The sequence below is a fragment of the Bos javanicus genome, chromosome 1 (assembly GCF_032452875.1).
Source record: "Bos javanicus breed banteng chromosome 1, ARS-OSU_banteng_1.0, whole genome shotgun sequence".
In the NCBI taxonomy this organism is placed as follows: domain Eukaryota; kingdom Metazoa; phylum Chordata; class Mammalia; order Artiodactyla; family Bovidae; genus Bos; species Bos javanicus.
In genome coordinates this window covers 110,466,317-111,043,032 of record NC_083868.1, presented here as the reverse complement: position 1 = coordinate 111,043,032, position 576,716 = coordinate 110,466,317, and the positions used below count along the sequence as shown (strand labels likewise).

The following is a 576,716-nucleotide window of genomic DNA, read 5'->3' as shown; positions in this document are numbered from 1 at the left end:
CCAAAAATGAAAACAAAACATGTGAAGTACAGTAAACTAATATAAACAGATTGGATAAGCAAGTGAAAATATAAATGAATAATTTTGGTCAATGTAATTTATCAGTTTATGTATCACTCCCCACCCCTACCCCAAATTGTTTAAGGCAAAAGTAACAAAATCAAATGCCAGGAAATAACCTGTGACATAATAAGAAATCTAGCTCCTAAAATCCTTGGCACTATCTGAGTAATAGGGATGAGAAAAGCATCTCTGGTTTTTCTTAATAAGCCCTGCCCCTTTCATCCTATCTGCTGCTGCTGCTAAGTCGCTTCGGTCGTGTCCGAGTCTGTGAGACCCCAGAGACAGCAGCCCACCAGGCTCCCCCATCCCTGGGATTCTCCAGGCAAGAACACTGGAGTGGGTTGCCATTTCCTTCTCCAATGCATTAAAGTGAAAAGTGAAAGTGAAATTGCCCAGTCGTGTCCGACCCTCAGCGACCCCATGGACTGTAGCCCTCCAGGCTCCTCCGTCCATGGGATGTTCCAGGCAAGAGTACTGGAGTGGGGTGTGAGTTTGTGCTAATGAGCTGGCTCTGGGAAAATGGTTGCCAGAGGAACTAACCACTTGAGGCTTGGAACTTTCAACACCACCCCACCATACTCCACCTGCCACTCACTCTAGGTAAGAGAAGAGATGAGGGGCTGGAAACTGATCTCATCTCCAGTGGCCAATGATTGAATCAGTCATGCCTGTTTAATGAAACTGCATAAAACCCTTAAACTATGGGGTTCAGAGAGCCTCTGTGTTGGTTCTGGGAGGGCAGGGTGCCCAAAGAGGGCAAGGTATCTTCATGCAACTTCCCACATACTTTGCCCCCATGAATCTCTTCCATTTGGCTGCTCCTGGGTTGTAAACTTTGTCATAAACCAGTAATCAAGTAAAGCACTTTCCTGAGTTCTCTGATATGTTCTCATAAATGATAAAAGCTGAGAAGAGTATTGTAAGAACCCTCAATTTGTACTCATTTGGTCAGAAGCACAGGCAGCTACCTGGGACCTGAGATTGGCATCTGGAGGGTGGGGTGACGGTCTTGTGGCACTAAGGCCTTAACCTATGAGGTTTGCACTAACTCCGAGCAGTTGGTGTCAGAATTCAGTTAAATTACAGGAAATCCAGTCAGTGTCCACTGAAAATCAGAGACAAGTTTAGTGTGGAAAAACCCACACTTTTGGTGTCAGAAATTTGGGGAGTCGAGTAGAAGGAAATGGGATTTTTTTTCCCTTTTATAACTGCAATGAATGAATTGTGCTGGATATCAGATCAGATCAGGTCAGTCACTCAGTTGTGTCCGACTCTTTGCCATCCCATGAATCGCAGCACGCCAGGCCTCCCTGTCCATCACAAACTCCCGAAGTTCACTGAGACTCACGTCCATCGAGTCAGTGATGCCATCCAGCCATCTCATCCTTCTCCTCCTGCCCCCAATCCCTCCCAGCATCAGAGTCTTTTCCAGTGAGTCAGCTCTTCGCATGAGGTGGCCAAGGTACTGGAGTTTCAGCTTTAGCATCATTCCCTCCAAAGAAATCCCAGGGCTGATCTCCTTCAGAATGGACTGGTTGGATTTCCTTGCAGTCCAAGGGACTCTCAAGAGTCTTCTTCAACACCACAGTTCAAAAGCATCAATTCTTTGGCACTCAGCCTTCTTCACAGTCCAACTCTCACATCCATACATGACCACAGGAAAAACCATAGCCTTGACTAGACGGACCTTTGTTGGCAAAGTAATGTCTCTGCTTTTGAATATGCTATCTAGGTTGGTCATAACTTTTCTTCCAAGGAGTAAGCGTCTTTTAATTTCATGGCTGCAGTCACCATCTGTAGTGATTTTGGAGCCCAGAAAAATAAAGTCTGACACTGTTTCCACTGTTTCCCCATCTATTTCCCATGAAGTGATGGGACCGGATGCCATGATCTTTGTTTTCTGAATGTTGAGCTTTAAGCCAACTTTTTCACTCTTCACTTTCACTTTCATGAAGAGGCTTTTGAGTTCCTCTTCACTTTCTGCCATAAGGGTGTGTCATCTGCATATCTGAGGTTATTGATATTTCTCCCGGCAGTCTTGATTCCAGCTTGTGTTTCTTCCAGCCCAGCGTTTCTCATGATGTATTCTGCATAGAAGTTAATAAACAGGGTGACAATATACAGCCTTGACGTACTCCTTTTCCTATTTGGAACCAGTCTGTTGTTCCATGTCCAGTTCTAACTGTTGCTTCCTGACCTGCATACAGATTTCTCAAGAGGCAGATCAGGTGTTCTGGTATTCCCATCTCTTTCAGAATTTTCCACAGTTTATTGTGATCCACACAGTCAAAGGCTTTGGCATAGTCAGTAAAGCAGAAATAGATGTTTTTCTGGAACTCTCTTGCTTTTTCCATGATCCAGCGGATGTTGGCAATTTGATCTCTGGTTCCTCTGCCTTTTCTAAAACCAGCTTGAACATCAGGAAGTTCACGGTTCACATATTGCTGAAGCCTGGCTTGGAGAACTTTGAGCATTACTTTACTAGTGTGTGAGATGAGTACAACTGTGCAGTAGTTTGAGCATTCTTTGGCATTGCCTTTCTTTGGGATTGGAATGAAAACTGACCTTTTCCAGTCCTGTGGCCACTGCTGAGTTTTCCAAATTTGCTGGCATATTGAGTGCAGCACTTTCACAGCATCATCTTTCAGGATTTGGAATAGCTCCACTGGAATTCCGTCACCTCCACTAGCTTTGTTCGGAGTGATGCTTTCTAAGGCCCACTTGACTTCACATTCCAGGATGTCTGGCTCTAGGCCAGTGATCACACCATCATGATTATCTGGGTCGTGAAGATCTTTTTATACAGTTCTTCTGTGTATTCTTGCCACCTCTTCTTAATATCTTCTGCTTCTGTTAGGTCCATACCATTTCTGTCCTTTATTGAGCCCATCTTTGCATGAAATGTTCCTTTGGTATCTCTGATTTTCTTGAAGAGATCTCTAGTCTTTCCCATTCTGTTGTTTTCCTCTATTTCTTTGCACTGATTGCTGAAGAAGGCTTTCTTATCTCTCCTTGCTATTCTTTGGAACTCTGCATTCAGATGTTTATATCTTTCCTTTTCTCCTTTGCTTTTCTCTTCTCTTCTTTTCACAGCTATTTGTAAGTCCTCTCCAGACAGCCATTTTGCTTTTTTGCATTTCTTTTCCATGGGGATGGTCTTGATCCCTGTCTCCTGTACAATGTCACGAACCTCATTCCATAGTTCATCAGGCACTCTATCTATCAGATCTAGGCCCTTAAATCTATTTCTCACTTCCACTGTATAATCATAAGGGATTTGATTTAGGTCATATGTGCCAGGTATAAGACATAAGAAGTGGAGGGATTGAAAGCATGTAACACAGATTGGGACTTGAACTCACGGTCTTTCAACTGAGATCACACACCTGGTCTCAGGGTTTACTGAAGCTCAGGTTATTGATGTCTCATCACAGAAGGAATTCAGTGAGAGACAAAGTGATAGGTAAGAAGTGGATTTATTTAGAGAGAAATACATTCAACAGATAGAGTTTGGGGCCATCCGGAAAGGCTAGAGGGACAAGGATACGGAGTTGTCAATTTTTATAGGGGTGGGTAATTTCATAGGCTGATGAATGGAAGGAATATTCCAGGGGTGGGATTTCCAAAAATTAGGCCACTACCCACTTTTTTTTAAATGGGCTTATTTTTTTTTAATTTATTTATTTTCGGTTGTTCTGGGTGTTTGATGCTTCCAGGGCTTTTCTCTAGTTCAGTGCATGGACTTCTCATTGCAGTGGCTTCTCTTGTTGCAGAGCATGGTGCTTTAGTAGTTGTGGTATACGGGCCGAATCCTTGCAGCTCCTGGGTTCTATAGCTCAGGCTCAGTGGTTGTGGCGCACAGGCCTAGTTGCTCTGTGGCAGGTGGGATCTTCCTGGACCAGGGATGAACCCATGTGTCCTGCATTGGCAGGCAGATTCTTTACCACTGAGCCACCAAGGAAGCCTACAGTGCTCACCTTTTGATTTTTATCGTCAGCCTTAAAACTGTCATGGCGCTGTTTTGTATGTCACTCAGCTTATGCGAATGTATTACAATGAGAGTACTGGAGTGGTTGCCATGCACTCCTCCAGGGGAATCTTCCTGACCCAGGGATGGAACCCATGTCTCTTATATCTCCTGCATTGGCAGGCAGGTTCTTTACCACTAGTGCCACCTGGGATGCCCACAGTAAGCATATACTGAGGCTGAAGGTCTAGTGGAAGTCGATTCATCTGCCGCCTTGGACCTACTGGGTTGGTCAAAAAGTTTGTTTGGAATTTTTCCTTACAAAAAACTGAACGAACTTATTGGCCAATCCAATATTTGGTCTTAATCAGATTATGTCATGTCTACTCCGTGGGGTCGAAAAAGAGTCAGTCATGACTTATTGACTAAACAACAACAGCTATGTCATTCTTTTAAATGCTATGCTTTGCCCCCTTCCCTCCTGTTTCAGGACCAATATAACTGAAAAGCTCACTTTACCAAAAGGCATGCAGACTGAGACAGATTAGACAGAAACAACAACCAATCTGATGTAGGTCAAAGACAACACATTTGGGGTTTAATACGCATTATAAACTCCCAGATTTATCGAGACTTAAACATATACCAAGGCTTCCCTGGTGGCTTGGATGGTAAAGAATCTGCTTGAAACATGGGAGACCCAGGTTCGATCCCTGAGCCAGAAAGATACCCTGGAGAAGGGCATGGCAACCTACTCCAGTATTCTTGCCTGGAGAATTGCATGGATGGAGGAGCCCGGTGGGCTACAGTCCATGGAGTAAAGAGTCATGGGCAAAGAGTCAGACTCGACTGCTGCTGCTACTAAGTCACTTCAGTCGTGTCCGACTCTGTGCGACCCCATAGACGGCAGCCCACCAGGCGACTTAGAAAGAAAACAAGATGTTACAGTTTTTTTCCACACTACTGAGCAATTACAATTCCCTGAGGTATTGACCAGATATCCCTCAAATTTAACTCAATTCTGACACTGTATACAAGGAAATAGTGTCAGATCCCATATGTTAAGGGCTTGTTCCCACAAGACTGCCCCCACTTCAGACACCAATAGCAACTCCAGGTCATCACCTGTGCTTCTGACTGAAAGTGAAAGTCGCTCAGTCATGTCCGACTCTTTGCGACCCCATGGACCATACAGTCCATGGAATTCTCCAGGCCAGAATACTGGAGTGTGTAGCCTTTCCCTTCTCTATGGGATCTTCCCAACCCAGGGATCGAACCAGGTCTCCCTCATTGCAGGTGGATTCTTTACCGCCTGAGCCACAAGGGAAGCCCAAGAATACTGGAGTGGGTTGCCTATCCCTTCTCCAGCAGATCTTTCCGACCCAGGAATGGAACCAGGGTCTCCTGCATTGCAGGCAAATTCTTTATCAACTGAGCTATGTGCTTCTGACTATAAACTGGCTATAACTGGCTATAAATTGGAGGTTCCTACCTACCCACCCCCCAACCCCAGGATTTGATTAATTTGCTAGAGCGGCTCACAGACCTCGGGAAAACAGCTTGCTTACTAGATTATTGATTTTTAAAAGATGTTAAAGGCTATGAACTGAAGAGACACAGAAGTCTAAGTCCTGAGAACAGGAGTTACTATGCCTATGGACTTGGGGCCTGGCATGTGAGAGCATTCTGGTTCACCTACCTGGAAGCTTTTCGAACCCTCCTTTCGGGTTTTTAAAGAGGCTCCCATATATATTGGCGACTGGCCAATTGGTGATTGGTGATTGATTCAACTGCCAGCTCCTTTTCCCTTCCTGGAGATGGAGGGGGCAGGTCCAAGCCTGTAATCAGGATTGCTTCCCCTGGCAACCAGCCCCCATCCTTAGGTTACCTAGGGGCTTCTCAAAAGTAATCTCATTAACATAACAAAAGGCACCCTTATTATTCTCAACACTTAGGAAATCCCATGCATTTTCGGAACTGTGTGCAGGAACAGTGCTCAAAGACCAAATATATATTTCTCATTAAAATCACAATATCACAGATACAATGAAAAAAGCTTTACCATTCAGAAACAAACGTGCCCTTTTGCAGAGAATGCTGGGGAATGTTAACCCTTAGACTTGGTCAGGCCCCTTCTTCCACCTACCTAACCAAACACATACTCTACCACTGACAGATGTTTGCCAGCTGTTTGTTTTGTTTTGTTTTGTTTTTAATGTATAAAGATAAGGTCTTGAGAATTCTAAATTTGCACTTTACTTCAGAATTGATTTTGAAACCAAATAAGGCATTAAAACATTTGAGGGACAAGAATTTATTCTTGTGTTTGAAGCTTATATTTTTCAAGATAAATATTGTTTTCCTTTTTAGGAAATACTGATTGACCTCTGTAAATTGTAGACTATTTCTGAAGAAGACCGAAAATCCTGTTTCTTTTGTGCCTAAGGATATTTATAAAGTCCTTTGCTTTTTTAAGAAAAGGATACACATCTTCAGAAAATATATTATCTTAATATCCACTGATAGAGGCCATAATACTTTAACTCTCAAAATTCCCCCTGGAATCTTCTAAATGTGAGACTTATCACACATGCATCATCCTTGTAGCACTGCAGGGCACAATAAAAATTAAGATTTGCACTGGAAATCAATTTTCTTCAGTTACACATTTAACCTAAGCTCTATGGCAACAGAATATAAGATAAAGTAGGTCACAAATTTCAATGGGAATGGCCTAGATGATGCAAAGATCAGCTGTAATTTGTTGCTCATTTTTAAGTGGTCTTTATTTAAAAATTCTTCTAATTCACACGCCCAGTCAATGTAATCTAGCAGCAACCTAACAGATAAAAATCATAAGACCAAATTCTTGAATGGGATTCATTTGATGTCAGTATTTATTTCATTTGGTTTGCTAGTAGTGTCTGGCTCCATACTCATAAATAGATGAGGAGGGAAATTCCAGGTAAAAGGAATAGCTGTCTGAATGCACAGTAGTGCAAGGGCACAGTGTACTATCCAAAATAATTTGGGGGATGATCAAAACCACACACAAACAGGGGATTTTAAAAAAAAGATATATTGGAATTCACTGGTGGTCCAGTGGTTAGGACTCTGCTCTCACTCCCAAGGGCTCAGATCCTATTCCTAGTCAGGGAACTAAAATCCCATATATTTACATATGTTTCTATCACTCTAGGCCTAATGGGAATCATAGATGGTCTCCTAGAAACCTAGCTGGACACCTACACCAGGTACATAGACTATTTTTATCGAGGAAACAAAATGAAATTAAGTTCTAGTCTCTTTTACAGTATTTTCTGATTCCATCGTTCTTTGCCTCTGGGGTAATTATGTCCCTCAGTCTTATTAACCCATATGTTTAAATTCCAACCACCTCCTCTAAGACCTTTCTCTACTAAATATTCTTTCTCCTTTTCCATCTCTTCCACACATAGAGCTTATAGGTCTGTGTGTTTAATCTGCCAGAATAATAGCTGTTTGATCTTGGGCAAATTATTTACCTTCTCTGATCCTCTTTGCTCCCAAAATTGCTGTGTGCATTAAATGAAACAATATGAAGTCCTAGCTGAAACAGAGTAGCTCAGTAATGGTATTTCTTCTTCTTCCACCCTTCCTCTCTCTGAATGTGTTGCTTCCTATTTCACTTATAACCTGCTCAGCTTTCTCATTTCCTGCACACACACACACACACACACACACACACACACACACGCAAGCTGGCAAGCACATACTTTCTCTCAACTCTTCCACATCCTTAAACTTCCCACCTGCTCTTCACTGCCAAAGAAAGAAGAATCTGCTCAGATTCACTTACTCCCTCACTTCCCACTCATTCCTAACCACACTGCAACCTACATTATACTTCTGCCTCTCTTTCATATCTGCTCCAGTAACCACCTGAAATTTCCAAAGCCAACTATTTTTCCTCAACTTTTAACCACTTCACCTGTCTTCAGCTTTTAATACTGTTGGACATCTCATCTTCTCTAAAGTTTCTCTTCTCTGGTCTCAAGTCAGCTGCCCTGACTCCCCTGCCTCTCCCTGTTTCTTGAGTAGGTTTCCCACTCAGGCAGATATGAGTGAACGAACAGGTAAAGCCATAGTGGATCAGATCAGAGGCTTCAAAAAGTAGAACCACATTGGCAGTAATTTTGGCAAAAGGGAGGTAACTTCTCCAGATAAGTCTTTTAAATTTTATTTATTTATTTATTTATGGCTGTGCTGGGTGTTCATTGCTGTGCAGGCTTTTCTTTAGTTGTGGCGAGCCGGGGCTACTGTTCATTGCAGTGTGCAGGCTTCTTATTGCAATGGCTTCTCTTTGGGCAGAGCACAGGCTCTAGGGCATGCAGACTTCAGTAGTTGCAGAACATAGGGTCAGTAGCTGTGGCTTCCAGGCTCTAGCAGATGGGGATTAGTAGTTGTGGTACACAGGCTTAGTTGCTGTGTGGCATGTAGGCTCTTCCCGGACCAGGGACTGAGCCTGTGTCTTCTGCACTGGCAGCTGGATTCTTTACAACTGAGCCACCAGGGCTCCTATGCACTATCGCTCTTTACAGCATCAGATTTTACTTCCATCACCAGTCACATCCAGAACTCGGTGTTGTTTTTGCTTTGGCTCTGTCTCTTCATTCTTTTTGGAGTCAAGGCAAACTGGAAGTGGTCAAACATGAGATGGCAAGAGTGAACATCGACATTTTAGGAACCAGTGAACTAAAATGTACTGGAATGGGTGAATTCAACTCAGATGACCATTATATCTACTACTGTGGGCAAGAATCCCTTAGAAGAAATGGAGTAGCCATCATAGTCGACAACAGAGTCCAAAATGCAGTACTTAGATGCAATCTCAAAAGCGACAGAATGATCTCTGTTCATTTCCAAGGGAAACCATTCAATATCATAGTAATCCAAGTCTATGTCCCAACCAGTAATGCTAAAGAAGCTGAAGTTGAACAGTTCTATGAAGACCTACAAGACCTTCTAGAACTAACACCCAAAAAAGATGTCCTTTTCATTATAGGGGACTGGAATGTAAAAGTAGGAAATCAAGAGATAGCTGGAGTAACACGCAAATGTGGCCTTGGAGTACAAAACAAAGCAGGTCAAAGGTTAACAGTTTTGTCAAGAGAATGCAGTGGTCATAGAAAACACCCTCTTCCAAAAACACAAGAGAAGACTCTATACATGGATGTCATCTGCTGCTGCTAAGTCGCTTCAGTCGTGTCCAACTCTGTGCGACCCCAGAGATGGCAGCCCACCAGGCTCCCCGATCCCTGGGATTCTCCAGACAAGAACACTGGAGTGGGTTGCCATTGCCTTCTCCAATGCATGAAAGTGAAACGTGAAAGTGAAGTCGCGCAGTCGTGCCCGACTCTTAGCGACCCCATGAACTGCAGCCTACCAGGCTCCTTTGTCTATGGGATATTTTCCAGGCAAAAGTACTGGAGTGGGTTGACATTGTGTCTGAATTACCGAATTTAGGTTGATTATATTCTTTGCAGCCGAAGATGGAGAAGCTCTATACAGTCAGCAAAAACAAGACCGGGAGCCGGCTGTGGCTCAGATCATGAACTCCTTATTGCCAAATTCAGACTTAAACTGAAGAAAGTAGGGAAAACCACTAGACCATTCAGGTATGATCTAAATCAAATCCCTTATGATTATATGCTGGAAGTGACAAATAGATTCAAGGGATGAGATTTGATAGAGTGCCTGAAGATCTATGAACAGAGGTTTGTGACATTGTACAGGAGGCAGGGATCAAGACCATCCCCAAGAAATAGAAATGCAAAAAGGCAAAATGGCTGTCTGAGGAGGCATTACAAATAGCTGAGAAAAGAAGAAAGGCTACAGGCAAACAAGCAAAGGAAAGATATTCCCATTTGAAGGCAGAGTTCCAAAGAATAGCAAGGAGAGATAAGAAAGCCTTCCTCAGTGATCAGTGCAAAGAAATAGAGGAAAACAATAGAATGGGAAAGACTAGAGATCTCTTCAAGAAAATCAGAGATACCAAGGGAACATTTCATGCAAAGATGGGCACAATAAAGGACAGAAATGGTAGGGACCTAACAGATATTAAGATATTAAGAAGATATTAAGAAGAGGTGGCAAGAATACACAGAACTATACAAAAAACATCTTCATGACCCAGATAATCATGATGGTGTGATCACTCACCTATAGCCAGACATCCTGGAGTACAAAGTCAAGTGGGCCTTAGGAAGCATCACTACAAACAAAGCTAGTAGAGGTGATGGAATTCCAGTTGAACTATTTCAAATCCTGAAAGATGATGCTGTGAAAGTGCTGCACTCAATATGCCAGCAAATTTGGAAAACTCAGCAGTAGCGACAGGACTGGAAAGGGTCAGTTTTCTTTCCAATCCCAAAGAAGGGCAATGCCAAAGAATGCTCAAACTACTGCACAATTGCACTCATCTCACACACTAGTAAAGTAATGCTCAAAATTCTTCAAGCCAGGCTTTAACAGTATACGAACCATGAACTTCCAGATGTTCAAGCTGGATTTAGAAAAGGCAGAGGAATCAGAGATCAAATTGCCAACATCCGTTGGATCATCAAAAAAGCCAGAAAGTTCCAGAAAAACATCTACTTCTGCTTTATTGACTACGCCAAAACCTTCAACTGTGTGGATCACAACAAACTATGGAAAATTCTTAAAGAGATGGGAATACCAGATCTCCTGACCTGCCTCCTGAGAAATCTGTATGCAGGTCAAGAAGCAACAGTTAGAACTGGACATGGAACAATAGACTGGTTCCTAATTGGGAAAGGAGAATGTCACAGGTGTTTATTGTCACCGTGCTTATTTAACTTATATGCAGAGTACCTCATGAGAAATGCTGGACTGGATGAAGCACAAGCTGGAATCAAGATTGCCAGGAGAAATATCAGTAACATCAGATATGCAGCTGACACCACCCTTATGGCAGAAAGCAAAGAAGAACTAAAGAACCTCTTGATGAAAGTAAAAGAGAAGAGGGAAAAAGTTTGCTTAAAACTCAACATTCAGAAAACTAAGATCATGGCATCTCGTCCTATCACTTCATGGCAAATAGATGGGGAAACAATGGAAACAGTGACAGACTTTATCTTTGGGGGCTCCAAAATCACTGTAGATGATAACTACAGCCATGAAATTAAAAGATGCTTGCTCCTTGGAAGAAAAGCTATGACCAAGCTAGACAGCATATTAAAAAGCAGAGATATTACTTTGCCAACAAAGGTCTGTCTCATCAAAGCTTTGGTTTTTACAGTAGTCATGTATGGATGTGAGAGTTGGACTATAAGGAAAGCTGAGCACTGAAGAATTGATTCTTTTGAACTGTGGCATTGGAGAAGACTCTTGAGAGTCCCTTAGACCACAAGGAGATCCAACCAGTCCGTCCTAAAAGAAATCAGTCCTGAATATTCATTGGAAGGACTGATGCTGAAGCTGAAACTCCAATACTTTGGCCCCCAGATGCAAAGAACTGACTCATTGGAAAAGACCCTGATGCCGGGAAGTAAGGCAGGAGGAGAAGGGGACAACAGAGGATGATATGTTGGATGGCATCACAGACTCGATGGACATGAGTTTGAGCTAGCTCTGAGAGTTGGTGATGGACAGGGAGGCCTGATGTGCTGCAGTCCATTGGGTCTCAATGAGTCGGACATGACTGAGCCGCTGAACTGAACTGAGCTGAGCCACCAGGGAAGCCCCCAGTTAAGTCTTAAACTCAGTGTTGCTGCCTAATCAACAAAAGCTAAGCTGATCTTTAAAATGCTTCATACCCTAGCAACACAGAACAAAGTGAAGGAGACCAGAAAATGAGCTCACACCTTTACAGTAAGTACATCTGAGAATAGCCTTCCTCATCTTTTCCTTCACAGATCTATGCAGGAGCAGAAGTATCTAAAACTACATGCACACCTACTGAACACTGTGTATTTTTAAAGTCTGAGCTCCAATCAGTTACAGAGAGTTGAGCTTTTTTTTTTTACAATTATTTTAAAAATCCTTGGTCCAAGAGAAAATGAAGGTGTTGGTCGTTCAGTCCTGTCCGACTCTTTGTGACCCAATGGACTGTAGCCCTCCAGGCTTCTCTGTCCATGGACTTCTCCTGGTAAGAATACTCGAGTGGGTAGCTGTTCCCTTCCCTAGTGGCTCATCCTGACCCAGGGATCAAACCCAGGTCTCCTGCCTGGCAGGCAGATTCTTTACCATCTGAGCCACCAGGGAAGCCCTCCTTGATCCAAAGAGGTCTTCATTTTGTTGTATCAGTTATGAATCTTATACAGATGAGTGTCAAGAAATAGTGCAGAATCAGATAATTAACCAAGAAAGGAACTAAAACAAGGAATTGAAACTTTTCCCTTACCACTTTTTGCAAGGGTTTCACAAATTTTCAGCTAAGAAGGCATTGGTTTATGCAAAAATCACGGTGTATATTACCTCGATACATCCTATACATACTAGTTAACAGCACAGGCCCTAGATTGCCTTGATTCAAATTCCACTTCCACCACTAATTGGTTGTGTGAAGGAAGAGAAGTTATTTCATATTTCTTTCTAAGAGTTTGTTTCGTTAATCTATTGATCAGGGGAAATGATGATGCTTTTTCCAGAGGGATTTTGAAAGGATTAAATGACAAAAATGTACAGAAAGTATTTCACTTGCATTCAAAATGTTGCACAAATCTTACTTGTTCTTTTGCTACATTTCCTGCTTTAACTCCTCCCTTTCCAAGAAATTCTGCTATAGTTGTATGGGCTTCCCCCGTGACTCAGCAAAGAATCTGCTTTCTATGCGGGAGACCTTGGCTCAGTCCCTGGGATGAGAAGATTCCCTGGAGGAGGGCATGGCAATCCACTCCAGTATTCTTGCCTGGAGAATACCCATAGACAGAGGAGCCTGGCAGGCTACTATCGATGGGGTCACAAAGAGTTGGCTCAACACAGCATATTTAAATATACGTGTGTTGTATAGCTAAACTGGAAGATAAAGCAGGAGAAACTTGGCTTCAAGAAGACAGTCATCTCTGGTGAAAGAGTGTAAGGCATCTGGAAAAGAAATTAATCCCAACCCGCCTGTTTCTACAACAGAAGCAGACAGGACTTCAGCCCTAGACCTGGAGAAAGGAGGACAGGTGAGAAGCACCCTACATTAAACGGGTGGGAGAGAGGGACAGTTGCCTTCTCAAGCCTATTCTCCACCAGAGTAACATTTTACTGTTTTATTATAAAAGAATTCTGATTCTGAAAGCTGGAAAACACAAACATATATTAAAGAAGAAACCCAAACTGAACCCTGATTTCATAGCTCAGAGATAACTTCTATTCATGTTTTGAAGTGATTTCTTTAGTCCTTTCCTATGCATCTATTTGCACATCTATAATTAACATAATTGAGATCAGTGATATATATAGTTTTGTCTACCTTTCCCATTGTTCTATTATGAGCATTTTTCAGTGTCACTGAAATATCTTCAAAACATTCTTTCTAATGACTACAAAATTGTCCTTTGGATGAATGCACTACAATTTATGTATTTGTTTTAATAACTTTTTTATTTTCTAATCACAAAATAATTGCATGTCCATTTATAAACTTAGAAAATGTAATGTATAAATCACCCATAATCTTATCTCTTAGCTATAATCACTGTTAATATTTTGATAAATTTCCTTCTAGTAGTTTTCAGTGACTAGCTATTATTACATACTTAACTAATTGAGGTCATATATCACAAGTATTTTCCCATGTCATTAAAAATGCTCTTAAAATTTTAGTGCCTAAAAATAATAAATGATACATGCCTGATCTCAATCTCTTTCTGGTAGGGAGGGAAGAAATTTCCAGCCAACAAGACAGAAAGTGTCCATAAACAGAGGAAAAAGGATTGTCTAAGGTCATGCCCTCTAAGTCAAGAGTTTCTCTAGAAAAAGTCCAGACTTGCTTGGCATGCAAGAAAGCCAAATAGTTACTTCCAAAAGCCAGGTTGCAAAGTCCAAGGTAGGCTAACTGTTTGAGTCAGAATTCCTTTGGTTACAAATGACAGAGCCCTTTCTCAAACAAGTTAAAGAAAAAATCAACAACAGGAGCAAGTGAATAATAGAGAAAAGAGAAAGAGGAAGGGAGGGAGAGAGAGAAGTTTATTAACTGACGAAAATGAAAAGAAGTTCTGTCATTGCTGAATTCAGAGGCTCAAACAATGTCTTTAGAACTTAATTGTCATATCTCATTTCGTATCACCTGCATTGGTATCATAGTCTCCAGTATGGACAATATATTTTCCTGAAGGAAAGCTGGTCATGTAAAGCCAGCTGGTCTCTGGCTTATATCATTACAGCTCTTGGTCCCAGAGGAGACAAGGGTGGTTTTCCTGATGGCTTCTGAAGAAAATGATCAGTGGAGCTGGTGGGTGCCTCAGCTGAATGAATCACTGGGTTGAGGGATGGAGCATCCATTGGCAAAGCTGAGGTCTGGGAACCCCACTTAGTGGGATGCAGGATGGCCAGTTCTACTGAACCGCACAGGAGGAGATGTGGGCTTCTCTAAACAAGAAAGGAAGGCCAGCAGAGTCATGTCCAAGTTGATAAGAGGTCAACAGTCACATCATCACAGGTGTCAGGATCAGGAGAGGACAGAGAGGAGGAGGCTGGGGGTGACTCAGGTCTACCTGACCAGGTACCCTCCACACAATCAGGAGCAGGAGGTGTGGCCCTCAGGGAGATGAGACACATGCCGCCGTCCCATTTATTTACCCATTCCCATATTGTTAACCATTTATGTTGTTCCAGCTTTCTTTTTCTTTTTTAAAATTTCTATCTATTTCATTCATTTTTGGCTGCGCTGGGTCTTCACTGATGCGTGTGGGATTTTTCTAATTGCAGAGAGCAAGGGATACTTTCTAGTTTGGGGCTACCCTCTAGTTCTGGTGCTCAGGCTTCTCCTTGTGGTGGCTTCTCTTGTTGCAGAGTACAGGCTCTAGGCACGCAGGCTTCAGTAGCTGTGGCACATGGGTTTAGTTGCTCCATAGCATGTGGAATCTTCCCAGATCAGGGACTGAACCTGTGTTCGCTGCATTGGCAGGCAGATTCTTAACCACTGGACCACCAAGTAAGTTCTCAGCTTCCTTTCTCATCAGTTACTCTGCTAAGAATTATTTTCTTTTTTCATTTACTTTACAAGAATATTTATTTACTAATGACTGTAAAATAAACATGTTCATGATAAAATACAGAAAGATAATACCTATATTTCTATTACCCAGGGGCAACCAAGCGAAAAGCAAAGGAGAAAAGGAAAGATACAAATATCTGAATGCAGAGTTCCAAAGAATAGCAAGAAGAGATAAGAAAGCCTTCCTCAGTGATCAATGCAAAGAAATAGAGGAAAACAACAGAATGGAAAAAACTAGAGATCTCTTCAAGAAAATTAGAGATACCAAAGGAACATTTCCTGCAAAGATGGGCTCAATAAAGGACAGAAATGGTATGGACCTAACAGAAGCAGAAGATATTAAGAAGAGGTGGCAAGAATACACAGAAGAACTGTACAAAAAGATCTTCACGACCCAGATAATCACGATGGTGTGATCACTGAACTAGAGCCAGACATCCTGGAATGTGAAGTCAAGTGGGCCTTAGAAAGCATCACTACGAACAAAGCTAGTGGAGGTGATGGAATTCCAGTGGAGCTATTTCAAATCCTGAAAGATGATGCTGTGAAAGTGCTGCACTCAATATGCCAGCAAATTTGGAAAACTCAGCAGTGGCCACAGGACTGGAAAAGGTCAGTTTTCATTCCAATCCCAAAGAAAGGCAATGCCAAAGAATGCTCAAACTACCGCACAATTGCACTCATCTCACACACTAGTAAAGTAATGCTCAAAGTTCTCTAAGCCAGGCTTCAGCAATATGTGAACCGTGAACTTCCTGATGTTCAAGCTGGTTTTAGAAAAGGCAGAGGAACCAGAGATCAAATTGCCAACATCCGCTGGATCATGGAAAAAGCAAGAGAGTTCCAGAAAAACATCTATTTCTGCTTTATTGACTATGCCACAGCCTTTGACTGTGTGGATCACAATAAACTGTGGAAAATTCTGAAAGAGATGGGAATACCAGACCACCTGATCTGCCTCTTGAGAAACCTATATGCAGGTCAGGAAGCAACAGTTAGAACTGGACGTGGAATAACAGACTGGTTCCAAATAGGAAAAGGAGTATGTCAAGGCTGTATATTGTCACCCTGCTTATTTAACTTCTATGCAGAATACATCATGAGAAACGCTGGGCTGGAAGAAACACAAGCTGGAATCAAGATTGCCGGGAGAAATATCAATAACCTCAGATATGCAGATGACACCACCCTTATGGCAGAAAGTGAAGAGGAACTCAAAAGCTTCTTGATGAAAGTGAAAGTGGAGAGTGAAAAAGTTGGCTTAAAGCTCAACATTCAGAAAACTAAGATCATGGCATCTGGTCCCATCACTTCATGGGAAATAGATGGGGAAACAGTGGTAACAATATCAGCCTTTATTTTTCTGGGCTCCCAAATCACTGCAGATGGTGACTGCAGACATGAAATTAAAAGACGCTTACTCCTTGTAAGAAAAGTTATGACCAACCTAGATAGCATATTCAAAAGCAGAGACATTACTTTGCCAACAAAGGTCTGTCTAGTCAAGGCTATGGTTTTTCCAGTGGTCATGTATGGATGTGAGAGTTGGACTGTGAAGAAAGCTGAGCGCCGAAGAATTGATGCTTTTGAACTATGGTGTTGGAGAAGACTCTTGAGAGTCCCTTGGACTGCAAGGAGATCCAACCAGTCCATTCTGAAGGAGATCAACCCTGGGATTTCTTTGGAAGGAATGCTGCTAAAGCTGAAACTCCAGTACTTTGGCCACCTCATGCGAAGAGCTGACTCATTGGAAAAGACTCTGATGCTGGGAGGGATTGAGGGCAAGAGGAGAAGGGGACGCCAGAGTATGAGATGGCTGGATGGCATCACTGACTCGATGGTCGTGAGTCTGAGTGAACTCCGGGAGTTGGTGATGGACAGGGAGGCCTGGCGTGTTGCGATTCATGGGGTTGCAAAGAGTCGGACACGACTGAGCGACTGAACTGAACTGAGGGACAACCAAATTGTGTTTGTGTTGTGTGTATACACACATGCACATACAAATATACATATACGAAATTGATGTCATACTTCAAATAGAATTTTCATTTGTGATTTTTAGTTAAAATTAAATTAGAAACACTTTGTTATTAAATAGTCTTTGATATCAGAATTCTGATAGATGTATATTTCATCATGCTGCTACTGCTGCTAAGTCACGTGAGTCGTGTCTGACTCTGTGTGACCCCATAGACGGTGGCCCACCAGGCTTCCCCGTCCCTGGGATTCTCCAGGCAAGAACACTGGAGTGGGTTGCCATTTCCTCCTCCAGTGCATAAAAGTGAAAAGTGAAAGTGAAGTTGCTCAGTGGTGTCTGACTCTTGGCTACGCCATGGACTGCAGCCCACCAGGCTCCTCCGTCCATGGGATTTCCCAGGCAAAAGTACTGGAGTGGGATGCCTTCTCCGATATTTATTATAAAAAAAAAAAAAAGTAGCCATTTCTTGGTTTGGGGACATTTAGGTCATACCCATTTTTTCATTATTGTAAGTAAACCTGTATTTGGTATAAATATGTGTCTGCATCTCTGATTATTTCTTTGGCATAGAGTTCGACAAGTGGAGACATAGGGCTATAGTGTGTGAACACCCTAATGAGTACAGTTGTGCAGACTGGCCTAGGGTCACATATCAGTGTTGAAGGAGAAGTGAAATGAGGGCATCCTATGTGACCCAAGACAATCAGAATGCAGATGATGGGAAGACCAGTAGAACTCACTTGAACATGGGAGCTACAACTCTGGCCTCATGGGGAAAGAAATCAAGATTTGTTTAGGTTGCCATTCCACAAGATCAAATCTTAACCTAGACACATTTGGGAGTTTCACACTGTGACTTACACAACTGTCCCTCGTAGACTGACCCGCAGGAAAACAAGCTACATTCGACCACTGATCTCATTTCACTCCTACTCTGAGTTGAGCCTATCTGCTCCCAGCCACTCAAGCCTTCCCAGACAGAATGATCTCCACCAGGAATGCAGGTAGAACGAACTGGAGAATCTCATTTGCCAGAAACATGCCACCAAGAGTTTTGTTCTTTTTTTTTTCCCCGGACAAAACAGTCAGAGAGAGGGAACATCATTTCCCAGAGGATTCCGCAGACTGCTCTGTGGAAAGTGAGCAAGAACAGGGTAGGGGATGAGGAGAGATTTCTCCAGCATCCTACAGCAGCCTGGCAGAGCTGGCAGTTAGGGGTGGGAATCCTGAGGGCCACCTACAACTGGGAGTGAAAGTCGCTCAGTCGTGTCCGACTGTTTGCAACCCCAGGGACTGTATAGTCCCTGGAATTCTCCAGGCCAGAATACTGGAGCAGGTAGCCTTTCTCTTCTCCAGGGGATCTTCCAAACCCAGGGATCGAACCCAGGTCTCCCACATTGCAGGCGGATTCTTTACCAGCTGAGCCACAACTGGGAGGGGAGCATGGAAGTGAAGAAGGACTACTTCACGGACCAGAGTGAGTAGCAGTAATTTTATTTTTAGGGGGGCCATGAATCCAGAGGGTTTCCCTGGTGGCTCAGACAGCAAAGAATCTGCCTGCAGTGCAGCACACCCGGGTTCAATCCTGGGTGGGAAAGAGCCCCTGTAGAAGGGAATGGCTACCCTCTCCAGTATTCTTGCCTGGACAATCCCACGGACAGAGGAGCCTGGTGAGCTGCATTCCTTGGGGTCACAAAGAGTCGGATACTACCGAGCGAGTGAACAACAACAATGACTCCAGAGCTTTGGGGAAAAACTGTAGCTGGGGAGGATTTCTGGGATGCTTTCTGTAAGGTATTTGGTCTGGTTCTTTAAAAATACCCACAACAAATATATGAGTTCATCTTTCAGGCTGCCAGAGACTGATTCACATTTCTTTTGACTGTGACTCTTCATTGATGCTGGGCTACAAGAAACCAGGAAAAAAACTTTGCAAACCAACCAAAATCTGAACCACCATATCCTCCTTAGAGGCTCTCTCTGTGTTTTATACAGGGTCGATAAGAATTTATTCACTATCCTTTTTTCCTCTCTGATGCTCCACCCAAATGTTTGACACTTTCCTAGTTTATAACGGGGTTGCCTCACCATGTGGTTGTGGAAAAGGTATTCTAAAGTAAAATGGTCTCCTCTGTTCTGCACTTTTCTTTCCTCACCTTACTGCACACTCGTAATTGATCACAACTGACTATCATTGCAAGGACTTTGCTTTACTTGGCCTCATGTACTCCAGAGCCTGGTTCCAGAACTTTACACCTTGTGTTACAAAACGCATACTTGCTAAATTACAGTAAAGGCAAGGAGAAACTTTTCCAGGATTAAATAAATCTGCTTTGTCTTCATTTATTCATCAGATCAACAAACACGGATGAAGGATTTAATAGAGAAAAACCTCTTTTCTTCATTCTGTGATACAAACTGTTTTCCCGTTCTCCCTCAAGAATATGACTTTCATCTGTGGGTTATTTTAAAATTGGTTCTAAGCAAAGCACATCCCGGAATGAAGAAAGCAGGTTCTTCCTGATAAAGACCTGGTTTCTATTGTGAAAGGGCCGAGGAGGTCAGTCAGTGCCCTCCCTGTCTAAAGAGCAAAGCACTCGTTTTGTATTGAGATGTTTAAAATTCTTTTATCAAGAAGTGCTTTGGCCTGATAATTAAGGTATGTGTTTGGCTTGGTTTATCTTATCTGAGGATGAAAGGAGAAAAGAACTGTGGTTTGGAAAGGATAACTTCAAGATAGAAAAAGGCATCTCTGAGTCAAGGTAGGGCAGAACAACCTCATCAGAGGACGTGGTGGCAAAGGAGGGCAGGGGTTTTAGGAGTTACCGTGTGTGGATGCTCCCCGGCACTGCAGTGAAAGTCGGATGGAGCAAAAGGTAGGGCAGAGTGTCCCTTTCACCACACCATCTTCCGGCCGGGAATCTGGCTTGCAGACTTTTTCTCTGCTGGTCTCTCAGGCCACGTGTGAGCAAGCACGTGTCACCAACAAGCGAGTGAGGGCTGGTTGTGGGGGAAAGTGTCAAGTGATCAACCCTCTAGTTTGCCTGGACGCTCTAGGTTCTGCACTGACAGCCTTGCATCCCTGAAAACCCCTCAGTCCCTGGCAAAACTGGACACTTGGTTACCCTACTCACCAACCGGAGCAGTATCATGGAAAATTAAGGTATTCGTGGATTCACTACGACTTACTCTTTTTCACAACTTCAAAATGTTCAGATTGCAGCTCCACAAATACCAAGTTACTCAGTTGTAAAACCAGAAAGCACTGGATTAGACTGAATGTGGGAAATGGTGAGATTTGTGGACAGTTGTAAACAATTCACTGCAAATATAGGGGAGGGAGATGCTAGTGTTTGTAAGAAGCAAACAATGGTAAAAATGTAGAGGGTTTACTTTTTAGTTACTTAAAATATGTAGAATGCTGTTGCTTTTCTCTTATTATTATATAAGATTTATTTATTTATCCCTTCTGGGTCCTCGCTGCTGTGCGGGTTTCTCTCTACTTGCAGCAAGCGGGAACTGCTTACCTGCTGTGGTGCACCAGCTGCTCTTTGAGGTGGCTTCTCTGGTTGCGGAGCATGGGCGTAGTAGTTGTGGCGCAAGGGCTTAGTTGCTCAAGGCGTGTGGGATCTTCTCAGATCAGAGATCAAACCCGAGTCTCCTGCATTGGCAGGCGGATTGTTTACCAGTGAGCCACCAGGGAAGCCCCGATTTTCTTTTTATTATTACCATGTTTTTATAGCAATAGAAGATTTTTGTTTGTTAGTCCATCTGTTTTGGATTCAGAAAATGTAACTATTTACAAGGGATTTCGTTGGTTAACTTGCGATCACCCCCAGCCCAGTGCTTCCTATGGTCTTAGCTGTTTAACTTTGAATCCTCCCGACAACAGGGTATGAAGAATGTAAACCTCATGCTTAGGGAAGTACTGTTTGCACATTTCTTAATGTTCTGCTGAAAACCATCCGCTTCACGTACTGCTGACACTACAAGTTCAGCGTCGCTAACGTAAACCAGGCACCCAACCTTGCCTAGTCCTCTCTGCTGCTACTGCTGCTAAGTCGCCTCAGTCGTGTCCAACTCTGTGCGACCCCATAGATGGAAGCCCACCAGGCTCCCCTGTCCCTGGGATTCTCCAGGCAAGAACACTAGAGTGGGTTGCCATTTCCTTCTCCAATGCATGAAAGTGAAAAGTGAAAGTGAAGTCGCTCAGTCGTGTCTGACTCTTAGCGACCCCATGGACTGCAGCCTACCAGGCTCCTCCATCCATGGGATTTTCCAGGCAAGAGTACTGGAGTGGGATGCCATTGCCTTCTCCAAGTCCTCTCGATTTTCCTCCAAATTCTAATCCACTTTGCCCCAACCCTCCTGCCTTCTTTTCTTTTCTTAACTGATTCAGAGAGCACAGCCTTCATCAGAGGCTGCCATCCTGCCAGCAGAACCTCTACCCTGACTCCATCCACATTTTTTTGTCTCTCTCTCTTCCTGCCATCATAAAGGAATTGCTTCCTTTCCTTTTTTAAAAAAAATCTTTTCCTAGCTAAGCTTTAATTATTTAATTTTTAAAAAACTTTATTTTATATCAGAGTATAGCCTATTAAATGGAGAAGGCAATGGCACCCCACTCCAGTACTTTTGCCTAGAAAATCCCATGGATGGAGGAGCCTGGTAGGCTGCAGTCCATGGAGTCACTAGAGTTGGACACGACTGAGTGACTTAATCAAATCCCTTATGATTATACAGTGGAAGTAAATAGATTTAAGGGCCTAGATCTGATAGATAGAGTGCCTGATGAACTCTGGAATGAGGTTCGTGACATTGCACAGGAGACAGGGATCAAGACCATCCCCATGGAAAAGAAATGCAAAAAAGCAAAATGGCTGTCTGGGGAGGCCTTACAAATAGCTGTGAAAAGAAGAGAAGCGAAAAGCAAAGGAGAAAAGGAAAGATACAAATATCTGAATGCAGAGTTCCAAAGAATAGCAAGGAGAGATAAGAAAGCCTTCTTCAGCGATCAATGAAAAGAAATAGAGGAAAACAACAGAATGGGAAAGACTAGGGATCTCTTCAAGAAAATCAGAGATACCAAAGGAACATTTCATGCAAAGATGGGCTCGATAAAGGACAGAAATGGTATGGACCTAACAGAAGCAGAAGATATTAAGAAGAGATGGCAAGAATACACAGAAGAACTGTACAAAAAGATCTTCACGACCCAGATAATCACGATGGTGTGATCACTGAACTAGAGCCAGACATCCTGGAATGTGAAGTCAAGTGGGCCTTAGAAAGCATCACTACAAACAAAGCTAGTGAAGGTGGTGGAATTCCAGTTGAGCTATTCCAAATTCTGAAAGATGATGCTGTGAAAGTACTGCACTCAATATGCCAGCAAATTTGGAAAACTCAGCAGTGACCACAGGACTGGAAAAGGTCAGTTTTCATTCCAATCCCAAAGAAAGGCAATGCCAAAGAATGCTCAAACTACTGCACAATTGTACTCATCTCACACACTAGTAAAGTAATGCTCAAAATTCTCCAAGCCAGCCTTCAGCAATATGTGAACCGTGAACTTCCTGATGTTCAAGCTGGTTTTAGAAAAGGCAGAGGAACCAGAGATCAAATTGCCATCATCTGCTGGATCATGGAAAAAGCAAAGAGTTCCAGAAAAGCATCTATTTCTGCTTTATTGACTATGCCAAAGCCTTTGACTGTGTGGATCACAATAAACTGTGGAAAATTCTGAAAGAGATGGGAATACCAGACCACCTGATCTGCCTCTTGAGAAACCTGTATGCAGGTCAGGAAGCAACAGTTAGAACTGGACATGGAACAACAGACTGGTTCCAAATAGGAAAAGGAGTACATCAAGGCTGTACGTTGTCACCCTGTTTATTTAACTTATATGCAGAGTACATCATGAGAAACGCTGGGCTGGAAGAAACACAAGCTGGAATCAAGATTGCCGGGAGAAATATCAATAACCTCAGATATGCAGATGACACCACCCTTATGGCAGAAAGTGAAGAGGAACTCAAAAGCCTCTTGATGAAAGTGAAAGAGGAGAGTGAAACAGTTGGCTTAAAGCTCAACATTCAGAAAACGAAGATCATGGCATCCGGTCCCATCACTTCATGGGAAAAGATGGGGAAACAGTGGAAACTGTGTCAGATTTTATTTTTCTGGGCTCCCAAATCACTGCAGATGGTGACTGCAGACATGAAATTAAAAGACGCTTACTCCTTGGAAGGAAAGTTATGACCAACCTAGATAGCATATTCAAAAGCAGAGACATTACTTTGCCAACAAAGGTCTGTCTAGTCAAGGCTATGGTTTTTCCTGTGGTCATGTATGGATGTGAGAGTTGGACTGTGAAGAAAGCTGAGCACTGAAGAATTGATGCTTTTGAACTGTGGTGTTGAAGAAGACTCTTGAGAGTCCCTTGGACTGCAAGGAGATCCAACCAGTCCATTCTGAAGGAGATCAGCCCCGGGATTTCTTTGGAGGGAATGATGCTGAAGCTTAAACTCCAGTACTTTGGCCACGTCATGCAAAGAGTTGACTCATTGGAAAAGACTCTGATGCTGGGAGGGATTGGGGGCAGGAGGAGAAGGGGACGCCAGAGGATGAGATGGCTGGATGGCATCACTGACTCGATGGACGTGAGTCTGAGTGAACTCTGGGAGTTGGTGATGGACAGGGAGGCCTGGCGTGCTGCGATTCATGGGGTAGCAAAGAGTGGGACACGACTGAGCGACTGATCTGATCTGATCTGAGCGACTTCTCCTTCACTTTTCACTTTCATGCATTGGAGAAGGAAATGGCAACCCACTCCAGTGTTCTTGCCTGGAGAATCCCAGGGACGGGGTGGGCTGCCATCTATGGGGTCGCACAGAGTCGGACACGACTGAAGCGACTTAGCAGCAGCAGCAGCATAGCCTATTAACAATGTTGTAATAGTTTCAGGTGAATAGCAAAGGGCGTCAGCCATACACATATATGTATCCTTTCTCCCTGGGTGGCTCAGTGGTAAAGAATCTGCCTGCCAATGCAGGATATACGGGTTCAATCCCTTGGTCGAGAAGATCCCCTGGAGTACAAAATGGCAACCCATTCCAATATTCTTGCTTGGAAAATTCCATGGACAGAAGAGCCTGGTGGGCTACAGTCCATGGGGTTGCAAAGCATCAGACACGACTGAGCGACTAAACACGCACACATGCATTTCACCCCCAAACTCCCCTCCCTTCTCTAAGTCTGTTTCTGTTTTGTCAATAAGTTCATTTGTATCATTTCTTTTTTGATTCCAAGTATCAGATCAGATCAGATCAGTCCCTCAGTCATGTCTGACTCTTTGCGACCCCATGAATCGCAGCATGCCAGGCCTCCCTGTCCATCACCAACTCCCAGAGTTCACTCAGACCCACGTCCATCGAGTCAGTGATGCCATCCAGCCATCTCATCCTCTGGCGTCCCCTTCTCCTCTTGCCCCCAATCCCTCCCAGCATCAGAGTCTTTTCCAATGAGTCAACTCTTCACATGATGTGGCCAAAGTACTGGAGTTTCAGCTTCAGCATCATTCCTTCCAAAGAAATCCCAGGGTTGATCTCCTTCAGAATGGACTGGTTGGATCTCCTTGCAGTCCAAGGGACTCTCAAGAGTCTTCTCCAACACCACAGTTCAAAAGCATCAATTCTTTGGGACTCAGCCTTCTTCACAGTCCAACTCTCACATCCATACATGACCACAGGAAAAACCATAGCTTTGACTAGACGAATCTTTGTTGGCAAAGTAATGTCTCTGCTTTTGAATATGCTATCTAGGTTGGTCATAACTTTTCTTCCAAGGAGTAAGCGTCTTTTAATTTCATGTCTGCAGTCACCATCTGCAGTGATTTTGGAGCCCAGAAAAATAAAGTCTGACACTGTTTCCACTGTTTCCCCATCTATTTGTCATGAAGTGATGGGACCGGTTGCCATGATCTTAGTTTTCTGAATGTTGAGCTTTAAGCCAACTGTTTCACTCTCCACTTTCACTTTCATCAAGAGGCTTTTGAGTTCCTCTTCACTTTCTGCCATAAGGGTGGTGTCATCTGCATATCTGAGGTTATTGATATTTCTCCCAGCAATCTTGATTCCAGCTTGTGCTTCTTCCAGCCCAGTGTTTCTCATGATGTACTCTGCATAGAAGTTAAATAAGCAGGGTGACAATACACAGCCTTGATGTACTCCTTTTCCTATTTGGAACCAGTCTGTTGTTCCATGTCCAGTTCTAACTGTTGCTTCCTGACCTGCATACAAATTTCTCAAGAGGCAGATCAGGTGGTCTGGTATTCCCATCTCTTTCAGAATTTTCCACAGTTTATTGTGATCCACACAGTCAAAGGCTTTGGCATAGTCAATAAAGCAGAAATAGATGTTTTTCTGGAACTGTCTTGCTTTTTCCATGATCCAGCGGATGTTGGCTAAGAAAGTAGATCTTAAAATTTCTTATCACAAGAAAACAAATAGTTACTATGTGGGGTGATGGATGTTAACTAAATTTACTGTGGTCATCATTTTCCAATATGTACATAAATCACCTACAATTAATACAGCGTTATATATCAATTATATTTCAATTTAAAAAAGAAAGGGAAGAAAAAAAAGATGCTAGGTAATTCTGAAGCCCTTAGACCTAAGTATGATCTGAAAATCTGAGCATTTTAATTCTATAAACTAGTCCGAAATAAACAATACAAAGCCTTGTTATACCTGTTGCAAAGTCTATTGTGTATTTTTAAATATGATCGGCACATTAAATATTTGAAAATGTATTTGAAGTTACTGTATAGTACTTAGCCCCAATTCCACCCACTTTCCCTTCCTAAAAAGAACCATGCAGCTGTTAGTTTGTTTAAGGAAACTTATTGTCTGGTTCTCTTGCACCATATCTGCAAAGGATGTGTCATTTATGTGTGTCAGTAGCTATGGAAAAAAGACTGGCTTCAGTGACCTTTCCCCTGACTGAAATTTTGTGAATTTTTAGGTGTTTGTGTTCAAAGACAGCAATGCAAAAAAAGAAAAAAGAGTTCCAAGATCTGTTTTTCTTACACTTCCTTTTAAACTACAGTTTCTGAAATCTTAAGTTCCAATTACTGATTCTAAGAGAGGGTGTTTTTCCACAAGGCTCCTACGTGGCTTTTAGGAATTCCCAGGGTTAATAATTTGTCTTTGTGCCAAACCCCTGGCTTTATTTTCCTTTGCCCATCTGCACATTTTGCATGCATACGGGCTATTGGTGTGCATATGTATCCAAGCTTTTGCATACGGAATGAGTATGCTTTCCAAAAGCAGGGCCATAGAAGTTCTAAAGGAGGCAGGGAGTTCTTGGAGACAGTCCAGCCACACGCTGCAGATGGCGCTGCTGTGATGGGGTAGGGGGCCTCCACAGCTCGGATCAGGCCTCTGCTCCCCACAAACCTCTGTGCTTTCCAACGCAAGGCAAGGGCTCTGTGCACTTAATTGTTAATAAGGGCCTCTCACAGGGCATTAAGTATGAAATTCACAGAGGAAAATGCAAGGCTCTTTGTAATGAATGCAGAATAATGTCTGCTCTGTTTTGTTTGCAATTTGGAAGGGGGAAAAGAGGTCTAAAGGCTAAAACCAGTGTCAGTATTTGATAAAAATGAAGAATAATAACAGTGATCATCAAGCTGTGTAAATTGCTATAAAAGAGGAAGCAACAATAGGCTGGTTATGATCTTGGTGGCGTCTCAATCCTTTTCACTTAGTTTCACAGAAAGCCAATTGTCCAGTAAAAGTAATGGTTTATAGAGATATTTAAGTCATCAAGCCTGAGGAGGCTGCTAGATGGAAAAGGAGAGTGGACAGAGTATTTGATCTAAGAAAGAAGGGTATTTAAAATTTGAAGTCATATCCTTTACATGTGGAATCTAAAAAGACCTGATATAAATGGACTTACATACAAAACAGAGAGAGACTCACAGACTTTAAGAATGAGCTTGTCAGGGGCAAGGATGGGAGGAAGGGATAGTTAGGGAGTTTGGGATCTACTTGTGTACACTGCCATATTTAAAATGGATAATCAACAAGGACCTACTGTATAGCACATGGAACTCTGCAATGTTACATGGCAGCCTGGATTGGAGGGGAGTTTAGGGGAGAGTGGGTCCATGTGTATGTATGACTGAGTCCCTCTATTGTTCACCTGAAACTATCACAACATTGTTGATTGGCTATACCGCAATAGGTGGCTCAGATGGTAAAGAATCTGTCCAAGGTGTGGGAGACCCAGGTTTGATCACTGGGTCAGGAAGATCCCCTAGAGAAGGGAAAGGCAACCTGTGCCAGTATTCTTGCTTAGAGAATTCCATGGACAGAGGAGCCTGGCTGAGTCCATAGCAAAGAATCGGACATGACTGAGGGACTAACACACAATACAAAAAGAGGACAGAATGCTGGTGGTGGTTTAGTCGCTAAGTCGTGTTCGACTCTTGTGACCCCACGGACTAGAGCCTGCCAGGCTCCTCTGTCCATGGGATTCTGTAGGCAAGAATACTGGAGTGGGTTGCCATTTCCTTCTCCAGAGGACAGAACAGCTGGGGAGAATTTGGAATATCTAATTCTGAATTTGTTTTTTTTTACACCTAAGTTTGCACTAAGTCGAAGTTTGCAATGACGATTGCTATAGAGAAGAAAATAAGCAGCACTAGCCCCCAGCTGGTTTTGACCCTGAGCTCCAGCCACAAAGCCATTGTATCTGAGGATAGTGGCTGACAGCTACTTCAGGCCTGCAAACTACACGAAGGGGTTGGAATTGATTTACTTTAGAAGATTCTTGTTCCATTTGTCTTCGCTCTACAGTACCTGCCATAGCTCTTCATACATAGTTGACACCCAAAATATTTGTTGAGCTGAAATGATTTGCTACCAACTGAACAAGCACAACAAAGGCAGGGTGTGCAGGACAGGACAACACTGAGCTGAGCTTATGCAGCTGTGAGAGAATCACCTTAAAGAGTCTGGGGTAGGGGTGGCAATGTAGAATTCTCTGGCAGTCTAGTAGTTAAGACTCTGCACTTCCACTGCAAAGGAGTTAGGTCCCACATGCTTTGTGGTGCGGGCAAATGGAAAAAAAAAAAAGAGTTCAAGGGAACCTCTGAGGGAGGGAACAAGGAAGGGGAAGTGGCTGATGTACCTTATCATCAATCTTTTGATGGGATGAAAGCGCAAATGCATCAATTCTCAGACAATGCAAAGCAATGAGACTCAGACTCCATGTAAACCATTTGCAAGGAAAGGTGGAATTTGCTTAGGAAGGACGATTTGGGGGTTATCATATTTTCCATTTATACACAAATTCATTCCAGGAATAGCCATTTACTTAGCAGGTGTCCCTCTGGTCCCTCACTAGGCGTGGCCAGCAGGTGTGCCATGGCATGGCTGTACCCTAAGTGCCTTCTTCAACAGAAGGCATTATCAAGTGCATTTTTTAAAGTACTGTGTTGACTTGACAATGGCTATCATTATAGTGAAATAACTTCAGAGGAAGCACATTGAAAGCAATGTGCTAGTCACCCTCACTCTGAAACATCAGTGATGAGACAATCCATGAATTACTGGGTGGAAACAGTAATTCAAATATAACGTATTGTTTTACACACTGTTCTTTAATAACTGTTTCTGAGAGTAATCTGTTATTCAAAAATAAAGGTTAATGAAAATGTTTATATGAAACCTATTTCTAAGTTATTAATATGAGCTTTAGGGGCTATTGGAAGGCAACTACTATTCAGAGGGCAGCAGGAGCTGGTAGAGTAGATGAGATTGTCCAGGCAAGGTATAGAGAGAGGAGCGGAGTGCCTGGGACAGGCAAGGTGAACGTGTAGATTTTGGAGAAGTACAAAGTGAAGAGCCTTAGAGGAGAGAGAAGAGCCAGCCAGAGACGATGGGAGGAAAACTATGAAGGGTCGTTGGGTGATATAGACACAAGAGAGTGTTTCCAGAAAGGAGTGACTGTTAATAAATTATAGTAACAAGCTTTGTCAATTTTGATAGTATTTTTGCTTCCTACTCAAGCTTCAGAGGGTCCTGTACCTCTCTAGATATTTCTGGGATTAGTGATTTAGAAACATAGGTAATCTACCTAGGTACTTTGTATGTATATAAGTTTTGAATAAGTCTCCTATGGCCATGCTTTCTGAACTAGATTTTGAATAACATGAGCTGCAGTGGGGCAAAATATTTGACATCAAGTTCTAAAAAACTGTGAGTAAGGACAGCTGTGGGCGTCCCCTCCCAGCCTTTCCCCTGAGCACTGAGAAATCACAATTACAGTGTCTTCATGTGAATCCTTTCCACCCCTCAATAATTTTTACTATCTAAATAAAAATATTTGCAACCGTTTTCTTAGAAAAAGACTGCTTTATCATTGTTTGGCTGCAGGGGGTCTTTGTTGCTGCACCTGGGCTCTCTCTAGTTGCGATGCCTGGGCTTCTCACTGCGGGGGCTTCCCTTGTGTTAGAGCACAGGCTCTAGGATACTCGGGCGCCCGTGGTTGGGGCACGTAGGCTCAGTGGGTATGGGGCCCGGGCTCGGTTGCTCTGCAGCATGTGATATCTTCCCAGACCGGGGATCGAACCAGTGTCCCTTTCATTGCAAGGCAGATTCTTAAACAGTGGGCCATCAGAGAAGCCCCCTTTACACCTTTTTGAAAATAAAGATTATTAGGATTATTTCTGCTCTAAAAGTAGTACTCCTTGGAGAACATTCTCATTACAGAAAATACAAGAAGTCAGAGAAAAATCCATTATACAGGGATCTAGTTTCTGTTAACATTTTTAAGTGTGTTTCTTCTCCATCTTTTTTCTACTCCTTTAAAATTTTCTTTCTGACAATTCTGAATAATTTTTATAAATACTCTTATGTGTTGTTTTTTTTCCACTTGATATAATACAATCAGTTTCCACTTTTAAATCCTCATAAAGATTATTTTTAATGGTTATATTACATAATTAACAAGTCCCCTATGGTTAAACATTTGTATTAATTTCTAGTTTTTATTATGATTAAAAACTCTATCACATTTATTCTTAATGCTTTTACAATTTTTCACAATATTTGTGTGTGTGTGTGTGTTTGTCAAAACACAATATTTAATTTAACAGATTAAGAAATACAGATGTTCTTGAGGCTATTGATTTAATTTGTTAAATTGCTTTCAGAGTTCCCAGTAGTCTTTATTGTAAGCACAGGCTTTAGAGTCAGTTACAGGTCGAATCTTGACGTCATTGGCTGGAGCGAGACCATTAGAGGGCCTTGCCAATGGTGAATGTACCAGCAGCCCAAGCCCCCAAAACGTAACTCAAAATAAATGCAATATTCAGCCGGAAATATACTGGGAGGAAGGCTAAGGAATAGATGTTTCCCTGTGATGACTGCTTTAACGGTTTTCTTTTTTTGACTGTCAGACTTCAAACGCTTCATTTTCCCCTTGTTTTTGGTGTCCCGATTTCGCTAGTCCCCTTGGCACATGTTTGTTCACTTTGTAAAATGATGGGGCTGCAAAGAACAACCTTTTGTGCTGTGAGAACTCAGCAGGGTCAGGAGGTCTCTCTAAACCTTATCTTTATTTTTATTTTATTTTATTTTTGGTTGTGCTTAGTCTTCCCTACTTTGTGGGTTTTCGCTAGTTACGATGAGCAGGGGCTACTCTAGTTGCGATGTTCAGGCTTCTCTTGTTGCAGAGCAGAGGCTCTAGGCACCCAGGCTTCAGTAGTTGCAGCACGCTGGCTCAGCAGTTGTGGCTCCCAGGCTCTAGAGCACAGGCTCAGTAATTGCGGTGAACTGGCCTAGTTGTTCTGCGTCATGTGAAATCTTTCCGGACCAGGGATTGAACCCGTGTACCCTGCGTTGGCAGGCAGATTCTCAACCACTGTACCACCAGGAAAGTCCTAAGCCTTATTTTTAAACTGAAAATAACAATATCTATTTTATTAGTTTGTTTTAAGGGTTAAATCAAGTTTTCTTGCTTTGTATAGTATCTGTTATGTAGTAAGTACTCAATAAATGATAGCTGCTGCTGCTATTTTTGAGATATGATAAATTTACATTCTTAAATGCCAGCAAAGTATGACAATACTTATCATTAAATCTTTTTTGAATCATGTAATAATTTTTGAAAATGGAGTCTGATTCTTGTTTAGTCTACTTTGCTTCCTTATGAGGTTAAACCTTTTTTTTCTCTGTGTTTATAGGCTATATTCTCATTTAGAATTGTATGTGTGGTTTCAAATCTCAGTGCTTCCACTCTCTGAGTGTGCCACCAGCCCAAGCCCCCAACAGATACCTCAAAATAAATGTAATATGCAGCTGAAAATATTTTGGGAGGAAGGCTAAGGAATAGATGTCTCCCTGTAATGACACTTTGATGCTTTTCTTATGCACTGATGTAATATCTTGCCAAATGTTACAAGGCGTTTGATAAGCAATGGAAGACCCAAGCTCAATGGTACTAAAGAAGGAAATGTACTATCTGCCCTATGATAGAGTCCCAAATAAAGCCTCTGGTTGGGGTGGTAGGGGGAGTATGATTAGGATTGACCTTTTCCTCTGGAAAGACTTGGCTTTGCCCTACCTTTAGTGAGTATGAGATGTCTATAGCATCTCTAGGTACCACATCCATACACAACCCTAGAAATGTAGCTGAATTTTCTTCTGATTTCTCACTGGGGAAGAATTTTGTAATTTTAAAGAAAAAAGGGAAATTAGTAAGTAAAAAGATCAATACATTTAAATTCATAAAAATTGTTCTTTAGGATATGTATTGCATTAGTTATTGTTTGTTTGCTTTTGCAGTATTCAGAGAAATACAAATTAAAATCACAACAAAATACCACTACACATCTATTCAGTTCAGTTCAGTTCAGTCGCTCAGTCATGTCCAAATCTTTGCGACCCCATGAATCACAGCACGCTAGGCCTCCCTGTCCATCACCAACATCTATTAGATTTGCTAAAATACAAGAAACAAAAAAACAAACAATAAACTGGCAATACCAAGGCCCAGTGAAGGTATGTAACAACAGATTAAATTTCAGATAATCCTGGTAGGAATACAAAATGGTAGTGTGAAAAAGACAAAGGCAGTATCTATCATGAGTGAGAAATTATTTCCCAAACGCTCCTTAGAAGATTTCTCCCTCTCAGCTTAATCGCCGGAATCTGGCACTTGTTCATTCCTAAACCTGATCACTTGGCAAGAGGAATGGGACCACACCTTCAGTACCTGAGACTATTCATCTCCTGGGCCTGGACCAGGGCCTTGAAATAAATCAAGGTGTGAATGTGAGCCTGACTGGGTGGAGCTCGGATGGATCAGAAGACTGACAGGTCAAAAACAGCTTATGGCTCCTGAGGTGAGTGACATAGGCAAGAACCTTCACACCTCTGACCCTCAGGTTCTTCCTGGACCAAGTGGGGATGTCCACCTTAACTGAATGTTTGCAAACTCTCCAGCATAGACTTGACCAGGGCTAGGTGCTCAGAAATTATATTTCTACTGATTTTGCTTTATTTGCATGAGCATTTTGTATAATATAGTTGGCCCTTGAACAACATGTGTGGGGGGGAGGGGTCAATTGTAATATGTTGTCTTTCACATGGATGCAAGATTTTTCCTAAGTTAAGGATATATTAGTTGGGGGAGTCAGACAGTATGAAAGTTTGTAATCACTGTGATCAAGTGCATTTAATCTCTTCTTTTAAAACATTTCTTCTAACACTTTTAAGCTTAGAAAGTACTCCCAAACTCCTTTGCACTTCACTGATAACTTAATACAAAGTCATGTTTTTCCTTTAGTCTTTTTGATGTGATTTGCACTTTCTGCTCTCTTTAATCCATATTGGATTTGGTATGGTCTTAGATGTAAAATAAGGATCGACATTGACATCTTTCCTTAGTATGTAACCAACTGTTCTACTATCACTTATTAAATAATGCTCTTCCATGATGTGTGCAGTTCCATGGTGTAATGGTTAGCACTCTGGACTCTAAATCCAGCAATCTGAGTTCAAGTCTCAGTGGAACCTGCCTGTGTTTTGCCATCCTCATTAGTGTAGTGGTGAGTATCCCCACCAGTCACGGGGGAGACCAGCGTTCAATTCCTGACAGGGAGGCAACATGTCCTTTGGGTTTCCCTGGTGGCTCAGTGACAAAGAATCTGCCTCCAATGTGAGAGACCCAGGTTCGATCCCTGGGTCAGGAAGATCCCCTGGAGAAAGGAATAGCTACCCACTCCAGTATTCTTGCCTTGAGAATCCCACGGACAGAAGAGCCTGGCGGGCTACAGTCCAAGGGGTCACAAAGAGTCGGACACAACTGAGCAACCAACACACAGCAACTTCCATGGTACATTTATCACAACAAATTATAGTTTTATACAGTTTGGAACTAGAGACCGGGAAAATGTCTGCTCACAGTAAACCAAGGAGTAGGGAAGAAGCCCTCTAACAGCCACCCCCTCCACACACTGCAAGCAAAACTGTAAGTTAAGAAGTAATAGCTGTGGGACTTTCCTGGTGGCCCAGTGGCTAAGACTCTGCATTCCCAATGCAGGGGGCCTGGGTTCAATCCCTGGCCAAGGAACTAGATCCTGCATGCTGCAACTAAAGACCTGGTGCAACCACTTAAGTATATATTTTTTTAATTGACAGTTGCATAAAATTCAGTCTTTCTATCTAGTCAGCTGCTCTTTCTTTCAAATCTTCATTTAGCACATTTGCTTGACTTTCTGTAGTTTCCCTAATATCAAGTCCTCATAAAACTGATTAAGATCATTATAGCTGTAGTTATTCTTCCTGAGTGTTTGACATGTTGGAAATAACCTATATTTTATTGTATAAAAATATAAATGGATCTTATAAGCAACTCGATTGTAAGTTGGTATATTTGTCAGTGTTTGATTGGATGACAGAAGGGGTATAGGAACTAGGGCAGCTGTGAAGAGGCCAGAGCCTGAATCCTAAGATTTGTCCTGTTTTTTTCTTTTAATTTTTTTAATTTTTGGGGCTGCACTGGGTCTTCGTTGCTGTGTGAGGGCTTCTCACAGATCACAGATCACAGGCTCCAGGACACGCATGGGCCTAGTTGCCCTGTGGCATGTAGAAGCTTCCCAGGCCAGGGTTCAAACTTGTGTACCCAGCATTGGCAGGCGGACTCCTAAGATTTGTCTTTGCCAGAACTCTCTGTCTGTCTGTCTGTCTTGTCTCTGTCCCTTCCTGTCTTACTCCCTCAACCCCCAGGCCTCTCTTTCTCTTTCTCCCCTCTCATTTTTCATTGTTACTTTTTCCTATTTAACTAAATTCTCTTCTACCACACATAGGCTTTCTCCCAGGGGACAACGGGGTGGAGGGGGCGGGTAGCAGTAAGATAATGATTACCAGAATCTACAACTCTGTGAGCTAGTTTGAACTGTGCTGCAGTCTTCACATGGGCATCCAGGGTCATTTGTGACTTTCCCCTGACCTGGCCACCCTGTTCTTTTCTCTCTTTTTCCCTCACTCCATACTCCTTATCCTGAGTTAAGAACCTTGAACTAACTAGAGCGCTGCATCTCCTGGGCTCCACTTTGCACTTGCTGTTCCTTCTCCATCTGAGCTCTCCTACTGCTCTTGTCTCCACTCACACTGGTGAATTCCAGCTCACACTTCAACTCACTACAGCTGTCACCTGCTCTAGGAAATCCACCAGAATGCCACACTTCCCCCAGCAAAGTTAGAATCCCATAAGTGCTGGTAATGCTCGGGCTTATACCCAGCACAGTATGCATGCGTCATAGACTACAGCCCACCAGGCTCCTTTGTCCATGGAATTTTCCAGGCAAGAATACTGGAGTGGGTTGCCCCTTGCTTCCCCAGGAGATCTTCCTGACCCAGGGATGGAACCTGTGTCTCCTGCATCTCATGCACTGGCAGGCTGATTCTTTACCACTACACCACCTGTGAAGCCTCTAGCATAGCATGCGTGCTCGGTTGTGACTGACTCCTGACTGTACTCTGCCAGGCTTCTCTGTCCATGAGATTTTCTGGGCAGGAATACTGGAGTGGGCTGTCATTTTTTCCTCCAGGGGATCTTCCCAACCCTGGGACAGAACTCACATCTCCTTCACTGCAGACGGATTCTTTATCACTGAGCCACCAGGGAAGCCACCCTAGGATAGTATATGGATGACATCCAGCCAGTTTAAGCAGAAAGGTATTTATTACAGGATACAAGGTAGCTTGAGGAGGCGATGGCACCCCACTCCAGTACTCTTGCCTGGAGAATCCCATGCACGGAGGAGCCTGGTAGGCTGTAGTCCATGGGGTCGCTAAGAGTCGGACACGACTGAGCAACTTCACTTTCACTTTTCACTTTCAGTTTTCACTTTCATGCATTGGAGAAGGAAATGGCAACCCACTCCAGTGTTCTTGTCTGGAGAATCCCAGGGACAGGGGAGCCTGGTGGGCTGCCGTCTATGGGGTCGCACAGAATCAGACATGACTGAAGTGACTTAGCAGCAGCAGCACGAGGTAGCTTACAGAATTTCAGCCAGGCTGGGGAGCCAAGCTTGGGTGTTACCCAGCCTGTGAGTAGCATGGCCAGGAAAAAATCCAACATCCTATAGAAACACCACAGCCAGTCGCTGCCTGACACTTGGCCCCGCCAGTGGTAAAGCCAGGATTTGCGAACCGTTCCAACAAGGCTGAAGAACCAAATCCCTCCAACACCCTCCTGCCTGAAGGACACTGTGACCACTAAGTATTTTCTTTCGCCTTCCAAATTTCTGCTTGGCAGAAGCCTGGTCACAGAGAGAAGGGAAGCTGGGAAATGTGTTCTTTAGCACAATAAGCAGAGGGTTGAAGTAGTATTGAATGAGCCAGTTTTCAGTATCTTCCATAAAAACTGTGTTGTTAAGGACATAAAGATTTATGGGTTTTATACTATCTTGGTGAATAGTTTCATAATCTGTATGAGATCTTTGTTCCCAGAAATACTTTAAATTTAACATCCACTTTATCTGATATTAGTATTGCTAAGCCAGCCTTCTTTGGGGTACTGATTTCCCGATGTATCTTTTTCCCATTCCTTTACTTGAAATCTTTCTGTATAATTCTTTTTTGAGGTATATAACTTGTAAGTCATATGGATAACTGGATTTTTTTTAAAAAGCCAGTCTAAGAGTCCCATCTTTTTATAGGTGAGTTAAAATATTTTTCATTGTGATTAGTAATCAACTTATCTTTGACATTTTATAGTTTCTATTTTATAAAGACTATTTCTTTTTTAAAAAATTCATTTATTTACTTTTTGCTGTGCTGGGTCTTCGTTGCAGTGTGTGGGCTTCTCATTGCAGTGGGTTTTCTCATTGTGCAGCACAGGCTCTAGGCATGCAAGCTTCAGTAGTTGCAGATTTCGGGCTCAGTAGTTGTGGTGCCTGGGCTTAGTTGCCCCGCAGCATGTGGAATCTTCCGAGACCAGCGATCGAACCCATATCCCCTGCACTGGCAGGCGAATTCTTAACCACTGGACCACCAGGGAAGTCATTAAAGACTGTTCTTTTTTCCTTTCTGTTCTTTTGGATTGTCAAGTTTTCCTAATTTCTTTCCTTTTTATTCAACAAGCTTGGAAGTTACACATCCTATTTCTAATTGCTTAGTGGGTTTTTTTGTTTGTTTGTTTGTTTTTGCTTAGTGGTTTTAACAAACTTAAATTTATATTTCCCTAACAAAGTCAATAGCTAATCCATATCTCCAACCTCCTCCTGGACAAGACATTTAGAACAATGTAATTTTCCTCCTGACTTAACCACTTTCCCCAAAGCCCCATTTTTTTTAAATCATTGTCTGTATTTCTCAAAATGTTTTTATCTGTGCTTGGAAGAAGAAAGAAGTTTCTCTGTGTGATCATTCTGCCATCTTGATCTAGATGTTACAAAAGCCATTGAACGGATCTCCCCCTGCCTCCTGGCTCACAGCCTTTCACCTCCATTGTTGACTTTCCATTTCAGCTATATTGTATGAAGACCCATAGCTCCCTCCCTGCCTACTTTACCATGGCACCATCCTGCAGCCTTCACCCTGGGAGAGGCAGGGCAGGTGCTGATACACTGAAGATCATGTGCCCTGGGCAAGGAAGAATGTAAAGCCACTGCAGTGTCTTAAGCTTCCTCCTACCCTTCTCTATTTCAGCACATGACGTTGCTTCCAACTTCAGAGGAAATAGAAGGCATTAAGTAAGAACTCTCAAAATTTTCTACTTCCTTACCAATAAATTCATCTATATCCCCACCCACACCACTTCAGTCTCACATGAAGCAGTGACATTCTTCCAACTTTAAGACATAATCCCTCAATTCCAGCTCCTGTCTTCTGTATTTTTTACTCTCCCTCTCTTGTCCCTCATTGTATCACCACATGATACTAGCTAAGTCAACTTTGCTTGTAATGAGCATTTCATTAATATTTATAGAGGAAAGGAATGAATACATTAGTCATATAGGATACTTGCAAAATGGCCACAGTAGCTATCTTCCATCTGAAATATTAAGAATATCAAGATACTGTGAATACTCAAAAATATAACTTTCTACAGATATTTGAAGACCATGTCATGATGCATACCACAAATACCTGAGTCCGATAATCACCCTATTGTAGGTACTGGGGCTAAAGCTTTAGTAAAGCAGACAATGACCCCACCATCATGTAGCTGATCTGCTAGGAGAGGAAGGCAGGGTATAAGTAGTCAAATAAAATAATTTCAAATGCTATAGAGACTTTGAAGAAAATAAAATGGAGTAGCGGGTATAAAGCAGCATGTTTGAGGGGAAAGGAGAAAGCAGGTGTGGAGAAGCATGAAGAATAAGGGGCCTGAAGGATGAGGTGAGGAGAGAGGGCAGGAGCTAGCCTGTGACATTGCATGTAGCTTCCATTGTAAGTGCATTGGGTGCTATTGACTCTTTCAAATTGAAGTAAAATATATGTCGTAAGGTGCACAGAATGTACAACTTGATGACAACACATACAACTCATGAAACAACCACCCAGCTAAAGATATAGAACATTGCCAGACCTCAGATGCTAGCTTCACACCACTTCTCCATCTATCCGTCCCTCCAGCCCAGTCCCCAGCAAAGGTAAAGACCGAGTAACCACCAACTGGCCTTCTATCACAGCAGCTTAGCTTTCTACTTTTTTTTTTTTTTAATCTATTTATTTGTCTGTGTTGGGTCTTAATTATGGCATGTGGGATCTTCAGTTGTGTCAAGTGGGATCTAGTTCCCTGACCAGGGATCGATCGAATTTAGGCCCCCTGCATTGGTAGCTCTGAATCTTAGCCACAGGATCTCCAGGGAAGTCCTAGTTTCTCCTATTTTTGAACTTCTTATCAATCAAATTATACAGTACAAACTTTTTTTTTTGGTCATACTCCATGGCATGCACGATCCTTTGGAACCTGTGCCCCTTAAGGTGGAAGTGCAGAGACCTAACCACTGGACCACCAGAGAAGTCCCAAACCTTTGTCAGTCTCCATTTATGGAGACTCTCCTTTTATGGATGACTCTTTCTGAGAGAGTCATCTGAGAGAGTTGCATGAGCCAGGAGTCTACACTTTAATATTACTTGTGGCATGTTGTTATATAAATACATCATGTTTTATCTATTGTACTGTTGATGGACATTTAGATTGTTGCTGAGTTTTATTAGAGATGATGTCTATTAGAGATGAAGCTGCTAGAATTTTTTTTTCTTTTTCTTTTTGCTACATCATGTGGGCTTGTGGGATCTTAGTTTCCCAACCAGGGATCAAACCCTCGGTGCAGTGAAAGCACCAAACCCTAACCACTGAACCACCAGAGAATTCCCTGTTGAATTCTTGAACATCCTTTAGTGGCCATCAGATCAGATCAGTTGCTCAGTCGTGTCCGACTCTTTGCGACCCCATGAATTGCAGCACGCCAGGCCTCCCTGTCCATCACCAACTCCTGGAGTTCACTCAGACTCACGTCCATCGAGTCAGTGATGCCATCCAGCCATCTCATCCTCTGGTGTCCCCTTCTCCTCTTGCCCCCAATCCCTCCCAGCATCAGAGTCTTTTCCAATGAGTCAACTCTTCACATGAGGTGGCCAAAGTACTGGAGTTTCAGCTTCAGCACCATTCCTTCCAAAGAAATCCCAGGGCTGATCTCCTTCAGAATGGACTGGTTGGATCTCCTTGCAGTCCAAGGGACTCTCAAGAGTCTTCTCCAACAACACAGTTCAAAAGCATCAATTCTTCGGCGCTCAGCCCTCTTCACAGTCCAACTCTCACATCCATACATGACCACAGGAAAAACCATAGCTTTGACTAGACGAACCTTTGTTGGCAAAGTAATGTCTCTGCTTTTGAATATGCTATCTAGGTTGGTCATAACTTTCCTTCCAAGGAGTAAGCATCTTTTAATTTCATGGCTGCAGTCACCATCTGCAGTGATTTTGGAGCCCAAGAAAATAAAGTCTGACACTGTTTCCACTGTTTCCCCATCTATTTCCCATGAAGTTATGGGACCGGATGCCATGATCTTCGTTTTCTGAATGTTGAGCTTTAAGCCAACTGTTTCACTCTCCACTTTCACTTTCATCAAGAGGCTTTTGAGTTCCTCTTCACTTTCTGCCATAGGGTGGTGTCACCTGCATATCTGAGGTTACTGATATTTCTCCCGGCAATCTTGATTCCAGCTTGCGTTTCTTCCAGTCCAGCGTTTCTCATGATGTACTCTGCATAGAAGTTAAATAAACAGGGTAACAATATACAGCCTTGATGTACTCCTTTTCCTATTTGGAACCAGTCTGTTATTCCACGTCCAGTTCTAACTGTTGCTTCCTGACCTGCATACAAATTTCTCAAGAGGCAGATCAGGTGGTCTTGCATTCCCATCTCTTTCAGAATTTTCCACAGTTTATTGTGATCCATACAGTCAAAGGCTTTGGCATAGTCAATAAAGCAGAAATAGATGTTTTTCTGGAACTCTCTTGCTTTTTCCATGATCCAGCGGATGTTGGCAATTTGATCTCTGGTTCCTCTGCCTTTTCTAAAACCAGCTTGAACATCAGGAAGTTCATGGTTCACATATTGCTGAAGGCTGGCTTGGAGAATTTTGAGCATTACTTTACTAGCATATGAGATGAGTGCAATTGTGGCCATATGTACTTATTAATCCTTGATGTGTGTGTATATATATATATATATATATATATATATATACACACACACATACACATATACCAATACATACACACCTAGGGGGGGAATTGCCAGGTCAATAGGTAAGCATGGAGAAGGTAATGGCACCCCACTCCAGTACTCTTGCCTGGAAAATCCATGGGTAGAGGAGCCTGGTAGGCTGCAGTCCATGGGGTTGGGAAGAGTCGGACACGACTGAGCGACTTCACTTTCACTTTTCACTTTTATGCATTGGAGAAGGAAATGGCAACCCACTCCAGTGTTCTTGCCTGGAGAATCCCAGGAACGGGGGAGTCTGGTGGGCTGCCATCTATGGGGTCGCACAGAGTCGGACACGACTGAAGTGACTTAGCAGTAGGTAAGCATATATTTAGCTTCCTTAGAGATCACCAAACAATTTTTCCTTCCACTAGCAGTGTCTAGAGTCCTAGTTCCTCCACATCCTCTACATCCTCAGCAATATTTGGTATTGTCAGTCTTTTTAATTTTTAAAATTCTAGTCATTCTGGCAGGTGTGTATTAGTCTTTCACTGTAGGTTTAATTTTACTTCCCCTGATGATTAACGATATTGAATACGTTTTCATATTCCAACTGTCAATTTGGATTCTGAGTTTTGATAGATTTAAAGCAGGACATTGACCCAATGTCCTGCTTTAAAATATCTCTCTTAGGACTTCCAGTGTAGGACTTGATGTTTTCATTGCCAAGGGCACAGTTTCAATCTCTGATGGGGGAACTAAGATCCCACCAGCCACCCCATGAGGCCCCAAAAATAAATATAATAAAATAAAATACCTCTCTGGTTTTTCTGTGGAGGAGTGATTCTAGGGAGCGCAGTGGAGGCAGAACATTTAGAAGATAATTACCTAGCCCCAGTAGGAGGTGTCGGTAGCTTAGATTAGTAGTGGCAAAGGAGTTAGAAGTGAAAAGATTCATGATGTATTTTGGAGGAGGCCTGCCAAATGGACCCATAGAGCAGACATGGAAGAGTAAAGAGGAGTCAAAGATGACCTGCACAGCTGGTCCATTTTCCCCAGGGTGGAAATCTGCGGGGGGAGCTGGTCCGTTGAGTGTTAGAAGGAAAGTTATAGGCGATAAAAGAGGAGACTGAATCACACCACAGCAAACTGTGCCACCTCCTGAATAAAAAAAAAAATTCTGGTCACAAACTGTGCTCAAAGAAACATCCTGGGCACTGAGAGAACCACGGTGGACTTTGATTTGCTTCCTGGCTTTGCAAATGAGCTCTGTAGTGCTGGGCAGTGTATATTTGCCAGCAACACTTATATAACTTCATTTGTTGCTAATGTTGTTGGGGTTTTTATTTTTCCTTCCAAGAATAAGTACGTCTCCACAAGATGAAATGAAAAATCCAGAAATTTAAAATTAGATTATTTTGGAAATTACTGGCGTTTTTCTTCTCCTGTAAGGTCACTCTGCCCTTGCAGGTCAGTGCTGGGGAAGTGACACATTTCTTTCCTTCCCACACTTCTGCTTATTTTCATGCAATAAAAAGCAAATCCTTAACAGTTCAAATGCTTCATGCATGTGGCAAGTATTTTTATTGTCATTTAAACCTTTAATTTTAAGTTACATATGTAAAAGTTAGAATGCCAGACCTCTAGTTTACCAGGCCATTTCTATGTGGAAAATTCTATACTTGCACAAATAATAAGCCGACTCTCCAAGTCTCCACAGTGTTAGGCTGCCTGCTGCTTCAATTTGTGGGCTGCATTTCGGTCTTAAACCAGTGACAATACTGCAAAAAAGAAGGACCTTGCAGTTAATAATGGCTTGCTACAGATAGTCCTTATACTAAATACCAACCCTGTGAGGTATGCAATATTATCATCTCCATTTAACATATGCAAAAACTAACTTCAGTCACTTGTCCAGGATCGCTTGGCTGGTAAGCAACAGGGCCAAGATCAGAACTCAGAGGTTTAAGTCTAAAATGAAATCTTTTGATGATTCCCAAGCTGGGACAGTGTAGAGTGGAAGTTAAGTGCATATCTGCCAGAGCCAGTCATCCTGGGTTCATATTGCAGCTCTTCCACTTACTGGCTGTGGGACAGTCACCTCTGGGGACCATCATGGTCCCTAACTCACTGGGTAAGGTAACAAATAGTTAACATAAACAGTATACAACACTTAGAACCCTGCCTAGATTATGCTATGAGAGTGTTAGTAATTAAAATGATAGCTTAAGATCATTCACATACTACAATTCAAAGTATACAGTTCAGGGTCTTCCCTGGTGGTCCAGTGGTTAAGACTCCATGCTTCTACTTCAGTGGCCATGTGTTCAATCCCTGATTGGAGAACTTAAGATCCCGCATGCTGTATGGTGTAGCCAAAAGAGAAAAGAAAAAAAAAAAAAGGTGTACAACTCAGTGGTTTCTGGTATGTTCAGAGAGTTGTATGACTATCACCACAATCGATCTTAACACTTCTACACCCCAAAAAGAAACACAGTACCCATTAGCAGACACTTACCACACTCATCCTACTTCCAGCTACAGGCAACTACCAGTCAGTCTACTCTGTCTTTCTAGATTTATAAGAATCTATTGAATACACCTATGGCACCCCACTCCAGTACTTTTGCCTAGAAAATCCCATGGACAGAGGAGCCTGGTAGGCTGCAGTCCACGGGGTCGCTAGAGTCGGACATGACTGAGCAACTTCACTTTCACTTTTCACTTTCATGCATTGGAGAAGGAAATGGCAACCCACTCCAGTGTTCTTGTCTGGAGAATCCCAGGGACAGGGGAGCCTGGTGGGCTGCCGTCTACGGGGTGGCACAGAGTCGGACACGACTGAAGCGACTTAGCAGCAGCAGCAGCCTTGCCCAGCATTGCCTCTCCTGGACATTTCATGTAAATGGAGTTATATATTATGTGACCTTTTATTTCTGGCTTCTTTCACTCAGCATGATGTTTTCAGGTTCATACATTCTGTATCAGGTATCAATACTTCATTTCTTTTTATTGCCAAAAAATGTTGCATTGTATAGATGTATCATATTTTATTTACCCATTCGTTAGTTGATGGGCATTAGGGTTGTTTCCACTTTTCAGCTAATATGAATAATGATGCTATAAATACTTGTGGGCAAATCTTTATGTAGACACATATTTTCACTTCTCTTGGGTGTATAACTGTCGTGGAATGATAGCTATTATTTGGTACTGCCTCCTTCTCTGTACACAGATCCCTGAAAGTGCTGACACATAATTCTCACAGATGAACACTTACGTTAGTGCTTTCGTTCTAAGTGGTCTAATGAGGTAACTATCTTTTTTCCTGTTTCACATCACAAATGAAGAAACTGAGACTCTGGGAGGTTTACTTTGTTGTTTCTTGGTCTGCAGCTCTGCCCATGGAGTGTCCCCTTTTAAGCCTGTCCTCCCTTTTACACCTTGGCAAGCCTTTTGTGTTTGCGCTAAGACTCTACTTCTTGCCAGGAAACTGCTTAGACCCCATGGATGGGTCAGGTGCTCTGCTTGTGCCTCCATGATGTCCTGAGCATTACTCTACCAAAACATTTGTCACTTTCTACTACACTCATCACAACCTACCAGACGGCAGGGCCCTCGAGAAGGAACTCTGCTTTCCTGAATTGTGTCTTTCATGCCAAGCACTAGGCCTGGCATGTAGTGGCTACTGAATAGATATTGATGGAAGTTAAGAGAGAAGAGAGAAAGGAATGTGACCCAGATACATACTACAAAGTGGTCTATCAAACTGGTAAAATCTTTTCTGTCATTTTATGCAGCCTCAGTTTGAACTGATAAAATAGAAAAACCAGGGAGTTTTTCTATTCAGATCTATGGGGGAAAAAAAAAGCTTTCACTTTATTAAATCACTGAGCACAGCTTTCTTATAAACAGTGACACCCTCTGCCCAGGGGAAATGTTGCTTGAAAGACGCTGTGCGTACCCTGGACACACTCAGGCTTTTACTGGTACGTGAGGACTTTTTTTTTTTAACTTAATAGCTAATTATTTATCTCAAAGTATATTAGAAATAAATATAACTAGGCTTTGAATCTTTTATATTATTATTCAGGAGCAAGCTAAAATCTTTTTTAAAAAATTAGGACTATTCAAATTATGTATTAAGTATAATAAATAATGGTGCAGACGGAACATGGATATAGCAAACACTGTGTAGGTGGTACGAAAGAATTCAAATTTCAGGACATTATTTAAGGATATTTAAAATATAAAAAGTGCAAAGAATCTTCCTCCCAATGTAGAAGATTTGGGTTTAATACCTGGGTTGGGAAGATCCTCTGGAGATGGAAATGGCAACCCACTCCAATACTCTTGGGTTGGGAAGTCCCATGGGCAGAGGAACCTGGTGGGCTACAGCCCATGGGGTCGCAAAAGAGTCGGACTTGACTTAGCAACCAAACTACAACAATACTTAATAAAGCTAAGCTTTCTCCAGCTTGACTGGAACATGGCTCACCTGCAGTCTTGCTAAAATTCAGCTTTTGATTCAAATAGGTGTTATGGACTGAATGTCTGCATCTCCCAGAGTTCATATGTTGAAATCTTATCCCCAGGGTGATGGTATTTGGAGGTGAAGCCTTGTAAGAGGTTATTAGGTGATGAGGGTGGGGCACTCATGATATTAGTGCTTTGATAAGAAGAGCCCAGAAAGCCAGCTCATTCTCTTCCCACCATGTGAGGTCCCGGCAAGGAGACCACTCTCTGTAAACAGGGAAGTGGGCATGCATCTGGAACCTGACCAAGCTGGCACCCTGCTCTCTGACTTGCTGCCTCCAGAACTGTGAGAAATAAGTATCTGGTGTTTAACCCATCCTGTCTGGGGTAATTTGATACAGCAGCCCAAACAGACTAAGCCAGGAGGTTTGCAGGAGGAACCGAGATCCCGTGTCTCTAACAAGCACCCAGAGGATGTGGACCCTGGGGATCCCAGGCCACACGCAGAGCAGCAAGGTCACAAAGCATACAAAAAACTAGCAATAATCAGAGAAAGCAATGGCACCCCACTCCAGTACCTGGAAAATCCCATGGACGGAGGAGCCTGGTGGGCTGCAGTCCATGGGGTTGCGAGGAGTGGGACACGACTGAGCGGCTTCCCTTTCACTTTTCACTTTCATGCATTGGAGAAGGAAATGGCAACCCACTCCAGTATTCTTGCCTGGAGAATCCCAGGGACGGGGAAACCTGGTGGGCTGCCAACCATGGGGTCACACAGAGTCAGACACGACTGAAGCGACTTAGCAAGCAAGCAAGCAATAGCAATACCACCCACCATCTTTTCATTTCTACTATACACCAGGTACTCTTCTAGGTGTTTTATAGATGTTAAACTTATCGACAAAAATCCTACAAGGTAGTGATTAATATCTCCACTTTACAAATGAAACTTTAAAAATAAAAAGTGGCTTTTAGTCACAACTTTTTTTTTCTGCACAAAGTGAGACACACAGCCAGAATGGACGTGATAGTAGTGTTTTAGTTTCATCACTACCGTAAAATCTAGCTAGAGGAGCCCACTCCACTGCTGAGGCTTGGGACAGTGCAGATTCTCAGCATCTGTTCTATTCACATGTCCTCTCTCTGGCCTCATTGTGAGTCAGAAAGTAATCGGTCCAGGGATCAAAGTCTGAAAAGTTTGCCTATTTCCTTCCCCACATTCAAAACAAAACCGATCTGGGCAAGGGATGCATTTCCATCCCAGGGTTATTTGGTAAAGGAGGAAAACAACTAAAACCAGATTTGGGAATAAAAAAAGAAAAAAGCATTCTTAAAATAAGTATTCAGCGTTAATCACCTATTGTAAACACACACACACACACACACGTACAGATACAGACATTCATGTGCACCACAGTTTCAGCTGCTGGCAGAGGAGTTGTGTTCTTGTCTCTGGCTGATACTACTAATTCATTCCCACATGGGTGCTTTGTGAGTTAACTACTTCTCATTTGTATGGTTCTTTTTTGTAAAGGTTCCAAAGTGCCTCATTAAGAAAAAAATCCAAGAAAAAAATAAAACTTAGGTTTCTTTTCAGAGGGTCCTAGCAGGGCCCTTTGTAGCTGAGGATGGGGAGGAGAGGAGATTTTTTTATTGCTCTGCACAGGCCACCAAGGTGCAGGAAAGCCTTCACCCAGGAAGTTACCTGCTACCTGCCTAAACATCAGACTTCAAAAACCTGAGGGTTTAGGACTCAATATGGCCTGCTCAGTTGGGTCTGTTTTTGTTGCTGTTGTTTAATTTGGAACTGTCTGTATAAGTCAGATACCTGGTTTCACTTAAAAAATCAGAAGACCCAGCAACACTGGACCCAAATTCCTACATTAGCTTCGGGTACTTTCCCTGGTGGCTCAGAGGGAAAGAATCTGTCAGTGCAGAAGATGTGGGTTCAATTTCTGGGTCAGGAACATCCCCTGGAGAAGGAAATGGTAACCCACTCCAGTATTCTTGCCTGGAGAATCCCATGGACAGAGGAGCCTGGTGGATTACAGTCCGCAGGAGTGCAAAAGAGTCGGACACGACTTAGCAGCTTAAGAATGGCAACTTGTAATGAGGGAGAGTGGCTGTCCCTTTTGATCGTACAAGCAACGTTCATTCATGTCCACTACCTGCCTGGCTCTGTAGGCTTTCTGAGTTTGGACTTCCTGATTTATAAGCAAGGTTTATAAACAACCAGCATTTGCTCATCATTATCCTGTGGAAAATCCGGCCAAGTACATTGGAACACTGAAAACCAGTTTCCTTTTAACAAAATGAAAGCAGCTGGTTGACACAAGAATTATTCATTGAGTTTGTGGAAGCCGGGTGTGTCCTGATTTCAATGCTATATTGCCCAGATAAGCAAGTGACAAATGCCCCGTGTTCCTCCCCGTAGCACAGCTGGTCATCAGTTGGTATACTCTCGGCTCATTTCTTGTTAGGCTCATTTTAAGAGCTGGAAGGGATTCTAGAGGTGGTCCAGTTTGCTGGTGTCTGGTTTGCTGGTTAGTAGGAGGTGAACTTCCTGAGGATCATAAGGGCCCATAGAAGAAATGGAGATTTTCCTGTATGGTGAGGGAGAGATGACACCCAGAGACCTGAACTACTTTTTTTTTTTTTTTTTAAGAAAAAAAAAGCAAATACCTTCCTATGCTCAGTTTAGAGAGTGGAGAACATTACAGTCATCTGAACTTTTATTCATTCAATAAACATTTATTAGGCACAATTTGTGACACGTATTTTGCTAAACTGGGGACTCGACGAAGGAAACTGTCCTGAGAAATTCAATCTGAAGGTTGTTATTCAAATCTTTATACCCTGATAGTGACCTGAGAAGGGACTGGTACCATCTTTCAGGTAGAGCAAAGACCTATCCATTAAGGTCCCCCAAGAGATCCCACAATACTCCCATCTGTTTGCTTTCAAACAGATGTATTTTGCCTGAAAAAGATTTTCCAAAGGTCCTACTGTTCTTCACCCCTCAGATACCTCTACCGGCATAAATACCCTTGGTAAGGGTGAAACCTCAAAAGCCTGCAGGGCCTGGCAGCTAAAAGATGAGTGCAAGATGCCACACAGCTATTGCCAGCTGTTGGTAGGCAAGAACACTGGCCCAGTGTTGCCAGAACCTCAGAATTTGTGAGAGAATCCAGAACTTGCAATTTTATTTTTTAAAAAAAAAGAATGTGACATCTTCTTTTGTGACAGCTGGATTTCAAAAATATTTTTAAAATCAGTGTAGATCATCAAAAATGGTTTTGCAGACAGATTTCAGTTAAGGGTCACCAGATTGTGATCTCCAGTTCCAGGAAACTCAATGCCCCATCCACTCGTATTTAACACAAATCTTACCATGAATTGAGGGGCTTCCCAGCTGGTACTAGGGGTGAAGAATCCACCTGCCAATGCAGGAGATGTAAGAGACTCGGGTTCAATTCCTGGGTTGGGAAGATCCCCTGGAGAAGGGCATGGCAACCCACTCCAGTATTCTTGCCTGACCAATCCCATAGACAGAGGAACCCAGGCTACAGTTCATAGGGTCGCAAACAGTGGGACACGACTGAAGCAACTTAGCACACATGTACCAAGAATAAGCAACCTGGAATTTGCCTTTTCCAGAAAGTCCCATTGGGACTTTCATGTTTTTGGAAATTCTGTACATGGAGATATTGACTTCCTGCATCTCTCTCTCACTCAATATTTCTTTCTTTGTTACTCTTGCTGCCTACTCAAAAATAATTTTCATTAAAAGTGTGGAACTTAAACACTTGTATTTAACTTGTATTCATCAATACAAGTTATTATTTAGGAGTAACCTTTGGACGGACGATGTGTGTACATGATTACAACGAAATTGGGTTCTTTTGACATATTCATATCATTCTGGCTTGGAATCGGATCCTTTCCCATGCGCTTATCTTTTACTTTGGGACTGGTCTTGAACTAAAAGTCCCTGAGTGGCTTCCCTTTCACTGCCTGCAAAGACTTTGTTCTCTACCATTCACAGGAGTTCTATTTGCCCTACCTGGAATTGTATAAGCTAATTACATGAAAGATTTTGTTTTGATTTTCTATCTCCCTGTTCTCAGAGCTGTTTTTGTTTTATTTTGTTTTTAATCCAAATGCAGGCTGCAGAGAAGCAAGATAGAATTGAGAATATAAAGACTCCCTGGTTTTGTTTTTATTCAAAGGAGGTATTTTCATTCTTTCATTATTTTTACTGCAGTTTCTCACCTCATTAGGACCTAATTTATGCACAATAAGCAGAATTAATTTTAATTAGTAGCCCTGGATTGTGAACTTTGCTTAGCAACATCCCAGAAAAGGCCTCAGCTTAATAATGCTTCAGATTCCCTGCCTTTCTAGAACAGTATTCAAAAAAGCAAAAATAACAGATACACAAACCAGTTTCTCTAACACAATATATTTATTTGAAACATTGTAGTCACCTGGGGATATTTGTTTGCGAAATTTTTATCTCTTCAGATGCTTTGACTAATGTTGGGTCTTTCCCTCTAATCTCCTTTTTGTTGTTTAGTTGCTCAGTCGTGTCCGACTCTTTGCAATCCCATGGACTGTAGCTTGCCAGGTTCCTCTGTCCATGGGATTTTCCAGGTGAGAATACTGGAGTGGGTTGCTGTTCCCTTCTCCAGGGGATTTTCCCAACCCAGGGATCAAACTCAAATCTCCTGCATTGGCAGGCGGATTTTTCACCACTGAACCACCAGGGAAGCCCAATCTCCTTCCAGCTGCCATCAAAAGAATCTGTTGAGTATTGCCAGTACTGAGTCTTCTCCAGAAATACCTCTCCCTTAGGAATTTAAAAATGATGATTCGGTTATCATGACTTCAAGCTGAGGCCTTAGTAGTTAGTAATGCCTAAATGTGATCTAATTTTCTGAGAATGAGGAAAGTGACAGTTTATGGAAACCAAGACAATCATCATAGCTGTCATTTTTAACATTTTTAAATTGCTTGCTACATTCCATCCAGCATTGTTCACATCACTCTGCCTCTGTCTGTCAGCTCACTGAACTCCTGTTATCATCCCATCCTTCCAGTGACACGACTGAGAAGCAGTGTGACTTGCCCAAGGTCATGGAAGTGGGAACAGAGCAGAAATTTGAACCCACCACCTCTGGCCAGAGACTGAAGCTTAAACCGCTTGCAGCCCCTCCTCCTGAGATTAAGGAAAAACAAAGCAGAGAGGTATGGTTAAAGCTGATGCATTTTTCCCTTGTTATTTTCCCCTCAGTTTGCCCTGGGTAGCCTTAGTTATTCCATCTGTCCCAGATTCTTCATTTGTAAATTCCAACAGTCTATTTCCCAGGATGTTGTGGCAGCTCATTATTTAAATATATTCATAGTTTCTTGGAAGAAAGGCTACATAAATATTACAGAACCATTTAAAAAATATATGAAGTGTCTTTACCTGACTATATGACGGTTATATTTCTCACTCTGAATAAATGAATGGGTGCTGACTTTCTGAGTCCTTAGGACATGGGTGCTCTGGGTCCCTCTGTCTCAGCTCACAGTGTGGCTCAAGTCAGACTCTTCACCAGGACTGAATCCCCCTGAGGCTTCAGGAAACCACCTCCGAGGCAGTGCCTAGGTTTCTGTGAAGCTTTTCCTTAAAACCTTCCACTATGCTAAGTGCCAACAGAGAAATACGAAGAAGCAATAAAAGAAGGAAGAAAAATTATTATCTATAAATACCATGGAGTACTAGGGAAAAAATGAACTAAATATATGTACAACATGGTTGAATTTCCCAAGCAGTTCTGCTGAAAGAAGACAAGCAAAAACTAATACACATTGTATCATTTTATTCATAGTAAGTTTAAAAACAGGCAAAACCTGAGGTGCTGGATAGGGTGTATAAGGGCAGATAAGGGGACGAGAGAAACTTCAAGTGGGGAGAAAATTGTATGTCTTGATCTGGGTGTGGTTACCTATGGATACAGACAGGTGTAAATATCCTAAGGCTGTACACTTGTAATGAGTAAACTTTATGCAAGTTATTTTGTTGTTGTCCAGTTGCTAAGTCAAGACAGATTCTTTGTGACCCCTTGAACTGTAGCCCACCAGGCTCCTCTGTACACCGGGTTTTCCCAGGCAAGAATACTGAAGTGGGTTGCCATTTCCTCCTCCAGAGGATCTTCCCAGACCAGGGATCCAACCTGTGTATCCTACACTGGCAGGTGGATTCTCTACCACTGAGCCACCTGGGAAGCCCATACACAAATTGTACTTCAATAAGAAAAATAAAAGGAAATGTGGAACTTCCCTTGTAGTCCAGGGGCTAAGACTCTGAGCTTCCAATGCAGGGAACCAGGGTTCAATCCCTAGTCAGGGAACTAGATCCAGCCTCCCACAACTAACACCTGGAGCAGCCAAATAAATAAATCTTTTTTAAAAATTAAATAGAAGGAAATGAAAAGTACATTTGTAGAAGATTGGGCAGCTGCAAATGCATGAAGAGTTCTGCAGACAGAGCCAAAGGCAGGGACTAGCTCACAACAGGGCTCGAATGTCAAGCTAAGGGGTTCGCCATGCAGTCAGTTCATGGTCTCCGGCAGGAGCCACATGATTAGATGGGAGGATTGAAATCTCACCGTTCTGCAGAGAAGACGCCTGGAGAAGGGGCCAAGCAGAAAGCCAGGAGATGAGATAACATAAATAGTCCTCATCTAAGCAAACTCGAGTTAATATCTCTACCCTCTTAGACTGAGTGCATACCTTGGGTGCTACAAGCACCCACCCATGCAGTTAGGGGAGGACACTGCAGCCACGTGGATGCCCTCCTCCCCCACCTCCCCCAGACCCTGGGACAGTGTTAAAACAGTTTGTCTGTGGCTGCATGCACCACCACAGGCTCCAAAAGCCTTTGGGCTCCCCCAGGCAGGCCTTCCTGGCTCCCAGTCTTGCCCAGCTTCCCCCCCTTCCCCACCCCCAGCTCCTGTCTAGTTGCAGTTTTCTTCTTCTCTTTGCAGCATTTGCATAGAGGAGGAAGAAGCTGGCCCTGCTGGCCACACTGACCTAAATAAAATGCAGGGGTCACCAGGTCATCTCCATGGGGATTGTAGATCATTTGCACATTCTCAGGCATGCTGTCAAAATTTAAAACATTTTCCATATTAAAATGAAATACTACCGACTTAAAGATAAGCATTTTGAATAACTGAATTGAACATAGATGAGTTTTTAATGTATCTGAATCATAGCTGCAGGTCCTTTGTTTAGAGCTCTTTCTACTTATTTAAATAAATATTTTTAACAAAAACTGTTTGACGTTTATCTGTTTATGTGCTTTAAATACATATACATTGGGGGTAATGCTATGTCAGTAATCTGGGCTCTCTTCTGATGGAAGCTTTTCCAGGTATAGTCTGTATTTTTCATCAGATACACTAAAGTAACCACTTATAGGCCATTAAGTAAATAAAATATTTGGATTTAAAACAAATGCATTTCACAAAAATTTAAAAAAAAAATGAATTTGTGTATGTGTGTGTGTGCACATATGCTTTACAAACGAACCTTCCGGCACTCTCAAAATGAAGTCATGTGCATTTCTTTGTGTGATTACTCTTTCCTCTTTTGTGTAGCTATCTTAGATTTCAGATAAGCAAATACATTTAAAAAATGTATTATTTGACTGTGCCAGGTCTTAGAGATCTTTAGGTGTGGTGTGTGGGATCTGGTTCCCTGACCAGGGATCAAACCTGGGCCCCCTGCATTGGGAGTTTGAAGTTTTAGCCACTGGACCAGGAAAGTCCCCGGATAATAGTTTTAGAGTGTGAGAGTAGACAGAAACCATAGTACTTCCTGCATCTAGAGGAGTGGCTCAGAAGCTCACTAGGTCAGTCACGGACAGAAATGCAGCACTAATAGACCCAGGGCCTCAGTTAGCGTTTTAGCAATTACCACATGACTCCAGAGTCTAGTATCCTTTAATCTCACATTTCTATCTCCCCAAGATTCACGTGAAAGCCCCTCTGATCGATTTGAAGCATGTATTGTGGTTCAAAAACAACTCAGGCTTCCAAAGAAAACCACAGTTTAAAGATGAAATCAGCATTTTTTCAAGATTAAAGTGGGCATTTATCTCAGTCTTCTGATTCTTATACACTCGTTTCCCAAATAATCTCATCTGAAAGAACACAACTGAAATGTTACACCTCTTGCAAGAATGTGCAGTACAATGATTCCCTGTTCCAGGACATTATATGCTTTAGTGAGTCTTTAACAGACTTTGGATATTTTGTTTTCCTGCTAAGGTGTCAGCTGAACTCATAATCGTGTTTAAGGTCACTGTGGCTTCCTTCTGACTGATCTAGTACATACTTAAAGATTTCCTGATGTCCAGATCTGAGAACATCATCACCCATAGGGTCACTGTGAAAGTAGTTACAGTTGTCTTAAAAATCTGCAAACAGTTCTCAGAATGGCTAATGTGATGTTTGCACAAATTCCTCCCCACCTTCCCACCCCTCAAAACAAACCATTAATTTGGTTGTGCTGGAACTCCTTGGGCTCATCTCTGCAGTCATTTATGCTGGGACAAGTTCATTTCTTGCCATGAGCTTTTGAGCTATTTTATATTATAGCTTTTAGACTTCACTGCTGCCAATTGGGATAATTGTATCCAGGAAAGGTTTTTCTCTTCTTTCTCTCATGTTTTAACTTTTCTGTTGTTGTCATTGTTGATCTTAAAGATGTTGCAAGGTTTCTTTCTCTTTCTATCTTCCCAGCTAAGATATTTGGCGTACCACAGATAAATAATTACATAGCACATATTTATTCAGGAAGAGGAAGTTAAGATCCTTTGAATTTCTTGGGGCCAAAGAACACCCCTCTCTCTTTTCTCTCAGGGGATGTTTAGGATATAAAATTAGAGCAAACCCGAGGACATGTTAGTATGCATCTATGTGCTTGGTTGCCAAGTACATGAGAAGAAATGAGTCTCTGATAAGTATCTTAGAGGGTACACACTCATACTGGCCAGATTTTTTCATTGTCTGCACTTCTGTCTGTGTGACTTTTTCCCCCCTAGACGTGTATTTGAAATGACTGCCCTGTCCTGGGAAGAACACAGTGCTCCGTTCAGTAATTTAGAGGCTTCTGTCTCAGTGCAGTCTGTACAGACTGGGTAGCTCAGTTGGCTGGAGCATTAAGTACCGACTGCTCCACAAGAGAGAACAGGCCCAGAGTTCTCCGGGGACTCTGAGGTGGGAATGCCCAGCACGACCCAAGAGGAGGGAGTGCAGAGATGGGTCCTAAAGAGCCAGCTGGGCCTCGGCAGGCTGTGGTCACCGGGAGTGGTCTCGCTGGCAGGGCCTTCTGAGTTCAAGGGACACCATGCCTGCTTCCATGTTTTTCAGAGTACTGGTACATCACAAAATAAATGCTGAAAAGGGTACTGAAGTTGTGGCATATTTTGAGACTTCCCTGGCTACCCAGTGGTTAAGACTCCACCCTTCCAATGCAAGTGGCGCAAGTTTGATCCTTGGTCAGGGAACTTAAATCCCGCATGCTGCTCAGCATGGCCCCTCCAAAAAAAGAAAGAGAACATCTGGCATATTTTAAGTATTTGCAACAGTTGCCTATTGAACACTTTTTTTTTTTCCCCATTGCGGAATTTCTGGGGTTGTTTTACCTCTTTGGAGCGTGTATCCAAAGTCTACATTCAAGACCCTCAGGGAGTGGCAGACTCTTGACTTCCTGGGCTCCAGTACCCCATGGCTCACACCCAACTCAGACCAGACAGCCCAATAGGCAAGGCCCACGTTGTCATTAGAACTTCTTTTTTACTCTATCCTCTGGGCTGTCTGTCCCCCGAGCAGTCCCTCAGTAAGTGTATGTCACATGTGTGACTCAAATGTTCTCCCAACATAAGCCAGAATGTTCTTTCTCATTCCTCTGAAATGCCCCCCCTCTAACCATGCATTTTACCAATCTTTGAAGTTCTAGACAAATTCCATGCTTTTTAAAAAATATTTTTATTTATTTATTTGGCTGTGCCAGGTCTTAGTTGCAGCATGTGGGATCTAGTTCCCCGACTAAGGATCAAACCCAGACCCTCTGCACTGGGAGTCAGGAATCTTAACCACTGAACCACCAGGAAAGTTCCCAAGCTCCATGTTTTCAACAAAGTCTACCCGCCCCAGTTACTGTACCGTATTTCCTAGATTTGCTCAGAAGTCCTCCTATGCTTACAGTCAGAACCATTTACAACAGTTTGACACTCACACACCCACATTCCCCACTCCTGCTCCAGCCTGGAGAATTCAAGTTCTTTGCAGTCAGGAACCATGTCTTATTCTTCTTTTGTATCTATGGCGTAAAATCTAAAATTTCAGATGCTGCCTTGACATCTCTGAGCCCCCTGGGGCCCTAGAGGCCAAACCATAAGTTCCCCTGCTTTTGACAGATACAACCCCCCTCCCCCAACCAGGTAGGAAAGGCACCCGACTTGGCTAGTTCTCTATTTGTCTGACCAGCTTTGTCCTTCCTGGTCCTCAACCTAATGGATATTATTTCCCTGTCAGCCATGAAGCTATTCAAACAAGCCAATCACATCCTCCCACAGGAACCAGGGGTCACTCTACCCTCTGGTTAATACGAAGCCTGCCTCCCACTGCCCCTGCTGGCTTACTCAGCTTCTAAATGAACCTACATGGTGTGTGATGTCCTTCCACAGACTATATGCGACTAATAACCTGCTGTCCATCTCATCTGTCCAGTGTCAGGTATGTTATGTTTGGCCATCTTGTACTATGACCAACCTAGACAGTGTATTAAAAAGCAGAGACATCACTTTGCCAACAAAGGTCTGGTTGTCATAGTCAAAGCTATGGTTTTTCCAGTAGTCATGTATGGATGTGAGAGTTGGACCATAAAGAAGGCTAAGCGCCAAAGAATTGATGCTTTTGAATTGTGTTGTGTGAGAAGATTCTTGAGAGCCCCTTGGACAGCAAGGAGGTCAAACCATTGAATCCTAAAGGAAATCAATCCTGAATATTCACTGGAAGGACTGATGGTGAAGCTGAAGCGCCAATACTTTGGCCACCTGATGTGAAGAGCCAACTCATTGGAAAAGACCCTGATGCTGAGAGAGATTGAAGGCAAAGGAGAAGGGGATAGCAGAGGACGAGATGGTTAGATAGCATCACTGACTCAATGGACTTGAGCCTGAGCAAACTCCAGGAGATAGTGAAGGACAGGGGAGCCTGGCATGCTGCGGTCCATGGGGTGGCAAAGAGTTGGACACAACTTAGCGACTGAACAACAACATCCCTTTGGGTGAGTAGGAGGTGCTCAGAGAGTATCCTGAACAGAACTGTCATTCAACAAATTTGTGTTAATTACGTGATCTTCCTTCTGTGAAGTTCCTCACCCTAGTTAGGAGACTGGAAATTTAAAAAGTGTTCACTGTAGATGATGACAGAGTTATTTTCCTATAAAGATTCTATATCCATTAGAATCATATAGCAATGGCTTCCATTCATTTGATTATATTTCAAGCAATCTTTTCTCAACTAAAAAAAATTAAATTTGCCTTAGGGCAAATCTGTGTTTATTTTCTATACTACTGATCTGGCATCTATATTATAATTCCTAGTTGCTAATAGAAATAAAGTATAACATTGTCCACTTATGAAAACAAGATGCTACGTATTAGTTGATATAATCAAGAGACTAAATAACTAAAAGCGTATGAGAACTCAGACTTTTCCCACACAAGAATTTACTTAATCTGTGCCACTGCCTCCATTTATCTCACTTCTCTGTAAGCAAAAATGGCAACACTGAAAATCAAACAGCATCTTCCTCCAGGAATACTAATGCAATTAACATTAAGCTTATTAGTGCTTCAGAGAAAGTTTTTATTGCTTACTCTATTTTATCATGGGGTTTCCCAAGGTCCAAGAAAAAAAAGTAGCTACATGTTTGTACTTTTGAGGGCTCCTGCTTATCCTAAAGCAATGGGTAAAAAATGCATAACAGCCAGCAGCTTTCCTGTCTAGTTTCCAAGTTACACTCATTCTTAGGTGGGTCATCGCCTCCTGGCACCTCACCACCTCTCCCCTGGTTGGTGCTGGTGACTCAAGGACAAAGACTCAGAGAGGGATCAGGAGGGCTGATAAAACCTCAGATCCATGCAGGTACCACTCTTCACCACACTGAGGATGTAATGATTCACTTTCTAGCCCCAGCTTGCCAAGAGGAAAACACCAGGAGGCAAAAGTTAGCGGAAAATGGTCTTGAAACAATTCTAAGCCGAGTATGGGGCCCTTCTCTGAATGCCTGTCCCTGTCAGGTGCTTAAAATTCAGCTGCCCTCTGCCCCTTCACTGCTCCTTCTCCAGAAAGGATGGCATGGGTGAAATGCTCAGTATACTGTGATGCTCATGTGCTAATCATGTGATAACTATCAGGCTATTGCGCCAGAGGCAAAGGTACACGCTCAGGGTGGGGAGCAGACAAGAAGAAGAGAGATTTCCCAACAATCCAAATGACTGGCTGCTGGGGTCTAACGTTTCACTGGCATATGGAAGAGGAAGCCAACCAGGCTGGTGTGTGCGCGCTGAGTAGTTCTGCAGGCTCCATGCGTGGTTGTCTTAGCTCGGCACCATGCATGAGTCAGTTCTAGGGCTAGGCTCTCCTTGCTCATACAGCTGCCTCCAAAATGGATGACAGGAGGGTGGGCTCTGCTCCCCACGGCAACTGGAAAAGGTGGAAGTGGAAAATTAAAGACCTTTCCCTCCTTTATAGAGAGGGAAGGCAGGGTGCCAAATCCCTAAGAAAAAGCAGAAATAATTTCTCTTGAAATAAGACTTCTGTGTCAAATGGAGACAGAGCTCTTAGAGCAGCTGCTGGTTTGCAGTTTTTTGTGCCAAAGTTTATCTGCTTTGCGGCTCACTGCTGCCAGCTTAATCAGCCAAAAAAAAGGTCCCCACATTTGACTGGTAGATACAGAGACCTTTCATAGTTGTTAATATACAGATTTATTTAAAGGTTTTTCAGTAAAAAAATATCAAAGAGAAAACTGTTTTCCATAATCCAAGTATCCAATACTACACTAATGTGAATAGTGCCAGGAATTACACATATACATATATGTATATTTTAAGACCAGAACAGATCATATAGTTATGTGATCTTTATAAGGCTGTTTTTTTTTTTTTTTTTTTTTGGCTGTCTGTACCTCATGGCATACAGGCTCTTAGTTCTCCAACCAGTGATCAAACCCATACCCTCTGCAGTGGAAGCTTGGAATCTTAACCACTGGACCTCCAGGGGGAGTCCTGATCTTCATAAATTTTAAGAAATCGAATCATGCTTCTCTTTTCATGTTTAGAAATATGTATTGTAAGGTATAGTTTGGGCCGAGGCAGAAAAAAAGGAGAGACAACCTCAACCGAGGTAGGTTACCTTTATTCAGGCGAGGAGGGGCAACAGTCGGCCTAACGACCAGGCTGAGCACAAGAGGGATCAGGGAGGCTTCATATTTAAAGGGAGGTTTGTGGAAACGATATGGGAAACGTTAGTCAGGCAGGACGTTTTGGGTAATCTTTAGTTGAGATGGCATTTGTAGTTGAACAGGGGGTGGGAGGTTTTGGGCAGGAGTGATAAGTCACAGGTAGATGCAACTGGCCCAGAGCATCAGGGCGGGACTTCAAGTTCGGTTTTGTTTTCCCTGAAGTTAGATGATTCAGCAAGGGCCTTTGAGACTGTTGTTTTCTTTTCTAGGCCCAAGGACTCCATGTATACCTACTTCATAATTTTTAAGGCTGCATAGTATTACAAGTGGATGAATATGCCAAACAATCCTCTATTATTGGATGGTATGAAAATGTTCCATTTTTTTGGATCATAAAAACAAAACGCCCCCCTCTGTATAACTGGGTTCTAGAACTGGCAGATCAGACTGGATTTTTGGAGCCTCCACATTCGTTGCAGTTTTTTTGCTGCTGAACTGCACCTCCATGCCTTTCTAAATGCTACTTTGATTCCTTCTAAAATGTTTCATACACAGAAACTGGATATTCCTTTCACTGTGATCAGAAAGCACATCTGGGAGTTAGGGAGCATGGGTCCCAGTCTGACCTCTGGCATTGAGGAAAGACAGTACAGTGTAACCATTAGGGACTGAATTATTTGCCCTCACACACCTATTCACCCCTAGTACCTCAGAATGTGACTGTATTTGGATATAGGAACATTAAAGAGGACATTAAGTGAAGCTCTTTGGTGGGCCCCTCTCTGTGGACACACAGAGAGACCCTAGTGGGATGTGAGCAGAGGAAAGGCCGTGTGAAGACACAGCGACAAGCTAGCTGTCTGCAAGACAGGGAAACAGGCTGGCTTCAAAACAGCCCAAACTGCCCGCACCTTCAGTGAACTTCCAGCCTCTAGAACTGTGATAAGCTTCTGCTATGTATGCCACCCAGTCTGTGGTGGTTTATTATGGCAGCCCTAGCAAACGAATACAGCAACCTATGAGAAAGTGACTTGAATCCATGAGCCTCAATGTCCTTCAGATTAGAAACTAGATGATGATATTCTGAGATCTGCATGGTTCCTAAACCTTAAATATGTCATTTATTTTTAAGGAGATTGGCATTACAGAGAACATTGAGCTTTACTAGCAAACACCCCTGGAAGTCCAGAAGAAGGCTACAGACTTCAGAGCTATTGATTTAGCGGAGTCACCATGTTTTTAAGGGCCTAGCTCATTTCTTCTTTCTTTCTTCCACCCACCACAAGAGTGAGCTTTGTCCTAGGCCAGATAGATGGCTGCCCGCAGCAACAGGGGCAAAACCCTTACTTATTCACACCTGGAAGAAGCAGGGAGAGAAGGCCAGTACTGTTCTACTCATATTTCATTGGCCTGAATGGCTTAGAGCTCTCCATTCCCAACTCACTCACTCACTCAGAATTACAAGTCCTGCAAAAGGCTTGGAGTGATGATCTGGCTGGAAAGGATGTGAGGAGACTACTGTAATGTCCTCTAAAGCTCAGAGTAAATTGTTTAATTTCTAGTTGGCTATGATTTCTGTGTAATCAGTATGCATACTCAGGAAAGTGAGCCCATAATCTACAAATATATTTCAAACATAATAACATTTTTGTGAATACTAAATTTAACAATTAATGTATGAGTATAACTATATATTTCAGAGGCACTTAACTAAATATTTAATGAGTTTTGATATCACCGTTTCTTTGTGAATTTAGAAGTCAACACATTTTTTTCAGGTTTAAAATATTCAGGGCCCTGAAAAGCTCTGAGGCTCTAGGCATCGTGCACAATGAATAAAAAGTTCCCAGAGGCAAGACTGGAATGCGAAGGTAATTAAGAAAATCAAAAATGTGATAAACGATTGCATTCTTTGCCTGAAGGAAAATTGTTTATGGGAGAAACAAAATCCCTCAGGAAGGGGGAAGCAAAAATAGACAAAAATTTCAGTGTGTATCCAGCACCATCTAGGGAAATAAATTTTGACCACTAAAATCAAGGATGTGGGCAGGCATTATTAGAATTGCCTTTTTTCTACTGATATGTCCTTGTAGCAATCTGTACAGCAAAAAAAGAAAGAAAGAAAAAATCAAAACTAAAGCCAACAGCAAGAGCGGTGATGACAGCAAAAATCAAAAGAACTAAAATTCTCTGCTCTCTTGCAAACTGGGTTTTTGTTTGACACAATACAAGGCCGATGAGAAACAAGTCAAAGTCTACTGAAGATTTTTTGAAAAGTCTACTTTCCTATTATAGATGCCTCCCTCCTCCTCGTTACTTTTCCTTCTTACATTTCTTCCTACCTAGAATGCAGATTTATGGCTGGAGGTGGAGCAGCCATCTTGTGACTATAAAGTGATCATGAATAGAAAAGCCCTATGCCAAGGTTATGGTAGAATGAAAAGCAGAAAGCTCCTATAGGTTGGTGGTGTCATGGAGCTACTCCACCAGTCAATCCTGGATGGCCAACCTCTGGATACAGAAGAAAGAAAAACACCTAGCTGACAGAGGTATCTAGCTGGTTTCCATTGTTTGCCGCTGAATAGGATCCCAATTTAATGCAGAAAGCCTCATTGATATGGCAGCATTTAAGTTGTGCCTAAGGATGAACAGGATTTAGACATGAATTAAAATGGAGAAAGTCACTGAAGCCTGAGTAAACAGCAGGAAAAAGTGCCCAATAAAATAGCAGTTTACCTTATAGGAAAGAAAGAGGGGTCTACATTGTTTATTCCTGTGCAAACATGGGGGAGGAAATGAGGTTCAAAGGCTAGACTGAGAACAAATTTTATAACTGCTCTTCCCAATAGAAATGTAATTCAAGCTATATACTTAACATTTTCTGGTAACCACATTGAAAAAGTAAAAAGAAACAGGTGAAATTAATTTTAATAGTATGTTTCATTTAACCTATATATACAATGTGGCATTTCAATGTGTATCAATGTAAAAAATTATTAACAATATATTTCATATTCTTCTTTTCATCTGAAGTCTTCAAAATGTGGTATGTATTTTACACTTTCAGAACCTCCCAGTTAATTCTGGCCACAGTTCAAGTGCCACGTGTGAACTAGCGGCTACCATATTGGACAGTGAAAGCTTAGAGAGTCTTGAGTCTCACATTCAAAATTTTGAACTCTGGGAATTCCCCTGCAGTCCAATGGTTAGGACACCAAGCTCTCACTGCCCAGTGCCTGAGTTCAATCCCTAGTCAGGGAACAAAGATCCCACAAGCATCAAGATGCAACCAAAAATGAAATAATAATTTGAACTCCAACTGCAGAAGTGTAAATGGGCCATAATTTAATTTCTAAGAAAACTTCTAATATATCCCAAATATTATTGTATTTTATTTCAGAATGTTATGGTTTATGGTTTTTAGAAGCAAAACCTACAAATATAGTAGATTTTCAAGCTTCTGTGAAACAGTGACACCAGTCATCTGGAATCCAGGTTTGGGATGTCTGCTGAGGCCACTTAACTTAGAATGTTTCTCCACAAAAACTTTTTTTGGGTATTTTAAACAAAAATCAGAAGCCAGTAAGATGGAAAATGAAATCAGCTACTCCAGATAACTAAGATCAACATGATAGCAAATTAACTTCTTGAGCTCTATTATGTATGGATCAGTTCAGTTCAGTCGCTCAGTCGTGTCCGACTCTTTGCGACCTCATGAATCACAGCATGCCAGGCCTCTCTGTCCATCACCAACCCCCGGAGTTCACTCAGACTCACGTCCATCGAGTCAGTGATGCCATCCAGCCATCTCATCCTCTGTCGTCCCCTTCTCCTCCTGCCCCCAATCCCTCCCAACATCAGGGTCTTTTCCAATGAGTCAACTCTTTGCATGAGGTAGCCAAAGTATTGGAGTTTCAGCTTCATCATCAGTCCTTCCAATGAACACCCAGGACTGATCTCCTTTAGAATGGACTGGTTGGATCTCCTTGCAGTCCAGGGGACTCTCAAGAGTCTTCACCAACACCACAGTTTAAAAGCATCAATTCTTTGGCGCTCAGCCTTCTTTACAGTCCAACTCTCACATCCATACATGACCACTGGAAAAACCATAGCCTTGACTAGACGGACCTTTGTTGGTGAAGTAATGTCTCTGCTTTTCAAAATGTTATACTTTTATTACACAATTGAGATTATACTTTTTATGCTATTCTACATCCTTTTTTTTTTTTTTTTTAATTCTTTAGGCCTTAAAAAAATAGTTTTATTTATTTATTTATTTTTGGCTGGGCTGGGTCTTTTTTGCTGCATGGGCTTTTCTCCAGTTGTAGCAAGAAGGGGCTACTCTTTCTTGAGGTACATAGGCTTCTCTTTGCAGTGACTTCTCTTGTGGAGCACAGGCTCTAGTGGGTGTGGATTTCAGTAGTTGCAGCTCCCGGGCTCGAGAGAACAGGCTCAGTAGTTGGGGTGTGCAGGCTTAGTTGCTCCACAGCATGTAGGATCTTCCTGGACTGGCAGGCAGATTCCCATTCACTGTGCCACTAGGGAAGCCCTATTCTACATTCTTTACATTATTTCAAAAGTACTTTTTCTGTTATTAATTCTTCTTAAACATCATTTTAAATGGCTACCTTATTCTATTTCTTCATATGAATAATCATTTTTATACAATTTTTTGAGCATTATCTTAATGTAGACACTTAAATTGTTCCAAACTTTTTGCTACTATAAATAATTTGTCCCAATCATCTTTATACATAAAAATATTCTCACACCTTGATTTATTTCCTTAGGGCAGATTCTCAGGAGTAAAATTACTGTAATGAAAATTATGAACACTTCTTAATCTCTTGGTATTGATCTGCCAGACTACTTCCCAAGAAAATTTGAATCAATTTACACTCTCACCAGAATTGTGTGAGCATATGTATCCCTCCACTGTTGCCCATATTCTGTATTAACCTTTAAAAAAAGGCAATGGAGGAAGAGAATAAATGTGGGAAATGGTATTTCAATCTGCTTTAATTTCAATTAGTAGATTACTAGTTAGAATGGACATTTTTTTCCTTTGTTATTTAGCGACTAGTGTTTCTCATCAATTTTATTAACAACATACTTACTTTTTCACACTTTAAAAAAAATTTTATTCATTTATTTTTATTTTGCTGGGACTTTGCCTTGCGGGCTTTCTGTAGCTGCAGTGCGTGGGCTTCTCATTGCAGTGGCTTCTCTTGTTGTAAAGCATGAGCTCTGGGGTGCACGAACTTCAGGAGTTGCAGCACGTGGGCTCGGTAGCTGTGACTCCAGGCTCTAGGGTGCAGGCTCAGTACTCTGGCGAACGGGCTTAGCTACTCCTTGGCATGTGGGGTCTTCCCAGACCAGGGATTGAACCTGGGTCTCTTGCATTAGCGGACAGATTCTTTACCACTGAGCCACCAGGGAAGCTCTTGTCACACTTTTTAAAAAGCATTTTCCAGTTTGCTTATGTTCTATATGTTTCCTTTTTTAAAAAAAAATCAGATTTATTATGGTATATTTTACATATTGTAAAATTCCCCCTCTTTAGTATAAACTTTTTGAATTTTTACAAACACATGAAGTTGGGTAACCAGAAGCACACTCAGTTTATAGATTATTTCCATCATCTCCAGAAAATGTCCCCACATCCTTTTTAAAAATTTTTTTAAAAATTTTAATTGGAGGAAAATTGCTTTACAATGTTGTGTTGGACTCTGTGATACAAAAATGTGAATCAGTCATAATTATCTGTATATCCTTTCCTCTTGAGCCTCCCCTCCCTCTCCTTCCCATCACTCTGGGTTCTCACAGACGGCCAGGCTGGGCTCCATGTGTTGCCTAGCAGCTTCTCACTAGCTAGTTGTTTTACACATGATAGTGAATATATTTCAGTGCTACTTTCTCAGTTCTTCCCACCCTCTCCTTCCCCTGCTGTGTCCACAAGTCCATTGTCTACATCTGCTTCTCCATTCCTTCCCTGCAATCTCCATGTCCTTTTGTAGTGAACCCATCTCCACACTTCTCCAGCCTCTAACCCATGGCAACCACTCATGTTTTCTGTCTCTATAGTTTTGCCTTTTCCAGAATGTTGTATAAAGAAATCATACAGAATATAACAGTTAGAACCGGACATGAAACAACAGACTGGCTCCAAATTGGGAAAGGAATACATCAAGGCTGTATACTGTCACCCTGCTTATTTAACTTATATGCAGAGTACATCATGCAAAATGCCTGGCTGGAGGAAGCACAAGCTGGAATCAAGATTGCCAGGACAAATATCAACAACCTCAGATAAGCAGATGACACCACCCTTATGGCAGAAAGTGAAGAGGAATTGAAGAGCCTCTTGATGAAAGTGAAAGAGGAGAGTGAAAGGCTGGCTTAAAACTCAACATTCAAAACACTAATACCATGGCATCTGGTCCCATCACTTCATGGCAAACAGATGGGGAAACAATGGAAGCAGTGACAGACTTTATTTTCTTGGACTCCAAAATCACTGCAGATAGTGACTGAAGCCATGAAATTAAAAGATGCTTGTTCTTTGGAAGAAAAGCTGTGACAAGCCTAGACAGCATATTAAAAAGCAGAGACATTACTTGGCCAACAAAGGTCTGTCTAGTTAATGCTATGGTTTTTCCAGTGGTCACATATGGATGTGAGAGTTGGACCGTAAAGAAAGTTCAGTGCCGAAGAATTGATGCTTTTAAACTGTGGTGTTGGAGAAGACTCTTGAGAGTCCCTTGAATTGCAAGGAGATGAAACCAGTCAATCCTAAAGGAAATCGGTCCTGAATATTCATTGGAGGGACTGATGCTGAAACTGAAGCTCCAATACTTTGGCCACCTCATGCGAAGAACTGACTCATTGGAAAAGACCCTGATGCTGGGAAAGATTGAAGGCAGAAGGAGAAGGGGACGACAGAGGATGAGATGGCTGGATGGTATCTCCAACTCAATGGACATGAGTTTGAGCAAGCTTCAGGGGGTGGTGATGGACAGGGAAGCCTAGTGTGCTACAGTCCATGGGGTCTCAAAGAGTTGGACACGACTGAGTAACTGAACTAAACTGAACAGCCTTTTAGTCTGGCTTCTTTCAGTTAATATAAGGCATTTGAGATATTCATTCATGTTATTGTGTATGTCAGTAGTTTGTTCCTTTTTTATTGCTGAGCAACATGTATGGAATTCCATATTTTGTTTCTCCAAATACTAGTTGAAGGACATTTGCATTATTTCCAGATTTTGTCAATAACAAGTAGAGCCACTATAAACATTCACATGTAAGTGTTTGAACACAAATTTTCATTTTTCTCAGGCAAATACTTCAAAGTGGGATCACCAGGCTATAGGGTGAGTGAATGTTTAACTTTATAAGAAAACCACCGAACTGTTTTCCAGAATGGCTGTACTATTTTGTATTCCTATCAAGACTGCAGGAAAATTTCCTTTGCTCCATATCTTCACTTGTCCTCAGTATTGCCAGTTTTGTTGTAGTTTTTGTTTTTTTGCTGTGCCACGTGGCTTACAGAATCTTAGTTCCCTGACCAGAGATTGAACTCAGGCCCTTGGCAGTCAGCGCATAATGTCCTAGCCACTGGATCACCAGGGAATTCCGTTTGGGGGATTTTGTTTTGTTTTGGAGTATTGCTTTTTAGTCATTGTAATAGATATATAGTTGTATTTCATTGTGATTTTAATTTGATTTCCCTGAGAAATGTAAAAACAAATAAATAATGCTAGAGAAGGCAATGGCATCCCACTCCAGTACTCTTGCCTGGAAAATCCCATGGATGGAGGAGCCTGGTGGGCCGCAGTCCATAGGGTCACTAAGAGTTGGACAAGACTCAGCGACTTCACTTTCATTTTTCACTTTCATGCATTGGAGAAGGCAATGGCAACCCACTCCAGTGTTCTTGCCTGGAGAATCCCAGGGATGGGGGAGCCTGGTGGGCTGCTGTCTATGGGGTCGCACAGAGTTGGACACGACTGAAGCGACTAAGCAGCAGCAGCAATGCAATAAATGTCCTAAAGAAATTAAGTTTTGAATTCACATATAGTGACCTTTTCATTTATTATTGTTCTACTGTTTTTTAGATTTCTTTCCCAATGAAAAATCAGAAGAAAATTCAACTATATTCTTAGGGATTTAAAAAAATTGTTTTCTCTAAATGATCCATATTTTAAATCCATATTTAGTTGTATGATAGTGACAAGTATCTATATTCACTTAAAAAAAACTGGTCAGATTTCTCTATAACCTCTATTGACTAATCCATTCATCCATTTATTTGTAAATCCTCCTTTGTAGGGTCTGCTCCTCAGATACCAAACTTCCATTTTTCTACCCATCCATCCATTCAACAATTGCCTATTAAGCCCTTGTTCTGTTTTGGGCCCCATTGTAGGTTCTGGGAATTCAATAGTGGACTAAACAGTAAGACCCCTGATTTCTTGGTGTTTACATTCTAGTCAGTGGAGATGGGTGATAAATAAATGAACAATTATATAATATTTTTGGTGATAATAAATGCTACGAAGGAAAACAAAGCAGGGTAAAAGTCATATAATGACAGGCAAGTGCCATTTGGAGATCCCCATTTCTGAGAAAGAACTGTTTGTGACCAGAATGTATCAACGTTGTGAAACCAGGAGATGTCTAGAGGAGTATTCCAGGCAGAGCCACCTTGAAGTGTGAAGACCGTGTGTCAGAAATGAGCTTGACGTGTTGGGGAAGAAGCAAGGAGGCCACTGTGGATGAAGCTAAGTGTTGGGATGGAGCATGAAGATGAGACGAGAGGGCACTGGGAGGCACAGGACGTACAGATCCTTGTAGACAACGAATGCTGTAAAGCAATCAGAGCTATTGGAAGATTTTGAGCAGAGAGGTGATGTGACCTGACATTTAAAAAATAACACTTTGGCTACTTTGTGGACAATAGCTTAATACGCTTAATTTAAATATAAACAAAAATTAATTTATTGTAAGACAAATAGGTAAATAATAGCAGAGTCATACTTGAATATAAGCCAAAATGATCAAGGTAGTACACTGTCCAGAGTCTGGAAAACACTGGCTTTATTGGTTATTGCTAGTATACAGGCAACAATTCTTACAAGATTCTCTCATGACAGCCATTTTCTTGAACTTTCTTAATCACTGAAAGAATTTTCCCACTAATTCTTCAACAGGGATTTCTCTGCTCCCTAGTCTTCAAGCCTAGTTACAGGGCTTCATGATTTCCAAGGTTATTGTACATCTGTGGTTACAACAGAACACTGAGGAACTCGCCTCGGAAAGCTCTGGAATCCTGAAGCCAACCAGAGGTATCTGAGCCTCCATTACTGACTCAATTGTGTGCTGAGAGCTGGGTTCCAGAGAGAGAAGGACAAATAACCACAGATAAACTATCTTGAAGGCGCAGTCTTCTCCATCACAGCACCTGTTTTTCTGCCAGCGAGCAGTTTAGAGAACTGTGATTCCACATGTGCTAAGAGAATTTCCATCAACAGTCTTGTGATCCAAAAGCAGAATTTAAAAACTCCTTTCCTACCTAACTGAATGATCTGGGAAAAACTATCTGTTTTTGAAAAAGTAATATACTCACTTGATAAAAAATACTCAAATAATAGGAGAGTATACAGTGAAGAGTTTAAAGTGGGAAGTATGCACACATGGTTGTAAATGAGTTTGTATGGAATTGTTATGGAAAGACACAAGAAATTATTCACAGTGGTTTCCTCTGCAGAGGGGAACAACAGGGGTCTGAAGTAAGGAAAATTAAGAAGACTTACTTTTCACAAACTCTTGTACTTTCTCCATTTTTATTGGATTTTTTATTATGTGTATACATGAGTTTTCAATGTGAAAGCACTACAAAGATGACACTTGTTTCTATCACTCACATGAAGATCCTGGAAACTCACACTGCAAAGGCATTCAGTTGGGTACCTCAGTTCTAGCCAGAGTGAGAGAGAGTCCACCTGACCCTCAGCTTCCTAGCTGCTACGGAGCCAGAAGTCCCTGCACTCCCTTCCTAGATATAGAACCCCAGCCTTGCCTGAAATAGGATGGGAACGTTCAGTTTGAATCCCAACTTCCAGACTCACTGTGGGACAAACAGCAAATTGCTTAATTACTCTGAGCCTCACTTTCTTCATCTGTGAAATAGAGGAAATTATACCTGCTGGTGGTTGTTTTTTTTCAGATTGAAGTATAGGCTTCCCTGGTAGCTCAGCTGGTAAAGAATCTGTCTGCAGTGCAAGAGACCTCGGTTCGATTCCTGGGTTGGGAAGATCTGCTGAAGAAAGGATAGGCTACCCACTCCAGCATTCTTGGGCTTGCCTGGTGGCTCAACAGGTAAAGAATTCACCTGTAGTGCAGGAGACCTGGGTTCAATCCCTGAGTTGGGAAGATCCCTTGGAGAAGGGAATCGATACCCACTCCAGTATTCTGGGTCGCAAAGAGTTGGACAGGACTGAGTGACTTTCACTTTCACTATCATAGTTGATTTACAATGTTGTGTTGCATATGTACAGCACAGTGATTCAGTTACATATACTCTTATTCAAACTTTTTCCCCTTATAGATTATTCCAAAATATTGAGTTCCCTGTGCTAGACAGTAGGTCCTTGTTTATTTTATATATCATAGTATATATATGTTAATCCAAAACTCCTAAATTATCCCTCCTTTGTAACCATAAATTTGTTTTCTATGTCTATGGGTCTATTTCTGTTTTGTAGATAAGTTCATGGAGAAGGCAATGGCACTCCACTTCAGTACTCTTGCCTGGAAAATCCCATGGACGGAGGAGCCTGGAAGGCTGCAGTCCATGGTTTTGCTGAGGGTCAGACATGACTGAATGACTTCACTTTCACTTTTCACTTTCATGCATTGGAGAAGGCAATGGCAACCCACTCCAGTGTTCTTTCCTGGAGAATCCCAGGGACAGGGGAGCCTGGTGGGCTGCCGTCTATGGGGTCGCACAGAGTCAGATACGACTGAAATGACTTAGCAGCAGCAGATAAGTTCATTTGTATCTTTTTTAAAAATTAGATTCCATGTGTAAGTGATATATAATATTTGTCTTTGCCTGACTTACTTCACTCAGAATGACAATCTCTAGGTCATCCACATTGCTGCAATATAGCATTATTTTGTTCTTTTTTATGGCTAAGTAATGCTCCATTGTGTACACCACATCTTTTCATCAATTCATCTGTTGATGAACATTTACTGCTGGTGACTTTTAAATAATAGAGAGGGCTTTTCTATGTGCAAAGGAACACTCCTAATTACTTGGAATTTAATTAATATTCATTACGTTGAAAGTTCTCATTTTTAAACCATTAAGCACCATTCACAGAGAATACTTTTACATTGTATTTTATGCTACTGTATATTAGACTGTATCTTTTTATAAATCAAATGGAACTAGAGGGCAGGCTGCCTGACTTATCTGCCAGGAAGACCGCCTTACCCCAGGACAGTGCTACCCTGTGTTCATCTGGGCTGCCTGGGAGAGTGCCTCAGTGTTTACAATAAAAAGTTTCTGACATAAACAGGAAATAAATAAATAAATAAATCAAATGGAACTAATTCTTTGATTAATGTTTAGTTCATTCATAAATTTAATAAATGAAAATTTCTTAAATGGCCAATACCTCCTACATGATTAGCCAGATTCCTTTAGACATTTGAAATATGATTTGCTACATTTTATTCTCTCCAACATCTCAAATATTTCACAGTACAGATTTATAAATCTCACAAACAAAATCTTTTTGAGAGTTAAAGCAGTTTGTTAATAGATCAAATTTAAAATTGAATCATCACCTTTTCCTAAGCATATGAAATATCTTTAAAAAAATCATATGTATAAAACAGCCCAAGGATTAAAAAAAAAAAAAACTTGCTACTAAACAATTCACACAAAAATATACTAGCTGAAGATTTTGAAAATTTTAAATACTTTTCTGGGGTTTTACTCACTACCACTGTAGGTTAGCTGAGATTACTCAATTAAAAAAGAATCAGAATTCAAACCCATATCTTGTATTGTTATTGTGCCCTACTTTGTTTCTTAATTTTAAGTGTCTGTTGACTCCCATCCTGTGGCATTTTTATTAACTATATGAGGGTTAAATGTGATAATTTATGTAGCCATCCTTACCTAATATTCAAACACCAGAAGTATCCAGTTATTCATCACAACTTAGAGTTAGAAAGGAAGTGAAAGAAGACTGCAGATAGCCTCTCAATATTGTTCTCCTCTTCCTTATGCTGCTGCTGCTAAGTCACTTCAGTCATGTCCGACTCTGTGTGACCCCAGAGACGGCAGCCCACCAGGCTTCCCCATCCCTGGGATTCTCCAGGCAAGAGCACTGGAGTGGGTTGCCATTTCCTTCTCCAATGCATGAAAGTGAAAAGTTAAAGTGAAGTCGCTCAGTCGTGTCTGACTCTAGCCACCCCATGGACTACAGCCTACTAGGCTCCTCTGTCCATGGGATTTTCTAGGCAAAAGTACTGGAGTGGGGTGCCATTGCCTTCTCCGCCTCTTCCTTATAACAAATCCTAATTTTTCTCTGGTCACCATGCATGCATGAGTGCACTCAGTCATGTCTGACTCTTTTGCAACCCCATGAACTGTATGTAGCCTACCAGGTTCCTCTGTCCAGGGAATTTTCCAGGCAAGAATACTGGAGTAGGTTGCCAGTTCCTACTCCAGGGGATCTTTCTGACTCAGGGATCCAAGTGTCTCTTGCGTCTCCTGCATTGGCAGGCAGGCAGAGTGTTTACCACGGGGTCGCCTTACATCCAGCTAATAGATTGCATTTGTCAGCTTCCCTTGCAGCTGGGTGTGACCATGTGACTAAGTTCTGGCCAATCAGATGGGAGCAGAAAAAAGGTGCAACTGTAGAAAGTATCAGTAGACACTTCAGTTTTCCTTTCTATTGCTTCAAATAAGGAGCTCCAGCAGCCATCGAGTAACACAGCCCAAGAATGACAGACATACTAAGTTGGAAGGAGTTCTGGTCCCTGGTGACCACAGAACAACATGCAACTCCTAGACTGACTTTCTATAGATTTCTTTAATTTCTTTTAAAAAATTTTATTTATTTACTTACTTTTAGCTGTGTAGTGTCTTCATTGCTTGTGCAAGCTTTCTCTAGTTGCAGCAAGTGGGCTTCGTGGGCTTCTCATTGTGACACGTGGGATCTTCCTAGACTAGAACATGTGTTCCTGCACTGGTAAGCAGATTCTTAAAGACTGGATCACCAGGGAAGTCCTAGATTTATTTTAAATGAAAAGAAAATAAGTTTCTATCTTGTTTAAGCTCTTATTTTTTAGGACTTGATTACTCATAGCCAGACTCTATCCTATTGCCCCACCTTCCTCAATATCAGAACCCTGCCTTACAAGTTAGAAAATCAAGAATGTCACATATATTAAATACATGGACCCATTCTTTATAAAATACATATTTTTCAGTTGTTGCCACATTAGGGTTGTAGGTTTTTTAATTTCTCTTTTATAATATTTTACAGATGCAAACTTATCTTTCATAAGATCAAATTGTTAATTTAAGGAATATTTAAAACATCTATAGAAGAAAATAAGTAATGTAAATCAGTGCTGCCTTATGCCAGTCTGTGTAAGATGTGGGCCCCTCTGGGGTGCATGAGGCAAGCCTGGGGCTCTCAGCTGAGTTAATTAGTTGGAGTCTCGGGGATACTAGTCAGTTCCTTCTCACCTAGGGGCCCTCCTAGCCTTTGGCTCAGCCTCCCCAACACCTCACACTGCCAGATTGGCTCTCCTCACCCATTATTCCCAAAGCAGCTTGGCACAAATATAACAAGAGTTTGGAGCTTTTCTTTCATTTAGCACTTCAAATATTTGAAATTGTACGGGATGACTCAATTCCAGGAAACTTCAGACATCCTGTGACACTTGTTCACTGAAGTGTTAAAAAAAGACCTACTCCAGGGTCTTACGGAAAGATGTGAGCAAGCCAGCTTGTAGGAGGCAAGCACAAAATGTAACTTCAGAAAAGAGGCTCTTTCATTGCCTTGTGGTTTGCAACGCTGGGCTTCCCTGCCCCACTCCTGCAGTGCTCTCTCAGCCCAGCCCTGTGTGCTGGGCTCCGGAAAGGCCCTGCCACTGACGTCCCCATGGCAACTGGCTCGCACGCTCCTCCAAAGGCTGTTATGAATGTCTATTTAATTATAAACTCTTTCAGATCCTTTGAGGGGAATATTTACTAATGCTGATTAAAGCCTCAATACAAGCCTTTACTTCTCTTAACTATCCTTCAAAGTAGGCTTTGTGAGACCCATTTTACAGAGAAGAAAACTGAAACTCAGAGGTTAAGAAGACTTAACCAGGGTCTCAAAGCAAGTACTCACTGGAGTTGTGCATTAATCTCAAACTTAGGCAGTTTTTTGTATTGTCTCATTCAGCCATGCCAGAAAGGAACTGAATTATTAATGTCACTTGCTACCAGCAAAAGGGAAAATTCACAGGCTTAACCTGGGTTTAATTCCAGTTGGTTATTTCTGAGTTGTGTGACCCTGGGCAATGTATTTAAACTTGGTTCTCCCATCTGTAAAATGGAATAATAATAGTCAGGCTATTAGGAGAATGTAAAAAAAAGGTTGGCACATGCTAGGTACTGGAGGAGAAGGCAATGGCACCCCACTCCAGTACTCTTGTCTGGAAAATCCATGGACAGACGAGCCTGGTAGGCTGCAGTCCATGGGTTCGCTAAGAGTCGGGCACAACCGAGCGACTTCACTTTCACTTTTCACTTTCATGCATTGGAGAAGGGAATGGCAACCCACTCCAGTGTTCTTGCCTGGAGAATCCCAGCGACGGGGGAGCCTGGTGGGCTGCTGTCTATGGGGTCCCACAGAGTCGGACATGACTGAAGTGACTTAGCAGCAGCAGCAGCAGCAGCAGGTACTGGATGAATAGAAGCAGTGATACTATTTTGTTGTTATTGTTGCTTTTTAAAAAAATTAGGGTTGACTTAAAATGTGTTAATTTCTATTGTATAGCAAAATTATTTAGTTATTACATGCATATATATATACACACATTATTTTTAAATATTTTTTCCATTATGGCTTATCACAGGATATTGAATCTAGTTCCTTGTGCTATGTAGTAGGACCTTGTTGTTTATCCAATGATGACTTTTTTTTTTTTTAATAACAGCTTTTTAAAATTATTCTTCAAGATGATGGCTAACTGAGTACCTAGAATATGCCAGGTCTAGGAGTTTCAGTAGCTTTTAAAATAGCATTAGAGAAACAGAAATTTATTTTTTTCTACACTTACTCTATGCCAAGATTGTTCTAGGGGCTGGGGGTCCTGAAGCTTACATTCTATTGAAGTCGGGGGCAGCAATAAGTATAATAAATAAGTTGATTATATAGTATATTGAACAATAGTAAATGCTGTGGGGAAAACGTTGACAGTGGAGGAACATGTCGCAGTGAGGTCGTGGCCAGCCTCAGTGAGAAAGTAAGATTAGAACAAAACTTTGAAGGAGAGGAGTGAGTCAGTCAAGCAGACATCTGAGAAAAAAATGGATTTACTGTGAAGCTGAAATTTCAGATCCCTAACTTGCAGGGCTGTCCCTTCAAGAACTTGGATCTAATTTTTATTTGTAATTTTTAAACAAAGGTCACAAAGTTGTATGTATTTCAGTATTTATCTTGCAGAAAAGTCTTTCCAGCAGAAGAAACAGACCAAAGTCTGTGAGGTGAGTCCACCTGCCTTCTCAAGGAATAGCAAGGAGACCCCTGCGGCAAGAGCGGAATGAGCCAAAGAGGTGGGAGGAAGCGGATAGATCATGCAGGGCTTTGGTGGCCACTGTAAGGACTTTTGGAGAAGGCAAAGGCAACCCACTCCAGTACTCTTGCCTGGAAAATCCCATGGATGGAGGAGCCTGGTGGGCTGCAGTCCATGGGGTTGCTAAGAGTTGGACATGACTGAGCAACTTCACTTTCACTTTTCACTTTCATGCATTGGAGGAGGAAATGGCAACCCACTCCAGTGTTCTTGCCTGGAGAATCCCAGGGACGGGGAAGCCTGGTGGGCTGCCGTCTATGGGGTCACACAGAGTTGGACACGACTGAAGTGACTTAGCAGCAGCAGCAGTGGTAAGGACTTTGGCTTTTGTGAGAAGCCATTGGGGACATAAAGGAAAGTTGTGACATGACCTGATTTACACTGTGAAGCATTGTTTTGCCTAGTACGTGGAGCAAAGACAACTGAATGGTTGAGAGTCCATGGCAGAAATCCAGGGGAGAAAGATGATGGTGGCTTGGACCAATATGGCAACAATGATGTCACAGAAGCTAACTTTGAAGTCAGTATACTTCAACATAGTTTGACAGTCAAGTCAACAGGATTTCCTGGTGGAGTTGTGATAGGCTGTGAAGATGAGAGAAGAATATTTAAAGTAGTGAAGCAGCATAACATCACCAACAAAGTGAGCCTAGAGAGGGAATAGAACCAAATTTTAAGGCAAGACTCATGCTAACTTTTCAACAAAAAAGTTTGGAAGCTCTGGCCTCAAATTTGATTGAGGTAATTCAGATAAAAGTTGAGATTTAATTCCTTCAGCAGTCCGTTGTAATTTTATTGTCCTTATTGTTTAATTAGATAAAACTAAGGTGTGTGTCAGGCTCAATTTTCCTCTCCCACTCTGTGAAGTTCAAATAGAAAGATGTATTACATTAAGTTCAGTTTAGTTGCTCAGTCGTGTCCAACTCTTCGCGACCCCATGAATCACAGCATGCCAGGCCTCCCTGTCCATCACCAACTCCCGGAGTTCACTCAGACTCACATCCATCGAGTCAGTGATGCCATCCAGCCATCTCATCCTCTGGCATCCCCTTCTCCTCCTGCCCCCAATCCCTCCCAGCATCAGAGTCTTTTCCAATGAGTCAACTCCTCGCATGACGTGGCCAAATTACTGGAGTTTCAGCTTCAGCATCATTCCCTCCAAAGAAATCCCAGGGCTGGTCTCCTTCAGAATGGACTGGTTGGATCTCCTTGCAGTCCAAGGGACCCTCAAGAGTCTTTTCAAACACCACAGTTCAAAAGCATCAATTCTTCGGTGCTCAGCCTTCTTCACAGTCCAACTCTCACATCCATACATGACCACTGGAAAAACCATAGCCTAGACTAGACGAACCTTTGTTGGCAAAGTAATGTCTCTGCTTTTGAATATGCTATCTAGGTTGGTCATAACTTTCCTTCCAAGGAGTAAGTGTCTTTTAATTTCATTGCTGCAGTCACCATCTGTAGTGATTTTGGAGCCCAGAAAAATAAAGTCTGACACTGTTTCCACTGTTTCCCCATCCATTTCCCATGAAGTGATGGGACCGGATGCCATGATCTTCATTTTCTGAATGTTGAGCTTTAAGCCAACTTTTTCACTCTCCTCTTTCACTTTCATCAAGAAGCTTTTGAGTTCCTCTTCACTTTCTGCCATAAGGGTGGTGTCATCTGCATATCTGAGGCTATAGATATTTCTCCCAGCAATCTGGATTCCAGCTTGTGCTTCTTCCAGTCCAGCGTTTCTCATGATGTACTCTGCATAGAAGTTAAATAAGCAGGGTGACAATATACAGCCTTGACAAACTCCTTTTCCTATTTGGAACCAGTCTGTTGTTCCATGTCCAGTTCTAACTGTTGCTTCCTGACCTGCATACAGGTTTCTCAAGAGGCAGATCAGGTGGTCTGGTATTCCCATCTCTTTCAGAATTTTCCACAGTTTATTGTGATCCACACAGTCAAAGGCTTTGGCATAGTCAATAAAGCAGAAATAGATGTTTTTCTGGAACTCTCTTGCTTTTTCCGTGATCCAGCGGATGTTGGCAATTTGATCTCTGGTTCCTCTGCCTTTTCTAAAACCAGCTTGAACATCAGGAAGTTCATGGTTCACGTATTGCTGAAGGCTGGCTTGGAGAATTTTGAGCATTACTTTACTAGCATGTGAGATGAGTGCAATTGTGCAGTAGTTTGAGCATTCTTTGGCATTGCCTTTCTTTGGGATTGGAATGAAAACTGACCTTTTCCAGTCCTGTGGCCACTGCTGAGTTTTCCAAATTTGCTGGCATATTGAGTGCAGCACTTTCACAGCATCATCTTTCAGGATTTGAAATAGCTCAACTGGAATTCCATCACCTCCACTAGCTTTGTTCGTAGTGGTGCTTTCTAAGGCCCACTTGACTTCACATTCCAAGATGTCTGGCTCTAGGTCAGTGATCACACCATCGTGATTATCTGGGTCATGAAGATCTTTTTTTGTACAGTTCTTCTGTGTATTCTTGCCACCTCTTCTTAATATCTTCTGCTTCTGTTAGGTCCATATCATTTCTGTCCTTTATTGAGCCCATCTTTGCCTGAAATGTCCCCTTGGTATCTCTAATTTTCTTGAAGAGATCTCTAGTCTTTCCTATTCTGTTGTTTTCCTCTATTTCTTTGCATTGATTGCTGAAGAAGGCTTTCTTATCTCTTCTTGCTATTCTTTGGAACTCTGCATTCAGATGCTTATATCTTTCCTTTTCTCCTTTGGTTTTTGCTTCTCTTCTTTTCACAGCTATTTGTAAGGCCTCCCCAGACAGCCATTTTGCTTTTTTTGCATTTCTTTTCCATGGGGATGGTCTTGATCCCTGTCTCCTGTACAATCTCACGAACTTCAGTCCATAGTTCATCAGGCACTCTATCTATCAGATCTAGGTCCTTAAGTCTATTTCTCATTTCCACTGTATAATCATAAGGGATTTGATTTAGGTCATACCTGAATGGTCTAGTGGTTTTCCCTACTTTCTTCAATTTAAGTCTGAATTTGGTAATAAGGAGTTCATGATCTGAGCCACAGTCAGCTCCTGGTCTTGTTTTTGTTGACTGTATAGAGTTTCTCCATCTTTGCCTGATGAGTATAATCAGTCTGATTTCGGTGTTGACCATCTGGTGATGTCCATGTGTAGAGTCTTCTCCTGCTTTGTTGGAAGAGGGTGTTTGCTATGACCAGTGCATTTTCTTGGCAAAACTCTATTAGTCTTTGCCCTGCTTCATTCCGTATTCCAAGGCCAAATTTGCCTGCTACTCTAGGTGTTTCTTGACTTCCTACTTTTGCATTCCAGTCCCCTATAATGAAAAGGACATCTTTTTTGGGTGTTAGTTCTAAAAGGTCTTGTAGGTCTTCATAGAACCATTCAACTTCAGCTTCTTCAGTGTTACTTATTGGGACATAGACTTGGATTACTGTGATATTGAATGGTTTGCCTTGGAAACGAACAGAGATCATTCTGTCATTTTTGAGATTGCATCCAAGTACAAAACTGAGAACCCGATCCTCTCTCTCTTTGTGGGATTCCTTCTGTGAAGGAATTGCAGGGAACACACTAAGCAATTCCTGCTAAGGAAGGGATGTTTCACTGGCCTGCCAACCTGTGACTCCCCTGCACGTATTTCATCAGATTTTTCCCTTAAAGAGAATTCAGGGCTGCAGCCAGTAGCAGCAGCTCACCTGTGTGTTGGATCAGGAAGCCCCTTGAGAATCTGATGCAACAGCTGGTCTATCAGGTCAACAGGAAAGATATCACTGCCAGCAAATATTTGAGATGGAACCCTCATCCTGTAATAAATGAAGATAGAAGTTAAGATACTTGCCCTAAGCCTTGCTGTTGCTAAATGGTGACTGCAGACCTAAAATCTATCTTGACACTTGGCCAGTGTTCTTTCCATTATACAGTGTGTGCCTTGACGAATTTTAAATTTCACCTATTTTCCTACAAAGATAGTTTTTAAAAATATTTTGGGGGGCATGCCATGTTTAGTTCTTAGTTCAGTTCAGTTTGGTTCAGTTGCTTAGTTGTATCTGACTCTTCACAACCCCATGGACTGCAGCATGCCAGGCCTCGCTGTCCATCACCAACTCTTGGAGTTTACTCAAACTCATGTCCATTGAGTCGATGATGCCATCAGACCATATCATCCTTTGTTGTCCCCTTATCCTTCTGCCTTCAATCTTTCCCAGCATCAGGGTCTTTTCCAATGAGTTGGCTCTTTGCACCAGGTCGCCTAACTATTGGAGCTTCAGCTTTAGCATCAGCCCTTCCAATTAATATTCAGGATTGATTTCCCTTAGGATGGACTGGTTGGACCTCCTTGCAGTCCAAGGGACTCTCAAGAGTCTTCTCCAACACCACAGTTCAAAAGCATCAATTCTTTGGCGCTCAGCTTTCTTCACAGTCCAACTGTCACATCCATACATGACTACTGATAAAACCATAGCTTTGACTAGACGGACCTTTGTTGGCAAAGTAATGTCTCTGTTTTTTTAATATGCTGTCTAGGTTGGTCACAGCTTTTCTTCCAAGGAACAAGTGTTTTTAATTTCATGGCTGCGGTCACCATCTGCAGTGATTTGGGAGCCCCAAAACATAAAGTCTGTCACTGTTTCCACTGTTTCCCCATCTATTTGCCATGAAGTGATGGGACCAGATGCCATGATCTTAGTTTTCTGAATGTTGATCTATAAGCCAACTTTTTCACTCTCCTCTTTCACTTTCATCAAGAGGCTCTTTAGTTCTTCTTCACATTCTGCCATAAAGGTGGTGTCATCTCCATATCTCAAGTTATTGATATTTCTCCCAGCAGTCTTGGTTCCAGATTATGCTTCATCCAGCCCAGCATTTCTCATGATGTACTCTGCATATAAGTTAAGCAGGGTGACAATATACAGTCTTGATAGACTCCTTTCCTGATTCCATGTCCAGTTCTAACTTTTGCTTCCTGACTGGCATACAGATTTCTCAGGAAGCAGGTCAGGTGGTCTGGTATTCCCATCTCTCTCAGAATTTTCCACAGTTTGTTGTGATCCACACAGTCAAAGGTTTTCGCATAGTCAATAAAGCAGATGTTTTTCTGGAACTCTCTGGCTTTTTCCATGATACAGCGGATGTTGGCAATTTGATCTCTGATTCCTCTGACTTTTCTAAATCCAGCTTGAACATCTGGAAGTTCACAGTTCACATACTGTTGAAGTCTTGCTTGGAGAGTTTTGAGCATTACTTTACTAGTGGGTGAGTTGAGTGCAATTGTGCAGTAGTTTTAGCATTCTTTGGCATTGCCTTTCTTTGGGATTGAATAAAAATGGACATTTTCCAGTCCTGTGGCCACTGCTGAGTTTTCCAAATTTGCTGGGATATTGAGTGCAGCACTTTCACAGCATCATCTTTTAGGATTTGAAATAGCTCAACTGGAAGTCCATCACCTCCACTAGCTTTGTTTGTAGTGATGCTTCCTAAGGCCAACTTGACTTCACGTTCCTGTATGTCTGGCTCTAGCTGAGTGATCACACCATTGGGATTATCTGGGTTGTGAAGATCTTTTTTGTATAGTCCTTCCGTGTATTCTGAAACTCCAGTACTTTGGCCACCTCATGCAAAGAGTTGACTCATTGGAAAAGACTCTGATGCTGGGAGGGATTGGGGGCAAGAGAAGAAGGGGACGACAGAGGATGAGATGGCTGGATGGCATCACCGACTCGATGGACGTGGGTCTCAGTGAACTCCGGGAGTTGGTGATGGACTGGGAGGCCTGGCGTGCTGCGATTCATGGGGTCGCAAAGAACCGGACACGACCAAGCAACTGATCTGATCTGATCTGTGTATTCTTGCCACCTCTTCTTAATATCTTCTGCTTCTTTTAGGTCCATATCATTTCTGTCCTTTATTGTGCCCATCTTTGCCTGGAACATGAAATGTTCCCTTGGTATCTCTAATTTTCTTGAAGAGATCTCTAGTCTTTCCTATTCTATTGTTTTCCTCTGTTTCTTTTGCATTGATCACTGAGGAAGGCTTTCTTATCTCTCCTTGCTATTCTTCGGAACTCTGCATTCAAATGGGTGTATCTTTCCTTTTCTCCTTTGCTTTTCACTTCTCTTCTTTTCACAGCTATTTGTAAGGCCTCCTCAGACAGCCATTTTGCTTTTTTGCATTTCTTTTCCATGGGGATGGTCTTGATCCCTGTCTCCTGTACAATCTCATGAACCTCCGTCCATAGTTCTTCAGGGACTCTGTCTATCAGACCTAATCCCTTGAATCTATTTCTCACTTCCAGTGTATACTCATAAGGGATTTGATTTAGGTCATACCTGAATGGTCTAGTGGTTTTCCCCACTTTCTTCAATTTAAGTCTGAATTTGACAGTAAGGAGTTCATGATCTGAGCCATAGTCATCTCCCGGTCTTGTTTTTGCTAACTGTATACAGTTTCTCATCTTTGGCTGCACAGAATATAATCAATTTGATTTCGGTATTGACCATCTGATGATGTCCATGTGTAGAGTCTTCTCTTGTGTTCTTTGTTCTTAACAGCATTATTATTCACATACCATCATAGGTTACAATCCAGTGGTCTTTAGTACAGTCATAGACTTGTGCAACCATCACCACTGCCTAATTTGAGAATATTTTGTTACCCCAAAGGAAACCCCATACCTATTATAGTCATTCTTTATTACCCCCACCCCCAGCCCTCAGCACCCACTAACCTACTTTCTATCTTCATGAATTTGTCTATTCTGGGCATTTCATGTAAATGGAATTATATAGTATTTGAGGTTTTGTGACTGCTGCTTTCACTTAGAATAATGTTTTCAGGTCCATCTGTACTTTAGCATGCACCAGTACTTTCTTCCTTTTTAGTGCCAAATAATATTCCATTGCAGGTAATATTTCATTTGCCCATTCATCAGTGGATGGACATCTGGGTTTTTTCCACTTTTTGACTTTTGTGAATAATGGTACTGTGAATACTTCTGTACTAGTTTGTATGGACATTTTTTTTTTTCTTCTTGGATTATACCTAGAATTGCTGGGTCATGGGATAAGTCTGTGTTTAACATTTTGAGGAAGTGCCAAACTGTTTTCCCAAATGGTTACATCATTTTATATTCCTATTAGCAATGTATATAGATTTCAATTTTTCCACATTCAAGGCAACAGCATTATTGTCCTTTTTAACCGTAGCCATCCTCTAATAAATGTGGTGACAAATGTTGTTAGTGGCTACCATGTTGGACAGAGTGGAACCAAATAGTCAGGGATTAAAGTGTAACTCAAAGTCAGATCATGAATTCAACTCTCATTTTCTTCCCCAGCCAACACTTAATAAACCTTTCAGATCAGATCAGATCAGTCGCTCAGTCGTGTCCGACTCTTTGCGACCCCATGAATCGTAGCACGCCAGGCCTCCCTGTCCATCACCAACTCCCAGAGTTCACTCAGACTCACATCCATCGAGTCAGTGATGCCATCCAGCCATCTCATCCTTTGGCGTCCCCTTCTCCTCCTGCCCCCAATCCCTCCCAGCATCAGAGTCTTTTCCAATGAGTCAACTCTTCACATGAGGTGGCCAAAGTACTGGAGTTTCAGCTTTAGCATCATTCCTTCCAAAGAAATCCCAGGGCTGATCTCCTTCAGAATGGACTGGTTGGTTTACTAAGTGACATTTACTATACTAAGCACCATCTTAGATTATTTCATTTAATTCTCTCAATACCACCAGCAATAGCTACCATTTCTGGCCCATTGGCTTAGAAAAGTTAACTTGGCTTGACTTTGTGGCCAATGAGTGGCAAGTCCAGGATTTAAGTCTAGGTATATTTACTCCCTGAAATGAGATATTTAATCATCACACTATCCTGCTAAATATTTAATTCAGCAGGTTTGCTTCTCCAAAATGAATGTAACCACTCATTACTTTTCAAATTTTTACCTTCACTATATCTCCTCTCTAAGGCTTCCCTGGTGGGTCAGCAGTAAAGAATCTGCCTGCAATGAAGGAGCCTCAGGTGACAGGTTCGATCCCTGAGTTGGCAAGATCCTCTGGAGGAGGAAATGGCAACCCACTCCAAGATTCTTGCCTGGAGAATCTCATGGACAGAGGAGACTGGCAGGCTACAGTCCTTGGGGTTGCAAAGAGTCCAGACATGACTGAGAAAGCACACGCATACCTCCTGTCTGTACCTCCCAGTGATACCTGAATAGTTGTTCTCAAACTTAGGTAATGGAATCACCACCTTCAATATGCTTCATTAGCCTTACAAGTGTTTCTGATATAACCCCAAATTTGGGAATCACTGACTCTGTTAGAATTGAGTGTAGCTGCAATGAATAGAAACAGTGCCATGAACAAGTGAGAAGTTTATTTTTCATATCCATTAAGAAGTCCAGAGGTAGCTGGTCAGTCTAGGGTGGGCATCAAGCTCTGCCATATTGGGAACCAGGCTTCATTTACCTTGTTTCTTTGCTATGCATGGCTTCCATTTCCCCAAAGTCATCTCATTGTCCAATTGTCTGTTGGAGCTCCATCTACTATGTTTACATTCCAGCTGGCAAGGAGGTAGAAGAGGAGAGGAATACATGCATTTCTTTTAAGGATTGTCCAGGAATATTAAGTGGAAGTTAATTATATTAATATAATTGGCCAGAATTTAGATGTAAAGCCACACTCTGCTACAAGGGGAGCTTTATTTTGAACAGTCGTGTAGTCAGAGAACTGTTAGAACTCTTTTATTATAGAGGAAGTAGGAAGAGTAAATATTTGGGATAATTAATCTCTGTCATACCCAGCAAGGAGAACATTTTTCCTAATTCCACCTCTACTCTTGACCTGAGACCTAAGAGAAATTCTTTCTATGAGAGATTTAGACCCCATAATGAAACTCCAGTACTTTGGCCACCTCATATGAAGAGTTGACTCATGGGAAAAGACTCTGATGCTGGGAGGGATTGGGGGCAGGAGGAGAAGGGGACAACAGAGGATGAGATGGCTGGATGGCATCACTGACTCGATGGACGTGAGTCTGAGTGAACTCCGGGAGTTGGTGATGGACAGGGAGGCCTAGCGTGCTACGATTCATGGGGTCGCAAAGAGTCGGACACGACTGAGGGACTGAACTGAACTGAACTGAAGGCAGTATTTGTCAAACTTTGCTGTACATGGGAATCACCTGGAAATCTCAAAGACTACTGATGCTTGGCTTCTACATCCATAGCTCTCTGTGGTGATTCTAACATGCAGCAAAATTTGGGAACAAGACTCTAAATCTTTGACCTTTAACCTAAGATCCACTGCATGTTCAATTGTTTCATTCTATTTCTCCCTCTGAATTGAGGCCCCAGCAGTTGGACTGATACATATTACTGGTACCACGGTTAGGTATTATCAGGGCTTCCCTGGTGGCTCAGATGGTAAAGAATCTGCCTGCAATGTAGGAGACCCGGGTTCGATCCCTGGGTCGGGAAGATCTCCTGGAGAAGGGAATGGCAACCCACTCCAGTATTCTTGCCTGGAGAATTCCATGGACAGAGGATCTTGGCAGGCTACAGCCCAGGGAGTGGAAGAGTTGGACACAACTGAGTGACTAATGTGCTTTTCACGATCAAGGTGAATCCATTACCAGTCCCGAAAGGGCATGTCCTCCTGACAATAGCCTGTGACATTTTAATATACAGAGGAAAACATATTTTAATTGTAGCTATATTTGAACACATATATTATTTCTGTGTGACATGAAAATAGCAATTCTGGTCGTGTGTGTGCGTGTGTGTGTGTATGTATGGCAAGGCTCAGACATGATGGAGTATCATCCTTGAGCATTTATATTTCAAACACAAGAACTCATTCAAATCAAATTCAGATGACCCTCTCTATTTGGCAGTATGTTTGTCATCTAGAAACTCAAAATAGCATTTTAGAGAGCCAAACAGTCTGAGCCAGTGGCATCTCAGCCTATTACTAGCTGTCAGATATTTTATCCACTCAAGTCGATAGGTGGGCAAAGGTTATGTTTCTTTGAATTGTTAATGTGGAGGCCTGTCTTCTAAGTTGAGATGTGGAAGGAGGAGAAGAAGAATAAAATGGAAAATTTTCAAAGAAGAAATCTAGACAGGTCATTTCATCCACCTCTTCACCTTCAGAAAAAAATGACACTGAAACATTCCAAGCGGATGAGAATCTATACTATTTTTACAGCTCCTAAGTGACAAGATTGCACAACCCCATTCTCCCTGCACCACATTTCATTGTAATAATTTGCAGCTAGGAAATTTTTCTTTGCATCAAAGCCAAGGCCTCTGGTGAGGTTAATCCTATTTCCTCCTTGCTGGTCTTCAGTTCAGGATGGGTAACAGCATCCTTTGTGAAATTTTCTCACACACTTGGAAGCTATAATTATGTAAATCTTCAGGTTTCTCTTTTCCAATCTGAATAACCTTTCTTCATACCTATCTGTTACATTGTTTTCAAATGTAATCATCTTCATGGTAATCTTCTCTCAAACATGAGGTTCTCAAACTTGTCTGAACGTTGGAATCACCTGGAGAGTTTCAAAAACTACTGATGCCTGTGTCCCACCTCCAGAGATTGTGATTTAATTGTCTGGGGTATGTCCTCAACTCTGGAATTTTGAAAAGATTTCCAAATGATTTGAAGTTGTGGACAAGTTTTTGAACCCCTGTCTGAACCTGCTACTGGCCTGTTCTACTCTCCTTCCTCCTTGTTAATAGGAACCTCAAATAGCAGTACCAGATTAGGAGTCATAATCAGGGAAGAGTAATTTCCATCCCTAAGTACCATTAAAATCATCTGTAGAGCTTTGACATTAGGAATGCCTGGACCCCACCAACAAATTAGAACAGTTAGAGGTGGGACTGGGGAACCTTTACCTTTAAAAATGCTCTCCAGATGTTTCTAATGCATTACCAAGGTTGGGAGCCATTGGTGACAAGTCAGTGGTTCTCAAAGCATTTCCCTAAGATTAGCAGTACCAGTATCACTTGGGAACTTTAAATAATAAAATCCTCAGGTCCTAACCCAGGCTGACTGAATCAGAATCTCGGAGGGGTAGGGGATGGGGCAGGGGTGGTGATGAGTGGTGTTTTAAGCCCTCCAGGTGACTCCTGTGCTTGCTGAAGTTTGACAAACACTAGTCTAAGCCAGTTTACCATGAACTTGGTCCCTAATTTCCCAGACTCACAACACATGGTCATGTGACCCAGCTCCAGCCAATGAGATCTAGTAGAGGTCTGGGAAGAAGTGGCTTCTGGGAAGGCTCTTACTTTCTTGATGCTGGAGGACTGACAAGGCTGGCAGTATGTGTCTGCTTCATCCTTCCTCGCCATCTTGAAGGTAGGAGACTCCTGGCACTATAACTGCCATTTGGGGGGCTGCAAGGCAAGCAAACCCAAGGAAAGCCCAAGAGAATCTCATAGATCTTGCTCCTGGTTATAGTACATTGCTAACCAATACCAGCAGTAACCCACTTCCATACTTGCTGCTAAGTCACTTCAGTCGTGTCTGACTCTGTGTGACCCCATGGACTGCAGCCTACCAGGCTTCTCCGTCCAAGGGATTCTCCAGGCAAGAACACTGAAGTGGGTTGCCATTTCCTTCTCCAATGCATGAAAGTGGAAAGTGAAAGTGAAGTCGCTCAGTCGTGTCCAACTCCTAGAGACCCCATGGACTGCAGCCTACCAGGCTCCTCCATAGGGATTTTCCAGGCAACAGTACTGGAGTGGGGTGCCATGTAGTTATGGGAAATATAAATTACTACTTATTTAAGCCATAGGAGGATTTTACAATGGTTGCAGCAGAACACTACCCTAACTGATAGAGAATCAGATCTCCCAGTACTATCTACATGGAGAAAACTCAGAATTGGATCCAATATTGATACTTGGAGGTAATGTTAAATTTAAAGGACTGTCACCTAAGTTTAAAGGATTGTTGCCTTCTATTTAATTCTAAGTATTTCTAGCTACATATCAGTATTACACAAAAGAGCTTATTTTAAATGATTCCTGAAGCTCACCCTGATGTTCTGAATTGGAATTGCCCAGATTTGTACTGGGAAACTCTGCAATTGAACAAGTTAACTTCTGCTCCCTGCTGGCCCCAGTCCCCACGTGGTGGCTGAGACTAGGGTGAGGCAAAGAAAGAGTCCAAGGGTGAATTTTAAAGAGGCACTCACTCCCAGGGTGGTGCAACTGTGGATCCTACACTTGCAAACCCCTGAGAGTGAGTGCCTCCTTAAATTTTGTGCCCTGGGCACCTCATTTGGTCTCACCCTATTCTCTACTCTGATTCAGATTAGAAACTTTAACAGGTGCTGCCTGTCTTTAAGAGACAACCCCAAATAATCCTTTATACAAAACCATCAGCTAAATCAACTGAATTATCTACTTTTGCAGCAGTGGTGGTTCCAGCATCATAAAGACAGACACGTTTATTTATAAGTTATGCCACATACAGTTTAATTTCAGTTTGGGGTCTGCATCTCCAAGGTGACAGCCGTTCCCTTCTGAGTTGAAAAATAACTATAGAGCTGATTGTCTCCGCCCCTGTTCACCCACATGAAAACAGAAATGTGATCTTGTGAGAGAAGAATTTAATTAAGTGAGTCAATGGGTGTTGGACAGGCGTGGTGGAGGTAGAGTCCAGGACTGAGGTCCTCCTCTAGCTACAAAGCATTCAAGTATCGGTGACTAGAATTAAAAGTGGAAACTAGTAGGTGTTTGTAAAAATATGTGTCAAGCTTGGCTATTCCTGGTTTCCCAAAAGCGTTTTAGGACACATATATGCTTCGGTCTCCCAGAAATAGAAGTGTGGGTAACTCAACCCAAAGTTGTGGTTCCTGTGCGCCGCCTGTGTGGATGGTGCGTCAGCAGAATGCACGATGAGGCATTTGAGTGGCCTGACACTCTGCAGCTTCCTAAGGATGTCTCCTTAGGGTGAGCAGGGAGGGAGGGATGCCGACTGGGCACAGGAAGGGAAGTCACACGTGACTTTGGTTGAGGCAGAGCCTCCGGACTGAAGCTAAGATGGATGTGTTGCAGTCCACGTTTCATGACTCTCGCTTCTGATTTCATAGGTGTTGTACTGATGGCAACAGCTGGTGGCTTGTAGCCGGAGAGCCCTAACCAAATGAACTATAAAAGGGCCCTCTGTCACATCCGCCTGCCTGCTGCAGAGGTGGCCTTAGATTACCTGTCATCTTGGTGTGGCTGGTAGGCACCCCAGTACCGATCTGGCAAATATTTAACAAGTAGTTGCTAAAAATAATGACTGTACTTCCCTGCCTGATGTACGCTAGAGACTCCGACTGAGTTCTCCCGGTGTGATTGTGGGAGATTTATGGCAGCAGGATTAGATGTCCTCTCTTTCACTGAGGAAAGGGATTAGTTACAATTCTACCTGTGAACGGGAATTGAGTAACGGCTGTCTTGAGGCTACTTCCCAGTTTCCTGTTCTGACAGTCTTGAAGCGGGCAAGGTAGCACTCAGCAGCCACTGGCAAACTGAGACTGGATTAAGTCAACACTCGAATGTGTCAGAGGGTTTGGAGCGAGCCCAGAATGTGTTTGCTCGCTGGGATGATTGAGAACCCACATGTGGTGCCAGACTCAGCCTGCCCTGCCAGCACCCGGGTGTATCTGCGGTATTTGCTGAAGCCCGTGTTCCTGATACAGGGGGCCCAGCCGGCTCTGTCTGCAAAGTCACACTCCCAACACAAAGCCTGGATGTTCTGATGAGATGCAGCCAGGCATACAAAGGGAAGAAATGACATGAGGTCTGGGATATGTTTTTAAAATATTTAAGAACTTCAGCAGAGAAGGAAGAAAGAGAAATAATAAAAGGGGCTTGAAAGAGCAACTAAGGCAGAATCATGATTGTTGAATCTGGATTTGGGGTAGAAGGCAGTGGCACCCCACTCTAGTACTCTTGCCTGGAAAATCTCATGGGTGGAGGAGCCTGGTGGGCTGCAGTCCATGGGGTCACTGAGGGTTGGACACGACTGAGTGACTTCACTTTCACTTTTCACTTTCATGCATTGGAGAAGGAAATGGCAACCTATTCCAGTGTTCTTGCCTGGAGAATCCCAGGGACAGGGGAGCCTGGTGGGCTGCCGTCTACGGGGTCACACAGAGTCAGACATGACTGAAGTGACTTACCAGCAGCAGGAATATATTATTCTATTCTTTCTGAGTTTGTGTATTGCAACAGTTTCAAGGTGAAAAATGTGTTTAAAAGGTTAAATTGTCATGATAAAGATTGTGAACATAGTGGTAAGTTAGTGCATTTTTTATACACTATTCATTTCTTTCAGGTGACCTCAAGCAACAAGGGGCCAGAACTATGTGGACTTTGATTTGGAATGTCCTTCCTACCCAGCCCTATCCACCTCCTGCTTGGGCTCAGGATCCTGTTTTTCAGTGAAAAATGGCAGGACTGGGGCTCAAGAAAGCCGAGTGCAGGTTCAATCTGTTCATTGACAGTGAGAACTTAGATAAGTCACTCGCCTGTCCCAGAGCGGCTTGCCTTCCTCTGAGAACTGGGGCTGAGCCTGTGAGAACAGCCCCCCAGGTTCTTGGAAGATCAAGTAAAGTAAGGTACCCTATGAGGTGTTGAGGAGGTGCTGTTAGTGACAAGAAGAGGTCAGGTCAGCATTCCCAAGGCTGTGTGAGAACTGCCCCAGAGGTGTGTTAAAATTCTCATTCTGGGCCTCCACTGCAATCTACTGAATCAGGATTTCCAGAGGTGGGGCCCAGGAAATGTGTGCAACCGATTTTGCATTGCAGCCTAGTTGGGGGTGGGGGAGATACTGAATTCAGTAATATAGTAGAGGGTGTTTCCCACTCTAAAAGCAGAAATAGCTGTTTGGGGGATTGGTCTTCTTTTGTACCATTTTGATGGTTAGGTGCAAGGCCCAGATTTGGGATAATTTCAAGGTGAAAAACAGAAAACCAGAATAAACAAGGAGGGGGGAATCTGCACAGGTCTGGAAGACTGAGGCCTTTTTTAGCCAGAGGTGGAATGGTGCCCTGGTGGCTCAGTCGGTAAAGAATCTGGCTGCAAAGCAGGAGACCCAAGTTCCATCCCTGGGTCGGGAAGTTCCCCTGGAGAAGGGAATGGCAACCCACTCCAGTATTCTTGCCTGGAGAATTCCATGGACAGAGGAGCCTGGTAGACTACAGTCCATGGCGTCGCAAAGAGTCGGACAGGACTGAGCACCTAAGCAACCCTCCTGAGAGGGTCCCAGCCCACTGCAGGAGCCTAGAGTGGGAGAGCCAACCTTCTCCAGTGAGAGTGCCCAGAGTCTCTCCTGTCTAGGGACCCCTGGGTGGCTAGTCCAGACAGCAGGGCCGCATGTGGGAGGGTGCCCTTGTGATCCTGACCCCAGGCCTGTGCCTCCTTCACTGCAGGCACCTGGGACTAGATGTCCCCCACGCCTGCATCCACCACATTGGCCACCCCTCCTCATTCCCCTGCAGCACATTCCAGCACTGGTGAGTGTTTGCTCACAAGCCTCTTTCCTCCCACTCTTAGTTCTCTGAGAATTGTTGTTTGTCTCATCTGAAAAGCAACCAAGTCAGTATTTATTAACTGTTTTCAAGGCCTTGTGCTACCGACCTCAGAGGAGACAAACATGAAGAAGAGGGATCTTTTGTCCTTAAGCCACCAGGCTTATATGGGGAAAGAGGAGAGGCTGAGACGAGCACACAGATAACCCCAACCCAAAGGATCTGGCAAGCACCATAAGAATTGTGTGAATTGTGAAAGGATCTTAAGGAGGGTGGTCACCTTCAAAAGACTTGACAGAGAAAGTGTGGTATTAGAGGTGGGTCTGGAATAGTAAGTAGGTCTTCTACAGGCAGTAAAGCATGGGGAAAGTATCAATATTGGGGGAAGAACAGGAGCAAAAGCATGGTGGTAAGAAAAGGTGGTGTGTGGGTGTGGGTGTGTGTGTGTGAGTGAGTGAATGTGTGTTGTTTAGTTGCTCAGTTGTGTCCAGTTCTTTTGCAACCCCATGGACTATAACTCGCCAAGCTCCTCTGTCCATGGGATTGTCCAGGCAAGAATACTGGAGTGGGTTGCCATTTCCAACTCCAGGGGATCTTCTCAACCCAGAGATAGAGCTCTAGTCTATTTCACTGGCAGGCAGATTTTTTTTATCACTGAGCCACCCAGGAAGCCCGTGTGTGTGTGTCTGTGTGTGTGTGCACACACACCTGGAGAAAAACAAGCAATGACATTTTGGCTGGATCCTGGTCTAAATAGGAGACCAGTGGGGCACAGATGGGAGAGGGCAATGGCACCCCACTCCAGTGCTCTTGCCTGGAGAATCCCATGGATGGAGGAGCCTGGTAGGCTGCAGTCCATGGGGTTGATGAGAGTCAGACACGACTGAGCGACTTCACTTTCACTTTTCACTTTCATGCATTGGAGAAGGAAATGGCAACCCACTCCAGTGTTCTTGTCTGGAGAATCCCAAGGATGGGGGAGCCTGTTGGGCTGCCATCTATGGGGTCGCACAGAGTTGGACACGACTGACACGAGCAGCAGGGGCACAGATATAGGCTGGCGCCATTCAGAAGAGGCATTTATTTCAACTTGCTAAATTGAAGGTTTTTGAGAAAAAACCTGATGTGATCCAAGCAGTTGTTTGAGAGCATTGAATTAGCGACCAGCCTGCAGACTGGAGAGTCAGAAAGACCAAGCTGCCTGTGTGGAGAGGATTGGAGAATGGTGGCCCTCAAGATGGGGCACAGGGCCACCCCACAGGGGTACCCAGAGTCCAGGAAATGCTGGAGTTGGGCTGCAGAGGAGATTTCATGAGGTGTTATTTTAAAAACTCTAGTTAGTCTGAGGTGAGCCACTCTCCGTTCTAGACCTACGGTTGAGGTGTGGAGAGGTTGGCATTTTCCTATCTGACATAAGAAACACAAGATCAAGTTCCTCCCCAAAGGAACTGACTTTCCACAACGCCGAATTCGCCTTTCCCTGACACCTATAGACATTCCACAGAAATCTGCAAAACAAACCAAAAACACCCAACCAGATGCAGGCCAGAGTATCCTGTCTTCCTTGTGTCTGCAGAAATTCTGAACAGCCCCGCTTGTAGATGATTTCATGAGCATGCAACAGTCTCCCTCCTCCCTCTGCGCCCTTCGCCTCCCACAGCTCCTGCCAGGTCTCCCTCTCACATGGCTCCACCCTCCAGCTCCAAACCACTGTCTCTCACTTCCACCACTGCTGGGACCTTCTGACCACCTCTGTGCCCTCTTGTACTCTCCCTGAACCTACCCTTTGAGCCACAGACAGACTTCCAGAGTAGTTCTTTTCAGAGTGAAGCAACACTATGTCACTGTATTCTTTCAAACCTCCGAGGATACTGCTCTGGCCTCCTTGCCACTTGCACAAACACCAAACAAGTGCCATACTCCAGCCTGGCCCTTTGCTGTCCCCTCAGCCTGGGATGCTCTTCCTTGCTTTATGGTTTTGTCAGAATGCCACCTCCTCAGAGCAGCCTCCTGGAGATGCCCTGTCACTCTCTTATCTATTGACCCGCTTCATGGATCTTTGTACTGGTGATGACGTGTCTGTGCTGTCCATCTGCACCAGCAGGATGTGAACCCCCTGAGAGTGGCTTTCTGTTTTGCCCATCTTAGTTGGTTCAGGGCCTGGATAAGGGCCAGGTTCTCAAATATTTGTCAAATGAATGAATGTGGAGATCTCTCTAGAAAATACTTTCCTTTGGATTTGCTGCTGCTTCTTGGCTCTCATTTCCTTTGGTCCTTGAAGGTTTTGACTTAACTGAGCACCCTGGCCATGCCCTGGACCGGCATGGAGCTAAAGGTTTCTCCTCTTCCATCTCAGACCACTCTTGATAATTTCCCAGACGCCCTAAGTAAATACATCCCCAGATTCACCCTTACCCTCCTCCCTTTCCCTCTGCCTTTCCTCCATCTTCATCTCTTATCTCTTTGCAGATGATGCCTTACTGTTTACTTCCAGCCTAGATCTCTATATATTCCAGTCCTTCCAGTGCCTACTAGACATGATGGTGCCTCATATTTCATTTAAATTTTTTCTTCTTCCTCCTCCTCACTTTTTTATGCAATGTGTGTTACTAGCATTACTATTTCCTTGGCTCCCAATTTAGTTAGTCTTAGAGTCCTTTTTCACATTCCTCCTTCAGACCTTCTTTCCTCTGAGTCATCAGTTCTATTGAATCTTCCTTTGAGATGCCTCTTATGTCTCTTCAGCTATTTCCATTCATGTAGCACCCACCTTCGTGTGGTCTCCTGACTAAAACCAGTTTGACCTCTTTGGTGGTTCCTTTCTGGCTCATAGGCCCCTATTTAAGACCCCTTCCTTTTGTATCTGTGCTTCAAGGAGTCACTCCAGGCTCTGAGCCATCAGCCTCACCTCACTGCATTTCCAGTCCAGCTGTAGCTTCCTGCACTGCCCAAGGCTCCTAACTCTGCTCTTAAATGAAAGCCTAGAAGCCACGTAGGCCAGGCCCACTTCTTTCACTGCCTAGACCCAGGTCCTAGCACATCAGTCCAGTCAGAGGCCTCAGCTCACATCTCCCCAGGCAAAAAGGTTTGAAATCACCTCTTCACCAGCACCCCTACCCCCGCTCCCCAGTCTCCTCCCCTCGTTCCCAGCTTCAAATAAAAGAATAATTTTTGAAAGAGTTGCTTTAAGCCTTGGCTGCCCTGCTAAGAAATTAATAGCTCTCATATCTGACTTATCGACCCCATGGTCTGTAGCCTGCCAGGTTCCTCTGTCCATGGAATTCTCCAAGCAAGAATACTGGAGTGGGTTGCCATTTCCTTCTCCAGGGGATCTTCCTGACCCAAGGATCAAACCCGAGTTTCTTGCTTTTACTGCATTGGCAAGTGGATTCTTTACCACTGTGCCTCCTGGGAATCTCATTTCCTATATAATGAAGACCAAATACCTCATCTTGGAACTCAAATTCGACTATAACCTACCTTTTCAGCCATAAAATTCCTAAAATAGGCCCCAAATGCTTAGAGGAGCTAGGAAAGTAATGGAGATGAGTAACACATACACTAGTAGGGAGTGGTGGAGACTGGGCAAACTGGAGAGTACGTGTGCTGTTTAAAGGGGAGTGGGAACCAGCTGCTGCCATGAGGAAATCTGGGGCCTGCTGGTGCCCAGTGTTCTGATGATTCAACAGAAGCTAGAAATCTGAATTTTGAGGCAAAGTTTCCTGAGTTTTTAAATTTTGGCTTAAAAAAATTTTTTTTTTTTTTGTACAGTGCAAAGCTAGTGGAGGTGATGGAATTCCAGTTGAGCTCTTTCAAATCCTGAAAGATGATGCTCTGAAAGTGCTGCACTCAATATGCCAGCAAATTTGGAAAACTCAGCAGTGGCCACAGGACTGGAAAAGGTCAGTTTTCATTCCAATTCCAAAGAAAGGCGATGCCAAAGAATGCTCAAACTGCCACACAATTGCACTCATCTCACACGCTAGTAAAGTAATGCTCAAAATTCTCCAAGCCAGCCTTCAGCAATACATGAACCGTGAACTTCCAGATGTTCAAGCTGGTTTTAGAAAAGGCAGAGGAACCAGAGATCAAATTGCCAACATCCGCTGGATCATGGAAAAAGCAAGAGAGTTCCAGAAAAACATCTATTTCTGCTTTATTGACTATGCCAAAGCCTTTGACTGTGTGGATCACAATAAACTGTGGAAAATTCTGAAAGAGATGGGAATACCAGACCACCTGATCTGCCTCTTGAGAAATTTGTATGCAGGTCAGGAAGCAACAGTTAGAACTGGACATGGAACAACAGACTGGTTCCAAATAGGAAAAGGAGTACGTCAAGGCTGTATATTGTCACCCTGTTTATTTAACTTCTATGCAGAGTACATCATGAGAAACGCTGGACTGGAAGAAACACAAGCTGGAATCAAGATTGCCGGGAGAAATATCAATAACCTCAGATATGCAGATGACACCACCCTTATGGCAGAAAGTGAAGAGGAACTCAAAAGCCTCTTGATGAAAGTGAAAGTGGAGAGTAAAAAAGTTGGCTTAAAGCTCAACATTCAGAAAACAAAAATCACGGCATCCAGTCCCATCACTTCATGGGAAATAGATGGGGAAACAGTGGAAACAGTGTCAGATTTTATTTTGGGGGGCTCTAAATCACTGCAGATGGTGACTGCAGACATGAAATTAAAAGATGCTTACTCCTTGGAAGGAAAGTTATGACCAACCTAGATAGCATATTCAAAAGCAGAGACATTACTTTGCCAACAAAGGTTCGTCTAGTCAAGGCTATGGTTTTTCCAGTGGCCATGTATGGATGTGAGAGTTGGACTGTGAAGAAGGCTGAGCGCCGAAGAATTGATGCTTTTGAACTGTGGTGTTGGAGAAGACTCTTGAGAGTCCCTTGGACTGCAAGGAGATCCAACCAGTCCATTCTGAAGGAGATCAGCCCTGGGATTTCTTTGGAAGGAATGATGCTGAAGCTGAAACTCCAGTACTTTGGCCACCTGATGCGAAGAGTTGACTCATTGGAAGAGACTCTGATGCTGGGAGGGATTGGAGGCAGGAGGAGAAGGGGAGGACAGAGGATGAGATGGCTGGATGGCATCACTGACTCGATGGACGTGAGTCTGAGTGAACTCTGGGAGTTGGTGATGGACAGGGAGGCCTGGCGTGCTGCGATTCATGGGGTCACAAAGAGTTGGACACAACTGAGCGACTGAACTAAACTGAACTGAAAACATACCTGCTGGCTCAATCCAGCTGCAGAGACACCATTAGAATTCTGCTGTCTGTACCAACAAACCAGCCAAAAACTCTGAGCCTACACTTGTGAAAATAGTAATACTAGCGATAAACAAGTGTTGGAACAGTGTTAAAGATCTTTTAGTTCCCAACTGAGACCTCCTCCTTGGTGTAATCAGAATGAAAGAGAATTCAAGTGGTAATAACTTTCTCACTGTGCAAATCGATGGCATTTGCTGCCACGCCCATGTACAACCTAAAGCCATCCCACCAGTAGCAACAACCCAGTTTGTAAAAGCACAGACACACTATGTCCCAGTCTGGCGTAATGTACACATGCAATGCTTGTTGTAGTAAATAAGTGCCACTTTCAGAGGCTTGAAACAACACTTTTTTTTTTAAACATTTATTTGTTTGGCTGCATCTGATCTTAGCTGCGGCACGTGGAATCTTTAGTTGCAGCAAATGAGATCTAGTTCCCAGACCAGAGATGGAACCCTTGTCCCGTACTTTAGGAGCATGGAGTCTTAGCCACTAGACCCAGAGAAGTCCTGAGACAACATTCTTTAAAGAGTCTGTGTTCCAAACGTTTGTTTATCATGGTCTTTTTTTTCCACCCAAGACGGAGCACACTTTCCCCGGAAACGGAGATATAAATAGGACCACAGAAGCAACACTGCAGATGGGTTATTTTACATTTGCAATGAAAAAAGAGTGGCCAAGAAGGCTGTTGCAAATGTATGGTGTGACGTACCAGCCCCACAAACTTCCTTTGCCCCTAGTGGCTCCTGGTCTGAAATAAACCTCTGGGAGTCAGACCTTGGCAAGGAGCCAGAACAGACAAAAGGGTGGGGTGTGGTGGTGGAGGAGAGTGTTTGAGAGGACACAGAGTTTGTGAAGACCCTGAAGGGAAGGTGTTGGCCTTCTAGCCATACTCCCTGGACTTGTCCCAGAAATGGCCCTTCTTTGAAGCTGGGGGCCTTGGAGTTTGGCCAGAAGTAAGGAAGGGGAAAGCATGAGTTTGGGGAGCATCCATCCAGCTGTCCTGCCAGAGAACATCATGGGAAAGTACCGTTTTCCTTCCTGAACTAGTGCAGTAAGTTTGGGAGGGTGAGCAGGGAACCGCATGTGGAAACCTCTTCAGTCAGAGGTCCCTCTCAGCTCCCCACTCCTTTCTCCGTGCCCTGCCTTTCCCTGGGAGCTGGCTGGAGACATTTCCTTTACCTCGTATTTCACTCTTTCTCCACAAGTTCAGTAAATGGAGCTGACAGTACCCCTGGGGACTCCTAGCATCTCCTTAGTCTCCAGGGAGAAGCCTCTTGAATGAAAGGATCTAAAAAGACACACACACTTATTTATACACATGCCTTCCTGTTCTGTCAAGCCCCAGAATAGTTCCTGCTCTGGGCTCCCACACTCAACAGCCTCATTATCTTCTCAGAAATTTTTTTCTCCTTCTTCATACCATTGCCTCTGCTTCTACCCCCGACTCCAAACACACACACACACACACACACACACAAATACATACACTTCCCAATGTCATCTGTGAGGGCTAGGAAAGCTACTGAGGAGAGAGAAGTAGTTAGAGCTTCACCCACCTTGCAACTTTATCTCTGCCTCACTGTGGGACACTGAGAAAGCTGTTCCCAGAAGTATGGAGGGCACATTGTTCTTTTCCCTTCCCCTGTTCACTCCATTCAATTTCATTCCCATTGATAAGTGAGCCCATAACTCATTTCATGTTTTCTTTTCTTTCTTTTTTTGGACCGTGTTGGCACATGGGATCCCAGTTCTCCGACCAGGGATCGAACCCACACCCCCTGCATTGGAAGCGCAATGTCCTAACCACTGGACTGCCAGGGAAGTCCCCTCAAGTCTTCTTTTCAAACCTAACTTTCTCAGTCAAGACTGCCACAGACACTTAACACCTCTGTCTCCTCCTCTCCCCTCCCACCTCCCCCACAGTCATCATCCCCCGGCCCTCCTCCCTCCATGCTCCCATCCCTCAAGTTTGGGAGACTGTGTCTTGCTTTTCTATTTCTGCCATTGATGAGACGCAGTTCTAAGGATCAGACACCACAAGGTGCTCGAAATGTCAGCTAAATCGGTCTGTAAACAGTATTTTAGTTACATTTCCAAGTAATACGCTGAATATTTTTCTTCAACCTCCGAACCCTTTTTCAGGTGAAGCATTTTAAAATGTAATGTAGTAGTCTCGATTGTTAATCTGAAAAGTGCAATGAAACACTACAGGCATATCCAGAAGTCTGGAAACACAGATAAAATTCTATCTTTTCTCATGTTAACAATTAAATATACTATTTTAAAATAGAGCAATTCTTCACCTGAAATGTAGTTGAAAACAAAAACATATTGAACATTATGTAAAATGTAAATACTCTGCTTTCAAAGGTAAGTTTCTCCCATGCTTCCTGATTTTACAAACACTCCATATCACACCCTATAATTTAAAAACCTTAACAAGTGGACACTATAATGGATGTGTGTTCCCTTACAGTCTTCTGAGCTAATTGGATTAATAGAGCTATTTATCAACAAACAAACCTTCTCGTTAGGATGACCAATTCAATGCAGAGTAAGCTTATAATGTATTTATCAGAACCAGCCAGAAATGAGGATGATTTTGAGTTTTGCATTTTAATGAAATCCGGGAGCCTCCAATGAGAAGCAGAGTAGAAAAGGTTCATAGTGTCCTGTTTCTCCTTTTCTCTAAAAATAGATTTCTTATTACATAAATATTGTCTCTGTATGACACAATAAATCTAAATAAGTTTGAGAGAACTTTTGCTCAGAATCCAGTCACCTCAGCACAGCTGACTTTCCATTTGAACCTGCTCCCATGCAGCCCTTGTAAAAAACTGCCATGAGTTCATTCTCCCATTTTCAGTTCATACCATCTCAGAGGCATGTTCCATGTTCTGTGTAGTCTTTCAAAAGTTTAATTACTATATGCTTTAAATTATTCCCTTGCTGTTGAACATCTATTTTGCAATCTTTTTTATAATAATGTAGCAGCTAATCATTGTTCATTTGGGTTTTTTTCCTTATGGGTTGTTTCTTCAGAATACATTCCAAGAAATAGGATAAAAAGGTCAAATGACTGGATGTGAATAGGTTTTGATTTTACCCTCTGACCAAGGGCCTCTGAGAGCCCCTGCTCATGGACTCCCACCTTTTCCATCAAAGATGAATAGTTCTCCATCAGAGGTTTATCAAGTGGTTGCTGTCCCGCTACTAGAATGCTGGGACAAGGTCACGGTCCATTTGAGGAAAATGTAGGCTTAAATATTATGAACTTTAACCCATATGAACTTGTTATATGTTGTTATTACATGATTCTCAACAAGGAGCATCACCAGCACTGAAGGGAAAAAGAAAACAAAAAATCCCATGACCAAGTAGTGACATTTAAAGAGTTGTCTGCCCCTTTAATAAGTATAAAATGGTTCTCACTGTTGTTTTAATCTGCATTTCTTTTACATTAGTGAGATTGAATTTGTTTCATTATATTTATCAGCTATTAATATTTCCTTTTGAATGTAGTATTTATTTCTTTCCCCAACTCATTTACTATAATAAGGACCTGATATTTTTGTATGAACATCCTCTAGAAAATAGGTTTTAAGCCTTTTTAATATATGCCAACAATATTTTCCAGTTTATTTTTTCTCTTTAATGTAATTCTAAAGGTGTGCTATTGAACTATGTCCAACTCCAAATTTCATACAAGTGCTAAAGAAAGCGTTGGAGATTTTTTTTTTTGGCTCAAAGGGAAGGTGCAAATCATTAACATACATGCTTTGAGAGACAATGATATAAAAGTGTCAAATGTTGGGATTTTTACAATATGCCAGGTATAAATAATGGAAATATCTTTGGTGAATTCTGAATTCACGTAGTAACTCATTTTGGGGGAGGAGTGTACCACATACACAGAATAATCAACTAAAATAGATTGAGATTTCGAGAAATCTCAGTGCAGGTAATAGGATCAGGGCCTTTGGAATGTGGAGAGGCAGGAGCTGGGCTTTCCAGGGTTGTTGAGATAGGGGTATGTAGAATGGTATGGACATCCAATGAAAGGTGGACTGAAAAGAACTGAGGTGAGAGGAGTTTTCTCCTTCTCTGGCCTTCCCCATTCTCTTCCCCTTACCCCTTTTTGATCCCTGAATTGGAGTTCCATAGGAAGTTGTTTGCAATTATTTTTGGTGTCTCCCTTCATCGTCTCTTTGCTACATTTTTTCCCATACTCCTCCTACTCCTTCCCCTCCTTTTCTCTTATGGACACTGCTAAGTAGCTTCAGTCATGTCCGACTCTGTGCGACCCCAGAGACGGCCACCTACTAGGCTACTCTGTCCCTGGGATTCTCCAGGCAAGAACGCTGGAGTGGGCTGCCATTTCCTTCTCCAATGCGTGAAAGTAAAGTCACTCAGTCACGCCTGACTCTTCGAGACCTCATGGACTGCAGCCTAAGCTCCTCTGTCCATGGGAGTTTCCAGGCAAGAGTACTGGAGTGGGTTGCCACAGGATAGCACTATTACATTGGGATCAAACAAGCTGGGTCCAGACCCTGCCCCTTGATTCTTGTTTGACTCTTGCCAGTTTACTCTCTGAGCCTTAGTTTCCTCATCTGTAAAATGGAGATAATAATAGTACCTATTTCTGGAAGGCTGTTGTGAAAATTAAAGGAGAATGTGTTTGAATGCATAATATAGTTATGGTGGGCTATTTTATTGTTCATAAACATTCGGTGCTCCTTCCTGGAGATAGATAAGATTTCTCAATTCTAGTGATATTAGCCTTGACCATGAGGGTCAATTTAGCCAATAAAATATGAATGAAGGTGAGTTATGACATTTTAGACAGAAAATTAAGAGCCACTGTTTGCTCTGTTCCCTTTTCCCTCTGCCATAACAACCAACAATGTTCTAGACAGCAACTATTCCAAAACTTTGTCTCAAAGTAAAGAAAATGTAGAACAGTTACAACCCAGCATTCAGTGGACATGTAGCATGAGTAAGAAAGAAAACCATGTTGTAAGCTATAAGCCACAGAGCTTTGGGGGTTGCCTGTTATTAGAACATAACCTAGCCTATATTCACTGATGGACACACAGTATCCAGCTTATTTTAAGAGCTCATATAATGACTGGGAAGCTGTAAGCCAATTCCAGTGCTCACATAGTCCTGGAAGACATTTGAGTTCTGTATAGCTAAAGTGTCCTTGATGTCACCTGGTAACAAAACTTCAAAATATATGAAGTGAAAATTAACAGAAATGCAAGGAAAAGAAGACAAATCCACAGTTATGGTCAGATTTCAATACTGCTATCTCAATAATCTATTGAAGAAGTAGACAGAAAAGGATATAGACTATTTGAACAACAACCAACTTGATCTAATTGACATTTATAGACTATTCCACCCAACAGTAGCAGAATACACATCCTTTTCAAGTGCACACAAAATAATCATCAAGAAAGACCATATTCAAGACCATTTAACAAGTCTCAGTTCAAATCATTCAGAAGATATTCTCTGACTACAAGATAAATTAATTAGAAATCAGTAACATATCTGGAAAATCCCTAAATATTTGGAAATTATGCTATACATGTCTAAACCTATGCATCAAAGAAGAAACAAGAAAATTAGAAAACGTCTTGAACAGAATGAAAATGAAAGCACAACATATCAAAATTCGTGAGACATAGCAAAAGCAGTACTTAGGGAGAGATCTCTACCTTTAAAGACTTCTATTAGAAAAGTAGAAAGGTATAAAATCAATAAAACTTTCAACTTAAGCTACAAAAAAGAAAACTTTAACCAAAGTAAGCAGAAGGAAAGACAATAAGAATAAGACTAGAAATTAATAGAATAATTAAACCCAATTTTTTTGTAAAGATTAATAAAACCAATAGAGAAGAAAGAAGAATGTTAGAAACCAAAGAGGGGACATTATTATAGATTATATAAAAATCAAAAGCTTAATAAAGTAATATGAACACCTTTGTTAATAAATTTGGCAACTTATACGAAATGAAAAAAATCCCTTAAAAGACTCAGTCAACATTGATTCAAGAAGAAACGGGAAACTTGCTTAGCTTCATTAAAGAAATTGAATTACTACTATGTATTTAAAATATTAAAATTAGGCCTGGGAATTCCCTGGTGGTCCAGTGATAAGGACTCTGCTTTTACTGCTTTCACTGCCCAGGTTCAATCCCTGGTGGGGTAACTAAAATCCCACAAGCTGTCTCACTCGACAAATAAATAAAAGTTAGGCCCAAATCTGGGCCTAGCAATAGATGCAAATAACTTTACTGATAAATTTCACCAAACATTGAAAGAAAAATAGTATCAGTTCTACCTAAACTGCCTCACAAAACAGAGGAGGAGGGCAAATTTCCCAACTCATTTTAAGAAGCCAGCATTACTGACAGCTCGTTAAAAATATTATAAGAGCACTGACCAGTATCCCTCATGAATGTATATGTAAGGATCCTTAGCAAAATATTAGCAAATTGAATCCAGCAAGATTAAAAGGAGACCCTGTCATGATCCAGTATGATTTATCTCAGGAAAATAAGATTGATTTGAAATTCAAAAATTGATCAATATTTATTATTAATATGGTGATTGTTAAATTGGGTTTCCTTGGTAGTTCAGACGGTAAAGAATCTGCCTGCAATGCAGGAGAGCCCAGGTTTGATCCCTAAGGAAGATCCCCTGGAAAAGGGAATGACAACCCACTCCAGTATTCTTGCTTGGAGAATTCCATGGACAGAGGAGCCTGGTGGGCTACAGTCCATGGGTCGCAAAAAGTTGGACATGACTGAGCAGCTAACACTTTCACTTTTCCATATTAACAAAATAAAGGATAATATAATCATCTTAATAGATACAGAAAATCATTTGATAAATGATTCATTTATGACAATCTCTCAGCAAATCAGGAGTAGAAAGGAACTTCTTACACCTGAGCTAAAAAAAAAATCTGCAGAAGTCTGCAATTAACACCATACTTAATCGTAAAAGATTAGATGAGAAAACATGGGGAGAAAGTCTTCTGAAGCTTTCTTCAGAAGATAGGCAAGGATTTCTTAAAACAAAGATAAGGGGGGAAAAAATTGAACCCATCAAAATGAAAAACCTCTGCTCTTAAACAAAAGCAGAAAAGCCACAAACGGGAAAAAAATATTTGCAAAATACACATTAGATCAAAGACTAGTACCCAGAATATATGAAGTACTTGTACAGTTCAGTAGTATGAAGATTTAGTTCATTTCAGTCACTCAGTCGTGTCTGACTCTTTGCGACCCCATGAACCACAACACGCCAGGCCTCCCTGTCCATCACCATCTCCCAGAGTCTACCCAAACCCATGTCCATTGAGTCGGTGATGCCATCCAACCATCTCATCCTCTGTCGTCCCCTTCTCCTCCTGCCCTCAATCTTTCACTCTCCTCTTTCACTTTCATCAAGAGGCTCTTTAGTTCTTCTTTCTGCCATAAGGGTGGTGTCATCTGCATATCTGAGGTTATTGATATTTCTCCCAGCAATCTTGATTCCAGCTTGTGCTTCTGTCCAGTCCAGCGTTTCTCATGATGTATTCTGCATATAAATTAAATAAGCAGGGTGACAATATATAGCTTTGATGTACTCCTTTTCCTATTTGGAACCAGTCTGTTGGTCCATGACCAGCACAAAGATAAAACAATTCAATAAAACAAGGGGAAAATTATTTGAACTTTACAAAAGAAGATATATGAATGGCCAGTAAACCCATGAAAAGATGGTTCATATCCTTAGTCTTCAGGGAAGTGCAAAGTAAAACCACAATGAGTCACCACAACTTATTCATTTTAAAGGCTAAAATTAAAAAGACCAAAAATACCAACTGTTGGCAAGGATATTGAGCACCTAGAGCTGTTGTATATTGCTGGTAGATGGAAGCAGAAAATGCTACAACAGCTCTGAAAAATAATTGGGCAGATTCTTTAAAAAGTTAAGTAGATACCATACAATCCACCTATGTCATTCATAAGTATTTACCCAAGACAAACGGAAGGGTATATATATCTATATATGAATGTTTTTAGCAGATTTATTCATAGTGTCACAGCTGCAAATAAACCAAATGTGTATCAATGGATGAAATGATAAATTATAAAATATCTATACAGTGGAATATTACTCAGTTATTGAAAGGAATTAGTAATGCATGCAACAGTATCAGTGATCTCAAATAGTATGCTGAGCAAAAGAAATGACATAAAAGAGTAAGTACAAGCTGTATGATCCTATTTATATGAAAGTAGAGGAAGGAGAAATCTAATCTAGTTACAGAAAGCACACTAGTAGCTGCCTAAAACTAGGGGTTGTGGATCTAGGAAAAATGGACTGCAAAAGAGTACAAGGGAACATTTTAGGGTGATGAAAATGTGCTGTTTCTTGACTATGATTGTGGCATGATTGCACACACTTGTTTAAACTTATTAAACTATAACTTAAATTAGGCGTGTTTTATTTTAAGGAAATTATATCTCAATACTTAGTTTTCAAAAAGTTGTAACTATCTAACTTTTCTCTAAGGGCACACACGGTGAACTTGTCAGCCTAAGCTGGAAACCTAGTTCCAACTCTTTATTAGTGATGTAAACTTGATTAAGTTATTTAATCTCCCTTAGCCTCCATGTTGGAGAAGGCAATGGCACCCCACTCCAGTAATCTTGCCTGGAAAATCCCATGGATGGAGGAGCCTGGTAGGCTGCAGTCCATGGGGTCGCTGAGAGTCGTACATGACCGAGTGACTTCACTTTTACTTCTCACTTTCGTGCATTGGAGAAGGAAATGGCAACCCACTCCAGTGTTCTTGCCTGGAGAATCCCAGGGACGGGGGAGCCTGGTGGGCTGCTGTCTATGGGGTAACACAGAGTCAGACACGACTGAAGTGACTTAGCATAGCATAGCCTCCATGTCATCATCTGTAGCATCAAGATGATATTAATAGTACCTACCTCACAGGATTGTTATAGGAATTAAATGAATGAATATACAGAATGCTTAAATCAGACAGCAAGTATTAATATTACTTTCTTGGTCACATGACTATCCATAGAAAGGCACAAGTATTTCAGAAATGAAGTACTTTTACTCACTCTGTTGGTTTTTCATTTTTCTTCCATTGCTCCTTATTCATCTCCAGTATCAACCATGGGATGATAAGCATAGTGGGTACTTAATAAATGTTTCTTTGTGGATGAATTATTTATTTAATGAATAAGCACTTAAACAACATATTACATAAACTATACCTAGTGATACAGAACTTCTATTTAGAGTAATGAAAAAGTTTTGGAAATAAATACTGGTGGTGGTTGTACAATATTGTGAGTGTAGTTAATGTGCCTCTGAATTTCATAGTTAAAATGGCATGTTTTGTTATGGACCTTACCAAAATAAAAGAAGAACTCTTAAATACCTAGTGAAAAAAACCCCACAGCTTTGGATTTTAGCTTTGCAAAGGCTACAAATAACCTCAGAAGAGTCACTACAGCTGTTCGTCTGTGGTTAAAATGTGGAGGAAAATGTTTATTGTAAAGGCCTTTAAGGTCTGAAGATGGGGATGTTTGTGAACATTTTGAAGAAAAAGAGGTGGAGATTGGGTCCATCACAGGGTACATTAAGAACCAAAAATCTTGATCTATCAAGCATTTGTCTAGTAACATAAAATTTCCACCAACTAAACTACAGCTTGCTTCGCACACAAAAGCTATAAAAATATAAAAGAATCAGCAAAAACCTGTTAGCAAAATTATGGGTTGAAATATCTTGAGTTCTGGTGTTAAGTTGTTCAATGATTTATGATTAGCATTCTTCATCTTTAGAACTTTTGCAACATGATTTGCTTGCATACCTTGAACACCTCTATAGAAACACTGATTTTGTTGAAGTGGTCAGTTTTTAGGAAATGTCAAAATGACAGCTTGAAAATATCATTTAGTTTATTTAGACACTTCTAAAGCACATGGATGGAGAAATGTTTACTTTATGGATACTTACATGTTCTTCCTCATCTTGATGGAAATTACTGAAGAAGTCATATCCTGGTGTCTAAAATAATAAAAATTACAAATACAGAAGAAAAACAGTTTTAATGGTCAAATTAGTTTCAACTAGCATATAGCATTACTTCCTAGCCTAAAGACAAAATTAAAAGATACCCAATAATTCCATTAAAAAGGAAAGTCTGATTCATTTATTTTTTCTTCATTCCACTCTCTACTGTTTCATGGCAAAGAGTGAAGAAAAGAGGAGGCGTATTCAATTTTGTGGTGGTGTCTGCCATGATGTAGAGCAATGCTCTGCTGTCTGCTGTATTTGGGGGCTGAATATGCCAGCAAATTTGGAAAACTCAGCAGTGGCCACAGGACTGGAAAAGGTCAGTTTTCATTCCAATCCCAAAGAAAGGCAATGCCAAAGAATGCTCAAACTACCGCACAATTGTACTCATCTCACACGCTAGTAAAGTAATGCTCAAAATTCTCCAAGCCAGGCTTCAGCAATACGTGATCCGTAAACTTCCTGATGTTCAAGCTGGTTTTAGAAAAGGCAGAGGAACCAGAGATCAAATTGCCAACATCCGCTGGATCATGGAAAAAGCAAAAGAGTTCCAGAAAAACATCTATTTCTGCTTTATTGCCTATGCCAAAGCCTTTGACTGTGTGGATCACAATAAACTGTGGAAAATTCTGAAAGAGATGGGAATACCAGACCACCTGATCTGCCTCTTGAGAAATTTGTATGCAGGTCAGGAAGCAACAGTTAGAACTGGACATGGAACAACAGACTGGTTCCAAATAGGAAAAGGAGTACGTCAAGGCTGTATATTGTCACCCTGTTTATTTAACTTCTATGCAGAGTGCATCATGAGAAATGCTGGACTGGAAGAAACACAAGCTGGAATCAAGATTGCCGGGAGAAATATCAATAACCTCAGATATGCAGATGACACCACCCTTATGGCAGAAAGTGAAGAGGAACTCAAAAGCCTCTTGATGAAAGTGAAAGTGGAGAGTGAAAAAGTTGGCTTAAAGCTCAACATTCAGAAAACGAAGATCATGGCATCCAGTCCCATCACTTCATGGGAAATAGATGGGCAAACAGTGGAAACAGTGTCAGACTTTATTTTTCTGGGCTCCAAAATCACTGCAGATGGTGACTGCAGCCATGAAATTAAAAGACGCTTACTCCTTGGAAGGAAAGTTATGACCAACCTAGACAGCATATTCAAAAGCAGAGATATTACTTTGCCAACAAAGGTTTGTCTAGTCAAGGCTATGGTTTTTCCAGTGGTCATGTATGGATGCGAGAGTTGGACTGTGAAGAAGGCTGAGTGCCGAAGAATTGATGCTTTTGAACTGTGGTGTTGGAGAAGACTCTTGAGGGTCCCTTGGACTGCAAGGAGATCCAACCAGTCCATTCTGAAGGAGATCAGCCCTGGGATTTCTTTGGAGGGAATGATGCTGAAGCTGAAACTCCAGTAATTTGGCCACCTCATGGGAGGAGTTGACTCATTGGAAAAGACTCTGATGCTGGGAGGGATTGGGGGCAGGAGGAGAAGGGGACGACAGAGGATGAGATGGCTGGATGGCATCACTGACTCAATGGACGTGAGTCTGAGTGAACTCTGGGAGTTGGTGATGGACAGGGAGGCCTGGCGTGCTGGGATTCATGGGGTCGCAAAGAATTGGACATGACTGAGCAACTGATCTGATCTGATATGAGGCTATCTAAACCTTGATTACCTTATTATCAAAATACCACAATGATAAGTTTCTCTCCCTCAAAGAATCTGATTCACTTTACAGTTACTAATCAGCAAAGAGCACAGGGAAACTTTTATGAGAAAAACACTAGGTATAGTGAGTATTATTTTCTTTTTTTTTTTTTAATTTATTTTAACTATATAAATATTGTGGTGGGTTTTGCCATATATTAGTGGCAAAAACCATATATTAATATGAATTGGCCATGGGTGTACATGTGTCCCCTCCATCCTGATTCGCCATCCCTCCCCACTCTATCCCTCCAGGTTGTCACAGAGCACTGGCTTTGGGTGTCCTGCAAGGCCATACATCAAACTCACACTGGTTATCTATTTCACATATGGTAATGTACATATTTCAATACTATTCTCTCAAATCATTCCACCCTCACCTTCTCCCACTGAGTCCAAAAGTCTGTTCTTTATGTCTGTGTCTCTTTTGCTGTCCTGCACATAGGCTCTCTGTATACCATATATCTAGATTCCATATATATGCATTAATATACAGTATTTGTCTCTTTCTGACTTACTTCACTCTCTATATAAACTCCAGGTTCATCCACCTCATTAGTACTGAGTCAGATATGTTCCTTTTTATAGCTTAGTAATATTCCATTGTGTATATATACCACAACTTTTCAATCCAATGTGTATTATTTTCTTAACAAAATACATAGGCTAAAGTTTTGAATGGAATACCTAAAAGGAGTTTTGCAAGCTATTTTAAATATTTCGAAAAGTTTAGTGAAAATTTATTCAGTAATAAAAGCTACCTGGCTCTATTTTTGGCTTGCATTTTTTATAGCTTGCTGATTAAGTGCTCTAATTAGGGATTGTGTGTGTGCCAAGTCGCTTTAGTCATGTCCGACTCTTTGTGACCCTATGGACCATAGGCTGCCAGGCTCCTCTGTCTATGGGATTCTCCAAGCAAGAATGCTGGAATGGGTTGCCATGCCCTCCTCTAGGGGATCTTCCCAACTCAGGGATCGAACCTGCATTTCTTATGTCTCCTGCATTGGCCAGTGGGTTCTTTACCACTATCACCACCTGGGAAGCCCCATTTAGGGATTAAGTGAGTGAAGTCGCTCAGTCTTGTCTGACTCTTTGAGACCCCGTGGACTGTAGCCTACCAGGCTCCTCTGTCTATGGGATTTTCCATTTAGGGATTCCATATGTCTAACTAAGGAATTCAGTGAGTCAAAGTGGAAAAGCATATTATTGCATATGTAAGTGTAATGTGCTTATTAGACACTTTTCTTTTTTAAATAACAAAGGAAAATCATAATGAAGCACAGATGTGGTGATGAAAATGTTGGGAACCACAAATCTATGCTAATCATTTGGCAATTAGTTATCTTTCTACACTGCTGCTGCTTTAGTATTATTTATTTGTGATTTACACCCTACCTTTTTCTGAAAGAATTTAAAGTGTCTCATGCTAGCTAAACATTAGTCTTTCAATACTTTGATTACTTCTTTATGTGTCCAGTGAGATTTTAGAATCCTTAAGGAAAAGAAGCACCAGTCTTCGATATCCTTATGAACTTCATTCTATTTTCCTAACAGATATTTTATGGCATAGAGTAAGTGCCTTCCCCTTATCCTACTTACTGGCCAATGGATTGTTGGTAGACTTTTCTAGTCAGATCTATTTGTTGTCCTCAATCAGGAAATACTTACTAAAAGTCTACTATTAATATGTGTCAATTATTTTTACCTAATGTCAAGTGTAATTAGGCAAAGGTAATACACATAAAAGGAGTAGGCTGAAAGTGTTCAAGGAAAAGGGAACAGTTTATGCAAAAGCCCTGAGGCGGGAAAGAGCTGGGCTGGTTCCAGGAACTGAAAGGACAAGAAGTTTAAGCTCTATGGGCGAAGGAGAGAACGGAATAAGATGAGCCTGGAGAGGCTAGCGAAAGCCACATCATCCATGGCCTTGTAGGTTGTAGTAAGAAGTTCTTAAAATTTCACTTTCTAACTGGGTGAAGAGATGCAGGTTGGGGTGAAGGTGGTAAGAGATGTGTCAGAGAAGTCAGTCTCGAGGCTAGGTGTTAGCTTAGACCAAAGTGGTAGAAGAGGAATATAGAGAAATTCATTTAAGATTTTTTGTGAAGGTAGAAACCATAGAGCTTAGAAACCATGGATTACATGTAGGGGACAAGGGAAAGGGAGAGGCTTCTGGCTGCCACAATTACATGAAATTGAATATACCATTGACTGAGTTGGGAAGACTGGAGGAGGACAGGTTGAACTGGGAGATATTGAAAGAGAATCAGGAGTTTGACTGGGGCTATGTTGGGCAAGGAGATCCAACAAGTCCATCCTAAAGGAGATCGGTCCTGGGTGTTCATTGGAAGGACTGATGTTGAAGCTGAAACTCCAATACTTTGGCCACCTGATGCAAAGAGCTGACTCACTTGAAAAAACCCTGACTCTGGGAAAGATTGAAGGGGAGAGGAGAAGGGGACGACAGAGGATGAGATGGTTGGATGGCATCACCGACTCCATGGACATGAGTTTGGGTAAACTCTGGAAATTGGTGATGGACAGGGAGGCCTGGCGTGCTGCGGTTCATGGGGTCACAAAGAGTTGGACACGACTGAGCAACTGAACTGAACTGATGTTGTGTTTGAGATGCCTGAGAGAGATTGAGAGAGAAATGGCAAGTAAGTAATTATTTGTACCATCTACAGCCTACTGGATATATGGTTGATCAGTGTATATTAACAGTATTTAATGATATGTTAGTGGGACTCTGTATTTTAGAGATTGAAGAGGAGAGGTTAAGAAGATAGAGAAGGAATGGAGAAAGGAAACAGAAAGGAAACCAGGAGGTACAATGTACCAGAGGTCAAGAGAAGAAAATGGTCAGCTGAGAAGTGCGCAGCTCAAAAGCCACTGAGAAGTGTAAGGAGAATAAAGTGACTATTAGATTGGCCAACATCAAGGTACTGGAGGCCTTAACTAGGTCATTTGGAGAGCATGACAGAGCTGAGCAATTTGAGACAGTACAAGCAGATAACTCTTGGGGGAGATTCAGAGAGCACATAAAAAGGAAATTCAAGAGGAAGAGATTGATTTGGGGAAGGGATATGGGATGGAGATGAACTAAGTTTTTAGGTGTGGAGAGCTTCGGATAACTGTGGAACATCTAAGTGAAAATATCATGCTGCTGCTGCTGCTGCTGCTAAGTCACTTCAGTCGTGTTTGACTCTGTGTGACCCCATAGACAGCAGCCCACGAGGCTGCCCCGTCCCTGGGATTCTCCAGGCAAGAACACTGGAGTAGGTTGCCATTTCCTTCTCCAATGCAGGAAAGTGAAAAGTGAGAGTGAAGTCGCTCAGTCGTGTCCGACTCTTAGTGACCCCATGGACTGCAGCCTACCAGGCTCCTCCATCCATGGGATTTTCCAGGCAAGAGCACTGGAGTGGGTTGCCATTGCCTTCTCCGAAAATATCATACATAAGGCTAAATTATGACTTGAGAGGGAACTTTGGAACCATGTACGTGCAGCCAAAGTGGGGGAGCAGGCATCTCTGGCCCAGATGCCCTTTTAACATACCCTGTCCCCTTATACAAGCCTTTGACTGTGTGGATCACAATAAACTACGGAAAATTCTGAAAGAGATGGGAATACCAGACCATCTGACCTGCCTCTTGAGAAATCTGTATGCAGGTCAGGCAGCAACAGTTAGAACTGGACATGGAACAACAGACTGGTTCCAAATAGGAAAAGGAGTTCATCAAGGCTGTACATTGTCACCCTGTTTATTTAACTTCTATGCAGAGTACATCATGAGAAACGCTGGACTGGAAGAAACACAAGCTGGAATCAAGATTGCCGGGAGAAATATCAATAACCTCAGATATGCAGATGACACCACCCTTATGGCAGAAAGTGAAGAGGAACTCAAAAGCCTCTAGATGAAAGTGAAAGTGGAGAGTGAAAAAGTTGGCTTAAAGCTCAACATTCAGAAAACGAAGATCATGGCATCCAGTCCCATCACTTCATGGGAAATAGATGGGCAAACAGTGGAAACAGAGTCAGACTTTATTTTTCTGGGCTCCAAAATCACTACAGATAGTGACTGCAGCCATGAAATTAAAAGACGCTTACTCCTTGAAAGGAAAGTTATGACCAACCTAGACAGCATATTCAAAAGCAGAGACATTACTTTGCCAACAAAGGTTCATCTAGTCTAGGCTATGGTTTTTCCAGTGGTCATGTATGGATGCGAGAGTTGGACTGTGAAGAGGGCTGAGTGCTGAAGAATTGATGCTTTTGAACTGTGGTGTTGGAGAAGACTCTTGAGAGTCCCTTGGACTGCAAGGAAATCCAACCAGTCCATTCTGAAGGAGATCAGCCCTGGGATTTCTTTGGAGGGAATGATGCTGAAGCTGAAACTCCAGTATTTTGGCCACCTCATGTGAAGAGTTGACTCATTGGAAAAGACTCTGATGCTGGGAGGGATTGGGGGCAGGAGGAGAAGGGGATGCCAGAGGATGAGATGGCTGGATGGCATCACTGACTCGATGGACGTGAGTCTGAGTGAACTCTGGGAGTTGGTGATGGACAGGGAGGCCTGGCGTGCTGTGATTCATGGGGTCACAAAGAGTCGGACACGACTGACACGACTGAACGACTGAACTGAACTGTCCCCTTATACAGTCCATGTTCAAGGTTCTGATGTTATATGGGAGACTTAGCATCTTATTTCTCTTCTAGACATAAGTCTTGGGAGACTACCGCTGAACTCAGCTAATAACCACTGGCTCCTTCCTCTCTCCATATGCCACCCTAGTCCTTTCTGTGACCCTTCATTTTTTTTTTTTTCCCTGTAAGTGAAATTTCTAGAAGTAGCATTTCTGGGCCACAAGATACATATTGATCTGACATGTCAGAGGCATGATCGTGGGAGGTTGGAGATAGCTGAATGAGATTAGCTGTCTCTCTCTGTTCCTGCTCTCAGTGGTACCCTTACTTCTGCTTAGTTTCTGTAGTCTTTGCTAAATAAATCATGCTGTTCCTCTTTTTTTAGTCAGTAAGTGTGGCCTCTCGAGCCAGTCAGTGGCCCAAGACTTTCTTTCAGTGTTGCGAAGGAGAGAATAGCTATGAAAATTAGAGAAAGTGGGAGGATATTTGGAAGTGGAGCCCATTATGTATGATTGCTGAGAACTTTTCTCAACGCTTTGGTTTAGACTATGTTTTAAGATTCCTCATGGGAACTCTTTCTTGTGAGAATTGCATGCAGGTATATTTTACAGGCTTCTTTTCCTTTTTCCAAAATAACTTTAACACCCACCTACTCACATAAGCTACCCGTCTTACATGAAATGACTCATTTGTCAATACTAAGTGCAGAAGCCAGTGTGGAGGCTGACTGTTTCATCAAGAACACAAAGGGTATTGTATTTCAGCTTAAGCGTGTCAAGTAGTGAACTTTTTCTTGTTCTTAGGACATCCTTTGACTTACACATGAGTTCTCAGTGTCCTGAGAGAGACTGTGGTGGTGGTGGTGGTGTCACTCAGTCATGTCTGACTCTTGCAATACAGTGGACTATAGCCAGTCAGGCTCCTCTATCCATGGGTTTTCCCAGGCAAGAATACTGAAGTGGGTTGCCATTTCCTTCTCCAGGGGATCTCCCAACACAGGAATTGAACCTGGGTTTCTTGAATCACAGGCAGATTCTTTACTCACAGAGCTACAAGGGAAGTTCAATGAAAAGGAGACAGGGACTCAAAATGGGCAGAATGTAATAGAGATAGATGATTTATGGTGCATCAAGACAGGACTATCTCATTGTATTCATTATTGTAGTAGTGTCCTAGGGCAATCATAACAAAGTACCACAAATGGGTGGCTTAAAACAACAGAGATGTATTGTCTCCCAGTTTTGAAGGCTAGGAGCCCCAAATCAAGATGTCAGCAGGACCCTGCTCTCTTCTGAAACCTGCAGAGGAAGTCTTCTTTGCTTCTTTCTAGCTTCCAGTGGTTGGCTAGTGACCTTTGGCATTTATTGGATTATAGCTGCGTAACTAGTCTCTGCTTTCATCACTAAGTGCGTTCTGGGTTTGCCTGTGGCTGTGTCTTTCAAGGACACTATTACATTGAATTAGGGCCCACCCTTCTCCAGTATGATCTCATCTTAATGAATTATATCTATTTTCAAATTTTTGTGGCCCTATTTCCAATTAAGTTCACAGCCTAACTTACTAGGGATAAAGACTTCAACCCATCTTTTTTTTTTTTTTTGAGGAGACATAAATCATCCCAAAATGCTCATATTCACAGGAAGGAAGGCAGGGAGAGGGAAGGGAGGAGGAAAGAAAAGTGATAGTTATGGGTAATGCATTGGAAGGCTAATGTTGGAAGTGGAAGTGGAAGTAGACCACTACTTTCCTACCCTTTTTAAACAAAAAATTGCTTCTAAGGGCCTCTGTTATTTGGGTAAATTGCCTTCTCTTCCTTTCTTCTGGTAGAAACTGTTATGTACTGAACAATCTTCTGTTCTTTGCACTAAATTTTGGGCAGTGGTTGTCAGACTCTGCTGGATATTCCAGATCACCTGGGAACTTGGTAAAAATAAACAGATATCCAGTCTCTATCTTACTTCAATAAGCCCACCTCTGTATCTTCTAAATGGTGCCCTCAAGTCTGAGAACCTCTGGCCTTGGGCATATATGGCTTGCAGTCTTTCTACCCCAATCTTTGCCAACATTGTGGATGCGTCATTGTCCACAAAGAAGACTTAGCTAACACCAGACCTTTCCTGTCTTAACCTCTTCACCCTCAGTGACCTTCTAGTCCAGGCCTTTCAAGCCAGCCCCTCCCACAGGCACACTGTGGACCTCCTCAGCACTATCACACTAAAGTGTGAAAGCAATGTCTCTTGCCTCCTACTGGCTTCCTACAATTCCCTCCTCACCCCCAGGCCATCTGGTGGCCACTCCCTCTAGCCCATCCTGAAATCTGAGATAGCTCCAGACTGCGTCTTCCCACAGGCCCACGTCTGGTCCAGGAGCAATACTCCCCCACCTCTGGCCCACTGCTGGGAGATGGGCTCCCCATACAGCCCAACGGCCCCCACCACCTCCCATTTGGCCAGAGCTTCTCTTACCAGTCCTTACACTCTTCAAACTGAAGGAGGCATGTTGTAAGGTCTTTAGGTGCTTTCTTAAATTATCTCTCTTACTTGGTTTGAGAAGAGAGGAGAACCATTCCCTTCGCCTAGGAGAGGGGAGAAGAAAGAGCCAAGGTATTCCAATTCTTAAAAGAAAATGTCTCCCAATTTTTCAACCCCTGTGCTTATACATCCTCCAGTTGAGTGGATTTAAGGTCACAAGACCAGTCTGACCCCCTTTACAAGTCCTGCATTGGTGATACAGCCCCTCATTATAGCACCTATTGTTTTCTTCTCGATCTTTAGGGCTTCAGCCAAAAGGAAAACAGAAAGAGCCCCTACTGAACATCCTGTTTACATACAGCACTGCTCCCTAATTTAGGAAATGGCTAGTTTGTTTGTTAAACAATTTTCACTGGGCCCATTCCTTGATCTTAAGGGGACCTTTCCTTGATCCATGGTTCCCTTCACTTTCACCACAGGACTTGTCCTGCCTCCCTCCATCCCAGGTTAGATTTCATGGTTTGTACTTTCAGTAATCCTCTTGCCAATACCTGAAATTCCCTTGTCTACTTAACTCTGGGAGTTGGTATGGACAGGGAGACCTGGTGTGTTGTGGTCCATGGGGTTGCGAAAAGTCGGACACGACTGAGCAACTGAACTGAACTGAGCTCTGGGCCCTCACTGCTAACAACACTGTTATATTTCTTTGGCCAATTGGCTCTCTTATTCTCTGCAAGGGCCATTTCAGATCTTCTCCACTCTCTTCAATCTCTAAACTCCTGCCTTGCTGCTCACTCTCAGAAAATATCTTTTATTTCTTAGAGAAAACAGAAGTCATTATACTGTAACACCTTCTCCCTGGCATATTTACCACCCAACTTACATGGGCACCCGTGGTATTGTCTGTCCCTCCTGTTAAAATAGAGGTATTCATACTTTGGCCCAAGACCAATGCCTCTGTTTCTTCTTCAGATCTCATTCCCTCTCACCTTCTTAGGAATCATATCCATTATCCCTTCTTCAATCTGGATTCCTATGGTATCTGGATATATTAAAGTCTCCCCTAGATGAACAAACCTGCAATAGCTTATACTTATAAAGTAATTACTGTGTATCACTATTGTGCTAAGTACTTTATATATGTAACCTATTTATTTATTTTTAAAAATTTATGTATTTCTTTATTTTTGGCTGCACTGGGTGTTTATGACTATGCTTGGGCTTTCTCTGAAAATGGCACCCCACTCCAGTACTCTTGCCTGGAAAATTCCATGGACAGAGGAACCGGTAGGCTACAGTCCATGGAGTCACAAAGAGTTGGACACGACTGAGCGGCTTCACTTTCACTTCACTTTGGGCTTTCTCTACTTGCTGTGTGCTGGCTTCTGAATGTGGTGGCATCTCCTGTTGCCATGCCAATGCTCTAGGGTGCGCAGGTGCAGTAGTTGTGGTACACAGGCTCAGTTGATCCAAGGCATGTGGATTCTTCCCAGACCATGGGTCAAACCTGTGTCCCCTGCATTGGCAGGCAGATTCTTAACCACTGGACCAACTGGGAAGTCCATATACAACTTATTTAGTCATCATATTACCATGTGAAGTAGGTAGCATTTTTAACTCCGTTTTTTTAAGAGGAAATCAATTCAAAGAATACATAACTTGTCCCAGATCATACAGCTGATGGGTAAAGTGGAATTCAAACTGAAGCAGTCTAATTCCACAGCCTTTTCTATTCTCTGGATTCCCTGGTGGTCTGTTTTTGTTGCCTATTATTTCTCTACATTTTTTTATTTCGTTGTTTCCTCCACGACCTGCTTCTTTCCCCCTGTCTTGCTCCAATTTTTATTATGACAAATTCGAAATTACAGAAAGCTGCCAGAATAGTGCACTGGGTATCTATATATCTTTTATTGAGACTCACACACATAAATAGGTGTACACACACAGAGAGAGGCAGTTACACAATGACATGATTCAAATTTCAATTACCATGGTATGCTGCTGCTGCTAAATCGCTTCAGTCGTGTCCGACTCTGTGCGACCTCATAGATGGAAGCCCACGAGGCTCCCCCATCCTTGGGATTCTCCAGGCAAGAACACTGGAGTGGGTTGCCATTTCCTTCTCCAATGCATGAAAGTGAAAAGTGAAAGGGAAGTCGCTCATTCGTGTCCGACTCTTAGCGACCCCATGAACTACAGCCTACCAGGCTCCTCCACCATGTATACTAACTATAATTGTGTAAAGTACAAACTTCACTGCCAGAGCTTCAGTCTTCAAATAGCTACATAATTAACAGATGCTTGTAATGACCAGTGACAGTGACCAATCATGACACTCTTTCAAATCTGTTAGAAGGGTCACTACACATCTGTTACTCAGTTCATGCAGAGATAGCACAGCATACAATTGTATTGCCTCCTTGCCTCTCAGTGATAAATTCACATGACATTTTATAAAAAGGATATTGACCAAAAAAGATGAAAATGCAGGAAAGAAATTAAAAGTAATAATGATGAAAGTGAAATTCAAATCAAACATATATAGAGTTATGCAAGACTTAACTGGGAATATTGACACTGCTACCATTAGATATGCTCTGGAAATGCAGCCAGAGGAACTTAGTGGAGGCAAATCTATCAAGATTAATGAGGAAAGTGGTTGTGATAAAAAGGATTAAGATGTTCCAGGGAAGTGACATTATCAAAAACTTCACATTATAGGAGCGTTTGGAGATATTTCACAACATTGTAAGTGAAAGGGATGAAGGGCGGCAAACTGACTCAAACTTAGGAGTATGACAACTTGAAAGGCACAGAGAAGATTCCATATAGTTACATGATCAGAAGAACAGTTCAAAGTACTCTTCAGTTTTTTATGAAGAAATAAAATACTTTAATCCTCGATATTTCTAGTGTTTTAAATTACAGTACCACTTCATGGCAGATAGAAGGGGAAAAAGTGGAAGCAGTGACAGATTTTATTTTCTTGGGCTCTCGAATCACTGTGGATGGTGACTGCAGCCATGAAATTAAGAGATACTTGCCCCTTGAAAGGAAAGCTGTGACAAACATAGACGGCATATTAAAAAGTAGAGACATCACTTTGCCAACAAAGGTCTGTACAGTCAAAGCTATGGTTTTTCCAGTAGTCATGTATGGATAATAGAGTTGGTCCGTAAAGAAGACTAAGTGCCAAAGATTTGATGCTTTTGAACTGTGGTGTTGGAGAAGACTCTTGAGAATCTCTTGAACTGCAAGGAGATCAAACAGTCAATCCTAAAGGAAATCAACCCTAAATATTAATTGGAAGGACTGATGCTGAAACTGAAGCTCCAATAACTTTGGCCACCTGATGCAAAGAGCCATCTTATTGGAAAAGACCCTGATGCTGGAAAAGATTGAAGGCGAAAGGAGAAGGGGGCAGCAGAGGATAAGATGGTTAGATATTATCACCAGCTCAGTGGATATGAATTTGAGAAAACTCCAGGAGATAGTAGTGGACAGAGGAGCCTGGTGTGTGCAGTTCATGGGGTTGCAGAGTTAGACACGACTTAGCAACTGAATGATATCATACTAAACAAAAATTGAAAGTGAAAGTGAAGTCACTCAGTCATGTCGACTCTTTGTGACCCCATGGACTGTAGCATACCAGGCTCCTTTGTCCATGGGATTTTCCAGGCAAGACTACTGGAGTGGGTTGCCATTTCCTTCTCCAAAACAAAAATTAGTTTTACTAATTTTTCCTTTTCCTACATTTATAACTGAACATAAGAGTTTATAGTGTTTTGATATAACTGTTTAAAGGTCATAGAACAGTGGTAATTTCCCCCACTGATCATTAAAAATAATTGTGCACAGTTTCACTTTACACAGTCACTTACTTTTTTATTGTTTTTATTTTTGGTTGCATTGTGTAGGCTTTCTCTAGTTGCAGTGAGCAAGGGCTACTCTTCATTGCAGTGTGAGGGCTTCTCATTGCAGTGGCTTCTTTTGTGGCAGAGCACAGGTTCTAGGGTGTGTGGCCTTCAGTAGTCACGGCACATGGGCTTAGTTGCTCTATGGCATGTGGAATAATCCTAGACCAGGGATCACACCCATGTCCCCTTGCATTGGCCGGTGGATTTTTATCCACTATGCCACCAGTCTTTTTTTTTTTTAACGTGGTCATTTTTGAGTTTTACACTACCAGGCAAAATGAGGACTGCATATATGTATACATTTTTTTTTTTTTTTTGCCTGAGCCATTTGATGTCGTGATGCTTCATCCCATAAATATTTCAACATGTATTTCTGTCTCTTAAGAACAAGAACATTCTTCTACATAATCACAATACCTCTCTTACCACTCTCAAGAAGTTTGATTAATAACATATCTAATATTCATTATGTATTCAACTGTCTGAATAATATTCTTTGCAGCATTTTTTAATATCCAATGTCTATATAAAGCTCAGACATGGCCTTTAGTTTGCTTTAACCTAGAATAGTTCTGCTGTTTTTGTTTTCTTTTCCTCTCATAACACTGCTATTCTTTAATGAGTTCTGCAGAGTGTCTCACTATTTGTGTGATTATTGTCTCATGCTTAGATTAAGACATTTATGTTCTAGAAATTGTTTCCTCCACCTGCCCTACTCCCACTTCCCATCCAGGCCCCTGGTAGCTGTGGGAAGGTATGCTGACATTTCTGTAATGACCTTCTCTTCTTTATATTCCTTTCTTTCTCCTTAACCAAGTAACTAACCAATCCTCCTCTCTAAAAAACAAAACCAAACTATTCTACAACTAGCTCCCTCAACCCTCCCACACATTCTTAAGAAGGACTGAAATTCCATCATGCACTTCCTTCATTCTATTGTTTCTAGGGCAGTTCCTCTTTTAACTCCTTGAGTGCTCAAATGCCTGCACATTCCATCAAAATGCACTCTCCAGAAAAGACTGAAAAGTCTTTCACTAAACTTGAAATGACTACCAGCAGTTTAAAAAAGACACATCTCCCAGAGGAGAGTTTGCCTTTTGAGAAATATGTTCAGCACCCAGCCAGTTGCCAAGGCATAATAGAATCTCTAATTTTTTGTTCAGTTAAATTGCCATATAGCTCAGTAGGTGAACTAGAGATTTCCATATCAAACTCTGTCTTCATTAAAGCACTGCTTTCAGAGTGTTAACACTTTCTATTGGTAAGTTTATATAGGAGAGAGCTAGAGTCTTGGATGATTAGCTGGGCATTTGCAGAGGATCTTTGTGATATTGCTGTTTTACCCTTGGCAAAGAAAGTAATTCTTATAATTTTCATGGATGGCTTATCTCATGAACTATTTATAAACTTGAATTCAGAGAAGACAAAGTTTTATCTTAAGGTCTCATTCATCTAAAGCTCCAAACACATGCCTTACACAGTAATCAAAGTTCAATATATTTGACAAGAATACTACATAGACGATGGTTTGTCTTCTTTTGTTCCTCATATCAGAAGGTTTATAATGTCTGTTAGCAGTCATTTAAGTTTGACCATTGGGTTAAGCTGGTGTGTGATTTCTTTAATGGTCAGATTACTTCTTTACTTATTTTTAAAAAATATTTATTTGGCTGCATCAGGTCTTAGTTACGTCATCTGGGATCTTTTGTTGCCTTGTGTGGACTCTATAGTTGTGGAGTGTGCTGCTCCGAAGCATGAGGAGTCTTAGATCCCCAACAAGGGAACCCAAGTTTAGAACCCAAGTCTTCTGCACTGCAAGGCAGATTCTTAACCACAGGACCATCAGGGAAATCCCATCTTTCCTTTAGTTATTAATGAGTAATGTTTGGGCTTCCCTGGTGGCTCAGACAGTAAAGAATCTGCCTGCAATGCAGCAGACCAAAGTTTGATCCCTAGGTCAGGAAGGTCCCCTAGAGAAGGGAATGGCAATCCACTCCAGTATTCCTGTCTGGAGAATTCCACGGACAGAGGAGCCTAGTGGGCTACAGTCCATGTAGTCAAAAAGAGTTGGACACAGCTGAGCGACTAACACTTTGACTTTTTCTTTCTATCAATGTATAAGGAGATACTTGAGACTATGTGAATGTTTCATCTTCCAACCTTTCACCCAGTAGTGTTAACATCCATTGATGATCTTTCCTTGTCAATTATTATATTAGTTGTTATGAAATGACGATTTTCTAATCCTGTCAATCCATCTACATTTATTACCTGGAACCCTTCTGTAAAGAAGAGCTTTCCCTCCTCCTCTGTGCCCTGCCTTCTCTCCCTGCCTTTTTTTTCTTTTTTTGAGTGTTTTGATTGACTCATGGATTCTTTTTCATTCAATATATTACAATGAATTGCCATCATTATTTTTAGAATTCAAATTGCCCTGTTTTGGCCAGTAGGAGAACCTTTAAATCTGGCTTCTGTGTCCTTTGACATATCCCATTAGTTTGGAATGCTTATCTGGTTGCTTTTAATTGAGTGCCAGATATTGCATTTAGATAATTGTAAAAATAGTTTGAGGCCTACAATAATATTATCTTTCTCCAAGAAGGATTTATGTTTGCTTCTGGCAAGGGGTTAAGGCCACTAGCAATCCTAGATCATTTTAATCCAATTGCAGAGCCTGAGAGGATTTGAAGCTAGGAGGGCTGGTCTATGTCTGGTTTGCCCTCACTCCCCATGTAGTCCTTTGGGTCCCAACCCCAAAGCTGGCGTCTTTCCTCTTGACCTTCCCTGAACTTCAGTTTTTATACCTCGATCCCTGCTAGGCTGTCAAAAGTTCTCTTCAGCTTCTCAACCACCTCTTTGGGAAAAGTGGCTTGAAATGTTCTGCTCACCTCTGAGTCTTCTTCTCTCAGGTCTAATTACCATAATTCTTTATGTTAGCTCTTGGAATAATTAAAACAAAATTTTTTTTCCAACTTTGTGGGTTGTTTGGGTAAGAGGGCTAACCTGAATTACCTAATCTATTACTGGAAGTGGAAGTTCTCCTGACCCCAGAGCTGACTTTTAAAAATAAACTATGGTCACATCATTTTTATAATTTAAACACTGAAGTGACTGCCTATTTTTCTGCCGAATTCTCAATCAAGCCTGAAGGTCTATATCCCCACAACATCTCTAGCTACTCTCCTCACTTTCTACTTTCTAGACATACTTTCTGTCTTTGCATCCACACCTTCACAACTTTGGCTTTGCACTTGGCAGTTCCTATCTCCTGACCTCTGTTCATTTCTCCCACTCAGCTCGCTCTGAGCTAGTTAATGCTTCCTCAATCTTCAGAGCTCAGTCAAATGTTTCTTCATCAATGAAGCCTTCCCTGGCTCCCCCAGCCTAGGTAGGTCTCAGTGATGACACCCTGCTGTTCTTCAAAGCATTTAGTAAAGTTTGTAATTTTAGATTGATTTGAGTGATTATTCAAGTAATATCTGTCATCTTCCATATCCTATATGAAGGCAGGAATCATGTCTGTTTTGCTCACCATTACACACCCAGCAACTATTTGTGGCAGGCATTCAACAAAATAGAAGAATGAATAAAATTAATTGTCAATCAACACTCCTTTTCTAGGTCACTTACATATGCAATTAGCCCACTTATTTTTTTTACCAGTGGGTCCACATACAGGATTTTGTTGATGCTGTTACAGTTTCCTGGCTTTTAACTTTGAAGCCTGATAAACAGTTTCGGTTTCCTTTTCTCTTACGGTCACATTGATTTCACGTCTGTAGAAGATCCTTTTTAACCAAAGAAACATTTTGATGTTTTTTGATGACTTTACATAACTCTGAAACCAAGAGGTTTCCTTCGTTTCAATGTAAACACACTGATGGAGAAATAACCAATTCAGAGCCTTGATTTCCAATTAAGTGAAGTCTTCAGAAAGTGAAAAATAAAAGTCAGAGTGTCAGGTAGGTGATAGAGTCAAAAGAATTCAGTTAATAATGTTGCAAATATTTTCTTTTGTTTAATATAGATTTCCTGGTAAATTTCCATCTGCTTTGCATTTGAAAATAAAAGACAGCTGCTTTTTAAAAGTTTGTAGGCAAGAAGTCAATAAATAATGGGAACGCTAATTGATACTATAGGTTTTTGTTTTAAAACCAGACTTTGGCTTACATTGCTAGAAACTTGTACGCACCTGTGCCAATATTTTTTTTTTTTTTAATATTTATTAATTTGGCTGCTGCACTGAGTCTTAGTTGAGGCATACAGGATCTTTAGTTGTGGCATTTGAACCCTTAGTTGTGGCATGTGGTATCTAGTTCCCTGACCAGGAATCAAACCCCAGGACCCCTGCATTGGGAATGTGGAGTCTTAGCCACTGGACCACTAGGGAAGTCCCTCAATTTTTTTTTTAATAAATTTGTTTGTTTTTCATATTGTAATATGCTTGACTTGACTTGGCTATTTTTCTTCCTCTAAACCCATAGAACCCATACAAATGTCAGTTGTTTCTTTAGACTCAAATTAATTTCTTAGCTTCCCCAAATGGGGTCTTCATTAACAAAGTTAGATAATAAGAACTGTAAATTAGCTTAGATTTATAGATGTTTTTTTCCCTAACATGTCAAGCTTGCCTCTATCTCAGATGCTCTTCCACCTACCTGAAATGCTCTTCCCCTAATATCCTCATGGCTAGTGACTGTATCTTCCTCAGGCTTCTGCTTAGATGTTTCTCTTGAAGGAAATGCCTTTCTGAATGGCACATCATTTTTTAAAAGGCCCTCATTATTTATTCAAACTATGTTTTTTAACATCTTGCCCAGAGTGACTATATATCTTTATCCAGGACAGTCCTGGTTTCATTTGCATTCTCTTAACATAATTATAAATAATTACTCTCAATGTGTCCTTGTTTGATGCATTATGTGGCTTGTCTACCCTTGAAAAAAAAACGTGAAAGTGTTAGTCACTTGTCACGTCTGACTCTTTTTGGCCCCGTGAACTAACTATAGCCCCCCAGGTTCCTCTATCCGTGGAATTCTCCAGGCAATAACACTGGAAGTGGGTAGCCATTCCCTTTTCCAGGGGAGCTTCCAAACTGTTACCATGTCTTATTTTTATAGCACTCATCACTACCTGATACCATCTGTCTGTTTCCTCCTATTAGAATATTGATAGGAATTGAGCATTTTTTCTATTCTCTAGTATCCCTAGCACTTAGAAATGCTTAGAGCACAAATATTCAGTAAATGTGTTGAATGAATGAGGGAATAGGTCATTGAGTACATGCTAATGTTAAATGTTGAATCCGTTGGATCATAGAAAAAGCAAGAGAGTTCCAGAAAAACATCTGCTTTACTGGCTATGCCAAAGCCTTTGACTGTGTAGATCACAACAAATTGTGGAAAATTCTTAGAGATGGGAATACCAGATCACCTTATCTGCCTCATGAGAAATCTGTATGGAGGTCAAGAAGTAACAGTTGGAACCAGACATGGAACAATAGACTGGTTCCAAATTGGGAAAGGAGTATGACAAGGCTATATATTGTCACCCTGCTTATTTAACTTATATTCAGAGTACATCATGTGAAATGCCAGGCTGGATGAAGCACAACCTGAAATCAAGTTTGTCAGGAGAAACATCAGTAACCTCAGATATGGAGATGACACCACCCTTATGGCAGAAAGCCATAAGAACAAAGAACAAGAAAGCCTCTTGATGAAACTGAAAGAAGAAAGTGAAAAAGTTTGCTTAAAACTCAACATTCAAAAAACTAAGATCATGACATCTGGTCCCATTACTTCATGGCAAATAGATGGGGAAACAGTGGAAAATAGTGAGAGACTTTATCTTTTTTGGCTCCAAAATCACTGTAGATGGTGACTGCAGCCATGAAATTAAAAGACACTTGCTCCTTGGAAGAAAAGTCATGACCAACCTAGACAGCATGTTAAAAAGCAGAGACATTACTTAACTAACAAAGGTTCACCTAGTCAAAGCTATGGCTTTTTCATTAATCATGTATGGATGTGAGAGTTGGATTATAAAAAAAGCTGAGTACTGAAGAATTGACCCTTTTGAACTGTGGTGTTGGAGAAGATTCTTGAGAGTCCCTTGGACTGCAAGGAGATCAAACCAGTCAATCTTACAGAAAATCAATCCTGAATATTCATTGGAAGGACTGATGCTGAAGCTGAAACCCCAATACTTTGGCCACCTGATGCGAAGAACTGACTCATTTGAAAAGACCCTGATGCTGGGAAAGACTGAAGGCAGAAAGAGAAGGGAATGACCGAGGATGAGATGGTTGGATGGTATCACCGACTCGATGGACATGAGTTTGAGCAAGCTCTGGGAGTTGGTGATGGACAGGGAAGCCTGGAGTGCTACAGTCCATGGGGTCTCAAAGAGTCGGACACAACTGAGCGATTGGACTGAACTGAATGTTAAATGCTCTCCTGTGAATTAGAGAGGAAAAGCTAAGACGGTCTATGTTCAATGCACAAGTCCCAGCTGAAAGATTCTGGTTTGACTGGTCTTATGTAAAGAATATATATATATATATATTCTTTATATATATAAACAGATATGTATATACATAGGTATATGTGTACACACACACATATATATAATAAGTAGCTGAAGTGATTCTCAGGCCAAGTTGAAAACCTATGGTCTAGGTGTTACATGCCTAGAGGAGTCAGAGATGAAAGGCAGGTGGACTTTAGAGCCATCTCTTTTCAGTGAATAGCTAGCATATCCAGTCTATCAAAATCAACACACTGAACTTGGACATTAGCATGAAAATTTATGCTCTGTACATGATCCTGCCCAGTGTGGCCAGGGCTAATGATGAATTAAATTCCTAAATTCTGTTTTTGTTACTGGAAAACGTTTAATATAGACAGAGTACGGGCTTTGCAGGGCCTGAAAAGAAATGGAAACTATTTATAGTCCAGAATGCCTTATAACAATATATAAGTGGGAACAGGGAGGTTGTCCATGGAGAACTAATTCTGAAACTTGGTGAAAATGGACACTTGGTCACAATTTATTCACTACAGGCAATAACTTTGTTATCAAACCTGTGCATACACCCTAATTATATCACTAGGATAAATTCACACAGAGAAATGCTTTTAATTCAGATGCTGCTGCTGCTGCTGGAGAAATGCTTTTAAGTCAGATGATACCTGTATACAATTTTCAAGATTACTTGGGAATCTTTAATTACTTGGGAATTCACTTTTTTAAAAATATAAACCTTTTCCCTATTAAATTTAGGTGTACTTCAAGTATAAACAACTGAGTTGCTTAACATGCTAAGAAATAATATCAATAATACTAGATACAATAATTCTAGAAACTTAGTAATTCTCTGACAATATGTGGTTCAGCTTAATTCTTCCTCACTATATATTCTTAGCACTTTGCATGTATAACTCTATTAAAGCACCCACCACACTATAATGTATATATTTGTTTTCCTTTTTGGTCATACCTGCCAAGTCTCTCTTCCCTCCTAGCATATGTACCTCCCCAAATCCACCCCCCTCCACCCCTTCCTCCAACCCCAGAGTGTTTTAAACTCTGAACTCTTAAAGCCGCAGTGTCTGGAACATCTTGAAAGTGCAGAATCCTCTGCCTTCTGACATTTCGATTTCAAGAGGTCTAGGGTGGGGCTGGGCAATCTGTAGCTGACTTTTCCAGGTGATCTGGGTGGTCAGTTCACAACCAACCAACAGAAAGTAGGACTTATCTTAGTCATCATTGCATAACTAGTACTTGGTATGTACACACCCAATAGAAGTGAATTGAATAAACTGAATGAATAGCCTGGTAAAAACGTGGGACTTCTCTGAAGGAATCATTTAATACAGATGAAAACCAGTTAGATCAGACAGCACTTTGATTGTGTGCTGTATGAATTAACCAACAGGTCTAAAATGAAGGGGATTAAAGATTACACCTGGCTGTCATGGATTCTGTGAAGATAAGAACAGTCCAATAAGCAACTAAGCCTGTGCACCACAACCATTGAACCTGTGCTCTAGAGCCTGGGAATCACAACTACTGAGCCCACGTGCTGCAACTGCTGAAGCCTGCGTGCCCCAGAGCCTGTGCTCTGCAACAGGAGAAGTCACTGCAATGAGAAGCCCACACACCTCAAATGGAGTAGCCCCTGCTTGCCACAACTAGAGAAAAGCCTGAGAGCAGCAACAAAGACCCAGCATAGTCATAAATAAATAAAATTATTTTTTAAAAAAGAACAAGCCAATAGATTATTAGGCACTTTACAAATAAAATTTGGATAAACACAATAGATTGTGATCTGGCATAAGCATTTTAGAATTCATTCTATTTTCTCTGTATCATTTTCCGGTAAGCCTTCACTTTTCCCAGACAGAAGTATCTTGTTGCCTCATCAGAGGTGGAGAAAAGATGTGAGTTTCAAGAAAGGAGATTATAAATGAGAAATATTTTTAAAACTTGGAAATGGTCTGCAACGTGAACATTCTATCACTTTTTGAAAATACGAATCTTAAATTTACATTTATCAAAACATGTTCATGTCAAGCTCTAAGCCATCCTACCTCTGAGCTTTATTCACCCTTCATTCCTGCTGATGAAATTCTCTACTTTTAGTTGCTGTGACATATTGTCTAGTAGCATTGTCTAATCTTCTCCCACCAACACTATATTTAAGATCCACTTGAGGTAAATAAATTTCAGCCAGAATCTTTTCTTACTCTAGGATCCAAGAGTAGAGAAGTGCCTCTCAGGAAAATAGGAAATCTTCCTTCAGATAAATTCCAAGAGTGGCCCATTAGTAACAACATCAAGATAGGGTTTTCACCAATAGGTTTCATGTTTTAAAACATCAGTAATTCAGTTGCATAAAAATAGTATGACTTTTCTTTCATTTTGAATATATCACATACATGCACTTTGAGTTAGACAATAAGCTGTCCTTATATACACAGCCAGAAAAAATTACAGCTTGGACTTAGCACTCAAAGATAAGGAATTGTCAACCTGCCATTTATGCAAATTGGCTGTTCTCAGAACAAAGTCGCTGAGAGCCAAGCCCTCCGTTTTCAAATCTCAGGTCTTCATTGTGCTTTCTGAGTCATGCTAGTCACTGTTTCCTTCTTGGACTGGTAACCAGAAATGATTGTCTTTCCACCAGAAGGTTGTTGGGGAATTAACTATTACTAATAATTGTGAAAACAGAAAGCAAGAAAGAGATATTAATACTTTACAACACGCATTCTGTTAATAAAAATGAAAACAGGAGATCTTCAGTCACTTGAAGTTTCGAGTAATCTCAGCTTTTACATGAATAAATTGTTCATCGGAAGTACTATACTGAACTGATCAGTCATGCTAAAGTAAATCCAGCAGAAAAGAATCATGGGAATTAGCAATAAAAGGAGTACGTGTGTGCTTGCTTAGTCGTGTCTGACTCTTTGTGACCCCACAGGCTGTAGCCTGCCAGGCTCCTCTGTTCATGGAATTCTCCAGGGAAGAATACTAGAATGGGTTGCCATTTCCTCCTCCAGGGAAAAAGGAGTACATTGAAAAGAAACTGGAATATTTCAATCCTATAAGCATATTTAAAAACAAATGACTTAGGGCCACATATAGAAAGTATGCACATGCATCTGCCATATATGTTGCATGTATGTTTGTGTCTTGTAGTTTTGAAGAGCATTCAAATAGGCACTTCTTCATGTACACAGTTAATCTAGTGACTTGAATGTAGTACTCAGTGAATAAATGATTTTTTTTTTAAGTGAAAAGTTAAAAAGTTTTTTAAGTTGAGTGACAAGAAACCAGTTAAGTAAAACTTAGTTACTCAGAATGTTAAACAGCTATTTGTTTCCACATGGAAAACTGCTTATAATATAATGTTAGGTAAAATATGAATATACTGTAACATTATAATAAAAAACCTTTGAATAAAATAAGACAGAATAACTATAGCAGGGCTATACCAGGGCTTCCCTGGTAGCTCAGTGGTAAAGTATTCGCCTGCCAATGCAGGAGATGAGGGTTTGATCCCTGAGTTGGGACTATCCCCTGGAGAAGGAAATGGCAACCAGTTCCAATACTCTTGCCTGGGAAATCCCATGGACAGAGGAGCCTGGCGGGCTGCACTCCATGGTGTTGCAAAGAGTCAGATATGATTTAATGACTAAACAACAACAGCTATAGCAAAGTGTTAAAATGGGACTTGGGAAGTTTCACCTGTGGGTAGTCTTATGTCTCCTCTCTGCTTTCTATTTTTTTCTTTAATAAACATGTATCATAAAATGTTATATAATATATGTACTATATAACATGTGTATAATTTGGCATATCTGGAATTGGCAGGAAATGCTATAGGAGTAGAAATAGTGCTTTGTGACAGTTCTTATGTTTCTGACATTCTAGGTCATGCTGCTGTCTAATTGGTAGAGCCTGCAAGCAGGAAGACTTAGTTAGAAGATAACTTGTGGCAGTTTCTGCTTTAGCCAAGAATATGTTTAGCTACATGTAACAGAAAACAGTTTAGCCAAATTGGGGGTTTATTTTTCAGATATAACAATGAGTCCAGTGGTAGCCATTCTAGGACTACTGTAGCAGCTTTAAGAGGCCATGAATGACCCAGCTCCTCATATAATTCTGCTCCAGGGTCCTTAGCTTGTAGATACCATCTTCTTATTTTCCACATCATGTTTGCCTTCATTTTTGTCATGAGGTTCCAGTTCTATCTTCATGTTAGTATTCTAACATGAAGAAAAAAAAAAGGAAGAAAAAAAAAGGAAGTAAAGAATTGGGGTATCTTTATTTAGGAAAAAAAAATCTTTCTTTTAGAAATCATCACTCTACGTCTAGAACCATATCTCATGGCCACCTACACGTGTACAGGATGTAGGGAAATGCATTTTGAGGCTAGGCATATTGCTAGCCCTTCTAAAAAAAAAAGTATCAGAATCTTTCTATTAAAAAAGGGGTAACAAGCAATGTCATTCCTTTCTTCTCATATAAGGAATACTCAACCCCTCCCTAAGAGAAAAAAGAAATCCCAAGGTTTCTGCAATGAGCTTAGAGTCCAAGATTCAGAAATCCCAACGATGTGGGATACTCTGCAGTAGCAATGTGTATCTTCACGTACCAGCATCAGTTTTTTTAAAAAGTTATCTGCAATGTAATGATAAAGTAATTAAGTAATGGTGAGAGTGGAAAAATTTGCTTAAAGCTCAACATTCAGAAAACTAAGATCATGGCATCTGGTCCCATCACTTTATGGCAAATAGATGGGGAAACAGTGAAAACAGTGGCTTACTTTATTTTGGGGGCTTCAAAATCACTGCAGATGGTGACTGCAGCCATGAAATTAAAAGATGCTTACTGCTTGGAAGCAAAGTTATGACCAACCTAGACAGCATATTAAAAAGCAGAGACATTACTTTGTCAACAAAGGTCTGTCTAGTCAAGGCTGTGGTTTTTCCAGTGGTCATGTATGGATGTGAGAGTTGGACTATAAAGAAAGCTGAGCACTGAAGAATTGATGCTTTTGAACTGTGGTGTTAGAGAAGACTCTTGAGAGTCCCTTGGATTGCAAGGAGATCCAACCAGTCCATTCTAAAGGAAATCAGTCCTGGGTGCTCATTGAAAGGACTGATGTTGAAGCTGAAACTCCAGTAGTTTGGCCACCTGTTACAAAGAGCTGACTCATTTGAAAAGACCCTGATGCTGGGAAAGATTGAAGGCAGGAGGAAAAGGGGATGACAGAGGATGAGATGGTTAGATGGCATCACCGACTCAATGGACATGAGTTTGGGTAAACCCCAGGAGTTGGTGATGGACAGAGAGGCCTGGTGTGCTGCAGTTCATGGGGTCACAAAGAGTCGGACACGACTCAGCGACTGAACTGAACTGATAAGGAACATGTTGTTGTTAAAATGCCTATTCAGAAAAGGGAAGACAGAAACACAGTGGTCACTGGTCCATGCTGCTGCTGCTGCTGCTAAGTCGCTTCAGTCGTGTCCGACTCTGTGCGACCCCATAGACGGCAGCCCACCAGGCTCCACTGTCCCTGGGATTCTCTAGGCAAGTACACTGGAGTGGGTTGCCATTTCCTTCTCCAATGCAGGAAAGTGAAAAATGAAAGGGAAGTCGCCCATAGAGCATCTCAAATCCTGCTGGCTAGAGCAAAGAATCCATGCCAGTTAGTTAATCTGTCAGCTCCTGGTTCTGTTCTTCAGGAAGATCTTATTACTGCATTATATTCCAGGGATCACATCTGAGGCAGACATTGTGGAGGAGATACATTTTCGGAGCAGTAAAATTTTAGCAGTACAAGGAGCCTAGATCCAAGAGTGGTGAGTCCAGATTTTGGTGCAATTTTTCCCTTTGAGCCAACTGACACTGAAAACAGTAGTGGAGAGGGTGAGAACTAGTTAGAGTTCTCTGTTGCCTCAAGGGGAGTAAGTGGGGAGTGGTGGGTAAAAAACAAGCTGGAATTCCAAAGGGCTACACCCTAGGAATAACTTTTGATTATTAATCCTTGATTGGATTAAGGTGATCTGCTTTTATTCTACGGAGAAGGCGATGGCACCCCACTCCAGTACTCTTGCCTGGAAAGTTCCTTGGATGGAGGAGCCTGGTGGGCTGCAGTCCATGGGGTCGCAAAGAGTCGGACACGACTGAGCAACTTCCCTTTCACTCTTCACTTTCGTGCATTGGAGAAGGAAATGGCAACCCACTCCAGTGTTCTTGCCTGGAGAATCCCAGGGGTGGGGGAGCCTGGTGGGCTGCCATCTATGGGGTCACACAGAGTTGGACACGACTGAAGTGACTTAGCTTTTATTCTAAGTATCTCCCAATATTCCCAGCCTCCAGCTGTCCCCTCCCATGTAGACTCTGAGCTTGGCTGTGTGATTTGCTTTGGCTGATAGTACATTACTAAGCATGATTCAACCAAAGGCTTGTGCATTGAGACTTGTCCCCTTGAAATGTTCCCTCTTGGAAACCCGAGAAGTTTCCATGTTGTGGGGAAGCCCAAGTTAGTCACATGAAGAATTCTTGTAGGAAAAAAAACAGGGAAGTCAGCCAAGAGCCAGAACATACACATGACCCTCCCTGAACCAGGCCCCAGCCATCTGAGCCACCCTAACTGAGACTCCAGATATGGCGGAGCAGAGATGAGCCATCTGCACTATGCCCTGAATGAATTCTTTAGCCAGAGACTCCAGAATCATAAGTAAATAAGAGTTGTTGTTTTAAGTCATAAGTTTTGGGGTCATTTGTTCACAGCAATAAATAACTGAAACACTACTAAAAGAATAAAGTATGTATAACAAGTAACCTAATTGTTGAGAGAGAATAGAATTTAAAATACTTCAAAAGGCATGAAAGGAAAAAACACAGAACAGATGAGACAAACAGAAAGCAAACAGTAAACTGGCAGATTTAAACTCAGATACTTGATTCTAGGAAACTCCACATATGAGTAGGCACAGATCAAGATTTGTCTCAATACAATTAAAAAAGTGTTATTCATTTTTGGCTGCACTGAATCTTTGTTGCTGCACACAGGCTTTGTTGAGTTGCAATGAAACGGGGCTACTCTTCATTGTGGTGTGCAGGCTTCTCACTGCGGTGACATTTCTTGTGGAGCACAGAAGCTCTAGCTGTTCAGGCTTCAGTATCTGTGGCTTGCAGTCTCCTAGTTGCAGCTCAGGGGCTCGAGAGCCCAGGTTCAGTAGATGTGGCACACAGGCTTAGTTGCCCCCTTGCATGTGGGATCTTTCCACACCAGGGATCTAATCTATGTCCCCTGTATCGCTGCTGCTGCTAAGTCGCTTCAGTCATGCCCAACTCTGTGCGACCCCATAGATGGCAGTCCACCAGGCTCCTCTGTCCCTGGGATTCTCCAGGCAAGAATACTGGAGTGGGTTGCCATTTCCTTCTCCGTCCCCTGCATTGGCAGGCAGATTTTAAACCCCTGGACTAACTAGAAAGTCCTTCAGTACAATCTTTAAAGCTTGGAAATTCTTGTCTTTTACTTAGTAGTTTCTGAATTCTGTCCATAACATTCTCACCTTAAAGACCCTGGGGGAGCATATTGTTGTCACTGTGTCGTGTCTGACTCTTTATGACCCCATGGACTATAGCCTGCCAGGCTCCTCTGTCCATGGGACTTCCCAGGCAAGAATACTGGAGTGGGTTGCCATTTCCTTCTCCAGGAGATCTTCCTTACCCAGGGATTGAACTCGTGTCTCCTATATTGGCAGGCAGATTCTTTGCCACTGAGCCACCTAGTAAACCCAGGGTGCTAGGGGAGATACTACCCTTAATCTCTTCTTTGCTGGTGTGTCACTCAGTTTGGTTTATAACAATTTAAGTAAGGCTTGGAATTGTAGTATTTATTATTATCCCTTCTTATTTTTTAACAAACTTGATAAGGTTATATTAATACTGACTTTTTCAGCCCATAATGGCTCCAAGCTATGGAATTAAGTCACTTTAGATTTCAGGTCACAGGAGAGCAACTCTTTGGGAACTGTGTTCTTTTTCTACCACCTGATGGGGATACAGTCATGATTAATTTCCCTTGATTTTGACCAGGGCCTACTTTCTCCATAGTGAAGTGAAAGTCGCTCAGTCGTGTCCAACTCTTTGCGACCCCATGGACTATATAGTTCATGGAATTCTCCAGGCCAGAATACTGGAGTGGGTAGCCTTTCCCTTCTCCAGGGGATCTTCCTAACCCAGGGATCGAACCCAGGTCTCCCGCATTGTAGGCGGATTCTTTACCAGCTGAGCCACAAGGGAAGCCCAACTTTTTCCATATATAGTGATTATATAAATAGTGCTTCTTCCTCCACCGCTAAAGAAATATTCAATAGGTTGATTCACCATCCAGGATGTTTTACAATCCAGAAAATATGGCAAATTCGGGATATATGGCAAATATTTGAGAGGCGAGCACATGGTGCTACGAAAGCTCCATGAGGACAGAGAAGGTGTCTGGGCTGATCAGGACAGTAGTCTAAACCTCCACTTCGCCCTCAGCATGCAATCCGCACTCGAAAAAATATTTGTTGAATGAAAAGACAAGTCATCATGGTGTTTGTATCCTTTAAAACACACACCTCAACACCCCAAAAGTAAGTTTCCCTTCTGCAATGCTGCGAATGTTTCCCGTGAAACAGGAATGCCTGCAACCAGGTCGGGCAAGCGCTGGCCCCGGTGCGGTGCGGGCCCGCCCGTCCGGAACGGGGCGGGCGACCCCGTCTGGCCGCAGCAGCCATAGCAGCCGATCACCTCCTCTCGGGGTCGGCGGCTTCAGCGGCAGGAGGCCTCTGGTGAGGAGGCAAATAAACAAAGCCAACCGCACAAAAACGGGTTGTTCTGTTTCACATCCTCCCTCGGGTTTCCTCCGAACAAAGTGACCCTCCATCTGTCCGCAGGCAGGTGGAGCTCGCCCCACCCCCGCGGCGCGCACCTCCCCTCCTCACAGCTGCTCGACCCTAGATGCATGTAGACGCGGACCCTCCAGGACAGAGCAGGCGGCGAAAGGACACGCCTCCTCCAGGGAGCACGCGGCCCCGCACGCACACCTCTCGCGCGCCTCCTCGCGAGTGAGCGCGCACGCGCACGTGGGGCGGGCCGCCTTCCCGGCACCCACTGAGCTCCCAGTCCCCTCACCCCACCCCACCCCCCTGCTGCTCAGGCTCCGCCTCCGCGCCGGGGCTGCTGAGAGGAGGCGACCGGAAGCCACTTTAAAGCAGAGCTCGAGGTGACAGGCGAGCGAGCTGCTTCGGGAGTGCAGTCGCGGCTTTCTGCGCTCCCCGCGGCAGAATGGCCCGAGTGCCGCTCGCCGCTTCTCCAGCCTATGACCCCTAGACGCCGGAGCCCACCCTCCGCGCCCACCCCCTGGCGCGGACCCTGCCTGCGAACCGGCGTCGCCCGGCTCAGCTCCTGTGGTCAGTTCTCTCAGACAACCCGTTTCAGGTAAAGGACTCGGTTCTGAGGGGCCGATGAGGGACCCTCGCTGGGATGGTGGTCACGGAAGGGGGTGCCGGCCTTGCTGCCTGCTTTCACACATCTGGGGTGATTGGTGTTTAGACTACCTTTTTGTACCGAATTCACTTGGATCCAGTCAATATCAGGATGGCATTGATTTACACTTTTAGTCACTTCGGGTCTCTAGCAGGTGTATAAATTGGAGTAAGACACTGGGTTTAGTCGAGGGCGCCGGCGGCTCCCCATTTCCCACTGTGTAAGGGAGGCTCGGGGGCGCGTCTATGCGGTCGTTCCTGCCGGGCAGACCCCTGGCGTTCTGAGGCGCACATCGCGGGGGAGAGCACGGCTGCTGAGGGGAGCCTTCCGGCAGACCCGCGTTACGGCTGCAGCCCAGAAGTTTGCAAGCTGTTTTCAGATTAACTTTAAAGTCCTCGCTTTGCTCCCCGCCAGCCCGAGAAACGCCCTTTGCGTTTCCTCCGCTCTGCTCAGGTCGGTCCTCCGAGCCTCGCAGGACAATCTTCTCGGGAAGGTCGGTCAAGGAAAGAAAGAAATTGAGGCGCCGCGAGTGGCTTCTGGAAAGGGGAGGGCAGCCGGGGCGGGGGGTCGCTGGGGGGTGGGAGGAGGCTGGCCCGGGGGTATAGGAGCAGGAGGGGGTGGGATCCTCGGGAACACCAGAGATCTGGCCGCGAATCGGCGTCGCCGGGCACAGTTCGTGCGGTCCCGGGCGCCGAGCTGCGCAAACCGCCGCGGCCGGCAGGAGGCGTCCCTCGGACCCCCGGCCGAGATCGGAGCCCAGACGGAGTCATGAGTCGGGAGCGGGGCGGTTTCCCCGACGGTGGTGGGGTGCAGAGTGCCTGAGAACTGGGCCATCACCCGGGGGTATCGTGAGGTGAATGGTGAAGCTGTAGGTCGCTGGCAGAGGGACTGGAGGAAGTGTCCTTCCAATCTTTTTTTTTTTTTTCTGTTATGCAAACTAATTGAGGAACTAGGTTCTAGTGACTTCCTCACTCCAGCCACTCCTCCAGTTCTCTGCCTCTTTCTCGGTTTTATTTCTGAGTTTGACAGAGGGCAAAAATAGGAAAAGTTGTGGCGTGTGTGTGCCCTCGTATAAATAAACTGGGTTTCGTGTCTGTTTTGCCTTGACTGGGTGTGATAGGAGTGGTTATTTGTGTGTGTGTGTGTGTGTGTGTGTGTGTGTGTGTGCGTGCGTGGGGGGAAGGCACAGGCCAGTTTGGTGTGGAGAGGGAATACCACAATCTGTGCCAATTGTGCCTTAAGGCAAGAGCACCAAATGATGAATAATAACGCCTGGCTTGGCTGCTTTCCAGTTGATTTATGTCTTATGTCAAGTCCCTCCTTCTTCGTGAAGCTTTCCCTAACAATGCCAGCTCACACTGAACTCTCCTTTTTCTACCTTTTCTTTTGTACTTGCCCTGTACATTAACGCCTTGTTATATACTGTTTTTAATTTTTCTGAGTTTGATTTATTATGCACTTTTTACACATGTAGACTTATAAATCCCTCCAATTAGATCTTTTATTCTTTTTTCTGGGGACTCAATTTTTTTCATTTTGTTGCTTTTCTTGACTCATAAAGGCTCACGGAACTTGCCATTTAATTGGTGCTTTTTCTTCAATAATTCAGCTAGAAAATATTATGGAGCACCCACTGTGTGCATGTGCTAGGCACTGTACCCTGGATGCATACTTGGTGAAGTCATGAGCCCTTGCATCAAAGATTTCTTTCAGTCTATTGGATAAGGGAGAAGAGGATTAATTGCTCATCACCACCCCTTTTCCACCTGGCATAATGCTCAGTAAATATTTTCAGAATTAGTTAATGAATGCTAGATTGTGGAGGAGACACCATTCATCATTTTACAAAGTTTTCTTTGCTTTTTAAGTTCTAGTTTTTTTCAATGGGTCTGATTCTTCAAAGAAAGCACTATTTAAGTCCCTGAGTAGTTCATTCGGAATCTGAAATTTGGTGTGTTTTGTTTTCTTGTGTTATTTTTCTGTGCCTTCTTTTTTTTTAATTCACATATGTAGCTTTTCCAAAGACAGGGAGGCCCCTTTCTGTATTAGGAAGTTGTTTTTGGTTTCTAAAAGTGTGCAGTGGTTGTTGCTGATATAGCTTCTGTTGCTAAATCAACCCTGGTATTCTTCCGCTAGTAGTGGTAATGTTTTGGGGATTGCAAAAGTAAACCCTTAACATCCTTGGGGAATGTATTGGAACTTTCTGCATCTAGACGTGCTTCAACAGGTTCCTGGTTTTCTCCCATATAATATTTCGGTTGAGAGCCTGCTTCCTGCATATAGCCTCATACTGCAAATTCACTCACAGTTAATTTGCAGTTTTTCCTGCATTTGACAAAATTTTTTTTTTTTTTTTTTACAGTTTTTGTCACCTCATGAAACAGGAGATACATAAACAGCTGTGAAGAGAACCACAAAGCAATAGAGATGTGGTTTCCTCACTGTCATAGATGCACATATTTCTACCCCTCTCTCCACTCCATCCTAGACTTAAACTGTAAAAATTCATATCCCAGCAGAATTACAAATCATTATATATTAAGTCCACAAATAAATGTCAGGAGCCTCGTAGAAGATGCTCTCTCTCTTTCATCTTTACCTGTCTGTGGACTTTTGAATAACCTTGGCTCCTTTGGAGCCTTGATTCTCAACAAAATTAAAAAGTGACCTGTAAAGATGAAATATAGTATAGGAGGAAGCATTTCAGGAACTTAGAGAATAAAACAAAATGTATTGATGAATGAAAAGGATTCTGTTGTTGTCAGCTGGTAATTGATCTTCTTTCCTTTCCTGGTAGGATTTTTAGACTGAGGAGCAATTGGAGCTAATCTACATCATGGAAGTGGAAACCACCGAACCTGAGCCAGACTGTGTAGTGCAGCCTCCTTCTCCTGATGAATTTTCATGCCCAGTGAGACTCTCTGAGAAGATCACTCCATTGAAGACTTGTTTTAAGAAAAAAGATCAGAAGAGGTTGGGAACCGGAACCTTGAGGTCTTTGAGGCCAATATTAAACACTTTGTTAGAATCTGGCTCACTTGATGGGGTTTTTAGATCTAGAAACCAGAGTGCAGAAGAGAGCAGCTTACATGAACCTATGGTGAAGAAACCCTTGGAAATCAATACATCGTGTCCACCTACTGAAAACAGTATGCCTGTCCTGATTCCCAGTGGGACAAATGTTGGGGCCCAGATGCCAGAAGCCCATCCTCCCACTGATGCTCCGGAGCAGGTGGTTCCAATCCAGGATCATAGCTTTCCACCAGAAACCATCAGTGGGACAGTGGCAGATTCTACAGCAGGGCACTTCCAGACTGACCTTTTGCACCCAGTTTCAAGTGATGTTCCTGCTAGTCCTGACTGCATAGACAAAGTCATGGATTATGTTCCAGGGGTTTTCCAAGATAACAGTTTTACAATCCAGTACATTTTGGACACCAGTGACAAGTTGAGTACCGAGCTCTTTCAGGATAAAAGTGAGGAGGCCTCCCTTGACCTTGTGTTTGAGCTAGTGAACCAGCTACAATACCACACTCACCAAGAGAACGGAATTGAAATTTGCATGGACTTTTTGCAAGGCACTTGTATTTATGGCAGGGATTGTTTGAAGCACCACACGATCTTGCCATATCACTGGCAGATCAAGAGGACAACTACGCAAAAGTGGCAGAGTGTATCCAATGACTCCCAGGAGCACTTGGAAAGATTTTACTGTAACCCAGAAAATGATAGAATGAGAATGAAGTATGGGTATGTATTCATAACTACTCTAAAGCTATTGTTAAATCCTAGAGAGAAGGTAAAAAGGCTAAAGGCTTAGTAGGGTGGTTTCTTTCAGTAGTAACCTAACAGGTTTTATCCTCTTTCTACTTTTGTTCTTTTGGCTGTGTGCTATCCTGATTTTTCATGGCAGTTGAATGCAGGCTATTTATCTAACCAGACAATGAAGGTTTTATGATTTGAACAATTCAGATGTCACTCTGCGCAATATGTGTGTGACTGAGAAGTTGCATATACATTGAATATTGTGAATCAAATACTGTTTTAATCACAGAGGAGAGCTTGCTTTTGAAAGAAAATCTATGGTGAATCTTATAAATTATGAATGCTTAATTTATCTAATTTTAAAGTTTTGCATACTGAGAAGTTGCTATATTTTTAAAAGAACGTAGTGGTAGTTGGAGATTTTCATGACCCTCTTTTCATTTTGAATAGTTCAGAAAATTTTTCTGTGCATGACTCTGAGACCTTCCCAAACTTCTGAATTATGCCCAAACATGTTAAGTTTCTTTTTTAGTTTCCTTCAAGCTTTTTATCATTAATTTTATTATTCTATTTATCTCACAGATAAATTGTTCCACAACCCAGTATTTTTTTAAACCTGAAAGAGTCTTTTAACAGTGAGTGAAGGGAAAATCTATGCTAATGGACATATTTATTTGTCATTTACATAAAAGCAGTTATCCTCATGTTTTTGTAGGCAAGACCTATATTGGGTTGACCAGGAAGTTCATTTGGAAAAAAGATTGTATAGAAAAACCCAAATGACCTTTCTGGCCAACTCAATAAATACATTGGTTCTTTTAGTACGGATATCCAAGCATTATTCACTGATAGGGGAACTGAAATTTCCACATCTGCGTTCTTTAATGAACTTGGAAATAGAGAAATAATAGTTGCTACATATAATGTTGCTAGTGCAAAAATGGTTGTATAATAAGCACTGATCTTTTGTTTCTCCTGTAGTATAAAGGGACTTACAACAGGCGGACTAGCCTAACTCAAAAGTTCAGAAGAACTTTGTGGAGAGTCAGTTTTGTTCACTGATAAGTTATACGACCCAAGTGTCTGGAGAGTCTGAAGGCAAATGGTGGTAGTGAACCATTTCCATGTTGTCCAGTGCTATTCAGTTTTGATGTTAACCTTCCGTGTTCTAACAGTGCCAGAGCATTGTTGGCATCACAGTAACCTGGCCTTTGTTTAACTTCTCTTGCTCCCATTTAGTCTTAGGTAAGTGGTTTTCTTTGAATATTTCAGTACACAGACCCATCTGTCTTTTTAGCAATTTAATTATCATCAGACTGGAATTTTGCATCTTGTGTTTCAAAAGCTACCTGTGGAGCAAGATGTGAAGCAATATAAAGCCCAAGTTTAGAGGCATTATTATGTAGAAGACCTTGGGATAAAAGTAAAGTTTATGTCCAGAATACAGTTTTCCTGATCATAAATGTATTCTCTTGATAATATAATGCACTCAAGATCCCGTCCTGCTTGGGTAGCAGAATTCTTAGATCCTGTAATAAAGCTAACTACTTTTGACTTATTTTTTTAAGCCAGCATTGACAGACAGAAAAATGTTTTCCATTTTGTCTTAAAAATATTTTTAATGTATTGTCCAAAATCTCTGTTGCCTATGAGCTAGCAATTCTAATTGGTATGTCAAGGGTAATTAATTTTATATACTCTCAAAGCCACTCTAATCCTTCCATCTGCAGATTGCAAAACTGTGCATAACAGTGGCCTCCCACTTCACTCTTATGAAGCAGATTTCCAGTCTGCTGAGTACTTGAGCATCTTGGTACATTAAGTTTGTCTGTTTGAATTGGTTGGGAAGAAACTAGCAGAATTATTGTCCAACACATTATGTTATCTTACCATGAGCAAGACAAGACAGGTATTTTGATCCCAGAAAATCCAGGAACTCTTAGGACAGCAGCGTATTGAGTATTTTATCCTTTGGTAAACTTTCTTTACTGAAAAATAGACGTAGAGGAAAGCCCATATGCATTCATTGTTGGATCAGTTATAAAGTGATTACAGTGAGTGCTTGATTTCCAACCCAGTTTAAAGGAAGTAAATATTTATTTGACACTTCAGAGGAAAAGTTTGAGAGAATTGTCATTATAGTTACTATTGCTGGCACTGTATTGTTACTGGTGGTAAGTGGTCCTGCCCTGATAAAAATAGCCAAAAGTATTGTTAATTACTAGTAAAGTGAAGTTCTCCGTGGACTACAGTAAGAAATGTTGTAAGATTGTAGATAGCTAAGTGTCAAAAATGGGTTTTTGGGAAGTTGACCTGTGGTCACTGCAACCTGGTTTTCCTTGTATTCCAAAGCGATGTTGTGTTTCCTGGCAACAAGATGCAGATAACGGCATGTTGAGCCTTGCTGAGAGATTCACAAACAAGCTGGAGCAGCCCAGGTTCACATGGTTACCACATTATTTGGCTAAAGCTATTAATCTCTGTGGTCAGGCCTGTAAAGCTGGTCTATCTGTGCAGATTGCACATAACCAGGAAGTGTGTGTTCAGCTGTGTATATGCCCAGGTCGAACCTGGCAGTCTCTGGATTCAGGAATAATGAATGGCAGTTGTTTATCCCGGTTGTTTTCAGCAGTTTATATGACTTGGTAAATCATTATTATATACTATACCCATAGTAGTTCATTGTGTGGAACTTGGGGAAAGTTCACAGTTCTGCGTCTCTAGCAAAGATAAGAGTTCATAGTTTCAAACTGTGTAGATGAAATTCTTTGGTTTTTGCAAATGGATTTAACATCTGATTTAACTCAAATGAGATGTGCAGTGTTCATTTTATTCTTAAGAGTGAATGGAAGGAAAGTTGAGCTAGGTAAGTTCACAGGTACCTTCCAACTATTAGTCAGGATGCTTAGCTACTAAAAACACTTACGAAAACGGGATTTCAATAATAAAAGTGTTTATATGGTTCATTATAATGAAATTATTTTAACTATTCTTTTCCAATTTTGCCTTCACTCCAAATTGTATTATTCCACTTTGCTTTCGTACTGCTTTTGTAACATCAACTGAAAACTAGTTGTATGTATGAACTCCCCATATTTAGTTGCTGAGGCTTCTTTTGCACACAGGATGAGCTTTGGAGAATTTCCAAATCCAAATACACAGTTAAGAAAACAACATTGAATGTTGTGTTTTCCATTAAGAAAACATAGTCTCTGACAGTTTAGGCACTCATCCTTAGTAGAAAATGGTAACTAAATGGCAGGACTAAGCGGTTTTAAAAGGGTCTCACTGTGCAGAATACTGTTGTGGAGGATGTGCAAATCTCCCTTTAGCAACTGAGATCGCCATTAGTTTTCACATTACATTCATTTTAAAGTGTGCCAGAATAGTCTCCTAGTTATTATCACCCATAAGGAAGAGGCACTGTGCTGACCTTATTTTGGAGGTAACCTATAGTTGAAAAATATGACCAGTGATTATTTCTAATTCTGAATTTCCTGGAAAAGGGAAGGATGAAGAAGAAAGTTGCAAACACTGAGTCCATGGTTAATTTTTTCAGAAGATAGTGTTTTCTCCTCTTTAGAATTAAAACATTGATAAAAGAAGTTTGGGGCTTAAGCCTAGAATGTTGTCATAGCTGTAGTTCATTAGTTTTGAGTGATTTTGATTGCTCATTGCTCTTAGAAGTTTGTTTCTGTTTTTTAAAAAACTGTCCAAGGGACAGTACCATTAGAAGACTTCACAGGAACTGTGTGAAAGAAGAATTGCTTATTAGTGATAATGAAGAGCACTTGCTGTTCTTTTCTATATGACTTGCAGAGTGGATTATCTAAAGTAGACCAAGCTCCTGACTGAACTCTGCTGGAATAGTTAAATTAGCCAAGTTAGCGCTGGCCTGCACAGCTGTGATGATGTATGAACTAACTCATTATGTGTTATTGATAACACAGAGAGAGGAGAACAGCTGAAACTTACTATGCCTTGTGACTTTTTGGTATTTCTTGAATATACACAGCTGGATGAGTTTGAATTTATTTAAAAAATTCCTGCCGAAGAGAAAGAGAGCTCCATAAGCAAGAACTGTGTTTGAAGTGACTTTCAAAATGTGTGCCTTGTGCTTCAGGAGAAAGCAATCCAGTGAATTATTTTCTCTACCTCTTTATGATGCTATTTACATATGAAATAAAGCTAATTGGCTTCTGTCTATACTAATCCAGGGAAGTTACTGGGTCTGTGTAGCGCCTTCATGGGAATCAATAGCAATCATTCATTTATTCCCTTTCTGGTTTTGTCAGTAAGCAGATTAGACTTTTTGAAGCAGCTGTCACCTGGCTTCAGGTTGGGGTCAGTCTGTTCCTGATATATTCATGGTCATGAAAATGAATCTTGTAGAGAGCAAAGATGTATAACTTTTAAATCAGACAGTTGGAGGAAATAACTTACAAGGTTATCTGATAGTTCCTAAAAATAATTGCATGATACATTATACATTTTCTTGTTGAGTTGACTCTAAAGCTTTTACTTTTTATTATAAATAGAAAAAATAATAATTCAACATTTAAAACTTCATTCTGCATATATGAACGTGCAGAAAATGCAACTTTTGAGTGATTACTCTGTTCCTGTAAAACTACTCCCTAGTGTTAGACTAGAATTTCTAGATTATAACTTTGCATTCTACCATAAAGCAAAGGTAAATTCATAAATTTCTTCTGGGTGCATCTTTGATCTTAGTGATTCTTAGTTTCATATTGGGTTTGGGGACTATTTCTAAAGGGTGTGAAGCAGTAGGTAACCCTTACAAACCTTGCCTACTTAGGGAATTTGAATAAAATGCAGCCATTTAAGACTGTGACTGCCTGTGGCCTCTTGTATCTTATCCCCTGATATGAGCCCACCAGATTCTGCATCCTTTGTCAAAAAATAATTTTTTTCACATTTAAAATTAGGACCTGAGATCCTCTTAACCTAGGTCAGTACCCTTTGATACTTACCAGTATCCTGTTAGTTGCAGTTGGCTTCTTGTGAAAGGAAAGCTTATTTTTGAGTTACAAGATGATTCTTGGTTATTCTAAAAAAATTTTTTGTAAGGCTGGTTCAGATCGGACATGGTAAGTTTTACAAGAAACTCTCTTTGTAAAAGCAGTAGAGTTTCTCTTTTAAATAAATCTGAGAATATTAAGCTAAAAGGAAGTGAATATGAATGATGTTTGTACCTTTGGAAGATAGCAGAGTGCTGAGGGTTGAGACATTTTGTGTTTCACTCTGGGCTTGAAATCTGTAGGTAACAGCTTAAGATCTTGAGGTGAACTGCACTTTGCAACACCATCAGCAGAAACTGTACAGAAGAATAAAATATTTATAATTAAAGTTCACCATTTCTAGGAGCAAACAAGTTATGTTTTTAGATATGAAGGGACTCCCGTAGCAAAACAAAATGTTATTTTTATATTTATAGATTATTTATGGCAGTGCTTTCTAGGGACCAGGGATCATACTGCACAGACTCGCCTCTCTTTAAAATCCCTGTAAGTGTTAAACATAATCCAGTCCAATCCCCAACACATTAGCTGAAAGCCTCAAATTTCTAATGTAGATTAATTCCTAGTTAATAGGAGGATTTGAAATTATAAGGGATAGTTTCTGAGATACATTTTGAGATCTTCAAAAATGAAGGATTTTATATAAAAATAAATTCCACTTACTGAGCTTGGTATTTTGATTTATATTTGATTTGTGCAAAAAATAGTATTGTAGTAGTGTTGTGCTAAATAAATATGAGTAATTCTGTGAGGAGCTCATTTTAGAAAGTTGATTATATTAATAAACTTCTGATTATGAAAATTCCAGGTTTCCTTGCTGACCTAGCCTATTGCTGTTGCTAAGACAAGCATAGAAGGGAGTTAACTAAGCACTTCTGTTTGCTGTGACCACACAAGAAAATATGTCTGTCTCCTCTATCTTTCTCTGCTTGGTGCTGTTTACTTACTGGTAACACCCACTTGACCAGTAAAGAACCTTTACATGGTCATCACAATGAAAGGATAAGCATGTTATGAGAGTGAGAATGCTAGAGCAACTGTTCTGTTTCATGTTCTACAGAAACCAGTGATTTGTGAATGTGTGTACCACAAAATGTGTAAGGAGTGCATTAAAATCCCTCATGACTAAGTTGTCTGAGAAAGAGTTTGGGAAATTTGTATTCTGTATGCAAATAGATATCATTTGTTTTGGTGCTGTTGCCTCTGAGCATAAGGAAGGATTTGTCAATAGTCTTATGTTGAAACCTAGCACTTCTCATAATGATTGGAAAATAGTTTAGGCCACATTTACAGGAATTTCTCTTCATTAATTTTTTCCTCTTTTTGGATTAAGAGCTTTTAAACTGTTACCTTCTCATTTCACGTATAGCCATAAAGTTTGTGTGATTTTCTTTGCTCTAAGTTTTTACCAGCACTGAATAGTCAGTGAAGAATGGCAGGGGTAGGTCCAAGAGTGAACTTTGCTTGCAGTGAACTTTCAGAATCTTGCCTGCACCCTGTGATCTTCACAGTTCTGCAGCTGATCTGGGCCTAGGGAGGGCAAATGGCACAAACTACTCTAAATAATTTCCTGCTGCGGTTGGTCTTTGGTTTCTGACTGTCACCTGGCTTTGCTCTTTCATTTCCAGGCATTGCAAGAATAAAAATAAGCACAGGAGAAATACTAGGTTTGCCTTCCAAGGTAATATAAGAAAGACATCTTTGAATGGAGGGCAGAGAATGTAAAACAGAAGGAACTTTGCTTTCTGATGTTAGGATCGTCCAAATGCTGCCACTCATCAGTAATTAATGCCACTTATGTAAAGTGTTCCACAATTAATTTGTTACTAAAAAATAATTTTTAATTTGGTCATTTATCAGTTAGTTTGTCTGTACTGAGGAAAAAGGCAAAATTTTATTTTTTTTTATTGGAGTTTAAATGTTTTACAGTATTGTGTTAATTTCTGCTACACAACAAAGTGTATCAGCTACATGCAAAATTTTAAATAACCTTTCTTTAAAGGAGTTATTTATAAAAGTCAATTCAGAAATTAACAGATTGTACCTAGTCTAGGGGCTACTAGGAGATAAATTTTGTAATTATTTATAATTAGTATTTCATTTATGAGTAAACAAATTCTAAATTGATATTATTTGAAAATTATTTTTAAGCAGTTTGCATAGTTGATTTTATAATTATGTAGAAAAGTTTTATAAGTAAATAAAATTCAGCCTACTTTAAGTATTGTCAGATTTCATATCCACAGAACTTAATCAGTTGAGTACATGGCAGACATTTTTTATTTTCTACTTTGAGATTAGAAACCTCTCGTTTTAAAAATACTTCACTTGACAAGGGGATATTTATTAATCTTCATAAAAAGTGATAACTACTAATTTAAGGTAGTATAAGACATGATACATTTCTTTTTAATCTGCTATATGTTTCTTATCCCAGCTGTTCTTATAGAAATTGTTTCACTTCCTCTTCAGGCCATGATTGAGATGTCTCACTTAAGTTGCCTTCTGAGAGTCTCAGGACATGTGACTGAACAGGGATAAAAGTTAAGGCTATATGACATTTTTGATGTCTTCAGGGTGTGAAATTTAGGCCCCTGCCTCCATAAATAGATAGCTGCGAGATCTTCTGATCTCAGAATATAATTTTTATTTATGAAAGATTTTAGGCTTATCCACATATTATTAAAAAGTTCTCTTGCATTATTTGCTTTGAACTGATAGTTTTGTAATTTAAGGAAAAGCCCAATATAACAGTGTTTTAGTAGGTTCTCTTCCTCAGGTAGCTATTGTAATTTGCTTTCAGGGGTTGCCTGAGGTAGAGAGGGCTTATGATTTGTTAGGGGTTTAGGAAACACTTAGGTGTACTCAGATCTGGGCCATGTCCTAGTACAGAGTTCTTTGAGAATAAACTGTTACGTGTCTGTCTAGTTCCCCACATGCTTTTGGATAATATAGAATTATAAAGACTTAAAAAAACAAGGTATCCTTTCATATAGACAGCCTACCTGCCTGCCTTTTTTCTCCTATTTCTTATCCTCTCATTTTTATTTCACTGTGTTCACTTCTAGAATCACTTTAACACCACAGATTAGATGTCTGACAGTTTGTAAATCAAGCATGCGGTTTAGCACACAGATTATGCACTGTGTGGATAAATCCACTCATTAACTTACTGCCTTCTCATTCGCCTGTTTCCAAGATGTCCTAGGAGGGACCAAGAGAGCAGCACACGCAGCTAGAAGTTTGCTCTAAGACAGCTGATCCCCGGACACTTGAAGCCCCATTGAATCTTAAAGTGGGAAATATTTTTACCTACCCCCCAAATCTTTTGCGGTAAATATATCATCCAGGTTTAATGTTAATTGTTTTACACAGTGCTCTAAGTCTAAGCAATCCTGCTTTGAATAAGTCAGGGTCTCCTTAGAGGTGGGCAGATTTAATTGCGAGTCAACATTTGACTCTTAGCTTGCTTATAACTACTGAGGGTCATACGCAAAGTAACGTTAAAATAAAAACAAAACAAAACTCTTGAGTTCTGATTTGTAGGTATGTCTGTATTTACAACTACTTCTGGATACCAAGTGGGAAAACCCAGTTGTTACCAGGACCCAAAGTCATACTGTAGAAGTTAAGTAGAGAAATTTAACCTCTGGAAAACAGTGAAAGGTGTTGCTTTGTATGTAGGCAACATACAAAGATAGATAATTTTTATTGCCTCCCCAAATAACTTCCTGCTATGTATTCAAGTCAGTGTTAGCAAAAATCTTAATTAGTGACAGAATAAATGACAGTTATTATGCTTCTAAAGCAGAAAGAGTACATAGTCCTCTGAAGTTTAATAACTACACTGCTTTCACAGTGTATTTTGGTATTATATATGCCATGGCTTTGATTCTCATCACCTTGTAACATATTTGAAGGAATCTATAAGCTGCCAGATATTCCAGCACTGCTAAATGAGTTCCTGGAAACATCAAAGCTAGGTATCAAAAGCCAGCTATATTTCGTGCGCCTGTGGAATTTCTTTAGCAGCAGCAAACATACCCCATCTGTCATGCCTGTCTCAAGTCTGTAGCAGAAGAGCCTAAATAACTCTCGATACTGCATTTGATCTTTATCCTTCTCTCATCGTGACCTTCAGCTAGGGGTGACATTTTCCCTTTATATCATAGTAATAAATAATTGTGTCTGATTAATCCAGCTGATTAGGGTGGGTGTTGATTAGTTTGAGGTCACAGGTTTATCCTTACAGAAACCAGTTAACTTTTATAGGCAGGAAGCCAGGGTTCCGAAGTCTAACTCATCTAGTTAAAACTGTACAGAGTAAGGTCCAGAAAACTCAACTTAACTGACGTTTGCTAAAGTCTGAGTTCTGTATCTTATTTGCATCATCTTCCCACTTAAATGTGTTCCATCTTCTGTGATTCTAGTCTCATGTAATGGCACCATTAATCCAGTCACCAGAATATAAACGTGGGACACATCCTGGACTCCTTCCGCTCCATTCAGCCCCTCCATGCAGTTAGTCTAACTCTTAAAATCTCTCACATCATCCCCATTGTTGCCTCTTCAGTTCTTTGCCATAATTTGTCTCATTTGCAGTTTTAGTAGCTATAGATGGCTAAGCATAGAATGATAAATATTTATAATAAACATGCTAATAAATATTTAGCAAATAAGTGCCTATCTCCACCCTTCCCCCACCTCCCTCTACCAAAATAAGTAAATCAGCCCTCCCTACCACTGCTGTTGGAGTGACCTTTATAAAAGGCAAATCTGACCCTTGTTGAAATCCACCGGTGATTCCTGTAGCCCACAGAATCAAGTCCTAACCTCTTAACCCAGCACACAAAGCTCTTCATTATCTGGCCCCAGCCAACCTGTTCAGTTCAGGCTTATCTGTTATCATCCCGCTCACACACACAGACACCCTGACCTCCCACATGAACTGCATGTGCTGCTTGCTCTGGATTGCTTGAGCCGCGCTTGGTTGGCTTCTGCACATGTCAGTCACTCTGCATGTGGTGTCCTGCCTCTCAGGGTCTGCCTCGCGGCTGGCCAGACCTGGCTCTCATTTCACCTACTCTGGGACACCTCCCTTGACCACCTTCCGTGACCCTGTTCCCAGCAGTTAGGCCTTCTGCCTCCGGATTGTTCCCAGACCACCTTTGTGCCACACTTTACACTGTGCCACAGAGTTTGCTTGTCTTTTTCCCCACTGACTTTTGGGCATTTTACCTTTTTCATCTTATCCTGGCCATAGCCCAGCACTTAATCATTGTGTCTACTTATGATTACTTTTGTTTGTTGTCACATTTCTTTCTTGGTTTTGAACAATTTGTAAATAGAGAACTTGTCTAAAATGGTTACATTCTCCTGAGCTCCCAAACACATAATCCCAAGAACTATTTATCCAGCGAAGGGATTCTGTCCTAATTTCTGGTTTATTCAGTAACTATTTCTTTAATAGTTTTGGTTTCCATTCCATTCCATTCTGTCATTTATATGGCAGGCCCTTTTTACTTTTTAGGATCTGACATACACATTCGAGAACATATGATGGTGTAGGTGTTGGTACACTGTGCGTTGATACTATATGTTGGAAATGTTGGTATGTCAAGATATTTGTTGAGTGGGAAGAGAGTCATTGTTAGTAAGCATCTAAATTATGAGAATGGGTGTTCTCTTCAGAATTTTTAATTAATTTTGCAAAATTAATTCTTACATTGGTATGTGTGCTGGTGTGTTTGGTGAAGCATGTTGACACAGAATTGTTAATATTTCTGCAGTCCAGTCTCCTTCCCATTAAAGCGAAAATCACCCATTGGTTCACAATTCTTTTTTCTAATTTATTGTGATAAAGTTTTATTTTGAGTGAGTCCAGATGGATTGATTCAGCCACATAATATATTTAACTAAATCTAAAGCATACTGCGCAGTGGCTGTCTCCCATTCTTGCTCTTCTCTGGCCATCCCTCAGTCAGGCTGTCTGTAAGTCAGACAGGGTTCCCATCTGCCAGGATGACTGCACCCTGCTTTTAGGAAGCCCTGTCTCCTCTCTCCAACCCCATCTCTGGCACTGTCTCTGCTGCTCAGTTAATACACATCCTGTATTGACCACTTTGACCTTTTACCTCCATCCTGTTGAAGTGAAGTGTTAGGTTACTTAGTCATGTCTGACTGTGATCCTGTGGACTGTAGCCCACCGGGCTCCTCTGTCCTTGGGATTCTTCAGGCAAGAATACTGGAGTGGATTGCCATTCCTGTCTCCAGGGGATCTTCCCAACTCAGGAATCGAACCCAGGTTTCCTGCATTGTAGGCAGATTCTTTACTGTCTGAACTACCGAGAAATCCCTATTTCCTATTAAACTGTTCCTAAAATTCTTTCCCTTACAGAAATTTAGCTTTCTCTTACAGAAAGCTATCTTGGATTGATTACCTTTATGTATTCCTGGAGCAGTAGCCACCTCCGCTCCCATAATGCTGCACGCATTTTCTTTGTCCTCTCATTCCCAGAATGTACTTGTGTTAGATAGGCAGATGTACTGCTTCTTTGGTTTTAGATTTTGTTAGTTTTTTCTCTCTTGAAGCCAGGGACTACATCTGTTTGATTCTTTGTGTATTGCCTAAAACAGCCCACCCTCGCCATTTCCATACACACGACTCATAACTGGTTTCTGATAATACAAAACAATGGTTTGATAAGAGTGGTGAATGTTGAACATTTGGCTTTCATGTTGGATGAATTTTATACTGATGCAGATTGAAGAGAATAAAAACTCTTGGCTTTGGATTTTTTAAGCATTCTCTGTTTAAGGGAGAGCAGGTGGTAAAATTAATCTTATAAAAAGATAATTTAATGTTTTTCAAATTTGTTATTTTGTCTCTGTCAAGTCTAGAAAATCATACTGAAAATCAAATAGAGCTAAAACAGTACTTTGATACATTAATCCACAGAACAGTTGATTGTAGTAAATTAGGATTTGTCATAGAAATTTCATAATGCCCAAAAGACTGAAGTGCTCAGAGAATGTAGCAAAGGCTGCAGTTTTAGATGCCTTTCTCATGCAAATCATTATCTATGAAGTCTTAATAACATAGGCGTAAACAGAAATTGCTAGAGAGATGTCTAGAATAAAATCTGATACTTTAACAGCAAAAAGCATTGGCTGTTTATAGTACAATGTATGTTAACGTATTAACTGCACTACTAAGAACTCCATAAAGAAAATACTGAGGATTTGTTGACTCATAATTGGGAACATTTACTGGGAAGTAAACTTAAAGCAGGAAAATCTGTTTAGAAACTGGAAGTGAACTTAAGATGAAGAAAGAGGTTAATATCTCTCCACTCGATAACATCAGATTCTCCTAAAATTAAGGGAAAATTGTTGAAAGCAACTTGATGTGAAGTTTCAGTATAGGAGTTCCAGGTTTCAATATTTTTCTTTTTTGTAGAATTTCCCAGAAACGTTTTTTTTTTAATTCTGGATTATATATTCCTATTTACCATAAATAATTTTAAACAAAGTAGTGTTCAAATGTGATATAAACTGCATTTTATTGTCTTCCTATTTCACACTTTAAATTATATGTTCTTTTTAAGACTACATCCTGCTAGTTAGGATGAAATTAGGCATTCTAATCCTCACTTGGAATTAAGTAAGAAATTAGGGTTTGGGGAAGTTCTTTAGGACTTTTTAAAGGAACATAACTGCTTTTTACAAGTTATGTGCTCCATGGCCGCATCAGTTCGTATATGACTTTTAGTTTTTTGGTTTTTGTTTTTTTCCCAAAGAGAAGCTAATTCACAAATTATGAACATTGGGGTGGAGGGTAGGAAATATTTTCTTTCCCTCACATTTGCCAGGAGTGTTTAGTGAGAGATGTTAATAGGTATTCATAGTAAAAGGGAGAGTATTGTCATAGGTTTGGAAGAGTACTTTCTAGCCCTCATCATAGTATTGATACTTCAGTATCTACCTTCACATATTTACGGGACAGAGGAGTAGATGCAATAAGTAAATTGTTTAACTCTGTGTAGACAACTTTTTCAGACTTGACCACAGAATGTTTTTTTTGTGGGTAGTACCTATTTAACAGTCCTTGGAACAAGTATTCCAAGGGCAGAGTCTGGAGTTTCACAGTAACCAACAAAACCCATAGGTCAAAATTCATACCCTTTTCAAAATCCTAATTTATGACAAGAAAACATGTCAGTTATTGGGAATATCTGTCCAAACACCTCGATTTCATATGAGCCAGTTTCGAGTGCCACTGGATCTGGAGTATCTGGATGTGTGTTAAAGACATTCATTTAGAAATCTGTGGTAGAAAGAATGAAACAATGCATTTAAAAACTTAGTCACTCTGTTTATAGCTGTGATGTTATGTTTTCTTGAAATATACACAAGAAAAATGAACATTTTGCCATTAATGGTTCAGATGAGTCAAACACTAGATGAAGTCCCATTAAAAAAGAAACAAAAATTTTTTGTACCACGCTTTACAAATTTAAGTGATTCTGATTTATATAGTGGGACCTCCCCCTCCCCAATAAAGTATGGATGCAGCAGCAGCGGACCATATAACAAAATGACAAAACTATTCTCATAGCTGAACGTTATGATAATCCAGACTATTTTTTCGCATCATATTTTGTCAACCTTTTTTTTTTCCCCACCCACAGGATAAAAGATGATGTTAGGTAGATTAGCAGTACTTGCCTTATCTGAGGTCATTTTATTTTTCCTATCTTTCATCAGGCAGTATTGTGTATTCCTATGTTGGCTTAGGTGAACTGATGCCTCTGAAAAAAAAGACAGGCTTCAAGAGAAGTTTCTTTTGTGTCTCTCTCTGCTTTCCATGTCAGCTTCATCCAGAGCTGACTCCCTGATTGGTTGAGACCAGGTTTGGCTCATCCTACTGTGGTGGGAAGAGCAGGACTGTGTTGATTGGTTCAGGCCAATGATGCTGTAGGATAGACTCAGTCCCTGCTCCATGGCTTGGACATTTTGGTCTTGTTAAGAAAAGACATAAAGGAAACGGGGAAGCCACTTACAATGATATCTTTTTACTCCAAACAAAACAAGCTTTGAAAATTCTACAATATACTATACTAGGTATTTGTAATGTCATATGAGATGTTTAGGTATTTCTGTTTTGCAAATGTACTGCTATTAACAGTTCATTTTTTCTTGGGTCTTTTTAGAGGACAAGAATTTTGGGCAGATTTGAATGCCATGAATGTGTATGAAACAGCTGAATTTGACCAACTACGAAGGCTGTCCACACCACCCTCTAGCAATGTCAACTCTATTTACCACACAGTCTGGAAATTCTTCTGTAGGGACCACTTTGGATGGAGGGAGTATCCTGAGGTATTTACAGAATCTTTTTCCAAAAAGTACATTTAAATTTTTTTGTTTTTCACTGTTCCTTTATGACGATGACTAGACAGAACCACAAACCAGAGAGCTTATGGATATAAAATTGAATCTTGTTGACAGTGAGTAATACTTTTCTCTCTTGATTTTTCTGGAAATGTATTTTTTTCCCGTTAATTTCTTGGAGCCCATAAATGGAATACCATTGTTATCAGAGAGAAAATGCTTTTCCCAGTATCTTATTACAATAGGGACCAAGTATTTACTGTGATAAGTACTCAGACTCAGTGCCAACTTTGGAGTAATTTTAATGAGATGAACACTAGTGTAACTTTTGGCTATATCTGGCTCCTGGTGATTGGATCATGTGTTACACTATTAGCATTTTAGAAGACTGGGGAAATCAATTGCCCTTAAGCCCCTGGAAGAAGTACTTGAAAATGTTTATTGAACCATGTGGTCAAGCAAATCAGTCATTTAAAATTCTGTCACAAGTGCACACGTATCCTTAGTTTGAGATGGTAAGAATAGTCCATCCATTACACAGTGAGGTTTTAAAATGATGGTAGTTTACTTTGCCTCTGAATGAGAATTCTGAGTCACAATTAATTGCCCTGAAATGGATTTAAAGATTAATTTCACATTCCAAAGATCTGACTTCTTTAATTGGTTAAATTCATTTCCAGCATTACAAAAAGGGAGAACTGACTTACCTACCTTAGATTTTCTTTTAAGGAAACAGCAAAAGAAAACAACCTAGTATGTTAATTAGTGTAAAACACAATATTGAGTTAAAATTTCTTCTTAAGTCGTCACTAGTATCTAGTATCTTCTGAAGAGAATAGAGGCTGTTTAAAGTATATTTGGATAGTCCAGTGTAGTTGGAGTGTCTTTGTGTTTTTACTCTTGAGAGGTTTCTTGGGTTTGGAACTTAATTGATTTATGTAAGCAGTATATACTACTATCTTTAATCTTCTTCTGAAACCCTCTTAAGGAATAGAAACAATAAAATCTCCAGGAAATTTGTAAGGCCTTTAATTAGGATAGACTTAACCCTTCACATGTTTCATAAGGTGGGAAAACCATGAAAGCATCTTTCTGTTCTGCATCTTAGAAAAAAATAAAATTCCTGCATATAACAGGAAGTAATTTGATTCACTGTACTTTTTGGCACTCTTCTGATGTTAACAGCAAAGTTAACTATTTTTACCTTTTGTTACATTAACATTTTTCCTGTCTTATAGTGACTGTTTATTGCTTAACTTGCTGTGTTTTTTCTTTACCTTCTGTTTTCTCCTCCATAGTCTGTTATTCGATTGATTGAAGAAGCCAACTCTCGAGGTTTGAAAGAAGTCCGATTTATGATGTGGAACAACCACTACATTCTCCACAACTCATTCTTCAGAAGAGAAATAAAAAGGAGACCCCTTTTCCGTTCCTGTTTTATACTGCTTCCATATTTACAGTAAGTGTCCAGCAGAAATTCTCACCCTCCATTTTATGTAAATGTACAACTTTTAATGCCAAAAAGACTTTAAAAGACTAACTTTATTATCTCTAAAATGTAAAATTGAGTTATTCTTTAGGTTTAATTCTTCCAAAAATAGAGTTCAGATGAGCTATAATTAACCCAGCACTAAAAGAGTGAGCATCCTCTTGCATTTTTTTGGACTAGAAAGCAAACATTTTTCCACAACTAAAAGTAGTTCTGTCTAGATTAAGTCAGAGTTTGCATTTGCCTCTTTCATGGAAGATTAAGACACCCTTCCATGTTATGGAACTGTTTTCTAGGCCAGGTAAATGGCCTTGGCAAGTAGAGATTGTCCCTCAAGGTAGGGTTCTCCATTCGGCTCCCTTCAGTGAATTTGCGTGGAGCCGTGGAGAGAATTCACCTTTTCAAGCAATTTGCATTCTCATTTGCTCAGTAAGGCCCATTTTCCTGTAACACTCTGAAAGTACCTGTCATACTTCTGGGTTTGAGACTGAAGTCATCCTTCTGAATTAAAGGTGAGCTCTCCTTCCAGTTTCCCCAGTGCCATTTTTCTTTTCTTTAGAGAGCCTACTGGCACATCTCCATATTTGGCAAAAGCTGGGGCACATTGCCATTAGCAAGGCCATCTGAAAGGTAGTGTCTCTAGGGAAATCATTATCTACTCTAGTCAGGTAGATCATATTTAAAGCTTGATTTTTAAAATACAACTTGGTTTACTTGGCTTTATGAACTGGGGAGATCTAGGGTAATAGTGGTTGGCATCTTATATTCTTATTAGTAGTTTATTTCAAGTCCAAAGTGTGTTTTTCGCATATCATTATGGTAGTCTTAATGATCCTAATTCTGAGATTGCAAAAGGAACATTAAAAACAAAATATAAACAAAAATCCTTATGCTCAGTACCTAAAAGCAGTTTGTCAGTAAGGCAGATTTTAGAAATATATGTTTCTAAACTTGAGGTAAATATGTGCTTTCTTCTTAGTTTAGGTGTGAAAATTTTACCCTGTGTTTTTTTTTAATTAGAAACTAATAAAAATGCCGTTCTGTAATTGCACTAGCACAGCTGGAGACAGTGTCAGCGTCCAGTAGCTAGGAACATGCTGTCCTCCTAGTGAGACGGTAGAGCTCATCAGTGAGACCCGCAGCTTGGCATGCTGGGCCAATCAGGCATGATGCAGCTTCTGAGTGAGAGGAAGAACGCTCGTTCAATGCTGCATTGTTGGGAGAGTTTTACGGAACAGTGAAAATTGATTTGTTTTGATCCTAAGACTGGCAATTACGGAATACCCTTCCCTTCACCTTTTTTTACTCTTAGGCTTGTTTTGTAGAAGTATGAACTGTAAAAATAGTATGAGCAGTAATAGAGTTAATGCCACAAATATGGCCTTCCTATTTATAACGATGGCTTACAAGAGAACAAAGAAAGTCACTCTTTTCCTTTTCAAAATTTCCTATTTTAGTCTTCTTATCTGGACCAGTAATCATCAGGTAAAAAGTAAGAGCTTAGCAAATCAAAGAGATTATGCAGACATTTCAGTGCAAAAAGAGGAGAGCAGCAGCAAGTTCACCAGGGTGTGATGGTACATGCAGCCATTGCATTCCTGTCTGCCCTAGAGTCCAGGGCTGGCCTAGAGGGGAGGAAGAGGACAAGGACCAATTCCAAAAACAGATTTCAGAAATGGATTTCTAGAGAGACCATGATCTTAGTCAGGAAGAAAGTTTTGTTTTGAAGTCTTAGTAAGTGCAAAGAGTCCAAGAAAATCATAGGTGTCAAAAAGGCTTTAACTATCAGGGGATCAGAGATACCTAAGAATTGGGAATGCTAGAGTAGGGAGGTGGGGGTGGTGGTGCAAGCTTAACCCATGAGTTTCCTGCAAAGTTGGCTCTTTTTAAAGGGTTTCCCTGCTTTTTCCCCACGTCCAGTTTTATTAACATAATTGACATAAAACACTGTATAAGTTGAAAGTGCACAGCATAATGACTTTATATATATTATAGAATTATTACCACAATCAAGTTTAGCTAGTGTTTCTCATAGTTAATTTTTTTTCCATGTGCTTGCTGGTTTTTAATAGGGCTAGTAAAAACAGAAATATTACTTTGCCAACAAAGGTCCGTCTAGTCAAGGCTATGGTTTTTCCAGTGGTCATGTATGGATGTGAGAATTGGACTATGAAGAAAGCTGAGCACTGAAGAATTGATGCTTTTGAATTGTGGTGTTGGAGAGGACTCTTGAGAGTCCCTTGGACTGCAAGGAGATCCAACCAGTCCATCCTAAAGGAGATCAGTCCTTGGTGTTCATTGGAAGGACTAATGCTGAAGCTGAAACTCCAATACTTTGGCCACCTCATGTGAAGAGTTGACTCATTGGAAAAGACCCTGATGCTGGGAGGGATTGGGGGCAGGAGGAGAAGGGGACGACAGGATGAGATGGTTGGATGGCATCACCAACTCCATGGACATGAGTTTGAGTGAACTCCGGGAGTTGGTGATGGACAGGGAGGCCTGGCATGCTGCAATTCATGGGGTCGCAAAGAGTCGGACATGACTGAGAGACTGAACTGAGTAAAAATCTTATTCTTGAATATTCTTAGAATGCTTGAGCTAAACACACAAATACCAGCTTTCGAAGTTTGGAAGTCCATTTCAATTGACAGGACATCTGTCCTGTGCAGTCACCTCATGGTCTTGAATAAGGCCTGAGACCCAGAAAGCAGTGATCCTCAGCCTTTCTGGCACCAGCGACGGGTTCCATGGAAGACAGTTTTTCCACAGACTAGAGGGGTCAGAGGAGGAGAAGGCAATGGCACCCCACTCCAGTACTCTTGCCTGGAAAATCCCATGGACGGAGGAGCCCGGTAGGCTGCAGTCCATGGGGTCACTAAGAGTGGGATACAACCGAGCAACTTCACTTTCACTTTTCACTTTCATGCACTGGAGAAGGAAATGGCAACCCACTCCAGTGTTCTTGCCTGGAGAATCCCAGGGACGGGGAGCCTGGTGGGCTGCCGTCTATGGGGTCGCACAGAGTCGGACACGACTGAAGTGACTTAGCAGCAGCAGCAGGGGTCAGAGGAAGGTTTCTGGGTGATTCAAGCATGTTACATTTATTGTGCATCTTATTTTTATGATTATTATAGCAGCTCCACCTCAGATCATCAGGCATTAGCTCCGGGAGGTTGGGGACCACTCCCCAAAAGGATAAAATTAATTTTTACTTCATCACTGAAGTTAGGAAATGTCATTCAGAATGGCCAGGGGAGGGAAGGAGAGTGATAAACGGTGACCTTAGATTAGGAGAATTAATTCTTCAGAGGTCCTTGAGTACATGCTCCATAGCCTTTGACTGACTCTGGCTCTCTAGAGAAGGCTAGGTATGTGGGAAGCTTGCAGTGTGTCACTGGAATACCTATGAGCTGAATGTGAAGCTTCCGTTTGGTGAACTGATTTCCAGGCAGGAATGGCAGAAGAAAGAGGAGCCGTCTCTCCTGGTGTCAGTGCCAGGTTTTCAGTACAGCTGTGACCGCCTATAACCTATTTTGGGCAGAGTGGTTGGGAGAAGCTTACCTTCCTCCTTCAACCCAGAAACCTCTGTTGGTAACATCAACCCCTAACAATACTGGGAAACCTGGTGGGTTAGGATTTAGACTCTTCACAGAGCAGGAATAGAGGGAACAGCTAAAAATAAGGAGATTACAGTCTGTGTTTCCTGCCATTCCTCTAGAATAGTGACGGCTTTTTAAAGAGTTATGTACCTGTCAGAATTTGATTAAAGCAGTGGGGCCTCTCTTTAGAAAAATGTACCAGACAGGAAAGGCTCTGGAGGAATCTGTCAGGTCTTTGTGAAAATGCTCCAGAAGAGAACTGGCAGGCCTTCTTTGCCCTGAATCTGACCATCAGGGTTAGGATTCCCTTTATCTCTGCTTGTTTCCTTTTGCTGTATTTTGAAAATGGCCCAGAAATAGGATTTAAATCATTTAATCAGGTAGGAATAAGTAAGTGCTTGTCTAAACTCATCCTTTAGAGTAATAGACCTGAATTTAAGGTTCAAGGATAGTCTAGTGTCTAGGGCTTAAGATAATTAGCTCTATCTTAAGCACATCTAAAGCTATAACATTTGAATTGTATTGATGGTTTTTTTGTTATATGTGATATTTAAAACTGAAGCAAATGCGAAATGTTAGCTTTCTTTTGATGCCTACTCCATGATCTATTTGTTTTTATACAAAAACTAAAAGTATAAGCTTTTTTTTTTTTTTAATATTTTCTGTCGTCTCCCTGTAAGCTCCCTCTTACCCACCTGCCTCACTGTCTCCATTCACTATGCTTCCCCAACTAAGTAGCCTTTAGTAGTGATACGTTTTCTGCTTAGTACAACAAAGTTTGAGGAACACATACAAATTGTTGTTACCTTGAAATGGAGTGTAACTATATAGGCAAAAAAGGAATCCAGGACTCAGGAAAGATATTTATAAATTGGCACTTGCTTACTTGCCTTGCAGGAGTACATTCCAGAGTTTTCTCCATAAGGAAGCCGGGGGGAGCTAATAATAGGTTATCTGTACAGTGTTCACTCTAAGGTTTTTTTCTTTCCTTTAATTGATAGCATTTTCTATAATTTTTTAAACTATTTTATATGGGAGTATCAGCCAGTTTTTTAAATATGCATTTTAGCTATTCAGATGGTAATGTTAGAGCACTGTAATGTGAGTTGGACTTACACTGAGGTTTTCCTCCCTCTCCCTTCCAGGACACTTGGTGGTGTTCCCACACAGGCTCCTCCACCTCTTGAAGCAACCTCCTCATCGCAGATCATCTGTCCAGATGGGGTCACCTCAGCAAACTTTTACCCTGAAACTTGGGTTTATATGCATCCTTCTCAGGACTTCATCCAAGTGCCTGTTTCTGCAGAGGACAAAAGTTACCGAATCATCTATAATCTTTTTCATAAGACTGTGCCTGAGTTTAAATATAGAATTTTGCAAATATTGAGAGTCCAAAATCAGTTTCTTTGGGAGAAATATAAAAGGTGAGTCAGCAGTATGAAAAGTTCAAAAGAGGTTTTCTTGATGTAGTTAATGATAAATGCAGAACATAATAGGAAGGTCTTGCATAGAACTTAATGTCATATTTTTTCTTACATTAACTCATAATTCTCATAACAGACCTTCCAAGTAGGATTATTACAGTCTGCATTTTACAGAAAGAAAACTGAGTCACAGAAAAGTTAGATAACTTGCCACAGGTCATACAGCTAATAAGATATGGTGCTGGAATTTGAACCCAGGCAGGCTAGCACCAGAGGCCTTGTTATTGATCATTTTATGGTGCTGTATTTCAAGTCAGCCACAAATTAATGTAATTCGGTAGAGGGGAGCTTGCATGTAGATTTGAGGAACCTCAGAATTGAGAGACTTTCAGGTTGGTGGAATTAGGTAAGGAAGTCACCCTGAGAAGGTAAGCTGTGAGAGCTAGATTTGAAATGAAAGAGCAAGTGAACAAATGGTTGGTGGAGCAAAGAGGGAAAGTGCTTTTGTCTGCTGTGCAAAAGAGAGGTTTAAACTTGCAGTATGATCTTTGATGATATTTTTGCCCTTGAAGGCTATCTTAACATTTCCTCCCCCATTGAAACCATAAAGAGAATATCATGCCTATTAAACTGATTATACCTTCCTTCTTCTGAATTTCCTGTCCACTTTTTGCATTAGGAAAAAGGAATATATGAACCGGAAAATGTTTGGCCGTGACAGAATAATAAATGAGAGACATTTATTTCATGGAACATCCCAGGATGTGGTAGATGGGATCTGCAAGCACAACTTTGATCCGCGAGTCTGTGGAAAGCATGCTACAATGTTTGGACAGGGCAGTTACTTTGCAAAGAAGGCAAGCTACTCTCACAACTTTTCTAAGAAGTCCTCCAAAGGAGTCCATTTCATGTTTCTGGCTAAAGTGCTAACTGGCAGATACACAATGGGCAGTCACGGCATGAGAAGGCCCCCTCCCGTCAACCCTGGCAGCGTCACCAGTGACCTGTATGACTCTTGTGTTGATAATTTCTTTGAGCCTCAGATTTTTGTCATTTTTAATGACGACCAGAGTTACCCTTATTTTGTTATCCAATATGAAGAAGTCAGTAACACTGTTTCCATTTGAAAAATCTTGGTACTGCTAAATTATTTGTATAAACTCAATCCAGCATTTGTAGCAGGTTTTGGATGGGTGGGCAGAGTAGGGAACAGCACTGGAAATAGGGCAGTTTTAAGACCATTTTTTTAAGTGCTAGAAAGTAAAAAAAAAATTTTTTTAAGAAAAACACAAGTTTTAAAATGACCACTTATTCTTTAATTATTTACTAATTGTTGTTACTGTACTCAGTGTGGAAAAGACTACGGATTGCATACTCTTTTCATTCACACCTGTACATTATAGGCAGCAATGTTATTAGAAGCATTTTTAATAAAGAAACGGAACAGCCTAACTAAATGTGACTTAAGCCTGGTAGAAGTTTGGCCAAATGGAGGCTGTGAGCAAATGTGAGGATGCAGTTTATTTACAAAGATTGACACTGACTGGAACTAGTACTACCATATTTACTCTGTCCAAAGCACTGCTGCTGTGGTGCAGGGTGAGTTTACGGCATTCTAGTGGGTGGGAAGAAATTTCTGTTTCTATCAGTAGGACTGAAATATGTCACCCTACCACAGAGTTAAATCAGTGACTTTAACTGTTCTGCAGAGTTTGCCTGAGAACTCAGTTCTGTTTAGAGAAAGTAAGAGAAAAAAAGAACCATTTGAAAAATTTGTCACCAGCAAAATTTTTCATTAACTAGTTATATAAAATGTGGTTCTTCTGTTAAACTTCAGCCTTAGAAAACTCAGTCTCTCATTATCTATCGTCCACCCCAGTTTGAAGGAGTTGGGCACCTGATTTGGTTAAAGCCAGTCTTAAGAATTAAAAGTATTACTTTTAGGGTTCCAGACATAGGCCCTGACTGAAGGTTTTAGAGAAAGAAATAATACATCTGTAACTGAATTGGTTAGAGTTTATTAGTATACTTTGCACAAAGTAGATCTCAAAAAAGTATTTGTTGACATGGCAATATTGTTAAAGGTGGACCCCCACCCCTCTGCCTGCTTTGCCAGGTATAGCTGGGTTCCCTGGTCAACTCTGTATCTTACACTACTTCACAGAAACACAGACTTGGAAACTGTGCCACTGGCCCAGCAGGAGCAGTGTTAGGAGACCGGGCCTCTGCCTGAGCTGAGAGGTAACTGCTCGGTGTACTTTGCCGTAAGCAAAGCAAACAGACCTGGATTTACAAAAGTGGAAGTGGTTGTTCACAAAAGAATTCACTATGGAACTCTTTCAGATTCCAAGCTCTCCTAGTATGTTTGCAGTTATTTCATTTATACACAACTCTTCAGGAACTTCTGTGTTGTTCAAAGCAAGATCTATCCTGATGTCTCAGTGACTTGGCCTTTTTAAGCACTTACCAGGGCTTCCACACAGTTATTTATTTTGCCCTTGTTGATCTTTTTGTTTGCTGCCATTGGCATGAAATAGCCAGCTGAGGCTGGGTTAGTTGTCCTTTCATTCAGTTGTAACTTGTAAACCAGTAATTCCCAATCTTTTTCAAGTTAAGACATCTTACTGTTGCTTATTTGGTTTTATGAAACTTGTTCCTTTTTTTCTCCCTAAAGGAAAAAAAAAGCTTTATGACATATTTATTTTTTTAATAAAACTAAAGCAAAAATAAAAGTTCTGGTAATTCTTTAAAAACTTTGTTGTTTTGGTTCTCTTTAAGACAGCTGCATTATGATCTGTAAATGCTGGTCAGTTGCGTGAATGAATGTGTGATTGAATGACTGAGTGAACAGACCTAACCAGAAACTGCTGCCTAAACACTTGTGCTCTGAGAAATCAGCAAAAAGTGCATTATCTGGCAATTGACTTAAATCACAAGAGAATAGTAAATATTTTGCAGGTAAGCGCTTGAGGGAAAGGGATAAGTTTTATATTAGCAAACAGCAATAGTTAAAAAAAAAATATATATATATATATTACCAGATTGTCCCCTTCAGAAGGTGTTGAAGGAAATATAAAAAGGAAGTGTAAAAATTTCATCCGCTCTCAAGCACCTTGCTGCTGCTGTTTGGCCACTCAGTTGTGTCCCACTCTTTTGCAACCTCATTAACTGTAGCCCACCTGGTTCCTCTGTCCATGGAATTCTCCAGACAAGAATACTGGAGCAGGTTGCCATTTTCTTCTCCAGGGGAATCTTCCGTACTCAAGGATCAAACACCTGAGTGGGTCTCCTGCATTGGCAGGCGGAGTCTTTACCACTGAGCCACCAGGGAAGCCCCTCAAGTGCCTTAGCTGCTTTCAGCTAACCTAAAGTGACCTGACTGGTAAAGAAGCCTCTTCAATGTACTTTCTCTCCAGTGTGATTTTTAAATTCATATATCAGATCAGATCAGGTCAGTCGCTCAGTCGTGTCCGACTCTTTGCGACCCCATGAATCGCAGCACGCCAGGCCTCCCTGTCCATCACCAACTCCTGGAGTTCACTCAGACTCAGATCCATTGAGTCAGTGATGCCATCCAGCCATCTCATCCTCTGTCGTCCCCTTCTCCTGCCCCCAATCCCTCCCAGCATCAGTCTTTTCCAATGAGTCAACTCTTCGCATGAGGTGGCCAAAGTACTGGAGTTTCAGCTTTAGCATCATTCCTTCCAAAGAAATCCCAGGGCTGATCTCCTTCAGAATGGACTGGTTGGATCTCCTTGCAGTCCAAGGGACTCTCAAGAGTCTTCTCCAAAACCACAGTTCAAAAGCATCAATTCTTCGGCACTCAGCCTTCTTCACAGTCCAACTCTCACATCCATACATGACCACAGGAAAAACCATAGCCTTGACTAGACGGACCTTTGTTGGCAAAGTAATGTCTCTGCTTTTCAATATGCTATCTAGGTTGGTCATAACTTTTCTTACAAGGAGTAAGCGTCTTTTAATTTCATGGCTGCAGTCACCATCTGTAGTGATTTTGAAGCCCAGAAAAATAAAGTCTGACACTGTTTCCACTGTTTCCCCATCTATTTGTCATGAAGTGATGGGACCGGTTGCCATGATCTTCGTTTTCTGAATGTTGAGCTTTAAGCCAACTTTTTCACTCTCCACTTTAACTTTCATCAAGAGGCTTTTGAGTTCCTCTTCACTTTGTGCCATAAGGGTGGTGTCATCTGCATATCTGAGGTTATTGATATTTCTCCCGGCAATCTTGATTTCAGCTTGTGTTTCTTCCAGTCCAGCGTTTCTCATGATGTACTCTGCCTATAAGTTAAACAGGGTGACAATATACAGCCTTGACGAACTCCTTTTCCTATTTGGAACCAGTCTGTTGTTCCATGTCCAGTTCTAACTGTTGCTTCCTGACCTGCATACAGATTTCTCAAGAGGCAGATCAGGTGGTCTGGTATTCCCATCTCTTTCAGAATTTTCCACAGTTTATTGTGATCCATACAGTCAAAGGCTTTGGCATAGTCAATAAAGCAGAAATAGATGTTTTTCTGGAACTCTCTTGCTTTTTCCATGATCCAGTGGATGTTGGCAGTTTGATCTCTGGTTCCTCTGCCCTTTCTAAAACCAGCTTGAACATCAGGAAGTTCACAGTTCACATATTGCTGAAGCCTGGCTTGGAGAATTTTGAGCATTACTTTACTAGCGTGTGAGATGAGTGCAATTGTACAGTAGTTTGAGCATTCTTTGGCATTGCCTTTCTTTGGAATTGGAAAGAAAACTGACCTTTTCCAGTCCTGTGGCCACTGCTGAGTTTTCCAAATTTGCTGGCATATTGAGTGCAGCACTTTGACAGCAGCATCTTTCAGGATTTGGAATAGCTCAACTGGAATTCCATCACCTCCACTAGCTTTGTTCATGTATAGTATTGTATATTTTAACTAAGCAAAGACCTGTGGAGTCAGACCAAATTTTATAATGGTTCCATGGATTTAAAACAGGGATTCAGCAAATTTGTCTCCTTCCTGGCACCACTGTAATTTATACCATTTTAGAAAGCTGGAACTGTGGTTAAGATTTTTAAGGGGAGTCTGCAAACCAAGATATTCCAGTATCATACAATTCTGTGGATGAGAAAGTTTACATGTGCAAGGTTAATAATTACTGGGCCCTTTGTATTTATAAATTCTAAAGCCCAATCCACCTTTTTGCTATAAACCTCCTTCAGTAAATGGTTTAGATACAGAAATAATCATTAGGGCCTGAAATATTGATCTTTGAGGAAAAATTTTTATGATACTAGGTCTGAAAATGACTTTTAAAAATGATGCCAAACAGTCCCATATGGTCATTTTAAATCAGAGGGGTTTCCGTTAATTAAGGAAGGTAAGTGGTTTTGTGTAGTCAGTTTTCTCATCTTTGTAGGTTTTTTTCCTGACTACAAATGATAAGAATGTTCTTTGAGACTTTACAATCCAGTTTTTATAAAATGCCATACAAACCAATAATATTTATATACAAATTAAAAGCCAGAAGCAGTACGGAGGTTCCTCAGAAAACTAAAAATAGAATTAGCATATGATCCAGCAATCCCACTCCTGGGCACATATCCAGACAAAACCAATTCAAAGAAACATGGCGCCCCTATGTTCATAGCAGCACTATTCACAATAGCCAAGACGTGGAAACAACCTAAATGTCCACCGACAGATGAATGGATAAAGGTGACGTGGGGTGTGTGTATACACACACAATGGAATACTACTCAGCCATAAAAGAGAATGAAACACCCATTTGCAGCAACATCAATGCACCAGCATTTATCATATTAAGTCAGTCAAAAGAAAAATACCATATGATATCATTTAATGTGGAATCTAAAATATGGTACAAATGAAAACTCATTGGTGCCATATGACTCACAGACACAGAAAATAGATACGTGGTTGCCAAGGAGGAGGGGAGAAGGAAGAGGGATGGACTGAGAGTTTGGGGTTAGTAGATGCAAACTAGTATATATAGGATGTATATATACCAACAAGGTCCTACTGTGTGGTACAGGAAACTCCAATCTCCTGGGATAAACCGTAATGGAAAAGAATATTTTAAAAAGAATGTATAAATGTGTATAAGTCACTTCACTGTACAGCAGAAAACACAACATTGTAAATCAACTATACTTCAGTATTGAAAAAGCCAGAAGCATTTTCCTTAGCAATGATAGTGTCAGGTTTTAAAAACAGACTCATTTAGTTTATTGACTTAGGTACTCTGATTGCAGGCAAAATAAATAGGACTACTTTTCCTTAGCTTGCTTACCTTACAAGCTATTATCATCCTAGGCAGAAAGAAGATGCTATTGAAGAGTTTCATCACCATTATTAGCTGGTCTTCTTTTATTGCTTTACTCACTCTTTAGCATATTTTTTGGGTGACTAATGCCTGACTAGAACTCTCAGATGGCAGCTCTTTTAAGGCTTTAATCTTACATAAATGTGGAAGATTTGTATGTTAGAATACTGCTAAATTCTTCCAAACCAGAGCAGATAGCCACCCACTTTGAAGATGTTAGAATTTTAAGGGCTTAATTGTACTTAAAGTGAAGTCGCTCAGTTGTGTCCAACTCTTTGCGACCCCATGGATTGTAGCCTACCAGGTTCCTCCATCCATGGGATTTTCCAAGCAAGAGTACTGGAGTGGGGCGCCATTTCTTTCTCCAGGAGATCTTCCCAACCCAGGTATTGTAGGCAGATGCTTTACTGTCTGAGCCACTAGGGAAGTCCTAATTGTGCTGAAGTACCTAATTAATGGACTTCCCTGGTGGCTCAGATGGTTCGATCCCTGGGTTGGGAAGATCTCCTGGAGAAGGAAATGGCAACCCACTCCAGAATTCCTGCCTGGAGAATCCCAGGGACGGAGGAGCCTGGTAGACTACAGTCCATGGGGTCGCAAAGAGTTAGACACGACTGAGCGACGCGACTTCACTTCACGTAAATAATAAGATGAAAATGACCAAAAGCTCCTATGAATTCAGTGATCTTTTAAAGCAAATTCATATTAACATGACAACCATATCTACATTTTATGTGTAGGATATACTTAGTTTCTCAACAACATTTAGGGCTCACGTGTATTAATGGACTCCTTACAATAATTCCTACATGCTGCTAAAGTTTACAGCTAATAGGCTGGAAACAACTGGGCTGGACTATTTCTAAATTCAAGTTTTATAACTATTTATCTCCTTAATTATATCCAACCCTAAAATTTAGCCTTAATCAAATCAGCTCAGAGGCTCAACACAGTGTTCAGAAGCCTCTAACTCTTATAAAATAAGTTTTAGGTGCCAAATTGTCATTGGTTGGGCCTTCTGTCTACATACATCAGCTGCACTTCGGTGTTTCACAGCACATTAAGTACAGTATTTAACAGGTCTGAGTGGCAAGAGTACACTGCTGCTGCTGCCAAGTCACTTCAGTCATGTCCGACTCTGTGCGACCCCATAGACGGCAGCCCACCAGGCTCCCCCGTCCCTGGGATTCTCCAGGCAAAAACACTGGAGTGGGTTGCCATTTCCTTCTCCAATGCATGAAAGTGAAAAAAAGTGAAGTCACTCAGTCATCTCCGACCCTCAGCAACCCCATGGACTGCAGCCTTCCAGGCTCCTCCATCCATGGGACTTTCCAGGCAAGAGTACTGGAGTGGGGTGCCATTGCCTTCTCCGGCAAGAGTACACTAAAGAGATGCTATCCAACTATATGAGACTGTGGGACTCTTCCAAGCTAATACGAATTCCTTTTGCAGCCACCAGTTTATAAATTTTTTTTTGAGCAGCAGTGATGGATTTGGGGCATTAACCCACACTTTTCTGACAAAGGTCCTACTTGAAGGTTTGCATTTCAAAGTATCTTGGTTATGGGTTTAAATCATAATTTCTAAGCTGAGTGAAATAAACTATGCTACTTCAGAGTAGCAACCATAAATCGAATGAGAATTACTCTCAGTGATCTAAGCCAACTGAACATAGTAACTACAGCTTTAGTTCCAACCACTCATAAATGCAGCTGAATTTCTTCTAAATGTAAATTTCTACCCATATGAATACATTTTCTAAAAAAAAAAAAAGTTTGTAGTCTCATTTATAATTAACTTGTAGGCATATATAAGTCAGTGCTAGATAGGAGTGGGAATGCAGATTTTGTGAATCATTGTTACTCAATTTTGCAATGAATTACTGTCACAGAGAGCAGTGGCTTAGTCACAAGCCTGTCTAAGAAAGTTACACAATCTTAGTGTTCGCTTGTGGACTGAGATACAGAATGTGAAGCAGCACAGTACCTGGCTCACGGTATATGATCACATTTTAGCTAGTGGGAGTAAAACAGAAGTAGTATTATGGTACGCTGGATAATGGCCCCCAAAACACACAAGTCCTAATTCCAGGAACCTGTTCATATGGTATATAGCAAACAAGGCGTTGCAGACATGATTTAAGGCCTTGGGATGGGGAGATGATTCTGGATTACTCTAGAAGCCCAATGTAATCAAGGGTTCTTCCAAGAGTGAGGCAGGGGACTTCCCTGGAGGTCCAGTGGCTAGTGGTCCACTGAAAGGTGAACACCCCAGGTCAGTAGGTGTCCAATACGCTACTGGAGAAGCACAGAGAAATAGCTCCAGAAGGAATGAAGAGGCTGAGTACAAAAGAAATGATGCCCAGTTGTGGATGTGTCTGGTGATGAAAGTAAACTCCAATGCTGTAAACAACAATACTGCATAGGAACCTGGAATGTTAGGTCCATGAACCAAGGTAAATTGGAAGTGGTCAAACAGGAGATGGCAAGAGTGAACATCGACATTTTAAGAATCAGTGACCTAAAATGGATGAGAATGGGTAAATTTAAATCAGATGACTGTTGTATCTACTACTATCTACTGCGGGCAAGAATCCCTTAGAAGAAATGGAATAGCCCTCATAGTCAACAAAAGAGTCTGAAATGCAGTACTTGGACGCAATCTTAAAAATGATAGAATGATCTCAGTTCATTTCCAAGGCAAACCATTCAATATCATAGTAAACCAAGTTTATGCCCCAACCACTAATGCTGAAGAAGCTGAATGGTTCTATGAAGACCTACAAGACCTTCTAGAACTAGCACCAGAAAAAGATGTCCTTTTCACCATAGGGGACTGGAATGCAAAAGTAGGAAGTCAAGAGATACCTGGAGTAACAGGCAAGTTTGGCCTTGGAGTACAAAATGAAGCAGGGCAAAGGCTAACAGAGTTTTGCCAAAGGAGTGCACTGGTCATGGCAAACACCTTCTTCCAACAACACAGGAGAAGACTCTACACATGGACATCACCAGATGGTCAATACTGAAATCACATTGACTATATCCTTCACAGCCAAAGATGAAGAAGTTCTATACAGTCACCCTAAACAAGAACTGGAGCCGACTGTGGTTCAGATTGTGAACTCCTTATTGAAAAATTCAGACTTAAATTGAAGAAAGAAGAGAAAACCACTAGACCATTCAGGTATGACCTAAATCAAATCCTTTATAATTATACAATGGAAGTGACAAATAGATTCAAGGGATTAGATCTGATAGAGTGCCTGAAGAACTAGGGATGGAGGTTTGCAACATTGTGTAGGAGGTGGTGAGCAAAACCATCCCCAAGAAAAAGAAATGCGAAAAGGCAAAATAATTGTCTGAGGAAGCTTTACAAATAGCTGAGAAAAGAAGAGAAGCAAAAGGCAAAGGAGAATAGGAAAATATACCCATTTGAATGCAGAGTTCCAAAGAATAGCAAGGAGAGATAAGAAAGACTAGAGATCTCTTCAAGAAAATCAGAGATACCAAGGGAACATTTCATGCAAAGATGGGCTCAATAAAGGACAGAAATGGTATGGACCTAACAGAAGCAGAAGATATTAAGAAGAGGTGGCAAGAATACACAGAAGAACTGTACAAAAAAGAGCTTCACGACCCAGATAATCACAATGGTGTGATCACTCACCTAGAGCCAGACATCCTAGAATGTGAAGTCAAGTGGGCCTTAGGAAACATTACTACAAACAAAGCTAGTGGATGTGATGGAATTCCAGTTGAGCTATTTCAAACCCTAAAAAATGATGCTGTGAAAGTGCTGCACTCAATATGCCAGCAAATCTGGAAAACTCAGCAGTGGCCACAGGACTGGAAATCCCAAAGAAAGGCAATGCCATAGAATGCTAAAACTACCACACAATTGCACTCATCTCACACGCTAGCAAAGTAATGCTCAAAACTCTCCAAACCAAGCTTCAACAATACATGAACCCTGAAATTCCAAATGTTCAAGCTGGATTTAGAAAAGGCAGAGGAACCAGAGATCAAATTGCCAACATCTATTGGATCATCAAAAAAGCAAGAGTTCCAGAAAAACATCTACTTCTGCTTTATTGACTATACCAAAGCCTTTGACTGTGTGGGTCACAATAAACTGTGGGAAATTCTTAGAGATGGGAATACCAGACCACCTGACCTGCCTTCTGAGAAATCTGTATGTAGGTCAAGAAGCAACAGTTAGAACTGAACATGGAACAACAGACTGGTTCCAAACCAGGAAAGGAGTACATCAAGGCTGTATATTGTCACCCTGTTTATTTAACTTATAGGCAGAGTACATCATGCGAAATGCTGGGCTGGATGAAACACAAGCTGAAGTCAAGATTGCCAGGAGAAATATCAATAACCTCAGATATGCCGATGACACCACCCTTATGGCAGAAAGCAAAGAACTAAAGAGCTCCTGGTGAAAGTGAAAGAGGAGAGTGAAAAAGTTGGCTTAAAACTCAACATGCAAAACACTAAGATTATGGCAGCCAGTCCCATCACTTCATGGAAAATAGATGGGGAAAAAATGGAAACAGTGACAGACTATTTTTGGGGGCTCCAAAATCACTGCAGATGGTGACTGCAGCCATCAAATTAAAAGACACTTGCTCCTTGGAAGAAAAGCTATGACAAACCTAGATAGCGTATTTAAAAGCAGAGACATTCCTTGATTGACAAAGGTCTGTCTAGTCAAAGCTATGTTTTTTTCTAGTAGTCATGTATGGATATGAGAGTTGGAGTATAAAGAAAGCTGAGCACCAAAGAATTGATGCTTTTGAACTGTGGTATTGGAGAAGACTCGAGAGTCCCCTGGATTGCAGGGAGATCCAACCAGTCCATCCTAAAGGAAATCAGTCCTGAATATTCATTGAAAGGACTGATGTTAAAGCCGAAACTCCAATACTTTGGCCACCTGATGCGAAGAACTGACTCATTTGAAAAGACCCTGATGCTGGGAAAGATTGAAGGTGGGAGTAGAAGGGGACAAGAGAGGATGAGATGGTTGGATGGCATCACTGACTCGATGGACATGAGTTTGAGTAAGCTCTGGGAGCTGGTAATGGACAGGGAAGCGTGGCATGCTGCAGTCCATGGGGTTGCAAAGAGTTGGACACAACTGAGCGACTGAACTGAACTGAACCTCAGGATGTGCTAAGACACCATAGGCCTTGAATTTGTGGCAGTGAGATAAAACTACTTAGAGATGACAAACTTAAATTGTCTTATTACCAGCTAACTCAGTTAGCTTTCTCCATTCATGCACACAAACATATCATGTATGTATGCTAAGTCATTTCAGTCATGTCCAACTCTTTGTGACCCTGTGTGGACTTTAGCCTGCCAGATTCTTCTGTCCATAGGATTCTCCAGGCAAGAATACTGGACTAGGTTGCCATACCCTCCTCCAGGGGATCTTCCCAACCCAGTTAAGGTACTAACAGGTAGCATCTGACTGAGAAACTCAGGAATACCCCATCATGAGTGTGACCTGTTCTGCTTTGGATCTACCACTTCACCTTCCTACAAGGTCTCTGAGAAGGTATTTGCCCAAAGGAAGCAAAGCAAAGAGATTATTATCAGCCAAGGTCTTGACTTTAATCTCCAATACAGTAAACTGGACGAAAGGTTGAAAGGCAGAAGGCTACTGTGTCTATCAATGCTGCTACTGCTAATTCGCTTCAGTCGTGTCCGACTCTGTGCGACCCCATAGACGGCAGCCCACCAGGCTCCGCCATCCCTGGGATTCTCTAGGCAAGAACACTGGAGTGGGTTGCCATTTCCTTCTCCAATGCATGAAACTGAAAAGTGAAAGTGAAGTTGCTCAGTCATGTCCGACTCTTAGTGACCCCATGGACTGCAGCCCACCAGACTCCTCCATCCATGGGGTTTTCCAGGAAAGAGTACTGGAGTGGGGTGCCATCGCTTTAGGACCAAACACCCTGGATCTAGCAGGATATATAGAAGCCCTGCTTCAACTACTCTCTACATCTAATGCCTTAAGTAAAGTTAAGCCTTCACTTCTATGACACAAAGAAAAACCATTTCTAAGAAGAAAAAATATTCATTATTTAGAGCAAGGGTTGCCAAACTTTTTTGTATAAAGAGCCTGATAATAAATATTTTAGACTTGGTGGATCACACATTCACCCATCCCACAGCTATTGAACCCTGCCATTGTAGCACAAAAACAGCACAGATGATGTGTAAGTGAATGAGAATAGCGATGATCCAATAAAACCTTATCCTAGCCTCAGGTCACCTATGCTGCATAGCACTTTTCACTCAGTGTAATTGAACCAAAGTTAGTTTATTTTATTTCTTACTTGAGATGTCCAGGTGCTGTATCAAATTTTTGTTTCTAACTCCTACTGTAGCTGTGCTCCTAATTACAGGGAATGCATTATTATTACTTATTAATATTTTTTTCCCCTCTCTATCCTATATTAGACCATGTTCAACTCAAAAAGACAACTGAAAACCTTTAAGAAGGCTATGTTCTCGTGGCCAACATTACTTACAAAGGCCTGTTTTCCACTTTGGAGGCAGCGGATCATGAGGGCACTATTGGAAGGTGTCCATCATTGCACTGATAGACACCCCAGTTGAAAGGAAATCCAGTTGTTGATGTTCTATGAGAAACCTCCCATTAGACCATGAATAGATGAGAAACTAACTAGATCCACTAATGGCAAGTGGTCAGTCCCTTACTATGGTACCAAGTGGATGGAAAACTTTTCTGACTTGGGATTTTTGGTCATAGGATGGCCAAGCACCTAAAGAAGTCCCTAAAGGCAAGAGGTCACTTATAATAACTCATCCCCCTTTTTCAAAAAATTAGAGTTGTCTGGATGGTGGTGGGGTTCCCTGGAGCCAAGAAATAGCCCAGGGAAGTCCTCTGGAGACAATGGGAGACAACAAGATGGAAAGGGTAGAAACTATATTATAGAACTATGACCATATGTTTGATAAGGCTCAGGATCAGCCCCAAGTCTGAAGAGGCCTCAATGTCTGATCTATAAGACATCAGGACTGGGACATCAGTTTTATTCTGGTCTTCTCTCCAGCGATGGAAGAAAAGGGTATCTGATGAGCAAAAAAGAAACAAACAAAACAAAATAAATGCTGGAAACTCACAGACATACCTATAGATAAAATAAAGACCTCTAGAGACCTTTGATGGCTTTTCATAGAATTGCCACAGGTCTCAGAAAAGTCAAGTTGGTAGTGACGGCTATGGTGCTAGTGACGATGATCACTGGGGAGATGATGGCAGTCCTTCATGTTGATGCTGACCATGTTGGTGATGGAGAAAGTGACAGTGATGGTGGTAGTGGAGAGAGTGATGCTCGTGGCCAAGGTGGTCATGTAGGTCGTGATGGTGATGATAGTTCTGTTGCTGTTTGTAGTGGTGGTGGTTGAAAGAGGGGGGAAAAATAGACATCTAGTACTTGATTTAGAAAGAAAGTAGGGGTAATAAATTATATAGTGTCCAGCTCCATTATAAAGACTCACAAGGAAAGTACAAAAAATTCTGACCTTGAGCCCTGCCTCAGAATTCAACCTGATAACTTTGAAGTCAGAAAAGAAAAACAGTAGGTTCAAACACTGGTTTTAATTGGTTAGTAAAAAAGAGAGACCTATGGTAATTTTTATTTATTTTTTTAATTTTAGGAAGATATGTTAAAAGAGTCTTGATTTTGAAAGTGAAGCTTTTTCACCACCTCCACTCATGATGAAAAGGGTCGGGGCTGCCTTACTGTGTAACTCCAGAAAGTGTTACTCACACATCTGTGTGAATAGCACCCTGGAGGAGTTTAAAGCTCAGAGTGCAGCTATGCTTAAGGCACTGGCATGACACAGTAGCCTGTAGTAGTCTGAGAAACTGGGGCAGAGATTCCAGGAAGAGCTAAGAAGGCAGAAAGTTCTCAAAAGTTCTTAGTGCTAACAACAGGGAGACAGACCAGGCCCAAAGCCACACAGAATCAATAAGAGATTCCCAACAGTGGACAGCAGTCCATGAACTTCAGAAGGACATTGTGTGATATCGAAATTTTAAGTTGATTCCCTTATTAACACAAGGTAAATACAGGGTAAACTGTATTTTTTTGAATTGCGGTGCTGGACAAGATTCTTGAAAGAACTTTGGACTGCAAGGAGATCCAACCAGTCAATCCTAAAGGAAATCAACCCTGAATATTTATTAGAAGGACGGATGCTGAACCTGAAGCTCCAATACTTTCGCAACCTGATGCGAAGAGCCAACTCACTGAAAAAGACTCTGATGCTGGGAAGAATTGAAGGCAAATAGAGAAGAGAGTGGCAGAGGATGAGACAGTTAGATAGCATCCTTGAATCAATGGACAATGAGTCTGAGCAAACTTGGAGATAGTGATGGACAGGGAAGCCTGGCGTGCTGCAGTCCATGGAGTCACAAAGAGTCAGACACAACTCAGCAACTGAACAACAACAATAGCAAACTGTATTTACCTTTTGTTATCCACAAATCTTAAGGAAAATCTTACAATAGCCTTGAGTGTCAAGGAACGCTGGAAAGGAGATTATGCCCACTCTTGAAAGTCATGTAGAGAAGGAATAGGACGAAAGACTACGGGTGGTGGACAACTGAGCCAGGATAAAGACATCAGGCAGCCACAGGAGAAGTGTAACCACCAAAAGAATTTAAGCACCTCCTACCGAAATTCAGGGGCATATGCTGGCCTTCTCATAAATAAGGTGGGAGGAACTGAGTTATTTATCGTGATATTAAACAAAAGGGTGATCCTGGAAGACTGGAGAACTTGGAAATACTTAGGCACAATGATAATGTCTACTGATTTTTACTGAACATTCATGATATTTATTGAACATTTACTACATGGTACACTCTATTAAATGCTTTGTGGGCCTTATCCCAATTTACAGTGAGAAAATAAGACCTATAATAGATTATTTAGATCAAGGGAATGCAGCCAGTGAGTGGCAGAGCCCTATTTAAACCTGTCTGCTAAATTCCAAACTCATACTCGAAAATCATTGGTCTCCAATTATTGTGATGATACATTCCCATAATTAAAAACTTCAGGGCATGCACTATAATCTATGTATATTTATTTATTCATAAATTATATACATATATGTGTATACCTTCTTCTCCACTAATAAATTATATGCATTATAAAATAAATATGAAAATAGAGAAAGATGAAGCAAATAATTTTTATGTTTTAAAAACAAGAAATGTAGTGTTTTTATATTTATTAAATGTACATACATATTGTTGCTCTTGCTAAAAAATAATAGTATTAATAGCTGGTAAAAGTATATCATGACTGTATCTAAATGGAATATTCCCATCACTGACAAAGCTTACTAAATCATTATAGTAATTTTTTCATTCTTAACCATAGTTTTGGAATGTTTACTATCCACAGTAATCATCAAAGAAAAAGATATAAAAGGAATCCAAATTGGAAAAGAAGAAGTAAAACTGTAACTGTTTGCTGATAACCATGATACTATACATAGAAAATCCTTGCAGGATACAACATTAATACACAGAAATCTTTTGCATTTCTATACACTATCAATGAAAGATCAGAAAGAGAAATTAAGGAAATAATCCCATTTGCTGCTGCATCAAAAACAATAAAATATCTAGGAATAAATCTACCTATGGAAGAAAAAGACCTATACCCTGAAAATAAGATGTTGATGAAAGAAATAGAAGATAACACAAACGATGGATACACCATGTTCTTAGATTGGAAGAATCAATATTGTGAAAACAACTATACTACCCAAGACAATCTACTGATTCAATGCAATTCCTATCAAATTACCAACAGCATTTTTCACAGAACTAGAAAAAAAATTTTTTTTTTTAATTTGCATGGAAACACAAAAGATCCCAAAGAGCCAAAGCAATCCTAAGAAAGGAAAAAATAGAGCTGGAGGAATCTGGTTCCCTGGCTTCAGACTATCCTACAAAGCCACAGTAATCAAAGCAGTTTGGTACTGGTACAAAAACGGAAACATAGATCAATGGAACAGAATAGAAAGTCTCGAAATAAATGCATGCACCTATGGTCAATTAATCTATGACAAAGGAGACAAGAATATACAATTGGAGAAAAGACAGTCTCTTCAATAAGTATGCTGGAAAACTGAACAGCTACATGTAAAGTAATGAAATTAGAACATTCTCTAGCTTCTCAGGTGGTGCTAGTGGAAAGAACCCGCCTGCCAATGCAGGAGACAAAAGAGACGCAGGTTCAATCCCTGGATTGAGAAGATTCCTGGAGGAGGAAATGGCAATCCACTCCAGTATTCTTGTCTGGAGAATTCCACAGACAGAGGAGCCTGGTGGGCTACAGTCCATGGCATTGAAAAGAGTCCATGACTGAAGCGACCTAGCACACACCCAACATCTAACATACACAAAAATAAACTCAAAATGGATTAACGTCTTAAATGTAAGGCTGGATACTATAAAGGTCTTAGAGGAAAACAGGAAGAACACTCTATAAATTGCAGCGATATTTTTTTGATCCACCTCCTAGACTAATGAAAACTAAAAAATAAACAAGTGGGACTTAATTAACTTAAAAGCTTTTACACAGCCTTGGAAACCATAAACAAAACAAAAAGACAGTCCCCAGAATGGGAGAAAATATTTGCAAATGAAGCAGCTGACAAAGGATTAATCTCCAAAATATATAAGCAGCTCATGCAGCTCAATATCAGAAAAACAACCCAATCAAAAAAATTGGTAGAAGACCTAAATAGACATTGCTCCAAAGAAGACATACAGATGGCCAAAAAGCACATGAAAAGATACTCAATATCACTCAGTATTAGAGAAATGCAAATCAAAACTACAATGAGATATCACCTCACACTGGTCAGAATGGTCGTCATAAAAAAATCTACAAATGATAAATGCTGGAGAGAATGTGGAGAAAAAGGAACCCTCTTGCACTGTTGGTGGGAATGTAAGTTGACACAGCTACTATGGAAGACAGTAGAGAGATTCCCTAAAAAACTAGGAACAAAATTACCATATGACCCAGCAATCCCAGTACTGGGCATATACCCTGAGAAAACCATAGTTCAAAATGACACATGTACCCCAGTGTTCATTTTTTCACCCCAGTGTTCACTGCAGCACTATTAACAATCATCAGGACATGGAGTCGACCAAGATGTCCATTGACAGATGAACGGATAAAGAAGATGTGGTATATATGTACAATGGAATATTACTCAGCCATTAAAAGGAATGAATTTGAGTCAGCTGTGGTGAGGTAGATGATCCTAGAGCCTGTTACACAGAGTGCCATAAGTTGGCAAGAGAAAAACAAATATCACATACTAACACATATCTGTGGAATCTAGAAAAATGCTGCTGTTCCTAAGTTGCTTCAGTAGTGTCAGACTCTGTGCAACCCCATAGACGGCAGCCTACCAGGCTCCTCCGTCCCTGGGATTCTCCAGGCAAGAATACTGGAGCGGGTTGCCATTTCCTTCTCCAATGCATGAAAGTGAAAAGTGAAAGTGAAGTCGCTCAGTTGCGCCCAACTCTTAGCGACCCCATGGACTGCAGCCTACCAGGCTTCTCCATCCATGGGATGTTCCAGGCAAGAGTACTGGAGTGGGTTGCCATTGCCTTCTCCGAAAAAAATGCTACTGATGAACATATTTGCAGGGCAGCAGTGGAGAAGCTGACATGGGGAACAGACTTGTGGACACAGCAGGGGAAAGAGAAAGTGGGACAACTTGAGAGAGTAGCACTGACATACATACATTACCACGAGTAAAACAGATAGCTAATGAAAAGCTGCTGCATAATTCAGGGAGCCCACTCGGTGCTCTGTGAGGACGTAAAGGGGTGGAATATGGGGGTGAGGCAGGGAGGCTCATGAGGAAAGGAATATATGTATACTTATAGCTTATGCATGTTGCTATAGAGTAGAAACCAACACAACATTGTAAAGCTATTATCCTCCAATTAAAAATAAATTTAAATTAAAAAAAAATTTTGTATGGAAACACAAAAGTAATCCTGAGAAAGAAAAACAAAGCTGGAGGAATCTGGTGCCCTAGCTTAAGACTATATTACAAAGTCACAGCAATCAAAACAATTTGGTACTGGTACAAAAAACAGAAATAGAGATCAATGGAACAGGACAGAAAGCCCAGAAAAGCTAGTGGAGGTGACAGAATTCCAGTTGAGCTATTCCAAATCCTGAAAGATGATGCTGTGAAAGTGCTGCACTCAATATGCCAGCAAATTTGGAAAACTCAGCAGTGGCCACAGGACTGGAAAAGGTCAGTCTTCATTCCAATCCCAAAGAAAGGCAATGCCAAAGAATGCTCAAACTACCGTACAATTGCACTCATCTCACACGCTGCTGCTGCTGCTGCTGCTAAGTGGCTTCAGTCGTGTCCGACTCTGTGCGACCCCATAGACGGCAGCCCACCAGGCCCCGCCATCCCTGGGATACTCCAGGCAAGAACACTGGAGTGGATTGCCATTTCCTCCTCCAATGCATGAAAGTGAAAAGGGAAAGTGAAGTCGCTCAGTTGTGTCTGACTCTTAGCCACCCCATTGACTGCAGCCTACCAGGCTCACATGCTAGTAAAGTAATGCTCAAAATTCTCCAAGCCAGGCTTCAGCAATATGTGAACCATGAATTTCCTGATGTTCAAGCTGGTTTTAGAAAAGGCAGAGGAACCAGAGATCAAATTGCCAACATCTGCTGGATCATGGAAAAAGCAAGAGAGTTCCAGAAAAACATCTATTTCTGTTTTATTGACTATGCCAAAGCCCTTGACTGTGTGGATCACAATAAACTGTGGAAAATTCTGAAAGAGATGGGAATACCAGACCACCTGATCTGCCTGTTGAGAAATTTGTATGCAGGTCAGGAAGCAAAAATTAGAACTGGACATGGAACAACAGACTGGTTCCAAATAGGAAAAGGAGTACATCAAGGCTGTATAATGTCACCCTGTTTATTTAACTTCTATTCAGAGTACATCATGAGAAACGCTGGACTGGAAGAAGCACAAGCAGGAATCAAGATTGCTGGGAGAAATATCCATAACCTCAGATATGCAGATGACACCACCCTTATGACAGAAAGTGAAGAGGAACTAAAAAGCCTCTTGATGAAGATGAAAGTGGACAGTGAAAAAGTTGGCTTAAAGCTCAACATTCAGAAAACGAAGATCATGGCATCTGGTCCCATCACTTCATGGGAAAAGGATGGGGAAACAGTGGAAACAGTGTCAGACTTTATTTTTCTGGGTTCCAAAATCACTACAGATGGTGACTGCAGCCATGAAATTAAAAGACGCTTACTCCTTGGAAGAAGTTATGACCAACCTAGATAGCATATTCAAAAGCAGAGACATTACTTTGTCAACAAAGGTCCGTCTAGTCAAGGCTATGGTTTTCCCTGTGGTCATGTATGGATGTGAGAGTTGGACTGTGAAGAAGGCTGAGCGCCAAAGAATTGATGCTTTTGAACTGTAGTGTTGGAGAAGACTCTTGAGAGTCCCTTGGACTGCAAGGAGATCCAACCAGTCCATTCTGAAGGAGATCAGCCCTGGGATTTCTTTGGAGAGAATGATGCTAAAGCTGAAACTCCAGTACTTTGGCCACCTCATGCGAAGAGTTGACTCATTGGAAAAGACTCTGATGCTGGGAGGGATTGGGGGCAAGAGAAGAAGGGGACGCCAGAGGATGAGATGGCTGGATGGCATCATTGACTCGATGGACGTGAGTCTGGGTGAACTCCGGGAGTTGTTGATGGACAGGGAGGTCTGGCGTGCTGCAATTCATGGGGTCCCAAAGAGTCGGACATGACTGAGCGACTGATCTGATCTGATCTGATGGTCAATGAATCTGCAACAAAGAAGACAAGAATATATAATGGTGAAAAGAGTCCCTTCAATAAGTGGTAATGGGAAAACTGGACAGCTACATGTAAAAGAATGAAACTAACACATTCTCTAACACCACACAGAAAAATAAATGCAAAATGGATTAAAGACCTAAATGTAAGGCTGGATACTATAAAATTCTTAGAGGAACACATATGTAGAACATTCTTTGATATAAATTGCTGCAAAATCTTTTGTGAGCCTAGAGTAATGAGCCACCTCCTAGAGCAATGAAAATTTAAAAAAACAAGGCAGATCTAATTAACTTTACAGCTCTTGTACAGCAAAGGAAACCATAAGCAAAAAGGCAACCCACAAAAAGGGATAAAATATTTGCAAACGAAGTGACCAACAAGGGATTAATCTCCAAAATATATAAACAGCTCATGAAGCTCAAGATAAAAAAACCAAACAACCCAATCAAATAATGGGCAGATCTATATAGATATTTCTTTAAAGAAGACATATAGTCAAAAAATACATGAAAAGTTACTCATTATTCAGTTCAGTTCAGTTCAGTTGCTCAGTCGTGTCCGACTTTTGCGACCCCATGAATCGCAGCACGCCAGGCCTGCCTGTCCATCACCAACTCCAGGAGTTCACTCAGACTCACGTCCATCGAGTCAGTGATGCCATCCAGCCATCTCATCCTCTGTCCTCCCCTTCTCCTCTTGCCCCGGATCCCTCCCAGCATCAGAGTCTTTTCCAATGAGTCAACTCCTCCCTTGAGGTGGCCAAAGTACTGGAGTTTCAGCTTTAGCATCATTCCTTCCAAAGAAATCCAAGGGCTGATCTCCTTCAGAATGGACTGGTTGGATCTCCTTGCAGTCCAAGGGACTCTCAAGAGTCTTCTCCAACACCACAGTTCAAAAGCATCAATTCTCTGGTGCTCAGCTTTCTTCACAGTCCAACTCTCGAATCTGTACATGACCACAGGAAAAACCATAGCCTTGACTAGACGGACCTTTGTTGACAGAGTAATGTCTCTGCTTTTGAATATGCTATCTAGGTTGGTCATAACTTTTCTTCCAAGGAGTAAGCGTCTTTTAATTTCATGGCTGCAGTCACCACCTGCAGTGATTTTGGAGCCCAGAAAAATAAAGTCTGACACTGTTTCCACTGTTTCCCCATCTATTTCCCATGAAGTGATGGGACCAGGTGCCATGATCTTTGTTTTCTGAATGTTGAGCTTTAAGCCAACTTTTTCACTCTCCTCTTTCACCTTCATCAAGAGGCTTTTTAGAAAAAAAAAAAAAAGAGCCTTTTTAGTTCCTCTTCACTTTCTGCCATAAGGGTGGTGTCATCTGCATATCTGAGGTTATTGATATTTCTCCCGGCAAACTTGATTCCAGCTTGTGCTTTCTCCAGCCCAGCATTTCTCATGAGGTACTCTGCATAGAAGTCAAATAAGCAGGGTGACAATATACAGCCTTGACGTACTCCTTTTCCTATTTGGAACCAGTCTGTTGCTCCATGTCCAGTTCTAACTGTTGCTTCCTGACCTGCATACAGATTTCTCAAGAGGCAGATCAGGTGGTCTGGTATTCCCATCTCTTTCAGAATTTTCCACAGTTGATTGTGATCCACACAGTCAAAGGCTTTGTCATAGTCAATAAAGCAGAAATAGATGTTTTTCTGGAACTCTCTTGCTTTTTCGATGATCCAGCGGATGTTGGCAATTTGATCTCTGGTTCCTCTGCTTTTTCTAAAACCAGCTTGAACAACTGGAAGTTCATGGTTCACGTATTGCTGAAGCCTGGCTTGGAGAATTTTGAGCATTATTTTACTAGCGTGTGAGATGAGTGCAATTGTGGAACACAATTCAAAACTACAATGAGATACCACCTCACACCAGTCAGAATGGCCATCATCAAAAAATGTATTAATAATAAATGCTAGAGAGGGTGTGGAGAAAAGGGAACCTTCTTACACTGTTGGTGGGAATGTAAGTTGGCACAACCATTATGAAGAATATGGAGATTTCTTAAAAAAAAAAAAGTAAATAAATAGACCTACCATATGATCCAGCTTGCACAAGCTTCTATCCCCATTCATCAGAGGGGAGACAGAAGAAGCAAGAACTGCATTCCCACAGCCTCCAGAATGAACACTACAATCACAGAAAGCTAACCAAAATGACCACATGGATCACAGCCTTGTGTAACTCGGTGATGCTAGGAGACATACGTGTGGGGCCACCTGAGATGGACAGGTCACGGTGAAGAGTTCTGACAAAACGTGGTCCACCGGAGAAGGCAATGACTCCAGTAGTCTTGCCTTGAGAACCACATAAACAGTATGAAAATGCAAAAAAATACAACACGGACGATGAGCCTGTCAGTTCAGTAGGTGTCAGAGAAATAGCTCCAGAAAGAATATAGAGGCTGGGCCAAAGTGGAAATGATACCCAGTTGTGAATGTGTCTGGTGGTAAAAGTAAAATCTGATGCTGTAAAGAACAATATTGCATAGGAACCTTGAATGTTAGGTCCATTATGTGTGCTAAGTCGCTTCATTTGTGTCTGACTCTTTGCGGCACCATGGACTGTAGCCTGCCAGTCTCCTATGTCCTTGAGATTCTCCAGGCAAGAATACTGGAGTGGGTTGCCATGCACTTCTCCAGGGTATCTTCCAAACCCAGGGGTCAAAGTTGCATCTCTTACATCTCCTGCATTGAGAGGAGGGTTCTTTACCACTAGCGCCACCTGGGTAAATTGGACGTAGTCAAGCAGGAGATGGCAAGAGTGGACATCAACCTTTTAGGAATCAGTGAACTAAAACGGATGGGAATGGGTAAATTTAATTCAGACGACCATTATATCTACTACTGTGGGTAAGAATCCCTTAGAAGAAATGGAATAGTCCTCATAGTCAACAAGAGTCTGAAATGCAGTACTTGGGTGCAATCTCAAAAATGAAAGAATGATCTTGGTTTATTTCCAAGGCAAAGCATTCAATATCATAGTAATTCAAGTCTACGCCCCAATCACCAATGCTGAAGAAGATGAAGTTGAACAGTTCTATGAAGACCTATGAAACCTTCTAGAACTACACCAGAAAAGATGTCCTTTTCATCATAGGGGATTGGAATGCAAAAGTAGGAAGTCAAGAGATACCCGGAATAACAGGTAAGTTTGGCCTTGGAGTACAAAATGAAGCAGGGCAAAGGCTAACAGAGTTTTGCCAAGAGAATGCACTGGTCATAGCAAACATGCTCTTCCAACAATACAAGAGACAACTGTAGAGTTGTTGGACATCACCAGATAGTCAATACTGAATCAGATTGATTATATTCCTTGCCGTCAAAGATGGAGAAGTTCTATACAGTCAGCCAAAACAGGACCTGGAGCTGACTGTGGCTCAGATCATGAACTCCTTATTGCAAAATTCAGTCTTAAATTGAAGAAAGTAGGGAAAACCACTAGACCATTCAAGTATGACCTAAAACAAATCCCTTATTATTATACAGTGGAGGTGACAAATAGATTCAAGGGATTAGATCTGGTAGAGTGCTGAAGAACTATGGACAGAGGTTCATAACACTGTACAGGAAGCGATGACCAAAACCAAAAGAAAAAAATTCAAGAAGGCAAAACGGTTGTCTGAGGAAGACTTACAAATAGCTGTGAAAAGAAGACAAGTGAAAAGCAAAAGAGAAAGGGAAAGATATACCCAACTGAATGCAGAGTTCCAGAGAATAGAAAGGAGAGATAAGCCTTTTTAAGTGAACAATGTGAAGAAATATAGGAAAATGATAAAATGGGAAAGACTAAAAAATTGGAGATATCAAGGGAACATTTCATACAAGGATGGGCACAATAAAGGATAGAAACGGCAAGAACCTAACAGAAGCAGAAGAGATTAAGAAGAGATGGCAAGAATACACAGAAGAACTGTATAAAAAAGGCCTTAATGACCCAGATAACTATGATGGTGTGGTCACTCACCTAGAGCCAGACATCCTGGAGTGTGAAGTCAAGCGGGCCTTAGGAAGCATCACTACAAACAAAGCTAGGGGAGGCAGGGGAATTTCCTCTGAGCTATTTCAAATCCTAAAAGATGATGCTGTTAAAGTGCTGAACTCAATATGCTAGCAGATTTGGAAAACTCAGCAGGGGTCACAGGACTGGAGAGGGTCAGTTTTCATTCCAGTCCCAAAGAAAGGTAATGCCAAAGAATGTTCCCCATCTATTTCCCATGAAGTGATGGGACCAGATGCCATGATCTTCGTTTTCTGAATGTTGAGCTTTAAGCCAACTTTTTCACTCTCCACTTTCACTTTCATCAAGAGGCTTTTGAGTTCCTCTTCACTTTCTGTCATAAGGGTGGTGTCATCTGCATATCTGAGGTTTTTGAGATTTCTCCTGGCAATCTTGATTCCAGCTTGTGCATCTTCCAGCCCAGCGTTTCTCATGATGTACTCTGCATAGAAGTTAAATAAGCAGGGTGACAATATACAGCCTTGACGTACTCCTTTTCCCATTTGGAACCAGTCTGTTTTTCCATGTCCAGTTCTAACTGTTGCTTCCTGACCTGCATACAGATTTCTCAAGAGGCAGATCAGGTGTTCTGGTATTCCCATCTCTTTCAGAATTTTCCACAGTTTATTGTGATCCACACAGTCAAAGGCTTTAGCATAGTCAATAAAGCAGAAATAGATGTTTTTCTGGAACTCTCTTGCTTTTTCGATGATCCAGCAGATGTTGACAATTTGATCTCTGGTTCCTCTGCCTTTGCTAAAACCAGCTTGAACATCAGGAAGTTTATGGTTCACATATTGCTGAAGCCTGGCTTGGAGAATTTTGAGCATTACTTTACTAGCGTGTGAGATGAGTGCAATTGTGTGGTAGTTTGAGCTTTCTTTGGCATTGCTTTTCTTTGGGATTGGAATGAAAACTGACCTTTTCCAGTCCTGTGGCCACTGCTGAGTTTTCCAAATTTGCTGGCATATTGAGTGCAGCACTTTCACAGCATCATCCTTCAGGATTTGAAAGAGCTCAACTGGAATTCCATCACCTCCATTAGCTTTGTTTGGAGTGATGCTTTCTAAGGCCCACTTGACTTCACATTCCAGGATGTCTGGCTCTAGGTCAGTGATCACACCATCGTGATTATCTGGGTCGTGAAGATCTTTTTTGTACAGTTCTTCTGTGTATTCTTGCCATCTCTTCTTAATATCTTCTGCTTCTGTTAGGTCCATACCATTTCTGTCCTTTATCGAGCCCATCTTTGCACGAAATGTTTCCTTGGTATCTAATTTTCTTGAAGAGATCTCTAGTCTTTCCCATTCTGTTGTTTTCCTCTATTTCTTTGCATTGATCACTGAAGAAGGCTTTATCTCTTCTTGCTATTCTTTGGAACTCTGCATTCAGATGCTTATATCTTTCCTTTGCTCCTTTGTTTTTCACTTCTCTTCTTTTCACAGCTATTTGTAAGGCCTCCCCAGACAGCCATTTTGCTCTTTTGCATTTCTTTTCCATGGGGATGGTCTTGATCCCTGACTCCTGTACAGTGTCACAAACCTCATTCCATAGTTCATCAGGCACTCTATCTATCAGATCTAGGCCCTTAAATCTATTTCTCACTTCTACTGTATAATCATAAGGGATTTGATTTAGGTCATACCTGAATGGTCTAGTGGTTTTCTCTACTTTATTCAGTTTAAGTCTGAATTTGGTAATAAGGAGTTCATGATCTGAGCCACAGTCAGCTCCTGGTCTTGTTTTTGCTGACTGTATAGAGCTTCTCCATCTTTGGCTGCAAAGAATATAATCAATCTGATTTCGGTGTTGACCATCTGGTGATGTCCATGTGTAGAGTCTTCTCTTGTGTTGTTGGAAGAGGGTGTTTTCTATGATCAGTGCATTTTCTTGGCAAAACTCTAGTCTTTGCCCTGCTTCGTTCTGTATTCCAAGGCCAAATTTGTCTGCTACTCCAGGAGTTTCTTGACTTCCTACTTTTGCATTCCAGTCCCCTATAATGAAAAGGACATCTTTTTTTGGGTGTTAGTTGTAGAAGGTCTTGTAGGTCTTCATAGTACCCTTCAACTTCAGCTTCTTCAGAGTTACTGGTTGGGGCATAGACTTGGATTACTGTGATATTGAATGGTTTGCCTTGGAAATGAACAGATATCATTCTGTTGTTTTTGAGATTGCATCCAAGTACTGCATTTCGGACTCTTTTGTTGACCATGATGGCTACTCCATTTCTTCTGAAGGATTCCTGCCCACAGTAGTAGATATAATAGTCATCTGAGTTAAATTCACCCATTCCAGTCCATTTGAGTTCGCTGTGTCCTAGAATGTCGACATTCACTCTTGCCATCTCTTGTTTGACCACTTGCAATTTGCCTTGATTCACGGACCTGACATTCCAGGTTCCTATGTAATATTGCTCTTTACAGAATCAGACCTTGCTTCTGTCACCAGTCACATCCACAGCTGGGTATTGTTTTTGCTTTGACTCCACCCCTTCATTCTTTCTGGAGTTATTTCTCCACTGATCTCCAGTAGCATATTGGGCACCTACTGACCTGGGGAGTTCCTCTTTCAGTATCCTATCATTTTTCCTTTTCATACTGTTCATGGTGTTCTCAAGGCAAGAATACTGAAGTGGTTTGCCATTCCCTTCTCCAGTAGACCACATTCTGTCAGATCTCTCCACCGTGACTCGCCCATCTTGGGTTGCCCCACAGGCATGGCTTAGTTTCATTGAGTTAGACAAGGCTGTGGTCCAGTGTGATTAGATTGACTAGTTTTCTCTGAGTATGGTTTCAGTGTGTCTGCCCTCTGATGCCCTCTTGCAACACCTACCATCTTACTTGGGTTTCTCTCACCTTGGGTGTTGAGTATCTCTTCACGGCTACTCCAGCAAAGCGCAGCCACTGCTCCTTACCTTGGATGAGGGGTATCTCCTCACCGCCTCCCTTCCTGACCTTCAACGTGGGATAGCTCCTCTAGGCCCTCCTGCGCCCGCGCAGCCACGGTCCTAGGATGCGGGGTTGGTCCTCCCGGCAGCCGCCCCTGACGTCGGATGCAGGGTACTAAATCTTAATACCTTTTTTTTCATTTTTAAACTCCTTAGACAAAATTTTCTGTTGAAATTCAGCTAATAAATATTCATACTTCTAGATGTCAGTCATTCTTGCAAACTAATAAAAAGGTGTTGTATTTTATATTTTTAGTGTATAGCTTTAAATTCCATCAAAACTCTTCATTTAGATGACTTTTAAACGGAAATCTTCAATTTAAAATGTTTCTAAGAATGTACATGAGGACATTTTTATGTGATATACTTTTTTTTTAGAAACAGAATTACATGAAATGGAAACACATCAAAATATTCTTTTTCAAAATGTTCTCTCCAAAGTAGATGTCTTGTGAAATATATAAGTATTTTTGTGCAATGTTTAAAAGTGAAAAGACAATTTCACTTGAAAAGACAAAATTTCTTGCTTTGTGTTTTTTCAAAAATATCTTTTAGGTCACTAGTGTCAGCTATTTGTCATCCGAAGGAAAGTCAGCAACTTTGAAACATTAGTGTTTTCATAAAATAAAAATGTATAACTCATTTTTAATGCTACCGTTCTTTTAAGCATTTTTGTCAGAAGATAACCAGTGAACCTACATATGAGACTAAGATTTTCATGGTCACAATCCTCCACACCCAACTTGTAAAATTTTACAAAAATAAAATTATTTAGACAGGGTTTGGCAAATGTTTTCTGTAAGAGCTTTGGTAGCAAATATATTAGGTTTTCCAGATCATATAGTCTCTTGCAACTACTTAGTTCAGCTGTTGATAATACTAAGAAGATGATAGTAAACCAAGGAGCATGGCTGTGGAAATAAAACTTTATTTACAAAAACAGGTATCAGCTGGGATTTGGTTGTGGCTATAGTTTGCCAACACAAGACTTAGGGTGATGTAATCCTTAAATCCACTCAACCAAGCACAGATAACCTGCCATATGTTACTCCAATAGGGAAAAGGGTGCTAGCGTCTCCATCTGCTCTGGGAACCTCTCACTTTTTCCTGAGGGTACCACGCCTACAGTGCATGATGTGTGCCCATCCAACAGACAGGCCTGGGTTCAGTTCAGTCGCTCAGTCGTGTCCGACTCTTTGCGACCCCATGAACCACAGCACGCCAGGCCTCCCTGTCCATTAGCCTATGTCAAAATTCAAGGCTGGGGAAACAAGATTTTTCTTAAACAGTTTTAGCTTAAAATGAATGTAAATAGATGTTCCAAATTTTTGTCTTTCATCTCTATTGATCATTTTTTACACCCCACTTTTGAGATCTTCATTCAGAACTATAGCACATCTGCCTGTGAAAGCAGGTCACTGAAATAAAAGGGGAGATGAAGTGAAGGAGCGGGTGTTTACTGCCTCTAACACCGGCCATCTTTCAGATGGTGGGTGGCACGCGGGAAGCAATGTAGTGGCTCCCTTCAAGGACGAAGGTCGAGGACCACAGATGAACCAGTGGAAGAAGAAACAAAATAGGGCCTGAGCTTTGGACAGACTTTCTCATCACTATCCAGACTCTTTTGTTGTAATTTAATTAAAGGTATGTCTCTACCACTAGACTGGGAGCTCCGTGATGGTATCTTTTTATCTTCAGTAACTTTTTTTTTTTTTTAAGAAACCAAGTGTCATGAACCGTCAATAAATAATATTTGTTGAGTGAGTGAATACAGAGGTAACCGAAGAAGAGCCACAAAATTTGCAACTCTTTCTTAGGGAATAAGGTTAATGTAAGATTAGCTAAAACAAGACTTCTCTGGTGGTTCAGATGATAAAGAACCCGCCTGCCAATGTAGGAGACCTGGGTTTGATCCCCGGGTTGGGAAGATCCCTTGGAGAAGGAAATAGCTACCCACTCCAGTATTCTTGCCTGGAGAATTCCATGAACAGAGGAGCCTGGCGGGCTATAGTCCGTGGGGTCACAAAGAGTTGAACACAACTGAGCGACTAACACTTTCCTTTTCAAAATAAGACACATAAAAATATAAGGCAGTTTATGTCTCCAAAGTGTCCCTGTGCATCTCAGCACCACTTCACTGAGGGAGGGAGGGAAGAAATCACAGTGACTCAGGAGAAAGGGATATTTCACCATCATCAGGAGATGTGCTACAAGAGGAGATGCAAGGTAAGCGTAAGCCAGGTTTTTTCACAGATAGTTAAAGTGGCAATGATTTAGTTGATTTGATCAACACGGATTGCAGAACTGGAAAATTCTGGTAAAACACAACCTACTTCATGCCAAATTATGTGGTTTGTTTAGATTTACTGAACTGGAAAATGCCAAATTCCTTTTCACTTGGCACCACGTGAATATTACCTACAATGATTAAGGGCAGAGTCCCAGACCGTGTCAAAACGCCAGCCAGCTGATGACGTGTGGTCCTCAACCAAGGTGTGGCTTCCCCTGAAAATAAAGGCTAATGCTGTCTTCTGTATTTCATGTGTTTGAGCTGGTGTCATTTTATATATCTCAAGCGTTGTTAAGCCTGGACATTATTTGTCAATTAAGACTCTTCCAGTCATGCTAATCTTAGTGAGCCTTATCTATAGGTTTGTGTGCTCTCTCAGCTCAGCTCTCTAAAAACTCCTGCTGAATCAACATATTCATTCTCTTTGGGATAGGGAAATGGACCAGTTTGAAATGGAGTGAACAGAAGTGTGGGTAGAATGTGAAAGTAGGAAATTAATGTTACTTTACAAGTAGCAAAGCATTCAGCTTGGAGAAGAAAAGCTAAACTCTAGTCCCAGCTTTTCTGATAGCTTCATCCAAGTTACCCAGCCATTATAGTCTTCGGTTTCCTTACCTATCAGATGACTGAGTCAGGTCTCTACTCAACCTTCTATGATTCTAAGACAAATGAAGACATAAGTCTGTCATTAATACTGAAGACCTTGACCTTAGTGACATAATATGCTTCATGAAGTCATGTGACTCAGGGTTGTGAATCTAAAGAGGAATCTCAAAAATAGAAGGTGGAAAATACAAGTCAAAACCCAGATTATTCACTCTCCCTGATCTCCACAGGACTTGCAAACATTTACTGCCTGTATGAGCAGCCCTTCTTGGGGTCAACCAATCTTAGTCTTGATTTCTAGAGTTTTGTCTGAATTATTCTCTTTCTTAGGTTTCTCTCTCTCCACATCCACTAGCCAGTGCCCGCACCACAACTCTTTCCTTTCCTCCTCCAAGAATACAAGAAAATGTGTGTTTGCAAGGGCCACTAAAGCCTGCCCTGAAACCTGATCATGAGGACAGGGTACCCTGATCTGGAGTGGGCCCAGTCCTCGCCAGTGACCCACTTTTTAATAGATAACAGACTGCCACCTGGAAAGGCCTTCAGGGATATTTACTCTGGCCTCCTCCTCTGGGGCTCAGGCGGCAGTGCAAGCCTGGGAGCCCAAGGTTCCAACACACCTTTCATCAGTGCTGTGCTAGCTTCCAGGAGCGGGGAACCTCTGCCAAGAATGGACGGCATTCTCTTCTTGAATGGAGCATTCAAAGCTGCTGCCACGTGTTGAAGGTGAACCCTTTCTGTCCCTTGTGCCCCTCCTTGGTCAGGCTGTGCTCTGACTCAGCTTCACATGCAGCTGTTCCCTGGAGTGTTACCATAGTTTTTATTTTTTTCCCTAATGAGCCATTTCTCCTTTCTGCAGCCCCACTGGGACTCAAACCTCAGGCCATTCTGCTAATTCCCCAGGCTCTGCCTTGGCTTGGCTTCTCACAGCCACCTTGCAGCTGATGGAAATTCCACCTACAAGCAAATTAATTCCTCATGCTTCTACTAGATACATATTTAATGCATTTTTAAAATAGATACTGAATGTCATTTCCATGGCTATTGCAGATTATCGATGGCAAATTTTTTCAATAAAACTTTTATATGCATATATTATTTATTTAACATGGGGCAGATTTTATTACCATGAAGAATAGAGGTTATAAGTATTATTTGCTGTCCTCCCTGGCACAGTGATGTAGGGAACCATACAGACTATGTTCTGAACACAGCATCTGAAGACATTTGATTTCCATCATATTTCTTAAAAATTTTCTAGTAGCTTAAGACTCTTATCAGGCCATAATTATAAATGGACCAGAACATGAAATAGCTGTGAGAGCTCAGAAAAATATTCCTGCTGGAACAAGTTCATTCTTAGAAAGCCAGGCCTCTTATAACTTAGAAGATTATAGTATTGTATATGCATTAGAAGGTATTTTTCAAGAAAAATCTTTTCCAGTTCTTCTTCTGAACACTGGTCAGCTCAGTTGTTCAAATCTTCAAATGGATTAGAAATGAGTGCACTGTCTTCCAAAAAAGGAGGCCCATTCTAAGAGAAAATGCCTTTCCTACAACATGTCCTAAACTCACTCTCACTGAAGCCATGTCCAAGCCTGATTGAGAAATGCCCACACATAGCCAAGGAGACGATTACACACTGATGTTAAGAGCTTTTCCACTTTCAACATTTAAAATTCTTTCCAGCCAGAACTGTGATGTGTGAGTACACATGAAAAGATCTTTGTGTGAAGATTATATATAATTATACTGCAATGCTCTATTTTCAACACATTTATCAAATAGCTAAGACACACACAAGGTGAAAAATGCTGAAGTTACAAAAGAATATATAGCATTTCTCTAATTCTCCCCTAACCCCTGCTGAGGCAAAATTTTATGAGTTTCTTATATACCCTTCCAAATATAATGTCTCTATTTTTTTTTAAAGATTATAGCATAGTAAACATAATTCTTGAATGTTTTTCCCTGCCTTAAATTTATCTTGAAGCTCAACCTTATTCTTAATGACAACAAAGTGTTCTCTCATATGAATGTTTCATAATTTATTTAGCCAATCCCCTAGTGATGAACTTTCGGGCTGTTCACAGTCTTTTGCTATTACAAACTATACTGTGATAAACATCCATATGTACACACACACACACACACACACACACCTTCCTGCATATATGCCATTGTTTCTACAGAATAAATTTCTACAAGTAGGGTTGTTGGGTCTAAAGGATAATTCTTTTTTTTTTTTTTAAGCCTCATATTACAGCTTGCAGGATCTTAGCTCCCCCTGAAGGGACTGAACCCAGGCCCTGGCAGTGAAAGTGCCAAGTACTAACCACTGGGCCATCAGGGAATTTCTAATAATGCATTTTTAATTTTAGTAGATATTGCAATTTTGACCTTAGAGACTGAACCAATTTACCAGCACTCCTTGCCTACCTCCCTCAACTCAAAAAAGAAAAAAGTATGAAAGAGCAATGCTTTCCTAATCTCTGCTCTATTTGAGTTTGTATTTGTGGAATTGCTTTAAATACAGAGAATATCAGAACACGATACAACTGACATAATATTGTCATTCACGTCTTCACTCAAATGTTATTCCCTCCAAAACTTCCCTGACCGCCCAACACACACATCCTCAGGCACACTCTAGCCCATTCCCTTGGTCCCCAACCTTTTTGACACCAGGGACTGGTTTCATGGAAGATAATTTTTCCAAAGACCGGGGTTGGGGGGAATAGTTTCAGGATGATTCAAGTGCATTTCATTTACTGTGCACTTTTATTTCTACTACTGTTGTATCAGCTCCACCTCAGATCATCAGGCATTTGATCCCCGAGGCTGGGAATCCCTGCATTATCCTTTGTGTATCACCATCATTTGTAACTATCAGAGAACTACCTTGCTTCTTTTTTATCTCCCTCTACCCTGCCACCGTCTACTAGAAGGTAAGCCTTGGGAGGGCAGGTAGCACAATGACCCAGTACTTTGAACAGAATCTGGCATAAAACTGGCACTCAGTGTGCATGTGTTGAATGAAGCCCTGGCTTCAAAGATACCTCTGGTACAAAGGATGCACATATGCGCTGGGATAACTTTCCGGAGCTCTCAAACAAGAGAGGGGTGGTTGGTGCTGCTTAGAGGAGTTTTTAACCCATTTTGAGAATATTTTACAGGCCTCAGAGAGAAAACAAAGCCCCTACAATTTTGAGGAAAACAAATTGGGCTGGTAGAGACCATCCAATTCTTTGATTTGGAACAAATTAAAATTTGAGCAAAAATAAAATTTGAAATTGAACAAAAATAAATCGCATTATCCTTCATTTTAAGCAAACTATGTGTCAAAGTGTCAATCACTTTTCAAACATTTGTAAAGTGGATTGAAGAACATCAAGCACCATTGCTCTATTAAGAGCCTAGAGAGATCTTCTTCATGAAAAATAAAGCAGCAGTTTTGGACTTTCAGTTCATAAAGTACCCTGTTTTGAGGAAGTTCTGTCTGGCGGTATCTGTTGTGGAGGTGATTCACTGAATACAGGTGGTAATAAATGAGTGTTTGTCGAAGGGGTGTTTCTAAATCCTCTAAGGGTTATGCGCTGGGTCCCGGGTGTGGCTGGCAGCCTCAGCTAGGCCTAATTAATTAGACTCAGCCGTGTGGGAAACTTTAGTAATGACTGTTGGTATGAACATTTCTTGCCGCCCATTAACTGGCTTGGCACCAGGAACGCATGAAAATGTCATTTGAGCTTTCTGGACGTTATATATTCTGGGATATACAGGGCAATGCCATGTGAATTTTCCCATTGGAAAAGATTTCTCAGTCTTAATGCAGGAAGTAGGTTCATCTTCATTGCTAAAGAAAGTACATTTTTCAGAATTCTTAGAGAAGCCTGCTAACTCAGTTCCTTATATAGCAATTGCATGTAGGCTTTCAGGAGCCAGTGCCAAGTCAAGGGGGAGGCTTCTGGGGTTTAGACCCTTTAATCCTCGTTAGTCACCTTTGCCAGTTCTTTAAACAGACAGTGAGTGTTTTCTCAAGCTTAAAGTGTTACGAAAGCACAGCTTCTAGAATAAGTCTCCCAGCTGACCCCCACCTCCAGCTGCAAGTCCCCCATGCACCCCCAAAGAGTAGTCCTGAAGTCACCCCCCAGGCCTAGTTCTCCATATCTGAAGACCCTGGAGAAAGCAGCCATTGCAGGGCCATCTGTCCAAAGACAGCCTCAGTTGTCAGCTCTCTACTTCCTCCCCACCAGACATACCACCTCCAGGGAATTCATTCCTGGCAGCCTTTCACAGGGGTTTCCCTGGTGACTCAGTGGTAAAGAATTCACCGGCCAATGCGGGGGACATGGGTTTAATCCCAGATCTGCGAAGATCCTACATGCCGTGGAGCAACTAAGCCCCTGCACCACAACTATTAAATTCCGCACGCTCTAGAGCCCGTGCTCTGCAATAAGAGAAGCCGCCTGTGCACCGCAACTAAGGGTAGCCCCTGCCCACTGCAACTAGAGAAAGCCAACAGAGACCCAAAAGTCAAAATTAAATTTTTTAAAAAGATGTAGGGACCGAAGTTGATCTGAAGGATTCTAGATAACTCCGTTCCATATATTTTTCAGACCTTTTGTAAAATACCCTTCAAAGAAAAATGAAGGGTATATTTATGTAAGAAATATACACGCTTTTGGAAAAAGGTAACGCTAAAATCCTGTCCCAGTTAAGATTCTCCAATATATTTCCATACCGGTTGTCAAACATCTGTCTGCCTGCCTTAGATTTTCTGTCCAGGAAGTAAGAATTTTCCCACAAGTGACTTAAATTGCCTAAGGGGAAAAGGTGGAGAGAGAGACATACTTCCTGGCATGTGGAATGAGGAGTGAGGTTATGATTCCCACTCATATGATCCACTGAATCTTTCTGAAACCAAATGCCCTCTAATTAAGAAAGCTGCCCCTTTAGAAAGGCTCATCTCGCCAAGCCCAGCCTAGGTCCTCCCCTTTGAATGAATACCAAATAAGAACCGGTGTCTCCACTCAGCTGTGCCGAGGTGACGGCACAAGATTAAGGATGAGGCTTTCTCTGTAGTTTTAAATCCTCTACAGAACTGTTCTGTCAAGGACCTGTGGATGGGTTTCCAGGGCAGCTATGACTATAGTCTAACCCTGCATCAAGTTTGTATGAGAAAAGCCCATATGGGTTTATTACCTTGGTCAGCTGGGGTCACCAATACAGGATACTCAGTGGCCTAAACCAACGGTCTGCCACATTTTGGGCACCAGGGACCTGTTTCACAGAAGACAATTTTTCTGTGGACTGGCGATGGGGGATGATTCAAGAGTATTACATTCATTGTGCACTTTGTTTCTATAATTATTACATCAGCTCTACCTCAGATCATCAGGTATTAGATTTTGGAGGTTGGGGATCCCTGACTTAAAAAACAAACTTATTTTCTCACCGCTCTGGGGGCTGGAAGTCAAGATCAGAGTGCCAGTTTGGCCTGACTCTGGTGAAGACTCTTCCTGATTTGTGAATGGTCATGTTCTTACTGTGCCAGAAAGAGAAGAAAGAAACAAAAACATGAGGGCCCCACCCGAAAGGCCATACTCCTACTACCACCACTCTAGGAGGTACAGGACTCATAAAGGCACAAGCCAGCCAAGGCCCAACTGTCAGCATTGAGGCTAACAGAACACAGCCCAGATTCCTCATCCTTCATCTAGTATTTACTGAGCCCCTACCATGAGTCAGGAGCAGGTCTAGGCACTGGCCATACAACAGCCAAGAAAACATCAACATTCCCTGCCTTTGTAAAGCTTCCAGTTTATATATTCCACCAAAAGCCTGGCCCTCAATAATTCCAACACAGAGCTGGAGGCTTTGACAAGCTGAGGTTCTGAGCACTCAATCAGTGCTGCATTTTTAAAATGTGCATTGCCTCATGTTTCTTCCCTTTGTCACATTTTGAGCCACCCTGGGAGTACATGCTGTTCAGAGGTGGAGCTGCCCAAGGTGGGAGCAGAGGCCCAGGAGCCTCACCCCATGAGTGCTGCTCGGTCTGTGGCTGACAGTGCTTGCTGTGCAGCTGTTGGGCTGCACACTGCACGGCTGCAAGCCTTGTAGTCATCCAGCCCAGAGACTGAAGAACGAGCCCAGAACAGAGACAGAGATGCCAGTGGCTTATCAGACAGCGGGAGCCTTACTCAGAGTCCCAGAGAGGCACCCCGCCTAGTGTGGCAGACGACAGTGGGCAGGATGTGGCTGCCATCGTCATTACTCTGGCGAGATCTTCTGGGGGAATTAATATCAGGTGGGCTCAGTTACCAGGAACTACTTATGCCCTCTAATTAAGAGAACTGGGTAGTCATGTGAGAGAAGCAGGACCTGGTCGAGCTGGGGATACAGAGGACAAGAGGATAGCCATCTTGAACGTCCTGACCATACAAGGACCCTGAATCAGAAAGTTCCACCATGTCCCCATTTCTTCACTGACACAGAGGGGATGATGCTGTTTACCTGCATCCTAGGGATGTGTGTGAATTTTCCCACCAGTCAGAGACTGGAAAGATGGAAGGACAAGTAAATGAGATTTACAACTTGCCTTCATGCAGCTCACTTGCTGCCTGCCTTTTAGAAGATTCACGTGTAAACACAGGACCGTGTAATTAACCTATGTCAACACCAGATGAACAAAAGCACAGGGCTGAGGAGGGCCAGGTGGCCCAGGAGAGAGACATTCGGGTGGGCTTTGTGAAAGAAAGAGCCCTTTCCCCTGGCTCCTTATTCAAATCCCTTCAAGGGAGGAATGACCTACTAAATGTGGACAAATAGTTCCCAGAACTGCTGAGTTTCTTACACACAGGAAAAACAAAATGTTACCCCTGGCAGGCATTTATTTTCCAAGAAGCCATGAGTAGCCACTGGCTATGGGCATTTGTCCAGATACTTCAGGTGGAAGTTGCAATTACCTGAATTACCCCCAACAAATTCTGTGATATGGTGATGTCTGATGATGTCTGCTATGTTAAGTGGGGCGTGGGAGACACATTGTGTTTGGCCCTGTGATTGCTGACGGAGATGGGGGATGGGTGGCCATTAATGGTTAAATTGCTATCTCCCACTTTGTCCAATGTTTTTCTTCACTTGGGGAAATAACAAATATTGTGATAAGATGAATAAGGCAACTTTAAAACAGTGTGAGAGAAAGCCACGTTGCTGTAATAGTAATGAAAAATGCAAAGGTAAACTTCACGTGAAATTAAGACATAAAAACCACAATGTGCTATCACCTTACTCCTATCAGAATGGCCATCAACAAAAGAACACAAATAACAAATGTTGGTGAGGATGCAGAGAAAAGGGAACCCTTGTACACTACTGATGGGAAAGTAGACTGGTACAGTCACTTTGGGAAAGAGTATAGAGGTTTCTCAAAAAAAAAAAAAAAAGCTAAAAACAGAACTACCATATGACCCAAGTATTCTACTCATGGGTATGTATCCAAACAAAAACACCAATTTGAAAAGATACATGAACCTCAACGTTCATAGCAGCATTACTTACATCTGCCAAGATATGGGAGCAACCTAAGTGTCTATCAACAGGTAAATGGATAAAGATGTGACCTACATATACAACAGAATACTATTCAACCATAAAAAGAATGAAAATTTGCCACTTAAAACAACATGGATGGACTTGGAGGATATTATACTAAGTGAAATCAGTTAGAGAAGGACAAATACTGTATGAAATTAACTTATATGTGGAACATAAAAATAAAAAACTAGTGAATATAACAAAAAAGAAACAGACTCAGATATAGAGAACAAACTGGTAGTTATCAGTTTGGGGAGAAGGAAGAGGGGAGGGACAAGATAGGGATAGGGGATTAACATATACAAACTATTGTGTATAAAATAAATAAGCTATGGGGATATATTACAACACAGGGAATATAGTCAATATTTTATAACTATAAAATATTATCCCCTCTCAAAAAAAGAAAATGGTCCATTTTATTTCTGCATTGTTTTGAACTGGTGTCCTAACTGAATAAAACATAATTTGAAGCAGCATAAAAAAATAAATTACAAGGATTTATTGTACAGCACAGGAAATATAGCCAATACTTTATGATAACAATAAATGAAGTATACCCTTTAAAAATTGTGAATCGATGTTATACACCTGTAACATATAATATTATACACTAACTATATCTCAATTAAAAAAAAAAGGACATAACGAGCTTGAAGATTGTCAGAGCAAGATGTGGCATCACTAAGGGACCATCTCCCCAGGACTCTCCCACAATTTAAAAGGAACTTCCTGTCCTCCCTCCTCCTCTCCTTCCTGTCCTCCCTTCTTTCCCCTCTTTGTTCTTAACCATGATTAACAGGTTTTAGTGCTTTAGGTAAAAAGTGACACCTTTTGACCTCTCTGCCCTCTGAGGTGTTCCAAGTGGGTCTCCTACCCAGTGCAACCAAACAGTAACGAGATATACTTCCAAGTCTGGCTCCTGAGATAAGTCTCACCACTTTGTAGTCAAAGGGCATTGTTTATGGGAGGGAGTCGGCAGGCAGGCTAGTGACCCCTCGGGAACGTGAGCTCTGGTAAGCTTCACAGTAAGCCAGCTTCCGCCATGGGAAAGCCCTTCCTTCTAGAAGACCAGGCGGACGTGCAGTAGGATCAGATGCTTTGCAGCCTTCTTAGGGCCAGGTGTCTGACCTCATGTGTTCCTGAGGTGAGCAGGGCCAGAACAAAACAACCAAACCAAACGCACGGCTGCCTTTACCTTGAATCTTTGCACCCTTTCTTCATGAGTTCCAGATTCTGGTGACTTCAGACCACGGCTGACACCCCCGGAGTTGTCTTCTGCCCTGGACTTACTGAAAGAACTGGATGATGCCTAATTCTGATTTCTACACTAAACAGTCAACAGAGCTGAGCTCTGAACAGCGCTGTTTGTTTTTCTATTTGTATTTTGTTTGTTTGGGGTAGAGTCTTTATAGGCTGGTCTGTTTTCCATTCAATGGTTAACTTTTGAATAAATAAACATTAGGAGCTATGAGTTCTCATGGGTGGGTATTAGTACATCAGACTGTCGATTCAAGAATGCTGAGCCATAGAAACTACTGACAGGTGCCAAACCTTGAGCACCTTGCTAAACAAAGTACGCACATCCCTGGGTCTGTCATGAATGGCTTCACCCTGGAAGAGCAGACCTTCCTCCCAGCATACCAGGTCCGGGGTTTCTTCAGGCGCATAGCTCTTTCTTTCTTTACCCCGAGGAGGAGCTACCCAGACATAGTTTTCTGCACAAAACACGCAGTCTAACCAGAGGGATGGGTGGGCATGATCCCACTTTATGTTTTTTTTTTTTTTTTTTCAGTTATCACACTCTTGCTATGCTCAGGCCAGCAAATCCCTCTGTGCGTTTTGGAAACACATCTGTCTCAGTGGAGCTAACACTACCGACGGTGTGGACTATGGTGTAGGCAGTCAGCTCGTCTGTGGACATATCTCGTAGACTCGGGGCAGTTGAGATGATGAATTCTATAGAGTCAAAAAGAGAGTCACTGTGCTTATCTGTCATTAGGGGGCTGACTTCACACTAGGTTTTTCTATGTTGCTTTTTTTGTCTTCCCTAGAAGGTAGCATCAGCTGTCAGAATGTTTTAAAAATACCAAGCATAGGTTACCACAGGAAGTGTAAAAGTTCTTATCATTGAAAAAACGGAACAGAATTACAGAAAGACAAGGCAATATGTTGATCCCTATAGAAGCCAGGTAATACTCACAGGGAGAGTTATTATACTATTTTCTATCCTTTTACACGTGTTTGAAAGAAGTTAAATAAATTTTTTAAATAGACTCTGAACTGACGTACAAAATCTTATTAAAGAACTGTTAAGCATGGTCATTAACGAACACTCAGCCTTGGATCTAAGGATCTTCTATGTGCCAAGGCTTTGCATATGTGATTTCCAAGCCTCACAACAACCTTGAAAAAACAGGATAACTAATCCAATTTATAGGTGAGACTCACAGAGGCTAAATGATTACCTCAAGTCACTTGTCAAGTAACAGAGTCAACAATGAAACACAGACCTATCTTTCCTAAAGAAGCAGAATTTTCCACAACTCCACACACCTTCAGCTTTGGGTGCAGAGGGCATGATTCCCTACACTGGTGATTCCCACGGTCAGGAGTAATGCAGGGGGAAGCTATGTAGGTTTCAGTTCAGTTCCGTCACTCAGTCATGTCTGATTCTTTGCGACCCCATGAATCGCAGCACGCCAGGCCTCCCTGTCCATCACCAACTCCAGGAGTTCACTCAGACTCACGTCCATTGAGTCAGTGATGCCATCCAGCCATCTCATCCTCTGGCATCCCCTTCTCCTCCTGCCTCCAATCCCTCCCAGCATCAGAGTCTTTTCCAATGAGTCAACTCTTCACATGAGGTGGCCAAAGTACTGGAGTTTCAGCTTTAGCATCATTCCTTCCAAAGAAATCCAAGGGCTGATCTCCTTCAGAATGGACTGGTTGGATCTCCTTGCAGTCCAAGGGACTCTCAAGAGTCTTCTCCAACACCACAGTTCAAAAGCGTCAATTCTTCAGCGCTCAGCTTTCTTCACAGTCCAACTCTCACATCCATACATGACCACAGGAAAAACCATAGCCTTGACTAGACGGACCTTTGTTGGCAAAGTAATGTCTCTGCTTTTGAATATGCTATCTAGGTTGGTCATAACTTTTCTTCCAAGGAGTAAGCATCTTTTAATTTCATGGCTGCAGTCACCATCTGCAGTGATTTTGGAACCCAAAAATAAAGTCTGACACTGTTTCCACTGTTTCCCCATCTATTTCCCATAAAGTGATGGGACTACACGCCATGATCTTTGTTTTCTGAATGTTGAGTTTTAAGCCAACTTTTTCACTCTCCTCTTTCACTTTCATCAAGAGGCTTTTGAGTTCCTCTTCACTTTCTGCCATAAGGGTGGTGTCATCTGCATATTTGAGGTTATTGACATTTCTCCTGGCAATCTTGATTCCAGCTTGTGCTTCTTCCAGCCCAGCATTTCTCATGATGTACTCTGCATATAAATTAAATAAACAGGGTGACAATATACAGCCTCAGGCAATTCTCCTAATTGCTGTTCAGTCACTAAATCATGTCCAACTCTTTGTGACCCCATGGACTGAAGCATGCCAAGCTTCCCTGTCCTTCACTATCTCCTCTTGGAGCTTGCTCAGACTCATGTCCATCGAGTCAGTGATGCCATCCAAACATCTTGTCCTCTGTCGTCCCCTTCTCCTCCTGCCTTCAATCTTTCCCAGCATCAGAGTCTTTTCCAATGAGTCAGTTCTTCATATCAGGTGGCCACAGTAGTAGAGTTTCAGTATCAGTCCTTCCAATGAATATTCAGGACTGATTTCCTTTAGGATTTACTAGTTTGATCTCCTTGCAGTCCAAGGGACCCTCAAGAGTCTTCTCCAGCACCACAATTTGAAAGCATCAATTCTTCGGCCTTCTTTATGGTTCAACTCTCCCATTGGGACATGACTACTGGGAAAACCATAGCTTTGACTAGATGGACTTTTGCCGGCAAAGTGATGTCTCTGCTTTTTAATATGCTGTCTCGATTTGTCACAGCTTTTCTTCCAAGGAACAAGCATGTTTTACTTCCATGGACGCGGTCACCATCTGCAGTGATTTGGGAGCCCAAGAAAATTAAATCTGTCACTGCTTCCATTTTTTCCCCATCTATTTGCTATGAAGTGATGTGACTAAATGCCATGACCTTAGTTTTTTGAATGCTGAATTTTAAGCCAGCTTTTTCACTCTCCTCTTTTACACTTTTGGAGAGGCTCTTTAGTTCCTCTTCACTTTCTGCCATTCAAGTGGTATCATCTGCATATCTGAGGCTGTTGATATTTCTCCCAGCAACCTTGATTCCAGCTTGTAACTCATCCAGGCTGGCATTTCACATGATGTACTTTGCATGTAAGTTAAATAAGCAGAGTGATAATAAACAGCCTTGACTTCTCCCTTCCCAATTTTGAATCAGGTCGTTGTTCCATGTTCAGTTCTAACTGTTGCTCTTTGACCTGCATACAGTTTTCTCAGAAGGCAGGTAATATAGTCTGGTATTCCCATCTCTTTAAGAATTTTCCACAGCTTGTTGTGATTCACCCAGTTGAAGGCTTTAACGTAGTCAATGAAGTGATTCTCCTGGAAGGAGAATTTAGGAAATTCTCCCTTTCTCCTTGATTTGAGGCTCTTGGACTCCCCCTTGCCAAAAACAAAACAGACATAAAAATGTGAAACTTGTTTCTCCAAAGTGTCTCCTCTTCGCTGTTGCTGTTGTTTAGTCTCTAAGTTGTGTCTGACTCTTGCGACCTCATGGACTGTAGCCTGCCAGGCTCCTCTGTTCGTGGAATTCTCCAGGCAAGAATACTAGAGTGGGTTGCCATTCCCTTCTCCAGGAGATCTTTCTGACCCAAGGACCGAACCCAGGTCTCCTGCATTGCAGGCAGATTCTTTACCACTGAGCCACCTGGGAAGCCCTCTCTCTTCTTTAGAGGTTGTCTTTTAAAGATGTATTGCTTTTGGGTGCCATAAAACGTTATAACACATTCCTAATTTGTTTCCCTTTGAGTTAATTTATTATGCAGCTTCATTTTTTCCCGCATTGGGAGAGAATGTCCTAAAAGCAGGGACATCTGGGGAGGGGAGTCACTAAGAGGTGATAAAAGGTTACAAAAAAGGAAAATGGGGAAATCCCGTGTCCTCTCCTTTGTGTTTTCCCCTAAGCAGCAGTCAGCACCACACCCTTATGGGTGTATATTTGATCTTTATACATTGTAAAGTCTAAAAATAAAAGAACCATCTTTGAAAGGGAACATTGTGCCCTCAGTTTTTGTGGAGAATTTGAATCCAGTAATTAATTCTATTTTTTAAAGGCCAAACTTTGATATCTGGATTTTCTTCCTTGATGCCTCTTCCCTGCCCAGCGCAACGAGTGTTTGCTGAATGCATGTAAGGGTCAGTTCCGGGCCAAAAAGAACAATGGGTGCATTAGAACTGCCAAGGGTCAGAAGCTGAAGCATTTCACTTCACAAGTCTGAGTAGCAGGAAACCATGACATTCCTGAGCTCTTTGGAGATACTGGTATTCAGAGGCATGGATGATTCCAGCTTCATTTCAGGTCTCAGGGGATGGCACTGGGTTGTGAAGACACACACACAGATACACACATACACACACATATCCACATACCCTATCTATGAAAACCACATCATCTCAGTGACTCCTGACAGTCTTGACAAACATTTCTCCCTCCCACTACCACATCCATCCCCACTGTGAGGGATCCAGAGGGCCTCATAATTTGCTACTGTGAGAGAAGAAAACCAACATTGGATTTCCCCCCATGTGCTTACTGGCCAAGGCTAAGAAAACATTCAAGCTGATGGCTTCTTTGCTCAACAAGCTGAACCAAGGGCAGGCGAGCAAATGAGAGTGGGAGCCTCATCCTGCATCCAACCTCAACTCCAAAGATGACCTTCTTTAAAGAAAGAATTCTTTGAATGTGTCCATGTTATCTTGAGACATGGGGGATGCAGGTGGCTGAAGCTACACACAGCCAAAGTAGCAGTGTTCATCCAGCCAGGATGCCGGGTTGACTAGAAAAATGTACCCGTAGGAATCAGACAAACCACAGAGATATGGGTCCATTTCAAATAATCTCTCTGAGGAGAGACTGCATGGTCAACCACTGTCCCAGCGTCCCCTCAGGGGCCCGGATGAGGGACTTAAAGGCATCCAGTAGGGACATTGGCAATTCCATTAAACAACCTCCTCAGACCCACTTGTAAAGTTCTATGAACTTAGAAGCCCACATTACAAGAAGAGAGATTCTCAGACTCAGAGGGCATCCCAAGGTCATTTTATCAAGCCTGGTCAGAAAATACCATAGATCTTGTAAGTGAATCTTCTACCCTTTCATAATAACTTGACATCACCCTTAAACTTCAATTTTCCCACCTATAAAGTGGAGAAAACAATAGCCCTGACTTAACAGGGATATTGTCATGACTGAATGAGACATGAGCTATAAAAGTGCCTTGTACAGCACCTTACTCATTGCCAGTGTTAAATAAATAGCAGCAAGAATGAGGATACCACCACAGTCCTAGCAACCACAAACAGATATCTCCTGGACTGTCACACTGAGATGTTCTATAGCACTGTCACACCTGTTAAGTGTTGTGGGCTGCAAAACTAGAAAAATCAAACATGTCCAGAATTATATGTTTACATGCTCAATTAGAGTCAATAAATATCCAAATGAGTGGTTAAATGTACAGTTGTGTGAGTGCTTTATATGGTCTATAAAAGCTTTATTCCACACAGGAATATAGTCTGTGATTTGAAGGGTTGAAAATATTACAAATCAGTTCTCCAGGGTCTAGATGAATGAGCTGTTCCTGTATTTATTACTCCCTACATATACAAGCATATATTTCTTTTGAATAAAGTAGTCTTAATCATACATTTTTAAGGTCTTTCTGGGAAGTTTCTCTCTTTCCATCTCCTAGCAAAGAGACACACCAGAGCACACAAAAGTGATGTATTGTGATCAACAGAAACCAAAGCCATGGCTCATCCAAGGACTACCTAGATTTAGAGATATAGTCAAAGCTATGGTTTTTCCAGTAGTCATGTATGGATGTGAGAATTGGACTATAAAAACAGCTGAGCACTGAAGAATTGATGCTTTTGAACTGTAGTGTTGGAGAAGACTCTTGAGAGTCCCTTGGACTCTTGCAAGGAGATCAAATGAATCAATCCTTAAGAAAATCAGTCCTGAACATTAATTGGAAAGACTGATGCTGAAGCTGAAACTCTAGTACTTTGGCCACCTGATATGAAGAACTGACTCATTGGAAAAGACCCTGATGCTGGGCAAGATTGAAGGCAGGAGAAGAAGGGGACTACAGAGGATGAGATTGTTGGATGGCATCACTGACTCGATGGACATGGGTTTGAGCAAGCTCCAGGAGTTGGTGATGGACAGGGAAGCCTAGGGTGCTGCAGTCCACAGGGTTACAAAGAGTCGGACATGACTGAGCAACTGACCTGACTGATTGACTGACTAATGCTTGTTAACCCAGGAGAAGTCTCTACCCTTGACTGTGCAAAACAAATCTCACAGAAGAATGTCTACCTCTGGCTCTATAAGAGGGGGTAATGAAAAACAATGATGTGTTTCTGGGTTGGCAGCTTGGCATTGCCAGTCTTCATCATAAGGGGATGAGTGTAATGTGATGTAATCATCTGTTATAAAGCCAGACACATACAGATGTAGTGAACTGTGATGGATTTTGCCAGCTCAGCACCATAACTTTCTTTTAATAACAGCACTCCAGGCCAGGGATGGGTATGTAACTTGGGTCTGGCCAACCAGAGCACCATATCTGAAAGGGATGCTGTGATTGGTTCCAAGATAAATATTTTAGCCAATAGAAGGCCTGCTAGGATTTTTGTTGGTGCTAACAGAAACGAGGAAGTTTCTCTCTTTTAAACTGGAGATGGAAGCCTGGAGCAAGGTGGTCATCTTACTACCACAAGAGGAAAGCTGATCTGAGAATGAGACAGAACTTGTAGACATCATTTTAGTACCTTTATCCAGCCATAGCAAGACTTTACAGTTACGTGTGCTAGTAGACACATTCTCTCTTAGCATTTTTTCCCCTCCTTGGAACAATTTGAGTTAGATTTTTGTCACTTGCAACTGAGGGATTTTTGATTATACATCCTGATAATGTGCAGTTCTTGGTTCTGTATGACCTCATGGTAGCCAGCCTCCAAGATGACCCTCAGTGAACTTTATTTCCTAAAAATCATATCCTGTGTAGTCTGTCTCTACACTGAATTAGGGCTGGTCTGTGTGACTAGAGAAAGCAGCAGAAGCAATGGTGCATGATTTTCAAGCCTAGGTCCAAAAACTGCCTTGCAGCTTCTGCCTTGGCTATTTGAGGCTCTCATTCTGGGGGAAGCCAGTCACAGTATTGGGGGACCACTCAGAAAGCTCATGTGAAGAGGTCCACATGAAGAGCACTCATTCGTCCTGCAAAGAACTGGCACCAATTAGCCAGACGTGTGCATGTGCCACCTTGGAAGTGGACTTTCCAGCCCCACTTAAGCCTTCAGATAACCCCAGCCCAGCTGACATCTTGATTGCAATCTTGTAAGGGATCCTGAGCTAGAACTACCCTACCAGCTTGATCCCAAATTCCTGATCCACTGTGGGAAACTGCGAGAGACAAGAAATAATTATTGTTGTGTGTAGTTGCTAAATTTTAGAGTAATGTGGAGTAACACAGCATTAGGCAACTATCAGACCTCATCTTCTACTTCTCACGTCCTGCCCTGATGAGAAAAACAGGATACTTTAAGGCAGGTGTCCTAGGCTCTTATCCCTCAAAGTCTCACTTAGTTTCTGAGAGTTGCCAGAAGGGAAATGATTATCATAGTGGAGTCTCTCCCACCATGTGTCCTCTCCTTCCTCAAGTACCACCTCTGCTGGGCATCACCTCCCCAGGTGTCAGCGCCTCTTTAGTGATTGGCCCTGAGGCCTCATCCATGGTAACCCTTGAGTTTCCACAGGAGAACTTAGGCCTCCTGGACTTGTGTGAGCTCAGGGCTCACCATGTCCCTTGCAATAATCAGGCTACTTCTTGTCCTCTCTCTGTGTCACTTTAACCTTTGACTTGTCCATGAAGTTTGGAATGTGTAATTTTGTATATATCATATGATATCTCAGAGGTCTGGCTTGGCCATTTTCTCTTCCATCGTTGAATAAATAACTTTATTTAAAGCAGAGCAGCCTAATAGAATTTTTTTGTCAAGATAAAAATGTTCTATATCTTCACCATCCAATACAGAATACACTGGGCACACGAGATCACTGATCACTTGAAATATGACTAGTGTGATATGAGTAGAATTTTTAATTATATTTAAACAGTCTGATGAGTTATACTAGCTAAATCTAATGTTAAATTATATTTAAACATTATATGATGAGTGGCTTCTGTATTAGACAGTGCAGCTTTCGATGCAGTGGTTGTCAATCAAAACACTTTTCATCTTGAGCAGAAAGTTTGCACTAAGATCAATATGACTTTAGGGAAATGTTTTAAAACCAGTGTCATCCCAATTTTAATGGAAGTCATTCCTTTGAGTTTTACTTTCAGAATCTCCTCCCACCTTCCCCTCAGGACTCAACAGGAGCCCAAGACTGACTAATCCCACTGTCCTCCAGATGTGCCCCCACACAACTGAATCCCAATGATGGGTGTGGCCCACTTTCAAATGGATACCTACTTTTGGCATCTCAGAGTGGGAACGCATCTAGAAGTTTATCTAGGCCACACTTTCGTGGGCCCCTCAGTGCTTATGACGGCATAATCACTCCCTGAGCAGTCCCAACCCAGTGGGGTCTAAACATGAAGTGGTTTTAATGTTTCCAATCACTACCTCTAAATTTGATTTACTCTGAAACAAACAAAACAAACTTACAAATAAAAAACAAAAAGCTTTTCCCTTAGCACATCTTGGGTAGATTCCATTACTCTCTGGTCACTTTCAGTCCATTAAAAGACAAAGACAACCACCTTCTCATAATCTAGTTCTATGCCAGCCTACTGCTGGAGGAGAAGGGGACAACAGAGGATGAGATGGTTGGATGGCATCACCAACGCAATGGACATGAGTTTGAGCAAGCTCCAGGAGTTGGTGGGAGGAGGCAATGGCACCCCACTCCAGTACTCTTGACTGGAAAATCCCATGGATGGAGGAACCTGGTGGGCTGCAGTCCTACCAGGGCTCGCTAAGAGTCAGACACGACTGAGCGACTTCACTTTGACTTTTCACTTTCATGCATTGGAGAAGGAAATGACAACCCACTCCAGTATTCTTGCCTAGAGAATCCCAGAGACGGGGGAGCCCGGTGGGCTGCCGTCTATGGGGTCGCACAGAGTCGGACATGACTGAAGTGACTTAGCAGCAGCAGCAGCAGCAGCAGCAGCAGGAGTTGGTGATGGACAGGGAAGCCTGGCATGCTGTAATCCATGGGGTCGCAAAGAGTCAGAAGCGACAGAGTGACTGAACTGAACTGAACTTCTGTTAGTTTTAAGGTCCTCCAGCCTATTGGGACGAGAAGGGGTAGGGAAGAAGGGACCACACGGTTCCCTGATCTGAGAGATCCAGCTCGGTGAGGCTGCCTCTGCCACCTCTCAGCTCTGCCTGGTGGCTGACCACACAACTGGGTTGTGTGCTGCTGGGTTCCTTTACTAGAGGGCAGCCCTCTGGAGTGGATCCTGGTAAGGCAGCTTGAGACCAGTGATTTCTCTGGGTACAGACTCCCTGCCACCATCTCCAGTTCAGGCAGGCAAAGGGAGAGATCTATAGCCCAAGCAGATGTCCACCTGGGAAAGGAGATGCTCTCTCCCTTCTTTCAGCATACCCCCTCCTCATTTCTCTTGCCTAAGCAGGGGTGGACAGTGGAGCACAGAAGGGAATCACTTCCTACTTTGAACTCACCTCCAACCCCCAACCCTCCTCCTCTCACCCCTGCCACACCCCGCCCCCCACCACTCTTTACCATGTAAAAGAAGCAGGAAGGTGATCTGATGGGTGTTGATTAGTTGATTATGAAAGCCTAATCTGTTGCCCCTTAGAAAGCCTAGGGAGGTAAGGGGTAGGGGTTGGTGGGGTGGGGGTGGGGAGAGTATGGCTTCTGGTTTCTACTAATTCCCTTTTGAATGTGAGGCATTTAGCACCTCTTTTCTCAGCTGGCACTCCAAATGCCAGTTCCGGAGCAACAGGAACACCCTTACCTGGCCCTCCCCATTCCTGATTTGGTTTGGTTTAGGTGGTCTTGAGCAGAAATTGTGGATGTGTATGGATCTTGGTGAGTTGCTGGACGGTCTCAGGTAAGCTGCTGGCAGAAGGGTTCCAGACAGAGGCTGGTCTGGACATTCAGAAGGTGGACAGAGACCCCAGCACCAGGCAGCAACTAGCTGTCCTGGTGTCCTCATGGTGGGCAGGGGCTGCCCTGCCGCCTGCAAGGCCAGGCAGAAGGACTCTCATTGCACTGGCCAAGGTCAGAAGGTTAAGCTCTTTGCTAGTCTCTACTGACTCACATGTGTATAGTGAGAGAAGTTCTAGCCTAGGTAAGAGAAACCTTTGGGATCAATGTGCCATTTGCAGGGCACAGGGTGACCCGGAAACTAGTGGCTGCTGATCTCCCTGGCTAAGCAAACCCTAAAGGAGAGGTCTGGGGGCAGAGTTGGAGTCTGGGCAAGATGGAGCTGGTCAGTTTACAGGACTTCTTGGGGTGGACATGGCTCTAGCATCACTTGGTCTGTGGCAGGGCTTCTCGAACTTCTTATCAGGCAGACTACCAGCTATGGACATTCTCAGTGACCTGCACATTGAGCTCATGTACACAGACACCTGAAGGTCAGGACGCTGGGAATGATGGCTCAGGATGGGCGCCAGCATCAACCTGCCTCCCCTTGACCAAACCACTGTCATGTCCCAAACACATGAACCCTGTCCCCACCCTATCCAGGAGGAAACCCGCCTCCTGGTTTTCTTTCTGTGCATAAAGGGACAACTCACTCCATTCTGTGCATAAAGGGACAACTCATCCACCATTCTTGGGGAGGTTTGCTTCATAGATTTCAAGGTGGTTTTCTAAACTAGCCTATTTCTAAGTATCTGGCTCTTCTCACACTTGGGAACAGAAAAGGAAGAAAGGGAAATCAAATTAAGTCTCCAGGACTTGGCTCCAACAGAGTACCTGCTCCCCATGCACACTTGTGTAAAAGAAAGGAAAAAACACCATTGCTCTTAAAGCATTCCTCTCCAGGCGGATTTTGGCAGTCTTTTCTCTGCCTGAATATGTCCCAGTTCCCAATACCATCTGTTCTCACACACCTGCGGCATTTAAATAGGCCAAATATTCCTGTGACAGGTAATAGGAATGGTTTCTATAAGCAACATAACCTGTAAAGGAAATGTAGTTTCTTTAAACTCACTGGGTTCTGAAACTTAATTAGAATATATAGGGAAGTCATTCCAAATGAATTCTCAGTAAAAGATATAAAGCATGATTGCTTGTCTCTTTATTAAAAAGAGGATATACAGCCGAAAGCTGGGTCAGCCATTTTTTTCTCTTTCAAATCTTTTTTCTTTGTGGTTTGGCTAACTTTCGGAAGACTTTATTTTATTTCTAAAAACAATATTCCATTGGTTCTTAAAAGATGAGAGTGTTTAACTCACTGCACAAGGTTACATTTTCATTAGAATTATGGTGGCATTTTACATCATTCATTTTCTCACAACAGAGACAACATAGTATTATTTTATTTTATTTTTGAGAGTACCGAGGCAAGGAAATTTAGGAAAATTTCTCTAAGGTTATATAACTATTGACTGACCTAAGATTTTAAATAATTATGCAGTCCCAAATATTTAAGCAGTTATGCCACTGTTGACTTTCTGAATGGCCAAGATATTTTCTTTTAGTTCTTAATATCAAGCCCTTTGTTAGGGGAAGCACACTGATTGAAACCGCCCACCCTGGCCAGGCACCATAGTAACCATTTGCATGAGTTGTTTTATGACTTGAGGTCCTGGTAAGGAACAGGGAACTAATAAGCCTCCACCAACCAGAAGAGTTCAGAAAAGGTCAAAAGGAGACACCACCTGTTCGACCACCTCCCAGAATCCTTCTCTCTGGTATCCATCTTGGCTGAACAAGGCATGCACCACCAGGAAGGACTCTGAGTCAAAATGATTAGCTAAGGACAACGGGGAAACTAATCCCATCACCGTAAAACCCGAGACTGCGAGCTACGTGGCAGAGCCATTCTCCTGGGTTCCCTTACCCTCCTGCTCTCTGCCTGGGCGCCCTTTCCCAGTAAAATCTCTTGCTTTGTCAGCACATGTGTCTCCTCGGATAATTCATTTCCAAGTGTTAGACAAGAGCCCAATTTCAGGCCCTGGAAGGGGTCCCCCTTCCTGCAGCACCTTGACCAATGTTATCAATTTATTTTACATTCTCTTGTAGTAGGTTCAGATTGATAAGTATATTAACTGAAAGTGTCCTGATTGTTTTTTTATAACTGCCTAAGGAAATGTGTAAGTAAATATGGTCAGATTTTTGTTCCAATTTTTAATATATTGTTTTAGCATTGATCTTGCTGGCAAATCATACTTCCAGTGCTTCTGTTTTAAATGAGAGGCCTTACTAGTCTCCTGGAGTAAACATGAAAGGGAAGAATCATGTCAAGTTACTCCCCTTCTCAATGCTTACCTTCTATATGAATAGATCATCTTTTATGTTGTTTTTTTCATGTGTATCATTAACAGTGCATCTCTGTATGCCTGCGTTCTTTTCCTGTTTGGTTGTCTTTGTTTCCCCTAAAGCCACCCAGATTTTCCCTCTTTTTCTACAGATGCATAGCCAACTGGCTTTCTCCCTTTCTCTCTCCCTTCTTGTTTGTTTTTGTTTATTTATTTATTTTACTTCTTTTCTTTAATCTGTAGTGTGTGCCCTATAACAGGATCAGGGGATTTAGGAGACTGCATTTTGACCCTGGCCACACAGGCACCAATACAACACCTCCAGGGATTAAGTGTTTGTGCACCCCAGGTTCTCAGATATTCAGGCCACAATGTGGGTGCGAGCTGGTCATTCTAGGTCACAGCAGTGGGAAGCTAAGTCCTAGGTGCCTTGCAGGGGATGGGGGGAGGGGGTAGAGCTGGGTAAGCAGCTCCAGGCAGCTCTCCTAGGCTGTCTGCTCCCCTGGAAACCGGTAGGAATCTTTTCTTTCCAGAAACCTTTTTGTGTGGCTGCTAGGTCCTGGGACCTGTGGAATGTGGGGTTTTGCCTCACTTATTTGCCTAGTTACTGTCCTTTGACCCAACCTGGGAATATGCTTTGACCCAATCTTGACTTCCAGGAGTCTCCCTTTCACTCTTTTAAATTAAAAAGATACTACAAAAATCACCAAATTGCTCATCTCTTAATTTAGGCTATGGAAGATCAAGACTACAGCCTGGAGAAATAGGGAACTAAAACGATGGGAGGGCTTCCCTGATGGCTCAGTGGTAAAGAATTTGCTTGGAATGCAGAAGACACAGGAGATGCAGGTTCGATTCCTGGGTAGGGAAGATCCCCTGGAGGAGGAATGGCAACCCACTCCAATATTCTTCCTGGAAAACCCCACAGACAGGGGAACCTGGCAGGCTACAGTCCATAGGGTCGCAAAGAGTCTGGGGCAACTGAGCACAAGCACATGAAGCCATATGGACCACTTGGAAGGCAAAGGCACTTTGGCAATTTAAGCACAAGTTAGTGCAGGGTGAGGGGGAATATTCAGCACTTGGAAAGAGACAGAAAAAAAAATGTTAGGGTTGAAAAGAATCTAGAGCCCATCAAGTCCAGTGGTCCCCAAAGCTTGTCTTAGCACAGGGGAGATTCTGCTGTCTTAAAATTGTTGTAGGAAGGGGGACCCCTTCCAGGACCCGAAACTGGGCTCTTGTCTAACACTCGGAAATGAATTATCCGAGGAGACACATGTGCTGACAAAGCAAGAGATTTTATTGGGAAAGGGCACCGGGGTGGAGAGCAGTAGGTAAGGGAACCCAGGAGAACTGCTCTGCCGCGTGGCTCGAAGTCTCGGGTTTTATGGTGATGGGATTAGTTTCCGGGTGGTCTTTGGCCAATCATTCTAATTCAGAGTCTTTCCTGTTGGTGCATGCATTGCTCAGCCAAGATAGATACTAGCAAGAGGGATTCTGGGAAGTGAACGGACACGCGGTGTCTCCTTTAGACCTTTCCCAAACTCTTCCGGTTGGTGGTGGCTTATTAGTTCTATATTCCTTATCAGGATCTCCTGTCATAAAACAACTCATGCAAATGGTTACTATGGTGCCTGGCTAGGGTGGGTCGTTTCAATCAGTGTGCTTCCCCTAACAAAATGACCAATAGAACGAGGTGCTGGAAAAGGAGGCTTTGCAAAAAAATGTGTTTCTGGTCCCCAGATTTACGAACCACTAGAAATTCTGTCTTCTCCAAATCCCCAGTTTATAGATGATGCCCAAGTCAGGGATGTGAGTTTTGCAAAATCTATGATCATTTAGGACAGAACTAGAATACAGAGTGCCCCAGCTTATTGTTTCATTTGTCCTTTTTAGTACAACACAGAAATGATATATCAAGACTGTGCTTGGAGGGTTGGGCATGAGGAAAGGAAGAACTGCCAACAAAATAATGAGTTAAAATACTAAGCAAAAGCTCGCTGTATACACACTAAATATAAAATGCATTCTCTCGCTAAGTCATGTCTGACTCCTTGTGACCCCAAGGACTGTAGTCTGCCAGGCTTCTCTGTACCTGGGATTTCCTAGGCAACAATACTGGAGTGGGTTGTCATTTCCTTCTCCAGGGGGTCTTCCAACCCAGGGATTGAACCCACATCTCCTGTATTGGCAGGCAGATTCTTTACCATTGAGCCACCTAAAAAGCCCCTAAACATAAAATGTTCATGCTTTTAAAGAAAGCTGAGTACTGAAGAACTGATGCTTTTGAACTGTGGTGTTGGAGAAGACTCTTGAGAGTCCCTTGGACTGAAAGGAGATCCAACCAGTCCATCCTAAAGGAAATCAGTCCTGAATATTCATTGGAAGGACTGATGCTGAAGCTGAAAGTCCAATACTCTGGCCACCTGATGTGAAGAACTGACTCATTTGAAAAGACCCAGATGCTGGGAAAGATTGAAGGCGGGAGGAGAAGGGGACAGCAGAGGATGAGATGGTTGGATGGCATCACTGACTCAATGGACATGAGTTTGAGCAAGCTCCAGGAGTTGGTGATAGACAGGGAAGCCTGGCATGCTGCAGTCCATGGGGTTGCAAAGAGTCATACGTGACTGAGTGACTGAACTGAACTGAAACATAAAATAGATAAAGTAGACAGGAACCAACAAGGGCCTACTGTTTCACACAGGGAACCATTCAGTACCTTGTAATAACCTGTAAGGGAAAAGAATCTGAAAAAGAATATATACTAAACTGAATCACTTTGCTGTATACCTGAAACTAATACAACATTGTATACCACTACACTTCAACTTTTAAAGAAAGAAGAAAAATAAATAGATATATTTTTTTTAAAAGCTCACTGTGAAAAGGGCAGTAGGGTATAAAGAGGTAAAAGGCAGATCTCCCAGAATAATGTTTGTTCTCAAACTCAAAAGCATTCAGAGGCCAGGCATGTCATACAGATAAAACTAACTTGATCCAGCTCTGGGAAATTATTGTCCCAAGTACGTTTTATAACTCCTGCTTTCTCCTCCCTCCCTTCCAAGGTATGGTTGGACCTGATGCATGGAGGTTAGGTGGATTCCCTGGGAAGATTTAGAGATATAGAGTCCAGGAAATCACTACAGCTCTTGTGTTTCCAGCACAGAAGTGACAGTAGGAACGTATAATGCAGCTGTCTTTTCCAAGGGGAACAAAAGGCCAGGTGACCCTGAAGGAAAGAATATTTTAGCTCAAATATTTTTTAAAAAAGCTTGCTAAAGTTCAGAGCCATTCCTCTAAGCTTCCTTCCCTGCCATATTCAGATCACATTTATTATTATTATTATTATTATTCTTTTACAGCAGTGCAACAGCAAGGCAGAAACTATCATTCTGCCGAACAAATTCAGGTTAATTTTTTTGGTTGTCTGTCTTGTTGCTACACTTTAAGAAATCTGTTCAGTAAATATAGCAGGCCAGTAGCATGACTGGCCTTTTCCCCAGTTTGCGTCAGCCCTAGGCATAGCTGCTTGTAAGGAATAGGATCTTTCTTTAACCCTTCAGATGGTGCCAGGGCAAATTCCTCAGTGTATTCACAAGTCAAGGGACAGTATCCCTGGTGTGGAAATGTCTGGCAGGCTGGAATTTCTGGGTGGCTTTTCCCACTGTAGGGATTCAAGTAAACCATTGTCATTCTTCCCTCTCTAGCAAGAGAAAGGAAAATCCCAGCCATTAGAGAATTAGTTCTGGCTCAATAACATGGGTTTTCTTTCCTGGAAATAGGGTCTGGCTCAGTGAGATGCCCTCAGACTTGATGTTTTGTGTTGCCAAGATGCCTGCTTCTGGCAAGCTACAGGGGAAAGAGGCTGCTTGAGAGAGAGAGTCTTGATGCCCCTCAGAATGACACAAAACCTCCATTATTTAATAGTTATTCAGTACAAAAGAAATTTTATCCCAAGAGTAAGGAAGGCTTAGACAATCTAACAAATAGGAGTATTTTAAGAATTATAAACAGAAATCAGATCAAGTTAAATAGTTCGTGTCTAAGCATAATACAAGTTAAATTGCCTTACGGGCTGAATGGGGACACAAAGAAGTTAGTTGTGGATTTGCAGTGTTGTGAGTGTATCTGTAACTAGCAGCACAGGGACTGGGTAAGCCAATTTCATGTGCCCTCTGGCACAAACACCTCACCACCTGGACACTCCTAAGACTCCTCTGTTAATGACCCTGTGTGATGGAAGCTACTGGGTCAATAGTGAAGTTGACCCAGATGCAGGGCCAGACTGTGATGTGACATAGAACTCAGTTTCTTCTAGACCCTTGCAATAATCACTTTGTATCCAGAAATTTTCCTAAGAGTTTTTGCTCACGAAATTATTACCCACTGTAGGTGTTCTCCTGGAGAAGGCAATGGCAACCCACTCCAGTACTCTCGCCTGGAAAATCCCATGGATGGAGGAGCCTGGTAGGCTGCAGTCTATGGGGTCACATAGAGGCAGACACGACTGAAGTGACTTAGCAGCAGCAGCAGCAGGTGTTCTCCAAGTGTGGTCTGTGGCCACTTGGGGAGTCCAAAACCGTCTCACGTGGCCCATGAGGTCAAAACTAGTTTCAGGATAATACTAAGATGCCATTTACCTTTTTCACTGTGTTGACATTTGCATGAATGATACACAAGTCAAGGTGGAGAAAACCTCTAGTGCCTTAGCTCAAGTCCAGGCAATGGTACCAAATAATACTATTAGTTATTGCATTCACTGTCACACACTCAAAGTACCAAAAAAGCTCCATCTCTTTCATTGAAGAATGTCTTTGACAGGACTTCCCGAGTCGTCCAGTGGTTAAGAATCCACCTGCCAATGCCAGGGACATGGTTTTTTGACCGTTGGTCCAGGAAGTTCCAAATGCCACAGAGCAACTAAGCCTGCGTGCTGCAACTACTGAGCCCACATGCTGTAGAGCCTGTGCTCTACAAAAGAAGCCACTGCAGAGAGAAGCCTGAGCACTGAACTAGAGAGGAGGCCCCACTCAACATAACAAGAGAAAGCTCATGCATAGCAATGAAGACCCAGCACAGACAAAAACAGAATAAATAAATAAAATTTAAAAAAAGAATGTCTTTGACAAAGCCATTAACATTATTTGTTGTATTAAATCTAGACCTTTAGGTATATATTTTTAAATATTTTATGTGAATAAATGGAAAATAAGCATAAAGAACATCTGCTACAAACTGAAGTACAATGTTTGTCTCAAGGAAAAGCACTTGTGTAATTGAGTTACAAGCTAAACTAGCTGCCTTTGTCAAGAATCATTAATTTTACTTGAAAAACAGAAACAAATTACAGTTATTCAAATTTGGGCATTTAGCATATTTTTTTTCAAAAATAAACAAGTAAGCCTGTCACTTTCAAGAAAATAACTGACAGTATTTTGTTGCCAGTGCTAAAACTGAGCCTTCAAAAAAAAAATTAGAATTTTTGAAAACCTGTATCAGCCAGTGAATATCTTACATTTTGAAGATCTGCATAACTCAGTGAATACACATTTTCCAAGTGACCAATGCCTGGTGTTACAAAATTAGGCATGGGTAAAAGATCACTACAAACTACAAAGTGGATCACTGGATTTTAATGCAACGGAGATGGAAAAATCACTCTTTTGCTTTTAAGTTCCATGTTGCAACTAACCTTTAAGAAACTACCACTTGTACAGTTCTGGTGTAGTATCAAAGAGTATACAATTGTCTGAAAGAGCTCATAAAATACTCCTCTCTTTTCCAATGACATATCTGTGCAAAGTCAGATTTTCTCTGTACTTTAACTAAAACAATACAGACTAAATGTGGAAGTAGATAGAATCCAGCTGTCTGCTCTTAAGCCAGGTTTAAAGAGATTTGCAAAAGTGTAAAACAATGTCACTCTTCTCACTACTTGATTTTGTTTTGGAAAATATATTATTTTCCAAGAAAAATGTATTACTGAAGTGAGTATTGGATGAGTTAATCAATACTATTCTTGAATGAATTAAATAAATACCTTAAAATTTTCCATTTTAATTTTCAGTGTGTTAAGTATCAGTAGTTAAAAACTAAATAAGTGAAAAATCTTCATGATTCTCAATCATTTTTAAGAACGTAAAAGGGTCTTGAGAACGATTTATCTTCTGAAACCTCATACAATAAAGCTACTCAAACTAGGAAGCATAGGAGAGTGGACAAAACATGTGCTCTGGACTTAGACAGACCTGGGTTCAGATTCTGTCTTTACCATTTGATAGCTATTTGATCTAATGAATCATTTTACTGCTTTAAGTTTCAGTTTCCTCATCTATAAGATGGGAGTAATAATACCCAGCTTACAGATTGCTTGAGGGTTGGGGATAACACTTGTAAGGTACTTAACATAATGCTTCACAATAAATCAAATATTTATTGATTGAATGAATTTAGTAAGATATTCAGTATATCAATGACTGCTTTGGGTTGCAAGGATCAGAAATGGTTTAAATGGTTAAAAATACAAGCAAACAAACAAAAAACACCAACAAAAAAATTTACCTTCCATAAAAGAAGTCCAGAGACAGCAAAGCACAACAATGCCATAGACTCATGTTCTTCCTATCTCTTTGCTCCGATTCCTCAGCATTGACCTTCCTCCTTAGGCAGGTGGCAAGGTGGTAGCAGCAGTTCAAGGGATCACATGCAGGAAGAAGAAGAATGTCCTAAAGAAGAGAGATTTTTTCCCCCCATATGTGCCTTTCTCTTAAGAAAGAGAAAACTTTCTGTATTGCCCTTAGCTTACTCACCCTCATATTCATTCCTGAATCTGGTCTCAAGTCTATTCCTGAACCGATCCCTGGCCAGACGGATAGGCCATGCCTTTGACCAATCAGGTCCACTTACTGGGCTGGAGGTGGGATCAAGCTTCCTGAGGCACTGGCTTGACAGGTGAAGGGCTGATAACTGAACAAAATCAGGGCTTTGCAAGGAAGGGAAAGGGAGAACAGACACAACTAGTAGGCAATCAGGGCTTCCCAGGTGACTCAGGGTTAAAGAATCCACCTGCCAGTGCAGAAGGGACAGGGTTGAATTGTTGGGTCAGGAAGATTCCCTGGAGAAGGAAATGGCAACCCACTCCAGTATTCTTACCTGGGAAATCCCATGCACAGAGGAGCCTGGCAGGCTATAGATCATGGGCTCAAGAAAGAGTCAGACATGACTTAGCGACTAAACAACAACAACAGCAGTAGGCAATTACACAGGGTTCACTACATCCAGTAAATAAAATTCTAAGATGGTGGGTCCCAGTACTGGTTGGCAGACTGGCTACATAGAAGCCACCTGGGAACTTGTTAAAAAATATAGCTCAAACTGTGCTGTACATATGAATTACCCTGAGATCTCATTAAAATGCAAATTTTACATTTATAACAAGTGCTCAGATAATATAGCCAAGCTCTAGTGTATGAACCCTACTTTGATTACCAAAGATATAGGCTGCCACCTCCAAATTACTAACTTGGTCTCCCAAGTGACCATGGTCAGAGAATTGGGATCAAAGTGATGGAACATCAACAATATCAAGATTGGCATTCATTCACTCATTCATTCATTCAATAAACATTCATAGAAACCTCTACCTTGTCATGTCTGATGCTCATTGCTGAAAGCAGAGTCCACATTCCGGCTGGGGAGAGAAAACAGGCAGATTGATAAGCAGATGTTGTTAATATAATGTGAGAAAAGCTATGAACTGTGATTGAGGGGCAAGAAGTGACTCACTGGTGAAGATGAGGTGACAGGTAGGGAAGGCTGCACAGAGGAGGACTTTTAACTGGTCTTTCTTTGATGACCAGAGTGAGACAATGTAGATGCATAAAAGCATGAAAATATGAATGAACAAAGTACATTCAGGCATAGTGATAAGGTCTCTTTGTGTCTCATGTACAGGCTGAGATGGGGGTGGAGAAAGATAAGGTCAAAAAGCTTGGCTGGGGCTAGATGATGGAGCGACCTTAAATGCTGTCTTAAATCACTCTATAGCTATTCTCAAGTTTGCTTCCTAGAGTCACTTGGAGAGCTTTAAAAAATCATGACGCCCCTGGCCACATTTGAGGTCAGTTACAATAAATCATACTTTTGGGGAGGGGGTAGGACGGTGATAGGGAGGCAGCATCAGTACATTTTAGAGCAGGTGAGGCAATGTGCAGCCAAATTGAGAACCACAGCTCAGCACACAGTGCCTGCTCAACCTGTTTGCATAGAACATGCATTTCAGTGTGGTTACAGCCCATCCTTCCTAAATGCACTTTTCATTTCAATTTGATATTCAAAATCAGAATTATTAAAAGGCTTTTATGCCACAGAGGCCATGTGATGGGCATTGGAATGGTGCTCCCCCTGCACATGGGCCTGTGGGGTACGGGCAGATGAAGCCTGCTCTTTGTTCTCCTGCCTGCATCTGTGAAAGCTGATCCCTGCCTAGCCACAGCCAGGCAGAGGGCACCCCTTTCTCTCACTAGCCTAGACCACAGGGATCTTTGGAGTCCGCAGAGTGTTTGCCGAATGAGAACACCTCCCCTGTTCCCTTGTATGAACTGAATACCTACTCGGGAATTGGGGCATATTTTCACTTGATGAGATGAAAAGATGAACTCTCCACACTGTGAAAGCTGACAGAAGAATCTTTTTGTAGGCGCTTCACAATATGAATTTGGAACGCCTACTCTTGGTTTTGATTTCTGTATTCAGCTACTAAAATGTTTTTCTTAATAAAAGTTGTCCCTTCTTGTTTCTCAGCATTCAAGTCCCTGAAGTAATCTTGAAAGTGTCCAAATGTTGCCCTGGAACTTTTGCAGTGGTTGTCGCCTTAAGTTGCAGAATTTCTGGAGTGTTTTGAATTTAACAAAAAAATACTTAAAACTGTTCCATGTATAAAACATAAACACAACTCAAAAACAGCACTCCAAACTTGTTTACCATCCAGCCTAGGCCCCTAGTTTTTAGCCAATAAAATATTCAGGCGTTCTTAATGGAATGGAACAAGTTCTTCCTGTGGGAGACAATGGAGGCTGGAGACTGATGTATGCAAATACCACGGCCCAGCAGGTTCCTGGGAATGCAGGCCTGGCTTTGGGCTGACTCTGGTTTGGCCTTAATGACTATTTTGACTGTGTCCTCTTTTACAATTCCCCACCCAGCACACGCGAGGTGAAGTGCTGCTCTATTTTCCGAATTAAACTGGTGTCCAACAAGCCTTCTGGGGTCCCTTCTGCTTTTCCTCGGAGAGGCCCCCGAATGAGGGAGAGACGCCATCCCACCTCCCCGGCGATTCACAGGCCTTTGCTGCATACTTTTTAAATAATTCACTCAGCTTCTTCTCTCTGTGATAGCCCAGGCTTCCCCACAACCAAAGGATGTGTAATCACCTTGAAAAGAAAAATAAAACAAACATTCATCTGCAGCTCTGACTCAAAAGAACTGGATTCTATGGAAATTACAGGCTTTCACTCTGGCTGTGCAGATGTGACCAGGAATCCACGCTGTAGCTAATGCGGGAAGGGAACTGGACTCCATGTGCACGGAGTGCCAGTGTGTGGGTGGCCCGGGCCAGCGGGCGCAGCCAGCCCCTCCTAGAGAGGATTGGGCTGGGTTGAGTCCCTGAGCTGGAAGCCCCGCTGATGCCTGACCACTTTCAGGGAGAATATGTAATTAGTAAACAAAGCCTCAACAGCCCCCACCCCGAGCCTGCATTTCCACAGCCTCAGTCTTGCTTGGCCTCCCATTCCTGCGGCTACGGCTGCTCCGACCCAGCGCCTGGCTCTCCCAAGGCCCCGCTCGCTCTCCCAAGGCCCCGCTCGGATACAAACAAGCTGGCCTTTGATGACAGGAAGGGAGTGGAGTTTTAATCTTGGTTCAGGGAGACGTTACCTCCCTCTTTGTGGATCAGCGATTGCTTTCAAAATACCGGGAATCATTATTTTACCTTACAGGAAGGGTTATTCTGTGCCATGATTAATTTAGTTGAGGCTCTTAGAAAACAGTAAAAGCTGAGTAGCCTTATTAGTCCTCATTTTAAAAAGCACTTTAACATCCCCGGGCATCAGGTCTGATGAGAAGTGCTACTTATCGTGACCCTCTGTACATTCCTTCTTCTGAGCTGATTCTCACAGGGCTTTTTAGTTGCTCTGATGAAAATGCACTGGTTCCAAATGAATCAAACAGGAATTAAGCAGAAATGTAATTTTTATCTTTAAAGAAGATCAATTCCAGTTTCTAATGAAGGAAAGAGAAGAAATCATTTCATGCTAACCAGAAGGGAGACACATCCTGCATTTTTGAGAGAGGTGGAACAAGGGTTTGGGTTTAAAGTTTAATTAGAAAATGTTTGCCTAAAAGAACTGCTCAACTGAAACTTGCTCACACTCTGGGGTCCCAGAGCTGCTCTCATCTCTTCTCCCCGTCCCTTCCCCATCCCTTCTTCATTCTCTCTCACCCAGTGAAGAATAGCATGGAGGAAAGGATGTCTTCGTAAGACACACGAGGACATCTTCAGTGGTACAGAAAAGGCAGGGATTACAAATGCAGGGGATGAATTGGTAGAGAGAGGGACCTCGCCCCAGCTCTGGGGAACTCCACATATCTTCCCCAAAGGGAGCAGCCCCTTTGCCTACAAACCCATACCCCCAGCAGCCAGGGCGTCAGCAAGAGCCCTGGGAGATGAGGGGTTTCCTGGAAACCAGTCCCAAGCTGTACCTCTGTCACCAAGGATGTACCAGGATGTGCCAAACTCTCATCCCATTTGACAGTTTTTTAACTTGTCCTTTACATGTGCTTTTAATTTTTATTTAATAAAGGAACAGATGCTTTATAATTAAAGACCACTTGGTGATTAAAATCAGTTTTACTGATGGCTAACAAACACAAGGAAAAGCTGATATAAGTCTTTATGAGGCCCACGGCTGCTTTTTGACAATCCCTCCTCTCCCAACCTTGTTTTCTCTGAAACGGCATGTCTCTCACTTTCTTCCAACTTTGTTTTGGCCTAGTAATTCTATCCTGTCACACAACTGCTCATCCTCTATCCTCCTGGTTTTGATTACCAACTGTTGTTTATTTTAAATGTAGTTACTGGGTAATTAAATAGAAATTAACTACATTTAGAGACAGGGTTCTCAACTATTGGGTTATTGCTTTTTCCTTTGGCAAATATTCCTCCTTTAGGCAGTTCTGACAGCAGAAATTCTGGAGGCAAAGTCTTTGTATAGGCCCCTTAGGGCAACTACCTGCTACACCCAGAGTTTCATGAAGTCAGGTGGCATGCTATCTTCATCCATCAGGACCTAGAGCAAGTTGGGCTGTAACTGGAGCTGCTTCCTGTTGTGATTTAGTTAAACCATTTCTGATTCAAGACAGACTCTCCTATCAGAAGGTCAGGTTTATTTCACTGAAGAAGGGGGGGCGGAAACCATCTTCTGCTTTTCTTCATTTTGGGGACAGCTGGAATGCATCTTCCTTTCCACCCAGACACTGAACTCTACTTGGTTGGGTGAAGGAGAGGCTGGCTCTCTTCCTAGGTTGGGTGGAACACATGGATTAAATCAGTCAAACGCAGAGAATAGCTGAGCTGGAGGCTTCCTATTCTCAGGTCAAGCCCCTTGTACTAACCACCTAGATAATCTGATATGGGTATCATTTATTCTAAAATGAGAACAAGAAACACATCAATGACAGAATTCAATAGCCCAAGCCTTCTTCAGTCTCAATCTGTGCTTCTGTAGATTGTACAGATGTGTATAAGTTATACATAGTTGTGTCTCCACATCATCATTGCCTTCTCATCAGGATACGTCTTCTCCTGTCTTTGCCTATTGTTAAGCTACCTATCTTTCAAGATTCAGCTCAGGCCCATCTCCTCTTTTATGAAGATATTCCCTGAGATACTGAGTCAAGTCCCAGCTCCATTATTTAACAGCCTTATTTTCCTAATAAGGAAAATGGGGCATTATTGTTAAGATCAAATGGTTAATAAGTGTGAAGGATATTAAGTTCTTCACAGATGTGAGGCACCATTATCATTTCACTATGACTCCTTATTATTATTGAATTCTAGAATGCTATTTTGGACATTTTATGGTACCTTACATCATTACTTAATTGTTCCTGATATGCCTGCTTGTTCTCTCTTTAGGTTGTAAATGAATAGAAAGTAAATAATCAAAGATAGATTTATCTACAAGGGTGACACAACCTTATTTATAATAGCAAAAAAATGGAAAATTCCTAAAAGTACAATATAAAGGACTGGGATTGGTTTTAAAAAGTGGATTATATATTCATTTAATGGAATATAGTTTGGCTATTAAAATGGAAGGAAAGAATGAAAAGAGCTAAAAGGAGCACCACTCTTAAAATGAAAGTATTAACTTCAAAAATCATAACTTTTCTACCTTAACTTATAAAAGAGTTGAAGTTGCAAAGCAATCAATGGGTCTAAAACCTAAGGAAGGGACAAGGTCTGCAGAGAGAAAGGGAATACAAAGTATTCACTTGGGGTAGATGTCATCAGATACCAATGTATGTGTTAAGTCACTCAGACATGTCTGACTCTCTGCGATCCCATGGACTGTAACCTGGCAGGCTCCTCTGTCCATGGAATTCTCCAGGCAAGAATACTGGAGTGGGTCGCCATTCCCTTCTCCAGGGGATCTTCCTGATCCAGAGATCGAATGTGGGCCTCCTGCATTGCAGATAGATTCTTTACCATCCGTACCACAAGGGAAGTCAATGATGAGTATTTCTCAATAAATTTATGACTGAAATGCATGATTACAAGGTGTAATTTAAAACCAACTTGGTGACAGCACTTGAAATTCCTAAAGAATTCTGCAAACACGAGGCTATCTGCAGAACTCAAAACTCTTCTTAGAGCCTATCATTGTGAGTCAGTCACCATATACAGTAAGAAGAGCAGGGTCTCCCTATCACTAGGGCTTTCCTAGTGGCTCACTCAGATACCAGTGAAAGTGAAAGCCACTCATTCATGTCCAACTCTTTGTGACCCCATGGACTATACAGTCCATGGAATTCTCCAGGCCAGAATATTGGAATGGGTAGCCTTTCCCTTCTCCAGGGGATCTTCCCAACCGAGGGATCAAACCCAGGTCTCCCGCAATGCAGGTGGATTCTTTCCCAACTAAGCTATCTGGGAAGCCCTCAATACCAATAAATGAGTTTAAATGAAATAGCTGATAAGTTGGGTGAAGACAGAATACAGGCTGACAGTTCAGTTCAGTTCAGTCGCTCAGTCGTGTCTGACTCTTTGTGACTCCATGAACTGCAGCACGCCAGGCCTCCCTGTCCATCACCAACTCCCGGAGTCTACCCAAAACCTTGTCATTGAGTCGGTGATGCCATCCAACCATCTCATCCTCTCTTGTCCCCTTCTCCTCCTGCCTTCAATCTTTCCCAGCATCAGGGTCTTTTCAAATGAGTCAGCTCTTCGCATCAGGTGGCCAAAGTATTGGAGTTTCAGCTTCAACATCAGTCCTTCCAATGAACACCCAGGACTGATATCCTTTAGGATGGACTGGTTGGATCTCCTTGCAGTCCAAGGGACTCTCAAGAGTCTTCTCCAACACCATAGTTCAAAAGCATCAATACTTCTGTGCTCAGCTTTCTTTATAGTCCAACTCACATCCATACATGACAATTGGAAAAACCATAGCCTTGACTAGATGGACCTTTGTTGGCAGGCTGACAGGCAAGTGTGAAACCCGAGGGCCACAGAATTTGGGGAATTCTAAACTTCCTTCAGGCTTTTTCTCTACAACCCCTACAATTGCTCACAGAAAAGACTGGAAAGAGCCCTAAGTTGGGTCTATCATGTTGTAGAGCTAGGAGAGTGGTAGAGTCATTTTGTGGGAGGGGCAAGAAATACTGATTGGATATATCTCTCTTACCTCCTATAGGGAAAAAAAAAAAAACAACCCTTAATCTTTAGAAGGAAAGTGCATCAAGCACTGCAACCCTTAAGGCATTGGAAAACTCATTGCAAATGGGTGAAAGGAGCAGAAGCAAAAAATATGGGATGGAAAAGAAAGGCAATGCCAAAGAATGCTCAGACTACCGCACAATTGTACTCATCTCATACGCTAGTAAAGTAATGCTCAAAATTCTCCAAGCCAGGCTTCAGCAATATGTGAATGTGAACTTCCTGATGTTCAAGCTGGTTTTAGAAAAGGCAGAGGCAGACGAACCAGAGATCAAATTGCCAACATCCGCTGGATCATGGAAAAAGCAAGAGAGTTCCAGAAAAACATCTATTTCTGTTTTATTGACTATGCCAAGGCCTTTGACTGTGTGGATCACAATAAACTGTGGAAAATTCTGAAAGAGATGGGAATACCAGACCACCTGATCTGCCTCTTGAGAAATTTGTATGCAGGTCAGGAAGCAACAGTTAGAACTGGACATGGAACAACAGACTGGTTCCAAATAGAAAAAAGAGTACATCAAGGCTGTATATTGTCACCCTGCTTATTTAACTTCTATGCAGAGTACATCATGAGAAACGCTGGACTGGAAGAAACACAAGCTGGAATCAAGACTGCCGGGAGAAATATCAATAACCTCAGATATGCAGATGACACCACCCTTATGGCAGAAAGTGAAGAGGAACTCAAAAGCCTCTTGATGAAAGTGAAAGTAGAGAGTGAAAAAGTTGGCTTAAAGCTCAACATTCAGAAAATGAAGATCATAGCATCTGGTTCTATCACTTCATGGGAAATAGATGGGGAAACAGTGGAAACAGTGTCAGACTTTATTTTCTTGGGCTCCAAAATCACTGCAGATGGTGACTGCAGCCATGAAATTAAAAGACGCTTACTCCTTGGAAGGAAAGTTATGACCAACCTAGATAGCATATTCAAAAGCAGAGACATTACTTTGCCAACAAAGGTTCGTCTAGTCAAGGCTATGGTTTTTCCAGTGGTCATGTATGGATGCGAGAGTTGGACTGTGAAGAAGGCTGAGCGCCGAAGAACTGATGCTTTTGAACTGTGGTGTTGGAGAAGACTCTTGAGAGTCCCTTGGACTGCAAGGAGATCCAACCAGTCCATTCTGAAGGAGATCAGCCCTGGGATTTCTTTGGAAGGAATGATGCTAAAGCTGAAACTCCAGTACTTTGGCCACCTCATGCTAAGAGTTGACTCCTTTAAAAGACTCTGATGCTGGGAGGGATTGGGGCAGGAGGAGAAGGAGACAGAGGATGAGATGGCTGGATGGCATCACTGACTCGATGGACGTGAGTCTGGGTGAACTCCTGGAGTTGGTGATGGACAGGCAGGCCTGGCGTGCTGTGATTCATGGTGTCGCAAAGAGTCAGACACTACTGAGCGACTGATCTGATCTGATCTGATGGCTCAGACGATAAAGAATCTGCCTGCAATGTGGGAGACCAAGGTTCAATCTCTGGGTTGGGAAGATCCCCTGGAGGAGGGCATGGCAACCCATTCCAGTATTCTTGCCTGGAGAATTTCATGGACAGAGGAGCCTGGTGGGCTACAGTCCATGGGGTTGCAAAGAGTTGGAAATGACTGAGTGACTAACACATACACGTAATAGAGCTTCCCTGGTAGCTGAACTGGTAAAGAATCTGCATGCAATGCAGGAGGCACCAGTTTGATTCCTGGGTCGGGAAGATACCCGTGGAGAAGGGATAGGCTACCAACTCCAGTATTGGGCTTCCCTGGTGGCTCAGACAGTAAAGAATCTGCCTGCAATGCAGGAAGCCTGGATTTGATCCCTAGGTTAGGAAGATCCCCTGGAGGATGGGCATGGCAACCCACTCCAGTATTCTTGTTTGGAGGATCCCATGGATAGAGGAGCCTGGTGGGCTACAGTCCATGGGGTTTCAAAGAGTTGGACATGACTGAGTGACGAAGCACAGCACAGTACAGGATTACACATGGAGCCTACAAACACAGCCAGGATAGGGTAAGAGAAATGAAATGTCATATCTCATATGATGCATGCCTAACACTGAGGCTTATTTAGGACACAGAGGATAGATTCCTGCACCATACCTCCCCCACCACAAGCTAGCAACAAGTTACTTGAATAACAACAGTAGAATACTACTGAGAGAGAAATGGAAGAAAAATAAGAGTAGACCAAGAAACTCTTGCTGAGAAACAATGCAAAGAGAACAGCTAAAATTTAGAATTAAATAGACATTGTTCTGGTAAATTCACTTCCAACCTAAGCACAAGGTAGGTCTATGAAAAATTTGAAGGCTGTGATACACTGAAGAAAAGCACAGCAATCCAAACCTAGAATGCTCCAAGTCACCACATCAAAGGTCTAACAGAAGGAAAGGCACTTTCATATTAAGGCTTATAAACTACTTTTTCCAGTCTCTACTAAGCTATACAAGATGATCAGCTGCAACAGAAAATTAAAAGGCACATGAAAAAGCAAGAAAAAATAGACTCCAAAGAAATAAAGCAAGCACTGGAACAAGATACAGTTATGACACAGATGTTAGAACTATCTGACAGGGAATTTTAAATATGTTAAAGGCCCTAATGAAAAAGGTGGACAACATGCAAGATCAGATGGTTAATATAAGCAGTGAGAAAGAAAGTATGAGAAAGAATCAAATTACATCAAAATGCTGGAAATGAAAAACACAATAATAGAGATAAAGAATGCCTTAGACAGTTTCACTAATAGACACAGACAGATGGGGCATGAATCAGTAAACTTGAAGATAGGTCAATATAAATTACCAAGAATGAAACACAAATAGAAAAAAGAGTGAGATATAAGATAAGCATAATACCCAAGAGTTACAGGACAATATTAAATATTCTAATATAAGCATAATTAGAATCCTAGGAATAGAAGAGAGGGGGACACAAGATACATTTGAAGAAATAATGACCAAGATTTATTTAAATTTAATGTTAAACACTAAACCACAGATCTAAGAAGCTCAGAGGGCATAAAAGTAGGATGATACAACACACATACATACCTAGGTATATCATAAGAGTCAAACTGCTGAAAATCATTGACAAAGAAAAAAACATTAAAGGAAGCCACAGAAAAAGAAACATACAGAGGAACAAAGAAGAGTTGCAATAGTATTCTTCTCAGAAATAATGCAAGCCAGAAGACAGTGAAGTGACATCTTTAAAGTACTAAAAGAAAAAAAAAAAGAAAAAAAAAAACCCTGTCAACCCAGAATCCTCTATCCAGCAAAAATACCTTTCAAAAAAGAAAAATACTTTTTCTGGCTTACAAAACTGAAGAAATTTATTACTAGGAAACTCATTTTATAAGAAATATTAAGGGAAGCTTTTCATGCAAAAAGAGTATTAGACTGAAGCTTGGATCCACACAGAGAAATGAAGAATCGTGGAAATGGGATAAATAAATAAAGTAAAATAAAATTTATTTCTTTTCTTATCTTTGATTGCTCTAAAAGATAACTATTCAGTGTTGGAAGCAATGATAGTAGCAATGTGTTCTGTGTTCACAGTGCATGTAAAAGTGAAAGGTATGAAGACAATAACACAAAGGATAGAAGGGAGGAATTGAGACTGTATTGCTGCTAGGTCCATAAAAGAGTATAATATTTGGAGGCAGACCAGATTAATTAAAGATGTATAGTGAAACCACTTGAGAGACCACTAAAAACAATTTTTTTAAAGAAGAAAGAGTAATAAACAGGGGAGATGAAACAGAATAATTAAACATTCTCAATTAACACAAGAGAAAGCAGGAAAAGAAAAAAGTACAGAGGGAACAAGTGAACTCACATTAAATTTAAAGAAAGATTGGTTAAAAATAAAAGGTTAAATGAAGGAAAATATGTCATGCAAGCACAAATCCAAAAAAAAAAAAAAAAGCTGGAGCAGCTGTTATCAAAGAAAACCAAAACAAGATATTATCAGGGAAAAAGAGGTATATACTACATAATGATAAAAGATTTAGTTTTCCAAGAAAATGTAACCAATCAACTTGTGAGTGTACCTAATAGCACAACTTCAGTAGACATGAAGCAAAAAGAGATGGACCTGAAAGGAGAAATGTACAATTACCTCTTAGTAATCAATAGAAGATTACTTGGCTCGAACTGGGGTCTCCTGCATTGCTGGTGGATTCTTTACCAGCTGAGCTACCAGGGATGCTCTCAATCAATAGAAGATTGCTAGACTGCTTCCCAGGTGGTGCTACTGGTAAGGAATTGACCTGCCAATGCAGGAGACATAAGAGACACAAGTTCGATCTCTGGGTTCAGGAAGATCCCCTGGAAATGGCAACCCACTCCAGTATTCTTGTCTGGAAAATCCCACGGACGGAGAAGCCTTGTAGGCTACAGTCCATACAATCACAAGGAGTCGAATACGACTCAAGCAACTTAGCACAGCACAGCACAATCAATAGAGGCAAATAGTTACTTAACATGGAAATAGAAGCCACAAAGAAGACTATAAACAACCAGACCAAATTGGCATGTATAGAACACTCTGCCCAACAACAGCAGAATATACTTTCTTTTCAACTACACATGGAACATTCACCAATATGTACCATATTCTGTGAAATAAAACAACCTTTAAAATATAGACACCATTCAAAGTATGTTCTCAGACTATAATGGAATTAAACTACAAATCAATATCATAAAGTACTCAAATACTGGAACTCAGTCCTCTTCTAATAATCTATGGAAGAAGATTAACCTCAAGAGAAGTTAAAAAAAATTTTGACTGAAAGAAAATAAAAATACAACATATCAAAATATGTGCAATGCAGCTGAAGTAGTGTTAGAAATTTAGGCATTAAGTGCTTTTAGAAGAGAAAAAGGGTCTCACATCAACAATCTAAGCTCCTGCCTTTATAACCTAGAAAAACAAGAGCAAAATACACTTAAGTTACACATAAACTAGGGAAAGAAAATAATAAAAATTAAAACAAATCAATGAAGTTAAAAACAGAAAACAATAAAGAAATATTGACGAACCCCAAAGCCGATTCTTCTGATAAACCTCTGGCCAGACTGACCAAGAAAAAAGAGAAAAATATATAAATTACCAATATCAGGTACAAAATAAGGGATATCATTACAGACCCTACAAACATTAACAAGATTATAAGGGTATATTATGAACAACTCTATGCCCAGAAATTTGACAACTTAAATGAAATGGAATCCAGGAAAGACACAAGTTACTAAAGCTCACTCAAGAAGAAACTAGATAAACCAGCAGTCCTAGATCTATTAAAAAATTAATTTGTACTTTAAAAACCTTTAAAAAAGAAATCTCCAGGCCCAAATGGTTTCATTGTTGAATTCTACCAAACATTTAAGAAAGAAATAATATAAATTCAACAAGACCTTTTTCAGAAAATAGAAATGACACCAGCATTGCCCTAATATCAAGACAAACAAAAACATCACAAAAGAAGAAAACTACAGAATGATATCCCTCATGAACATGGATGGAAAAAAATTCTTACCAAAATGTTAGCAAATTTAATGCAGAGAATATAAAAAAGATAATACAAAATGACCAGGTAACATTGCTCACAAGAATGTAAACTGGCTTAACATTTGAAAATCAATGTAAGGCACTGTATTAACAGACTAAAGAAGAAAACAGATGCAAAAACAGCATTTGACAAAATTCTACCTCCATTCATGATTAAAGCTCTCAGCAAACTAGTAAGAGAACTTCTAAAACCTAATAAAAGACATCTACAAAAAGCCTTTTGCTAACATCATACTAAATGGTATAAGACTCAATATTTTACCTCTAAGATAGAGAAAAAGGCAAAGATACCCACTTTCACTACATCTATTGGACATCATACTGGAAATCCTAGCCATTACAATAAGACAAGACATGGAATTAAAAGGCATATCATCTCTTTTCATAGCCTCCCACAACAAAGAATTATCCAATTCAAAATATCCATGTAGAAATTTCTAAAGAATCTACACAAAGGCGATTAGAATAAATGAGTTCCCTGGTGGCTCAGACAGTAAAGAATCTGCCTGCAATGTGAGAGACCTGGGTTTGATCCATGGATTGGGACAATCCCCTGGAGAAGGGCATTGCAACGCACACCAATGTACTTGTCTGGAGAATCCCCGTGGACAGAGGAGTCGAGGGGCTACAGTCCATGGGATCGCAGAGTCAGACATGACTAAGTGACTAAGCATAGCAGACAGTCTCATGATACAAAGTCAGTGCACACAAAACCATGGTATTTCTATATACTAGCACTAAATGATTGAAATTCAAAATTAAAATAAAAATATCATTTACAATTGCACCAAGAAGCTCCAACTCAGGTAAAATATAAAAAAACAAAAAAATTATGTGGGATCTGTATGATGCAAAGAACAAAATACTTGAGAAAAGTATATAAGAAGATCCAAACAAATGGAGAAATAGATCATGTTCTTAGACTAGAAGATTTGGTATTATTAAGATGTTAAATCTCCCAAATTCCTCATATAGATTCAATGTAATTCCAATAAAAAATCCAGCAGGCTTGTATATAGGTATTAACATGGTGGTTTTAAAGTTTATATGGAAAGGCAAAGGAACTAGAATTGCCAACAAAGTTGGTGGTTTCACACTATGTAATTTAGTGTTACTGTGATGCTACAGTAATCAACACGGTGTGGTAATGGAGAAAGAATAGATATATAAATCAATGGAACAGAAGAGAGAGACCAGAAATAAAAATCACATAAATATAGTCAACTATGTTTTGAGAGTGATGCAACTACAATTCATTAGAGAAGGTGGTCTCTTCATATGGTACTAGAACAACTAAATGTCCCCATATGAAAAGAGAAAAAAACCCTCAGCCTGTATCTCACACCTCACAAAAAATTAACTTAAAATGGATCATAGACCTAAAATATAAAACACAAAACCAGAAGTCTTCTCAAAGAAAACACAGAAGAAAAAAACACATGAGGTACATGGCCTTGGATTAGGCCAATGATTCTGAACAAAGTCATCTTTATACCCAGAGGACAGTTTGCAATGTCTAAAACATTTATGATCATCATGAGTAGGTGGCAGGGGTGAGAGAGGGGGGTTCTATAGGTATCTAATGGGTATATGCCAGGGGTACTGTTAAACATTCTACAATGCACAGGACAGCCCACCACAACAAAGAATTATCCAGTCTAAAATGTTAATAGTGCCACCACTGAGCAAACCTGAGTTAGGCAAAGAGTTTTTAGATATAGTAACAAAGTCATGATCTAGGAAAGAAAAAAATTAATAAACTGCACTGTATTAAAATAAAAAAAATGTATCTAGAAAAACTTTTGCTTTTTCATTAAGACAATGAAAAGGTAAGTCACAAACTAGGAGGAAATATTTTAACAGCACATCTAACAAAGGATTTATGTCTAGAATACATAAAGAATTCATAAATTGTGAAATCAGAAAACAACCCGTTTTTTAAACAGATGAAAGAAAGATCTGAACATATACTTTACCAATGAACATATTCAGATGAAAAATGAGCATAAGACAAATGATGAATATCATTAATCATTATGGAAATAGAAATTAAAGCCACAATAAGATACTACAATATATCTATTTGAATATTTTAAATGTAAAAAACCTGGCAATATCAAGTGCTGATAAGGATGAAAAATGGTGAAAATGCAAAATGGTGCATCCACTTGTGAAACAGTTCAGCTGTTTCTTAAAAAGATAAGCATATACCTACCATGTGACCCAGCAATCCCACTCTGAGGTGTACATCCAAAAGTAAAGAAAATACGTTCGTACAAAAACCTGTAAGTAAATATTCATAGCTGCTTTAAAACTGGAAACAACCTTGATGTTCCATAAAATATAATACATCCATATAATAGAATTCTTTCAGCAATAAAATAGAACGGACTACGGATTTATAAAATAGCATGTATGAATCTTAGCTGCATTTTACAAAGTGAAAGAAGCCAGACCCAGAATTGTTTGATTCTATTCACACGGTACTCTGGAAAGGGCAAAATCATAAGGAGGAAAACCAATGAGTAATTGATGGATCATGGGTTGGGGGAAGGTTCTCTCTACAGGAATAGCAGGAAAAACTTTTGGATGATGGAATTGTGTATAAAATGATGGTTCATAATACTACTCTGTGCATTTGCCCAAACTGATGGAACTGTACACCACAAAAGTGAATTCTATTACATAAATATATTTTTTAAAAAACCTATCAGGATGGGGGAGACAAGATAGGATACAGATTGTGAAAAATGCATTTAACTTATTATAAATAAATCACACAAGCACATTGAAGGGAATAGTCCATGGAATTCTCCAGGCCAGAATACTGAAGTGGGTAGCCTTTCCCTTCTCCAGGGGATCTTGTCAACCTAGGGATCGAACCCAGGTCTCCCACATTGCAGGCTTCTTTACCAGCTGAGCCACCAAGGAAGCCTATATTAAAAAAAAATAACAAAAACCTATCAGAATGTGGGAGGCAAAATAGGGTACAGATTGTGACAAACGCATTTAACTTATTATAAATGAATCATACAAGCACACTGAAGGAGTCAACCTAAGTAACTTTAGATAAACTGTTTTGATTTTATGTAAGGTTATTAAGAAGACATGGCAAGAATACACAGAAGAACTGTACAGAAAAGATCTTCACAACCCAGATAATCACGATGGTGTGATCATTGACCTAGAGCCAGACATCTTGGAATGTGAAGTCAAGTGGGCCTTAGAAAGCATCACTACGAACAAAGCTAGTGGAGGTGATGGAATTCCAGTTGAGCTATTCCAAATCCTGAAAGATGATGCTGAGAAAGTGCTACACTCAATATGCCAGCAAATTTGGAAAACTCAGCAGTGGCCACAGGACTGGAAAAGGTCAGTTTTCATTCCAATCCCAAAGAAAGGCAATGCCAAAGAGTGCTCAAACTACCACACAATTGCACTCATCTCACACGCTAGTAAAGTAATGCTCAAAATTCTCCAAGCCAGGCTTCAGCAATATGTGAACGTGAACTTCCTGATGTTCAAGCTGGTTTTAGAAAAGGCAGAGGAACCAGAGATCAAATTGCCAACATCCGCTGGATCATGGAAAAAGCAAGAGAGTTCCAGAAAAACATCTATTTCTGTTTTATTGACTATGCCAAAGCCTTTGACTGTGTGGATCACAATAAACTGTGGAAAATTCTGAAAGAGATGGGAATACCAGAACACTTGATCTGCCTCGTGAGAAATTTGTATGCAGGTCAGGAAGCAACAGTTAGAACTGGACATGGAACAAGACTGGTTCCAAATAGGAAAAGGAGTTCGTCAAGGCTGTATATTGTCACCCTGTTTATTTAACTTCTATGCAGAGTACATCATGAGAAACCCTGGACTGGAAGAAACACAAGCTGGAATCAAGATTTCCAGGAGAAATATCCATAACCTCAGATATGCAGATGACACCACCCTCATGGCAGAAAGTGAAGAGGAACTCAAAAGCCTCTTGATGAAAGTGAAAGTAGAGAGTGAAAAAGTTGGCTTAAAGCTCAACATTCAGAAAACTAAGATCATGGCATCTGGTCCCATCACTTCATGGGAAATAGATGGGGAAACAGTGGAAACAGTGTCAGACTTTATTTTTCTGGGCTCCAAAATCACTACAGATGGTGACTGCAGCCATGAAATTAAAAGACGCTTACTCCTTGGAAGGAAAGTTATGACCAACCTAGATGGCATATTCAAAAGCAGAGACATTACTTTGCCAACAAAGGTTCGTCTAGTCAAGGCTATGGTTTTTCCTGTGGTCATGTATGGATGTGAGAGTTGGACTGTGAAGAAGACTGAGCGCCGAAGAATTGATGCTTTTGAACTGTGGTGTTGGAGAAGACTCTTGAGAGTCCCTTGGACTGCAAGGAGATCCAACCAGTCCATTCTGAAGGAGATCAGCCCTGGGATTTCTTTGGAAGGAATGATGCTAAAGCTGAAACTCCAGTACTTTGGCCACCTCATGCAAAGAGTTGACTCATTGGAAAAGACTCTGATGCTGGGAGGGATTGGGGGCAGGAGGAGAAGGGGAGGACAGAGGATGAGATGGCTGGATGGCATCACTGACTCGATGGACGTGAGTCTGAGTGAACTCCTGGAGTTGGTGATGGACAGGGAGGCCTGGCGTGCTGTGATTCATGGGGTGGCAAAGAGTCGGACATGACTGAGCGACTGATCTGATCTGATCTGATCTGAATGTACACAAACACTGTGCTTCAATTGTTTCTCACAGAGGGATGGACTAAGAATTCTGACACTACTTATTTAGGATAGTTGTATTAAACAAACAACTAAATATATTGTAGATAATCAGAGTCAGTTTTTTCACTATTGGAGAAAGAAGGAAGTTAACATATAAGAAAACAGGGAAGGCTATAGTGACTCCTGTGGTGCTCAACTGGATTTAAAGGTATCAATATGCAGTCATGTTTTAAATTTGAGAAAGTATAAATATATATTATAAATTGGTACCAAAATATAGATACGTGCTTATGCATGCGTTAGTGTGTACTTAAACACACAGACGTATTCCTGGTTCTATCTCCTGACAGGGGTTAGAAACAGTGACACCTCGGGAGCAAGGCAAACACCTAGCTCCTGGTGGTGCTGGTTTTGGTGGTTCTGGTTTCTAAATATCACCCTCCAATATAAGAGATCAGGGATCTCTTTTGATTCCAGGGACTGGAGTTGATGATCCTGGAACACCTGCCATGTTTCAAAGTAAGTGGCACAAAAATGCACAGGGGCCAGTGTGAAAGAGCTCCCAATAATAAAGCTGAAACAATTTGAACAACAAAATTAAAAACAATAGTACAATATTAGATTATAACAAAAAGAACAAAATAAATGTTCATGAGTCCACAGGGATATAAATTAAATAAATAAATGGGAGAGAAGGAACAGCTCTTCCTCAGAGAATAATACCAATAAATAAATACAGAAGGGTGCATGAAGGAAATAGAAAATCACCATTAAAATACCACAGTAATCATTGCTGCAGGCAATATCCACCAAAGTATGATAAAAGGAGTGGGTAATTATTTAAGTAGAAACAGGATATTTGCATAGTCTTCAAGTAGCTCTACATGATTTTTACCATTCTTTAAGTCCAAAACTATTTTGAAATTTCTCAAAAATTTAATAATAACAAAGAGAGAAGAATATTTAGTAACATAGAAAGAAGTTTATGATGTTTTAAGTTTTTAAAGGCAGTATGATTCTAATTTTGCATACACCTATATACACACATGGAGAAGGCAATGGCACCCCACTCCAGTACTCTTGCCTGGAAAATCCCATGGATGGAGGAGCCTGGTGGGCTACAGTCCATGGGGTCACGTAGTCGGACACTTACTGAGCGACTTGACTTTCACTTTTCACTTTCATGCATTGGAGAAGGAAATGGCAACCCACTCCAGTGTTCTTGCCTGGACAATCCCAGGGATGGGGGAGCCTGGTGGGCTGCCGTCTATGGGGTCGCACAGAGTTGGACACAGAGTGACTTAGCAGCAGCAGCAGCAGCAGCATATACACACATACACCACACACACAAAGACCAAAATAATTTAAACCGAAGTGTGAGACGTAGCTGTCTCTTGGTGGTGACAGTGTAGGTGGTTTCAATTATATTCTATTATTATAATTAAAAAGCACATGATGTGTGTTTTTATTACACAGATATATATATATATATATATATATATAGTTATAATAATTATCATTGCTTATCAGTGTTTTCTAAAATTTTCTGCAATGACCATGCATGAATATTAGAATTATAAAAATATATTTAAAATACTCCTTGAAGGATGTATTACATGTCTTCTGTACTTCAAGCTGTGTTGAAAACAATAGTGGGTACTGTCAAAGTGAATTCTTAAATTGAAGCACTGCCTTGTTACTTCCTTTTGCAATACAGCTTCCTTTTGCAATGTAGATAACTATCCCCTAATTTATACTTGTATACAGTACTTGGGGCTTCCCTGGTGGCTCAGTGGTAAATAACCCACCTGTCAATGCAGGAGATGTGGGTTTGATCTCTGGGCTGGGAAGATTCTCTGGAGAAGGAGATGGCAAACCATTCCAGTATTCTTGCCTGGTAAATCCCATGGGCAAAGGAGCCTAGCAGGCTACATACAGCCCACGGGGTCGCCAAAGAGTCAGACACAGCTTAGCAACTAAACAATACCAACAGCACTTATCTTAGTGTTTTCAACAAAATACTCAGTAATAGTTGAAGTATAAATGTAAATTCTGCTGTATTTAAATTATAAAGTGAAGTACACCTGAAAAAATAAATAACCTATGTATATCATCCAATAAACAGAAATAACAGAAAACATTTAGAGTTAAGTAGGCAGTAGCATACTGTATGTTAAGCTCTATTCTGAGCACTTTACATGTATTAACTTATGCAATTCTCACCACAACTCAAGCAAGGGTAGTACCACTAACCCCATTTTACAAATGAAGAAACCTAGGCATAGAGATTTAAGTAATTTGCACAAAGTCACACAGCTAGCAAGTAGGAGGCAGCAATATAAAGTACTTCTATATTCATTATTGTTTTACTTCTCACAGCAACTCATTAAGTGTCATTACTCCAATTATCAGATTTATAACCTGGAGCTCAGAGAAACAGGTGGCTAGCTAGCTGAAAATGACAGGACTGGGACACTTGTCCTCAAAACCCACGATTTTTCAGCTATATCATGCTGCCTCATGCATTAACATGAAGTAGGCAAACCAAAACAGGAAACTACCAGAAAACTGTCAAAACACATCTCCAGTGGAGAATTCCAAACATGGATTAGTTCTTTCCCAAGTCTGCTTAAATTTCACACCATCCACCTGCATGTTTTTTTTCTTCTCTACCAGCTGAGTAGGGTGACATTTCCTGTTTTCTGGTTTAAATCAGAGAAATTTGCAATACTATAATCACCAATGAAGCTACATATTAGCTTACAGAGATTTTTTTTCTCCTTTAAATTAAAGGGGCCCTGAAAGGTATAGTCTTGCTTCTGTTTCCAGATCTCTGAGAAAGTCATTCTCAGGCAAAAAGAAAATAACTTCATTTTAAGAGAATAACACCCTGTTGACAAGTTGTTAGGGCTGCCTTGCTTGGAAAAGAATGTGCAGAAAACCTGAAAGATAATTAATGTGTGGTGATCATACAGTATGTATCAGGACCATAGTATGCCTGGCAGAGGCAGGTACGACCACACAGTTCATTAGCACTGTATAATTTGTTTTATTTCAGTTGGGGCAACTAGAGAAGGGTCTAGAACTCGGATAGAACCCCCAAATAGACTCTCTGATCTCAGTTACAGTGATTCTAAGCCACAACCTTGAGCCCTCTGCTAAGTCGCTTCAGTCGTGTCCGACTCTGTGCAACCCCATAGATGGCAGCCCACCAGGCTCCCCCGTCCCTGGGATTCTCCAGGCAAGAACACTGGAGTGGGTTGCCATTTCCTTCTCCAATGCATGAAAGTGAAAAGTGAAAGTGAAATCACTCAGTCATGTCCGACTTTTAGTGACCTCATGGCCTGCAGCCTATCAGGCTCCTCTGTCCGTGGGATTTTCCAGGCAAGAGTACTGGAGTGGGGTGCCATTGCCTTCTCTGGATTCTGGTATTACGCTCACCTTTTATCTTACAGTTCTTACTGAACTGAACTTTATCTTACATTTTGTGTCAAAGTCACAGGTGCTTCCAATTTTACAGGAGTGAATAAATTTTAGTAAAATTGTCTATGAAGTGATTTTCTATTAATGTAATTCTGTTCTGCTAATGATTTAAGAAGACTAAAGATATGTTTCACTGGAGGAAAAAAATTTGCTAGGTAGTGTTGATTTTATGTATTTTGAAATGCTTTATAACATTCTGAGAATGTTCATTACTCTCCTGATCTGAGATTTCTCCTATTTAAAGGAAAAATTATTCTCCTATTTAAAATCTCCTACTTAAACACCTTTTATTTTTCCCTTTCCATTTCTCAGACCATGAAAATCCTCACTTGGGTTCAAAGATTCTCTGTCTCCACACTTGCAACTCTTGAAATCAAGTCTGGGAGATCTCTTTCTGCCTCTGTGTATTTAGTGTCCAACAGAGCTAGAATGCACTGTCACATACAGCTAATAGGTGCTGCCCTAAAATATGATGGACCCCGACCTGATATATTCACTTATGAATTCTCCCATGCAAATAGGTGCTGCATTCAATAAGTTCACTGACCTTGAAAGTCTATCAGAGAAATCTGTTTATAATGCTGCACTTGCAGTGTTGATTTTCTGAGCCTGGAAACTGATGGTGAGGGAAGCAATCCAGCATTATGCTGAGTGAACAGGGAAAGCCAAACTGCCACTAAATATTTTCTGTAAGTCATCCTCTGTCAGGTTAATTAGCCAACAGATAAACAAGTGTCTTTGAGTCATTTTTAAAAATTAAATAAGAACAGATTTTTTTCTAGGCCACATGTATAGCCTGTCAGAGGAACATGAACTAGGCAAATGCCTGTACTCCCCTACTCCTACCCCACCCACCTTGAGCAGAATAAAGGGAACACGTGCAGCTTTTGTTTATAGCTGTGGGTCAGTGTGGGGTGTCACTGATCTGATCAATGCCACTGTGTGCCCTGGGCAGGACTCCAGCCTTTCAGCAAAGGATTGCTGCATCTTGCCAAGACTTCTCTTGAGCTGTTATTAATACGTTCTCTTTCTCTCTTTCTACCTGCCTTTTTCTGACTGCCAGGAAGAAGTAGGCTGTCTTTGGCAATTCCTTTACACTCCCACATCCATTTTCCTAGGGAGTAAGGCAAAAAGCATTGTGAGACTTCTGTCCTACTCCTTCCGAGGAGAGGGAACTAGAGTCGCCAACATAAAACTTGCTGCTGGTACGGTGTCCAACATGGCTTCTTGTTCCTAGTGACCCTGAGTGGTTCAGTGAGTCTGAGACATTACCCAACACCAGCTCCATTCAGCAAATGGTGTGGGCTTCCTGGCTTTATTTCCTCAGCTCTGGAACTCGTCATGCCATAAACCACAGGGACTTTGTAGGCATGTTATTGTATTAGCACCATATGGAGAATACTCATGGAACTCACATGCAGAATGTGTGATGTCAGACCAGTTTACATGACTCCAAATTTTGTGCAGCTGTTACACTCAGATGTTTCATTTCATTTTTTATGTCAGCACCAGCCCAATAAACCCACTGATTCTGAGACTGAAAAGTAAAGAGAGTTCTGTGTGCTCACACATGTTTCAGAGCTGGGAAACTCTGCACCACATCTGTGCGGACCTGCTCTCACGACCAGAGGTCACATCAGAGCCTTGACTCCTGTACTCCTCACAGAAGGGCAAGCGTGATTTCTATGGAAATCAACAGACAAGCAAATACAAAAAGACAGCGACTCTTACACAAATGAGAAACAATTACCTAGGACTGGATGTGCTCTTAGAAAGAGACTCTTGCAAAGAAAAAAGTCAGGAAAGACATTTCAGTTTCTTTGGAAGGTATTTGATAAAACCCACACATAAAAAATAATTAGCCTCTGACAAGGAAAAGTGTTTGCTAACAAGTGGCCCTGTCTCTACCTCTTAAAGAATCAGCAAGCTTGTCTTGGGTTTGCCTTAGTGAGAGCAAGATGAATCACTGTCTTTCACCAGTAAAGGAAAACCCTCAAAGGTTGCCACCAAACTACTGCTGATCTCCAAAAATAAATAGCTCTTAACATTTCCTGGGAATTAAGGATAGATGGCTACACATTTTTTAATACCTCAATTTTTAGATTTATATAAGCTATTTATGACTCCATAATATGACTACATGTGTTATTTAAAAATAAATGCTGAGAACTGTGGATTTTCTGTGATTCATTTGGGAAAGGTTGTGGTTCTTTGTGGTTTGGTTAAAAAGAAAAAGGAACAGAAATTTAAAGATTAAAATAAAAAAAGATGGTATTCTCTGTTGTTCTGGACTGGTGCAGGCACAGTTTCTGGGCCTAAGATTTGATATAAGATTATTTCCTCTCTGTCCCATCCCCATCACTCCACCTCAGAGATTTTCACAGACTCATCTCCATGCCTTGTGATACAGCAGAGTAAAGCTTTGCAAACACAACAGACTGTTAGAAAGTGGATCCTGTATAAGAAACATTATGGAATTGCTTGCTTGTCTCTCCTCCTTGTATAGTTTTTTGAAATTCAGAGAAAACAAATCAAAATTTCTGAGGGAGAGAGTTTATCTTCTGAAGAAGAGAGAAAACATTCAGTTGCAACACGCTGTGAACATTTCAGGGCCTGCTTCTGATTCCAGCTGCATGGCGTGCCTGGCTACTTAAGACAGAAAATCCCCTGCCGTGTTCCCTAAGCAGGCACATTCAGCAGCTTTCATGAACTCCTGGGCACAGTTTAGACTTTGGCTCTTAATGCTCAGTCATTAAAATTGCTATAGGAGATGGAACTCTGTGGGGAGTTATTTGGGAAGATTCCCCCCACTCCCCAAATGGAATCTCCCCAAATATGGTGGGGAGAAGGAATGGAGCTCAATTCAGCAACAAGGAAAGTGTGTGCTTGGTATGAGGCTTAATCAGCTTGCTTTGGAAGATGCTGCCCTTTGAACAGAAAGCTTTGCTCCATTGCACCATCAACTTCAAAGATTCCTGAAACTCTCTGAACCTGGGGAAAAATGCTAACAGGCTTATGGTCCTTTTTGAGTATGGGGCTGAGACTGGGTAAGTCATGCAGCAGCACATGACTGACAAGCAACTGCTAGCAATTCTCATTTAGGAAAATCAGAAGATTTGCATGAGGACCTGGTGGCAATTGTAGCAATTATATAAATTGCTCAAGTGTGAAAGTTAAATCTTGTGAAAGATTCAGTTCTTGGTGAATGAAACCCTTCTGGATGCTTTTTAAATCATTTTTTTTTCATGACTCATTCTTCTCAAGACTAAGCTTTCATCATTCTCTCTAAAGTCATATTGTTTTCCCTGTGACAAACATATATCCATTTAATGAGGACACGTAGGAATTTGCAGCATAAAATAAGTCTTATAGTAAAAAAAAATTGTACTGTATGCCTGATTTCTGGAGGTGGTTTTCTTCTTATATTATTGCTGATTTTTGGATGTCTTACTCTCAACCCCTCATGCGCTTAACAGATTACTCATCTTTGAGTTGAAATAATCCATTAACTCTTTCACTGCAGAAAATCTTCCAGGTTGTTCCTTCCAAGGGAATGTGAGACTTAATGGTCAGATATTCAAACACATGTGATGAGGACACATCAAATTTACAGATGGACTCACCAACCTCCTTTCAAGAGCTACCAGTGACTAAATGTGCAGCTTGTATGTCTGGTAATCTAACTTATCAGGACAATACTCATTTCAAATATTTGATATATTTTTAAAAATTACACTCACTTCGTATTTTGTTTATATTGGTTAAAAATGCCGTGTGGAACCAAGAGGGAACACTTAAGATAGAAAAATAGCTGACTGATTTTGCCATTCTAGATACATAAGAAGCTATGGCTGGGTTTGCTGTAAAGGGAACAAAACAAAACTCTTCCCCAAGGGTAGAATATGTGAGACCCAGTGGGTCCTCCTGAATGACAATGTCCAAAGGTGAATTGCAAGTCCTGCAGTCAGACTGACTTTTATGAGTTCTGGAAGAAGTACACTGAAATAAATCGTAGATGAAGAGGTGGCCCAGGTTTAGGTGGTTCACTGGCAAGTTCTAGAAAGCCTTCAGGATATGGTAATTTCTATATTATTTGATCTATTTGAGAGTATACAAAAAGATGGAAAGTCTTTCAAGACATTTGACTAAATACCCTACCTAAAATCTCATTGAAATGACACAAGAAATATGAAAAGTCAGAATAACCAACAGCAGAACTAAGAAACCAGAAAGGGTACCATTAGCAGACTCAGAACAGGGAGAACAGTGAGAAAGTCTTGAAAATTATACAAGATAAAATTGGTATAAGTATATATATAAGTATACCAGTTTCCCAGAGTCTATTTCCTCAAGGAATAGACAATTCCTTAGTTATTTGAATTGTTATAGAGCAAAGACAAAGGAAGAAAACATCCCATCTAATGAATAAGGACAACATAACGATATTGATATTTCAGAGAAGGCAGTGACACCCTAGTCCAGTACTCTTGCCTGGAAAATCCCACAGACAGAGGAGCCTGGAAGGCTGCAGTCCTTGGGGTTGTGAAGAGTCGGACACGACTGAGTGATTTCACTTTCACTTTTCACTTTCATGCATTGGAGAAGGAAATGGCAACCCACTCCAGTGTTCTTGCCTGGAGAATCCCAGGGACGGGGAGCCTGGTGGGCTGCCATCTATGGGGTCGCACAAGGTCGGACACGACTGAAGTGCCTTAGCAGCAGCAGCAGCAATGCTGATATTTAAGCTTAGCACAAAACACATACCAGTTAAAAAAAAAAAAAAAAGATACAATGAGGTATCACCTCACATCAGCCAGAATTCCAATCATCAAAAAGTCTACAAATAACAAATGCTGAAGAGGGTGTGGAGAAAAAGGAACCCTCCTGAACTCTTGGTGGGACTGTAAATTGGCACAGTCACTATGCAGAACAGTATGGCAGTTCCTTAAAAAGCTAAAAGTAGACCTACAAGTAAAACTCAAAGTATGATCCTACAATTTCACTACTAGACACTTATCCGGAGAAAACCATAATTCAAAAAACATACACGCACCCCAATATTCACTGTAGCACTATTTACAATAGCCAAGACATGCAAGCTATTGTAAATAGCCAAATGTACATTGACAGAGGAATAGACAAAGAAGATGTGGTAATATATACAAAGGAATATTATTCCCATAATAATGAAAGAATGAAATAGGAAAAAAAGAATGAAATAATGTCATTTTCAGCAACATAGATGGACCTAGATTATACTAAGTGAAGTAAGCCAGACAAAGATAAATATCACAATATTGCTTATACGTGGAATCTAAAAAAAAAATTATACATATGAACTTATATATGAAACAGAAATAGATCCACAGACATAGAAAACAGATTTATGATTACTAAAGAAGGTGGAGGAGGGATAAATTAGGAATTTGGGATTAATGTAAACTCACTACTATAATATAAAATAGATAACCAGTGAAGACCTACTGTATAGCACAGAGAACTATACTCAATATTTTGTAATAACCTATAAGAGAAAAGAATCTGAAATAGAATATATTAAATATATAGAATATATAATATATAGGGAATATATATATATGTAACTGAATCACTTTGCTGTACACTTGAAACTAACACAACATTATAAGTCAACTACACTTCAATTTAAAAAAATAATTAAAGAAAGAAGAAAAAGAAATGACTACATCAATACAACTCATGTATCAAATATAAAAAATCTTAATAGCAAATCAAAATGCATTGCAGAAATAAAATACTGTAACCAACTAGTGTTAACATAAGAATGCAAAAATAAATTTAATAAATGTTAGGAAATCTGTTAAAGTAACCCATTACATATATAGGTTAAAAGAAAAAATCCACATAATCATCTTAATAGATGCTTCAACATATATCAAAAATGAATGTACCTTTTGAAAATTATTAGCAAGACAAAACTAGAAGGAAAACTTTTTATTTGATATCAGAAACAATAAATATTATCCATAATAGTGAAATATTAGAAGCAATCCCATTAATTTTTTGAAAGGGTGCATATAATTATTACTAGTTAATAATGTGTTGGGTAATTGTAATAAGGTAATGAGAGGGATTGGGGGCAGGAGGAGAAGGGGAGGACAGAGGATGAGATGGCTGGATGGCATCACTGACTTGATGGACATGAGTTTGAGTGAACTTTGGGAGTTGGTGATGGACAGGGAGGCCTGGCATGCTGCGATTCATGGGGTTGCAAAGAGTCAGACACGACTGAGTGACTGAACTGAAATGAACTAAAGAAAAAAGATATTATTAATAGAAGTGGTAGAAATAAAAAGAAAAGTTGTCATTTGTAGTTATTATAAAAAGCTACTTAGGAAATCCAAGATAATTAATTGGAAAAAAATTAGAACTAACAAGAGTTAAAATTTACTAATGTGACCAGATATTATATTAATATACAAAAAACAAAAAGCTTTACTATAATTAGAATTCCAATTACAACAGCAACAAAACAGTACAAGAAGTATACAAGACCCATACAAAGAAAACTATAAAACTTAACCCAAGAGTATATAAAGGAAGAGCTGAATAATGGCAGAAATGCCCATGTTATTGGATGGAGAGACTCAAGATTATAAAGCTATTGATTTTTTCCTAAATTAATATCTAAATTTAATCAACTCCAATCAAAATTCCACTAGCATTATTTAAAATGAAATGGAGCTTCCCTGATGGTCCAGTGGCTAAGACTCTATGCTCTGAATGCAGGGACTCCTTGACTTGATTCCTAGTCAAAGAACTAGGTCTCACATGCTGCAACTAAGAGTTCACATGCCACAACTAAAGATCCTGCCTGCCCCAACAAAGACTGAAGATCTCACGTGCTGCAACTAAGACCCAACACAGCCAAATAAATAACTTTTTTATTTAAAAAAATTAAATGACATGCTCATTCTAAATGGCAAATGGGTAAAAATAGCAAAGAGAGCTGAAAAAGCAGAACAAGGAAAAATAACTGACATGCCTCAACCAAATACAGCATTTAAGTACATTATAAAGGTATAGTAATTATAAAAAGTGATTTTTAGCATGAAATAAATCAGTAGTTCACTAAAATGGAATTGAAGGTCCAAACAGTTTGTCATAAATAGGTAGATGAAGGATAGAACTTTCAATATATATCTTTTAATAATAAAGGTGGCATTTTAATGGAGGGAAAAATAGACTATTTGGTAATTGATATTAGAAAACTGCTATTCAATTAGAAAATAGTAAAGTATATCTTTACCTCATAACATACACAATAATGAATTCCATATACATTACAGAGCTATGCACTAAATATAAAAAAGTATTCAAAGAAAAAAAGAAGTGTTTTTTTATAATTTGGGGATGTTAAAGAGCATCTCTAAGCATATAAAAACTAGAAATTAAGAAAAAAAGGTTGACAAAATTGATCAAACATTTTCAATACTAGAGTATGGTTAAAGACTTCACAGACAAAGTTATGGGAGAAATACCTGCCATGTACATAACAAAGGATTACTACACATAATATATAAAATATTCCTGTAAATCTATAATAGTCAGACAATATGAGCAGTTAATTAACAGAAAAAAGACAAGTTGTCAGGATTCCAAGCTTCACTTGTAATAAAAGAGATGGGAAACAAAATGCCTAGGTTTTGAATTTTTCTTTTATCTTGTTGGTATCTGTGGAGGGTTGCTGTCTATAACTGATTTTGGAAAATTCTCAGACATTATTATCTCAAATCTGTTTTATGCTCTGTTCCCTTCTCCTTCCAGTATTCCAATAACACACATGTTGGCCTTTTTGATATTGTCCCACCATTTTTTTTCTTTCTTGTTTCATTGGGGGATAATTGCTTTACAATATTGTGTTCGCCTCTGCCATGTATCAACATGAATGAACCACAGTTATACATATATCCCCTCCCTCCCGCTCCCATCTCCCACCCCATCCCACCACTCTAGGTTGTCACAGAGCACTGGTTTGAGTCCCCTGTGTGTGTGTGTCTGTGTGTGTAAGTCACTTCAGTCATGTCCAACTCTTTGCAACTCCATGACTGTAGCCCACCAGGTTCCTCTGTCCATGGGATTCCCTAGGCAAGAATACTGGAATCAGTTACCATGCCCTCCTCTAGGGGAACTTCCTGAGCCAGGAATCAAACCCACATTTCTTGTCTCCTGCTCTGGCAGGTGGGGTTCTTTACCACTAGCACCACCTGGGAAGCCCATGTTACACAACAAATTCCCACTTGCCATCTATTTTACATATGGTAATGTATACGTAGTCATGTATGGATGTGAGAGTTGGACTATAAAGAAAGCTGAGTGCCAAAGAATTGATGCTTCTGAACTGTGGTGTTGGAGAAGGCTCTTGATAGTCCCTTGGACTGCAAGGAGATCCAACCAGTCCATCCTAAAGGAAATCAGTCCTGAATGTTCATTGGAAGGACTGATGCTAAAGCTGAAACTCCAATACTTTGGCCACCTGATGCGAAGAACTGACTCACTGGAAAAGACCCTGATGCTGGGAAAGATTGAAGGCAGGAGGAGAAGGCAACAGCAGAGGATGAGATGGTTGGATGGCATCACTGACTCAAAGGGCATGAGTTTGAGTAAGCTCTGGGAATTGGTGATGGACACGGAGGCCTGGCATGCTGCAGTCCATGGGGTCGCAAAAAGTCGGACACAACTGAGCAACTGAACTGACTGAATGTATATGTTTCCGTGCTATTCTCTCAATTTGTCCCACCTTCTTCCCCTAGTGTCCACAAATCTGTTCTCTACATCTGAGTCTCAAGTGAAAGTGAAAGTTGCTCAGTTGTGGCCAACTCTTTGTGACCCTGGAATTCTCCAGGCCAGAATACTGGAGTGGGTAGCCTTTCCCTTCTCCAGGGGAATCTTCCCAACCCAGGGATAGAACCCAGATCTCCTGCATTGCAGGTGGATTCTTTACCAGCTGAGTTACAAGGGAAGCCCGAGAATACTGGAGTGGGTAGCTTATCCCTTCTCCAGTGGATCTTCTCGACCCAGGAATTGAACTAGGGTCTCCTGCATTGCAGATGGATTCTTTACCAACTGAGCTATGAAGGAAGCTCATTGCTACCCTGCAAATAGTTTTATCAGTACCATCTTTCTAGATTCCATACGCATGCATTAATATACAACATCTGTCTTTCTCTTTCTGACTTACTTCACTCTGTATTTTTGAATGTTATTATTTTTTTTAATTCTTTTTTCTCTTTGAGTTTCTATTTTTGAAGTTTCTATTGGGCTACCTCAAATTCACTCTTTTTCCTTACTGCATCCAGCAGATGAGCTTACTGAAGAAAGTCTTCATTTCCATTACAGTTTTTAATTTCTAGTACTTCCTTCTGATTCTTACAGTTTCCATCTTTCTGCTGATGTTACTGAATTGGCTTTATATTTGGTTTTATTAGTGCTTTTAACATATTAATCATAGTTATTTTAATTCCTTGTCTGATAATTCCAACATCTGTATTATATCTGAATCTGGTTCTGGGGCTTTCTTTGTGTCCTCAGACTTTTTTTCTTGTCTTTTAGTATGCCTTGTAATTTTTTTGGTTGAAAACCTGATATGTTGTAGTAGGTAGTGAGGTAATTAGGCCTTTAGAGTAAGGATTTATGTTAATCTGGCTTGCAGCTGGACTATGTTTCATGTTTGTAGTAAAAGTTCCACAGGCTTCAAATTCCTCTGGTGCTCTTATTTTTCTATGCTGTCTTGGCTTCAGGCTTCCCTACTCCCACTCAGAAAGCCATGGGGCTTTGCAGATCTTTCAGCTGTAATCCATTGTAAGCTTATTGGAATGGCAGTAAGGTATAGGGGAAGGGAAGTTTTTATAAACTGATTAGGTTCATCTTTGGTGGGCCTGTGTCTTAAAAGTGTTTCTCTCCCTCTTCACTAAGTATAGGACTTTCTCCCATACTCCATTCCCAGTGTCCTATTAACTATATTTTGGGAGGTTGTTTTAGTTGAGACAGGAAGGCTAGGGGCTGGCTGTGGTGGAAATGCCCGCCTCCAAGTGGGATACAGTTTCAGTATTGTCCCTGGAGAGTGAGACTTTACTATGGAGAAGGATCCAGGAGGGCTATATCTTTGCTATTCTTCCCATCTCCTCCCTCTGCCTCCCTATCCCATGGGGGAGGAGGAGGTTTTTCTCAGATCCTCACCGTAAGAATGTGGTGGGGTTCCTGGAGGAAGAAACACTTCAAAGCTGGGGGGCCCTCTGACCATTGGGGCCCCAGGTGTTTCTCAGTCACACTAGTCCATACTCTGCCTCCAGCGATTCGTCACAATTACTAGTTAAATTAAGTGGTCACACCCTTATTGGTCCACTGACTTCTGCTGTCTCTCTCTGGATGCACCTGTCTCTCCAGATTTCAAGGGTGTGGTTTACCTTGAAACTTAAATTCTGTGATGAAAAGTCATTGATTTTCAGCTTGTCCAGATTTTCCTTGTAAGAAAATGGTGTTTTCCAAGCTTTTTCCATGTCAGAGTAGAAACCAGAAGTTTGCAAACTAGAATGAAATTCCATTTTGCCCATCAGACTGGCAAACTTAAGAATGATAATATTCAGAGAGGGAGGAAGTGAGTATTTTCATATGGTGTTGACAGGAAACTAAATTGGGTGTCATCTTTCTTGAAGGCAATTTTACATTTTCAAAGTTTAAAAGGCACAACTCCTTTGACCTAGCAATTTCACTTAAAGGATTCTAGTCCAGATAAGCCATACAAATGAGAAAATATATATGTACAAGAACATTTACTAAGTAATTGTCTGTAATATCAATACAAGTTCTAGTGATAGAAGAAGGTTAAAAAACAAGTACGATTAATTCTATAACTATTGTGTAGCACACTAAAAATGCAGTTAGATTAATATGCTGAAATATGTCCATGACATACTGCTAAGTAAAAAAAGTCCAGTTATAGAACAGTATGATATTTGTTAAAAAAACAAAGCAGACAAAACATTGGGTATCTATGGGACATGGGAGTGGGTATGAACAGATATGCATTTGTTTCTTCTTAGAAAAAAGACTGAGAAGTGTAGATACCAAATTCTAATTGCTTCTCTTCTGGCAAGGAGAAGAAGCTTCCCACTTTAGGGGAAATTAACACATTTTAAAGCAAGCCATGTGTTATTTTTGTAATTAAAAATATACACACAAAGAAGTAGATCCTATTCCTCGATGAAAGAGAAAGTTCTCTGGGAAAAGATGGCAATAACCTTTAGTTCCTATTTCCAAACAATTCCAGGAATCTTAAACAAGTTGCCTTTGCAAGTAAGTGAATGACCTCTTGTGAATGGAGCAGGGGAGGGACATCACAGTGGAACGGGCTGTTTAACCTTGGCCTGTGCAAGAGTGAGTGCAGGGACTGTGTCCACCTTGCTCATCATGGTCACTCCCATGTCTACCTTGTGTTGGGCACCTAGTTGGGCCTTTGTATATACTAGTTGAATTAACAAATGAGAAAAAAAGGCAATGGTTCTGTGGCAGATTTATTGAACCGTGTACTATAGAGAAATTTGGCAATCAGTTGCTCGGAAGTTTTTCTGTTATTACTGGGTTCAGATACTAAATTCAAATTCTATAATTTAAATAGGAAGTTTCAGCACTGTCCCAGTGCTGAGGAAATTAACCAGGCTGAGAAACAGTGCTGCTCCCTGAGTGAGAATTTTTCTCATACTGTAACAGCAGAAGTTGCCTAGACAATTTTCTCTCTGCCAGCTCACAAAAAGGATCACTGATTCAGGAAGTGACCTATGAGTATAACATTTTAATTTTAACATTCAAAAAGTAATGTAGTGAATGGGGCCAGAACCAGAATTACCTGGGGTTTTAGTGGGTTAGAGTCTGTTACTGGAATGAAGAGAGATGAGACCAAGATTTTTTGAGGATCTCCTAGCAACTCATCGAGGCACGGGGTTAGTCACTCAACACATGGTATCTCATTAAAGCTCACAGCAAGCTTGTGAAGTATCGTCATCATTAATAGAGGAGGAAACTGAGACTTGGAGAACTTGGGTAACTTGTCTTAGGACACATAACCAGAAAATGGCAGAGCTGGGATTTGAAGACAGATGGCCTGGTTCCAAAGCCCCTGGTCACTGCCTGGGCCACTGGACTCTGTGTTGATTAGTGTTGGCATGCCTCACGTTTCATATTAACATGAGACCTGTCCCTGTAGAAGACTTGAAGGGTTTGGTTTCTAAGAACTGACTGGGCTGGACCATCACTCCTGTAGAACTAATCCAGAGATTTTACACATATAAGTACAATTCCCACCCTATCTAATTTCTCAAAGCATTGGGGAAATGACTCAGTATTACCAAACAGGACTCTCCAAATCATGAATAAACACAGGTGTGCTATAGTTTTCCCCAAACTCATCCCAGGACACAGAGCAGCCCTATCTGAGACAAATCACGGCACCTGAAGAGCTGTTTACAAGGGTGGCAGTGATGCAGAGACAGTCACGTGTTATAAATACCCTCATGGAATAAAGATCATGTATTTTTCCATGATATTTGCTAACTCAGATGAAATGAATTTCATCTTTATTTTCACCACAGCAGGAAGTTAACATGCCCAAGTGCTGCAGTTTTCAGCATGTTTATGACACCTTTGATTCTTCCTCTAATGCATTTTTTATCCAGCATTTGGCCTCCATTTATAGTATATTAAGTACTACGCTTATTTCCTTGTTACTCTGTCCTGAACTTCTAATGTTGGAGTGCCTCATGGCCCAGTCCTGGGCTTCCTACTTTTCTCTTCTCCCATAGTTTTACATCATCTTTTACAAACCAATTGTACCTACTTTATTTCTCCAGTCTTCGTATCTCCAGTTAGATGTCCAAAAGAAAAGAAAACTCCCATGTAACAAGCTGCAAAGAATTCTCCATTCCTACCTTCACATCAAATCTTTTCCTCTGTGAATTCACTTCTCCATCTTATGACACTGTCATTCTCTGTTGTTCAAACCTTAACATTTTTCCTGGTTTCCTACCTTTCCCTCACCTCCATATCTAACTATTCAGCAAGTTTAGAGGTTCTGCTTCTAAAACATCTCAAATCCATCCACTGTACTTCCTGTCCCTGCCAATATTAAGCTACTAATTGCTTATCACAATTACTTTAAGCTGGCCTTCTTGCTTCCACCTGTTTTCCATAAATTGGCCAGAATGATAAATCTAAAGCACAAATAATATTGATACCCCGCAGTCTTTCAATGTTATCCAGTTGTACTTTACTATAGTCTATCCAGCCCCTTCCCACCTGTATGACCTCACCTCGTAGATCTCTTTTAACTCAAAGCTCTGCAGGCAACTTGTCCTTCTTATTCCTTGACTACACCAAAGTTACCCCCTTGGGGATTTCCCTGAATGCTCCCCAGGTTCTTCCTTCAAATTTTCCATGGCTGGGGCCTTCCTCATAATTCAGGTCTAAGATCACATGTTGTTGCTGTTTAGTTGCTAAGTTGTGTCTGACTCTTTTGTGACCCCATGGACCGTAGCTTGCCAGGTTCCTCTGTCCATGGGACTTCCCAGGCAAGAATACTGGAGTGGGTTGCCATTTCCTTCTCCAGGGGATCTTCCTGACCCAGGGATTGAACCTGCATCTCCTGCACACATCCCCTGCACTGTAAGCAGATTCTTTTACCACTGAGCCACCAGGGAAGCCCAAGATCATGCGAGACCTCCTGAGTGAGTCTTCCACAATCACTTTAGAGGAGTTATCCCTTACTTTGCCAGACTCTATCAAAAGCTCCTGTTTTTAGTTTTTTTTTTAATTACCGAAAATTTACAATTATTTATAATTATTTTTCAATTATTTACTTACCCATCTGCTGCTCTCTGGAGAAAGAAAGATACCTCCACATGGGGAGGGAACTTTTTTTCTTTTTAGGACTGTATTTCCAGATCTCAGTAGTAGAAGACGTTCCCTGGGCAATTTTCTCTCTGCCAGCCTACAGAAAAATAGGAAAAGAGCTTAAAGTATAACATATTAGTTTTAATTTTTGCATTAAAAATAATGTGAATGGGACAAGAATCAAGGTTCTGAATCAGAATCAGACTAGCACACAGTAGGTGTTCAATGAGAGTTTGTTGACTGCTAAATATGCAATTTTATTGCTTGCTTATGAAGACAAAGAACTGAAATACTGCCTTTTACTAAACTGAGGCTATAATTGTGGTAAAAGAACAGTTCTAATTTTAAGCAACATTCAAACTAAATGACAAATTCTGGCTTGTATTTAAAATATATATTGCACTGTGTCATGACTTACTGGATCATTTATCACATTAGCTGGACTTTGCAATGTTCACTGCTTGAATTCAAACAAAGAGGAATAGTACAGGGGAAATCTGCTTTCCTAACAGTGACCAGTTGCCCTTATTGAACATTCCTGTTTGATTTTCATCACTTTCCATGTCTAGCATCACTTCAGAATGCTGAGATAGCCAAATAAGGGCTGCCCTGTTTAATGACCTCCATTCCCCTTGAAAACAGTCCCTCCCAGCTAGTTAAACTGGAGCATGGCAGTCCTGGCCCCAACCTGATGAGCTGGCAGTAGAGATGTCTGGTTGCCTTTGAATGCCACCTTTCCTAAGCAGAGGTCCATGGTGAGGATACTGATCCCTCTTGGTAGGGGTGGCAGCAATGAATTTTCTCCTAAAAAAACAGTAATATATTATTTATTCTCAGCCTCATTCACAAAACATTATCTGAAAGAAGCCTAAGATTTCCTTTTGCCTCCTAAAGAGGACTTCTAAATAGAGGCATTTTATAAACAGCTGCATGTGCTTTTGGAGAGGAAATTGGAGGAACTGAAAAAAAAAAAAAATGAAACATGGAGCTCTATGAATGCCTTTTCTTCTGACAAATTGTGGGTAAACCTGAAGGGGCAGAGAAGACAGCAGTCCTTTCATTATCTGCAAACTAAGCCCAGGGCATGTGGTACAGCCCAGGGCATGTGGTACGGCCCAGGGTGATTTCTCCAAATCAAAGTGAATACTTTAACTCTGGGCTAAAAACAACAACAATAGCAATATAAAATTAAAAACAGTCTTGATAAATTGCAAGGAAAAGCCATTCAATTCCATTAGATTTCTCCGGATTAGGTTCAGCTAAATTGGGCAACAATGTCTTTTGCAGATTGTAAGAGATTTATTTCAGGACTCTCTGTCAACAAAGAATGCAAAATGAGTTCAAGTCAGATTCCATAAAGATCTGGAGGAAGGAGAACATACAAATCATAATGAATAAAGTAGACACACATTTCCTGAGGTGTCACAACAGTTAATTCTTTGGGCTTTTTTTGCTTGTTTGTTTTTTTTAATCTGGACAGGGGGATGCAAGATGCCTTATACCTGCAAGGGAATTGGGTTGCGCTCTTTGTTCTTGAAACTCAGGGAAGACAAAAGCTAATTTGAGCTTCTCTGAGGTCTCTGCACATATCAGGACTAAAACATCTCAGGTCTTGGAAAGCCAGAGTTAGAAAGGTCTTTGGGGACCTTCTACTCAATTTATGGATGAGGCCACAGGTCCATGAAGCTTTCTGTCCCAAAGCTAGAAGTCAAGTCAGTTTTAGGCTTGCATCACTTTTCTCTGTCTATCTCTCTCTTCTTTAACTTGGCAATTCTAAGCCTGTTTGAAACTATAGTGGTCAGAAAACAGCTTAGGAAAGAATGCGGGCTAGACTTCATGTCATGTTGGAAACACATCTCCAATTACAAAATGAAAACTATTTAGGAAAAGAGAGTTCAACAGAGGGAACTCCTATTTAGACAAATTTTCATGAGTGTTTCTGTTTTATATATTAAGATTCCTTTATATTTTGGAGGTTTCCAAATAGAGTGAAATCAAACTTTGGTATGATTCAAAGAGGGTGGTTTCAGATGATTTTCATTTCTATTGACTAACTAATTATATATTATCCTGTTCTTCAAACTCCAACCACCCCATTTCTAAGGTTAAATGCCACCTAATTTCTTTCCGCTTCTGTGTGCTCAAAGAGAAGCTGGAGACAATGAGGATTCAGGCATGTAGATATACTTGGTCTAGAATACTTGGACGTGAGTATCTTGATTTGGAAGTTATTAGGAAACTACTTTAACTTGTGAATCAAATTATTTCATTGGCCTTCTAAACACATGAGGACCCCTCTCAAACATCCTCTAAGTGTGTTAGTTGCTCAGTTGTGTTTGATTCTTTGCAACCCCATGGACTCTAGCCCACCAGGCTCCTCTGTCCATGGAATTCTCCAGGCAAGAATACTAGAGTAGGTAACCATTCCCTTCTCCCGGGGATCTTCCTGACCCAGGGAACAAACTAGGTCTCCTGCATTGCAGGCAGATTCTTTACCGTATGAGCCACCAGGGAAGCCCAATCATCCTCTAAACTATCATCAATGGCCTACCATCATTGACACCAACTGGGAAAAATGAAACTCCTCTTTTTTCCCCACTAACTCATATTCTACCCTTCTTGTAAGAAAAAGAAAAAAAACAATAACTCTGTTTATGAGAAAACAACCTTTTTGCACAAAAAATACTCTACTGCATTGATTATAATAGTGAACTGGGAGAAATCTTCATATCCAATAAGGCAGTGACTAAGTAAATTGTGGCATATAACCTACATAAAGTATTGTGCAAAGACCAAAAATTATAATGGAAACTACAGTAGTATGGAAATGCTTATTTAATAATTATACATTGAGTGGCTACTGTATCCCAGGACTCTCCTAGACAGTGGAAATAAAGAAACACCACAAATAGCTTGCAGGGTAGTAAGGAAGTCAGACATAAACAAAGGATTTTAGGAAGAAAGTGAGACAGAAAGGAAGGGAGCAGGGCACGACCATTAAAAGAATGACACAACCATTAAGAAGAACAGGATACAACAAAAACCAGTTAGAACATACAAGGCCCAGGATGGTGAAAGGTTCAACTCCCAGCAGACCTTGAGCCTCATTATACACTCATTGTAATACATTAGCATATGCTAAATGTCATGCCCACAGATGCCATGACAGTTCCAAGGTTGATCTTGAAAGGCCAAAAAGGGGGTGGTGCCCCAACCCTGGGAATCCCCACCCCTTCTCCAAAGTAGTTAGAATACTCCTCCCACTCTTTACTTTATCCTATGAAGTTATCCAGTCTGTAAAAACTAACCACCCCCTCACCTCAGGGTCCTCTCATCTTTTGAGATGGGCTGCAATCTGTCTATGGAATATGTACCTCCCAGGGCCACTCTCACCTCCTGAGATGGGCCACATTCTGTTCCTAGAGTGTGTATCTCTCTAAATAAACCAGCTTTCACTTTACTATGGCTTGCTTTTGAATTCTTTCCTGTGCAAAGCCAAGGATCCTCACTTGGCGGCCAGTGATAGGGATTCACTGGAGACCTGGAACATGACTATCCTCTCACACCCCATTTTTCCGACAACAAAAGGACAGTGAGGACGGAGGCCTGGAGGGGTGTTCTGAGAGCTGAGAGCCATACAATGTGGCTGAAATAAAAGGGGTGGGAGGGAGATAAAACTGAAGAGGAAAGCGCCAGATTGAGGGATGCTTTGGGATTTATTGTATAGATGAAGAGATGTCATTGTAGTTTTAGCAGGATAAAATACATGACTATTATAGTATTCATGCAATCATTTGATTGTTCATTTGTTAATTCAGGGACCAGTTATTGAGTGTATATTTACTGTGACAGGCTCAGGTACCATAAAGATGAATAAGACAAAAATCTCTACTTCTGACAGTCTAACCCAGGAATGGGACACTCATATAAGAAAGTCATTATAACATATTGTGATAAGCACTTCAAAGGAGTCATATGAAAGGTAGTGGGGAAGCACAGAAACAAACACTTTGATGAGGAGGGAGTGCATGAATGGTCCAGGTAGTCCTATGTAGGGAAGGAAAATCTTTTCCTTCTACCCATCCAAGATTTATTGGCTGAGACTCTGCAAACTAGACTGACAAAAGAACAGATTCACAAGAGAAAAACAAGCAAAAATCTATCAGTGCATGCATTGCATACATACATGGGAGCAGTCAGTGATGAATAACTCAAAGGAGTGGTTAGAACTTGTGCTTCATAGCATCTTGCCAAAAAAATAATAGATTTTTTTTAGAAAAATGACTAAACAAAGGGAAAAGACTTTGAGTTTCTAGGGCAGTAAATTGCAGAAGGTAAATGTATGGAGGAATTAATGGAACATAAGGGCTAGTCAGTAAGGTCTGTGAAGTAGATATCTCTGGGGTAATTAACTTCTTCCTGGTAGAGAAGGGAGTGGGGAACACCTTTACAAATTTATGTATTTTAGGCAAATAGGGAGAGGGCACAGGGCTTTTCTTGTATTTATTTCTTCTCAGTTTCCTTCGGCTCTAAATAATACTTATGTCAAAACGGCATATTTTGAGGTGGCATATTCTGCTACCTTTCACTTAACAGAGAACAAGTATCAGTCAGGGAAACAAAAGCACATTAAGAATTCCAACAGAGAAAATTTAATATTAGAAATTAGTCAGGTCTTGGAGAACTGAAAATGTAAAAAGGGAACACTGAGGTTTCATAGAGACAACAACTTCAGGAAGCAACCACCACCTCCTAGGTCTAAGCAAACCAAGGGAAGAGATCAGAGATATTAGAATTTAGAAGCTGAATGAAACACTATGCACAGGTAGGACCCAGACCTTGGAGGAGGAGATATGGCTGGCTGGTGCTGGTGTTTCTGAGGAAGGTAGGATGAAGCTGGTTCTTCTAGGGATGGAAACAACTGCTATTGTCAAAATAAGGGTCACTGCTGGGTGACTTTACAGAAACAGCAAGCAAATAGGAAGGAACTAGTCCCTTCAACTTCCTCATGCCTTCCCATCTCCCGGTCTTCCTTTAGTGCCCCCTATTGACAGAAACCAACAGGAATTCTGATGGCTAAAAAGGAAGCTGGTTTGCACAGCTGCAACCTGAGAAAGGTGGGTTTGGCACTGACAGAAAATAGCTTAATCTCCAGTTTAGGAGTGTATCTTATAAAATGAGGAGGCAGGCTTAAAAGGAAGGTATTTCAGGCAAAAGGAAACCACATGTGCAAAGGCATGATGCCATCAAAGTGCTCTGTGCTCTTGGGAATTACAAGTATGAAATCAGTTGTAGCTTGAGTGCAAAATGCATTGATAAAGTATCAGGCATAGCAACTGGAATGATAGAAAGGGATCTTGTTCTGAAGGGCAGGGAATCCTATGCTAAGAAGCAAAGGAAAATATTATTTTTAATATCTCTTGAATTTTTCAGTAGTTTATGTTTTTTTCACCCTCATTGCCATTAAAAGTATACCTTGAATCTAAGGCTTATTGTCCTAGGAAAGGAGGAGTATTTGATACAGTAGAGAACAAAGAGGTCACTGCCTAGATTTCTGAATTTCAAAATAGTTTTTTAATTACCTAGGGAGACAAAGGTCCGTCTAGTCAAAGCTGTGGTTTTTCCAGTAGTAATGTACAGATGTGAGAGTTGGACCATAAAGAAAGCTGAGTGCAGAACTGATGCTTTTGAACTGGTGTTGGAGAAGATTCTTGAGAGTCCCTTGGATTACAAGGAGATGAAACCAATCCTAAAGGAAGTTAAGTCCTGAATATTCATTGGAAGGACTGATGCTGAAGCTGAAATTCCAATATTTTGGCCACCTGATGTGAAGAACTGACTCATTGGAAGACTGTGATGCTGGGCTAGATTGAAGGCAGGGGGAGAAGGGGATGACAGAAAATGAGATGGTTGGATGGCATCACTGATTCAATGGACATGAGTTTGAGCAAGCTCCGGGAGTTGGTGATGGACAGGGAAGCCTGATGTGCTGTAGTCCATGGGGTTGCAAAGAGTTGGACATGACTGAGTGACTGAACTGACTGACTAACTGAGGGAGATAAAATAGCCTGAGGGTGAGATCTTTTGATTTGCAAAAATTTGGCTTTTTGAAATAGAAAATATCGACACTTTGTGACTCCATGGACTGTAGCCCACCAGGCTCCTCTGTCGGCAGAATTCTCCAGGCAAGTATGCTGAAGTAGGTTGCCATTTTCTTCTCCAAGGGATCCTCCTGACCCAGAGATTGAACCCAGGTCTTCTGCATTGCAGGCAAATTCTTTACCATTTGAGCCACTGGGGAAGCACACAAAAGGCTATGAAGAGCCAATAAACCATAGTTTATTCTAAGAAACCATAGAGCAGGAATACATTGGATAGGATATAAAGCAAGTTCCTATTCCACAGGACGAAAAAGTCTTCTGCAGCTGAGGGAGGAACCACCCACAAATTCAGATTCAGATTCCAGTGTTCTGTGTTCCTTCCTTGCCTCTCACCTCTGAGTCAGTCCTGGGCGGGGCAGGGCAGGCCATGTGTGTATGTGTGAACTTCTTGAAGACCTTCTGTGACAAATCACAGAACAAAAAGTTTATTCCTCAGTTCTTCAGTTGCACCTATTCAAACTGTCTGCTCCTCAGAGAAGCCCTGTGTTGACATGGGTCTGCAATGATAACTTAAGTTGGGTTTTGGATACTGTTATCACTAAACACTGACTCAAAGGACATGAATTTGAGCAAACTCTGGGAGATAGTGGAGGATGGAGGAGCCTGGCATGCTACAGCCCGTGGGGTTGCAGAGAGTCAGATGTCTTAGTGGCTGAACGACAAGAACAAATCACCAAAAAATATGATGCATTATTATTAATTTTGGTTTTGAGTGTTATAAAAAATAGTATCATTCTCTATGTATGGACCTTGATTCTTCCATATTGTTTGATGAAGCTGCAGTTCATTCTAATTATAAAACATTTACACTTAAACATAATGCATTATGAGAATGTTCTATAATATATTAATCCATTTTCTGATCAGTAGATGTTTGTGTTGTTTCTCATTTGTACTGTTATGAAGAGTGAGGCAATGAACAAGCCATTAATTTCATTAGGATATTATCAGGGATGGAATTGTTCGGCTATGTGATTATTCTATTTTATAAAATAATGTTAATAGTTTTTCAAGTTGGTTTTACCAATTTGAAATCTCAGAAAATTTTTAAGAGTTTCTGGTTACTGCATCCTTTTCAATACCTGGTATTGCTTGACTTCCTAATTTTGTCAATTCAGCAGATGTAAAGTATTATCTCATTATCATCTTAATGTACATTTTTAAATTTATTAAAAAGGCTGGACATCTTTCCTGTCTAAAATACAGGAGACCTGGGTTCGATCCCTGGGTCGGGAATATCCCCGGGAGAAGGGAATGGCAACCCACTTCAGTATTTCTGCCTGGAGAATTCCATGGGCAGAGGAACCTGGTGGTCTACAGTCCATAGGGTGGCAAAGAGTTGGACACGTCTGATGGACTTAAACTTGTCTTTCCATATGTCAATTTGTCATTAAGGATTTCTCTACTATGAAATTTTTTTTATATGTTCTTTGCTTTTTCTGCCAAGTCACTTGTCCCATGATATTGATTGGTAGGAGATCTTGAGATATCCTGGATTCTAATCCATTGTGGTTGTAGTTGTTGCAAACATTCCCTATTCTACTTTGTGATTTGAGTTTTCACTTTCTAAATGGTCTCTTTTGAGAAACAAATTGTTCTTAATTTTAATGCAAATTTATGATTCATTACTTTAATGGTTAGAACTTTATCTTAAGAAATTCTTCTCTACCATGAGGTTATAAAATTTCAAAAAATTTTCTCCTAAAGGACAAAATAATGTTGGCTTTCACTTTACATCCCTGATCCACCTGTAACTGATACACCAAATGATGTGAGGTAGGGATTCAATTTTACTCTTTCCATATAGATAACCAGTCATTCCATTGACCAAATAATCTGTCATGCAATGCCATGCATCAGTTCAGTTCAGTCGCTCAGTAGTGTCTGACTCTTTGCGACGCCATGGGCTACAGCATGCCAGGCCTCCCTGTCCATCACCAACTCCCAGAGCTTACTCAAACTCATGTCCATCGAATCAGTGATGCCATCCAACCATCTCATCCTCTGTCGTCCCCTTCTGCTCCCACCTTCAATCATTCCCAGCATCAGGGTCTTTTCAAATGAGTCAGTTCTTCACATCAGGTGGCCAAAATATTGGAGTTTCAGCTTCAGCATCAGTCCTTCCAATGAATATTCAGGACTGATTTCCTTTAGGATGGACTGGTTGGATCTCCTTGCAGTCCAAGGGACTCTCAAGAGTCTTCTCCAATACCACAGTTCAAAAGCGTCATTTTTGGTGCTCAGCTTTCTGTATAGTCCAACTCTCACATCCATACATGACTACTAGAAAAATCATAGCTTTGACTAGATGGACCTTTGTTGGCAAAATAATGTCTCTGCTTTTAAATATGCTGTCTAGGTTGGTCACAGCTTTTCTTCCAAGGAGCAAGCGTCTTTTAATTTCATGGCTGCAATCACCATCTGCAGTGATTTTGGAGCCCAGAAAAATAAAGTCAGCCACCGTTTCCACTGTCTCCCCATCTATCTGCCATGAAGTGATGGAACCAGATGCCATGATCTTAGTTTTCTGAATGTTCAGTTTTTTTTAATTTTTTATTTTATTTAACTTTACAATATTGTATTGGTTTTGCCATATATCAAAATGAATCTGCCACAGGTATACATGTGTTTCCCATCCTGAACCCTCCTCCCTCCCCATACCATCCCTCTGGGTTGTCCCAGTGCACTAGCCCCAAGCAACCAGTATCGTGCATCGAACCTGGACTGGCGACTCATTTCATATATGATATTACACATATTTTAATGCCATTCTCCCAAATCATCCCACCCTCTCCCTCTCCCACAGAGTCCAAAAGACTGTTCTATACATCAGTGTCTCTTTTGCTGTCTCGTATACAGGGTTATTGTTCAGTTTTAAGCCAACTTTTTCACTCTCCTCTTTCACTTTCATCAAGAGACTCTTTAGTTCTTTCTTGCTTTCTGCCATAAGGGTGGTGTCATCTGCATATCTGAGGTTATTGATATTTCACCTGGCAATCTTGATTCCAGCTTGTGCTTCATCCAGCCGAGTTTCTCATGATGTACTCTGCATGTAAGTTAAATAAGCAGGGTGACAATATACAGCCTTGACGTACTCCTTTCCCTATTTGGAACCAGTCTGTTGTTTCATGTCCAGTTCTAACTGTTGCTTCCTGACCTGCATACAGATTTCTCAAGAGGCAGATCAGGTGGTCTGGTATTCCCATCTCTTTCAGAATTTTCCACAGTTTGTTGTGATACACACAATTAAAGGCTTTGGCATAGTCAATAAAACAGAAGTAGATGTTTTTCTACAACTCTCTTGCTTTTTCGATGATGCAATGGATGTTGGCAATTTGATCTGTGGTTCCTCTGCCTTTTCTAAATCCAGCTTGAACATCTGGAAGTTCACAGTTCACATACTATTGAAGCCTGGCTTGGAGAATTTTGAGCATTACTTGGCTAGAGTGTGAGATGAGTGCAATTGTTTGGTAGTTTGGACATTCTTTGGCATTGCCTTTCTTTGGGACTGGGATGAAAATTAACCATGCATGTCCATATATGAATGTTCCATAACTATTTTAGATTTTTAACAAGTCTTGATGAAAGTGAAAGTGTTAGTCACCCAGTAATATCTGACTCTTTGCAACCCTATGGACTATAGACCGCCAGGCTCCTCTGTCCATGGAATACTCCAGGCAGGAATACTGGAGTGGGTAGCAATTCCCTTCTCCAGGGGATCTTCCCAACCTAGGAACTGAACCCAGGTCTCCTGCATTGCAGGTAGATTCTTTATACTGTTTGAGCCACCAGGGAAACTATGCAATGCCATGCATGTCCGTATATCAATGTTCCATAACTATTTTAGATTTTTAACAAGTCTTGGTATCTTATATGAAAAAATCCCCCACTGATCTTTAAGAGTAATTTGGCTATTCTTGGCCCTTTTCTATTCTATGTACATTTTAGAATCAATTTGTCAATTTTTAAGAAATATTCTATTTAGATTTTCACTGCAATTGCATTACATTTATTCAATCGCTACCACTCCATTCTAGCTTTAATCTCTAGGACTCCAGTAAAATTGATCTTGTCAAAATCTCCAGAAGTCTCCACATTGCCAAATCAAATGGATTTGTCTTCACTCTCACTTTATGTGACCTATTAACTGCATTCATAAGAACTGTCTCCTTTTTGACTCAATTTGTGTTCTGGACTTCAGAAACATCACATTGTCCTGGTTTTCTTCCTAAACCATTGAACTAGTCTCAGTTTTTATAGCTGGCTCTTTCTCCTCTGCCTGAAATCTGAAAGTTGGACTGTTGCAGGGTCTAATTTTCAATTATTTCTTCTTCATTTTCTTCTGGTTCCATGGCTTTAAATGTTACTATCTGTTGATGTCTCCCAGCTATGTAATTGACCTAAGCTTCAGACTTGTGTATCCAATTGCCGACATTTCCAGTTGAATTCCAAATAGGCCTTACAAACTAAATATGTTTCCTTCTCAGTCTAAGTATATACTCCCATCATATACCCAATTACTTAACCCAAAAAACTGAGATCTCAATCATTCTAGATTCTCCCTTTCCCTCATTCTCTGCATCTAATCCATTGGGAAGTTTGTATGTGCTACTTCTAAAATATACCTTGAATCCATCTACTCTAGTCCATTTCCACTGCCATCACTTGAGTCTAAGTCACCGTCCTCTCTTGGTTTGACTACTGTGATTGGATAGACTACTAATGGGTCTATCTCGTGCTCTTGCCTCACCATAGTTCACTCTCCACTAAAAAACCAGAGTAGCCTAAGAGTAACGACAGGATATGTACTACCTCTGGTTAAAATCTTCCAAAAGCTTCTTGTTGCACTTAGAATAAAATCTTAAGCTCCTCACCATGGCCTACAGGCCCTACTAAGATGACTCCTGCCTATCTCCTGGGCCTCTGCTGACAAATCCCATTCCCGTTGGCCACCTTTTGCTTCCTTGAATATGTTAAACTGGCTCCCATGCTAGGGCTTTTGCATGTGTTCCTCCCTATGCCTTCAGCTTGTTTGGATGGCTTATATTAGTACCTCCTTTAACATTCTTCTATCAGTTCAAATGTCCTCAGAGGGGACTTCCCTGAACCCAAAAGGTCTGGGATTATTTTGTTTATTTATTGATTTACTTATTTATTCCCAACTAGAATTAAGTTCTTTGAGGACTGGGGCATTAGGCTGTCTTGTTCATAACCATGAAATGTTCAACAAATATTTACTGGATGGATAAAAACTTCTCCTAGTGGATAAGGAAAGAGGACAGGTGACTGAGGCTTATTAAGCATCTTACTTTTTTTTCCCAACCACTTGGTATAGAAAGAAACAAAGCAAAATAAACACAACTGTTGTGTTAGGGAATAAGTGTTAATGGTATTTCCTTCCTTCTAATATTGTTGTTATGCTATCTGGGTAATAAATTCAAATTAGTAGAGCAAATTAACTTCTCTGAATTTACATATTCTCATAATGAAATGGATAATAGTCAACTTAGGAAAACAATTTATATTTATGACTTTGGAAGAAGAAGTGAAACCTGTAAGAAGGTGTTCAGCTTTACTGACAATCCAATTTATGTCCAAAATACTGAACCTAATATTTGTTTCAAAATCTTAAATAGTACCTTATTGCTAAGAATGTAACTCATATTTTTCATGTCTAGTCTATTTTAGAGAAGGAGAGGTTTTAAACAACTCTCAATATATTATTTTTCTCTCAGCTTTAATTATTGTCTCAGTAAAATTTGAGTCAGATGTATAACTGGAAGTGTACTATGACTAATATAGTATTTTGTTTAATAGACTATGCTGGAATAGTCAGTAAATGATAACAAACAGGTACTTGTAATTTTTATTTATTTAACAAATCCATACATAAAGCTTAGTATGTGCCTGGCACTGTTTTAAGGATTTTGAAATATGTACATGTTTAATTCAACTCTTATAAAAACTCTACAATCAGGCACTATTAACATCCTTACATTATATGTGGAAACTGATATAGCAAGGTTACACAGCATTCCCAAGGCTCACAAAACTAGTAGGAAATGCAAAAGCTGGGATTAAAATCCAGGCTATTCTTGGCACTGTGTATTTACTACAACTTAATCTAATAGTGATTGACAGCTGGTTAAGTAAATAAAAATATGTTTTCTTTGTCTAGCTGAAATAATTTTGTGTTGAATATCTGCTTGTTCTGAATACAAGAAGAGCTAGTAAGACAGGCAGACTGCTTAAGTTTCATTGACCACAATGGCATTCTGAAAGAAATCACTATTGTTTCTATGGTCAGGGTCACTACGGAGTACACTGTGACTTGTGCAATGTACAGCTCCAGAGGGCACTACCCACATAGGTTCTATGTGAGTGGCACCCCTTAGAGCTGTTCAAGGTACAACTATCCATGGTGGAACTGCCAGTGGTCTAAAGACTTATTGGCAATCTCAGAGTATAACTTTCAAGCAGGAGACCCTTCTCTCTACATAATCCAGTTTTAGTTTTACATTCATCAAAATTTATTACTGATACAGTATATTAAAATGCCACTCTGTGTACTGGATAATTGTCATGTGTCTTCCATTTTCAACTTACCAGAAATAAAGACATGCTTAAGTGTCTCCATATATGGTACACTATAGAAACCCTTTTCTTTTTTTTCTCTATGAAATGTTAGGATTTTAAATGCCTTTCCTGGTAATTTTGGAAATAGTAACAAATCTAAGCCAAGATTTCTTGAAAGGCCAAATCCATTTCATAGTCCATTTGCTTTTAGATACTTCTGATAACATCTTATTAAATTCTTAGTTTAGTCAACTGGCAATCATCTGGTTGGGTACTCTTGGCCCACTGTACTTAATGCCAAAAAGTGTGAATTGTCATTGCCAGAATGGGCAGAGCTGGAGGAGTCATGGGTACATGGGGTCTGAATGGTTGTCTGGCCTAATTTTTCCCTAGATGAAGAATCTGAGGCCTGGAAAGTTGACAGTAGTCCAAGTGTACACAGCTGGTTGGTGGCAGGAAAATAAGACTTGAATCTGAGATTCTAAACTCTTACTTTTTGGCCTTTTTCTGTTATATCTCACTATATCCTATACCCTGTAGAAAACACAGACGTTATTTTGTATAAATACTTCAAACCACTATGTTCCAACTTTGCTATTAGCCCTTGTCCACATTCACTGGTACAATCGGTACAGTTCTTTGAGCATTAAATGTGATCCATTCCATTATTAAGAAAGGAAAATCCATTACTAGTTCAGAAATATGGACTGGTGGTTTACTGGCCAGGTGTCAGGGCTCCACCATCAATTGTGTGAATTAATGAAGTGGTCAGTTAACTTCTATGGGCTTCTTCCAACTATGAAGAGAGGGCTGGAAAAGCGGCCTGCCATGTACTTTCTAGCTCTTATACTTTGTGTTCCTTTGAACTACCATTGTGATTCCCAACTATCCTGTTCTTAAGGTGCATTTGGAATATATAACACTCTCTTTAGGTCTTAACTAAATGAGATCATGTTTTTTAGTAGCCTTTTATTTTTCACATGTCGCTTAGCACCTTACACTTAAGTGAAGTCGCTCAGTCATGTCCGACTCTTTGCGACCCCATGGACTATAGCCTACCAGGCTCCTCTGTCCATGGGATTTTCCAGGCAATAGTACTGGAGTGGATTGCCATTTCCTTCTCCAGCGGATCTTCCCAACCCAGGGATCGAACCCAGATCTCCCGCATTGTAGATAGACACTTTACTGTCTGAGCCACCAGGGAAGTCAACCATGTATACAGTGACCTGTCCTTCTGTTGTGCCTAGTCTGGTCTTTGTTTTTGTTTTGGTTGGGAAAGAATTGTTGCTAAAAGGAGATGAGAAGGAAATCTCCCAGGTGGAGTCTTTAGCATGCCAGGGACCTGCCAAGGGTTGCCAGGGTGCTCAGGAGCACAAGACTAGTTAAACCAGGGGTTGTTGCCTGGTCCACAGGGAACTCATGAGGGAGCCCAGTAGATGCTGGGAAGTAGATGCTCAGAACTAGACAATAACCAATGGACCCAAACATATCCTCTCTTGGAGTCTTTGAATGGAGACAAAAAGTAGGTTACGGGCAGGAGAGAACAACAGAGATCCAGAGGGATGTGATTCAAAGTCTCAAAACAAGCGTTGAGGTAGTAGAAACCATGAAGTGGGGAAAACTGAGTCAGAAAGAAAGAGAAATAAATGAAGATAGACAGTAGCTGAGTCACAATAGTGGACTCACTAGAGCAAGGATAAATAAGCCTGAGGCAATGATCAGATGACCAGAGTTCTTGTATCATGAGGGTGTCAGAAGCTCTTGCTGTGCACTGTACTACATTCTGATTCTCTGTGAGACCTGGCCAGCTAAAAGTTGCTTTTTTATAGCTCTATAGTGCCCCATCTATTGTTCTAGTAATTTCCATCTCCTGAAGTATCCCAAATAGGCCTCTGCATCTTGTCACTTGAAAAAACCTAAATATCACAGTATCTTTGTCAAATCCACGTCCCAGGCTCTTGGAGGGCCTGCAGGCTGCTTTGTGCCGTCACGCAGGCAGTTCTCCAGAGAGTCTGCTGAGTCAAGCTTTGAGATGTATGGAACTAGTTTGGGAGTGATCAAGTCCAAGTTAGCTGGTGAAAGAATAGTTCTGTATAAGGATCAAGGTGTGTTCAAAGTTATCTGATAAGTCGTGGGCTGGACCAGAGTGGAGCCTTGTGAGTAGATGAAGGAAGACTGGTTTATGTAGCAAGACTGCCAGGAAGCGCCCCTACCCCAAATAGTCTGCCTCCAATTTGCCACACTGCCTGAAATTTCACACTGAGAGATTAACCCCTTCTGATGGAAGTCAAAATCTCTCCAAAAACCTACTTATAAAGTACTTTATAAAGTTCAGAGATAGGATTAACAGTTAAAGTTATTACCAGCCTTTCACATCTCAGTGAGCATTCATTCAGCAAGCCCATTCCTTGCAGTTTATTCTCTTAAGGGGCTGAAGAAATTGGAGTTCTGATGGTGTCAGGTCATGGGGGGTAGAGAGGGGACACTTTCAGAGCATGATACACTACTGAAGGAAATTATACCAGACAAAATAAACTCTGGCTAATGTTGGTAAAGGGAAAAGTGGAGGAAACAGCAGGAATGAAGCCAGTTGTCAATACCTCCAAGCCTCACTCTAGAGGACCCAAAATACTAAATATAATGCAAAAAGGACAGCCTTCAAGGTTGATATATGCTTAAGAAGATCTGAGCTCTATGCCCATTCTCTACTGCTTGCTTAGTATACATATAGCTTAGAGTCTCTGGACCTCAGTTTCCCAATCCATAAAATGGGACATATCAAAAATCTATAATTCTTCAGATAGAGGTGGTCAGGAGCAACTAAGAGGATGGAGGTCAAATGACTTTGAAATTGTAAACAGCAGTATGTTGCTAAGTAGTTCAATCCAAGGGCTGATGGGGAGGGTCTTACCCTCAGGGTAGATCCTTCCTGCTACTAAACCCCACCCCTGCCTGGGCCCAGGAAGATACATAGATTGACTTGTCTCCCACCCACATTACTATGGTGGTTACTCATCACTGTGAAACATGTTTTTGCCTCATCCTGTTCTCAATAGCAATCACTCTTCTTTTCCTTACTCACCTTGGCCTTTTATATTTAGTTATAAAATGAACCTCCAAAGTAACCCATTAGATTTTCTCTTTATCCTCTTCCCTTTGTTTTATAAATGTTTTCTAACAGATAGGTATGGGACTTATGAAACAATCACAGAAAACTTGAATCAAGCTAATACAAACAACATGGGAGGTTAATGGTTTATATTGTTAAATGGTGTAGAGACAGAACTTTAAGCCAAGCTTGATCCAGCAGTAAAATGGTGACATCTGGGGCCTAGTTTAATTCAGTTTCTCTATTCTGCCCTCCACAGTATTTGCTTTATTTCAAGGCTGATCCCCGTTATGACCCTAATATGACTGCCAATTACTTCAGTGTTCTTGTCTACCAGGAAAAACAGAATGACTTTTTTCCCCAGAAAATGCCTCAAGATTCACTTTGATTGGATGAGCTTAGATCACATGCCCTCTTTGAATAAATCTCTGTGGCTGGGGGAGAGAATGCATTGAATAGTTTAACCTGACTCACATTCTCTATTCCTGGGACTGGAAGATTAAGTTTTTCCAGAGCCTAATGAATCTCCAGATATTTTCTGGGCTGCTAAGGAAGTAAATAGGGAGAAATGGACCTGAGGAGGACACTAACCAAAGACCACTGTAACAGGTTGGAAAGAGATACCATCCCTATGTGAAAAGCTGCAGTGACCAGCTGCTTAAAGCTTTTCCATTTGAAAATTAGAACACATGCTGTTTAAACCAAATTTGATGTGTCTAATGTGATACAAATTGACTTTCATCAGTAGGCATGAAGAACAATCATTAACCTTTGAATTTTGTGATTTTTATAAAGCACTGAATTCTATACTTCAGTGCTCTCATGAGAGAAGCTTTTTTGTTTATGCATTTTAGCCATTTCCAACATTCTTAAAATTGAAACAGAGAATTTTTTTTTCCTTCTAGTGTAAAACTGAATAAGCAACAGCACACTGTGGGAAGTCAGTCTAGACACAGCAAATCTGTACTTGTTTTTGTGAGAGAGGATGGGAAGAATGAATATTTGCCCTGTGGCATCAATTTCCTGTTTAATGTTCTCCAAGAGGCATTTGGAAAATGCCCAGCAACACAGATGTACGTAAATACCATACATAACTTGTTTTCATGAGTGGAAGGAGAAGTCTGTAAAATTATGACAAGGCTGATTTACCCTCACTGCCTGGTAGTTGGTGAGTCACTCTACCTTTTACTTAATAATTTGAAAGATGGATCATTCCAGAGTGTGGCAAGTATAGGAATAGCTTTGGCTTCTTAGCCCAAGTTCTTATTCATTCAGGGCCACTTAACATTCTGAAATTTGCATCTGCTTGTTCCTGCTGGAGGTTGCCTTCAGACTGCCTATAAGAAAAAAAAAATTTATATATATATGTGTGTGTGTGTGTGTGTATATATATATATATATATATATCTCATGACAGTTTTCTAAAAAACAAACAAAATAACCTGTCCCAAACAGGAACCCATCTGTAAGGTCTGCAGACACGAATCTGTTTTCAAACCACAGAAAAACATATGCACATACCACATAGTATCTCTCAAGGTGTGGGCAGATGTGTTCTCAGTTCTGTAGTGACAAATTACCCCAGACCGCTTACACACCATTTCTGAACAACTTATTTAAAAGGTCATGGCTTGGTTGTAAAAGTCTTATTTTTGTTTAAACAACTAACCTCTAGGGCTGCTACATAATTTAAGAACTTGACATAGAAAGGAAGATTCAGACATGAAGAATCCATCTTCTAACTTATCCTTTTGACTCATTTTCTCACACAAGGCAAGGTGAGAAATAATAGTTATGATCTATTTAGCATCTACATAGTTGGGTGCTTAGGAAGACTATGAGAGGAATGCCTTTATATATCTCAGTGTTAACTTTTCTTATTTCCTACTGTTTGTTCACATCTCCACATCTTAGACATGAGGAAACTAGCACTTACAGAAAATAAAGTATAGCCCAGGGTCTCCTGAGTGGAGTCAGTAGTCAAGCCCAGAAGCCCATACTCTATTCTCAAATTTAGAAATTATTAATTTAGGATTCATGGATGGGCTCCAGAAGATTCACAAGAATCTAAAATTAAATTTATAAATAAATATATATACATTTTTTTCCTCTGCGGAAAGCATCTAAAACTTTCCTCAGATTTATCAGCTGTATTTTCAGAGGCTGTCATAGTCTGGAATACAGTACACACGTAATTTAAATATTTGTTCAATGAACAATATGGGTACATGACACAAAAAAGCATTAGTACCACTGCTTGACCAATTATTTGATCTACAGTTTAACAGATTTGAATTTCCAGTACTACTGGCTGTTTGGATACCTAAATTTAGTTGATAATCCATTTGAAACTATTTGATATTTCTATAAAGAGATTAAACATTTTTAGAAGCTATTGTCTAAGGAGATGTTTTTTCTTAAATAGACCTGGCTAATGCAAAGGACTGGAAACTATTTAGACCACTCTAGAATAGAAATACAATCTGAGCCAAAAAGGCAAGCCACATTTGTGATTTTTAACTTTCTTAGCCACAGTCAAAAATATTAAAAAAAAAAAAGAGAAAGGTAAAGTTAATTTTAATCATGCTTTAAGTCAATACATCCAAATTACTTTTATTTCAACCTGAAAGCAATGTGAAAAATTATTAATAAGATATTTTCCTTTTTTTCATACTAAGTCTTGGAGAGCCAGTGTGTACACTTACTTCAGACTGGCTTCATTTTTCATGCTCAGTGGCCACACTGGCTCCTGGCTGCTGTATTTAAGTGGTGCACATGAAGATCCAGGTAGTTGAAAGAAGCAGGCATTGTTGATGAAGCACGGAAGAAGGTAGGAAGAGAATGTGGCAGGTTTGGACATGTGGAAAGACACTTCCATAATCCAAGATACAGCAACGTTATGTTAGGTTGCCAGCTCATGTTGCCAAAATTGTAGCTTTGCAGGTGATTACTAAGACAGGTTCTAGAAAACAAAACAGTGCAAAATCCATCATTTCAACAGAAGTCTTTTCCTAGTCCAGCAGTCACCTTTTTTCTTGGTAACAACATGTAGATCCAGGGTACACATTTAGGGAAGATGTGATGCAGAGTGACTCAGGTTATGCCTAGTAATTATAATAATAATTTTGTTCTTTTGACCACACCTAGAGCAAAGGGTCTGTGAGTTTCACAGTACAGAGCTTAGGTTGTGTCCACTAACCAGGAGGAGCATTCCTCCATTTGACAGACCCAGGGAGGAGGCTGCGGAGCCCTGAGGTCACAGACTGCAAGAACAGACAGAGCCATAAAAGAGCCCAGGAAATTTTGTTCTGCACCCTACCCAAGCTTCATTCGTGTTCTTTTATGCGCTGTTTTGAGGTTGTCCTAAGGCTTTTCCACAGGGTGTGGTCTTAGTCTACTCTTCTATCTGCCTCTCCTAAGGCTGAGATTGAGCTCATTGAAATACCTTTTGCTCCTAGGTGGGCAGCTTGTGATCTCTAAACACATCCAGAAATTCTTTGTTGATATAAAGTATCTTTTAGAGCTACATTTCTTCTTCTAAATTGTTTAGTTACTCAACATGACAAGCATAATATTGTTTTTTTCCATAAATTACGTAGAATCCATTTAGGAGCTTACGGTCTTGTTAGCATAGGTACCATACCTAGAATTCCCAAGAACTGAGACATTACCTGAATCCATGTTATCCCTGGTGTTATGGTTTTTTGTGGCGTTTTGTTTGTTTTGGGGATTTTTGACAGCTGGGCTGGTAGGATTTTAGTTCCCCAACCAAGATCAAACCTGGGCCTATGACAGTGAAAGCACCAATACTGGACCACCAGGGAATTCCCTCCCTGGCTTCTGTTAAAAGCATTTGTTTCACGCAAGTGGTGGAAGATCTTTTAAATTTTAAAGGAAAAAAATACAACCAAACATATGAAGACATATGCCACTTGAGGAATAGAGATACTGTTTGCTTGGGAACTTTCAATTTTAATATCATATGCTCCTGATAAACTATGAAACATTGGTAAGTTCAACTTATCAGAACGGAATGAAATCCCATGTCCATACAAATATTTGCTGGGTGAAATGCAGATGTAGTTGAACAAACTCTTTCCACCACCACTTGTCACCACTTGTCACCAATACCATCACTACCACCAGCACCACCACTACAGTTACCACCACCACCACCATACCTCTCCTTCCACTAACCTGCTTCAAGTGATTGGGGTAAAAGAGCCTAGGGAAAGAATGCTTCATGGGGAGTCACCTCTGTACTCAGGGCCATGTGCTCCCTCAAGTTACTGGGTCAGGGAGTGGTATGAATTGGAAAGAACAACATTTCTAAACCAATCCAAACACCAACTTCTTCCTCTATAACAACGGAAAGATATGTGGTGAAATAGACATTGACTAGAGTAATAGAAGAGTCTAAGAAAGCAAATAACTAGGAGGGTAAAAATACATGTCAGAGATGACTGTGGCTGAAAACCCTGGGGGAGTAAAGAGACAGGAAGTTCTCAGGACTCAATTCATAATGGAGAGTGTCCAGGGGTGGAGGAGGGGATGGATAGGGGATGATGCATATTCCCTGCAATGGGTACAGCCTCAAAATACTGAGGCTGCTTCTACAAAGGGTTTATGAAAACCAGTCTCAGAACTGCAGTCACTACTCACCAGTGACCATTGATGCTGTGCTGGTTAATTTCTAAGTTTGTTTTTGTAGCAAAATAGTGCCTTGTTAACCTAGTTTACAAGCAGAAGCCAAAAGGAAGAAGCTCTTCAACACGTATGATCTGTTTCTTAATTCTCTGAGCCTTAGTGGCTTTACCTGCAAAATGGGAATGCATGCATGTGTGCTAAGTCTCTTCAGTCATGTTCGATTCTTTGAGACCTTAGGGACTGTAGCCCTCCAGGCTCCTCTGTCCATGGGGTTCTCCAGGCAAGAATACTTGAGTGTTCCTCCTCCAGGGAATCTTCCTGACTCAGGGATCGAATATGCATCTCCTGTGTCTCCTGCATTGGCAGGAGAGTTCTTTACCACTAGCACCACCTGAGAAGCCCAAAATGGGAATAATGCAGGATAAATTAGAAAATGCATGATTTATTACATAGGATCTTCAACACATATTAGGAATGATCGTGATAACAGGGACCTTATTTACTAAGAGAACGCTTGCTTTATCTCTACTATCTTTATCTCGAAACATCCCTAGGAAATAGATACTATCACCCCCATTTTATAAACAAGACTCAGCAAGGTTAAAATCACACAGATTGCAAAAGATTTCTTCTACTCTACTTTTCACTGTTGGGTGCAACTAGATTTCTTTAATATGTAAACTGTGTGATTTGCAATGGTTTAGACATCAGTGAAAGATGAAAATTATCCAAACCCAAATACAAATACATACAGAAAAACTCACTAATTTGGACCAACTAGGCCATTTTGAAGGAAATGTAGCTTTATTACTTTCAAGTACATACAGTAACCAGAAAAATGACTAACAAGTACTGGCAGTTAAGACCTAGATTTAGTAAATAGATAAAAATAATTAGCATATCCAAGAAGGTCTGCTCTTGCCTATACTTTGAATAGAATGCTTTATAAATAAAAGAAATCTCAAGTGCTGGAAGACAAATTACTTTCTTTGGTAAGTAAATGCTTCCTTTCAAATATTATTTATATTATTCATTTACTTATTAAGCCATGTTTTCATAGATAGTATAAAAGTACACACCAACTCAGTCCCTGTACACATGATAGAGGTTAAAATGGTCCAAATTAACTGCTGATATTTTCAATTAGCTTAACTTTTTTGTCTTTTAATTCTTTAGAATATAATGTTCCAAATAAATGTAAATTTCTAAAATATTTTTCAAATATTACAATTATTCAAACTTCATAAAAAAGACTTATTCTGGTATTAATATGAATGGCACAGTATCAACTATGTCTTTTGTTACTGTAGACATTTTGAGTAATGCAGTCTTTTCTCAAATGAAATATTTATGTCATTTATGAGTACTCTTTATATTAATAGTAGGAAATGGAAAAAATTAAGAAAGTGTTCAGAATATAGTCTTTGACAACCCTGGCAACAAATCTGCCCTCAGTAATATATTCAACACTTCTATTTACTTCAGTGTACCACATATGGCCCAATCTGGGTGTGGACTCTAATATCTATTGCTGTTAATCCATGGAAAATATTTTAGTGTGATGTCTTCCCCTTAAAAGTTAATGGATTGTTGCAGAAAGAATAAAGGGATTTATTAAATATGGTGGTCTTGAACTATGCCAAATATTTTGTGGTTTTGTGGGAATACAGCAAAGGTAATAATTGGTATTATAACAAATGAGGGTCTCAGCAAGTCCCAGCTGTTGAACACATGACTGTTACTTGGGAGGGCACATAGCAATATTTTTTTCACCTCTTGAGTACAATCTGCTCTTGATACACCCGCAGAACTACAATGAACTGTTAGTGGGAGCTACATACAGACAAAGAAGACTGAGAGACATTTCGTTCCTCCTGCCTACGTGAAACTTCATCTGGTTGATATCTGTCCAGAGTTAAATTTTCCATATCATATAAACTCTGTGTTAGTATTTTAATTACATTTGATATGATGTCTTTCTTTGTAAAAGCCAAACAAACATTTGTAATAAAGTTTTTATTAGGTAGTATTTGGTTTTTACTGCATATTTGTATATATAACTAAATTTAACATTCAACAAACAACTTTTAAGCATCTGCTTTATCTGAGCACTATAATCTGCATAAGCAAAGAAAAATAACCAGGCACTATCCTTCAAGGCACTATAACTTCAAGTCTTGGTAGAGAGATAAGATACATTTATCTAGAATCCTCACATGCTAGTAAAGTAATGCTCAAAATTCTCCAAGCCAGGCTTCAGCAATACATGAACCATGAACTTTCAGATGTTCAAGCTGGTTTTAGAAAAGGCAGAGGAACCAGAGATCAAATTGCCAACAGTCACACAGAGTTGGACACAACTAAAGTGACTTAGCAGCAGCAGCAGCAGCTGGATCATTGAAAAGGCAAGAGCGTTCCAGAAAAACATCTATTTCTGCTTTATTGACTATGCCAAAGCCTTTGACTGTGTGGATCACAATAAACTGTGGAAAATTCTGAAAGACATGGGAATACCAGACCACCTGACCTGCCTCTTGAGAAACCTGTATGCAGGTCAGGAAGCAACAGTTAGAACTGGACATGGAACAACAGACTGGTTCCAAATAGGAAAAGGAGTACATCAAGGCTGTATATTGTCACCCTGCTTATTTAACTTCTATGCAGAGTACATCATGAAAACGCTGGGCTGGAAGAAGTACAAGATGGAATCAAGATTTCTGGGAGAAATATCAATAACCTCAGATATGCAGATCACACCACCCTTATGGCAGAAAGTGAAGAGGAACTCAAAAGCCTCTTGATGAAAGTGAAAGAGGAGAGTGAAAAGGTTGGCTTAAAGCTCAACATTCAGAAAACGAAGATCATGGCATCTGGTCCCATCACTTCATGGGAAATAGATGGGGAAACAGTGGAAACAGTGTCAGACTTTATTTTCTTGGGCTCCAAAATCACTGCAGATGGTGACTGCAGCCATGAAATTAAAAGACGCTTACTCCTTGGAAGGAAAGTTATGACCAACCTAGATAGCATATTCAAAAGCAGAGACATTACTTTGCCAACAAAGGTCTGTCTAGTCAAGGCTATGGATTTTCCAGTGGTCATGTATGGATGTGAGAGTTGAACTGTGAAGAAGGCTGAGCACCGAAGAATTGATGCTTTTGAACTGTGGTGTTGGAGAAGACTCTTGAGAGTCCCTTGGACTGCAAGGAGATCCAACCAGTCCATCCTAAAGGAGATCAGTCCTGGGATTTCTTTGGAAGGAATGATGCTAAAGCTGAAACTCCAATACTTTGGCCACCTCATGTGAAGAGCTGACTCACTGGGAAAGACCCTGATGCTGGGAGGGATTGGGGGCAGGAGGAGAAGGGGACGACAGAGGATGAGATGGCTGGATGGCATCACCGACTCAATGGACGTGAGTTTGAGTGAACTCCAGGAGTTGGTGATGGACAGGGAGGCCTGGCGTGCTGCAGTTCATGGGGTCGTAAAGAGTCAGACACGACTGAGCGACTGAACTAAACTGAACTGATAGATATATAGAGTTAGAAGGGACCTCAGAGTTGATACAATCTTGGGGTTATATATTCAAACTCTTAACAGAGAGTTAGCATAAACAAATGAAGTGAAGTACCAGGCAACTAGGGCACCATGTCACATCAGAGAGTTCTTACCCTGTGTTAAGGGACAGTCACTTTTCCTTCTCAGTGGATTTGTTCCCATGTAGAAATGTAGGCTTCTTATTGCCCCATCTGTTGATTTCTTTTTCTTCTTTTTTGTCCAGAGAGGGTAGAATTCCAAGTTCTGCAAAAATTTCCCAGTTTTTTAACATTGCCAACTAATTTGAATTTTCCTCAGGCCAGATGAAACACATGTGTGTGTCTCATTCAACCTGTAGGCTGCCATTTTGTTCTAGACTAGACTAACACTTCTGTTCTAGACTAACTGTTCCATTTTATAGATGTGGGAAGTAGCCTGTTCAAAGTGGCCTGAAATTGTTCTCTAGGACTTCCAGTCTAAAGCTTCCATCACTTAACTACACCTTCTTTCAACAGGAAAACAATTTTAGATGACTTCAGAAAGCACACACACATACACACACACAAATTGCAGTTACAAAGCAACACACTGATCTATTTTTTTTAAAGCACAAGATGATACGAAAACCATGGGGTGAATTTATGGGAGAGGAGCAATAGAATGCTCACATTAGGAAGAATTTAAGAAGGGTTTTTGCAAGCGGCGGCACTTGTGCTAGATCTTGAAAGTTAATGAAAATTGAAAAGTTAAATTGCTCAGTCGTGTCCAACTCTTTGTGACCCCATGGACTGTAGCCTACCAGGCTTCTCCGTTTACGAGATTCTCCGTCCATGGGATTCTCAAGGCAAGAATACTAGAGAGTGGGTTACCGTTTCCTTCTCCAGGGGATCTTCCTGACCCAGGGATCAAACCCGGGTCTCCCACATTGGAGGCAGATGCTTTAACCTCTGAGCCACCAGGGAAGCCCACTAGATTTTGAAGGAAGTGATTAATACAAATTCATAAGAAGGAACAATAGGGGAATTCAGTAAAGGGAACATAATAAAGAAAATTCTTGATTATGAATTTGTAAATGGACAGGCAAGACAGCACAGAGAATGGCTTGATTTAATTAGGGGGTAAAAATCATGTCACTATCATTCACTCAAGAAATATTTCCTGAGCTGCAACTGTGTGCTAGGCACTGTTCTAAGCCCTGCAGTAAACAAGAGAGCCAAGGTCCTGGTTTTTTGTGGACTGGTTTTTCCAATGGCACAGACAGGTAATAAACAAGTGAAAAATGATATAAAGTACTATGAATAAAATAAAACTAAACAAGGTGACAGTAGCAGCAGAGAATGCACATTCGATGGGATGATCAGGGAAGACTTCTCCGAGGAATCAGCAGTTGCTGACTGAGTCCCAAATGATGAGAAAAAGCCAGTCATACAGTGATCTGAGAACTTTCACATCAGAGGGAAAAGCTAGTGTAAAGCGCTTTGGGCAAGAAGGAACAGAAAGAAACAAGCGACCTGTGGCAAGCACAGTAGGAAACAAGGTCAGAAAGATAGGCAGACACTTTATTAGGCCTTGGTAAGCAGTCTGGAGTGAAATGAGGTTTCCCATAGAGAAGCAGCATAATTTGATTATAAATGCTCAATTTTCAACAAGAAAGTAGCATAATTTGATAAGAAAAGGAGGTAGATAATGGAACTCTTAAATGGAAGCTGATAAAATGCAGTTAATTTTAGGGAATTGCTGAAGATTCCAGTGGGCAGAACAAGGATGAAAATGGTAGCTGAAGAGTCTGTTCTGCCTCCTGACTGCAGACTGGGTTGGGGTCAGGGGCTCTGGGTAGAGACTGTTGGACAATCCAGGCATAAGGAGGATTAGGATTCATTCAGGAGTGGTGGAAATGAAGGGGAGGAAGCAGTTATCACGAACTCTAAACAGAACAAATTGAGACAAATCAGAACAACCAGATGAGAAAAACTGTTGTGAGGGACTCTCAAGTGTCAGAGTTGAAGTGGCCTTGGTGATTAAGAAGGGAGAGAATTCTATCAACATACTAACTCTTAGGGGATCATGAGACATCTATTATAAACAACAAAAAATATAAAATTAAAGAGGCTTTGGAGGTGACAGAGCAGGGCAGGAGAGAGGTTTGGAACTACTCTTTGTCTCAATAGAAATTGAGGCTAATAGACAAGCAGAACTCCCAGGAGGTAGTATAAAGAAGAGAAACAGATTTAAAAAACCTCAATCCTGATTTTATCCATAGTAAGGTTGAGAATACAGTGTAACTAGGTGTTTGTTCTTCTTTTTTAATTGACCTGCTCAACCAAGGACAAAAGCACAAAGCCCATCTGTCAACCAGGGTATGGGGAAAAAATAGTGTGCTAGAAACACGTAGCTATTCTAATCAATGTATTAATAGTAAACACTAATATGTTTTACTATAAAAAAGTGTTATTTGGAGCAAAATTTAAAGGAATGTAAAACAGACTCATATGGCTTCTCTCTCATTTTCACTTACTATTGATGATTGGGCTTCCCTCATAGCTCAGTCGGTAAATAATCTGCCGGCAATACAGGAAACCTGGGTTAAAGTTCTAAGTCAGGAAGATCCCCTGGAGAAGGAAATGGCAACCCACTCCAGTATTCTTGCCTGGAGAATTCCATGGACAGAGGAGCATGTCAGGCTACAGTCCATGGGGTTGCAAGAGTTGGACACAACTTAGCGACTAAATCACCACCACATTGATGATTTCTTAATATTTGAATGTAAACCTGAGTGTTTTCCTAGAATCTTCAGCCTCTCTATACAGTCTGGGAAGGTTGATAGTCCTGAACTGGAAAGCTCTGAGTTTGAAAACAAAACAAAACAAAATTTTAGGCAGACTTTTAAACCAGCTCTTTACTCTTAATATAGCAAAGCACTGATTCTATATTTTAAGAAAAAAATTTTAAAACATTTATACCCACAAATATTTATCAGTACCTATGTACAAGAATGAAGAAGATATGGTCCCTGTTCTCATGGAGTTTACAATTTTATCAACAACAAAGAAGTTTGGTAAGATCTTTACAGTTAGAGGAATAACTTTTAGCAGAGCAGAGAGAGTTAAAAGAATAAGCAGTTGATTGTTTTCTAGGAAGAACCATGGCTATTGTCAGTTCCCTTTAAGAAGAATCAAGTTCATAATATGAGTACAGAGGAAAAGATCAAGTACCTATTTTCCCATTAAAAATGCCAAATTGTGCCTGCCTCAGAAAAATTCTCATAAATTTTGCTTGGCCAGTGAGGAAAATTCTAGAAGATTTCCTTCAATTATTTTTAACAATGCATTCAAATTTCATTGTTTTGATTTTGAGGAAAATCGCTACTGCTTTTGTAGCCATTAACATGTTCATCAATGCTTGTCATGAAGAATTCAAACACTGAACATAGTACAAATACGAACACGAAAAAAATCATTCCACTTTCCACTACTTCATAATGACTTCATCATGATTATGAGTAGAAAAACATTATCTGGGTGCAGATAGAAAGATCAATTAGAAGGGTAAAAAGGAGGAGGGAGATAGACAGCTATAACACTTTTATATAAATTAGGTTCTGTGTTGCTATTTTCAATAAAATATATTACATTTAATTGTATCTGAATTTCAACTGGGAGAAAAGGAAAATAAAAAGGTAAAAGTAGAAGAGAAAAAAAGGTGGAATAAAGTGTGAGAAAACACCACCAACCACTGAACTCTGGCCTCTGGTGCCATGGCACTCTATACTAGGTGTACTAATCTGTGACAGTAGAGATTTATTAGCTTTACTTACGTTAAGGTACACGTTTAACACTTTGCTTTCATGTATTACCCTTAACGTTTCGTGTTTAATCCAATTTGGTTGTAACATATGAGATAGCTTTCTATCATGAGAACATATTTTTCTACTGATATACTCTGAAATCTAACAAAGATACGTAGAATAGAAGGTCTTCTACATGGTTTCGATATGTGTGGATTTCAGCTATTACACATTAATTAATAATACTAGGCCCTCAATAACACAGTTCAAATCTTACTCGGCATGCTCTATGGTATATTAACTGTAAGTGCATAAAGTACAAACTTTGTTCCTAACACTTCAGTGCACCAATCACTATGTAAATAACAGATGTACATCACGATCCATGACTAATCACATCACTTCCTCCAAAGCCTGTATGGTCACCTTGCATCTGTTATTCAGTTCACCCAGATTTTTTTCTTATCACAGAGATAGTAAAGTGTGCAGTTGCCCTGCTTCCTTGTCTCCGAGAGATAAACCTCTGTGACATTTTACAGAAATGGTTAATCAAAAGAGGGAATTGATCAACAATGAGGAAAGTGCAGCCAAGTACAGAAAGAGATAATGCTGGAAGTAAAATCTGAATCCAGTGTGAATGGAATTATAGAAGAAATAACAGACTGTGGTGATGTTGGCATTGCTGCAGTGTGAGCCCTTCTCCATGTGCAGCCAGAGGCACCTAGTGAACAAACTAATGACATTAAAGAGGAAAGTGGTTATGATGAAAAGGGTGACGAAGTCCCAGAGGAAGTGAATCCAGGAAAAGACGTCATATTAAAAAAGCTCTTGGATACATTTCACAACAGTGAACATGCAAGGGATAAAATGTTGGAAGCTGATCCAAACTTAGAAAGAAATGATAATTTTGCCAATGCATGGAAAAGATTTATAGCAAGTTATATGATAAGACTATAAGTACAGTTGAAACTACTCTTGATGTGGCTTTCACAAAGAAATAAAATACTTTAATCCTCAATATTTCTAATGCTTTATAGTTTACAGACTGTGAGTATTTACTACTTTTTTCTTCTTCCTATACATTTAAGAGGAGACTTGAGGATTTTTAATGTTTTCAGAGAAAATTTTAAATGTCTTGGAATAATCATAATGTTTCCCATTGATTAAGAAGATCACTTGGCACGGCTTCAGCTTGCATAGTCATTTTTACGTTCTACACTCGAAGCAAGGTGAGATCTGTCTGTATTTAATTATCCTGTGCAAATTAGTACTTAAATATAATCTGTCCCCATTTTTTGTATCTCGACTTCTCAACTGAATTTGAAACTGCTTAATTTCAGATATGGAGAAGGCAATGGCACCCCACTCCAGTACTCTTCCCTGGAAAATCCCATGGACGGAGGAGCCAGGTAGGCTGCAGTCCATTGGGTCGCTGAGAGTTGGACACGACTGAGCAACTTCACTTTCACTTTTCACTTTCATGCATTGGAGAAGGAAATGGCAACTCACTCCAGTGTTCTTGCCTGGAGAATCCCAGGGACGGGGAGCCTGGTCGGCTGCCGTCTATGGGGTCGCACAGAGTCGGACATGACTGAAGCGACTTAGCAGCAGCAGCAATTTCAGATATAAGGCAAGCCCTCTTACTCCTACATTGCCTATTCCACCTAGCATAGCACTGAATATTTGGTAACTGCTGAAACAGCACTATGTTTATGCCCAAGTCTATGCCCCAACCAGTAATGCTGAAGAAGCTGAAGTTGAATGGTTCTATGAAGACCTACAAGACCTTTTAGAACTAACACCCAAAAAAGATGTCCTTTTCATTATAGGGGACTGGAATGCAAAAGTAGGAAGTCAAGAAACACCTGGAGTAACAGGCAAATTTGGCCTTGGTATACGGAATGAAGCAGGGCAAAGACTAATAGGGTTTTGCCAAGAAAATGCGCTGGTCATAACAAACACCCTCTTCCAACAACACAAGAGAAGACTCTATACATGGAAATCACCAGATGGTCAACACCGAAATCAGATTGATTATATTTTTGCAGCCAAAGATGGAGAAGCTCTATACAGTCAGCAAAAACAAGACTGGGAGCTGATTGTGACTCAGATCATGAACTCCTTATTGCCAAATTCAGACTTAAATTGAAGAAAGTAGGGAAAACCACTAGACCATTCAGGTATGATATAAATCAAATCCCTTATGATTATACAGTGGAAGTGAGAAATAGATTTAAGGGCCTAGATCTGATAGAGTGCCTGATGAACTATGGAATGAGGTTCGTGACATTGTACAGGAGACAGGGATCAAGACCATCCCCATGGAAAAAAAATGCAAAAAAACAAAATGGCTGTCTGGGGAGGCGTTACAAATAGCTGTGAAAAGAAGAGAAGCGAAAAGCAAAGGAGAAAAGGAAAGATACAAACATCTGAATGCAGAGTTCCAAAGAATAGCAAGAAGAGATAAGAAAGCCTTCCTCAGCGATCAGTTCAAAGAAATAGAGGAAAACAACAGAATGGGAAAGACTAGAGATCTCTTCAAGAAAATTAGAGATACCAAGGGGACATTTCATGCAAAGGTGGGCTCAATAAAGGACAGAAATGGTATGGACCTAACAGAAGCAGAAGATATTAAGAAGAGATGGCAAGAATACACAGAAGAACTGTACAAAAAAAGATCTTCACGATCCAGATAATCACGATGGTGTGATCACTCACCTAGAGCCAGACATCCTGGAATGTGAAGTCAAGTGGGCCTTAGAAAACACCTCTATGAACAAAGCTAGTGGAGGTGATGGAATTCCAGTTGAGCTATTCCAAATCCTGAAAGATGATGCTGTGAAAGTGCTGTACTCAATATGCCAGCAAATTTGGAAAACTCAGCAGTGGCCACAGGACTGGAAAAGGTCAGTTCTCATTCCAATCCCAAAGAAAGGCAATGCCAAAGAGTGCTCAAACTACCACACAATTGCACTCATCTCAATTCACACTAGTAAAGTAATGCTCAAAATTCTCCAAGCCAGGCTTCAGCAATATGTGAACCATGAACTTCCTGATGTTCAAGCTGGTTTTAGAAAAGGCAGAGGAACCAGAGATCAAATTGCCAACATCCGCTGGATCATGGAAAAAGCAAGAGAGTTCCAGAAAAACATCTATTTCTGCTTTATTGACTATGCCAAAGCCTTTGACTGTGTGGATCACAAGAAATTGTGGAAAATTCTGAAAGAGATGGGAATACCAGACCACCTGACCTGCCTCTTGAGAAATTTGTATGCAGGTCAGGAAGCAACAGTTAGAACTGAACATGGAACAACAGACTGGTTCCAAATAGGAAAAGGAGTTCGTCAAGGCTGTATATTGTCACCCTGCTTATTTAACTTCTATGCAGAGTACATCATGAGAAACGCTGGGCTGAAAGAAGCACAAGCTGGAATCAAGATTTCTGGGAGAAATATCAATAACCTCAGATATGCAGATCACACCACCCTCATGGCAAAAAGTCAAGAGGAACTAAAAAGCCTCTTGATGAAAGTGAAAGTGGAGAGTGAAAAAGTTGGCTTAAAGCTCAACATTCAGAAAACGAAGATCATGGCATCTGATCCCATCACTTCATGGGAAATGATGGGGAACCAGTGAAAACAGTGTCAGATTTTATTTTTTTGGGCTCCAAAATCAGTGCAGATGGTGACTGCAGCCATGAAATTAAAAGACGCTTACTCCTTGGAAGGAAAGTTATGACCAACCTAGATAGCATATTCAAAAGCAGAGACATTACTTTGCCAACAAAGGTTCGTCTAGTCAAGGCTATGGTTTTTCCTGTGGTCATGTATGGATGTGAGAGTTGGACTGTGAAGAAGGCTGAGCTCCAGAGAATTGATGCTTTTGAACTGTGGTGTTGGAGAAGACTCTTGAGAGTCCCTTGGACTGCAAGGAGATCCAACCAGTCCATTCTGAAGGAGATCAGCCTTGGGTGTTCTTTGGAAAGAATGATGCTGAGGCTGAAACTCCAGTCCTTTGGCCACCTCATGCGAAGAGTTGACTCATTGGAAAAGACTCTGATGCTGGGAGGGATTGGGGGCAAGAGGAGAAGGGGATGCCAGAGGATGAGATGGCTGGATGGCATCACCAACTCGATGGACGTGAGTCTGGGTGAACTCCAGGAGTTGGTGATGGACAGGGAGGCCTGGCGTGCTGCGATTCATGGGGTCGCAAAGAGTCGGACACGACTAAGTGACTGAACTGAACTGAACTGAACTGAAACAGCACTTATTGGTTTACTAAATAGCTACTCTTAGGGTGAACGAATGAGAGGGATTTTATAAAATGTAAAGCCATAATAATAAATATTATTCCTTTCATGAGAGTGTAAGATTTACCCATTTTCCACTGTTAGAATAACAAAGTATGGCTCCCAAGATTGTATGCTCCTAGCTCACAGGTACAGTATTCTTTTGAATGATGGTCTTTGGATTTGCTTTGTATATGATCTGTGTAAAATCCCACAGGTAGCCCTGATATCTATCCCTAGCACCTAGAACAATGCCTACCTTACCAAAGGCACATGGTAAACATTTGTCATATGAATGTAATTAGTAATAATCACTAGGGCTGTGCATAGCACACTACTTTGTGCCAGATGTTTTATACATATTATCTTACATCATCCTTACCAATCCTATGGTCACCATTTTATAGATGGAAAAAACTTGGCTCAGAGAGATTATGTGACTCACCCAGCAAGGGTCTACTAGAGTTGGAATGCAAATATAGGGCTGTTTGATACTAATTCCACTACACTAATAATATAGTGACATTAGTGACATCAAATGATATGAAAATGGATTAGAAAGAAAGAGATGATGCAATTTAAAATCTCTTCAAATTCATTTCCTTTTATCCCAGGCCTATTTTGACAAGGGGAGAACTTATCATCAAATTTATTTTTGCACAATTTTCCATTTATAATTTCCTTTGTGACATTCCTTTTCTAAAAACCAATTTTTAAAAAGAAACACAAAAATTTCCTATAATATTAGCTTAAAGCAGAAATGATTATTTAGAACAGTCTCTATGTAAGTTTATGAAGCTCTCTCCATATATGTGTGTGTGTCTATGTCTGTATCACCTTATACATTTTCAAACATGAACAAAAGTTCATGTTTTAAAAAATCATTTCAGACTTCCCTGGTGGCCCAGTGGCTAAGATTCTGAGGTTCAAATGCAGGTGGCCTGAGTTCAATCCCTGGAATCCCTGCCTAGGGAACTAGATCCCACATGCTAAATTCTGCATCCTGCAACTAAAAAAAAAAAGATGCTGCAATGAAGACTGAAGACCCTGTGTGCTGTAACTAAGACTGGTACAGCCAAATAAATTAAAAAAAAAATTTTTTTTTAATCACTTTGTTTTCTGCTTTGATACTTCCCTACACAAACATTTTATAGGTACTTCATGGCTAATAAACTAGCAATTGCCAGAGAAGATGCATCACTGTAGTAGCACACACTACATAAATTTCTATTAATTTGCCATTCTAGTAGCGGCACCTCAGATCAACCACAGCAGGCTCTTCATGGGAAGGGTCAGGAGGCACATGAAACCTGAAAAGGCCATCATGGGCCATCAGAAACTGTGATAAACCTGGGCAAACCCACTATTATTGGTGGAGGGTTGTTATCACTGTCAACCCAGCAAATGTCCCTGCTTCAAACTTGAGTTAGTCTGAATTCACTGTTGAACAGAATATGGCTTACTATCTAATTTCTCTCCATCCCCTCTCTGTGTTTGTCTTTCTCTTTTTTCCTGCTTTCTCTCCCTGATGGTATCCCCCTGCTGCTCCATCCCTTTTCTCTCCCTAGGATTCTTTGCTAAAACTGCTTTTTAAAATTAAGCTTTTGTTCTTTGGTATTTTTTCTACTTTTAGACTTCTTACTGTGTGCCTTACAATGCTCTTTCCTGGCCATTTACTTTGTCCTCCTTCAAATCTTCATAGTTGTCTTCTTCTCTCTTTAAACTAGATCTGTTGCCTGAGCATTTAGTAAATGCTCTATTAGGGTAGTAGCTTGTGCTCAGGACCAGAAACAAACAGTTCTATCAGTGGTGGCCAGTTAGTGGGACTTTCCCTTCAATATTCTCTCTCAAATATCTCACTCTCCTTGGGACTTAAACTATATCCCCTCTGTAGAGATTCATTTATGGGGCATGACTATGTGCTAAGCCTACAGATATGATAGTAAACAGAACAAACAATTTCCTACCTTCACTGAGCTTTCATTTTAGTGGGGATGACATTGAACAAAACATCAGCTCAGTTCAGTTCAATCGCTCAGTGGTATCCGACTCTTTGCAACCCCATAGACTGCAGCACGCCCAGGCCTCCCTGTCCATCACCAACTCCAGGATAAACAATATAGATTTTGGTAGGTAAGTGCAATCATAGAGGAGGAAAAACTCTTCCTCTACTGTCTTACGATCTGTAGCTTGGACCTGTCTGACAAATGACAGATTAAGCGCAGAAAAACATACACATTTTATCTGATGTTCATATTTTTATATGGTATGGGGGCTTTAAAGAGGAAAGAGGTAAAACCGTAAAGAAGCAGTGAGACATGGGGGCTTATACACCATTTTAACAAAGAGTGATAAATTGTGGAAAAGTAACTAGAAAAGGAAAGGGTTTAGGTTTCTAGAGGTAGTAAATTGTGAAAATGTGACTAGGAAAAATATGAGAGGACCTAATGGAAGGGAAAGGTTATTATAATAAGATTTATTTGTGCAGATTCATCTTGGTATCAATTCATCTCCAGATAAGAATGTTTTATTTTTCTTGATACCAGGGTGAGATCTTTTTCACTGGAAATTTATGCCATGCTTTTAGGTAGAAAGGGTGAAGAGCAGAGAACCCTTGCTGCATCTGCTGTTTCTCAATTGTCTTCAGCTCAAAATAATAAATACGCCAAAGCAGTGTGTTTGGAGGTGCATGTTCTGAATCTCTGTGAAGGCAATAACTGGGTACTGTGATGGGGTAGAGATGCATTGCTTCAGATAGGGTGGTTACAGAAGGTTTTTCTTAGGAATTGACATTTGCTCTGAGAATTGAAAGCTGGTATCTTGGATAGTCAAGTGAAGATCCCAAGAAAGAAGTTTGCAGATAGAGGGAACAGCATCACTGCCCTGTGGCAGCAATGAGCCACAGAGACAGCCCTGCTAAAGAACAGAAAGGTAGCCAGAGGGGCAGAGGAAGGTGAGCAAGGGTGAGCATGGAGGAGATGAGGTCAGGGAATCATCAGGGGCTGGATCCTGTGAGGCCTTTCAGAGCCATGGGAAGGAATTTGGATTCCATTTTGAATGCCATGGGGGACCTCTGGAAGATTTACACTTGAGAGTGACAAAAGCCAGTGTACTTAAAGCTTACACAGAATATGTGTGGAAAGCAGATTTTAGGAGGTAGGATGGTGAAAACAGGAAGTCTGTCTGGGAGATGAATGCAGTAATCCAGGCAAGAGATGGTGATGGCTTGGACAAGATGGTAGCAGTAGCAATGGAAAAGTATATAGATTTAGAATACATTTTGAAGTAGAACTTCCCAGAACATGCTGATGAGGTAGACATATATGGGAAAGGGTGGAATGAAAAATGACACTTGAGCTTGAGTGGAATGAAAAATGACCACTACTATGGTATATTTACTGAGATAGGAAGGATCAGGGAAGGAAGTGTTTGTGGAAGAGGAATGAAGAGTTCTGTTTGTACATGTTCAGTGTGAGTGGCCTATTAGATATCCCAGGGGAGCTGTGTAAAGCTTGAAGTTCAGTAGAAGTCAACATCTCTTGCCCTTAAGTTTGGCAGAAATTTTACCGAGCAAATAGTTTAAGAGAAATAACAATACATCTATACTGAAGTTAGAATTATCAATATATCTTCATTTATTAATGTTTGAGTCAATTGCCTTATTTTGGAAAGCAAATGACTGGTGACAACAGGTTAATGCAAGAGTAGGGCACTTTTGACATTTGCTGTTAAATCAGTGTACATAGTATTTTTCAGAGCAGGATTCTTAAAGTATGCACCTGGGAATGTTCCAAACAATTTACCAGTGGATTCTGATGTTTGACTAGATTTAAAACCCAACTCCATCATTTACTAACCTTATGGTTGTGGCAAGTTATTAAAGTTTCCACAGACCTGTTTTCTTGTGTGGAAATGGAGATAATATTGACCTCAGAGTGTAGATTTCATCAGTGGCCTCTTTAGTCTAATGTGGACATTATGCAAAAGGAGACAAGAAATCAATGAAAGTTATATTTGTCTATGTCTCCCAAAGCCGACCTAGATCCAAGCTGGACAGGCCCAAGAGATGCTAGCTAAGGTGCTCAGTACAACACTATAAGAAGGCCTGAGCCCTACCCATCACCTCCTCCACTTTGAGATGCATGAAGATAGTGAGGCCTGCTGGCAACCTGGAATGGATGATCATTTAATAAAATCAGAGGAGGGTGTGGCATTGATCCGAGTGTTAGCCTGGGACCATTAAGATGTGCCTTGAGAAAAAGACTACATGCTTGTTATTCAGACTGATTCCACTAAGGCAGTGGTTCTCAAATTTACTGCTACTGCTACTGCTAAGTCGCTTCAGTCATGTCTGACTCAGTGTGACCCCATAGACGGCAGCCCACGAGGCTCCCCCGTCCCTGAGATTCTCCAGGCAAGAACACTGGAGTGAGTTGCCATTTCCCTCTCCAATGCATGAAAGTGAAAAGTGAAAGTGAAGTCGCTGAGTCTTGTCTGACTCTTAGCGACCCCATGGACTGCAGCCTACCAGGCTCCTCTGTCCATGGGATTTTCCAGGCAAGAGTGCTGGAGTGGGGTGCCATTGCCTTCTCCTCTCAAATTTAAGTGTGCATCAAATCCCTGGAGGGCTTATTAAAGTACAGATCACTGAGCCCCACTTCCAGAATCTTAAATTCAGTAGCTGTTGGATGAGGCCCAAGAATTAGCATTTCAACAAGTTTCCAGGGGATGCTGATGCTCTGAGAACCATACTGCCCTCCTGCATCCCAGAGAGCTAGGCTGTATGTATGACTGTGACCTCATACTCTGTACATGGTACAGGCAGGAGTTATCTATCTCAGCAACAATGTTGACAACACTCATAAAACAATTGTTATTGATTCCAAGTTTGGTCTGGTTGCTGCAAGACAGACCAATTAACCTAAGGGCTAGGCGTTGAGGCATCCTAAAAGATGATGCTATAAAAGTGCTGCACTCAATATGCTAGCAAATTTGGAAAACTCAGCAGTGGCCACGGGACTGGAAAAGGTCAGTTTTCATTCCAATCCCAAAGAAAGGCAATGTCAAAGAATGTCCAAACTACCGTACAATTGCACTCATCTCACATGCTAATAAAGTAATGTTCAAAATTCTCCAAGTTAGGTTTCAATAGTACGTGAACTGAGAACTTCCAGATGTTCAAGCTGGATTTAGAAAAGGCAGAGGAACCAGAGATCAAACTGCCAACATTTGTTGGATCATAGAAAAAGCAAGAGAATTCCAGAAAGACATCTACTTCTGCTTCATTGACTATGCTAAAGCCTTTGACTGTGTGGATCACAACAAACTGTGGAAAAATTTTCAAGAGATGAGAATACCAGACCACCTTACCTACCTCCTGAGAAATCTGTATGCAGGTCAAGAAGCAACAGTTAGAATTGGACATGGAACAATGGACTGGTTCCAAATTGGTAAAGGAGTATGTCAAGACTGCATATTGTCACCTTGCTTATTTAACTTATAAGCAGAGTATATCATGAGAAATGCTGGGCTGGAGGAAGCACAAGCTGGAATCAAGATTATGAGGAGAAATATCAAAACTTCAGATAGGCACATGACACCACCCTTATGTCAGAAAGCAAAGAGGAACTAAAGAGCCTCTTGATGAAAGTGAAAGAGAAGAGTGAAAGAGCTGGGTTAAAACTCAACATTCAAAACACTAAGAGCATGGCATCTGGTCCCATCACTTTATGGCAAATAGATGGGGAAACAATGGAAACAGTGACAGATTTTATTTTTGGGGGCTCCAAAATCACTACAGATGGTGACTGCAGCCATGAAATTAAAAGACTCTTAGTCCTTGGAAGAAAAACTATGACAAACCTAGACAACATATTAAAAAGCAGAGACATTCTTTTGCCAACAAAGGTTCATCTAGTCAAAGCTATGGTTTTTCCAGTAGTCATGTACAGATGTGAAAGTTGGATTATAAAGAAAGCTGAGCACTGAAGAATTGATGCTTTTGAACTGTGGTGTTGGAGAAGACTCTGAGAGTTCCTTCAACTGCAAGGAGATCCAACCAGTCCATCCTAAAGGAAATCAGTCCTGAATATTCATTGGAAGGACTGATTATGAAGCAGAAGCTCCAATACTTTGGCCACCTGATGTGAAGAACTAACTCATTTGAAAAGACCCTGATGCTGGGAAAGACTGAAGGCAGGAGGAGAAGGGGATGACAGGATGAGATGGTTGGATGGTCTCACTGACTCAATGAACAAGAGTCTGAGCAAGCTCTGGGAGTTAGTGATGGACAGGGAAGCTTGGTGTGCTGTGGTCCATGGGGTCTCAAAGAGCTGGACATGACTGAGTGACTGAACTGACTGAAGTGTTGAACCAAGGAATACAATTTTATTTGGAGAGGTGGCTGACCAAGAAGATGGCAGATTAATGTCTCAAAATAACCATCTTGTGAGATCTAGATGCCAGGTTCTTTTATAGGACAGAGAAGGGGCAGTTTAAAGACTGTTGTCTTGCAAATGTTTCCTGGAATGGCCAACTTCAGAGAGGGGATGTGTTAATCTCTGCAGGAAGTGGGGCATGATTCCATGAGGCAGGTCATTATGTATGATTACAATAACAAAAGCAATGAAAAACAAAGGTTAAAGTCAAAGAAACCATCCATCATGGAGTTAGAATTGGCTCTTTCCTGCAACACAATGATGATTGCATACAATAATCCTCAATGTGTGGGAAAAACCTATCTCTAAATACAACTTCTCTCAGCTCCTGAGAGAAATTAGAATCCTGGCTTTCAAGATCAATTGGATCTGAAACCCATATGAAATGAAGAATATAGGAAAGTAAAAAACTGCCCTAAAATGCACCTCCCCATGAGCTGTACACCAATCCAGGGCCTGGGACCTGCAACCTCCATAGTTTGTATCTAACCACAGGAACTGGGCCCAGGCAGTAGGCTGAACCTGACCTACTGCAGCTCCCATTTTCTCTCTGAAATGGCCCTTCTTCATAGAGATTTTTGTGGGATACATTAAGAATTTCATCTGGGGCTTTCAATCATACCACAGGCAGTCAAACTTGGCCCAGAGGAAAGAAAAGGCTTGGAGTTTCACTTAGTCCTATCCCTCAAATCTATTTCATTTCTACCCTGTAGACAAGTAAACATACGTTATTTTTGTTATTCAGTATATTCTAAATTTTATGTCCTTTTTCTCTCCTCCTATCTCCTGAAAGAAAGTCATTGTACAGGTTTGCTCCATTTGGTTCCTCTGATTCTGGATTGATCACTTACTCCTTGGAAGAAAAGTTATGACCAACCTAGACAACATATTAAAAAGCAGAGACATTACTTTGCCAACGAAGATCCATCTAGTCAAGGCTATGGTTTTTCCAGTAATCATGTATGGATGTGAGATGTGGACTACAAAGCTGAGCGCCGAAGAATTGATGTGTTTGAACTGTGGTGCTGGAGAAGACTCTTGAGAGTCCCTTGGACTGCAAGGAGATCCAACCAGTCCATCCTAAAGGAAATCAGTCCTGAATATTCACTGGAAGGACTGATGCTGAAGCTGAAACTCCAATACTTTGGCCACCTGATGTGAAGAACTGACTCATTTGAAAAGACCCTAATGCTGGGAAAGATTGAAGGTAGGAGGAGAAGGGGATGACAGAGGATGAGATGGTTGGATGGTATCACCAACTCAATGGACATGAGTTTGAGTAAACTCTGGGAGTTGGTGGTGGACAGGGAAGCTTGGCATGCTGCGGTCCATGGGGTAACAAAGAGTTGGACACAACTGAGCAACTGAACTGAACTGAACTGATCCCGGATCTTCCTGTCAGAGCCTATATTGTTCTCACTGGAGGTTTACCTGATGTCTGACTGGCACCTTAATCTCCTGTCTCGTTGTGCCACAATCTCCTTGACTTGTATTACCCCTCCCACACATCCCGACTTCTGTTCTCTCTGCCTTCTGGAATGAATGTCTCTTCAATTAGGTCAAGGTATTATGCTGCAATAACATGAAATCCCGATAGTCTAGTGGTTTACAACAACAAAAGTTGTTTTTTGATTTAATTTCTCATTCATGTTCTATTCCATGTCACTTTTATTTTGGGACTTGGACTGAAGGAGTAATCACTACCTGTGACACACTGGTCATTTTAGAGCAGAGAAAAAAGCAATGGCTGCTGCTGCTAAGTCGCTTCAGTCGTGTCCAACTCTGTGTGACCCCCATAGATGGCAGCCCACCAGGCTCCCCCATCCCTGGGATTCTCCAGGCAAGAACACTGGAGTGGGTTGCCATTGCCTTCTCCAATGCATGAAAGTGAAAAATGAAAGTGAAGTCACTTAGTCGTGTCTGACTCTTAGCGACCCCATGGACTGTAGCATACTAGGCTCCTCTGCCGATGGGATTTTCCAGGCAAGAGTACTGGAGTGGGTTGCCACTGCCTTCTCCGAAAGCAATGGCAGAACTATGCAATCTCTTTTAAAAGTCACGTGTCCCTTCTACTCATATTTCCTTAGTCAAAGCAAGTCAGAAAGCCAAGCCTAATACTGGTGTGTGGAAAATATAATCTTCTCTTAGTATAATTCCTTCTATAATATAATCTTTCCCTATTGGGAGGGGCTGGCAGGGTGGAGCTGGACCTGTGTTTGTTTTTGCAAACTGATACAAATTAAATTCTAACTTTATGGACATGTAGGAGATCCAAGTTAGCAGTGATCTACTCCACCCTTCTTCCCTTTTTATTTTTGCAGCCTCCCTGTTTTCACTGGCCATTTTACTCATTTTCTTTCCATCCTTCAAGCCATAATCAGCTTCTTTGGACTCCACAAAAGATCGTAAGCTATCTTTGGTTGAGAGGTTGAGAAAAGGAAGAAAGAAGTGAAACAAGGAGAAAGAGGAAAGGAAACTACTTTATTTAAGAAGCTTAAACCAATGTACTTTCATAGATTTAAACAAAACTATGCTCCATAGCAAAATTTCATCTGTCCAGCATGGTACAGACTAATGATATTATCAGTTTTCAGTGGCCATTTTTTAGTCACTGCCATGTTTGCTGTGATCGTGCATAGATGTGGGGGTACTTTATGAAACCTCTTGACTCTGTTTTGTCCAGAGAGTACAAAGACCATGGGACTGTTGGAATAGCTGATAAGAAGATGCATATGGCTGTGATGGAAACCAAAGTAGAGAGAATAAACATTTTAAATGAGGAGAAAATGATGAGAGTTGCATGTGTGTAAGGGATGAGTTGTTTCCCAGAAGGAATAGTTCTGAAGGACAAAGAGAATCAGGCAGCAATTGAAGAACTGGGCTTTTGCAATCAAGGGTAATCAGCAAGAGATGAGGCACGGTGATTAACAAAATGGAAAGCCTTGCCCACAGAGATAGATGATCAGAATCAACACAGATGTCCTTTAGCCTGTGTTAATTCAGGAGAAGGCCAAGAGTTTGTTTGAGAACTTAAAGGCTAAATATGTTTGTGGTAGACCAAGGCCGGGCCTGCCTACAAAATAAGTGGAAAACTCCTACACCCTGCCGCCCAGGTGTAGATAAGGAGCAACTGCCCCAGGCTGGGCACAGCAAGCATTTCAAGGTCTGGAATCTGGACATTAGCCTGCATGAAATGGCTTACTGAGTAACTACATTTTTGCCTTATATGGTAGCGTAAATTATTTCTGGTTGCTAACGTGTCTGGAGGTATGAAAGATATTGAGCCCACACTTCTGGGCTCCCCTGACCTCCCAGACATCTCAGTCTCTTCAGGCTGCCAAGACGAACAAATTTGTGATGACTCTGTGAAAAACAAAGGAGGCACTGGACAGCTGCATCTGCCTTACCTCATGTCTATCCTTTGCACTGCTTACATGCTGCTTTGGAAGTAAATCAAAGTGTAGCATCTTTGAACTGAACTCAGAGTGTCACTTGCGCCCGTTCTCTCACCTAGACCAGACTCCGTGTTCTGACTCCGCGTGGGGTGAAAGTACTGCTAAGGAAGCTCCTGTTAAAAGCCACGAGTGGCCCATTAGTTTAAGGCCGGGCCCCATCTGCACTGTCAAATCACTAGGTAAGTGCAGATATTATATCTGCAGAGGTCAAGGGATTACTGCCTTGAAAGGTTTTCAAGGGTCTATTCTGGTGGAGAAAATGCCCAGTGGCACACATGTGTCAGGAGAGACAGGACAAATGATTTAAGTTTTGAGAACCGTCTAACTCCTATTAGATAAAAATATGCTTATTTATTACAAGTTTAAATTCCCAGTCACATTAAACAGTGGCAATGGGGCCCTAGTCCCACCTGCTTGGTATCTCCCTTTCCCTCTTACACTCTCTCCCCAGGCACCTTTACAAACCCCAGGCTCCTTTCAACATAATATGAACAGCACTGCCCAACTTTATTCAATATTAGTAAGTTATAGTACAAACTGGGGCATTTTTAACCATGGAAGAGAAAACTGTTGGTAATGATGCCAAACCATAGACCTAACTTGGGACCCTCATGGGAAAACTGGAATTACAGTCACCCTGTAGATGTCCTAATTCCAGTATCTGCCTGCTGAGGTTCCTTCTGAAGAGAGCCTGTTCTGTCCACAACCCCCGCTGGAGAGGCAGCCCCAGGCTCATCAGGCTGACCCTAAGCCACAAGACTGAATTCTAGTTGAGCATGTGACCCAAGGCTGGTAAACAACCCTAGGCTAGTGACTCTGGGAGACCTTGAGGCTTGGCTGGACATGATAAGCCTGGTCAAATGGATTCTCTCCTTCATAAATCAGAAATACTGACCAAAAGAAGCTGAGGGGGTGTGATGCTTCTATTTTTTCTGCCTCTATACTGTTAACATGGAGAACAAGCATTGCCATTGTCAGTAAGTAACATCTGTCATTACACTGCAACAATTTTCAACTTCTTAGGGAGTGGAGCAGGGAAGTGGCAATGTAAAAGTCTCCAGCAATATCTGCTAAAATCACAAATGTATATCCTTGACCGAGTAATTTCAAGTAAGTCTAGAAATTTATCGGATATCCTTGCACATTTGCAAAGTGATATGCTGCTGCTGCTAAGTCACTTCAGTCGTGTTCGACTCTGTGCGACCCCATAGATGGCAGCCCACCAGGCTCCCCCATCCCTGGGATTCTCCATGCAAGAACACTGGAGTGGGTTGCCATTTCCTTCTCCAATGCATGAAAGTGAAAAGTGAAAGTGAAGTCGCTCAGTTGTGTCCAACCCTCAGCGACCCCATGGACTGCAGCCTTCCAGGCTTCTCCGTCCATGGGATTTTCCAGGCAAGAGTACTGGCGTGGGGTGCCATTGCCTTCTCCAGCAAAGTGATATAGGTAGATGTTATTCACTGTGTGCGTGTATGTATGTGCATGCTAAGTTGTGTCCAATTCTTTGCGACCCCATAGACTGTAGACTGCCAGGCTCCTCTATCCATGGGATTTCCCAGGCAAGAATACTGGTGTGGGTTGCCATTTCCTTCTCTAGGGGAGCTTCCCAACCCAGGGATTGAACCCATGTCTCCTGCATTGTAGGCAAATTCTTTTACCATTAAGCTACTGGGGAAGCCCTGGCATTTTATAATAGACAAATATAATGTCAAAGACATTAACTGTTTATTGAAATATATGAAAGACACAGGAATACCTTTGATTCCACCAGATTTTCATAAAGATTAATACTGATTCAGTGAATCCCCTCCCCAAACCATTTTGTTTTTAATGCCTGAGGTCATATAGCTGGACTTTTTATACTACTCCTTTTGCTTAAACCTGCTTTTGCAGTGAGGGTTTCCCAGGTGGCTCAGTGGTAAAGAATCCGCTTGTCAAGCAGGAAACACAGGTTTGATCCCTGGGTCAGGAAGATTCCCTGGAGAGGGAAATTGCAACCCACTCCAATATTCCTGCCTGGGAAATCTTATGGACAAAGGAGTTTGACGGGCTACAGTCCATAGGGTCACAATGAGTCAGATACGACTTAGCACTTAAAACACCACCGCTACCACTTACGCAGTGAACAGAATTATCACCACACAGAAAAACATGGAGAGTCTGTCCTCCACAGTTAAGAAGAAAATGCATTGTTTTGAGGATTTAACAACTATTGTACATATTTTATTTGTTCTCTTAGTGACTTAAAGCAATGTCAAGAAGACTATGCTTTTAGGCTGGTGTGTACTCATTAATATTGCAAGTAGTGTTTGTAATGCTCAACAGTTTTTGAAATGGACTGCGAACATATCAGAATATAATTATAACTGGAACAACTTCTTGGGAAGTTCCTTTGCTTATACAAGAAATGGTTCAAATATGATAGTGTACAGTTGCTTAATTACTCTTTGTTTTCATTTTTTATGAAATGCTTCTCTCTGGTTTATGATGTTGTGATGTAACTTTACCATTAGCCTCTACACACACACACATATATCCCAACTACTTACCACATTTCTAAGATAATTTTTCCCCTGAGTAAGATAAGACTTAAATGTTGAAAGAGGAGGGAATTCATGGGCTCTCTGCTAAAATTACAGAATATTTGTTGTGGAAATGGTTTTAGAGAATATTTGTCTAAAACTTTCATTTTGTAGATTATGAAAAATGAGATCCCAGGAGGCAAAATTACATACCCAATGTCACACAGATGGTCTGAGAGGCAGGACTGGAATCCATTTCTTCTGACTTTCAGGTTGAGATTTGGTAGACTGATCAGAAGGAGCAAACCTTTAAACAATTTGTGTTAAAGGTGCTACTTGGAACCCATGTTCCCTTGTTCCTGGTGACTTTCTGCCCCCTCCTGTTTCCTTATCAGTACTTTTAGTTGAAATGTACAGCCCAGACCCTTCTCTGTCTTTCACCTCCTTGCAGCCTTTCTTTTATCCTTCCCCAACTCCACTCCAGTTCTTATGTGTACCACTGCTCCTTCCTACTGTGCAAGGATTTTACAAATCTGCTCAAAATTCAAAGGAAGTCACTGAGAGAAGCATTATGTAATACAGAAGACTAATGGTTTAAAATGTAGACAGCAATGCAAGAGAGGTTTTTATTTGTTGATTACATTAATTAAGTGAATAATCTTGGTTGGAAGATGGGAGAGCTTAGTAGCATGGTTTTCAGCCTTTGAATAATAACCATCTAGTGCACTATGAATCACCAAACCTTACAACCACCTTTGTATAAAGTAAAGCTTAAAATCCATAGGAAAAATAAGAACTATGATTTAAAAGATTGCCCTTTAAGCCTATAAAACAACTAACGGTTTTAGAGTTCTTTACAGTTTATAAAGCACTTACACATTCCTTTTCCTCTTTGGGCTTCAAACAATCAGGTGAGCTCAGTAAGACAATCTGTGTTGTTATCTAGAGGAAAAACAGAGATTCAAAGTTAGAGTTACCCAGGTGAGAGTCAAATCTTAGTCTTCTAATTCTATAAATCCCATGTTTCTACCATCTTACCGTTCTGTCTCCCAAAAAGTCCAACCACAAACCCTCACAATTTAGAAACTGAGGAAATTGGACCAAATCTGTTTAGAAGATATGATGGTTAATTTAATGTACCGTCTGTAACAGGTCCAGGCTGCTGTGCAAGGTGTTCTGCTGTTTGGGCCAAATGATCCTGGAAGGTTATATGGATAATATTTTAAGGTACTATTTCCTGGATGCTGTGGCAGATGAGATCAGAGCACAAGGCGTAGATATGCATGCTGGAGAGAACCTGGTTGGTTTGAGATGGTATAAATATGAGAGTATGCACTTGCTTACTTACTCATTTTTATGAAATGCTTCTCTCTTGAGTACATACTGACAGATTTTACTGATGAGAAGGCTGATATCTGACAGAGAGCTACCTCATTTAAAACCCCGGTATGAGACTTCTCTTCCTGCTCACAAGACCGAAAAAGGCCTCCTTCTGCCCTATTCGTCTTTGGGCCCAAAGGAGCAAAGAACATTCCCTTCAGGACAGCTCAGTCCTAAAGAAGAGGAGGTGCTGGGCTACTCATGAGCTGTTACTCTTTCCTAACTCAGATGTCGAGAGAGGAGCCAGGATTATTACATTTATTGAGCTCCCACCACACAGAAGGAGACATCAGGAGTGGAAAGACATGTTCCTCCTTACTAAAGTTAGGGAAGATTTCAAGACTTAATGTAGGTGAAATACTTAGGGCCTGGTCCAGAGCTAGTACTTGACCAATGCAAGTTGTGTTAATTAGAAATACACAGACTCATTTCTGATTCTAGCTCCTCCATTAACTGTGTGTTTTAAGGCAAGAAGCCACATCTGTCTGGTTCACTGTTGAATGCCCCAAACCAAGATTGGTGCCTTGTACAGCACCTGTAATAATAATAACAATAATTAAAAAAATAAATTATCCTCTTGGAATTTATTTCCTCATCCATAAAATGAGGAATTTGATGTCTTGATGATACTTAAGTTTCTTCTTTGCTCTAATTCTATAAGAGGGAGTTGCAGCAAGTCTAATACACCTATTTCGTTTTAAAAAAATATATAAAAGGATTTGCTGCCAGCATCTAGTCTGTGTATATTGAATCCCAATATTTTAAAAGAGCAAATTCAATTAGAATAGCAATATATGTACAATTCTTTAATAATGTTGGGGTTAATTAATTTTACTCTACCCTCCAAATATCCCAATTTTAGTAACAGTGCAAGTATTTTCTTTTATTCTTTATAATTTTTCAAAAAACTTTCATTTGGGGTACTAAAAATCTTAACCCTATCAGTAAATGTCCACAGCTATGCTACTATAAAATCTTCTCACTTTAAAAGTTTAGGATTTTATGGGACAAATCCAATGTTGCCAAGCATTCAGATAATTGTTTTAGAAAATAATCTCTTCCTTGCTCACCAAGCCAAAAACAAAACCATCCTCCTCAATCGTTATCATGTGAGAGATGAGAAAATAGGCTCAGGTAGTAATCTTGACCTTCTGAGCCACCAGGGAAGCCCTAGTAATGTGACCAGGGCACAAAGTCAGTAAGTGGCTGAATCTAGTTCTGAGCTTTTTAAGGTGGCTTTGTATCTTATTAATATCTTATCAAGCAATTGGTACTTATAATCATGTGCCCCACTGTCCACTACACCGCTAGAAATTTAACATGGTCTGGAAGAGAACACGCACTGAACATAGTAGAATTTAGAATTTTTCCATTAGAAAATACAAAGTTCCTTATTTACATCTGAATAGATTTGCCAACAAGGACAAATATCATAAATCTAAAGTGAACAGCCTTAAACCTGAAATAATCACATTGTTAATTGGCTATACCCTGATACAAAATAAAATGATGGCACTAAAAAAATTTTTTTTAATTAAAAATAAAGTGAACTGCCTCAAAAGGCAGTGAAAAATATCACAGAAGGTGACTGAATTCTGCAACTTCAAAAACAAAGTTTCTTCAAGACTCAGATCTCCTTTCTGCCCTGCTGTTTCAGTTTGGAGTCTAAAAGACTATCTATCTACTTTGTGTCTGACTTATTTTCCTGTCAGACAGGAACTGGAATTTGAACTTTGCTCTCCAAAAGCCAAAGGCCAACTAATTTAGAAGGAGACTCTCAAAATCAATGATGGTTTCTTCTAGTTTCATTAGTTTTGTCTAAAGTGATTAAAGGATTTGATTTCCAGATAGCCATGAAACTTACTGCTATTTTTACAAATCACATTAATTTCTATACTTAATTCTGATCACTTGTGGCATTCCTGAGGCAAGTCTGGATTCATGCAGCATTCCAACCCCAGTGCCTTTTCAAGTTTCCAACAAAATCCTGTGCCAGTGAGCGATGATACCTTTATTGTAGTAGCCCCAAGGTGTGGAAGTTGTTTCCTGTGGCCTAGACTCAGCCCAACCCCTCCACTTGTTGAAACATCTGCAAATACTTTGTTCATTTCAGAGGCATCTGACCACAGCTAGCCTTCCATCTGGATTGCTTCCTCTTTCCTGATTGCTCACGTAAAGCATCAATAATCTGGGAAGACACTCAGCAAGAGAGAAACTGGGAGGGCCTAGGGATTAGATTGAAGTGCTTGAAGTTGGTTCTTAGGAGTTTTCTCTCATACTCATTCATTAATTGATTCATTCAATCATCACCATTTATTGGGTGATACTAGTGATGCAAATATCAACAAGAAGCAGTCTCTGTCCTGAAACAGGAAACAATATTACATGCTACATTTATTGTCTCAAGTAAGGAATTATATTAATCAGTTTAAAATAATAAACTGTATTTACTAGGTGTCTTCTATCTGTAAAGTTCTACAATTGCTTTTATTCTTATCTTCAGTAGGTATAAGGTTTATAGAATCTTTTATCTGTTTGCCCACTTTGAAACTTATATAGTTTCAAACTGAAAGCAATACTCTCTAAAGGGTTTTGTAAATAATTGTTAAATAATTTAAGAAATATCCTAGGAATTTTTACTTGATATGTGAAATGATAAATTGTATTCCTCTGAGTAATCACATTCCTTAATATGTTGCATTTGCTTTAACATTTCTATATGTTAAAACTATTAATACAAAACTATCTGCTTAACTATTATTAGAAAAAGACTATATTTTAAAAGATTTTAATGCAGTTGGATTATTTTTATGCTCTTACGTGTTTTAAAAACATAAAATTCCATGTTTTAAAAATATATCTACATTGTGCACACATTTGCACATTTTAGTAAGTTTTTTATAATCAAACCATACAAAGATCTAATTAACTCATCCCAGGAGTTGCTGAGCAATAATTATACCTTCAAAGTACCAGAAGATTTAAGGCGTATACAGGGCGGGACCCATCCACCCAAGATTTCAAAACCACAAGGTTCTTCAGGTCCTGTTGGGGCTTATCTATTTGCACGTCTTCCCCTGCAGGAGTCTGGACTAATCAGGTCACTACATCTTGACTGTAGTCTCTACCATTCATTGTTTGCAACAGTGAAGTACGGTCAACAGACCACAGGGAAGTTAGCAACGGATAATGAAAAGGCTAATAGCAAGGCTGTGCCCAGGGTTCAGCAGGACATATGGCCTATGTCAAATCATCTGATATCAAATCCAACAAATGAGCTCAGCCAAAAGGTTGAGCCATGTTGCCTGATGGCATTGTGCCCTTGGGTTGCAATGCAGTACTAAGCAAACTGTTGCACGTTGACTGTTCTTTCAGTTTGCTAAAATGGAAAAGTCAGGTTGTTTCTCCAGCACTGTTTCTGTTTTGCTGCAAAACATTTCCTACAGCGTTCATGCCTCAGCTAATCGTCATTGATCCAGATATTAATTGGTCATCTTGGAAGCAGACAGGGCTTCCTAGGTGGCTCTAGTGGTAGAGAATCTGCCTGCCAATGCGGGAGACAGGGGTTCAATCCCTGGATTGAGAGGATTCCCTGGAGGAGGGCATGGCAACCCACTACAGTATTTTTTCCTGGAGAATCCTATGGACAGGGGAGCCTGCTGGGCTCCAGTCCATAGGTTGCAAAGAATCGGTCACGATTGAAGCGAGCTAGCATGCAGCACGCACGGAAGCTGACAGGAGTTGGTTCATTTCTCCTTCAGCCGTGGCTTCTTCCCATCCCCCAGTGCTCCCTGTCTGGAGACTCATAACAGAGTAGTGCTATTAAATATAGTAAGAAAATACATGTCGAAGGGCAGATGAGAGCTAGGTGCCTAAGAACTCGGAAGAACAGAGAGCCCCTGAGCCTTATGGTACTTTGTTCAAATTTTTTAAAAAAAACACTACTTCCTGAGGTGGGTGACATGTATCTTAGCAGGTAAAGTTACAGGATGGAGTTCAAAGCCTACCCACCTCCTCTGCCAGGCACCATTATGCAGTCAACAAACTGCACATGTATATGGTGGCCTGGCAGAAAGGGTATCAGAGCCTTCCAATCATAGATGAGAGCACTGAGAAAGATGAAGTCAAATTTGATATGAAGAATAATGGAAAACAGGCAGTCCTGGGTGGTTCTGTCTTATGAATCTCTAAATAGGAGAGGTTGTTTAAGTATGGTATCTGCCTTCTGATTCAACTTAAAACTATTTACCATTTTATGGTGACTCCTTTCCTCTCAGGAGATTTCTTCTAAAAGTTGAGATGAGGAGCAGGTTTTACATGTACACAAAGATGTACATATTATATTCCTATTCCTAAGGTGGTCTGCATTTAAACAGAGGCAAAAACATTTAAAAATTGGTTACTGCTCTGTCCCCAACACCTAGAGCCATACCTGAAACACAGTAGGTCCCTTAATATGTTGATTAAATATATCTCAAATCCTAGACATTCAGTCACTGAGCATTAGGAAGCAAGAGTTATCTTGCTTTCAAGATTCCACAGATCAAATTAGAAAGTCATCAAAATTAGTTTTCTTAGGCACGTCATAGGCCAGAGGTCTCAACTCGCTTATAAAATAACATCACCACAAATACTACTCAAATACCAATTATTTAAAACATCTCTTGAACATCACCAACAATAAAATGTCTACAAGCCAAACATTTTATATAAGGATGCAGCCTATATATAGTTCAGTGCTTGATAAGACTGTGAAAAGTGTGAAAGTGTTAGTCGCCCAGTCATGTCTGACTCTTTGTGAATCCATGGACTGAAGCCCACCAGGTTCCTCTGTTCATGGAATTCTCCTGGCAAGAATACTGGAGTGGGTTGCCATTCCCTTCTCCAGGGGATCTTCTGGACCCCGCGATCGAACCCAGTTCTCCAGCAATGCAAGCAGATTCTTCTTGACTGTCAGAACAGGGAAGCCCGCTTGATAGACTAAGTACAAACAAAAAGTTGGTGGCAAAGATGCTTATAAACATTACTTTTTACTTTGTAATTTTATATATGGGGTTGCATAATCACAGTGTATTATTTATAATTGAATGTATCACCTTCCACCAAAGATTTCAAAGCACCTTTGGTGAGTAAGGTATAGTCCTCCCCACACATCTGGTGAAACAGGTATGCTATAAGCATTATTTTCATCAAACCAGGATCACACATGAGTCAATGGCAGGGCTGTATTACTCACTCAAGATACTTTAGTTTAGGGCTCTAACCCTCAGAGGATTGAGTACACATTCATTCATTCACTCATTCCTTTCTTCATTCAAAACATTCACTTGATGCCCTTTGGGAAGCACTTAGGCTCGAGTCCCTATTTCCTCACTGAACTTGCAGCATATGAACATTACAATATGTTAAAAAAAATTGTCATGACAAACATTTAAAATTTTTCTGCACATGGTGATTAATCCTAATTGTTTCATAGAGACATACCTACCAGCGAGTCACATGTATACTGAGGAAATGACCGAAATACAAAAAAATTCAAAGATCACTTCTCTCTTAAGTATGGATGTTAATCATGTGTCTATAACATAAGGCCTTTTTTGTTGTTTTTTTTTTAATGTTTGCCTGGTGCAACTAAATACTTGGCGATTTCTGTGTCTAATTATAAGTTTCCGCTGTGTGTTGTAGCTGAGTTGGTACAAGATGTTCAAAACCATGAAATGATGAATGTAATGGCTTCCTCGTGTCATGGTCGCAATTTTTTTTCAGTTCATTTGTCCTTTTAGGTAATCATACTGTTTGTACTCTGACTCTCGTACTGAATCCACAATTATCGCTCTTGCCAGACCATGCCTCCAGACTTGACTGTATAAATTAAATGTGTATTCCAATGCATGCATATGCAAGCCGTGTGCACTGCCTGTTGAACAAAGTAATGTAAGCAACTTAAAGGCACATTTTACTGACCTTTGAGTTCCCGTGTTACAGTGGTTTTTAGACAGTTACCTACTGGGCAAAGTATAGAACAAGTGATTCACAGAGGTCAGTATCAGTGTGTGCCTCGCAAACCGGTTTGATCGAGGAATCCAGCCCCCTATGTGTGCAAGCTGCATTCTCCACGATGTTCTTCTCTGGCTCCCCGTCCCCTAGAAGGGGCTGATTCACCCTCAGCTCCCTCTGCCGGAGCTGGCGTGAGGGGCGGTGCGGCCAGGCCGCCGAGGCAGGGCGGGCGCGCAGCCGAGGCCGGGCTGCGTGACAGGCTGCACTTCCCAGCCCGACGCTGTGGTAACTGCCTGAGCTCATCGCCGCTCGTCACGACACGCGCTGCTTCGCCTGCACGCGGCGTAGCGTGAGAGGCGCCGGGGCTGCGCCCACCCCGGAGCCTGCGTGCGGACGCGCCCCACCGCCGCTCGGAGGCCCAGCCTGCCCGTCACCACGCCGCCGGCGTTCTCCGGCTGCAGGAAGACGGCCCCCGGACGTCAACAAATAACTTGACCTCCCAGGCGGTAGCCTTCGCTCTTTTCAGCCTCGGAGGGCCCTTCCCTCACCACCCTCTAACACACAGCTGCCAACCCCCTTAGTGTGGGGAAGGCGCCGGTCAACCGGGTCAGTCGCCTGGCAGCGCCACTTGACTCCCGTGCGCCCTGAGTTCCCGGCAGAAAGGGCTGCGGTGGGGTACTAGGGGTGGAGGGCGCGGGACCCTCTTCCCGGGGCACAACACCGGGAGGGTGCAAGGCCGCCAGGCTGCTGTGGTTGCAAGGCAGGCGGCGAGCAAGCGTCGGGGCCGCTCAGGAAGCCGAGAACGGTCCGCGGAGCCGACTCGTGACTCCTTGACCGCGTTCCCCCTCGCCCTCGTCCCGCCGCCCGAGCTCTTTGCCTTACAGCAGCGGAGCTGGGTACTTTTCGGCGTTAAAATGAGGGCATTAGCCGCTCGGGCTCAAGTTGGCGGCGGGGGCCGGGCGGAATCAGGGATTCCTCACGGGATTAGGCGGCCGGGCCGGCACGCGAGGCGGACGCAGGGCCCGCCAGGAAGCCCGGGTTAGCGCGGAAGCGGCGAGCGCAGGCAGCGGGGGCGGGGCCGCGGGGTTGCGTGACCCGCCGCCCGGCGGCCGCACGCACTTCGTGCCCCGGGCAGCCCTCCCAGCCAGGCTCGTCGCCGCTGCCGCGGGGCGGGAGCGCAGGTGCAGGAGGGCGGTGCCGGGTTTCCACTTTTACAACCGCAGCGGGGAGGAGAGTCACGCTATATTTCTGGGACAGGGAGTGAGTTCACCCGGGAGGACACGGCGTCTCCTTGTTATCGGAACCTGGGTAACATTCAGTAATAAAACCCGCTCAGACAGGATGTATTAAACGAACTGGGAACCAGAGCTGCTCTATCAATAAGCAGTCGTTCCGGGGAAGCTTTCCAAGGAAAGCTTTACATTTTGAGGCTCGGCACACAGGTGCGTTCGTGTGACATGCTTATACAGGAAGGAACCAGAGCGAGGACGGCGGCTTTGGGACGCAAGTTTTGTGCACTCTGCACAAAGATTAATAACAGAGTCGTGATGCTGGGCAACTATCATTCCTCCTAGAAGCGTTCTTGCCAGTGCTTTATTTTGCAAGGAGAGAGAGATGCCTGGTTTTAATGGCGTACAAACGGGAGAGACCTCTTGCATGGTGACTCAAAAGAGTCCAAGAATATTTGAAAAAGAAAAAAAAAAACAACTGACTTTACAGGACACCACAATTCAACTTCGTTCTAAAGACCATGTGGGGGGAATTTTTTTTTTCATTCAGATATGTTTATATAATTCAAATGTTTGTCAAAAATATTGACACCAAGATAGCTGAACACATAAAACCACTTGGGTCGGCTGAAAAAATTACATATTAGCTTATTTGTTTAAAATTTCATTTGGTGGATCTACACTTTTGTTTATTTCCCTATTATTACCTTTGGGCCAGTGGTGCCTAGTTTCATACTCGCTTTCGTTACACAAGCAGCACACCCTCATGTAAGAGGGGCTTCTCCGGGGTTAGGGTACCTACATAAACTCCCAGAAGGCTCTTTCAGAATACATATGTTCACCTTTCAACTTACTACATGTGGAAGGATAGCAAGATTCACTTTAATTTTAAAATATTCTCCCAGTTAACTCAGATTCTCCCTTCTGTAGGTAAGAACATTTATTTGATTTGCCTTGCACTCCTGGCACTCTTCCTTTCTTCTAGGACAGAACTGCCCCTTCTCAGATTCTTCTCTCTCTTCTCTTCTAGACGTGTAATTAGAAAGGGAGGTACCATCCTGTATAGCCTGGCCTCCCTGGGAACCACAATTGGTTAGGAGACTGGTACCTGACTCCTCCTGGTTTCAGTGATTTGATCAAGGGATTGGGGTATAACTCAAGGTGTGCTAAACAGTCATTTCCTGGAATTTTTCTAACTGGAGGTTGGGAATAAAAGTCTCATTTCCTCTTGGTTTCAAAATGGTTATCAGCCACCACTGCCCTGCCACCGACAGAGACTGTAAAAGAGAAAGGAACCAACTTTGAGTTAAGTGGTAGATTCAAAGGGTTGAGACTTTCTATGGCTTTTTAGAGTTCCTAAAGTTCTCAAAGCAGTCCTGTTTCCTGTTTTCTTGAAGCTTGGTTATTTAGCTCTTCTGCTGATTCTGTGAGGTACCTTTAATATCCTAATAGAATATACATTGATAGTAATAAGGTGTGTATACACACACACACACACACACACACTTAGAATGCTATTTGGAATACATTTTAAAAATTTATAATACTATTTGTAACTTGCCTTTTTTCATAAAAAAAGGAATAGAATCCGTTGGGACATTCACCACCAATAAACTACATCATCATTTTAACAGCCGCACAATCTTCTTCTTTGATAAATAATTTATTTTATTTTGATACTTCAGATTTTTAAACATTAGAAGCAAGACTGTGATGAACCTTAAGTATTTGTGCTAATAAGGAAGAATTTTTCAGAAGCTTATAGCCGACTTCCCTTGGAGTCTGGTCAGAAGTGGGTCATAGGCCCATTCCTAATTTAAATCACTGGTAAAGGGAAAGTGGTCAGCAGAATTGACCTAATCATTCCTGAAGTTGGGCTGATTCATGTGTGCCTATGGGTAGAGGGTGCAGAGGGGAGGATGATGAAGTCTGGATTCCTGAACAAAAGGAAGAAGGGAGAATCAGGTGCCCACTATAATAGTTTTGAACATTTCAAGGTGTTTAAAACATAATGTATTAATTTTTCAATCTTAAAGCAGTGTTTAAGAGTGCTAATTGTGGGACTTCCCTGATGGTCCAGTGGTTAAGAATCTGCCTTCCAATGCAGGAGGTGTGGGTTTAACCCCTGGTTGGGGAACTAAGATCACACATGCTTGGTTATTTGTAGAGTGCATTCTGTAACTAGAGAAAGCCTGCATGCTACAACGAAGACAACACAGCCAAAAATACAAATTAAAAAAGAGTGCTAGTTTCTCTATACCCTTGCAAACCAGGGCTACTATGATTCATCTTTTTCACCTGTTTGATAGTAATGTTTGATTTTTTTTATCAGTAGTTCATAGGAAAATACTTTTCAGATGATTCACAACTCCTGATTTAATGGCATTAAAATATCCTACTAGAGATGTAAAAAAAAAAAAAAAATGACAGGAAAATTACTCTAACTTGAGTCTTATAAATTCCATAGTTACCTAAAATTATAGGTACAGAAACATGAACTTCATCTCTATAAAGATAGAATGAAATCACTGCTGCCAGTCACTTATCAAAACAAATGTTAGATGCTTCATTAGAATCTATGGAAATCTCAGAAATAAGTAATAATTTCATTAAAAAAGCAAGTTCTTTAAAAAGTTTTTAAAGTGTATAAGGCAATTATCAATTTTCAGTCTGATTTCATTGATATTTGTTATAGGCTAGATGTTGGATGCTAAGGTTAAAGAACTGTCAGTACAATAATTTTGAGCATCAAATTCATTAAAAGTATTAAATGAGTACTGTTAAAGCTTTATTCTTTTTGTGTTTTAAAATATATTCATGAAAATAAGTCCTGTGGATGTAGTGTTTCAGCACTGTGACTATAGTGAATAATACTGTACTGTTTATTTTGAAAGAAACTAAGACTGCATATCTTAAAAGCACTCATCATAAGAAAAAAAAATTGTATTTATGTGTGGTGATGGATGTTAACTAGACTTATTGCCTTTATTTTACAATATAAACAAATATTGAATGATTTTGTTGGATACCTGGAACTAATGTATTTCAGTTATATCTCAATTAAAAATCAATATATTCATATGATAAATATTAACATATTTGGCGCACAGTACATTTTTGGGTGAAGCTCTTATCAGTAATGAACAGGCCACAAGAGTACACGTTTACAATCATCAAAGGGTTCATTGTAGAGCTTGACTTTGAATATTTGAAAGTAGATGTTTATTTCTTCAAGGCCTAACTTGTCTCATTGGAAATTTTGTTCAATCATATTCTCATGGCTAAAAAGAATTTAGTATACAATTTATTGCTGAACAGATGACAAAACATTTGAACTCCTAGTTCACTTCAGTCGCTCAGTCATGTCCGACTCTTTGCCACCCCATGAACCGCAGCACAGTTGGATGGCATCACCAACTCAATCGACATGACCTTGAGTAAACTCTGGGAGTTGGTGATGGACAGGGAGGCCTGGCGTGCTGCAGTCCAATAGAGTTGGACACGAGTTAGCGACTGAACTGAAATGTTAACATGACAACACAAAGTTGTGTGAACCACGTGGAAAGCCCTAGGTTATCACTTTATATAGACTCCAAAAACTAGTAAGAATTTGTTTTTTCTTCTCTATATCAGGGGTCAATGACCCCTGAGAAAAATTAACAGAAGAAAAATTGTAATAAAGGGTCACAGTCAGTTCAGCCGTTCAGTCATGTCCGACTCTTTGCGACTCCACTGAGGGGTGAGAGGTAGACCGACTCTGTCCTCCACCTCTGCCACCGTCATTCCAACCCGCCTCTGGGCTAGAAATGTCTCCCTCCATCCCTGCAGCCGCCCCCACGACTCCAGCCGGCCCTCCTCTGCCTCGCCCTTAGCATCCCTTGCCTCCCACTCACAGTACCCAGCGTATTGCTGAGCCCGTTCTTTGACCCCAGCCAGGAGACTTCAAGCTTCCGCCCAGGACTTGGCCCGGGGCGGCGCAGTGTCCTGTTTCCGCGTTGGCGAGCGGCGTGTGTCGTGACGTCACCGCGCCTTGACGTCAGGCTGACGTGCAGCACGGTCTCCTGGGAGACCAGGAAAGCCTTTTGCCCCCGGCGGAATCGAAGTATAGGTGAGAGAGACAAGGAAAGGCTTTCTTGAGCCCCGGAATGACCTGGTCCCGGCGCGCACTTCCGAAGAAGAGGCGTGCTGGCACCCCGGGGGCAGAGCCGGAAAGCCGAGCCGTGGTGCCGCGCCCGGAGAATGGGCCCCGCGCCTTGCCCCTGACCCCGGCTGCTGCCTCTGTCGAGTCTTCGCGAGCCCGTCCGGCTGGGCGCCCTCTTCTTTGAGAGCGTGGCCAGGATAGGCCTCATTCCCGCACCTTTTCTTCTTCCCGCCTCCGCGGGTCCCGAGGGAACGGGGTTATAAAGGGACAGATTTCAAAACCCTTGCAAGCCGATTTTGGCTGTACTTGCAGTTAGTTTCTATTTGGAAAATCCTGCCCCTTCAGAATGTCTCAAGACGTGAACTCCCTCTTCACCTGACCTTGACCTCATCTGTGGTGATTCACACTAAAGAAATGGTTCTTTAGGGAAGGGCCTGAAAGCTGAACGTGAGTTAATGGCCCAGCGTGACACTGGTGTCATGCAGGGAATCGGAAGTGAACGACTAGGGACGGGTCTGTATTTTTGACATCTTCCTTGTAATCCTGTCAGAGCAGGTTCACAAATACCTACGCGGCTACCGCTGGTTATCACCGCACCTCATGTCGAAGAAGAGTCGAGAAAGTGTGTAATGTGAGAGAATAAAAGGGCCTCTTTGATTTAAAAAGAAAAAAGCAAAATAATGAAAGTAAATTAAAAGTTAAAAAAAACCTTTTTTTCCCCTTTTGTTAAAGGGAAAGAGACCTCTCCCATCCCTTTCTTGGGAAACCTCTTATGGCTGTGTGCTTCCTCTGTTCCTTCAACATGTATGTATGCAAATCTTTTGAAGACCCAGAATATTTTTCTGGAGGACCTGGGAGCCATTTCTTTAAAATGTAAACATCAAGGGAAACAGGGCCCATATCTCCATATTACTTTGGGAGTTTAGTGCTTCTAGTAACCAAGTGCTTTGTCTAGAGATATGTATTCATTTGAACAAACGCTGTTAGCTAGCACTTCAATTACCAGGTGAATTTAAAACAATATGAAATAGAGTATAGCAAGCTCTGTTGAGGACAAATTATCTTTTATCTTTTTTTTTTTTTTAATCTTTTATCTTGAGAACATGTATGTAGTGGAGTGTATCTGCTTGGCTATATTAAAAAGTGGGATTTCTTTCTGTGTTTGTAATCTTATTAGATTAGCTGTGCCTCACAGTTTAGTTAAATGCTTATGTGATAATAAAACTGCTTTCTGCATTGTGGGGAAATTTTCTGGATGGCAGGATTTAAAATTTTTTCCTCCGTAATCACACCTACCAATTTTTCCCACTCAGTATAGTAAGGCCACAAAATTGGAATAGATTTACAGTAACGATACTGTGCCACTAGATTCATGCTCTCAAATACATTTAGGTGTGAAATTTTAAAAAGGAAATTTAGTTGGTAATTTTAGGAAAAATTCTGCTCACAATAGAGTTTCATTAAGATGAAGCCATATTATTTTACTGATGGTGAGCTCACTGTAAAATGACAGGAATGAGAATAATGAGCTTTCTGTGAATAATGATCTCTTGCCACATCACTGTGACAGTCTGCCAAACATCAGATTATTATGTACTTGGCCATGTGGGCCAATGTTCACTACATCAGTTAACTTTACTCTCTCTGTCCATACACATTGTATTACCTTTATCTTTAGGTTGGAAGACAGCCCATTAGTTATTTATTTTAAACAGCAGCTCATTAAACATGGAACTTTGCTAACAAGGGGGATTGGAAATCCATCCTTCCACCAATACTTAGACAATTAAAAAAAACAGGAACTTTTGTCAATTACAGTTTTCTTGACATCTTGCTGTGTGGCTGGGGTTACTTTTTCTGATAGAGTACTATAAAATCTTGTCCAGATCAAATGTAAACCTCCTCACTCACCTCCTCAGGAAGCCTTTGCTAATTCCCCATTCCCATGAGGAAGATAAGACATTTTTTTCCTGGAACGTCTAGATTGTTCCTTGTCTACAGCTCCTGACCCTCAAGTCTTTCCTGCTGTGGAATTGTGCCTATATTATCTTACTCTGCTGTCCCCCTTCACTTCCCATTTATATGTGTGTATATATATATGTATCTGTATATACCCATACATATGAATGAACATCTCTCACTCCTGAAACTGGACAGTTTATTCTTTCTCCTTATTTGGGAAACATTAAAAAAAAGAACTCAAAGTGCACCTGCATTAATCTTGTGTGGTTTTATGAAAGTAGTGATAGAGTTTTATATTGAATTGTTTTATTATAAAATGAAAATTATTAAAAGTAAAACATCTGCGTAAAAATTATATAAATGTCCACTTTTGGTAAAATTGGCACTTGGCTTCTTATGCTTTAGTGACTTTTCTGTTCAGTGCTTGCCTATCATATTTAACTTGATAACTCTAAATATTTTTTCCTGTACTTCATTTAAACCAGCATTAATGTCACAGTTGCTTTCTTTTATCTGCTAAACTATTCTATAAATATTTTTTCCAGCAGCTTTTCAGGGGAAAAACTTTTCTTTTAAATGAAATAAATGGATCTGTTTAAAATTTTGTGATCCTTAATCTGTATTTGCAAAACAAATAACTAGTTGTAAGCCACTACAGAAGTTACAATTATAAAGTTCCAAAGAAAGAAAATGTTATTTTTAATTCAGTAGTCTCTCTAGGTCCTTCCTGTTCTGTTGGCCTAATAACCACATGAGAAAACCTCATTTGTACCTTTTAACATTGAGTTGATGAAACAAACATCTGTGAAAATAGTTATACCCATTGATTCCCAAATACTTGTAGGAATTGATCTTTTTAAAATTTTCTTCATATTGTTTTAATACTAATTATCACCATCAATGTTTTTAGATTATTTTACTTCAAAGCTCCTTCAGTATATTTTGGGAAATTATGGATCGTCATGTTCCCATGCATGCATTACCTGAAGAAATCCAAAAGGTATGTTACTATGTTATTATAGCACAACATTAGAATTTTAACAGTTAATTCTAAAACATGGGAGAATGCATTCAGAGGTTTTATATTTGTTTTAGTCAGGGGATCTGCAGTGAATTGGTGGAGTGGGGAAGGGAATAATTATAATAGTCAAAACTGTAGAATTCACTTCAGTGCCAAAAATGTTCAGCCTGTGAAAGAAGCTGGATATATAATTCTGGCATGGTATTTGACCAGGTGTTTTTGGAGCCCTTGTAAGGGCTTCAAGAATGGCCAAATACTATACTTAGATATTTATCTAGCAGCTTTTCAGAAAATAAAAGACATAAATGGGTCCGTTTCAAATGTTAAGTAATCCTTATTATGTATTTGCAAAACAAATAATTAATAGTAAACCACTACAGAAATTTTCAGTTCAGTTCAGTTGCTCAGTCACGTCGGACTCTTTGTGACCCCATGGACTGCAGCACGCCAGGCCTCCCTGTCTATCACCAACTCCTGGAACTTACTCAAACTCCTGTCAATTGAGTCGGTGATACCATCCAACCATCTCATACTCTGTCATCCCCTTCTCCTCCCTCCTTCAATCTTTCCCAGCATCAGGGTCTTTTCAAATGAGTTAGTTCTTCACATCAGGTGGCCAAAGTATTGGAACTTCAGCTTCAACATCAGTCCTTCCAATGAATATTCAGGACTGATCTCCTTTAGGATGGACTGGTTGGATCTCCTTTCAGTCCAAGGGACTCTCAAGAGTCTTGTCCAACACCACAGTTCAAAACCATCAATTCTTCGGCACTCAGCTTTCTTTATAGTCCAACTCTCGCATCCATACATGACTACTGGAAAAACCAAAGCTTTGACTAGACAGACCTTTGTTGACAAAGTAATGTCTCTGCTTTTTAATATGCTGTCTAGGTTGGTCATAACTTTTCTTCCAAGGACAAAAAATTTTAGTTTGTAACTTTTTAAAAAATAATTTTTATTTATTCATGTCTGTGCTGCGTCTTCATTGGTGTTCAAGGGCTTTCTCTAGTTGCAGGGAGTGGGGGCTACTCTTTGTTGCAGGCCCTAGAGCACACAGATTTCAGTAGTTGTGGCACACGGGCTTAGTTGCTCCGCAACATGTGGAATCTTCCTGGATCAGGAAGACCCATGTCCTCTGCATTGGCAGGTGGATTCTTATCCATTGTGGCACCTGGAAGTCCTAGTTTGTAACTTTTTATGATGCAGAAATTTTAAGAGTGTCTCTCTAAAAGGGTCTATTTCAGTTTCACCTTAATTCTTATCTTTTACCATGTTTTAAGGCCTTTTATAGATATCAACTCATTTAATCTGGTTAACAATCAATTCTTTTCACCATTGCTATGCTATTTTCCTACCTGTTAATTTATATCTGTTCTCAGACAAAATCATTTCTCCCATATTTACTGTGGCAATGCATACATTGCTAACAGCATAATTAAAAATATCTCTTTGAAATTGATTAACAAATTACGAATTAAAACCTCAAACCTTAACTTTCATTTATCATTCAGTTTTTAAGGTAAATCTATAGTCAGTTTAAGATTAATCACAGTCCATTAGTTTTTAATTAAAAACTGCAGTCAGCTCTCAGGTATATTTTTATCTTTTATGCGTGTAATGCCTGTTAGCATTAATCATGCCATTGATTTAACTTGATGGTTACTTCTACTGCATGTCCTTTAGATTTATATAAACTGCAGTCTAGCAGGTCCTAGAAGGGAAGTCCAGTTACCATAAAAAACCTTTTATACCATTGCATTTAATTCACTTCACCTTTAAAGTTAGATTTAAGAGAAAGTTCAGAGAGCTCAGCTATGCTATGCTTACCTGAGAAATGGTACCTAGATGTGTTTGAATACGTGGAGTGTCCTCACACTCTCTCAGATGATTTCTTTCCATGTACTACTAGCTGGTGTGGTAGACATAAAAAGAAACAAAACAATCTGCAAGAAACAATACCCATACTCAGATACCAGTCATCTATTAGGAAGCAGATATATAATGACATGAAAAAAAAAAAAAGACCCTAAAGACAATGTTTGATTTAAATGTCATGTAAGATACTATCTTTTCTGAAAATAGAGAAAGTGGGAAGAGGAATCCTTGAGTATCATGATGGTCAAGGGAGGATCTTTATGCAGGAAATAGAACTGGAACTGGCCCTTGAAAGCGAAGTACTCCTAGAGACAGACAGGGAAAAGGTTATTCTGGGCTAAGTGAACAAAAGCTCACTGGTAAGAAAAAATACTGGCCAGGGTAGAGAATGTTTAACAACTTCAGTGTTTTAAATGCATGAAAGAGTATGTCTTTAACAGAGTTTTTAATAAGTTGAAGAATGTGGTTTTTTTCTTGTTTAAGGTACTTATATAAGTAAATTTTTTTAAAATGCTAAAACCAATCATTTTTAAATACACATATATTCTCAAATCTTAAATGACAGGGAGCTGTCTGTTTAATGCAGAGAGGTGGGGAGGCCAGGAGTAGCTTAGCTGCCTAAGGCCCTGGACAAGTGAGTTGATTGTAGCCCTTGGTCTGCTGAATGCTTAGCCTGTAAAGTGCATCTTTGCACTTTTTCAGACTGAAGTTAGATACACTTGTACGACAAGTATTTATCAAGTGCCTGTAGTGTGCCAGACACTGTTTTGGGTACTTGATTATAAAGCAACCAAAAGTATGCACATGCATCCCACAGCCTGTTAGAGGTTGTTTTGGGAATGTCAGTTACTCGTTTTCTTACCTAATATTTGATTCCTCTAGATTGTCCATAATGTAACTGGTTAAAGCATATTTATTTAGTCAGCTTGCATACATTATTCTATATGCAAGCACGTTAAACAGATATATAAGCTTATAATAGTAATAAGAGTACTTCAGATCAGAACCATTTCATTATTAAAGTTTAGTCGCTCAGTCATGTCTGATTCTTTGCAACCCCGTGGACTGTAGCTTACTAGGCTCTTTTGTCCGTGGGATTTTCCAGGCAAGAGTACTGGAGTGGGTTGCCATTTCCTTCTCCAGAGGATCTTCCTGACACAGGGCTAGAATCCAGGTCTCCCACATTGTAGGCAGATGCTTTAGCATCTGAGCCACCAGGGATTTCATTATTAAGATAAAACAAATCTTAGGCTTTCATAATGACTTGGAAATTGTGCTATATTTCTTTATGGGATAAGAATGAGGATGGGTGGATCAGTGTACAGTGACACAGAAGACTTTTAGAGGCTTTTTTTCTTGTTCTTTTGTTAACTTTTTATGTTAGTTTTTATGCTGGCTCTTCTTTCTAGGGGATTCCCTGGTGACTCAGATGGTAAAGAATCTTCCTGCAATGCGGGACATCTGGGTTCGATCCCTGGGTCAGGAAGATCCCCTGGAAAAGGAAATGGCAACCCACTCCAGTATTCTTGCCTGGAAAATCCCATAGACAGAGAAGCCTGGCAGGCTACAGTCCATGGGGTTGCGAAAAGTCAGACAGGACTGAGTGACTAACCCTAATGGCTTCTTTCTAGAGAAGCCCCTGCTGTATTTCCTTTTTTTTGCTGTGTGTAGGCAAGAAAGGTTAGTGTAGAAATCAGGAAAGAGAAGTGAGGGAAGTATTTTTCTTTCTGTACTTTTGCTGTATAATATGGAAATAGGATGGTTGATCAGTTACTTGAAAGATATATGATAAAGGAAATGGAAATGACTGTACTACACTGTACACACACTAGTAAAATAGGTAGCAGTAGATAAGAGTTGCAAGAGAATATAAATGTGGTGGGGGAGATGGCCAACAAAGGAAAAGTATGGAGAATACCGATAATACTAAGCTCTAGTTAGTCCATTACCTTATTAGAAAGAGAAGATTGTTAAATCCTCTTGCCACTAGTCTTATCTTCTTAGGAAATCTTAAGGAAGAAAGAAAAAGATAATCTTTTGACAACCACTCCCAGATCTTTTTGTTTTTTTATCAGAATTTCTGACTGAGCATAAACACATTTCAGATTCCCATCTCCACAAGTAGCAGAAAATGTCAAACAGACTAATGGGCTGGAAGGCAAGACCATACTCGTCCCCTTTGTCTGCTGCTGGACTCTACAGCTTACTTCTTTATGTACTTAGACTATATCTCTAAATATACTCTCTAGACAAAGTTGACTCCTGCCTGTTTCTGACTTCCAATAAGTAGCAGCTTTGCTGGAATTTTCATCTAGCAGACTGAAAGCAGAATGCACTTGTAATGATAGTACACTTTGTGTTTAGTATTTTATTGCCACAATTAAAATTAAAACACTTACAGATTAGCAAAATAATAATTATATATTTCTTCCCTTCCTGAATGTGCACCTATTTCAGAAACATATGGAGTCTTTTTAGAAAGAAGAACAATGAGTAATATTCCTTTTTGCTGTTTTTGCTAGAAGATATACACAGAAGTCAGAACAACCTCAACAAATCAGTGGAAAACTCAGTTATTTTGCAAAAGTAGAACTGATCTCTTGTTATTTTTTAATGGTGACAAAATGAGCACTTTTAATGGGATTTTAGCCTCAGGAGATATTTATTATCACAGGACACAAAGTAAAATAAAGAGACCAGAGTTGTTTATTTTATAATACAGAAGTGGCAGTGCAAGGGCTGGAGAGCACACTGTTCTTTCTGGGATAACAATCCCTTTCCCTACCAGCAACAGCTCATTTTGTCCTGTTTCAGTAATTTTAGTACTTTGGAACTTTGAAATTTATTCAGAATAACAGTTTTATATTTCCAAGCACAGGTTGTCATTGCCAGAGAAAATAAACTTAATTTTCTAGGTCATTTTGGGCCACTGTGGCTAGGATCAGATTTTGTGTTGAATTAAAGTAGAGGAAAAGGAGAGAATATCATTGAAACATTAGCGCTATTATCCTGGAAAAGTAGTGATATGTCTATATGTGTGGGGGTATATGTGTCTTTTTAAGCAATTGTAGTTTTGAAACTTACAAAAGACATAAGAAGCTATATAATTTTTGAAGAGACTGTTCACTTAATATTGTGACCCAAGAGAGTTCATTAGGGAAAACTTAAAAAAAAAAAAACTATGAATATTGAAAAGTCTGTATTTGTTAATTTGTAGTCCAAAATACCGGAGAAGGCAATGGCACCCCACTGCAGTACTCTTGCCTGGAAAATCCCATGGATGGAGGAGCCTGGTGGGCTGCAGTCCATGGGGTCGCTAGGAGTTGGACATGACTGAGCGACTTCCCTTTCACTTTTCACTTTCATGCATTGGAGAAGGAAATGGCAACCCACTCCAGTGTTCTTGCCTGGAGAATCCCAGGGACGGGGAGCCTGGTGGGCTTCCATCTATGGGGTCACACGGAGTCGGACACGACTGAAGCGACTTAGCAGCAGCAGCAGCAACAGCAGTCCAAAATACTTTTGCTGCCTGGCCATAGAGAGTCCCAGAATTTACTAAGGTGAAGTTTTCTAGAAAAATAGGTGTTAGGGTAAATGTACTTTGGAGGTATATTTAAATCTAAACATAGTCATGTCATGTATAATTTGTATATGAAGACAACACTTCTTAAAATTGCTTATTGAAATTTCTCTGTGGATTAATCTCTAGCATTTTATTACCAGCTTTATTTATATTTTATTTTGAAACCAAACCTTTTATTTCAAGATCATTGTAAACTCACAAGCAGTTGTGAGAAATACCAAGACATCTCATGTACCCTTCCCCCAACTTGCTCCAATGGTAACATCTGGCAAAACTCCACTAGATATCACAACCAGACATTGACACTGACACAGTTAAGGATTCTGTGACAACAAAGATTCCTCATGTTGCCCTTTTATAGCTACATTCACCTCAACCTCTGCTTTCACGTGCCTCCACTATCCTACCCCCAATTCATGACCTCTAGCAACCAGTGATCTGGTCTCCCAATAATTTTGTCACCTCAAGAATGTTATAAAAATGGGATTATGCAATATGTAGTCTTTGGGATTAGTTTTTTTTTTTTTTTGAATCAGTGTAATTATCTGGAGTTTTACACATATTGTTGCTTATATTTGTAGTTAATTCCTTTGTGTTGCTGAGTAGCATTCCATGATATAAATGTACTGCAATATATTTAACCTGTTGAAGAACATCTGAGTTTTTCCTGTTTGGGGCTATTATGTATAAAGCTGCAGTAAATATTAGTGTACAGGTTTTTATGTGAACTTGTGTTTTTATTTTCATAGGACAAATGCTCAAGTACAATTGCTAGATTGTTTGGTAGTTGCATGTTTAGTTTTCTAAACACTGCTGGAGGGCTGTAACATTTTACATCCTCACCAGCAGTGTATGAGTGATCAGTTTCTCTGCATGTTTAGTATTTGATGTCATTGGTTGAAAAAAGTTTTATTGGGATATAGTTAATGTACAAAATTATATGTTTCAGGTGTACAGCATAGTAATTCACAATTTTAAAGGTTATATTCCATTGATAGTTATTATAAAATATTGGCTATATTCCCTATGATCTATAATATATCCTTGTGGCTTATTTATTTTATATATAATAGTTTATACCTCTTAATCCCCCATCCCTAACTTGCCCCTTTTCCTTTCCCCCTCCCCACTGGTAACCAGTAGCATGTTCTCTTTATCTGTGATTCTGTTTCCTTTTTGGCATATTCAGTAGTTGTATTTTTTAGATTCTACATATATGTGATATCATATAATATTTATCTTTGTCTGACTTATTCCACTCAGCATAGTACCCTTCGAGTCCATGCTTGTTGTTGCAGATGGCAAAATTTCATTCTTTTTAATGGCTGAGTAATATTCCATTCAAATCTTCTTTATCTGTTCATCTGTTGATGGACACTTAAGTTGTTTCCGTATCTTGGGCATTGTAAATAATGCTGCTGTGAACATTGTGGTGCATGTATCTTTTTGAATTAGTATTTTCATTTTTTTCTGGATATACACCCAGGACTGGAATTGCTGTATCATATGATAGTTCTACTTTAGGGTTTGTTTGTTTTTTTTTTTTTTTGAGAAACCTCTATTCTGTTTGCAAAAGTGGTTGCATCAATTTACATTCCCACAAACAGTGTCTGAGGATTTGTTCTTCCTTGCATCTTCGCCCACTTTTGTTAATTTTTTTTTTATGTTGGCCATTCTTAATAGGTGTGAGATGATATCTTTGTGACTTTTAATTTTCATTTCTCTGATGATTAACAATGTTGAGCATCTTTTCAAGTGCCTATTTGCCATCTGTATGTATTCTATGAAAAAAGATTTATTCAGGTTTTCTATTTTTAAATTGGGTTTTCTTTTTATATCAAGTTCTATGAGCTGTTTGTATTTTGATTATTAATCCCTTATCAGTCATATCATTTGCAAATTTTTTTCCCATTCCATAGGTTGTTTTTTGTTGTTGTTGAAGGTTTCCTTTGGTATGCAAAAGCTTTTCAGCTTGATTAGATCTCATTTGCTTATGTTTGCTTTTGTTTCCTTTGCTTTAGAAGAAAGATCAAACAATACTGTTATGATTTATGTCAAAGAGAGTTTTTGTCTGTTTTCTTCTAGGAGTTTAATGATTTCTGGTCTTACCTGTAGGTCTTTAATCCAGTTTGAGTTTATTCTTGTATATGGTGTTAGAAAATGTTCAAGTTTCATTTTTTTTACATATAACTGTCCTATTTTCCCAACAGCACTTAATGAAGACTGCCTTTTATCCAATTTTCTACTATATATTCTTGTTGCCTTTGTAGTAGATTAATTGACCATAAGTGTGTTAGTTTGTTTCAGGATTCTCTCTTCTGCTGCAGTGATCCATGTGTCTGTTTACTGTTTTTATACCAGAACCATACTGTTCTAATTGCTGTAGCTTTGCATTATAGTTTCAAGTCAGGGAACATGATACCTCTAGTTCTGTTCTTTCTCAATATTATTCTAGCTATTGAGGGTCTTTTGTATTTCTATCAGTTCAGTTAAGTTCAGTTGCTCAGTCATCTCCGACTCTTTGCGACCCCATGAATTGCAGCATGCCAGGCCTCCCTGTTATCACCAACGCCTGGAGTTCACTCAGACTTACGTTCATCGAGTCAGTGATGTCATCCAACCATCTCATCCTCTGTCGTCCCCTTCTCCTCCTGCCCCCAATCCCTCCCAGCATCAGAGTCTTTTCCAATGAGTCAACTCTTCGCATCAGGTGGCCAAAGTACTGGAGTTTCAGCTTTAGCATCATTCCTTCCAAAGAAATCCCAGGGCTGATCTTCAGAATGGACTGGTTGGATCTCCTTGCAGTCCAAGGGACTCTCAAGAGTCTTCTCCAACACCACAGTTCAAAAGCATCAATTCTTCAGCGCTCAGCTTTCTTCACAGTCCAACTCTCACATCCATACATGACCACAGGAAAAACCATAGCCTTGACTAGACGGACCTTTGTTGGCAAAGTAATGTCTCTGCTTTTGAATATGCTATCTAGGTTGGTCATAACTTTCCTTCCAAGGAGTAAGCGTCTTTTAATTTCATGGCTGCAGTCACCATCTGCAGTGATTTTGGAGCCCAAGAAAATAAAGTCTGACACTGTTTCCACTGTTTCCCCATCTATTTCCCATGAAGTGGTGGGACCGGATGCCATGATCTTCGTTTTCTGAATGTTGAGCTTTAAGCTAACTTTTTCACTCTCCACTTTCACTTTCATCAGAAGGCTTTTTAGTTCCTCTTCACTTTGTGCCATAAGGATGGTGTCATCTGCATATGTGAGGTTATTGATATTTCTCCCAGCAATCTTGATTCCAGCTTGTGTTTCTTCCAGTCCAGCATTTCTCATGATGTACTCTGCATATAAGTTAAATAAGCAGGGTGACAATATACAGCCTTGACCTACTCCTTTTCCTATTTGGAACCAGTCTGTTGTTCCATGTCCAGTTCTAACTGTTGCTTCCTGACCTGCATATAGGTTTCTTAAGAGGCAGGTCAGGTGGTTTGGTATTCCCATCTCTTTCAGAATTTTCCACAGTTTATTGTGATTCACACAGTCAAAGGCTTTGGCATAGTCAATAAAGCAGAAATAGATGTTTTTCTGGAACTCTCTTGCTTTTTCCATGATCCAGCAGATGTTGGCAATTTGATGTCTGGTTCCTCTGCCTTTTCTAAAACCAGCTTGGACATCAGGAAGTTCACGGTTCACATACTGCTGAAGCCTGGCTTGGAGAATTTTGAGCATTATTTTACTAGCATGTGAGATGAGTGCAATTGTGTGGTAGTTTGAGCATTCTTTGGCATTGCCTTTCTTTGGGATTGGAATGAGAACTGACCTTTTCCAGTCCTGTGGCCACTGCTGAGTTTTCCAAATTTGCTGGCATATTGAGTGTAACACTTTTACAGCATCATCTTTCAGGATTTGAAATAGCTCCACTGGAATTCCAGGACCTCCACTAGCTTTGTTTGTAGTGATGCTTTCTAAGGCCCACTTGACTTCACATTCCAGGATGTCTGGCTCTAGGTCAGTGATCACACCATCGTGATTATCTGGATCGTGAAGATCTTTTTTGTACAGTTCTCCTGTGTATTCTTGCCATCTCTTCTTAATATCTTCTGCTTCTGTTAGGTCCATACCATTTCTGTCCTTTATTGAGCCCATCTTTGCATGAAGTGTTCCCTTGGTATCTCTAATTTTCTTGAAGTGATCTCTAGTCTTTCCCATTCTGTTGTTTTCCTCTATTTCTTTGAACTGATCGCTGAGGAAGGCTTTCTTATCTCTTCTAGCTATTCTTTAGAACTCTGCATTCAGATGTTTATATCTTTCCTTTTCTCCTTTGTTTTTTGCTTCTCTTCTTTTCACAGCTATTTGTAAGGTCTCCCTAGACAGCTATTTTGCCTTTTTGCATTTCTTTTCCATGGGGATGGTCTTGATCCCTGTCTCCTGTACAATGTCACGAACCTCATTCCATAGTTCATCAGGCACTCTATCAGATCTAGTCCCTTAAATCTATGTCTCACTTCCACTGTATAAGGGATTTGATTTATATCATACCTGAATGGTCTAGTGGTTTTCCCTACTTTCTTCAATTTAAGTCTGAATTTGGTAATAAGGAGTTCATGATCTGAGCCACAGTCAGCTCCCAGTCTTGTTTTTGTTGACTGTATAGAGCTTCTCCATCTTTGGCTGCAAAGAATATAATCAATCTGATTTCAGTGTTGACCATCTGGTGATGTCCATGTGTAGAGTCTTCTCTTGTGGTGTTGGAAGAGGGTGTTTGCTATGACCAGTGCATTTTCTTGGCAAAACCCTATTAGTCTTTGCCCTGCTTCATTCTGTATTCCAAGGCCAAATTTGCCTGTTACTCCAGGTGTTTCTTGACTTCCTACTTTTGCATTCCAGTCCCCTATAATGAAAAGGACATCTTTTTTTGGTGTTAGTTCTAAAAGGTCTTGTAGGTCTTCATAGAACCCTTCAACCTCAGCTTCTTCAGAGTTACTGGTTGGGGCATAGACTTGGATTACTGTGATATTGAATGGTTTGCCTTGGAAACGAACAGAGATCATTCTGTCGTTTTTGAGATTGCATCCAAGTACTGCATTTCGGACTCTTTTGTTGACCATGATGGCTACTCCATTTCTTCTGAGGGAATCCTGCCTGCACTAGTAGATATAATGGTCATCTGAGTTAAATTCACCCATTCCAGTCCATTTTAGTTCGCTGATTCCTAGAATGTCGATGTTCACTCTTGCCATCTCGTTTGACCACTTCCAGTTTGCCTTGATTCATGGACCTGACATTCCAGGTTACTATGTAATATTGCTCTTTACAGTATCGGACCTTGCTTCTATCACCAGTCACATCCACAGCTGGGTATTGTTTTTGCTTTGGCTTCATCCCTTCATTCTTTCTGGAGTTATTTCTCCACTGATCTCCAGTAGCATACTGGGCACCTACTGACCTGGGGAGTTCCTCTTTCAGTATCCTATCACTTTTCCTTTCCATAGTGTTCATGGGGTTTTCAAGGCAAGAATACTGAAGTGGTTTGCCATTCCCTTCTCCAGTGTATCACATTTAGAAATACATAAATGTATTCCTATGCAATTTATAAAACTGTTGTAGTTATATGAAAAATGCCGTTGATATTTTGATAGGAATTGCATTGAATGTGAAGATTGCCTTTAGTAGTATGGTCATTTAAACAGTATTCTTACAGTTCATAAACATGGTATGTATCTTTTCATCTGTTTGTTTCATCATCAGTTTCTTTCATCTGTGTCTCATAGTTTTCCCTACCTCCTCAGGTAGGTTTATTCCTGGGTTAATTTTATTCTTTTTGATATGACTGTTTCTTTAATTTCTCTTTCTGTCTTTTAAAAAAAATTATTTATTTATTTTTAATATAAATCTATTTATTATAATTGGAGGCTAATTACAATATTGTATTGGTTTTTACATACATCAACATGAATCTGCCACAGGTGTACACGTGTTCCCCATCTTGAACCCCCTCCCACCTCCCTCCCCATACCATCCCTCTGGGTCATCCCAGTGCACCAGCCCCGAGCATTCTGTATCATGCATTGAACCTGGACTGGTAATTCTTTTCACATATGATATTATACATGTTTCAGTGCCATTCTCCCAAATCATCCCACCCTCACCCTCTCCCACAGAGTCCAAAAGACTAATCTCTCTTTCTGATAGTTTATTGTTAGTATATAGAAATGCAACAGATTTCTGTACATTCATTTTCTATCCTGCAACTTTACTGAATTCATTGATGAGCTCTAGTAGTTTTTTGGTGGTATCCTTAGGATTTTCTATGGACAATATTGTGTCATTTGCAAACTATGACAGTTTTACTTCTTCCTTTGCAATTAGAATTCTTTTATTTATTTTTCTTACCTAATTGCCATGGCTAAGACTTCCAATACTATGTTGAATAAAAGTGGCAAGAATGGGCATTGTCTTATTCCTAATATCAGAGGAAATACTTTCATTATTGAGTATGATGTTAGCTTTGGGCTTGTCATACATGGCCTTTATTATGTTGAGGTATGTTATATCTATACTCACTTTGTGAGAGTTTTTATCATAAATGGGTGTTGAATTTTGTCCAGATTTTTCTGGGCTCCAAAATCACTGCAGATGGTGATTGCAGCCATGAAATTAAAAGATGCTTACTCCTTGGAAGGAAAGTTATGACCAACCTAGATGGCATATTAAAAAGCAGAGACATTACTTTGCCAACAAAGGTCCATCTAGTCAAGGCTATGGTTTTTCCAGTGGTCATGTATGGATGTGAGAGTTGGACTATAAAGAAAGCTGAGTGCTGAAGAATTGATGCTTTTGAACTGTGGTGTTGGAGAAGACTCTTGAGAGTCCCTTGGGCTGCAAGGATATCCAACCAGTCCATCCTAAAGGATATCAGTCCTGGGTGTTCATTGGAAGGACTGATGTTAAAGCTGAAACTCCAGTACTTTGGCCACCTGATGCGAAGAGCTGACTCATTTGAAAAGATCTTGATGCTGGGAAAGATTGAGGGCAGGAGGAGAAGGGGACGACAGAGGATGAGATGGTTGGATGGCATCACCAACTCAATGGACATGGGTTTGGGTGGACTCCGGGAGTTGGTAATGGACAGGAAGGCCTGGTGTGCTGCAGTTCATGGGGTTGCAAAGAGTAGGACACGACTGAGCGACTGAAGTGAACTGAAGGTGATCATATGGTCCTTATTCTTCAATTTATTAATGTGGTGTATTACATTGATATACAGATATTCTTTGCAACCCTGGGATAAATCCCACTTGAGCATGGTTTATGATCCTTGTAATGTATTGTTAGATTCAATTTAATAATATTTTGTTGAGGATTTTTGCATCTGTGTTCCTCAGTGATATTGGCCTGTAGTTTCTTTTGTCTGGGTTTAGTATAAGGGTGATGCTGGCCTCATAGAGTGTGTGGAAGCATTCCTTCCTCTGCAGTTTTTTGGAATAGTTTGAGGAAGATAGGTGTTAACTCTTCTCTAAATGTTTGGTAAAATTCACTTGTGAAGCTGTCTGCTCTTGGACTTTTTTTTTTCCCTGAGTTTTAAAATAATTGATTCAATTTCATTACCAGTAGTTTGTCTGTTATAGTTTCTATTTCTTCCTGTTTCAGCCATGGGAGTCCTGTTTCCTAGAAATTGTAAATTTCTGGGAATTTGTCCATTTCTTCTAGGTCATCCATTTTATTGGCATATATTTGTTCTTAGTAGTCACTTACAATCTTTTGTATTTTTATGATGTTGGTTGTAACTTATTTTTCATTTCTGATTTTATTAATTTTTGTCTTTTCTCTTTTTTCTTGGTGAGTCTGGCTAAAGGTTTATCAATTTTGTTTACCTTTTCAAAGAACCAGCACTTAGTTGTACTGATCTTTTCTATAATTTTTAGAGTCTCCATTTAACTTGTTTCTTCTCTCATCTTTATGGTTTTTCATTCCACTAACTTTGGGTTTTGTTTGGTTTTCTTTTTCTAGTTCCTTTAGGTGTAAGGTTAGGTTGTTTATTTGAGATATTTCTTGTTTCCTGAGTTAAACTTTTATTGCTACAAACTGTCCTCTTTTTCTGTGTCCTTTTGTTTTGTTTTCATTTTCATTTAATTTTTGTAATTTTTAATTACAAAGTAATTTTAAATTTCTTTTTTTTAAATTAAAAGAAATTTTAAATTTCTTTTTTCCAAGTAATTTTTTAATTTCTTTTTTTATTTCTCCAGTGAACCATTGGTTGTTTAGTAGTATATTGTTTAGCCTCCACATGTTTTTTTTTTTTTTTAAGTTTTTTTTCCATTGTAATTGATTTGTAGTCTCATAGTATTGTGGTTGGAAAAGATACTTGATATGATTTCAGTTTTCTTAAATTTTCCAAGTTTTGTTTTGTGGCCTAGTATGTGAACTGTCCTGGAGAATGTTTCCAGGCACTTGAAAAGAAGCATATTCTTCTGCTTTGTAATGGTGTATGTTCTATGTATATCTATTAAGTTCATCTGGTTTAGTTTGTAATTTAAGGCCAGTGTTTCCTGATTAATTTTCTGCTTGGATGATCTCTCCATTGATGTAAGTGTGATGTTAAATCCCCTACTATTATTGTATTACTGTCAATTCCTTCCTTTATATCTGTTAGTATTTGCTTTATGTATTTAGATGCTGCTTTATTAGGGCTTATATATATTTGTGATTATTATATGTTCTTGGATTTAGCACTTGATCATTTAATGTCTTTGTCTCTTGTAACATTCTTTATTTTAAAACCGATTTTATCTTATGTAGGTATTGCCAACCCGGCTTTCCTTTGATTTCCATTTGCAATGAATACCTTTTTCTATCCCTTCATTTTCAATCTGTTTGTGTCTTTAAGTCTGAAATGAGACTGTTGTAGGCAGCATATATACTGATCTGGTTTTTGTTTCCATTGAGCCACTCAAGGTGTTTTGATTGGAGCATTTAATCCAGTTATATTTAAAGTAATTACTGATATCTATGTTCTTATTGGCATTTTGTTAATTTTTTCAGATCTTTGTTGTTCCTTTCTTCTTTTTTTGTTCTTTTCTCTTGTGATTTGATGACTGTCTTTAGTGCTGTGTTTGGATTCCTTTTTGTGTGTGTATGTTTGTATCTATTGTCAGTTTTTGGTTTGTGGTTTACCATGAGGCTTATATATAGCGCTATATATATATATATATATATATATGTATATATATATGGAAATGGCAACCCATTCCAGTATTCTTGCCTAGAGAATCCCTTAGACAGAGGAGCCTGGTGGACTGCTGTCCATAGGGTTGCACGGAGTCAGACACGACTGAAGTGACTTAGCATGCATGCATGCGTTGGAAAAGGAAATGGCAACCCAATCCAGTGTTCTGGCCTGGAGAATCCCAGGAATGGAGGAGCCTGGTGGGCTGCCGTCTATGGAGTTGCACACAGTTGGACACAACTGAAGCGACTTAGCAGCAGCAGCAGATAAATATATATACACACACATACATATATATAGTGGCTGACTATTTTTCTGGGCTCCAAAATCACTGCAGATGGTGATTACAGCCATGAAATTAAAAGATGCTTACTCCTTGGAAGGAAAGTTATGACCAACCTAGATGGCATATTAAAAAGCAGAGACATTACTTTGCCAACAAAGGTCCATCTCGTCAAGGCTATGGTTTTTCCAGTGGTCATGTATGGATGTGAGAGTTGGACTGTGAAGAAAGCTGAACACCGAAGAATTGATGCTTTTGAACTGTGGTGTTGGAGAAGAGTCTTGAGAGTCCCTTGGACTGCAAGGAGATACAACCAATCTGTCCTAAAGGAGATCAGTCCTAGGTTTTCATTGGAAGGACTGATGTTGAAGCTGAAACTCCAATACTTTGGCAACCTGATGTGAAGAGCTGACTCATTTGAAAAGACCTTGATGCTGGGAAAGATTGAGGGCAGGAGAAGAAGGGAACGACAGAGGATGAGATGGTTGGATGGCATCACCGACTCAATGGACATGGGTTTGGGTGGACTCCGGGAATTGGTGATGGACAGGGAGGCCTGGCGTGCTGTGGTTCATGGGGTTGCAAAGAGTTGGACACGACTGAGCAACTAAACTGAACTGATATGGTCTTAAATTGTAGACCTTTTAATTTCAAATGTATTTTAACACCCTTGCATTTGTACTCTCCTCCCCTCATTATTACTCTCTTTAACACAATATTTCACATCGGATTGTTTTGTGTATCTCTTAACTGCCTATTTTGGGTATAGATGATTTTCTTACTTTTGTTTTTTAACTTTTCTACAAGCTTTATTTCTGGTTCATTTCCTTTCTTTACTATATATTTGCCTGTACCAATGGGCTTTTTCTCTTTGTAATATTCATATTTCTAGTTGTGGCCTTTTTTTCTTTTTTACTTATAGAAATCACATTAACATTTCTTGTAAAGTTGGCTTGGTGGTGTTTTAAGGTCTTTTAGCTTTTGCTTATCTATAAAACGTTTGATCTCTCCATCAAATCTGAATGAAAGCCTTCCTGGATAGAGTATTCTTGGTTGCAGTTTTTTCCCTTTTATCACTTTAAATATATTGTGCCACTGTCATTAATTTTTATTATAATCTTTCTTATAGGTGTGCAGTGATAGCTTATTGTTGTCTTAATTTGCATTTTCTTAATGACTAATGATACTGACTATTTTTTCATGTGCTTATTTGGCATCCATGTGTCCTTTTAGGTGATCTATCTCTTAACCATTTTCTAATTTGATTTTTTTTTAACTGTTGAGTTTTGAGCATTCTTTATATGACCTAGGTACTTGTCCATTGTCAAATACGTGGTTGCATATCTTTTTTTCCAAGTCTGTAGCTTGTCATTTCATCCTCTTTACAGAGTGTTTTACAGAGCAGAAGTTTTAAATTTTGCAATTCAGATTATCGGTTTTTCCTTCTATAGATCATGCTTTTGGTATCAAGTGTAAAAACTGTGCCTAGTTTAGATCCTGAGGATTTCTTCCTAGGCTTTTTTCTTCTAAAATCATATTTTTATGTTGTTCAGTTTAGTCCATGACCCACTGTAAGTTAATTAAGTTAATGGAGTGTGAGGTTTAGTTTGAAATCCTTTTATTTTTTATTTTTATTATTATTTTTAATCTATGGGTATCCAATTGTTCCAAGACCATTTGCTGAAAAGGTGGTTTTTCCTTTACTGAATTGCTTTTGGTACCTCTGCCAAAAATCAGTTTGGCATATTTATTTTCATCTATTTCTGGGTTTTCTATTCTATTCCATTTGATCTTTGCTTCTATCCTTTCACCAATACCATGTTGTATTGATTACTGTAGCAATACAGTATTTACCCTGTAGTAATCTGTAGCAATACAGATTTACCTTGAAATCAGGTAAAATACTTTTCCCACTTTATTCTTGTTTTTCAGTACTCTTTTAGCTTTTCTAGTTCCTTTGCCTTTTCGTATAAATTTGAGAACAGTACTGTTTATATATTAGAAAAGCACATATTGCTGGAAATAGGGGTTTTGGGTAGATGGTCTTTACCAAAGTGGTTTTTAAGTTGGTAGTACTGCCAGTTGACTTATTGAAAGGAAGGGTTTTGATGGCCTTATGAACTGGTCAGGCGGTCTGTGTTACTAATGACTCAAAAAGTCTTCTGTTCTGTCTGAAAATGTTTCTCCCAATCTGAATGAAATTCACTAGCTAGACTAAATTCACTACCTTTGAGTAAAGGTATCTTTTTTAATGTAAAACTTATTAGAAAGGTTAACATTTTGTATGTGCTGTCATTTTTTCAGCAGTGAAATTTTTCCTATTTCTTTCCTCCTTATGCAAGCATAGAAAGCATGGAATGGGTGGGGAAAGGAAGGGAGAACAATTTTTTGAGCAGAGAATGCTTCACTTGGGCACTAGGAGGTTACTGAGTGTTTTTTCCACTTGAAGCATAGTTAGGAGCTTTGAAAAGGATCTGAAGCCTAATTTAACCTTTTAAAAAATTTGCATCATTTTTATATTAAATAACTATAATTTGAAAAGTACAAATATTGCATTTGAAAAGTATAGTTTACAATTTATTTTTAAATGGTTCCGCATTTGTTTAATATACTGCATTTGTTGATGCCTTCTCCAAAGTGCATCTTGTAAAAAGCAAAAACATCCTGCTAATGATAGCTCTTTTCTCAGGAATGACAACATGTCATTATTTTACTTACAAAACGACATGATACAACACCAAGTTATAAGAATGAAGCGCAAATTATATTTCACAAGAAACAGCTAAGGTTTACTTACTTCATTTGGGAACATAATTATAGTATTTCATATCTTCTCAAGTTTCACAGAAATGTCCTAAGTAATTAGCCTATACAGATACAAAGAGTTTGAAAGTGTTATTATATTTTACTGTTGCAGTTTTACTTACTGAAAACTATTTACAGTTTAATAGCACTGAAACCTTTGTTCAGTATACTTGTTTCATGTAGATCATCAGTGACTTAGGTTGTACTAAATGAAACCTAGAGACTACTCTTATGGATTTATTATTTATTTTGTAATTGTTTTGTTTCCTAGATTATAGTAAATATCATATTTTGGCTTCCTATGCTGAACATCTAGAAGCCTGTTTTATAGCATGTATATTTCACTTATTTCAGCTTTTCCCACCACGCTTGCTATGGTGGAATAACATTCTAATAATTTTCAAAATTTTGAAGTTTATACAATTTGTGTTTTGTACGTCAGGCTACAAATAAGCTCTATCCAGCAAGAGTTTTCTTTAAAATAAGGACATGACATTTTCCCAGGAGCAGGGAAAGAACTGTGATTAATAGGCTAAGGATGAAAGTTCTTTAGAGTAAGAATTTTTAAATTGATGAGAAGGAACCAAAACTCATGATGGGCAAAGGGACTGTAAGAAAATATGCGTATGTTCTGCATTAGTTCAGGTCTCTTGACCTGAATGATTTATATTCCTGGGGACTGATAGTATATTTCAATAGGATTGCCGAGCCACTCTTGATGATCTTTGAAAACATGTAGAGAGTAAGAGGATAACATACAAATACCATTCCATGTATAGAATGACCATAAATTACTACCAGTGAACTCCCAGACAAGATTCTAGACTGTATTAAAGGGCAATTTGTGAGCATGTGTTAGAAAAGACAATAACCCTTGAGCCAGTTTTATGTTCTTGAACAGAACTAGCATGTAGGCTTTGCCATTCCATTTTGTGCAGAGTCACTAGATTTAGGGACTGTAGTTGACATAGAATATATGTAATTTATGAAGGCATTTGACAAAGTTTGTCTTAATATTCCTAAAGGCCATATGAATAAATATAGACAGATTACACAAGTCATTGGGTTGTTTAGCAACCAGTTGAAACACTGTATCTGTAATGTGCTGAGTAATGGATTTAGTATTAACCAAGCAGATATGGAGAAGGCAATGGCACCCCACTCCAGTACTCTTGCCTGGAAAATCCCATGGACGGAGGAGCCTGGTAGGCTCCAGCCCCTGGGGTTGCTAAGAGTCGGGCACGACTCAGCAACTTCACTTTCACTTTTCACTTCTATGCATTGGAGAAGGAAATGGCAACCCACTCCAGTATTCTTGCCTGGAGAATCCCAGGGACAGAGGAGCCTAGTGGGCTGCCGTCTATGGGGTCGCACAGAGTCGGACACGACTGAAGCGACTTAGCAGTAGCAGCAAGCAGATATGAGAAGGAAATGGCAACCCATTCCAGTATTCTTGCCTGGAGAATCTTATGGACAGAGGAGCCTGGTGGGCTATAGTCCATGGTGTTACAAGAGTCAGACATGACTTAGCAACTAAACCACCCCCAGACCAAACCAAGCAGATATGACAAGCTATAGAGTTCTACCCTCAACCTTATACTGAGGGTAGAACTCATGTTCAACATTCTTTATCAATAATTAGATGGATAAAACAACTTGCCAGAATCAGTTTGCAGAATATACAAAGCTTAGAATTTTCTGGATACAAAGTCACTTAACTAAAGTTTGAGTCTAAAACATACATGCATATGTGTATGTATATACATTAAATTTTATTTATTTATTTATATTTACAATTATATTTGTTTTTCTGCACTTGTATCTGAAAAGCTAAATGCTCACATAGGAGAATGAGGGTTATTGGTTGTAAGGAATAGGTAGCTTTAGGGGGAAAAGTGAGAATAGTGGGAGAACATGGGGTATGGATTCCAAAAGGCAAGTAGGGCAATTAGGTCTTAGCAGGGACTGGAGTAAGGAAGTGGAAGGTCATTGGGTGTGAGACAGTATCTGGTTCCAATTTCTTTCTCTCTTACACTGGATCTGCAATGTCTTTTTCTCATCTTCTCTCTGTGTGTTTGCTTATTCTCTTTCATCCCAGTAATGTGGCTTACTCTGTACCTTGCATGTGATCCTTATATATTCTGGCTGTGCTAAAGATGTCCTAATTGCCTGGTCTTCAACACTTATAGTCTCAGCTGGCTCATCCCAGCTCAGGACTTGGTTTTTCTAGGTTAAATGTCCAACCTTCATTCATCACTCAGCCATGCTAGGGTGGATTGTTGGAGGGGGTTTTAGTCATATTACCAGAGTAGCCAGGACTATGGAAGGTGGATTCTCTACAAAAGGGGACATAGTGGGAAGGAATGACTTGGTATATTCAGTATAATGGGACATGGTTTTACACTGCAATGTGGTTTTGGGTAGGGGTTTTATTTAACATAAAAGCCAGCTTTAGTATATAATAGCAACATATAATTGATAAAAATACAGAAGACCATTGTGATCTGATTGCATTAAATTGTGTTACTAATGGTATTATTGAGATCTTATAATGAGGGAAATACGGGTCCACTCTTATTCTGCTTTAATGAGACCAACAGTAGTATTCAATTCTGGACTCCGTACTTTGAAATAGATATAGAACACTGGAACATGTTTAGATAAAATTATCTAGACTGAGAAAGAAATTCAAAACCGTCATTATGTGAAATAGCTGAAGGAATTGGAAGTGTTGACCTAAAGAATTAAAAGATATGTAGTGTTCCTAATAGCCGTCTTTAAATATTAGAGAAAGATCTGGTTATTCCTTATGGTTACTAGGTGGTCTAGGACTGGTGGATGCTCCAGGAAGCAGATTTGGGACCAGCATGAGAAAGAATTCCCTCATAGACAAAACCATCAGAAGATGAAACAGGCTGTTTTACAAAGTAGTTTCCCATCATTTTTGAGTGCTGAGATAGACTCTGGATAACAACTTATCTAGGTTGGAATAGTCTCAATGAACAGATCCACGCTTGAGCCAGGTTATCTTTATGATTTCTTTCAAACTTGTTTCATAAATCTATAAATTTGGTGTCAGTCGCAGTTAGATGACTGATGTACTCATTCATCTGTATCTTGTAGTATTATATCATAGTTTTTAATTTGAAATTTTTATTAAGTTTAAATGAAAATAACTATAAAAGTTATTATTAGTTTGTATCAAGTAACTCTTTTATAATGGCATGGATAGACACATATGGTAGATGACATTGATAGGCATATATGGTGGCATCGCTCTTAGTTATAGGAGCAGTTTCTATAGTCTTAACAAAGTTGCATTAAGAGTAGGCATTCTTTGTATAGTCCAAGAGTTGCTTTAGTTTTAGTGCCCTGACGCAAATGTTTAATGAATCTGTCTTATCTTTATGAAAAGCAAGACAGGTAGAGGCTGCTTGAGGAATATTTGTATACTTGATACAGAAAAAAGAATTACGTCTCTCTTGACTTCACTAAAATTCTATTTTTCACTCCCTGTATCTGGCCAAAGATATATAAGCATTTTATTTGAAGGAAGTAAGAGAATTTAGCAGACATTCACATGGTAGATAAATATGATACAAATGATTACAGGCATAAGTGCTGGTTTTAAAATAGACTTGGGTTTAATGTCAGCTTCTCCACTTATCAGCTGGTTATTTAACTTCAGTAGTCCCTATGTTCTTATCTGTAAAATAGGTATAACTTTACCTACCTGAGGGGGAAAAGAACTGATTAGGGAGAAGAGATTAAGTTCAAAGTGTTTCTTCTATTTGTGGTTTTATGACAGAATGTTAAATTCTGTGCAAATCATAAAATGTTAAAACTGAACAGGAACTGAGAACTCATTTGGCCCAATGCCATAATTGTATAAATGAGGAAAATGAAGTCTGAATAAGCTAAGAGCCATCTCCAGGATCACAGTGCAGTTGGCAGTGAAAGGCCAATGATTTCTTCACATATCAGGGAAAATTCATCTTAAAACAAGAATTGTAAAGATATTTTCATCAAAAAGTTTTATCTTATGGCAGATATTTCAAGGGTAAATCTTTCTTAGAGATACTGTGGGGAAATTATTACTCTGAAAGACCCTATTCTAATTTCAAGATTTTGTTAGAGTCAATATCATGCCATTTTTTAAAATTTTATGAAGTGTTGTAATTATTGCTCCATGGCAGAGCACAATATACATTTATTTTATTTGGCCAAGATGGTTGAACTTTAGTTTTTAGAAATAAAAAAATATCATTTCAGTAAATGTATGTTCTATTTTATAGATGTCTCCTGAAGAAAAAGTTTGTAAGTACTGTGGAGTCAGCTATCTAATTCTACATGAGTTTAAGGCTATGGAAGAAAAAGTAAAAGCAATGGAAAAAGAGATGAAATTTTATCAAGGAAGTATAGAACGTGAAAAGAGACTTCAAGAAAAACTACAGTCTCTTAGCCAAGATTTTGAACAGTACAAAATTGACAATGAATCCCAAACAGAAAGGTTAGAGTATGTTATTCTTTTCTATCATTTATTTAGTTTGGAAGAAAAGTACAGAAAATAGATTTGACTTTTGTTTTTCTAGAATTTCTCTATATCAAGTATAATTTATACCTTGGTACATTTGAATTTGTTCATTAATTATTACTGATTACTAAGTATAATTCCTAGACATAATCTGAATATTCCTTTGAGGCTGTGTTTCTATCTGAATCATTGGTGGTGGTGGTTTAGTCGCTAAGTCATAACTAACTCTTGTGACCCATGGACTGTAGCCTGCCAGCCTCCTCTATCCATCTGAATAACTAGAAACCAATTAATTCAGTAACTATAGGTTGAGATGGGTTGACTTTTACTTTTCTCCAGATTTATATCTTAATTTTATCATTAGAAAGTTTTGTCTATAAAAAATCAGGTGAATTTTGATAATTTTTATATCTAATATTTTTTTAGATGTCCTTGACCATTTAGATTTATAAATAAGGTTTCCATGTTATGCAAAGGTTGCCAAAACATTAAAACTGGCACATGATTCTAAATCAATAAAGTTGATTTTATTCCAGCTTTATTGATTTAGAATCATGTGCCAGTTTTAATGTTTTGGCAACCTTTGCATAACATGAAAACTTTATTCTATAAATCTAAATGGTAAAATCAGAGTAAAATCAGAGATTGAGTTCCTAATGCTGGTCAGGTCCAATCAGCAATTTATTCTGCCTAAAGACACCTCATGGAGCTTATATAATACAAAGGATTTTTGCTGTTATTTCATGACTTTTCCTTTGAATGAATATTTTTCCACTTTAAAATATTGACAGTTGATGTAATAAACAATGAACTAATGAATATATTGAACGTTGTATCCTTGTAGAAGTTTTCTTAAATCTCTTAGGATTAAGTACTTGTCTTAAATTTTATTACAAATTTAAATAATTATAGTAAATATCAGTTCTTAGTCTTTGGCTAGGAAAGTTTTGTTTTCTTGAATTTCAGGTCTGAAAAAGTATTTAATCATATTTGAGTGGAGAAATAAAAAAAATTAAAGTATTTAGTTTAAAATTTTAAATACGGAGGGTTTTTGCTTGTCAGATTCTTTTGTTTAGTGTTATAGTTTACTTTCTTTAGTAATTATATGAATACTATGTAAACATACAAAATAAAAGAAATATATAGAAGAAAATTCAAGAAAGTCCTTTTTTATTCTTCTGATTACTTTCACTGGAAATAAAAAGTAATACTTTTAATGGTTTGGTGTATATTTCTAGATCCTTCATTGTTCTTTAAGCTTTATTAAAGATATATTTTAAAAATATTTGTAATATATTATATTTAAGCTATGTAGTTTTAAAACTATTTTTCAATAGACTAGTTTTTATATATATAAAATATATATAAAATTTTATATATATATAAAGTTTTAATATATAAGTAATATATTAAAAGTATGTGTGATTTTTACCACTTAATTTTATATTCTGGAAATTGTTCCATGTTATACATATAGATCTATCTTATTCTTAACTGCTACAATGTCTTCCTTACTAAGAATATGCCATAATTTACTGAACCATTTCTCTTTTCAACATTTAGATTATTTCCAGTATTTATGACTACACATAGTATTTATATTTATATTCTTGTGTACATATGTTTTTCTATAGGATAAATTCCTGGAAGTGAATTTGCTGAAAAGAAAGTAAATGCCAATTTAAGACTTTGATGGACATTATTCCAAATTGTCCTTTGAGAAGACAGGGTTAATTTATATTTGGCCAATAGTTTATAAAGTGGCCATTTTCTTAGATCTTGTTAGTATTGGAATTTTCTTTTCTCAAATTTTCACTTTTTTTCTTGGTAAAAAAAAAAAGTTACTTCATGATTATTTAGTGTTTCTTTATTGCTGCTGCTGCTGCTATGTCACTTCAGTTGTGTCTGACTCTGTGTGACCCCATAGATGGCAGCTCACCAGGCTCCCCCGTCCCTGGGATTCTCCAGGCAAGAACACTGGAGTGGTTTGCCATTTCCTTCTCCAGTGCATGAAAGTGAAAAGTGGAAGTGAAGTTGCTCAGTCGTATCCGACTCTTAGCGACCCCATGGACCGCAGCCTACCAGGCTCCTCCATCCATGGGATTTTCCAGGCAAGAGTACTGGAGTGGGGTTCTTTATTGCTAGTGAGGTTGAATTTTTTTTCATATGTTTATTAGATATGTATATTTCTTCTTTTATGAATTACTTGTTCATATATATTGTCCAAATTTCTATGGTGCTATTTCTATGTTTTTATGTTAAGGAGTTTTTAATATAATATGGACTTATACTTTATTTACACATTGCTAATATTTTCTCATGGTTTATCTTATTGTTTATTGTATGTTTTTTGGTATAAATTAAAAAAAAATATGCCGAATTCTGGAAAGGGTTCTGTGTCAAGTCCTTTTGGTTGCAAACAACAGAAATTTGTTCTGGCTTTTGCTAACCTAGATTCAAGCAAGTTGAAAAATAACATATATTTAAAACTTTTATGGTATTGTTTTGGTAAGTCTTTTAATCTGTTTATTAGTTGGATTTATGATTTCGTGTTTTTTATTGTTCTTTTATAAATATTTATTTATTTTTTGTTCCTATACACCTATAAGGGCTTCCCTGGTGGCTCAGCAGTAAAGGATCCGCCTGTAATGCAGGAGATGCAGGTTTAATCCCTGGGTTGGAAAGGTCTCCTAGAAAAGGAAATGGCTACGCACTCCAGTATTCTTCCATGGAGAATTCCATGGACAGAGGAACCTGGTGGACTACAGTCCATAGGGTCACAAAAGAGTTGGAAATGACTTAGCAACTAAACAACAACACATCTATAACTTCTCTCATTATATACACCCCATATCACAGAGAAATATTTGTTATAGTTAATGAGCTTGTTTTGGTACATCATTATCACCGCAAATACATGGTTTTACATTAAGGTTAGCTTTTTTTTTTTTGCCACTTTATTCATTTTTTTAATTGGAGGATAATTGCTTTACAGAATTTTGTGGTTTTCTGTCATACATCAACAAGAATCAGTCATAGGTACACCCATGTCCCTTCCCTTCTGGACCTCCCTCCCATCTCCCTCCCCATCCCACCCTTCTAGATTGTCACAGAGCCCCTTTGATGTTGTAAATTCCATGGGTTTTGACAAATATTAAATACCATATATCTACCATTGTAGTATCATACAGAATAGATAATGCTGCCCTAGAGATCCTGTGTTCTGCCTGTTTGTCCCTCCCTCCCCTCTAAGGATGGGCAATCACTGTTCCATAGTTGTCTCCATAGTTTTGCCTTTTTCAATATGTCATATTGTTGAAAATGTCCATTGACAGAAGAATGCATAAAGAAGATATGGTACACGCATGCAATAGAATATTACTCAACCTTTAAAAAGAATGAGATAGTGCCATTTACAACAACATGGATGGACCTGGAGAGTGTAATACTGAGTGAAATAAGTCAAAGAAGGAGAAATACTATATGACGTCTCTTATATGGAATCTAAAAAGAAATGATGCCAATGAATTTACTTACAAAATAGAAACAGACTCACAGAGAATGAACTTTTTGCTGGTGGAAGGAGGTGGGGAAGGAATAGTTAGGAAGTTTGGGATGATTGACATGGACACACTGCTACTTTTAAAATGGATAACCAAAAAATACCTACTATATAGCATATGAAACTCTGCTTAATGTTATGTGGCAGCCTGTATGGGAGGGGTGTTTGAGGGAGAATGGATACATGTATATGTGCGGCTGAGTCCCTTTGCTGTTCACCTGAAACTATTACATTGTTAATTGGCTGTACCCCAAAACAAAACGGGCTTCCCAGGTGACACTAGTGGTAAAGAACCCACCTGCCAATGCAGGAGATACAAGTTTGATCCCTGGGTTGGAAAGATCCTCTGGAGGAGAGCATGGCAGCCCACTCCAGCAGTGTTGCCTGGAGAATCTCATGGGGTTGCAAAGAGTCAGACATGACTGAAGAAGAAAGAGAATGTCGTATGGTTAGAGTACTATAGTGTGTAACTTTCTAAAAATTGGCATCTTTCAGTTAGTAATATACATTTAAATTTACTCCATGTCTTTTCATGGCTTTATAGCTTGTTTCTTTTTTTTAGGACTGAATAATATTCCATTCTCTGGATGAACCACAGTTTATCCATTCACCAAACTGAAGGACACCTAGGTTGCTTCCAAATTTTGGCAGTTATGAATAAAGCTGCTGGAAATATCTATGTGTAGGTTTTTGTGTGGACATGTATTTTCAGCTCATTTGGGTAAATACCAAAGAGTATGATTACTAAATCATATAGTAGAAGTATGTATAATTTTGTGAGGAGCTACCAAATTGTCTTCCAGAGTGGCTCTCTCATTCTGCATTCCCAGCAGCAATGAATGAGAGTTCCTGTTACCAGATTCTCACCAACCTTTGGTGTCGTTGGGGTTTTGGATTTTCACCATTCTAATAGGTATGTGATAGTATCTTGTGTTTTAATTTACATTTCCTTGAAGACATATGAGGTTGAATATATTTTATTATGTCTGCTATCTGTATGTCTCCTTTTCTGAGGTGTTCGTTCAGGTCTTTTGCCTATTTTAAATCATATTGCTTGTTTTCTTATTGTTGAGTGTTAATAGTTCTTTGTATATTTTAGACAATAGTTCTTTATCAGGTGTCTTTTGCAAATATTTTCTCCCAGTATGTGGCTCATCTTCCACTTCTGTTGATATTCTCTTTTGTAGACCAGAAGTTTTAAAATTTAATGAAGTCCTGCTTCTTGTTTATTTCATGAATCTTGCCTTTGGTGTCATATTTAAAAAGTCACTGCTGTACTCAAGGTCATCTAGGTTTTCTTCTATGTTACCTTATAGGAGTTTTGCAGTTTGTATGTTATATCAACTGAAATATACATATATTTGAGTTGATATTTGTGAAGTGTGTATGACCTGTGTCTAGAATCCTTTTTTTGAGGATGGAGGAGGGGGCATGAGGATGTTGTCTAGTTGTTTCCAGTTTAAAAAGACCATCCTTGCTCCATTACATTGCTGTTGCTCCTTTGTCAAAGATCAGTTGACCATATATTTATTTGGTTCCATTTATGGATTCTGTCCTGTTCCGTTAATCTATTTGTCTATTCTTCCACCAAAACAACACTATCTTTAATATTGTGTAGCTTTATACTAAGTCTTAAAGGCAGATTTTGTCAGTCTTTCAACTTTGCTCTTTTCCTTCAATATTGAGTTGTCTATTCGGGATCTTTTTCCTCTCTATGTAAATTTCAGAATTTGTCCATATCCACAAAATAACTTATTTGGGATTTTGCTTGGAATTGAATTAAATCTGTAGATCAAGTTGAGAAGAATTGATGTCCTGACAATGTTGAATCTTAATAATCCACAGACATTAAATATGTCTTTTATTTAGTTCTTCTTTGTTTTTGTTCATATGAGTTTTATAGTTTTCCTCATATAGTTCTTATATATATTTCATCAGTTTGCACCTCATACCTACATTTTTGGAAGGCACTAATGTAAATGGTAATGATTTTAAACTTCATGTGTTCATGGTATGTAAGAAAGTTACTGACTTTTGTGTAATTAACTTTCTATCTTGGAGCCTTTCTAAAAGTACTTGTTAGTTCCAGGAGTTTGTTGATTTTTTCAGTTTGTTTGTATAGGTGATCATGTCGTCTGTGAACAAAGTTTAATTTCTTCTTTCCTAATCTGTATACCTATATTTTCTTGTCTTCCTGAACAAGTTGGGACTTCTTATACAATGTTAAATAGCAGTAGTTAGAGCAGACATCTTGTTCTTGCTCTCAGCAGGAAGCCTTCAAGTTTTCCGCTATTAAATATGACATGAACTGTAGATTTTTTGTAATTTTTTTTTGTCTGTGCTGCGCAGCATTTGGGATCTTAGTTCCCTCACGAGGGATCAACCCTGTGCCCCCAACAGTGGAAGCACAGAGTCCTAACCACTGAAACTTCAGGGAATTCCCTAAATTTTTTTTTTTATAAAAGTGAGGAATTTTTTCTTTATCCTAGTTTGCTGAGAGTTTTATCTTGAATGGATGTTGGATTTTGTCAAATGTTTTTTCTGTACCTGTTGAAATGCTTGTGTGATTTTTCTTTAGCCTGTTAATGTGATAGACTAATTGGTTTTTGACTGTTGAACCAGCTTTGATACCTAGAATAAATCCCATTTGGTTGTGGTATATAATTGATTTTTACATATTTTAATATTTTATTGAGGACTTTACTTCCATGTTCATGAGAGATATTGATCTGTAGTTTTCTTGTAATTCCTTTGTATGGTTTAGTATTAGGGTAATGCTGGCCTCATTAAATGAGTTGGGAAATATTCTCAATCTTTTGGAAGAGAGAATGGACATAATTTTTTCCTTAAATATTTGGTAGAATTTACCAGTGACTCCATCTGGGCCTAGTGCTGTTTTGGAAGTTTATTAATTATCGATGAAACTTTTTTGAAATTTTTTTTATGGTTAAGCTATGTTTAGATTGTCTGTTCTTGTGTGAGTTTTAGCATTTCTTCAAGGAATTGATTTATTTTATCTTGGTGATCAAATTTGTGGGCATAGAGTTATTCATGGTATTTCTTTGTAAAATTTTTTGTACTTTTTTCCTTTTCTGTTGAGGTATAGTTGATGTATAATATTATATGTTACAGTTGTATAGCATAGTGATTTATACTTTTTAGAGGTTACAACTCCACTTATAGTTATTATAAAATATTGGCTGTATTCCATGTTGTACAGTATATCCTTTTAGTTTATTTTATACATATTAGTTTATATCTCTGTATCCCCCACCTTTGTATTGTCTCCTTTTCTCTCCCTGCTGGTAACCACTAGTTTGTTCTCTGTGATTCTGTTTTCATTTTGTTATATTCATTAGTTTTTTGGGTTTTAGTTTCCACACATAAGTGATATGTTATTCGTATTTTCTCTGACTTATTTCATTTAGCATAATGCCCTCCAAGTCTATCCATATTGTTACAAATGGAAAATTTTCATTTTTTTTTATGGCTGAGTAGTATTCTATTGTATAACTATAACACCTCTTCTTTATTCATACATCTCTTGATGGACACTTAGGTAGGTTTCATATTTTGTCTATTGTAAATAATGCTGCTTTGAATACTGGAGTGTATGTATCTTTTTGAATTAATGATTTTGTTTCCTTTGGTTCTGTACCCAGGAGTGGAATTGCTGGATCATGTATTTTTAGTTTTTTGAGGGATCTCTATTGATGATTTCTCTTTAACTTCTGATATCAGCAATTTGTAATCTTCTCCCTTTTCCTTTGTTCACCTTATCTGAAGATTATAAATGTTACTGAGCGTTTGGTTTTATTGATTTTTTCCTCTGTTGATTTCCTACTTCAATTTTATTGACTTCTGGTGAAATTTTTATTGTAGTTATATAAATTATTATTATTTCTTTTCTTCTGCTTACTTTGGATTTAATTTGCTCTTCCTTTTCTAGTTTCCTAAAGTGGAAGTTTAAATTGCTGATTTTAGATCTTTCTTTTCAAATAAATGTTTTCAGTGCCATAAATTTCCCTGTAACCATTGCTTTTGCTACATCCCACAAATTTCAGTAAGCTGTATTTTCACTTTCATTTAATTCAAAGTATTTTTAAATTTCATTGTGATTTCTTCTTTGATATATCTGTTAATCAGAAGGGTGTTGGTTAATCTCTAAGTATTTTGGGATTTCCTAGCTCTTTCAGTTTAATTTCTAACTTCATCTCATTGTTAGATGTTTGAGTGCAGACATTGTATGATTTTTCATTCCTTTAAATTTGTTAAGATGTATTTTATGGTCCAGAATGTGTCTATCTGGGAGAATGCTTCATGTGAGCTTGAAAAGAATGCATTGTACTGCTGTTTTTGGGTGAAGTCATCTATGCATGTCAGTTTATATCAGTTGAGCGATGATACTATTGAGTTCAACTTACAGATTTTCTGCCTCCTGGATCTGTCCATTTTTGGTAAAAAGGTGTTAAAGTCTCCAACTGTAATAGTAATTAATCTGTTCTTCCTTGTAGCTCTGTAGCTTTTGCCTTACATATTGGGTTGGCCAAAAAGTTTGTTTGGGTTTCTCCATAACATCTTATGGAAAAATCTGAAGGAACTTTTTGTGTCAACCCTATATTTTCACGCTCTGTTGTTAAGCTCTCTTGTTAAGGATTGTTATCTCTTCTTAGAACACTGACCCCTTTATCATTATATAATACCCCTCTTTATTTCTGATAATGTTCCTTGTTTTGAAATCTCTGTCTGAAATTTCTTTTGTTTAGTGTTAGCATGATGTATCTTTTTACACCCCTTTATTTTTAGTCTGTGTGTGTCTTTATATTTAAAATGTGTTTCTTGAAGACAATGTGATAGTTGACCTACTCTGACAGTCTGTCTTTAAATCGGTGTATTTAAATCATTGATAATCAAAGTAATGACTGATATAGTTGGATTAATACCTATCATTTTTTGGTTATTGTTTTCTATTTGCTGCCCTTTTTCTTTGTTGTTATTTTTGTCTTCCACACTTTTTCTGTCTTTTGTGGATTTAGTCAAGCATTTAATATAGTTCCATTTTATCTTTTTCAGAATATCAGTTCTATTTCTTTTGCTCACTTTTTAAGGTGTTGCTTTAGAGGCTCCTCTGGTGGCTCAGATGGTGAAGAGTCTGCCTGCAATGAGGGAGACCCAGATTCAATCCCTGGGTCAGGAAGATCCCCTGGAGAAGGAAATGGCAACCCAGTCTAGTATTCTTGACTAGAAAATTTCATGAATGGAGGAGCCTGGCAGGCTGCAGTCCATGGGGTCCCAAAGAGTCAGACACAACTAGTAACTAACACACAGAGTTTGTGATATATTTTTATAACTAAGCCTGGTCAACTTTTAAGTAACACTTCACTGCTTTATCGGTAGTGCAAGTGCCTTATAATAGCTAAATATTCCTAATTTCCCCCTCCCATCCCTTGTATCATTGCTGCAGTTTATTTTACTTATAAATAAGCATACATAAATATGTATATATGTATAAATATATATGTGCATGTGTGCTCAGTCACTCCAGTCATGTCCAACCCCTTGCGACCCTATGGACTATATCCTGCCATGCTCCTCTGTCCATGGGATTCTCCAGGCAAGAATACTGGACTGGGTTGCCATGCCCTCCTCCAGGGAACCTTCCTGACCCAGGACTCGAGCCTGCGTCTTCTGTGATTCCTTGCATTGCAGGTGGATTCTTTACCACTGAGGCACCAGGAAAGCCCATGCTAAGCCTTAGTTGGCATTTATCCTGCTTGGTATTCTCTGAAGTTCCTGGATCTGTGGTTGGTGTCTGACATTATTATAATTTAGAGGAAATTATCAATCATTATTTCAAATATTTCTTCTTTTCCTTTCTCTACATCTTCTACTTCTGGTATTCCTATTAGGCAAATGTTATGTCTTTTATAGTTGTCCCAGAGTTCTTGGATATTCTATTATGTTTTTAATTTTTTCTTTGCTTTTCAGTTTTAGAAGCTTTTTAATTCTATTGTCATATCCTCAGGCACAGAGATTCTTTCCTCAGTAATGTCTATTCTAATGAGCCAGTTAAAGGCATTCTTCATTTCTGTTAAACAGTATTTTTTTTTAATCTCTAATTTCTTTTTGATTCTTTCTTCAAAGTTCAATGTCTCTGCTTATATTATCCATCTGTTCTTTATATGTTGTCTCCTTTTTGTATTACATCCCCTTTCACATTAATCATAATTTAAAAAAATTTCTGATCTGATCATTCTAACACTCCTGCTATATCTCACTCTAGTTTTGATGCTTGTTCAGTCTCTTCAAACTCCTTTTTTGCTTTTTAGTATACACTATAAGTTTTTGTTGATAGGTGGACAAGACATAAAGGTGTAAAAGGAATTGCAATATATACCTTTAGTAATGTGGTGGTAATGTCAAGGGAGGAGAAGTATTCTGCAGTCCTGTGTTTATGTCTCAGTCTTGTAGTGAGCCTTTGCCTGTGGACTGTGAACTTTACAGATATTTCTCAGTTGCCAGATCTTGCATCCCCCGACCCTGCCCTTAGGTGACACAGTATTTCTAGAATGAGCTAGAGCTGGGTTTTTCCCTTTGTCAGGTCAGTTAGGCTCAGATATTATCCCAGTAGGTTAAGGTCTGCTAAAATAGTTTCTCCTGAGGGAAGGCCGTGTTAAACATAATAGAAAGCTCTGGCATATTTAAAATATTTGCTATTCCCCTCCCTCTGACAGGAGCTCAATCAGGTTTTTCTTTAAATGTTAGGAAGTGTCACTTACAGATTTACTCTCTTCACTGCTTCAGTTGTGCTGCACACACTCTGATATGTTGTATTTTCATTTTCATTCAGTTCTGTGTGTTTTTGTATAATTCTTTAATTATCCTTTGAGAGTTTTTCTTTGACATATGGATTATTTAGAAGTATGCTATTTAGTTTCCAAGAGTTTATAGACTTTCCTGTCAGATTTCTATTAATGTTTTCTAGTTTGATTCCACTATGGTCAGAGAACATACTCTGTATGATTTCAACTTTTAAAATTTTGTTAAAATTGTTTTATTGCCAAAGATATGCATCTGCCTTGATGACTGTTCCATGGGTACTTGGGAAAAAATGTGTATAATGCTATTGTTGGGTGGAGTTTTCTAAAAGTGGCAATTAAAACCTGGTGATTGATGTTTTTGAGTTCTTTCACTTCCTTGCTGATTTTCTGTCTAATGAGTCTATCAGTTGCTAAGAATGGAATATTGGAAATTCCCAAATCTGATTGTGGATTTGTCTATTTCTCTTTGAGTTTTATAATTTTTGCTTCATGTATTTTGTAGCTCTTTTGTTTGGTATGAACATATCTAAAATTTTTGTTTTCCTGGATTGATTGTTGTATCATTATGTAGTATTCTTTGTCTCTAGTAATTTTCTTTGCTCTGAAGTCTGCTTTATCTGATATTAATATGGCAACTACTGCTTTTAAAAACTGTTTATTACATGGTATACTTTTTCCATTATTTTACTCTCAACCTACTTATGTCATTGAATTTGAAGTCAGTCTTATAGACAACATATTTTTGAAGAATATTTCTTTTTTACTCCACTCTGCCTATCTCTTTTAATTGGTGTATTTAGATTTACATTTATATTTAGGTAATTCTTTATATGTTAGGGTTTATGTATGCCATTTTATTTGTGTCCAGTTTATTTCCTCTGGTTCTCTTACTTCTGTTTCTCTTTTTACTTTCAGATTGGTTTGCTGAACATTTTTTAGGATTATATCTTGACTTATAGTGTTTTAAATATATTGCTTTGTATAGGTTTCTTAGAGGTTACTCTAGTTATTGCAGTATATATACATAATTGATCATAGTCTGTGGTTTAATTATGATGGTCTTAACATGGATTTCTTTGGGTTTATTCTATTTGTATAGAAAAGAATCTTTCCTACAGCTTATTGCATCTGTAGGTTTATATCTTTTGCCATTAGAAGTTTTCAGCCATTATTGAATATTATTTAATCATACTTCCTCTTTCTTCTCTCTTTCTTTGACTTAAATCTTATGAATTTTAGCTTTTTGTTGTTGTTTTGTCACACAGGTCCCTGAGACTCTGTTAATTATTTATTCTATTTTCATTCTTGTCCACATTGGGTGAGTTCTGTTGATTTGTCCTAACATTCTCTGATTTTGTTTTCTGTCATTATACTCTGCTGTTGAGCCTGTCCCATGAGGTTTGTTTCTTTTTTTCTTTTGCTTATTTTATCTTTCAGTTCTATCATTTCTACTTAGTTTTTTTAACTTATATTTCTTTGCTGAGATTTTCTATTTTTTTCTTTGGTTTCTAGAGAATTTTTAATTGCTTTTAAAAGAATTTTTATGATGGCTGCTTTATAATCCTTATCAAATAATTCCAACATCTGATTCATCTCAATGCTGGGTTTGTTGATTATCTTTACTAATTAATGTTATGATTTTCTTGGTTCTGGCATGATGAGTGATTTTCTATTGAGTCCTAATTGTTTTGGAAGTTACACTATGAGACTGGATCCTATTCTCTCTCTCTCTCTCTCTCTATATATATATATATATATATATATATTTAAAACACACACTCCCCTTGTTGTGGTAAAGCATGAAAGCCAAATGGGTGTGTTTGTTCAGCTTCCTGCTGTGTCCACAGATACTACTTTTCAAAAGTAAGGTTCCGGGTGTAGGGGTGGGGGGTGCTAAAAAAAACAAAAACAAAAGTAAGGTTCCCCCTGCCTTGTATCAGACTGGTGAAGTTGAAGTTAACCTATCACCCTTAGCCCCACTCACACCTTTCTGGCAAAAGTGAGTCACCGACTTGCAGGTTCTTGTGTCTCTGCATGGGAATATAAGATCAGTTCCCCACTGAACTCACTGACACCAGAAGGGGAGAACCAAAGAGCTGTCTTACACTTTTTTGTAGCAGGGTAGGGGCAGAAGTTTGACTTCTTTCTGTGTCCCATTGATACCAAAGGATGGGAGAAGTTAGGTGCCAGCCGGCTCTGATTCTGCCTTACTGATGCCATCTGGGAGTAAAGGCTCAGCTCCCTCCACATCCCACTGGCACCAGAGGATGGGAAGCAAACTGACTACTCTTGTCTCACACCACCTTCTTCTATCTCACTGATGCTGGGTGGGGTTAGAGGCTTCTAACCGAAACCCTCTGACAGGATATGTGTAGGGAGTCAGAATAAGAGTGCCACTAGTCTTGTTTTTCACTGCTTCCTTTGGTCTCTTTGCTGCCAATTGGGTTTGATTCCCCACTGGGCCTCACTGACACCAAGAATATAAGAAAAGTGGACTGTGTGCTCAGTCACTCAATCATGTCAACTCTGTATGACCCCATAAACTGTAGCCCGCCAGGCTCCTCTGTCCATGGAATTTTCCAGGCAAGAATACTGGAGCGGGTTGCCATTGCCTACTCCAGGGGATATTCCTGACCCGGGGTTAAACCCGCATCTCCTGCATCTCTTACGTTGGCAGGCAGATTCTTTATCACTGCGCTACCTGGGAAGCTCAAAATGGACTATTTACTACTAACAACTTGTACTACTTTGTTCGGATTCATTGGTGCAGGGTGGGGGTGGAGGCTCAGCTCCCCATTGACCCCATTGACACTACCCTGGTGGGGGGTGTTGGAGCATGTCTTGCTTCTACAGAGGGGAATGAAAGATCAGCTCCTAGCTTACCCCACGGATACTACACCAGCCAGGAGACTTGGAGTGCACCACCTGCATCAATAGGGCAGGGCTGTGGTGGTATGGAATATCAACTCTGCTCAGTTGTGTCTGTCTTGAAACTATGAGCTGGGGAGGTACAGTTTACAGTTGATATTTGGCTTGAGAAGGTGAATATTACCAAGATTGTTTTCAATTATTTAGTCACACTTTACCTGATCAGCTAAGTTGATCAGACTTTTTTTGAAGCTTTTTTTTTTTTTGGTCTCTGGCTGTTGGTGTTTCTGGGTTGGAACTTTCTATAACACTCATCTGGGATATATGGGAGATAATAATAAAACTCAGGAATCTCATTGCTTTGGTGTTTCTCAAATCTTGAAGTCAGTAGGCCACCTGCCATCTTCTTTTTGCCTTTCATGGTTTTGCTGTGCTTGTGTTATATGATATCAGGGTTTTTTAGTTAAGAGATGGACTTGGGAGTCGAAGAGCTACTCCATCTTGGTTGTGACCTTGGGTTGATTTTTTAGTAAAATTAAATATTGTTCTGAGTAACTAAGAACATTTTTTTTTAAGTAATGACTTAAAATTTAACAATGTTAATAGCTAGCTCACAAAAGTCAGTAGTTAGATATATGCATCACTACATGCCTGCTAAATAATTCCTTTTCAATTTCTCTTGCTTACACCAAATTGAGATGATCCATGGAAATTTGAGCAAAAAAGGATAGGCCTGTCTATAAGGAATTAGACTTAGGAGTTCTGTTGATAGTTGGCCATTCTCACAAATCAGGTAAGCTGTAGAAGTCAAGTCTAGACTAGTCAGCTCAAGGAAAGGGCATAGGTAGGTACCAAGGGTTCAGAGCCCACAGTTTGGAATCAAATTAATAGAGTGTAGAGACACTGAGTTTATAAATGAAGACAGTTGGAGGAATAGATTTACCTGGCTGGAGTAGAGGATAATAGGGTAAACGTGGCAGATTTTGTGAGTCATCATCTTCCTCTGCCAAAACTGCCTCCCTCATAGACCAGTTATGTCAGATAGTAACACTTTCTGCAGCAAATGGCTTACATGAACAAGGATTTGTTTGTTTCTTGAGTTAAGAAGGGGTGTAGGCAACTCAGAATGTCACCAGGGATCTAGCCGTTTCCATCGCTCATTACATCTTTCTCACTGAGTAGGCCTTCAGTCTCATACTGATCCCTTCATGATCTCAAGATGGCTTTTGCACTGCCAAATGTATACTTCTAGGCAGAAATATGAAGAGAGAAGCTGTCAGGGGAAGTGCCTGTGATAGGAGGTCAGAAGCTTTCCCACAACTGCCGGGTAGTTTGGGGAACTTACTTCAGGGAGTTGGCTTGTTGCTTTCTGAAATAATAGGTTCTGTTGTAAGGAAGGGGCTTCCCAGGTGGCTCAGTGGTAAAGAATCCACCTGCCAAGCAGGAGACGCGGGAGACCCAGGTTTGATCCCTGGGTCAGAAAGATCCCCTGGTGAAGGACATGGCAACCTACTCCAGTACTCTTGCCTGGGAAATCCCATGGACAGAGAGAGTCTGGTGGTCTACAGTCCACGGGTTCGCAGAGTCGGCCACGACTTGGTGACTGAACAGCCGTGGAAGTTGTAAGAAAGAAGACACTAGCAGGGCCTCCCTCTCTGTGCATTACATTTCCCTCCAGAAAATCACATATTCATGCTTGCTTTAATTCCCGAAGAAGGAAAAAATTAGTGTCTCAAGAAACTTATCCAGAGCTCCATTTTTTGTTTTTTTTAAGGTCTTTAAGATATCTAGGCTCAGCTTTTTCTACTTGTACCGTATTCTCTGTTGTTTATGGAAACAATATAAGAGGCATACATGTTAAAAATGTTTGGGACAATGGATTTGGGTAATCAAGATTTTATAGAACAAAGAACTGATGGAAAACTATAGCTCTCATTGTTTGCGCATACTTCTTAGACAAAGAGTTGGACATGACTGAGCGACTAATCACAGCACGTAGACAATTATTTCAAATACCTAGGGGCCTTCTCAAACATTCATTTCTCTCCAAGGATTCTTATTTACCTTTTGGGGCCAAGTGGGAATCTCTGCAGTGAAACAGAAGCTGTTACTGATGAGACTATATTTGGGAATGTGAGCATGGGGAGCACTGGAAAGAAAAGGTTGAGTACCATTTGGAAGAGCATTGGTTCTTTTCAGGCCACTGAAAATTGACTCCAATAGACACAGAGTGTTATTAGCAAGTAATTTAAACCTGGACATCTATTTCATGTTTCTCTTAGTCTAGATGTATAGATATGAATTTATTATACTGATATTTATATTATGGATTTCTTAAACATTGAGAAACCTGAACAATTTTTATTTATACCATGTAGTCCTAAGACCAGGTAATCTTTTCATTATATTTCCATTTTTCTCCTCTACCAGCACTAGATTGTGTTCCAGACTAAAGTACTTAGGCATGGAGAATACTCTTTTCCATTCTTCTTTTTTCTCTGTGGACACATACACATAGTAAATGCTAGAATTTGACAGCTCTTTTTTACTATTGGTATAAATAATGTTTACATGGGTTTCTCATTACCAGATCTGGCAAGGTTATAGAGACTGATATTTATTCAACAACATTAATAGACCTTTGTATTCATGTATATCTTTTATTACCAGTGTAACTTTGAAAGCTCTTCTGTGTATCATCATGTTGTTACTATAGCAACATGGTTACCAAAATAAGGTACACTTCTTCCTGCTTTGTGTTTTTAAAGGAGAGCTTTTTTCCCCTCAAGCTTTTAATTTACTCTGTAGAGTTTCTGTCCCAGACATTCAGTATCCCTTCTATTTATCTTTTCCCCTTTAATTTCCCTTACTTAAAATTAGTTATCGTTATAATACAAAATACAGTTTTTATTGGACTAAATCCTAGTGGGACAAGAATAAAGGAAGGGAAGCAGTGTATGATATTGTACAGACAGTAGAGGCTCAGCTATCGTTTAACCCCCGGCCTTGCCTGCCTCATAATCTTTTTGTACTTTTAGCATATAGCTTTTTTTTGGCCACACTGTGTGGCTTGTGGGATCTTTGTTCGCCAGCTAGGTGTTGAACCTGGGCTCTCAGAAGTAAAAGTGCCAAGTCCTAATCACTGGAGTGCCAGAGGATTCCCTCTTTTTGTGCTTTTGATTCTTCATTTATAAAATGGTCAGAGAAATAGCTACTTCACAGGCATGATACACACATTACTCTGTGCCTGGCAGCAATTCGGTTCTGTTTCACTTCTCTCACCTTTTTTTCCCTTTCTGTGTTTGTTAACCAAGGTTGATAGTGTACAGTCATTCATCCTGCTCCTCGCCACCATAGATATCATCACATTCCCATCTACTTGGTTTTTTTTTTACTTATTTTTAATTGGAGGATAATTGTTTTACAATGTTGTGTTGGTTTCTACCATACAACAATGTGAATCAGCCATAAGTATACATATATCCCCTCCCTCTTGAGCCTCCCTCTCACCCCACCCTCATCCCTCTAGGTTGTCACAGAGCCCCAGGCTGAGCTCCCTGTGTTATACAGCAGCTTCCCATTAGCCATCTATTTTACACATGGTAGTGTATATATGTCATATGTAAATGCTACTCACTCAGTTTGCCCCTCCTCTTCTTCCCCTGCTTTGTTCATAAGTCCATTCTCTTCATCTGCATCTTTGTTCTTGCCCTGAAAATAGGTTCATCACTACCATTTTTCTAGATTCCATATATGTGCATTAGTGATATTGGTTTTTCTCTTTCTGACTTAACTTCACTCTTTATGACAAGGCTCTAATTTATCCACATCACAACGGACTCAATTTCATTCCTTTTTATGGCTAAGTAATATTCTATTGCATATATGTACCACATCTTTATTCATTCATCTGCTGATGGACATCTGGGTTGCTTCCATGACCTGACTTGTGTAAATAGTGCTGTGATGACCATTGGGGTACATGTATCTCTTTGAGTTAATGTTTTCTCAGGATATATGCTCAGCAGTAGGGCTTCCCTGGTGGCTCAGATGCTAAAGTCTGCCTGCTGTGTATGAGATCCAGGTTCAATCCGTGGGTCGGGAAGATCCTCAGGAGAAGGAAATGTCAATCCTCTCCAGTATTCTTGCGTGGAGAATTCCATGGACAGAGGAGCTTAGTGGATTATAATCCATGGGGTTGCAAAGTCAGACACAACTAAGTGGCTAATACTTTCACATGCCCAGTAGTGGAATTGCTGGGTCATATGGTAGTTCTTTGTTTAGTTTTTTAAGGAATCTCCATACTGTTCTATACAATGGCTGTATCAATTTACATTCCCACCAACAGTGTAGGAGGGTTCCCTTTTCTCCACACCCTCTCCAGCATTTATTGTTTGTAGACTTTTTGATGATGGTCTTCCTGACTGGTATAAGAAGATACTTCATTGTAGTATTGATTTACATTTCTCTAATAATGAGTGATGATGAGCATCTTTTCATGTGCCTCTTGGCCATCTGTATGTCTTCTTTGGAGAGATGTCTATTTAACTCTTCTGCCCATTTTTTTGATCGGGTTGTTTTTTTGATATTGAGCCCATGTGCTGTTTATATATTTTGGAGATTAATCCTTTGTCTGTTACTTCATTTGCAAATATTTTCTCTTATTCTGAAGATTGTCATTTGTCTTATTTATGGTTTCCTTTGTTGTGCAGAAGTCTATAATATAGTACTTATATTTTCAAACAAATCATTTAACAGTAGGGTAGGTACTGTCTTATTTTATGTTTTTTGTTGATGGTTGTCCTTAAGTCTTGCCTTTTAATATGTCAAAGTCCTTGAGGGCAGTAACTGTCTTTATCTCCCTCTGAATAACCCATAGGACCTAGTACCTAGTGGTGGATACATGGGCCTGCGTGCTTAGTCACTCATGTCTGACTGTGACAGAGGAGCCTGACAGGCTGCAGTCCATGGGATTGTTCATGCAAGAATACTGGATGGGTTGCCATTTTCTACCCCAGGGTATCTTTTCGACCCAGGGATTGAACCCACATCTCGTGTCTCCTGCATTGGCAGGTGGATTCTTTACCACTGTGCCACCTGAGTGTATGGGAGGTATTTGCTAATTTGCTGAGTGATTGAGATATATGATATTAATCATGAAGCCATGGTTTTTGTAATGTATTTCATTTTTATTTTACCACTGTACATAACATAGAAGTGTTTTCTGGAAGGTACTCAGGCATATGTGATGTTCTGTATTATAAATGATATTCATGTCAAGAATGGAGAAATGGAACAGTATATCTCTTGCTGCCACTTCTGTTTTCTGTTAACAGTAAATGCATGTAGGCTTCTAAATGGCTGTCTGCCACGAATTGCATCATTTACAATGGCTCTTAATATGCCTCCTGGCATTTCAGTTTCTGTCTCAGCAGGCAACCTCACTCATGCTGAATGCTTTAATATTTGTACCCAGATAAATGCTTAGATTGCTGTGAAAGATACTCTCACTTTGCTTCTACATGTTTCAGATGAATGTCAATGACACATTGGAAAGCACATCATTCAAACATAATTTAAAATATTGAATCATAACAATTTCCTAGAATTTATATTCCATTTTTCTGTTAATGGACATGAGTTTTTATATTGAGTTTTGTCACCTGTATATGATTACTCCTGGGTTTTATCATTCTCTGCTCTCAGAAGAGGAGAAATGTATTTTACCTGCTGCCAGCTGGCGCCTTGTGGAATACCTGTGCTTGAGTTCAGAGTAGGGAGCAGAGAAACAGAGAGAGGAAAAATGGAAAATGATTTATGATATTTTCCTTGCCCAAATTCCAGATGGAGTATGGCAAGGAGCCTGGGAAGAAGGAAAATACATATTTAAATGTGGTATTAGCTTTTAATTTATTAAAGCTAAAGAGAACAAGAAGAAATTTTATTTTGTAATTATACATTTTTAATGTATCAGTTATGCAGAAGAACTTAACATACATCTTTTTAAAGCTTTTTTTTTTCTTCAGGATCCTTTGTGTTTAGACTCATATTGTATGTGAGATAAAGGTAAAAGAAAATCACATTTATTTTCATGGGAAACATTCTTTTTCAAATTATCTATTAGTAAAATAGTAGATTGGTTTTCTTTTCAGGGAGCAAGACTTCATATTTAAAATCAGTATTCATAAATATTATACATTATTTTTTAGATGTTTTGTGTGGTCATCAGAATCGTACCTATGAATTCTGAATTCTCTATTGAAAACTACTTGAAAAAAAGGAGAAACCTGAATGATTATATATTCTGCTTTATTGGTATATTAACAGAAATACCCTGGTTATTACTCAAGGGAGATTACTCAAATAACAACTCATATAATTATATGTACTTTAATCCTAATGTTGGTCTAATTTGGAATCATTTTTCTCTACTAGAAAATTTTAAAAAAGTTTAAATGGAATATAATTATTGTGGTAAGGTGCTGGGATCAGGGTAATCCTTCTGCCTCTCCCCTTGCCATTTGAATAAAAATCTATAGATAAAGATTTAGGTTAACTCATTCACTCATTTATTCATGAATGACTCATCACTTTCTAATTTTTTCCTAGTGGTATATCTTAAGAAAAGTATTTGAATATTCATTTGTATTTATTTTGTATCATTCTGTAATTATTTTGACAAACTTAAGAGTTGTTCAGTCCATGTTCTGTCATTAACAGGCAAATAAGAGTTGTGATAACAGTGAACATAATGATACAAGGAGGGAATGGAAAGAATGTCTTCATTTTCAGTATGTTATTATATCTAGTAACATTCTGGATGATGAGAATGAGATGGTTGGATGGCATCACCAACTCAATGGACATGAGTTTGAATAAGCTCCGGAGTTGGTGATGGACAGGGAAGCCTGGTGTGCTGCTGTCCATGGGGTTGCGAAGAGTCAGACACGACCAAGTAACTGAACTGAACTGAACTGAACTGATTCTGTCTAATATGCGATCTAAATTTATGTAGCTTTTCTCTCCATCTAATGCAACTATCCAACTGAATCCTATTGATTTAGAGATGGTCAAAGGAGGTAGGAGAGTTTGGAGTAGGAGAGAAGGGACAAAAGAGTTGGTCAACACTTAGTTAAAAAGCAAGTGTACCATTAGGAGGCAAGACCAATCTTAACAGCAGAATATATCCCAGACTTAGGCTGAGACTGAAAATACAACATGGCTCAGGAAAACTAGTGCCAAATTCACAACACTTTCACTAAGCCATGTATAGATCTGTGATTTATGTTTTGTTTATCCTTTTGTTAATAACCTTGGTTTTGTAAAATAAGTAAATTTGTGAAATGAAATTAATGGCTTTCTTTTGATAGTAAGTCAGAAGATTTTGGAGAGGCACAGAGAGAGTAGCAAAAATAAAATGATTAAAAATACCTATTTATTGATAGAATATCCAGCCATCTTGGGGGCTGCTAATCTGAGGAAAGATAACTAGCTCAACGTGCTGTGTTCTTTGCTCCTTTCCTTTTGCTTAGATTTATTTGTTTTCTCTCTTTCTCTAATCTTTTGCTTTTAACCTGTCATTTTTTTCTCTTAAGCTGTGTCTGTTAAAGGCAGACTTTTCTTGGAATATTTATCATTATTGTTCTTCTGTGTCAGACTTTATCCAGTGTTTTCAGGTCTTTCTTACCAGTGTCATATTCCAAACACAAGCCTGTCTCTTTTTCTTTTTTTAACTTCATGAAAAACTAGAATATGAGCTGAAAAACATATTATGTTCATGCCTCTGTAAAAAGAAACATTATTGTAACCTGTTTTAGAACTCTTATTTTCTGAAATAGAAAGTTTATTTTCTTGTAAATGTTGAATCCTAGATTTCTTTATTAATATTGTTTTCTTTGGCTAGATATTTTATTCACTCATATCTTTACATCTAGACGAATAGGTTATAATTTTCTCTGTTTCCTATCACTTTTAGAGGAAAAAAGTTAGCTATGGAAGTAAAACTTAAAATTGTCAACAAGTTAGAAGCCAACCATTTAGTACCTCATTTATACTATAATATTAGCCTACGGTTTTACACTGTTGTGAGAGGGAAGTCATAGCTCAGCTCGAGAGCTTTCTAGCGTTGATAGCAAGAATTATACTAAAGAAAAATATGTTTCATATAATTATGAGCATGTTTTGTTTGTCACAGTAGAAAAAGAGAGAAACACCAATAACCCCCTGTGCTTCTTTCCTCCAGTACCTTTCTTTTGCCCAAATCTGAAGCCAGTTTGGAAGGAGTTAGAAGGAGATGAAAGAGATTTGCTGTGGAAGCTAGAATATTAAGTGCTTTGGCAAGCATTTGTATTTTCTCTCAGGAGGAAAGGAGCGGAGCAGTATGCCAAATTCTTACAGTGCTGAAAGACAGAGACTAACTGGGGTTGATTGTGCAAACATTTTATGCCCATGAAAATAAAGTTTCTTGAGAATTACCACTGAACTCTTTCCCTCTGTGAAGTCCTGGGTTTTGTGAGGGGATTAAAAAAAAAAAAGTATGTTTGGGAATATGTGTAAAGTTAATCTTCTGCTTAACTTTCCTTCATGTGCATAACATTTTTAGCTGCAGTTCACTTCCCTTTCTTGATAAGGCCATTTCCCACTCCTCAATTCCTGTCAATCTCCAGTAAGTATCAATTTAATCAAGACAGAAGTCAAAGTACAATATGCAAATAAAAATCCATCTTCCAAAGTGATATGCAAATAAATAATCACACGCACAAAATCAGAGTAAAGTATGGTCAACTCCATGTCAGTAGCAGGATAGGTTCAAATCCTGGCTTGATCTTTGCTGGTTGTATGGCCTAATTCAGCTTGCTTACCTCTCTGCCTCTTCATTCCCTTGTCTGTCAAATGGGGCTGGTAATGAATTAACCTCATAGGAGTATTGTGATGTTTCATGTAAATATTTAAGCACAGTGTCTGGCACTTGGTAAATGCTCAGTGGAGTTCCTTATTTTGTTGTTATTGTTGTCATTGTTATAAAAGTTTTCTGAACTGTAGGAAAAGATGATTTTGAAAAATAAACATTTTAATATCAATACAAGGGCAACTGTATTGTATATAAGTTGTATATATAGTGTATAAATTGTATATTGTATATAAAGCAATATAAAGTAGCATACTGAACTAACTCATTTATTTAAATGCCAAAATTAAGAGAAGTGAAATCTCACCGTTTGTAATTGACCTCAAAATTCAGCATTATTTGCCAAAAGCAATCTAATTTTAATACATATTCAGTTTTAATTCATTGAGTATATATAAATAATAAAACCAGGATGACAAAGCATTATGTGCTTAATACTTCACCACTTCGATTTAATAACCCTTAACCTAATGTTAAGGGTTATTTAATTAACCCTTAAGGGTTATTAGGTTAACCCTTAACCTAATGTTAAGGGGGAGCCTGGTAGACTGCCATCTATGGGGTTGCACAGAGTCGGACACGACTGAAGCAACTTAGCAGGAGCAGCAGCAGCAACCTAATGTTGGGTTTTCTAGGTAGAGCAGTGGTAAAGAATCAACCTGCTAGTTCAGGAGACACAGAGACGTGGGTTCTATCCCTGGGTCGGGAAGATCCCCTGGAATAGGAAATGGAAACCCACTCTAGTATTCTTGCCTGGAAAATTCCATGTACAGAGAAGTCCATGGGGTCACAAAGAGTCAGACATGACTGAGCACACACACACAGCACAAACCTAATGTTATACTTTTTACTTACTTCTAAATGTAAATAGTTCGTACTTATTCTGAAGTTGTAAGTCATTATTAAATTAATGTTTCCATCATAAATAATGCAGATAAACTAAAGTGCATTCTTTTGTTCCAACTGTCAGAAATTCCTCGTTAGTATATTTGGAGTCAGTTAAGTTGTAATATTACATTATATTTATCAGGCAACTCTGAGGTGTCTCTATGCTGTTAATTGAGATCAGCATTATCAGTTCACCCCTGATATCAAAGAGCATTTCTTTGACAGAAGGTATGTAAGAAAAAAGGCAGCAACCTTGAATATGGGCATTTATTTTCTAAAAGCATGTTTCTATTTTACCAAAGCACAGTGCAGTATTTATGGGAAACTAGATAGACATCTTTATATTTGTTTATACTGTGACACTCCAGAAGAACCTTTTTTAAGTTATATAAGTTTCAGGTAAACAGAATTATGATTTGACATGTCTATACACTACAAAGTGATCATCACTACAAATCTAGTAACCATCCATCACCATACAGTTGACCCCCTTTACTTGTTTTGCTCACCCCTCAACATCTTTCCCCTCTGATAACCACTAATCTGTTCACTGTATCTATGAGTTTTTGTTTTGTTTGTTTGTTTTATATTCCACATATGAGTGGAATCATAATCATAAGCATTTCACTTAGGGCTTCCCTTGTGGCTCAGCTGGTAAAGAATCTGCTTGCAATATGGGAGACCTGAGTTCGATCCCTGGGTTGGGAAGATCCCCTGGAGAAGGGAAAGGCTACCCACTTCAGTATTCTGGCCTGGAGAGTTCCATGGACTGTGTAGTCAATGGGGTCGCGAAGAGTCGGACACGACTGACCTACTTCCACTTTTATTTCACTTGGCATAATGCCCTCAAGGTCCATCCATGTTGTCACAAAATGGTAGGATTTCATCCTTTTAGTTGTTGAGTAGTAGTCCATTGAGTGTACATACCACAGCTTCTTTATCTGTTTATCCTTCAGTGGACACTTAGGTGGTTTCTTTATCTTGGTTATTGTAAATAATACTGTAGTAAACACAGGGCTGCATTTATCTTTTTGAATTAGTGTTTTTGTGTTCTTTGGATAAATACCCAGAAGTGGAATAGCTGGGTCATGTGGTAGTTGTATTCTTAATTTTTTGAGGAATCTCCTTTCTGTTTTCCATAGTGGCTGCGCCAGCTTATAGTCCCACCAAAAGAATATGAAAGTTCCCCTTTCTCCACATCCTCTCCAATATTTGTTATTCCTTGTCTTTTTGATAATAGCCATTCTAACAGGTATAAAGAGTCACCTACAAATTGGTGCTTGCCATCTACCTCAACAAGAATCAAATTATGAGCCACTGCATCTGTTGACCTTCAATACCCCCGAAAGGAGTTCAGTATGGAGATCAGGAATGATGCACTCTGTGCTCTGAGAAAAACTGGTGGAACAGGAGATAGATACTTTCAGGAGACAATTTTATGAACCCAATTCTTGCATCTCCAAATATCTAGAAAAGCAGTCAAATCCTTCATGGTGACATCTGCTCCTCGTAATATTCACAAGACTAGCAGAAATCTTTTGCAAAATAATATGAGGATGATTGCATGTACCAAAATCACGTATATACTGACCTTCCCCGCTACCTCTTTGGAGCCGTTTCTCAAAGCTGAAATGCTGTCTCCTGGGCTATAGTCCTCAAATAAAACTTAACTCACAACTCTCATGTTGTGCATTTTTTTTTCAGTCAACAGAGGTGATACCTTATTGTAGTTTTGATTTGCATTTCCCCGATGATTAGTGATACTGAGCACCTTTTCATATACCTATTGACTTATTTGTATGTCTTCTTTGGAAAAGTGTCTGTTCAAGTCTCTTGTCCATTTATAAATCAGGTTATTTGTTTTTTGAGATTGAGTTGTATGGATTTCTTATATAGTTTGGAAATTAACCCCTTATTGGATATATGATGTGCAAGTATTTTTCTCTTCATCCATAGGTTTTTTTTTTTTGTCAATTTGATGATAGTTTCCTTCACTGTGCAGAAGCTTTTTAGTTTAACATAGTCCCCGTTGGTTTATGTTTGTTTTTGTTTCCCTTGCTTTTGGAGACAGGTGCACAAAAACATGGCTAAGACTAATGCAATGAGGTTACCACTATGTTTTCTTCTAGGAGTTTTATGTTTTCACATTTTACATTCAAGTCTTTAATTCTATTGAACTCAGGCCTGGAGTCAGAATCGATGTTAGGAAACAAGCAGGAGAGAGAGGACGGAGGAGAAAGGCTTGAGGGCAGGAGTCGAGTCTCTAAGTGGGGGAATCACATGGCAATAGTTATGAAGTAGAGTAAGCACTGACTGATGCTCTCAATCAGTGAAAACATCTATAAGTTGAACTGTATAGGCGAAACAAGATTCTAAAGGAGAGGACTGATAGGAGGAGAGGGTTCTCCTCACATGTTCCTGAATTTCAGTCTCTGTGCAAGTTTCTTAGTGACTTCTGACAGAACAATCTTTCTAAAAGGCAAATCTGATTCCTGCCTCAAATCCTCCAGTGCCCTCTAGCACTGAGGGAAAAGTGTACATTCCATAACATGGCTCATATGATCTTCAGTTTGCTCTTAATTGTTTTCACTCCACAGGAACCACCAAGAATTAACCAGAATATGCTCTTCTCTCAAGCTTCTCTGGTTTGGCTAATACCCTTCTGCAATTCCTCACTTGTTAGGCCCTCCTCTGCCCTACACTAACCCTAATTCATCTTTTACCAATATAACTTCCTTGACTGAATTCTTCTCTGTGCTTACATAAAATTCTATGCATGCCTGCTGTTATAGTACTTAACCTTTAGTGCCGGTTAACCAACCAGCAAGTCTTCTGAATTAACTGAAGTTTTTTGATAAATGAATAAATGAATAGATGAGACTGAGTGGAGAGAATTATTGCTAATATTTAGCCTGGTTTGATGGTCAGGTTGTTTGAAGTGCCTCAGGTCCGCTAATGATAGCTTCCTGTTTGCAGTAAAGTAGCTATTCAAAAACTTTCAAGAGGTCTTCCTTAGTCGGCTTCTGTTTTTCAGTAGAGCCCTTTGTGGGATACTAGAGCCTTGTAAGGTCAAGATATATAGGAGAATCTCCGTTACTGAGGGGCTCTGGAATTCTAACTATGCCTTTGCTGTCAGGGGAGGTTTCAGGTTCTAAATTTTGGAGAGTAGAGAAGTCTAAAATGATGTAGTTTTGTAGTTTTGTCTTCAAGATCATGGTGAAGAACTAGCATTGGACAAACCTTCTTTGGCTATTAATTTTTATTCATAAATCTTGAAGTTCATGGCATGGGCCTCTTGGGAAATAATCTGAAAATCAGATAGATCAGACTTTGTGAATTTAACTATGGGATAACTTGTGGGTATGAGAATATACTGTTCACTAGGTCCCTTCACGTGTCTTTTGGATTGGCCTTCAGTTCAGTTCAGTCGCTCAGTCGTGTCCAACTCTTCGCGACCCCATGAATCGCAGCACGTCAAGGCTGTATATTATCACCCTGCTTATTTAACTTACATGCAGAGTACATCATGAGAAACGCTGGACTGGAAGAAGCACAAGCTGGAATCAAGATTGCTGGGAGAAATATCAATAACCTCAGATATGCAGATGACACCACCCTTATGGCAGAAAGTGAAGAGGAACTCAAAAGCCTCTTGATGAAGGTGAAAGTGGAGAGTGAAAAAGTTGGCTTAAAGCTCAACATTCAGAAAACAAAGATCATGGCATCCGGTCCCATCACTTCATGGGAAATAGATGGGTAAACAGTGGATTGGCCTTACTGATCGTTAATAATCAAAATATTAACATTCAACTTCACCAAGATTATAGGAACAGCATCCTTAAGTGCAGTACTATCACTCTTCTTTCAAAATCAAATAAATTGTCTAGGTTTGGGGTAGAAAATTGGTTTTTGGGTAGTGAATGTGCCCCAGTTGTGTCCTGCAGGTTAGGAACAGGATTGGGCTCATTGGCCTGCCCAAGGAGTCTAAGTTGAAAGCAGTGGATCAAGGGTGGACTTAGAGATGAAAAAAAGGGTCTGGAGTTGGAAACCACTTTGTTATCAAGAAAGCTTGTAGAGCCGAGCCTGAGACAATCCCTGAAATATTGTGTAGGAGAAGGAAGTCTTTAATGGAGCAGAATACCTCCTGGGCAGGAGTCCCTCTGAAGGGGACAGCTTATGTGGCCAGATGTGAGTCCTTTTCAGGGCTCAGTAAGGAAAGAAGAATCTCTGTTCTTGTTGGGAGTACCCGCTGATCTGGTCGACTTTCTGCCTTTTGTGGATATGTTCTGACATTCTATTGAAATGAACATTACTTTAAATAAAAAGTTATCACATAGAATGGTTATTAATACTGAAAATAGAACACCCTCAAAGTATGTTCAAAGGGATTCCTGAGAAATGTTACTAAAGAAGTATTCTGGGGTCAGATTTTAAGTTTGAAACATATTCTACATCTGTCTTCTTTTGGTGATTTTTTTTACATATTAGCATACTAAAAGCTGTGAGAAGTCTTACAATAAATCTGTTTTTTGCAATCATAGTTTCCTATGAAACCATTAATTGTGGTGGAGGCTTACTGTAGAACACACCTTGATAACACTAAAATAAGGGTTAATGAAACATTTGGTATGGTGAGGAAACTGCTAAATATCAGGCAAAAGTCCCTTGATTGGTACTAAAAGGAGATTGAGAAGCTGGAGCTAAACCGTAAAAGCTTAAATCAGAACATCTGTAAAGCATGTTGCATTGGGCCATTTGCATAGTTGGTGCTTGGTCATTTCTTTCTGCAGTTTTACTGTGTTTGTTGTTTCATGGGAAAGGAGATGAAAATGCCTATTCTTGCCAGTTATATGACAGCCAAATTGCTGTCAGCAGGGTAGATATCAACTAATCTTTCAATTAAGGAACCACTGCAATTTTGAAGCAGTCATGGTTTCTCCTTGCCTTCAAGTTTTAATATCTTGGTAACTGTCAGTATAAATTTAGGTTTTTCCTCTATGGTTGTTAATGTTCTTTCTAGTTAGATAGATAGATATATAGATAGAGATAGGTATATACATTTTTATTTTTCAAAGTAAAAATAGAATTAATTTATTCTACAGGATTCCTCAAGTGAGTGACAGACAACCATCTTTTGTAATTTTGAAAGAAGAAAATATTTGAAGTAGCCAAAGGCTCATTCAGCTGGCCTCATTTTAGAAGTAGGCAGAAAGGCAAATCAAATTCCTGTGGAGTAAAACAGGTATCCAGAATAAGTGAATTAAACAGGCTGGGTGGGAACTACAGTGCTCAGAAAAGCATATGTTCATTGCATGAGGCAGCTGCTCCAGGAGACAGAATTGTGGGCTGTTGTTTCTGAATTTCTTGATTTTTATAGAAAAGCAGAGAATATTCATCTTTATGTAAAATCACTCAAATTTTAAAGTAGTTCTCATTAAAAAAAAACAAACACTCTGCAAGTCAAATAAAACATATTCAGGAACTGATTTGCAGCTTCTAAATTAGGCAAACATAAGATTGTTCATAATGAAGCAGGCCAAAGGCTAACAGTTTTGCCAAGAGAATGCACTGGTCATAGCAAATACCCTCTTCCAACAACACAAGAGAAGACTCTACACATGGACATCACCAGATGGTCAATACCTAAATCACATTGATTATATTATTTGCAATCAAAGATGGAGAAGTACTATACAGTCAGCAAAAACAACACCGGAACCTGACTGTGGCTCAGATCATGAACTCCTTATTGCCAAATTTAGACTTAAATTGAAGAAAGTAGGGAAAACCACTAGACCTTTCAAGTGTTACCTAAATCAAATTCCTTATGATTATACAGTAGAAGTGACAAATAGATTCAGGGGATTAGAGCTGAAAGCCAGAGTGCCTGAAGACTATGGACAGAGGTTTGTGACGTACAGGACGCAGTGATCAAGACCATCCCCAAGAAAAACAAATGCAAAAAGGCAAAATGGTTGTCTGACAAGACATTACAAATAGCTGAGAAAGAAGAGAGAAGCTAAAGGCAAAGGAGAAAAGGAAAGATATATCCACCTGAATGCAGAGTTCCAAAGAATAGCAAGGAAAGATAAGAAAGCCTTCCTCAGCCATCAATGCAAAGAAATAGAGGAAAACAATAGAAAGGGAAAAACTAGAGATCTCTTCAAGAAAATTAGAGATACCAAGGGAACATTTCATGCAAAGATGAGCACGGTAAAGGACAGAAATGGTATGGACCTAACAGAAGCAGACGATATTAAGAAGAGGTGGCAAGAATACACTGAAGAACTATACAAAAAGATCTTCTTGACCCAGATAACCACGATGGTGTCATCACTCACCTAGAGCCAGACATCCTGGAATGCGAAGTCAAGTGGGCTTTAGAAAGCATCACCGCAAACAAAGCTAGTGGAGGAATGGAATTCCAGTTGAGCTGTTAAAAATCCTAAAGATGATGCTGTAAAAGTCCTGCATTCAATATGCCAGCAAATGTGGAAAACTCAGCAGTGGCCACAGGCCTGGAAAAGGTCAGTTTTCATTCAATCCCAAACAAAGGCAATGCCAAAGAATATTCAAACTACTACATAATTGCACTCATCTCACATGCTAGCAAAGTAATGCTCAAAATTCTCCAAGCTAGGCTTCAACAGTACATGAACTGAGAACCTCCAGATGTTCAAGATGGGTTTAGAAAAGGCAGAGGAACCAGAGATCAAATTGCCAACATTTGCTAGATCATCGAAAAAGCAAGAGAGTTCCAAAAAAACATCTACTTTTGCTTTATTGACTATGCCAAAGCCTTTGACTGTGTGGATCACAACAAACTGTGGACAGTTCTTAAAGAAATGAGAGTGCCATACCACCTGACCTGCCTCCTGAGAAATCTGTATGCAGGTCAAGAAGCAACAGTTAGGACTGGACATGGAACAATAGACTGGTTCCACATTAGGAAAGGAGTATGTCAAGGCTGTATATTGTCACCTTGCTTATTTAACTTATATGCAGACTACATCATGCAAAATGCTGGGCTGGATAAAGCACAAGCTGGAATCAAGATTGCTGGGAGAAATATCAATAATCTCAGATATGCAGGTGACACCACCCTTATGGCAGAAAGCGAAGAAGAACTACAGAGCCTCTTAATGAAAGTGAAAGAGGAGAGTGAAAAAAACTGGCTTAAAACACAGTGTTCAAAAAACTAAGATCATGGCATCTGGTCCCATCACTTCATGACAAATAGATGGGGAAACAGTGGAAACAGTGACAGAATTCACTTTCTTGGGCTACAAAATCACTGCAGATGGTGACTCCAGCTGTGTAATTAAAAGACACTTGCTCCTTGGAAGAAAAGCTGTGACCAACCTAGACAGCATATTATAAAGCAGAGACGTTACTTTGCCAACAAATGTCCATGTAGTCAAAGCTCTGGTTTTTCCAGCAGTCATGTATGGATGTGAGACTTGGACTATAAAGAAAGCTGAGTGCCGAAGAATTTTTGCTTTGAAATGTGATGTCAGAGAAGACTCTTGAGAGTCCCTTGGACAGCAAGGAGATCCAACCAGTCCATCCTAAAGGAAATCAGTCCTGAATATTCATTGGAAGGACTGATGCTGAAGCTGCAACTCCAATACTTTGGCTACCTGGTGAGAAGAACTGACTCATTGGAAAACTCCTTGATGCTGGGAAAGATCGAAGGCGGGAGGAGAAGGGGACGACAGAGCTTGAGATGGTTGGATGGCATCACCAGCTGATGGACATGAGTTTGAGTAGGCTCCAGGAGTTGGTGATGGACAGGGAAGCCTGCTGTGCTGCAGTCCATGGGCTCGCAAAGAGTCGGACACGACTGAGTGACTGAATTGAACCAGGGTAATGATTCTTCAGGATAAAAGTAAAGCTGCTTTGGCAGAAGAATATATTTTGATAACCAAGTTAGAACTTTAGCAGTAAGATATAAATACCACACTAATTTTTTAAAATAAAAGGAATAGAATGCCACACAAGAGGAAATTGTGTTCACAAATAATTTTGTCTTAAATATTGCTACTCTTCTATACAGTAGAACTTATATGTTAGTGACATTTCCGATCCTGTGTAATCTCTTGTTGACATTGTTAAAGTTGCCAAAGGTCCTGATAATAGGTAAAGGAGCTTGGGTTCTGCCTCTGTGGTTTTACAGAGTGCTTATGACTTTTCTCTGCAAAATAAGAATTCTTTCTAGTTTAATTGAATCCTACGTGATTTACCTACCTATATACGTGGGCTTCCCACTCTCATTGTCTGTTTTCTGGAAAGGTAATATAATTTTCTGGATGCATTTAGATAGTGATTGATTCCAATAGAGTGGTTACAGCAGCCACTTCTGGTAGTCATATGTCAATGTCTAAAATCCATTTCCCAAGAACTCTTGAAGTACTATCTTGTTTTGATTGATTTCTCTGTTGCAATTCTAATTTTCCCCTTGATAGTTAGATGCCTTTGCCTGTCAGGTCTTGGTAGGACACAATCCTGAAAATCCTCCACTCTAATTTTTTCATACCTTGAACTTCCATCTGTCATCTCAAATTGCTGCAAAACCAGTTTGATGGAAAGACTAAAAATAAGTGAATTCTTCAAGCCAAGAGCTTGACAAAAAGAAGTTTAGGCTTCAAGTGGTAAAATACCCGATGATGTGATTGGCTTTCTTGTTGTCTTTTCTAAAGCATTTGGCTACAGAATGGAGGGAAGTTAAAAGGACATTTAAAAGTATTTTCCTTTAGAATATTCTCATTATGAATAATGCCGATAATGATCCAAATGAAAGTATGTAAGAAGAGACAATAATACCTTTCCCAAATTTGTTTTAGAACTCTGGGATTCTTACCACAATCCATTTTAATCAAGTTGGCTAAGGGAAAAACTGGAAAATAGATAAGGGTAATGACTGTGTTGTTCTCATGGTTGAGTTGGCAAGAGGGTTATAATACAAGTCATCTAACTCCCAGTACAGGACTCTGTCCACTACAACATGCTGTTGGTCTTAACTGTTTTCAGGAACACCCTCTGAGTAGACAACAGCATGTCCTCACATCAGTCAACATAGTGTTCAAATTCCATGCAGTATTATGACTTTTAGAGAAAAGCATGTGCTTGCATAGTACATATTGGATTACAATATTTTATGAATTATTTATTTCATAAACAATATATACAATAAAAGTGAACATTAATACCTTTCATGAATGTCATTTTTAGCCACATCAGTTTGATTGAAAGAAGTAAAGTAGCGTTAGCAAAGACAAAACAGAGTGAACTAATGTGACCTAACTTATCAGGGAGTGTTGTCAGAGGGCTTGAGATGTGATTTACAAGTAATATTCATTTGGGGAATATGATGTTATAAAGTTTTAATGTGTATTTTTTTTCCTAATTACAAATAGTAAAATGTTTGTAAAATCTTCAAGTTCTTTAAAAAAATATGTATTGTTTTTGGCTGTGCTGGGTGTTTGTTGCTGTCCTTTTTGTGTGTGTCGGCTTTCTCTAGTTGCGGTGAGTGGGGTGGGGGCTACTCTTCACTGTGGTGTGCGTGCTTCTCGTTATGGTGGCTTCTCTTGTTGTGGAGTACAGTCTCTAGGCACACAGTCTTCAGTAGTTGCAGGACACAGGCTCAGTAGTTGTGGCTCGTGGGCTCTACACCTCAGGCTCAGTAGTTGTGGTTCACAGGCTGAGTTGCTCTGTGGCATGTGGAATCTTCCTGGACCAGTGATCCAACCTGTGTCTCCTGCATTGGCAGGTGGACTCCCATCCACTGAACCACCAGGGAAGTCCTAGAATTATTTTCTGGGTAAATCTTAATAGCTGCAATGGGCTTTTTAAAAGAATTTAAATTTTTATATAATTTTAAAGGTTATACTACATTTACAGTTATTATAAAATATTGGCTATATTCCACATGTTTTATTAAGGAATGTTTATACAAATTTCATTTAACCCCAAAATATACTAATGAGATTAAATTTTCTTCAAATATTTCTGGACTTTTTAACCTATTTATCAACCTTAGATAAACACATATAATGAGATTAGGTGCTTTTTTAATTCTATTTTATTTTTATAAAAATTTATTGAAGTATAACATATATAAGAGAAAAATGCACAAATAATACATGTACAGCTAAAACTAAATTTCACAAAGTGAATTTCTCATGTAATCAGCACCCAGATCATGAAACTGAACATTGACATCCCCCTAGAAGCCCTCTTGTACTTATCTCAGTCATCTACTTAAAGGAAACTAGCCTTGACTTATAACACCACGGATTAATTTTGCCTATTTTTGAACTTTATGTAAATGGAATAATAGGGTGTGTATTCTTTTGCCTAATTTTCTTTACTTAGCATTATGTTTGCAAGATGCATCCCATCTTGTTATGGGTAACTGCTGTTCGTTCATTCTTATTGCTATTCAGTTTTCCATGGTATGAATATACCATGATGGATTTATCTATTCTGCTATGAATAAGCATTTGGCTGTTCACACTTTGGGGCTGTTAAAATCAGTGCTGCCATGAACATTTGTATGCATGTCTTTGGTAAACATTTAAGCACATTTTTCTATTGGATATGTACCAGGTGTGGAAATTCTGGGTCATGGCATTATGCATATGGCCAGGTTTCATAGGTCCTACTATTTAGTTAAAGTAGTTGTGCAATTTACATTCACACAAGGAGTGTTTGGAAACTCTTGTTGACCTGTAAATTACAACTTGCTTTTTGTTTTTTTTCTTGTTAAGTCTTGGCATTCTTTCCATGTCAGGACATAAAGATCTACTTCATTCTTTTTTTAAAATATAGTATTCCATAGGAACATAGGTTACTTAATGTTTCTCTAATATTGACCATGAAGGTGTTTCATTTTTGTTATACCTTTTTACAACATAGTTTGTAACACAGATACATTCACATGTACAAATTATTCATTACATATATACAAGTGATTTTATAACTTTTTATTTTGAAATAATTTTAGACTTATAGAAAGTTGCAAAAATAGTACAGCACTATACCAAGCCCCTCCAATGTTAACATGTTCCATCAATGTGGTACAATTATAAAAATTAAGAAATTAGCATTGGTATAATACTATTAACTAACCTACAGATTTTATTTGATTTTATCAATTTTTCCACTGACATCTTTTTTCCAGTCACAATTCAATTTGGGGTCAAATTGAATTTAGACTGATTGCATTTAGACCTCGTATCTTTTAATCTTCTTTGATCTGTGACAGTTCCTCAGTCTTTCTTTGTCTTTTGTGACTGGAGGTTTTTGAAGAGAACTGGTCAACTGTTTTGTAGAATCCCCTCAATTTGGGTTTGTCTGATGTTTACCCATAGTTTTATAGACAGTATTAATTTTTTAGCAAGAATACTACAGAAATGATGTGCCCTTTCCAGTGTATCAAGTCAAAGTGTAATAACCTCAATATGTTTTTTTGCAGATGTTGTTAAACCTTGATCACTTGGCTGAGGTGGTGTTTCCAGCTTCCTCCATTGAAAAATTATCATTTTTCCCTTTATAATTAATAAATGTTAGTTAATTATAATTAATAATATTCTCAAAGTTATTTTTGAGAATATTCAAATGTTCTATTTCTCCTTAAACTTTCACCTACTTTTTACCATAGATTTTGCTTACAACAGTTATTATTGTTCTTGTCTAATGCTTTTTATTTTTCTCATTCCTTCTATATTTTTTAATTGGAGTTTTTCTGTAAGGAACAACTGTTTCTTCTCTCCTATTTAACTATTAAATTATTTGTTAATGTCAATATGTTACCATCTTTCTAAATTCCATATGGGAGAGGGAGAGGGTGGGAAGATTTGGGAGAATGGCATTGAAACATGTAAAATATCATGTATGAAACGAGATGCCAGTCCAGGTTCGATGCACGATACTGGATGCTTGGGGCTAGTGCACTGGGACGACCCAGAGGGACGGTATGGGGAGGGAGGAGGGTTCAGGATGGGGAACACATGTATACCTGTGGTGGATTCATTCTGATATTTGGCAAAACTAATACAATTATGTAAAGTTTAAAAATAAAATAAAATAAAATCACAACCTAAAAAAAAAATGTCAATATGGATTCATTTACTTTTATTTTGTGGGTTATAATGCAACATTACAGTTATATATTTTGTTGCTCAGTCGTTCCAGTTCAGCCATTAGGAGCTCTTTCACATGGCACCTGTGCCCTTTCAAAATGCCTCTGTCTTCCCTTGAACTCTTCCTTACTTTCAGGCATCATAAAATGTACTAGACTCATCTTAAATTTTTCCTGCTCCACCCCTGCCAATGCAGGAGATGTAAGGGACATTGGTTATATATAACCTTGTCCTGTATTTTCCAAGTCTCCTGTAAATATGTTGTCATACTTTCATAATTTAAAAAAAGTTAAAAAATACTGGATTATATAAAAATAAACATATGGTAAAGAAAAAAATGTGATCATGGCATAACATGTAACGCACTAGTGAAGAATAACATCAACACTAGATAGAAAGATTATTTTAACTGTATTGGGAGGATGAGGGGAAGAAGGCTCTGTCTGTGTGCATGTGGTGTATGTGTGTGCGTGTGGTGTGTGTGCATATGTATATATCTCTGTAGGCGTGTAGGTATGTACAGGAGAGTTAATTCTTTTTAGGATTGTGTTAGAGACTGCAAGCTACCCATCCCAACATACATTCTCCTTCCTTCCTTTGTAATAGAATTATGGATATATCTGATGGTTAATCTTTCCAGTTAAAACATTACATTTTTCAGATTCACTTTCAGCTAGGTACAGTCAGATATTTAGGTTCAGGAGAGGTATACAGAGGTACTTCCAGGAAGTCTCCTTGAAAGGGACTGAGGAGCCTTCTGCTGCTTGGTGGTCTGGAATAGGAAAGTAATGGTCAGTGTTTTTGCCATTATCATAGACTATGAGAATAATGAACACACACCAATCATAGTAGACAAGAGAGTTGAAAGGATCCTGGGGCTGTGATGATACATTCAAGCTATCATATATCAGCATTGGACTGGCTACCAATACGTTCATCTTATGTAAGATAATATACTTCTGTATATTTAAGTCATCATATTCAGGTCTCAGTTAAGTAGCAGAACCAGAGCTTAACTGATTTGTAATTCACTAGGTAATATCTAAAATGAAATTTAAGAAATAACAGTGTAAATATGTTATTTAATAATGTAGAGGTAAATACAAGAAGAAAAAAGTTGAAAGTAATTATTTTTGGCAGTAAAAATTGGGGTAAAAGCAAATGATTAATATTTTTTCTAACTCAGTAATATTTGACATTTAACATATATTACTTTGATAAAAGTTAAACTGTTTAGGTACATTTTAATTAGTATTTCAAGTAAAAATACATCTTCATTGCAAAAATTCAAACAATACAAAAGATAAAGAGTACAAGTTATGCTTCCCTTCAATATTTGTTGCATTTCTCCTGCCTGTCAGTTCTACTCTGTCCCCAGGGATAATGGCTATTTGGCATGTATCTCTGGAGAAAGCAATGGCAACCCACTCCAGTACGCTTGCCTGGAAAATCCCATGGACAGAGGAGCCTGGGAGGGTGAAATCCATGGTGTTGCGAAGAGTTGGACACGACTGAGCGACTTCACTTTCACTTTTCACTTTCATGCATTGAAGAAGGAAATGGCAACCCACTCCAGTGTTCTTGCCTGGAGAATCCCAGGGATGGCAGAGCGTGGTGGGCTGCTGTCTCTGGGGTCGCACAGAGTCAGACATGACTGAAGCAACTTAGCAGCAGCAGCAGCAGCATGTTTCTCTGTATACTTTATCTATATATTCACTTTGCCTATAAAAGAGGCATAGTTTTCTCCTTTTATTTTTATTAAAAGTGGATTTAATTTTTAAAAATTTTTATTGGAGTATAGTTGATTTATGATCTTGTGTTAGTTTCATGTGTACAGCGAAATGAATCAGTTGTACATATACATAAATCCACAAAGGTCCATCTGGTCAAGGCTGTGGTTTTTCCAGTGGTCATGTATGGATTTGAGAGTTGGACTGTGAAGAAAGCTGAGCGCCGAAGAATTGATGCTTTTGAAATGTGGTGTTGGAGAAGACTCTTGAGAGTCCCTTGGACTGCATGGAGATCCAACCAGTCCATTCTGAAGGAGATCAGCCCTTGGATTTCTTTGGAAGGAATGATGCTAAAGCTGAAACTCTAGTACTTTGGCCACCTCATGTGAAGAGTGGACTCATTGGAAAAGACCCTGATGCTGGGAGGGATTGGGGGCAGGAGGAGAAGGGGACAACAGAGGGTGAGATGGCTGGATGGCATCACCGACTCGATGGACATGAGTTTGAGTGAACTCCTGGAGTTGGTGATGGACAGGGAGGCCTGGTGTGCTGTGATTCATGGGGTCGCAAAGAGTCGGACACGACTGCGCAACTAAACTGAACTGAACTCATTTTTAAATATTATTTTCCAGTATAAACATTAAGAGTATTGAGTAGAAGTCCCTGTGCTGTACACAGATTCTTATTAGGTTCTTATTAGTTATTTACTGAGATGGCCAAAAAGTTCATTCAGGTTTTTCCTTAAGATGATACGGAAAAACCTAAATGAATGTTTTGGCCAACCCAATATTCTTTATATAGTACTGTGTATATGTCAATCCCAATCTCCCAATTTATTTCTCCCCCTCCTCATTCCCTGGTAACTGTTTATCTTCTATATCTATGACTCTGCTTCTGTTCTGTAACTAAGTTCATTTATACCCTTTTTTTACATTCCACATATAAGTGATATCATATGATATTTGTCTTTCTGTGTCTGACTTCACTCAGTATAGAAATTTCTAGGTCCATCCATGTTGATGCAAATGGCATTATTTTGTTCTTTTTTATGACTGAGTAATATTCCATGTCCTGGCTATTTTAAGTAGTGCTGCAATGAAAAAAAAGGTTCTAAAGTTTTATAAAGTACTGATGAGGACATATTTAGATTTATAATAGTTGTTATTTATTTATATTTTTAGGATTCAAGATGCAAGCATGAAGTTAAAAAGTTACCAAGATGAATTTCAGAGGGTACAGAAAGAATTGAGTCAGTTGCAACATGAGTTAAAAATTAAACAAAAACAATCACAAATCTTCAGGTAAGATTACCTTAAAAAATGGAAAGTTATAGTATTGAAAAGGTACACTCATTTAATACTAAGTTTAGAAACATTCAAACACATTTTAATAATATAGTTTGTTTTTATATAGCTTAATATTACAGTGTTGTTAAAACATGTAAACACTTTTTTTTAAGCTATTATGTCAACTGAATATTTTCACCAGTAGTATTTTTTGGGGGGCTGAACTAAAAAGCCTCTTGATGAAAGTGAAAGAGGAGAGTGAAAAAGTTGGCTTAAAGCTCAACATTCAGAAAACTAAGATCATGGCATCTGGTCCCATCACTTCATGGGAAATAGATGGGGAAACAGTGGAAACTGTGTCAGACTCTATTTTGGGGGGCTCCAAAATCACTGCAGATGGTTATTGCAGCCATGAAATTAAAAGACGCTTACTCCTTGGAAGGAAAGTTATGACCAACCTAGATAGCGTATTGAAAAGCAGAGCCATTACTTTGCCAACAAAGGTTCGTCTAGTCAAGGCTATGGTCTTTCCAGTGGTCATGTATGGATGTGAGAGTTGGACTGTGAAGAAAGCTGAGTGCCAAAGAGTTGATGCTTTTGAACTGTGGTGTTGGAGAAGACTCTTAAGAGGCCCTTGGACTGCAAGGAGATCCAACCAGTCCATTCTGAAAATCAGCTCTGGGATTTCTTTGGAAGGAATGATGCTAAAGCTGAAACTCCAGTCCTTTGGCCACCTCATGTGAAGAGTTGACTCATTGGAAAAGACTCTGATGCTGGGAGGGATTGGGGGCAGGAGGAGAAGGGGACGACAGAGGATGAGATGGCTGGATGGCATCACCAACTCGAGTGAGTCAGTGGACGCGAGTTTGAGTGAATTCCGGGAGTTGGTGATGGACAGGGAGGCCTGGCGTGCTGCAATTCATGGGGTCGCAAAGAGTTGGACACAAGTGAGCGACTAAACTGAACTGCACTGAACTGAGGGGCACGTGCTGCGTCCTTGTTGCAGCGTGGGTGATTCTCATTGTAGTGGCTTCTCTCTTTGTGGAGCAAGGGCTCTAGAGCATGTGTGGGCTTCAGTAGCTGTGGGTTGTGAGCTCAGTAGTGTGTGGCGCATAGGCTTAGTTTCTCAGAAGAACGTGGGATCTTCTCAGATCAGAAATTGAAGAACCCATGCCCTCTGCATTGGTAGGTGGATTCTTAACCACTGGACCACCAGGGAAATCCTGCCAGTAACATTCAAATCAGGCAAACACCTTGTTCTTATTTTGCAGGGATATTTAGAATGAAAGCACAGTGATGAATTCATTCTCCTCTTGACCAGTATTTCTTGGTGTACGTGATCTCCTGATAGTTCAGTGACATGAAAAGAATAGAATGGAGAAATTTTCTAACTGGATAGTAACAGACTTCTAAATTTCAAAGTTTCCAACATAAAAGGTGTTAAATCTGTTTTTATATAATCTTCGGAGGGTTTACAATAACTAAAGGTAAAACCCAACATTCTAAAGAAAATGGAAAGTATTTTTAAAAATTAAGTATATTGCACATATCAGAAAGAATGATTAATTTTCAAATTGAGTAACTTTTAGCTCTTAGAAAAGTGGAATAAGTTAAATGAAAATTACAAAAAGACACAGGTTCAGGTTGACTAAAATAATATGCTAGGTGAACATTTTTAATGTTCTTATTTTTTCCAAACTACTAGTTATTATTAAGAATGTTTTTCTGTTAAAATAATGATCTGACTAATAATTTATATGGAGTGTCTGGTGAAAACCTGTTAACCATCTATGTTTCATTAAATCCTTACACAAAACTGATGCTTGAATGAATGAATGAGTCTACTCACAAAACAGATGGCAACTTTTGTCATCAGAAATCTCTGCCTTTTCCTAGAAATCTATATTGAACCAGCAGGATACCACCCAGGTGACCTCAACTCTCCATTTTAGTCAGCACCATCAGTATTCAATCTTGGCTCCAACAATAGCTTTGGCCCAAGTCTGCTAGGGAAATCCATTTTTTTAATGCACAAATGCCATTATGGATGGCAGGATTGACTACATTTCAAAGGTTAGACTAGGACTAAATTAGATAATTAATGCTGCTTCAGAATACTATGGACATTATGGACTGATACAGCTAGTCTTTATTATTTACATTTTACATGTAATTTGTAGTATTTTAAATTCTTGAAAAAACTTATACATCTTTAAATGCTATTTTTATTGTGTTCTAATTTTGTCATCATTTTACTGCTTATTTTTCAAATGTTTTCAAAATATCTATGATTTTTATATGAAAGTGAAAGTCACTTAGTTGTGTCCGATTTTTTGTAACCCCATGGACTGTAGCCCATCAGGCTCATCCACGGAATTCTCCAGGCAAGAATACTGGAGTGGGTTGCCATTTCCTTATGAAAGCTAAAAGATCACAAATTGGGAGTATTGGATCTGATTTATTTTAAAAAGTAGCACACTAGAAATTTTGAAAGTAACCATATAACTAGACACGATGTAAATAAAAGTTTGTGACTGACGAATAAATGTAATTACTGGTTTTATTAATGCTTTTAGTAGTAGGTACATTGCATGGGAAAAAGCAGTCAGGTGGAAATAAAATCAAACCCAAAGTTGTAGAGTTCAGTGATTTTGTTGCCTTACTAAAGGCTCATTTTAAACTAGTTTTCTGATTATTTAAAAAGTATCTACTAGAACATAAAACTTTGAGTTTGCTGTGGATAAAGAAAAGGAGCTTATAATCTCTAAGGTGGTAAGGAAAAGAAGCTTGAGCTTTAGCTACTCAGATGTAATCGTCTTTACCTATGGAGCCCAAAAAGAACTTTCAAGAGATTAGTGAACTATGTCTTTGAGTCACTTTGCTCATCTTAAATTATCCTCTCATTTGGTTAATTGCGATCAGGTTTAATCACCTAGCCTGCAACAAAGTGTTCTTCATGCTTTGTATTTTCCCTGACATCATTTCCAACCTGTCTCTTGCAAAGGGGTGATGAGGAGTAGCTGTGGTTTGCCTCAGTTAGCTCAGCACATCTGCTATTCAGAGTAAAGTGTCTTTTGAGAATGGAAATTAACTTTTGAAAATCTGTAAAATAGATATTAAAAAACAGTGTGAAATATAGGTATACTTCACTTTATGTAAAGAGGGAATGGCAGCCCACTCCAGTATTCTTGCTTGGAGAACCCCATGGATAGAGGAGCCTAGCAGGCTGAGGTCCATAGGGTTGCAAAGAGTTGGATATGACTGAAGCAACTCAGCATGCATGCATGTGTATAACTCCAATATTCCAAATCAATCTATATTTGAAATATTTTAGACTAATGCTTACTTTCAAAGGATTCCTATTGTGAATCTTCTGTAAATTGTTTGAAATACACTTATCCTTTAATTTTTCTTCTTTGTAAATAAATCCAGAGTCTGTCATTTCTGAAATTTTCAAGCCAACTCCCCAAATCTCTCACTTTCACAACTCTTCAGCCACATTAAAACTTCTAGTATTTACTTTTTTTTGTGATTCTCCCAACCATTACTGACTTTGCTTTGTTTTATACCCTTGATACTGTAGTTAATAACCTTATATATTTAAATAGCTTTTGAGATATAAATTACAAACTACAAAATCCACAACCTTTTACGTGGATAATGTAATGATTTTTAGTAAACCTACTGAGTTGTGCAACCATTACCACTTCCAGTATTAGAATATTTGAGTATCCCGAGGAGACCCTCATGCCATTTGCAGTCAGTCTCTATCTTTACCACCAATCCTAGGCAATTACTTATCTTCTTCCTGTTTTTATAGATTTGTATTTTTCTGAACAATTCAGTTACATGGAATCCTATAATATGTGTTCTTTTATATCTGATATCTTTCGCTGATATATTTGGTATTCATCTATGCTGTATTTTTTTCCTTTTCATTGCTAAATGGTATTCCATTGTATGAATTTACCCCATTTTATTTTTATTAGTTGAGAGACATTTGTTAGCATTTATTAGTTGAGAGACATTTGGATTCTTTCTGCTTGTTGGTAGAATACTGTTACTATAAACATTCACATACTTTGTGTGGATGTATGTTTCATTTCTTTTGAGTAAATACCTAAGTATCAATAATTCAGAACTACTGAGTTGTAGAGAACACACTGGTCATAGCAAACACCCTCTTCCAACAACATGAGAAGACTCTAAACATAGACATCACCAGATGGTCAACACTGAAATCAGATTGATTATATTCTTTGCAGCCAAAGATGAAGAAACTCTATACAGTCAGCAAAAACAAGACCGGGAGCTGACTGTGGCTCAGATCATGAACTCGTTATTGCCAGATTCAAACTTAAATTGAAGAAAGTAGGGAAAACCACTAGACCATTCAGGTATGACCTAAATCAAATCCCTAATCATTACACAGTGGAAGTAAGAAATAGATTTAAGGGCCTAGATCTGATAGACAGATTCCCTGATGAACTATGGACAGAGGTTCGTGACATGGTACAGGAGACAGGGATCAAGACCATCCCCAAGAAAAAGAAATGCAAAAAAGCAAAATGGCTGTCTGAAGAGACCTGACAAATAGCTATGAAAAGAAGTGAAAAGCAAAGGAGAAAAGGAAAGATACATGCATTTGAATGCAGAGTTCCAAAGAATAGCAAGGAGAGATAAGAAAGCCTTCCTCTGCGATCAATGCAAAGAAATAGAGGAAAACAATAGAATAGGAAAGACTAGAGATGTCTTCAAGAAAATTAGAGCTACCAAGGGAACATTTCATGCAAAGATGGGCTCAATAAAGGACAGAAATGGTATGGACCTAACAGAAGCAGAAGATATTAAGAAAAGGTGGCAAGAATACACAGAAGAACTATACAAAAAAGATCTTCATGAGCCAGATAATCATAATGGTGTGATCACTCACCTACAGCCAGACGTCCTGGAATGTGAAGTCAAGTGGGCCTTAGGAAGTATTACTACGGACAAAGCTAGTGGAGGTGATGAATTCCGGTTGAGCTATTTCAAATCCTGAAAGATGAAGCTGTGAAAGTGCTGCCCTCAATATGCCAGCAAATTTGGAAAACTCAGCAGTGGCCACAGGACTGGAAAAGGTCAGTTTTCATTCCAATCCCAAAGAAAGGCAATGCCAAAGAATGCTCAAACTACCGCACAATTGCACTCATCTCACACACTAGTGAAGTAATGCTCAAAATTCTCCAGGCCAGGCTTCAGCAATACATGAGCCGTGAACTTCCAGATGTTCAAGCTGGTTTTAGTAAAGGCAGAGGAACCAGAGATCAAATTGCCAACATCCACTGGATCATTGAAAAAGCAAGAGAGTTCCAGAAAAACATCTATTTCTGCTTTATTGACTATGCCAAAGCCTTTGACTGTATAGATCACAATAAACTGTGGAAAATTCTTCAAGAGATGGGAATACCAGACCACCTGCCCTGCCTCTTGAGAAACCTGTATGCAGGTCAGGAAGCAACAGTTAGAATTGGACATGGAACAGCAGACTGGTTCCAAATAGGAAAAGGAGTACGTCAAGGCTGTATATTGTCACCCTGCTTATTTAACTTATATGCAGAGTACATCATGAGAAACGCTGGACTGGAAGAAACACAAGCTGGCATCAAGATTGCCGGGAGAAATCTCAATAACCTCAGATATGCAGATGACACCACCCTTATGGCAGAAAGTGAAGAAGAACTGAAGAGCCTCTTGATGAAAATGAAAGAAGAAAGTGAAAAAGTTGGCTTGAAGCTCAACATTCAGAAAACTAAGATCATGGCATCCAGTCCCATCACTTCATGGGAAAGAGATGGGGAAACAATGGAAACAGTGTCAGACTTTATTTTCTTGGGCTCCAAAATCACTGCAGATGGTGACTGCAGCCATGAAATTAAGAGACGCTTACTCCTTGGAAGGAAAGTTATGACCAACCTAGACAGCATATTAAAAAGCAGAGACATTAGTTTGTCAACAAAGGTTCGTCTAGTCAAGGCTATGGTTTTTCCAGTAGTCATGTATGGATGTGAGAGTTGGAGTATAAAGAAAGCTGAGCGCCAAAGAATTGATGCTTTTGGACTGTGGTTTTGGAGAAGACTCTTGAGAGCTCCCTTGAACTGCAAGGAGATCCAACCAGTCCATCCTAAAGGAGCCCAGTCCTGGGTGTTCACTAGACACACTGATTTTGAAGCTGAAACTCTGATATTTTGGCCACCTGATGCGAAGAGCTGACTCATTTGAAAAGACCCTGATGTTGGGAAAGATTGAAGGCAGGCGGAGAAGGGGAGGACAGCGGATGAGATGGTTAGATGGCATCACCGACTCAATGGACATGAGTTTGGGTAAACTGGGAGTTGGTGATGGACAGGGAGGCCGGCGTGCTTCGGTTCATGGGGTCGCAAAGAGTCAGACATGACTGAGCGACTGAACTGAACTGAACTGATAGTAAATTGATATTTAACTTTTAAGAATCCTCCAAACTATTTTGCAAAGTGGCTGTACCTATATTCCTACCAGAAATGAAGATTCTACTTTTTCTTTGTTCTTGCCAATAGTCATTCTCAGTTCAGTTCAGTTGCTCAGTCATGTCCGACTCCTTGTGACCCCATGAATCACAGCACACCAGGCCTCCCTGTCCATCACCAACTCCCGGAGTTCACCCAGACTCACGTCCATCGAGTCAGTGATGCCATCCAGCCATCTCATCCTCTGTCGTTCCCTTCTCCTCCTGCCCCCCAATCCCTCCCAGCATCAGAGTCTTTTCCAATGAATCAACTCTTCACATGAGGTGGCCAAAGTACTGGACTTTCAGCTTCAGCATCATTCCTTCCAAAGAAATAGCCATTCTAGAAGCTGTGAAATGGTACTTCATTGTGTTTTGATACGTGTTTCCAAAATGACTGATGGTGTTGGGCATCTTTTCATGTGTTTATTAACCATTTGTATGGTTATTTGCTGAAATATATTAAAATATTTTGTCTATTTTTTCACTGGTTGGTTTTATTGTTATCAGATTGTAAGACTTCTTTGTATGTTCTGGGTACAAGTCTGTTATTTGAAATATGATTTGCAAATTTTTCTCCCAGACTGTGGCATATCTTTTCATTTTCATAATTGTGTGTTTTTGAAGAATGAAAGTTGTTATTTTCAGTGGAATACAATTTAATCAATGTTCTCTTTTATGGATTGTGCTTTTGGTAATGTATCTAAGAACTCTGCTTAACCAAAGGTCACAAGATTTTTTCCAGGAGTTTGTTCTAAAGGTTTTAGAGTTTTAGGTCTTAAATTTAAGTCAGTGATCCATTTTAACTTTTGTGAATGATGTAAAGTAAGGATCTAAATTCATCTTGTTTTCATGTTCAATTGTTCTTTATAAAGGACTTTACCAATACTCCAGCTACTTTTACCGCTGCTTATTTACCCTTAAAATCCTCATCTTTATACCTACATATAGGTTGTTAAACACCAGGTCCTCAATTTCCCCCATACTATTCTAAATCTTCAATATTCTGCTTAAAATTCTTTGTGCTACTTATCTCTCAGCAGCTATGTGTCTTGCCTTATATATTTCATGAAGAGAATTGAAAGTTATCAATACAGGCATATTTCCTGTGACTCAAATGATACTTACGTTTCAAAGCCCCCCCGCCACCAAGTTTCTGGTAGTGCCCCTGGCAAAAGTAGGTTGGTTTTAAATTGTAGGATAAATTTAAATTATAAAAACTCTGTCTCTGCGTTATGATTTCCCTTATCTTACTTTGGGATAGTCACTGGCATTTGGAGGATCTGAAAGGGAAAGTCAAATTGGGAATATACATTGTAACTGCCATTTAGAAAGACATTTTAGACTGCTTTAATTACACAAGCAAGACATTGAAGATTAAAAATCAGGGTGTATATGAAATTTTTTAAATTAATGAAATAAAAGCAATGAAGATGAACAATTTAAACAATAGAAATTATTCTGTCATGAAGAAACAAATTTTAACTTCTTTTTAGATTATGTCATAAGAGATACATTTTCAGTAAAATTTCTTGGATTATTTTGTAACCCATTCAATGAAGAGGCGTTCAAAATTTGAATACATTGGGGAGAAAGATTTAAGTTTCTTGCTGATTTGACAAAAGCTGCTAACATTGCTGAATATAGCATAGAATCATGGTATGCTATTTCAGGACATCTGAGATAAACTGGTTTATGAGTTTCATCATTTCAAATATAATTTAAGATGTCATTTTCTGATAAAACTTGAAATTCCAAAAATTTATCGTATATGAAAGGTTTTCGTAAGGATTTTTCCAAATTTGACAATGCTTAATATTTAAATGATATTTCCAATAATGGACTATAAAGCTAAAAGAATCTTTCTAAATTACCACTGAAAATAAAACTAATGGCCATGCTAGATGAAAAGCTGTATAATTTTTATATTCTCTCTGCATAAAGTATTATTATACAGTGGTTCTCATATGAAAAGGTGCTTGTAAAGCATGTAGCCAAAAATTGTAGGCGATAAGTATTATAGAGCTGTTACTTAAAAGTTATATCCTGTTTCGGTATTTTGTGATATTGATGGGATTTATTAACTTTTACAATTGTTTTTATAATGATTTTTCTCAATCTACAAATAAGTACACACTTTTAAACCTAATTTTTGTAGTCATCTTTTAGACCAAAGCCATCCTTCTATCCACACTGATCATGTAAGATCTAGGCTCTACAAAATGTGATGGAAATGCTCTTATTTAAGAAGGTTGAATTTTCTGTTTCCTGCCCTTTTCCCTGCAGAAGCACATGCATCCACATCCAGTCTTTCTTCTATTAAATATCTCTCTAGGCCTTGACCCCCAGGTACATTGCTTGCTCCCAGCACCTTACCTTGGGCCCATTAGTCCCTTAATCTTTACTTAGTTCATACTTCTTGTCTCTTTTTCTTACCACTTACTGGCTTTATGTTCAAAACCCCATTCTCACTATTGGGCCCCTTGATTTAGTGATCTATATGGACTCTTTGTTTGATTTTTTGTTTTTTAAATGAGGTTTGAGTGATTTACAGTGTTGTGTTAATTTCTGTTATAAAGGAAAGTGACTCAATTACCTATATATATATGTATACATTCTTTTTTTGTATTCTTTTCCATTATGGTTTATCTCAGGATATTGAATATAGTTCCCTGTGCTATTTTTATCTGTTCTAAAGCAATAGCTTGCATCTGCTAACCCAACCTCCCAATCCATCCCTCCCTCACCCCACCCTTTCCTTTGATTTCTTTTTTTTGAAATCAGCGTCTCTCTTAGCTCTGAGGTCTGCATGCTGATTGAGGATCCCCTGTGGCTTTTGGTCACTCACATGGACCTTAGTAATTGACCACACAAAATGACACCACCCTTCTTCCTAACAAAGGCTAATCTTTCAGCCTTTGTTTTACATCTGTCCTTTCTAGCTCTTTGCACAAGAGGTGATCACATCTCTTGCATGTGTTTTAGTCTCTGTGACTGCACTCCTACTCAGCTATGTACACACTCCGATGTCTCCCATCCTAACAAACTATTCTACTGTGGATTTTCTTCTTTCTCTCCTGTTGCCTCAGTCAAGGTTCTTGATTGCTGGTACCACATAACTATTTCCTCATTTCTGCTTTACTGCTCAGTCTTTTCCTACCTGATATCACTGAAATCACCAAAGGCCTCCTCAATACCAGACATAATGGACTTTTTAGCCTTTATCTGAGGACTTAAATACTGACCACTACTCTTTCTTTAAATTCTCTTACCCCTGGCCTTTCAGACATTATCCTTTTGGTTTGTTTTTGTTTTTGTTTTTTGACACACTGATTGCTCCTATCTCATCTCCTTTGAAAGATTGTACTCTGTTTTATTCCCATAAATACTGGTGTTGCCCAGTATTTTGTCCTCAGTACTTCTTTACTTCTTACTTCTTTATCCCTCAACTGAGTGATTTTTTTTCAATCATTCATTCATTCATCAGTATGTGTTGAGTATATACTATGTGGTAGGTACTGTGCTAAGTGCTAGGGAGACTGTGATGAACAAGACAGATACACTCTCTGCGTAATAGGTCTTAGTCTACTTAGAGAGATAAATATTAACAAAATAATTAACTGCCATGGCTTCAGTCCTCTTCTTTTTCTGATAACACTCGGATCTGTCTGCATCTTGCTTGATTTGTTAGGTAAACGTTAGCCAGGACATCTGAAGTAATAAAAATCATTGGGATGGCAAAACACATGTGGTTACTTTGAGTTGTGGCATTTGATGAAGCAGAAGCACTGGATCAGTCACTTAAAAGGTTTCACTTATTATTACCCCATGTTTTACACTGCCTATAGGGCCATAGCACAGGAGAATGTTGTCTACAAATTTGAGATTCTCTTTTAGGCTCAGTGACTGAGTCACTTTTGACTTAATTTTCTTCAAATGTTTGCTGTTAATTATAAGAGGATAGTTAGCTATCTTTATTTATAGTTGAAAATAATAACACAGTGGAAATGAACTGGGATGATCATATTACCTCAGTCTTTCTGGAATATCCCATTTATATGTTATCTCAGCATAATGTAGATAGCACCTCCTTTCACTTTCAAAATTGTCTCCATTTGAACTGTAGATTATATGGTTACTGTAAAACCATTTTTCAAAGAAATTTTTTTAAAAAATATTTGTTATTATGCCTGCTATTTTTTTAAATCCTAATTTTTTCTTTACTACTTTACAGTCAGAGATTGATGGAATACAAATATTTCTGGACTAAGACTCTTGCATTACTTGCTTTTACTAAAAGGGAGCTAAACAGCATTAAAAATGAAATATATGATCATTTTAAAAACTGGACTTCACTGAAGAGAGAAGTTTTTCTACAAATTAAATCAATAAGTGAAACAGCCTTGACAGGTTTGTTAAATATATTTAAAATATAACCATCCTTCTTTTGTAAATTGCACATCATAAGTAATGGAATAATGATATTTCATTTTATGTGATGGGAATTATGATTAATTTTAAACCTATTATTTCTTTAGATGACCATTAAAATCTATTCCAGTCCCAAAATTCAATAATTATAGGCCTGATCTAAGATAAGCTCTGATATGTCAGTTTTGAACAGTGACTAGAAGTCTGGTTATCCCTGTTAAGTGTACAAATTTGTATTTTAAAACTTTTTCTTCTGTTAATGACTGATCAGATTAGATCTAATTAGATCAGATTTCCCACAGATAACAACTATAAATTCTGGACAAAATTGCTACTTGAGAACACTGGAGAGTGACCAAGTCTAAACACATGGAAGAAACATTAAAAAAAATTGAAAGAAGGTCTGTTACTGTGGAGAAGGCAATGGCACCCTACTCCAGTTCTCTTGCCTGGAAAATCCCATGGAGGGATGAGCCTGGTGGGCTGCAGTCCACGGGGTGGCTAGGAGTCCGACACGACTGAGCGACTTCACTTTCACTTTTCACTTTCAATTGAAATTGAAAGAAGAAAAATTGAAAGAAGGTCTGTTACTGTGAAGAAGGAAATGGCAACCCACTCCAGTGTTCTTGCCAGAATCCCAGGGATGGGGGAGCCTGGTGGGCTTCCGTCTGTGGAGTCGCACAGAGTCGGACATGACTGAAGTGATTTAGCAGCAGCAGCAGCAGCAGCAGCAGCAGCAGCAGCAGCAGCTAATTACTGTTTGAAAAAAGCCAATCTAAAAAGGCCATACACTGGATGATTCCAACTATATGATGTTCTGGAAAAGGTAAGACTGTGGAGATAGTAAAGAAATCAGTGGTTGCCAGGATAAGAGGGAAGGATAATAGGTAGAGCATGGAGGGTTTTAGAGCAGTGAAACTTTTGTGTGCTACTATAATGGTGAATATGTGTCTTTATACATTTTGTCAAAACCCATAGAACTACATCACTGAGAGTGTACCCTTAATGTAAATTATAGATTTATGATAATGATGTGCCAGTGCAGGTTCATTAATTGTAAAAAAAATGTACCACTCTGGGGCAGGATGTTGATGGTGGAGAAGCCATGCATATGTCGGGGGCAGAGAGTACATGGGAATTCTCTGTACTTTCTGCTTAATTTTGCTATCAATTTAAAACTGATCTAAAAAAATATATTATTTTTTTAATTAAAAGAAGAGAATAGCACTGGTTGAATTCCCTGTTTGTTGTTGTTGTTTGTTTTGGTGTTTATTAAATGACTGTTAGATTGAGGGCAGTGTACAATCTAATCCATGCAGGGAAGCTAAAACTTTGATAAAATCTGTTGTCTTTTTGGTTTGAAAACTTGTGGACAGCTATCAAGGCAGCCCTAGCTTTGAGAAGTGCGAGGATACCCTCAAAAAGAGATAGAAAGAGAGCTCAACTTTCGCTTATAAATTCTTCCCAGATCTCTGGCTTATCCCTGAAACAGACTTTAAACAGCTCATCTAAGGTTAAACTGACATTACTGCTACTTACCCTAAGGGGAAACAGTCTTAAGTATTTGAGTTCAGCCAAGTTAACTACTTGTTAAGGCAAGACTACTAGAGTGGGTTGTCATGCTTTCCTCCAGGGGATCTTCCTGACCCAGGGATAGAAACCATGTCTCTTGCATTGCAGGCAGATTCTTTACCTACTGAGCCATTGGGGAAGCCCACTAAAACAAAGCAATACCAAAAAAAAAAAAAAAATCAATACTCTAGAGGAGCATAATAGAATCCAGCATCTCCATAACATAACATCCACAGCATTTAGGATAAGAAATGAGAAGATGCCTTATACTCAAGAGTAGACAGTCAATACAGACCAGCCTTGAACTGGACTAGATGACATAATTAACTGACTAGGATTTCAAATCAGCCATTAACTATATTCAGTGACATAGAGGAAAATAAGCTAATAATGAATGAAAAGATAGAAAATCTCAGCAAAAAACTACTAAACATTGGAAAGTCAAGAATTTAAAAATATAATATCTAAATGGGAGAATGGCATTGAAACATGTAAAATATCATGCATGAAACGAGAGGCCTGTCCAGGTTCGATGCACGATACTGGATGCTTGGGGCTAGTGCACTGGGACGACCCAGAAGTCTGGGAAGTTTACCCCAGAGGGATGGTATGGGGAGGGAGGAGGGAGGAGGGTTCAGGATGGGGAACACATGTATACCTGTGGCGGATTCATTTTGATATTTGGCAAGACTAATACAATTATGTAAAGTTTAAAAATAAAATAAAATTTAAAAAAAAATCTACTGGATAGACTTTTATATCATATTGTGATTACCAAAGAAAGAATCAGTGAATTTTAAGATAGATCAACTGAAATTATTCAATTTGAAGAAGAGAGATATACATTGAAAAAAATGAACAGGAAAGGATTAAAATATACTATAAGTAATAAATATCAGTAAATATGAAATTCCTTTTTCCTTTAAATTGAAAAATGTCTACGCTCATTTAAAGTAAGAATTATAACACTATACTCTGGGGCTCATAAAGTATTTTCATTTAAGTTTTAACATGACAACTGGAGCATAAAGAACAGAAGGATGGGGTAATAGATCCATATAGTTGCACGCTTTTGTATTTTATGTGACATGGTGCAGTATTCAATATATGTAGACTAAGAAGTTAAGGATGTATAATCTCTACATCAACCACTAAAACACCAAAAGCTATTAAAAAGCTAATAATAATGGATAATTAACATCACCCAACTTAAGATTTATTATAAAATCACAGTAAACAAGTCACTGTAATACTGGCATATGAATCAACAATAGATCAGTGAAACAAAATAGCCTTGTAAATGACACCTGTTGATATGACCATTTCACTTTTGACAAGGCACCAAAACAATTCAATGGGAAAAGAAAGTCTTTCAACAAATTGTGCTGGAACAACTAAATACTGATGTGGGAAAATATACTTTGACTCCTACATCACATTGTACATAAAAATTAATTCAGGATATATCAGAGTTAAATATAAAAGCTAAAACAAGGAACACCAAAATATCTTCATGAATTGATAGTAAATAAAGTTTTCTCAGAGGACAGAAGTAAGAACTACCAAAAAAATTGATTAATTAGACTTCATCAAAATTAAAAACTTCCACTCATCAATAGATACATTAGGAAAATGAATAGGTAAATCTCAGACAGAAAATATTCAAAAAATCTGTGACAAAGGACTGCTGTCCAGATTACATAAAGAACACCTACAAGTCAATAGTAAAAGGACAAACAATCCAATCAAAAATGCCTAAAAGATTTGAGTAGAACACTTTACAAGAAAAGATATACCAATGACCAATAAGGACGTGAAATGGTACTTAGCATTGTGAGTCATTAGGGAAATGCAAATTGAAACCAGTGAGATACCTGTACATACCCACTAGGTTAAAGTGAAAAAGACTTGACGGCAGCAAATTTTGGTGAACAGGGCAACGGAAACTTTCATACAACAACAAAAAAAAACTTTCATACAAATTGATCAAAGTATAAAATGCTATAGTCACTTTGAAAAAAGATCTGATAATTTTTTAATAAAACTAAAGATACGTCTGTCTGATAACACTGAAATTCTTCTCTTTGGAATTTATCATGTCCCGCAAATGAAAGCATATGTTCATAAAAATATTCAGTAACTTTATTCAAGCTTTATTCAAAATAGCCTTATGGTAAAAGCCTAGAAGTACATCACTAGAATGGATTATGTAAAAATAAACAACAACTGAACAAACAGTGGAATATAAAATGGACTATAGTAATGCAGTAACCTGGATAAGCATCAGAAATATTATGCTGCCTGAAAGTAACCTTATACAAATAATTGCATATTGTAAGATTCCATTTATATGATGTTCTAGAATAGGCAAAACTGATTTACAGTTGGGAAAAAAGACAGAAGCAACACTAGTTATCTCAGAGGGGAAGATTGACTCAAAGGGACATGAAGGCACTTTTTGTGGTGACAGTAATGCTTTCTATTTTGACAGAGGTTTGGGTTACACGATGGATGCATTCTTCAAAACTAATCTAATGATACATTTGAGGTTTGTGCGTTTCTTTATAGGTAAAATTCCATTAAAAAATTAGAAATCTATATTTAATGCTAGTTAATAATGTGTTTAGGGAATCAAATATATTGACTTATCTTGAAATGCATAAAAATGTAAGTTGAATAGATGAGTAGCTATGTGATAAAGCAAATATAGTAAAATGTTAATTGAAGAATCTAGGTGTTGTGTATATTTGGTTCAATACTTCCAACTTTTCTGTGTATTTTAATTTTTTTTTCATTAAATGTTAGAGAAAAGAAAGCATCCTAACTGTATAACAACTTCAGCTAATTTTATTATATGATGTGTGCCTTTAGAGGTGAATTGTGTATGATAATAAAGTACTCCTAAATTTTTTACTTAATTTTGAGGATTAAATTTAGACAAATACAGATAACTATTATAACAACCATGTTTTCAGCTGCAAAACTAACAATTTTTAACATTTTACTTTAAAAAATATATAATTGTTTATACTTTAATATGTATGAAAAAAGAAAAGTGAAAGTCACTCAGTTGTGTCCGACTCTTTGCGGCACCATGGAATATACAGTCCATGGATTCTCCAGGCCAGAATACTGGAGTGAGTAGTCTTTCCCTTCTCCAGGGGATCTTCCCAACCCAGGGATCCTGCATTGCAGGTGTATTGTTTACCAGCTGAGCCACAAGGGAAGCCCAAGAATACTGGAGTGGGTAGCCTATCCCTTCTCCAGGAGATCTTCCCGACCCAAGAATCAAACTGGGGTCTCCTGCAATGTAGGCAGATTCTTTACCAACTGAACTATCAGGGAATCCCAAATATTTAAAGGTAAATGGAGAATCCCATGGACAGAGAAGCCTACTGGGCTACAGTCCATGGGGTTGCAAAGAGTCAGACATAACTGAAGCAACTTAGCACACACGCAGAAATCCTACTGGCAGGGCTCTTGAGTCAGAGAGCCAAAGTTCACATACTGACTCTACCACTTACAAAATCTCTGGACCTCATTGTCATCATCTGTAAAATGCACATGCACACACACACCACAATATGCCTATGACAGTAAAAATCAAGATATGTCAGCTTCTATTATTTTATTCTTTTTATTCTAAAGTCTATGTTCCTTCTGTTGTATTAGATTTTCACTTATCCTACAGAAATGTTCATTTGGTTGTCTTGTAGATTTTCTCCTAAATAGTGGAACAAAATTAATGCTCTTCACCTATAGTTTAAATATATGTATATATATGTGGTGTACTGGTTTAGTCGTGCAGTCATGTCCAATTCTTTGTGACCTCATGGGCTGTAGCCCACCAGGCTCCTCTGTCTATGGAGATTCTCCAGGCAAGAATACTGGAATGGGTTGCCATGCCCTCGTCTAGGGGATCTTCCCAACCCAGGTCTCCCGCATTGCAAGTGGATGCTTTACCATCTGAGCCACCAGGGAAGCCTTTCTCTCTCTCTCTCTCTCTCTGTGTATATATATTTATATATATATATCTCCAAAGAAAATGAAAACACTAACTCCAAAATATATCTGTACTCCCTTGTTCATAGTGGCATTATTTACAATACATGCAAACATGTCCAAGACATGGAAATAACCTACGTTTCTGTTAACAGGTGAATGGATAAAGAAATTGTGAGATATATATAACACAATATTATATATCATATAATATTATATATTATAAATTATATATATACATATGAAGAAGAAGTGAAGTCGCTCAGTCGTGTCCGACTCTTTGAGACCCCATGGACTGTAGCCCGCCAGGCTCCCCTGTCCATGGAATTCTCCAGGCAAGAATACTGGAGTGGGTTACCATTTCCTTCTCCAGGGGATCTTCCTGACTCAGGGATCGAACCCGGGTCTCCTGCATTGGAGGCAGACGCTTTAACCTCTGAGCCACCAGGGAAGCCCATATATATTTATATAATTGGATATTATTCAGCCATAAAAACTGAAATCCTGCCATTTGGAACAACATGAATTGACCTTAAAGAGGTTATGATAAGTGAAATAAGCCAGAGAAAGATAAAAACTGTATGATCTTCTTATATGTAGAACCTAAAAAAACAAAAAATAAACAAGAAAAGCTACTAACCAGATGCATAGGAAAGAGATTAGATTTGTGGTTATCAGATGTGGGATCGAGGGGAGGGAGAAGGGGAGTTGAAGTAAGACTGTTAAAGTTTAACACTGCTCTCTGATATGTAGGAAATTTGTTAAGAGAGTAAATCTTGAGAGTTCTTATCACAAGGAGAAATTGTTTTTCTTTTTATTGTATCTATATGAAACTATGGATATTATTAAACCTATTGTAATCATTTCACAATAAGTATAGATTAGACCATCATAGTGTATACCTGAGACTTACACAGTGATGTATGTCAGTTATTTCATAATTAAAATTTGAAACTAAATATATATGTGTATGTATTTATTTAGATCCATACAAATATGTTTAACAAGGTATTATTTTGAGATATAGTTGATGTACAATATTATATATAGTTTCAGGTATATAACATAGTGATTCACAATATTTAAAGTTTATATTCCATTTACAGTTATTATAAAAAGTTCACTATATTCCCTGTGTTTTGCAGCATATCCCTGTAATTTATTTGTTTTGTACAGCCCAAGTGGTTCTTGATAAGAGTGATAAGGTTTTTGACAAGGATGCACAGCAGAGGAAAGATAGTCTAGCCTTTTCAACAAAGGCTGGATGGTTCTGGGTATCAAAGACTTTGATCTGAACCTCATACCTTATATAAAAATTAACTCAAAATGAAACATAATTTTAACTGTAAAAGATAAAGTTATTAAACTTTTAGGGAAAAAGGAGAATCTTTGTAACCTCACATTCTTAGACTGAAAAGCATATACATAAAAGGAAAAACTGATAGAGTGGACCCCAGCAAAATTAAGAACTTTTCCTCTGTGAAAGACCCTGTTAAAAGGATGGAAAGGCAAGTTACAGACTGGAGAAAATACATATCTGGCAAAGGGCTTTTATCTAGAATTTATTTTTTTTTTAAACTTCCAAAGCTCTACATCAGAAAAATAGTTCAGTTAGAAAATGGGCAAAATACATGAGCAGAAATTTCATTGAAGAAGATATGCAGGTGGCAAATAAGCACAGAAAAAATGTTTAGCATCATTAGTCATTCAGTTCAGTTCAGTCGCTTAGTCGTGTCCAACTCTTTGCGACCCTCAATAACCTCATATATGCAGATGACGTCACCCTTATGGCAGAAAGTGAAGAGGAACTAAAAAGCCTCTTGATGAAACTGAAAGAGGAGAGTGAAAAAGTTGGTTTAAAGCTCAACATTCAGAAAACTAAGATCATGGCATATGGTCCCATCACTTCATGGGAAATAGATGGGGAAACAGTGGAAACAGTGTCAGACTTTATTTTTGGGGCTCCAAAATCACTGCAGATGGTGATTGCAGCCATGAAATTAAAAGACGCTTACTCCTTGGAAGGAAAGTTATGACCAACCTAGATAGCATATTGAAAAGCAGAGCCATTACTTTGCCAACAAAGGTCTGTCTAGTCAAGGCTCTGGTTTTTCCAGTGGTCATGTATGGATGTGAGAGTTGGACTGTGAAGAAGGCTGAGGGAAATGCAAATTAAAACCATGATGAGATACTATGAAATATCTCTTACAATGTCTAAAATTTTAATTGAGTATAGAAGTGTTGGCAAGGAGAAAAGAAACCAAATCACTCAATATTGCTGGTGAGAATGTGACATGGAATAGCCATTCTAGAAAATAACTTTACAGTTTCCTCTAAAGCTAATAATGCACTTAACACATGACCCAGCAGTTGCGCTTTTAAGCATTTATCCAAAAGAAATAAAAATCTAAGTTCATGAAAATACCTGTACATGCGTTTTCATAGCAGCTTTATTCATAATAGCTCAAACTGGAAATAACCCAAATGTCCTTCAATGAATGAACAAACTGTCCTTTGTCCATAACATGGAATACTACTCAATAATAAAAAATAAATAGATTATTAATACATGCTCAAGGGACTAGGCTGAGTGAAAAAAAATCTAGCCTCAAAAAGGTTACATATTATAAGTCTATTTATATAGCATTCTTGAAATAAAATTCTAGAGAAGGAGAACAAACTAGTTGTTGCCAGCGATTACAGCTGGTGGGGATAGGAGTAGGTGTGGCTATAAAGGGATAGCAGGGTAACTTTATGGTGATAGAATAATCCTGTATTTTGATCGTATTGGTATAAATAATTATATAAACCTACATATGTGATAAAATTGCAGAGAGCTACGCATATGTGCATGTGTGTGCGCACACACACACAAATAAAGGTGTGTATAGATGGTCAAATCTGAATTAATTCTGTGGATTATACCAGGATCAGTTTCTTAGTTTTGATAGAGTACTGTAGTTATACACAATGTGAGTATGGGAAGAGGAGGAATAAAAGCAGCACAGGACCTTCCCATACAGTTCTTTATAACTTCCTGTAAATCTCTATTTCAAAATAGAGGTGTTTTTTTTTTTTTAATCTATATAGTGTTTTATGATCCCTTCGTTAAATAGTCACTATTTTAATTCACTATTCCATGTCACATTAAAATAGAGGTGTTTTTTTTTTTAGTCTATATAGTGTTTTATGATCCCTTCATTAAATAAATAGTCACTATTTTAATTCACTATTTCATGTCACATTAAATAGTAAATCTAGCATTTCAGAGTTTTTAAATATTATTTAATATCAGTATGCCTTGGTGATAAGGTTATATATAGAGGTTTCCTAAAAGCTTATTTACTTAACATATTTTTATGATACTTTGACTAAGCTAACAGGACTAAGAACAACAAAAAAGTCTTATCAAGGCAAATAAATTGTATGAGATTAGTTTTGATACTAATAATTATACTTGCATCAGGTAGCAAATTATATCACACCTACTTTAAAGCTTTAAAGTAACTTTAAAACTAAAAACATCCATTGGCTATAAACTTGGACAATATTACATTTTATTTTATTTTTTAATTATTTATTTTTGGCTGTGCTGGGTTGCTACACACGGGCTTTCTCCAGTTGTTGGTGAGCTGGGTGCTTGAGCTTCTAATTGCAGTGGCTTTTCTTGCTGCATAGCACAAGCTCTAGGTGCATGGGCTTCAGTTGTCGATGCTCACAGGCTCTAGACTGCTGGCTGAGTAGTTGTGGTGCATGGGCCTAATTGTCCCACGGTGTGTGGAATCTTCCTGGACCAGGGATCAAACTCATGTCCCCTCTATTGGCAGGTGGATTCTTTACAACTGAGCCACGAGGGAAGCCCCACAAACATTTTAAATAATATACTTCTTTTTTCAATAGTAACTTTTGTGATCCACACTTTTCGTAAGATTGATGAAATTAGAGATAGAATAGGCCTAATGTGCTTATCCTATTTAAAATGTTTCCTTCTTTTAGATGTGTGTATTTACTGCCTTACCAAGTCTGACATTAAATAATTTAGGGCTCAAAATGCTTGCCTCTGAAGTGAAGGGAGAGGTAAAATAAAGACATATGTGGTATATTAGAAACTATTAGAAGCTTTGCTCAATAATGCCTTTACTCATTTAGTAGATATTTATTGAGCTTCTGTTAATTCTATGATATTGTAGTAGAAATTATAGGAGGAATAAAAAATGAATAAGATACTGTTGTTCAGTTGCCAAGACGTGTCCGATTCTTTGTGACCTCATGGATTGTAACACACCAGGCTCCTCTGTCCTCCACTAACTCTGGGAGTTTGCTCAGATTCATGTCCATTGAGTCTATTACCCCTGGCCTAAAATAACTTGCAGTCTAATAGGAGACCACATGTTTACATATGATCAATGCCATAGAAATGGTGTAATTGGTGTAACATATCTGGTCAGGAAACATTTCAAGGCAGAGGTAGCACATGGGATAGTGAAAAGATAGGGAAAGCATAAAGTGGGTACAATGACCAGAATAAGTAAATCATAATTTCTGAATCCCAAATTGGGACACATAACTGACAATTATGAAGTTGTATTAATGACAAAGGTAGGATTGAGTATTTGACACCAGGATTGCCATAGGTATAGGGAATGTATAGTTTGCCAAGGGTGAGTTAATTGACCCCATTGTGTTTACTCTTCTAATTCCATGTTAGAAACATTGTGCCTCCTATTAGTTTTTAAATCTTGCTGTACTTTTCCATGTGTCAAAATATATTTCACAAATGAATTTTATTGCAGATTCTTATTCTTTTAATATCAAATAGAAAGTCACATTGACACGAGTAGTTATTTTAGAGACAGATAGTAGTGTACACTGAGAGAGTCAGCTGCAAACCTAACCAGTATCATCCTGGCAGACGATAAATAGGTCACAGCATGTGTGTGCTCCTCTGCAGTGTCATTCTGACTTCATCTTAGATAGATATGCTTAGGGTACGGTACAATTTATTCAGCCATAAGAAGCCACCTTTATGGCTACAAAAATACCCAGGAAGATTTTTTTTAGGCCTGAAGAAAAATTGCAACCTCCTTGTTTTCTTCAACTGTATTCTTTTAAAGACTCTATGTACTGTTAGTAGTTTTCCTCACACAAATGGCAACATACCCATAAAATTTCAGAAGCATAGAGCTAGTCTTAGGGGAAAAAATTCCCATGTAAAGGAACCCCCTGGAATATAATAGACCCCCACTTATTTGGTCTCTGCCAAATTCTTTATCTAGGTTTTCCATTTTGACTAGGAACAAAAGTGAAGAAGGTGCCAGACCCCTTGTGTTCATGCCCTTGGTCTACCTTAAGTGCCACTTTTTCTTCCAGATGTACTATCTTCCCACAGAAAAACATTTTGCTTTTCTCTCCTTAGACCATTCCTGATCCTACTCATCCCCATCCCTTGGGGCATGCTCTCTTCTCTCTGCTCCATTCAGCATACTGCTTTATTTCTCTTGTAACCTTTTACTGGCCATGTTGCCTCTGCAGCCATGTGTATCCCATAGAAGTCTACTTCTCGTCTTCACTGGCCCATGTGGCTACTATTTCTGCTCCAAGACCAGTAAACCAAGCCGCCTTTCTTTGAGACCCTATCACACCCTAAACCAATCACATAGTCCAGGATGAGCTAAACAAGGAAGAGAATGCCACGTGAACTCTCTAGAAAAGCAGACTGTCCAGATTTTTATGTAGATCACATCTTCTTCAATTCAGTTAATTGTGGTTGTACAAATTTTATAGTATTTTTTATTATTATTGCATGTGTGTTTATATGTTTTAATGGTGATTTAAGGCAGCAGTGCTGAAAAGACTGATGGAGAGCTTGATAATTATCATTCTGACAGATAAAATGTTCTATGAATTTCTCACAAAATTATATAAAATTAGCACATTAAAATCTACATAATGCTGTGAAGGCATATTTTTATTAAACTTAATCTAAGTAGATAGAGTAATAAGAAGTGATTGCTATGATGAAATTCTAGTCTCATTTTGAGTGGAGAGTGTTATTAGAATCATTAAGATATACTAACTAATACTTTCTGCCCATAAATTTATTAGTTTTAAACACTGGTTCCTTTTATTTCTCTCCAACCCACCACCTTTCTTCATAATTTGTGTAGAATATAGCCTAGTTATCTCCCAGAAATTCCTCACAACCAGCTCATGCTAGCACATTTAAATTTACTTTTCTGAATCATGTTGCCAAGAAAACAATTTAATTTCAATAAAACCTAGAACATTACAGAGATATTATGCTATTTATTCATATGAGTATTTAAAAAGCAGGCAGGATTGTCATTTAACACAATTTAAAGGCTTTAAAAAAACTACTAAAAGGTTTCCTGTATCATTTTGCAATACAGTCTTTTTTCTCCTTTCTTTTTCAGAATGACTACTAAATTAAAACTCAACTTTTTGGTTATACTCTCTATACTCTCAGAGAAGTCATCTTGGCTTTCAACTATCAATTTTCTAAAATAAAATAATCATTTTTTTAAAAAAATGTTTTATGATCCAGTGTTGTCTATTTGTAAACTTTGAATTTTCTTTACAGAGATAAAGATGCTAAATAAAAGTTTGACAGTGTCCCAGAGAAACAATGTATGCCTTGAAGAGGAAATGAAAAATCTGAAGTTGTTGTCAGATGCAGCCATATTGAGATCTCAGCAGATTCAGACATCCAAACAACAGGAAGTAAACTTGCAAACCAGATGCCATGACTTGCAAAAGGAAGTACTAGGTAAAAGAGAATTATGTTTTGCTGTCGTTAGCAACTAGCTGTAATAAGGAAATGTATAAATTTTTATTTCTCTTATAATCACAACAAAAATCTTGTTTTAACTAGTTTGTGTTATGCTGCTGCTGCTAAGTCGCTTCAGTCGTGTCCAACTCTGTGCGACCCCATAGACGGCCGCCCACCAGGCTGCCCTGTCCCTGGGATTCTCCAGGCAAGAACACTGGAGTGGGTTGCCATTTCCTTCTCCAATGCATGAAAGTGAAAAGTGAAACACGCTCAGTCGTGTCCGACTCCCAGCGACCCCATGGCCTGCAGCCTACCAGGCTCCTCTGTCCATGGGATTTTCCAGGCAAGAGTACTGGAGTGGGTTGCCATTGCCTTCTCCAAGTTTGTGTTATAAATATACCTAATTATTACTATGCCAATAACTGATTCTGTTATAAATGTTTGCTATCACCCATTCCTAATCTGCCATTTAGAGTGGCAAGTATTAGTGAATACAATAAAGACTTTTCAATTACAGTGAGATTTCAGGAAAATAAAGTAGGAGTTGCTTTTGTATATCATCCCCAGTGGGTGGTGGTTTAGAATACTGAAAGACTATACAGTATATGCTGTTATATAAGGTAAGTCCAAATTTTTAGATGTTCCTTCATTTTTCCAAATGAAAAGATTAAAAATTATGTTTTGAGAGCCTTGGACAAGGTTTTAAAGTGTTTACCTTAGAACATTGAGTATATCAGCAGTAAGTCTATGGGGATTTGTACTTTTTCCTGAAGGCAGTAAGAAATCATTGACAACTGGTTATCAGGAGAATGATACAACACAAGAAATATTTTAGCAAAATTAAACCGTTAGCACTGTATGGAGGTGTTCCGAACATCAAAGAATTGGAGTCAGATAGCCATTTAGAAAACATGTTTGCTGGTAACCTAGTCCCTAGACCAACCATAAGACACTGAAATGGGGTAGAACATAGAACACTAACATTTTTTTAGGTGGTAGCATGTACTAGGGGCTTTCCAGGTGGCTCAGTGGTAAAGAATCCACCTGCAATGCAGGTGATGCCAGTTTGATCCCTGGGTTGGGAAGATCTCCTGGGGAAGGGATAGGCTACCTGCTAGTATTCTTGCCTGGGAAATCCCATAGACAGAGGAGCCTGGCAGGCTCTATGTTGTTGTTTTTGTTTAGTCACTAAGTCCCGTCCGACTCTTTTGCGACCCCATGGACTGTAGCCTGCCAGGCTCCTCTGTCCACTGCAGTAAAAAGAAAAGTGAATGCTGCCAACAACTTTGAAATCTTACATGAGATGGACATATTATTAGAAAAATATATCTTACCATAACTTACTCAAAAAGATTAAATGTTCCTATAACTATTAAAGAAATCAAAGCAATATTTTCTCACCAGAAAAAAGCTAGATTATATTTTACAAGCAATTTCTGCCAACTTTGAAGGAAGGGAGGATCCTAATTTTATACAATATTTTCTAAAAAACTGAAAAATTGGAAATATTTCCCAACTCATCCTATAAAGCCAGGGTAAACCTGTTACCAAAATCAAGACAAAAATATTAAAGTAATATTATAGATACATTTATGTTATAAACATCAGTGTAACAATTTCAACTGTATATTTGATACTTTCAAAATATTTTGAACCACTTGAATATATTCCTCATTGATAAAATTAAATAAAATTATGTAAAATAAAACTCTTAATATGCCATTCTGTTATTTCAGACTTCATAGAGGAGGACAAATTTAGGATGGATTTGCTAAAACATACATTTCATAGTTATAAATAACTCTTAAAAAATGCAGTCCCCCCCAAATTAAAGGTTATTATTCTTATCTCTCTTTTATTTCATCATTTAATCTGATTTCTGCTGCTGCTAAGTCGCTTCAGTCGTGTCCAACTCTGCGACCCCATAGATGGCAGCCCACCAGGCTGCCCCGTCCCTGGGATTCTCCAGGCAAGAACTCTGGAGTGGGTTGCCATTTCCTTCTCCAATGCATGAAAGTGAAAAGTGAAAGTGAAGTCGCTCAGTCGTGTCCGACTCTTAGCGACCCCATGGACTGCAGCCTACCAGGCTCCTCCGTCCGTGGGATTTTCCAGGCAAGAGTACTGGAGTAGGGTGCCATTGCCTTCTCCAAATCTGATTTCTAAGATAAGCCATTTCCTTAAATGTTTTTGTTTCTTGAAAGAACAGTAAAACATTAGAGAATGTGTCTTATATTGCATGTAACAGGCAGTTAAGGGTTAAGTCAAGTAACTACCTTTCTATATTTGAAGAAAAGAAGTAATTTACTGACATAAGACAAGAGAAGAAAAGGAGAACATTTTCACTAACTAGGAACCCTCTCTGCCAGTCATTTGACTAGCACATGACTGAAGCGACTTAGCAGCAGCAGCAGCAGCAGCAAGCATCTTTCATCTAATCCTCATAGTATTCTAATGTGTACACGCAGTCCTATCCAATTCTTTGTGACCCTATGGACTGTAGCCCTCCAGGCTCCTCTTGTCCATGGGATTCTCCAGGCAAAAATACTGGAGTGGGTTGCCATTTCCTTCTCCAGGGGATCTTTCTGTCCCAGGGATCGAACCCAGGTATCTTATGTCTCCTGCATTGGCAGGCAGATCTTTACCATTATTGCCACCTGGGAAGCCCCATTCTAATGTGTAAGCTTTTATTATTCTTATCAGACATAGAGAAGTAGGCCATGGTCACACTGCTAAGATTCAAACTCAGGTCTCTGTTGGGCCAAAGCTTGTTAGCTCTTTAATCATTTCACTCAGTTCCAAAAAGGCATATGAAAACACTGAACTCCTTTTCTGTGTTAAAAAAAAAAAAGGGGGGGGGGATGAATTTCCACCCTCCACTTTCCTCTTACAAAAACGGACCATTAGCTTAACAAGTTTTCTAAGAATTAAAGCTAAGGAAGTGTTTTCCAAAATTGCCTGACCATAAGAATATCCAGAACTGTGGAAATTTGTGTGGCAAGATAATAAAGGGACCTATTGAAAGTGTATATTCTTGCACATCAGTTCAAACACATTAAGTATCTCCAAGATTCTAAGATGCTGTACTCTTAATAAATGCTCAAGGTGATTTCTGTGATGAGGCAAATTTTGTACTAGTTTGAAAATAAGGAAAATAGGAAAAAGCATGTTCACATTTCAGCGTAGTAAAAAAAATAGAAAGGCTTATTTTAAAAGGAGTGTTTGTCACTGGTTCCGCCATCATTTGGCTTTTTAAGATTCTCATGTCTGGTCTCTTCACTCTTTACTCAGATTTTAGCCTTACAACGGGAGAGTCTCTGCTCTTAACACTTTGATGAAGGCTGGTTAACTGTGAAGCTGATGTGCTGAAGAAATTATTAGGAATGAAAATTGTATAGCAGTAGTAAAAAAGATGAAGAACCAGGATGCTTAAATTTAACTTCAGGAGCCAGAGTAGGCCCGTCCCCTCAACCATCAAGGATACTGGGGTGCCAGGTCCTGGGGCTTTCCACCCTCTGCCATTTGAGAATTTGTACTTTTTAAAACAGAAAAATGTATATTATTTTTATTTACTTTTTTTGTAAGTGATTTTCCATCTTCTTTTGAGGTTTAGGGTTATTCTTTGTCTGCACTGTTTACAATAATCGTTTCACTCTGATTCATCACTTGTTGAGGATCCATCAGTTCATGGGAGGCATTGCCATAACAATGTTAATAAAATGTTTTTTTGTTTGTAAAAAACATATATATAAAATAAACAGAATAGATTAAAATAAGCATTAGTGAGATTTCTTAGTTGCAAGTACTAGAAATTAATTATCAAAGGATTTTATTGAAAAGATATTATGTAGATATTCAGAATCTTTGAGAACGTGGTTAGAAGATGGTTCGAAAACTGTGAAGCTAGAACTGCCAGAAACACAGCCTTAATCATGCCCCGCCAAAACCATCTGGAGAGGGTGCAGCTGCTATGTCCTCGAAACACTGGACACCCAACATGATCCCCTACCTCCTCTGGTCCTGAATACTGGTTGATCTTGGAATAAATTCTCTACTGCTTCTGCTACTTTGTGTTGGTTGCTCTCATTTCAGATCTTGGGAAAATATATTTTTAAATAGTCTGGAAAGCAAGGACGGTGTTTAGCTCCCTAGGTCTAGCATATTTGGAATAGGTTGTTATAGGAGTGTTTAGCAGCTGTAAAAATAACCATGTGTATTTTTAGAACAGAATAGAAAATCCAGAAGTAGAATCAATTTTAATATAAGTGTTATTAGCAAATGGGAAAAACAAAATTATGTAATAAGTGGGATAGGGATAACTGAAGCAAAATAACCCAAAGACACCAAAATAAACCTCAAATTAAATAGGAAAAAAATAACAGGAAAAACTAGCACCAAAAAAAGATATAGAACTTACCCTAATTATAGAGGATAAAGCAGCACTTTAGAAATTACAAAGAGTAAAATTGATAGGTTTTGCCTATAAAAATGTAGAATATCTGAATTAAAAAACCTGCCAAATAACATAAAAATAGATGGAAAAAAATTTATATCATATATGATATGCAAAGGGTTACTATCCAATCAATATAAATAATTTATTCAAGAATGTGAGAAGACTCCAAGCAGGCAACTGCTAAAAAACAGAAACAAAATTAGCACCAGAAATATGGTAAACAAGCAAGAAATATTTAATTACTACTGCTACTGCTAAGTCACTTCAGTCGTGTCCGACTCTGTGCGACCCCATAGACGGCAGCTCACCAGACTGCCCCGTCCCTGGGATTCTCCAGGCAAGAACACTGGAGTGGGTTGCCATTTCCTTCTCCAATGCATGAAAGTGAAAAGTGAAAGTGAAGTTGCTCAGTCGTGTCTGACTCTTAGCGACCCCATGGACTGCAGCCTACTAGGCTCCTCCGTCCATGGGATTTTCCAGGCAAGAGTACTGGAGTGGGGTGCCATTGCCTTCTCCATTTAATTACTAATAACAAAATTAAAAACATTCACCACTTCCTTTTATATTAATACAAAGACTTTAGTGGTAAAGCTTCTCCTTTTCTTTGGTGATAGAAAAATATTATATTTTTATAACCCAGAAAACATTATACAAAATGACAGGCTGGATAAATCACAAGCTGGAATCAAGATTTCATGGAAAAAAGCAATAACCTCAGATATGCAGATAATACCACTCTAATAGCAGAAAGTCAGATGGAACTAAAGAGCCTCTTGATGACGGTGAAAGCGGGCTTAAAACTCAACATTTAGAAAACTAAGATCATGGCATCTGGTCCCATCACTTCATGGCAAATAGGGAAAAAGTGGAAGCAGTAACAGATTATATTTTCTTGGGCTCCAAAATCACTGTGCATGGTGACTGCAGCCGTGAAATTAAAAAACACTTGCTCTTTGAAAGGAAAGCTATGACAAACCTAGCCAGTGTATTAAAAAGCAAAGACATCACTTTGCCGACAAAGGTCCTTATAGTCAAAGCTATGGTTTTTCCAGTAGTCATGTATGGATGTGAGAGCTGGACAATAAAAAAGCCTGAGTGCTAAAGAATCAATGCTTTTGAATTGTGTTGCTGGAGAAGACTCTTGAGAGTCCTTTGGACTGCAAGGAGATCAAAGCAGTCAATCCTGAAGGAAATAAACTCTGAATATTTACTGGAAGGTCTGCTGCTGAAGCTGAAGCTTCAATATTTTGGCCACCTGATGCGAAGAGCTGACTCGTTGGAAAAGACCCTGATGCTGGGAAAGAATGAAGACAAAAGGAGAAGAGGGTGGCAGAGGATGAGATGGTTAGATAGCATCACTAACTCAATAGACATGAATTTGAGCAAACTTCAGGAGATAGTGAAGAAAAGGAAAGCTTCTCATGCTGCAGTCCATGGAGTCGCAAAGAGTTGGATATGACTCAGTGACTGATCAACAAACCCATAAAGATGTTTGTGATCAAATAATCTCCTTCTTTGAATTTATGTCTAGGAAACTGCAGAAGTTTATTTACTTGCAAAGATCATATTTTTAATGGTGAGTGGCTAGGAATAATTTATCCCTAACTCTAATGAAATGGGTAATAAATTATCATATGCCATTACTTGGAACATTATTTAGACTTTTAAAATAACAATATGAACACTGGGCATCAGCATGGGAAATGCTGTAATTATAACATTACATACTAAAAAAAAATTAAAAAATTGTGTATACCTTAGAATTATGTCAAAATAGGTATGTTTATGAATAGAAACTAGAAGAGAACAATAAAGATGAGAATAAATTTTAATGTGATGGAAATATGGGTGATTTTTCCCTTATTTAATTTTTTCTGATTATAAAGAATAAACTTTCTTAACAAAAAGAAGAAAAGTCTACAAATATTTTAAGACTCAGCTCACATTCCACCTCCTACAATTTAAAAAAAACAAAACAAACTCACCAAAATAATTCAGTGCTGGTTAGACATAGTTGTTATATTCATTAACTCCTCACTTTCATTAAATGAAGTCCGTATACAAATCAAAGGTGCAGCTGATCTGTTCAGTTCTTCATGTAGAAGTTGTGTAGTTATAGATGTAATACAGGTTCGTCTGAAGGACAGTGTAATTGCAGAGCAAAATAGCACAAAATTTCAAGACTAAATTAGGTTTCTGCTGCTCATATAGAATAGATTCACTCCATGGGTAACAGCATTCAGACTGTGTTAAGAAAGAAAGAAACCGTCTTAAAAGGCTATCTGTTACCACTCTCTTGGTTGAAACCATTGGAAATCAATACGTCATAGTGGACAGGATCATTAATGCTTTTCTTTTTTTTTAATTTTATTTTATTTTTAAACTTTACATAATTGTATTAGTTTTGCCAAATATCAAAATGAATCCACCACAGGTATACATGTGTTCCCCATCCTGAACCCTCCTCCCTCCCCATAGCATCCCTCTGGGTCGTCCCAGTGCACTAATGCTTTTCTTAACTCAAGATGACAAGTACCGCTTCCTATGAACCTACCCATGAAGGGAATTAGGTTTGTTGTTGTTGTTTTGCTTTGGGATTTTTTTTTTTAACCCCACAACAATCTTATTTCCATATCAAGTTCTCCATTGAAATTGTTAGAACATTTGGAATGTTTTTTAATGTCCCTCTTACTTTATCCGCAAGTACCCTTGGGGGACCTTTGTTGGCAAAGTAATGTCTCTGCTTTTCAATATGCTGTCTAGGTTAGGAAAGCTATAGAACTGCAAGTGCAGGAAAGACAGCAAAATTTCCATCTCAGGTCTTGGCAGTATTGTATTCCCATACTTGGTACACTTTTTTTCTTCCATCTAGGGTCCATGGGGGAATTTTACAGGTGTTCCCATTTCCAGTGGTCCAAGACAGCCCCTCTGCTACCCTCTTCTCAGTACCTGTTTTCTATTTGCTATAATCTGCTTTTGTCTGTGCTCACTATCCATTGACCTATATGCCAGGCTCTTACCGCAACTCATCTTTTTCCATCAATTGGTGCTGGGCTGACCATATCCTGGGAATAACTTCATTTTTTCAGTAACTATTTATTTGGCATTAACCACATACCAGCCAACTGGCCTCATCTTCACTTTGACTTCTGGTGTGCAGATGCTCTCCACCTCTTTACAGGTCTTCATGGGATGTCTGATTCCTAGCCCCACACTGGTTATATGTGCCAGCACTCTTAATTTTAGCCATTCTTAACAGCCTTTTTTTGTCTTTATATTAAGAACATGCTATAAATTTCTCTAGCTCCAATTTTGTAGCCAAATTACTTTTACTTTCTCTACTATTTTACATTTACTTTCATAATTTTCATAAACTTCAACAATCTTACTTCTTAGTCTGCTTTCTTTTAAATACATGCCTAATTTTTCAATTACTAATGAATTAATGTGCTTAAGATTTTCCAATATCTCAATACTCATCATTGATAGCTTTTCCAGCTTATTAATATCTTTTCAGAAATCATGTCGATTATTTGAGAAGAGGAAAAACCATGCATCATAGTCAATATCTTCTCCCCAGACGAATCACTGGATTAGCATAATGAACATGGCATTTTACAGTTTGGGCAGATGAAAATAAGGGCAGACTGATACTGTTCATCTCTTGACTCTCCCTGCGTCTTGTTTTAAAGAAGCATAATTATTTGCTCAAAGAATACAATAAGAAGTATTTAAATACATTTTTTTGATATGAGCTTTGTAAATGACTTTTTATAATTAGTAATCTTAAATCCAGTTTTTAAGTATTTGCATTGTTTATATTCCTTCTTACAAGTCCTTTTCCTGGCTTCTCCACAGTTGCAGAACCAGCTTTTAAGTGAGTGATAAGCATCACAGTAAGGCTTCCTTTCTAGTACTAGTTAAACTTCTCCCCTTCTGTTTTCTAGCCTAATTTATCTGCCCTACCTTCTGTCCCCCGTTTTTTCCATCAGAGCATTCAAAGGTTTTACTATTAATTTCCCCTGTATCTTGCAATCTCTAATTTCGTATCACTTGCACTTTTATACTGTGGCTTCTTATTTATGCTTTTAGTTGTTCCTAAATCTCTCTTAGCTTCTCTCTCTTAATAAGTGAATTAGCATGTTATACTTTTAACTAGCATGAATTTTTTATATTCTGAATTTTTAAAACCTGTGCTGTATACTGTGTCATTACTCTGTGTACTTATAAATAGAATTTAAAAGTTCTAATGTTTCATATAAATATTTTTATTTTTACACTGATACTTTTTCTTTTAAATCACCATTGAACAATTTCAACTTTAATTCAAGTATATAGTCTTTATGATCTTTACTTTTCTACATAAAAATTTTTCTTTGTTTGGCCCACATTTTCCCTTTGTCTTTTGAAACATAAATGCTTGAAAATGTAAGTTCATACGATAATTCTAGTCCATATATTTGATAGTGGTGTAAGAGTAAATCATAGGCACTAATTAGCAGCTTAATCTTAATGCCAAACTTTCATCTTTTTCATAGGAAAGCTTATAATATGAAATTTTAGAAGCTAAATTCTCAGTTCCCTTTTAAAGATTTATTTACATACTTTTGTAATTTTATGTTTAGCTCACACTAATATAGCTTCCAAATGCATAATTTATCTCAATTGATAATACTCCTGTTAGAGGTCATTGTGACCCACAAACCCATCCATTTAAATGATTTTCCTTCCACCTAGTAGAATAGTGTCCTTTACTTTTGTCAGCAGTCACAAATATTAGAAGACAGAATTAAGATAAATCACTTTAGCATTAATGTTCTTCCTAAAATTTATTTGACCAACTTTAAAATTTATTCCTAGTGAAAACACTTTTGGGTATTCTCTCAGGAAACTTTTTGATGTAATAAATAATACATAAATATTTTACTTAAATTGTTTTGCACATATGTTTTAACATCCTAGTTGAACTTTTAAAGAATAGCCTTATTGAGAAATATCTTAAATATAATAAAATGTATGCATTTTAAGTGTACAAATTCAGTGGTTTTTAGGATATTTACAGAATTTATGACCATCACCATGATCTAATTTTAAAACATTTCTATAACCAAAAGAAACCTCCTGGTCATTTATTTCCCTTGCCCTCCTGCCCCTCCCCCACAAGTCATTCATTTGCTTTCTTTCTGTATAGATTTCCCTATTCTAGACATTTCATATAAATAGAATCATATAACATGATCATTTAACGTGATCTTTGTTGTCTGGCTTATTTGACTTAGCATAATGTTTTTGAGTTTCATGCATGTTGTGTACTGTATAAGTACTACATTCCTTAATTAGTAGCTCCTGTGTTAAATTGGAAAAAAAAAAAAAGAGTGACGTGGTTCAGTTTTAAAAAAGTACTGATTCAGGAGTCAAACACTTCTGCTTTCTGGCAAGTTTATGCCTTTTACAGGACTTCTGAATAAGTTATCAATTTATTTGACTCAGTTACTTCATCTATAAAATGGGAATATGATCAATTCAGTTCAGTCGCTCAGTCGTGTCCAACTCTTTGCAGCACACCAGGCTTCTCTGTCCATCACCAACTCCTGGAGCTTGCCCAAACTCATGTTCATCAAGTCTGTGATGCCATCCAACCATCTTGTCCTCTGTCATCCCCTTTTCCTCCTGCCTTCAATCTTTCCCAGCATCAGTGGTCTTTTCTAATGAGTTGGCTCTTTGCAACAGGTGGCCAAAGTATTGGAGCTTCAGCTTCAGCATCAGTCCTTCCACTGACTATTCAGGATTGATTCCCTTTAGGATGGACTGGTTGGATCTCCTTGCAGTCCAAGGGACTCTCAAGAGTCTTCTCCAGCACCACAGTCCAAAAGCATCAATTCTTTGGCACTCAGCTTTCTTTATGGTCCAACTCTCACATCCATACGTGACTACTGGATAAACCATAGCTTTGACTATATGGACCTTTGTCAGCAAAGTAGTGTCTCTGCTTTTTAATATAGTGTCTGGGTTTGGCTCAGCTGGTAAAGAGTCCACCTGAAATGCGGGTGACCTGGGTTCAATCCCTGGGTTGGGAAAATTCCCTGGAAAAGGGAAGGGCTACCCACTCCAGTATTCTGGACTGAAGAATTCCATGGACTGTGTAGTCCATGGGATCGCAGAGTCGGACACAACTGAGAGACTTCAGTTTCTCTTTCACTAGGTTTGTCATAGCTTTTCTTCCAAGGAGCAAGCGTCTTTTAATTTCATGGCTTCAGTCACCATCTGCAGTGATTTTGGAGCCCAGAAAATAAAGTCTCTCACTGTTTCCATTGTTTCCTTATCTATTTGCCATGAAGAGATGGAACTGGATGCCATGATATTAGTTTTTTGAATGTTGCGTTTTAAACCAGCTTTTTCACTCTCCTCTTTCACTTTCATCAGAGGCTCTTTAGTTCCTCTTCACTTTCCTGCCATGGTGGGGGTGTCATCTGCATGTTTGAGGTTATTGATACGTCTCCCGGTAATCTTGATTACAGCTTGTAGCTTTCCTTAACTACCGTGTAGTGTTCAGAGTCAACAAGAAAAAATGTAGGAACACAAAAGAACTGCACAAACAGAGAATATTAAACCACCATTTAAAGTGGTTTTTCCTGCTGTGAGAGCAAACCAAATGGTTATATTTAGGATAAAAGTATTAGAATTTCCTTAAATACTCCTTTAATAACCAATGAAAACTATGAATTTTAATTTACTCAAAAATCTGCCTCCACTAATTTATTTTCAGTCAACAATGGCTAGTTGTAACAGCAGTTTGTCTGCTCGTAGAACACATTGCTGAAGAAGGGAGTGTCTGTGATTAATTCAGGAGTCATCTCATGCATGGCAGATGGAAGACTCTCTGAACAGAGTTCCACTGTGACCTTACCTGCAAGGCATGATTTTCAAAGGGAGTCCACTGTAGTGAATTGACCAGCCCTATGATTGCTTTTGAAGCCTTGAACTCCAGAAGGAATAACATAACCTTGTCTTCCAAAACAGGAGAAGTGCTGATTTTACAAACAGAAAACTAGGGAGGTTTAAAGTAATGGAGGTTTAAAGTAATCCTTAGTTTTGCTAAATCCAACAGCTGTTTTTTCTTTAATGGAAAAAAATTTTTTTTGTTTCAAAACAGATTTTCTCAAAAAGATGGAAGTAGGAGTAGAGGTAGGGAAGGAGGTAACACTTTAAATTCTTTTTTTTTTTTTAATTCTTTTCCATTTTGGCTTATCATAGGATATTCCAACAGATCTTAAAAGAGGCTAACTTGACATTGGGATACTGTTTGGGATGCTTCTATACCCAAAAGCAGGGATTTCACACACCCACACCCCCACCCCCACAAAAAAATACATGGATAACCTACAGACTCTAGACAAGTTGCAAACCAGATGATATCAACTAGAACCCAGAGAGTTCTTACATAAAAACAGATCACAATTGGAATATGGAGACTAATAAAAGGGCCTATTGTAGAAGCCACTTCATCTTTGATCACTGGAGTCTTAGAAGAAGTCTTTGTTTCCTTTGTCGTCTGCTCCTGACTTTGAGCTTTCCTATAAATATTATTTCTATTTTACATATTTTCTTCATTTTACAAATGTTCAAATCTTAGAATTTTCTTCACTTCTCTTAGGCATCCACTCCTTAGGATGGTTATCTCTTCTCTGAGATTCCTTTCTCACCTTTGGGATAGCTGTTATTCTGGTTCACTCTCTAGTCATGTTTCACCTGTGCCAAGGCAACCTTCTTCCTCTCCCTCCTTCCCCTCCAGTGTGATTTTTCTCTTTTAAGACTAGATCTTAGCCTTGCCACTTTCTCTGACTTTTCTTTGACTGCACTATCGCCCTCAGGTCCTTGGGTTAAATTTAGACATCTTTTTTTTTTTTTAAATCCTGTGGACTCTGCACTTTGCTTTAATTCCTAAGTCTGCCTCTCTCGGAATAATTAGCACCATTCATTCTTTTTTCATTATTGAAATATAATTGATGTATATAACATTGTGTTAGTTTCAGGTGTATGAAATAATGACTTGACAATTGCATACATTATGAAATGATCACCACACTGTCTAGGAACCATCTGTCCCCATGTAAAGTTAATACAATATTTTGTACCATCTTCCTTATGATGTATATTATAGCCCATGACTTATTTATTATATAGCTGGAGATCTGTACCTCTTAATCCACTTCACCTATTTTCCTCTGGCAACCACCCATTTATTGTCTATGAATCTATTTTCATTTTATTTTTAACATTCTGCATGTCTGTGAAATCATGTGTATTTGTCTTTGTCTCATTTATTTTACTTAGCATGTTTGGTCCAGTTGTGTCTGACTCTTTGCGATCCCATGGACTGTAGCCTGCCAGGATCCTCTGTCCATGGAATTCTCCATGCAAGAATCCTGGAGTGGGTTGCCATTCCCTTCTCCAGGGGATCTTCCTGACCCAGGGATTGAACTGGGGTCTCCTGCATTGCAGGCAGATTCTTTACCATCTGAGCCACCAGGGAAGCCCCCCTAAAACCATCTTTGTTGTTGCAGATGGCAAAATTTCATATTTTTATGACTGAGGAATGTATATATGTGTGTGTATGTATATTTATATACCATACCTTTTTTATCCATTTATCTGTTGATTTAATGTGGTGTAGAATATTGATTGATTTGCAGATATTGAACCATCCTTGTACCTCTGGAATAAATCTGAATTGATTATAATGTATTATCCTCTTAATATATTGTTGAATTTGGTTTGCTATATTTGTTGAGGATTTTTTTCTATGTTTATCTGTAATATTGGCCTTAATTTTCATCTTTTTTATTTTTATTTTATTGTATTGATGGTGTCTTTCTCTGGTTTTGGTATCAGGGTGATGCTGAGCTCCTAGAAAGAGTTTTGAAGCATTTCTTCTGTAATTTTTGGCATCATTTGAGAAGGATAGGTGTTATCTTTTTTTTTTTTTCTAATGGTGTGTACAATTTGCCTGTGAAGTCATCAAGTCCTGGAATTTTGTTTACTGGCAGTATTTTTAATCACTCATTCAGTTTGATTACTGGTAATCAGTCTGTTCATATTTTCTGTTTCTTCCTGATTCAGTCTTGGGACATTGTATGTTTCTAGGAACTTACTTATTTCTTCTCCATTGTCCATTTTATTGGTATGTAGTTGTTTGTAGTAATCCCTTATGATACTTTGTATATTTTTGTGGTGTCAGTTGTAACTTTCATTTCTGATTTCACTTTTTTGGGCCCTCTCTCTTTTCTCTAATGAATCTGGCTTATCAATTTTGTTTATCTTTTCAAAGAACCAGCTTTCTGTTTCATTGATCTTTTTGTTTTCTGATTTATATTTCTCCTATATCTCTCTGATTGTTATTATTTTTTTCCTTCTGGTAACTTTGGTTTTTGTATTTTCTTCTTTTTCTAGTTCTTTTAGGTGTAAGGTTAGTTTATTCATTTAAAATTTTTTTTTGTTTCCTGAGGTAGGCTTGTGCTACTATGAACTTCCTTCTTAGAATTGCTTTGCTGCATCCTATAGACATTTCTATTTTTACTTGTTCCCAGGTATTTTTTGTCTGATTTCTTTGGTAATCCATTGATTGTTTAGTACCGTATTATTTAGCTTTCACATGTTCTGTGTTTTTGCAGTGTTTTTTTTCCTTATATTTGATTTCTAGTCTCATGATGTTGTGGTCAAAAAAAGATGCTTGATGTGATTTCAATTTTCTTAAATGTGTTGAGACTTTTTGTGTGGCCTAGCATATGATCTGATCTGGAGAACATTTCATGTCCACTTGAATTTGTATTCTGTGGCCAAGCGTGTGATCTGATCTGGAGAACATTTCATTACACTTAAATTTGTATTCTGTTGATTTCAAATGAAATATCTCTATATCCATCAATTCATTTAGTTTAATATGCTGTTAAAGCCAGCGTTTTCTTATTTATTTTTCTGTGTGGATGATCTATCCATTGTGTAAGTGGGGGTTTTAAGTTACTTACTATCATTGTACTACTGTCTGTTTCTCCTTTTATGTCTACTAATATTGGCTTTATATATTTAGGTGCTCCTGTACTGTATGTGCACAAACATATACACATACATATATAAACATATATATGTATATTTTAATGAGTATTTCAAGTTAATTATCTCTTAAGTTCAGTTCAGTTCATTCAGTCGCTCAGTCATGTCTGACTCTTTGTGACCCCATGGAGTGCAGCACTCCAGGCTTCCCTGTCCATCACCAATTCCCAGAGCTTACTCAAACTCATGTCCATTGAGTTGGTGGTGCCATCCAACCATCTCATCCTCTGTCATCCCCTTTTTCTACTGACTTCAATCTTTCCCAGCATCAGGGTCTTTTCAAATGAGTCAGCTCTTCACATCAGGTGGCCAAAGTATTGAAGTTTTACCTTCAGCATCAGTCCTTCCAATGAATATTCAGGACTGATTTCCTTTATGATGGACTGGTTGGATCTCCTAGCTGTCCAAGGGACTCTCAAAGTCTTCTCCAACATCATAGTTCAAAAGCATCAATTCTTTGGCACTCAGCTTTCTTTATAGTCCAACACTCACATGCATACATGACTACTGGAAAAACCATAGCTTTGACTAGATGGACCTTTGTTGACTAAGTAATGTCCCTGCTTTTTAATATGCTGTCTAGATTGGTCGTAACTTTTCTTCCAAGGAGTAAGCATCTTTTAATTTCATGGCTGCAGTCACCATATGCAGTGATTTTGGAGCCCCTAAAAATAAAGTCTCTCATTGTTTCCACTGTTTCCCTATCTATTTGCCATGTAGTGATGGGGCCATATACCATGATCTTAGTTTTCTGAATGTCGAGTTTTAAGCCAGCTTTTTCACTCTCCTGTTTCACTCTTATCAAGAGGCTCTCTAGTTCTTCTTTGTTTTCTGCCATAAGTATGGTGTCATCTGCATGTCTGAGGTTATTGATATTTCTCCCGGCAATCTTGATTCCAGCTTATGCTTCATCCAGCCCAGCATTTTGCATGATGTACTCTGCATCTAAGTTAAATAAACAGGGTGACAATATACAGCCTTGATGTACTCCTTTCCCTATTTGGAACCAGTCTGTTGTTCCATGTCCAGTTCTATTGCTTCTTGACCTACATACAGACTTCTCAGGAGGCAAGTCAGGTGGTTTGGTATTCCCATCTCTTTAAGAACTGTCCACAGTTTGTTGTGATCCACCCAGTCAAAGGCTTTGGCATAGTCAATAAAGCAGAAATAGATGTTTTTCTGGAACTCTCTTTTTTGATGATCCACAGATGTTGGCAATTTGATCTCTTGTTCCTCTGCCTTTTCTAAATCCATCTTGAACATCTGGAAGTTCATTGTTCATGCACTGTTGAAGCCTGGCTTGGAGAATTTGGAGCATTGCTTTGCCAGCTTGTGGCGACAGAATGATCTCTGTTCTTTTCCAAGGCAAGCCATTCGTTATCACAGTAATCCAAGTTTATGCCCTGACCAGTAATGCTGAAGAAGGTGAAGTTGAATGGTTCTATGAAGACCTACAAGACCTTCTAGAACTAACACCCAAAAAAGATGTCCTGTTCATTACAGGGGACTGGAATGCAAAAGTAGAAGTTCAAGAAATACTTGTTACTCCGGGTTTTGCCAAGGCAATTTTGGCCTTGGTGTACAGAATGAAGTAGGGTGAAGGCTAATAGAGTTTTGCCAAGAGAACGCATTGGTCATAGCAAACACCCACTTCCAACAACACAAGAGAAAACTCTACACTTGGACATCAACAGAGGGGCAATACCAAAATCAGATTGATTATATTCTTTGCAGCCAAAAATGGAGAAATTCTATACAGTCAGCAAAAACAAGACCGGGAGCTGACTGTGGCTCAGATCATGAACTCCTTATTGCCAAATTCAGACTTAAATTGAAGAAAGTAGGGAAAACCACTAGACCATTCAGGTATGACTTGAATCAAATCCCTTATGATTATACAGTGGAAGTGACTAATAGATACAAGGGATTAGATCTGATAAACAGAGTGCCTGAAGAACTATGGGCAGAGGTTCATGACATCATACAGGAGACAGTGATCAAGACCATCCCCAAGAAAAGGAAATGCAAAAAGGCTAAATGGTTGTCTGAGGAGGCCTTACAAATAGCTGTGAAAAGAACAGAAATGAAAGGCAAAGGAGAAAAGGAAAGATACACTCATTTGAATGCAGAATTCCAAAGGATAGCAAGAAGAGATAAGAAAGCCTTCCTCAGTGATCAGTGCAAAGAAATAGAGGAAAACAACAGAATGGGAAAGACTAGAGATCTCTTCAAGAAAATAAGAGATACCAAGGGAACATTTCATGCAAAGACGGGCTCGATAAAGGACAGAAATGGTATGGACCTAACAGAAGCAGAAGATATTAAGAAGAGGTGGCAAGAATACACAGAAGAACTGTACAAAAAAGATCTTCATGACCCAGATAATCACAATGGTGTGATCACTCACCTACAGCCAGGCATCCTGGAATGCAAAGTCAAGTGGGCCTTAGGAAGCATTACTATGAACAAAACTAGTGGAGGTGATGGATTTCCGGTTGAGCTATTTCAAGTCATAAAAGATGATGCTGTCAAAGTGTTGCACTCAATATGCCAGCAAATTTGAAAAACTCAGCAGTGGCCACAGGCCTGGACAAGGGCAGTTTTCATTCTAATCCCAAAGAAAGGCAATGCCAAAGAATGCTCAAACTACTGCACAGTTGCACTCATCTCTTAAGTTCAGATGCATTCTAATAAGTGTACATTTTCACCCCCCTACCATGTTTAATGCTTCTGATGTTGAATTTTTACATCTTTTGGATATGTGTATCCTTAATTATTTTTATTGTGGATATAGATGATTTTGCTACTTTTTTCTTTTAATCTGTTAGTTTTATAAATGTTGGACCTATTGCCTTTATTATATGCTTGCCTTTACCAATGAGATTTTAAAATTTCTTTTACAATTTTATTATTTCTAGTTGCAGTCTTTTATTTTCCATCAGAAAAGTCCCTTTACTATTTCTTGAAGAGCTGGTTTAGTTCTGCTGAGCCCATTCAGCTTTTGCTTATCTGTAAAATTATATCACCTTTAAATCAGAATTATACCCTTGTTGGGTAAAGTATTATTTCTGAGTTTTTTTTTTCTTTCAGCAATTTGAATATATTATACCACTCCTTTCTGGCCTACTTTATGCTAAAAAGTTAGCTGATGGTCTTATGGGGGCATTCCCTTGTATGTAACTAGTAGTTTTTCTCCTGCTGCTTTTAATGTCTTTCTTTATCTTTAATTTTTGCCATCTTAATTATAATGTGCTTTGGTATGGACTTTTTTGGGTTGATCTTATTTGGCCTTCTCTTTACTTCCTGGATCTAGATGTCTTTTTCATTTCCCAGGTTATGAAAAATTCTAGCTATTATTTCTTCAAATAATTTTCTGCCCCCTTTTCTCTCTCTCTTCTCCTTTTGGGATCCCTATAATGCAAACGTTCATATACTTGCTATTGTCACAGAGGTCTCTTAAACTACCCTCATTAAAACAGATAGATTTTTGTTTTGGTTTCTGTTTAGCTTGGATGATATCTATTTCTTTGACTTTCAGATTAATAACCTGTTCCTCTGTATCATCTAATATGTTGTTGCTTACATCTAATATATTTTTGTCAGTTATATTATTCTTTGGCTCTGTTTGGGTCTTCTTTTATATTTTCTAACTCTTTGGTAAACTTGTCTCATGTTCATCCATCCTTCTCCCAAGTTCCTTAAGCATCTGTAATTGTTTCCTTGAACTGTTAGTGGGTAGATTTCTTATCTCCATTTTGTTTAGTTCTTTTTCCTCAGTTTTTTTCTTGTTCCTCTGTTTGGAGAATATTCCCCTGTCTCCTAATTTGACTTAATTCTCTATGTTTTTTTTATGTATTAGGTAGGCTGATTATATCTTCTGATCTAGGAGAAGTGGCCTTATGTAGAAGATGTCCTATGGGGCCCAACAAGCACACTCTCCTCTGATCATGAAAGCTATACTCTATATGGATATTCTTATGTAGACTGTGTGGGCCTTCTGTTGTGGCAGTGCTGACTACTGTGGGTGTGCTGGTAGTTGGGGCTGGCAACTGGCACTGTGGTAGACAGGACTGGGTCCCAGGGCAGCTGACTGCCAGGCATGAGGAGCCCATGACACCAGGGCTGGTGTCAGTTTGCTGATATGTAGTTTAGCCCCTAGAAGTAACAGTCTAGAGGGAGGACTCCAAAATGGTACTTGCCAGTGTCCTTCTGGTAGAATAAACTCCCCAAAATGACTGCTTCTGATGTCTCTCTCTCCATGGGAAGCCCCATTTGCCTCCTGTATCTCCAGGAGGCTCTTTAAGATAAGCAAATAGGTCTGACACAGGCTCCTTTCAAACTCCTGGCTCTATACTGGGACTTATGGCATGTGTGATTTTGTATGCCCCATTTAAGAGAGGAGTCTCAGTTTCCTACAGCCATCCAGCATTTTCATGTGCAAGCCCCACCAGCCTCCATTGTCAGATGTTCTGGGGACTCATCTTCTTGGTATAGCACTCCCAGGCTGGGGAGCCTGATTTGGGTCTTAGACCTCTTGTTCCTTGGGGGAAAATTCTGCAATTGTTTTTATCCCCTCATTTATGGATCACCTACCTGAAGGTGTGGGTCTTGACTATTTTGTGTCTCTGCCCCTCCTATTTGTGTTATAATAGTTCCCTTATGTCTTTAATTGTGGAAAATCTTGTGTTAGTCTTCAGGTCATTTTTATAGATAGTTTCTCTGCAAACAGTGGTAATCTTGATGTGCCCATGGATAGGAGGTGAGCTCAGGGTCCAACTTTACTATCTTAGCCACTCCTTACCCCCATTATTCTTTCTTCTTACTTGTGGCATAAGGTGATGCAATCCTCTTTCCTCTCCCCCCTAACCTAAGTAATCTTCTGCCCATCCAGTCACCAATCATCTATTAATTTGGTCATTCAGCATTATTAAATAGCACCTGTGTCATTAAGTCTAGGCTTGATTAGGAACAGATCTTCTGTGTTATACATGGCTTCTATGCTAAGCATGATGCATTTTCAAGGAAGCTCCATCTGAGTAGTGAGAGGAGGGAACTAGCCTCCGCCCTGTCCCTAATACCCACATGGACATACTCATGGCAACACTTACAGCAGTCACTCTTTCACACATAGTACTCTTTTACCCAGGTACACAGCATACCTGCTGCTCATAGACATTTACAAATCATCCACATTATGGGCCAGTAGCATGAGTATTACTGACACTATCTGAGTGAAAAATAAATGATCCACCCCCCTTCCCCAACCGATATTCAATGTCTCATGTCTTATGAGCATCTCTTTCCTACTAACTAAGCATTAACTACATGTCAAACACAGTGAAGCCACTGTGTACCCTCTTATTATCATTTTCCTGGGTTAAGCAGTTTTTTATTATCTCCAGTGTACAAATGAGATTACTAGGGTATAAAGGAGCTAAGTCATTCACCCAAAGCAACACAGCCACTAATCAGCAGAATTGGAACTCAAGTCCAGAACTATGCTGCCAAAATTTGGGCTCTTAACCTTTGAATCGGAGAAGGCAATGGCACCGCACTCCAGTACTCTTGCCTGGAGAGTCCCAGGGATGGGGGAGCCTGGTAGGCTGCAGTTCATGGGGTCGCTAAGAGTCGGACATGACTGAGCGACTTCACTTTCACTTTTCACTTTCATGCATTGGAGAAGGAAATGGCAACCCACTCCAGTGTTCTTGCCTGGAGAATCCCAGGGATGGGGGAGCCTGGTGGGCTGCCGTCTCTGGGGTCACACAGAGTTGGACACGACTGAAGCAACTTAGCAGCAGCAGCAGCAGCAGCAACCTTTGAATTCCACCACACATTGTTATCATTAATTTATACTTCAGAGAAAGCTGCTTTATCAGGCTACTTCCAGTACTCTTAGTAAAAACAAGTTTCTGTAAGGGGAAGGCAGAAGAGGTTCCAAGAATAGTAGACACCTGGTGGTGGAGTACACAAATGATCAGTAGGTTATGAAATAGGCTATACGATGGGTATAGGTATTATTATATGATTCAGTGCTATGCTACTTTAATACGATTCTTTTATTCTCTTTTACCAAAATAATCCATATTTACTATTGATCAGGAAATTCCAATATTTGCATAGTATCATAAGCATTCCAATATATGTCCTCCTAGATTTTATGTTTTAAATGTATAAGTTTTTATGAGTGGAATAATAGAGATTTATAATCTTCAATTGCTCTCAATTTCTTCTATTATGAAATCTTTCCATGTCAAAAATATCCTGATATGGGATGAATCATAATTTTTAATCATATCTTGTTTTTGTACAGTTGTTTCACTTTTTTCTGTTAAAATGATATTGTGATAAATAACACCATACCTAAGTCTTTTCACATGTATGTTAGTGTTGCCTTCCCTTGCTTCATTCTTAAAATTATAAAATGTTTTGGTTTTGTGCTTTTTACCTTTAAGCTCCATAATTGTGGGATAGAATTTTTAAATGCAATTAGTACCAATTAGTTTTGTAGCATGAAAGACTCTTTTGAAGAAATTCTTGCCCTGTGCCTATTTTACTGCCATCCCAGCACAAGAAAAAATGGCGCAGCAAAGAGAATCAGTACCCTGTGAGCCTGAAGATGTGTTCCATCTCCTTCCCAGTTTGCATAGAATCTGCTGCACACAGGAATCTCTCCAAGCATTCTGACTAGAAAACACACCAGTTGATGAAAGAAAGTTGATGTTTATATAATTATGTGACTTTATTTGAAAATTTCTTAAATATTTTTAGATTTAAACTTCTCTAGATTCCATTTACTTTATTAATAATCCTGTCTTCTTCTTTTTTATCCTGTAAATGTTTTCAGCTAATATTCTGTTCAGTATAGGTCCCTATCCTTCTGCTTGCTTCACACTAGTCTATCCATATCTATTACTAATATATTTGTCTTGAAAAATCTCATTATTTCATATACAAAATAATATATAAATACCTATATAAAATGTATAATACATAAAATAATGAGATATAATTTTGTGAATTTATTTATACAAATTTATCAGAAAACATAATAGTGTTCTGTTGTATTCAGAAGTTCCTAAATCATGAGGATTGCCAGTTGATAAAGAGTGGCTAAATGATTTAACCAGGGTAAAAAATAGAATTTAAGGCTCCTTCCATGATTTGTTATTTTATAAGCCCCTACCAATGACAGTTACCTTTATATTTGACTAGTCTTCAGAATAAAAATACAGTGGAGGTTTATAAGCACTTTTTTGCATTCTGAAGCAAATTCTTGATTCTTAGTATTAGACTAAAATTATTTCCAAATTTTAAATATTTGATTAACTCCCAAGCTTGATTTCATCTACTCTCTCTTCCCCACACACACCCAGATAAATAGTTTTCTGATTTTAATATAACTACTTCTGGACCAAATTATAACTTTTTAGCTGAAAAGCCACACCTGTTCTATCATCTGATTTATAAAAATCTCCAAATGTTATTTCAGTCCCTTCTGGTATTATGCAGAAAATGTTAATGTACTTCAAGTATACTGTTTCAAAATAGATGTGAATCAAACCTCTGAAATACAGCCTCTAAAATGAACTTTCCAAGTGGCTGTATTCACCATCTGAGCTTTATAAAATATTTGCTTAAATTAAAAGATGTTAATGTGCAATTGATATAGTTGAATACTCATTAAAGAACTTTCTTTTATTATTGGTATACATTCTTACATCTGTAAAGGTTTTCTCTGTTAATGCTCATTAAAAAAATTAAGTGAAATACTACTTTTGTGAAGCTCTGTGCTCAAATTGTGGTACAATAATATATATATATGACATCTAAATGCAGCATACTGATTGTATTCATTCACATGTTACATCTGATCAGAAATCCCACAATTTCAGCCACATAATTAACTGAAAATCTAACTCAATAAAGTCATTTAAAATGGTAGGAAAATAAAACAGGTTGAAGTTTAAAGGAGTTACTGATTTGTCATTTAAAACATAATTTATCATTCTTGAAGGAAAATGAGGCATTTGATTATGATTTCTCTAAGGACAAGGAAATATATCTTATTGATAGGTAGTCAATAAGAGTCTATTGAAATAAAATAACATATTTATAAGAAAGTTACACTTTAATGCCAAGATATATATAGGTATTACCAATGAAAACTGCACAACTCTTTCAGTTCCATCCACTTTAATCTTTGATACATAATTTTAAAGGCTTATTTGCTGGAATTCTTATTTCTAGTATCTCCAAAATTGCATTCTTTGAACAGTAATTTTTTGAGCACCTCCTTTGTTTCAGACACTATGAGTATAAAAGATAAGGTTCCTGCGCTCATGGAACTTACATTCTAGTTAGTTTACATTGGGAAGATTAAATGAGGTTCTTATCTGGAGAATCCCAGGGACAGGGGAGCCTGGTGGGCTGCCATCTATGGGGTCGCACAGAGTTGGACACGACTGAAGCGACTTAGCAGCAGCAACGCACTTAGAATGTACTCTTGCTTGGAAAATCCCATGGACAGAGGAGCCTGGTAAGCTGCAGTCCATGGGGTCGCTAAGAGTCGGACACGACTGAGCAGCTTCACTTTCACTTTTCAGTTTCATGCATTGGAGAAGGAAATGGCAACCCACTCCAGTGTTCTTGCCTGGAGAATCGCAGGGACAGAGGAACCTGGTGGGCTGCCGTCTATGGGGTCGCACAGTCGGAGACGACTGAAGCAACTTAGTAGCAATACACTTAGAATGTAGTGTCTGGCACATGGATTCATCTTGTTTGGGTTCTCTGTGCTCTTTGTGCTTGGATATCTATTTCCTTCTTCAGGTTAGAGAAGTTTTCAACTGTAATTTTGTTAAATACATTGTCCCCCTTTCTCTCTCTCTTCTCCTTCTGTGACCCCCTATAATGCAAATGTTAGTACACTTGATATTGTCCAAGGTCTCTTAAACTATTCTCATTTTTTAAAATGTGTTTTTCTTTCTGCTGTTCTGAATGGGTGATTTCCACTGTTCTATCTTTCAGACTGCTTATGCAGTCTATATCCCATAATTTTGCTGTTATTTCCTTCTAGTATATTTTTCATTTTAGTTATTATATTCTTCAGCTCTGACAGGTTGTCAGTTTTCTAGTTCTTTGTTGAAGTTCTCATCATATTTGTCTATTTTTTTTCTGAAGTTCAGTTAGCATTTGTATTACTAGTGCTTTGAACCTTTATCAGGTAATTATCTGTTTTATTACGGTTTTTGAGGGGTCTTTATCTTGTTCTTTCATTTGAAGGATATTCCTCTCTCTTCTCGTTCTGTTTAAATTTCTCTGTTTTCCTTTATGAAATTAGGTGAACCACTTACCTATCCTGATCTTGAAAGCATATTGTCATGTGCAAGTGTCCCTATGCAGTTTGCATGTGCCCAGTGGCTTTGCTAGGAGGGCCAGGTCTGAAATGAGCACAGACCAGATCTTGCCCCAAGGTGTATTGGCAGCTTCCACCATGGTGGAAGGTCATGCTGGATTTGGAGGGGATAGGACTGGAACCAGGTGTGAGCCAGGGCTCTTCCTAGGCCCCATGGAAGTCAGCATCCTATGGGGGCAGGGCCAGGGCCTAATGGACTAGAGCACAAGCCCCAAGGGTATTCAGCTTCTCCCTCCTGGGATGGCAGTCTCCAATTTAGTTGGGGGCATGGCTGAGGGATTCAGCCTGCACTTCTGAGCTGGTTCAACCTTTCCCCTAGTATGCACACCTTGGTTAGAGGCTTGGTTGGGCATAGCAGGGTCAAGTCACACTACTGAACTAGTCCTACTCCTTCCCAAGTGTGTGTTCTCAAGGGCATGCTGTGATTGTAGTTGCCATTGTGGAACTGGTTCTGCTCCTGCTTGAGTGTCAGGGTCCTTGTGCTCTGCCATCTTGTTCCCACCTCCAGTAAGAAGCTTTTGTTGCAGGATTATTTGTTGTGACATACTGGGCTTCCCTTGTGGCTCAGCTGGTAAAGAGTCCGCCTGCACTGTGGGAGACCTGGGTTCGATCCCTGGGTTGGGAAGATCCCTTGGGGAAGGGAAAGGCTACCCACTCCAGGATTCTGGCCCAGAGAATTCCACAGTCCATGGGGTCGCAGAGAGTCAGACATGACTGCGCAACTTTCACTACTGGGCAAGCAACTTAGATTTCATCACTATTGGACTAGATCAGTAAAATTTGGTACATGCACACAATTAAATATTATATATCAGTCAAAAAGGAAAATAAATTTTATCTGTGTATAGCTACCTGGATAGGTCTCAAAACATAGAAAAACCAATAAGAATTAAGATGAAATTTATAGCCTTACATCATTAGTATAGTTTTTTAAAACACCTGCAAAAAGTACTATTTTCACATGTTAAGTACAGATTAGAAGGCAAACATTAAATTCATAAGTGTGGGTACCCTCTAATTAAATGCAAATAAATGTCCCAATATCTTAAAACAAAACCAAAATAAGAAAATCTTTTCTTGTTACCATATCCCCTTCAACTGCAATTCAATTTCTCTCCTCCCTATTCACCAAACCAGTGAACCAAACCTTGCTATTCACAAAACCGGTTGCTTTTGGTTTCAACCTCATCCTACACCCCCACCAAGTTCTAGCCATCTTGTGTTCTTTTGTACCTTGGACACACAGAACTGAGTTGATTAGACTTCTTAGTACAGAACATGCTATCCTTGACCTGTACAAGCAAGACCCCTCCCTAAACAATAAATCTATAGAATATGTCAAACACCAAAAAATACAGTGAATAATACAACAAATGTGAATACAGGTGAATTCATCACCTGTATTTTACAAGTTTTAACACTTTGTCATAGTTAACTCTGTAGATTATTTTTTAAGTATATAGTTAAAACCTTCATATTTACCCTTCCCTGTACAAAGATAACCGCTGATGACACCAGGTCCAACTATAGGAACAAGGTTCACAGGTTAAGAAGTGATGAGATTCAGAGCAGAAGTAGGGGGCAAGGGGTGGCCTTACTACCACTCCCCATGATGATAACCAGTAGTTATGTAGTGCCCACTATGTGTCTGGCACTCATCTCCTCTTTACCTATATGAAGTGTCATAATTCCCAGAACAATCATATGCTGTAATAACCATTTTATAGATCAGGAAACTAAAATACCCGAAGTCGCTTAGTTTACAAGGAGCAGAGCCAGGATTTGAAGTTAGGCAGGTGGCTTTAGCATTCATGCACTCCACCTCTCTGTTATCCTGTCTTAGGAATGTGTTCAAAGAGTGGTGAGTTTTTGTATTTCCTTTTCTTCAATTGTCTCTACCATTTAAACAAACAAACTATATACATATATATATATATAGCTTTCACATTTTCATTAAAAAAAAAATTCTCCTAGATCTGGATCTCTGGGTGCCAGCTCTCCTGGCTGTTTGTTCTTCTGTTCTGTTGCTTGAACCTGGAATCATTTTCCTTCATATTGTACTTTCAATCAGATTTTAAATTCCTTTGGTGTGCATTCTCTTTATCCAGAAAGTTTTAAGCTTGAAATATCTCTCTACTATAAAGGTTTTGTTTATTGTTTTCTCAAACATTATGCTTACTTAATATACTCTCCAAATGACTATAAAGTTTTATATCCTGCTATAAAATAGCTAACTATGGATACGTTTTATATCTGTAGATTCTAGAAACCTTTTGGAATAATAGGATTCTCTTAAATGACTAATTACCCGAGGTCTGATGCCTGTGTAATGCTATCTAGCAAGCAGCTGTCTTCGTATGAAGAGAGGCTAAGAGCTCCTTTTTGTCTTGTTCATTTGAAATCATTTGGTTTTTATTTAATATTTGCAAAGAATGCAGTTACCTTATAGTAGAATTTGCTGTTGTAAATTTTGGATTGTTTCCATGGGTTCTGCCTTACATCTGCATGGTGTTTAAAGCCAATGCTTCCTTTCTTTTTGTAGGCATTCAGGGCCTTTTGCCTCATAATCCAACGACATGCTGAATGACCGAAAATTGAAGTTGAGTTTATTTGACTATAGAGAAGGACTACACAGAACAATATGCCTATTTAAGAACTCCTTATCTCAAGGACTGAAGGAGCTGTCTTATGCAGGTGGCTCTCTGCTGCTAAGACTAACTGTGTGCCTTTATTTATTAAGGACAGGAACTGGGCACTCTGCTTCCAGAAACAAAAAGACCCCACTGATCTATCAAAACCAACAATAAACCAGTTGGATGCATACACCTCATTCAGAACAGTAAAGATATGTTCTTTATATTTTTAAAATAATTCTTATTATTTGTTTATTATAGAAAATTTAACCAAGTTCTTTAAAAAGCTATGAAAATATATTAGCCAACTCCTAAGTATATACTGGTGGGCTGCTTACATTATAGATTATTCATAACGAATCTTTTTTTCTTGATTCTATGTGGTATCTTCTCTCCTTAAGTAAAATGGTTTATTCGTTGACATTACTTATATTTCTACCTGACAGCCTCTAGTGGTTTCTGTGTTTTAAAGTAATAAAACATTTATTTACTTTCTCTGTTTTTTACTCAGAGGTGCTGTAAATACCTAGTGAATAATCTGAAGGAACTGGCTTCCCTGCTCATTGGGTACTGTGATTTAAAGACTGAGATAATCTATGTTTATCTTGAAACAGGGAGAAAGGGAGATTTAGGTGGGTATGTAGAGAAAAGACTATTGGAAAGCATAATAGCTTTTCCTTTCTTGATTTGAGTCATGATTGTGTCACTTATTTTCCTTTAAATCTATTAAGTTCTAGAACTTTGATGCAGAAGTATATCTAAATGTGATCCTAAGAAGAATCTTAAATGCTATAAAAATGGGTTTTGAATTAGCTATCATTTTTACTGTCTGCTAAATTATCTACCAATTATCAAGTAATTGAAAATTAACTGCATAAAATTCATATATCAGGTACCAATTCCTTGGATTTATTTTTAAGATAAGTTCTTCCTCTTAACAATAGCTGCATTTAGAAGCAATAATATAGAATTTATCATGTGGGCTCAGATCCATGCTTCATCTCATTTAGGATTATATCCTGACAAAAGCATCAAGGGACGTTTAATGGACTTCCCTGGTGTCTCAGATGGTAAAGAATTTGCCTGCAATGCAGGAGACCTACGTTTGGTCCTTGGGTCAGGAAGATCTCCTGGAGAAGGGAATGGCAACCCACTACAGTATTCTTGCCTGGAGAATTCCATGGACAGAGGAGCCTGGCAAGCTATAGTCCATGGGGTCACGAAGAGTTAGACACATCAGTACTGTAGGCAGTCACAATGATACTGTATTTGTCTTAATGACTTTCATCAATTATATTAACTTTTAAACTTTCAAAAATTAAAATCCATATCACCTCTTGGAATTGGACATTACACTAATTTAGTACCTATTTTATGTATTAATAAATAATATTTTTCATTTACCTTAAAGATTCTAGGATATGCTAAACAAATATATGGCCATACTGACCACATTTTCATGGACAAATGTCATATCACCTTGAAGCTTATATTTTTGACGGTCCATGTAGGAGAGAAAGATCAAGACTTTGGGATGAAGCCAACCTCAGTTGAATCACAGGATCACTTCTAAATAGCTCTGTGACTTTTTATAAGTTAGTTAATTACTCTGATTCTTAGAACTTTCTGGTAAAAATAAAATGTATATCTGTTTTTCATGATATTCGTGACTATGAATTAAATGATGTAGGAGAGAGCATCCTGCACAGCACCTGGAACAGTATATCGTCAACAAATGTCAGCTTCCCTCCCTATTCTTCAGAGGATGGGCAGAAATGTTTTAGCTGTGCCTGTGTGACTAGAACCTTCTGTAAGCCCACATGTTTTTAATAATAAAGTAACACATTATGCATATTCTTTAGAGATTGCCTTGTTTCAAAAGATTATACTCAAAACTAAACTATGTGTATGTTATTTTATCTTTTCTCTCATATAATGATATCACTTGGTAAGTGGAAAAGATATACCACACAAATACTATCTATCAATTCCATGTTGAATTATTTATTTAAATAAGGAGCTGTACTCAAATAGATCCCCTTACCCAAGTTTAAAATCCTGTCAGTTTGACTGCTGGCTAAAACATTTACTCACTGTAAGATACTAAGCAAGATAATCAGAGATCTCATTTTTTCATTATCTGAAAAATGGGGCTATTTGCATTTATGTGGCAGTTTGAGGGATAATATTAATATATGTGAACATGCTGGACAAACATAAAAATTTATACCAATACGTAGTGAATTCTAATTAAAACATTTGTTTAGAGTGAATTTATTTTCTGATTTAAGGAACTGGCTTATCTTCATAAAACAAAGTTAAGAAGGCAGATTAAAGATACATATAGAAATGTTATATATTTGTATAGATGCATAAGCTAGATTCAAGATAGGCAGGAGAAACATCAACAACCTCAACATCAACAACCTCAGATATGTGGATGATACCACTCTAATGGGAAACCGAAGAGGAACTAAAGAGCCTTTTGATGAGGGTGAAGGAGGAGAGTGAAAGAGCCAGCTTAAAACTAAATATTAAAGCAACTAAGATCGTGGTATCTGGTCCCATTACTTCACGGCAAGGATAAGGGAAAGAGAGGAAGTAGTGACAAATTTCTTCTTGGGCTCTAAAATCAGTGCGGATAGTGACTGCAGCCATAAAATCAGGCAGGAAAGCAATGACAAACCTAGACAGTGTGCTGAAAAGCAGAGACATTACCCTGCTGACAAAGGTCTGTATAGTCAAGGTTATAGTCTTCCCAGTGGTCACATATGGATGTGAGTGCTGAACTGTAAAAAAGGCAGAGTGCCAAAGAATTGATGCCTTTGAACTGGAGAAGACTCCTGAGAGTCCCTTGGACAGCAAGGAGGTCAAACCAGTCAATCTGAAGGGAAAAAAAACCCTGAATACTCATGGATTAATGCTGAAGCTGAAGCTCCAGTATTTTGGTCACCTGATACGAACAGCTGATTCACTGGAAAAGTCCCTGATGCTGGGAAAGACTGAAAGCAGAAGGAAAAGAGGGTGTCAGAAGATAAGATGGCTGGATGGCATCACCGATGCAATGGACATGAACTTGGGTAAACTTCGGAAGATGGTGAAGGACAGGGAGGTCTGGTGTGCTGCAGTTCATGGGGTCTCAAAGAGTTGGACGTGACGGGGTGACTGAACAACAACATGGGTGTATAAAGATTTTAAAGTTTACTATTAAAATACGTGATTAAAACACCTGAGTAGGTGTAACAGAAATTTTATAAATTCCAGTGTTTTAAATTATTTTCTTCATAGAAATCATTTAGTCCACCCATGTAAATTGTTTTCCACCTCATATCCAAAAAGAATACCAAGAGCTGTTATTGAGTGTAGGGTTCAGGCCTTAGTCCACACACACAGGCTATTGGTGGGACTCAGATCATTCAAGCCCTATGTTCTTTCTGCTCTAGTTTCAGTTCTGTATCCACACATGTAAGATGTGGCTACCTGAATAATCTTCCTCAAACATTACTTGAATTCCCCAATTCAAGACTCTATGGAAGCCAATTTCCTGCTTGTATTTTCTTGGCTTTGAAAGTCATTAAAATGCCTATTAGATGCTACCCAGAGTTAAAAGATTCTTTACCAGAAGCCTTGCACATGGTTTATCTATTTTGGTTCTTACTGAGAGTCCTCAGCAATACTTCTCAGTTTCAGATCGCAAGAGTGAGCTCAGGCAGTCAAGTGTTTCAGAAGTGAGTCACATGATCAAAAATTCATATGTGTGCTGCAACATAAATTGCCTTTGAAAACATTAGTAAAATTTAGCCAATTAGCTGTTAGAAAATTAGCATGATGTTAGGGGCAGAAAGAGGCTAATAAATGGAGTCTATCAAAACCCAGTAATTCTGTTGGGTTTCAGAGTACAGATGAGTATGGTAATCCAAGTGAAAATAGAATAAACAACTGCATTATTCTTCAGGAGCTGAGTGGCAACTCTAGAAGAATGTGTTTTTTTTTTTTCTATAAAAATATCTGGACATTTAAAATATACTAATCAGAAGAATACATATGTCATTCCAGATTTACAGTGTCAAGTAGAAGCACTTGGGCTAAAACTTCAGAAGGCAGTGACTGAGATGGACAACTACAAAGAAAAGCTCATGTAAGATGGTGAATATTGAACAACCTACAAGAATTTAGAAAGACCCTCATGTATTCACTGTGACCCAGGACAGTAATTTGGTTGTGTGGGTATGGTCTACTGCTATTTTTCTCACTTTTTTGGCTTATATTGAAGGCCCTATACATATTTTTAAATACATGAAATATTTCTTTACATATCCAGGGAAAAGTATTAAAGGTTTCCCTGTTTATTCAAATGTAGCAACTTAATATTCTCTGAATTTTTCTCTTTTCATCTATTTATTATCTGTCCAGAAGAAACAATATTGAAGTTGTTTCTTAAAACTATCAATTTTAGATTCAAAAAGACAGTTGGTGCTGCTGCTAAGTCGCTTCAGTTGTGTCCGACTCTGTGCAACTCCATAGATGGCAGTCCACCAGGCTCCCCCGTCCCTGGGATTCTCCAGGCAAGACCACTGGAGTGGGTTGCCATTTCCTTCTCCAGTGCATGAAAGTGAAAAGTGAAGGTGAAGTCGCTCAGTCGTGTCCAACTCTTAGCAACCCCATGAACTGAAGCCTACTAGGCTCCTCTGTCCATGGGATTTTCTAGGCAAGAGTACTGGAGTGGGGTGCCATTGAGTATCTTTGAAATTCTGGAGTGCTCGTGCATTACGTAAGTGAGAAAGAAAATATTGGAAAACAAATGATAAGACAATGCCTTTGTAAAATATCCAGAACAATATTTCTTTTTAAAATGGTTTTATTTCAGAAATTTCAAATATTATAGTGTAAATATTTGTGCTTGATTGCTCAGTCATGTCCAACTCTTTCCAACACTTTGGACTGTAGCCTGCCAGGCTCCTTTGTCCATGGGATTTTCAGGCAAAACTGGAGTGAGTTGCAATTTCCTCCTCCAGGGAATCTTCCCAACCTAGGGATTGAACCCACATCTCCTACTTCTCCTGCATTGCAGGCAGATTCTTTACAGCTGAGCCATCAGGGAAGCCCATAGTATAAATATAGTACATCTATAATTATAAAAAGAATTTATATAATCTTTGAAACGTAAGTAAATTTTTTACTTTGTGGTATATGATCTGGTAGCTTTGGTTTTCAGTTCCTATATTTTAGAAGGATGAGCCTCATAAGAAATATAAATATTTAGAATGCTTAGCAACTGAATATTGTATTGACCTTGAACTACTCCTAAGAAAAATGTGTTCAACAAAATTCTTAACAAGGAAGAACAAATTTAAAAAATACTCTATCAAATTAATGTATACTTTGACTATTTGCCACAAAATAATTTATTTTCAAAAGTCAAAACCAAATATTCATGATTGACAACACTGTGGTCAATACTGCAGTAAACAATAGTTCAGTTCTCTGTGTACGATGGCTGGGGTTGAAGGAATGAGAGGACAAGTGGTACTAGCATGACTCACTGGGCCCAGCGAGGAGCTTTCTGATGAGAAGAAACACGAAAAAGAGAAGCAAGATGGGAATTGCCAGTAAAGAATCATTAGTTTCTACCCTCTAGTAACATCAGGGAAGAGGGTTCTGACCACATGAATGTCTGATCTGGAGGGCTGCCAAGTCTGGCCACAACCCATTTAATATTAATACATGCCTTGTGATATTTTTTGTTAGTTAATTTTTAATATAATTTATAATATGAGTGCTGATAAATGATAAGAGTCAAAGGAGACTGAAGTTGGTGGGAAAGAATACTACGTCACTAAAGTCCATCAAATGAATTACCTGAAGGAAGTCACTATACAATTGCAAAAATGATGATGCTGTTGTTTCAGTTTATAATAAACCTGGTTATTCCTATATGAGAACTTCTTTTTTTTTCCTCTACTGTTATTTATTTTTATTTTATTTTTTAATATAAATTTATTTATTTTAATTGGAGGCTAATTACTTTACAGTATTTTATTGGTTTTGCCATACATCAACATGAATCTGCCACGGGTGTACACGTGTTCCCCATCCTGAACTCCCCTCCTACCCACTCCCCATACCATCCCTCTGGGTCATCCCAGCGCACCAGCCCCAAGCATCCTGTATCATGCATTGAGCCTGGACTGGCGATTTGTTTCACATATGATATTATACATGTTTCAATGCCATTCTCCCAAATTATCCCACCCTCACCCTCTCCCACAGAGTCCGAAAGACCGTTCTATACATCTGTGTCTCTTTTGCTATCTCTCAATCAGGGTTATCATTACCATCTTTCTAAATTCCATATATATGCGTTAGTAAAATGAGTACATCAAGGCTGTATATTGTCACCCTGCTTATTTAACTTATATGCAGAGTACATCATGAGAAACGCTGGACTGGAAGAAACACAAGCTGGAATCAAGATTGCCAGGAGAAATATCAATAACCTCAGATATGCAGATGACACCACCCTTATGGCAGAAAGTGAAGAGGAACTCAAAAGCCTCTTCATGAAAGTGAAAGTGGAGAGTGAAAAAGTTGGCTTAAAGCTCAACATTCAGAAAACGAAGATCATGGCATCTGGTCCCATCACTTCATGGGAAATAGATGGGGAAACAGTGGAAACAGTGTCAGACTTTATTTTTCTGGGCTCCAAAATCACTGCAGATGGTGATTGCAGCCATGAAATTAAAAGACGCTTACTCCTTGGAAGGAAAGTTATGACCAACCTAGATAGCATATTCAAAAGCAGAGCCATTACTTTGCCAAGAAAGGTTCGTCTAGTCAAGGCTATGGTTTTTCCTGTGGTCATGTATGGATGTGAGAGTTGGACTGTGAAGAAGGCTGAGTGCTGAAGAATTAATGCTTTTGAACTGTGGTGTTGGAGAAGACTCTTGAGAGTCCCTTGGACTGCAAGGAGATCCAACCAGTCCATTCTGAAGGAGATCAGCCCTGGGATTTCCTTGGAAGGAATGATGCTAAAGCTGAAACTCCAGTCCTTTGGCCACCTCATGTAAAGAGTTGACTCATTGGAAAAGACTCTGATGCTGGGAGGGATTGGGGACAGGAGGAGAAGGGGACGACAGAGGATGAGATGGCTGGATGGCATCACCGACTCGATGGATGTGAGTCTGGGTGAACTCCGGGAGTTTGTGATGGACAGGGAGGCCTGGCATGCTGTGATTCATGGGGTCGCAAAGAGTCGGACACAACTGAATGACTGAACTGAACTGAACTGATACTGTATTGGTGTTTTTCTTTCTGGCTTACTTCACTCTGTATAATAGGCTCCAGTTTCATCCACCTCATTAGAACTGATTCAAATGTATTCTTCTTAATGGCTGAGTAATACTCCATTGTGTATATGTACCACAGCTTTCTTATCCATTCGTCTGCTGATGGACATCTAGGTTGCTTCCATGTCCTGGCTATTATAAACAGTGCTGTGATGAACATTGGTGTACATGTGTCTCTTTCAATTCTGGTTTCCTCAGTGTGTATGCCCAGCAGTGGGATTGCTGGGTCGTATGGCAGTTCTATTTCCAGTTTTTTAAGGAATCTCCACACTGTTGTGGCTGTACTAGTTTGCATTCCCACCAACAGTGTAAGAGGGTTCCCTTTTCTCCACACCCTCTCCAGCATTTATTGCTTGTAGACTTTTGGATCGCAGCCATTCTGACTGGTGTGAAATGGTACCTCATTGTAGTCTTGATTTGCATTTCTCTGATAATGAGTGATGTTGAGCATCTTTTCATGTATTTGTTAGCCATCTGTATGTCTTCTTTGGAGAAATGTCTGTTTAGGTCTTTGGCCCATTTTTTGATTGGGTCATTTATTTTTCTGGAATTGAGCTGCAGGAGTTGCTTGTATATTTTTGAGATTAATTCTTTGTCAGTTGTTTCAGTTGCTATTATTTTCTCCCATTCTGAAGGCTGTCTTTTCACCTTTCTTATAGTTTCCTTTGTTGTGCAGAAGCTTTTAATTTTAATTAGATCCCATTTGTTTATTTTTGCTTTTATTTCCAATATTCTGGGAGGCGGATCATAGAGGATCCCGCTGTGATTTATGTCAGAGAGTGTTTTGCCTATGTTCTCCTCTAGGAGTTTTATAGTTTCTGGTCTTACATTGAGATCTTTAATCCATTTTGAGTTTATTTTTGTGTATGGTGTTAGAAAGTGTTCTCGTTTCATTCTTTTACAAGTGGTTGACCAGTTTTCCTAGCACCACTTGTTAAAGAGATTGTTTTTTCTCCATTGTATATTCTTGCCTCCTTTGTCAAAGATAAGGTGTCCATTGGTGTGTGGATTTATCTCTGGGCTTTCTGTTTTGTTCCATTGATCTATATTTCTGTCTTTGTGCAAGTACCATGCTGTCTTGATGACTGTGGCTTTGTAGTAGAGCCTGAAGTCAGGCAGGTTGATTCCTCCAGTTCCATTCTTTCTCAAGATTGCTTTGGCTATTTGAGTTTTTTGTATTTCCATACAAATTGTGAAATTATTTGTTCTAGCTCTGTGAAAAATACCATTGGTAGCTTGATAGGGATTGCACTGAATCTATAAATTGCTTTGGGTAGTATACTCATTTTCACTATATTGATTCTTCCAACCCATGAACACAGTATGTTTCTCCATCTATTAGTGTCCTCTTTGATTTCTTTCACCAGTGTTTTATAGTTTTCTATATATAGGTCTTTTGTTTCTTTAGGTAGATATATTCCTAAATATTTTATTCTTTTCATTGCAGTGGTGAATGGAATTGTTTCCTTAATTTCTCTTTCTATTTTCTCATTATTAGCGTATAGAAATGCAAGGGATTTCTGTGTGTTGATTTTATATCCTGCAACAAGAACTTCTTAAAACTAGAAAATGAGCAAAGTAACCACTTTTAGAAAACCTGAGTTACAAAAGATAGAGCCACTTAAATGGTCCCAACTTGCTAGAGACCTTTCTCTGTGCTGCCCATAACTACCTCTTCCGTCTCTACTCCGTCTATGCTCCTTCATTACTAGGATGAAGTTGAGTAGGTTGGGTGTTTGGGATCAGAGTCCAAGACAGCTTAAGGTACTCAGAGCTCAGTAAGTCTCCAGTAGTAGTTAAATACTATTTTATTAATAGGTTAAAACCAAATTTGCAACTTGGCCATTGTTTCATGATAAATTCAGTTTAAAGTCAAAATAATCCACTCAAAAATCCAGACATACGATTTCTTAATAAATTTGAGGTTTTCTCTACATTCTCAAACCTGTTTGAACTTCCAGAAATTGGAAGGTGCTATGAAATTTGATTTTTAAAAAAATTAAATTCCTACTCTTTATGTGTGTGTATGAGTGGTGGGGTGGGTGGGTGCAGGAATGAGTTTCACCTATCCAACTTAATATAATTGTTTTGTTTAAAGATTTTTAAATGTTTGGATATAAATTTTGTGGATTTTTATTTATGGGAAAAGGCAGTTTTTAAATGGATGAGTTGAGGTTTTTTTTTTTTTCCTAAGATGTATAAGGAAATATTTTCCAAGGTTTAGAAGAACTTGTTACATATTTGAAGATAGAGATTTTATCACTTAGGATGCTTTGAGCTATAAGTAATAGAGAGAGGGGTTTCAAGTTTAGTCAATCCACCCACTCAACAACATCACTAAGGATCTTGATGTTCTTTCTGTCTCCATTCTGCTGCCCTCAGCACTGGCTTCACCCCAAGGCTAAGTCTCCTAACATCATGAAATGGCTGCAGGCCCAGGTATCACATCCAAATATAACCACCCCAGGGGCCGGAAGGGCCTGTTTTTCTGGAGTCTTCTTAGAAGTGAGATAAAAATTTTCCAGAAGCCACCAAATAGCCCTCTCATTACATCTCTTGGCTAGAACTCTTTACAACCCTCCCCTAAATGAATCACTGGCAAGGACAACAGGACTACCAGAGTTAGGTCAAGCAGAATTTGTCCTGAGAACAGATGATAATGGGGCTCTGATGGCCATGAAGAAAGCTACAGTACGTGTCCAGAAGGTAACCAGTAATGTTTACTGAAGAAGTAGAGTGTTAGTGATGCTCTGAAAAGTAATGACATTTTCTACAAATTTCGTGTCACATCTAGATTAATTTAGGGAAGACCTCCCTAAAGTAATAAAAAGTAAAGATGCTGTCAAATGCCACTGTATTAGTTTTAACTATATGTGTATATATAGAGAACTAGGAAATACAGTTTTGTTTTATATATATAAAGAGGAGAGTTAAAAAGTTGACTTAAGGCTCAACATTCAGAAAACTAAGATCATGGCATCTGGTCCCATCACTTCATGGGAAATAGATGGGGAAACAGTGGAAACAGTGTCAGACTTTATTTTTGGGGACTCCAAAATCACTGCAGATGGTGATTTCAGCCGTGAAATTAAAAGATGCTTACTCTCCCTCCCTCCCTCCCCACAGCGCGACTGAACAAGTAAGCCTAAAAAAAAAAAAAAAAAAAAAAAGTGTCCTCCACCGTGCCCTTTGAGTCAGGGCGGAAACCAGATACTGAAGAGACTAGCAAACAGAAGAAGATATAACAGAGGGAAACGCCTTGGAAGCTACAGGCAATAGATCAAAACCCTGTGGTTACTACGGACTACATAGGAAGGGGCCTATAGATCTTGAGAAATATAAATCTGACCAAGGAACTAGCCAAAAATGAACTGAACCCACAACACCCACAAAAAAAAAAAAAAAAAAAAGTCCTAGATATATTTTTATTATTTTTATGATCATTCTTTCTTTTTTTTTTTAATTAAAAAAAAAATTTTAAGTCCTCTATTGTTCCTTTAATTTTCACTTTTATAACCTATTACTTTGCAAAAAAAAAAAAGACCCTATTTTTTTCTTCTTCAGCAAACTTCATATATATATATTTTATAATTTTTTGACCTTGTTTTTTTTGTTTGTTTGTTTTTGTTTTTTTCTTTTCTTTAACATTGTATTTTTGAAATTCCAAACTCTACTCTAGATTTTTAATTTTCGCTTTTTGGTATATGTTATCAATTTTGTACCTATAGTTTTTTTTTTTTATATAATTTCTGTGACTTTTTTTTTCTTTTTTCTTCTTCTCTGTTTCTTTCTCTTCTTCTTTTATATAACATTGCATATCTGAAATTCCAGACTTTACTCTAGATTTTTAATTTATGCTTTTTGGTATTTGATATCAATTTTGTACCTGTATTTTCTTTATAATTTTTGTGACATTGTTCGTATTTGTTTGTTTGTTTTCTCTCTTTATTTTTCTTCTTTTTTTTTTAACATTGTATTTTTGAAATTCCAAACTCTACTCTAGATTTTTAATTTTTGCTTTCTGGTATTAGTTATCAATTTTGTACCTGTACTTTCTTTATAATTTTCGCGACCTTGTTTGTTTTTGTTTGTTCGTTTTTTCTCTCTTTCTTTTCCTTCTTCTTTCTTTAACATCGTATTTTTGAAATTCCAAACTCTACTCTAGATTTTTAATTTTCGCTTTCTGGTATTAGTTATCAATTTTGTACCTGTACTTTCTTTATAATTTTCGCGACCTTGTTTGTTTTCGTTTGTTCGTTCTTTCTCTCTTTCTTTTCCTTCTTCTTTTCTTTAACATCGTATTTTTGAAATTCCAAACTCTACTCTAGATTTTTAATTTTTGCTTTTATGTATTTGTTACCAATTTTGTACCTTTAAGGACCCAATCTTCAGGACCCATTTTTCACTAGGGAGTGAGATTACTGGCTTGACTGCTCTCTCTCCCTTTGGACCCTCCTTTTTCTCCACCAGGTCGCCTGTGTCTCCTCCCTAACCCCTCTCTACTCTACCCAACTCTGTGAATTTCTGTGTGTTCCAGACGGTGGAGAACACTTAGGGAACTGATTACTGGCTGGATCTGTCTCCCTCCTTTTCATTCCCCCTTTTATCCTTCTGGCCACCTCTGTTACCTTCCTCCTTCTTCTCTTCTCTGTATAACCCCGTGAACATCTCTGAGTGGTCCAGTTGTGGAGTGCACATAAGGAAGTGACTACTGGCTAGCCCACTCTCTCCACTATTGATTCACCTCATCTCATTTGGGTCACCTCTAACTCCCTCCTCCCTCTTCTCTTCTCCATGTAACCCTGTGAACCTCTCTGAGTGACCCTCACTGTAGAGAAACTTATCATCTTTAATGTAGATGTTTTATCAATGGTGCTGTATAGAAGGAGAAGTTTTGAAACTACTGTAAAAATAAGACCGATAATCGGAAGCAGGAGACTTAAGTCCAAACCCTGACTCCAGGGAACTCCTGACTCCAAGGAACATTCATTCACAGGAGCTCATCAAATGCCTCCATACCGACACTGAAACCAAGCACCACACAAGGGCCAATAAGTTCCAGGGCAAGACATACCAAGCAAATTCTCCAGCAACAAAGGAACACAGCCCTGAGCTTCAAGATACAGGCTGCCCAAAGTCACCCCAAAACTATAGACATCTCATAACTCATTACTGGACATTTCATTGCACTCCAGAGAGAAGAAATACAGCTCCACCCACCAGAACACCGACACAAGCTTCCCTAACCAGGAAACCTTGACAAGCCACCTGTACAAACCCACACACAGCGAGGAAACACCACAATAAAGAGAACTCCACAAACTGCCAGAATACAGAAAGGACACCCCAAACTCAGCAATTTAAACAAGATGAAGAGACAGAGGAATACTCAGCAGATAAAGGAACAGGATAAATGCCCACCAAACCAAACAAAAGAGGAAGAGATAGGGAATCTACCTGATAAAGAATTCGAATAATGATAGTGAAATTGATCCAAAATCTTGAAACTAAAATGGAATCACAGATAAATAGCCTGGAGACAAGGATTGAGAAGATGCAAGAAAGGTTTAACAAGGACCTAGAAGAAATAAAAAAGAGTCAATATATAATGAATAATGCAATAAGTGAAATTAAAAACACTCTGGAGGCAACAAATAGTAGAATAACAGAGGCAGAAGACAGGATTAGTGAATTAGAAGATAGAATGTTAGAAATAAATGAATCAGAGAGGATAAAAGAAAAACGAATTAAAAGAAATGAGGACAATCTCAGAGACCTCCAGGACAATATTAAACGCTACAACATTCGAATCATAGGGGTTCCAGAAGAAGAAGACAAAAAGAAAGACCATGAGAAAATACTTGAGGAGATAATAGTGGAAAACTTCCCTAAAATGGAAGGAAATAATCACCCAAGTCCAAGAAACGCAGAGAGTCCCAAACAGGATAAACCCAAGGAGAAACACCCCAAGACACATATTAATCAAATTAACAAAGATCAAACACAAAGAACAAATATTAAAAGCAGCAAGGGAAAAACAACAAATAACACACAAGGGAATTCCATAAGGATAACAGCTGATCTTTCAATAGAAACTCTTCAAGCCAGGAGGGAATGGCAAGACATACTTAAAATGATGAAAGAAAATAACCTACAGCCCAGATTATTGTATCCAGCAAGGATCTCATTCAAGTATGAAGGAGAAATCAAAAGCTTTTCAGACAAGCAAAAGCTGAGAGAATTCTGCACCCCCAAACCAGCTCTCCAACAAATACTAAAGGATATTCTCTAGACAGGAAACACAAAAACGGTGTATAAACTCGAACCCAAAACAATAAAGTAAATGGCAACGGGAACATACTTATCAGTAATTACCTTAAACATAAATGGGTTGAATGCCCCAACCAAAAGACAAAGACTGGCTGAATGGATACAAAAACAAGACCCCTACATATGTTGTCTACAGGAGACCCACCTCAAAACAGGGGACACATACAGACTGAAAGTGAAGGGCTGGAAAAAGATTTTCCATGCAAATAGGGACCAAAAGAAAGCAGGAGTAGCAATACTCATATCAGATAAAATAGACTTTAAAACAAAGGCTGTGAAAAGAGACAAAGAAGGTCACTACATAATGATCAAAGGATCAATCCAAGAAGAAGATATAACAATTATAAATATATATGCACCCAACACGGGAGCACCACAGTACATAAGACAAATGCTAACAAGTATGAAAGGAGAAATTAACAATAACACAATAATAGTGGGAGACTTTAATACCCCACTTACACCTATGGATAGATCAACTAAACAGAAAATTAACAAGGAAACACAAACTTTAAATGATACAATAGACCAATTAGACCTAATTGATATCTATAGGTCATTTCATCCCAAAACAATGAATTTCACCTTTTTCTCAAGCGCACATGGAACCTTCTCCAGGATAGATCACATCCTGAGCCATAAAGCTAGCCTTGGTAAATTCAAAAGATAGAAATCATTCCAAGCATTTTTTCTGACCACAATGCAGTAAGATTAGATCTCAATTACAGGAGAAAAACTATTAAAAATTCCAACATATGGAGGCTGAACAACACGCTGCTGAATAACCAACAAATCACAGAAGAAATCAAAAAAGAAATCAAAATTTGCATAGAAACGAATGAAAATGAAAACACAACAACCCAAAACCTGTGGGACACGGTAAAAGCAGTCCTAAGGGGAAAGTTCATAGCAATACAGGCACACCTCAAGAAACAAGAAAAAAGTCAAATAAATAACCTAACTCTACACCTAAAGCAACTAGAAAAGGAAGAAATGAAGAACCCCAGGGTTAGTAGAAGGAAAGAAATCTTAAAAATTAGAGCAGAAATAAATGCAAAAGAAACAAAAGAGACCATAGCAAAAATCAACAAAACCAAAAGCTGGTTCTTTGAAAGGATAAATAAAATTGACAAACCATTAGCCAGACTCATCAAGAAACAAAGGGAGAAAAATCAAATCAACAAAATTAGAAACGAAAATGGAGAGATCACAACAGACAACACAGAAATACAAAGGATCATAAGAGAGTACTATCAACAATAATATGCCAATAAAATGGACAATGTGGAAGAAATGGACAAATTCTTAGAAAAGTACAACTTTCCAAAACTGGACCAGGAAGAAATAGAAAATCTTAACAGACCCATCACAAGCATGGAAATTGAAACTGTAATCAAAAATCTTCCAGCAAACAAAAGCCCCGGTCCAGACGGCTTCACAGCTGAATTCTACCAAAAATTTAGAGAAGAGCTAACACCTATCCTGCTCAAATTCTTCCAGAAAATTGCAGAGGAAGGTAAACTTCCAAACTCATTCTATGAGGCCACCATCACCCTAATACCAAAACCTGACAAAGATCCCACAAAAAAAGAAAACTACAGGCCAATATCACTGATGAACATAGATGCAAAAATCCTTAACAAAATTCTAGCAATCAGAATCCAACAACACATTAAAAAGATCATACACCATGATCAAGTGGGCTTTATCCCAGGGATGCAAGGATTCTTCAATATCCGCAAATCAATCAATGTAATACACCACATTAACAAATTGAAAAATAAAAACCATATGATTATCTCAATAGATGCAGAGAAAGCCTTTGACAAAATTCAACATCCATTTATGATAAAAACTCTCCAGAAAGCAGGAATAGAAGGAACATACCTCAACATAATAAAAGCTATATATGACAAACCCACTGCAAACATTATCCTCAATGGTGAAAAATTGAAAGCATTTCCTCTAAAGTCAGGAACAAGACAAGGGTGCCCACTTTCACCATTACTATTCAACATAGTTTTGGAAGTTTTGGCCACAGCAATCAGAGCAGAAAAAGAAATAAAAGGAATCCAAATTGGAAAAGAAGAAGTAAAACTCTCACTATTTGCAGATGACATGATCCTCTACATAGAAAACCCTAAAGACTTCACCAGAAAATTACTAGAAATAATCAATGACTACAGTAAAGTTGCAGGATATAAAATCAACACAGAAATCCCTTGCATTCCTATACACTAATAATGAGAAAACAGAAAGAAATTAAGGAAACAATTCCATTCACCATTGCAACGGAAAGAATAAAATACTTAGGAATATATCTACCTAAAGAAACTAAAGACCTATATATAGAAAACTATAAAACACTGGTGAAAGAAATCAAAGAGGACACTAATAGATGGAGAAATATACCATGTTCATGGATTGGAAGAATCAATATAGTGAAAATGAGTATACTACCCAAAGCAATTTATAGATTCAACGCAATCCCTATCAAGCTACCAACAGTATTCTTCACAGAGCTAGAACAAATAATTTCACAATTTGTATGGAAATACAAAAAACCTCGAATAGCCAAAGCGATCTTGAGAAAGAAGAATGGAACTGGAGGAATCAACCTACCTGACTTCAGGCTCTACTACAAAGCCACAGTTATCAAGACAGTATGGTACTGGCACAAAGACAGAAATATTGATCAATGGAATAAAATAGAAAGCCCAGAGATAAATCCACGCACATATAGACACCTTATCTTCGACAAAGGAGGCAAGAATATACAATGGATTAAAGACAATCTCTTTAACAAGTGGTGCTGGGAAATCTGGTCAACCACTTGTAAAAGAATGAAACTGGACCACTTTCTAACACCATACACAAAAATAAACTCAAAATGGATTAAAGATCTAAACGTAAGACCAGAAACTATAAAACTCCTAGAACATAGGCAAAACACTCTCCGACATACATCACAGCAGGATCCTCTATGACCCACCTCCCAGAATATTGGAAATAAAAACAAAAATAAACAAATGGGACCTAATTAACCTTAAAAGCTTCTGCACATCAAAGGAAACTATTAGCAAGGTGAAAAGACAGCCTTCAGAATGGGAGAAAATAATAGCAAATGAAGCAACCGACAAACAACTAATCTCAAAAATATACAAGCAATACCTACAGCTCAATTCCAGAAAAATAAATGACCCAATCAAAAAATGGGCCAAAGACCTAAATAGACATTTCTCCAAAGAAGACATACAGATGGCTAACAAACACATGAAAAGATGCTCAACATCACTCATTATCAGAGAAATGCAAATCAAAACCACTATGAGGTACCATTTCACGCCAGTCAGAATGGCTGCGATCCAAAAGTCTACAAGCAATAAATGCTGGAGAGGGTGTGGAGAAAAGGGAACCCTCTTACACTGTTGGTGGGAATGCAAACTAGTACAGCCACTATGGAGAACAGTGTGGAGATTCCTTAAAAAACTGGAAATAGAACTGCCTTATGATCCAGCAATCCCACTGCTGGGCATACACTGAGGAAACCAGAAGGGAAAGAGACACGTGTACCCCAATGTTCATCGCAGCACTGTTTATAATAGCCAAGACATGGAAGCAACCTAGATGTCCATCAGCAGATGAATGGATAAGAAAGTGGTACATATACACAATGGAGTATTACTCAGCCATTAAAAAGAATACATTTGAATCAGTTCTAATGAGGTGGATGAAACTGGAGCCTATTATACAGAGTGAAGTAAGCCAGAAGGAAAAACATAAATACAGTATTCTAACGCATATATATGGAATTTAGAAAGATGGTAACAATAACCCTGTGTACGAGACAGCAAAAGAGACACTGATGTATAGAATAGTCTTATGGACTCTGTGGGAGAGGGAGAGGGTGGGAAGATTTGGGAGAATGACATTGTAACATGTAAAATATCATGTAAGAAACGAGTTGCCAGTCCAGGTTCGATGCACGATACTGGATGCTTGGGGCTAGTGCACTGGGACGACCCAGAGGGATGGTATGGGGAGGAGGGAGGAGGGTTCAGGATGGGGAACACATGTATACCTGTGGTGGATTCATTTTGATATTTGGCAAAACTAATACAATTATGTAAAGTTTAAAAATAAAATTAAAAAAAAAAACAAAAAAAAAAACAACAAAGAGATGTTGGCAAATTCAAAAAAAAAAATAAAATAAATAAAAGATGCTTACTCCTTGGAAGGAAAGTTATGACCAACCTAGACAGCATATTAAAAACCAGAGCCATTGCTTTGCCAACAAAGGTCTGTCTAGTCAAGGCTATGGTTTTTCCAGTGGTCATGTATGGATGTGAGAGTTGGACTGTGAAGAAAGCTGAGCGCCAAAGAATTGATGCTTTTGAACTGTGGTGTTGGAGAAGAGTCTTGAGAGTCCCTTGGACTGCAAGGAGATCCAACCAGTCCATTCTAAAGGAGATCAGTCCTGGGTGTTCATTGGAAGGAATGTTGCTAAAGCTAAAACTCCAATACTTTGGCCACCTTATGTGAAGAGTTGACTCATTGGAAAAGACTCTTGCTGGGAGGGATTTGGGGGCAGGAGGAGAAGGGGATGACAGAGGATGAGATGGCTGGATGGCATCACCAACTCGATGGACGTGAGTTTGAGTGAACTCCGGGAGTTGGTGATGGACAGGAAGGCCTGGCATGCTGTGATTAATGGGGTTGCAAAGAGTCAGACACAACTGAGCAACTGAACTGAACTGATATAGGATAAGATGGAGAAGGCAATGGCAACCCACTCCAATACTTTTGCCTGGTAAATCCCATGGGAGGAGCCTGGTATGCTTCAGTCCATGGGGTCACTTAGAGTCGGACACGACTGAGTGGCTTCACTTTCACTTTCATGCATTGGAGAAGGAAATGGCAACCCACTCCAGTGTTCTTGCCTGGAGAATCCCAGAGACAGGGGAGCCTGGTGAGCTGCCATCTATGGGGTCGCACAGAGTCAGACACGACTGAGGCGACTTAGCAGCAGCAGCAGCAGCATATAGGATAAGAAAGGTAAATAAGACTAACAAGAAAGACTGCTATAAAAGGTGAGGAATTTTTAGAAATTTCTAAAAGGAAAGACATAGGAAGGACAATAAAAAGGGTCAACTCTACAGAGGAATAAACTAGAGGAAAAGCAGTTGTGTGGTGGGCATGTGACAGGCAGGACTCACTTGGAATCAGTTAACACAAACAGAAGAGAGTGGGATCTCGCAAATCATCATAAGAGTGGTTCTCCAACTCCAGTCTACAGAAGAATCCTGGCGAGTTTATTGAAACTGTGTGTTACAGTATGACCTCCCCCACAGACCCAATCCGAGGATCAGTGTCTGGGCTCCATTCCCACAGATATTCTGGTTTTACTTTGGGGTTTGGGGTGTCTCTGAGCAATCTGCATTTAAAGCACCCCTCCCCACCCCACCCCCCGCCCCCACACACACGATTCTGATTCAGGTGATCCAATGAAACCTACTCTGAGGAATCATATTTGGAACATTTAAGCCATTGGCCACTCAGCGAGACACCTTTCCCCCAATCAACAGTTCCTGTGTGAAGCAGCTTTAGCAAGGCATCTGCACCCAGAATAAAGCAATGAGTGTGAGGACTGGAGCTGGGGAGCCTGGCAGCTACTAAATCCCAGAAGGGCCCAGGTTTCCCACATCCTACGACAAACCTCCAGTACCCCCAGCATACTCTGCGCCTTCATCACCAACCTTTAAAAACAGTCTGCTGCTGCTGCTGCTGCTGCTGCTGCTAAGTCGCTTCAGTCGTGTCCGACTCTGTGCGACCCCGTAGATGGTAGCCCACCAGGCTTCCCCGTCCCTGGGATTTTCCAGGCAAGAACACTGGAGTGGGTTGCCATTTCCTTCTCCAATACATGAAAGTGAAAAGTGAAAGTGAAGCCGCTCAGTCGTGTCCAACTCTTAGCGACCCCATGGACTGCAGCCTACCAGGTTCCTCCACCCGTGGGATTTTCCAGGCAAGAGTACTGGAGTGGGTTGCCATTGCCTTCTTCGAAAAACAGTCTAGGCAACAGTAAACAGCAAAGCAGATGAGAAAACAGAGAAACTTAGGCTTAGGGTAAACACCCAACCAAAGATTACCGGGTATGTGAGAAAAACCTCCCCCTAGCCTTGTTCCAGATGGCTCTGAACTCACACAAGAAAATTTTAACACAAACAGAAATTGTTAAATAGCAAACGGAAGATATTAAGACAAGTGTTTAAAGTTAGTATATCCTTCAAAGTACATCCAGGATTGTAACCATGAAAGAATAACAGCCTGTTACAAAAAAAGCTATTAGGAATTTTAGAAATCAAAAATATGATTAGAAAAATGATTATGCTCCTGTTAAAAAATGTATATGAAGGTACATAAAAATATATATGGATTCAAATTCATTGAATAAATTATTGGTAGAATTGCAATAGTTTCTTCTGGAAGTGAGACTCAGGGGTAGGCAGAGACTCTTATTTTACTCTATATATATGTTTTACTCTATGTACTTATATATTGCTTAAATAGCTTAGTGTGAATGTATTCATTTTTACATATGTAATGAAAAGAACAAAATTCACTTAAAATGATTTTATCAGTTACTGGTGAATATGTCAAAAACGGTTATATAAAATATGCTTTCTAATTTGAGGACCTTTGTAACCTACTTATACTTTAATTTTATTAGCAGCCACCTCCTCCTCATTTAACTAATGATTGTAAGCAATGATCAGCCATGACCAGCATGAATTTCTAATTTATAAAGCTCTTACTTGACCAAATAAGAGTAACATTTCACAGAGTTGAGGTTAACTAGGAACATTATCATTGCCTTCTGAGATATAATGTTCTCCTGATTTTCCTAAATGGAACTAAAATGGACTGGAATGGGTGAATTTAATTCAGATGACCATTATATCTACTACTGTGGGCAAGAATCCCTTAGAAAAAATGGAGAAGCCATCATAGGCAACAAAAGGGTCCGAAATGCAGTACTTGGATACAACCTCAAAAACGACAGAATGATCTCTGTTCATTTCCAAGGCAAACCGTTCAATATCACAGTAATCCAAGTCTATGCCCCAACCAGTAATACCGAAGAAGTTGAAGTTGAATGGTTCTATGAAGACCTACAAGACCTTTTAGAACTAACACACCCAAAAGATGTCCTTTTCACTATTGGGGACTGGAATGCAAAAGTAGGAAGTCAAGAAACATCTGGAGTAACAGGCAAATTTGGCCTTGGAGTACAGAATGAAGCAGGGCAAAGGCTAATAGAGTTTTGCCAAGAGAACGCACTGGTCATAGCAGACACCCTCTTCCAAAAACACAAGAGAATACTCTACACATGGACATCAGCAGATGGCCAACACCAAAATCAGATTCATTATATTCTTTGCAACCAAAGATGGAGAAGCTGTATACAGTCAGCAAAAAAGAGACAGGGAGCTGATATGGCTCAATCATGAACTCCTTATTGCCAAATTCAGCCTTAAATTGAATAAAGTTAGGGAAAACCACTAGACCATTCAGGTATGACCTAAATCAAATCCTTAATGATTATACGGTGGGAGTGAGAAATAGATTTAAGGGCCTAGATCTGATAGACAGAGTGCCTGATGAACTATGGACGAAGGTTCGTGACATTGTACAGGAGACAGGGATCAAGACCATCCCCAAGAAAAAGAAATGCAAAAAAGCAAAATGGCTGTCTGAGGAGGCCTTATAAATAGCTGTGAAAAGAAGAGAAGTGAAAAGCAAAGGAGAAAAGGAAAGATATACGCATTTGAATGCAGAGTTCCAAAGAATAGCAAGGAGAGAGAAGAAAGCCTTCCTCAGTGATCAGTGCAAAGAAATAGAGGAAAACAATAGAATGGGAAAAACTAGAGATCTCTTCATAAAATTAGAGATACCAAGGGAACATTTCATGCAAAGATGGGCTCAATAAAGGACAGAAATGGTATGGACCTAAAGAAGCAGAAGATATTAAGAAGAGGTGGCAAGAATACACAGAAGAACTGTACAAAAAACAGCTTCACGACCAAGATAATCACGATGGTGTGATCACTGACCTAGAGCCAGACATCCTGGAATGTGAAGTCAAGTGGGCCTTAGAAAGCATCACTACAAACAAAACTAGTGGAGGTGATGGAATTCCAGTTGAGCTATTTCAAATCCTAGAAGATGATGCTGTGAAAGTGCTGCACTCAATATGCCAACAAACTTGGAAAACTCAGCAGTGGCCACAGGAATGGAAAAGGTCAGTTTTCATTCCAGTCTCAAAGAAAGGCAATGCCAAAGAATGCTCAAACTACCACACAGTTGCACTCATCTCACACGCTAGTAAAGTAATACTCAAAATTCTCCAAGCCAGTCTTTAGCAATACATGAACTGTGAACTTCCAGATGTTCAAGCTGGTTTTAGTAAAGGCAGAGGAACCAGAGATCAAATTGCCAACATCAGCTGAATCATCAAAAAAGCAAGAGAGTTCTAGAAAAACATCTATTTCTGCTTTATTGACTATGCCAAAGCCTTTGACTGTGTGGATCACAATAAACTGTGAGAAGTTCTTCAAGAGATGGGAATACCAGACCACCTGACCTGCCTCTTGAGAAATCTGTATGCAGGTCAAGAAGCAACGGTTAGGACTGGACATGGAACAACAGACTGGTTCCAAATAGGAAAAGGAATATGTCAAGGCTGTATATTGTCACCTTGCTTATTTAACTTCTATGCAGAGTACATCATGAGAAATGCTGGGCTGGAGGAAGCACAAGCTGGAATCAAGATTACCGGGAGAAATATCAATAACTTCAGATATGCAGATGACACCACCCTTATGGCAGAAAGTGAAGAAGAACTAAAGCCTCTTGATGAAAGTGAAAGAGGAGAATGAAAAAGTTGGCTTAAAACTCAACATTCAGAAAACTAAGATCATGGCACCCGATCCCATCACTTCATGGGAAATAGATGGGGAAACAGTGGAAACAGTGTCAGACTTTATTCTTCTGGGCTCCAAAATCACTGCAGATGGTGATTGCAGCTATGAAATTAAAAGACGCTTACTCCTTGGAAGGAAAGTTATGTCCAACGTAGATAGCATATTCAAAAGCAGAGACATTACTTTGCCAACAAAGTCTAGTCAAGGCTATGGTTTTTCCAGTGGTCATGTATGGATGTGAGAGTTGGACTGTGAAGAAAGCTGAGCATCAAAGAATTGATGCTTTTGAACTGTGGTGTTGGAGAAGACTCTTGAGAGTCCCTTGGACTGCAAGGAGATCCAACCAGTCCTTCCTAAAGGAGACCAGTCCTGGGATTTCTTTGGAAGGACTGATGCTGAGGCTGAAACTCCAATACTTTGGCCCCCTGATGTGAAGAGCTGACTCATTTGAAAAGACCTTGATGCTGGGAAAGATTGAGAGCAGGAGGAGAAGGGGACGACAGAGGATGAGATGGTTGAATGGCATCATCAATGCAATGGACATGGGTTTGGGTGAACTCCGGGAGTTGGTGATGGACAGGGAGGCCTGGTGTGCTGCAATTCATGGGGTTGCAAAGAGTCAGACACGACTGAGTGACTGAATGGAACTGAAACCCCTACATTTATGGTAATTTGTTACAGCAGCAATAAGAAATGAATATACCAGTGTGTCCAAAGTCTAGTGAGGATTTTGGATTTTTGCAGAGGGAAACTATTGAGGGGGAGGGTTGGCAAGAGAGTGAATTGATCTGATTTGTTTTAAAAGGTTGGCATGGCTATTACATAGAAAATGGACTGACATGGATATGCAAGAATGATCAGGGAGATGAGGTGGGAGGCTGTGGATTCATGCGAGTAAGCAGTGGCTGGGTTAGTGTTGGCCTAACATGGAGTTGGAAAGAAATAGAGGCCAGGGATCAATCTAACAGGATTTACTGATGCAGTGAATATGGTTGGGGAGCAAGAGGACTGGAAAAGAAAGGAAATAATAAAGAATAAGGTTTGGGGCTTTTCAGCATCTGAGTAGACAGTTTAGAGGCAATAGAGTAGAGTGACTAACAGCCTAGAAGCCAGATGGAAACTGCTGGGGTTCAAATCCTAGCAGTACTACTTAGTGGTTATGTCACCTTGGGCATATTACTTACCTCTGTTCTCAGTTTCCTCTACTGTAACAAGGGCTGAATAAGGGCTGGTTTGAAGGTAGTGTGAGATATGTAAGGTGTTACTATTAGTATCATTATGTGTTGGTGCCATTTATTGAAGTGGGGGAATCTGTAGAAGAAATAGATATGGCAGTGAGGGAATTAGAAAACACTGCTTTTGATCTGTTAGATTTGAGATGCCTTTTGGACAGCAAAGTGGAAATACCAAGAAAGCAGTTTAAGAATAGCTGTTTCACATAAACGAGTGGAACGTAAGACCCTTGCCTTTCAAATTAGAGGAAAATATCCAATTATTCTATCTTATTTCCCTTGCTTTGATTGGCAGGAGCAGCAGGGGCCTTTCCTTAGGTTTATTCAAAGTAGTTGAAGAGAAAGGATTAACACTGTTGAGAGTAAAAGAAGGAATGTGTGTTAAAAGAGATGTAGGCATTCTTTCTATTCCTTCCAATTCCTCCTCTTCTAATGAAGGTGAAGATAACAATTGGGCAGTGAAGGGCTGACCATTAAAAGAATGGTATGGGGGTGGGAGATGAACATGAAGAGAGTTCTTGGGATGGTAGACTCCCCAGGGAGCTTTTTTCCAAATTGCAGCCAAAATTAATTGTCCACATAGTAACATGAACACTTAAAATAGTTCTGCTGTCCCTGCCTCTAGTTTCAGAAAAGTGTATGAGTCTGAACGTAGAACGAAAGTTGTGGTTAGGGCTGCTGAGTCTCAAAGCATTTCTAAAAGGAACATTTTTATTTGATTTCAAAGTAAATGCATAAAACTTTGGAAATACAGAAATACTCACAAAAAAAACCATCGTCTTTATATTTTGATATATTCTTGTAGTCCATTTTTCAAAGTAATGCATATTTTAAACATATTTTCACTTAGTAATATATCCTGGATATTTTCCCATGTCATTGCATAATACACTTAGTTTTCAAATGGCTATATCTTTTTATGACATGGACATTTTTGAAGAATGCAGAATCCTTCATACTTTTTTTAAATAAAAATTTTTCCATTTTGTATTTTTCTCTTGATTGGATTAAGGATATGTACTCTCAGCCAGCAAACCACATAGGTGAGCGAGCACAAGCACTTCTCAGAGCATCACAGCTGAAGGCACATGAGCATCTGCTTCTCACTGGTGATGTTAATTTTGATCACCTGGTCAAAGTAGAGCTTAGTTCTTTCACTGAGGGTTATTGCTGAGGGTTTTTGTTCTGTTTCAACCAGTAAACAGTCTATAAGAGATGCTTTAAATACATACACATGCTTTGATTTTCATCAACATTTATCCATAAATGCAGCATCCATTGATGATTTTTGCCTCATCCAGTCCTTATCCAGTTGTTGTTAGATGATTTTTCCAACTTCAGATCTCCCTCCTCATTTATTAATGAGCCCTCTGCATTCTACTTTAAATAAGAGCCTCCCTTCTTCCCATGATTTATCACTTATTGGTATGGATTCCTGAACTTTATTTTGTTCAATGGTTCACCAATCATTACTGTACTTAATTACTTTGGCACACAAGTTAGCTAGTGGAGGCCCCTTCAAGCTGATTCTTACAATGCTGGAACACAATCCCATCATCTTTTATAAGTACTTCTTTACTTTCATTATAACAAACTGTTTCAGGAATACCCACTGTGCCCCAGCCTTGGAATCAGCTGTTTCTCTGAGCAGTCCTGGTTCCTTTGAGTGGGAATGGTATTAGAAACCAGTATCTAGGCTCTAAGTATGCTCAAGTACTACTTGATTTTAGAGATAGTTTTTATACATATGTCAAATCTTTCAAATTGTGTGAGTTTATTGTATGTTAGGGGCTTCCCTGGTAGTTCAGCCCTGGGTCAGGAAGATACCCTGGAGAAGGGATAGGCTACCCACTCCAGTATTCTTGGGCTTCCCTGGTGGTTCAGCTGGTAAAGAATCCATCCGCAATGCAGTTGACTTGAGTTTGATCCTTGGGTTGGGAAGATTCCCTGGAGGAGGGCATGGCAACCAGCTCCGGTATTTTTGCCTGAAGAATCCCATGGACAGAGGAGCCTGGCAGGCTACAGTCCATGGGGTCATAAAGAGTTGGACATGATTGAGCAACTAAGCACAGCACAGCACAGCATCATATGTTATGTTATTGAGTGTTCTGTGATCACTCAACTACAGTCAGACATCTTGGAGTGCAAAGTCAAGCTGACCTTAGGAAGCATCACTATGAACAAAGCTAGTGGAGGTGATGGAATTCTAGCTGAGCTATTTCAAATCCTAAAAGATAATGCTGTGAAAGTGCTGCACTTAATATGCCAGCAAATTTGGAAAACTCAGCAGTGGCCACAGGACAGGAAAAAGTCAGTTTTCATTCCAATCCCAAAGAAGGGCAGTGCCAAAGAATGTTCAAACTACTGCACAATTGTGCTTATTTCACATGCTAGCAAAGTAATGCTCAAAATTCTCCAAGCTAGGCTTCAACAATATGTGAACCAAGAGCTTCCAGATGATCAAGTGGGATTTAGAAAAGGCAGAGGAACCAGGAATCAAATTGCCAACATCTGTTGGATCATAGAAAAGGCAAGAGAATTCCAGGAAAACATCTGCTTCATGGACTACACTAAAGCCTTTGGCTGTGTGGATCACAACAAACTGGGGAAAATTCTTAAAGAGATAGGAATATCAGACCACCTGACCTGTCTCCTGAGAAATATGTATGCAGGTAAGGAAGCAACAGTTAGAACTGGACATGGAACAATGGACTGGTTCCAAATTACGAAAGGAGTACATCAAGGCTGTATTAAGAACCTTTTGATGAAAGTGAAAGAGGAGAGTGAAAAAGCTGGCTTAAAACTCAACATTCAAAAAACTAAGATCATGACATCTGGTCCCATCACTCCATGACAAATAGATGGGGAAACAATGGAAACAGTGAGAGACTTTATATTTAGGGGCTCCAAAATCACTGCAGATGGTGACTGTAGCCATGAAATCAAAAGACGTTTGCTCCTTGGAAGAAAAGCTATGACAAACCTAGACAGTGTATTAAAAAGCAGAGACATTACTTTGCCAACAAAAGTCTGTCTAGTCAAAGCTATAATTTCTACAGTAGTCATGTATGGATGTGAGAGTTGGGTCATAAAGAAGGCTGAGTGCCAAAGAATTGATGCTTTTGAACTGTGGTGTTTGAGAAGACTCTTGAGAGTCCCTTGGATTGCAAGGAGATCAAACCAGTCAATTCTAAAGGAAATCAATCCTGAATATTCATTGAAAGGACTGAATCTGATGCTGAAGCTCCAATACTTTGACCGCATGATCCTAAGAGCCAACTCATTGGAAGAGACCCTGATTCTGGGAAAGACTGAAGGCAGGAGGAGAAGAGGATGACAGAGGATGAGATGAATAGATGGCATCACCAACTCAATGGACGTGAGTTTGAGCAAGCTCTGGGAGATGGTGAAGGACAGGAAAGACTTGGTGTGCTGTAGTTCATGGGGTCAAAATGAGTCCAACATGGCTGAGTGCCTGAACAACAATTACAATTGTATGTTAGTATAATACTTAAATGGAGAAGGCAATGGCACCCCACTCCAGTACTCTTGCCTGGAAAATCCCATGGACAGAGGAGCCTGGTAGGCTGCAGTCCATGGGGTTGCGAAGAGTCGGACGTGACTGAGCAACTTCACTTTGACTTTTCACTTTCATGCATTGGAGAAGGAAATGGCAACCCACTCCAGTGTTCTTGCCTGGAGAATCCCAGGGACGGAGGAGCCTGGTGGGCTGCCGTCTATGGGGTCGCACAGAGTTGGACACGACTGAAGCAACTTAGCAGCAGCAGCAGCAGCAGCAGCATAATACTTAAATAAGCTATTTTACAAGTATTAGTGGAGAATGTTAGTGGAAACTCAGCCCTGAATTTTCACTGAAAGGACTGTTGCTAAAGATGAAGCTCCAATACTTTGGCCACCTGATGTGAAGAGCTGACTTTTTGGAAAAAGACCCTGATACTGGCAAAGATTGAAGGCAAAAGGAGAAAGGGGTGGCAGAGGATGAGATGGTTAGATAGCATCACCCACTCAATGGATATGAATTTGAGCAAACTCTGGGAGACAGCAGAGGACAGAAGAGCCTGCAGAAGGCTCTGCTGCAATCCATGGCATCTCAAAGAGTCGGACACAACCTAATGACTGAATAACAACAATCAGTGGAGAATAATGACTTTGACAGGGCAATTTTGTATACTTTTTTATGTCTACCATTTTAGAACGAATGTGTATTCTTTTCTCTCAATGGCATCTAGAGAATATTTATTATTGAAGCACACACTGAGGCTGTTCTTAACAATAGGATGTCATCATGCCTATAAATGAGTCATCAATCTGCATGGAATTCTTGAAGAGTTTACTATTATTTTTAAGGCACATATTTGATTTGGGAGCAGATGTCCATCATTCTGAAATTTTCAAGGCCTCTGACAAGTACAAAAAGGAACCTGGTTACCAGATGTTTAATATATCTGAGAGAGAAAGATTAATTCAATGATATAGTGGTCTTTTCTGAAAAATAGCATTAAAAATTTTAGTTATCATAGTCTTGAATAATAACTTTCAGTGTTTTTTCATAATGAACCTATTTCACTGACCTGAATTTATGGCTTGTTTATTATTTTTATATTGTAGTGCTAGTGAAGTTGTGGAGAAAATTATATACCTAGACATGTATATTTATACATATACAACCTTTTTCGATCTTTGGCCTTCATATTCCTAAATTTCATTTATTGAAATTTTAAAACATCAATAAATCAGTTCTCACAAATATTAACTCAAAATAATAATGTGTACTTAGTAGCAAAGTTAAGTTTTATGAACTTGTAATTTTTAATGTTTCTTTATTTTCCTGATGCTATCCTAGAACTAAGTGATAATTTAAACTTTAAGAAATAGTATGAAGTTATTCAAATAAATGTTTGAAGTTGAAATAGTTAAAAAAAAGTAGATAATAAAAGAAACGTGTTCTAAAAATTTTTTATAAAAAGAAAAAAAATTAAAGTATAGTGTTTAGGGATAAAACTTGGGCAATACAACTCCAAAGAAAATCAAAGTGATTACCATAAAATTCATGAGAATGATTAGTTTAGGGGAGAGGGAGTTGACTATGATCGAGTCGAGGGTATGAAGCTTCTAGACTAGCTGATGAGGTTTTATTTTTTTATCTGGATGGTAGTAATTAGAGTTTCCTCAAAATAATTCATTATATAAATTGTTTGCATAATTTTCTGCAGCTTACAATTTTATCATATTTTGCAGTAGAAAAGAAAATGAATAAAAATAAATGAATGCTGTTCATGTTCATTGTATATTAGGAATTAAAGTTACTCTGCAAGTAGGGCAAACCCATCAATAATCTAACATATTTCTTTGTACATTCATAAACTTATTAAAATAACTTATAAAGCTATTTTAAAGTATATTCATATAATAAATTATTAATGAGAAACCTATACAAATTAGAATATTAATCTTTCTTAATATATTAACTTTTGAATATTGTTACAAACCCAATCATATAAGATCAAGATAAATATTTATTTTGTTTTAGAATTTCCATTTCATTCTTTTTATTTTTAATTTTTTTTCATTTAACTTTTTATTGTTATGATAGTTTAAAGTCCACAACAGAGCAACTCAGCCAAACATATACATGTATCTATTTTCCCCTCTCATCCAGGCTGCCATATAATATTGAACAGAGTTCCCTGTGCTATTCAGTAGGCTCTTGTTGGTTATCCATTTATATATAGCAGTGTGTACATGTCCATCTCAGACTCCCTAACTCATTTTGTGGTTTTTAATGGTTTTTATTTCTCTGCTGAGATTTTTTTATCTTTTCAAGAACTAGAGTAGATTTTCCTTTATGTCTTCAAGCAGAATTATAACAGTGCTAATTTCAATATCTGGGTCATCTCAGAGTCAGTCCCTTTTAACAGTCTTTTCTCTTTAGAATAGGTCCTGCTTTTCTGTTTCTTCCTATGTTGAGTAATTTTTAAAAATATATTGTAAACTCCGTGAATGTTATGTTACAGAAATTTTAGATTCTGTTATATTTCTGCAAATACTATTGATGTGGTGGTGGGGAAGAGATTGTGTGGCTTTATATAGGCAATTAATTTGGTTGGCCTAAAACTACAACTCTGTTTCTATGGCAACAGCTAAACTCTCAGTTCAGTTCTTTCATCTTTAATTAGGCTGCTTGGAATCTTCCCCAGGTCACCTGTAGTTTAGGGCTCAACCAGACATATAGACAGAGTTTATAAGCAGTATTTGGGATTCCCTCTCTCTGGGTCACTCCCATTAAGGGTTCACTCTTTACCTCCCAGCAGCTGTGGTTGTCCTCAAACACTGTCCTGTAGTTCTTCAAGCCAGAATGACTGTGAGTTTTCTATTAGAATTTTGGTTCTCCTGTATGGTGCAGTCTGGGGCCTTACTCAGGCTTAACATCATTTAAAAACAAAAAACAAAAACCTGACCCCATGGCTGTCACCTCATTGGAAGTATCAGCTTTCTTCCAGAATCGTCCTGCTTTTGGTCACTTGCACATAGGGGTTTTTCTTTTCTTTCTTCTTTTAATGTTGTCTAAATTTTAGACATTTTATTTAAATGCAGATCTGCCTGATAGGAGATTACTTGGCCAGTACAGAAATGGACTGAATATTTATTTCTTTAAAGAAATGGTAATATAAAGATGCTAAGAAATTTTTAATGGATAAATAAAATAATGATATAGAAAAACACATATAGTTGGACTAATAGATTAAGGTATTTTTGGCAAACAGAAACCTTTTGAGTATGTATTCTAATTTTAAGGAAATCTGTGTATGTAACAACAAGTAGAATATAAAGATAAGAAAAGTAATAAAGGAAAAGTATATCTTAACAAAAGGGAAAACATTTTCACTTTATTTTGAAATAAAATATTTGAACCTATTTTGTATTATTTTAGGAATAAATCTAATGAAGCTGATGAGTGTCAAAGAGAACTTAGAAAACTGAAGTTTGAATCCATTATTTCTGACTCACGGTACACATTGAAAATTTTTTATTTAATATTTTTAATAATTGAATTTGAAACCATATTTTAGATAATATTTAAAATGTACTTAACTTTTTTTTATAGTATTGCTTGTGTAAATAATACCTAACCCTAATTTATAATGTATTGAAGCTGTTCAATGATTTTTGCCTCTGCCTAGATAGGAAAATTTTTAAATCACAGAACTATCTATTTATGTAGCATTCTTATTTTAAAAATTAAAGTTATACTCTTATTTTTAAATGAGATGTTTATATATTTTTGATAAACATAAAAATATAGTATCAAATGCATATTGGTTGAGGTTTTTTTCCTTATTCCATTTTAGGCACACAAGATTGCTTAAAGAAAAAGAAGACTCTTTAATGACTTGTCAACAAATATATAAAACTTTACAGGAAGAACTGACTGCAAAAGAAAGGCAAGAAGATGACTTAAAAAGAAGAATTAATCTTGCAGAAAATGAACTGGAAATAACCAAAACTCTTCTGAATCAGACAAAGGAAGAAGTTGTAACACTGAAAAGTGAAAGGTACAGTCAAGAATAATTTCTTCCAAATATATTTTATGTTTAAGTCAGTAATCCATATATATTTAAAACATCAGGGTCCTATATATTTTGATAACAGTGAAATCTAAGATTAAAGATACATTTCACGTGAAAGGTCATCCTATCCTACCACCCCATTTTACAGGTGATTAAACTGAACCCCAAACTGGTTAAAGGACTTGCTTAACTTCACTGAGTTAGTACAAGTAGGATGGAACCCACATGGCATTTGGTGTTAGATTTTTTGTTGAATTGAAAAGATCATGTGTGGTACTTACACTACTAAATTTCACTTATGCCAGTAATTTTTGAATTCTATCATCTTCCAACAGAAAAACATCTCTTTATCACTTTTTCCTTTGTAAGCTCCTACTTTTCTTCTTTCTTTGTTATTTGTCAACACCTCATATTGAAGACTCCCCAAAAGCACAGATACTTTTGGTATTGAGTTAATATCAAAGATACTAAGAAGCATATTCCTCCAACCATCCTGGATATTTTTGCTCAGTTACTTTGTCTTTACTTATCTGTACTTAATATCTCAACCGTGCTTTCTTTCAGTTTTCATTTGCCTGATAATATCTTTTATTATTTGAATCCTTTTGTTTTAAATCCATATTGGTATATAGCATAATGTTAGGGGTTTTTCTTTTGTTTTGAATTCATATTGGTATGTAGCATAATGCTAGGGGTTTTGTTGGCTTTTATTAAATCTAGGAGTCTTTAATGGGAGGTATTATGCCAATTACATATTCCATAAGAATACAAGTTTCATGAGGATAAGAATTTTTGTCTTGTATTATTCTCTGTGTATAGAAGGCATAATTAGATATTTGTTTTTCATTTTTTCTGTCATTTTTCATTTTATTCATTTTATTTTATGAGTATTTGATTGCTTTCTATTTAGAAGATTTATAATCTTGTTTTTGTTCTTTCTGAAGGCAGCTGTTTGCTCCCAGAGGTGGAGTTTGGGAGTGAGGCCTTGGAAGTGGATAGCAGGCACCTTAGAATTAGGTTGTCTCCGAACTTTCTCACCAACACTATGCCCTGGATTGTATCTGTGTCTACTCCAAGCTAGTCAGAGGTCTGTCTAGTTCACAGAGGAACAAGGTTTATCTCTTGTCTCCCCTGAGATAATATTAATTTACTTCTCTTTGGTTGAGTTAGATGAACAATTGCAGAGCTTATTGCCACCCACCACTTATTCCTCCACCCTGCTACACCAGTAACATGCCTCTTGCTAAGGTGTTGCATCTTGTAGTTCTGTGAGTCTTCATCCCACCCCAACTTCTGCCATTTCACAATTTTGTCATTGTTAATCCCAGTACATATTAGAAGCAGCAATTTTATAAGCAGGAAATTTGCAAGAGCCAGATTTACTAATAGTAACAAGAAGTGATGGCAGCTGAAAGACCGACCATGCATAAGAAGAAAGAAAAACTAAGTGCAAACAAATATCTTTAAAAGCATTGCAGTTAGGCCTAATATGCAACAGAGACAAGCACCCCTACACATACCAGTAATCTTGAGTGCCCCTTTGTTTATAGATCGTGTGTGCTGTGCGTGCCCAGTCACTTCAGTCATGTCCAACTCTTTGCGACCCTATAGACTGTGGCCCACCAGTCTCCTCTGTCCATGGGATTCTCCAGGCAAGAATACTGGAGTTGGTTGCCAGGCCCTCCTCTGGGGGATTTTCCCACCCCAGGGACTGAACACATGTCTCCTCCATTGCAGGGGGATTCTTTTCTGCTGAGCCACTGCGGAAGCCCGTGTTTATAGTATGGGTTAATAATTAATGGCCATAATGATGACTGCATCAGAAAGATTAAAATCAGCTATATACTCTATGTATATGAAAGGTACAGAATACCCCACTTCCAGTGATGTCAGATTAATTAGATCTAGCTGTTTATCCAGATGAATTCTGTCTCCTTCATAGTGGTCATCGAGAAGATTCTGTCTTTGTTCAAACATTTCTGGAACTCTTTTCTGAGGATTGGCTTAAGTGTGCATGTTTTAGAATATCCTCAGTATGATGAATCTTTGACCTTTAGGAGTGAATTTGATTTTTAAAACAATCTCAATAGTTCCAGTGAAAGCAAGTTCAAGGAGAATGATGGGAAGTCAATCTGGGAAATATCATTGGGGATTACAAATAAAGTAAAATGTTTTCTCTTTTTTTGTATGCTTAACAAACTATCTCTGGCAGCAATTTGAAGATGGCTGTTTCATGAATGTTTTCAGGATTAACAACATTATTAGAATAAATATAGAGCTTTCTTAGGGGATTGTTTGCTTTGAAATAGCATACCAAATTTGCTGTTTTCTTTCTTTTTTTTAAATTTAGTATGACTCTAACCTTATCTTCTATTATAAGTGTTAAAGATAATTTAAGTTTTCTGAGAATAGAGACATCACTGGACTATTTTCTCCTCTTCTTTTCCTCTCTTCCCCACCCCTCTTTTTTCCCTCTTACTGTTTTTCTTTCTTTATTCTCTATACTTTAGTCTATTAAAAAGCAGGCAAGATATTCCTTAGTTGTTTAGTGGCACCAAATGTACTGACATAATGTCTGTCACATAATAAAAATTAATATGTGCTTGTAGCCCAGTAAGTTATTGTATTATCATAGGATTACTCCTAGATAGAAGCACTGTCTTTTTTTTCCTTGTCCAGGGTTTCCTTCACATTTTGTCTGCCTTGTCTTTTATTATATCCTCAGAATCTGGTACATGTATCCACTCAGTAAGTATCTGTGGGGTGGATGAATAACTTGCTTTGGGTAATTCAGTTAACTAACAATTATTTGTTGAGCATTTACTATATGCCAGGTACTCTGTACCCTGGGGATACAGTGGTGAATCTGAAACATTCCTTTCCTCTAAAGCTTACATTCTAATGAGAGAGACAAACAGTAACAAATAAATAAAGTAGAGAACTAACCAGAATAATTATACATTGTGATAACAGATATAAAGTAAAGGGGTGTTGTAGTAGAGACAGCAAGAAGGGATATCTGCTTTGGAAAGGGTGATTGTAAAAGTAACTTCCAAAATGATGCATAAAGGAAGACAAGTAGAGGTTCCCATGCCAAGGGCCAGGGAAAAGTTTTACAAATGATAAATGAGCTTGGTGAGTTCTCAGAAGTGGCAGTGTGACTTGAAGCCTAGCAGATATGAGGGACACGGGGGAGGGCCAGGTCGTGCAGGGCCTCACAAGCCTGTTGTAGTACAGGTATTAGTTCCAGTGCGATGAAAAGAAACGACTGGAGGGATTTAAGCAGAGGAATAACACTGTGGAAGGATCACTCTGACTGCTGAGTGGAGAAGGGATTGGCAATAGGCAGTAGGAGCAAGTCAGGTCATTTACTGTTTTGATACTAATCAAAGGGTTTTGTACCAAACAGATGAGAGCAAATAGCCAGGGGCTTACTCCATGTTGAGCCAGAGGAAGATGGGAGAGCCAGGGTAAAAAGACATCCTTAAGAACAAGTGACCTTTCAGAGGCTTTGACATTACTGTCTAAACCTGCCTCAAAATTTTGACTTCATAGGCAAGCTGTTATCCTGCCCCTTTCCTGTCTCTGTTTTGGTTCTTTGTCTTCCCCTCCTATGATCATGTGACAGCAGATATTCCTTAAAGTTTATAGATGAACTTGGCTTTCCTCTCTCCACTTTCTTTCCCCAGTTAACTGTCTCTCAACTGAGCAAATTTGCTCTTGGAGCTCTGGTTTGAAGTACCAGTGGAATTTCTAAATAGAGGTATCCTTAAGCAATTGGAGATGTGAAAGTCCTTCCAGAAAAAGAAGCTGGGCTCAGGAAAAAAAAAAAAAAAACTTAAAATAGGGATATTTGATGAGACCCATAGAGATTCTAATTGAGTAGGACTAGGCGGTGCCTGGGAATCTGCCACACAGCAAGGTCCCAAACCTCTGCCTTGGAAAGACAGCAACCAACAGGCTACAAGATGTGCTCCCCAGAGGCCAGAGCCCAGCTCGCTCAGGGTACCAGGGTGGGCTTTGCAAATTCAGGCACTCTTCCCACACTGCCCCTCCTTCTTCTCCCCTCCCCACAGCAGAGCTGTTTGCCATGGTTGCACTGGGACCATTATGGAAAGTGTGAGACTTATAAGCTATGTAGCTTTAGAAGAGGAGGAAAAAAGATATGAAAAGCCAGAACTGGCTCTAGAAAAAAATTGGCAGAATTTCTGAATTTGGAGCAGGAAAGGAGTTAGTGACTAGGAAATAATTCATCCTTAATACAAATCTAATTAATTATGTATTGCTTTGTCCTCCACACTCAGCTGAGGAGGCTCCCTTAGGAGAAGAGGCTCCACTGGAAGGAAGAGAAGTAGGTCCTCAAGATCCTAGATGCTCGGGGTAGAGAAGGTCTGGCCAGCTTGGTCACAGGCACACTGGGGCTAGAGAGAGGGGTCTCCTTGGGGCATGGCACAGGAACAGTGTCAGAGAAAAGTGTGGCTGTTTTTAAAATTCTGTGTAAAGAGAGGCCTCAACTGTCCTGCTTCCAGGCTATAAGGTCTCTTAGGCCAAGGCCAGAACTCGACCTGGAAACATGAATTTGTGACACCACTTCAAAAGTATTACAGATTAAATAGGGTTTTATGGGCTGGCCTGCAAACCTAATTCCTTTTTGGAAAATTACTGCTATAGTAAAATGTGTTGGGAATTTCCTGTAACCAACTTACAAATACATTTTAGAAGAACATATGTGTTTAAACTTGAAGGCTGCCCATGTATAACACTGAGAAATTCATTTACGAGTAATGTGTGACCTACAGTGGTACCACTGAGACACGCAGCTGTTTGTAACAGCTCACGCCATATACCTTCATCCCCAGGAGCTGTGTAGGCCCTATCTTGGTAAATTCCAAGAAAAAAATATAGAATTATTGTGATTTATTTGCCAATAACATGACAGGATTAGTGAAGAATGTTGTTGGAGGAAAAGCTTCATTGTGACCAAAGTTAGGTGCAATTTTGTGAAATAAATAATATCTATCTGTATCTCAAGCTATCTAGCTCTTTACCTACCTTAACTGAAATTTACCTAATTGCTCCCTGTCCCCCCAAAGCATATGTTTGAGGCTGTAGGGAAGGATTTTATTCCCCTTCTCACACACACATTAACTTCTTTCGCAATTTATTCATCCTCTTCTCTTTCTCTTTTATAATTGAGAGCTATAGACCCTCACCTCAGAAAAATAGACATAAAGCCTGGCAAATTATTTCAGGAGATTCATGGAGTTTCCTGTTCTCCTGTATATGACATGACCCCTTGATTAAACATATCTGCTTCTCCAGGCTCTCTCTTCCCCATTCCTTCTTTTCTTTGTTCTCGCCTCCCCTGTTTCTCCCTCTCAAGCTCTCTCACCAGCCCCAGGTTTCACAGTCGTGGGGAGCCCTCTGAATGCTTCTGTGGACATGATTTTGTTTTCACACAGCCCCAAGCAAATGCATCATTGTGTGGTACTCATTAGAAGGAATCAGGAATCTGAAAACCAGCCTGAACTCTGCTCTCCTTACCACTTGCCACAGAGGAAAGAGCTTATTTTTCCTGTATAATTGTGCCATTCCCTCTTCACCAAGCCCTGTGTCCCTATGTCTGGTCTAACTCAGAAGGAGCTTTTCTTCTAACTCACCAACCCAGAGGGAAAGCCATTTTCAAATTTGCACAAAGACTATGGCCAGCAGAGTTGTGGCCCTCTCTTTAGAAGCAGGTATTATTTTCCACATTTTTCTCTTGAGGAAACTGAGGCTAAGCAAGGCTAAGTGTCTCGCTAAGGTTAACATAGTTAGCAAAGACAGAATTCAAAATCTGTTGTATCTAGCTTTTAACCCATGCTCCCCCCACTACAGTTTATACAGTTCTCTTAGCGTTTGTCATGAAGGGATCCATTCTGTCAGCTTCTCTTTCTCAATCATGTTGTAACACTGAATCTTCAGGGAACTTCCAGCCCTGCAGAAAGCAGAAAATCCCAGAGTACCCCCTCTCCCCTTCCCCTTGCTTTCTTACCCCACCTCTCCACTCTTCCAGGATTCTTTCATTCATTTAATAAATATAATGTGGTGACTTTTGTCTTCCTTTCTGTAGTGCCTTGGCAAAATCAGAAGTAGAACTATATCTTCAAAACAGAAGTAGAATAAAAACATTTCACAACACATTCTATAAGAAGATAAACTTGGTGTTTAGTTACTTTTTTGAGGTTTATCATACTTTCATGAAGGCTAGAAGCAATAACAATATAAAAAAGGATGAGGAAGCAAGGTTTCAAGGGTTCTGTTACCTCGTAGTAGTGTGACTTCAGTTCAGTTCAGTTCAGTCGCTCAGTCGTGTCTGACTCTTTGTGACCCCATGAATCGCAGCACGTCAGGCCTCCCTGTCCATCACCAACTCCCGGAGTTCACTCAGACTCACATCCATCGAGTCAGTGATGCCATCCAGCCATCTCATCCTCTGTCATCCCCTTCTCCTCCTGCCCCCAATCCCTCCCAGCATCAGAGTCTTTTCCAATGAGTCAACTCATCGCATGAGGTAGCCAAAGTACTGGAGTTTCAGCTTCAGCATCATTCCTTCCAAAGAAATCCCAGGGCTGATCTCCTTCAGAATGGACTGGTTGGATCTCCTTGCAGTCCAAGGGACTCTCAGGAGTCTTCTCCAACACCACAGTTCAAAAGCATCAATTCTTCGGCGCTCAGCCTTCTTCACAGTCCAACTCTCACATCCATACATGACCACTGGAAAAACCATAGCCTTGACTAGATGGACCTTTGTTGGCAAAGTAATGTCTCTGCTTTTCAATATGCTTTCTAGGTTTGTCATAACTTTCCTTCCAAGGAGTAAGCATCTTTTAATTTCATGGCTGCAATCACCATCTGCAGTGATTTTGGAGCCCAAAAAAATAAAGTCTGACACTGTTTCCACTGTTTCCCCATCTATTTCCCATGAAGTGATGGGACCAGATGCCATGATCTTCGTTTTCTGAGTGTTGAGCTTTAAGCCAAGTTTTTCACTCTCCACTTTCACTTTCATGAAGAGGCTTTTGAGTTCCTCTTCACTTTCTGCCATAAGGGTGGTGTCATCTGCATATCTGAGGTTATTGAGATTTCTCCTGGCAATCTTGATTCCAGCTTGTGCTTCTTCCAGTCCAGCGTTTCTCATGATGTACTCTGCATATAAGTTAAATAAGCAGGGTGACAACATACAGCCTTGATGTACTCCTTTTCCTATTTGGAACCAATCTGTTGTTCCATGTCCAGTTCTAACTGTTGCTTCGTGACCTGCATACAGATTTCTCAAGAGGCAGGTCAGGTGGTCTGGTATTCCCATCTCTTTCAGAATTTTCCATAGTTTATTGTGATCCACACAGTCAAAGGCTTTGGCATAGTCAATAAAGCAGAAATAGATGTTTTTCTGGAACTCTCTTGCTTTTTCCACAGTCCAGCGGATGTTGGCAATTTGATTTCTGTTTCCTCTGCCTTTTCTAAATTGAATATTGAAAGAATGGACTTTTAAGTTAAGCAAACATAAATTTAAATCCCAACTTGACCAGTGTCAAGTTTGGACAACTAGCTTAACCATTTTAAGGGTCATTGTCATTTTCTGTAAAATGGGCATATTAATAACAGCTACCTGCTTGTAAAAATTAAAACATCTAGTATCATGCCTAGTAGGTTCCTTCTCGTTCATCTTCCCTTAGGTTGTTAACCTCTTAAAGCATCATATTTTATTAATTTTTATACCCTGCACTGGTGATTTAGATATTCAGTGAATATCTGTTGAGTTCAGTATTATCTGCTTTACTTTTAAAGTTGTAAAGATTAGTCCATGGAGTGGTTTATTTTGGATGCACTTCTGTTAGTTTAAAGCATTAAGAAATGAAGTGTTCTAGTAATATCATTCTAAAATAACAAATCTCATCTGATATTTTCCCCCAGACTTACCTCTTTCTCTGATTTCCTGTCTATCAATAGCTTTCAGAACAAGAGACTTGCCAAACTTCTTATGATATCACAGACACTACTTTTAACAGAGGCAGGGTTTGTGCAAAATCAAAATTATCTCTTTGATTGACAATGTGAAGACATCGCTAAAAGAACAACTTGTGAAACAGAATTTAAAGCTGTCATTTGGCATTATGGTTTGACATTTGTTTGCAGTTATGTTTTTAACTACAATTAAGGGAATCTAGCTTTTTGCATATATGTATGAAATTAGATTCACATTTTCTTTTTACTCTAAGAATTTAAAAGTTAAAAGTTTTTTTAAATAAATACTCAATTGTGAGTAGATCCAAATTTTCCTATTAGGCGAACCCCAAATGTTGTTTTTGAAATGTATTGATAATACAGGGAAGAGAGCCCTAAGCTGGTATAAGCTTGAACCAGCTCTGCCTCTTGTGAATCATGTCACTTTAGATAGTCATTTACTACTCAGGATCTTCTAAAAATTAGGGAATTGCATTAATGTATCAGCAAATGGCAAGAAAGAATGACTATATCCCTAGAGCCTGAAACAGTGCCTGATACATAGTGGGTACTCAATAAATATTTGCTGGTTGGATGTATGGATGAATGGGAATGAATTTAATCCCAGCCAAACCACTGATCACAGAATTTAAAACTTGGAAGCTCTCATTGTCTGCTAGCAAGTCAGCTTCTGACTTGCCAAGTATCAATTCAGACTCCTGGATTCTAGAGATGACCTTCTTTATTAGATTCTTAGTAAAATCCAAATATAGAACCTGAATCTGTGTTGTTTCTTATTATTCTAAAGCATCAATATCTCTAGAACTGGTTCTACAGAGGAAATTGGATATGTGTATGATATTCAAAAATAGTTACACATTTTCAGCTTTTTAATATATGAATATACCTCTAACAATATTTTATTTCTTGAAATCCTCTAGGTTTCTCCCAGAAAGTCTCACTAGAGTAAAAGTCAAAACTTCATAGTTTCTTTCAAGACAAGAGTGGTTTTTCTTTTTCAGTGTCTTAAGATGGTTTTATATTCCTGAATAATGTGCAAGCTCTTTCTTGAGTGTACTATATAAGTGTGTTTTTATTTTTAGTATCAAGATTATCTTTTTCATACATATAATCATCTCTGTATACATTACTCAGTGCCCAGCCCATGGTAATCAAGGACAGCATGTTTGCAACATCATGTGTAATCATTCTTTCTGTCTTGTCTCATTAGAGAATTGCACTGAAGAGTCAAGAACAGAGACTCAGCAGGAATCAAAGAGATATGAAAGTCCTAATTTCTGTAGCTATAATATCAAGCAAAATTATCATCCCACACAAGTTCATAAATTTTCTAACAGTTCTCAAAACATCTTATATTTTGTGGAAATGTCATAAAAAAAAAACAACTCTGTCAATTTCATGAATGACTATCACTTCATTAACATTGTTTGAACCTTGGCTTACCATATTTTAACTTCTATAATCTACTAGCCTTTCAGTTTTTATTCTAAACAGATAGATACACATATAACCCATTGTACTGGGTCCATTGGAGGAATGTATGTGAAATGGATTCTACTTTTGTTGATATCAAAATTATAACTGTCTCCAAGAAACTAAAATTCAAGCACCTCAAATATTCAATACCATCCATTTAATAGTAAAGGTAACTTCTAATGTACTCATAGGCACCCATCTGAAAATGTTCACTGGAATTTTCTAATCAATAAAACCTCTTTTCCAATAGGAAACCTGGCTTAAGTGAAAAATTGTTTTGCTCAATATTAATCTTCAGAACAGAGCTTCAGTATAATTTACATTTTAACATTTATCTTTTAATATTTAATAAAGAATCTGAATTAGAAAAAAAAGAAATAAAATGAATCAAATTGCCAGGATTCTGTTGCCTCTCCACTTCTAACAAGCACATAGCCAGTCATATTCATCCTATAGTACTGGTATTTTGAAAGCCAAGTAAAGTATTACTTTATTTCCATTGACTGCTGCTCCTTATTTTGTCAAGTTTACTATTATAAGATTCTAATCATATACCTGAAAGTTGTATAATAACACTTGAAAATAAACCAGCATAGTTTTCTATTGCTACTGTAGCAATTACCACAAACTTCAAACAACACAAATGTATACAGTTCTGGGGGTCAGAAGTCCAAATGAATGTTAAGGGGCTAAAATCAAGATGTCAGCAGGGCTGGCTCTTTCTGGAGGCTCAAGGGGAGAACCCATTTCTTTTTTCTTCCAGCTTTTAGAAGCTGCTGGCATTCCTTGGATCCTGGTCTCATGAATCTAATCTGTGTTTCCAGTGTCATATCACCACCTTCCCTTACCCTCCACATTAACCTTCTTGCCTCTTTCTCATAAAGACCTTTATAATTATACTTAGGGTACACCCAAATAAACTAGGATAATTTCCTTATCTGAAGATCCTTAATATAATCACATCTGCAAAGTACCTTATGCCATATTTACACACTCTGTGGATTAGAATATGAATATCTTTGAAGGCAATTATTTAGCCCACCACAACTGTGACAAGTTAAAGATAGCTATTATCAACCCTAGAGCAACCATGAAATAAAGCTAAACAGAGAGTTATAACTAATATGGCAACAAAGCAGATGCAAGTGAATCATAAGCCATATGTTGTTGTTGTTGTTGAGTCTCTAAAACTCTTTGCAACTCATGGACTGCAGTACACCAGGCTTCCTTGTCTTTCACTGTCTCCCAGAGTTTGCTCAGATTCATGTCCATTGAGTCAGTGATGCTATCCAAAGAAGGCAAAGAAGGCAAAGCAAACAACAGATGGGACAAATAGGCAAGATAATGGATTTAAGTCTACTCTGTCACAATTCAATTAAATGTAAATTGTCTAAGCTTTAAAAGACAGAGATTTTCAAATTGAAAATGAGTATACTACCCAAAGCAATTTATAGATTCAATGCAACCCCTATCAAGCTACCAACGGTGTTCTTCACAGAACTAGAACAAATAATTTCACAATTTGTATGGAAATACAAAAAACCTCTAATAGCCAAAGCTATCTTGAGAAAGAAGAATGGAACTGGAGGAATCAACCTGCCTGACTTCAAGCTCTACTACAAAGCCACAGTCATCAAGACAGTATGGTACTGGCACAAAGACAGAAATATAGATCAATGGAACAAAATAGAAAGCCCAGAGATTAATCCACGCACATATGGACACCTTATCTTCGACAAAGGAGGCAAGAATATACAGTGGAGAAAAAACAATCTCTTTAACAAGTGGTGCTGGGAAAACTGGTCAACCACTTGTAAAAGAATGAAACTAGAACACTTTCTAACACCATACACAAAAATAAACTCAAAATGGATTAAAGATCTCAATGTAAGACCAGAAACTATAAAACTCCTAGAGGAGAACATAGGCAAAACACTCTCCGACATACATCACAGCAGGATCCTCTATGACCCGCCTCCCAGAATATTGGAAATAAAAACAAAAATAAACAAATGGGACCTAATTAAACTTAAAAGCTTCTGCACAACAAAGGAAACTATAAGCAAGGTGAAAAGACAGCCTTCAGAATGGGAGAAAATAATAGCAAATGAAGCAACCGACAAACAACTAATCTCAAAAATATACAAGCAATACCTACAGCTCAATTCCAGAAAAATAAATGACCCAATCAAAAAATGGGCCAAAGACCTAAATAGACATTTCTCCAAAGAAGACATACAGATGGCTAACAAACACATGAAAAGATGCTCAACATCACTCATTATCAGAGAAATGCAAATCAAAACCACTATGAGGTACCATTTCACACCAGTCAGAATGGCTGCGATCCAAAAGTCTACAAGCAATAAATGCTGGAGAGGGTGTGGAGAAAAGGGAACCCTCTTACACTGTTGGTGGGAATGCAAACTAGTACAGCCACTATGGAGAACAGTGTGGAGATTCCTTAAAAAACTGGAAATAGAACTGCCTTATGATCCAGCAATCCCACTGCTGGGCATACACACTGAGGAAACCAGAATGGAAAGAGACACGTGTACCCCAATGTTCATCGCAGCACTGTTTATAATAGCCAGGACATGGAAGCAACCTAGATGTCCATCATCAGATGAATGGATAAGAAGGCAGTGGTACATATACACAATGGAGTATTACTCAGCCATTAAAAAGAATACATTTGAATCAGTTCTAATGAGGTGGATGAAACTGGAGCCTATTATACAGAGTGAAGTAAGCCAGAAGGAAAAACACCAATACAGTATACTAACACATATATATGGAATTTAGAAAGATGGTAACAATAACCCTGTGTACGAGACAGCAAAAGAGACACTGATGTATAGAACAGTCTTATGGACTCTGTGGGAGAGGGAGAGGGTGGGAAGATTTGGGAGAATGGCATTGAAACATGTAAAATATCATGTATGAAACGAGATGCCAGTCCAGGTTCGATGCACGATACTGGATGCTTGGGGCTAGTGCACTGGGACGACCCAGAGGGATGGTATGGGGAGGGAGGAGGGAGGGGGGGTTCAGGATGGGGAACACAGGTATACCTGTGGTGGATTCATTTTGATATTTGGCAAAACTAATACAATTATGTAAAGTTTAAAAATAAAATAAAATTTTTAAAAAAAGAACCCAAGATAAACATAAGAAAGTAAATGATAAAGATCAGAGCAGAAGTCAGTGACATAGGAAACAAAAACAATACAGGATATCGATTTAAAAATCAGTTTCTTTAAGGAGGTCAATAACATTAATAAACCTCATGTCAGATTCACCAGGACAAAAGAGAGAAGACAAAAATTTACCAATATCAGAAATGAGAGCAGTGACATTATGTTCTTCAGATCTGAATACATTAATAGAGGAATATATTTTAAACAACCTTATGCCATTATTTTTTTCATTCAAAAATATTGCTAAAAAATTCTACCCATCACCTGAGCCTTCAGTGAGTCTTGGTAATAGCATCAAAAATCACTGATCATGGATCATCATAAATATAATAAACATGAAAAATTTGAAATATTGGCAAGAATTACCAAAATGTGACACAAAGTGAGCAAATGCTGTTGGAAAAATGGCACCACAAAGCCATTTGCTTGACTATGCCATTAACTTTGACTGCTCTGAAAAAATGGACACAGTTTTTTTAAATACAAACTTCCAAAACTCACTAAAATGAAATAGATAACCTGAATTTAGAGTTTAAATTTTTTCCACAAAACAAACTTTAGGCCCAGAAGTTTTTTCAAGCATTTAAAGAAGAAACAGTACTAATTCTACTTAAACTCTTCCACAAAATTAAAGAAGAAGGAATAGTTAACTTATTTTATGAGGCCACTATTACCTTGATACCAAAATATGACAAAAACATTATAAGCAAATTAACAGACCAACATCTGCCATGAGCATAGATGCAAAAATTCTAAAGAAAAATTTGGCAAATTGAATCTAGCAACATGAAAAGTGAAAGAAATCATGAATGTGTGGGGTTTATCTCAAGGATGCAAGATCGGTTTAACATTCAAAAATCAATTATTGTTATTCAAAAATTTAAAAAGAAAAACTATGATTATGTCAGTAGAAACAAAACAAGTTGGCAAAATGCAATGTTTGTCCCTAAATTTTTTAAAAAACCTCAGAAGAGTAGGAATAGAGGAGAACTTCTTCAGATTGATACAAGGCATCTACAAAAACCTACAGATAACATCATACTTAATAATGATAGACTGTATACTCTCCTCCTAAGATTAAGATCAAGAAAAAAACATCCACTGTCATCAGTTCTGTTCATTGTGCTGAAAGTTCTAGTCAGTACAGTCAGGCAAGAAAAAGTAATATCAGACTGGAAAGGAAGAAATAAAATTTTGTATTCACAGATGATATGCCCACTAACATGAAAACTATAGAATCTACAAAAAAAGTTACTAATAGATGAACTATTATCTATAGTTCTATATATAGAAGAACTAATAGATGAGTCTGACAAAAAGTTACAAGGAAAAAAGTCAACATCCAAAACCCAAATTAATTCCTATATATTTTCACAGAACAATTGAAATTAAAAAGCTGTATGTATAAAAAATATTTCAAAACACATGAAATAGTGATGAATCTGACAAATAATGTGCCAGACCTATATATTAAAAACTACAAAACATTGATGAGATAAATTAAGAGGATCTAAATAAATGCAGAGAACAGAAGTCTCAGTGTTGTTCACATTTATGGATTTATAACTCAGTGCAATCACAATCAAACTTGCAGCAAACTTCGTGTAGAAATTAACAAGCTAATTCTGAAATTCATATAGAAATGCAAAGGACCTAGAAAAACAAAAATAACACTGAAAAAACTTTGAGCCGAAAGATTAAAGTCACTACCTGACTTCAAGATTTATTATAAAGCTATAAATAATCAAGGCAATGTGGAATTAGTCTCAAGATAGACAAATATTAATAGGTCAATGGAGCAGAATTAAGAATACAGAAATAGGCACACATGTGCCTAACTGATTTTCTACATGAGTGCCAAAGCAGGCCATTATAGAACATACAGTTTTTGTGACCATTGGTGGAACAAATGTATACCCATATGCAAAAAAACAAAACAAAACAAAACAAAACTTTGATTCATAGTGTGAAATATATATAGAGAGATTAATTCAAAATAGATCATAGATCTAAATACAGAACATAAAATTTAAAAACTTCTAGGAGAAAACAGGAGACATGTCTTTGTGACCTTAAATTAAGCAAAGATTTCTTAATATTCAAACCCAAAAGCAAAAAAACAAACAAACAAACCAAAAGCACAATCCATAAAGAAAAAAAACTTGATAAGTTAGACTTCATCAAAGGTAAAACTTCTGTTCTTTAAAAGGCATTGTTTAGAAAATGTAGACAAGCCATCATCATAGATTTGTACAATACATTGATATATGTCATAAAGGACTTGTTTTCAGAATATGTAGACTTATTTTCAGAATATGTATGAACTTTAGAAACTCAGGTGACCATAAACAACCAATAAAAAAAGAGCAGAAGATTTGACCAGATACTTCACCAAAATATACAGATGGCCCATAAACACATAAAAAAAGATACTCTACATCATTAGGCATTAGGGAAATGCAGAATAAAACCATAATGAGATACAACCACACACTTCTGTTTTTAAATATTTTTTATTTTTCTTTTTTGCCCACAGCTCTTGACATGTGGGATCTTAGCTCCCAGACCAGGGGTTGAACCCATGCCTCCTGCTGTGGAAACATGGTGGCTTAACCCTGGACCTATAGGGAAGTCCCATGACCACACACTTTTAGAACAGCTAAAATTAAAAAGCCTGAACATTATCAGTTGTTGGTAAAATGTGGAAAGACTATACCTCTCATATTCTGCTGGCTGGAATGTAAAACAGTACAACGCTTTGGAAAACAGTATGAAAGTTTCTTAAAAAGTTTAATATACACTTACTTACCTTGCTACTTAGCCATTTCACACCTAGGTATTTACCCAAGAGAAATAAAGGGAAATATCCATACAAATACTTGTACACAGATATTAATAGCTATGTTTCTAAGAGCGAAACAACCTAAATGTCCATCAACAGATGAATGGATAAACAAATTGTGGTATATCCATTTGATGAAACATTACTCAGCAAAAAAAGATAATGAACTATTACTTCATGGTACAACATGGACAGATTGAAAAGGAATTATGCCAAGTAAAAGCTACCAAACAAAAAAGAATATACTGTATGATATATGGAGAATTTTTATAAAATTCTGAAAATACAAACCTATGTATAGACAGAAAGCCAGCTCTTGATTTCTGAGGGCAAGAAGGCAGGAGTGAAGGATTTTAAAAGGGCATGGTGAAACTTTGGGGGATAATAGAAATGTCATTATTTTGATTTTACACACATTATTTTGGTTTTGCACACATATGTTTATATATACTTTTAAAACTCATCCCTCTAGTATATGCTTTTAAAATGTATTTTATTGTTTTCAACTATATCGAAAAAAAATCTGTTTTTTTTTTTTAATTCTCTCAAAACCATTTCTCCTCCAAATCTATGGGTAGGAAATAAGTGGGAAAAAAGCTATCTCTCAATGGGGCAAAATCTCTAATGCCCCCTTCTGATGTGGTAAGACTGTATAATGAAAAAAAAAAAAAAGCACATCTCAGATAGGAAAGCCAGGAGCTGTGGTGAAAAATGGACTGAGAAATTACTCCCAAGTGAAAGAACCACAGTCTAAGCAAGTATTTTTCTTCACCTTCAGGGTAGAAATCCTCAGGTTGCTTCCAATAGGATTTCAGAGTTGTGATGGACTCCACAGGGTGCCAGTTGGTTTACTGTGCACCTCCTAATGAGAGGACTACTGTCCACACCTGATTCACATCAAACATGTCCATTTGATTTGTTCTTGCCATGGAAATGTGAGAGAAGTGACATGCACTGATTTCTGAGCAGAAGCTTTAACAGATCCTATGTTTGGGCAATTTTTCTTTTCTGTCTGCCACAAAAACAGCATTCCCAGGTAGGAGTTGCTCCTTGGGCTACATCCCAGAACAAAACACGAGGAGTAGAGCAGCAGATGACATATAAGCAAAAAAATAAACTTTGACATTGTAAGCCTCTGAGATTACAGACATGTTGAGTTTTGGATGATTCTGAAATTAAAAGAGCAATCAGGTGGAGAGTTGGAAACATGAGTCAGATACTAACAGAACAGATGTGCAGTGGAGATAAAATCTGGGAGTTGTCAGCAACTATATTGCATTTTAACCATAGGCGTGGATAAGATCAGTTAGAGAAAGGGGAGAGAGAGAGAAAAAGAGGCCCCAGAATGAAGTGCTGAGGAACATGAACATGTAATTGACAGGCAGATAAAGATGAGTCTGCAAAGGAGACAGGAATGGCCAAATATTTGGAAGAAAGCCACAAACGAGGTTTTAGTGTAATCCTACTTTTGCTGTCCTCATTCTTTTGTTCCTTCTGCTTCACTTCCTCTTCTCTAGCCTAGAGACTGCTGAGCAAGCATCAGAACCTGCTAGATCTGCCTCACATTTTAAAAGATAAATCTTCCTTTTATATTGCTGGATTTTGAGCCCCATCTGGACAGGGACCCTGTCCTCATGCACCTCTTTCTCTCCAGGGCTTGATGACACTGTCCTGTCCATAGTGTGCCTAGTGGGCAGGAAAGTCCACCCTGCTGCTTGCCAATTTCTTCTCCTTGGTCTTTCACTTTAATATTCTTTTCTCCAAATACCCATACTATTCTTGCTCAGGCTTTGTCACTATTTGTATAAATATTGAGTAGATACGTAAAAGATTTAGATGGGTTTAAAGTGTGATGCTGGATCATTGAAAAAGCAAGAGAGTTCCAGAAAATCATCTATTTCTGCTTTATTGACTATGCCAAAGCCTTTGACTGTGTGGATCACAATAAACTGTGGAAAATTCTGAAAGAGATGGGAATACCAGACCACCTGACCTGCCTCTTGAGAAACCTGTATGCAGGTCGGGAAGCAACAGTTAGAACTGGACATGAAACTACAAACTGGTTCCAAATAGGAAAAGGAGTACGTCAAGGCTGTATGTTGTCACCCTGCTTATTTAACTTCTATGCAGAGTACATCATGAGAAACGCTGGACTGGAAGAAGCACAAGCTGGAATCAAGATTGCCGGGAGAAATATCAATAACCTCAGATATGCAGATGACACCACCCTTATGGCAGAAAGTGAAGAGGAACTAAAAAGCCTGTTGATGAAAGTGAAAGAGGAGAGTGAAAAAGTTGGCTTAAAGCTCAACATTCAGAAAACGAAGATCATGGCATCTGGTCCCATCACTTCATGGGAAATAGATGGGGAAACAGTGTCAGACTTTATTTTGGGGGGGCTCCAAAATCACTGCAGATGGTGACTGCAGCCATGAAATTAAAAGACTCTTACTCCTTGGAAGGAAAGTTGTGAACAACCTAGGTAGAATATTCAAAAGTAGAGATATTACTTTGCGAACAAAGGTCCATCTAGTCAAGGCTATGGTTTTTCCAGTGGTTATGAATGGATGTGAGAATTGGACTGTGAAGAAGGCTGAGCGCCAAAGAATTGATGCTTTTAAACTGAGGTGTTGGAGAAGACTCTTGAGAGTCCCTTGGACTGCAAGGAGATCCAATCAGTCCATCCTAAAGGAGATCAGTCCTGGGTGTTCATTGGAAGGACTGATGCTAAAGCTGAAACACCAGTACTTTGGCCACCTCATGTGAAGAGTTGACTCATTGGGAAAGACCCTGATGCTGGGAGGGATTGGGGGCAGGAGGAGAAGGGGACAACAGAGGATGAGATGGCTGGATGGCATCACCGACTCGATGCACATTAGTTTGGGTGAACTCCAGGAGTTGGTGACGGACAGGAAGGCCTGGCGTGCTGCGATTCATGGGGTCGCAAAGAGCCAGACACGACTGAGCGACTAAACTAAACTGAACTGAAAGTGTGAAGAACTACAATACAATGACCACTCAGTTTAGGAAAAAGAAGCTTACCATTAGCATTGAAGTCCCTTGGTGCTTCACCCTAATTCCACCACATGGCATCCTTGAAGAGAAGGGTAATTCCTCACACTGATTAAAGGCATCCACAAAATACTACAGAAAACACCTGTTGTTCCTTTGCTTCACTCTATAATTTTACTGAAGCTTCCCCAGGTAGCAGTAGTGATAAAGAATCAGCCTGCAAGTTTGGGGATGCAGGAGACATGGGTTCAATCCCTGGGTCTTGGAAGATCCCCTGGAGAACAAAATGGCAACCCACTCCAGTATTCTTGCCTAGAAAACTCCATGAACAAGAGCCCTGGTGTGCTGTAATCCATGGAGTTGCAAAGTCGGACACAACTGAGCATGCATGCATGTAATTTAACTGAGTATGTCTGTATTCCAAAGAAAAAGATTTTGCATATATTTTGTCTTCATGGAAATAAAATTATACTATATGCATTACTCAGTGATTTACTCTTTGTGCTCAAGATTATGTCCCTGGGATTTTTGTCCATGATGTTACATGTAGCTGAAAATCTTCATTTCTTCATCTGCATTATGTTCTAAAGTATACCACAATTTACTTATCTTTTTTGCTTTAGCTATATTTCATAACTTTTGATGTGTAGAAATTTCACTATTATTCAATTCTAAGTATTTTAAATGTAAATTATGATTTTTCATTTGATCCAAGAGTTAATCAGAAACACATTTTTTTTTTAATTTCCAAATACATGGAGATATTTATCTTTTCTTACTGATATTTCTTGTATTCAGAGAATATAGATTATCACAGTGCTGTTCAGTAGAGGTATAATGTGAGCCATATATGTAATTTTTACAAATTTAATTGCCACATTAAAAGAGTAAAAATAAACAGGTAAAATTTATCTTAATATATTTTAGTTAACCCAGTATATCCAAACTATTATTTAAATATCTAATCATTTATTAAAATGATCAGACATTTCAGATTTTTTTGAGTTTTCAAATCTGCTGTGTATTTTACATTTATAGCACATTCTAATTTGGACAAGTATTACTTTAATTGCCTGGAAGCTACATATGACTAGTGGCTACCATTTTGGACTATACAGGTTTATAGTATTTAACAGTTATTTAAAATTTGTTGCAATTTATGTTCTGGCCTAGTGTGTGGTCAATTCCATGTAAACTGAAAAATATTTATATATTTTCCCACTAATTGGGAATATTAAATCAATATCCCTGAAATTATCTTATTTGCATTAGTTCAGTTCAGTTCAGTTGCTCAGTTGTGTCCGACTCTTTGTGACCCCATGAATCGCAGCATGCCAGGCCTCCCTGTCCATCACCAACTCCCGGAGTTCACTCAAACTCACGTCTATCGAGTTGGTGATGCCATCCAGCCATCTCATCCTCTGTCGTTCCCTTCTCCTCCTGCCCCCAATCCCTCCCAGCATCAGAGTCTTTTCCAGTGAGTCAACTCTTCTCGTGAGGTGGCCAAAGTACTGGAGTTTCAGCTTCAGCATCAGTCCTTCCAAAGAACACTCAGGGCTGATCTCCTTTAGAATGGACTGGTTGAATCTCCTTGCAGTCCAAGGGACTCTCAGGAGTCTTCTCCAACACCACAGTTCAAAAGCATCAACTCTTCGGCACTCAGTCTTCTTCACAGTCCAACTCTCACATCCATACATGACCACTAGAAAAACCAGAGCCTTGACTAGACGAACCTTTGTTGGCAAAGTAATGTCTCTGCTTCTGAATATGCTATCTAGGTTGGTCATAACTTTCCTTCCAAGGAGTAAGCGTCTTTTAATTTCATGGCTGCACTCACCATCTGCAGTGATTTTGGAGCCCCCCAAAATAAAGTCTGACACCGTTTCCACTGTTTCCCCATGTATTTCCCATGAAGTGATGGGACCAGATGCCATGATCTTCGTTTTCTGAATGTTGAGCTTTAAGCCAACTTTTTCACTCTCCTCTTTCACTTTCATCAAGAGGCTTTTGAGTTCCTCTTCACTTTCTGCCATAAGGGTGGTGTCATCTGCATATTTGAGGTTATTGATATTTCTCCTAGCAATCTTGATTCCAGCTTGTGTGTCTTCCAGCCCAGCATTTCTCATGATGTACTCTGCATAGAAGTTAAATAAGCAGGGTGACAATATACAGCCTTGACATACTCCTTTTCCTATTTGGAACCAGTCTGTTGTTCCATGTCCAGTTCTAACTGTTGCTTCGTGACCTGCATACAGATTTCTCAAGAGGCAGGTCAGGTGGTCTGGTATTCCCATCTCTTGAAGAATTTTTCACAGTTTATTGTGATCCACACAGTCAAAGGCTTTGGCATAGTCAATAAAGCAGAAATATATGTTTTTCTGGAACTCTCTTGCTTTTTCCATGATCCAGCTGATGTTGGCTATTTGATCTCTGGTTCCTTTGCCTTTTGTAAAACTAGCATGAACATCTGGAAGTTCATGGTTCACGTATTGCTGAAGCTTGGCTTGGAGAATTTTGAGCATTACTTTACTAGCGTGTGAGATGAATGAAATTGTGTGGTAGTTTGAGCATTCTTTGGCATTGCCTTTCTTTGGGATTGGAATGAAAACTGACCTTTTCCAGTCCTGTGGCCACTGCTGAGTTTTCCAAATTTGCTGTCATATTGAGTGCAACACTTTCACAGCATCATCTTTCAGGATCTGAAATAGCTCAACTGGAATTCCATCACTTCCACTAGCTTTGTTCATAGTGATGCTTTCTAAGGCCCACTTGACTTCACGTTCCAAGATGTCTAGCTCTAGGTGAGTGATCACACCATAATCACAGAAAACTAGTCAATCTAATCACACTAGGACCACAGCCTTGTCTAACTCAATGAAACTAAGCCATGCCCGTGGGGCCACCCAAGACGGGCGGGCCATGGTAGAGAGGTCTGACAGAATGTGGTCCACTGGAGAAGGGAATGGCGAACCACTTCAGTATTCTTGCCGTGAGAATCCCATGAACAGTATGAAAAGGCAAAATGATAGGATACTGAAAGAGGAACTCCCCAGGTCAGTAGGTGCCCAATATGCTACTGGAGATCAGTGGAGAAATAACTCTAGAAAGAAGGGATGGAGCCAAAGCAAAAACAGTACCCAGTTGTGGATGTGACTGGTGATAGAAGCAAGGTCTGATGCTGTAAAGAGCAATATTGCATAGGAGCCTGGAGTGTCAGGTCCATGAATCAAGGCAAATTGGAAGTGGTCAAACGAGATGACAAGAGTGAACGTCGACATTCTAGGTATCAGCGAACTAAAATGGACTGGAATGGGTGAATTTAAGTCAGATGACCATTATATCTACTACTGCGGGCAGAAATGCCTTAGAAGAAATGAAGTAGCCATCGTGGTCAACAAGAGTCCGAAATGCAGTAGTTGGATGCAATCTAAAAAATAACAGAATGATCTCTATTCGTTTCCAAGGCAAACCATTCAATATTTGCATTAAGTCCTCTATAATTTTTACTGAATTATTTGTCTGGTTGACCATAGGTTGCTACAATAGATATTACAGGAGGACCATTCACATAACAGCCTAGAGTTGTGCAGTGTACACTTCCATGCCTTATACATTGGTCCCAGATTGACTTACTATAACTAAGGAAGCTATGTTTAATTCTGCAGCTATGGTGTGGGTTTGACAGTGTTTCCTTTAAGTTCCAAAAAGTTTTGCTTTATATATTTTGAGGGTATTTTAGTAGGTGCTATAAGTTTAGAATATTCATAGTGAATTATCCTGTTAGTATTATCAGCCCAGAGTAATGAACTTTTGTCTTAAAGTCTATTTTGTCTGATATTAATATAGTTGCATACTTCTTTTTCTTTAATATTTCCCTGTTAGAAATCTTTTCATGTCCTTATGTTTTAGGAATGTCTTTTACAAAGAGTCTATTGCTAGAGTTTGTATTTATCAAGCCTGTTTCTGTCTTTTAACTCATGAGTTTAGTTTATTTGCCATTATTATGATTGTTACTCTAAGCTTTCTATTTCTCCCTCTTTTTCTGCACTCTTTTCTCCTTTTGGGCCTTGGACAGGGGCAGTATTGTTAGAGTTTCTTTTATGTTCTTAGTGCATCTTCTTCTAGTGGCATATTCTATTCTTTTAGTGGTTATTTTTGAGATTTTTACCATGCATACTTAATGAAGTGCAAAATTAATGTATCCTGAATAATGCAAACTTCTCTTGAATATCTCAAACTTCTCTTGAATAACACTTGAGCTCTGATAGTTGCCATCCTGACATACATTCTATATTTTTGTTTAGTGTTCTACTTCTGATCTTTTGATAGCCCCACTAATTATATGCAGTCAAAACCAATTTTTTATACAGGTGATATTTATTTAGAAGGACCTACATACAGAGTCTCTACATAATTTTCAAGGTCTAGCACAATATGAAAATGTGGAGCCTCTTCAAAAAAAGACAAAGGAACTTTTCCTTTCCTTCACCATCTTCTCTCTCTCAATTGGTCATGGTCTTTTTTTGTTTATTTGTTATTGAATCTCATGCTCCCTTGGGCACAGAGAAATCCCAGCATGGATGCAGGCTCTCACAGGCACCAGGGACCTGCCCCAGACTCAGCAAACGGGACACAGTTAGCAGACCCAACCCTCCCCTGCCTGTGCCCAGGCCTGCTTCTCACTAGAAGCAGAGGATGGCAGGAGGTGGGACTATGTGTGAGCCAAGATTCCAAGCCCCTAGTACATGCCTGACTGTCCTATCAGACCTCACTTACAAAGCACAGATTCAAAGATAAAGTTAACTTCTCAATGGTGACCACAGAGCATTAAACCTGAAGTGCAGTCTCCTTCAGAGTATAGGCCCTATACAACTATCCTGATCACACACACAAGAAGCCCTCCCTGCCTGTATGTTTGCCAGTTCCTTTGCTCACCATTTTTTCTTGATCATCTGCCTTTCCTTCTGAAATCATATTCCTTCCTGCAAAGCATATTTTTTAGCAGTCCTTTAACCATCAGTAAACACAAGATTTTATTTTTCTGAGCATATTTTATTTCAGCCTCTTTCTGAAAGATAGTTTTGCTGGGTACCCAACTTCAGGTTGATGGTTATTTTCTCATGGGATTTTTAATGTTGTTGTCTTTGTCCTTCCTTATTTTTACTGGAGAGTAAGCTTTCAATATGTTTGAGTTCCTTTGAAGATAATGTTTTGTTTCCTCTCCATCTTCTTTTGATGTCTCTTTAACTTCAGTATTCTTCATTTTCACTACCAGGTCCCATGTATGAGATTTATTTTTATTTATCTTGCTTGGAATCCTTTGGGCTCCCTAGTTTGTTGTAATGTCCTTCCTCTCCCTTTCTCTTTGCTTCTGAAATTAAAAATAGATAAATATTAGATCTTTTCACTTTGTCCTCCACATATCAAGCTCTTTTTTATTTTACATATTTTTTACTTCCTGTACTCAGTTCAGTTCAATCACTCAGTCGTGTCTGACTCTTTGCGACCCCATGAATTGCAGCATGCCAGGCTTCCCTGTCCATCACCAGCTCGTGGACCTTGCTCAAACTTATGTCCATTGAGTTGGTGATGTCATCCAACCATCTCATCCTCTGTCAGCCCCTTCTCCTCCTGCCTTCAATCTTTCCCAGCATCAGGGTCTTTTCCAATGAGTCAGTTCTTACATCAGGTGGCCAAAGTATTGGAGTTTCAGCTTCAGCATCAGTCCTTCCAATGAATATTCAGGACTGATTTCCTGATGGACTGGTTGGATCTTCTTGGAGTCCAAGGGACTCTCAAGAGTCTTCTCAAATACCACAGTTCAAAAGCATCAATTCTTCAATGCTCAGCTTTTTTTATAGTCCAACTCTCACATCCATACATGACTACTGGATAAACCATAGCTTTGACTAGACAGACCTTTGTTGGCAAAGTAATGTCTCTGCTTTTTAATATGCTGTCTAGGTTGGTCATAGCTTTTCTTCCAAGGAGAAAGTGTACTTTTAATTTCATGGCTGCAGTCACCATCTGCAGTGATTTTGGAGCCCAGAAAAATAAAGTCTCTCACTGTTTCCATTGTTGCCACATCTATTTGCCATGAAGTGATGGGACCAGATGCCATAATCTTAGTTTTCTGAATGTTGAGTTTTAAGTCAGCTTTTTCACTCTCCTCTTTTCACTTTCATCAAGACATTCCCCAGTTCCTCTTTGCTTTCTGCCACAAGGGTGGTGTCATCTGCATATCTGAGGTTATTGATATTTCTCCCAGCAATCTTGATTCCAGCTTGTGCTTCATCTAGCCCGGCATTTCACATGATGTACTTCCTGTACTGCACTGTGTATAATTTTTTGAATCTCTTTTTCAGCTTATTACTTCATTTATTAACTGTGAGTAATCTGTTATAGGATTATCTACTGTGTTTTTCATCTCAATTATTATGTTTTATTTCTACAAATTCAATTGGTTCTTTTCAGATTTCATTAGTCATTTAAGTTAATCTTTCATTTCTTCTAACATACTGAATATCCTTATTTTATATTCTATACCTAAAAATACTTTAGAATTTGTGACTTTGATTACGCTATCATTTGTGTCTGCTCATCCTTCCTCTTCAGTTCAGTTCAGTCGCTCAGTCGTGTCTGACTCTTTGCGACCCCATGAATTGCAGCACACCAGGGCTCCCTGTCCATCACCAACTCCCGGAGTTCACTCAGACTCACGTCCATCGAGTCAGTGATGCCATCCAGCCATCTCATCCTCTGTCGTCCCCTTCTCCTTCTACCCCCAGTCCCTCCCAGCATCAGAGTCTTTTCCAATGAGTCAACTCTTCGCATGAGGTGGCCAAAGTACTGGAGTTTCAGCTTTAGCATCATTCCTTCTAAAGAACACCCAGGGCTGATCTCCTTTTACTGGCTTTTAAAAAAATAAATTTGTGAGTTTTAAAATTATGATCTCATGGGTCTTGAATTTTAGTCTGTAAGAATTCTTTGAGTTTCAGATTTAAGTTGGTTTCTCCCCAAAATGTTGGTGTTTTTCCTACCAGGCATCTGGAAGCAAGGTTATCCTAGCATCATTTTATGATATCTCCTCAATTTGAAGCTTTTTGGGACACTCAGGTAGTGTGAGTTCAGGATAAAAACCTGCATTGGTATTGGCTTGCATTTACAAATTCTTGTGAGAGATTTGTATTTTCCCCTCCATCTAGCACAAAATTCAAGCTAGAAATTTGGGTTTTGTTCCTTGACAAGAGATGTTATTTGTATTTTGTACATACTGGGTGTGAATTTCATATTCTGACATACAGTATGACAGAAATGACATACTGCATATGTTGCTCTTTGAGATACAATTTTATGCAGATAAGTTTCCTCTCAAGCTCTTCCTTTCTCTCCTGACTCCAGTGCCCTTCATGGCTATGAAATTTAAGGCTCAAGTACATCATATTTGGAAAGTACTTTCAAAGTGAGAGTTGGCTTTAATTCTCAACTTATTGTTGGAGTTATTCCTTTCACTTCATTTTTTTTTAATGAAATTTGGAGTAATTTTGTATTTACAGAAAAGTTAACAAAGACAGTAAAAGGATTTCTTTCCTGGTCCCATTTTTTATAACCATGGCACATCTGTAAAAACTAAGAAATTAATATGGGTATAATACAATTAACTAACCTACAGACTTTATTCAAATTTCACTAGTTTTCCACTGATAACCTTTTCCTGTTCTTTTCTTGATTTGTGTGTCCTTCATCTTCCTAACTTTTTGTCCAGGTCACTAATGAATTTTAAGACTTTTTTTTTAATAAATGAAAAAACATTTACTTATTTTCAGTAGAAAAGTTGTCAAGGTACCTAGTCTGACACATTTCTAAAAAGAAGTCTAAGGAGTTTTATCCTTTTCAATCATCATCACTTGAATAATATTTGTAATCCTGGTTACCAAGTCCAGCTGCCTTTGTGACCTCAAAATTTTCTAGCCCAGAAATGTAGGCACTATTTTTATTAAAAAATGTTTAACAATATTCTAAGAGTGAGGCAAGAATAGAGATCAAGCAATAGATTGACAATCTATCACAATACTCTAGGTGGGAAATAAAGTCAATAACCTTAACTGTTGGTAGTCATAAAGGAAGGGAGGAAATAGTTTGAGGTACACCAAGGAGCAGAATACATAGAACTTGTTACTGAATGGAAGGGCTTCCCTGGTGGCTCAGATGGTAAAGAGTCTGCCTGCAGTGCAGGAGACTGGGATTCAATCCCTGGGTCAGGAAGATCCCTGGAGAAGGGAATGGCTACCCACTCCAGTATTCTTGCCTGGAGAATCCCATGGGCAGGGTAGCCTGGTGGGTTATAGTCCATGGCGTTGCAAAGAGTCAGATGTGACTGAGCAGCTAACACACACACACATACACACTGAATGGATGCGGTAAAACAAGAAGAAGGAAGAGTCAGCGATGACTCAGGGATTTCTTGCTAAAGATTTTGATTGTTGAAGCTTTCAGAGTCCAAAAGAAAGGCAACATTGTGGAAGATGAAGTTGAATTTCTTTTTTGACATGTGGACTCTTTAGTGTTAATGGCTCATCAGAGTGGAGATGTTTAACAGGAAGTTATAAATGAAAGTCACAAATCTGAGAAAGAGGATGATGATGAAAAGCAAAGGGATTATAAAGAGGAATAAGCAATGGAGAAGAATCACTTACACAGAAAATAAGAAAGGTTATGGTGATTATAGAAGGGGGTGTGGGACTCCCTGACTGAAAGGCATGCTTTTGCCACAACTTGTGGTGTAGTATTAAATACTGGGAGTGAGTAGCCTTTCCTTTCTCCGGGGGATCTTCCCAACCCAGGAATTGAAGCCAGGTCTCCTGCACTGTGGGTAGATTCTTTACCAGCTGAGCCACAGTGGGGCTGGATCATCAAAAAAACAAGAGAGTTCCACAAAAACATCTAATTTGCTTTATTGACTATGCCAAAGACTGCGTGAATCACAACAAACTGTGGAAAATTCTTAAAGAGATGGGAATACCAGACCACCTGACCTGCCCCCTGAGAAATCTGTATGCAGGTCAAGAAGCAACAGTTAGAACTGGACATGGAACAACAGACTGGTTCCAGATCGGGAAAGGAGTATGTCAAGGTTGTATATTGTGACCCTGCGTATTTAACTTATATGCAGAGTACATCATGTGAAATGCTGGACTGCATGAAGCACAAGCTAGAATCAAAATTGCCAGGAGAAATATCAATAACCTCAGATATGCAGATAACACCACCCTTATGGCAGAAACCAAAGAAGAACAAAAGAGCCTCTTGATGAAAGCGAAAGAGGAGAGTGAAAAAACTGGCTTAAAACTCAATGTTCAAAAAACTAAGATCATGGCATCTGGTCCCAGCAGTTCAGTTCAGTTCAGTTCAGTTGCTCAGTTGTGTCCGACTCTGCGACCCCATGAATCGCAGCATGCCAGGCCTCCCTGTCCATCACCAACTTCCGGAGTTTACCCAAACTCATGTCCATCGAGTTGGTGATGCCATCCAGCCATCTCATCCTCTGTTGTCCCCTTCTCCTCCTGCCCCCAGTCCCTCCCAGCATCAGGGTCTTTCCCAATGAGTCAACTCTTCGCATGAGGTGACCAAAGTATTGGAGTTTCAGCTTTAGCATCAGTCCTTCCAATGAACACCCAGGACTGATCTCCTTTAGGATGGACTGATTGGATCTCCTTGCAGTCCAAGGGACTCTCAAGAGTCTTCTCCAACACCTCAGTTCAAAAGCATCAATTCTTTGGTGCTCAGCTTTCTTTATAGTCCAACTCTCACATCCATACATGACCACTGGAAAAACCATAGCCTTGACTAGACGGACCTTTGTTGGCAAAGTAATGTCTCTGCTTTTGAATATGCTATCTAGGTTGGTCATAGCTTTCCTTCCAAGGAGTAAGTGTCTTTTAAAATCATGGGTGCAGTCACCATCTGCAGTAATCTTGGAGCCCAAAAAAATAAAGCCTGACACTGTTTCCACTGTTTCCCCATTACTTCATGGCAAATAGGTGTGGAAACAATGGAAACAGTGAGAGATTTTATTCTTTGGGGCTCCAAAATCACTGCAGATGGTGACTGCAGCCATGAAATTAAAAGCACATTTTCTTCTTGGAAGCAAAGCTATGACCTACCTAGACAGCATATTAAAAAGCTGAGACATTACTTTGCCAACAAAGGTCCATCTAGTCAAAGCTATGGTCTACCCAGTAGTCATGTATGGATGTGAGAGTTGGACTATAAAGAAAGCTGAGTGCCAAAGAATTGATGCTTTTTTTTAAATTTTATTTTATTTTTAAACTTTACATAATTGTATTACTTTTGCCAAATATGAAAATGAATCCACCACAGGTTTTGAGAAGACTCTTGAGAGTCCCTTGGACTGCAAGGAGATCCAACCAGTCCATCCTAAAGGAAATCAGTCCTGAATATTCATTGGAAGGACTGATGCTGAAGCTGAAACTCCAATACTTCAGCCACCTGATGTGAAGAACTGAGTCATTAGAAAGGACCCTGATTCTGGGAAAGATTGAAGACAGGAGGAGAAGGGGACGACAGAGGATGAGATGGTTAGATGGCATCACCAACACAATGGACATGAGTTTGGGCAAGCTCCAGGAGCTGGTGATGGACAGGGAAGCCTGGTGTGCTGCCGTCCATGGAGTCACAAAGAGTCGGACACGACTGAGCGACTGAACTGAAGTATAGTATTTAAAGGCTTAATTTCAGTACCTCTGTGACTGTTCTCATAAATCTCTCGCACTTGCTTCCACTCAGAGGGTCACAAACTTAGCTTTAAGAGCCAATTACCTGGATTAAAAGATTAAAATGTTCTTTGTGTTTTCTCTCCTATTTTCTATTATGTTTTGTATTATGCTACATCTCAGACATTACCCTTTACTTAATTTGGTTTGTTCCTATTAGCATTTGAGATAAATGAAAGGAAAATAAATCTAGCAGAAACCACAAATGTGCTGATTTTGTGGCACAGCCCAGCATATTTTCCTTTTTTAAAGAAACAAAATATTATCTATTGTCTAGTGTCAGAATTTAATCAGAAACTTTGGAACCACAATGTATAGTATTTTATTATATTTGTGACTCTACATATGTTGTTACTGTTTCATATAAAAATAATAATAATACTTATTAAGCAAAAATTAAGCCTGACCTTGTTGCCAGTGTTTTAAAATTGCTATTAACAGTTAAAATGGTATGAAATATCATATGTTTTTTTCTAAGGGGAAGAATATACAGATTGAGTTGTGAAATAATTTCTAGAGCCAGGAATTGTAATTTAGGAAGAGTGTTATGGGTGTGTCTTGACTCATTTGTCGTGTTTACGGTTTTCAGGGAGTTGATGCTGATTTCACATCAGAAAAGCATCGAGCAGCTGCAAGAAACCCTTAGACAGAAGCTGCTGAACGATGATAACTGGAGGGAGAAGGTAACGAAAATGTGACTTTCAGCAGTATGTGTCTTATTTGCTTTTTAAAAATTCTGTCCGTTTGCCAGACTACTTCAAATAGGTTTCTTTGTTTCTATGCACACCTTTGGTTCCTTCTGGAGCTTCCTAGATCAAACATGCTTATGACATATGTTTTTTCCAAAATATTAGACAAATAGGAAATTAAAAGGTAAAAATAGAATTTGAAACCTTAATAGTTTAAGATAGCTTTTCATTCTCATGTAAAAGCATAATTTTTACTTTTGAATATTTACTGTTTTTCCCCATAAAATGACAGAATCTGCATTTGACCATATCCTTAAAAACAGGGGAACATTAATTCATTCTTACAGTTCCTGCCTTTAAGAAGATAATAAAAGAGAATGAAAAATGACTTAAAAATATTCAGTTATGAACTTTTGGCAGTGAAGTAAGTATTTAGCTCACTATTTACAGAGAAAATGTTTGCTTTTATAGTATGAAAAACTTTTTCATTGATTTTTGTCTTCAGAGTTTTCTATATTTTCAAATTTTCAGCAGTGAATATATATTTCTTTCATAACTTTAAAGAATACAAATTATACTTTTAAAATTCTTAGCCTCTGCTTTCTCAGGCCTTGCACAGCTCTAGTCATTAAGGCTAGACATCATCTCCCTGTTATAAACTACAGATATTTTTTGACTGATCCCTCAGCTTTATCATGTATACTGTGCTGAAACCTTTGCAACCAGCTGTGTCTCTTCCCCTACCAGTACCTAATCCTAGCTCTAGCCTTCTGTCTCGTTTTTCTGATTATGTCTCACATGTGCATCAGAACTAGAGCTGGCTACTGAAATTCAGATAACTTGACTGAAGTCCTGACAGACTGTTTGGTTATCATTAGATTCTTCTCCTCGGTGACTAGACCTCATAACTTGTAACCCTAAGCAACAAGCAGTGGCCACTTTCAAACTAACATCTCCACCTGGAATCCCCCACTCTGTCATCTACAAATGAAATCCTCTAGGTGTTGTTGCTGGCTCAGGTCAATTCTAAATTTGTCACTTTCGTCTCCAGCCTTCACACAGTTGGTCATATCCAGTCTGGCCCTGTGTATGTCAATCTCCCTTCCCTTGTTGTTTGGGAATGTGTTGTAGCACACTCGGGCTATAACAAAGATGATCACTACAACAGCAGTTCCATATGGGCAACAGTAAAAATGTGAGAATATGGACTATGTATCTCATTCTTATTTTATTTTGTGGCATAGGCTTTTTCTTCTCTTCCTTCTCTAAAGACCACACCCCTTTAATTCTTTAAATATTATTTTTAGCCTCAGTGTACTCAGTTGGCTAATGTATTCCTATTCATTTCCCATATCCTTACCAATCCATGTTTATGTGTGAAAAGATGATCTGCCTACCTTTAATAAAAATCTAAAAAGTTCAAATTAAAGCAATGAGAGAGAATTTTTTACGGCTTCTGTATTGTCTTGTGATGAAGGTCATTAGACAGTCTTTCATTCATACTCTTTAAGGGACTGAAAATTACAACACTTTGAAGCGTAGTTTGACTATATGTATGCGTGCATGCTCAGTCACTCAGTTATGTCTGACTCTTTGTGACCCCATGGACTGTAACCCACCAGACTCCTCTGTCCATGAGATTCTCCAGGCAATAATACTGGAGTGGGTTGTCATTTCCTCCGCCAGGGGATCTTCCCGAACCAGGGATCAAACCTGCATCTCCTGCATTGGCAGGCAGATTCTTTACCGTTGAGCTGCCTGGAAAGCCCTGGCTATATGTATAAAGAGATATTATAAACATTTCATCCTTTTCTTTTTGGTCTCATCTTGTGAGTCAGAAATTTCACTGATAGAGACTTCCCTGGTAGTCCAATGACTAAGATTTCACACTCCCAATTCAGGGGCCCAGGTTTGATCCCTGGTTAGGGAACTAGATCCCACATGCTACGACTAAGAGTTTGCATGCCACAACTAAAAGATCCCTCATGCCACAAGTAACACTCCACACAGCTAAGTAAATAAATAGACATTAAAAAAGAAAGAAATTTCACTGATGGAAGTAATGTCTGTAGAGATTCACAGATCTTTCCCTCAAACTCCTTAGTTCCTCTTCGACTGAGAGAGTGAACTTTCCTGCCTTTGCTTATGTATAAGTTCCTCGTCTCCATTATCACACATCACCAACATCCTTCAGATATTAATCCATTGGAGAAGTCTCAACACTTATCATCCAGTCTAGTACTGTTGCTCAGTGTGCCCTGTGCCTAAAGTGCTAACACAGCACGTAGACCAAGTTAGTGTTAGCATCTGACCATATAAGTGTACAGGGTGGCCTGGTGTGCTGCGATTCATGGGGTCGCAAAGAGTCGAACACGACTGAGCGACTGATCTGATCTGATATAAGTGTATGCTCTTGCTTTATGCTAAGTTAATTTGTTGATGAAAATAAATCTATATAAGATTCTCTAAGTTCTTATTAAGATCATGGATATCTTTCTAATAAATTAATTACATCATAGATGTATTTGGCTCATATAATTTTCTATAATATAAATGGATATTTCATTTTTTGAGAGGACATGACTTTTTGTTAATAAATTTTATCATTTAGTTTAGCAGTAAATCAAGATCCAGACCAGTAAAGCCAATGAATGATAATTATCCTTGGCTGAGTTAGTTATCGAGACTATGAATAAAAAGTTCCCTGAAAGTCCTCTCATGAGAAAGAAGAATCACTAATATGACATTGTCATCTCTTTCTTGGGTCACTGTGCCTTTGCGTAGGAATGAAATGTTCCCTTTACAAATATATAATACACATATTAGAATAAACTTCATAACTTAAATGCTTTTAACATTCAAAAACAAGTAGATAGCAATTTATGTCTGTGCTTAATTATTTTAGAGTATGTAAAAAGCACATAATAGAATCAATAGTTGCTATGCAACAAGGATGGCACATTTTAAAATAACCGAGTATTTACTAATTGTCATGGATTTTTGTTTATTTCAAGTATTGCTTTTAAGTGAAGAAAGCAAATTAATGTGCAGGCTGAACATTTTAAATTGGCTCCAAATGCAGTGTTGGTACTTTTCAGTTAAAATGTTGTAATTAAAAAATGTCCTACAGCCAGACTGCTTACAATAAGTGATGGTCATTTACTGCCTATCACTTTGTAGTGCCCTAAACAAATTCCAATCAAATATTTTTTTGGATTATTACTAAAACATCACATTATGGGGCATTTTAAATTATACTAATCATCTCATTTTAAACAGTACATACAGCTTGTAGAAACCAATAATTAAAACAAAGAAAACCTTACTTCCTCACTAAATGAATGGGAGAACAAGTTTACTTCCAGAAATAATCAATTCCAACTTTAAAGGGGGAGGCAAAGAAAATCTCAAATTCTTCTTTAAAATAGAAGAGACAAATGACCTAGTAATTCCTAATGTATTTCAGTGTACTGTTAATCAAATTTATAAGAAACAAGTTATAAAATAAAATTTTATAGGAATAAAGTTGTCCTTTTAAAAATATCAATTTTCCTTTATGTATAATAAATGTATGGCTAAAATGAATATTGAGGGTACACTTTAATTTTTTAAATTGTGCGACGTATTAATAATTTCCAAAATTGAATTAATAAAATCATAAGATTTAAATCAGAATAGCCTGCAAAGATCATCTGATTTAAACCCTTAATCTAGATAATAAATATAGTCTCCATTATTAACATGTTTACTATATGTCAAGCCTTGTGCTGAATGCTTTTCATCAATGTAATCTTAATCACTCTAACATTATTATTCCCATTTGCACATAGAAAAAAATAAGACTCGGAGAAGTTAGATAATTTGCCAAGTTTATATAGCCAGGAATTGAGAAGTGATACAACCCCTCCACCTTCAAAAACTGAGAGCTAAACACAAAGTCCAACATGTCTGTATTTGACTTAGGTGGACTAATAGGAACCAGATTTACCCTCCTTTCTGAAACAACTAAAACACTGGAGAAAAGATAGAAAACAATGGTTTCAAGACTCTGGACATCAGGCAGTGAAGGACAGTGATTCCTAGAGATAAGAGACAGACAAGGTAACCCTTATCACTACTCTGACTTAGTACCTTGAAATAGATTTAAGGCTATGGTAAAGGGAGTGGGAATCCAGGTAGAGTTTGGCAGATTCTGAGTTGAGGAGACTTTGCTAAGAGTCCAGGGAGATCTGTGTGGCTAGAATTCACAGTTGAGTATTCTCAGAAGAGAGCTGCCCAGAGAAAGAATGTTGGATATCTGCAAAGAATCCCCATTAAGTATATGTGACCCGTGCATATATATGGGGAAACTACCTACAGCCAGGGAGATGGATCTGAAAGGATTAGAGATAAGAGTACCAAATACTTACATGAGGTCAATAATAATGTCTGTTCTCACCAGCCAGACTGGAAAGGCAACAATTCACAGGGGACTGGGTAAAGTTCTCAGAAGGGTCTTGCATGAATTGTAGGGAATAATTAGCCCTGGACTAAATGCTGAGCTGGTCCTGCCTAACAAATTTTAAAAGGAAGACCTTAAAAAATATCAGACTGATTCCAAGAAACTTAACTGCTCCCAGAAAAGAATTCAAGATTATTTATAAGAATACAAAAATATCCAGCAAAATTCACAATGCAGCCAATGAAAAAATTGCCATGCATGGGAATAGGAAAATAGAACTCATAGTGAAAAGAAAAATCAACAAATAAAAACTGACTCAGAAAGACACAGATGTTAGAATTATCAGACAAGGACATTAAAACAGGTATAACAACTGTATTCTTTATGTCCAAAAACTAGAGGAAAAATTGACCATGCTAAAAAGAGCTGTAGAAGATATAAAAAAGATCTAAACTGAATTTATAGAGATGAAAATTACAATATCTGAAATGAAAAATATACTGGATGGGATTAATGGAAAATTAAACATTCCAGAAGAAAAGTTTAATGAACCTGAAGACACAGCAATAGAAGCTATACAATGAGATAAAAGAGACTCAGAACAAACAAACAAAGAGCACCAGTGAGCTGTGAAACAAATTCAAGTGGCCTAATATATGTATAATTGGACTCCCCATAGGACAGGAAAGAGAGGACAGAAGAAATATTTGAAGCAATAGTGGCTAAAAACTTAAAGTTTAATGAGAACTATAAACCCACAGATTCAAGGAGCTCAATAAAGCTCAAGCACACCAAGAGACATTATAATCCAATTGCTCAAAAATGTCAATTAAAAAATCTTAAAAGCAACTAGAAAATAAAAGACATATATAGAGGAACAAAGATAAGGATGAGAGCAGATTTTCTAAAAATCATAAACAATGTAAGCAAGAAGATAGTGGGGCTGAAAGTACTGAAAGAAGGGTTGGGCAGGGGTGAGGGGGTGGCAGTGGGAGCTGCTAACTTAGAAATTCTATACAAAGTGAAAACATTTTTCAAAACATGAGGGTAAAAGAAAGGTCTTTCAGAATGAAAAAGCTGAAAAAAATGTATCACCAGTACACCCACACTATAAGAAATGTTGAAAGTCCTTTATTCAGAAGGAAAATTATACCAGATGGAAATAGGGATCTATACAAAAGAATGCAGAACACCAGAAATGGTAGCAATGTGAATAAGTATGATATTTTTATCATTTAAATTTCTTTATAATTGACTGTTTTTTAAAACTAATAATCTATTATGACATCTATAGCATGTAGAAGCAAAATATATGACAATACCACAATAGCTTGGAAGGGAGAGATGAAGTATGCTGTTGTAAGATTCTTTAAGTGAGAAATATAATTTATGGGCTGTCTTTAACTGTTCAGTGGTGAGCTACCTTTAGGCACAGCTGGATTCAGGGCTCTCAAGCTGGTTTTCTGCCAGATTGGCTTCTTTTTCAGACTCAGGGTTGTCCCTCCTGATGGCAAAAAGGGAGCAGCAATGTTTCCCATCACTTTTCTACATTCTTAGCAAGAGACTGACTGTGGCTGTCAGATTCTAACTGAACCATGCGCTCAGTCTTGGACCAACCATGACAGCTGGCAAGACTGGGTATATTGGTTCACTCAGGCCTGGGTCATGTGCTCATCCTTGGCAAGACAGAATCCCACTCAGTCATATTGACTGATAGTAGGAGAAGAATGAATCACTACAAAAAAGGAAAATATAAACAAATATCCCCTGAAGTTCTCAGGTAAGAGATGGGCCAAGAGATAGGGCAACAGGTGAGCAAACTGACAATGAGCTGGGAAGTACAGTGGATCCTTCTGGGGTATCTTCCTGGCAGATTACCCTTCTCTCTGAGAATTTCTCCACGTGCTGCATGGGTTGAATCAGATTCCTTTCATTTTGCCCCCCTAGGCCCACTCTGCACCCTTGAAACCCTGCTTTCTATCCCCAAAGCCTGAATTGAATGGATGAGAGTAGTAGTTCCTGGACCCTCTAACTCTTGATTGGGATTGGTGAGTAGGGAACAATGGCAGAAGATCTAAGGAAAGGAGGAAGGGATCCTTTCATTCTAGTTATATCCTCTAACCAAACCACCACAGCTCCCCCTTTCCCCCAGCTTTATAGAGATATAACTGACATGTGACACTGTGTAAGTTCATGATGTACAACATGATGATCTCTCTCACACACACACATACATACATATATATATAGCAAAATAATTACCACAATAAGATTAGTTAACACATTCTTCACACAATTATCTTTGTTGCTTTGGTAGCGAGAATATTTAGATTCTTATACAATATATAAAGTGATATATCACTAGAAGATAGACTGCATAAAGTTAAAAATATATTCTGTAAACTCTAAACCAATTACAAAAATAGAAGAACAAAGAGTTATAGCTAATAAACTAGCAAAGGATTGGAAATTGAATTTTAAAATAATGCAAAAGAAGACAGAAAAAGAGGGAAAAACAATGAGATGGGTCAAATAGAAAGCACATAGCAAGACAGATTTAAAGCTAGTCACATCAATAATCAAATTAAATATAAATGCTCTAAACCAGAGATCAGCAAACTTTTTCTATTAAAGGTCCAATTAGTAAATATTTTTGGTTTCTGGACCATACAGTCTCTGTTGCAACCACTCCACTCTGCCCCTGTAGCTTAAAAGCAGCCAGAGATGATATGCAAATGAATGGGCATGGCTGAAGTTTAGTCTTGGGCCATAGTTTGCCAAGCCCTCATCTAAATATCCCCATTAAAAGACAGATTGTCATGTTGGATAAAAATGCAAGATTCTACTATATGTTGCCTATAAGAAATGTATTTTTATATAAAGAAATATTTTAACAAAGAGGCTAAAAGTAATGGATTGAAAAAGAAGCTAGAGTTGCTACATTATAATCAAAATAGAGTTCAGAGAAAGAAACCAGAGTATTTAGAATATTACCAAAGATAAAGAAAGTCATTTCATAATGATAAAGGGGTTGGTTCACCAAGAGGACATTTAACCCTAAACATTTTTTCACCTAGAAACAGAACTTTAAAAATTAAGCAAAAAGTGATAGAACTGCAAGGAGAAATAGACAAATCTTTAGAGTCAGAGATGTCAATAGCTCTCTCTCAATACCCAGAAAAACCATTAAGGATATATACTATGGAAAATAGTAAAATAGTTTATTCTTAAGAAATATTAACAAATATGACTTGATACATATAGAATTCTTCATTTAACAGCAGAATATGCATTCTCCTCATGTGTGCATGGGACATTTATTAAAGTAGATCATATACTGGGAATAAATGTCTTAACAAATGTAAAAGAATTCACTGGACATGACTTTGAATAAACTCCGAGAGACAATGAAGGACAGGGAAGCCTGGCATGCTGCAGTCCAGACATAACTGAACGACTGAACAACAACAACAACAAAGAATTCAAGCCATACGAAGTATTTTCTCTAACCACAATGGAATTAAATTAGAATTCATTAACAGAAAGTTATCTGGGAAAAAATACCCCAATATTTTGAACTAAATAAATACCAACTCCATTCCCTTAACCACTGTGCCATGTAAATGTGTGGGGAAACAAGGTGCCTGGGAAAACTCACCACACTGAGCTACGGAGTCCACCAGAGACATCTGAGTGCACAGCCTGCCCCACCTCGTGGCAGCTCTAAGATCTTGGTGAAGATACTAAATTTCTCTGAGCCTATTTCTTACTCTATACTGTGGGAACAATAATTACTATACATTCTTTCAGAATTGTTGTAGGAATTAAATGAGTTAGTAGAGGAAAAGAGCCCTATACCATACAACCTAGCTTGTATGAGGTACTCAGTGAGCATTCTCTCCTCTGTCCTCAGTTTTCCTCGGTTCTTGGCAGGACTTCAATACTTAGTCTGATTCCTTAGCATTTGCATTTTTAATTACAAAGTCTAGTGTTTGAATAATCATCTACTTTTATAACATAGTTATTCAGTGGTTAATTTAGAAATAATCTGAAATACTAGTTTTCAATTACAATTTGTTTCTAACTTTTAGAAAATAGTATAATCATTTTTGGGCTTCCCTGGTGGCTCAGATAGTAAAGAATCTGTCTGCAGTGCCAGAAACCTGGGTTCAGTCCCTGCGTCAGGAAGACGCCCTGGAGAAGGGAATGGCAACGCACTCCAGTATTCTTGCCTGGAAAATTCCATGGATGGAGGAGCCTGGCGGGCTACAGTCCATGAGGTTGCAAAGAGTCCAACATGACTGAGCAATTTTTACTCATTCATAATCATTTTCAGGATGTATATTAATATTTTGTTTAATGATAAATGTACATCAAATATAAACAAGTGGTCTGATTTCTAAATGACATCTGAAATTTCCTTGGTTTTAAAGGAATCATCAAGTAATAAGTGATTATGTTGTAACATGGTGTCTGCCTCCATGAACAGTGTCTCACTGTATCTTACTGTGCACAATGTTCATTGAACCCATGCTAGGCAAGGCACAAGCAGGGAAGCTGGAAGAAAACACAAGGAGTCGTAGGAATTGCAAACACATTTATTTTCCCCTGACTGGCACAGCAGCACTAGCAGCAGATACGCTGTATTCTCTCCTCTTGTGGTTGACCCAGCTGTCACAGCCATAACACAGCCTCACCGCCATAACACAGCCAAAACGTAACTGCAAGGGCTTTTTCAGGTGGAGCTTATATATGCTTACAGAACAAAGGTAGCCAGTGGCCAAGTGAGTACCTTGTGATGTGCATGTGTGGTGCTATAATTGAGCTCAATTGTTATATAATCATTATTTACAAAACATGGGGCAAGGTGAAAGGACATGGTGAGAGAGTCTGACCACCACCATCTTGGCTAATTTGCTCTTTCCCTACAAACAGAAAATGATATCAGAATCAACCAGAAAGATCTCACTTGGGAAACAGTGAAAAGATAGCATTTTGCACATTAGCATTAGAAACAAATATTATAAAACACTAATTATGCATTTCAACACAAACAAAAAGGATTTAAAAAAAAATACACTAGGAATGCTTTGAAGTCTTCAGAAGGCCTTCAGAAATGAGACAGTTGAGCTAGAGGAAGAAGATATGGATGAACTAAAATCTGGAATGTGTACACAGACAACAATTGATTTTACTTTCTCTAACTCCTGAGCTCATATTTTTATTCATGCTTTTTTTTTTTAATTAGAATTTCCTCAGATTATCAGAATTACTATTATATAAGGAGATCAGTCCTGGGTGTTCATTGGAAGGACTGATGCTAAAGCTGAAACTCCAATACTTTGGCCACCTCATGCGAAGAGTTGACTCACTGGAAAAGACCCTGATGCTGGGAGGGATTGGGGACAGGAGGAGAAGGGGACGACAGAGGATGTCATCCCCCCATCCAGGGCTGGATGGCATCACCGACTCAATGGACATGAGTTTGAGTGAACTCCGGGAGTTGGTGATGGACAGGGAGGCCTGGCATGCTGCAATTCATGGGGTTGCAAAGAGTCGGACACGACTGAGAGACTGAACTGAACTAAAAGCAGTTCATATTTTATGTATGCACCATCACCTAATTTATTTAATTTTCATAAACATGAGTCCTGCCATCTAAGATTTTGTAAACAAACAGCTGTTATTAACATGTAGAAAACATAAACATGACAATTTCGCATGAATTCATCTTCTCAATAACAATATACCAGCTTAAGCAAGTCATTGTTGGTGGGCTCATCGTTTTGTTCAGACTCTTCAGTTCTTGAAGGAACCGGTAGTATCATCTCTCTGTGCTACAGTCAACACATTCAGCTGGCTTTTGATTTGCCATTGCAGCGTCCTTAAATATTCAGAAGTTCCACCTGAAGTTCATCCCTTTGCTTCTCTTTCTCAGGTTGTACAAATTAAAAATGAAATCAGTATATCACTCTTCTCCTTTCTATCTGTAGTGCTTTTTCTTTCCCACCCTCTGTCAGTTCCTTCCTTTTTTCCTCTCTCCTTACCTATACCTGTTTATTCCAAGGAATAGTTCAGGGGCAAAGAGCCCTTTCTTCCTGGATCAGGTAGAACAGAACATTCTGCTCACTCAACCAGTCAGCCACCCCCTTTCCTTCCCTGAATGCATCCTTTGTTTCATCTTCAAGGGACTCTGCTGATTTGCTAAATGACCTTTTCCTCATAATTTAAATAACTTCTGTTTTTAAAAGTTCTTCTCAAGTCCTTCTGTCACCTAATTTACAATTTGTCCTGTCCCACCTTGTTTGTGCACGTTCTTCTTCTCTTAATTTGAGTCCATATTTTGAAAGATGTCTTTCTATCCTAAAATAGCTATTTGGCTCTATGAATTAACTACACAAGCAAAATTTTTTGAACACTTGACATTTTAGTACCTCAGCACAAATTTTTCTTTAGCTTCTCAAAAAATGTTTATTTACTCTCTTTTTTAAAATAGTGTCAACGTATCTTGTGGACTATTAACTCAAAGTTTTCTGAATGTTTTGTATTTGATTTCCTCCTTTCATGTGTTCTTAACATATCTATTCCAGCATGGCTAGAACACAGTAGTCAAATGGGAAATACAGGTTGAAAGTCAGGTTGGAGAAGTCAAGGGCTGCCATACATGGTATCCTGCTTGTGCCATGAATAATACACAGGCCAGGGGAGAGAAGGGAGCTGAAACCAGGCCTGGGCTCTGCTCACCATGCCCTGCCCAAGGCTGTGTTTATCTAAGGAAGGTGTGCTTTGTTGATTCTTGTAAAGGTGTCATAGGGGCTGGTGGTGTTCTAGTAGAAGATAATGTATGGGAGTTTGGATTTTATAATGCAGTGAAAAGCCAGCAAGAGGGAATAAAAGAATTCAATGTATAGTTTGTGAAGAACACTCTGCTGTGTATCAGGGGTTGGAGAGAGGCAGGAGTAGAAGTAAGGAGGCCAGTCAGGAGGTGGTGGTGACCACAAGTATGGTGGTGATCCTGGTGCAGAGAAATCAATAGATTCATTGTATCTTTTGGAGGCAAAATGAGCAGGGCTTGATGATGGATTAGGTGTGGAGGGTAAAGGAGAGAGAAGTGTGAAAGGCAATTGCTCCAGTTACTGACTTGAATAACTCCATGGGCGGTGGTGCACATCCTGAGATAGGGAGCACTGAGGAAGGAACAGGTGGGGGGATTGTGTCAAGATCTATGGTACAGACAGTTTGAGACACCTATGATGTATCTATATGGCTACCAGAAGGCAAGAACAAAAGTAGCTGAAATTCTGAAGAACATCTGCTTTTTTCTCTGAGTGCCCTGAGGCTTTCCTTGCTTTTCACAATCTGATAGCAACCTATCTGAACAATTCTGTCCTGTGCCTAAATGATTATCGGTATTCTTTCCTCCAGACAATCTAGAAATTTATTTTGAAAGAGCCAAAACAACTCCGGTGCAGTAAGTATAAGCGTAAATGCTTTGCCTTGAGGCAAATGACCAGTGCAATAAGCCCCACTGACCCCATACTGAGGCTGGTCTTCTGTCTGCATTTTATGTAATTTAAAGAGCTTCCTGCAAAGTTCCTTAGCAAACTTTCTGTTTCCCAGTTTTAGTTTTCCCATGAGAAATTCAAGTTGACCTCTCTCCTTCTCTTACTGGCTTGAGAATCACAGTCACAGTAAGTCAGGTTTGACAGTTTTTCTCCCAAGTTATCTGCATTTACTTGGTCTTAGAATTTATAATCTAAATAATTTATAATGGCACAATGTAAATCTAGAGCCAACCTGTCACTGGGATCCCTTCTCTAATCCACTAGATAAACTCCCAGGCGTGAATGACTCCAGTACTCATGGATTTGTTCTCTCTTGCTCAAGTAGGCAGAGCCAAAACCAATGACTAAAAACCACAGGGAGAGAGATGTTGGCTCAACTAAAGGAAAAGCTTCCTAATGTTTAGCGCTGTCTGAAAATGGAAGTGCCTGCTGGGGAAGGAGTGAGTTATGGTTTCTGGTGGTGTCAAGGCATAGAGCAGATAATCATTTGGTGCAGATTCCATGGTAGAGATTGAAGTCAGGGTATAGAAGTAATCTCCACTGACTATTGAATTCCTGCTCCTGCAAGAGCTTTACACAGATGTTTCGTCTCATTTAATCCTCATAACAACCCCCAAGGGAATCAGTTATAACCCCACCGGGAGAGGTTACAGTCACAATTTAAGATCACACAGCTAGAGTGGCAGAGCCAGGATTCAGAGCCAGGATTTAAACTCTTGAGTCCAAAGCCTTTGTTTATCCTTCCACAATTCATGGAAGCTTGAGAAAATGAACTAGGGGATTTTTAAGGTCCCTTCCAGCATTGTGGTTCTGAGTAGAAATATGGATTCAAGCATCACTGACTATGTTTTCCTTCAATCACCCTTCTGGCCTCAATCTCATTAAAATGATAATCTATGACTCCAAAACTGTCTGTGGTCTCCATCAAGAAAGGCCCATTTAAAAAAAATCAGCATTTATATGTTGTTTCCACTCTTGAGTTTTCAACAGAACTTAGTGTGAGAGCCTCAAAATCTTTTTTTCTTTTTTTTTCCTTGGCAAAGGACAGAGTTTACATTATAAATGTACAGAAGACTAAGCTTTTAGTATTTCTGAAAACTTATATTGTCTTAACTTCTCTACTCATTTTACAGGTCTTAAAAGTCTTAGAAGATCTGAAGATATTTGACCCAAGGTCAACTTCTCTGGTCCAAGTTCTGAATCAGATTTTTTTTAACATTAGAATTTAAAAATTCATGTTAGAATTAGAATTTTTAAATGATTAGACCCTAAGAGTTCTCATCACAAGGAAAAGTTCTGTTTCTTTAATTTTGTTATCTATATGAGATGATGGATGTTCTGTAAACTTTTGTGATAATAACTTCAGGATATATGTAAGTGAAATCTTTATAGTGTACACCTTAAACTTATATGGTACTATATGTCAATTATATCAACAAACCTGGGAGAAAAAAATGAGTCTGAAAATAGGCTTAATTTACTTATATGGTGTTAAATTTACTTATGATAGTATGTGTGTTAAATGCTATTTTCTAGATTGAAGCTGAATTTGCCAAGGAAAGAGCCCAACATTTGGTTGAATTTCAGGAGCAAGCTCTTCTCTTTAAGGAAGAAGCTAAACTGGAACTTGATATTGAAAAGGAAAAACACCAAGAAATAATCCAAAAGTATAAGAAAGAACAAGAAGAACTACAAATGAAGGTCTGTCATTATGGTACTCATCATTATTTAATGGATTTGAAACTATAGATGTTAGTTATTTCCTCCTAAGGACAACACTATATTTCTAACTCCTATAGATTTCCTCATGGTCATCACAGCTTATTTTTAGATAGAATGATTTGGCTATTCTCCATAATGAATGACTGAGATAAATTACATAAGAATATAATCCAGCTATGTATGGAATTTTCCCTACTAAATAAACATTTATTTATAAACATATTTTTAAAACAGCATAAATTACGTAACTAATAATTAACATGGTTAGATATTCTAATACCTCAAATGTCCAACAAAAGATAATGATGTATTTTACATAACTAAATTTTACCAACAACTAAAGTCTATCCCCTTTAGTTTCAAATATTTTCAATTTTAGTTTTGAATGAAGGGGAAATATTTTTTAAGTATCAGACTTCCATAATTTCTTTAACAATGTATACTAAACAAAATATAAGGTTTTGACAAGGTTCCCTTGTTTTCATAAGACTTGAAAGTAGAGTGTGTGTGTGTGTGTGTGTGTGTTTATCTTTTGTGTGCGTATATTAACCAAGGCCTACTGGTAAAGTTATATTTTGAATAAACTCATTAAGAGTTTATGTAAATTAGCATTAAATGAGACTTACGGCCTCCACTTTGTTGTACAGGGGATATGGTAGTTTTTTCAGTAGCTCACTGTGAATAGACAGGGCCAGCCACATGAATGTGGTATCACAGGTCCCCATACAAACCTTGCAGGTTTAATGTTCTGCAAATGCTGTCTTGAAATTCTTAATAATAATTTAATCTCTGAATTTGTGTTTTATAAGTGCAGTCCTATTTGGGACAATGGGACAATGGAGCATGCGCTGGGAGTTGTAGCCTCGGCTCACCTAAGCCCTCTCCTCCTCTTCTGGACAGTCCTGTCCTAGACATGCCCTTACTTCCCGGCTCCTGCCCCCCCCACTCCCCTTTTCCCCTCACCCTGTGACTGCTGTTAGTTACTCTCCCATGTGGCCCAGGACCATCAGCAGGGGAATGCTGAAAGGCAGGCCCCAACTTGCTGGGGCTACAGTCTTTCAAGAGCAATCCTAAGTCCAGATTTTGTGAGTGAATTCTCTTGATTTTTTTTTTTTTTACTGTTGACTCCCTTATTAAAAAATCAAAGCATGTGAGCCTCCTCTTCCCAAGATAACCTGCTCTGTTTTAGTGGCAGCTCTCCTCTGGATGAAGGAAACTACTGCTCAGACCCAGAAGTGACCCTCTCCCTCCCTGGGTTAATTGAAGAAAATGGAATATTAATTTATAAAAACTGTGGTGAATAGATTTCTTGTAAAAGTTATTGTTAATGTAAATTTAACATTTGAAACAAATTTGGGGTACATAACTCTTAAGTAATGGTTCACAAAATCCTTGGAACTTTAGTCTGTAAATGCTTTCCAGATTCTTCATGGGCTGATTTCTTGCTGTACTAATATTTATAATATGACAATATCCGTAGCATAAAAAATGATATGTTTTGTCAGAAGCAGCTTTGCTCTTCTTGGTATGTTTTGTGTTATTTGTTTTGCTTTTTTAAGGAGAAAAATAAGCAGTCTTTTCCCTTCTAAAGATGCTGTGACACTGAGAAGTTTCTCAAGTTGTTCTTTCCTCTCTTTGTCTGGAGGTACCACCTTCAGAAGCAGTATATTTTCAAAGTATTCTGGTATCCTCTAGAACTGCATTGTTTAATATAGTAACTTATGTGCCTACTTAAGTTTCAATTAATTAAAATTAAATAAAATTGAAAATTGAGTTCCTCACTCATGTTTGCCACATTTTAAGGGTGCAATAGCCCTTACTAGCAAGTGAGAGCCTACTGTTAACATTTCTTCTCGGTTTAATGATCAGTGATTTCACCTTCATAGCTTGGAATTGGTCATGGTGAGAGTGTTTACATCATGGAAATTGAATACAAATCTGACTTCTGTGTGTGTGTGTGAGAGTCCATTGTTAAATATTTACCAATGCAGTCGTGTCTGACTCTTTGCGACCCCCATGGACTTTATAGTCCATGGAATTCTCCAGGGCAGGGATCAAACCCAGGTCTCCCACATTGCGGGTGGATTCTTTACCAGCTGAGCCACAAGGAAAGCCCAAGAGTACCACAATAGGTAGCCTATCCCTTCTCCAGCAGATCTTCCTGACCCAGAAATCAAACCAGGGTCTCCTGCATTGCAGGCTGATTCTTTACCAGTTGAGCTATCAGGGAAGTATTTACCAGTACACCACTATCAATAGTCACATGTGGGTAGTGGCTACCACATAAGACAGTGCAGAATATTTCTTCTTGTTGTTCAGTCACTAAGTTGTGTCTGACTCTTTGCAACCCCATGGACTGCAACACACCAGGCTCCCCAGTCCTTCACTGTTTCGTGGAGTCTATTCAAATTCATGTCCATTGAGTTGGTGACTCTATCTAATCATCTCATTCTCTGCCGCCCCCTTCTCCTTTCGGCTTCAGTCTTTACCAGCATCAGGGTCTTTTCCAATGAGTCAGCTTTTCTCATCAAGTAGCTAAAGTATTGGAGCTTCAGCTTCAACATCAGTCCCACCAGTGAATATTCAGGGTTGATTTCCTTTAGGATTGACTGGCTTCATCTCCTTGCTGTCCAAGAGACTCTCAAGAGTCTTCTCTAGCACCACAGTTCGAAAGCATAGGTTCTTCAGGGCTCAGCCTTCTTTATGGTACAGCTTTCACATCTCTACATGATTCCTGGAAAAACCATAGCTTTGATTATATGGACCTTTGTCAGCAAAGTGATGCCTCTGCTTTTAAATATGCTGTCCAGGTTTGTCATAGCTTTTCTTCCAAGGAGCAAGCATCTTGTAATTTCATGGCTGCAGTCACCATCTGCAGTGATTTTCGGAGCCCAAGAAAATAAAGTCTGTCACTGTTTCCATTTTTTCCCCAGCTATGTACTGTGAAGTGATGGGACCAGATGCCATGATCTTAGTTTTTTTAATATTGAGTTTCAAGCCAGCTTTTCCCTCTCCTCTTTCACCTTCATCAAGAAACACTTCAGTTTCTCTTTACTTTCTGCCACTGGAGCGGTATCATCTGCATATCTGGGGTTGTTGATATTTCTCCAGCAGTCTTGATTCCAGCTTGTGCTTCATCCAGGCCACCTTTCACATGATATACTCTGTATATAAGTTAAATAAGCAGGGTGACAATGTAGAGCCTTGAGGTACTCCTTTCCCTATTTTGAAACAGTCCATTGTTCCATATCTGGTCCTATATGTTGTTTATTGACCCACATACAGGTTTCTCAGGAGGCAGGTAAAGTGGTCTTGTATTCCTATCTTTTTTAAGAATTTTCCAGTTTGTTGTGATCCACATAGTCAAAGGCTTTAACATAGTCAATGAAGCAGAAATAGATACTTTTCTGGGGTTTCTTTTCTTTCTCTATAATCCAACAAATATTGGCAATTTGATCTCTACTTCCTCTGCCTTTTCTAAATCAGCTTGTACATCTGGAAGTTCTCAGTTCACATACTGTATGGTAGTTTGAACATTCTTTGGCATTGCCCTTCTTTGAGACTGGAATGAAAACTGACATTTTCCAGTCCTATGGCCACTGCTGACTTTTCCCAATTTGCTCATGTATTCTGTCACTGAAGAAAGTTCTATTGGGCAAGGCTACTATAGAAGGTATGGTATCTAGAGTACCTTCAATCATCATATACAAGGATGAAAAAAAAAATACATCAAAGGAAACCTTACTAGTATGATTTGAGTAGACTGTAGCACTGAAGAATTGATGCTTTTGAACTGTGATGTTGGAGAAAACTCTTGAGAGTCCCTTGGACTGCAAGAAGATCCAAGCAGTCCATCCTAAAGGAAATCAGTCCTGAATATTCATCGGAAGGACTGATTCTGAAGCTGAAACTCCAATACTTTGGCCACCTGATGTGAAGAACTAACTCATTTGAAAAAACCCTGATGCTGGGAAAGATTGAAGGCAGGAGAAGAAGGGGATGACAGAGGATGAGATGGTTGGATGGCATCACCAACTCAATGGACATGAGTTTGAGTAAACTCTGGGAGTTGGTGATGGACAGGGAGGCCCAGCATGCCACAGTCCATGGGGTCACAAAGAGTCAGACAGGACTGAGTGACTGAACTGACTGACTGACTGTAGCTATGATGCTCTCCTACATGCATCCCCAAACATCAGGTCCCAGTCACCCTAAAATGAGTCCAGACAGGCACTTGATCAAGACTTGAGTTGTCCTTGGTAGTTCAGTTCAGTTACAAAGATTTAGGTATTTCAAAGTATGTTCAAGTGATTAATGCAATTCCATTTTCGGTGATAAAAATAAAATCTTAGTCTTAACTTTTAAAATTGTGAAGGCCTATATGTGTCATAAGATTTGCTTTAATCAGATCAGAAGAGAACACCAATTATTTAGAATAAACCTCTTAAAACCAAGAGAATTCTGTGGATACCTAGAGACTATTACCTATAAACTAATGCAAGACTTATCTTACAGATATCCAACTTAATCGAAGGTGCTACTAAAGATCTAAGACTAAAACTCGCTGCTCTTGAAGAAAAACTCCGTGAATCCCATGTTCAATATACTGAGGAATCTGCGTTAAAGGAGAAAGAAATTGAAAACCTTAAAAATTTGGTTGTAGAGTTTGAATCACGTCTGAAGAAGGAAATTGACAGTAATGGTTCCGTTTCAGAGGACCTGAGGAAGGAAATGAAAAAGAAGTCAGATGAACTGGAAAGAGTAATGCTGGCACAAGCACAACTGATAGAGCGATTCAACCAGTCCCAGAAGGAGGTAGGAAACGGGTGATGGTACCAGTGCAGTTAGTGAAAGAGTGCTGGTCTTTCAACAAATAAACAAACAAAGACATGAAATGTAGCTTGGTGTCATGCAGAAAGTTCTGGACTATTTATTAGTCAGAGACCTGGGGTCATATCCTGGCTCTGTCCTTAACTTCAGTTCAGTTCAGTTCAGTTCAGTCGCTCAGTCGTGTCCGACTCTTTGTGACCCCATAAACTGCAGCACGCCAGGCCTCCCTGTCCATCACCAACTCCCAGAGTTCACCCAAACCCATGTGCATTGCATTGATGATGCCATCCAACCATCTCATCCTCTGTTGTCCCCTTCTCCTCCTGCCCTCAATCTTTCCCAGCATCAGGGTCTTTTCAAATGAGTCAGCTCTTCACATCAGGTGGCCAAAATATTGGAGTTTCAGCTTAGGCAGGCATTTAACCTCTCTGGACCTGGCTTCTTTTTCTGTAAAATAAATAATACATTTATCTATGTAATCTCTAAGGTTTCCTTGGCAAGTTCTACTGTGTTGCAAATGACCATTTAAAACCTCTAAGATTAGAAATCTTTATATATTTATGTCTTATTTGTTGAAACATTACATTTTTGCCAAAGAAACTTTTAGAGTACTTGCTGTTTAATATTTTAGACAGTATATTTTAAATACAGTTATTCTTTAGGGTTTTATTTTTCTGTCATTCTAAATTTGTAAGATAATCTACATGTATTGGTCTTTTTTCCTGTGTATGCACAATTATTTCAGCAGTGTTTTATTTAAACTGGAGTAGACAAATTCATGTCCATGGCATCAGCAAACTTTGGGAGATGGTGAGGGACAGGGAGGCCTGGCATGCTGCAGTCCATGGAGTTGCAAAGAGTCAGACACGACTAGGCGACAGAACAACAACATAATTTGGGGCTTCCTTGGTGGCTTAGTGGTAAAGAATCCACCTGCAATGCAGGAGACCCAGGTCTAATCCCTAGGTCAGGAAGATCCCTTGGAGAAGGAAATGGCAACCCACTTCAGTTCTTGCCTAGGAAATCTCATGGGCAGAGGAGCCTGGCAGGACACAGTCCATGGGGTTGCAAAGAGTTGGACACAACACAACAACAACAGACTTATTTTGATTTTAATTTTGTTTTCCTAACAAAATCTTATTTCTGAACTGCTGACCATTTTAGAAATGGTGGATGCTACTGACTGAATGTCTTCCCAAATTCATATGTTAAATATAATCACTAGTATGATGTGTGGAGATGGGTCTGTCAGAGGTGATTGTGTCTTGAGAGGTGATTGTGTCTTGAGAGATGAGCTAATCTCCTGAATGGAATTAGTGCTCTTATGAGAGAAAGCTCCCTCTTCCCTTTCACCATGTGAGGACACAGTAAGAGGATGGCCATTTTGAATCAGGGTCCTTACCAGACACCAAATCTGTCGGCACTTTGATCTTGAACTTCGCAGTCTCCAAAACTTTGAGAAATAATATTTGTTGTTTGAACTATGCAGCCTCTGGTATTTTGTTGTAGTAACCCAAACTTATTAAAACAGTGGGGCAATTTTCCAATAGCCAAGAATTAGAATATTGTCATATTAGAATATTTGATCCTATTTATAACAGTATAACAAATAAAGGCAAATGGAGGAAGATTCTGAATGTTAGTGATAAATAATATTTATTGGTTTCATTGGTGTCTTAAAGATGAATAAAAGGAAAGTGCTAGTAGTAATATTGATTATTAATAAATATACCATGTTTTCTTGCTATTTGTAAATTGTCAACCAAAATTCAAAGTTTATACCATCATTATAATTATGACATAGTGAACCTATTCCAAAGAAATTTTAAGTTAAAATGTGGAATGAACAAAATATTGGATCAAAAATAATACCTAAAAACCCTATTAAAGTAGGAATTATTTCCATGTTACAGATGAGAAACTGACTCAAGATGTTTGAATAATTTCTAAGATGACCCAGCATGGTGGAGCCAAGATTCAAATTTGAATTTCTTAGATTTGGATCTCTAAATTTCATCTCCATGAATTTCTATATTTCCTCTTTTAGGATACTTGAATTTTAGTGATTCTGCTTCTAAATTTCAAAGTGACCTAAGGCTTGGCACTCAAATCTCCAGGATACACACACACACACACACACACACCCTCTCTCTCTGTTACTTTTAGAATAATAATAAACACACTAATGCTTACTCTACCAGATGGTTAGGGTGTTGTGTGATTGAATGTCTCCTGTTGGAACACAGCACCACAACCTCCCTTGGAAAAGGGGGCTGCTCCTCCAGTCCAGGCAGGAGTGGGAAGAGCCAGCATACACATGGACTCAGCTCTGCTGGAGAAGGAGAGAGGTGATGCTTCAACTAAGACAGCAGTGTTGAAGTTCTAGAGGTGGGACAGCAGGTTAAAGGAGAGAAAGGCCAAATTAACTAGACCAGCAGGTTTTCTAACTCTTAAATCTCCCAAAGAAATGGCAATATGGAAAGTGATGAGTTATTTATAAACTGCTGCTAAGCTGCTGCTAAGTCACTTCAGTTGTGTCCAACTCTGTGCGACCCCATAGACGGCAGCCCACCGGGCTCCCCCGTCCCTGGGGTTCTCCAGGCAAGAACACTGGAGTGGGTTGCCATAGGACATTTTTTTATTCTAGGAATTTATAAACTAGAACAAGACTATAAAGGGTCAAATCCAGGAAATATATAATAGGCCCGTGCCTATATTCAAGTGCCAGGCACTGTGCTAGTCATCAATATGCAATTATGAACATGACTGACAACTGCCATCCCATGCTTTCAAAGAGGAATTTAGAGAAAATATTATGTTGAGCAGTTAAAGTGACATCCAGAGGCAAGAATGACCTAAAAGAAACTTCCCATGTAAAAAACACAGACTAAAAGTTAACAATCTGGCCATAGGACTTGTATTAGTTATGTATCGTTATATAACAAATTGTCATCAAAATCAGTGGCTTCAAACAGCGAACATTTATTTCTGAGTATCAGAGATCTGAATGTACGGCTTAGCTGGATGCCTCTTGCTCAGTACCTCTCATGAGGTTGGTGTTAGGGTGTCAGCTGCTGCAGTCTCATTAAAAAGGCTCAACTGGGGGCAGGTTGACTTCCAAGCTCACTTTTGTAGTTGTCAGCAGGATTTACTTCCTCATGGTTGTTGGGCTGAGAGCCTCAGTTCAATGTTGGCTGAAGAAGGGGAAGAGAAGAACCCCTCACTTCCTTCCAACATGAACTTTTCCATAGAAGAGCCTGGCAACATGGCAGCTAGTCTCTTGCAAAACAAGCGAGTAAGAAAGAGAGAGTGCAAGAGAGGGTGCCCAAGATAGAAGCTGCAGTCTCTCTAACTTAATCTCAGAAGTGGTATCCTGCTGCTTTTGCTGCATTCTATTCATTAGAGATGGAACAACAACTCCAGGCCACACTCAACTCAAACGGGTTGCAGAAGGCAAGAGGGCAGGGATAACCGGGGGCCATTTTATAGTTTGCCAACTCAGGGCCTCTGAAGGTAACTTTGGCAAGAGAAGCTAGACTAAAAGTGAAGAACGAATATCTTTTTCACACAAAAGCAGCTACATTTGGAATTCTTCCTGCCTGTTGGTTGTAACAGGAAACCACTCAGAGATGAAATTTTTTTACATGCAGATTTTGGAAAGATACGATACTGAGTTGGTATATAAATGATTGTAGATCATTACTGGGAAATAGAAAGGGATTGTAGCAAAAGTAAAGTTATCTTGGGACATGGCTGAGGGCAGACTTCCCACTAGAAGTTAGACAATTACAACTGAACTGTAAGAGTAAATAATTAAGACTGCTTCTCTGTTTAAGAATGCTAAAGTCCAGAACATTCTTATTAAATTGGAAATGAATTAATACAAGTGATAGGAATTATGAGCCAGAGAGAACTGAGGTTGTTAGCATGTAAAGTAAAAAGTACTACTTTTTGTGACCATGCATTCCATACACTTGAAATTTCTCAGATTCTGGAGGAAAACAGCCTCATATAAGTGGAGAACAAATTCCCATTTGAAAGAAGATAAATTAATGGTCTGATAAGAAAGCTAATTAAGGAGAGGAAAACCCCACTTTCATTCAGGAAGCCAGAAAATAGGTAGAACTTTGTTTTTAATTGTGTAAAGAAAGTTCTCAAGGATAGGAGGAAAGCCATAGCCTCAAAAGGGCAAAATGGATATTCCTCCATGGAGCAGGGATTAGTGGAGTGCTGCCACAGAAACGAGGGTCAAGAAGGTGAAGCAACAAAAGGTTCAGGTCAATAAGAAGAGAAAAAATAGTAAGTAAAACTAAATGGGAAATTTAAATGTAAAAAAGGGGCTCCTGAAATTCTTTACAGGGAAAAGACACAGACATCAAAAATTGGAACAGTTTAAACAAATAAGAAGCCAGGAAAGAAACATAATATGTTAGAGAACAGGACAGTATCATTTAAAACCAGCTTAAAATAGATCCCATGCTTTTTGCTGCCAGTTTTCCTTCCTTACTAGCTCCATAAGCTAGTAAGAGCTCCACTAGCTCTTGAGCACTACCAAGACAGTGTGGCTCCACTGTTTGGGGCCTTGGATCCAAAAGGAGAATGTGAAAAACAGATCAAAGTAAAGCCAGTACAGAGAGTTCAATATTTTTGTTGACTTAAAACTATAGATAAGGAAAACATAAGGAGCAGAAGTTTTAAATTCTCCCACTTCCTATAGCTGTCTAATGAAGATGAAAGATATTCAAAAATAGAAGGTAATGCTCTTGGTTAAACATGAATGATTAATTGCATATGTTTATCTCTGCATCCATCCCCAAATACCCTAAAATGACAGTAAATTAATTAAAATTGAATAAATACATAAGGAAAAAAGAACAGGAAAGGAGATGACATTTGATGAAAAAAATGTTGACCAAAATTTGGAAAACGGAAAGTAAGGTATGGATGAGAGGTAATCAGCAGGTTATGGATATTGAAACCTAATGCTTGTGGAGAGTGTGGGAGTGCATGGAATCCTAAAAAGGAGCAAACCCAATCACATTAGAAAGGCTCAACAGATATCTCTCAAAGTGGGAGAGAAGTGTAGATCTGAAAACAGGGCTGTTTGAATGGTTTTTAAAGGTGCAAACAGATGCTTAGATGCCCTCTGCAACCCCAGGCAGCCTCCACCTACCGTCCTGGCAGGATCCTAAAGGTTTACACTCTAGAAAACCTGAATGCAAGAGTCTTTGGACCTGAGGATACACAAAAGCAGGATATAAGGCAAGAGCTAGAGTGAAGGTCTGTATATTTCAGGGTGAGACCTCCCAGTCCCTGTCACCCACTCACTTCCCAGAACACAGACAACCAAGCTTATATATCAATACCCAGGAAATTGGAGGAGCCCTCTGTGGTAAAATGAGCTAGCTCAAAAGAAGATACCTCTGGCTTGGGAATAAACTTAACCAATGAATTGAAAGACTTATACACTAAAAACTATAAGACACTGATTAATTGATTAAAGAAAGTTTAAAAAAAGAAAATACCTCTGGGTACCAACAACTATTAGTACCTCTGGGCACTAAATAACTTTTAATTAAAAGTTATATGCATGTCCAATGAAACATATACCAGTAAACAAGCCCTTACCTAGTAGGCACACAGAGTTTCCAGTAACATTTTGAAGACTCATTTTTAAACACAAAAACCAAGAATAACCAAGCATTTGAGGAATACTTCTAATATGAAAGACAGAATCAGGATCAAACAAATAAGCAAAAAAAGAACAATGTGGGAAGAAAAAGTGTCAAAAAAGAGCATAATTCATATCCTTAGAGACAAAAGAGAAGATATATCCATGAAATGTGAGGGAGGCTTTCTTATCTCTCCTTGCTATTCTTTGGAACTCTGCATTCTGATGCTTATCTTTCCTTTTCTCCTTTGCTTTTCACTTTTCTTCTTTTCACAGCTATTTGTAAGGCCTCCTCAGACAGCCATTTTGCTTTTTTGCATTTCTTTTCCATGGGGATGGTCTTGATCCCTGTCTCCTATACAATGTCACAAACCTCCATCCATAGTTCATCAGGCACTCTATCAGATCTAGTCCCTTAAATCTATTTTTCACTTCCACTGTATAAATCATAAGGGATTTCATTTAGGTCATACCTGAATGGTCTAGTAGTGTTCCCTACTTTCTTCAATTTAAGTCTGAATTTGGCAATAAGGAGTTCATAATCTGAACCACAGTCAGCTCCCGGTCTTGTTTTTGCTGACTATATAGAGCTTCTCCATCTTTGGCTGCAAAGAATATAATCAATCTGATTTCGGTGTTGACCATCTGGTGATGTCCATGTGTAGAGTCTTCTCTTGTGTTGTTGGAAGAGGATGTTTGCTATGACCAGTGCATTCTCTTGGTGAAACTCTATTAGTCTTTGCCCTGCTTCATTCCATATTCCAAGGTCAAATTTGCCTGTTACTCCAGGTGTTTCTTGACTTCCTACTTTTGCATTTCAGTCCCCTATAATGAAAAGGACATCTTTTTGGGTATTAGTTCTAAAAGGTCTTGTAGGTCTTCATAGAACCGTTCAACTTCAGCTTCTTCAGCATTACTGGTTGGGTCATAGGCTCGAATCACCATGATATTGAATGGTTTGCCTTGGAAACGAACAAGATCTTCTGTTGACCATGATGGCTACTCCATTTCTTCTAAGGGATTCCTGCCCACAGTAGTAGATATAATGGTCATCTGAGTTAAATTCACCCATTCCAGTCCATTTTAGTTCGCTGATTCCTAGAATGTCAACATTCACTCTTGCCATCTCCTGTTTGACCACTTCCAATTTGCCTTGATTCATGGACCTAACATTCCAGGTTCCTCTGCAATATTGCTCTTTACAGCATCGGACCTTGCTTCTATCACCAGTCACATCCACAACTGGGTATTGTTTTTTTCTTTGGCTCCATCCCTTCATTCTTTCTAGAGTTACTTCTCCACTGATCTCCAGTAGCATATTGGGCACCTACTGACCTGGGGAGTTCCTCTTTCAGTATCCTATCATTTTACCTTTTCATACTGTTTATGGGGTTCTCAAGGCAAGAATACTGAAGTGGTTTGCCATTCCCTTCTCCAGTGGACCACATTCTGTCAGACCTCTCCGCCATGACCCATCTGTCTTGGGTGGCCCCACATGGCATGGCTTAGTTTCATTGAGTTAGACAAGGCCGTGGTCTGTGTGATCAGATTGGCTAGTTTTCTGTGATTATGGTTTCAGTGTGTCTGCCCTCTGATGCCCTCCCGCAACACCTACCATCTTACTTGGGTTTCTCTTACCTTGGACCTGGCGTGTCTCTTCATGGCTGCTCCAGCAAAGCGCAGCTGCTGCTCCTTACCTTGGAGGAGGTCGCCCCTCCTGGTACTTCCCTTGCAGCCTTTCTCAGGAAGCTCCACAATGAGGGAGTAAACTAAGAAAGGAGAAGACACAGGAATCAGGAAATGAGCATTTCCACACAGGAGAGAGGTAGTGGGAATCCCCAGGTCCAGGACGATGGTGGGAAAAAAATCCAAGGATGACAGCAGTGTAACAGACTTGGAGAAAACCAGACTGAGTTCAATAAAAGAATGGCAGATTTTTAGAAGTATGTCTCTGAGGAAAAAAAAGAGAATGGATAGATTACATGGAGTGCTTAAATGTGTTGAGAGGATATTTACACTTCTGTAAGTAGGTTTGGTGAAAAATTGGTTATCAACACCTAGAAAACTAAGCAGATAAAAATGGGATAATAATAAACTCCAGAAGGGAACTGTGAAAGAAAGGAAGTGTAATCATAGTACACTGCATGGCTGAGGTGTACATATACTTATATACTATAATCATATAAGGTGGAATATAGATTTGACTAAAAATTGTGGTAGAAATTGGGAAGGTTTTTCAATAAAATTATGATAGGAGCCTCTCCTAGGGGAGCAGAAACATCTTCTAATGGAAGGTGAAACAACTGTAAGGAAGCTAAATCCTCATCTTTGATTCAATGAAATCAGTAGATAATGACTTCAAAATTGAAAACCATGAGGTAGCTGTATAATAACATTATTTAGGACTATGGATATAAATATCATTAGAAACAGCTTAAAAACCTGAAAATGATTGTTCCTGGGAGGCAGAACCTGAAAGTGTGAAGAAGTAAGTGCTTTATTTCATTATAAAGTTATAGTATTATTTTAATCTTTAACTATGTGTAATAAACTAATTTTTAAAAATAATTTAAAATAATGGATAAGAGTAAATGATATAGAGGACCTGACAGAGAGGGAAGCAGAGGAAAGGATAAAGGACAAAGTTAGAGAAGAAGAAACAGGAAAGTTGTAAGTACAGCAAATAAACAACAGAATATGAACCTTAATGAGATATTTTTTAAGATTAGAGAAATTTTTAAAGTAAAAACAAAGCAGATTCTAGCTTAAATTTCAGTAACAGGTACCTGAAACATTTCTGTTTATTCTTCAAGTCCAAACAAAAGGAATACTCTTCAGTGAACCCACAGAATCTACATCCAGCCTAATACAGCTGGTTGTTTTTGTTTTTTAATTTTTTTCTACTGAAGTAGAATATATATATCGGAGAAGGCAATGGCACCCCACTCCAGTACTCTTGCCTGGAAAATCCCATGGACGGAGGAGCCTGGTAGGCTGCAGTCCATGGGGTCGCTAAGAGTCGGGCATGACTGAGCGACTTCACTTTCACTTTTCACTTTCATGCATTGGAGAAGGAAGTGGCAACCCACTCCAGTGTTCTTGCCTGGCGAATCCCAGGGACAGACAGAGGAGCCTAGTGGGCTGCCATCTATGGGGTCGCACAGAGTTGGACACGACTGAAGCGACTTAGCAGCAGCAGCAGCAGCAGCAGCAGAATATATATATACACACACACATACATATATATGAGGTGTTATATTCAAAGGGATGGTCAGAGGTCTCTCTGAGAAGATAATATTCAAGCAGACCTGAAGTAAGAAAAAGAGCATTCCAGATAGAGTGAATAGGAAGTGCAAAGGCCCTGTGGTAAGAAGCACCCTGGGAACCTTTGAGAAACCACAAGGAAGTCAGCAAGCATTGCTGGAGCATAGTGAGCAAGGAGGGCATGGTAGGGAGCAAAGTTGGAGGGGCCGATTCATGTGGAGTCTTTGAAGGCATTAAAGACTTTGCACACCTTCCAACTTTGGCCTCTCTTCTGAGAGTCCCTTGGACTGCAAGGAGATCAAACCGGTAAATCCTAAAGGAAATCAACTCTGAATATTCACTGGAGAGACTGATGTTGAAACCAAAGCTCCAATACTTTGGCCACCCAATGCGAAGAGCCGACTCACTGGAAAAGACACTGGGAAAGACTGAAGGCAAAAGGAGAAGGGGGTGACAGAGGATGAGATGGTTAGATAGCATCACCAACTCAATGGACATGAATTTGAGCAAACTCCAGGAGACAGTGGAAGACAGAGGAGCCTGATATGCTGCAGTCCATGGAGTTGCAAAGAGTCGGACAAGATTTAGCAATTGAAAAACAATGAAGACATTGGATTGTTGGACTTCCCTGGTGGCAAAGTGGATAAGAACCCACCTGCCATTGCAGAGGACACAGGTTCAATCCATGATCCAGTAAGATTCCACATACTATGGAGCAACTAAGCCCAGGAGCCACAACTACTGAGTCTGTGTGCACAGCTATTAAAACCCAGGCACCCTAGAGCCTGTGCTCCACAACAAGAGGAGCCACCACAATGAGAGGCCCTCGCTCCACAACTAGAGAGTAGCCCTTGCTCACTACAACTAGAGAGAGCCCATGCACATCAGTGAAGAACCAGTACAACCAAAAATAAATAATTATTTTAAAAGACTTTGGATTGTTTTCTAAGTGTGGTGAAAAGCTACCTGGCAATGTTGAACAAGGGAGTGACATGATATGACTTATTTTTAGAGAATCACTCTGACTACTGTGTGGAAAATAGGTTGAAGAGGGCAGGGCAAAATGAAAGCAGAAAGACCTATTACAAGGTCCTTGAAAAGGTCTAGAAAAGCATTCTCGGTCATCATCATAAAGGAGGTGACAATTGGCCAGATTTGGAATACATTTGGTATAAATTTCCTAGGTGGAGGTAACAGAAGTTGCTGATGGGTGGGATGATGAAGAATGGTAAGAGGGGTCAAAGATAACGCCAAAGTTTGGTGTCTCAACAACTGAGTGAATGAAAGTGCCATTACTAAGGTGGAAAACACTAGTTAAGGAATACAATTGGGAGGAATATCAAGAATTTGATTTGGGAGAAATATCAATAACCTCAGATATGCAGATGACACCACCCTTATGGCAGAAAGTGAAGAAGAAATAAAAAGCCTCTTGATGAAAGTGAAAGAGGAGAGTGAAAAAGTTGGCTTAAAGCTCAACATTCAGAACACTAAGATCATGGCATCTGGTCACATCACTTCATGGCAAATAGATGGGGAAACAGTGGGAACAGTGGCTGACATTATTTTTCTGGGCTCCAAAGTCGCTGCAGATGGTGCTTGCAGCCATGAAATTAAAAGATGCTTGCTCCTTGGAAGGAAAGCTGTGACCAACCTAGACAGCATATTCAAAAGCAGAGACATTACTCTGCCAACAAAGGTCCATCTAGTCAAGGCTACGGTTTTTCCAGTGGTCATGTATGGATGTGAGAGTTGGACTATCAAGAAGGCTGAGCATCGAAGAATTGATGCTTTTGAACTGTGGTGTTGGAGAAGACTCTTGAGAGTCCCTTGGACTGCAAGGAGATCCAACCAGTCCATTCTAAAGGAGATTGGTCCTGGGTGTTCTCTGGAAGGAATGATGCTAAAGCTGAAACTCCAGTACTTTGGCCACCTCATGCAAAGAGTTGACTCATTGGAAAAGACTCTGATGCTGGGAGGGATTGGGGGCAGAAAGAGAAGGGGACGACAGAAGATAAGATGGCTGGTTGGCATCACCAACTCGATGGACTTGAGTTTGAGTCAACTCCGGGAGATGATGATGGACAGGGAGGCCTGGTGTGCTGCAATTCATGGGGTCGCAAAGAGTCAGACACAACTGAGCGACTGAACTGAACTGAACTGAACTGAATCTTAACATACTGCTCATACTGTTCATGGGGTTCTCAAGACAAGAATACTGAAGTGGTTTGCCGTTCCCTTCTCCAGTGGACCACATTCTGTCAGACCTCTCCACCATGACCCTCCCATCTTTGGTAGCCCCACGGGCATGGCTTAGTTTCATTGAGTTAGACAAGGCTGTAGTCCTAGTGTGATTAGATTGACTAGTTTTCTGTGAATATGGTCTCAGTGTGTCTGCCCTCTAATGCCGTCTTGCAACACCTACCGTCTTACTTGGGTTTCTCTTATCTTGGACATGGGATATCTCTTTATGGCTGCTCCAGCAAAGTGCAGCCCCTGCTCCTTACCTTGGATGAGGGGTATCTCCTCACCACCGCCCCTTCTGACTTTGAATGTGGAATAGCTCCTCTAGGCCCTCCTGCGCCCTCACAGCCACTGCTCCTTGGAGGTGGGGTTGCTCCTCCAGGCCACGGCCCCTGGCCTCGGACGTGGGGTAGCTCCTCTCGGAAATAGTGTCAGACTTTATTTTTGGGGCTCCAAAATCACTGCAGATGGTGATTGCAGCCTTGAAATTAAAAGACGCTTACTCCCTGGAAGAAAAGTTATGACCAACCTAGATAGCCTATTGAAAAGCAGAGACATTACTTTGCCAACAAAGGTCCATCTAGTCAAGGCTATGGTTTTTCCAGTGGTCATGTGTGGATGTGAGAGTTGGACTGTGAAAAAAGCTGAGCGCCGAAGAATTGATGCTTTTGAAATGTGGTGTTGAAGAAGACTCTTGAGAGTCCCTTAGACTGCAAGGAGATTCAACAAGTCCATTCTGAAGGAGATCAGCCCTGGGATTTCTTTGGAAGGACTGATGCTGAAGCTGAAACTCCAGTACTTTGGCCACCTCATGAGAAGAGTTGACTCATTGGAAGACTCTGATGCTGGGACACAAAGAGTTGGACACGACTGAGCGACTGAACTGAACTGAACTGAACCTTAACATTTCTGTTAGATATCCAAATGGAGGTGTTGAATGGACAATATGTTCGGGGAACACTGAGGAGAGATACTGATTTCAAAGACATCCACACATCCTAAGCCTTGGAACTAAATGAGGTCACCCAGGGCATGGGACAATAGAGGAGGGTTGAGAATGTGCCAACTCTGAGAGGCTGGGAGGAAGAGGAGACTAGGGCAAAGGTGATGGAGAGGGAACATCTAGTGAGGTGGGAGGGAAACAGGAAGAGTCTGGCAAGGACTCTAAGGAATGGAAGTTAAAGAAGGGAGCCTGCAACTTAGACTCACAATCTCCTGTACAAGAATTTTGATTTCAGATACGTTTTGAAATTCAGTTTTGAATTGTTGAAAGTTAATAAAATGCATATACTCCTGGAGATCTAGGGTAGCCTCTTCCATTTGTTGTTGCTGTTGTTTAGTTGCTAAGTCATGTCTGACTCTTTTGAGACCCCATGGACTGTAGCCCACCGGGATCCTCTGTCCATGGGATTTCCCAGACAAGAATACTGGACTAGGTTGCCATTTCCTTCTCCAGGGAATCTTCCTAACCCAGGGATCGAACCCAGGTCTCCTGCATTGGTAGGTGGGTTTTTTTTTTTTTTTTTTTTTTTTACCACAGAGCCACCAGGGAAGCCCCTGGATGAGTTTTAAAATTTTTGGTGTTGTCAATATTTTCCAAATGTAAAGTGAAAGTGAGAGTGAAAGTCGCTCAGTCATGTCCTACTCTTTTGAGATCCCATGGACTGTAGCCTGCCAGGCTCCTCTGTCCATGAAATTCTCCAAGCAAGAATACTGGTATGGGTTACCATGCCCTCCTCCAGGAGATCTTCCCAACCCAGGGATCAAATCTAAGTCTCCTGCATTGCAGGCAGATTCTTTACCATCTAAGCCACCAGGGATGCTCCAAATGTGAAGCCTATTTTTTAAAAAAGAAGGCCTATTTATTTAGGAAATGTTACTAACACATCTGGTAAGGATGGATTTATGTAAACTCTAAGATTAAATTTTAGGAATACATACATTTGAAAACATAAATAGCTTTTCTGCAAGAAGAATATGCCTAGTGTTAGGATATGCATTTGTTTGTATATTTATTTGATGTAGAGAAAAATGGCACACATTTCTCTGGTAATTCCATTTATGAGAAACCAAAGAGAGTCAATTAAAAAGTGAGTAGTTCTCATTTTTGAGAACTACTCAATTTGAACCTAATAAAGAGAACACTGGAGTGTCTTCCAAAGAGTAAAGGGTTAGTAAATGGAGGCTCTCTGCCTTCCAGCTTCACAGGGAACAGGGGCAGATGGGGTGGTGGGTGGAGAGGGGCTATTCTGAGGGGTAGGGGGCTCAGACCAAGGGTCTCCAGTCATGGAGAGGGAGATCCAGGCAAAACTGTCTTTCACGTGTTGGAGAGTCAGCCCTGGTATGGAGTATGGATGCCAAAAATTTGACAGAATGAGAAAAATATGGAGAAACTGTTTTTGTTGTATCTAATTAATGTTAATTAAGTCTCAACTAAAATTAGCTTACTGACTTAGAAAGTAAATCCTGAACACTATGTCTTCATGGCCTCTTCCTCTCCATTCTAAAATCTGCTCTTGAAGGCTATCAGTTCAAGGGACTATTGCCCTCCATCTCTTCTTCTGTTTTAGTATGTCTGCCATGGTTATTTCACAGTGTCCATTATGTTTGCAAGCATAGAAAACAATTTTAAGAACAACCCGCCTAACATCCATTTTGCTTCTTTCCTGGGAATTTATTCAGATTCTCCTCCCTGCCTTACCAAAAGGCCATTTCCACTGTTTTCCTGCAGTGTTTTGGCTGATCAGATTAGCTGAACAGAAGTCTTAAATGGAAGGTTGGGCACATCCTTTGCTAACACCCACTCATCTTTCTGGTTTCCACACCTTTTCCACAGAGTCTCCTTTCACCTCAGCTCCCCACCCAGTTGGCCAGCCACCTACTCACCCTGGGAGAGATCTAGTTTGGGTTGGCGGAAATTGTAATCTGATCACTGCATGACTGGTTCAGACCTCACTGGGTATAAAGCATGGACAAAGATACCCGTCTGTGCTGCTTCTTCACTGAGAACTTGCTTTCCTGGCATGTTCCCCCAAAATTATGCCAAATACAGCGGATTGCCATCACAAATGGAATTCTCACCTTCAGAATGATCAAGTAATCCAGCAAAGCCTTGTCTTGCTTCTTCCACTGTGTTTGGAATTGAAAGCAATCCAGCTGTCTCTAAGGATAAAAAAGAAAACAAACATAAAAATAAACCATTCTTATATTACAAAGAGTGGGGGAAATTGACCATTTTTTTTAATACTAGAAATTTCATACAGATGGTGAGCTAATTTATATTTTCATTTTGACATTTATTTTCCCAGTAGGAGTGCCATATTTTAAGTCTGTTCAAAGTGGCCATCATCTGAAAATGTTGTAGGCATATCTATAGATAATGTTCTCACCCAATTGGCATGGGTTAAGGACTCAGGAATGCTAGCTCCCCTTCTCCTAGACCACCCCAACCAAGGGGAACTTGGGATATGAACCTGCTGCATGAAAATTGACCTCCTATCCTTCCTTCTTCCCATCCCTCCCCACTCAGGGCTACTTTCTACAGAACTGGCAAAGGGATCTTCCTTTATTGTAAATTTGACCATGCCAGCCCCTGCTTAAATAAATCTTTCAGGACTGCATATGGCCCTCAGAATTGAGTTAAAACTCTACTATTAGCAGGGTGTCAAAGTCATCCTTGATCTGATCCTGCTTGCTCTCCCTGCCTCAGCCCTGGTCTCTCCAGTTCTCTGCACTCTGACCTGGAGTCATACTAAGCCATGTATCTTCCAAGATGTGACTCTCCCTCTCTCACTGCCGGGCATTTGCATCACTGCCCACTCTGCCTGGAAAACCCACTGCCTCTCTTCATCTGACTCATGCCTTCTTTTCCATTTTGACTTACAGTTTAGTTGCAATCCAGTGATAACACTATTTTGCCATATTAAAATATGGCCAAAGATGCTTTTACCTAAAACTTTTAGAATGCTGTAGCTTCACTGATTATTCTCGTATTTGCCCATGACTTTCAGTCTTACTGAACATGTTCCATCTTAGATATTTTCCCATGTTGTTCAATGAAAATACATATTAAAATTCTAAAACAACCTAACCTGACAAAAACATCAGCAATCCCATCTACCCACAAGTAATGATTCTTTTTCACATACGGAACTTTCCACTAAAGTGTCTCACTGACTCTGGCCACATCCACGTGTGCTCCTGTCATGCCCTGTCACATACACTCCAACTCTGAAACAGCAATCCCCAAAACTCGATGTGTTCTATTTCATTTATTTATTTCACAATTGAATAAATTCTAACACCTGAACTACAAAATTGAGTTATAATCCAAATGTTAAAGAAGGTGGTAATATTAAGTGTCAGAGGAGATACAGGTATGTGAGATTCATCTGAGATTTCTTAGTGTTTACAACAAAGACAAAATAGAAGACCTATCTTTGGATCCTATTCTCAGTTTAGAGGTTCTCCCAATTTGGGGAATAATAAAGAGAATTTGTCCTTTGTTCTGGAAGCAAATAGCCTTGAAGAAGTATGAGTTCCAGAGCAGTGGGCCCAGCGCTTCCAAAATTCAGTCTGGAGTTGGCAGGTACTTTTCTCCCACTGTACTTGTTACCAGGACATCTTTGGGTTCACTCCACCTTTTCGTTTTCTCCTTCAATGGAGTGTCACTTGCCTGAAATGGCTTTTGAGTAACTTCCTTTTAAGATGTTTTCCACAGAGTACTACTCCTTTCCTTTGAGACTTGAATTTAATTTTGTAAATGGATTGAGTTTTCTTTTCCTTTTAATGAGAGCCCGTGTTGTCATATCGTCCATCACTTTATCCGTCCATATTTGTGCACCTTTTATTCACGTCACCCATTTATTGACCACATTGTTAACTTCTATAATTTCTTTTATATATATTTAAATAAAATTAACTCTTTCCCATAGCTTTCTTATTTGAGGAAATTTCTATGCTAATTTATTTAAGGCCTCATAAATCTAACCACTTCAATACATTTTGCCTGCTCACACTACTAGTAGACAAAGAACAAAATGCATAGATGCTTTTTCCTTTTAAAAGAAAGTTTAAATTTAGAAAAGTTGGACAAAACCAGATGCGATGTCTTACTGTTTTTTATTGCTTCATTGTTCTGGAACAAAATGGCCCCTGCCTGCTTGATATAATTAATTAGACACTTAATTTAGGCATAAGCAGCTTGGAGCTGGCTCTAGCGGCAAACAGGGGCCCCACCATTTCCAAGCTGGTTACTCTCAGCAAATTACAAAGCAAGTATGGGCTTCAGTGTCTTTCTTGGTCAAATATAATTGTTGGGAGCAGGAAATGAGAAGACACCTAACAAGGCACTTTATTAACCTCTTGTCTAGCCCTCCTTCTCCTGCCTTTTCAACAAGTATTTCAGGCAGAGTTAATGAGAACTAGATGATAAAGCCACAAACACCATCCTTGGTCTCCTGTCCCTAAAAAAAAAAAAAAAAAAAAAAAATTAACTGGAATTGAGTAATTAACCCCTATTATTTAAAAAACAATATGTGAATATGTGGATCATGTATGTCTACTGCTAATATATGTAAATGATGAGAGTTTGTTTGACCCAGACATGCCACTGATTTGATAGAATATTAGTGTGCAACTGTTAATCTGGAATTGCTCCATATTCCTCAGTTTTGATTACCAAATTTGGAATCAAATGGAGTTCTGACTGTAATCACAAGGAGCTCAAATACAGGAAGATGCTACTTTCCCTGATGCTTTGTTTTTAGTTCTACTGACAGCAGATTAGTCAGTAAGCACTTAGGAGGACGCTTTCCACCGAGCGTCAGCCTTGGGAATGCCTTGGCTGTTTTTTACAAACAAGCTAACCAGGTAGAAAGTCATTTTCAGCTGAAGAATCCTGTAGCATGATCACTTCAACTGTAGTTACTTATTTGGATATCATTTTCTTTCTTTTTTAAAAATATTTATTTGTTTCTTATGGCACACTGACTCTAGTTTTGGCCTGTGGGCACCAGAGTGTGCAGGCGCGGTAGTTGCTGCCTGTAGGCTCAGTTGCTTTACAGCATGTGCGATCTTCATTCCCTGACCGGGGATGGAACCTGCATCCCCTACATTGCAAGGCAGATTCTTAACCACTGGACCAGCAGAGAAGTTCCTGGATACCATTTTTAGTTATTTACTTTTCAATCTCTTTTCTGACATCCTGCAGACATGAATGTCAAGACATTAGGGAGATCCAAGACCCAATTTTTACCACGGAGCTTGAAGTAATTTTGATGAATTCCATAGATGAAAGATGGCTATCATTCTTCAACTAGAAATGCAGAGTCTCACTGTTTGAAGAAGTTGTAATGATCTCTAGTCTAGTCACATATTTGAAGCTTAAATTTGCTCCAGTACTTCCCAGTCAAGTGAGATTCAACCCTTCAGAGTATCCTTAGACAGCTCTGGCTACGAAAAAATTCTTCTGTCTCTTTAACCCCCATTGCTTCTACCCTTGGCTCCAACCTCTGTTGGGGATGTAAGAAGCAGCTCTACTCAAACTTACAATGGTGCAAACTTCTTGAGAGCAGGAACTACATCCACTATAGCTTCTAGTAACTTGATATGTGATTGCTGAATGAAGTTCAAAGCAGATTTTGTTCTTCATTTTGATATATATCTCACAAAAGAGCAAATCATCAGTATATTTAAGTTCTGAGAAAGCATCACATAAAATCACTGATTTTATTATCTAAATGCTACAGCTGATGTATTTTATTCTCTCAATTTTCTAATTCAAGCAATTTTTATCTGTCTTATGTACTGCAGTTTCCCTTCATTATAAAATAACATAATGACACTACAGATATTTATTAGACATCACATGTGCAGGACAGACTGTCTCAGGCACAAAGGAGTTGAAACCCTACTGAAGTAGGCATTCTGGATTCCAGCACCACTAACATCTGAGTGACCCTGACTCTTGATTCCTCTTCTGCAAACTGCAAGGGTTGAACCAAATATTCTCTTAAAGTTCTTTCCATCTTCACAAACCATTTGCATTTTTGACTCATTTGTCCCTGTCAGAGAACACAGACCTCTGATTTCCAGTTCAGTTATCAATTTACATTGCCAGTAACTGTCCATATGTACACTATTAAAAGCTATGGCTGATTTTTCTTTCCTTTTTATCATTTCAGAACACTTTTCTTCAGGAAACAGTTCGTAGAGAGTGTGAAGAACGCTTTGAACTGACGGAGGCTTTGAGTCAAGCCAGAGAACAACTCCTGGAGCTCAGGAAGCTGAATGGACAGTTGCCGCTGTCACCGTGCTCCCTCAGCCAGGGCAGCCTAACCTCCTCTGCTGCAGCTGGGAGTGGTCAGGGAGAGAGAAGGCTTGCAAGACTGCACTCTGAGAAAGTAATCAAAATCCCTGGCCTGCCTGGAGTGTCGAAGCCCACCACTTCTCCAGCCTTTTCTCAGCCCAACAGGGTCAGCAGCTCAGGTTTGCCCACAGTCCCCCAGCCACATCCTCCCCGGGGTCGATCATCTTCAGTCAGTGAGACCAGGCAGAGACTGGCTGCTATTCTGAGGAGGAGACTGAGTCAGCAGTGATGGAGCCGAAGTCAGGAGCAGCTCCACACAGAGTCTCTGTCTTTGCCGGAGTTCACAGCCCCCACTGTAATTAAGAATGACAAACTTCAAATTATTTCTGCAGATTGAGAATGCATACTTAAGATATTTTTAACAATTGGACAAGCTAACGAATTGTGAAGCCACATTTTCTAAGAGGCCCTTGAAACTGCAACAGATAATGAAGTTGTTGGTATTCCAGACACCCAATCTCTGTATTTATGTATTGTGTGTTTCGATGTGCTCTATGAATATGCCCTTTTAGAGATCATAGGTAAAATTTTTCACCCATAGCATCTTTTCTACTTTTTTGCACTATTATAAGCAGATCTATTTCTACACCAAAAAAAAAGATTATATTGGTTTTGTTGGTGGTTGTTCATTTGTTTGTTGAATAGGTTAAATAGATGAAATTAGCATTCCAAATAGCAAATGAAAGGACTTTAGTCCTTAATTTGATCATTTTCAAACTGCTTATTAGTTCAAATATTCACAAACTTCATCATCACCAAATTTTCTCCATTTCACCTCACAATCTAATTGGTTAATCTAATTTCTTTTTAAGCAAGGTCAGTTGTAATGATAGGTAATCTTCAGGAAGACAAAGGGACAGCAACTCCTGTTCAAGAAAAAGATGGGTTATTTCTAAAACTATGGAGATGATTTTAAATAACAAGGAGCCTAGCCGTGAAAGTCTTACTTGGTAGAGATTTTCTCCATTAAATGCTCTCTGGTTCTCCAGGTCAAGTTTTGGGTTTAACTGGCATTCTGTAGCTATTGTAGAGAACTAATTCAAGACAGTTTAGTAGAGGCACATAGTGCTAATTTGTGATTCAAATTTTATTACCCCTGGAAATGGTCATCTTGTTAGCATGTTTTCTATTTTCAGAGTGAAAAATTAAAACCAGAAACCAGACCAACTATTTTACATAATCATAAAGCTTTAGACTCCTCCTGTTTGTAAAAGGCAACTCTTTACCTTATGCTAGTGTTTGTCTATCCTTTTCTCCATGTAATAAACATGTATTTTTCTTCTATAACTGATTTCATTCAAATCTTTCATCTGACTGCATCATGGATTCCCAAGCTTCTTACTCTCAGATTAGGATGATACTAACATGTGAAATATGGCACATAAAACTCTCTGCGGTTTGGCCACCATGTAGATGAGAGAATCTAAAGATACCTGGAATCCCTCCCATGTGCAAAAAAAAAATGTTACTAAGCCAAATCAAGTCTATCTCCAGTTTTTCAAAGGATTGTTCTAATCAATCCTTTCAAAGGATTGATCTAATCTAGGCTGTTTCCAGAGAAGGCAATGGCATCCCACTCCAGTACTCGTGCTTGGAAAATCCCATGGACGGAGGAGCCTGGTGGGCTGCAGTCCATGGGATCTCGAAGAGTCGGACACGACTGATCGAATTCACTTTCACTTTTCACTTTCATGCATTGGAGAAGGAAATGGCAACCACTCCAGTGGTCTTGCCTGGAGAATCCCAGGGACAGAAGAGCCTGGTAGGCTGCCGTCTATGGGGTCTCACAGAGTCAGACACGACTGAAGTGACTTAGAGAACATATCATCTAATGGTGGTGTGCCAGAAAGGATCTTAGAGGTCACCCCAACAATCTTTATTTTTGCCAGTTTATTCATGTTTTGTTGATGATTGTGTGCTCAGGCCTTGACTGTGTACTTCTGTGGTGGGTACGGCTGCTCCTTCCAGTGCTGCTTCTTGGTCTTCAGATTCTCTTCCTGCTTGTTGAAGCGGTGGTGCATGGCACAGATCCAGGGATTTATACTTCTTGCCCTTAGAGAATTTCCTGAGGTTCTCTTTCTGAATCTAGTTAATAACAGTGAGAACATGGGCGATGGATTTGCTAGGAAACCTGGGTTCAATCCTGGGTTGGGAAGATCCCCTGGAGAAGGAAATGGCAACCCACTCCAGTATTCTTGCCTGGAGAATCCCATGGACAGAGGAGCCTGGCAGGCTACAGTCCACGGGGTCGCAAAGAGTCGGACACGACTGAGCGACTTCACTCACTCACTCACTCACTCACTCAGGTCTTGGAAAGTTTGGAAACCTCACCACCTATCGCTTTAGTGACGCGCAGCTGATACAGTGCCACCTTGAGGTCCTCCGTTGTTTCAGCAGTTTCTCCTTGCTGCCAAGGTCTCAGGACTTTAATCTTAGCCACGGTTGTACAGGGGGCCGCAGATGACTTCTTGCAGGGAAAGAGCAACAGTCTCTTTACAAATAAGAAATAGATGCGCAAAAAAGTCTGACTTGGGTATGGTGATTCAGCTAGTTAGTGACTGAGCTTCCCACCTCATTTTTCCACTTACCAGAGAATCCCAAATCTCCATCTGACTTTTGTCAGAAGCTAATGAACTCAATTTTTAAGCTTAAATTTGTATGAAAAGGAAGCTTGACCCAAGGACGAATAATTATAAAGTAATAAGCGGAATACACTTTAAGATAAGTGTATATCTAGTAAAATACAAAATGTTGTTTTTCCCTGTGGTCATGTATGGACGTGAGAATTGGACTGTGAAGAAGGCTGAGAGCCGAAGAATTGATGCTTTTGAACTGTGGTGTTGGAGAAGACTCTTGAGAGTCCCTTGGACTGCAAGGAGATCCAACCAGTCTATTCTGAAGGAGATCAGCCCTGGGATTTCTTTGGAAGGAATGATGCTGAAGCTGAAACTACAGTACTTTGGCCACCTCATGCGAAGAGTTGACTCATTGGAAAAGACTCTGATGCTGGGAGGGATTGGGCAGGAGGAGAAGGGGACGACAGAGGATGAGATGGCTGGATGGCATCACTGACTCAATGGACGTGAGTCTGAGTGAACTCTGGGAGTTGGTGATAGACAGGGAGGCCTGGCGTGCTGCAATTCATGGGGTCGCAAAGAGTCAGACACAACTGAGCCACTGATCTGAATATTTTCTTGTATGATGCCAGCAGTACTCATGCCACACTCTGGAGAGCACTCCACCAGACCTCAGTGTTTCTGATCTGGTGTTTGCATGTTCAGATTACAAATACTTATGACATAAAGTGGATGGCAAAAGCTGGTGGAACTTTTGGTAAAAGCACAAGAGAGGGAAGGGGGTTCAGGATGGGGAACACGTGTATACCCATGGCGAATTCATGTTGATGTATGGCAAAACCAAGACAATATTGTAAAGTAAATTTTAAAAAAAGAAAGAAAAAAAAAAGCACAAGAGAATATTTGGACATCAGTCTTTGTTATATTTTACATGCTTTTCCACAGTCTTGCAACTTCAGCTCTCTCTTCAGGAACCATGTGTGTGTGCATGCATGCTAAGTCACTTCAGTCATGTTCAGCTCTTTGTGACCCCATGAACTGCAGCCTGCCAGGCTCCTCTGTCCATGGGATTCTCCAGGCGAGAATAGTGGAGTGGGTTGCCATGCCCTCCTTCAGGGAATCTTCCCAGGGTTCAAACCCAAGTCTCTTATGTCTCCTGCATTGCCAGGTGGGTTCTTTATCACTAATGCCACTAGAAAGCCCATGGAGATACATTTGGGGAGGGGGGCTTGGGTCTTAGTTGCAGCAGGGGGAGATCTTTGAGTGCAGGCTCTGGAGCACTTGGGCTTGGTTGCTCCGCAGACTGTGGGATCTTAGTTCCCCAAACAGGGATCAAACCTGCACCCCCTGCATTGCAGGGTAGATTTTTGACCACTGGACCACTAGGGAAGTCCTCCCATAAGCTTTTCTAAAGTGATATAAAAATAAATAAATAAATAAAGTGATATAAAGACCATGCATGAAAACCTGGTTTCTTGGTTTGTTGTTAACACTGTTGTTTTCCAGTGAGTAACTGGGTAAATATCACTCTGAGAACAGACTCATGATCTTGCAGTCAGGCTGCATTATATTCCACAAGTGTGTCAGAGAGGTGATTCCATGCATAAATAGAGACAATATTTACATTTATTTCAACCTAGACCATTTAAAGCAGTCCAAGTTGTGTGCTTATATCTTTTGAAAAAGACACTTAGAGAGGAGAATAGCATTAGAGTATGTAACCTAAGGCTTAAGCACACATTCAAATCTTCCTTGATTTTCACGCTGATTAACTCCTGGCATGAAAAAAATATCAGGAATATCAAGAAAGTAGTGAATATTTTGATAAAATAGGGGTCTCAAATGCATATAATGGATATTAAGTCTAACAGTTTTAATTTCCCTATAAACATTTATTTTCCATAACCTCAATGGAAGAATTTATAGGTATCTAGAGAAAAGAATATCATAGAAAATATTCCTTAGAAAATTATAATAGTTTTTTTTTTTTTCCTTAAACTAGGATTGTAGACAACGATGGGAGAATTCTTCTATAGTTAACAGATTTCTCAAGCAATTTTTTTAAAGTTTATTGATTTAAATGACTATATTTATAGTTAGAACTACTTAAAAGTTATATGTTCTGGTTGACTGGAGGAGATATTAATATTGAAAATTATGTTATACTAAGATCTTTTAATTTTCTATTAATCTAAAGTTTTATACTATTATATATTAGTTATAGCTCATTGCTTTTGATTAAGCAACAAATTTTCTCAAGTTTTATTTTTTAAAGTTATTACAATTATTATAATAGTGTACTAGTAGACCAAACTAGTATCCTAAAAGGGCTAATTTTCTGAAGCTGAAAATTCCTAAACATCATGTTGACTTTTATTGAGCACAGAAAATCAATTTGGTATGTGCCCAAAGTTCACAAATCCTATAATAATTATGGATTTTTTTTCTTTCATGTTTCAAGAAAATAACAGTTTTAATGATCTCAAACCATGATAGACAATAATGGGAGCATTCCTAAGGCAGTGCTTGTGGTACCTTAAGGAAGAAATTCTACTTATTCTTTAGAAAATATTAACCCTTTGATTTCTGGTTCCTCTGCCTTTTCTAAATCCACCTTGTACATCTGGAAGTTCTCAGTTCACATACTGTTGAAGCCTAGCTTGGAGGATTTTGAGCATTACCTCGCTAGCATGTGAAATGAGTGCAATTGTGCAGTAGTTTGAACATTCTTTGGCATTGCCCTTCTTTGGGATTGGAATGAGAACTGACCTTTTCCAGTCCTGTGGCCACTGTTGAGTTTAATAATAAACTGTGAAGCCAGTATAATTGTGTTACATCTGTAGAATATGAAATAAAAATTATTCACTTTTATATATTCTGAATTAACAGACAGAAATTTTTAGCAAATTTTTGAACGTTAGTTCAGTCTGAAACACACTAATCCTATGACAATATTTCATGATCCAGAAAGTTGAAAGTTCTCTTTCTTCTCTAGCATATAGTATAGTGCTTTATATCCATCAAGTGAGCAAAAAATGTACTAAAAATCCTTTACCTTCATATATATGTATATGAATACTAGATCACAGAGATTATGTGATTTGTCCAAAATAAACACTACATAAGACTAATGCTGCAGTTTCTGAGTATCTTGACCCATAGATGAATACTTAGGCCATATTATATATTCACTCTTTTCTTCAACAGATACGGAGAATTTAAAAAGCATTATGAAAGTTACAAAGATAATTAAGATGTACTACAGAAGCCCAAGAATTGTATAATAGAGGGCAGTGAGGAGCCGTATGTAGAGGTTATAATATAAGGAGGCAGGTGTAAGGAAGAATGTGCTATATGAGTTCAACTTCTTGGTGGACGAATCAGGGAACACTTTAGGCAAGAATTGGAATTTACAATAGGTCTTAAAGAATGGAGTAGGGTTTTATAAAAGAAAGTATACCAGGTAGAGGAGATATGTAAACAGAGCTGTGGATATGTAGAAAATACTTGGTTAAGGGAAGAAATGGGAAACTGGAAAATGTAGATTGACTCCAAAGCATGGAGGTGTTGAATAAGAACTCATCACAGAATTTTGACTGGAAGTGGCATGCACTTTGTTGAAATTTGGGAACATTGCTCTGGCAGGACTGAATTGCAATAATTATAGAGTGAAAAGGCTGGAAGTGGAACACCAGTTGGTAGATTAGTAAAGTAGCCTGGACAAGAGTTAATGTTAAATTCTGAATAAAGATGTTGATAGTAGGAATAAACAGGAAGCAGCTGACTCAAATTCTATTCAGAAAGGGAAAGAATTTGTTCACTGTTAAATGCACTTTGAAATCATATCAGCCATTGTTACTTAGCAGTGGTGCAGTGTCTGAGATTGGTTCTAATTAAAGGAACACCCTTTATTTACAAACATTACAGCGTCTCTGAAAAATGTGAAATAATAGGAACTACATTTTTATTTGGGCAACAGAAAACTAACCCACAGACAGATTCAGTAGTCATAAGAATTCTTAAAGCAAAATAGAAATCTTATTAGTGTTCTAGAGAATTATGAGAGAGGAATGTGGAAAGTAACATGAAAAATAGGTATCATCTTGGCTCAAAGAATGCACAGCACACTCAGTGATGACCTTTAGGAGTCATACAATGCAATAAAACGTTTTTCCAATTTTTGCTAACCATTTATGAGGGGAAATACAGAAAATAGCAGCCAAAATAAAAATAAGAATTATCTTAAATCCTTAAGTTTTATAGTTCTGAAGGGACCTGACCAGATCTGTAATTTTACAGGAGATAATAGGTCCCTTAGAGGTTGAATAATTTTCCATTATTTTAGCTGCTTGACAGCCAGCTTGATGAGACAGCCTGGGCCTCCAACTCTTGGCCACCTCTAGAACAGTATCAGTGCTCTAAAGTTTTGCTACCTACAGTATTCCAGCAGGATCAGTGTCTCCTGGGAGCTTATTAGAAATGCAGAATATCAGGCCTCACACTCAAATTTGCTGAAAGAAATCTGATTTTAATGAGATCCGATGGCTCAAACAGTAAAGAATCTACCTGCAGGAGAACTGGGTTTGATCCCTGAGCCAGGAAGATCCCCTGGAGAAGAAAATGGCAACCCACTCCAGTATTCTTGCCTGGATAATCCCATGGACACAGGAGCCTGGCGGGCTACAGTCCATGAGGTTGCAAAGAGTTGGATACAACTGAGCAGCTAACACTTTCAGGTGATTCATATACATGTTAAAGCATGAGAATCACTGCTCACAGTGGTGCCATTACCCTGGCATATTTCACCTCTGCAAACTATGCGTTAGTGTTGGACAGAAATTGCCTCATCATATGCAGCTCCCTTAGACCTAATCTAAGACCACCACCCCCCACACCATGTGATCCCATTCAGCACCTCAGCTTCCAATGCACTCAAATTCTACTTCTTGGCCTCTTGACTGTGAATCTGTAACTGTCCAGGAAAACTAGTGAATTAAAGGAAATCAATACTCAGCCAATGTTCATAAATATCTTATGTCATCACCCAAATTTCTGAGCCTTCAAAAAACTAAAAATTTGTTATTTTTAAAACTCCAATAGAAATATTTTGATCATTGGCAAGTCATTGAGTAACCTTACATTTTAATCTCATAATAATATATAGATATATGATTACCAAAAGAAAATTTGACAATGCGGTTTGTCTTTTGAGGCTTCTGAAACATAGAATATTCAGATAACTTCTTAGAATTATGAAGGAACTTAATGTTAATTAATTAATATTGCTGCTACTGCTAAGTTGCTTCAGTCGTGTCCGACTCTGTGACCCCATAGACGGCAGCCCACCAGGCTCCCCAGTCCCTGGGATTCTCCAGGCAAGAACACCGGAGTGGGTTGCCATTTCCTTCTCCAATGCATGAAAGTGAAAGGTGAAAGTGAATATTAATTAATATTAGAATATCATTATTCCCCCCAAAGTAGTTCCAATCACTTAAATATAAAACAGTAATTTACAGTATTACATCTAGACCCATTTATTTTAAAGGTAGAACTAATAGCAACTGAATGAGAATTTGATTCAGATTCTCAAGGTATAAATCTGTATTTAATACAGTAAGGCCCTATGTTCACTTGCTTATGAGCGTTGTCAACTCATTATACATCAGGGTGGCCACATTCTTTAACCTTTTTGAATTCAGAAAATAATGAAAGGAATTGACTTCATTTGCCAGTAAAAAGTTTTGAATACTTTTTATTAACATACTTATTGCCGATATTTAACTTGTATGGTTATTTGTTATTAATATTAACTCTATAATAATAGTTCAAACCCAAGAATTAGACATATAATTTAGAACATTGAAGCATTTTTAAGGAGAGGTTTTCATATGACTTAACACTGGAAATATTTTTGTTTTCTGAAAAAATATGAACATCTGACTTTGGGCATCATGGAAAAAAAAAAATGTACCTTTCTCCCCCAAGTGAGCTTGATGTGGTCTAACACATTAAAGGGATACCTCTGCCTTCTTAAAGTGAATAAATTCTACAGTTGCAATTTTCTATCTGAAACCTTAAATTTCTAGGGAGTAAAGTTTACTGCCAAGATTTAATTATAATTTATTTATCTGTTTTTGTCTGCATTGGGTCTTTGTTGCTCTACTGGGGCTTTCTAATTGACGGCAAATGAGGGCTACTCCAGCTGTGGTGTGCAGGCTTCTCGTTGCAGAGGATGAGCTCTAGGCGCTTGGGCTTCCGTGGTTGCAGCACGTGAACTTAGCAGTGTGGCTCTCGGGCTTAGTTGCCTCGTGGCAGTGGGATCTTTCCAGACAAGGGAGTGAACCCATATTCCTTGGATTGGCAGGCAGATTCTTAACCACCAGACCACTAGGAAGCCCTACTTCTTTTATTTAAAATGGAATTTCTAAAACCCAGGGCAGCCAGCTTTCCATTCTCTATTGTTGCTTAGTCACTCAGTTCTGTCTGATTCTTTTCGACCCCATGGACTGCATTCTCTATTACTAGGCTTTTGAATGGTTGAAGTTTAAGCTGGGATCTCATGGGATCTCGAAATTAGAATGCTTTTGTTCTTCCAAGGGACGCGTGGTACTCAGTATAGAACTGAGGTTAGTGAGAGGAGATGAAGTTAGGGGGAAAGAATCCACTACCTTATTTAATAGAAGTGATTAGGTAAGGACTTATTACACATTCTTTCCAGAATTGTTAGTCAATATTTTTGCCAGTGTACCCTGAAAAAGAATGTTTTTAACTGTTTTAGGTTGACATCTAAAACAATTCATTATAAATTTAAATAGTTGAAAAGGACATTGTAATGATAACCAATAAATTATAAATATGGACATTTAAAAATAAAACTGTTACTTTATTTTTATAATTGTAAACCTTTTATTGCTCTCCTATCCTATTGTTGTTTTTGTTCAGTCACCGAGTCCTGTCCTATTAAATTAATACAAAAACACATACGTAACTTTCCAAAGTTCTTCTGGATTGAGTTGTTTCTACAGCTATATTTTTTAATGTGGAAGATTTTTAAATTCTTTATTGAATTTGTTACGGTATTTTTTCTGCTTTATGTTTTGGTTTTTTGGCCTCACAATATGTGGGATCTTAGCTCCCCAACCAGGGACCCCATGCACCTCATGCCCTGAAAGGTGAACTCTTTAACTACTAGACCACCAGGGCGTTCCTACAGTTATTATTAATATGCTACTGTTACAAAACATAAATAAATACTAAATTTTTATAAATAATTATTAAGCATCAAAGTTAGGTTTTGTTGACAATGCATTTCTTGATAGGAAGAATCAATACCTAATGTTTCCCTTTACATGTAATGAAAAAGCAGGTAGATGCAGTCAAACATAATTAGTCTATACATAGGATCTTACTTGGGCCTTCCCCAGTGGCTCAGCAGTAAAGAATCCATGTGCGGTGCAGGAGACACAGGAGATGCAGGTTCAATCCCTGGGTCAGGAAGATCCCTTGGAGAGAAGGGAATGGCAACCCACTCCAGTATTCTTGCCTGAAAAATCCCATGGACAGAGACAGAAGGGTCTGGTGGGCTATAGTCCATAGCGTCACAAAGAGTTAGACACAACTAAAGTGACCAAGCACACACACACACACACACACACACAGGATCTTATTTACTTTATATTAGTTCAGTTCAGTTCACTTCAGTTGCTCAGTCATGTCCGACTCTTTGCAACCCCATGGACTGCAGCACGCCAGGCCTCCCTGCCCATCATCAACTCCCAGAGCTTGCTCAAACTCATGTCCATTGAGTCGGTGATGCCATCCAACCATCTTATCCTCTGTCATCCCCTTCTCCTCCCACCTTCAATCTTTCCCAGCATCAGGGTCTTTTCAAATGAGTCAGCTCTTCACATCAAGTGGCCAAAGTATTGGAGTTTCAGCTTCAACATCAGTCCTTCCAATGAATATTCAGGACTGATTTCCTTTAGGACTGACTGGTTGGATCTCCTTGCAGTCCAAGGGACTCTCAAGAGTTTTCTCCAACACAATTCAAAATCAATTCTTTGGCGCTCAACTTTCTTTATAGTCCAACTCTCATATCCATACATGACTACTGGAAAAACTATAGCCTTGACTAGACAGACCTTTGTTGGCAAAGTAATGTCTCTGCTTTTTAATATGTTGTCTAGGTTGGTCATAACTTTCCTTTCTAGGAGTAATCATCTTTTAATTTCATAACTGCAGTCACCATCTGCAGTGATTTTGGAGCCCAAAAAAATAAAGTCTGTCACTGTTTCCCCATCTATTTGCCATGAAGTGATGGGACCAGATGCCATGATCTTAGTTTTCTGAAGGTTGAGCTTTAAGCCAACTTTTTATTAGTAGGAGGAAGAAAAAAGTAAACATTTTATGGTGAAATAAGATGAGAATTTTACTGTATTATAATAAACATTTCAAATAGTATTAGTAAAAAATTGCTTTAACTACTTCATTAAATAATAATGGCCAACTGGAAAGATTTCATAGAAATTTTATCTGGCATATCTCAAAAACTTCGATAGTCTAAGAAAACATTCTAACCACATTTAAAATAATTAGTAATGCTATGCTAACCTATACTGCATTGCTATTTAAAGTCTCTTTTCTTTCCATCTAAGGATGTATCCTGGAAACAAATATCCAGAAGACCTGAAAAGGCTACTTATATTTAAATGCATTGCAGGAAGGGGCATTTTTAACACTCAGCCTTTCTTACTAATGTTAATTTTGCCTGACTTTCCTGGAACTATCCTCCAAAGGCATACTTTGATGAAACCAAGTCATAAAAAAAGAGACTCATTAGTCTAAAATTGTCTGACTCCCATTGCTACAGTCTACTTTGTATGTGAACTCAGAAAACCCCAGCATGGACTAAAATATTGTTCCTAACATGACACGTTATTTCAAAGGAAGTCAGGGAAACATAGGAATGTCTCTGAACTTAAGATCATCAATTCCTTCAAGTATCCCTGGGGTACACATGCCTCATGTTACAGGCCACTGTTCTAACTTAGCAAGTCAAGTCAACCAGAATCTTGTTTGCATCGAAGCATTAGAACTTCTGGGCAGAACTGAGTAGAGTACCTCTGGTCAGAAGGTTGGACTCTCAGACCTCAGATACAAGACACGAGTCCCCTCCCACCATGAGTGCAGAATGTCAAGAAGAGGACCTGACAGCCACCTCCTGCCTCTTCTGGTCGTGAGCCGAGATCACAGAAGAGGAAATTTCTGAGTGCAGCATCACCGGGGCCTGATGGTTCTCTGTGACCATGTCCCTGTGGACTCTTAATATACTCTTTTTTTCTTATTTTTTTTTCTCAATATACTCTTAACCAGAGAGACCCCAGAACCAACCAGTATAAGGCAGACCTGCAAACACCGAGAAGAAAGTTCCTCAAAATCCAGCTGGCAGCAGGAGGAGAAAGAGTGAAGAGAAATGTGAGCCACAAAGACCTAGTTCGGGGTCAGGGAGGGCTTAAATTCTTTGTAACTACACGGGTGGAACACTGAGCCAGTACATATTACTGTCACCAAATTCTTGATATCTACATTGTAATAACTTGGGGGAAAGAGATTATACTTGTTTTTTTACCATTTGTGCCCTAGGCATAGTATGTTGGTAGAGAAAGATGGAAAGAGATATTTTTCCATGTTGTGATTTAAGTATTTATGACTCAAATTTAATCATACAACCAATATGAGAGTTCGTTTTGTTTATGTACTAAGGGCCCTTGAAAATGTTTGTCAAACCATCTGTAATTTGATGCTTTAAGTTGGTAATGATGCATTTCAGCAGCATATGTAGATAGAATCTATATTGCTGTTTCTACTTTAGTTCCTGATATCCCAAATGTTTCTAATACTAACTTCATAGGTGCACTCTTTAATTATCAGTGGCCCCCAGATCCCCAGAGTTTCTGCAACCATCCCCATCCCTCCAGGATCAGGACATCTGTTGGAAGGATTCCAGGAAGGGTGAGCATCTGGCTGGGTCTGAGGGTGTGATCTGACTGTATGATCCTGACTGTATTTCAACCTATAACATCTTTATGAACTGTCAATTTATTTTTGTTGTTTGTGCCTCTTCTGATCGTCTTAGTGTAAAAGCAGCTGAACTTTTAGTGAAGAAATTGTATATTCATACAATATTGAATATACATTTTTATATTCAATTTTGTATTCAAATTGTGTATTCATAGAAAGCTTCCCAGATGGCTCAGTGGGTAAAGAATCTGCCTGCCAATGCATGAGATGCAGGTTCAATCCATGGGTTGGGAAGAGTCCCTGGAGAAGGAAATGGCAACCCACTCTAGTATTTGCCTGGAGAATCACATGGACAGAGGACCCTGGTGGGCTATAGTCTGTGGGGTCACAAAGAGTCGGACTAAAATTCAGTCATTAGAAGTTTAATGCAAACCTTAGTCTAAATGTATTACCATGAGTTTCAATATAGCTCTTCTCATAAAGGTTCTGAGCTTTTCTGGAAATATGACAAGAATATTGTCTCAGCAGTTTCCCTTGGTTGAGTGCCTTTGGACTAGTACTCCAGAGGGGATAATTTACCTCAGATCTTCTAACTTACTGAAATGTGTATAAAAATGAGACTATTATTATACTCCTTTAGTCAACTCAGGTTTGACTGGGTTTTTGTTCATTACCAAAAGAGTGTGATTTTGAAAGGCATGGAGTCCTCCAGGTCTCCACTGGCATCAGGCCTATGCCCTCTCTTTGTGTCCCTGGTTTAAAAGCAGAAAGCCGACTTCCAGTGTAAAATGGCATGGCATCTGACTAACAGGCCATGGTGTAGCCCCTTCCAATAGCCCATTAAAAACCCTGTGATGGAAAAGGAAAGTCACATACGCATAGCACACAGTCAGCCTGGCCCCCCACTGCTGTGCCACATGGGTGCCACTGCTCAAGGTCCCTGAGCCACCTTGCTGGGAACACTCTGAGATGGTCATTCCTAAAAAAGGACTCTTGTGTGAGTGGCAGTAAGGAGGGAGAGATGGATAGAGATGCACTGTAGCCTGGAAAGTGGGATTCTCTCAAATAGCAGTGGGTCAGCATAACAGACTGAGCAGCTGGGTAGTGAAATGTACCCAGTGGTACTTGAAGGAGTAGTAGTAGCAGCAGTAACAGCAACAAATCAGTAGAAGCAGTAGTAGCAGCAGCAACAATAAAGAAAATGGTAATGGCTGATATTTGTTGTTTATGAGGAGCAATGGATAGTATTAAGAGCTTTAAAAGTATTTCATTTAATCCTCCCAGGAGCCCAGTGAGGTTGACATATTTACTAGCTTCCTCTTACAGATGATAAAACTGAGGCATAGAGAGGTTAAGCAACTCACCCAAAGTTACACAGCTAGGAAGTGGCAAAGCCTGGACTGGTGAATAGGCCCTGTAAGCTGAATGCTGGACCAGGTACCAGGAGTATCACCTCACCCCTCTTCCCATTTGTGTCTCTAATAAGGGATATGACCCTCACTCCAGGGAAAATTTGAGAGATAGCCCTGTACCCTGTTCATTGAAATAAAGATCTAGCTTCATCTGAGAATGAGAAATCAAGAAGGGAGGAAAGAAGGAAGGAAGAAACAGTTTCAGTTCAGTTCAGTTCCATCACTCAGTTGTGTCCGACTCTTTGCGACCCCATGAATTGCAGCACGCCAGGCCTCCCTGTCCATCACCAACTCCTGGAGTTCACTCAGACTCACATCCATCGAGTTGATGATGCCATCCAGCCATCTCATCCTCTGTCGTCCCCTTCTCCTCCTGCCCCCAATCCCTCCCAGCATCAGAGACTTTTCCAATGAGTCAACTCTTCTCATGAGGTGGCCAAAGTACTGGAGTTTCAGCTTTAGCATCATTCCTTCCAAAGAACACCCAGGGCTGATCTCCTTTAGAGTGGACTGGTTGGATCTCCTTGCAGTCCAAGGGACTCTCAGGAGTCTTCTCCAACACCACAGTTCAAAAGCATCAACTCTTTGGCACTCAGCTTTCTTCACAGTCCAACTCTCACATCCATACATGACCACTGGAAAAACCATAGCCTTGACTAGACGAACCTTTGTTGGCAAAGTAATGTCTCTGCTTTTCAATATGCTACCTAGGTTGGTCATAACTTTTCTTCCAAGAGTAAGCATCTTTTACTTTCATGGCTGCAGTCACCATCTGCAGTGATTTTGGAGCCCCCAAAAATAAAGGCTGACACTGTTTCCACTGTTTCCCATCTATTTCCCATGAAGTGATGGGACCAGATGCCATGATCTTAGTTTTCTGAATATTGAGCTTTAAGCCAACTTTTTCACTCTCCTCTTTCACTTTCATCAAGAGGCTTTTTACTTCCTCTTCACTTTCTGCCGTAAGGGTTAGGAAGCATCACTAAGAACAAAGCTAATGGAGGTGATGGAATTCCAGTTGAGCTATTTCAAATCCTAAAAGATGATGCTGTCAAAGTGCTACACTCAATATGCCAGCAAATTTGGAAAACTCAGCAGTGGCCACAGGACTGGAAAAGGTCAGTTTTCATTCCAATCCCAAAGAAAGGCAATGCCAAAGAATGCTCAAACTACTGCACAATTGCACTCGTCTCGCACGCTAGTAAAGTAATGCTCAAAATTCTCCAAGCCAGGCTTCAGCAATACGTGAACCATGAACTTCCAGATGTTCAAGCTGGTTTTAGAAAAGGCAGAGGAACCAGAGATCAAATTGCCAACATCCGCTGGATCATGGAAAGAGCAAGAGAGTTCCAGGAAAACATCTATTTCTGCTTTATTGACTATGCCAAAGCCTTTGACTGTGTGGATCACAATAAACTGTGGAAAATTCTGAAAGAGATGGGAATACCAGACCACCTGACCTGCCTCTTGAGAAACCTATATGCAGGTCAGGAAGCAACAGTTAGAACTGGACATGGAACAACAGACTGGTTCCAAATAGGAAAAGGAGTACGTCAAGGCTGTATATTGTCACCCTGTTTATTTAACTTATATGCAGAGTACATCATGAGAAACGCTGGGCTCGAAGAAGCACAAGCTGGAATCAAGATTGCCGGGAGAAATATCAATAACCTCAGATATGCAGATGACACCACCCTTATGGCAGAAAGAAACAGTTGAGAAGCTATGAAAAAAAGCATTACAGAACAATGGAAAGAAAGTAGCATACAGGAAATAACCACAGACCTACAGAAAAGATCTACTACACAATCCAGTGAAGCGTCTCTAGGAAATGATCTCGCATCCTACAGAAGCAGAATATTATAGGCCTCACACTCTTTTTTTAAAACTGTGTCATTTTCTATATTAAGTCTTTAGGTCCTGTGCTTTTTGGTTTATTTCCAGAATATGGAGCCCTAGCTGTAGCCTTAAAAAAGCAGTTTCTTCTTAAATACAGACAAAATAGAAAAAGTATATTAAGACTGGTACAAAAGGTGAGGGAAATAACAAATGATACAGCTGTTCATAAGATAAAGCTCTCCAGATAAAGTCAAAGGCCAAAATGTATAAGGGTAAAAACACACTCTAAATTTAGTAATCATAAAAGTGCTCCTAAAAATTGTCTACAGAAGTCCATTTTTGAGAGAGAGATCTTCAAAAGTTAAAGTTTCTTTTAACTGTAAATAATGTTAACATAAAACAGGAGGCCTTGGTGCAGCCCCTTCCAAGTGAAAGTCGCTCAGTCATGTCCGACTCTTTGTGACTCCGTGGACTGTATAGTCCATGGAATTCTCCAGGCCAGAGTACTGGAGTGGGTAGCCTTTCCCTACTCCAGGGGATCTTCCTAACCCAGGGATCAAACCCATGTCTCCGGCATTGCAGGTGGATTCTTTACCAACTGAACTATTAGGGAAACCCTCTCGGCCCCTTCCAGTACCCCATTAAAAGCCCTGAGATGGAAAACACTGGCCATAAGCTGAATGGTCTCTGATAAGCTGAACCACTATGTACTTGAAGTAAAGTCTTTGTTCTCAAAAGTCATTTATGCTCTTTTTTCATTGTTAACAGTATTAAATCATAGAGAGTATGAACACTTTAGAGGGTGTATTATCTCCCATTGTTTTGTTTTGGGGCAAAGGATCTTCAGGCTTTGTCTTTGCTCTTCTTCCTTTGATGTATTTCTACTGACTCATTATGTGCTTTCCATTCTCTCTCTCTCTTTTTTTTTCCTATCTTCTGAATAGAATTTCTTTTTTCTTCTCTTCTTTTTCTTATTCCCACTGCCACTTCCTACTTCTCATTTGGAAATAATTCCCTCTGCAACTATTTTTAGGAATTACCCAAAGAACCCACCTGCAATGCAGGAGATCCAAGTTTGATCCCTGGGTTGCGAAGATCCCCTGGAGAAGGGAATGGCAGCCCACTTCAGTATTCTTGCCTAGAGAATACCATGGACAGAAGAGCCTGGTGGGCAACAGTCCCCGTGGTCCCAAAGAGTCAGACACAACTGAGCAACTAACACACCCACACGTTAACATGCTTACACAGTCTCTTGATGCTTCACCCAAACAATACAAGTACCTTAGAATATTATAACTACAATTTTCACCCCATTCCAATTTAAATTATATTTTGAACTTGAATTCCATCTTGTTTGTTTAACCTCAAAAATTAGATATTACTATTATTGTTATATGTGATCAATGTTTGTCAATTTCTTTGCTCACCATTTCTCCTTGCATCTCAGACCTTCCTCCATTTATCCTCATATCTTTTGCATAAAGCACTTTTTCATTTCTGAAAGTTTCATTCAGTTTTTTTTCAATCTGCTAGCTTTGTCTTAAAAATTCTCTTATTCCTTTTTCACAAACTTTTCGTTTCCTTAAACATACCAAACATGACTCTGATGCTGGGAGGGATTGGGGACAGGAGGAAAAGGGGACAACAGAGGATGAGATGGCTGGATGGCATCACCGACTCAATGGACGTGAGTTTGAGTGAACTCCAGGAGTTGGTGATGGACAAGGAGGCCTGGCGTGCTGCGGACACGATTGAGCGGCTGAACTGACTGACTGACCAAACATGATTCTTTTATATTGTATCTGATCATCTTTATAGATCTGATTTTTCAGTCTGTTGTTTCTGCTGATTCTCACTCACGGTGCTTTATTTTTGGGTGCATGTGTGGTGGAGGGAAGGGCAGAACATGCCTAAGTATGTTTTTATGTGCTTAAGTTCCTTGGAACTTTATCTCTAGGGCTTCTTTGAGACCTGGGTTGAAACTGTGTTCTTTCATAAAAGATTTGCTTTGCTCTTCCCAGTTGATTACACAAACATTCTGGGAGCACTTTCGTTAAAATTCTCTTCTTTCAATTTTTCAATTACAGGTGATATAAAATCAAACAAGAAATCACACGAGGGCCAGGTTGCAGGTATAGATTCTCAAGTGAGACTTCCTCCTACTTTCCTCCAGCATAAAGATCAAATCAGATGTGTGACTGTCTCCTGCATAGCCCCCCCCCCCTTTTTTTTCCCACACCCTTCAAATTGAAGGTAAAACCCTTTGAGATTCCAGCTTTATCTCCTATAAGACTTCCAATTTTCTGTGGGCCTGAGGCTTTAACTCCCGACGTCTCCTATCAAACATTTTCCAAAATGTTCATGGTTTCCTTCCAGGTTTTGGCAGAAGCACTGAAAGAACTCACTTTGGTTCTCTTCTCCCAAAGTCACTACTTCTGTCTTGCTTTTTTATTTCTTCAGATTCCTTACTTCTCTGCCATCTTGTTGATGCCTTTAAAAAGTACTTCTTTTGTTATTTTGTCTAGCATTCTGGTTGTTTTCATTGGGTAAATCTTTTAGCATATCTAGTTTAGCAAACTAAAGGCAATAGATACTCTGTGGAGATGGGGAGACATCATCCATGATGCAGTGTATGTGCTGAACTGAAGGCTTCTATAAAGCACCGTGTCAGAAGAGTACAGAGGTCTGGGATCAAAGGACGGAAACAGAAGTGGCCTTACTTACACTATTCCAGTGACCACCATTCTCTTTTTTTGTAATATAAGAATTCAAAGCTAGAAATTTCCTCTAGTCACCTGCTTCTGGGAAAAGCAAATCCATACAGTGCTTAATGATGTAGAATATATCTTTCTGTATGGAAAAACCCCAGTATATATTTATTTTGATTTTTTGGTTATTTTCAGTCTGTAGGATATTAGAACAAACATTGCTCTTTAAAATTATTCTGGAAAGAAATGCTGATTTTTAAGGAAAATTATCCATATTCTTAAACTTTATATTATTTTCTCTTCATTCATTTCTTCATTTGACATACATTAAGTTTTTTTGTGCCAATCATTATGTTGAGGTGGGAAATTAAAAACATCTGTACCAGATTATTAATTTCTTGCATTAAGTACTATAAAAACTTTTAGAGAAGATGAAAACCCTGCTTTTCTGGAGATAACAGCTCAGTGTTTGACCCTAAAGCATTGGTTACCTGGTTTCAAATCGCTTCTAAACAATTCTCCAACACATTTTGAATGAATCCCAGGAGCTCCAATGACTATGTCATTAATAAACTGTTTAGCTCATAATTATTTACAAAGAAAAGGATCAAAGAAATTTAAGAGATGAAGAACATAAGTTACATATTGCCTGTTGAATCAGTTGCCCACTAATTCATTCAGTATAGATTCATGGCTTCAGGAAAAGAAGAATATAAAAAATACTTTTAATCAAAAAAGCCTAGATTAAAATGATGAAAACTTGATTCAGCATCCCTCACTTTTTAGGCATTTCCAAACTCTGTTTCACTTTCTATTACCATTGGCCACGGGCAAGCGCCATCTCTCTTCTTTTGCCCCGTGGCACACGTGGAGAAGGCCTGCAAATGCTGTGTGTGTTTTGGGCTGGTTGCAAGTGTTAGCAGAGCTCTCCTGCATGCCCCCAAACAATCTGTGACTGTGTCACATGTATTTCTCATTCAAAGTAAATTTCAAGTTAGTCTTGTACACAAACACCCTTTGAAGTCATGAAAAAGTTAAAGAGTTGAAAGAGGCGGCATCTAATTGGTCTCGTTAGGCATTGAGATCAAACACGACATTTGTTATCAGAAGAATAAGGAATACTTTGACCTTTCTCTCTTTATATGGCAGTTAGGCAAGAAACGGACTGTATAAAGATTTTTTTAAATTATACTCTGCTCTTTCCTGAGCTGGATCGTTTTTATGTCGTGATATCAGTTTTTCTTACTTAGAATTATCCCTTAATCTCTTATCTCAATAACGTATTCACACATATTGAATCTCCTTCTGTAACTGGCATTGACTGGGCTCCATACCTCATACCTAAGTAACTACCTGGGGTATAGTTTAAGAAGGCAACTCAACTGTCTGAATCTGCTGCTTCGTCATGCCTGGGAGAAACTGACTCACCTTTATTAATCTACAAACAGTTTTAAGAGAATTAAAATCAGAGTTTATCAAGTTCATGTTACTATCTTTATGTATTGGCATTTGGGAAAGTCTCCAGTCATTGTTTTTCATTATCACTGTGGCTTTTAAAGCCTTCAATACAGTCATTTTGGCAAATGAGTGAACACCAGCAACTGCATGAAAACAATGGCTTCACTTTGTAATGTAATGTGGGGAAAATATTTTTTAATTTTCTAACAGGTGCTGGGCTATGAGTCTGACTCATAAAGATAGTAATTATACCTCCTTTCTAAAGTGAAGCAGCAGAGAGAGAACATACTAAAATTAATGAAGAGAGCAAGACTTGGGTTCATTTTCTCTATCTGGAGAATTCATGATCCTGAGAGGTTTTTAAAATGAAACATTGCTTTGTGAAGTATAGCTCAGGAGCAGATATTTGTCTTTGTGTCAAAAACAAGGACTCTTAGCAAATTGAATCTCTTCCTACCTTTAGATAATTCAAAAAAGATAAAATTTTGAGGGCTTTATAGTGTTGAGCAGGGATAAAGCCTTCTTACAGATTGGAACAAAATTCTTACCAGTGTCAACTGGCAGATAAAAATGAATTTCAGAACTGATTTTCACATAAAGAGTGTTGTAATATTGCAGCAGCATGTAGTCAGGATAGTTGGTAATTGTGTACACAGGCTACAGTATGTGAAAATGAAAGCTGATTGATTCTTGTGGTGCATGCATTAGCGATAGAATGAATCAGAATGAGAAATGTTTTCTCATTTCTTAAGTGGTGAAAGTAAGGTGGGAGGAGGGGTGCGGAGAGGCTCGGCTGACAGCAGTACTGGCTGGCTGACAGAGGTAGTATGACAGACCAGCTGAAAACAAGGGGCGAAAAATGCAAGGTATGTACACTTTAATTTGAATTCCAAAGGGCAAGTGTCTGACCTTGAATATTTGCTCCATGCCTTATTCAGCACCTGTAGCTCACAGATACGGGCATAAATAGTCCCAAGTCCAATTCATTTCAGTAGAAGATTGTGTTCTCTCTCTCTCTCATTTTTGGAATATGATATAAAACAATAAAAACAGATTGATGAAAAAGGACACTACTAGGAATTACTTTGCAAAGAAAAGTTCTGAAGACTACCTGCTAATCACCCTAGCTCCTGGCATTCCTTCATGTCCTTCAATCATCCTCAGCTTTCCACCAAAGCCCCATTCTGAATGCTCTTTATCTGGCTGCCGTAAACTGACGAGGTTGCAAGAGCAGAGTGCCTGCTTGTACACAGTGACATGTTGTACAGCTTTGCAGTCAGCCCTGTCTTGGGTCTGGTACTGAAGATTTGTTTTGAGGTTTCCTTGGGCACCAAATGGAAAACAAGCAAACAAACAAAAGCTACATGAAATTAGATCTTTCCATTGGTTGTGGAGAAAGGCATGTTATCACAGATGTGTATCACCTAAGCAGGCTATCATTTAAAGAGATAGGGGAGCAAGAACAGCATAAGCCTGAACTAACAGCCAGAAAAGTGTCTATGGGTAGAATGTGGATCAGTGAGTTCATTCCTTCTTTTCATTGATACCTACAACTACAGGGAGTATAAACAATAACTTACTATGTTATGGACCGAACTGTGTTCCCCAAACCCCTAAATTCCTATGTAGAAGCTCCAATTTCTATTATGACAGGATTTGGAGATAGGGTCTCTAAGGAGGTAAAGATAAGTGGGGTCATTAGGGTGGGACCCTAATTCAATGAGACTGTATTCTTATAAGAAAAGGCAAGGAAGTGATTATCCTCCAATTAAATAATTTAAAAAAAAAGAAAAGAAAAGATGGGGACTTCCCTGATGGTCCAGTGGCTAAGAATCCACTTTCCAATGCAGGGCACACAGGTTCAAACCTGTGTGGGAAAGTAAGAGCCCACATGCAGTGGGCCAACTAAGTCCATGTGCTGCAACTAGAGGGAAGACCAAGCACTGCAGCGAAGAGGCTGCCTGCCAAAACTAAGACTCGACACAGCCAAAATACATAACTACAATATTAAAAAAAAAAAAGGCAGAGACACAGGAATGTGCATGCACAGGGGAAAGACCACTCAAGGACCCAAGGAGAAGACTTGCCATCTGTAAGCCAACGAGGGAGGCCTCAGGAGAGGCCAAACCTGTCAACAGCTTGCCCTTGGATCTCAGCCTCCAGAACTGTGAGAAGATAAGTTTCTCTGGTTGAAGCCACCCATTTGTTATGGCAGCCTGAGCAGACTAAGATTTGAGAGGGTGTACAGGTGTGATGCCATCCCATTGCCATGCTAGGTTGCAGCCAAGAAGCATGGAGACAACCTGAACTCCATGAGAGCCTGACACACGCGCCAAATCTGGCTTCTCTGTGAACTCCCATCTCCCTTGTGCATTATACTAATAGAAGAAGGAATGGAGGGACCATCAACTAGATCCCATGTGCTGGACACTGTGCTCTGAGGATGCAAAAGTGACTCACAGAGTTGCTTCCCCTAAGGAAGTCATCATCTGGAGAAAGGCAAGATGAGTCAGTCCTCTGACACAGGTATAGAGAAGGCCTTTGGGAGGACTTGGGATTATGCAAAGGACAGAAAGGATCATAAAGGCTTCACAAAGATGGAGTCTGAGGAGAACTGTTTTGGTATCTACTGCGTTCTAACCACTTAACCTAGTGGCATAAGATACTCGCCATCTCCTCATGCTCAAGGAGTCTGTGGGTCAGGAGTTTGGATGAGACACAGTGTGGACAGCCTGTCTCTGCTCCATAGTATTTGGACCCTGTTGGCTCAGAGTGGCTCAGGTGACAGGGGGTGGGCCGGAAGCATTCACTTCCAAGGTGGCTCTTCACTCACGTGCCTGGCACCTGGGATGAAGGACAGACTTAGCTGGAATGCTGGCCAGAGTGCCCTTAGATGTCCTCTCCAACATAGCAGCCTCAGGGTAGTTGAGCCCTTACACTGTGCTTTCAGGGTGTCAATAAATCAAGTACCCTTAGCGAATGAGGCAGAAACTGGATGGCTTTTTATGGCCTAGCCTCAGAAGTTTCAGAGCATCATTGCCACTACAGCATTGGTTGAAGCAGTCCTATTTAAAGGGAAGGAACACAGACCCCCACCTCTCTAAAGAAGGAGCAATCAAATATTTGTCACCATGTTTCAAAACAGCCACATGGACCCTGAAGCATAAATAGGATTTCAGGGCTTCTCTGGTGGCTCAAGGTAAAGAATTTGCCTGCACTGCGGAAGACCTGGGTTCCATCCCTGGGTCAGGAAGATCCCCTGGAGAAGGAAATGACAACCCACTCCAGTATTCTTGCCTGGATAATCTCATGAACAGAGGGGCCTGGTGGGCTACAGTCCATGGGGTCGCAAAGAGTCTGACATGACTAAGTGACTAACACTTTCACTTTCAAACTTCATGCACTGATGCTCTACTGCCTACAAAATTTTTTTTCTGATTTTACATGAAATGCACATTCATTATTTACAAGAAATAAAAATCATAGAAAAATAGAAAGAAACTTCCTCATTACTTCTCTAGGCAAGTTATATGACTGGACCTGAGCTGGGAATTAGAGCTATAACTTTAAATAAAACATAGTTCTCACCTCAGAGGGTTTCCTACTAAACCACAAAGGGATAACCACTGCTAATATGTTGGTGTAATCCTTCCCAATTGAATAAAACAAATTGAGATTATTCTGTACATGCAGTTTTGTGTCCTGTTTTTTTTTTTTTTTACATCCGGTACACAAGATAGTGTGAGAATTTTCCTCATAATATTAAATATTGCACAAAACTGTGGTTTTGAATGGGTGTGCCACATATCATCACACGAACAGACCGTTTTTTATTTCCCTGCTGCTAAACATTGAAGTTATCTTCGAGTTTTGGCTACTACAAAATAATAACATAATAAATATTCTTACTCATCTTTCTGCTTCTCTGACAATTTTCTTAGGATAAAGGCCTCAATTAGTTGACTTACTGGTTCAGAAAGAAACAATGTTTTAAAAGCCTTGCTTATGGTTGTGCAATTTGCTTTACAAAAATACTGGACAATTTTGCATTTCCCCAGAGGGTGTTTGAGGAGCATCAAGCAACAGAACACATGGGAAGCAGGTCTGTCCCCAGGTACAGGGAGGAGAGATCCGGTCCAGTCTGAATCAAGCAGAATACTGAAAGAAACCAATGGGGAGTCAGAAACGTAGTCAACTAATAACCAGCATGGGCTTGGCAGCTAAAGAGATGGACACTGGGAGATGACTACTGCAGAGTCAAGGTAAATAAACACTTCCCTGACTTTGGCTTTGGGGCAACATTCTGAAACCAAGTGTTACCTAAGGGGTGCTCAGAAACCCAGGTTTACTGGGGTGTGAATTAGGGCTCCTTGGGTGGTAAGCAACAGAAACTAACCCTAGCTAATCTATGCCCAAAGGGAATTCACTGGAAAGAAAAAACAGCTAATTTCTGAATGGCAAGGAAACCAGGACAAAATGGACAGGAACTGAGGCGCTTCGTGGGCAGGAAGCAGCACAGAGTCAAGGGTCTAAGATCTAGGATCCCCTCACCAGTGTCTCCTGGGTCCATTGCTGTGGATAAGGAATGAGCTCGAATTGGATTCTTTTAACGACTTTGCTCCAATTTTGGGTTCCAGGGAAGGCAGATCTGACTGACCTCAAAAGATCTGAATATCTGAACTTGGGCTGAGAACAGGCAGGCACCTCGACTAACAGCTTCCTGTAGATGGGAGAAGTGATTCCCACCGGTGAATCAGGGCACAGCCAGCCCAAACCAAACACTATCCACCATACCATGTTACCCGGCAGGGGAAGTACACTAATGCTTTACCAGCATGAATCTCTGAGCCCAGCCTCCCCATCCTGCCACGCCCCACCAAAGCAGGAGTCTGTGGAAATGAAAAGAGGCCCAGGGACCATCAGGCTTTGATGAGAGATGAGTGAGAAATGCTAAATATGAGCCACAACGTATGAGGCACTGTGCTGGAAGTCAGTGCAAACAACCAATTAACATAATTCCTGATTCAACTTGAACTGTGTTTTAACCTCTTCACCTCCCCACCTCTTCTTCATCTGAAACACTGGGCTTTAATTAAGAGCAACAGGGAGGGGTGAGAGGTGGGAGGGAGGCTCAAGAGGGAGGGGACAGATGTATACCTATGGCTGATTCATGTTGATGTATGGCTGGAAACTAACATGATATTGTGATTATCCTTCAATTAAAAAAAAAAAAAAAGCAACCAGGGAGCAACTGGACTGGAAGGAGTCTTGACAGAGGGCCAAGGCCAGCCCCATATGCCACCTTCTGCTTGGCTGAAGTCCCCTCCTCCATCTGATGAGCCAGTGTAGAAGAGAAGAGTCAAAAGATAACATGGCCTGGCTTTGTTGGGGGGATAGTGAACATGGATCAGGACATGGAGTAACTTTAGGAGGCTGGCTCTCCCCAAGAGCTCTCCCACAAGGACAAGATCTCCCAGCCTTGCCTTTCCCTGCCAGCTGATGAGAGTTACTCCTCATCCCAGGGATGAACAAGGTCATCACACAAAGAAAAGACCAGCTCCCTCCCTGCTCAGATACGTCATCATTCAGCCAGGCAGTGACAGGACGAAAAGAGGGCAGGTAAGTCTCAGGGACAGAAGCAAGGTGACAAAGATTCATGGTACTTGGGTGGGGACATGAAAAGTCACGGGGTCAGGGAGGTGTTCCTAGGATGGGACAGTGTCATAAAGGGTGCCCACTGGGACAGGAGGGTGGGCAGCAGACAGCAGCTCCACTCTTTCTGGACCAAGGGCAGCAGCCCTGGTCTCAGAGCCCTGTTGCTGTTCTCATCAGGAGAATCTGTGCTGCTGAGGAAGACATTCCCTCTGGTGAGTAGGGCTGTAACTGCTCCCTTGGGAAGTGGGTGTTGGGGCACAAGGAGGGGAGAAGAGCCCTGCATTTTTTGCCAGGGTCAACTTCTGCCTTCAAGAGCACATTCTAGAAAAAAACTACAGGATCTTCACATCAGCAAGGTTGCAGCACAATCCCAACACCTCCCTGGTGAGCCCTTCCAGCACCTCCGAGGGTGGGGAGACAGCTGCTTGTTCCAGTCCCCCTGCTGAGCTGGGATGGGTGGCCTTTCCATCAGGGACCAGGGTCAGAGCAGGATGAGCGGTCCGCAGGGGTTACAGTGGTCCTGGCACACACAGAACTTAGAAACTGTCTAAGAACATTAACAACATTCTGATTTTTCCCGTGATGAACGCTTCAATCTTTTTTTCTGAAACGTGAAATTATATCCATTTTTTCCCCCTCCCATTTTTCAGTGCTTTGTCTGCTCAGTGTGCTTTGGGGTAACTGTTCTGGGTGTGGTCCCACGAGGCCCAACCAGAGGGACTTTGCTAACTGTGCGGAGGCAGCCTGGATGCATCACAGCAAGAATTAAGTCTAGACGTGCAGCGCTCGCTGCCTGGAACATATGAGTCACCATTCCCAAGAAAGAGAGTGATGTCCTGGCCGGCTCTGCCCTCCTCCGGGCTGCTCCCGGGGAGCCCCTCAACCCCTTCTAGAGGGCAAGGCTGGGGGACTGAGAGTGGGCCAGGTGTCTGCAGGGCCATCCAGGGCAGCCTGTCACCCCAGAACTGACTTGTGCCTGCAGCCTCCTTTTCCTCTGGGCCCCTTCGGTCCTGGTCAGAGGGTCCTCACATCCAGGGTGTGGCCACCGCAACCTCACTCAAATCCCATGTTCACTTCGATACCTGTTTTGCAGATTTGTCCTTGGAAATTGTCTGTCAGCACCTGTGTATCAAAGCAGAAGCTGTAGCCTGTGTCATTCTTGCCCTTGTTCCAACGTTGCTGCTGATGCAACGGGGCCTTGCTAAGTCCAACTGCATCTCTTGCCAGGATATCAGGGTTTCTCTCGTGGTGTCAGAGAGGAGCGCATGGTATCAACAACATGTTTGATGCCGTGAATCTTTGATTTTTCTCATCAGAGGGCCCCAGCTGGCTTCCCAAGTCTGAAAGTAGCCGACAGAAATCAGAACGGCCATGTGGTCACCAGCATCACAGCAGCCAGGCCTGTCCTGGAGCTCCTACAACTCCACAGACCCCCACCCACTCCATCCCCTCCCTCTCTGGCCCCAGCAGGTAGATAATGTGATGAGGAGGGAAGGGCAGAGAGCCAACACTTTGTACAACAGCTCCAGTTTCCACTGTCATCTCGAGATATGTGGAATGAAAGTCCCTGTACAGTCATGAATGCGTAATGCCTCAGTCACAGCCTCACAGCCTTCCGTGCCTCAGCGAGGGAAAAGCAATCCCACAGCTCCTTTGTGGCCACTGGGGCCCCACTCAGACTCAGCTCCTCAACACGACAGAGGGTCGTAGTTTCAAAAAAAAGCCAGGATGGTGGTTTGTTTCAACACCGTTTGCCATGCTTGAGCAGATGCACTTCATCAAAGCTCCACTGGCCTGTGGGCTGCCTCCTGGCAGATGGACAGCCCCTGCCCCCGGAGGCCCGGCAATGACCTGTGCATCCATCCCTGTGCACCAAAAATATCCCGACCATTTCTACACTCTGCAGTTCGTGCCAAAGTAGGTGCACACCTTCCCTGAGTTTGTATGTGTTGATTTATTAAGCAGCGAGGGTTCCTCACAACCTGGTAAGATTAAAAAAAAAAAAAAGTCTTTCACTTCAGCTTTTATTGTTGTTATTTTTTGCCTTTTTAGTCTTCTTGGCATGAACCCAGGTACCTCTTGATAGCTGTTGTGTTGTCTCCAAGACGACAACCTCCGCAAAAATGATACCCGTATTTCACAGAGGATGGGCCTTACCCTGTTCTCTCTCCACCCCATTTAAGAAAATTCCAGAGTTTGGCTAGCACTGTGACAGCCTGTCAGAGAAAAAATATTTGGCCAGGAGCTATAAATAGCTACCTTCTGCTGATGTATTATAACAGTGATGGTTATAGCAGTGGGGAGCGGGTCTGGGTAAGATCGTCACTGGGCAAGGTGTCTGATACTTCCTCTCAGCCTCCTTCAGGAATCTCCCACATCAGTGGTTCTAAATTGGAGCCATTTCTGCCCCCAAGAAACACTGACAGTGTCTGCAGATATTTTTGGTTGTCACAATTGTGGAGGTGGGAGAGTGCTACTGGAATCTAGGGGGATAGAGGCCAGGGAGGCTCCTAAACATCCTACAATGCACAGGACAGCTCCCCCCGCCGCCATCAAAAAATGATCCTTGTGCCAAGACTGAGAAATCATGATGGTATCTGCTAAGAGTTGGTGATGGACGGGGAAGCCTGATGTGCTGCAGTCCATGCAGTCGCAAAAGTTGGACATGACTGAGCAACTGAACTAAACTGAAGTCACCCCCACTTTTATATGACATTTCAAGTAATCTGTGGCATATACAGACAAACTTAGGGTGGAGGAAAGGTCACCCTTCTTCAATTCACTTAAACATCATTAAAATGTATCAAACATGTCTACCTGTGTAAGGACCTGCAGACAGGATTGCAGCTCTGCCCTCCAGAGATGCCAGCAGTGAAGCTGCCAGTGGTGGCGAGAGCCCCTCACATGAAGGGCTGGGAAACTGAGAGGGGGAGACGAACTCCCTGTGACCTGGAGGTCCTCTGAAAGGAGAATTCATACTGTAAATATGGACAAGGAAACCTCTGCCCTCAAAGTGGGAGGAGAAAGCGCCAAAGCCTTGGGAAGAACTGAGCAAAGACAGAGGCCTGCCTGGTGGGAGAAGACCTGAAGTCAGGCTGGGGGCTCTGGCATGGGCTGTGTGGAGCTTCGGGACAGAGAATGAGGCCAACCTTCTTTTTGTTGCATTTACTTTTTTTGGAATAACAGGCCACATGTTTCTGTTTCAGATTTTCATAGCTTTCCCTTTGTTTGCTATGGTAACATTACTATTCAGTTGAGAATCTTGCCATTTTATGCAGTATTTAAAGGGGGGAAAGGGTTTTAGCCTAAAACGTAAATTATCAAGTTCCTCCTGGGGCCAGAACTAAATAAGATTCTGTACTTGGTTCAGTCGCTACTAATTTTCTGTGAGATCCAATTTGTTTTTAGAAAAACTCGCTTTGAGTGTGTATATGCAGAAGGATCTCAGAATCATGATGTTCTAGGAAGGAAAGAAACCTCAAGAAGCATTCAGTTTTGGTTTTGTCCAGACCAGCAGACAGGCTCTGGTCATCCCCACTGCACACGTGAGACCCTAACATTTCTGTACATTTCAGACAGAGAATCAGTCTACACCAAATGGCAGGATATTTCTCTTGGAAACATGGGCGAAGGGGTATAGTTCTTCAGTTTTGCAGAAGAAACCATTGTCCAAGTGGTTCTGCCCAGAGTTGATGACCCAGAGATCAAGGAGATAATCTTTGCATGTGTGTGTATGTGTGTGAATGCAGGCCTAAAGGGCAATAAGAAGCCACCAAGCTCGAGATTTATAGGGATGAGGTGTCCTCATCTCTACTGGCCAAGGGAGCAGAGCCAATGCAATCTCTTGGAAGCAGATGTGGGAAGAGTTGAGACTATTAACAGCCAGCAGTCAAAGCCCATCTGCAGACAGTGTATGTCCAGGGATTCCTTGCACACTGGAGCCATTTTAGGAAATGCAGACTTTTGGCAGAGCAGACAGCCTTCCTTGGTAGGGGAAAGGGATGGGTCTCCTCAGGGATCTTGAGTGCCTGTGGCTACCGAGAAGCTTGCTCCAGCCCAGATTCCCTGAATCCAGGCTCCCTGGGGACCCTCCCTGGTTCAGAAGCTCTGACTTGATTACAGCTTCAACTGAGATGACCTTGTATTTTCCCATCAAAAATGCACCCCTTTTCACGTCAACATCCCCAGTGTGGGGATCATTGCCACATCATTGTCTCACTCCAGGCAGGACCCACCCAGGGAGAAGCCCCGATTTGCTTTCTAAGGGACCTCCCTAGTTTATCATAGCAAATGGATTATTTCCTCAATACTGGGTCACTCAGTGTGTGACTCAGAGAGTTGCTTTTTTGTCAGGTCATGCGATGGAGAAGGAAATGGTGTGGGGAAGCAGCAGATCCTTGGCTACCCATTTCCTAAAGCAAGCCTTACCCCGGTCATTCAATGACGTTGGCAGCCTTCTACCTGCCAAAAAAGAACTAAAAAGACAGACGTGTAAAAATTAGATCCTTTTTGTGGGACAATACAAATGCTTTATGAGATCTTTTTATGACAGCCACTAATCACTTACTCATCTTTTGCTCAACCCAGGGATGGTCCCCTTCAGCTCAGAAAAAATAGAAGAAAGGCAACTCCCTATAAAACAGGCTTTGGTGGTATCCATGACAGGGAGGGGAAAGTGGTGAGATCATTCTTGGGCATGGCTTCTAGAGATTGGTGGTAACTTCCAAGATAACTAAGTCTTAGAATCAAGGTCATAGGAACTGCTTCCATCCCATGTGGGAGAAGCCCAGGCTGCCCTATGGATGTTCAGGCTCCTGGCCACTGGCTGTCTGCAGGAAGTCACTTGTGCATTTGCAGGAGAATTGAGTGCTTGGGACAAAGGCACTGAGCTGTCAGTGGTTAAGGTTTCTTTGGAGTAGAAGCAGGTACACAGCACAACTGCTGGGTGTGGCCCTTCATGTCTCCTGAGCTTTCTAACACTCCTGGTGACACAGGAGTGATTCGCCAAAGGCAAAGGGCACTTGTGTTACACCAAGGGTCTTTTTCCACCTTGGGTTCCAGGTCTTCTTGTGCAACTCCGGGGGCCTGCATCCTTGTTTGCAGAAACTGTGGAGTCAGAGGGCACCTTATTCCTCAGCCTGATCCTCTTAGGTGCTTAGTGGCTGCCTGACTATGGCCATCACTTCTGGAGTCTGACCTGCAGATTATTCATCGGAATCTTTCCAATGCCCCGATGCCCTGCTCAGAGCTACCATTTACCAAGCGTGGATTCTTGCCAAGTGTTTCCATACGTCATCTAACTTAATCCTCACAAGAATCCTGTGCTCAGTTTATAAGAAAGGAACTCTGTCCGCGCCGGCCACATCCACACACACCTGGTCTGAGGAGACCCAGCTAAAGACAGGAGACCAGACAGCCCCTGTTTGAGCATCCTTATAGCACTTGCTATCTCTTTACAGGTCTGATTTTTCAAATCAAGTTGCTATCCAAAAGTCCAGGCCTCCTACTGGGAAAGTGATACCAGGAAGATGGGGGTGCCTTGGGTGTGGCTGGCCTGAAATAGTGAACGACTCATGGCAGGAGCAGTAGGTCATGGGGAATCCCAGATAGCCACACTGGCCATTCAGTGTCTGTTTCCCAAGAGAAGCTGAAATCTAGGTTCTGGTTTCTGTCTTATATAGGAAACTTTTAGTCTTAAATGTTGGCAATTGGTTAAAAGACAAACCAAACAAAACTTGTTTAACCCCCTACAAGTGAATAACACATTTGAGAGCTGCTTTGCAACTTCTAGGTTAGGTTTTCCAAGAGCTCTGTTGTTGTTCAGTTGCTAAGTCATGTCCAGTTCTTTGTGACCCCATGGACTACAGCACACCAGGCTTCCCTATCCTTCACTATCTCCTGGAGTTTGCTCAAACTCATGCCCATTGAGTCTATGATGCTATCCAACCATCTCATCCTCTGTTGCCCCCTTCTTCTCCTACTCTCAATCCTTCCCAGCATCAGGGTCTTTTCCAATGAGTCACTCTTCACATCAGGTGGCCAAAGTATTGGAGTTTCAGCTTCAGCATCAGTCCTTCCAATTAATATTCAGGACTGATTTCTTTTAGGATTGACTAGTTTGATCTCCTTGCTGTCCAAGGGACTCTCAAGAGTCTTCTCCAGCAACACAATTCGAAAGCATCGATTCTTTGGCACTCTGCCTTCTTTATGGTCCCACTCTCACACCTGTACATGACTGCTGGAAAAAACCATAGCTTTGACTACGTGGACCTGTGTCGGCAAAGTGATGTCTCTGCTTTTTAATATGCTGTCTAGGTTTGTCATAGCTTTTCTTCCAAGGAGCAAGCGTCTCTTAATTTCATGGCTATAATCTCTGCCAGCAGTGATTTTGGAACCCAAGAAAATAAACTGTCACTGCTTCTACTTTTTCCCCCTTCTATTTGCCATAAAGTGATGGAACCAGATGCCATGCTCTTAGTTTTTTGAATGCTGAATTTTAAGCCAGCTTTTTCACTTTCCTCTTTCACCCTCATCAAGAGGCTCTTTAGTTCCTCTTCACTTTTTGCATTCAAAGTGGTATCATCTGCATATCTGAGGTTGTTGAAAAGGCTAGAAAGTGAAAGTGAAATCGCTCAGTCCTGTCCGACTCTTTGTGACCCCATGGACTGTAGCCTAGCAGGCTCCTCCGTACATGGGATTTTCTAGGCAATAGTACTGGAGTGAATTGCCATTTCCTTCTCCAGGGGATCTTCCCAACCCAGGGATCAAACCCGGGTCTCCCACGTTGTAGACAGACGCTTTACTGTCTGAGCCACCATAGGCTAGAACAGGACTCATTATTTTTTTTCACAAAATAAACTTTTTATTAGAGTGTAAAAAGTCCTTAAAATTCTAAAAATACAAAGTTCTAAGAAATACAAATGCTTAGGTATTTTTGTCACTAACTTTATTTTCCATATTACATGGTGCATTAAGATTGAGGCTATCTTCCCATTAACTGCTCACAAGGCAGCTTTGAAGTAGGCACTGTTACCCGCATGGGTGCAGACAGGGCAACCGAAGCTGAGTCTCAGCCACTGACCCGAAGCCGCAGGACCACACATACCGACAGCCTGAAGCCCAGCCCCGGCTTCCCAACTCTACTGGTCTTTTCATTCAGTAAATCTTGATTTTCAGTTTCTGCCACCAGCACTACTATACAATAAGTATTATTCATTCCAAGCCACATAATTTTTTTCCCAAGTCAGCTCCAGCATTAAATAGAAAAGAATTAATAAACACCCCTGTAACCTAGCACTTAGCTTTTTTGTTTAAGAGGCCAACAAGGGAGAAGGTGCTAGCTCTTAATCAGAGGTTGGGTGTCCTGAGTGAGTGAAACCGGGAAGCCTGAACCCTCTGCAATTAGCTGCAGCACTGCGTGGAGCCCTGCGCTGGGCTGCTTTGCGGAAGGAGACTGGCGCTTTCTCCGGAGAGGGGGGTCCAGCTTTACTGGCGAGGGCACAAGCTGTGCAAGTCTGACTTCAAACCCTGATCTGTGTAAATACTGAATCACAAATTAGGCAACCTGCCTAAATCTGCAAACTAATTTCTCCCCAATACCTTCCTCCATCAGGAAGATGTAACTCAGGTCACTTTGCATCTGGAATTAGTCACCACCAACTAATTTAATCCCTCGCTTATTAATGGCTTATTAACATGGACCCAGCTATGTTCCTGTAGGACAGGTCTCCACAGATGTTACCTTCAGCAGACCTCAGACTTTATAACTGAGCCCCCTTTCCCTGTCAAGAACATTGCAAAACACTTTTGAACAAAATATAATCTTTTTATAAGGCAATAATTACTTTGTGCTAACAATTACATGTTAAGAACTCTCCTACACTGTTGATGGGAACGCAAATTAGCACACCTACTGTGGAAAATACTATGGAGGCTTCTTTAAAACTAAAAATAAAACTGCCAGGTGACCCAGTAATTCCACTCCTGGATATACATCCGAAAAAAAGCAAAATGCTAATTTGAAAAGATACATGCACCCCAATGCTCATAGCAGCATTATTTATAACTGCCAAGATATGGAAGCAATCTAAATGTTCATCAACAGATAAATGGATAAAGAAAATGTGGTGTATATATATACAATGGAGTACTGTATTATGCTATGCTTAGTCACTGTGAGACCCCATGGACTGTAGCCTGCCAGGCTCCTCTGTCCATGGGGATTCTCCAGGCAAGAATAATGGAATGGGTTGCCATGCCCTCTTCCAGGGGATTTTCCCAATCCAGGGATCAAACCCAGGTCTACTGGGCAAGCCCAATGGAATACTACTCAGCCATAAAAAAGAATAAAATTTTGCCATTTGTAGCAACATGGATAGACTCGGAGGGCATTATGCTAAGTGGAATAAGTCAGACAGAAAAAGACAAATACTGTATGACTCACTTACATGTGAAATCAATAAGGTACAACAAGCTGGTGAATATAACAAAAAGGAAACAGACTCACAGATAGAATGAGTCCGTGGGGAGAGGGAAGGAGGAAGGGGCAATATAGGGGTAGAGGATTAAGAGGTACAAACTATTGGGTATAAAGTAAGCCAAAGGGATATATTGTACAACATGGGGAATATTGGAAATATAATAACTACAAATGGAGTATAACCTCTAAAAATTGTGAATCACTATACTGTACATCTGTAACTTATATTTTCAACTACACTTAAGAAAATTTCTTAAGGAATATGTAAAAAGAAGAACAAAGTAAACAACAAAGTAGCAGGTATTTCTTCTATTAGAAAGGCTTTCTGGATGGTGCAAGAACCCACTGCAGGAACTTCTTACTAGATGGTGCAGAGCATCCAGGGCCTAGAGTCTCACCTAATTCATCGCCTTTGCAACTGTCTGTGGGAGACAACATGCAGAGAATTTTTGTAACAAGGGCTGAGGAGCCCCCCAGAAACAACATCAAAGGGAACCATGGCAAAAGTTTGGAGTCAGGAGGCCTGGTCTGATACCAGCCTCGCACCAGCTCATCGTGTAACTGGGGACAACATATTACCTCTCAAGGGCTCCTGAGCTCCTGTCTCTGACAAAATGACATCTAGGGAGAGGAACGCCAGAAGGGAGTAAAATCAGCCATCCAGAAAGCTGCTCCACGTTGATCCTAGGAAGCCCACATCTTTTCGTGTCCACAGAGGATGCTCACAGCAAGTGAGAAAGCCCCTGAGAAGCAGAGACACCTGTAAGGAGGAAAGGGCACATTTAACCTAAACGAGCATGAAGAATATTGACTTAGGGCTGAACAAGAAGTCATGCGAACTAGGTACACTGAGAAAATACAGAATATCCCTGTATTTTCAAGATACCTGACAAACGAGCCAGACCAGAGTGGAAGCAGCAGTTATAGAGAGCCTTGCTGCAACCACCCAGCTTTTTTTCATTCTCCTCTCTTTCTTTTTGAACGGAAATCAGTGTCACACAGCGCTGTTCATCCGTTTCCCCAGCACAAGGGTTTCTGAAGAACATGCCTTTGAGGTGCAAAGCGCCATGGGGACAAACATGATTGTGGAGGCAGTACCAGGCTTTGTGACACACTGATCAGATTCATATTTTTCTATTGCAGTAATAATGCTTCAAGTAATGGAACTTATCAGCAACACCAACCATGGCCACACTGTTCTTTTATTTCCTAAGAAATAACCTTTTCAAAAGTGACAAAGGATGCTGACAAAGGCCCAGCCATGGGGGTGAGAATGACTCAAGTGGCTAAAAGGGCTCTCGGCATGGTTCACTTACTGCCTCACTTGTTTTGTGGCAGAAAAGTGGGTTGAGCTGATGCATTTCCACACCCTGAGGCCTCTGCCAGCCGCATGGGGCTGCACCCCTGCCAGGGCCCAAGCTGGAGAGAGCCTCTGATGGACAGGGCTCCAAAGACAGCACCAGACACCTTGATGGCACAGAAAAACAAGAAACTTTCTGCTTTCCTTGGTTAAAGACATGGGAACCCCAGTGTTTGTTTCTTTTTTGCTGCCCCTCTATTAGGAGAAATACGAACTTCACAAAGGCATTCCCTGTCCACTTTGCAGAAATGTCTATCAAAATTAGACCACAGTCAAGGAGAAGACATCCTACAGGCTATGGCCAAGCGACAAGCCTGGAGAACACACCTGCCCCAGGGTTACTGCTCAGGACTGCAGCTCCATTCAGGAGAACCCCCCACTGACGCCTGGGTTCCAGAACCTGTGCACAGGATGTCAAAGGTCACTCCTGAGAGACTTGGCGTTAGCAAACACAGCAGTCAGACCCTTGTGTAAAGCACATGATGACAGAGGAGGGTGGTCCTCAAGGGAAGAAGAGTGATGGGGATGAGAAGAACCAGGGCCTGTAGGGGTCATCAGCCCCTTCAGTGAGCAGTTGGCTCCCCCAGGGCAGTGGGGACTGTTCCCATCTCTAGGGAGATGAGCTTTCCCCAGAAGCAGGGCTATTTTATCGGGCTTTCCCACAGCCCAGAGAGAACACTTCATGAGATCTTCCGAATCCCTCTGTTCTGATTCCACGTCCATCTCAGCTATTGCAGTTTCCTAGGCATCCTGATAATGGGCGTCTACTGGAAAGGTGTCTGCTCGGAATGGGTAACTGGCACTCAGCCTCAGGACCTGACCTGTAAGTGAAGTAGAAATTGTAAATGATGTCTAAAGGCTGTGAACAACTTTCTGCTCCCACTGTCCTCCCAGACACCAGCCTCCTCCCTCCCTCCTTCCCCCACTCTCCCACCAGCCCACAAGGGTCATCCCTTGGCAGCTGAGACAGACAGACAGAAGAAGGGGCCAGGCACCGGGCCAGGGCCTGGGGCCCTGCATGCACTCTGGATGGTCCACCACATTCATGCTGCCCACATTCAGAGCTCAAAGCCTGAGCTCTGAGGAGATAAGCGTTTTAGAGCAATATGGTTGCAGTCTGGTTTATAGCCTAGTTTCTGGTGTGTTTGTTTTGTATGAATTATTGCTCCAATGGCCTGTTCACTCCCAGGGAAGAGATAAAAATCTGGTTTTTGCCCAAAGGGGAGGAGCAGATCCCCAAGCACAATGTCCTCACAAGGGCCATGTCCAGGCTGAGGACGGCAGGCAGCCCTGCCCAGCACCTCCAGCCAGCCGCCTCCTTGAGTGGTTCATCACGTGCCTCTCAGAGTTTGCTGAAAGCCAGTGAGATTCCTAAAACAAGATGGGATCAAGCCACAGAAAGCAGAGCCCAGCCCAGCGATAATGATGGGGAGAAAAATGGCCTCTAAGGGGGAAAAGGGGGCAAAGAGGTGAAGTACTGTATAATTTAAATTCATTTTGGGAGACGCTCCCCAAAACTGACTAGGCCAAGACACCACGCTGGTTACATTTTTTCTTAAAAGCCAAAAAAAATTCCCTAGAGAAAGGAAGCAACTCTGGTTACGACTGTTCTTTCTTTCAGCTTTATCCCTTAAGCAGTAGCCCCTAAGCAGCAGGCTTGCCACCAACCCCCTCCCCCACTAAGAGGGACATATGACAGTGTCTGGAGACAGTTTTAATTGCCGCATCCGGGGAATGCTACCAGCACCAAGTGAAGGAGAGATGAGGAATGTTGTCAAAATTCCTATAACACACACCACAGCACCCCCACCTCCAACAAAGAATTATCCCATAATGTCGAAGAGCCGCTGCTGAGAAACCCTGCCTTCAGAAGCTGATGCTCCTGGTCTCTCACCAACTCACATGCCAGTAAACCCAACAGTGTACACGAGGGATTCATAATGAGAGAGAGCTTGATGGTGACCGAGAGTACACAGCAAATCCTGGGCCATCAAACGCTTTGAACAGGACCAGCAGTCAGCCCTAGTGAGCCACTGCTCTCATCATAAGCATCATCTTCTGAACTCCATTAAGCAGACAGCCTCTCACTGTGTTACAGTCAAGTGATTGGTGAAAAGAGTCCCAGGAAACCTCTGGCCTCCAAGAGTTTACAGAATGAGCTGGAGAGTAAAGACTAGACATAAAAAGGTGAGATGAACAAATAAAGAAAGAGAAAAATCGGGTCATGCCAACTGTGCAGGCTAGAAGCTGAGTATATTCTAAGAATGGTGAGGGAGGGTAGAGCTAGTTGAGTGAGCAAGGGGGCACTGAAGGAATGAAAGAGAAGGCCTTTGGGGAGCGTCCATCAGCACCTCCATTTATCTACACTTTCACAAAAGCATGCACTGCATGCTTCCAGACAGGCAGAGATGCAGAAGGCACGGCCCCCGTGCCCCTAAGATTCATACACAAATACGCAAAATTTTAAAATGTCATTTTGAGAGGTACAGCCCCAGATAATATAGTGTTTGCAGAAGGGAGCCATGCCTTCATGTGGTAGAACTTGCATTTGGGCTGGGCCCAGAGCCCGGGTGCCTCTGGGGGGAAGCTGAACTTGTCTGTGAGCCCCAGACCAGGGACACAGGCTGAGGATTAGTTATCAGGCTGACAAGAATTTCTGTAAAGAATTTCTGACTTAAGGTATTTGTTCTGGTTTGTCTTTTGGTCACTCAACAAGACTCTGTGCTTCAGTTTCTCTCTCCTTCCCATTTCTAAGCAATTAAGACCATCATGTTTTCTTGTGCTCAGTCTCAGTCATGTCTGACTCTTTGCTACCCCATGGACTGCAGCCTGCCAGGCTCCTCTGTCCATGGAATTTTCCAGACAAGAATACTGGGGTGGGTAGCCATTCCTTTCTCCAAGGTATCTTCCCAACCCCAGGACCGAACCTGGGTCTCCTGTGTCTCCTGCATTGACAGATGGATTCTTTTACCCCTGAGCCAGCTGGGAAGCCTCGGTTAAGGCCACAACTGCTCTTATTAGGAAACACAACTCTGTGACATCCTGTGGAGCCTAGTGGCAAGAACCATCAACATCAGTGAGGTTCAAGGGAGATGTTAGCAGCTCTGACTCACAGGGCATCTCGTGTTTGTTTATGTGCCTCCAATCTCATTCAGTAACAGCAACTCAGAAAACTGCCCAGGCGAAAGTCACATGTTTTGAAGATGTACTGATATTTCAATGGCCTAAACATTTTCCAGGACCAAATCTTTACCAGAGCTGCAAACAAGCAGGCAGATGGACTGCCCTGGGAGCTTTCTCCTCTACAGTGAACCCACAGAAAGGTCAGCAGCCGGACACAGAAAGAGGAGAAGGGTCCTGAATAAACACAGACAGTTTAATCAACCATGAAGAAATCCAAGAGTTGACTGAAAGTGCTTTGTCAGGAAGAGAAGAGAGGCCCCCTGCCCTCAGAGAAAGGCGAGGAAGGTTGGAGGTCACTTAGCAGCAGAGATGGCCACGGACCACAGAGGCCACCGCAGAGGCAGTGAGGGCCTGGTGGGCATGTCAGGGAGGAGAGGGGAGGGGTGGAAACCAGCATTTGGATATTTTCCAAAGAATCAGACAAATAAATGTTCCCTTGAGAGAAAAATGAGAATTTAACTCTGTAAGAAAGGAAGATACTGTTTTCAAAACCACCATAATTACTTAAGAGTTGGTTACTCCTTCAAGCTTATGTCCATCGAGTCTGTCATTTCTGATTCCAGACTCCTCAGGGAATTTAAAACACTGGTTTATTCAAATTACATTGATGTCCTTTACTTGCATCTAAAAAAAATCAAGGTCAAGCTAGGTTGATGTGAGAAAGAGAATTTAGATGAATGAGGTCTGACACCCAGTCTCTGGCCCTGTAATTACTTCCCTTTGTAAACCTGAATACCCAATCAGATGGATGTCTTCTCCACAATTTTTGTCATATTTATGGAATACCTTTAAACAATGGAATCTGGAACCTCCAGCAACATCTGTGTCCAAATATATCCAGGCCTGTTTGTTTATGCTTTTAACTGAAAGTCAATTTTAGACCAACTACTCTATGGTATCATTGAAAATGCATATTTTTAGAAAATTCTTGAGAATTTTGCAAACCATTAAAGTAACTTGACATCATACTTTATATTTCTCAGCTGTGATTGCTGTTGGAATGAAATCAAGGGTAGCATTCAAAGACGTCTGCAGCCTGAAAAGGTTTGCATAAGAATTCTGATTCCACTAGAAAACGGTTTCTTTTAGGATGACTACCATTTTCCAATGGCTCATGTAATATGGTTGGTTTATTTCCATTCCAATTAAAGACGCAATTCATTAAAGAGTCTTTAACTTCATTAAAGCAAAGTTTTCTGTTAATGTTATCAAGCATTGATGGGGTTCTAATCGGACTTTCTCAGCAGGCAGGAAAACAGCTTTCAAACGCTCTGATTTTGTATGAAGCAATGCTCGTTTCTACACAAGGACTTTCATTTCTGTGAGCTGGCCTGGTAAAATGTTTGTTCCTTTATGCTCAATCTAGTTTATTTGAGTCACAGGTCTATGGGCCGAATAATATGTATAGAAGGATTATTTGTACAAGAGAGCAGTTGTATTTTTTATATTCAATCTTCAAGGATTAGGAAAATTTTAAACCAATTAAGAACTCCCATCACCAGCAGTTTCTTAGCAGGAAATTACTTTTCATGGCATGTGGGAATTATCATGAACATAATTTTCCCTTGAGATGGTATGTTGGTACACAAGAGGAGTGTTGGACAGGATATCCAGAGGAAGTGATAACTTGCACATGAGGAAATGAGTCGCTCTCTTCAAGGTTAGATGATAGGAGACCAGGGCATATTTTCCTCATTTATCTTTTCATTTTTAAAAGTCCTGGAATTCAGGTACATCTTGATTGTTCAGGATAATAAATAATAGGTGAGGCAGGGATAGAAAAACCACAAATGGTGAGTAAAGTTGGAAAACTAGGGATTCGTTTTTTTCCTGTTTATCTACCTTTACACCGAGCTGTGTACTTTGGTTACCATGGTCTCGTGGTAACTCATGTCGCAGGTCATACCATATAAAATCACAGAGACGACAGGCAGGAAGAGAGGCCGGGCCGTGTTGTCTGAGTAATACACACAGCCCAGGGTGTTGTTGGATGTGAGCCTGGGTGCACCGCTGCCTGATGAGCCCAACCCGAGCCTACAGACTGCCGTCTCACCTTTTCTCCTGCCTCCGCCTGCCCCCTAGTGGACGATTGTGGGAAAGCGTGGGAGTCCGCCTGAGGGTCTTTGTGGGGGCTGAGGAACCGCTCCCTGAGAGCTGGCCTCCCCCAGCCGTGCTCTGGCCTCCGCCAGGCACTCCGTCAATTTCCTGGAGAATCGGGGCTCTGCGTGGGATGCTATGAAGTGTCCCTAGGACGAACACCATCATTTCCTGTGTCATTTCCCCCATTTTCCTCTACCTCTGCCCACCTTGATACCCAGCTGGCCAGCACCTTCCCTTGTGCAATCCTCACATGAGACATGTTTTTTATACAGAGGACAAATTACTCCTCCTTTGGGTCCTGCAAACCGCAGACAACTAACACAGAATGGCGCTACTGAACTCATTCCCACTGTAGGAGCCCCTTATGACTCCCATATGTCCCGATACCCATTCATTTATTCGTCAGATACCTACTAAACGCCGAGCCCAGTGCCAGGCCTCTGAGACATAGAAGAAACTGGGCCAAGATTCCTGCCTGGAGGAGCTCTGGGCGAGAGAAGGGACAGTTCATCCAACAATCGCCATGTAATGAGGCTCACGCCACTGAAAAGACGACCGCGCTGTGCTGCGGGGCCAAGGCGGTGGGGGCAGAGGCTTTTGGATTTGTTGTGGATTCTCGTCACAGCAAGGTTAGCCCAACAACTGCTTTGTTCAAATGACTCAGAAAAGTAAATGAGGCTGGCACAGGCCGTCCTGACACCACACACCTCTATAATACCCTGGCTATGCTGCATGTTTTCATCTCTGCCCAAGTCACAGTGATCTGACTGTCCCAGCCGGTGTGGATGCAGCTGAGAGGAGGCAGACAGCACCACGAGTTCTCCTAGATGACGCATTGCTTGATTTTCCCGCTGTGGCAGCCCTCAGCTCCTGCCAACACTCTGCTCTGCTTTGCTCACTTCAAGCCTCCCTTAATTTTTCTGAGGCCTGGGTTTTCCACATCGCTGATTCACAGAAATGGAAGACCTAGAAAGAAAAAAAAAAAGGTAATTATCTCAAATGACTCAGGAGCCCTCTTGGACCCTGTGATCTGTGTACAGACTTGCATTGTAAAAGCTGAGGATAATAATATTGTCATCTGTGTAAGAAAAGCTGGAAGAAAAACAGATTAACATTCTTCTGAATTCCTGGCTCCTGGCAAAAACTAGTATAGCTAGGATGGATTCTCAGCCAGGGCCTGACAGCTGAATACCTCATCCAGAGGTGATGGTACCTGTAAAGAACTCTGGAAGAAGACACGTTCCTGGGACAAGGGTCCCATGTGCTCATCTCTCTCTCTTTCTCTCTCTCTGATGAACTAAATGTTTGTGGGATGAAACATTTACTGAAACATTCCAGTCCGTCAGGCCCTGGAAGAAACACAGACTGAGAAATGAAACCGGCAGGCCCTAGACCCCTCCATTTAAGATTCATTAACAAATAAGAGGAAATGATTTCCCTGCTACAAAACTGCTGAGAGAGAGGACAATCGAGGAAGGATAGGAATCAACTACGGGAGAGGAGTGGGTAGCGGGACCAATCCCCCCTCCCCCGCGGGGGGAGGGGAGGAGGGCTCAGAAGCGCCTGCAGGTGCAAAGGGAGGCGCCATTGCGCCCCCAGCGGAGAAGGGCGGAGGTGCATGTCGGCCGCAGACCTCTGCCAGATCTGCGCTGGGGTTGCAGTGACACAAACACGTGGAACTCCTGAGAAAGGGCCCCCGTGATAATTCTGGCCCCAGCACAGCCCTCCCCACCTCCCTACAAAGGAGCGCTGGCACGAGTCCCCAGGGAGGCGGAGCTGGTGTGGCTGCATGAGTAGAAGAGGTTAAGAAGCCGGAAGACCTCCGGGATCTGACCCCAAATCCTTCCTTTTCCCTGAGGCGGTTGTGGCCTGGGCTAAGGGAAGTTACACATAGCTATAAACGCTGTGCACTTCTGCACCTTTTGTATTAGTCTAAAGAAACTGGTACATCTAAATTATCCTGCTATGCCCTAGCTTCGGCTTCCATTAAATCCTCATACTTCCTGCATTTCTGTTTTTCTTCCATGTACCCTTAATAGCACCCAAAATTCATTCATTTCAGGTCAACAAATACTGCCTGAATGCCCACTCCACTCTTTGCCGGGTCATACTGGATACCATGAACATGATGTCAGCAAACATAGACACAGTCCCTGCCTTCATGGAACTTAGGGATAGAAAAGGAGATGACCCTGATGAAATAATCACACAAATTAACACAACATTGCAATGTGTGGTTATTTGATCAAGGTCATCTCCTTTTCTATTGTGTAAGTAATAAGGGGTTTGATTTAATAAGGGACGTCAGGGAAATCTCTGAGGAATTGGTGAGTGACATGAAATCTGAAGGAATAGGATTAACTAGGGCAAGAGGGTCCGTGCCCCTCTGTGGTGGGATGGTACTTGTGCCTTCAAGGTCGTGAAAGACATGAGTGTGAACAGAGCACAGAGAGGGATGGGTACAGGATGTAGGACAAGGCTGGACTCGAGCCAGGCCATGCACAGGGAGTCACCGAAGTGTTTAAGTGGACAGGCAATGGGGTCAAATGTGCATTTTAGAAAGATTTCTCTGGATACAAGAGCTTGGAAAGAAGAGCATTTCGGAAAGGGTCACAAGTGGATGTCATGAGACCAGTGAAGAAGCTGTTACAGGTAAATTCAAAACTAGGAGAAGAACCGCGGAGGAGAGAAAGGGGGAAGATCCTAATTAGGAAGCACAACTATCAGGATGTGGTGATGAAGTCGATAGGCCTACAATGTATTCCACACCTATACCATCTCCCAACAACCTCCCCTGCAATAAGCCCTCTTCATGGGCTAGATTGCCATCTGAGATAAAAATGCAACTTGCCCTTCTTCCAGATTTGTCCCTAAAGATGCCTTCATGGTTTCTTTCTGGCCTCCTTTAAAAATGAAGGGAAGAAAGGTCTGTGATGCCTGGAACATATCAAAGGTCATGGGTTGAAATGACAACAACTCAGATTACAGGACTGTCAACTCCCATGACCTTAACTGAAGGGCTGAGGGGTTGATAGCAGACCAAGAGAGCTTTACAACACTGCATGCTGCTACAGCATTGGATCTGCTGATTGAGTACTTAACATTCATGTACTGTCCAATTAAAGTATTCTTCTACCACATGCTTAGAGAATGCTATGTGGGATTTCTGCATTAGCTGGGGGTGGAACTAGCTACCACATGTCCTCCTCTACCTAAGACCCTTGCTTCTGCAAAACAGCCATTGATCTGTTCCAGGAATGGTGCTTTATCACTACGCTGTGCTAGGTACCAGGAACTGGAAGATGAATAAACGCCTCCTGCCCTCCAGGAGCTGTTGCCTAGCAGGTCTGCCAATCAGGACCACACCGTGTGGGTGCCACAGCACAGGTGGAGGACGGGGACAGGCGCTCTGCCTGGAGGGGTTAGGAAGGCTTTCCAGAAGACCTATCTGAGCCAAATGTCAAGGGATGAGCAGGAATTTAGATGGAGAGCAGAAGACAGGTTATTTCAGGCAGAAGAAACAATTCATATAAAGACACAAAAATACCTAAGAGTAAGACGTGGCCAAAAAACAGGCCCAGAGATGATGGTAAGGGCTGTAGCTGGAGGTGAGATTGGAGACAGACCTCTGGTGGGGTCACTGGAAGCTCCTAACTACCTGCTGAAGGGAATATTAGTATTAATACTAGTGCTTCTATTTTATAACAAATTACTCCAAAACTTAGGTGCATAAAACAACAAACATATATTATCTCACGGTTTCTGCGGGCCAGGAATCTGGGCATAGCTTAGTGATCCTCTCGCTCAGGGGCTCACAGGCTGCGGTCATCTCAAAGTTCCACAAGGGAGGCTGATCCTCCAGGCTCACTCACATAGCTGTTGGTCAGCCTCAGGTCCTCACTGTCTCCTGGCTGGAGACATCAGTTCCTTAACACGTGGGCCTCTCCACAGGGAAGCTCCCAATATGGGCAGTTGGCAAAAAGATAGGAGAGACAGAGAGAGAAGAAGAGAGGGAGGCGGCTGGTAAGGAGGAGAAAGAGAGGAGGGGAAAGACATCCTTTGTAATTTAATCTCAAAAACTGGCATCTCATCACTTTTGTCATCTTCTGTTTGTTTAGAGGGTCACTAGGTCCAGCCCACATGAGAAGGCAGTTCACACAGGGAGTGAATACTCGTAGGTGGTGATCACTGGGCTGTTTTAGAGGCTGCCCATGACACACACCACAGCTGTTTCAGGCACGATCACAGCATTATCTCATTCTGCATAAATTATAGAGAAAGGCATATAATTTCACTGCATATTAGTTTGTTTTTGTCGATGGGTACACTCTGGTCCTCAGGAGCCCTGAAGAACAATGTGCTTCATTTCACGTCTCTCCCTAAGGATTTTATACAACCCACTTGGCACTCACACTGTTATTATTAGATGGATTCAGCCAAAAGCTGCCTGTGTGGGTAGAGATAGGTGGGAAGGTAGGGAGGCAGAGACAGGAAGTGATCAGGACCCCAAATTGAATAAAGAAAAAGGTTACACGCCAACTGGAAATTAGAAATGAATCTGAGTGGAACTAAGCATTGAGGTTGACAGCTCATATGCGCGATGCCAACTTGCCACAGCTTGGCAGTGCCCTTGGTTTTCCCACACGCAACTGAAAATAGCTAGCATTCATCCTGAGGGAGTGCTTCTAAAATAAGTAACTACTGGGAGCTATACCTCACTGCTCATTCAAGTTGGAAGCAGTCTGCAATTATTTTGCCGAAATTAGATACAAATTAAGTTGCCACTTCCGGAACCCTTTCTCCTGTACTATATCACGGGAAAAGGACACTAAATTTCAAACTCAGATATTTTGGATTTCTTAAAAATAAATGTGATAGCTGATAGGATACCCACAAAGGCAAATTATTGATACTAATCTCCTGTGAAACCTAATCTCTTCAGGAGCCTGATTTTCTGATTTTTCAGACCTAGGTTAAGCTGCTATGGACACATAGTGACAGTCCCGTAAAGATGACAGAAGGGGAGGATCACACTTGAATAAACTGTGTGGCACCATCACTAAATCTATCGGGGACAGAAGAGAGAGGACTAGTGTACTGTCTGCTGGAATGGATATGGATGGTTCTGCTCCCACTCTTTTTTTGGTGATCTGAAAGCTCTCAGAATCTTCATCCATTTGGATATAGAAAATGTACCATGTTTTTAAAAGCAAACCAGAATAAACACACATGCAAACAAATACTAATAATGATCATTTGGGGGAGCTCCTGTTAACCTTGCCTAAAAAGGACCTGGCATACAGATATTGTGGGTATTTGGGGGGTTTTCTGCCATGGAAGAGCTCCTGAACTGTATTATCTCCTTAATAAAACACCACTTTCTTTTTCAAAGAATTTTTTATGTGGACCATTTTTAAAGTCTTTATTGAGTTTGTTACAATACTACTTCTGTTTTATGGCCACAAGGCATGTGGGATCTTAGGTCCCTGACCAGGAACTGAACCTATACCCCCTGCATTGGAAGGTGAAGTCTTAACCACTGGACCACCAGGGCTAAAACACCATCTTCTGAGCGTCCCTGGGAAGAAGTGGATGAATGTCTAAAAGCCCAGCCATCCTGGAACCGAGGAGGCTATTGTCCTGCAGGGTTAGATGCTTCCCCACAAGTCTGACTCCCAACTTCCCTTTGCAGAAGGCAAAGATTACTTTCTTCTCATTGTTGCAGACATTAGTCACAGCTGAAGCACAATCAGTCTCCCCCCATGCACCCCACATGTCTCCACCCTTTATCCTTATCGTGATCTGGTGAATCTTAGAAGTGACCAATGAAATAAAGAGCTCCAGATGAACTTTCCTCCTCGGGGAAGGTGTTTTTTGTCTCCATACTTCTCAAACAAAAACTTCTGAAAGGTCCACTAAGCAAACCCATAAGATGGTGACCTTTTACAATCTCATTTTAATGTTAGGGATTATTTCATGCCTTGTTTAAATTTTGACATTATATTCAATGTCTCTTTTTCCAGATTTCTTAGGGCTTGGGAGAAAATGAAGCTCAGTGGAATCAAAGTAAACAGTGGTCTGACATGAACTGGTGTCAGCAGTGGCTCCCCACTCAGCTTGTGGCCGTCTCCCACAGCATGTTTCCTGGGAGTGGGGAGTTCACCACAGTATTTATCCTGACAGAAGAAGCACAGACACAGTCTCTGCCTGCCTCAGGTCAGCCCAACATTCAAAGCAACCACCCTTTGTGGACATCTTTCTGCCTTCCCAGAACTTACCTCGGCTTAAAAAATCCCTTTCTGAAGAAGCAGGGCTTTCAGGACAGAGTCATACACCAGGCAGTGACAACCTGAATGGACTCCTGGTAGAAGGGCTGCTCTTGTCTCCTCCAGACCACTGACCCCAACCTCCTAGAAGCCACCCCATGATCCCTGAGTGGGGAAAGGGGAACTCAGATCCATAACCCTGCACTTAGACATTCAAAAGATGGCCAACGAGGAGAGAGAGAGGGCTGAGGGGGCCAACAGAGGCAAATTCAGAACACTGAGATTCTCATTTATTTTCACCATTTTTTGATTAGCATCCTTTTCCCTTTTCTGATTTCAAAGTAATAAATAATGCTTAACCTCTTGGGAAGTTAATTCTGGGGAATTAGAATCTGCAGTGGGAAGAGGAGTAAGACCACAGGGTGAGTAGGGAAGAGGCTGCTCCCTGTTCTCTCCCTAAGTCCTCTCCCCTATGGCTCCCACCTCCCCAACACACACACACACACACACACACACACACACACACACACACACACACACACACCCTCTCCCTCTCCGTGTTTCATCCAGTATAAAAATAGCTGTCCAGGGTCTGTTATTCATCCCCAAGCGGCAGTGAAGAGTGGGCCTCCCTGCGGTGCCTGCTGCCCTTTAGGAGCTTAGACTATCAGGTGATGCCTCACGCCTCCCATTCCCCACGCCTAGTTGGATAAATGTCCTCGGTGACCTCAGACGGTTTTATTTTAATCAGCAGTATGGTTTTTTGAGAGGAAAATCCTCCCCGGCTTTCCGAGTCGGCGGGGCCCTCCCCTCCTCCACGCCCGGACCGCAGTGCCAGGGAGCGTTTCCATCTGTGCTGGGAAAGAACGGCCTCTCTGTGCTGCCTGGCACGTTCAGCGCGCGGGCGCGGAGGCGGGAACACGCTCTCCCGCAGGGGAACAGCTTTCCAGGGGTCTTGGGGAGGCTAAGGCCTTTCCTAACCAGGGCAGGCGCCTCCCTGGTGGCCCCGGCTCATTCCTGGCAGGATCACTCCATCCCTGCCTGGGGCACTGATTCCCCCGAGCCGGGGAAGGGAGTCACCTGGCCCCGGGTGCCTGAGGTCCGGCCACCAAGGCTAGCGCATGCGCGGAGAGGGCCCGGGGCGATCGCGGGCTCGGCGCCAGGGCGCATGCGTCAGCGGTGGGGCGGAGGGGCCCCTTCAGAGAACCCAGGCCCTGTTGGTCCAGATTCCCGGAAACGCGTTGGGGACACGGCACTGTTGGAAAAGTCACAGAAGGCTAAAGGTTCTTTGAAGGGCGTTTAGTTCGTGCCTCCATTTTACAGATAAGAAAACTGAGGTCCAGGGAAGTGTTGGAAACCGCCTGACGCTGCACTTGTGAATTCTGCAGTCTGGGACCAGATCCAACTCTTATTTGTCATGGTTTAGGCACTTGTTCACTGAGCATTTATCTAGCGCCTGGACTTACCATGTCCTAAATGTGTGTATGGTATGAAAGATAACCACAAATACATCAGAAGCAGCAAAACCGTGGCCATGGGAGACTTGGGCATAGAGTGACACAGTCCTGGGTTTGATTTGCTGCTTTGCTGGCTGGATGGCCTGGTGAAGCAGTTAACCTCTCTAAACCCTAGTTTTCTCGTCTGCAAAACAGAGATTAAAAAAAAAAAAAGGACCTACATACTAAGGTCACACACAGGGCTTAAATGAGATAAGGTGCACATTGCTTAGCGTGTAGCCCGCACTTGTAAGTCACTCAAATATTCACTCAATGTTTTGAGAAGTCAAAAGTGCTAGGCTCACAGGCGTTCCTGAGACAATCACAGTTCTCATTTCCAGACAGAAGTAGGCACCAGAGGGAAGGTACTTTCCCAAGCACAGCACTTGGGGAGACTTGCACAGGGTTACGTGACCTGGCAAGACAGGGAAAGGAGGAAATGGCCTCTGGTTATCTTTCCTCCTGCTGCCCTGTCCAACCCCCTCCCTCTTCCCTTCCTCCCCGCCCAACTCTCACTGTGACTCATGGTGGCTGCAGAGATACATTGGGACCTCTTATCAGGGTGAAATATGTTCTGTGAGGTGGTGCAGTTTATGTTTTTCTTAGGTGGACAGGGCACAAGAAGCAGCAATGGAGTTAAGTGGATAAGAAGGAATAGTAGTTAAGCATCTAAGGTATTAGACCCAAGTCAACTGGAGTCACAGATGACCAGAGTTGAAGACCATCTGATACAATGATGGTCCCTCCTATTAAGGAAGAAGCAGTGAAAAACTGTGAAAGGTAACACAGCATCAAATTTTAGATTCAAGTTAGAGCCCTGGTTTTCTGTGTCCCCAGAGTTCATTCATCCATTTACATGCTGCTTTGAGGACCTGTTATATATTGCCAGGTACAGGGGTCTGCCTCAGTAAGCAGGGAAAGGGGAAAGGAAAATGGGAATTCAAGACTTCCAGATTCCTTGTGCAGCTTCATGGATGGTGATACTATTTAAGAAAGATGGTGTGTTTTGAATATATATGTTTAATGTGCCTGGGGAACTTCCATGGAAGACTTCCAGGAGGCAGTTAGAAATATGGGTGCCAAGCATGGGAGAGAAGCCCGAAGATGCCCACTGGGGAAGGGTCGACATAGAGGTGGTCTCTGAAGCTGTGGTGGGGCTGAGATGACTCAGAGCAGGCAGGCTGAGAAGATCACAGGGGGGATGAGACCCTGACACACACCAGCTTCCAAAGACCGAATAGGGATCTTGAAGAGGCAGCAGAGAAGTGGGAAGAAAACTAAAAGAAACAAAAAGCAGCATCAAACAGTGCAAATGAGACTGTTCAGGGTGAGGAGGTAGTAGGGAGCGGGAAATGACACAGAGAGGCCCAGTGCACCCGCCCTGGAATGTGCCTGCTGAGCTCAACAATGAGCAAGTTATTACTGACTCGTGTGACTCCAGTTTCAGTGGGAACGTGAGAGCAGAAACCGAGTCCCAGGGGCTTAGAAGTCGATGGAGGCAGGCCAGAGAAGCATCAGGGGGAGTGGGTACAGCCCACTGCTGCAGGAGAGCTGGCAGGGAAGGGGAAGTTACAGCTGCGCGTGAGTTTTTGTCATTGCCTTTCTATTGTGGGAAGCTGAGACGTGCTTAAAGGGTAAGGAGAAGCAGGAAGGGTTAACAGGCAGGACAAGGATGGGATCTCAGTAGAGCCTCCACAGGGGTGAATGAGAGGAGAGGGGATTCTGATCCCAGATAAACCAAAGGAAGGATTCCTCTCCCGTGGTTCTTTTCTTTCTACCACGTGAGAGAAAGCAATGCATTGGGAAGGTTTAGAAACAGACTCAGGAGTTCTGCAAAGCAAGATTCGTCTGTGTCAGGATCTAGCCATGGCAGCCATCTGACCATCAAATGCTTGTGGAGCTGTGCCAAATACCACACAAATCCTGTAAGTTAGATGCTGTTATTCCCATGTCAGTCAGGTCTCCAGGTAGCAGGTGATTGAAACCCAGCTCGAACCAGCTAAACCCAAAATGGAGCCTATTGGTTTGCTAAACTGCATCTACTGGCTTTAGGCATGGTTAGGTTTGGGGGCTTGAAAGATGTCAGAAGGAATAGGGATTATTTTAAAGTTATCAGTGTGCTTTTCTCGTTTGCCTTTCAGAGCATATGAATTTAGTCTACTCAAGGCTTTATCTGCTGGTGGGGGAGGGGATGGAGAGTCTTACCAGGAGGTATGCAAACAAAAAGAAAACACTCAGCTTCTGACATTCAAAAACAGAGTTTGTAATAAGACTATAGCCATGTAATTCAAGCTCTTACCTTAGAAAAATAACCTCTACATCCTATAACCTTCCTCTTTAGCAGATGAAGGACTGGATTTGGTAGACTAAACTTTGGGTTTTATGTATGGGAGGTCCAGACAGAAGGAGAAAGGGGGACTGTGGAAGGACAGAAGCAGCAGAACAAGACCAGAGGTGAGGAAGGAGCAACGGGTTTAGGAAAGTATCAACTAGCCCTGCAAACATGGGAGGACCTTATCCCCTGCCATTTGCAGAATTATGAGAGGGACAGCCTGGGTAGTCTGGTGTTGGTCAGATAAAGGGAGGCCCACAAAGGACTTTTTAAGCTATGCTAGGTCCCCACGTAGCTTTGAACCTACCTGGATGTAGCAGCAAACCTGTGTCCAGCTTGCCAGGACGATCACTGTGGTAGGGTGACTCAGCAGTCCTGGCTGCAGGTGGACCCCTGGGACTAGGACTGATAGGGAGTCAGAAGCACCTGGAAGAGCAGAGAAAAGACCACGTTAGCCGGGGAGCACTTCCTCAGACTTGAGTCTGTGCTTATCAGTCAATCTTGTCGGACTCTTTGCAACCCCTTGGACCATAGCCCACCAGGCTCCTCTGTCCATGGGATTTCCCAGGCAAGAATACTGGAGTGGGTTGCCATTTCCTACTCCAGGGAATCTTCCTGACTAAGGGATCGAACCCATGTCTTCTGTGTCTCCTGCACTGCAGGCTGATTCTTTACCCACTGAGGCATCGGGGAAGCTGAGGGTGGACCACAAACTCGCCGTCCATAGACTTCACATCAGAGGCTGGCAGCGCATCCAGTCCAGGCAAAACGTGGACCTTGTCCTGACAGCCAGACATGGTGCCTCTATGCCCAACAGTGGGTGCAAAGCCACGGGTTCCTTTTTTCTCCACACTGAGGAGAGAAACAGAAGCACAATCCCCACTTCTACCACTACCATATACACCCTGCAGGGATGACGACCAAAGCGTTTAAAAATCAGGCTCAGGCCCTGACCAGTCTTAATGGAGTGCCCTGCTGTGTCCAAGATTAATGTCTTCATTGATGGATTGTGGGAAGCTCAGGGAGAAGTCCCAGGGAGGGGGGGAAAGGGAGGTGCTTAGGGAACTCAAGGTAGCACTTGCTAACCAACTACTCCAGGTATATTTCAGTATTTTTATTAAAAAGTTCAGTGACAATGTACAGGTGAATATTGGCCAGACACCATCATCTTTATCGGTGGAGAAGGAGATGGGAAAGACCATCTGATAAACTGAGCATGTTCTCAAAGGGGATATTGAAATTATTGGATTGTACCAAGATTTAAACTCTTTTTAATCCTTACTAACCTGTGGAAGGCAAGATTGATTATGAGTAAACTAGAGAAATTACAATGTTAATACATCCAAGTTGCAGTGTGAGCTGAATTTACCTTTTGTCTGCTTTCCTTTGTGTTGGCTTCACTCTCAGGCAGAAGCTCCCACTAGCAATTCCAAAAGCTAAAACACATCTTTCTCAACAGCGCCAGCAACAATCCCAAACCAGGCTCCCACTGGCCCGCCTTTACTCATGTCCCCGTCTCTGAATTAGTTCCTGATTGGTTAAGCCCAGATCACATGACTGTTCCTAACCTCAGGAACTGAGAATGAGGAGAGACATGGCTTTTCTCAAATACAATCTGGATACCATTAGCAGAAATGCTGTACTGGTTGTTATGGAGGCAGGCGCAGCAGAGGCACACCACGTCACATTTTGGGAGGTTAACTTTCTAAAACTCTCAGCTTTGAGTGGAGTGTTTCCACAGCATGAAGTGAACTGGCACTATGCACTTCTCCATAAATTGTTATCAGTGTAGATCGCTAATGTTGAAAAAAATCACCAACTAGGGACTTCCCTGGTGGTCCAGTGGTTAAGACCCCAGGGGCACAGATTTGATCCCTCGCCAGGGAACTAGATCCCACATGCTGCAACAAAGACCAAAAATCTCGAGTGCCCTGGGTAAGACTCAGTGCAGCCAAATCAATAAATACAAACATTAAAAAGGAAAATAAAATCATAAACCAAGGCAGAATTTTTCTCTTCTTAAATTTTCTTACCATAATAACTAATTTCCGATCATTGAGTTTGAGGAACATAATCAACAGAATGTCTAGTATGGTTTAAAGCTTATACGCTCTAAAATCACTGCAGATGGTGATTGCAGCCATGAAATTAAAAGATGCTTACTCCATGGAAGGAAAGTTATGACCAACCTAGATAGCATATTAAAAAGCAGAGACATTACTTTGTCAACAAAGGTCCGTCTAGTCAAGGTATGGTTTTTCCTGTGGTCATGTATAGATGTGAGAGTTGGACTGTGAAGAAAGCTGAGCTCTGAAGAATTGATGCTTTTGAACTGTGGTGTTGGAAAAGACTCTTGAGAGTCCCTTAGACTGCAAGGAGATCCAACCAGTCCGTCCTAAAGGAGATTAGTCCTGGGCGTTCATTGGAAGGACTGATGCTGAAGCTGAAACTCCAATACTTCGGCCAGCTGATGTGAAGAGCTGACTCATTTGAAAAGACCCTGATGCTGGGAAAGATTGAGGGCAGAAGGAGAAGGGGATGACAGAGGATGAGATGGCTGGATGGCATCACTGACTCAATGGACATTGGTTTGGGTGGACTCCAGGAGTTGGTGATGGACAGGGAGGCCTGGCGTGCTACGGTTCATGGGGTCGCAAAGAGTTGGACACAACTGAGCGACTGAACTGAACTGAACTGAATCAACAGAATGTCTAGTATGGTTTAAAGCTTATACAATCCATTGTTGTTATTGTTCAGTCGCTAAGTCGTGTCCAACTCTGTGACCCCTTAGACTGTAGCCTGCCAGGCTCCTGTGTCCATGGGATTTCTCAGGCAAGAACTGGAGTGGGTTGCCATTTCCTTCTCCAATACAATCCATAAATAGTTCTATTTAGAAATTGTTTGGTCTCTCCTCTTTTGAATGTGACAACTGTCTTACTTTTTCTCTGTGTATTATTTCCTCTTTTAAAAGTAAATTACCCATCTCCTAAATCCAAGGAAACTAGATAATTAGTTGTCATGTATTTATTTTAAAAAAACAGAAAAAGGCTTTTTGTAATAAATACAACGTTTAATTATCCCAAGAAAGATAGTAAAGACAGTGTCAGCTTTTCTTCACAGACTTTTATTTTCAATATCATAAAACACTCCACATTATTTAAAAAAAAATCAGCCCTCGGTAAAAGGAGATATTTAAGGTCTAGGGAGAGAAAACGTAGTCATCAATTTTACTCTAAAATTTATGCTGTGTCTTTTTTGGAAGGAGTATTAGTCCATAAAGGATATCTAAAAATTTATTACATATAAAACTTAAATCTCAGAATTGAAAAACTCTTCAGGAAAAAAATCATTAATCACAATAAGGAAAAATAAACTCATCATGCCTTGGCATTTGAGTCACATAATTAATTCAGAAGGGGCTGCCTTTCTCAAGTGAAACGCAGGTATTCATTTATTCATCAAATATTTATCTTACCCTTCGTCACTTCTATGCACCGTGCAGAGCACTGGGCTGTGAAGATGAGCAAGGTAGGCTCATGTCTGGGAAGGAGAGAGATGGTGGGGGATGGGGTGTGACAGCTGAGGGCTTGCAGAAGGGAACACTCCTTTTTCAGCCAGGCGGATGGCTCAGAGGCTTGTCAGGATAAGAAGCTGCTTGAAGGCATTGCATTTCCCACAGCGCCCAGTGCAGGGCTGGGAAGCCCTTGTAAGATGGTTTATTGCCCCGACTAAGATGGAGATGGTGTGGAAATTCTCTTTGGCAGCCCTGAAGCAGCTGGGCTCTGTGACAGCTGAGAAACAAGAGCTCCTGGTCTTCCCAACACCTCGGGGTGTGCGCTCTGGTGCTGCCTGCCAAGGCCTTGAGCATTCCACTCATCCACCCGACAGAGTTATGGGGCACCCACCGTGGGTCAGGCATTCAAGCAAAGCAGACTCAGAGCTGAGGGAGCTCACTTCTCCGGGAGAGCAGGGGACACGTAGGACATCAAACTGGTGATAAGGCCATGGAGAACAAGAAAGAGTGGAGGACAGGGAGTATGAGGAAGAGGCTGTGTAGTATAGAATAGGGTCTCTGAGAAGTACAACAGAAGACTCAGTCCCCTCCCCTCATCCTGCCCCTGTGTTACCTGAGCACCCAAGAACAATAGCTGCTGGTAAATAGGAGCCCACCAAGGAAAGTGACAAGTCACATGACCCCAGGAAGTGGCCAGCTCAGGAAGACAGGCTGTGCATGCCCTCCCTCCCCAAAGATCTGATCAGTGAAACTGATACAGCCCAATTTGGGGACAGTCAAGAGAGCTCATGCCTGGGGAGGAAATAGGGTCATCTTTTCTGGGGTCAGGAGAAAGTTTGTTAAGATGGAGGCAGGCCTCCTGGCAGCATCTTGGGGTAAAGGGCATCCAGCTCCCAAGAAAAGCTTTGGCAAAAGGCTGAGATAGAAAGACAAGGTCCTGGACAGGAGGCCGGGGCCAGGACTGGGTGTGGGTCCCTCCTGGGAACTGGAGTGTCAGTGAGGAAGGGTCACAAGG

General features: G+C 40.0%; 2 protein-coding genes, 1 long non-coding RNA gene and 1 other non-coding gene across 7 annotated transcripts; 2 read left to right on the top strand and 2 right to left on the bottom strand.

Annotated features, from left to right (window-relative positions):
* Positions 1–133,776: 133,776 nt before the first annotated feature.
* Positions 133,777–161,550, top strand: TIPARP (TCDD inducible poly(ADP-ribose) polymerase). Its single transcript, XM_061417751.1, has 6 exons — positions 133,777–134,034; positions 136,880–137,832; positions 152,102–152,270; positions 153,581–153,741; positions 158,519–158,797; positions 159,477–161,550. Exons 2-6 carry the CDS (start codon positions 136,919–136,921, stop codon positions 159,922–159,924), a joined length of 1,971 nt encoding a protein of 656 aa, XP_061273735.1. The 5' UTR covers positions 133,777–134,034; positions 136,880–136,918; the 3' UTR covers positions 159,925–161,550.
* A 99,395-nt stretch (positions 161,551–260,945) lies between these two features.
* Positions 260,946–304,235, bottom strand: LOC133248051 (uncharacterized). Of its 2 annotated transcripts, XR_009736605.1 has the most exons (6): positions 303,876–304,235; positions 302,161–302,273; positions 297,408–297,473; positions 272,678–272,899; positions 270,567–270,823; positions 260,946–269,198 (listed from the first exon to the last, which is right to left on the bottom strand). It is a non-coding gene; the product is annotated as an uncharacterized LOC133248051 (long non-coding RNA). The 2 variants fall into 2 exon arrangements; XR_009736606.1 differs by lacking the exon at positions 302,161–302,273.
* Positions 304,236–309,141: 4,906 nt separating this feature from the next.
* Positions 309,142–524,052, top strand: LEKR1 (leucine, glutamate and lysine rich 1). 3 transcript variants are annotated; one of them, XM_061417712.1, is made up of 13 exons: positions 309,142–309,245; positions 312,151–312,240; positions 334,327–334,541; positions 372,667–372,786; positions 383,529–383,704; positions 395,901–396,086; positions 426,757–426,838; positions 453,542–453,619; positions 453,960–454,163; positions 484,098–484,191; positions 497,740–497,904; positions 502,441–502,740; positions 521,119–524,052. In XM_061417712.1, the coding sequence occupies exons 2-13, from the start codon at positions 312,193–312,195 to the stop codon at positions 521,530–521,532; spliced, it is 2,082 nt and encodes a 693-aa protein (XP_061273696.1). In that variant the 5' UTR covers positions 309,142–309,245; positions 312,151–312,192; the 3' UTR covers positions 521,533–524,052. The 3 variants fall into 3 exon arrangements, with proteins under 3 accessions (XP_061273696.1, XP_061273711.1, XP_061273702.1); XM_061417727.1 differs by lacking the exon at positions 502,441–502,740; XM_061417718.1 differs by lacking the exon at positions 334,327–334,541 and having other exon boundaries at positions 309,143–309,245.
* On the bottom strand, positions 389,678–389,750 carry TRNAW-CCA (transfer RNA tryptophan (anticodon CCA)). The gene has a single exon. It is a non-coding gene; the product is annotated as a tRNA-Trp (tRNA).
* Positions 524,053–576,716: the final 52,664 nt, after the last annotated feature.

What these genes read in the sequence shown, in the direction of transcription:
- TIPARP (XM_061417751.1), top strand. Translation starts at nt 136,919, where the DNA reads ATGGAAGTGGAAACCACCGAACCTGAGCCAGACTGTGTAGTGCAGCCT. An exon ending in ATACTGCTTCCATATTTACA is followed by an intron (nt 153,742 to 158,518) that starts GTAAGTGTCCAG and finishes TCTCCCTTCCAG; the next exon opens with GACACTTGGTGGTGTTCCCA. An exon ending in CTTTGGGAGAAATATAAAAG is followed by an intron (nt 158,798 to 159,476) that starts GTGAGTCAGCAG and finishes TTTTTGCATTAG; the next exon opens with GAAAAAGGAATATATGAACC.
- LEKR1 (XM_061417712.1), top strand. Translation starts at nt 312,193, where the DNA reads ATGGATCGTCATGTTCCCATGCATGCATTACCTGAAGAAATCCAAAAG. An exon ending in AAGTGAAACAGCCTTGACAG is followed by an intron (nt 383,705 to 395,900) that starts GTTTGTTAAATA and finishes TTTTCTTTACAG; the next exon opens with AGATAAAGATGCTAAATAAA. An exon ending in ATGATAACTGGAGGGAGAAG is followed by an intron (nt 484,192 to 497,739) that starts GTAACGAAAATG and finishes GCTATTTTCTAG; the next exon opens with ATTGAAGCTGAATTTGCCAA.